The following is a 576,716-nucleotide window of genomic DNA, read 5'->3' on the forward strand; positions in this document are numbered from 1 at the left end:
AACTTTTACATCCTCTCTAAATTAAAGTTGTCCTTTGGATTAGATTTTATATGAAAAGAAAATGCTGATCTGATTTTTAAGACATCTGATTAGATCTTGCCCATATCTAGGAGTTTGTACAGACTTTTCAAAGAGCAATATTACAGAGTTCTAAGAAATTCAATGGCCACAGCTACTTGCCTGGATGCCTTCCAGCCCACTTCCAATTAAAACCAACCCGATCATAAATAAGAGACTAAGCTTTGCTAATGTGCTCACTAAATACTCCATCTTAAAATGATGTACTCTGGGGGCTATATTTCTTGGACAGCATATGCCTTTCCTGAATGATGAAGCCCCCAAGTATAATGTCACAAAATGATTTATTCATAATACTATTTTACATTTATTATCATTTTACATATCTCCTTCCCCCCCCCCCCATTTTCCTAAATAAACTGAGACTTGCTTAAACCACTTCCTTTCACAATGTTTAACATAATACCATCTATCCCTGGAAAAGAACAATATATGGGGAGAAAAACAGTATTGTTTAAATTTTCTTATTTTTTTCCCATATAAATTTGATGTGATAATTGGCTTTTTTTTCTCTTATTCAACCTGACAAAATAGATGACTACCTTTAGGATTATTTGTTTTCTTCTTTTCTTTTCTTTCCTTTTCTTTTCTCTCTTTTCTTTTGTTCTCTTTTATTTTTCCTCCCTCCCTCCCTTCCTTCCTTCCTTCCTTTCTGTTCTTTCTTCCTTTCTTTTCTTTCTTTCTTTCCTTTTCTTTCTTTCTTCCTTTCTTTTCTTTCTCTTTTTCTATTTCTTTCTTCCTTTCTTTTTCTTTATTTCTGATTATTTGTTTTCTTTAAAATATTCCAATACATCATGCTTTTTATATTTTAACAGTTGAATTCTATTTTTCTATTCTGTGTCTGGGAACTAAGTTTTACAACCAAGATTGAGCAGAACTTCCTCTGTGGCAGGATTTTATTGAAAATTGGCAGGTGCTTATAGCCATCATATTTTTCCTCACAGAGAACCACAACTTTCTATTTGTTAGCATTTAATTTTTTTTTTAGTTTAAGGTTTTGTTTCCTTTTAAAATACAAATACTACTTGGAGAAGTAACGGTTTAAGAGTAGTCATAATTAAGGGATACACTCTGCAGCCATATTGTCTAGGAACATAATCAATTTTCTCTTTGCACTAGTAGAACACTATTCAATATCTCTTTAAGTTTCCTCATCTGGACAGAGTGCACACAATTTTTCCTTATGTAAAAGAATGGCTGTGCTAATTGATGCATGTAAATATACATGATTCACATGAGTTTCTTACAACAGTGGCTGACATGTAATAAGTGTTAATGGTGGACATGAATACAATTCACCAGTATATTTCTAGTTCTCCTTCTTCTTCTAGTAAGATTGTACTTCCCCTCCTTGAATTTAGGTGTGGCTGCATAACTTTCTTTGGCTAATAAAATATAAATTCAAGTGGAGTGTGTCTTTTACGAGCAGATATATCTTTCTTTTTAATTTTTTTTAACGTTTATTCATTTTTGAGAGACCGAGACAGAGCATGAGCGGGGGAGGGGCAGAGAGAGAGGGAGACACAGAATCTGAATCAGGCTCTAGGCTCTAAGCTGTCAAAACACAGAGCCTGACGCAGGGCTCGAACTCATGGACTGTGAGATCATGACCTGAGCTGAAGTTGGACGCTCAACCGACTGAGCCACCTAGGTGCCCCACAAGCAGATATATCTTAGAGCCAATCTAAGAATCTCTCTTTTCAGAGTAATAATTGGAATATATATATATATATATATATATATATATATATGTGTGTGTGTGTGTGTGTATGTGTGTGTGTATATATATATATGTGTGTGTATATATATGCACACATATACATATGTATATGTATATGTATGTATATATATGTATATACACATATAGGTATGTATATATATATGTATATACACATATAGGTATATATATATATATATATATACATATATATATATATGTATGTATATACACATATATGTATGTATATATAGGCATACACTATGCTATAGGACCAAAGTGACCTGGAATGCTGGGGCAAGATCTGGATGTTGGCTACCCTAAAGAGTTACACAGTCCCACAGCAAAATTGGAGTGATGAAGAATTTTTTTTTTTTTTAGTTAGGTCACTAATATCCAGGATTATTTGTTACCACAGCATAACCCAGTCTGTCATAACTAATATTCTAACAAGTATAAGCTACTATTTTTATTTATATAATAAGTCTTGGAAGGAGAGAGTAAATAGAAAGGGAAGGACTTGTGGATAAGAAAAAATAACAAAAGGAGAATTTAAAGTCTATGGCCTTCAAACATGAATCTCCTTGATATCAAAATAGCTGCAAATGCTTACGTCACTTCTCTTTTTAAATTATGTCATTTAGTTATAAATCAATCAATCAATCAACAGAAATTACTGGTTTTGCTATGTGCAGCAGTTTCCTCTATCTTTACTAGATTTTTTTTTCCTCTACTATGTTCACTAAAATTTACTTCTTCTATCAGATTATTTCACTGCTTCCTCTCTATCCTTTCTTCACCAAAATCGTATTTGTAGGGTAAATCTACATTTAAGTTTATTTGCAGTTGAATAAAATAATGTCCTATTCATAAAACAGTAATAGCTTAGTAGTAACAATAACACAAATTCCACACTCTTTAACCTGTTACATAAAGTCTTGCAAAATCAGACTCCCCACCACCCCCCTGCTTGCCTTTCAAACCCTATTTCCAATTCCACCCATTCCAATTATTTTCACTAGAAATCACAACAGTTGGTGCATCTTATCAATGATAGCCAAGTATATTCCACTTTGTGCTGTCACTTGTACTAACACTTTATGTGGTCACATATTTAATTTTACTATCCAAGTCAACTATATTACTATAATATCATTTTCCATGTCTTATCATGCCTAACACACTGTTTGGTATTTAATAATTTTTCTTTAATTTAAAAATATATGCCATACATTAACTGATTGAGTGAACACATGAATATTAATTTATAAATAAGAGAATGAACGGATTTAAAGTTTTTAAGAAAGTCTTCTGATCACGATAAAAATAGCCATACATTGTTACCAAGTTTTCTCTCAGTTTTGAAATTTAAAACATCATATTCCGCCCTTTTCAAATTATAAATGATTATGGGGCAATATTTAAATAAAAGACACTGCTGAGATGGCCTAAGGTAGGGAGATTAATAAGTAAAAAAAAAAAATCACCTTAAGTTTCAACTACTAAAATCGCAGTGATTCAAAGTGAGTCAAATACTTGTGTGTTCAGTAGCATGGCACATAGAGTCTAAGGGTTTTTACCCCAGGCTTGTGTTCTCTCAGCGATATAATATCTTCTTCTGTAATTGTTTTTCCTTAAGTTTGTGGTATGGATTATATTTGACAAAGCCAATAACTCCTTTGATTTAAAACAGCCCTGAGCAGTTAACAGGGAAGAATTTTATTCCCATTCTACAGATAAAGAAATAGACACAAAGAGATCAAAGCTACTTATCTAAATATCCACAGGCAATTTCCATCAAATATCTTTTTTTTTTAATTTTTTTTCAACGTTTATTTATTTTTGGGACAGAGAGAGACAGAGCATGAACGGGGGAGGGGCAGAGAGAGAGGGAGACACAGAATCGGAAACAGGCTCCAGGCTCTGAGCCATCAGCCCAGAGCCTGACGCGGGGCTCGAACTCCCGGACTGCGAGATCGTGACCTGGCTGAAGTCGGACGCTTAACTGACTGAGCCACCCAGGCACCCCTCCATCAAATATCTTAATAGATGCTACCATTCTTCTGCAACTGGCCCATTTTGTGTTCTAAACTGTCATTTTGCTTGACTTTCCATGAGGAATTATAACTATTTCAGGGCCAAAGAGAAAAGATTCAGCTAATAGAAGAGCAAAAACTAAGCATGAAGGTTGTCTTCGTGACCATTGTTACACTATTTCAGAAATTAACTAGAGGAAAGGTAAAAGTTAAAGTATTATATTTTATGTTTGTAGTCCTTTTGGTTTATTTGTGAAAAATGTTTAATTTCCAGCTTAGGTCACCTAGCAGAACCACCATAAATGCCCCCCCCCACCCACCCACCCACCTCACAATGAACCAGTGTAAGCTCACTGAATAACTGGAGCAAGACAGAATGAGTAAGGCAATTCTGCTGCAGCAAAAAGTGATAAAATACAATCTGAAGACAATTGTGAATAATCTCTTTTTCTTTGAATCAATCATGCAACTGTTCCTCTCTATTAGCTCATGTAATTGAGAGTCAAATGTATATGCAAAGAATGACTATTTCAACACTGAAATTCAGATTTTCTCAAGTCACACTGTTTTGGATCGAATAAAATAACCACATATAGTCACCAACACATGCATAATAAAAAACGGTCAAATACCAATTAGACTTAATGACTTAACTTGGCCTTCCAGCAACCTTTCAATCCAAAGTATTTAATCACTGTTTCCAAAATCACATGAAGGAGCTAGAAGTATCCAGTCCATAATAGTATTACAAACTAAAGAAGAAAACATTTTACACTGAATGTGTTCTAAAAATATGAACTTCAGGCCAGAAGCATTTAAAAATATTTATGACCATGGGGCGCCTGGGTGGCTCAGTTGGTTCAGCGTCTATCTTCAGCTCAGGTCATGATCTCACACTCCGTGAGTTCAAGCCCTGCATCGTGCTCTGTGCTGACAGCTCAGAGCCTGGAGCCCACTTCAGATTCTGTGTCTCCCCCTCTCTCTGCCCCTCCCCTGCCTATGCTCTGTCTCCCTCTGTCTCAAAAATAATAATAAAAACATTTTTAAAAAATTTAAAAATATTTATGACCCGTTTTTTTTTACAACTTTTCTAGCCCTCTATCTGGTCCCTTATCTTCAGGTTATGGGAGTTCAACTTCCTGTTTTTTTTTTTTTTTTATTTATTAAGACCAGGTTAATACTCTTTCAGTCAAGCACATTGTGGGTAAAAACAATAAAAACCCTCATAATACATGAAAATGATTAACTATAATTTAGTCAAGAGAACTATGCCTTCAACAAAGATTCTTCTATCTGTTTCAAATTCAGAGAGATTTATTTATGCTTTCTTGATTTAATTGGCAAGTTCCATAGTGCTTCAAAAGTTTAAAAATGAAAGGAGGAAAAAAAAGAAAAAGCAACAGCTCAAGGATGATTTTGCATAACTTCACACAACAAGCAGGTGTTTGTAAGATCAATTTACAACAGGGACCACAGTACCCACCTAGCTTGGATGACTTCCAACCTATTTCCAATTAAAACTTACCTGATCATAAATAAGAGATAAAAGCTTGCTAACCAGTACAGTAAATAATAGATCTTAAAATAATGTATTTGGGGCTATGTTTAGAGATAGTAAATTAATTCCCTTTAGGTCAGAAAATGTTAGAAGGGGATTTGAGGTCAGGATTCCCAGGAAGGCAACAGAGTATTGTCTTTTTCAGCATTGACTCTGATATTTTACAATGTGAACTGCTGAATCACTAACAAGTTTACAGTGTGGGCTGTACCTGCCAGACACTGCAATGAGGTGGCTATTTTTCAGCCACTATGAAAGGTTCAATAAATGTAGTTGCCTGGCAGTAAACAGGTTTGGAGTGGGCAGTATGATACAGTATGGTCAAGCTGGGCAGGAGGGCTGCTCGCATTGACTGCTATAGGCCAGGGTGTCCTTGTATTTTTGATTCCCTATTCAAAATACCAGTTCTTACAATTTTCATGGAGGAATTTCAGGGAGTGCTTATTAATGACAAAGACCTAGAGAAGAAATATAGGGGAAAACCGGCCTTCTTCCACACACTGGACAATAGTTTTGGAAGCTGGAAGACCAAGGAGTATCACAAGGAAGGAACAGAAGGAAAGGAAGCTCTTACAACATCCACATCCTTCCTCTTATAGATTGAATTGTATCCTCCCAAAAGACAGGTTGAAATCTTCTTTAGAATTTAGAAAGACTGGTGTCAAGACCCACTCTATTTGGCTGGAGCATTTCAAACCATATTTCAGACCATAAGACTTGGTTCGTTCACATGGTGACACACTTTAGAAGCATTGTAATAACAGGTCAGCATCAAACAACATTCCCACACTGATACCTTTATTGAAAGACTTGTTGCTCTTTCATCTCTTTTCCAACAGAACTTGACAACTGAAGGCAAAGAACCCAGTATTCCTGTATCAGCCAGAGTGTTATCTCGGAGACAAACTTGTATGTGTTTCAAATCAAGGGAATTTAAGATGAGAAACATGTTAGGAGAGCTCACATGCAAATCACATGCAAATCAGAGGACAGCAGGGCAATCCAGAGACTGGCAATGGTGGAAAACTGCTATGTACTCTAGCCCAGAGGAGTCAGTTGATGAGCTGGTGTTACTGAAGCTGAGGCTATCCAGTTGAAGCCAGAACCACAGAGATCCCGCCTCGTAAGGGATGGAGCCAGGAGAGAAGTGCAAAAGGAGACAGACACATTGGCTGCTTACTTCCTCCTAGCTATTCACCTCTGGTTAGTGGTTCCCATTGGCCAAACCTACCCAGTATACAGCAGAGTTTGGGAAAATGCAGTTTGTAGACAGACTCCATGATAAGACCGAAACAGGGAAAGGCAGGGATTGAATCTGAAGGCAAATGAGCAATGAACAGCACGTTCTCTCCTCTATAATGGTATGGCTGGCTATTTAATTTTTCCATATATATTTACTGAGTGTATACCATATACGAAGTAATGACAATTTGCAATCGTAAGGGGAAAAAAAGAGAAAGATAGTATATGTTCTCATGGATTTTAATGTCTAGTAAAGAAGGTAGATATTAAACAAAAAAGTAAAAAATAAATGCCTAACTATAAGGTGAACAAAGTTTATGGTAATAAAAGAAAGGCTACTCTAGGAGTGGATAATTTGAAGAAACTTGGGACACTGGTGAATCAGGAATGTCCTTGCTGAGGAAGTGATTCTGAAAAATAAATATAAGGTGTCCCACCAATGGTTTAGCAAAAGAGCTTTCCAAGCATAGGAAAGACTCTGACTAGAGAAAATGTGATGGTTAATCTTATGTGTCAACATGACCGGGCCATGGAGCACCCAGATCATTCACATTTTTCCAGGTATTTCTGTGAGAGTGTTTTTGTATTAGATTAACATTTAAATCAATAGACTAAGTAGAGCAGATTACTTGCTCTAATGTGGGTGAGCCTCATCCCATCACTTGAAAGTTTGAATACAACAAAACGTTGCCCCTCCCCTGAATAAAAGGAAATTCCTCCTGGTTACTTACCTTGGAGCTGGGATGGCAGTTTGCTCCTGCCCATCAGACTTAAGTGGGAACAGTGGCTCCTCCTGGGTTTCAAGCTTGCTGGCCTTCAGATGGAACTTACACCATTAGTTTTCCTAGCCTCCAACTTGCTGACTGTGGATGTTGGGAATTCTCATCCCCCATAATCATGTGAGCCAATTCATTATTTTACATACATGAAGCCAGCAGCATGGCTTAAGTGTGTGACAAAAGCACTCAGAGGCACAAGATGATACTGATGAAGTAGGGCCAAATCATGCAGGATCTGTGGGTGGTGGTTGGCAGTCTGGATTATATTCTACCTGTAACAGGGAAATAATTTAATAATGTAAGCAGGGGAGTGAGGTGACCTGAAATCAATTTTTAAGAAACAATTCTGGATGCATTAAGGAAAAAGAATTATACAGGAAGGAGGTAGGAGTTGAAACAAACAAATCAAATAAGAAGTATTGCAGTTGCCTCAGGTAGAAAAGATGGTGAGTAAAACCAAATGGACTTCATATAATTAAATTCATATAGTCAGAGTCAATATATACTAAAATTTTTCACATTTCTGCAAAGATTCTTGGATTACCAGCTCCCCAGTTGATCCAGTCTACTTAATCAAACCATTAGTCTTAGCAGTTGCTTTTCTTGGATCAACCACCCATTTGACTGCAGTTAGTTTGCAAATAGGAGACTTTTAATAAACATTTACTGAATATCAGTTTTTGATATAAATGATGGTATTTAAAGTAATATATTCTACATGTAATGAAATTCTCTGTTCCACTGTTATATGAGGAAATACACATTCCCATGTAACTTGACCTGAGAGGTAATAGAAAATATACACTCCTATAGTTCAATGGAAAAAAAAAAAAAAAGATTAGTATAGTCTACATAAGAATAAATAAAAGTTGGGGCACCTGGGTGGGTCAGTCAGGTAAGCATCCGACTCTTGATCTTGGCTCAGGTCATGATCTCATGGTTCGTGAGATTGAGTCCTGCATGGGTCTCAGGGCTGACAGAGTGGAGCTTTTTGGAGATTCTCTCTCCCTCTCTCTCTGCCCCTCTCCTCCTGGTGTTCTCTCACTTTCTCTCTCCCTCAAAATAAACAAATAAACATGAAAAAGAAATTAAAAATAAATAAGTAAAACTTTAGAATTCCTGTTAGACAAATTACCCTTAATTTTTTTAACCTTCTTATATTGATTGATATATTTTCAATTGGATGTCTTTTTAAAATCTATCATTTTGCTAAATATTTTCTATTCCATCTATTTTTGTTTCAATTTTCTTCTTTACCGTATTTTCTGAGGTCAATTGAACATTCTTTATATTATTAAATTTTACGTTTTTATTGACATTTATTTATGTTTGTATGTATGTATGTATGTATGTATGTATTTTACTCTAGGGCTTACACGTTTTTAAATTAATCTAAGATTGGGGCACCTGGGTGGCTCAGTCAGTTAAGCGTCTGACTCGGTTTTGACTCAGGTCATGATTTCACAGTTTCGTGAGTTTGAGCCCCAGTGAGCTCTGTGCTGACAGTGAAGAAAGAGCCTGCCTGGGTTTCTCTCTCTCTCTCTCCCTCTCTCTGCCTCTTCCTCCCTCACACTGTCTCTATCTCTCAGTATAAATAAATAAATTAAATTAAATAATTTATCTCTCAGAATAAATACATTAAATTAAAAAAATTAAATTAATCTAAAATTACCTTCAAGTAATATGGTTTCATGTGTAATGTAAGGACTTTGGGACAGTGTATTCCGAATTCCAACTTTCAGTTTCAGGTACTATAGCTGTCACATATTTTGCTTTTCCATAGGCTCAAACAATAATACTTATTATTTTTGCCTTAGATGGTTAAGTTTTAGGGTATTTATGTAAGAAAATGAATTTTATTCCACTTCCAATGCTCTTTATTTTATTTGTGTGTAGTTCTCTTTCATATTTCATCTTCTTGAGGAACTTACTTTAACATTTCTGACAGAGTAAGACCCTTGGCAATGAACTCCCTCAGTTTTTGTTTCTCTGAGCAAGTTTGCATTTCTTCTTTACTTTTGATAGATACTTACTTTTGATATTTTTGCTGTGCTTAGAATTCTGGGTTGATGGGTTTTTGTTGTGTTTTCCTTTTCATTTCAACATTTTAATATGTTGCTTCATCATCTTCATATTTGCGTGGTTTCTGATGAATTTCTGACAATTCTTTGTGTGGTTCCTCTGCAATGTGACCTTTTCCCTTGGTTTTCTTTTAAGATTTTCTTTCCATGTTTGGATTTTAGCAATTTGAACATGACATGTCTAGTAACGTGTGGAAGAGAGAGGAAACATTTACTCTGCTTGTAGGTCTCTGAATTCTTGGATCTGTGGTTTGGTTTGATATAGTCATTAGTTTTAGAAAACTTTTTGGCCATTATTTATTCAAATATTTCTCTGTTTTCTACCTCTCCCTCCTATAGAATTATATCTATATCTATATATCTATATCTATATATCTATATCTATCTATCTATCTATCTATCTATCTATATATATTAGACAATTTGATATTGAACCACAATTCTGGGATGGTTTCTTCTATTTGTTTTTATTCTCCCCCCCCACCTTCTGTGTTTCAGTTTGGGTAGTTTATAGTGACTCATCTTCAAATTCATTAGTTCTTTCATTAGCTGTGTTGAATCTACTGATAAAGCCACCAAACATATTCTTTGTCTCTGTTAATATGGTTTTCATTTTAAGTTAATTAATTTATTCTGAGAGAAAGACAGAGCATGAGTGGGGTAGGGGCAGAGACAGAGGGGGAGAGATAATCCCAAGCAGGCTCTGCACTGTCAGTGTAGAGCCCAATGCAGGGTTTGAACCCCCCCAACTGTGAGATCATGACCTGAGTCGAAATTAAGAGTTGGACACAACTAACTGATCCACCCAGGTGCCCCAATATGGTTTTCATTCTTAGCACGATCATTTGATTCTTTCTTAAAGTTTCCATCTCTCTGCTGTAGTCACCCACCTGATGTATGTTATCTACCTTCTGCATTAGAACTTTTTAAAAAAAAATTTATAACATTTACTTAAAATGTGCCTGTCTGATTATTTTAACATCTGAGACATATCTGATTCTGGTTCTGGTGATTATTTTGTCTCTTGAGATTGTTTTTATTTTCTGCTTCTTTGTATGGATTACGTGTTTTTGTTTTTGTTTTTTTATTGAAAGTCAGAGATCTTATGTAAGATGGAAGACACTCAGGTAAATCTTTTTCTCATGTTTGGAGATGAGCATGATTTTCCTAGTGTTACATCTTTTGTGTGGGGGTTTATTTTAATATAGTCAGGAGTTATGTTGTGTTTGAGTTGTGCTGGTCTTATTAGTACCCTCAGAGACCATGGATTTTATATCTCTCCAGCAATTACTTATGTTTTAGGGTGCTGGATGCATTCCCAAAGGTTATTTTCTCAATGTCTGAACCCTACCTTTGCTTTGTGTGTTATCCTTTGTGCTTTGACCCTGAGATAGTTTGTATCTTGTATCTCTCCCAACTGTATTCTACTGCTGTCTTTATTCTATGCTTGTTAGTCTGCTAGAGGAGTGTGGGAGAGGGGGATGTTCTATAATGTTCTGATTAAGCACTGGTCTTAGACAAACACTATGTCAGGGTGAGGCTCTCACAATTTTTCCTGCCCCTTCATCCCTGTGGAGCTAAGCTAACACATATCCTTGTTCACTCTCTAGGAGCAGAGTTTTTCTCTCATTCCTCTTCTACAGCTCTTGCGAGTTTCCACCAATGTCTTGAGACTTTTTCCGTCAGGAGAGAGGAATGATGGTCCAGGCAGTGTTTCCTCAGTGGCTGCTGTTCCTCTTCCCCAGCCAACCTCACAAATTCCAGGAGAGCTATCTCAATATTCTTCCTGGTGCTCCTGGTGACTTCCTGGTTGGATACATGGAATAAAAAGTCTTCAAAATGAAACAAAACACCCCTATGTATGTAATCCACAGGGACTTCATACTCTCACTCTCTCTCACACCCAGTCTTCCACAATTCACTAAAAGTTGTTAGCTGAATTGGCCTATTTCATCCCAAGTAAGCAAATACTCAAGATCTGTCTCTCCTGAGGCACCTGTCTTTCTTAGATTTAGGGTTAGTGAGGTGCCCTGCCACTGAATTCTCCCATGCATTCAGAAAAGCTGTTACTTTGCACTTTGCTCAGCTTTTTTCTTGTGTGAGGGTGTGAATGAGGCTCTTTCTAACTCTCCATACCTTCAAACTAAAACCAGAATACCAGATACCTGTTTTAATATCAATTTAGAGGACAAATGAAAGGGTCTGTAGGGTCTATTTTCAAATAAAGAATTGTTGGTACCCAAAAGATTCATGTTTCTAGCATTTTTCCCACACCCCTTCTTTGTGTTCATATTTGAGAAAGCCAGAAATCACACAGCCAGGTACTAAAATCTTCCCCAAACACTTGCTTTTTCCCTGATCCCTGATTGCTTATCTCTCTCCTCTCTGAGATGATGCAATGCTTGTCAGTCACTATAATGGGGAAGAGAGGAACTGAGGAAGATTGTTTATCTAATGAGGGCAGAACTGCTTTTGCTTTGGCATCTTTCTTCTCTCAGATACTGTTTTGCTTTCTGTCATTGCCTGATGACCTTGCATTTTCCTCTGATTTTCATTCATGTGCCACACACACAATTCTGAAGTGAAGGCCAGAAAGGGTCTAGAGGTCAAGAGCAGTTTTAGTAATAAAAAAAAAATTATTTCTACTAATAGTTTTCTTGCTTAGTCACAGACTGGAACTCAAGGGATACTGTAGATTTGCCCAAATAAGTATAAAGGGCTTTGTTTTATATTATTTCTCATGAATAGGAAGTGGAGACACTGATTCTGTATGGGTATGGGCTTTGAGAGCTTTGTCTAGTAGTGAGGACAGACTGACTCTCTGTCTCTATATTTTCTCAACTTCTCTGCTATTGGATCTCTGAAAACTCAGGGGTTCAGGTAATATTTTGGTTTGTATTTCTGAAAGAGACTGGACTCTGGCTATTACTTAATTAGGCTCATTACAAGTTTCTCTAAAAATGGTTATTGAAATAGAAACATTTTCTTTAATGCAAAATGCAAATCTGGTCAGAGTTGAAGGCAATTTACCCAGACCCTGATTTTATCCTTGGTTTAGCCAGCTATATGACCTCAGAAATTGAATTTAATCTTTCATTAAGTCTGCTTCAAAACTTATCAAATGAAAAGAAAATATTTATCCTCTCTTTTATGTCTCATACATCTTATTTCCATGATGCTAGAAATCTGGTTTAAGAGTAAAATGTAAAAAACACATCCACTTTACACACAGACACTCCCTGATTTGCCAATCCAAATGTCTATTCAGTGAATCTTTAAGCTATGGGATTTTTTTGGTGTGTGTGTGGTATAGGGACACAATTTGTACTGGATTATCAGACTGAATTCCCAGTTTGTTTCTTAAAAATTTTAGAGACTAATAGTAAGGAAACTTAACTACTTTTTGAACATCGTAATCCAAGCCAAAGGAAAAGAGAGAAAAGTAATATAAATGCACAAAAGGCAATTCTCTTATTATCAAAAAATAGAAGTTTGGAAAAACTCAATGAAAACTAATAGTTGGAAATACAAATTGCTACACTGTGGTATTTCACACCTATACTGAATTTTCATAAGCAATTCAGAAACAAAGGCCCAATTAACCCTAAAATAATCCCACCATATTAAACACAATCATTCCAAAAGTATTATTCAGGATGATTACCTTCTGGTCTAAAACCTAGTTGTACCACTTAATATTTTGTTATCTTCGATGGAGCAAACTAACATTCAGAAGAAAGAAAAGTGAATAACGGGTGGAAGTCATTTACGTTCACAGTATTAAGGACTGGCATTTACAGATAAACTTACCTGAGATAACTATGTTTTCCCTCTCATACATCCACCATAAAGAACCACCTCCCTTTCACTTTGTACCCAAGCTATGATTGACGGGCAGTGTCAATCACTTCATGGAGCTTGTTGATGTTTGCTGTCAGGGCTGAAGCTCCATGAAGTTTGTAATAAAGTGACAGGAAGAATTTCAGTTTGTTGGTGGTTTTCCTTAAATAAGGTGGGATCTAGAGACAAATGGGACTTAAGCTAGAGAAAGCACCATAAACTCCAATAGGAATCCCTTCAAAACAAACTATACTAAGGCCAAGTTCTTAGGATAAGGAAAATTTTGCCATCTTTGGCCAAGGTGAAATATTTTCTTTGTATTTTAAGAAATTTGATTCAGAAGCAAGTACCCTATGACCTTTTTGTATTCCAGGAGACTTATTTACTTGACTGCCCATGCCCATTACCTATTGTACCAACATTAAATTAAAAAGTTATTTATACTTACTTATCAACCCATTCTTAACTGAATATTTGCAATCTATCAGGAACGATGACAGGTACCTTGGTAAATGCAAATAAGACATTATCATGTTGTATTTACTTTCCAATAGTTATAACTTGTATACAAATATGTGATATGATACAAACACACTTCTCTGAGACTATACAACAGGATCCATTATTCTTCCAAGGCAAGTATAAAAGTTTCCATGATTGGTCAATATTTGAGATAAACTGTAAAGGTTTGGGAAAGTTTTCTATATAGCACAGAAGTGTGTATATTTGACCTGAAAAAAAAATCATAACTTAAAACGTGGAGGCCAAAATTTGCATGAGTGAGGAATGGGAAGCCCGATGTGATAGGTACATATGGAACATAAAGGTTTACTGATCATACATAACTATGCTTTTCTAGATTTAAGTGTTAAATTTCATTGTCAAGTCAAATGTCACATTCTTTGTTCAGAGTGGGGTATGAAAAAATAATAGGATGAGCAATGAGGATGAAAATATAGTCTAGAATTAGACTGTGACACATCTTGATGCTAATCCCAGTAAGTTTTTAACATAATTCTGCAGTTATAGGCAGAATCATTGAAGAAACATTTTCATCTTAATTGCTACTCTTTCCTAATATGAACTCCCTGCTCTTGTAAGTACCGTCAATGAAAAACAAACAAACAAACAAAAAACAAACAAACAAACCCAGCACCTACAACTCCAACATCTAATATAATTTCTTTCCCCAGGGGTTTGATTATTTTTTGTCCTGTTTACAATGGACTTTACCTCTTCCCAGCAAATCTCAAGTGCTATTCAAATCTGGGGCCCAGTTCACCATCTGGTTCAGCTAGGAAGCTGGTATCTTCTTACATTCCCGGACATGTGGACGAGGTAACCCCATGCCTGCAGGAGACGTATCACTTGCAGCACAGTCCAGGGCCAGAGGTGCACAGGAAAAGGAGCAGGCTGCTATTAAAGATGGGCTGGTGTGGGCTCTCTCTGAGACTAGTATTCCAGCACAACAACAGGAACTCTGAGAATCCTAAACTCAAACTCAGCCTTTCAGTCTCTTATAAATGCTTAAAACTTCTAAATATTTAGATACATGATACATGGGTCTTCATTTACATGATTGTTCTAGGTCCTGAAAATATTAGGTTGTTTCTGTGCACAACTAATAATGTATAACATTTATTCTTACCCTGTTTATATGATAATTTAGCTGATTCTATTATAATGTCTATTTCCCTCAGATAGAGTTGATGTTCTTTGAAGATGGAAAGTATACTGCTCAGAACCCAGCAAAATAGTATGCATACGATTCTTAATCAATAACTATTTTTACTGAACTGAGAAAAGTATTTTACTAGTCAAGAGCCTAAATTGTACAATTGTAGACTATGTGGATGCTCTATTGTACTGGGAATTTTCCTTCTGTTTCATAAATATTTTGGAACATTTCCTATACAGACTGCGTCCAGAAAAATTACCTATTTGTTCAAAAAATAAACACAGCTTCTCTATTATCTTAGGGCACTGCAAGAGTGGAGAAGAATCTTAATAGAATGAATCAAGGCTTCTAAGTGTCAGGAGAATAGCACTTAGATTAACATTCTTTTCATTTTGATGGAATGAACATTTAGATTAGTAAAGACATTGTTTTTATTAAAATTCAGCCTCATTATTCATAATACATCCTCAGTTTCTATTAGTTCCATTTTATATAAAATAAGAGGAGCTAGGTACCTTTGTGGGGTCATTTCAGGGGCATTTTGAAGGACTCTTTTCAGCAATATGCCATGCAGTCTAAAACTTTACCATTACATTCTTCAGTCAGTCTTTACCTTTTCTCTGCTGTCTTCCTTAAAAATACAAACAGAACAGAGAAAAATACACCCTGATGTTATTCTTCACTTGTCTTGGGGTGCTTATCATATGTTCTCAGTATCTTGAGGAAATTGGAGAGCAGTGTGCTTGAGTTGTGGTATACAAATGCATTGGCATCACAGGATATAAGCAAATGTCGTGGTTAAGTCCAGTTCATCATGGTGTGTCTGGTTTCAATATCTGAGACATAAATGAATAAGAAATTTATATGTCAACAATCAGCGGTAATTTTCTACAGCTATGACACAAACCCTATCATATGTGGATGATGATATTGTAGCAACTCAAAATAAAGATAGTGTCTTACAATTAATACAACTAAAATATTTCACAAGTGTGAGCAAAACAGAGCAGTTGCCTTTGTTGTTCTAGGGCATACACTTCTGCTCCTGCAGTAAGGTCAGAATTCTCTTTTTTCATCTTGTCTCCTTGCTACCATAATTACCTGACCCTCTAGTTTTTTTCACCAATGCATCCAAGTAAAGATTGGCTCTGCTCCAGTTCCTAAGATAACTGTGTTTAAGTCAGTTTTTCAGTGATTTTTCTGCTTCTCATTTGTCCAAAAAGGCTTCATGTGGTCTCTCTTTCATATCTAGGATTATAAGTGATCAAATATAAAGGATTTTCAAGTTTAAGACAAAATCACATACACATATATTTTATTCTCTCACATACATTATATTCCATTCCTTTTTAATGATGATTCTTTAATGTTTCACTTAAAATTCATTGACATATTTTGATCGGCATTATGATGGCTAATTTTATATGTGAACTTGTATAGGTGGTGAAGCCCATGTTCCCTGGAATAGTAATGTTTTCCACCACGGTTGATAGTTTTATAGTAAAGTCTGTAAGCCTTGATACACATGTACTCAGCCAGTTATCCTAGATGGCTTCAAACACTGGAAATTTACTACAAGTACCCCTGAGTGATAAGGAGACTTGCCATTCTGACTTATTTTGCCCATCATGCTAGCTTGAGGACTTTTTCATATGCTCTTCTTAATGGTTTGGAGATAAGGGGTATGTTGTTTCTCTAAGAAGATATTTGCATAATCCCATCTCCTGATTCAAACTGCTGCCTGGAGCATCATTTCCATGACCAGAGACCTACATGTTGACTCTTTCCTGAATCATGTTTCACGTTCATCTTTTCCATGTTAGTAGTAGACCTCTCCTACCCAGATGTGTCACTATAGTTAGTTTCAAAATTTGAGTCATGCCTATATCACTACCTTGTCCCAGGTGGCAGGTACCATGTCAGGTCTTAACTACATTCCCATACTTCCCTGACCTATCCTCTGAGAAACAAGTTTAGAATCAAGCATAATGCTTTGTGGGTAAATCTAGAGAGCAGTATATATGTGTTTTTAGACTTTATTTTTTTTAAAAGAAGTTTTAAGTTCACAACAAAATTAAGAGGAAGGTACTGAGATTTCCCATTTACTCCTTGCCCCCGCACATGCATAGCTCTTCCCCTTATCACCAGCCCCTACCAGATAGTATATTTTTTTACCAAAGATGAGCCTACATTGACACATCATAATTATCCAAAGTCCATAGTTTGCATTACAGTTCACTCTTGGTGTTGTACATTTTATGGGTTTGAACAAATATATAATGACATGTATCTATTATTACAGTATCATACAGAGTATTTTCAGTGCCCTAAAAATCATCTGTACTCTGTCCATTCATCCCTCTACACACAATCCCTGGCAATCACTGATCTTTTTACTGTCTCCATAGTTTTACTTTCTTTAGAATGTCATAGAAATTGAAATGATATAGTATGTAGCCTTTCCAATTGGCTTCATATTCTTAAGTTTCCTTCATGTCTTCATGGCTTGATAGCTCATTTTGTTTTACTGCTTAATAATATTCCCTTGTATGGATGTATCATTGTTTATCCATTCACCCACTGAAGGGCCTCTTGATTCCTTCTAAGTTTTGGCAATTATAAATAAAGCTACTATAAACAAACATGTGGGGGTTTAGGTGTGGACATACATTTTCAAGCTCTTTGAGTAAATTACTCAATTACTGGATTATATAGTAAGAGTATGTTTAGCTTGTAAGAAAGTGCCATATTGTCTTCCAAAGTTTCATTTTCCATTCTGACCAGCAATGAATGAGAGAGTTCCTGTGGTTCCACATCCTTTCCAGTGTTTGATGTTGTCAACATTTCTGATTTTGGCTATTCTGATGGGGATAGCTGTATACTTTCTGATAAGTATGTTTTATAAGTCATGTTACACATTTGGCATTATAAGGCATGTACACATTGTACACATTGAGCATGTAGTAAACTAAAGGCTTTTTTTTGACACATTGGCTTTATGATGTGTTTTTATAATTTATATTTGTATTTTAACTAAACACATTTGCTGTGGCTATGTTTTGGCCAAGAGTTCCCACCCCTCAAGAAGTTTTCTTTACCTGCACTTCTACTTATCCCTCCTAGCAGGGCCCACACCTGGAGAAAGAATACAATACTTGGACTTAGACTCGAGTTACATGTTTGCCACTGTGAGCTGTGAGCCTTCAAGAAGTTACTTCTCTGTTAATTGGGTTTTCTTTTATGTAAAAGAGGACTAATCCCACAAACTCCACAGGGCCTGTATCAAGGGTCTTATGAGACAACATATTGATAACACTGAACAGAATCCCTACTTAATGACCATAAAAAGAATAATGAACCAACAAAGTTTTAACAATCAAAATAGCCTGTTTCCAAAAGTACACAATCCTACAAAATATGCATTATTCTCTTGATTATATATATATAACTTTATGCTTCAGAATGAAGGGGACCATAATAGGCCACCCCAAATCATACCACTTTTGCATAGGATTAATTTGAGCTGAAAGTAACTGAGAAACAGCAGACATAGGAAAAGCTCTCGAGCCTCTCCTAAATGCCTAAAAATAGGGCATTAATTTCCATTTCGTAAAGGAATTTTCCATTTATAAAGGTGTCCTCTGCTCCTGTTTCAGGAAAAGAAGAATGAGCAGAGGACAACTTTCATCTCCTGGGAAGATACAATCTGCATGATGAACTTAACTGAACTACCCTATTTATCATCAATCTACTATTACCATCTACTTCCTACAGCTTCTTCCTTTTCTACAGTTTGTTCAACTGGTATATATTTCTCTGGGTCAATGGCCTCTTTGGGTTTTCAATCACTTTATTTATTTATTTATTTATTTATTTATTTATTTATTTATTTAATTTATGAAGCTCCTGTATGCAGATGTAATAAATCATTTTCTCCTATTAATCTGTCTTTCACAAGTTTGATTCATGGAGCCCACCACTGAACCAAAGACGGATAAGAGTGCTTTCAGTTTCCTATAGTCACTAGGACTTGTTCTTTGCTTTATGAGCTGTGTGGTTTCTGTTTCCTTCCCAGTATCCAGGCTCTCTCCTTGGACTTCAGTGCTTGCCTTTAACTACTCAACCACTGTTATCCAGAAAATTCCTGTGCTTTTCAGAATAAATAGCAGGCCTTGTCCACTCTGGATTTCTTCCCCCATTAGTCTGGACTTAGTTAGGTACCCTTCATCTAGTATTAGAACACAAGGTTACTAATTTCTGCAAGGAGGGAAAAGAGTTGGGAACGGGTGCCAAAGTGGTCTCAGAAAGAAGATTTCAGGGCCGTAAAACCATAGATTAGATACCTTATTTTTATGAAAGTCTGGTCTTATTTTGAGTCTTCTTATGACTTCTCTAATAAACACTAAGTTTACAGTATCAACATTTCCCATATTTTTGATTCTTAATGTACTTTATAGCACTCATTATTGAGAATCCTACATGAAACCTGTCTGTAATAAACAGATATAGGTGTGTCTGTAAGAAATATGAACCTGACTCTTTCTCCACCCTGCCTTGTCATCATTCAGAGGTTTTGATCAATTCTGCATAAATGGCTTTGTCTTTTCCTCATGTATATCTTTTTTTCTTTTGTTAAGAGTATACAGTGTGCCTACTCAGCCTTTGAAGATTAAGAATTATTTTCTTAAGTGAGCATTAATGAAAGGAGAATGCATCATTCTTCATCAGCCGATGGGCTGAAAATTGCTGATGGCAAATGTGGTTAATAAAAACATATTAAATGGAAGGAATGAATTTGGCAGTTAAGTGAATGATTCTTAGTGGAAGGGAGGACTTATTTGTTGGATGATTGGAGAAATTAACATTTATCATACACAGACTGGCATTAGAAATGAACTCAAAGAGAGCTGCTTTTTTTATCCCCCTTCATTATACTTATAGATGGAGAACAAACATATCACCTGGGAAACAGCTAACTCAAATCTCATTTTTTGTCATTGTTGTAGCTATTTGTTTCAAAATGTTTTCCCCAGGAGAGCCAGCAATCCCTCCCTACCCTGAACTATCAAGTTGCAGACTACAAGTTTTCAATGGCAGCCAATCTGGAGAGTTGCATATATCTACCCCTAGACAGCTGCATTATGGAACTAAAAGAACTGCATCTAAATTCATGAGCCGATAAAAAGTAATCTGGCTAAAGTCTTTTTTTATACCAGAATATACAATGATAATCACACCCCCTTGAATTACAAATGTTCCATAACCATTCAAACTGGTACTGAGTTACTGACATTATTTGAAGTAATGACATAATAAAACACATTTTAAAAGACAAACCCATAATTTACTTACTTCTCGCTTAAAAAATGTTTCAGAAGTCTTTTGAGATCATAATTGATAGAATACCATGATTTCATAGACCATCAAAGACTTGAATAGGTTTTAATAAACCAGAATTAAAGTAGCTCTAGCTTGCTTGCTAGCTATATTTATTCTCTACCTTCTTCTAGCCTTTTTAACAATCTGAAATTACAGCTAAAAATTAATTAAAATGTATAGTGACCTGAAGCTTTTTTAATTAACTATGTTTTTTTTCTAGAGGCAATTCAATAAATCACAAATATCTCTATTCTATATTTAAAGTATTTTTTTAGAGTAACATTGTAGAGGGTACCTAGTCTAGACAAATTAAGCATCACAGTACACAGAAGCATGCATTCAATAAATTGGAATGCAAGAGAGTTGACAAAATGCATTTATAATTCCTCTTATGTCGTATTTTCATAGTTAGAAATTCAAACTTCAGTGTTAAATCATCTTTGGAAATGGTAAGTTATGATTTTGTATCACTTGCCAAAGATTGTTTGGGGAATCTTTCAATGGCTATGTCGATTTCACCCTCAGGTTGAGATAGTTAATTCTGTTTAAATATACTTAATAATTGTGATTTCCAGGGATTTATTTTATAGTTTTGAGCTGATAATTTAATTTCAAACATTTATTTTCTGTCATTTCAAATAAACCCAACTGAGCAAAATTATCTTCACAAAGTTTTTAATCTTTGAAGCATAGATACGGTTGTAGTAATATGAGTCATGTTCATGCAGTGGAAGGTAAGCACTTGCCATAGATGAACCTCCAAATTAAAACCAATGATGTTAGGGGCGCCTGGGTGGTGCAGTCGGTTAAGCGTCCGACTTCAGCCAGGTCGAGATCTTGCGGTCCGGGAGTTCGAGCCCCTCGTCAGGCTCTGGGCTGATGGCTCAGAGCCTGGAGCCTGTTTCCGATTCTGTGTCTCCCTCGCTCTCTGCCCCTCCCCCGTTCATGCTCTGTCTCTCTCTGTCCCAAAAATTAAAAAAAAAAAAAAAAGTTGAAAAAAAAAAAAACCAATGGTGTTAGAACTCCAGAATCAAAGATAAGTCATTAAAAAATAATAGATATATATGAACAAAATAAATATATTGGGAAAGGCAGCAGGTCTTTTGAGCACGGACAATTCACATATGAAAGACCAAATTTCTGCTTAAGCTCTTCTTTGAGTAGTGCCAAAGGAATAACTAACACTTAAGAATGCTCAAAGGCACCTGGTTAAATATGCCCTTAGAGAGGAAGGAAATGGGAATCAAGATAAAGAAACAAGGAGTAAGGAATTTAGAGCCAAAATGAAATGAATGAAATATGAACTTAATGGGGAGCAAGAAAACAGGCAAGATATAGCACAGACCTCAGAAGGGGCAACTATCAATGGCGTCATTTACTTTAAGGAAGATAAGCTTTCAACTTCCAAGGATTATATATTAACTTCCTTCCCAAGGATTATATGTTCTATGGACTGGACAAAGACCATTTGAAAGAGCCAAGCAGAAAACTGACCCTTTTCACCTAAGTAAGTAATTAGAAAAGATTAATTTCAGCCATAAAGTAGTAGACCATTTACTCTAGATTTCTTTGAGGAATACCACTTTACCAAGAATATTTAAGCATTACTTACCATAAGTAATGTAAGTAATATAACTGAAGAATAGAGGCCTCTAAGATCTAACCAAAACTGGAAGGCATAGGTATATATACTAGGAAGAGGTGTTAGAGACAAACCAGTCCAACTCTCCCATTTTACAAATAGAGTACTTGAATCTCAGCCAGTGAAGTGTGTCTCAATATCAGAGATAGGACTAGAAGTCATTTGGGTCACTAACAATCATGGACTTTACAAATAACATCACACTCAAGTTTTCATACCATAATGCAACTGCCTTCTTGTGCAAGCTTTCTCCCTATAAATAAATCATAAAATTTGTGAATTTCTTAAGCACCTGTTTCTTATTTATTTTGCATTCATCATAGCTAGTAGTGAGTAAAGTGATGGGCATACAATGGAATTATTAATTTCATTTCTGTTAATGATTCAAAGGAAGATAGAGGACACCAAGAGATAGGTGAAAACAGACCTAGGATGTACTGAGCAGGAAACAAAACACCAATTGAGAAAGAATAAGGAGAATAAATGTGCTCGTTAAATATAAACATCAGTCTCTGGTCTAGTGTCCCAATGTTCCAAGCAGAGGTTTTTTTTTTGTTGTTGTTGTTTGTTTGTTTGTTTTTGTTTTGTTTTTTTTTTTAAATCAACCACATTGATTTTAAACCAAACACTTTTCATCACAACCTTCTACCTTCCAACCCACCTTCTAGCTCTATATTTATCAATTGGAACATGTTCTTACATTGCAATTGTTTTTCTTCATGCGGGAGTAGAAGTTTGTAGGTCTCCCTGATCTCCTTTTGCTGGCATGAACACATGGGCTCTAAGGAGACTGTCCCTGAGAGACAGAAGCAATAGTTAAGAGCACAGGCTTAGGAATCTGAATCTGCCTGCAAAGCATAGCTTGTAGCAAGCTTGCTGTGCACTCTGGGACATGTTACTTTAAACCCAGTGCTTCAGATCTGTCACCTATAAAATGGGCATAATAACGGTGCTTACCTCATAGAACTGTTGTGCAAAATAAGCAATTTAATACTGATGAAGCTCACAATACATTGTGAGCCTTCAACAAACGTTAGCTGTTATCTTCCAAGAACTCTTAAAATCTTCTGGCCCTCTAATGGCAACATTAATCCCTGAAAGCTTAGATTTACAAAATAGCTTTTCTATACTCGATAATTTAAAATATATTATAAATAAATTTATATAATAAATTACATAAATATTTAAATTATATGTAAATGTATAATTACATATAATAAATTATTATAGTTTTATAATTTATAATCATAATTTTCAAAAATTTAATCAATTGAAAAGGCAAACTCATATATCTTCCAATATCTTGGTCCACTTATCAAGAGAGAGAAAGAGCAGAAATCATTTAATCAAATACTTTTGCTTTTATGTATTCATTTGTTTTTGCCAGATGAAGGAACAATTCCAAGGACATTCAGGACTTGGTTAAAACCACCTAGTGGATCAGTGGCAGTGCTTCCTCCCATAATATACAGTTTCTTCTCGTGATCATAGTAAATTGTTGAATCCAGTATCCAGTCTTATTCAACAAGAGGGATCAAGTAAAGCAAAATTCACAAATCAAGCCAAAATCAGGTCTCTAGATTTTTAGGAGTTACAGATATTAAGTTTTAATTTTATGGTACTCATATAGGTGAGTTCTGGCTAACAAGTGCATTGACATGCTATAGATATTTCAGACTTTACCACGGACTTCCCTTTATAAAGAATCATAATATTTCTTGTATAGGAATTTTGCATGTGGAATACAGAAAATAAGAATTCTTTACACGTAAGCAGAAAACATTGGGTAGGGATAAATTGAAACTCCAACTCAATCCTACACAGATTGAGAGTTCTGTGGAATATAGATCTGGCATGCACAGACTCCAGAAAACCTTACAGGGCAGGAGGCAGGGTTTTTTTTCCCCCCTACAAATAGAGGTATTCCCAAATATATCCATTTTTATTTTTATTTTATTTTATTTTTTATATGAAATTCATTGTCAAATTGGTTTCCATACAACACCCAAATATATCCATTTTTATACACAATTTTGGGCTCCTAAGATAAAATAGAATGTTATACAGAAAAAGACTAATGAGAAAGGCCAGAGTCAAACTTTGAAATTTATTATTTCTCAATTTCCATTGAAATGCCAGATTCCAGGGTTCTGTATTGGAGATATTTATATTTTTGTGTATAAAGCTTAACAGACGCTTAATAGTTATTTACTCTGTACACAGAACTTGCAGAATATAGAGGAGGAAAGGAGTTTAGGTCAGTGGGCAAAGCACTGTGCAAATAGTCAGGAAATCTGAATTGTTGTCCTGGGACTACTAGAATTAACTCAATAAATGACGTTGGCAACAATTTCACAGCTTCTCTGGGCTTCAGTTTCTCACTCTAGAAATTGAGGAGGTTGGATTACTAATGCCCATTTCAACTCTAATATGTTATGAAAGTTATAGTGGATGGAGCACACTGTAAGAGCAGTGTATTTCAAGCTAGGAACTCTATTTCGGGCCTTCTAACCAAATTATTGTTTGACCTTAAATCAGTTATTTCACTTCTACCAGACTCTCTCCTTCTCAATTATAAAATGAGCTACTGGACTGTTTGATCTCTAAAGTTTCTTGTAAGTGTAAAAAATCTATGATTCAATTCATGACCCTGTCCTCAAGGAGCATTCTATCCAGTTAAGGAGACAAGATATGTACATAAAAAGGTCAACAGCAATATCAGCCAAAAATAGAACAGATGTCACAAGGCAATGGATGCCTTAATGCCAAATAAATGGGGTAGATAGTGAGTAAGATAAATGTGAGTGAGGTAGGAGAGATCATTCTAGGTTGGAACAGTAAGACAGTTATTCATAGAGGAGTCAATCTAGCAGATCCTTAAGGGGTAGATTAGGTCCACGACAGGCAAAAGCTGATGTGGGGCTGGGCGTTACAGTGAGCAGAAGACTAAAGGTAAAAAAGTACATACTGAGAGTGGAAACAAAAAGACAATGGGGTGTCAAAAAGGGAATGGTAATGTGGCCAAGGTAGTTTTGAAATTGGTGCTTTAGAAGGAATCATCTCAAAGTAATATGCAGGATGAATATTTCTTTTCACTTCTTGATTAAACAATTATCTATTGAGTAACTATAAGAAACTGGATTTTGCGTGAGACTGGATATAAAAGGTGGAAGTCAGAACTTCACTTGTCAGTATTATTGATGACACCTCTAATGTGCTTCATGCATTATTTCTTCAAAATATTTAAAATTAATTTTACCACAAGGATTATTCAATCCAAATATAATTTCCAGACAATTTCAGACCAATACAAATGACAGACTTTTTGAAGCTGGAGAAGTCTGCCTTTTGAAGCAAACTGCACTAGGAATTTAAATGCAAGTATTTGTATGACAAACCCTGTATGACAGCCCTGAGGTTTATGGTTGTGACTTCAGAGCCCTTGGACCTGAAGCTTTACATAACAGGGAATGGTATACAGCAGGGTTTTATAATGTTGGTAGAAAATCACAGTGCCTGCACTTGATTTCTTGAAAACAGTTTCTCAAACCCCATCTGGGAAGAGTGCAACATATTCTTTGAATGCCATATGCTGAAACAAGGTTGTAGCTTGGGCAGATGCTTCATAAGATAAAAGCCTTTTATTCACTCCTCTCAGATAATTTGTCTAATACATCTCTGGCTCCAAACCAGGTCCTTGATTCAATAACCAATCTCAATCAGAGATATCAAAAGTTTCCCCTTGCCCTAGAGTATAAATTGAACTTTCAACCTCAGAAGCTGTCCACTCTGTTAACAATGTATTCAAATTGCAAGCAAGCATTTAATGAATGCTGAGTTTCAGAGCAACAGCATGAAGACTGGGAGAGCCTTAGGAGTTGCTGAAATGAAAGGGCTCTTCTCTTAATTTCAGATATCAGAAGACTTGAACAGAACATGGCATCTTAGCCATCTGAGCTTTTTAAATGTGACATTGGCAGACATACAATGCTCAGCTCTGTGGTACCTGAATAATTGAGGCTTTGAAACATCAAAGTGATGATACCTTCAAACGCTCAAGTAGCTTTATTTGAAAGATTCTTCTCACAAAAGAAGACTAACTCTGCCATTTGAGATCAATGCATTTCTCTGAAACACAGTGTACCCACTTTATATTGAAATAAACTTGTTCGCCACATATTGACTAGCTGTGTCCCATGTGCAGAAGATATTTGATTAAATACATTTATTTGTGATAACATAATACCCAGCAGAATTAAGAATGACTTGGGGGGGCATGATAAAAACATAACTTCTTTTCCAAGCTGTGAACTTTCTCAGATCTTATGTTATTCAAGAAGTCAGAATGAGAATTGGAGGATGATCAAGTTCACATCAACTATTATATATTCAACAAAAACAACAACAGTAAGAACAGCATGATTCTATTTATTCACTTTTTCAATGATATTTTGTGAGAAATAAAGAAAAACAAGATGAAGCAGGTGTTGCTCAAACTGAGCTTGGACTCTATTAAGGGATGTTAGAAAGTACATAGAACACATCACCCGGCATAGTAGTTTTCCTAAGTAGCTGGGTTACAGTGATGGATGGGGTAGCTACTTGGTTCCATAAGCGCCACAAAGAAACCCCACAGATAAGGGCATCGGATAGGCTTCCCAGGAAGTAAAATCAAAGCTGCAGTGCAAGGATGAGAAAAAACTAGCTAGTCAAAGAGAAAAGGGATAATTAGGTGGTGGCCCAGTAAGACTTACAATCTTATGAGAATGCGCAGAGTTGGTAGAGAGATGAAACACTGAGCCATAAAATATCAGAAGGGTTAGGCCCTCTATTTCAAAGACCTGAAGCTAGAGATGGGGCTGGAGAAGAAAGGAAGGGTACATCAGAAATGGTTTTGTATACCATGATTAAAATTTATACTGAGTGGATCATTATAGTGTTTTAATCAAGGACATCAAGGAAGGAACTGTTTCCCTGTATTTTTAAAATGGGGGACCCTAGGACATGTAAATGCTTGTGTTTAGAATTTGGCAAAGAGGGAGAAAGAAAACCTGTAGAAAATAGTGGGAGTACTGGATGAACCCAGATGTGAAAGAAGAGAGAAGGCAGAAGTGGAGGTAAGAAAGTAGGGAAAGGAGGAAATCCATCTGAAAGTGTTTTCTCCAGAGCAAAGGCCTCAAATGCACAGCTGTTCATTAATTCCTTCTGCAAATATTCTTCACATTCACCATGTGTTGAGCTCTATCCTAAGTGCTGAGAATACAGCAGTTAACAAAGCACACAAACTGGCCTCCCTCTTGGAGTTTTTTTTTCTAGTTACACTCAAATGTAGATGGTCAAAACCTTTGTGGACATATTGCAGAGAGACAAGGTCATATCTTTTCAACGCGAACAATGGTAATTTTTACAATGAACTCTTGGGAGAACACTTCTACTACAATTATCCAACATACAGGATACCCGAAGGATTTGGAAGAAGTCTCACTGCTTGCTCCACACAACAGTTAAAACCCATTTTCATTTTGTGAGTTAGTATATGGACAAATATGTATCAGCGCAAATATCTAACAAATGCTTTGATAAACTTCAGAAAGTTGTACCGAGAAAACTGAACATTCAAACAATATTTTGCATATTTCACAGGCACCTTGAAGCTAATGATGAGACTCCAAGGGGCCTATTGATCCCAAGTTAAGAATTCTAGACCTATTGCATGGTTGCTGTTTTTGGAAGTAGCAAAGAAAAAGATAAACTAATTACAACAGGATCAGATGTAAGCAAGAATGGATAACAGAGAATGTGAGAAATGAAAAATGCAATAACAGAATTCAAATCTATTGCCAACATAATAGAGCACATTTTCATCTAAATAACTCAAGGTATTGCAAATTCATCATTCCCTATTCCTTCTTTAGGAACATAGCCAGTTTCTCTTTTCGGTTCCCTAATTGTTTTGATTAGCACAATGATAAGCTGCTCAGGTCTTACTGTTACAGGGAGACTTCTTGATGTTGAAGATACACTTTCTTAGACTGCAGCAACACAATGAAATCCTGAATTGATGAGAGCATGTTTCCAACATAGTAAACACACAAACTAAAATTGCAAATAATGGTTTTCTTCTCAATGCAAAGATCATTTTCATCAGTGTTTAAAAATAAAAATATTAAAGACAGAAGAAGTTATAGTTCACCTTGAATTTCAACTCTCCAGCACAGAGATGTTTATACTGTTTTCTTAATTCTAATCTAAATCACAATTCAGCTGTTCATAAAAATAAAGTTTTATTCACACAGGTCATCTAACTTCTTTATAGTTTTTCATTCATGAATCTAATCTCTTCTTATGCCTCCACAGTTTGCTAATAATTGTTGCTCTGAAATAACTCTTGCTTCCCTTTGTTTTTTTTTCAATTTCTGTCACCAATACTTTGGTTCAATTAAAATATGGTCTCATTCACAGAAGACTGAGTGAAATTAGTCAGAGAAAGACAAAAATCATATGACTTCACTCATATGAGGACTTTAAGAGACAAAACAGATGAACATAAGGGAAGGGAAACAAAAATAATATAAAAACAGGGAGGGGGACAAAACAAAAGACACTCATAAATATGGAGAACAAACTGAGGGTTGCTGGAGGGGTTGTGGGAGGAAGGATGGGCTAAATGGGTAAGGGGCATTAAGGAATCTACTGAAATCATTGCTTCACTATATACTAATTTGGATGTAAATTTTAAAAAATAAAAAATAAAGTTAAATAAAAAAAAATATGGTCTCATTCACAGAAGACTGAAATAGGGCCCTAATTTCCCTTTTCAGTCAGCTTACCCATTGAAACTAACCTTCCTATAGTACTGAAGAGATTAATTCTGTGTGTGTGTGTGTGTGTGTGTGTGTGTGTACATATGTTTTTATTCTCTTGGTTAAGTATGTGGGAGTGGAACTGCTAGATAACATGGTAAATGTATGTTTGACTATATAAGAACCTGTTAAACAATTTTTATGCTCCCTATAGCATTATGGGAGAGTTCCAGTTGCTCTATATCACAATGAACATGCATTATTGTCAGTCTTACTAGTGTTTGGTGGTATCTTACTGTGACCTTAATTGGCATTTCCCTGAAATTATGTTGCACATTTTTCATATGCTTATTAGTCCTTTTGTGACATATCTGTTCACATCTCTTCTTTTTTATTAAAGAGTAATTGACACACAATATTATGTAAGTCTCAGGTATACAATGCAGTGATTCCATTATATGCATTACAAAATTATCATCTTGATAGGTCTGTTACCATCTGTTACCAAAGTTACTGCAATGTTATTGACTACATTCCCTATGCTGTGTATTACATCCCCATGTCGTATTTACTTTATAACTAGAAGGTTGTACCTTCACTATTTCATCCATCACACCCATCCCCCACTCCTCTGGAAATCATCAGTTTGTTCTCTGTGTCTATGAGTCTATTTCTGTTTTGTTTGTTTGTATTGTTTTTTAGATTCCAAATAGAAGTGAAGTCATATGGTATTTATCTTTCTCTGTCTGACTTATTTCATTTAGCATAATACCCTCTAGGTTCATCCAGGCAAGATTTAATTCATTTTTGTGGCTTAATAATATCCCATTGTATATATATATGCCAACTTTTTAGATTCTTTTTGTCAAAAAATATGAATGCTGCCAAATAACTGGCCCTTCACTATCATTCCAGAGCAACTCTTTAAGCCTCTTTTACTTCTAATCAAAATTGACCCTCTGAATAAGATTGCATGCACCTATTTATTTACATTTCTACAAGAGACAGAGCTCTCCTACTCCAATTATAAGAATAACTGCTTACAATGTACTTCCTCCACCTCCCATACAAACATATGCAGGTTTCACCGACACATACTTGTCATTTCTGCTTTCTAAAACATCAAAATTTACCTTTTCCATGAGCCCTCCTTGAGTTGTACCAGCTGAAACAACTCCTCTATTCCTAAGCCATTTATTAAATACTACCTTGCCTTGAGATACAGAAAACAAGTGACTATCTTTATATATTATTGCAATTTTCAATCTATAATTTTTATATGTTGCATGTTTCACTGACAGAATGTTCTTATATATATGCTTCTTGCGGCCCTTTCACCTTCCATGTGAATATGCTGATGATAATTCAGACTACTACAAAGCAATCATCAGGCTAGATGCTAGGTCTCTGGCAAGCTTTCTCAAGAAATAAGAGCGTATCAGATTACTCTGGCCCTTTAGACTCCAATTCTTCCCCACTGGGTTTTAAGAGCTGAGTTCAAAGAACTTTTCTTGTTGACCTACAGTAATAATGGAAGCACAGAAGCTTTCTGTTCTTTACTATAGAGTCCTACTCCAAGGATGCTATTGGCAAACAGATGGAATACCAGTAGATATGCCAAGAGTGGAATGGGTTGTAATTATAACACCAGTGTGCTATTACATACTGTCTAGATAAACTGACTGTTCTTTTCATTGTGGTGGTAAATTGGATGGTAAGACTTTTTTTCTTTCTTCTTTTGGTAATAACTGTTCCCAAATACACATTATATTATAGTTCATGGGATAAGCAGTGACATTAATCAACAGTTTCATTTAACTGGGATGAAAACTATTCACTTAAAGGATTGGCTTTGGAATACTAGAGGTTACGGACCACATTAAGTCACATTTGGTGACTTACTGTATCTTTAGGGTTGGGTGATTTTGTCATTATAGTATTTTACTTCCATTAATGGCAAGCTGAAAATGATATTATGTCAGTATTATTTTAAAATTAGAAAGATCTCTGAATAAATATTTTACTAACTACGTCTAAAAGTTAAAACTGATGTAAAACAACTTGTATGCCTTGTGGACAACTTTTTTAAATAAATTGAATTTCAACAATTACAAATGTTTGTGTTTTCTTTCTTCTAGTAACTCTTTTCTCCTAAACAGGATCAAACCTGAAGTGGAAAAGAAGTATTAAATTCAGCCATTTTTGATAGACATGTGAAATCCAGAATATTTTTCTCTGTAACATTTTAAGACTCCACACTGTCTAACTTGAATATGAGTTAACTGTGTAGTCATGTATGGCCTTTCTTTTATGGATGTCAAGGGTGTAGTGTTGAATGATGTCAAGGTCAGATTGAAGATGTGGATATCATGGGAAGGCTGGCTGCACAGTAAAACCCTAATATGGGAGACCTCACTGTAAGCAAAATTTACAAAAGACCTGTCCAAGAAAATGTCACTGAAGGGAACAGGGTTTAGGCAACAGCACATTTTCTTAAAGGATAAGTACTTGTGCGTCTGTTTGGAGTTCTGACCCCTACTTTTTAAATTCGAAATGGGTCATAGAACCACCACCAAAAACAACATTCTCAACAATCAATTCATTAAATTCCTAACTGAATGGAACTCTTTCTTTCCTTCTTTCTTCCTTTCTGCCTTCCTTCCCTCCCTCCCTTCTTCCTCTTTCCTTCCTCCCTCCCTCCCTTCCTTCCTGTCTCTCTCTTTCCCTTTCTTTCTTTCTTTCTTTCTTTCTTTCTTTCTTTCTTTCTTTCTTTCTTTCTTTCTTTCTCTTTCTTTCTTCTTTCTTTTTCTCTCTCTTCCTCCCTCCCTCCTTCCCTTCCTTTCTCTCTCATCCCCCCCCTCACTATTTCTTTCTCCTTTATATACAGATTAGTCCATATGGTAGAGATGGGGGAATTGAAAAGGTGTCAAAGATATGTCCCTCTGTGTTTTTTCCAAGCTTTCATTTACTCATTTAGATTCTCTTTATAAACTTTGGAAGACATATCAGGAAGAATGCATTAGGGAACCTGAAGTACACAAAAGTGCCCTCTCCCAGATACCTCCAAACACAGTTCAAAAGCAGAATCTGGAAGAGCAAGAGTTAAGTTAAACATATCTGCATAGTGGAATCTTTGTCTTTATGCATTTGAGAATTAAGTTTTTCTCTGGAAGCATTAGTTTCTGTAGGTAAGGAGAAACTTTCAGGAAAAAAATTGTGTAAGGCATCTAATATCCCAGTAACTATGATCTTTCATGGTCTCCTTTTGTGAGGGAGATGAAACTGACTGATATGATCACTGTCTGCTTTTCCTCAGTGGGGGTTCACCAAGGACCTGTGTTGAAGGCTTGTGTCTATGAGAATGGACTGAAAGATGCATTTACCAATAAGCAGCTATACGTCTCCTTGCTTAGAACCACTTGGAGTTTTTTGGCTATAATTTTTTAAAATATTAAGGAAAAAAACCTTCCTTTTAGATATTAAAGAATAGTTAAAACTGGCCAACAAAAATAATATTTCATTACATGTTTCCGTTTGAGATAATAAAAGAGCCAGAACCTCCCTTCCACCTCCATCCTCTCCCCACCAATTCTGTTGATTCCTCCGGTCCTTGCAGAGGCTCAGTTACATCAAGACAACTACTAAGTCATATTCCTGAGTAAGTAAGCAGTGTTAATCTTGGGGGCCCTGGGTCTGAGTCTGTTAAGACACTTAAAGCATACTACCATCATGGCAAAGGCCAAAGAAGTGTGGGTATTAGCTAGGTATCATTTGGTGGCACATTTGAGAAAGAATAAAAGATGACTGCAACACTGTGACCAATCAATATTGTTTAAGCATCCTGAAATTTACATTTAACTGCATTTTAAAAAGCATGTGATACTATCTTGCCCACAGAGACTAGGCATTCCTGATCTAGACTGAGGCTTACATATTACCTATCCACTGGGAGTAAACTCAGTTCATCTTGAAGCTGTGCTCCACACATTGAGTACCCATTATTTTTATCAGACAATACTGATATGGAAAAACGCAAAGAGAATATTAGACAACAAACAAAATTCCTGAGACCATCACCAGGGAATGATTAGAATGTTTCATGGGAGATGCTGTTTTTTAAATGTCACTTTTATTTGAAATTGGAGGAAATGGTACTTCAGCTCAATCTTATGGTAATTGTTAATTCAATCACTGCAAATAGCAATCTGAAGATACATCTTACCTGAAATTATTATATTTTCCTCTAGCAGAAGTAACAGCCTCCACCTTTGTGTTTCCATAGTATTGATTTGCTAACTTTCTCATGGTATATATAAAAATATTACCTTGCTGTAGTTATTTTCTATTTGATGGCATAGGCCATTCCCTGTTTTTATTATTCTCCACTGTGAATAACTTTAAACATAATTACATGTTAACATTTTGTTGCATGTAGTTGAACTGCACTAGACTAGGTTTTCCCACCTCAAAGTGAGGTGGAGACATAAAGACTAAGATATATGCTAACATTTCATCTTAGGCAATAAATCTTCCCACAGAAGATGTACACCTAGGTTTGCTAAGAAATATTTTCACCTATTTGGCTGGGAAGATGTGATGGTGGTCAGTGGAAAAAAAATCTTAATCTAGAGTGGAGTGCTGTCTACCATGCGTTCAGCAGATGTCCAGCCAGTGTGCTTTCTTACAATTAAAAGAAGACAGAAAGAGGCAAGATTTCAAATGGGGGAAAAAAAAAAGCTTCTGTGGGGAAACTGAACTGGGCTGTTTAGCAGACAGATAGGATAATTATGCCATAATCTAATAAAGGAAGCAGTTGAAGTCATCTATGGGAATTTGTTAACCAGAACAGGCTGGGCAGAAAGAGAGGCTGGGCTATTCTGTCAAGTTTTGAGACCAAGTGAGGATAAAGTGAGATATAAGAAGATCTGGAAGCCAGTGGCTTCCAGGTGAGCTGCTACTGCTAATCAGTTGAATGTCATTTAGGAAAATTATATACTTTTCATAGGCTTATGAAAAGTTAACTTGTTCGTATATAGATGGCTTCCAAAATCACTTTTAGCTTTAAAATTATTTGAGTCTATAACAAAGGCAAGATATTTTCTATATCCTTTAAAATTCATTCTGAGAAATAGTACAATCTCAGATAAGTCAATTAGATGAGTTTCTGGGAGAAAAAAATTATTTCTGGGGACTAATTTGCAAGTCATACTTTATAAGAAAATGAAAGTTATGCATCATAATGTGTTTCCCTTTTTTATTTTATTTTCTAGAACTTAGAAATTAGATTAGATGTTAGAAATTGTATAGCCACATGAAGCTTCCAGTAACAGTAGGAACCACTTCTCAAGAGCTTTCTTTTGCTTCTGGAGATAGGATTTTTGTATTCCAGGTATATATATTTTTCATTTTCTATTTTGTTTAGCGGTAAAATGTCTCAATTCTTATTAAAAATGCATAAATATAAGTAAATTAATTGTTAGCATTTAATAATTGGTTACAGGAAAAGAATGAATAGAAAATACTGTCACATATCTAACGTTGATTTCTACAACTTTTCTATAGTCTGCCATTATTCATTGAGATGCATTGTCTAACGTACTAACAAAGTTATGCTTTTGTACAGGATCTTAAATCCACTATCTAACTCACGACCATTTATCTCCAAGACACCATGTGTTAAGTCAAAGCTCTAAATCTACAATGCCATGCATCACCTGATGGTAACTTCTTAGAAGTGTAGGGTTCAAAACATAAGACAAACAATCTTCAGATGAGCATTTTGTAAATTTAAGTCATTTTGAAAATGGGAAAATTTGGTATTTGCTACAGCCCCAGGTGCTTGGAAGCAGCCTTTCTTGCATATGATAGTATTCTACACTATAGCTCTATTTGGTTATTTGGTTAAGAATTGAAGTTAGCATGTGCAACAGGGACTAAGAGTCCCTGTTGCAGGTTCTTTTGCTGGATGTATATCTTTTTCTTTTCTTAATTGGGCAATTTGGCTTACAACCTACAAAGAGATTCTACTCATTTAGCAACTATTCTTTTACTTGGAAATGGCTACCTTCTTTGGCATATGCCTGAATTGAAGAAACTGCATGCTAAGAAGATTATTTTGCTGGATTAGAATTTTTATTTCATTCCTAATGACTTCCTGTCAGAATTTTGGGTTATTTTAAATACCATGATATTTATAAAATTGTATTTCTGGCCCATTTGCCATTTTGATCATTTTGTTATACAATGCATAAGTTATTTTTTAAGCTAACTTTCTTAGAAAATATTATTTTAATGAAATTATTTTAATTTCTTAGAAAATATTATTTAATAATTTATTCAATATATTTTCCCCTAAGTGATATGTGTGCACATATATAGGCAACTGGATTTATTAAACACCTAATAATTGGTCTTATTGGGTATGGCACAGGAACCAATGTTATAACGCTAAACATGTAAGATGAAATGAACATGGCTACATTAGGGACAAGGTCAGATTAAATTTATCATTTCATATACTTAGCATAGATTTTTTAATGATAAAATTATAGTAGAACTTACCTAATTTTCACAAGTAAAACAGAAATGCCAGAATCAGAAGCATGCTTTTCCAGTCTGCAGTGAGAAGGGAAGCCTCTAAGTCTAGGATTTTTAACCTTAGTAGGACTTTTAAAACTCAACTCACAGGCAGTGCATTTGGCCTTAAAAATGTCAGGTGACTGATTAGTACAAAGGTTTTGAAAAACCAGTAAAACTGGTGGACTAATCAAATCAATCAAAAGGGTGATTGGGAATTCCCAAAATGGCTTATCTAACTATAATCTTACTTTCTAAATTTCAATTTCACCTACAAAAAGGCAAAACCATAAGAAATGTACTAATTGAAATTATTGGACAATCTGAAATGCCCAAATACATATATATGGGCATATATACATACATATATATATACACGTATATGTATATATATATATATGTATGTATATATGTATATATACACATTTCTATGCATCCAGAGAAGATAAGCAGATCTGCATCAGATGAAGGGGAACTCCGGGATATAACATGTGTTGGAAATGGTGCGATGTAGGTATCAAAGTAATCTACAATAAAATCCTCCTGAGAAGTATTTCTCAATATTATATATATATATATATATATATATATATATACACACATATATATGTGTGTATATGTGTATATATGTGTATATATATATATATATATATATATATATATATATATATGGTTCCTCTCCCCAAATAGAAGAGTGCCCACTAAAATAAAAACTTTCTTTTCCATCCTGTTAATTTCAAGAACATTCATTGGATTTTCAGGTTTCTCATATTTAAGGGAGATCTGCAAAAAAGAAACAGAAGGTGCTCATTTTCAACACAGTTGATATTATTGATTAGCTGATAGTGAGTCCTGAGGCATTATTTTCTTTGTGCAAAATAAGCATAAAAATACTACAAGCAATTAATTGCCTGCTTTTCGTATCATGCTTTGCAATGGCCTATCAGCCTTTTATTAATATTAATGAGGAGAATTAGCACGGAAGATCAGGGAGCCACGATAGCGCCAAGAACCTGTGAGGACCCTACGGCTCTCATGCTTTATTATTTTTTAATCAAAGTAGCTAACTTGAAGGCACAAAATTAAAGAACTGAGTCTTTTATGATTCCACAATGATTCAAATTAAAATGATCTATACTTGCATAATTCCCGTGAACCATTTTGTGCTTGTTAAAAACAGTTAAAAATTGCATAAATTCATGATTTAAGAGCTATGGTTTTCTTTTCTTAATGAACAGTCCACTTTATGTATTTCTCCCAACTCACACATGTGGACATAATAAAGCAAAAGAGGGTGGGCAGAGTGAGCAAGAGAGAATTTAAGCTTATGATTTACATTAAAAGAGAAAGGCTCATTTGTTACTTCTTCCAGCTCACTAGAAATTCTTGGCATTAATACACAGCATCACTGAATGTCCTTGAAAAACCTGTGCAAAAGAAAAGTGCTGGGAAAGCCCACTTTTCAGAAAGAAGCACAGAAGCTATGCAATTGAAGACAATGATTTCAAATCCATTCTACTCAGAAACTTAGGGCCCACCAGAGGAGCTTAGCGCATTTACAAAAATTATTCTTTTCCTTTCAACTCTAAAGAATTTATATATGGTTTAAAATATTAAGGAGCACCTCATCAGTTAAGTGACTGACTCTTGATTTTGGCTCAGGTCACGATCTCACAGTCTGTGAGTTCGAACTGGCATTGGGTTATGCGCTGACGCACGATGTCTGCTTGGAATTCTCTCTCTCCTTCTCTCTCTACTTCTCTCCTGCTCACACTTTCTCTCTCTTTCTCAATATCAAAATAAATAAAAACATAAAAAAAATTAAAATCAATAAAAAATAAAATACTAAGGCTCCCATACACTTTTGTGTTAAAAATTATCATGCTGTACATAAGTTTTAAAACCACTGACTACATGAGACAAACACATTACTGGAAACACAGAAAACCACTGATTCTTTCAAAATTATCATAGCATTGTGGATATGTGAAAATGAACCCTATGAAATATGATATATTCATTTTAAAAGGCTATAGGTCCAATCTCTATTAATGGAATTCAGAATTCAAAAACATTCATGAGCAAAGTCTCTTTCTCATCATAATGAAGCAAGTAAGAAATTTCAGGGAGATAGATTTCTCATAGCGTTAAAATGGAAGGAGTTGGTGTTGAGTTCAGAGTCACCAAAAGGAAGTTTCTATGCATCCTGAGAAGACAAGAAGATCTGCACTAGATGAAGGGGAGTTCTGGGATATAAGGTGTGATGGAAATGGTGGGAGGATAGCAACAAAGTAATCTACAATAAATCTCCCTGAGAAGTATTTCTCAAAGTGTGGTCTGGGACCACATTTATCACTGTCAACCCAAGAGCTTATTTAAACAAAACAACAAAACAAAATAGATTCTTGGACCCCCACTTCAGACCTATGAACTATAATCTCCAGAAATCTTGCCTTTGCATTCTAAAAGATTTTAGATGGGAAATCAGGATGATAGTGTTCACTTTTTTTTTTTAAGTAATGGTTTGCTTTGTTTTTTCTTTTTTAAAAATATATTTTAATGTAGTCATAGGAGACCTCAAAGAGAAAAATAAAATTGGAGTTGCTCTATTAAAAGTAGTGGGTAAGGGGATTGATTTCAACCTTGTCCTCTTCAAACAGCTGTACTCCAAAAGCCCTGAAAAATTTTCCAGGAGCCCTTCACCTCAGGATTTATCTTTCTCCTCCTTGAAACCCTTCCAGTTTTCTTTATCTTGCACAGGAGTCCAAAGAGAACAGAGCTGCAATGTCTGATTGATCTTGACTTGGTTCTATGTCATTACTTTTATATAACTTGTTATATCATTATTTGCACTAGCATTATAGATGCCATTCAAAATATTCTTGGGTGGAAGTTTAGTATGTGGACACTAGATTGTCAAAGAGATTTGTGTTGTCCAAGACACCTAGTTGTTAGACATCTCCAATGATAAACTATGTTTTCACCTGAAGTTCCTTCTCTTTTTCCTGTCAAAATTGCATCTACTTTATCAGCAGCTCATTTCCTCTTGGTGAGTTCCATACAAAATAAAACTTCATTTTGATATTTTACATTTATTTAAGAAAAATGAAAGATATGTAAGATATCCTGTCCTGTGAGAACAAAGCTTATGAAGAATTACACTCAATGAGAAATATCTGTCCTAACTGGAATCCCTGCTCAGTCCTTGTTCAACAAACTCCGGATTTGTTGAACTCTGGTCCAACAAAATGCTCCGGAAATTTGTTCTATCTTTTCTTGTTCCAAAAGGCACTACCCACTTTCTGGTTTAGATCACTTTTCAATTGTGCTGATTGAGAAGTAAATAAACCCGTTAAATAATGAGTCTAATTCTGCAGTACTTTGTGTGCAAAAATTATAAGTGAAACTTAAAGCAAATAAATAAATAAATAAATAAATAAATAAATAAAATAAATAAATAAATAAAAATATTTACAACTGTATATAAATGAGTTGATGTGAATGGTAGTCAATGGTATATAGACGAAGGGAAGCTACTAGGAATAAAGAGTAGATACCAAACTGCCTGGAGTTGGCACCATTATATAGAAGGAATTTATATTTGTAAAAGCTTATCATAGTGTCTTTGCCCTTTATTATCACAATTTATCTTTTCATTAGTAATTCCACCTTCTAAATTAACCAATGCTTCTCACAGCCATCAAACCTATAGACTAATGTCCATCACCTGCAGAATTACTGTGGCCAGTGGGCCACAGAATTACTGTGCTCTAATACTGTCTGCCTGATCCCATCAGGTGAGTTTTACACTTACCAAGATTAATTTGTGTTGGTCTCCGAAAGTATTTATGTCATTCAATATTCATTTATTTAAAAGTTTTGTAATGTGTGTTTGAAAAATAACTCTAGTTAGAATCTTTAGAAGGGCTGGATCAAGTTAGGAAAATAAAACAAAAAAAATCTTAGAAGTAACAGAAACATTCCAAGATGTTTTAAACATATATATTAAAAATAGATTTCCAGCCCAAACTATCTTTTGCAATTAATTAATGAACACTACCATGAGAGGATGCCCATTATATTATCATCATCATGAGGGCATTGAAACTCTGGATGAAGTAACATCACAACAGAGAAGGGAACTAGATGGAAGGAGACTAGAAACAAACGCAGATTTGTGTGCATGGCCCACCTTGACCTTGCAAAACCCCACTTTAAGAAAAATAAAATTTGTTTGGTTTTAATGATTCTCAAAGTTATCATTGTTCAGTTATTTTCCTTAGATACTTTTCCAGATACTTTTGTCAGAGTTCATTGGTCCTAACAAAGAATCACATTGCAAAAACCAAAAAAAAAATTTTTGTTTTTAACATTGCAGATAAAAAAGATTTAAAACATAGTTTCCTTGTTAAACTTTTTCTTTGTTAAACCTAGGAAAGGTATTGCATTATGCTGTGTTGTACCGTACTATATTGTATGATAGTGTATTGTAGCATATCCTATTGGATTTTCTCACTCAGAATTCTTATCTAAAGTCACAAATGAAAACATGCCTCAGGACTGATTCTGAGATGGGAATACTCATGGTCCCTCCCTATAGAATTGGTAGTTGAACTGGAGGGGTGAAAGAACCACCAGCCAATCCCAAGTGCAAAATTTTAATGTGTCAATGTTATTACACTTAAGATTTAAAACCATCTACATTTTAATTAGAAGTAGAAAACTGCTGTGGGTATTCACAGAGCTTCCGTTGCAGGGAGAGTTTGGTACATTCTGTCCACTCCCAACGTGCTGGGTAATCTACATCGACTGAGGGGTCTGCTCAGACTAGGCCAACTGCCTAATGCATCTGAGGGCTGACAATACAAGTAAACTTCATGATAAACAGGCAGGGCCTAGCTTAATTTTTCAAACTGTATTTTGCATTTTGATGAGGAAAAAAAATCTGAAACTGAGGGCAAAGCAGGGAGAGCAATGGTGGTGTGAATGCTACATTTTTCATCTTAAACAGCATGATTTACTTTAGCCATTTCTGGAGTAACAAATCCTGTAACTGAAATTCATGCTTGGAATGCCTTAAAGGGTTGCAAAGGCAAGTTGATTTTTTATCTTAAAATGCTATTCTGGTTAATTTGGTCTTAATATGGGACAGAGGAAAGGTAGGATATCGAGTGTGGATAAAATACACTCATGTCTCTATTTGAGGTTCCAAACTTGAATTTCATTGTGTTCAAGAAACTCACTATTTTTCATATGGCTTGGAGAATTCTCTTTGGTGGCATAGACTTTTTCTTTTACTCACTGTTTATAGCAAGGACTTCTTAGTGTTTAAGTAACAAGTTATACTCTGGGAAACACTGCACCAAAATCAGAATTGCACCATTTCTACCAATTAGCAGTGGTGGTTTGATATTAATAATGATGATGATCATTGTTAAAATAATAGTAAAATGTGAGTAAAAACCACCCCAACTCCTGTCACTCTAGAGATTACCATAAACATCTTCATAATATCTGTTTCATACAACCTCATCAACCTCATAAATGAGATATTATATATACCATTATTATATAGATTAGTTGGCTTTATATCTTTGCTTACCCTCACAGATATTATCTTCATTTGCCAGGTAACCATCATTTACTGTTATATGTTCTCCACACCATTTTTATTTGTGTACTTATGTATGCAGATAAATTCACATGCACACATATACAGATGTTTTCTTTGTTATTGTTTATTCTATCAAAATGGAATCTCCTACTTGCATCTTTATTTATTTTCTGGATAACAAAATGTAAAATTTTCTCTCAAGTCAACAGGTTGAAATCTAATTCTTTCATTTAGGTGACTGAATATTACTCCTTGGTAAGGATTTGCCACAATTTACTCAATTTTTTTTTCTTTTATAAATCTAAATAGTGGCAAAATATTGTCATTAATGGAACTTTTTATTTTCAGGAAATAAATTTCCAGGAATGAAAATCTAGGTTGAAGGATATCTGTATGTTAGTTTTAAGAAACATTGCAAGGTTGCATTTGCTGTCCTAGTTTTCTCCATAGCACTATCATCACCTTGTATCTTCTGTCTGTATTTATTTTCTGTTTCTCCCACCGGGAGAAATAATTCTGTGAGAACTAAGGTGTGTCCCTTGTTCACTGTTGTATCTTCAGTGCCTGGTATATTAAGTATTCATTTAGCGTTTGTTGAATGAATAAATAATTATTTTAGAACTACTGAAACCATGATGATTAAATATCATATTTAATGGAGGTCCTCTCCTTTTAATTTCTGATTTAATGAAAATGGCATTGGTCCTCCATTTAAAAAATAACATTTAAATCATATAATTAAGATCTCTTTATATAAACCAGCATGCTTTTCTTCTGTTCCTCTTTGCTTATAGTTTTTGTTGTTGTTAATGATGTTTTAATGAGGAATGACTGATGGGTATCATGGAATAAGTTTTCAGCATTAACTAATTAATTACATTTTTTATATTTTAATTTCTTTTTTAATTTTATTTTTTATTTTTAAAAATTTACATACAAATTAGTTAGCATATAAATTACATTTTTTATTTACTTATGTATTGCACACAGTGATTGATTTCCTAATACTGAGTCATCCTTGTGTTCCTGGAATAAATATCATTGAAATACAGTATTTTTATATACTAATGCATTATATTAATAATTCTGAAGAATAATTCCCTCTATACTTAAAATTATTCTATAGGCTTTTATTTGATTTGGAGTTTTATTTTTATTATATTTTTATTTTTTTTTAAATATTTTTTCAACGTTTATTTATTTTTGGGACAGAGAGAGAGCATGAACGGGGGAGGGGCAGAGAGAGAGGGAGACACAGAATCGGAAACAGGCTCCAGGCTCTGAGCCATCAGCCCAGAGCCCGACGCGGGGCTCGAACTCCCGGACCGCGAGATCGTGACCTGGCTGAAGTCGGACGCTTAACAGACTGCGCCACCCAGGCGCCCCTATTATATTTTTAGATTAGAATTGTACTGCCTTAACAAAATGACTTGGCAAGATACCCATCATTTTATAACACCTAGAATATTTTAGGTATTGTTAGAATTGTATACTCATTAAGGCTTCATAGAATTCACAGGGAGACCACCCGATCTTTGGCTGTTTTAATAGTTGACCTTAAATCAAGATTCCAGTCTCTACTAAGGTAAACTGCTCTATGTAAGTTACTTATTTTACTGAGGTTAATTTTGCTAATTTTTATGTTACTAGAAAGTGTTGACATTTCAAAAGTTTTCAAAGTTATCGCCATAGAATTGTATGTATTCTATTTAATAAATTCAATTTTGTATCCTTTTACATTTCAAATTACATTACGTCTGACATTTCTCTTTCTCTTTTTTCACAAACTAGGCTAGAGAGGGTTATCTGTTGAATTATTCTTCTCAAGGACCTACATTTAAATTTATACACACAGACCTATGTGTATGTATATATAAATTTATGATTTTAAATAAAACTTTTAATGTATAAAAATCAGTTTCTAAAGCCTAGCCTGCATTTTGAACACTGGTTCTATGTCCCTATGTATACAGCCTATAGGGAAAACAAGAAGTCTGGACCATTAGAAGTTCAAAGATAATTATTATATGAGTGTTTATTTAATGTGAACAGAGCTGACGTATATCCTTGTGTAAAGTACTTTGAAATCACTTGGCCAGCATTTACATCAATGGGAGAGAAACATTCCCTATATAGTATTATCTTTTATATATCCCAGACAAATTAACCTATTCACAAACTCGGCTTTATGATTCTTTTATGCCAAGAATGCTAAAGAAGATAGGGCATAAGTGACATAAATTCACCCAAAGCTGGGTGAAAATACTATACACTTAAATTTGCCTAAAGCTGGGTGAAATACTATAGGTGTTTTTACTATACATAATCTCAAAGAAAACATCATCCTTCTACATACCCTATTAAATAAGAAGTAACACCACACATACCCTTAAAAATTATCATCTCATTGGATGTGTGAACCTTGATATGATGGCTCCTAAGGTCATGTGTCAACAACTATAAGTGACAGGATTTACAAAACTTACTGCAGTGAATTACTTCCTATCTAGTTTTAATTCTGTCAAGAGATGACTATATATTCCAAATGATGCAGGGTTTATTTTGGGGTGGAAGAAAGCAGCATTTAATTGACAGATAAAAAGGGTATAGAAAAGGTAATTTCATTTTTCATCAGAAGTAAGGTTTTATTGTTGAGAATTAAATTAACAGTACATGAAATTGGCTTTTCTTGAGTTCATATTTTTTGACCAATAAACAAAGAAAGAGAGAAAGAAAAGAAAGAAAGAAAGGAGCACCCCCTAACCAAAGTAGAGCTATAAAGCTTCCATTAATGAACATAGTTATTGCATTTTCTTTATTTAATAAAAAGGGAAAACAATAAACCTCCTATAATCCTATGTGTTTGTAGGGTTTCTTTTTAAGGTCTGGTTAATTTCTACTTCCGTAATAGTAGGAGGTCCTGCTTGTGAATGCAGCCTGATTTCTTCTTTCCATTATTCATCACTCATCTTCAGCTGTTTTTTGTAAGCTTTGCTCCTTCGTTAGTTGAAACATGTTGCTTATTCTATGCTATGGTTTTCTAAGCAGGTGATTTGTTTACCGTACTCCCCCCACCCTTACTTAGGGGGATATCTCTTTGGTCCTGAAAAGGTCTATGAGACTATCAATGTGTGAGTATTTCTATACAATGGTTACCACCAATATAGCCAACCAGGAACTGAGGCAATGTAACCCGTTAGGACCACAATGCTTTAAAAATGTGAAAATAGGGGTACCTGGATGGTTCAGTCCATTAAGTGTCATGATCTCACAGCTTGTGAGTTTGAGCCCCAGCCTTGGGCTCTGTGCTGACAGCTCAGAACCTGGAGCCTGCTTCAAATTCTATGTCTCCCTCTCACTCTATCCCTCCCCCGCTCGCACTCTTTCTCTCCTTCAAAAATAAATAAACGTTAATAAAATGTGAAAATATATTGTGGAAAGTATTGTGGTGCTTTGTTTTGTTTTTGTTTTTTACTTATACTATAAATTTTGAAAACAAAATTGTTTTTACAATGCTAATTTTTACACGCTTAATAGCTGTTCCTTGATATTAAAGTTGAGGTGGGTGTTTATTTTTTTTTAATGTTTATTTTATTTTTGAGAAAGACAGCATGAGCAGGGGAGGGGCAGAGAGAGAGGGGGACTGAGAAGAGTTGGATGCTCAACAGACTGAGCCACCCAGGAGCTCCTTATTTGTTTAAAAAAGCAACAGGGTGGGGTGCCTGGGTGGCTCAGTTGGTTAAGCATCCCACTTAGGCTCAAGTCATGATCTCAAGGGTTGTGAGTTCAAGCCCCACATCGGGCTCTGTGCTGACAGCTCTGAGCCTGGAGCCTGCTTCAGATTCTGTGTCTCCCTCTCTCTGCCCCTCCCCCACTCATGCTCTTTCTCTCTCTCTCTCTCTCAAAGAATACATAAACATTAATTTTTTTTTTTAAAGGAACAGGGTATGGTCAGTGGAAATGGCCAATTAGGACCTCCAAAAATTCTTTTCTCCACAAAAATGAGAAAACTGACAAAAATATCAGAATTAACGTTTTTCAGAACTCTAGAAATCGACCAGTCTCACAACAATCTCAGGAACAGAATTCAGACACCCACTGATTCTTATCAAGAACAGCAAGCATTGTATCATTTCAACATGCCTTCCGCTATTCCCTTTCCCCTTATCCAGATCACTGTAACTTTGAGAATCAATAACCTGTAATCATGGTGAAAAACAGCAGTAACCAGCAGGGAGTAGAATTGGCATTAAAGTTCTTTCAAAGCCTCATTTTCAGAAATTACCATTCTTTGACCTGGCTGGTGGTTCCCTGAAAGACAAAACTTGCAACTTTGTCTTTACTAACCTAAAATGGAGCTCTCCCACTGTGAAAATCTTTTTCCCTATGCAACTGTCAAAAACAATTAGAGGCAACTGATTCACTTTGAAAAGGTCCGAAATATTTTTGGGCATTCAGAAGGCTATGCACATACATGTGCATGCCCAGAGCTGTGTATGTGCTCAGAGAAGACCTGAGAGGGCCCTAGACTCTCAAAAGTCTTACCTCCTAATAAATACTATCACCTTTTTACCACCTTAAGGGTTAGGATTTGAATATAAACTTCAGGTATAAATTTGGGGGACAAATATTCATATATATATATATATGAACATGAATATATATATTCATATGAATATATATTCATATGAATATATATGAATATGAATATATATGAATATGAATATATATATGAATATTCTCTATTCTCTATATCTATCTATCTATCTATCTATCTAATTTATGTATGTATATAAGTAATTGGCTCATGTGATTATGGAAGCTGAGAAGTCTAATACCTATAGTCAGCAAGCTGAAAACCCAAGAAAGTCAATGGTGTAGGCCCAGTCCAACTGCAGGAGAAGACTGATGCCCCAGCTCCATCAGTCAGGCAGAAATTCCCCCCTCACTCAATCTTTTTTGTTCTATTAGGCCCCTCAACTGATTGGATGAGGGTCACTCATATTTGGGAGGGAAACATGCTTTACTCCATCTACCAGGTGAAAAGTTCATCTCAACCAAAAACACCTTCACAGACATACCCAGAATAATGTTTGACCAAATGTTTGGGCACCCTATGGCCCAATCAAGGTAATGCATAAAATTAACCATCACAAGCTCCATACCTAGTCACATCATAATCAAAGTGTTAAAAGACAAAGAGTCAAAAATCAAATATAAAGAATTTTGAAAGAATCAAGAGAAAAGTGAAATACATTCTGAAGAAAATTACCAACTATTTATTTATCAGAAACCATGGAGATCAGAAATCAGTGGGATGACACAAAGTGCTTAAAGACATATTCAAAGTGCTAGAAAGTGAACTGTATGTTAGGTAAGACAAAACAATGCATAACTGCAAATATACATTGTCTACTAAAAGAACCTCATCCTTTACCTTTCTGATGGCATTCGGCAAGCAAAGCAAACTTTAAGGTGTTAATAAGGGAAATGGGGAATTTCCATCTAGAAGTATGTATTATTCATCTTCACACATGATAAAACCAACAACATATTCACTTTATTATAATATGTCCATTTTCTTTGTCCATACGAGACCCTAATAGTGCAAATAATTTAGATCCAGAATTGTGTTATCTTTATTTACTAAAATTAGATCATGACAGGTAAGTAAACCCTTCTTTAGCTTTATTCTACAATCCTAATTTGGTGAAATAGTACCAAAGTTGAGTCTTAGACCTTTTTAAAAATTCATGAAGAGTTACTTTATGCTGCGTTAATTGAATTTTTTTTCAATTATGATTTCTTTTCCTCTTTGATTTAGCACAGTGATTCTTACATTCACATCAGTTATAAAGTTATCCCCCCAGCCCGTAGCCCAGTTCTCATCTTCAAAGTTAGATCAGAAGGAGAACGGATGTTCTTCACGATGCAATCTCAAATTTACACAGATCATCAAAGCATCTTATTTTCCTGTATTTTACTCCATTAACTCATCAAACTCACTTTTAATCTATTCACATTTTCTGAATATAATTTTAGCATTGTGCTCCACTGTGCTAAGACAAATATTATTTAATCTGTAAAAAAAAATCTCTCATCTTTAAGAGTCAGCAGTGTCTGTTCTTAGATTTGTTATTCCATGGTGAATTGATCCTTCTAGTCTGTACATTTTCCCTATAGTCATTATATCCACATTCATTCCCTTCCAATAAACAGGTTCAGGTACTGACATAAAATAAGAGCTGTGGTGTGGGTCTATCCTCTTGGAGTTATAGTCTAATTAGAGAGAAAACAACCAGTATACTCAAACTAGTGAGTGTTGAGAAGCACTAAGAGGGAAAATGAAAGAGTGCTGTGAGGCCTAGTAATAAGGAACTCACTTTAGATTGGGTAAAAGGGAAAGTCCTCTAGAGGCAAAAAATGAGCTGAGATTTAAAGGATAAGAAAGATCCAATTAGGCAAGCAGTGAAGGATGCTAGGATTGACTAGCATGACATAGGACTTCAATGTTTACTAGTATGAGCTTCAACCATCTCCATGTTATTTTAAAGTCAAAACTCCTAGCAGTGCTACTGCTGGGTAATAGGGTAGGTCTATTTTTAATTTTTTGAGGAAACTCCACACTGTTTTCCAGAGTAGCTGCACCAGTTTGCATTCCCACCAACAGTGCAAGAGGGTTCCCGTCTCATACCCCAATGTTTATAGCAGCCCTCACAACAATAGCCAAATTGCGGAAAAAGCCTAAATGTCCATCAACTGTTGAATGGATAAAGAAATTGTGGTTTATATACACAATGGAGTACTACGTGGCAATGAGAAAGAATGAAATATGGCCCTTTGTAGCAACGTGGATGGAACTGGAGAGTGTCATGCTAAGTGAAATAAGCCATACAGAGAAAGACAGATACCATATGTTTTCACTCTTATGTGGATCCTGAGAAACTTAACAGAAACCCATGGGGGAGGGGAAGGAAAAAAAAAGTGGTTAGAGTGGGAGAGAGCCAAAGCATAGGAGACTCTTAAAAACTGAGAACAAACTGAGGGTTGATGGGGGGTGGGAGGGTGGGGAGGGTGGTTGATGGGTATTGAAGAGGGCATCTTTTGGGATGAGCACTGGGTGTTGTATGGAAACCAATTTGACAACAAATTTCATATATTAAAAAAAAATTTAAAAAAGTCAAAACTAAATGCTGATTTGCTAATGTACTTACAGATCAGGATCTTACTATTGGACATATCATTGGCAGGGAACATGGGTTCCCTGGTGCTAGTGAGAAAGTGAGAAGGGACATCTTAATAGTCTCTTTAAGAAAATGAGGCTACTTCCATCTTCAAAGTGAAATACAGATATCTCAAATCTCTAGAAAGATTACAAAGGTATTCTGTCAATGTTGTCAACGAAGATATCTGAATTTTTTTAGGAAGTCACTATTAATCATTATTTACCTATTATTGTTGTTTTCCAGATAGCTGACATTCAAAAACAAAACAAAAAACAAAACATTTTTTTTCCTAATTGTAAGTTAAGTATTTTCTTTGTACCAATATACAATAAGTTATATAATATTTTTTGCGAGGGTAAGAGAGGAATGATTTGAGGGGCAAAGTTTTCAGTTCTCACACAAGAATAAATTGAAGCAATTTGTTATTTTATCTTTATATTCAAAGGTATGAGATTTAGATACTTATATGCTGAAGCAAGTAGGCACAAGTTCCAAATTTACAGTTCCTCCTAAAGTCATGTAAATTTGAAAAATATTACTATAAAAATTACTTTTTAATACGTATTTGCATATCTTTGGAACATTAAAAGTGGGTTAAAAAAGTAGTACAAGTTCCAAAGCTAAAATATCTGAAAAGCTACATTAAAATTAGATGCAATTTATCCCCTAACAGTCAAATATTTTTTTAGTAATGATTAAATATCAAGTCCAAAGAAAAGACAACTTTCATGCATTGGTGGTAAGAAGCTAAAGTGGTACATCTTTTTAGGAGAGGAAATAATTAAGTTGAAAATGGGTATTCCTTTTGACCCATAATCATATTTTTAGAAACTTATTCTTAGGATATTGTAGAGATTGATGAAAAAATGTGTGCAAAGATATTTATAAATGTGTGCATTATAGTCTCATAAACTTGGGAATGAACTGTATCCAAATTAGAAACTGCTTAAATACATTATGGTATATTCATATAATGTTATGCGAGTGTTACAATAATATAATTAAAGGTGTTTATTTTTGTTTAAAATATTTATAACATATGTTGGGAGACATTTAGTTCATAAATCATGTTAAGATGGACATAGGAGGATCCTAAATGCACCTTCTCTCATAAATCTACAGCTATATATGGAAGAATTCTCTCTGAAAGAAACCCAAAAACTAGTTGAGCAATTCTTCCACATTGGGCAAATGAGAAAACAAACAACAACAACAAAAAAAGCAAACCTCACATTGAAATGAGTAAGAAAGGCTGAGACACAATCCTACCATAAACCCCAAACCCCGCAGGGTGACCCACAAGTACAAGGAAACACAAATCCCAGATTCCCCCTGAGGAGCAAAGGGTTTGAAACTTACATCTGACACTCCATCTTTTAAGACCTACATCTGAGAGATGGGCCTCCAAAACATCCAGCTTTGAAAAACAAAAAAACTTGCATCCAGGAGACTCACCAGGCTTCAGTAAACTTAGAAACAATTCTTAAAGTGTTCATGTGGCCTCACTGTGACTACCCCCAGGACCAGAACAGAGGCAGCTGAAACCTAACTCAGTCTTTCCGTGAAAAAGGACAATTTGATTATGCTAAAGGCTTTAGGCTGAGGGGCAGGGATTTAATTTTACACACACCTAAGGTACAAATGAAACATCCTACAGAGATTGCAGAGATCGGTCTATGCCATCTTTGCACTCTCCCTCTACAGGATGCCAGGTTGCCAGTATCTCCCAGAATGAAATGCGTGCATACATCTGGGGCCCTGGTTTTTGCAGCTGCCTCTCAGGGGACACCGCTTGATCTCCTGGTTCTCATAACCAGCAGGGCTATGTTTATAGGTTCACAGGTATGTAAAAATGACAAAAATAGTTCTTAACTAGCTACTCTCCACCTGCCAGAGCACAGTACAGAGGCAGCAGACAGAAATACTTAGTCTTTCCATAAAAGAAATCTATTAGTTTATTTTCATAGCTGTGACTTCAGGCACAGGTTTCTAATTAAAAACACATTTAGGGTCTGACTGCCATCTTCTCAAGAGGAGAAGCCTGCAGGGGATTGTGGGAGCCACCTTCATGCTCTCTCTCTACCCCACCTGGGTGTCTCTGAGAAAGAAACCTGTGTGTACTTCTAGTGCCCTGGTTTTAATGGCTGTCACCTAGAGGATGCCCCTTGATAGCCTTGGTCTGGTGGCCAGTGGATTTGTGTTCACAGATTCAGCAGGATGATAGCAAACAAAGAAATAATTCTTAACTGTCAATCACCCCAGGACTCAGTGCAGTGGGAGCAGACAGAAACACCCATCTTCCAGTCTTCCCCGGGAAGAGGTATATTTGTATACTTCATTATTTTTTTTATATCTGCATACTTTAAGTTGTTACCTGGCAGCGTGCTTTCCAATCAGCCTGAATCTAGGTGCTGAAGGAAATAATCCCCTTTGGAGCACTGACAAGTCTTGGCACATCCTCTACTATTGGAGGCTACTAAGAACAAGTAGGTTTCTTGGAAAATCACACAGGTTTGTGAGACAACCAAAAACTAAGGCAGGATTAAACAATAAGTTTCATCTCTTATATGAAGCCACTACTTCAAGACTAGGAGAGGTGGCTGTTTTATCTAATGCACAGAAACTAATAAAGAGTACCAAGGAAAATAAAGAAGCAGGGGAATAATTTTCCAAATGAAAGAACAAGATAAAGCCTGAACAAAAATAAAAAGATATTAATGAAATGGAGATAAGTCATTTGCTCACTACAGTTCAAAATAATGGTTATAAAGTTACTTACCAAGCTCAGGAGAACAATACATGAACAAAGTTAGAATTTCAACGGGGATAGAAAATGCAAGAAAGTACCAAATAGAAATCATAGAGTTGAAAAATATAACTGAACTGAAAACCTAATAGAAAAGTTCAACAACAGACTAGATAAAGCAGAATAAAAGATCAACAAGTAGAAAACAGAGGAGTGGAATTCATCCAGTCAAAGAAGCAAAAGGAAAAAAAAAAGAATAAAAATAAGACAGTTTAAGGTACTTGTAGAACATCAAGTGGGTCAATATTCTCATGATAGGAATCCCATAAGGTAAAAAGAGAGTGGCACCAAACTTATTTGAAGAAATAACAGCTGAAAACTTCTCAAATCTGCGAAAGGAAATAAATATTCGATCCAGGAAACAGAGAGTTCCACAAAACATGGACCCTAAGAAATTCCCACCAGACACACTATAATACAATTGTAAAAATTTAAAGATGAGAAAATCTTAAAAGTAGCAAGAATAAAACAACTTGCTATATAAAAAAGGGAAGCCCCAGAAGGATATCAGCATACTTTTCAGTGGAAATTTTGTAGGTCAGAAGAAAGTGGCACAATACACACAAAATGTCGAAAGGAAAAGAAATTGTCAACAAAGAATACTCTACCTAGCAAAGTTATCATTCAGAATTGGAAAAATAAAGAGTTATCCACACAAGCAAGACCTTAAGGAGTTAATCACCACTCAACCAGCCTTAAAAAAAAAATGTTAAGAGATTTCTTTAGGCTGAAACAAAAGGCCCTAATTAGTAACAAAAACATATGAAATTATATATATCTGGTAAAGGTAAATATATAATAAAATTTGGAATTATCTAATATTTTAAAGGTGGTGGTTAATTATAGATTTAGCATAAAAATTGAAAGGCAAAAGCAGTAAAAATAACTATAAATAAAATAATTTGTTAATGGATACATAGGATAAAATATAAATTGTGACATCAAAAGCATAAAACATGAGGGGGTATAAAATAATGTAGAACTTTAGAATGCATTCAAAATTAAGTAATCAATTTAATATAGACTGTTATAAATATAAGTAGTTTCATGTAAGCCTCATGGTAATGACAAAGCAAAAATCTATAGTTGATACCCAAAAGATAAAGAGAAAGGAATCTAAGTATACCACTACAGAAAATCATCTAATCATAAAAAGAAGAGAGTAAGAGAATAAAGGAACAAAGGATTGCAAAATATCCAGAAAACAACTAACAGAATGGCAATAAGTCCATACTTATCAATAATTGCTTTGATATAAACAGACTAAATTCTCTAATCAAAGGATATTGAGTGGCCAAATAGGTTGGGAGAGAGAGAGAGAGAGAGAGAGAGAGAGAGAGAGAGAGAAAGAGGGAAAGAGAAAGAAAGAAAGAAGATTCATTTAAATGATGCCTCCAAGTGACTCACTTTAGATATAAGTATACATATATGTATATACATATATGTATATATGTGTATACACATATACATATATACATATATAAAGTGAAGGGATGGAAATAGATATTCCATACAAATGTAAACCAAAAGAAAGCCAGTATAGCCACATTTATATCAGACAAAATAGACTTTCAAATAATAATAGATAAGGAAGGCATCACATAATGATAAAGAGGTCAAACCAACAAGAGGATATAATATTTGCAAATATTTATGCAACAATATAGGAGTACCTAAATATATACAGCCAATATTACAGACCTAAAGGGAGGAATAGAAAGCAATACAATAATACTGGAGGATTTTAATACCCACTTTCATCAACAGATAAATCATTCAAGCAGAAAATTCACAAGGAAACATTAGTCTTAAATAACATGCTAGACCAGAAAGACTTAAAAGACAATTATAGAACATTCCATCCAAAAAGAACAGAATACAAATTCCTCTCAAGAGCACATGGAACAATATCCAGGACATGCCATATGTCGGACCACAAAATAAGTCTTAATAAATAGAAGAAGACTGAAATCATATCAAGCATTTTTTTCCTAACCACAGTGGTATGAAACTAGAAATCAATTATAAAAAGAAAAGTGGAAAATTCACAAATATGTGGAGATTAAACAACATGCTACTGAACAACCAATGGGTCAAAAAAGAAATCAAAAGAAATTTAAAAAACATGAAACAAATAAAAAATAGAAATACAACATACCAAAACTTATGGGATCCAACAAAACCAGTTTTAAGAAGGAAGTTCATAGTGTTAAATGCCTACATCAAGAAACAAAAAAGATCCCAAAAAACTTAATTTCACACCTGAAAGAACTAGAAAGAAGGGCAAATAAAGCCTAAAATTAGTAAAAAGAAGGAAATAAATACTAGAATGGGGAAAAAAAATGAACTATAGAGACTAAAAAGACAATAGGTGAAACTAAGAGCTGGTGTTTTGAAAAGATAAACAAAATAAAAAATTATTTGACTCACAAAGAAAAAAATGAGATAAAACTCAAAATCAGAAATAAAAGACATGTTATAACTGATGCCACAGAAATACAAAGGATAAGGGACTATTATGTACATTTATATGCCAGCATATTGGACTACCTACAAGAAATGGATTTGAACACAGATGCAAACTCCTTAACAAAATATTAGCAAACCAAATTCAACAATACATTATAAAATCATGTACCATGCAAGGATGGTTCAACATGTGTAAATCAACCAATGATGCACCACAATTATAGAATTAAGGATAAAAATATGGGCACCTGTGTGTCAGTCAGTTAAGCCTCCGACTTTGGCTCAGGTCATGATCTCACAGTTTCTGGGTATGAGCCCTGTGTCAGGCTCTGTGCTGACAGCTCAGAGCCTGAAGCCTGCTTCGGATTCTGTCTCTCCCTCTGTCTTCCCCTCCCCCGCTGTCTCTCTCTTTGTCTCTCTCCCTCTCTCTCTCAAAAATAAATAAACATTAAAAAAAAGAAAACAGTAAGGCAAGGAGGCCCATTCTTATCCCCTTCACTCAACATAGTATTGGAAGTCCTAGCCAGAGGAATTAGTCAAGAAAAACAAAGGGAATCCAAACTGGAAGAGAATTAAAAATGTCTCTATTTGCAGATGAGATAGATATATATATATATATATATATATATATATATATATATATATATGTAACTAGAAAATCCTAAAGACTCCACCTAAAAAATGTTAGAGCTAATACATTCAGTAAATTTGCAGGAGAGAAAATCCATATACAAAAATCAGTTGTGTTTCTATATACTAATGAATATCAGAAAGAGAAATTAAGAATGAATATCATTTACAATTGCATCAAAAAGTATAAAATACCTGAAAATATATTTAACCAAGGTAGTGAATACATATACACAAGAAACTTTAATACATTGATGAGAGAAAACATGAAAAAATGGAAATATATTGTACTCATGGGCTGGAAAAATTAATACTGTTAAAAAGTCCATGCTATCCAAAGAAATATGCAGATTTAATGCAATCACTGTCAAAACTCCAATGGAATTTTTCACAGAAATAGAACAAATAATCCTAAAGTTTGTATGGAACCATAAAAGACCCAAATAACCAAAACAATCTTGAGAAAGAACAATGTTGGAGGAATCATGTTTCTTGACTTCAAACCATATTAGAAAGCTGCACTAATTAAAATAATGTAGTACTGACACAAAAATAGACAACACAGATCAACAGAACACAACAGACATCCAAGAAATAAACTCATCATATATAGTCAAATAATTTATGACAAAAAAGCCAATAATATGCAATGGGGAAAATATGAGCTCTTCAATAAATGGCACTAGAAAAACTGGATAGCCACATGCAAAGAACTGAAACTGGACCACTATCTTACGCCATACTCAAAAATCAAAATGAATTAAACACTTAAACATAATACCTGAAACCATAAAACTCCTAAAAGAAAACATAGGCAGTAAGCTTCTTGACATCAGTCCTGGCAATGATTTTTTTGGGATTTGAGACCAAAAGCAAAGAAAAAAATAACAAGTGGGACTACATCAAACTAAAAAGCTTCTAAATAGCAAATAGAACTATTAACAAAATGAAAAGGCAACCTACTAAATGGGAGAAAATTTAGTAGGTGGTCTCTGCTCTTTACCTGAATGTTTAGACTGGAGGCTGGACAGATCAATGAGACACTTTCTTCTAAATACATTTTCATGGAAGTAGAAAATCTTCCAGATGAGAGACTGCAGGTAGCATACTGTTTATCTTCTCTTAATCCAAAATGTCTCTGTTATCTCAATACAGCATTTCCTTATTATTTTTACCATTGTTTGAGGGCTATTAAATGAGATTTATACAATTTCTAAAGCTAACAATGGAAACTAACAAGTTTAGGTGCTCCAAATCCTTCATGTACCTAATATGTACCTTAACACTTAAGGCAAACTCTGAAGGGTGTTGAGGAAATAGCATTTCATTTGTTGCTGAGGAAACTTTGACTTTTCCAAGGTGAGTCACATTGAGAAAGTCAGAAGATGAAACTTTAACTCAATAGACTATTTTTCCCCCATTATTTTACGTCTGTCTGCCTATCTATCTGAAAAATCAAATTCCCTTCTGAAAATAGAAATTATCTTCTTCATTAGTGTTCATAAGTCCCTAAGGGATTATTTTTGCTTTAGTGGTAGAAAGTTGGAGGGAACATTCTTGAAATCAGAGAGAGAGAGGGAGGGACCAGCACATTGAAATTCTTTGCTGGCACTTTTCAATCTATTTACAGTTGCTTTTCCCCTTGAACTGTCTGGCAAATTGTTGATTTTATTGTCATTGATATTTATTTCATTTTCCCCCTCTGATTCTTGTTGTAAACTGCACATGAAATAAGAGGCAAGCAAACAAATAGCTTTGGTGGATGGTCTATTCTTTAGTCAAAATGATTCATACCAGAAAATTTCGGATGAGACCATGGTTTTAATCAGTGCTGAACTGACATTCATGTATAATTCTAACTTCCTTATTTTCTCATTTGTGTTTTATTCACACTGAATAAGGTAGGAACCCTTGTCAGAAGGGTGGATTTTTCTTCCTGATAGAATTTCATAGAAGAGGATTACTAGATTGAAGCAGATGGATGCTTAAAGCTGAATTACAGGGGAACCTAGGACACTTCTGAGGGTCACTTATTTTGTAAATAGAAAAAAGAGAATATACCTCACATGTTGGTATAAATTATTGTAATTGTTTATATTTTTAGCTAATATATTAGCTAAAATTGGACATATTTTTTAATGTTGCAATTGATTAAATATAGTCATATTGTTGGACTATTAAATTGTTCAAGATTGGATGTGCCATTAAAAATCATGGACCAAATATCAAATTCCATCTTTATAACTTTTCGTGAAGTCTTCTTGCTAGATCCTACGAATGTTGGATAAGCAATTAAAACATAGTTAACATGAGCAGGAAAAGCAGGAAATAGCTGGGAAAATGTTCAATTTTAGATCTGAAGTGAACTTTGAAAATGACATGGCTCAACATGATATCTTTTCATAAAAGAGAGAAGCTCAGAAAGTTCAAGTGACTTATTGAGGTCAGAGACATTGTTTGTGGAATGGGTGGGCATAAAGCCCTCTCCATTGTTTTTCATACCGAAGAGCTTCCTGCCACTTCCTTCAAATGACTGGCATTCCTATCTATTTTCATGTATGAGTAAACCTCTGGGCATGACATTTTATCATGTTATATTGATCCAAAAAGGAGCTTAAATAATTTCATTGTTTCACACTCATAATCACTAGCTCTATGACCTTGAAGATCTAACTTTTCTGCCCTTCTGTTTCCTCATTATTGGTATCCATGAGTATAAGTATCCACCTCATAGGATTTTTAAAAAAATTCAATGAGAGAGTTCCTCAAAACGGCTTGGCAATTCAACTGGCACTGAACTTCATATTGTTTATTGTTTTTATTATTAATGATTACTTTTAGACTGATAGAAGAGGAACATTATGATGAGGAACTGTCCATAAGGAAAAAAAACATATATATATATATGTATATATATAAAACATTATATATATATAAAACATTATATATATATATTATATATATATAAAGGAGAACATTATATACATATACATATATATATATTATATACATATAAATATATATATATAATATATATATTATATATAATATATATATATAAATAAATATATATATTTATATATATAATATATATATTTACATATAAATATATATATAATATATATATTTATATGTATATAGTATATATATATATAATATATATATATATAAAGGAGAGTAAGTCTGTCCAGAAAATGATCTTTTTGAAAGGGTCCATAACTTTGAATTTATATGATTAACACAATGTCCATGGATGAATGCTTAAAACATAAAGAATAGCCAAAAAATAGAAATAACCCAAATGTCTATCAACTGACACATGGACAAACAAAATGTGTTATATAAATAAAATGATATGCTATTCAACCTGAGGTAGATATATTAAACAGTAAGAATAAAATGAAGAATAATGAACAACATGAATAATGAAGACATTATGCTAAGTGAAATAAGCCAATCACAAAAGGATAAATTCTGTGTGATTCTATGGTAACTGGAGTAGTCAAATTCATAGAGACAGAAAGTAGAATGGTGGTTTCCTGATGATGGAAGGAGGACAAAATGGGGAATTGTTTAATTATTATGGAATTTCAGTTTTGAAAGATGAAAAAGTGCTAGATATGAAGAGCGGTGATGTTATACTACAATATGAATATTTTAAAATGTGTAAAATGGTAAATTTTATGTTTATTTTATCACCACTAAAACAAACAAAAGAACAAGGAAAGGGGGTTGCACTGAAGTGAAAAAAATCGAAGATGTGTAGTCTCTATAAATACTGATTAAAGGGCTGCAGCATTCAGTGGCAACATAATGTGTGAATGAGGGAAATGTGTATTTGCAACCACATACTGGTTACAACACAGGGAGAAGTGATCATGCCTCAAGAAATGCTAGGGATTCCCATATTTTCCAAGCCAGGAACAAGGAAAGAGGTGGCTACATCAGTGGTTGTCACCTAACTAAAAATGAAAAATAAATAAATAAATAAATAAATAAATAAATAAATAAATAAATAAATATCATAGAATTTGAAAGAGCAGAGAAATTATGGCTGCTCATTTTTATTTAGGTATTGAACAAGAAGAGTTGAAATAAACTATTTTGAAAGTTTTCTATTTATCAGGATTATGGTGGTTACTTTATATAATCTCATGTTTAAGATATATTCAAGAATATGGAATATTTTCAGGAATGGAATAGATTATCTATAAGGAGCAAATATTCACCCCCAAATTTCTACCCTTACAGCCTAATACATAGGCTAAAAATAACTTGAGTGTGTGTGTGTGTGTGTGTGTGTGTGTGTGTGTGTAGCAATATCTTCTGAAAGTACACTAGAATTTAAGAATTTATTTATAAATAGTGGCCCCTTACAGGCATGAGTTTCTGAAAGAGTTAAAAAACAGCTACCTAAGTCCTTCTAGAGGGCTGAGAAATGACACCTTAACATTACTTTTCCTATGCCTTTAGACTGAGAGCCAGCAAAATTGGGTAAGCCAGATATTAAAGGACATAGCTCTGGAAATTAGATAGGTTCACTAATGTGGTCCACAATTCTAGATGGAGAGGCAAGTGTGGATTATTATGAGGGGCAGGCTAACCAGAGAGAACTCAAAGGAAGACAAGACAGAGGAGAATTTATGAACAGATCTGAGATTTACCATTTACTCTTTAACCTTGTACACTTTACTTAATTTCTTTATACTTCAATTATCTCATGTCTAGTATTTAACTCGGAGGGTTCAAGGGAAGATTAGTTAAAATAATATAAGTAAAATAAATAATACATGGCAAATTCATATAATGTAAAAAAAATCTGAAAGACAGTAACAGTTATTGATAATAGTAGCTAATGACAAAAAATCAATAATAATATAATTATTAATACCAAGTATACAATATATTTAATAACAATAATTATGTTGATTATATAACATTAATATTATAGCTATGAATAAAGGTAATTCATATTGCTTTGGCATCAGGCATAGTGCTAAATATATTACAAGTATCACAGTATTAAATATTCCCAACAACTTATAAGTTCTGTATTATTATTTTTATCCCCCTCTATACTGTGAATAGGACCTAAGACACAATGAAAGATAAATAATTGAAGGCATTAAGTGGCACAGTGAGGACTCCAACCCAAGTGGTCTGGCTTCAGAGCTCATGTTCCTAACAGAGACATACATGTTCAATGAATGATAGTCGATAAGACTAGTTGTGTATTAGCATATCAGCAAGTCATTAATTTAAAGGGGAAGGAGCATAGGGCACATTAGCATATGCAAAATGTCACCAATTGATTACTTTCTTCTACTTCTAATCTTTGTTTTAAAAAATGCTGTATTTTAGTTCTATTAGTCCTTTTTTAAAAGAACAGTAGCTCTTTTATACTACTACTGAAAACAGACCTGTTTTAGTATCTCCTAAAACAGGATTTCTCTTAAATACATACCACATTTAACTTGTAAATTCAGGTATCAAAACCAGGAAAAATTGGGGAATTGGTGAAAGAAACAAGGTAGAGGACAAGTTACTAGAACAGAAGAATGAATAAGCAAGGGAAATGACATGATTTTACCTGCTTCAAAGTCATCTAAATTGTTAAAATAGATAGACTTACAGCACATTCCCTAGACTGAAAAACTGCAGATGGGCAAAATATTTCTAGCATTGAGAAAGAAAGGTTATGGCATGGCTTTTGATTTGGAGAAGACCATCATTCCATGTCGTTTGAACTATGATTATCACCCCAAATCCCTACTCCTATAGTGGGATTGAGGCTTAGCTCCAGGAAGGGTTTCAGTTTTCATTTGGCTTCCCAGGAAAGGGTGGGATTAGTGTTTGAAGAAATCTTCATGGTTAGATAATATTACAAAACAACACAAGAATGAGACCCAAGGTGTTAAATGATCTGTCCCAAGTCACAGAGCCCATGAGTGTGGTCTTAATTGTCCCCATCTGCTTTTCCTTCTACATATCTGCTTTTATTGTACGTTTCATTTCCACTTTACCAGTTTACCGGGAAGCAGACATCAATCATTGAAAGGTGCCTCCTGCTTAATTTTCTATTTCAGAAGACTTATTAAACTATAATCAACTGAGCTGGCTGTATTTTTGTTTCCCATAAACAATTACATTTTTTATGTATGGGAATTGAATCTACATTATAGCTCTCCCTCTGTTCCTGTTACTTAAGCCAGAGTGTTGGCAACTAGAATCTGGATGCACCATCTATGGGCAGTCCTCTTTATTTTATTTTAATTATTTTTGGTTGCCAGCTCTCTTTATTTCATCTTAATTTAAAGATGCCCCAGAAATAGTCACCTCATGGACTACTGCAGTGTTCTGGTATTCTGTTAAGTGCATCCCTGCTAATAATATTGTGGGGTCTTCTCTTTATTTTATTTTGGGTTTCTCTCTGTGTAAAGAGATTTCACAGGAAAATCTAGCAAATGTACCTATCAACTTACAAATCACTATGTTAAAGAAGTAGAACCTATTAATGTAAGAATGCACAAGACAGTCTTAAGATGATCTCAGGAATGCAGAAAGGGAAAAGGGGGGAAAACAATATCGTGAAAACTTTTGGCAAAGCCTACTTCTATGTAAAGCTGAAGTTACTATGAAGAGTTATTAAGAAACAGAAAACACATCTTTGGGAAAATATTGCTTATATTGTTGAATTGCCTTACATTTTAAAGTGTAATTTGTTTTTGGCTTTTTCATTCAAAAGAAACCATTTGGCATTCTGTGTAAAACATAAATGTATTAAAACCATGCAGCAGCATTTATTAAAATATATAAGGGGACAAAGCCTAGGATTAATTTCCTCCTCTCTTTTTATTTGAGACCTATCACTAGGGCATTTCATATGGGTTAAACCAGATTCAAAAAGCTTTCACTAGACAGTTAACACAAATGACTAAGAGCTTAATCAGCACATATCGTTTAAATACATTCAATAGAGGAATTGGACTGTTCATTGCATTATAATTTATAGGGTTTTGTTTTTGATTACATAAGGGAAATGCATTTTTTATGCCTTAAAAGCATTCTTTTGTGATGTCAAAAATGTATTACATTATTGTTCAGAAAATGGTGTTTCAATTTGGTGGGGGAGTCTAAAATCACCAGAGTGGAAAAGATAACAACTAGATTCTTCAAAGTCTTGCCATTTGTGTTTTTTTTTTTCCTCCAAAGTTCTTTTCTTTTGGTTAGATAATGAGTGCAGCTTTGCTCAATGGCATCTTCCAATTCTTTCTAAGTGTTTAAGTCTTATATTTAGTATATTTATGGAAAGCCAGTTTAAACAGGATTAAAATAAGTAGTTACTATTCCAAACAGGCATAAGGAAATAAAATGATGTTGCAAATAAAGGTTTTGTATTTTTTCTTTTATTTTTTTTACATTTGTTGGTAGTATAAAAGTAATTCAATCTCCACTTAGATAATACCTGAGGTAACTATGTGGATCAGCTGTTCCATCAAAGATGATTACAGGAAATAAACTGCTAGAGAAGGAAAGCAGCTTTTCTTATAGTCAAGTTTATCAACATACTAAAGAAGGATCATTTTCTGAAGAGAAGGTCCTTTGTAACTATTTTCCCCCTTCCTCAAATGGCAGCCCATTTCTCTCCTAAGCAAGTCCCTGTGGCCCTGTCTCTTCTGTTTATTCGTCTTCTTAAAGCCCTACACGCGTTTATCATACGCTTAACGAAGACAATAAAGAACCACCGCTTATTCTGAAAATATTGTGAATTCCTTATCAGTCAAAAGGAAAAGGACACTTTCCTTTCACTGGGAGTTTGCTGCAGTGACTCTTTTTGTAGGTCAGCCTAAGAGGGAAAAGCTTTCTTTTAGATCATATCCTTCATTGTTCCAAGGAGAGCTCAAAATCAAGATAGAGTTATCATTCGGAGAACAGAGATACCCAAGCCATACATATCCCCTCCCTTGCTCTCTTCTCCAAAGAAAAAGATTTGCATACACATGTTTCCTTCTGAGCTTTGTCCAAGGCTGCTTTTGACAGATGCTATCTGGAAAAGTGACTAGAGAGGGAAAAAGAGTACATTAAGTAGGCATTGCCAATGCAGGTTGGGCAAAGCAGAACTCTTCACTTCTGAAGGGAAGATGTCCCTGGGGAAATAGCTGCCCCATTGCAGCTCCTGAGGTCTTTTCTACATGTCTTTAGAAAGAAAATCGCTGTGTAAACTCTGGTAAGCAATGTATATTTTCTATAGCTGTACTTACTCATCCAAAATTAATTTAATTATAAATATTCTACATATTGTGGGGTTTTGAGGAACAGAAGAAATAATATGTGGGAATTGTTTTGAGATGTAATTATGAATCCACCAACACAAAAATTTGTTGCCCTTAGCAAATCAACTAGAACCAATCTCAAAAGTCCTACCTACCTAAGTAGCCCCACTTCCAATTGATCTTTAATGTCAAAATATTCATATACCACATATTTTATATGTATATTATTTGTTTAGATAATAATCTCTCTAAATTCATATTTTATTATCTTGACCTGTGTAAACACAGAGGTAGATGTTCTCTTTTTATTTAAATTACACAAAGAAGTGTACTTATGCCTTGCTTTAATGTCACACCCTGTGCACACACATTTTTAGTACAGTAATTGTATTGTGTGGTAAATACATTAGTCTTTACACTAGTGTTTTTCAAATATTTTAAACTATGCCATCTTCAAATGATATTTCATTCAAAACTCCAAAACATAAATAAAATTCTTTCATTAGCAACAAATAGATTTTATATATTAAAACATGGCATTTATTTTTTAAAGATTCGGCCACTGAAGCAATGCTACTGTTTAGGTGAAAACAATAACTGCAACTTTTTTAAATCAGCTACTATGAATGGCCTCTTTTTTAGCATTCTATCTCTTGAACTAATAATTTCTAGACAGATCTACTGAAAAGCAACAACTCATTTGCCTATTTGTCTTCCAAAATCTGGCCTTTTTCCTCATTTATACTCCAATATGAAGCTTTTAGGTCCCTACATGCCATTTGATGGGTAGCTCTATGGAGCATACTCAGCTCTTGCTCAGTCCCTCTTCTCAGCATTTTCCTGAATATAGAGAAAGCAAAACATTTAGATTTGACCTTTTTGATATGGCTAATGCGGTGCCTCATAATATTAATAAAACAAAAACAAACGTTTGCTGAACTCTTACTGTGTGCCAGGAACAATGCTAATTTACAAATTATTAATTTTTCAAATTAAAAAAAGTTACATCAGAATATAAAATGCTTATTTTATTACAAGCGTATTACATTTTTTATTCTATTAATAAATGTGCACTAGACATCAGTGACCTATTTATAGATAGTATGAGATGTGAACCAGGGAAACCATATTCACAAGGTAAATCAAAAAGCCCTCTAAGGAGGATCATTTGTTGGGTGGAGAAGTAATTGGCCTTCATTGGGTGTAATCCATCAATTCCCTCAAAGGAGTGGTTAATTGAAGGAAATGACAATTTGTCAATCTTATGAAGTCAGCCATACTTAAAGGCATGAAAATCACATCAGAGTTCTGCTCTTTGCCCCTCTGCATCCATTTAGGAATGCTAAAAAGGGGGTATAGAGATATTGTCATAGAAATCTATGTAAAACCTTCAGATTAGTCATATACTTAGAACTAGAGTCATGTTACTTAATAAGATAGTATTTTTGTACATAGTTACAGAGTACACATGTGTCTTTATATGCCTGTATGCATATACACAGTATTTGACTATACGTATTATATATATATATATATATATGTATTATATATATTATATATATATATGTATTATATATATTATATATAATACATATTATATATGTATTATATATATTATATATATATATATGTATTATATATATTATATATATATATATATATGCCTGTATGCATATACACAGTATATGCCTGTATGCCTGTATGCATATACACAGTATTTGACTATACGTATTATATATATATATATATATATGTATTATATATATTATATATATATGTATTATATATATATATGTATTATATATATTATATATATATATATATATATATATATATATATATACCCTGTTACCTGATTGGATGCCTTAGGACACATTTTGCTAAATGGATTTATATCATATTTACATTAATATTTAAAACATATTAATATATGGAATTTCCCTCAAAATATATCATAGAATTTGAAATGGCAACTAATAGATTAAATGAATACCTAGCATCTATTCATTGCCAGAAGTAAGTATCTATTTATTAATGGTAAGCAAAAGTGGGGGAAATTTTTATGGAGGATAGCTGTAACTTTCAAAGTATCTAGCTGTCAACATGCACTGGAAAATTAAGAAGCTTTTATTAAAGGTAGGGAATGCTAAGCAAAGTTCTCAGCCAGGTGATTCAGTTATGCTGTTAAAAGCTGATAGGCAACTGATGAATGGATAAAGAAACTGTGGTTTATATACACAATGGAGTACTACGTGGCAATGAGAAAGAATGAAATATGGCCCTTTGTAGCAACGTGGATGGAACTGGAGAGTGTGATGCTAAGTGAAATAAGTCATACAGAGAAAGACAAATACCATATGTTTTCATTCTTATGTGGATCCTGAGAAACTTAACAGAAACCCATGGGAGAGGGGAAGGAAAAAAAAAAAAAGAGGTTAGAGTGGAAGACAGCCAAAGCATAAGAGACTCTTAAAAACTGAGAACAAACTGAGGGTTGATGGGGGGTGGGAGGGAGGGGAGGGTGGGTGATGGGTATTGAGGAGGGCACCTTTTGGGATGAGCACTGGGTGTTGTATGGAAACCAATTTGACAATAAACTTCATATATTGAAAAAAAACAAGGACAAAAAAAATTAAAGCTGATAGGAAGAACCCCCAAAGACAAGGTAATTATTTTATACTCTGATGTCCTCATATGTCCAGAAGTTGAGGGAAAAGCAGAAATGTACTCCTTATGAGAAAATCTTCTCACAGATAAAGTTTTCTTCCTAAGAAGTGACTTTTCCAAGCTACCTTGATCCAAACAACTGGCATGTGGTGCATTTTGAAGATGGATTGTCAGCTGTGCCCCCACAGCTGTGAGAGTCTGGCACACTAGCTCTCCAGCCAGCTAGCAGGAAGACATATACTGTCATTTTGGGGTGGGGGGAATGGATCACCCACAGATGTTTGGAGGAGGAGAAGTGCCTACGTCCTTTGGCAAGCTCATCAAAATCAACCTCTTATGCCCAGGCAGAGAAAGAACTGGAATCACTGCCTAGTCTGTCATCACATTACCCAGAAAACTTTTAAACCACTCCCTCATTCATCCTTAAGTGGAAAATAAATAGCTTGAGATGAAATTCTTTGGTCCTGGAACAGATGGTACCATATAGCTCCATGTGAAGGAAACTCAACACACCTGGATTTTGGAACCCCAAAGTTCCTTAAGAGTAACTTTCTTCTATAGAAAGCCAAGACCTAATTTTTTTCACTCTAGAAGTATTCCAATGTAGAGTTCATGCTTGCTTATGAGTAAATTTTTGTTCTCTCCTTGTTCTACTGTGGCAGTACAAAATATATTTGATACACATGTACCTACTTGAAATATTTTTGTTTGGTGAGGATGGCTTTGTCACCATTCACAGGAATGACACCGTGAACCAAGAGATTCAATCCTAGAGATATTGTGGAAAATTCTTCATTAAAAAAAAAATAAAACAAAAACAAAAAAACAAAAAAACAAAAACAAAATAGCTAGAGAAGCATTATTTCCACAGCCTGCTTAAGTTCATTAATAACATTTAATGGTCACAGGTAATAACACTATGCACACAGTATCCAGCACCAGATTTTCTTTCTCTCTTGACTGCAGACTTAACTACCCTTTCTTTATATGTTTGAACTAACAATGACTTAAAGGCCAGAGGCCATTTTGACTACCAGAAATATGGCTTTGTAGAAACATGCCTTCTCAGTCACTTTTGTTTGTATTCTTTGTTCCTATAGAGTATTTGCTCTTACACTTTACCATGACCCAAGCATGACTATTCAATTCTCAACTCTACTATTCTCATAAGTTTCTTGCCATAGCTAACTGAGCTATTTCTTGGGCTCAATAGAAATTCCTAGAAGAGAGAATTTGACTGACTCAGCCTATCTAATGGATTAGCTTTTTCTATGTCAGGTGTCCTTGTCCAGTCTAATCAGATATGGCCAAGAAAGGACAAATTGTCCACATTGCAACAGGAGTCTGTTTTATGGGTTGAAATGGGTAGTTTGCAAAGAAATAATGTGAATCTTGGGTAGGCATCCCAAAGGTTTCGTTGTAAGCTACTTCTCAAGCTAGGTCAGTAAGTAGCTGGACAAGCAAATAATAAAATTTCTATTGCTTGTTTCTGCAGATTAAGGACAGAGTTGTCATTATTGTATGTATGTCCAATTCACTCATCTATGTCTTTTCACTAAAAATCTGGACACTTTTTGGTGTCTTAGTAGGTCAGTTGGTTAAGTGCCCAACTCTTGATCTTGGCTCACGTCATGATCTCATGGTTCATGAGTTAGAGCCCCATGTCGGGCTCTGGGCTGACAGTGTGGAACCTGCTTGGGATTCTTTCTCTCTCTCTCTTTCTCTCTCTCTCTCTCTCTCTCTCTCTCTCTGCCCCTCCCCCATTCACGTGTGCATGCTCTCTCTCTCTCTCTCAAAATAAATAAATAAACTTTAAAAATCTAGACATTTCTGACCATAGGATTTAATTATTCAGAATTTACACCCTAGTCAAAGTTCAGATAAATGGTATTTTATCCTTGTATCCTCACACCTTGTGCAATGCCTGAGACATAGTGTTTAATTCATATTTGAATACATGAGTTAACAAAATTCTTGAATGAGTATATGTGGTTATACAGGCATTGAACCATGATATTCTAGAATACTGGAAGGAAATTCTCTTCGAAATGGAATATTAGAGACATCTCTCTCATTGTTGTTCCATCTAGCAATAGCCATGTATTTTTATTTTGTCTACTCTGAATTTAATTAGAATTTTCTTTTATTTTATAAGAGAATCCACGTTCCTCTTTAATTTTCACTTTTTGAATTTGTGTTGTTGAAAGATGGACCATCCACACAAGTGGATTTTTTACTTAAGTTTTCATTTAGATATTGAATATGTAGAGATACAGTATGATTTCAGTTCTGTTCTTTTTGTTATTGGTATCTGAATTCTAAGCCTGACCTGTTGCCTCAAATAGCAACTGGTGATCTGGGCTTCAATAGAGATATTTAAATTGAATTTTCAGATGTGTCTGAATTAACTTTTTATGTAAATGATTATGACTTGGGTCTGTGTTGCCTGTTACTAATTATACTTTGCAAGGTCAAGAATACACTGTTTAATATTATATTTGAAAATATACCTCGATGCTTTTAAGTGCTCAACTTGGTCAAAATATTGTAAGCAAAATAAATGAAGTGGAAACTTCTTGTCAATAGAGCCATTTTATTCCCAAACTGAGGAATTTATTGAGTACAAAGTTCTCATCCAAGGATAAAATGATGGCCAAAGGAGCTTATTTTAGAAGCATAACTTTTCCTGTAAAGTTTAATGGATAATGAAGAGAAGAATGTTTCTGCTTTGAGAAATAAGCAGTACATTATACTAGCTTCAGGGTAAATGCTACTTTGTACATGTCACTTCATATATAAGTCTTTCTTCTTACCTAAAAGATAAATCCCAAACTATTCAGATTGTTGTGACATTCCTCAAATTGGTCCTACACTACATTTCCAACTATGTAGAGAAGCCAGTCTTTTCATTATCTCACATTTCCAACTCATTCCAGATCTGGGACATTGCTCAATCACTCTGTTCCTTGTCCTCCACTGGAATCCCGTAAATGATCCCCCCTAAATGATTTCAGAGTTCAGAGCCTATCTATATGATCAAGTCTCTCTGTGAATTTATTTTTATTTTATTTTATTTTATTTTATTTTATTTTATTTTATTTTATTTTATTTTATTGTTTGCCTTTCCAGAGACGTAACTGAGCACCATCAATTCATAGAATCAGTAAAAGAGTGGCCACATATCAGTGAATCTTTTGTTGTGATTGTTATCAGTATCAAGGCCCTCTTTAGAGGCAAACATGGGTTCTAATTGCACAATGATATACTAGAAGAATTAGCCTTTTAAAATGGACACAACAAAAGGCAAGTTTCCCCTCTACACATCCCCCACAGCATTGAATGCAATTTACTACCTAGAGTTTATATCAGATAAAGGTTTTAAATAATATGCAATGTAGAACACTAGCATGTTTTAATATAAGTGATCATTTCTCTTCAACTGATAACTTCTGTTTATAATGTTTTTGGCAAATGAAAAGTGCTCACTTACTCAGTTACTAATACAGTGAGGAATGCTTTAAGGGTGATCAATAAAGTTTTTTTAAAAATAATTTTCCTTGCCTGAAGTGTTCCCTATAAGGACCTTATTGTTTTTGTTACTGTGACTTGTTAACTACCACTCCTTTGCTTGAGATTATTTCTTGTCTTCTATTCACGTAGACAAAATTCTCCCATCTTTCAAAGTCATATTTACTTCCCACATCTTCTGTGAACATTTTTGTAAATATTTAAATCACTTCTAGAGTTCTCCACAGTAATTTTGAGTTTATTTATTTTATAATTTTAGAACTAAAAGGCATATTAGAGATCATCTACTTCCATTTGTAATTTTATAATGAAAAAATGAGACCCCCCCCCCAAATTCCCTTCTGTTCTATGCTTGCTCTGCAAAGTTCAATTTTATTAATATACCTCAGCTGGAATTTTTAGAAATTATTATCTACTGTTTTTTTTTTTTTTGGAAAATGCTTTTTAATGAATAGTGTTGTCATTCTCTTTATAATATATATTATACATATATAAAGTTTACATATCTATGCATATATACATATATGCACAATATATGTTATTTATATACATGTAAAACTTCTACTATATTAAGAATTTTCCCTATCAACTTGGGGCTCCCATCTGATTATTGGCAATGAAGTTCTCACATCTCAAGAAACCTCTCAGTCTCAGGAAAAATGGGATTGTTGGTCATCCTCCATCAGTTTACTTTGTCTTCTTTGCAAACAGTTTTAATGTCCATTATATCTCCCAAAGATGCTGTACAATATTTTACTTCACCATTCCTCCAATGCCAAATACTCAGGTTGTTTCTAAGTGTCAAATACACTGAGCTTTTTATATTTCCCTGAATCTAAAACCTCTACATTGAATGACATGGACAACTCAAGGGCAAACATTTATCCCTGAGGCCTGAGCTAATACAGTAGGCACGAGACACATGTGGCTACTGAACAATCAAAATGTCACTAGTGCAAATTGATATGTTCTGTAAGTATAAAATACACCTGAGATTTCAAAGACTTACTATTACATGAAGAATATAGAATATCTCATTTATATTTTTATATTGATTATACATTGACATGGTAATAGTTTAGATATATTACAATAAATAAAATGTCATTAAAACTAATTTTACCAAGCAAAATTATAGAAATGGAAAATAGATTACTGGTTACAAGTGGTTAGGAATGTGGGACACAGGAGTTAGGGGGAGATGGTTATGGTTATAAAAAGGCAGTAGGAGGGATCCTGTTGGTGATCTAATTGTTGTAGGTTGATTCTGCAAAAATCTAAATTCTCTCTCTCTCTCTCTCTCTCTCTCTCTCTCTCTCTCTCTCTCACACACACACACACACACACACACACACATATGAATAAAAGTAAAACTGGGAAATTAATAATAAGAGTGATGAATTGTATCAATGTTAATATCCCATTTGTGATATTGTACTCAAGGTTTATAAGATCTTATCTGTGGGGAAAATGGGTAAAGGGTAGAGAGATCTCAATGCAATATTGTTTTTTGTTTTGTTTTGTTTTTTGTTTTTTTGAGAGAGGGAGAGCTCATGCACACACACTCACAAGCATGCACGAGCAGGAGAGGGGCAGAGGGAGAAGGAGAGAGAGAATTTTAAGCAGGCTCCATGCATTGCATGGAGCCTAATGTGGGGCTTGATCTCACAACCATGAGATCATGACTTAAGCTGATATTAAGAGTCAGATGCTTAATTACACAGGTGCCCCTCAATGCAGTATTATTTCTTAAAACAGAATGTAAACTTACTATCATCTCAACAGAGATTGTTTAACTGTAAAATTATTTTACTTGTTTCTTTGGATATTTTTGATGTTACTGCTAGAAAATTTAGAATTTCACACGTACCATGCATCACATTTTTGTTGGATACATGGTGCCTTAGAAAAATTGTATATTTGCTAACCAGCAATTACTCAAATATTTTATGGGAATAAGTCAGTCTTTATTCTTTGCCATACCATCCAACCCAATCTATGAAGCAATATATAGTAATTTCCCTCCTTATTAACATATAACTATACATTGTGAGGGGGGATATCATAAATATTATGTTCTGAGTATATTTGACATAGTCAGACCTAAGCTTTTATGCCAATAAATCAATAATTTTTGATGTGGTTTTCTCCTAAAAATTCTAGAAAAGGGGGAATCTGAAATGATCCCTGTGGACTTAAACTAACTTTCATATAGGCTATCTTACACCCTTACCATTTTAGAGCCTCATTCCTGCTGAAGAGTCTTATGTTGACCTCATCTAGAAGAGTTCTCAGGATTACCTGAGTGAACGCTGAACTTCAGAGGTACTTCATTCCTCTTTCATTAGAAAAAAGAACAGGACACTATTCTGAGAAGGCTCAAGCCCAGATTTGTGAGCTGACTTATTTATCTAACCTGATGGCATTTCTGCCCCAAAGCTTCATGTTGGAGGACCTATCACTATGAAAAACTAATTTCTTTGGTGTATAGAGTCCAAATGCCTTCCTCATTAAATGGCCATATGTCTTAAAATTATCTCACAATATGATCCTTTCCAAATTTCCATCTATTAAGACCTCAGATGCTTTCACTTTTTCTTATCAATGTTCCTATGAGAACTGAACTGAACAGGCTTATCTCTGCAAGTAAACTATCTTTCCTATCAAAGAAAGGTCTGGGCACCTCATTTATATACTTTGGTTGAAGTGGACTAGCTCAACTCTGTGAATACCACTTAGGCATAATCCATGTTTTTACATAGTCTCAAAATGTTTAAAAATTGCTTCCTCTCAGACCTTATATAAAGATAGTTCACAGTCAGTAAAATCATTTCAAACAGCACTATAGCCTCTTAAATGCAAAGATTATATTACTTGACTATAAGAAATGTTAAACATTATTCATTAATATTCTCATCTTTAAGATATTTTAATCAATTTTCATTTTAACAATTGTAAGGCAAACCCAAACAACACAAAATAAAATAAAACATATGAAGAACAAACAAACAGAATAACAAAGACAAAACACTTTTGACAAGAGAAAGGACAGACAGATTATATTTACATCAGTTAATGAGATCACAGGTTTAGAAAGTACCAGTTTGTATTAACTCTACAATAAGATGGAAATGACATGGATTAAAGTTTATATTACTCCTGAAAAGTTATAAACAAAATTTCAAGGTATATACAAATTGTCAAAGCTGTCTTAACTTCTCAGATTTCTGACTTTTAAATCCCATTTGTGTCCAACAACTGATTAACTTATTTTAGGTATTCAATAATCTGGGTTGGTGATGACACCCCAGTTAAATGGAATTTTTTCCCCATGAGTCACAAATAGGCACCCACTTTGCCAGCCTAGAGTATAATAAGTCCAATTACATGTATTGTGCTTGAAGGTAAGATGCTAAGGGAGCCACAAAAATGAGTACATAAACAGGAAGAAGGTGAATGTCATGAATCCCTAAATAAGAGAAAGATAAAGATGAGATGTGATGCAGTGGAGAAAATTCATAATTGTTGAGTATTAGCTAGTATACCAGGCATTTGATTTTTTTTGTTTGTTTCTTATTTAATCATCTCAGTAACTCCACAAGTTAGACAATGCTATATTGGTTTAGAGATAAATAACCAAACCTCAGGTTACATACAAGACCCAACAGCATTTAAGTATTTTAACTCAGTTTTTGCCTGACTCCAGAAGTTGTGGTTTATCTACTCTGCCACAAAGCTTTGTGGGAATATTGCTTTCAAATACACTCTTTAAGAAAGACAGAAGATTCTTCTCCATTCTGGCTGTTAAGGAAGTCGTAACAAGATTATATACTTATGACTGGGAAGAAGTAATGTTACAACACACGGAACTGTCTATGCTAGTAGTCAGGCAGAAAGGAGTCAGGTAGCTCCATGAGCAGAAAGAAACAGAGGCAATGACCTCAAAAAAGTGGCGGTAAGTCCTGTCAAACTTTGCCTTACTCATCCTGTTAGTTATACTGATGAATGTTTCCACCATCCCAGCTAGTAGGAACTGGGCAAAACAGATATCAGCAAGCTCTAAACAGTAGCCTCTAGATCTAGCCCACCATGCCAGTGGTAAAACCTTGGCACCTGTGAGTATGTAAGTCACAACCTTCAACTTTCCTGTCACTATGGCCCAATTATTTTTATTCAGCTTTTGTCCTTGTTTTCTGTGTATACTTCTCTTCTAAGAGTAGAGGTTTTGTCATTCTGCTTAATTTTCATAAGAATCTCATCAAATTTGATCATACCCAGTCCCTGAACAAAGTCATTATTTATACTCAGAATACAGTATCAAGATTGGTTTAAGTATTACTAACCATTTGGACTACACTATCTGTATTCAGTCCTCTCAGACATTAACACTTTATCTAATCAAGAAAAAAATCACAGATTTTGTATATTAGTTGGCTACAATTAAGGGGCCACATCTATAACTAGATTAATTTCCCTATTCATCATTCTGTCCAATTCAACCTCCTTGAACAGGACCCCTTCAACAGGACCCCTTCCCTGTTTATATGATTGAGGTCCTAACAGTTCACACAGCTAAGCCTAAGTAAAAAAGGAAGGGTCAAATGGGTTGGCTCTAAGTATTATGTTCAAAGTGACAAGAAAGAAGACTGACAACAGTTAGATGTAACCCCCCCTTCTGTGTCCCCTGATATAATACAGTAGATAGACTGCCATTGGCAAAGCCACAGGCAATGTTGTTAAACTTTTGTTTTTAAGTTTTTAGGTGAATTGATCTTAAAGTCTTCCCGATGAATACTACTCAATGATCTAAAAGTTTCTCTCTTTCCCTCTCTCTCTTTCTCATATATTTAAATGTAACCTTCAGCCAAGAGACATGCAATAACTTTGTGAATTCAGAATTCTTTGATTATAGGCTTCACTGATATTCAACTTTTCGTGGGGAAACACTATCTCCAAGAAAACTACGTGTTTAATTCTGTAAGAACCTCATAGATGCCTCATGCTTTCATTTTAGTGCATTCCCTTTCCCTTTTCTCTAGATATTTGTAGTCAGAGTTCTCCAGAGGCACAAAACCAATAGATGGATGGATAGATGGATGGATGGATGGATGGATAGATAAAGAGATCTATTATAGGAAGTGGCTCATTCAATTCTGGAGCTTGAAAAGTGCCATGATATGCCTTCTGCAAGCTTTAGAACCAGGAAAGCTAGTAGTATAATTCAGTCTAAGTCCAAAGACCTAAGAACCAAGGAGCTGATGTTATCTCCTAGCCTAACCAAGACTAAAAACCTAAGAACATAAGTACTGGAGTCCAAAGGCCTGAGAACCAGGAGATCCAATGTCTGAGAGCAGAAAATGACGAATGTCTCAGGTCAAGAAGAGAGAGATTGAGATTGCTTTCCACCATTTTGTTCTATTTGGGCCCTCAATGGATTGGATAATACACATCCACATTGGAAATGGAAAACTTATTCTTTTTTTTTTAAGTTTATTTATTTTTGAGAGAGCGAGCATGTGAGCACAAGCAGGGGAGGGGCAGAGAGAGAGAGGGAAAGAGAGAATGCCAAGTGGGCTCCATGCTGACAGCATGGAGCCTAAAGCAGGGCTTTAACTCATGAATCATGAGATCATGACTTAAGCCAAAATCAAGAGTCGGATGCTTAACTAACTAAGCCACGCAGGCATCCTGGTATATTTACTCTTTAATTCAGTCAACTGATTCAAATGCTAATCTCATCCTCAAACACCCTCACAAACACATCAAGAAATAATGTTTTACCAGCTATCTGGAGACTCCCTAGGGTAGTCAAATTGATACATAAAGTTAACTGTCCAGTTCCCATGCTATTACCTCTGTTTCTTATTGCTGCTTCTCCTGATCTCCCATGTGCAATTCTTATACTCTTTCACCTGCTTTCTCACTTTCTGCTTTGTCTTAACCCCCTTGATATGATAACACACCTCCAAAAACATATATGGTTGTATTTATCTTAGTCCATCCACTTCATCACCCAATTATTTCTCCTATTGCAATGGACAAGCTGAGGTAAATATAGCAAGGAATGGTTGAGGGCAAAAATGCATTGAAGGCCTAGGCTCTTTTCTTCCCACTAATTTGTGCTTTCCATTGATATTTTCTTTTTCCTCTTCCTTTTTCTCTTCCTCTTCCCCTTCTTCTTCTTTTCTGTCTTTGAAATAAAGATAGTTATAAAGTTCCCAGGCTTGAATTTATTTTCTTCAATCATTGAGGACAGTCTTCCTATCCTAAAAAAATAGATAGTGGTGTTTTTTTTTTTTTTTTGCTCTGTAAAATGAATTATTTGAATGAGAGTCCATAATGAATTTTTCTTGGTCTTAATTAGATCATTAAACCAGGGGCTGAGATCATAACATGTCATCCTAATGATATCTATTTAATCAAAATGTCCATTTGTTTTCATTACACCAAGTTTAGAAAGCAATTCCAAAGTGCTTTCCAGGGTGTTAATTGGTCTTTTAGGTTTCTTTCTTTATGTGGAAATGAAGAATGTGCTGCAATGGACAAGAAAAGAATGGTTTTATTAGGCCACTCAATGACTCTCCTTCTCTGTCTCTCAAAATCCTTCTGCTTTTCAATGTTCATCCAAAGTGTCAATTTTTCTGAGAACTCTAGACAAGGTTGTCCACAATTTTTTAGCACCCTACAAAATCCCTGGATCCCTATTTGTCTACCAATCTATAAAGGAGCTAGTAAAGAAAAAAGGCTCCCAGCAGAAGAAACCTTCTTAATGTCTTTTTCAGAAATGGCCACACATGACAACAGATATAGTAGTTATCCCAGCAGGGAAAAGGAGGACTGCCAGATTGGCTAACAAATGAACTTATGGTAAGAAGTGAGTTTTGGTTATCCTTGTGCAGTAAATCATGTTATATCCTCTAAAATAGGATTTCTCAAAGTTTGATCCCAAACCAGCAGCAACATGATCAGCTGAGGGCTTGTTATAAAGTCCCACATCAGACCTGCTGAATCAGAAACTCTAGGGAGTTTTCCAGAATGCAGGTTAGAGTTTGAGAATGCTTTACAAGAATGGTTCTATTAAGCACTCTCTGGCCACTTATTTTACAAATGCTACACCAATATGTATAGTGATAGGCAACTTCTGGCATGGCTCCCAGTGGTCAACAATTCCTGGCATTCATATTCTTGTATAATCAACCCCCCAATTTGCAAATTGGCTGCATCTAGCCACTTAGAATAAATAAGAGTATGGCTATGACTTTGTAATATAAGAGTTTGTAACTTCCATCTTGCTAGTACTCTCTCCCTGGTTTTTCCTCACTTTCTTATTCTGATAAAGCTGGTGAATCACACCTAGTGAGCAGCTGAAGGCAGCCTCTGGACCATCACCAGCCAGGAACTGAAGCCCTCAATCCAATAGTCTATGACGAACTGAATCCTGCCAGCAAGTATATGAATGAGTTTAGAAGTGAGTCCTTTCAAAACTGGCCTTCAGATGGGTCTGCAGCCCTATACAAGACCTTAATTGCAACCTTGTGATTGATCTTAAAGCAGAGGACCTGGCTTATCTGTGTCAAGATTACTAACCCACAGAAATGGCCAGATCATAAGTGCACATGTTATTTAAAGCTGCTCAATTGTGAGACAATTTCTAGTATGCAATAGGTAATACATACAGACATAAACACAGATATATAAATATTCTATATTATGATTTATTTGATTTATAATGTAATTCAGCTTAATAGATATTTAATTAGACATATAGCTTTAAGCATTTGGCTCTTAATAGATATTTAATAAGACATAGAGCTTTAAGCATTTTAAGACAAAGATATTAAAAACTATTACCTATCCTTAAAGAGGAAACATTTCTTTTGAAAAAATACAAATTTTTACTTATATGGCACACTTAGGATAGTAAAATGTAAAACACTAAGCAAAGTTAAATATCAAAAATATAATGGAATAAACAGTAAAAACAGTTATGTGAGAGAATAATTGTATCTGTTTATCAGTAAACAGTCATATAGAACAATACTTATGAGCCAAGGATTTAGTCTTTATGCCAATCTTAGTACCTATGTATCAATATTCACTATTTCCAGATGAAAAAGCAGTAAGTTGTTATATAGCAGAGACAGATTTCAGATGCAGGATGTCAGACTCCAGAACTTGCACCCTTAACTACTATAACACTTTGACTCCATAATGTAGAAGTGGCATTTATCATATTCCCTACATATGTTGGGACAGAAGCTGGGAACAAGATATGTATATGTATATGTGTGTGTGTGTGTGTGTGTGTGTGTGTGTGTGTGTGTGTGTAAATGATAGACACTTCGTATTTTTTAAAAGAATGAATGAAAGAATAGGACCAATTTGAGACCAGCATAGACAGTAAGCGAAAAGTAATTCTTGTCTCTTTGCTTATATATCCAGAACAGTTTTCACCGACTTTTTATGGGATTCCTATGTTAGAAAAGAGTCCTGTTACTACACCACAGAAATGGATAATAAGGTCAAAGTTATGATGCTTTATTCAAGGTTGGTTCTAGGTGTCCTCTAAATATAAGTTCATTTGTATGGTTCAGGTGTGGGTCTACATCTGAATCACCTGACGGACTTGTTAAAGTTCCAATAGCCAGCCTACATCCTTGAGGTCTACATCTGAATCACCTTGCCAATTTATTAAAACAATAAACATCTAGGATCCAGCCTTGAAGATTCTCATTTCATAGTTCTGAGGTGGGACCTGGGATCTGGAATTTTCTCTTTTTTTTTAAGTTTATTTATTTTGAGAGAGACACAGAGAGTGAGAGAGCGAGAGAGTGAGAGAGAGAGAGAGAGGGAGAGAGGGAGAGGGAGAGAGAGAGAAGGGGAAGGGCAGAGAGAGAGGGAGACAGAGAACACCAAGCAGGGTCTGCCCCAATGCAGGGCTTGAACTCACAAACTGTGAGCTGAAATAAGAGTCAGATGCTTAACTGCCTGAGCCACCCAGGTGTTCCTGGAATTCTTTTTTAAACGATCCCTCAGAAATTTCTGATGGACACCAAAGTTTGAGATTTTTTTTTAACATAAAGAAAATGCTTTAACAGATCTACACAGGTAATTGTTTTAGCCCTAAGGCAAATAAATATAAGCAAATTAAATAAATGTGGAAATAAAGTGGGGGAAGGTTATAGTCCTTCCCCTTGTAGTCATTATACATACATTTTTCAGGGCCAAGTTACAGGTTCTTCATAATTTTTCACTGAGGTATAAAATATACCAAAGATTAGGATGAGAACATCAGATTGCAAGATTGAGAGAAAAATGCCCACTATTAATTAGGGGTTGATTACATTTGGTATCACTTGCACTAATTGAAGTACACTGGTCTTTGTTACCAGGGTCAGCCAGAGGTCAGATAACAGGTGGTTGAGCACAATTTCATAACCACCTGTTTAATATTTGGCTCTGCAATTTCCCTGAAGTTGATCAAAGTGGGGATATGATCATTACCCAAAGATTGTTTAGAGAGATTGAGCCTTGACTGATGAAAAAGAAACTAATTAGAAACTCACCTTTCCAATCTGGAAAGTGATAGTTTAAATAAGAATAGAAAGCAATGGATTGACCTGATGAAACTGGTCTCTTGACACTCTTCTTGCCCATCCTACTTCCAGCTTTTTGTCTGTTTCCTTAATTTTTTTTTCAACGTTTTTATTTATTTTTGGGACAGAGAGACAGAGCATGAACGGGGGATGGGCAGAGAGAGAGGGAGACACAGAATCGGAAACAGGCTCCAGGCTCTGAGCCATCAGCCCAGAGCCTGACGCGGGGCTCGAACTCACGGACCGCGAGATCGTGACCTGGCTGAAGTCGGACGCTTAGCCGACTGCGCCACCCAGGCGCCCCGTCTGTTTCCTTAATTTAATTATCTCCTAGCTCTATTCGAATATACACTTTTGTTTCCTATTCCCTTTTTTTCTCTTCCTTTTTGAATAAGTTGATTTGAATAACTGTTACAATTTTTTAAGTTAACTTATTTTGAGAGAGAGAACACAAGAGGGGAGGGGCAGAGAGAGAAAGGGAGAAGAGAAAATCCCAAGGAGGCTCCATGTTGTCAGCACAGAGTTCAATGTAGGGCTTGATCTCACAAACTATGAGAGTTTGAAATCAAGAGTCAGACACTTAACCGTCTGAGCCACCCAGGTGCCCCCCCCCAATTCTTTTATTTGAGAGAGAGAGAGAGCAAGGGAAGGGCAGAGGGGGAGAGAGAGAATCTTAAGTAGGCTCCACCCTGAGTGTGGAACCCAATATAGAGCTCTATCCCATGACCCTGGGATCATGACCTGAGGCAAAATCAAGAGTCAGAGTCTCAACCCACTGAGCCATCCAGGAGCCCTGAATTTTTTTAAAAATTCAAATAGATTGTATACGTTGTTTGTCCTTACCCAGATTGTTTGTCCTTACCCACATTCTTTAATATCTTTAGTAGGTTACTTCCACAATTTTTTTTCTTTATACAACTCATACAGCTTTGATTGCAACAGGTATTGGGAAGATCTAGTCTAGAATTCAATATATAATGAAAATTAGTAAAATTATCTCTTTTTTAGTTTCAATAACTACATAGGGAAACATTTTGAGAATGAAATATTATGAAAGTTAGGCACATAGATATCTCAGCATCAGTTTGAAAATTAGGTAAAGAAATAGGTGACGGAAGAATATACTGAAGATTTGCATCTTTTCAAACTGGAATTAATATATATTAAAAAAACATTACATATGATTTAAAGTAGCAAGTTAAAATATTTTTTCTAAAAAATGAGAATAAATTGCAGAGATGATAATACTATTTTGCTTTCATCAGCTCCTGAATAAGATTTTTAAAAAATCACCATATTTCATCAAAAATTGCTAGGCTCTCAGCAGAGATACCACCTGAAAAAAGAAGTAAACCTAAAAAAAAAAAACAAAAAAACAAACAAAAAACTAAATAGAAAACTATTAGAAAAAACTAATAGAAAATCTTATGGTAAATTCCCATAATGGGAAATTGGAAATAACAGACAAGAGTAAAGAAGAAAATCATAACCACAGGGTTACATTCTTAAATAACAACTTCAGCATCTGGCATCACATCTCAGGGCTGTAGGTAGATGACTGCTATAGGAGATCAAAACATAAATATAAATTTTTCACCTTATTTTTTTCCTTTATTGCTGATATAATTCATTGAACACATATTTATTGACATCAGCCAATGAAGCTATTTAAGGGAACCAATAGTAAAAACCCAGCCTTCTAATGAATTAAATGTAGTAAATTTTATGTGGGTGAAGATGAAATATTTTCTTAATAGATTCCCTTACTCATCATGTAGGCAAACACTCAGAAGCAGAGTAACCAGCCTGGCCAAGGAAAAAGTAGTATATCAAGCTAGTATACCAAGAAGATGGCTCAAGAGACCCTGATATTGGCCAAGCTCATGAAATTCATATGAAGAAAGGGTATATTTATGGTAAATAATGAAAAGATAGTATATGCATTCAAACACACTAAAAGAAATCTTAACAGGTATGGAAGAGCTTATATGGCTTTTCCATGCCAAAGATATAAATTAAACAGCATTTATATGAAGAAAATTATGATTTATCTGCTGCCAAATAATACTAATGTACATTCAACTAACAAGTATTTTGTGGCAATGTATTATGAGGTCTGGATTAAAATGAAGGACTGTGGGGAATTCAAGTGGAATATAGAATGTGTTCTCTGAATAGAAATAGTGTACACTTGCACTTTGGTTCAATGTATAGGCATACTCATGGACCAACATTTTTTTCTGTTTGTTTAAGGAGCAATTAAAAGGCCAATTGCACTGGTCAGACAAGCCCCACATGTTTTAGAAAAGGGGTTGTTGTAAGCTTGTAAGGTTGATGAAGTCACAAGTGGTGAAGAAAAACAATTCTTGGCTTTGTTGATGAGAGCAGAAACAGGAAACTCTAGAATACATGCTTTAGAACTCTTCCTGTTAAAGGAGAGAGAGAAAGAGAGAGAGAGAGAGAGAGAGAGAGAGAGAGAGAGAGAGAAGAAAAGAAGGAGGAGGAGGAGGAGGAGGAGAAGGAGAGGAGGAGGAAGTAGAAGAGGAGGAGGAGGAGGAGAGAGAGAGAAGAACAATACTTATTATTCTACCTAAACAGAGTGTGACAGTTATGAATTCAGATATAAAAGACTGTCTCTGAAGGATTCTCTTGGAGGTTGGTTGACTTATTGGAGGTTATGGGTCTGGAAACAACTTTCTAATAATTTTATTTTTCATTTTTGGTCCTCATACGCAGACACTTATCATCACTGGTTTTTACAAGGTCTTTATTTTATTACTTTGATCTATTATGCCTGATCTGTCTACCAATTTTTTTCCAATACAAAAATACGTACTTACTCTTCACTTTCCTCCCTAGTCTGTATAGGGTATATCTGTGTATATTTTTTGAAATATGGTGTATATTGACTTTTCAATGTATAAAATGATATTATATGTCAGATCTCACTGTAATTTGTGTTTCTAATACTCAGTCTATGCTTTTATATATATATCCTTGATCTTGTATATAACTCTATTTTGGGAGTTCATAAACGTTTCTGTCCTATAGACCCCTTTGGCAGTCTAGACTCTCAGAATAATCTTTTATGAAATCCTATGTCTTTCATATTTGTGGCAAACATAGTCAAATACACTGGGTTATAAAATGAATCAATTAAACTGAAATACAGTTACCAAATTACTAAAACAACACATGTGTAGCACAGCAATATATGTGGTTATTTATTCACACATTAAATAATACAATCTAGTTGCCAGTTTAATAATAACCATGATTCCACGTTGGTGATTAGCATATGAATTGTTTTGAAATGTATGAAACAAGTTTACTTTCTGAATATATGTGACTTGTGTTAGTAATAAAGTCAAGGTACTGCTAATAGAACTGTGGTTTGTTGACGTCATTCTTAATTAAATAAAATGCTAAATGTCAGAGATTTGTAAAGATAAGGATGTATTTTTTTTCCCCACCTAAATTAATTGGCTCCTCAAATTCTATCTTCTTTACCTTGGATTAACAATTCCTGTTCCAATTTACTGATTCTATTCGTACATAACCCATTTTATGGATTCATTCACTTATTGATGAGCACCTATGTTGTTTCTGACTTCCCAAGTCCACAAATGATAACAAATTTTATTCATCACAGTTAAGAGATGTAGTTATATATCACGGTTAGGTAATGCTTATTTTTATATGAGACGTCCAGTTTCTCCACATCATCTCCAAACTTGGTATAGTCAGCTTTTAAAATTTTAGCCCTTCCAATAGGTATGTAGTAGTATCCCATTATGGTTTTCATTTGCATTCTCCTAAGGACTAATGATGTCAAGCATCTTTTCCTGTGCTTATTTGCCATTCATATATGTTATCTGATGAAATACTGGTTTATATCTTTTGTCTGTGTTTTAAATTGTTTTGTTTTCTTTCTAATTGAATTTTGAGAGTTCATTACATATATACTCACTTTGTATTTTATAAAATAATTACACATATAAATCCAGCTCAATATATATTATATATCATCATATTTAATTTTCCCCATAACTCTAAGAGTGAATTACCTTGACCATTCTGAAAACGGACATTCAGACTTCATGTATCAAAACCACAAAATTCCAACAGTCTAAAGGCACTAATGTGGACATATCTCTGTGCATAATGGTGTATTAATGACTTTATTGAAATATGTACATATAGTATTTTAGAATTCTAATTCTTATCTCTGGAAGTAACATTTGTGTGTGTGTGGATCAAGTTGACAATTATTGACTTTAGCATAATACCAAAAATGGCAAATCAAGTTTATATAGTGCATATATATGATATAATATACTACATTTAAAAAATAATGGTAATGGAACTTGACAATCTTTATTTGGTGAAATTGGGACTTCTGTTTTTCTTATTCAAAACACCAAGATTAATAAGTGGTGTTGAATACTGAATATCTATATATAAAATAATAATGATAATTACATCTCACACCATATAAAAAAATTAAATTTGTGTTTTCTAAAATATGCTGCTAAAAAAATGAAAAGACCATCCACTGCCTCAAAGAGAATGATAAATAATATATAATAATGTATTTAATTAGATAAATATGTGAAAATTTTTATAAAATATGAAGTGCTATATACAAGTTAGAAAATACCATTTCCTTTCTTCTGAAGTCAGAATTTGGGAAGATAAAAATCTTGTATTCTGGAAAAATAGAAAAAAACCTTTCAATACAGCCATCATGCAGTCTCTGCATTGAAGCTTTATACTGTCTTTGGAAGGCTGATGATTGACATTTGCATATGCTGTGTACTATTAACCTTTGAGGATCTGAAATCCCAACCTAGAAAATATAATTCAGGACTACACTAATGGTAAGAATGTAACATGGTACATCCACTTTGACAAATACTTTGACAGATTCTTAAAAAGTTAAGTATATATCTATTATATTGATCTAGCCATTCTGTTCCTAAATATTTAACAAAAAAAAGCACATGTTCATAAAAATATTTGTACATGAATGCTCATAGAAGCTTTATTTATAATAACCCCAAACTGGAAACTTAATGTCTTTCAAGAGGTGAATGAATAAACAAAATTTGGTATATACATGTAATACTAATCAGCAATAAAAATAACTCTTCATATACACAACTCAGATGCATCTCAAAATAATTACACTGAATGAAAGAAGCCAAGCAAAAAAAGAACACATACTGTATTCTTTCATTTTTATAAAACTCTAGAAAATGAAAACTAATCTATAGTGACAGAAAGTAAATGAGGGGTTGTCTGGGGAGGGCACTTTTCTCAGACCACTAATCTTACCGGTCCGATTAAGAGCACAGACAGGAAAGGTTTCAGCCAAGTTTGGTGTAATTAATACAATAAACTTCCTTCCCTTTCCTATTCCTCTAATTCACGATTCTTCTATGATCCAAAGGTCATAAAAACATATTATTTACATGAATAGTCTAAGTATTTGTTGGTTTCTATGTCACTGTTTCAGATGAGAGATGGGAAAAAACCTTACCATTAAACCCCATGTACCAAATGTCAGTGGACTTGAACAATTCATTTCTGGGAACAGAACTTACTAAGAGTGAATCTGTGTCTACACACAAAATATAAAAGTGAGAAATAAATGCAGTCATATTAGAAAGAAAATGAAAGCATATTTACTTTTATCTATGTAAAAGTTGTCCCAAAGATAATGATGCTTCATTGCACCCAGGGAGCCATTTTAAGCATCTCAGAACTATGGATTAATCTGAACCTTCTTGTCAAAACTTGATAGTGCTCCCTACCTGCAGATAAGGAACCTAAGTGTCAGAGGGAAACTGTCTCATGTGCCTCCCTGCCCATGGAGGATATGAAAGTGAAGTCCAGCTGTTCCAATTCAGTAATCTTTGGACTACGGTATTCTATGTTTAGTATTCAAATATGTTTCCTAAAAGAAATGTACATTAATCCTGTTGCAGGGTTTTTTACCACAATACCTGGGATTTGTTGTCTCACTGCTTGGAATAATGAAAAGGTGAACACAAAATGAGTAGTAGGCAAAAGTTTATTAGGATATAAGATTAGAAAGGAAGAATAGTAGGAAAGCTCTGTTTACAGAGGGGACTTTCGAAAGTGAATACCCATGACCGAGGACTATAGGAAAGGGTCCTTGTTTTATAAGCTTCTGGCCAACTCTCCCCCTTCCCTTCCTCCTGGTTCCTTCTCAGGTTCTACCCTGGGGTGCTCTAAGGCCATACTTCTGTCTTTTATCAAATTCCTGAGGGAAAACTGAGGGGGAGTAGGTGGGTCTGTTACATACTTAAGAGGAACCTTATGCTTGAGGGGGTTTGCTGTGGTCAGGCACTCCCAGCACTGTTACAAAATAGGTGTTTTTCCCCCACCCAGGGACCTCAGGTCCTAATCTTTCCCTCTCTGCCTACTGAATCCTATCTTCTCCTATCATAACCCTACACGGTTTACTCTCTTTCTAAGCATTGGGTACTTGTGATATTGTGATATAATAGGAAATATATACTTGGTTTTTGCCCCTGGTTTCTGGCACAGAACTTCTAAAATTTTGAAGTGATGGGGTGAAAGAAGCAGCTTTTGTTATTCATAACAAACCCTTTTTAATCATACCTGAGTTTACCCTAATGTGGTGATTTTTGGTGGGCCCCTTGGATAGCTTTAGGTTGGGGGCTGATTGCCAGAGGAACCAGCTATGTCATTAGAAAATTGTAATAGAATTTACTCATTTGTGCTTATGTAACTGAATCTCCATTAAAACCCTACATGAAGGGGTTTGGGGAGCTTGCAGTTGGTGAATGATATCCATGTGCCCAGAGTACAAGGCCCCTCAAATTCCCTAAGGGTAGAAACCCCTGTGCTTAGGACTCTTGCCCTTATATACTTCTTCTATCTGGCTATTTATTTGTATCATTTATAATATCCTTTATAACAAACCTGGTAACAGTATGTAAAGTGTTTCCATGAGTTCTCTGAGTTTTTACAGTAAATTATTGAAACTGAGGGGTGAGGGGCGCCTGGGTGGCTCAGTTGGTTAAGCGTCCAACTTCAGCTCAGGTCATGATCTTCCTGTTCATGGTTCAAGCCCCACATGGGGCTCTGCGCTGACAACTCAGAGCCTGGAGACTGCTTCGGATTCTGTGTCTCCCTCTCTCTCTGCCCCTCCCTCGCTCACGCTCTTTCTCTCTCTCTTTCTCTCTCTCTCAAAAATAAATAAACATTAAAATATTAAAAAAAAAGAAAGAAAGAAACTGAGGGGTGGGATATGAGAAGCCCCAATTTTTGGTGGAGTTGGACAGAAGTTGTAGGTGTCCTCGGGACCCACTACTTGCAATTAGTATCTGAAGGGTAGCAGTCTGTGGTACTGAGCTCTGAACCTGTACGGTCTGTGCCAGCTCTGGGTAGTTAGGGTCAGAATTGAATTAAATCATAGGACATGCAGTTGATGTCCAAAGAAGACTGGGCAATTTCTTGGTGTGGAAAACCAATACATTTGGTGTCACAAGGATGTGAATAAAGAAGTAGTTTTCCTTGAGTAACCTTTAAGGAATTAGAACACTTGGTTCCTATAAGCCTATGGATATTTGATCCTTTCTTTTCTTTTTTTGAGATATTTAATTTTGAAATAATTTGAAACTTATAGAAAAGTTGCAAAAGTAGCACAAATATTTAATTTTCCTGAACCGCTGGAAGCTAAGCTGTTGATGTGCTCTCCCGTCACCCTGAACTATTTCAGTTGCATTTCCTACAGAGATACGCTCCTAAATAACCACTATAGAACTGTCCAAATCAGGAAACTAATATTGATATATTGCTGTTATAGAATCCAGAGATGGCTATTCAAGTGTTGTGCATTATCCCATTAAAGCCCTTTTCAACAAAAGGTTCTGATCCAGGATCATGTGTTAGTTTAGTTGTAATGTATCTTTAGTTTTCTTAAATCTGGAAAAAGTTCTTTGACTTTTCCTTGACTTATATCACCTTGATATTTTTGAAGATTATAGACCAGTTATTTTGAATAAAGTCCTTCAATTGGGTTTTCCCAATTTTTCTTCATGAAAATATACAGCTTATGTATTAAAAAAAATTCTTTGTCAGGGATACCACAGAAAATACATTGCATTCTTCTAATTGCAATCTATCAGTTGGCACATTATTTTCATTTGTCTCATTATTCATGATTTTTAATTTGGTCATAGATTAAGATGGTGTCTTACCAGGTTCTTCCACAGTAAAGTTGCTATACTAAAAGTGAGAGAGAAAGGAATAAAAGGCAATATTTCCACGAGGGAACTCCTGTACTAGTTGCAGAAAAGTAGTTCCCATCAAGTTTCAGACCCTGACACAGATCATAAAGCAGGCCACTGTGCAAAGAGCACAGGGCCTAGGCAACTGTTAGTCAATCTTCAGGGCCTGGTTCAGACAACTTCTAACTCTAATCTTTTAATCAACTTTTAACTTTAGCATAATTTAGAGCTTTCCAGAATGTTGAAGAGATTCTCCCATTCTTGAAGCCACGTTGTCTGATATGAAGAGTGGTCCTAGGTCAGAAATGTTAAACCAACATCTGCACTCTGTGTCCATTTTTCATAGAACCACTAAAGACCTAATTTTCAAAGAGGGTATTCAAACTGATACTTACTGAGAAAGAAGAAATTTTTCTTAGTTCTAGGCTGGTATTCCTATTACTGACTTAAGCATTATATCCTTTAAATAAAATATCAACAAAAAACCTGGAGCTCTAGGTCCCAGGCTTGTCTGCCTACATAGACATCGGTCAGACATTTGCAGAGTAAGGTAGCTTGGTGTGAGAAAGGTGATGTGAGAAAGGTGAATAATCAGGATGATTATTTCTGGTCTAACCTAATCTTGACCTCACCATCCAAACCTGGGTTCAGTGATTTCATGATACTGGCTTGGAGGAAAAAGGAAAAATTGAGACAATAAGGCAAAGTGTGAGAAAATGAAAGTGAGGCCTGCACATTACCTATTCTCTCTGGCCTCTGGGTCTTCACTTACCACAAAGAGGTGGCTTCAGGAGAGTCTCAGAGATTCCAGCAATGCTGGAGTTGGGACACCTGCTCCAGAAGACCAGACCTACCCAAATTCTTCTGCTTATACACTACAAGACAGATGTTCTTAAAAGTGGGCCCAAGTGTGATCACAGGAGGTAAATAATCCACTCACTGTGAGAAATAATTCTCTAGTCACAACTTTACCTTCTAGGAAAAAGTCCTGTTGTTGTGGATCCCAGACCAGCTGCTGTCTTAACCCTCTCCTGTGTCTTTTCTGTCTGATCCTTGGCTGACACCTGCATTGATTTAGAACCCCACATTTTCCTCCTTGCTGCCTTCTTTGATGAGGATTTGCTTCTTATTTAATGCTTCTTACTTTGAACAAAGTGCTAAGTACCTGGATTATTTGACTTTTTAGCCCCTTTTAGGAGGAAAGCCCCATTGGGTTCTTTGAGTCATCCAGATCATCTGATCACCTTTCTCCTGGATGCTGGATGACTCTTGGGTCTCTTCCAGCCCAAAGGCATGAAGAGAATATGAAGAAGTGGGACAGATGGATGTGAGCTTGTGACTCAGTGTGTGGTGGCCGAGGAAGAGAAGGAAGATAAATAAAATGAATTAAATATAAAACTGATAGCTCAACAACACAGCAATGGGTCAACTTCACCTTGAGGTCTTTATCTTCAACATAAACTCTAATAACATCCTAAGCCATAAAAGTATATTTGAAAGAGTCTTTAGAGTTCCTGTATATCAACCTTTTAATTTTCAGATTAAAAACAGGTGCAGGTTGAAAGATGTCTAACTTTGAACAAGGAAACCTAGACAGTTTGCAGAGAAAAAAGGGCTCCAGTTCCTGAATCTGAGTTCTTCACTAGGCCATTCCTTGTCTAAGCACAAGAGAAGAGCAGGGTAGGATCACTGAGCTCTAGGAGTGGGAAATAGTATGGAAATGGAAGTGATAAGAGAGCACTGAAGAAGACAGATTGACTTATTTTACAGAGTTGTTACAAGCCAGGCAGGGACCCACATCTCCCTCCAATTGAAAGTCCATTTTTGTTACACAAGTCAGGAGGGAGCCTGAAAACCCCCTTGTTGGAATCAGTTATATTTAGGTGCCTTCATATTCCTTCTTGGTAGAAGCCACATAAAAAAGATCTGTCTGTGTCTCCAGTATGGTCACTGAGGGCATGCTATGGGACATGCAGTGGATTCTAGCACTGCCTCCAGGCTTGGGGCTACACCCACTCCTGTATGAGTAACTTATGCTTAGGGCACTTAGGGCTTCCCATTCATTTAAGAACTGTCTCTGCTTCAGCTAAATATTTTATTTTCATGCAGAATTTCCTTCAACATATTTCTCTTCTTCCTCACTGTCTTCTCCCCATGCCAACAGTTGGAAAAGTATGACTAGCAGCTTTCATTTTACTTTGTCTAAAATGGGGAATAAAATTGTTTGTCATATGTCTTGGGGATCAAAATTTTAAGTCCATCCCTTCAAGATTCCCATTCAGAAGTCATCTTATCAAAAACGAGACAAAATACAAAAAAAAAGAGAGAAAATGTATACATTTTGAAGGTCGTAACTTCTTGGCCTGGTATCAGGATTATTCATGGGCAGCAACCTCCCTTTCTAACTATTTAAATTTACCTTACTACTATGCTAGACAATTCATTCACTTGATCCTTGATGGGATGTGGGGGTTCTCATTGACCTTTTTTCTGCCATGTGCATTTCTTTCTCCTTTTCATTTTCAATCATATGTTTCCTCTGTTATAGTGCATTTTTACCTCTCCAAACCTACCAATATTTCAAGGCTAGGTTAATTCCTTACATCTGGTAAGTCCACCAAATTCTAATTTGTTTATAAATTGATTTTCTGAAATTGCCGAGTGTTTATTTTCTGTATCACTTATATTGTCATTAAAAAAGTAAACGAGAGACAGCATGACAAATTGTAAAGGGAAATATCTCTGGAATAAGAACCACTTCTAATTTGAGCTTTCTTCAAATACGTGACTTCACTTTACTCATCTGAAAGTAGGGATAATACCTTAAAATAATAAGAACCTTAAAACATTATTGTGATTGTGAGATGAAATAAAATGTGTCAGTGGTTGGCATGAAGTAGCCTCAGTTCTCCTCTCTCAAAATGTATTCAAGTTTAATATCACAATGGCACTCCTATATCCAATTATCAGGCACTGCTCTGGATTCTTATTTCTCATGTATCTTGTCTTTCAAATCATATTTTAGCGTCTTAAGGGTAATAACCATGTCTATTGCTTAATATCTCTCTCTATATTATCTAGCTCATAATGAGTTCTAATTAAATATTATTTTTCATTATCAATATATTATATATGAATACCAAGTAGCTATTTGGAATAAAAGCATCATTTCTTCACACACATAAAATGATGTATTTGACATTTTCACTAATACTCTGATAGGAAGTGTCAATCAAACTAGACACAAATCAAGCATGCTCCCTTTTTTTCTGAAGGCTTTATCTCACTGCTCTCATCTTTTTTTTTAAAGGTAAAATCATTTTGAGCCCAAATCTGATATTCCCTTTGTTGAATCATGGTTGGGAAATAAAATAGGGTAGCCAGATGGCCAAATCCAGGTGTGACAGAGAGATTTGGAGAGGTTCTGATCAGAATTCAGTTAAGGACCTTCAAATTAGTCTGCTAGCACTTGGGAAATCTTCTAAAATCACTTCATATATATTTTTCCCCTTAACTCTCTATCTTTCTAAAGACCATCTCAATATTGGGTCAGATTATGCATATTAAGGGATCTGTAAAAGCCATGCTAATTTAAGCTGCAAGCACTGTGCATTACAAATGACCCACACCAGTAAAGCCTCTAAATCTATGCATGTGTGACTCATCAACTCCCAGAAAATCGGGTCAGGAAATGCTCAGTTTAGAAATTAAGTCTCTGCAATGTAACAATTGCCCTTTAGATAGAATGCTTAGTGGTATCATAGGACTGCAACAGATCTTAGAGCTCAAGTCTTTTCCTTAACTTGCATGTAAAACCTTTTTAAGAGATAGTTGCTGTTGTCCTTTTATGGATCATCAGAGAACACTACCTCTGACCCTTGGTTTATTATGTATTATTCTGTTATTATTCTAGCTCTATATTCTTTCATTGATTAATGCTATCAAATATTATTCATTAACTGGTGAAGACAAGAATACATTAGGAACTCTAATCTGACATTGAAGGTCTTTGGCAATGGGACCCCAAAGCATCTTTACAATTTCATTCATTAAATATTTAACTGGCAGATATTGCATGCCAACCAGTTGCTACAAGTTGCTTAGAGTCCAGTAGAGAAGACAGATGAGTACTCAGGTGAATACAATACAATGTCAGCACAAACAGATAAAAGATATAATTGAAAACAGTGTTAAAAGAACCCAGAGGAGGGAGCCTAATGAAAGCTAGGGCTTTAGGGAGAGCGTTTAAGATGAGATGTCAGCTGAACCAAATCTTGAAGAATGAATAAGAGATTAAAAAAAAAAAACAGTAATTGGCATATATTCCACCCAGAGAAGAACATGTACAGAAGAAAACATACAAACATATTATCTATTTTGGCAATTGCAATTAAATCAGAAGGGTTATAATATAGATTACAATGGCCAGTGTGTCAAATGATGGAAACTCAGCCTGAAACAACAATAAGTGTTTGTTATCTCACAATTTGCAGGTTAGGAATTTGGGAGCAGTTTAGCTGGTTGGTTTTGATTCTGGATCTTCTTACAACGTTGTGGACAAGGTATTGTCTGGGATTGTTGTCATCTAAAAGCTTAAATAGAGTTGGAGAATTTGCTTCCAAGATGACTTACTAATATGGCTGTAATCAAGAAAGCCTCAGTTGCTCACCTAATGGCCTTCTCCATAGAGGAGATGCACAGCATGGCAGCTGAATTCCCCAGGAGTGAGTGATCCAAGAGAGCAGGGGAAAAGCCATAATATCATTATGATCTCAGACTCTCAGAAGTCACATATTACCATTTCTGCAAAATCCTGTTAGTTATACAAGTCAGGCCCCTTTACTGGGATAAGGGACAACAAAAACCACAAATACCAGAAGGTAGACCATCTTGGAAGATAACTGCCACACCAGGATAAGTCACTCATCTAAAGAAGCGGGTGGTTCTCAGTATAAAATAAAAATATTATTTGACATGACTACACATTATTTTTCCATTCCAAATAGTCTGACTTTCCTTGACTAAACCATGCACTCTTTTTTGAACTATTATTTTTTTTCTATTTCTCTCAACTAAAAGTTCTTCTTTTTCTTCTTCCTCCCCAGTTCTACTCTCCAAATCCTTCTTATACTCCCCAGTTCATCTGGTAAACAAATTCCTCTTGGTTATTTAATTTGAGAAGTCACTGTGACCTCCACTATCTCTGAGCCACCCTGGCACTTTGCATTTCACTTATCATGCATTTATTCACAGTTATTAAGCATTGGCTATAATGTCAAGCACTAAGGGATAGTGCACTAGGAAGTAGGGATATAGCACTAAACAAAAAGAAAATCGCTCTCCTCATGAATCTTATACGTTAGTGATGCAGAGAAAAATTGATAATAGATTTATGTAATAATTGAGTTAGAAATATATGCTATAACAAAAAATAAAGCAAGGTTATGGGAAATACTTGGGTAGTAAAGTGTTTAGGTAGAGTTGACAGGGAAGATACCTCTGAATAGGTAAGTTCTGAGAAAAGTCCCAAAAAACTTATGGAGAGAAAAATGTTTAGAAAAAATTGCAACAAAACAAACAAAACCTGGTGTTGTATATATCTATTGTTACCTAACAAACATCTCCCAACTTAATGCATTTACATTTTAAACAATCATTTTTTGCTCACAGAGCTGTAATTTGGGCAGAGTTTTGCTAGTGGCTTGTCTGTGCTCCGCCAGTGTCAATTCAAACACCCTGACTGAGGCTAGAAAATCCAATTACAAGATGGCTTACTCTCATGGTTGGCAAACCGGTGGTTACTGTCAGTTGAACCTTTCTGTTGGGAGCCTTAGTTCCTTTCTACATAAGCCTATCAGTGGGACTAGTTAGGCTTCCTCACAGAATGTTGGTTAGGTTTCAAATTCAAGTATTTAAAGAGATAAGAAATGTAACCTTCCAGTCTCTTAAAATCCATGCCCCCAAACTGGCAGTGTCACTTCCACTAAATCCTTTTGGTCAAACAGATGCTACCCAGATTCCAGGGGACATGACATTTGATCATTTTTAAGCTGTTACAATTAATTTTTGTATTTTGTTATTTATCATTTTTTATCAAGAGTAGTTCCCAAACTAAACTGCAAATTTCTTTTTTTTAAACATAATTTATTGTTAAATGGGCTTCCATACAACACCCAGTGCTCATCCCAACAAGTACCCTCCTCAATGCCCATCACCCACTTTCCCCTCTCCCCTACCCCCCATCAACCCTCAGTTTGCTCTCTGTTTTTAAGAGTCTCTTATGCTTTGGCTCTCTCCCTCTCTAACCTTTTTTTTTCTTCCCCTCCACCATGGTCTTCAGTTAAGTTTCTCAGGATCCACATAAGAGTGAAACATATGGTATCTGTCTTTCTCTCTATGACTTATTTCACTTAGCAAAACAGTCTCCGGTTCCACCCACGTTGCTACAAAAGGCCATATTTCATTCTTTCTCAATGCCATGTATAATTCCATTGTGTATATAAACCATAATTTCTTTATCCATTCATCAATTGATGGACATTTAGGCTCTTTCCATAATTTGACTATTGTTGAAGTGCTGCTATAAACATTGGGGTACAAGTGCCCCTATGCATCAGCATTCCTGTATCCCTTGGGTAAATTCCTAGCCGTGCTATTGCTGGGTCATTGGGTAGTTCTATTTTTAATTTTTTGAGGAACCTCCACACTGTTTTCTAGAGCGGCTGCACCAGTTTGCATTCCCACCAACAGTACAAGAGGGTTCCCATTTCTCCACATCCTCTCCAGCATCCATAGTCTCCTGATTTGTTCATTTTAGCCACTCTGACCAGTGTGAGGTGGTATCTCAGTGTGGCTTTGATTTGTATTTCCCTGATGATGTAAACTGCAAATTTCTTGAAGGTAAGCACTGTCTTATATTCTCTTTAATAGAGCACCGAAATAACTTGGAAATAATATAATAAACACTTGTTTAAATGAGTATAAGAGTGTTATAAGCTTCAAAGGGATATAGGCATCAAACATGACTATATTGACATGAACATTCTTAGAAGTATTTATTCATATCTCCATATGATGGAGGCAAACAAAAATAGGCATTTTTAAAATAGAAATTTTAGTTATATAGTTGCAAAATATCTCTGCTAAATCTGCTTTTATTTTTAAACAAAAGATTTGTGAATCATATGTTTTGTCAAAGTAGTACTGTACTTATTAGGCATGCCTGGGTGGCTCAGTTGGTTGAGCATCCGACTACTGGTTTCAGTTCAGGTCATGATCTCACAGTTCATGGGTTTGAGCCTCACATCAAGCAACACATAGTCTGCTTGGGATTCTCTCTCTCTCTCTCTCTCTCTCTGCCCCTCCCCTGCTTGCGCTGTCTCTGTCCTTCTCAAAATAAATAAATAAAACTTAGAAAAAAAAGTAGCAATGTACCTGGAGTCTTAAACTGAATGACTTATTATGATATTATTTTAGCTTTAAAAGTCTGTTTGTGAGATTTGGGTTCAAGTTGTGACTGTACCATTTAACTTCTTTGAGGTATGGGGAAAAGATCCTCCCAATCTTTGGTCTACAAGTTTTTATCTGTGAGGCTGAAATAATCATAGAATGCTGTCAGGGAGTAGTATGAGAGACAGATTGGTAAAAGAATGCTTTCTCCATTCTTTCAGATTCATCTTCAACAGAGTCCATTGTATGCTAATTTGTCGAGGATGAAATGAAATGCACCAAGTCAGAATTCCCACTCCAAGACTTAGCGTTCTTCAAAGATTGACCCAACCTTACCTATGTAACCTCATCTTCTACATTCTCGAATTAAATGTCCCATTGTGTTTATGTATCCTGTGCATATGGGATGATGTCCCTCTTCAATCTAAAATATTGTACCAAACAATTTAATTCTTAATTATAGGTAGTTGAAAAATTTAGGATTGAAAAGGTCCACAGAGATCACTGTCATATCTCCCCTTGTTTTACACATTAAAACAAACAAAGGAAACCAAAACAGAAGCCCAGAGATATTGACTTGTGCAAGGCCAGAAGTTTAGAATTTAAATCTCCTAATTCCAGGAAGAGTGCTTTTTCTTCTTCTCCTTTTCCTATTTCTTTTTCTTTTTCTTCTTTTTTAATGTTTATTTATTTTTGAGAGAGAGCACAAGTGGGGGAGGGATGGGGAGAGAGGGGGACATAGGATCAAAGCAGGCACTGACAGCAGCAAGCTAGATGCAGGCCTCTAACTCAGGAACCATGAAATCATGAGATCATGGCCTGAGCTGATGTCAGACACTCAACCAACTGAGCCACCCAGGCACCCCAGCAGTGCTTTTTCTATTCTATCATACTACCAATCTTTATTTCTTGTTAGCGTTCTATGTAAACCCTTCCAGATAACATAAAACAGTAAAGTAAAAAGGAAAGTAAAAACTAAATTAAACTAAACTAAAATACAATAAAATACAATACAATGAAATACAATACGATAAAATAAAATAAAAAATAAAATAAAATAAAAAGTACATTATGACTAATTCGTACTTGACCTTTTAGTTAGAACCAACTTGTGACAAAATTATGGTGATGATGCTTCAGCTTCAAGCATATAAACATTTATGGTATTACCTACTCCTTTACCACTCCTCTTCAAATTGACCTCAGATAATATTTGGCTATCTTTTATTTACACTGTAGCATGAGTATGAGCTATGTGATATTGCATGAATATGGAATGTGATATTGGGAAGAAAATGTTTGCCCCGTGGTAAAGTAGTTCCTTTGAGAAGGTCAACAAAGTATATTCTAGGGGGGACCCTTTCCTAGAAAACCGACAGTCACACCACTGTGGTGGCCATATGTTTGGTGTTCCTTTCATAATTACTCTCACCAAATAAGAAACTATTTGATTTTGAATAAATCTCTGTTCCAAGCTGTATACTAAAATTTTACTTAGTCTGTCTATGAGGATATGTGCCTGATGCACACAAGCCTCCTGAGTGGGCAGATAAAGTAGGAAATGGAGAGAGAGACTTAGGGGAATTTTATTTCTGACAAGTGATCTTGCAGATATGAAACAAACAAACACATAAGCTGTAAGACCTACTAAACTCACCCAAAGCTATTATGCTCTCTCAACCCTGTTCCTGCTTGAGGCTCTCATTTCGTCAAGGCAGATTTACAGGCAAAATCATATACTGCTTGGGTTTAAAAATAAATTCTCAATCATGTTAATGTTAATGAAGAGTCAGGGATATGTTTTATAATAGCTCACTTCCCCCTATGGACAAGTGACCTCATTGATGCTTGAATTTCCAATTTCAATTATTGCATTTATGTATTATTTTTAATCACATTTTAACACACTCCGTCTGCCTTCTCTCCCTGGGCATCTGCCATTTTGAAAGTCTCTCTGAGAAAAAAAGTAATAATAATACAGTATCAGGCCTGGAAGTTATGATTAATCATTGAACGATTCGATCATTCTTTGTTGTTATTTTGTTGTTGTTGTTTAGCAGAGGAAGATATTAAGCTCTGGAGAAGCTACCTGGACTTTCAAAATCACATGGTCAGATACAGCAAAGGTGGAACTAGAAGCCAGGCCTGTGCTCCAGTATTCAAGACAAATGGGAACTACCTGCACAACTTATCACCCAATTTAATTCAGCTTACTTGTGCCCTCCCAGTCCAGTCTGTCTCCAATTGGATTCTATTCCATCTTTTTAATTAATATTCAATATTTATAACTCTATGCCTGACAGTGGAGTCACACCAGTGAGTTAACAGGCATGATCCCTGTTTCCACAATTACTAGGATTTTGCTATGTCCTCTATGAAGATTAAAGAGCAGATTTCCCGGTTTCCTGAGACACTCACATTCCTGCAGCTACCCCCATTCACCTTGTTCTCACCATTTCTCCATCATCAGAAGGCCCACCTATTGCCTCACCTGGCTCAGACAGTCAACCTCTCTTTCTGTCATTTCTACAACCCTCCCTTGATGGCAGTTGCTGGCAGCTTCTTTTGCTCAAGGTATTTCAGTCTGGAAAAAATTAAAGCATGGAAGAGTGCCTTGAGCAACAGTGGCTGCTGTTAAGTGCTTTGGCAGTTTGTCAAGATTTAGCCACCTGCCTGGAAGAAGTTTTATTCACTGGCAAATGCCACCCCTCTGTCACCTCTCTGCTTCCCTCCTCCAGAACTCAAACACTCATAAACACTGAATCATTTCTGTATTTACTCATTATGATCTTCATGAAAGTCAAAGGCATTTGACTCAAAAAACCACTATGGCAAAAAACCAGACATTTTTAATCTCCAATTTATTTTCTTCCGGATGACTGCTTTCCAGCATTCCTTCAAACTCGGTATCGTCGTTTGCCAGAACACCTGATGGTTATGTAAGGACAAATCCAAGTGCAAACAGACTCATCCTCCTTTCTAATTCTTCTCTGCTCCCCATTGGAGGTAAAGAGATAAATATATTAAAATAAAAATACACTAATGGAAAATAATTACACTGAAGCTCAAGATATTTTGGAAAGAAATAATTTTGACCAATGCTAAAAAATCCTCCCCTCTTGCCGAACTCCACACAATCCTTTTGTTTGTTTATTTTTTGAAAAACAAATTACAGAACAGAAAGGTGGTACTCTTTTTAAAGATGTAGATTCTTGAAGAAAGCTATATGAAATTTCAAAGAAAAAGCCAGATACAGTTTGAAGCCTAGAACTCTTGGATTTTATTGAGAGCTAAACAGAGGAGCACAGTGTCTGAGGAAAGTGCAAGTAAATATCCTAGAACTGGGCCACTCTGGAACTCTAGAAAATTAATTTTGGCTGTGTAGAGACACCATAACTGCTCTAATCCAATGCCTCTGTACTTATAGAATTGGTTCATTAGTACAGCCACACGAGCTATACCAGCTCTTCACTGGGTCATCTACACACTTGTACTCATGGCCAGGGTCTCACTGGGACTCATTTTACAGAGATGAGAAAGAGGAACAAAGAGAGAGGTGCAGTCAAAAAAATAAGTTGCATGACTTATTCAAGGAATAAAAGAAGGGAAATCAGGCCAGAGAAGCAAAGAAAAGAGTATTTTGCTTCCTTCAATGTTTACATTTAATGGTGACTAAATTCCTTAAGAGAAGGGAGCACACAGTATGCTCATTTCATAATTCCCAAACAAACTGATAACTTCCATGCTCAACATCTGGGTGGGGGGGGTCAAATTTTTCAGTATCATATACAGAACTGCATAAGCACAGGAAGCAAACTGATAGCAATCAACTCCCTTATTCTCTAGGAGAAACTTAACCTCCATGTGGAAGGTCTCATGGCCAGTGTGTGGCAGAGAAAGAACAGCTACATGAGCCTGAAATTCGTGCTTGCCCAGTGCTAGTCTGATTCTGTTTCTTTCATTGTGGGCTATACTTGACTCCACATGCTTATAGTTGTAAGTGTTTATATTTAACTAGGTAGTCTTCTATCTCATGTGTCTTCTTTCATGTTCCTGCTTTTCCCAGTCTTACTCATCTTTCAAAACTCAGAGAAAGCCCCATGTCCTTCCTCCATAATTCCATCATCCAGTTTTTTTCCATTCCAGTCATCCTTTATCTAATGGCTAGGGATGGCCAATGCTCCCAGATAGAAATTAGGATTGCAGAAATCCCCATTACCCACTGGTTGTTGCCAGTGATTGGCTTCCCTTACAACTTTCTTTTCCCTGCCTTTTTACCTTTCCTAGGGATCCCTCCTTATTCTTGCTATGATTGGAAAACATTTTGAAATATCAAGAAAACATGTTTTATTTGTCTTCCACATTGCTTCCTTTTCTTTCCCTTCATTCAACTAGTTCTCTGATTCTATTATTGTCCTGCTCCAGGTGAAGAGCTGAGGTAGCCTATACCTGTTTCTGTTTTTTTTTTCTTAAAAGATTAAATCCTTCAGAGAAGGTAGAATGTTTTCCAAGATAAGTGATGTAAGGGTATGGTCTAAAAGGAGCACAAGAAGGAATGTGAAAAGAGAATCTTTCCCCATAATAGAAAGTTTTTCCAAGCTCGTTTGGAACTGGGGGAAGAAAATCTGGAGGTCCCAGAGCAATGAGGCTCTGGTCTTTAAATCCAGGCAGCACTGCTAGTTAATAGCAAGACGCCCCCCCCCCGCCCCCGCCCAACACACACAATTAAAAAGGCAAGAGAGTATGTGGGCTCCAGGCACAGAATTCTCCAACTTATTAAAAATTCCTAAATCCCAAGTATGAATTGGAGGTAACATAGAACCTGAAAACCTAAGAGATCATATACCCAGGAATAATGGATGTCTCTGAGTTAATCTACATAGATAGATGATGGGGTGTCGGCATCTATTCAAACCTTCAATCTACACATAAGATCCTAGAATCCTATATTGCACTAGGGAAATTTTAAGAGCAACGAAACTAAATTTTCCAAAACCTAGTGGAATGGAGAATATTTAGAAATGAAGGTGAGTTAAAGAAAAATAAGAAAATATATTTTCTTATATACTGGAGGTGGTACTCTGAAATGTATCCCTCTGTTTTACCTTGCTAGATTCTAGAGTCAATTCAGAATTGTAGGGGCTGAACTAACTTCTGTGGATGATTAGGACCAAAAGGAGGCTACAGGTAAATAACACCCCCTAACCCAGGCCTTTCTTAGCCCAGTGGCTTTGTAGTATCCTGGTGTAAACACTGGTCTTAGCAGCATTCTGGGGCCTCATTCATTCCCTTTGAAGAAACCATCATCACCTCATCACCCATGAAGCTCTGTGATCTTGGGTAGTGTCTCCATTTTCTCATCTGTACATAAGAGTTAATAATTGTACTTACTATTTAGAATGTTTTTGAATACCCAATGAGTTAATACATGCAAATTATCTAAAACACCATGTGGTAATCAGTAAATATGACTTATTATTATTATTTTTTATATTAGTGTTCTATCCTCTCAATGCTCTCATTGCCTGGATAGAGATGGCATAAGTGTTCAGTTAGTTCTTTGAAATGTAAATTATTCTGCATATATTTTGGCTTTTTCTCTAGGGTTTAAGCTACAACATGAGAAAATACACTGAGGGAAAAGGAGATGGGTATGGAAGTAGAAAAAGAAAAAGCCTTTTCTTCTGTATCTTCCTTGCCTTCAAATAAGCATTAAAAAAAAAAAGCAAACAAATCTTAAGAATTCTTAAAAGAACTATGCAGTCCTTTCAGGGATGTGCTAAAAGGAGAGAAAAGTTGTGAGGCCAATCCTGGGATATAGCAAGATGAGAATCCCATCCTTTTCTTAGCGTACATAAATGAAAAACAACTTTGTAACCGGGGACTGGCCAGGCCAAACCATGTCCCCAAGCATTCATACAGACCAGAACCCTCAATTTCTCAAAATTCATCACCATCATGCTCTGATATTTCCCTATTGTGCCTCAGTACCTACTTCTACACGTCTACAGGCCCTACCCTGCTGAAGCTCTGAGTAGAAATGAAAGTGGCCCTAAGGACTTGGAGTTAAGATAACTTCCTACCCACAACAGCAGGCAGAGACCCATTCCTGGAGATGCAAATTTAAATTCTGAATGCATTACCCCACAGAAACATTGCTTCGCTTTGTATTTAGTTTCCATAGCGTTATTAGGACATTACTGTAGTTCAGCTACATTATGACTTAAATAGGCTTCTGTGAGTGGCTTGGGAACTAAAACACCCTATCTAAAACACAATTCTACAGGAAAAATGCCTCCCAACTTCAAAAATGGACTTGTAAATCAAACTTCCTTTCAATGTATGGAAAGGAAACTATTGGTAATAGCATGTGTTATGTTTTTATTTAAATGTGTCTTATAACTCCATGTAAAATACTAAGACGTAGATTTCTCCAGCATTTTCTTTATAATACTCTACCTATAAACATCCTCCAGCATATATACACATGGTCAACATAGTATTTTTTACATAGGTATTCAATTAATTTTGGCTGAAACTGACTTATTAGGCCTGCCAGAGCTGGCTGTTCTAAGGGATTGCTCTCTGAATCACCAAAACAAATTCCCTTGTTAACCAAATTGTTCTGATTGAAATTTATTTTTCCCCAAGTTATTCTTATTTCTAATATCCCAAAGGAGACAAACACACACACACACACACACACACACACACACACACACACACACACACACTGTGTACCACACTTGCTAGGAACTACTTGCTTAAATAAAAGCAAAGGGCATGAGCAGTACCAAGCACTGTGTAATCTGAGTATTGGCTGGTGTGAGAAACCACTAGGAATTACCTCTAATGATATTTCATTTCCTGTTCTTTTGAGAAAGGGCAAAACCATCATGGAGGTCACTTTCGACAAACCTGTTTGTTTTTCCCTTCCTGGTGTTTATCTCCACAATTGAGACCCAACCTCCTCTCATTTCCTTGGCTTAACACCACCTCTCCACCTTACCCTTTTCCTCCTCCTCTTTCTTTCTTTCTTTTTTTTTCTTTTTTCCCCCCTTTTAAAACTCTAATGACTAGAATAAACCAAAATGTCAACATTTGCAATTCTGGAGCTTCATTTAAGCAATAAAAATAATAATTAAAAGGGTAAAACCTTAGAGAGATTTCTTCATTTTATATGGTTTGCCAGCGATGATACACATTCAAAAAGCCAGTAAAAGAATTAATTAGAAACAGCCAAAGCTCAACAAGCTCTGCAAGTTAATGAAGCAGAGAGGAAAATGTCATCTTTGAGACCCAGAGCTGCATTGGCTTGGATAATATCCACTCCTGCCTTACTCTCCTAACTAAACCTCTTTTAATCTCTCCTTGAGAAATCAATGCTAATGACACGGATTTACCAAGAAATGACAGCAGATAATACCACGAGAGCTGCTCCTGTTTAATGTAACTTAGTTCTGATGGGAACACTCAGAGTTTCATTCTGACAGCAAGTTGTTGTTTGGCATGCTCCTTATGGGACTGAAAATAATGGAAGAGCTTTGTTTTATTTTATTTTCATTCCTTCCATTGTGAGTTTGTTTTTTTTTTATATTGCTCCCTCTATCCCTCTTTCCAAATCAGCTTTTTCTTCTCTAGCCATGAGATTCCCACTCCTGCCATCCCTGTCCACGATCTCCAATCCAGTTTGATTTCGTCTATCATCTTTGGAATGCTTCTCTGATGGCCACGGTCTCACAGCTGTATACGTGGTTGCTTCCCCATGTCTCATACACAAGGTGGTCTGTGTGCATACACCTACTTATTTGTGTTTCTCTTTCATTTGTCTGTTTCTTTGGTTTGCTGTGATCAAAATACATAGGGTATCTTAAAAATATGTGTAGAATACACAACTCATTTACATTTAAGGAATATCATTATTTTATTTTTAAAAGCATACATATAATGTTCATATTACACAGTAATGCTGGTCTTAAGCACATCATACTAACAGAGACAAATACCCTATATTCCACAGGGTATTTATTGTACCTCTAAAGAACTGGGAGCCATAAGGAAGTAAGTGCATCTATTTGGCCACTTACTAGATAAGTGACCTTGGGAAGGAAATTCACTCCTCCTGAGGTTTTCTATTCTGTAAAGAGATGTGAATCATATCTGTTATGCATTCATCATTCATCTGTCCATAAGACATAAAAAGAAAATGTAAAGTGCTTGGCATATATTTGGTCCCCAATAAACTTGCTTTATTCCTTATTCCCTTTTCTAGTTCCTTCTATTGGAATTAACAAAATAATACTGTATTACACCTTTGTGTGAGAATCTATCAGTCTTTTAATTTTAAACATGGCCACTGTGGCTACATAGGCTTCTTTTTGGGGGCATAAATGTGGTAGCAGTGTCAAACACCCCTCCAATGACAGAGATATCAGAGCAAGCAATTTGTCCCTCTTCCTCTTAATCTGAGGCTCCCCAAGTGAAAATGATACTTGCATGGAAGGATTAACTAATGAAAATACAGCATTTAGTTCTATGGGCTTTCTAAAGGTATTATCAGGAGCAGATTTAGGTTTTGGGGAACTTAAAGCTTACACAACTGGGGGATTCTCTTTTAGTAGAAAGAATACAAAACTGGATACAAGACAATGGATGGGGTCCTGAAGCTCAAAGTTCATTTAGTCTCACAGAAAAGAACACATCACAGGATTACCTCCCCACCACACACATACCACACCTTGCCACCTATTAACGGGCATTAGGTGAACCCCTAAAATTTAGTGACAACTCAGAATCTGGTGACAGAGCGAGAGGCTGGGGTGTCCTTAACGTACTGAGATCAAGCGTCTGTCACCTCATGAAATGTGACCTAGGACTTTCTTAACATGAAATTCAGTTCGGTTTTAGAAAAACAAAGCAGAAAGCTTCATTTCTGGAACAACTGAATACGTAAATATTTAGCCAGATATTTATGATTGTGTAATAATTTCTTATGTTTATATAAATGCAAAGAGGAAACAAATAGAATGTCACTGATGGAAAATTCTAGAGAAATGGTGGGGTTGGGAGCATGTGACTTTAGATTGTAGGATCAGGGAGAGCAAAGTTGAGACCAGAAGGATGAGATGAGTCGGCGATGCCAAGAGGTAAGGGGTGAGAAAGCCCAACAGAGGAAATAGGTAGCACAGCACCCAGAAGCCTGGAAAGACTGAGGAATGCATACAGGAAAAAAGGTCAAATGGTATCAGGTGAGTTTAGAAGAGTTGTATCTCAGCTATTAAACAAAATGAAAATTGCAATGTAAGCATCAGAAGGCAAAAATGTCCTCTGTTTATTATCTTCACTCCTTCATTGAATTCTGTTAGAGTCTATACACTGCCTGCCTTTCTATTACAAAGTGAGTTAAGGGAAAACATGATAGTGGATTCTGAAATTTAGGTGCACAGCTATATTTATAGTGAATACAATGATTATCTAAAGTCTAAAAACTCTGAAACTCTAAACTAATTAGTTATTCCAAGAAATACATGCTAGCTTAAATAAATTCACTGAAAATAGTTGTGATACCTTTCACTGTTTCTCAGAAAATTGAAACAACTAGATTGTTGGTGGACATCAGCGTTGTTCAATTTCTCTCTTTCAGCCTTTTAATTACACCTTCTTTCATCAGTTATGCAGCCTATAATTCAAGATTCAAATGCCATGTTCTCTTAAAATCTTACATGAGGCTGGGTACCCTTCAAGCCACAAGACTAGTAGTTATTTTCTATCAGCCAAATTTGGAATCAGGGGTTTGACTCTTGGGACATCAACACAGGAGAACACAGGAGTTGCAAGGGTGAGTGCTGGCTTTATACTGGAACAGAATTTAAAGAGCTTAGAGGGTGGTAGCATAGATATAATGTGGCAGAAATACTTTGCTGTCCTTCTTCCCTTGTATTTTATTGTGTTGTTATCAGTTAGCAATGATCTAGCCAAGGACTACATTCCCCAGTCTTCTTACTCCTACCTCATAGATCGAAGGAGGGGTTGACTGGTTTTTATCAATAAAATATGAACCCAGGTGATGTAACTTCTGAAGCAAGTTAAATAGCCAATATTCCTTCTCTGCCCTAATTTACTGGCAGAAAACGCAGGCCCACTGGATGCTGGAGCCAGTTTGGACAGTTACCCGAGGAAGAGAGAAGCATCTATGGTGTTAAGCTGCTTAAATTCTAGGGGTTTTTTGTTATAGCATCTTGCATTGCTCAATTAATATATGGAGTCTTCAAAATTATTGATCTATAGCAAACTCTGTTGACTATGTAGCCTACTAGAGGGGTAAAATTAAATTTAAGAATTTCGTTTTGTCCTTGTTTTCTCTTCTTGAATGAAGGAGGTGGCAGAAAATCTTCTGGAGATGGATGAAAGTGGCTTTCCCTGAAAGGTAGGTATGGAATTTATTGGAATGATTTTAGAAGACATTCATAGAAAAGTTAATTGCTCCAAATTCAAATTCATTTAGCCTCCCACAGAATGACAAGGAAGTACATACACAGCACAAGAACTTTAGAAGGATATCTTGCTCTTCTTGAGAGCATGGATTGATTGGCAGACAAAGGATGACTATTAATGGGTTCCTGACGTGGTTGTTAGTGGTCCTGAAACAAATGGAGTTACAAGAGCCTGTTTGTGCCCTGGCAGATACAGAAATGGAAATATAAACAATGTAAACAAAATATTAGAACTTTCTAAGAGCTGCCACCAATGCAGAACGCTTGGCTGAGTTTCGCATGAGTAGGACTGTCCTCTCTGCAAAGCCATGGCAGCCTGATTGGAGTATCTGCAGTGACCCAGCATAAGCTGGTGAACTGTATATGATCCATTTTTAACAGCAATGTCATGTGACAGCAATAAATTGTGGCAGTGGTAGACTGATTAGACTCTAGCTCTCTACCAATTATAAAGTGAAAACCAAACACAGCCTCCTCTGAGGACTGTGTGTCCCCCTTGAGTGTTACTGATAGTCAATAGGGAGACACTAGACTTTCTGCCAGTAAGGTAGCTGGGCAACTGAGCCATTTGTATATTTCTTTTATAAAGAAAATGTGGGAAGAATCCTTACTATTTTATCCATTTGGAAAATTTTCAATGCATAATATTCCTAATATTTGTATAACTTCTTATAATTTAAAAAGGATTTTCACGGGCTTTATTTTATTTGACCTTCTTGGCAACTCAATAAGGTAGATATTATCATTTCAATTTTATTGATAAAGAAACTATGGTTCTTTGAGATAAAGTAACTTGCTCAAGATTACACTAAATTAAGAGGTGAAGGCACAATTCAAATCGTGAATCTTATCTAACCTATAATCTTAAACTTTCTCCTTAAAACTATGATGTAACCAACTATAATCCAGATAAACAATGTATCAAAATTTATTCTTAAATCATTTTGTAACTTCCTATAGCTCTCTCTGTGGATCCGTTTCTCCACTATCTCCTCTGATTCCTAGCAAAGAAGAAGCTATAACATCTTTACTCCCCTTTCCTGTTCTATTTATTTCTTTCCAAAATATGGCTAACATCTAACTGCAATTGATTTAAGAATTTTAGTTAAGGTGAAAAGTGTCTTCTACATACACTCACCCCCACATATACACCACAGAGATACCTGATTTAATGCAAAATAAGCTCGTTGTTTGAATTCTAGTTTGATAAATGATTGATAAGTTTGGACCCTTGAATAAACTGAAAATGAACAATGACTAAATACTTATGTCCAGCTCCTATTATACCAGATTAAGATAAAGTTCATGGGGCTGAACATGGTGGCAGATGAGATAGAAAGCAAAAACATTTTTTTTAAATCACAGAGTTTCTTTTATCCATGCATGAAGGAGAAGTCAAATATGCACAGGAGTTTTGGGTCATTTCACCCTGAAAAATCACAATAATTTGCAATATTCAAGTTTACTCATTTGGTGGTTTAGCCACTGTCATGAATTCTGAAATTTTCCTCTCAAGGGTTACCTTCTAATTCCTTCACAAACAAAATAGTTAACTAGTATGTATTTTTCCCATGGGATATGGGTGGCCCAACCAGGATGTATACAGAAATGCTGGATTCCTTCTATGCCAAAGGGCTGATGGGATATTTTTTTCCTTACTGAAAAAAAAAAATTATTCCATATCAGCATCAGAGAATGGTCCCCATGCAGCAATTTCCTCAAATAGTGACCCTTTGGGAAATGATGGTCATGAAACTAATTTACGAAAGCATGAAATAAATATTAAAATAGAAACACTGAAGGTTTTAGCCTCCTGCAGGTTCTCAGAAAGTTGGAGTAAATATTTACCTTGACTTTTCTGCCATGGAATTACTTTGTGAATCTTACCATGAAGAAGATGACTTTTTTCCAGTTATTCTCAATAGCATTTCTCTCAGGGTGATCGCTGCCTTTTCTTTTTCACACTCTAATGTTATATTGAAAATGCTGTAAGCGTGCTCACATACTGTTGTGAATTCAAAAGGGTACTTATGCCAAGAAACAAAAGACATTCTCTTTCCCTATGGCTTCACTACCCTTACTTGGGAAACTGGTAAATTGGTCCTTTATGAGAGTCTCAAGATGAGAAAAATTAAAATGTGGGGATTTATACATTGGGGGTTGGGAAGAAGTCTTGGTTTTATAAAATGAATCTTTTCATCTGAGTCTACAGGACAACAACCCCATAAACTACAAGTGAAAAGTCCACGTTTGTCAGAATTCTTTGTCTATGTGTATAAGTTGACAGCTGCATTAATGGATTTTTTACACTGAGTAGAGGGGTTGTCTTGAAGTTAGGAGCAGCTGTGTACTGTCTTTGGAAATTTGATCAACCTGTTCATATGCTTATACCTCTGTTCATAAATGGATAAGATTATGGGTCTACTGTACATTTGCTTATATGAGTAATATTTAATCTGCTCTGTGTGTGTGTGTGTGTGTGTGTGTGTGTGTGTGCGTGAGTGTGTGTAAAGGCCTTCCTTTTGGCCTTTACACTTTCTTCCTCAATGGTTCCTCAAGTTGTGTCTCCTATGGAACTGAGTTTTTGAGGCATTTCAAAGAAATGGTCACTTTCTAAACCAAACCAAGCATTTAGTACTACTGCTTAATATTTAAGCTAGTCAGTTATTAGGTGTAACATATCCAAATATGTATTGCTTTTCTGCAGAGAGAAGAGAAACTTCCTCCAGAAGAAGTTAACTCTTCAGATAATCCTTCTTCAATCCTCCATGCTTTGTTATTTTTAGCTTCTTATCTATAGGTTCCTAATATCAGCATTGAAATGAGACAAAATAACCTAACACAGACAAGTTTCTCAACACAGCTGTCCTTAGTTTTTGCCTAATATCCCACTCAGAGCTCAGAGCAAAGCAATATGGCATTTAACTGAATGACTCCACAAAAATTGCTTTCACAAAATCTTTCAATGGTTTCATATTTAGTATATCCAGTATATTTATTTGTATTTTATTCTTTCATGCATTTGACACTATTGACACCTCTCTTTTTCTTGAAGGGTTTTTCTCCCTTTGGCACCTATGTCTCCAAACTTTTTTTTTTTCCTTCTATCTCTCTGGCTTCTACTTCTCGGTTTCCTCCATTTTCTCTATTAATCTGCTTTTTGTTTGTATGTTACATCCTTCAGAGTTTTTCCTCTCCTCCTCTCACTCTAAATGTTTTTCCTAGATAACCTCAATTCTACTCCCACTGAGTCAAATATTACCTTTATTACTACCTAAATATCTTCTCTGAAATCCAATCACATAAATATCCAACTTCCAGCTAAATCTACCCTCATGAATATTCCATGAAACTTCAAACTCTACTTGGGTGTACTAGAAAGCACTATATTCTCCTCCTTTCTTCCCGATATGTTACATATTGAATGTTACGTCCTCTCAAAATTCATTTATTGAAACCCTATCTCCCAAGGTGATAATATTAGAATGTGGTGCCTTTGAGAGGTGATTAGAATTAGATAGGATCACAAGGGTGAAGCCCTCCTAATAGGATTATTGTAAGAGTCGCAAGACAGCCTCTGCAGTCTCTGCTGTCCATCATGTGAGAATATAATGAGAAGTTGGCAGTCTACAATCGTCACAGGGCCCTCACCAGAACTTGACCATACTATAGCACACCGATCTCAAATGTCCAGCCTCTAGAATTGTGAGAAATAAATTTCTGTTGTTTATAAGCTCCTAGTCTATGGTACTTTGTTATAGCACCCCAAGGAGACCAAGACACTATCCCAGTGAATGGCCTTTATCCATTTAGGTGTCCCAGAAAAATCCTGATGACATCTTTATCCCCATTCCCTGCCAATCACACAATCTTGTTTCTCATGCCTGTTTAGAATTCTACCATATATCTAACTTTCTCCATCTCTACAATCAAACCTTTAATTCAGATCTCCATCATCATTCACCTGGATTGTCATATGATCCCCTTCACTTTACGTTCCATAAAATGACTTTATAACAAACTCCATAAAGTGACAACTCAAACTTGACTAAGACAACCTCTGCCAAAACCTACTATTTATTAGTAGGGCACGCTAGCCTTATGAGAATTTTCTCTCCCCAATTTTCTCTTTGTTCTTAACCCTACAACCTCACTCAATTCTCCATCCGAACTGTCCTACATGAATTACCATATATGCAATATGCTTTTCCTCCCTTCTAGGCCTTTGGGTTTTGTTCAAAACTTGGATTACTTTCTATCCCCCCAACACAAACCATTTCTTGACTATTCATCTTTAAGATATAGCTTACATATCACCTCTTCTGGGAAGATTCTTCTGTTTCCTCCAAATAAATTCCCCTGTATAAGACTACCTTAACTCTGTGTTGACCAAGTTTATTTACTTGACTATTTTCTCAACTGAGATGCAAGTTTTAGAGGGAAGGTCCTAGTGACCAGCAGAAAACGTGCATAAAATAGGTATTGAAACAATCTGTATAAATGAATGTTTAATATGTATTTATAATTCCATTGCATGTCTATAAATATCCTTTTTGTACAGGTCAGGAAAGTGAGGTTTACCATGGTTTAATGTGGCTTAATACTGTACATTGCATGGGTCTCTTATTATATTGTCCTTTATCTTCTAATGCTTGTAAACAAAATTAATGTATCTCTTTGATAGCTTTCTTTAAAGCTGCTAGTTCTGCAGATTTTCACACTAGACTTATGTACATATGTCTGAGATTGGTGATTACTTTGGTAACAAACTAGTATTTACCACAATCTAGAGTATCATTCTTTTTTTTGTCCTCCTCTCCCACTCTCATAATTGTTATTTCCACAAAATTCCCCAAATAGCTGTGTTACTACTAGAGGATCTACTTATATGTGTAATTTTCCAGGTGATTCCAATGAGAATAGATGGGCTTTCCTTTTCCAGGGCTGTTTTCTTCTTAATCATTGAAAGGAAGGCTGTCTGCAAATATCTGCAGTTTATTCATTTCATAGTTTTCCAAATGGAGCACTCAACCACTTTTATCTTCTGGGCTTAGATGTAATCAGGTTATTATTAAAGAATGGTTACTACTAGAGTAGGTGCTGTTTCACAGAAATCATTTCAGTGAGTACCAATATTCTTTTGATATCCATACTTTCTTTTTCTGTATGTTAATGAGTTTAATTGTTATCACAGAACTTTCACACTAGGAAGAACTCCAGAGATCACATATTTTAATTATCTTTTCTTCTTAGTTTTTTTTTTATTTTAAAAGCAAATAAACTAAAACTTCAGAATATAAATTGCATACCTATTAGTGCTTGAATCAAATTTAGAACTCTCAACACATTCAGTAAGACTGAAAGTTGTATGTGGATGTCTATGACACCATATCAAGTCTATTTGTCATCTTTTTTTTGACTTCTGAGTAACATTCAATCAATTGACTATGTACCTCTCCCTTCTTAAATTTTTCTTTAACCATGGGGCGCCTGGGTGGCGCTGTCGGTTAAGCATCCGACTTCAGCCAGGTCACGATCTCGCGGTCCGTGAGTTCGAGCCCCGCGTCGGGCTCTGGGCTGATGGCTCAGAGCCTGGAGCCTGTTTCCGATTCTGTGTCTCCCTCTCTCTCTGCCCCTCCCCCGTTCATGCTCTGTCTCTCTCCGTCCCAAAAATAAATAAACGTTGAAAAAAAAAATTTTTTTTCTTTAACCTCTATTGAGTACACTTTGATTTTTTTGCAGTCTTCCTAATGACTGCACCCTAACTCCTCTTACAGGATTCTTCTCTACTGTCTTACCAGGATTCTTCTCTACTGTAACACCAGGAGTTGGTATTACACATTATGTAAGGCTCAGTTTAGTGTCCTTTTGTCACTCACTATTGCCTTAGGCTTATTATTCTTCCAGTGCTTTTGAACTTGGTAATGGAAATATGGTCTATGCAGTTACACAAAGAAAAACTGTAAGGTTTTCTTCTACATCTTCATTTTCCTATTTCCTCACATCTACTATATCACTGATCCAGTTTATTCTGAGTCCTGAAAAACATTGCTGAACAGATTCTCTTCTCTTTATCTCCACCATCACAACCCTATTCCAACTCACCAAAGTGTATTTCTAGGACTACTGCAACCTCCTGGTTGACACTATTTCACCTCCACTTTTGGCCCCTGGCCACCCATTCCCAATATAGAGCTCAGAATAATCATAAAAGCACCAGCTCCCTTCACATGCACAAATAATATATACTCCCTCCCCCCCCACACAAACATACTCATATACCACATAAACTTAAAATCCTTAAATGGTTTTTCATTATCTCCATAATATAAATCAAAATCTTCATATATATTACAGTCAATTCAGTTTACTCCTCACATCCCTCTCGTCTCACTTAAATTTTCTCCATATTTCAGCTGCTGTATTCTTCTTCTATGTTTTAATAATACATGCTACCTTCTGCATGATTCAACTCTTTTTACATGTTGTTCCCAGTGTTTGCAACATCTTTCCTCAGCTTTATTTCTACCATCCTTTATTTCTATTTGGCAGTACAGCCATTATGGTCATTAAAAAGTTGGTGTGAATCAGGTAGACAATATACAAATTTCAGTTTCACCATTTGATAGCTGTACAACTACAAATTATTACATTTTGTTTTTTAATCTCCTCACTCAAAATATCAGAATAATAATACTAACTAGTTTTTAGGCTTATTATGAGAATTAAATGGATGAATTCACAGAAAGTGCTCAGAAGAGTGCTTGATACTCATAAGCACTCAATAAAAATATACATTATCATCACATTCAGTACCATTGTTTATCATCATTTGAGCATCATCATCTTCATCATTCGGGTGTAAGAATTTCCATTAGAAACCTTTCTTGACCTCTAAACTCAATCAGGCTTTCCACTTTGTGTCTCTGCTTCATAGCTTTTATCACAGTTGATGAAAGGAAAGGCATATTTCTCCCTTATCAACCTATATCTTGTATGAAGTCAATAATCATGTCTTAGCACATTTATAGCATCTACTGGACATTCAATAAATATGTTAAATGAATGAATAAATAAATGTCATACTATCTAAACACTAATAGTGATATACATTGTTAAACCAATGCTTTATATATATCTATATATCTAATACAGTAAAACATTCTGGTTAATATACCTCTAGGAAGTTCAAACAAGGTTAAGTGTCAAATATCAAATGGAGAATCACTGATAATATGAGAACTAATTATCTTAAAAAGGGTTTATGCTCATCATTCATCAAATTAAAAAAGTAACAGAAGAAAAAAAGCCTGGAAATTTCAATCAAACCAGACTACTAGAATGGGAAGAAGCACTAAATCTTGAAATAAAAATATAGTAGATGATGGAAGTACTACATTTCAGGGTCTAATAAGCATGTAAAACTCAGTCCAAGAAGTCATATATGATTCATATATGATCAAAACACAGATTTAAAAAACTTTCAGGTATATCCATGTATGGTAAGTAACCATAGATAAATGACAGAAAACATGAATATTTACAAAGGTATTCCCATTATCAAGAACAGTCTCACATGCTCACAAATCATACTGGTTTAGTCTGCCAGTGTTCATCAAAATTTCCTCATCACATATGTATCTCAGTTTTTAAAAACTGCTGCATGCACTCCCGATAGATAGATAGATAGATAGATAGATAGATAGATAGATAGATAGATAGATTTAGGAAATTTGTAACACAATCCATTAAGGCTTAAAAATAAATTATTAAAACTTACTAGTTCATTTTTTTCTCACTCCAGTTTTGGGGGATCTGTTTTATAATGTGTATAATATTTTACACTAAGATTTGTGTAAATAGATAAGTATTGATAGATTTAGATTTATCTATGTCGATAAATATTAATATTTATTAAATATTAATCTAAATATTATTTAGATCTATCTAGTAAGTTTTAATAATTTATTTTTATGCCCTAATGGATCATGTTACAAATTTCCTAGGCTTGGTATGCCACATTTTGAAGACTCCTGGAGAAGCACGTTGGCAGTGGACTAGAAATGTGCCCCAACATGATCCAGAATGACATTTTTTTTTTACCTTTATCATTGCCACTTCTCAGCAGAATCTTTTCCAAAGATGTTAATTCCTTCATTTCTTTCTTAGCTCTTTTTCCACTTTCTACACGTCTCTGATGAAAAAAGTCATTTAAACTTGAGAGCTGTGGTACGTTGCATTCAATATCAGGAATTTATTAAAAAGTATCAAGCCTGTACTTTCCTCAAATTAAGATACTCCTTGTGGTTCATTTCCAGTGATAGGTAATCCCCATCTCAAATCACTTTGCTGGGAACATTGGTATTTGATAAATACATTTGCAGGGAGCAGTTATCTTCAAACTCCACTCTCATCAAGCATTGTCCCACCACAAAATATGATCAAAGATTAAGGACTCTGGGGACTCATGGGCTCTGAACTCATCAGCCTGGAATCCTACTATAAATTATCCAAATGAGGCACTTGGCAAGATTCTTAACTTATTGTGCTATTCGGAACACCTCCATTTCAATTAGAGGTAACCATGATACATGACAGCAGAGAACAAAACTAATAATTTTCACTGATGTCAGGAAAGGTTATAGGACTTGAGGGAATTACAGCAAGTGTTTCAAGAAATGCATGTTCACGGCAGCGTTTCTTATCCATGTGTCTGCTTCTTGAATGAGATTTTATTTTAGTTTTCTGGTTCCTACCAGATGGGTTCAAAGAATAACCACATATAAATGTCTTGTTGTCAGGGAACACTGGTATGCTAAGGACTAGAAAAGTAAATACTGGACCCCCAAATTCTGAATCCCTTAGGAGACCAGATGTGTCTCAATCCTGACTCTGGGCAAACAATGTGTAAGCAGAGGAAGCAGCTAACTATAATGTAAAGTCAGAAAAAGTAAAAAGATTCAAGGGTCACAAATATCTACTCCTCCTGGACAAGTAGAAATCTTGAAACCCTCACTTAATGTTATATCATGAAGCTGATTTTAACTGAGTGTATCTGAGCAGTATACCACATTAGCTAACATAATAGTTTCCTAACTTTTCAAATTGTCCTGAAGATTAGCTTAGCTTCCCTGCATTTTTGAGATTTCCCTGAACAGAAAATGAATCAATTCCTTTCTTCTTAAAAAAAAAAAAAAGTTTATTTATTTATTTTGAGACAGAGAGCAAGCAAGGGAGGGACACAGAGAGGGAGACAGAGAATCCCAAGCAGGCTCCGTGCTGTCAGCACAGAGCCTGACCCAGGGCCTGAACTCCAAACTATGGGATCATGACCTCAGCCAAAATCAAGAGTCAGATCCTTAACCAACTGAGCTGCCCAGGCGCCCCAGATCAATTTATTTCTAAGAGAAAACTCTGGGATTTGAGAATCTAGGCATACCAAATATTAATAGAAAGCAGTCTGATTCATTAGTTTTGGCACAAAAATGAAAGTCATAAAAATCTGTTTTCTTGTCCTAACTGGATTAATTACCAACTTTATGACATGGGCCTCCCTTTTCTTGACTCTAATTAAAATATTATATTCCCTTCTCTTCCCTCCAAATAGTGAATACTATAAGAATTTATTCATTTTTAATTAATTCAGTAAATACATATTCAGTACCTGCTATCTAGAAAACATTTTATTAACCAGTACAGAATAATAAAAAAATGAAAAAGACATTCTTCCTTCTTACCTTGAAGAGCTTTTGTATAGTCTAGCATAAGAGATATTATAACAAACAAAAACTAGCATCCTCTGATATGACATGATGAAAAAGGCACTTCACGTCTATCATATTCCTCCCAAAACTCCGTAACTTGAGCCTAACCATGAGAACTGTATCAGACAAACTGAAATTGAAAGACATTCTATAAAATATCTGACGAGTTCTCCTCAAATTGTCAAGGTCACAGAAAACAAGGAAAGATTGAGAAACTGTCACAGACCCGAGGAGACTAAGGAGAAATGATGAATAAATGCAATGTGGTATTCTGGTTTGGATGCCGCAAGAGAATATTTTCTAAAAGGCAAAAGTGAAAAAAAAAAACTGGTAAAATAAAATAAAGTCTGAAGTTTAATACACCAATAATGGTTTCCTAGTTTTGATAAAATACCATAGTACTGTCAACGTTTGACATTAGGGAAATGAGGTAAGGGTTATATAGGAACTCTGTGTACTGCTTTTGCACTCTTCTAGAAATGTAAAATTATCCCAAAAGTTTACCAAAAAATTAAAGTCACAAAAATAACTATAATATAATAAAAGGTATGACAGTTTCTATAAGATAAGAACAAATTTCTGTCAGGCTTTGCAAATGAGGGATATTACCTCAGAATGAATGGAAGATGGATGCTTTTGCAGAGTCTGTAACATCTATTTTGGAAATCTACCCCAATGCTCTGCCAACACCCTCTGAAAACTCAAACCACCTCGGGGATCAATTCTGAGTGTCTCAACCTTAGAAATAATGGGAAACTGTTTTTGTAGAATAAAAGACACAGAGATTTTGTATTCCTCTAGCTACAACTGGGATACTGAGGTAGTGGGGAGAGAATGCTATGGGAGTGTACACTGTGCAGACAGTAAGGGAGTACTCTCTTTCCAAAAAAATTTTTTTTAAATAATAAAAGCATAATTAAAAATCGATGTGCTTTTTATCACCAGCATCCACCAGCAATCTGAAACAATATCCATGATAAAATGTTTCTCCCCTTTGGGGTGGACCACTTGCACCACCAGCCTCCCACCTTTGATATTCCACTGCCAGACAGCTATGTTTCTGTAATAAAGAGTCTGGCTCCCTTTTCTGATGTTTTCCTGCTGACAGTTATTACGCTTCACTCTTCCCTTTCCCCTTATGTACCACATTTGGGCAAGCTGATGTAGAAGTCTAGGCACTCCCTTCTTTGGCACAGGTTGGAAGTTAAAATCATGCAATCTTCTGCACATTCTCATAAACCCTCATCCCAGCTCACTTTTCCTAAACAACACCAAAACCTAAAACCAAATTTTTTTGATCTCTCAATTTTCATATCTTGTTGAGAGCCACTTTGTTCTCCCCAGAAAGCCTCATTATGTGGGAAATAAACCTTTTCATACTTTCTTGGGATATGTGTGTATTTGTGCATGTGTGGTATCATCAGTCTTGAGAGTGAGGCAAATTTCATTCAGGAGTTTATCTTGTGTATATAAAGTAGCCACAACAAGCCCACAGAGTCAAGACCTGGAAATACCATTTAAGACATAATTACTAGACAGATCTCTTAAAGTGGAGATTATGTTGAGAAAAAAAAAATCTACTATTCCCATCAGCCTCCTCCTCCATTTTCACTTAGCATTTGCTTCCCATAAGTGCTCTGGGCCTTCATCCTTCCTTAGGTAGGCTACTCTCTCTTTTTATTTAATCTTCTCAGGGTCCCTATCTCATCATGTCAGGTTCCCTGTAGTAGAACCAGTAAACCCCATTCATCTTGAAATCTCATATTCCTCAAAACAAACAAAACTTTTCTTTACCTAGCTAAAATTGATTGCTTGTTATAATATTATCCATTGGCTTATCGTGGAAAAACATTGTGTCCTCTGTGTTAAGATATGAAGGTAAAAGACTAAGAAAGTGGCAGAGTGCTGCTCTATACCCCACTTGCAGAGTATATGCCATTGCAACTGATTATATTTCTTTTAGTTCCATTTGGCTTACAATACCAATCAAAATTACCAGAGTGGCAGTGAGTTTAACTCACCTCTGGACCCTTATTGGGAATCTGAGGAATGATTCACGTACATGTTTACACCTGCCAATGTCAGGTAGAGAAAGAGACCATTTTTAGTGTCACTCACTACTTCTTTGGAAATTATAAATAAGTCCAATAACACAGGTATTGGAGACAGAGAAAAAGGAGTAAAGAAACATAGAAAAGAGTACATATACCTTAAAATTCAGTTTCAACCCTGAATCAGATGATTTAGGTAGAAAATGATGGAGGTATAATTCCTGAAAGGTTGATTCCACCTACTTTCAGAGATTGACTAGTAATACGAACTTTATAGACAATGAAGGTGTACTATTTTGGAGTAGGACAATCACCCTGCTGAAAATAAGTTCTATCCTCTTAAGATATTTTTGTTGTTGTTGTTAAATGAGTGAATAATAATGAGAGAAGACTCAGGAAAATTTTATAGTAATAAAAGGAATAATAGCTGTAAAAATAGAAACATAATTCCAGGTATAAGAAACATTGTATAGGCAGAAAAAATAGAACTTGAGAACTAATCAACATGGCTGCCAGGGTTTAAGCATGACTAACTAAAACAAGGAAAAAGGCAAGGGAAGGGACTGCTTTGAATATTGGAACACTGAAAGTGAAAAATGGGATAAGTTAGATAATAAATGTCAAAGTCCTCTAACAAATCAGAAGCATTTCCAAATGTGAGTTATCATTCTTGCATCTGTCTCATCTATTTATTATGCATCACCATTGTATATACCCTACACAGGGAAAAGATTTGACTTCACAACAAATAGGTGGACTAGAAGTACATTAATGGCATTACATTCGATATGGTAACTGCTAATGAAGTTGCAGTTTTGCTTCCCATAATGCTCACTGTGACACTTAAAATGCCCTACCAAACTGAGACGTCCATGCCCAACTTACAGAAGCATTAGCAGTTTTTGTCCTCTCAGGCTCCGGTCCTCGAGGACTATGACTTTTGTTACAATCCTAAAAATATGAAAGAGTACATTTTTGCATAAAAATAGCTCTTCTTCTTTGCCCACCAGCATCCCAAAATATGGTGGAAGAAAAAGTGAAAAGGAGATTAATCCCTGGTTCTTAGAGTTGTGATGTTAGGTCTTTCATGCCACTTTTCAGAAGTCCATGAATGATTTGGTCATCAAAACACTCAGGGAATTATGTGACTCTTTTATTGGATAGACACAGATCAATTGACTTGGAGGGAAGACAGTGTCTTCGAGTAAAGTCAACACAAGGAAGTTTTAAACCGTTTAGTTAAACAGTCAAAATACATGTATGTGCATTCTGCGCCTTGAATGTAAGGTTGATTACTTTCTTGTACACATAAATAACTAAAACATTTTTTGATAGTTATGGCATAAGGAAGGTAATTATGTGTTTCATATTTTTACCCTAGCTATGGAAAAAGAGATTAAATCTCCTATCATGTGACTTAGGGGAATATATTACACTACATAGTACTTAAAGACACATTGTTTACACAATTAAGCATCTTAGTTTTATGAGTATTAGGACAGATATCTTGCTTTATAATTCTCTTAAACACTTAAACACAGTACCCTCCCCTACTATCATGGGACAGGACAAGGTAACTTTTCACTACATGTTTAGTAGAAAGACGGATTAGGTAGTCAATTAGCCTCTTTTCCAAATTATTACCACTTCAGTAGCAAGAACAGTAGATCTGAGAACTTCTTATATTCATACAGTTTATAGAAAAAATAGTAATAGTACAATTTTATTGATTAACGTTGCCTCAATTGTCATCTTGTCATTGAGACAACTTTAGGCAATGAACTGAGATGTTAGTAGTTACCAGCTTTGAACTGCTAGTATGAGATGATATCTAAAGAGGTTCTGGGAGAAGGAAATATAGATAGCTTTGCAAGTCTATTTTAAAATGGATCTGATATCAATAGATAAGTGTCTTATCTACCTTAAGGCATCACAGAATTTAAGAGACACTATCAATTTATTAATAATTCTTCAAGGAAAAGAGAAACACCAACACATAAAACAACTATATCAACTTTAAGAGACTGCTTGTGTTTAGACTTCTTGTCATTCCAAAATGTCTTTGAACAAGTTTTTCATGTTATATTGGCTCAACTACCTTGTCTAGGAGGATAATACCAACACATTGCCAGCTAGTAACAAACTTAATTTTTAAAAAACTTTTTCAAAGCCCACTCCATTTTTTTCCTACAAATATTGACCATATTTGAGTGTCTGAAGTCTACTGGATTTGTAAGACAAATTCAAGTTTGTAACTGATGGTTTTGACCTTGGTGATGGCCTTGTGTTAGACTTCACAAAGCTAACTAGACTCCAGAGCCAGCGCTATTAGACCTTACATTCACAGCACAGATGAGCAAAAATAAATAAATAAATGAAGGCCTGAGGCAGGCACAGGGCAGGGGTGGGGGTTTGGGGAAGGCGTAAGTTGATGGCATGCTTTTCTGCGTCTGGGCTACATTCAAACTCTGCTTAGTTCTGCTCACTGCCACATGCCACTGTGCCTTCTCATCCCCCGTTCACACAACTATTGCAAATGGTATCATTTTGCAACTAATTTACTCGCTTAGTTTTGGCCATTAGTCATTCCCAATATCCTCAATCTGCAGGTAATTTTCCACATTATTAGTTACCCACCTGTCTTATTAAAGTGGACTTTCTGAAACCCTGTGTGCCTGCATTTTCTGCACCTTTAGATCAAGCAAATAATTGCCCGTACCTGGATGGAAGAATTTAATAGGAAGATTATAGTTGATTCCAAAAGTTAATAACTATAGCATCTGGTTTCCCTTTTTAACATTTAAATGATAAATTCAGTGTTCATGGAGAGAGAGAGAGAGAGAGAGAGAGAGAGAGAGAGAGAGAGAGAGAGAAAGAATAAGAATGAGTCAGCTCACTAGAGTCTAAAATCTTCTTAATCTTTCAGGTCAGGTTAAATATAGATGGGCAGAAGGTAGGTTTTAATCTCTCCGCTAACGTACTTCATCTTTGACCCTAAGGGACCCATCTTGATCACGTTAAAAGAAAGAAGCTCTTTTCATTGATAGGAAACTTAGCTCCCTGATAAGGAAGATGGCCAAGTCCTCTGTTTTCATGCAGCGTCTCTGATGTCTTTGGTTGCTCTGAATGAGAGACTACAGCTGCTTTGAGACGTCTTCAACTCATTTTCATTCACATCTCCATAAAACCATCTGCACAGGATGCCTTTTTAAATATTGCTGGGTGAAACTCAGAACATTATTTTCTAAACCAGGTCAGGAAAATCCAGCACGAAAACCCAAACTTTCAGCACTGAGGGCCAGGATTGCAATTTGCCATGAGTCTAAGGAGAGTGCCTCATTTGCAATTAAATTGACATTCATTTTTATCAAAAATAAATGTACCCGGACACAATATTTGCTTGGAGTTATAAGTTAGATTTTTAGCCTAAAAAGAGCTCCATATTTGCCCATAATGAAAACAGAAAGCCAATGTATTTCCAAGAATTGTCATACATGTTTTTCTTAAACAACACAATCATCAAATTCTGAGGCTCACAGGCCCCAATCTGGAATGGGTAAAATAGAGAATTTAACAATTACACAAACTTTTCATATTAAGGTACTTTCAAGTCTATTTAATCATCACCTAAAATTTCAGAAGTCTTTGATTTTCCATACCCCTCTTCTAGAACTTTTCCTCCTACTCTTCTCAGCAAAAATGTACCCTCCTCTCCTAGTGAGGGATACTTACCAGGAAAGGGAACAACTTAACAGAGGAGAACTTATAATGACACTGCCTTTTAGGATTACAGAATTTAAATAAACACTAGTAAGCCTATCCATGACTGATGTAAAATATATTTATTCTCTCCTTACAGAAAAAAAAAAAGTTTGTTAATCTTTGGTCTAGACTAGTATTCTTTCAGAGACTAGTGTAACACTCTACCCCCAGACACTCAACATGTTCTAAAAACACTCACATTTGAAGGACAGCTAGATCCTAACACACCCACATTCTAAGACATATCCATGGCCACATAATAGTAAATATTTTATTATGCTGAGAAATTGCCTCCAATGTTTAGGAAATATAGGAAAGTTTTAAACCTAAAGTTGGGGCAATAGTTCCCAGTGTCAGAAGTGCCAATATCAGATTAACTTCCCAAACCACTTTCCCTAAGTCAGATATCCATGCGATACAGGGAGGACCAAGGAACATTATCAGGATGGCTTATAATATTAACCTTCAATCCTAGAAGATCTCTAATCTTGTCCTTGTAAATTTTTGACACTTCATCAACTCAGTCTCTGTACATGAACATTAAAAAAAAAAATCAAGAGGCACCTGGGCTCAGTCAGTTAAGCCTCGGACTCTTAATTTTATCTCAGGTCATGATCTCACAATTCGTTAGATCTAATCCTACATCAGGTTCCATGCTAACAGCATGGAGCCTGCTTGGGATTCTCTTTCTCCCTCTCTCTCTGTCTCCCCTACTCACATGAACACATGTGCATGTCTCCACTCTTTCTCTCTCTTTCAAAATAAAAAAAATAAGTCTTTCGTGAGACATCTTGTCCTCTCTTCCAAACCCCTTCATAATATGTCCCTTAAGACTTCAACATGTGCATAGAGGGTAGATTGACACATAGTGCGGAGTCACACCCAGTGCCTTCTTTATAAAAATCGAGTAGCATTTTGTTTGTTTGTTTGTTTGCTTGTTTGTTTCCTCAGAGATACTCTAACTCCACTGGGATGGAAAGAGAAAGAAACACACACGTTTCATCATTCAGATCCCTTTCATCCAAAGAATCTGTAAAGTGAATGTGGACATTTTTCCAACTGGATTCAAATTACCTGTGCGGGCCTCTCTGGAATAAAATTACAAAAGTGAGATTAAGCATAGCCCTTATGGCACTAATTGCCACACCCCAGGGAAAGCAGCTGCAATGTTCCTGATGCCAAGGAAGATATGGGGAATAGAAATATTGAATTTTAGCCTACATTTAAAAAAATGTATATTTATTTATTTTGAGAGAGAATGAGCAGGGGAGAGGCAGAGAGAGGGAAAAAGAGAATCCCAAGCAGGCTCTACACTGTGAGTACAAGGACTGAATCTGGGCTCAATCCAATGACTGTAAGTAAGATCATGACCTAAGCCAAAATCAAGAGTCAGATGCTTAACTGACTGAGCCACCCAGGTACCCCTACCTACATTTTTTTTTTACATCTGATTATTGGCCTCCATTCATTCTAATCCAAAAGCATCAAAGTGTGAGTTTTCTGACTCACATAGGTTTATGGCTAATTCTTTTTTAATTATTAGACTTCAACACAACTAATATAACTTAACACATTTGACTGAGGTTGTTGGGGCATCTGATTACTTGGCTGAATGCATAACAGAAAAATCATTAGTTACAGGGCATTGTTTAGATGTTGTTACACGGTATGGTTTTGTTAATTGATGGGTATGGTTTTGTTAATTGATAGGCTCATGGTAAAATGTGAGAATGAAGGAAAACCTAAAGTCTGCTTGTCTTCCCAAATGTGCCTATGTAGAAGTCTCCTTCTTTAAAATAATGCCATCCTTATTTCTGGTTCTCATTCCTAGAAATCTGTTTTTTTTCCAACTTCTTAAACTGAAGCAACCTGTAGCAAAGCGGCCTCTGACATCCTGCCAGCAGCCAAAACTGAGCAACTGTCAGCCAAAAACTGGGAGAAAAAGAACAGAACTTCAAATGAGAAAGCAGTTGTCTGGAGCCGCTGGGAATCCACTGGCATGGAACCAGAGGAACTAAAATCCACAGGTCTGTTTCCTGCATAAACAGGTGAAGACAGGGCTGGGAGAGGTGTGAAAATAGTTCTTCAGCCACACTTTATAATGTATGGTTCCCAAGGTGCCCTCCTACATCTGTTCTGCATTTTGGCAGGAAGGCATGCCAGGCGCTGACATTCTGCAGTACAACAGGCAGTTTATATAAGGAAAAAGTAGTTAAATCTTGGTTATTTCCTTCTTCAACATTAAAAGGATATATTTCTTTTGAATTATTTCATTTCATTTCATTTTCAAATGAATTTAAACATAGAAAAAGTAAATTATTACCACCAAGCTTCTATTGGGTGGGGATTTTCAACTTAAAAAAAAATGTGTGCTTCAAAAAAGAAATTAAATTTACACATAAAGCCTTGCATTTACATATGCCCTAATATCTATAGTCTTTGGGGAAAATATTGTAATTTGATGAGAAAATTCTTTCCACTCTTTCATTTATTTCAGTGGGAGAGAAGAGACAAACATAGAAACAGAAACAGATACAATATCCTGTGCTAGAGTTATGCAAAAGGTTATACAAAGAGAGTAGTTCATAGCCTACATATAGAGAGTAGTTCAAGGCCTATGTTCTCCAGAATTATACAGTTACAGAGTTGCCACTAGAAGTTCTCAAGGAAATCACTACATGGAAGAGAGTCATCAAAGGAGCTACTCCAATAATGTGGCTGAAAAATGATAAACAAACAAAGAAACAAAAAACCATGATCAAAGGCATTAGTAATAATTTGGAGGAGGAGGAAAACATTTCAAGAGTATTTTGTTTTGTTTTCCCATAGTAGAAACAATACATGTTAACATATGTTCATTGTAGAAAAAGTAGATGTTAGACATAAGCCCTAACAAGGGGGAATTTCCACATTTCACCACCTGGTGTGTGGTATGTCTATATGTATCTATTTTAGAATCAGTGTCTAAAATATAAATACATATGAACAGGAATTTATAAACTTTGAATTAGATACACAGATTGAGGTAGAAAGAATTATCAAGATTATTTGTTATTATCATCTCAATCTGATGAGATTAAGATGGCTCAGTCAGTCAATTAAGCATCGTACTTTAGCTCAGGTCATGATCTCACAGTTTGTGAGTTCGAGTCCCATCTCGGGCTCTGGGCTGACAACTCAGAGCCTGGAGCCTGCTCTGTCTCTGCCCCTCCCCTACTCGTGCTCTGTTTCTGTTTCTGTCTCACCCTCTGAAAAATAAACATTAATTTTTTTTAAACAATATAGATAAAATAAGTAGGATTTACAAGCATGTTTTTGTCCTTAGTATTATGGCACCACAATATCTATAACACATTTTGTGTTAACAAATAATAATACTATTAATGCCAATAACATCTAATACATTTGAATATGTTCTATGTACCAGGTGCTTGGTTAAACACTTTCCTACATTGTTCCATTTAATATTCACAATAACCCCATGATTTTGATGCTGTTTTCTTCACTCTATAGTTGAGATGAAAAACCCAGGGCTCAAAGTAATTTATACAAGGACATATGACTAGTAAGTGGAAAGTCTTTATTATTATGTGGTTAATACTGCTTTAGGGTCCAAATTCTGAACTGCTAAGCTCTATGGCCTAAAATCAGTATTATTTATATTGTTTCCTTTTCTTTTCCTTTCTTTCTTATTTTTTCATGTAATTGAGTAACTTCTCCATAGCTACACTCTAAATTCCTGCATTTCAGTGCCATATTATATATCTTTTCTCTTCTATACTTCTACCATGCCCGGGAACAGAGATTTTGAAGGACTGCTCTGTTATTGGCAAAACTTTAAACATGGGTGGGATATCTACAGAAAATCTAAAATTTCAACTTTGACATTTTAACTACTAGACAAATGCTATCATTAGTTAGCATTTTACTCCTATCACTATGCAGCACATACTGCAACAGAAATCCAAATTTTCTGGCAAATTCAATCACTAGAAATGTTCAGAATATTTAATTCAAAGAATGGAAACCAAAGAATTTTGAAAAGAATTTGCTGTCACTGATATATTTTGGACTTTATTTTGTGTTGGCCCACATAACCCAAAACTCACGAGACTGAAATGAAAGCATTATCTCTCTTCTCTGAGTCTGATAATGCCTTTAAGGTATATAGGCACAGAGAGGCTTCTGTCCAAAGCAGGGTTAGTGTTTAACCTTCCCCAATCTATTCTGAAACATATGGGAATACAGCCAAAAGGGTGAGACTATATGAGGTCAAATATCCCATTCTGCTGATAATCACATTGGTGGTCTTGCTATCTATGTACCCAGTGATTCTCAAACAAGCTATGATTAGGTATATGAGGAAGACAAGCAAATTTCCCAGATCCTTTAAGCACATATTTATTTTTTGTATAATCTGTCTGTGAGTCTCTCCTTCTTGGATGCCAGCTGACATAGGTGGGCCCTTCCCTTTGACTCATTACCCCGAAAATAAAATTGCCATGGCTAAATTCCCCCACAGGTTACTCATGTCAGTGCCTTGACTACTCCACGTCTAAAAACACGTCTTGCCATCCAAGAGCCTGTCACCTCCTACCTTGACAGCAGCTGCTTATGTTGGGAGCACACTATTTAGTGGTGAGATTCTGATGAACACTGGGAAGAACAGTGACAAGCCTAAGTGCTGTTTTACACCCCATTTAACCAGGGGAGACACATCTGTTTATTTTCTTTCAGTGGAAGCACAAGGCTTAGTCTTTGTGACAAGGTCACAAGTCCAGCCCTAGGATTCCTTGTGGAGAGATAACCAAACTTCTCTAGACACTCAATAACAAAATGCCAACTGCGAGTTCTTCAAATCTCTATTTGTGTCCAAGGACACAATTGTGTCTGGCTAAGATGGAACAGGCCCAAATACAGAACAAGCATGAACAGTCCTCTTTTGTCTGCAGGCTCACAGTCTGTCCTGCTGTTAGACCTAAAGTTCTCATTTGGCAGGAAGCCACGCTCCTACTTCGTGGGACCACTATTTTTCAAATGCAGAGATGTATACTATTGACTATAGGGAGCAAAATAATACATTTCCTTTTTCCATATTTTGTTTAACTATGTGCTCCTCAAGAATCACCTCTTTACAAAGTGCATATGATTCTTCATATTCAGAGCTTAGTTATCAAATGGACCTTCATGATGCTTCACAGTAAGCATCTTATAGGCACTTCTAGGGACTCTGAAATCAATGGCCTGAATTTAAATCTAACTTCCATTATTCCAGTCTCTCATCTCTAGCAAGTCACTCCATTTTCTGTGCCTTAATTTCTTCATCTGTAAAGCGATAAAAATAATAGCACCTACCTCTCAGGTAAGTATGAGAATTAAACAAGAAAGTATTGATGAAGAGCTTAGAACCATTCCTGAGATAAAATTAGCTTATAAATCCTAGTTTGATTTTTATTATTATTGACAAATTTATGTCTATTATGTTTACCTTTACAAATTCCTATGAGTAAATATAGTAGCCCAATCTATATCTATTACAATTTGAAATAAAGACCGGCTTAAATTAGTCAAAACTTGTTTTAGTAGACAGAAAAAATATAAGTTCCAATTATCTTTTTCTGCCACTAAATCTGTCTTACCTGGTTTTCTGTAATGGGAGATGATGTATTCCGAATTTAGAGAGGGCAGCAAGACTACCTTAACCAACCAAAATCTTCCTTATTTGAGAATTTCCCCATTCACCTGCATATTTCCTTTGTGGTATGGAGTTTTATGGTATGAATTACTACTAAGAGTGTAGTATCTGAGAGTGTCAGTTTAAACTTTACCAGTTTTTATACTAATATGTGAATGATTAAAATTTTCTGCTATCAAATTTTGAAAGAAAAATAAAAAAGAGTATGTCCTTGGTATTTACATTTAGAGAAGAAACAGTATCCACCAATGAAAGGAAGCACACAGAAATGGGAAATTCTCCTGTGAAAGAAAATCGTACAATCCAACTTTTGCATGCAGTCAATTTTTCCCTGAAAATACCTACCTAGTAAATGCCTTTTTCCAGACACTGATCAGACTACACTTCCCTCACAGAGTTAAAGCTGGTTTTGGTACCAATGAAAGGACTATTTTGGTCTACCTGTTTCACCACAGGATTATATGATACAATAATATCACATTCAAGTGAGAGAATTCTTCAGGGCCCTTTCATCCAAGGATCTGAGGTGTTTCATAAACATTAACTAATTCTCCTAGCACCTATGTGAGGAAAAAAGTTCTATTTTTTGTACTGGTTAGACATGCTACAGAAATTCCACCAGCATTTGGACAGAATCCAGGCTACAGAATACACCCAATCCTTTCGTATTAAGTAAAAAAAAATCCCTAATTGGGTCCATGTTAAGGAAGATGAGGAAAGGGACAGAAATATTAAATGTGTCACAGAAAGAAGCCACAGCAAGACTCACAAACCCAAGGATGCAGCAACTGAGCTGAGTCTTCTCTGGGCACCCTCAGTCAAACGTATCCTACTGTGTGGCAGGATCATAGAGAAATAACAAAAAGAAAGTAAAAAGAACAAAATTAAAGCCCATTACAAGGCACATTATAAAACAGCTTTTCTGTAACCACCAACAGTCCCTATGCTTCACAAATCCTGATTATTGTATTGAATATAGCCAGATATGTTTTTAATATTTTAATTCATTTCATCAGAAAATAAGGATTTGGTGATGGTGATGGGGTGGGGGTGGAGGAATTCTCTTGTCCTCTTTTTCTTCATTTTCTTACTCCTGTTACTGAACTATACCATTTGGCATCTCTGTAGTTAATCTTTTCTGTTGGTAGTATCTTATCAGTTCTTAAGACTTTTAGAAGTTTTCCTTAGAATCTTTTATGTATTTTAAGACACACTCTCTTAAATGAGATGTTTGATTTTACAGGAAATACAAATAACTTTCTTTCTAACTGTGACAGAGGTGGCAATTACTTGTACATGAATTGATGTCTCCTTAATGAACAAATAGAAGTGTTGCGTTCAGAACTATCACCTAAATCTTTGTACCAATTTCTTTTTCTTTTGATAGAGATAGCGAGAGCCAGGGACGGGAAGAGGAGAGAGAGAATCCCAAGCAGGCTCCACACCTAGAGTGGAGCCCTATGTGGGGCTCGATCCCACAACCCTGAGATGATGACCCAAGAGGAAATCAAGAGTCAGATGCTGAAATGACTGAGCTACCCAGGTGCCCCTGCTTATACCCATTTCTACATTAGCAACCAGGCAGGAGTGGAAGGAGTCCACTACTCCAAGAATGAATGAATAGGCCTAGAAGGAGATAAACCTACATATATACATTTTTCTTTGAAGAAAATGAGAAATAATATTATGTTTTTATTTTCATTATTTTTAATATATATGTGTGTGTATATATGTATATATATATGTGTGTGCGTGTATATATATATATGTGTGTGTGTATATATATATAACATATATATAACATACATATATATTATATATATATCATACATATATATATGTATGATATATATATGTATGATATATATCTATATCTATCTATCTATCTATCTATCTATCTATCTATATATATATCTCTTACTTTCATTTGAGGAACAGTAAAAATTTTCAGAAAACATCAGACTAAGAATAGAGACCCCTAAGTTCCAGCTCATGCTGCCCATAACTAGCTATATCTACGCTTCCCCCATTTGTTTAATATGTTATTTCATATGTATGTTATAATTTCAGCATAAAAACTATATTTTGAAGTATTTATATAAGAATAAAGGTCTTATTAATATATGTAGAAGGCAGAATTAGATGGTACAGTCATGAATTAAGCCCATAACATGAATTTCCCAAAATTAGGAGTGTGTCTGAGATAAATATAAATTTCAGTATTCATCCTAGGGGCAAGAATTTATTGTAAAAAATAACCTTTGAAAATCCAGTTGCTGTTATCCAGCTTGGAAAAAAAATCTTAAACAAACTGTACCATTTATTGAGCATAAACTATATGCCAGGGGCGCCTGGGTGGCACAGTCAGTTAAGCGTCCGACTTCAGCCAGGTCACGATCTCGCGGTCCGTGAGTTCGAGCCCCGCGTTGGGCTCTGGGCTGATGGCTCGGAGCCTGGAGCCTGTTTCCGATTCTGTGTCTCCCTCTCTCTCTGCCCCTCCCCCGTTCATGCTCTGTCTCTCTCTGTCCCAAAAATAAATAAAAAACGTTGAAAAAAAATTAAAAAAAAAAAAAACTATATGCCAGACATTGTGCTAAATACTTTCTTTACATTTTAACCATCACAATTGCACTATAAAATATACATGACAATTCAATTACATAAATTATATTGAATAAATCCAGAAATGTTTAATGTCTCCAAAATTACCAGAAATAAGTTGCAATGTCAGATTTAGAATCTAACTCCTTTCATGTTTTTTTTTTTTAAATACTATGAATGACTACCATACTTATTTTCCAGATGAAATGTGGAGTTCTACATTCATGTTCTTAAAAAGCACAATATATTTGACTTTGGTGAAAATTTCCATTCACTTTTAAATAACTGGGAAGAATTCTGCTCTTTATACAATTTAACTGTTCCACTTAAAAACATGATGAACTTATCCATTTACTCATTTTTTTTCTTTAAATATATTCAAAATTGACTTTTAAAATTTGTTGAGCTTTACTTTGTGGTCTATGATACAGTCTATTATGATCTATGTTATGTGGGCACCTCAAAATAATTTGTATTCTGAATTTGTTGGGATGGTCTACAAGTGCCAATATACTAATATGAATTGATATTGTTTTGTCCTATATTTTTGCTGATCTTCTAGAGCTGTTGTTGAATTGTTGAGATGTTGATATTATATATATATATATATATATATATGCACATATATATTCTGATATAAATGTAATATTACATATATGTGTATGTGTATATAATTACGAACTCTTCTATTTTTCCTTTTAATTCTATCAGTTTTAGTTTTACATATATTGCAGCTATGTTGATTGGTGTGTACACATTCAGAATTGCTATTTCCTCTTTGTGGTGTATATGTAACAGCATTCCAACCAGTCTTAAGGGTTAAATTCCTCCAAACTCCTTGCTTGCTGACCTCAGCCACTTGGTTTGTAGCAGAACTTCCTTTCCTTGAGATTTTGCAGACCACTAGCTTTAAAGAGTCAAGCACCAAACTCTCCCAGAAGATAAATCCTGAACCTTTTGAAAACAGCTGTCACTGATGCCAGTAAGTCTTTTCAGGGTCATGTGGACATAGGATTAATGGCCTCAGTACCAGCTTCTTCTAGCCCCCATAATTTCCCACTCTTTCCTCTGTTAAACACTCTGGCTTTGCCTGGGCTGGGAGGATGGTCTTTGGGACATTAGTCTATCATCTACCCAGGTTGCCATCTTCCTGAATAAAGCAACTTTTCCTTATCTTTCAAGTACTTATTTTCCAACAGCAAGCAGCCAAACCCAAGTTCAGAATCAGTTCTCTGGTAACATACGCATTTAGGATTGCTATATCTTCTTTGTAGACTGACACTATTATCATTCTATAATGTTTCCCTCTTTCTCTGGTAAATTTATCTACCTTATTAGATGATAATAAAGCCACTCTTACTTTTTTTGATTAATGTTTGCATAACAAATCTTTTCTCATTCTTTTACTCTCAATCTGCATATATTCTTATATTTGAAGTGAGTTTCCTCTAACTCACATATAATCAAGTCTTGCTTATTAATCCACTCTGCCAATCTCTGTCTTTTAATTGGTGCATTTAGACCATTTGCCTTTAATATAATTATTTGTATTTTGGGACTTAATTTTACCATTTTGTTTTGTTTTATTTTCTGTTATTTTCCCCCCTCTGTTTTTTTTTCTGTTTTATTTTTCCTGTCTTCCTGTGAGTAACTTGAATAATTCTTAGAACAAAATTTGAAGAAAATTTAGAAACTTATAGATTTATATCTTTTGCCAAATATGGGAAGCTTCAGCCCTTATTTTTTCAATGCAGTTTCCAGCCTTACTCTCTTCTCATTTTATGAAACTCTGATAACATGAATATTATATATTTTTTAATAATCCCACATGTCCATGAGACTCAATCTATATTTTTATTCAGTGTATTTTATTTCTCTTATTTAGACTGGGTAATTTCTGTTGTTTTAATTTCTACTTCTTTCATTCTTTCTTTCCTTTCTGTTGCCTCCATTATCCTGTTGAGATCATACACTGAGTTTTTTATTTAAACTATTATATTTTCAGTTTAAAATTCCCATTTTTTTATATACATCTTCTATTTCTTTGCTGAGGCTTTTATTTTTTTTTAATTTTTTTTCAAGCATGCTCATAATTGCTTGTTTAAGTATTTTTATCATGACCACTTTAAGATCTTTTTCTGATATGCTAAAATCTTTGTTATCTTTTTGTTGGAATCTATTAATTGTTTTTTTTTTTTAATTCCCCATCAGTTTGAGATTTCCCTTTTTCTTTGTATGATGAGTAATGGTTTTTTGGTTGAAATCTGGACATTTTTGTATAATGTCTAAAGACTGGTTTTAGTTGAAAATCTCTGACACTGCTCTCATAGAAGCATGGGGTCATTGTCTCATTTCTGACAGGAAAAGCAGAAGTAAAGGTTCCCTCCACAGCCTCTGATGAATTATTGATAATTTGATTCTAGTTTGGTGTCTTTTTAAATTCCTGCCTGGCACAATTCTTGATGTGTACGATTGCTTACTAGACTCTCAAATACTAACAAATACTCATCTACTGTGGTTGTACTGAAATGACAGAGGATCATATTCTAATCTAACTTCCATGTTTTGTTGCAATCTGAATCAATAAATTATGCAAAAAATGGTATATCCTACATGCAGTATTAACAGGCTTTTCATATCCCTCCATTTCCTTTAACAATCTATTTATGGGACTACATATTTCCTGGGATGATATATTTTATCCTCTTTTCCCACACTGCTACCTGTGATGGTTTTCAACTTATTTCCTCTGAATGGAGAGTAAAAGGTGACAGCAGGGGAGGAGCACAATGGGCACTCAGAAAAGCAAGTACCAGAAATAACACCTGCCAATTTTTCTGTTTGGCACAAACCTTGCCTTTCTGGACTAGGGACAATGAGTTTGTGAAATATTAATTTACTTTGTATCTTCTTACTGGCAGACATAGATACTTTATTTAAGAAACATATCATAGGTAGCCCCTAACTATTATTCTTAATCCAGTTTTTCAATCTTTAGCAATTTCCTACTCTATGTGTTTATCTGTAATGCAAACCTTTACATTAAAAAAATAATTTGAGTATAGTTGACATAAAATGTCACATTAGTTTCAGGTGTACAACACAGTATTTTGACTTCTCTCTATTACATTATGCTATGCTTACCACAAGTATAGATACCATCTGTCACCATACAATGCTATTATATTATCATTGACTATAACCTCTATGTTGTGTCTTTTATTCCCATGATTTGTTCATTTCATACCTGGAAACCTTTATCTACCACTCCTCTTCACCAATTTTGTCCATCCCACCACCCTCTTCCCCTCTGGCAACTACAAGTTTGTTCTCTGTATATATAGGACTGATTCTGCTTTTCATTTGTTTCATCATTTTTTTTTGATTACACATGTGAATTAAAACATATGATATTTGTATTTTTTTAGATTACACATATGAGTTAAAACATACAGAATTTGTAATAAGTGACTTATTTCACTTAGCAAAATACCCTCTAGGTCCATCCATGTTATTTCAAATGGTACAACTCATCCTTTTAAATGGCTGCTTAATATTCCTGTGTGTGTGTGTATGTGTGTGTGTGTCTGTCACATATTCCTTATCCACCTGTCTACCACAAACTTTTACATTTTTTCCCCTAACTGGATTCTACAGTTTTTGTTTTATTTTGTTTTAAGAAGTTAAGAGCAGCTGCACCAGGCACAATTAACTAAATGCCATTTTTAATTTAAATAATTGCTGATACAAGAAAATATCATGGAATGTTGATAAGGAAAGAGTGATTTAAATGTCATCATATTGAAAATAAAGGGTGGAGGGCAAGATGGCGGCTTAGGAGGACGCTGGGCTCACCGTGCGTCCTGCTGATCACTTAGATTCCACCTACACCTGCCTAAATAACCCAGAAAACCGCCAGAGGATTAGCAGAACGGAGTCCCGGAGCCAAACGCAGACGAGAGGCCCACGGAAGAGGGTAGGAAGGGCGGCGAGGCGGTGCGCGCTCCACGGACTGGCGGGAGGGAGCCGGGGCGGAGGGGCGGCTCGCCAGCCAAGCAGAGCCCCCGAGTCTGGCTGGCAAAAGCGGAGGGGCCTGACGGACTGTGTTCCCACAACAAGCGCGACTTAGCGTCTGGGAGGTCATAAGTTAACAGCTCTGCTCGGAAAGCGGAAAGGCTGGAGGACAAAGGGAGGGAGAGCTGCTGAGCCCCCTGACGACAGAGCTCAGTTTGGTGGGGAACAAAGGCGCTCGCCAGCGCCATCTCCCCCGCCCATCCCCCAGCCAAAATCCCAAAGAGAACCAGTTCCTGCCAGGGAACTTGCTCGCTCCGCGCAAACACCCAACTCTGTGCTTCTGCGGAGCCAAACCTCCGGCAGCAGATCTGACTCCCTCCCGCTGCCACAGGGCCCCTCCTGAAGAGGATCACCTAAGGAGAAGCGATCTAAGCCTGCCCCTCCTGCCCCCGTGCACCTTGCCTACCCACCCCAGCTAATACGCCAGATCCCCAGCATCACAAGCCTGGCAGTGTGCAAGTAGCCCAGACGGGCCACACCACTCCACAGTGAATCCCGCCCCTAGGAGAGGGGAAGAGAAGGCACACACCAGTCTGACTGTGGCCCCAGCGGTGGGCTGGGGGCAGACATCAGGTCTGACTGCGGCCCCGCCCACCAACTCCAGTTATACACCACAGCACAGGGGAAGTGCCCTGCAGGTCCTCACCACGCCAGGGACTATCCAAAATGACCAAGCGGAAGAATTCCCCTCAGAAGAATCTCCAGGAAATAACAACAGCTAATGAGCTGATCAAAAAGGATTTAAATAATATAACAGAAAGTGAATTTAGAATAATAGTCATAAAAATTAATCGCTGGGCTTGAAAACAGTATACAGGACAGCAGAGAATCTCTTGCTACAGAGATCAAGGGACTAAGGAACAGTCACGAGGAGCTGAAAAACGCTTTAAACGAAATGCATAACAAAATGGAAACCACCACAGCTCGGCTTGAAGAGGCAGAGGAGAGAATAGGTGAACTAGAAGATAAAGTTATGGAAAAAGAGGAAGCTGAGAAAAAGAGAGATAAAAAAATCCAGGAGTATGAGGGGAAAATTAGAGAACTAAGTGATACACTAAAAAGAAATAATATACGCATAATTGGTATCCCAGAGGAGGAAGAGAGAGGGAAAGGTGCTGAAGGGGTACTTGAAGAAATAATAGCTGAGAACTTCCCTGAACTGGGGAAGGAAAAAGGCATTGAAATCCAAGAGGCACAGAGAACTCCCTTCAGACGTAACTTGAATCGATCTTCTGCACGACATATCATAGTGAAACTGGCAAAATACAAGGATAAAGAGAAAATTCTGAAAGCAGCAAGGGGTAAACATGCCCTCACATATAAAGGGAGACCTATAAGACTCGTGACTGATCTCTCTTTTGAAACTTGGCAGGCCAGAAAGAATTGGCACGAGATTTTCAGGGTGCTAGACAGAAAAAATATGCAGCCGAGAATCCTTTATCCAGCAAGTCTGTCATTTAGAATAGAAGGAGAGATAAAGGTCTTCCCAAACAAACAAAAACTGAAGGAATTTGTCACCACTAAACCAGCCCTACAAGAGATCCTAAGGGAGACCCTGTGAGACAAAGTCCCAGAGACATCACTGCAAGCATAAAACATACAGACATCACAATGACTCTAAACCCATATCTTTCTATAATAACACTGAATGTAAATGGATTAAATGCGCCAACCAAAAGACATAGGGTATCAGAATGGATAAAAAAACAAGACCCATCTATTTGCTGTCTACAAGAGACTCATTTTAGACCTGAGGACACCTTTAGATTGAGAGTGAGGGGATGGAGAACTAGTTATCATGCGACTGGAAGCCAAAAGAAAGCTGGAGTAGCCATACTTATATCAGACAAACTAGACTTTAAATTAAAGGCTGTAACAAGAGATGAAGAAGGACATTATATAATAGTTACAGGGTCTATCCATCAGGAAGAGCTAACAATTATAAATGTCTATGCGCCGAATACCGGAGCCCCCAAATATATAAAACAATTACTCATAAACATAAGCAACCTTATTGATAAGAATGTGGTAATTGCAGGGGACTTTAACACCCCACTTACAGAAATGGACAGATCATCTAGACACACGGTCAATAAAGAAACAAGGGCCCTGAATGACACATTGGATCAGATGGACTTGACAGATATATTTAGAACTCTGCATCCCAAAGCAACAGAATATACTTTCTTCTCGAGTGCACATGGAACATTCTCCAAGATAGATCATATACTGGGTCACAAAACAGCCCTTCATAAGTTTACAAGAATTGAAATTATACCATGCATACTTTCAGACCACAATGCTATGAAGCTTGAAATCAACCACAGAAAAAAGTCTGGAAAACCTCCAAAGGCATGGAGGTTAAAGAACACCCTACTAACGAATGAGTGGGTCAATCAGGCAATTAGAGAAGAAATTAAAAAATATATGGAAACAAACGAAAATGAAAATATAACAATCCAAACGCTTTGGGACGCAGCGAAGGCAGTCCTGAGAGGAAAATACATTGCAATCCAGGCCTATCTCAAGAAACAAGAAAAATCCCAAATACAAAATCTAACAGCACACCTAAAGGAACTAGAAGCAGAACAGCAAAGGCAGCCTAAACCCAGCAGAAGAAGAGAAATAATAAAGATCAGAGCAGAAATAAACAATATAGAATCTAAAAAAACTGTAGAGCAGATCAACGAAACCAAGAGTTGGTTTTTTGAAAAAATAAACAAAATTGACAAACCTCTAGCCAGGCTTCTCAAAAAGAAAAGGGAAATGACCCAAATAGATAAAATCATGAATGAAAATGGAATTATTACAACCAATCCCTCAGAGATACAAACAATTATCAGGGAATACTATGAAAAATTATATGCCAACAAATTGGACAACCTGGAAGAAATGGACCAATTCCTGAACACCCACACTCTTCCAAAACTCAACCAGGAGGAAATAGAAAGCTTGAACAGACCCATAACCAGCGAAGAAATTGAATCGGTTATCAAAAATCTCCCAACAAATAAGAGTCCAGGACCAGATGGCTTCCCAGGGGAGTTCTACCAGACGTTTAAAGCAGAGATAATACCTATCCTTCTCAAGCTATTCCAAGAAATAGAAAGGGAAGGAAAACTTCCAGACTCATTCTATGAAGCCAGTATTACTTTGATTCCTAAACCAGACAGAGACCCAGTAAAAAAAGAGAACTACAGGCCAATATCCCTGATGAATATGGATGCAAAAATTCTCAATAAGATACTAGCAAATCGAATTCAACGGCATATAAAAAGAATTATTCACCATGATCAAGTGGGATTCATTCCTGGGATGCAGGGCTGGTTCAACATTCACAAATCAATCAACGTGATACATCACATTAACAAAAAAAAAGAGAAGAACCATATGATCCTGTCAATCGATGCAGAAAAGGCCTTTGACAAAATCCAGCACCCTTTCTTAATAAAAGCCCTTGAGAAAGTCGGGATAGAAGGAACATACTTAAAGATCATAAAAGCCATTTATGAAAAGCCCACAGCTAACATCATCCTCAACGGGGAAAAACTGAGAGCTTTTTCCCTGAGATCAGGAACACGACAAGGATGCCCACTCTCACCGCTGCTGTTTAACATAGTGCTGGAAGTTCTAGCATCAGCAATCAGACAACAAAAGGAAATAAAAGGCATCAAAATTGGCAAAGATGAAGTCAAGCTTTCGCTTTTTGCAGATGACATGATATTATACATGGAAAATCCGATAGACTCCACCAAAAGTCTGCTAGAACTGATACAGGAATTCAGCAAAGTTGCAGGATACAAAATCAATGTACAGAAATCAGTTGCATTCTTATACACTAACAATGAAGCAACAGAAAGACAAATAAAGAAACTGATCCCATTCACAATTGCACCAAGAAGCATAAAATACCTAGGAATAAATCTAACCAAAGATGTAAAGGATCTGTATGCTGAAAACTATAGAAAGCTTATGAAGGAAATTGAAGAAGATTTAAAGAAATGGAAAGACATTCCCTGCTCATGGATTGGAAAAATAAATATTGTCAAAATGTCAATACTACCCAAAGCTATCTACACATTCAATGCAATCCCAATCAAAATTGCACCAGCATTCTTCTCGAAACTAGAACAAGCAATCCTAAAATTCGTATGGAACCACAAAAGGCCCCGAATAGCCAAAGGAATTTTGAAGAAGAAGACCAAAGCAGGAGGCATCACAATCCCAGACGTTAGCCTCTACTACAAAGCTGTCATCATCAAGACAGCATGGTATTGGCACAAAAACAGACACATAGACCAATGGAATAGAATAGAAACCCCAGAACTAGACCCACAAACGTATGGCCAACTCATCTTTGACAAAGCAGGAAAGAACATCCAATGGAAAAAAGACAGCCTCTTTAACAAATGGTGCTGGGAGAACTGGACAGCAACATGCAGAAGGTTGAAACTAGACCACTTTCTCACACCATTCACAAAAATAAACTCAAAATGGATAAAGGACCTAAATGTGAGACAGGAAACCATCAAAACCTTAGAGGAGAAAGCAGGAAAAGACCTTTCTGACCTCAGCCGTAGCAATCTCTTACTCGACACATCCCCAAAGGCAAGGGAATTAAAAGCAAAAGTGAATTACTGGGACCTTATGAAGATAAAAAGCTTCTGCACAGCAAAGGAAACAACCAACAAAACTAAAAGGCAACCAACGGAATGGGAAAAGATATTCGCAAATGACATATCGGACAAAGGGCTAGTATCCAAAATCTATAAAGAGCTCACCAGCTCCACACCCGAAAAACAAATAACCCAGTGAAGAAATGGGCAGAAAACATGAATAGACACTTCTCTAAAGAAGACATCCGGATGGCCAACAGGCACATGAAAAGATGTTCAGCGTCGCTCCTTATCAGGGAAATACAAATCAAAACCACACTCAGGTATCACCTCACGCCAGTCAGAGTGGCCAAAATGAACAAATCAGGAGACTATAGATGCTGGAGAGGATGTGGAGAAACGGGAACCCTCTTGCACTGTTGGTGGGAATGCAAATTGGTGCAGCCACTCTGGAAAGCAGTGTGGAGGTTCCTCAGAAAATTAAAAATAGACCTACCCTATGACCCAGCAATAGCACTGCTAGGAATTTATCCAAGGGATACAGGAGTACTGATGCATAGGGCCACTTGTACCCCAATGTTCATAGCAGCACTCTCAACAATAGCCAAATTATGGAAAGAGCCTAAATGTCCATCAACTGATGAATGGATAAAGAAATTGTGGTTTATATACACAATGGAGTACTACGTGGCAATGAGAAAAAATGAAATATGGCCTTTTGTAGCAACGTGGATGGAACTGGAGAGTGTGATGCTAAGTGAAATAAGTCATACAGAGAAAGACAGATACCATATGGTTTCACTCTTATGTGGACCCTGAGAAATTAACAGGAACCCATGGGGGAGGGGAAGGAAAAAAAAAACAGGTTAGAGTGGGAGAGAGCCAAAGCATAAGGGACTCTTAAAAACTGAGAACAAACTGAGGGTTGATGGGGGGTGGGAGGGAGGAGAGGGTGGGTGATGGGTATTGAGGAGGGCACCTTTTGGGATGAGCACTGGGTGTTGTATGGAAACCAATTTGTCAATAAATTTCATATTAAAATAAATAAATAAATAAATAAATGTCATCATATTTATAAATGAAAGGGCTCATACCCAGATTAGGCAGAGGGACATTATATTTTACATGAAGATAGTTGTTTTTACAGTGAAGATAGTTGTTCAGGAGAACTTTTTTTTTTTTTCAGGAGAACTTTCTAATAAAGAGAAATACCACATCATCTTCATCAGATTGAATGTGAAAAAAGAGTATGCAAAAATGAAAATTCTCTGACATAGAGGTTAAATCCTAGGAACATAAAAAACATGTATATGATTAATTGCAAAACTCAAGCACATGTAAAAATCTTCAATAAAGGACTACAAAAAAAACCCCAAAACATAGAACATTTTTCTTCCCTTAAATTTTCTAATGTTTATTTATTTTTGAGAGAGAGAGAGAGAGAGACAAAGCATAAGTGGGGGAGGGGCAGAGAGACAGGGAGACACAGAATCCAAACCAGGCTCCAGGCTCTGAGCTGTCTGCACACAGCCTGACATGGGGCTCAAACCCACGAATTGTGAGATCATAACCTGAGCCAAATTTGGACACTCAACCAACTGAGCCACCCAGGTGCTCCTCTTCCCTTTAATTAAAATAAAACATATTCGAGAAATGGATAAAATTATTACTGTAATGTATTCAAGATTGATAAGAGTTTGAGAAAGCTCATATAAAAGTAAATAAGGGGTCCTGGGTGGCTCAGTCGGTTCGTTAACTATATAGGTATAGATATTACCTATTTGTAGGTATCACATACCTACTGATTAGGAGCTGAGTATACAGGGATAAATAAAACAGAACATTCCCTGACCTTATAGAGCTTACTGGCAATAAAATAAATGACCAAATGAAAAATCAAATATTATTTCAGGGTGTGAACATTGTTATGAAGGAAAAAAAAAGCAAGTAAAACAGATGGTGAGAAATGGAGAAACTGTTAATATGATGTGACATAAGGCCTTCCTGATAAGGTAATAGATGAACAAAGACCTGAATAAAATATAGTAAGAATAGGAGAGAGAAATAGACAACAAAGAATGCAAAGGCCCAAAATTAGGAATATGCTTATACTTGGATAGATAAGGACATTGTCCTTATAGGATAGGAATGAAAAAAGGAGACAGTAGTAGAAAACACTAGCCATGAACTAACTAGATCATGGTGCCTGCAGGGAGGATTTTGGATTTTATTCTATGGTGATGGGAAGCCATTAGAGGTTATCAACAGGGAAATGGCATACCTAATATATTTTTTAAAGGATAGCTCTGACTGAGGCATGAGAAAAAATGTGAAGGAGGAGACTGATTACAACAAAGAAGAACAAAATATTATCGAATTCCAAAGAATACTATTGATATCTTAAACAAGGGGTGTTAGAAGTAGAGGTAAAAAGATGGTGGTGAAGTTAACAAGATATAGCTGAAAGCATCTGTTGATGTTTAGAAGTGTTCTTTAAGAGAAAAAATAGTTAAGGAAATACTTAACATTTTTCACTGGCACACTCAAGAAAAATTAATTCTAGAACGTTTGAATCAATGACAAATTACAGCATTATGAATGGCCATTAGGTAAGCCACTGAATACCCAACACTTAACTATAACAGTAGGGGAAGAAAATAAAAACAAACAAATAAACAATAACAAAATGAAGCCCTGGTGTGTAATAACCATCAGTCTCTAATTTGCAAGGATATTAAAGTATATTGAATGTCTTACCTATTTTGGTGAATGTTACATATGTTTGATTATTTGAGATATGTTGGGTAGACATAGAATAATTTAATTAAAATCTTGCTCTTGAGTAAAATTGATACATTACCTTTTTTGTATATGCCAACTCTCCTTTTTCAATGAATTGATGTGTATTGGAAGCAGAGTAATGCTCTGCATTTGGTGATCTATTAGGATAGTGTTTCTCTTCAAAAAGCCATCTCTAATATGCATAGACAGGACAGTTATGTATACTCACGTAGATACATATCTACATCTATGTAATAGCATCATACATATATAAATTCTACAGTGCCTATGGCTTATTTTGCCTTGATTAAAGTGTTGTGCCAGAAGGCTAATTTCATGGAGTTTGAAAATTTTGTGTGGATCATTTAACCTTCTTATATACTTGAAAACTCGTCTATAGACCTTATATATATCAGCCGTCACAAAGATATGTTATTTCTAAAATCTCAGTCCACAATGGCAAGACATGGATGACCTCAGCCTTCTCTGTGAAACTCCTGAAAGAGGAGTCCCTGGATTTCGCTGATGGTAGGATAATCATGGTATAGAAAGGCAGCATTTTAAAAGTCAATGGCTTTTAATGGTGGAGTGAAAAAATGTAATTTGTCAATTCTGGAATCAATTTCTTATTTTTCATTTCCTGTTTTAAATAAGTGTCATTTGTTGTCTTCCTTAATTAGCTTACAAAATAACGTACACTTCTCAGATTGTGTCATGTAAGTGCAAACATTTGTTATTTATATTTTTTGCAAATGAACTGAATTTGGGCTCTCTTAGATACAGAGAATAAGTTTCTTAATTAAGACACTAAAGTTATTTAAAATATTTGATAGTAGAAGTATCATGCTTCCTTTACCAAATGATAAGAAAGTGTTAGGTATCTGTATATAACTGGAAAGGAACTTATCTCAGAATCTAACTTCATTTTCCAGAGCATATATTACAAATGCACAGTATGTGTCCAGCTGGATTTTAAAATTTCTGTTTCTTCCCAGATGTAGAAACTGAGGCCCTGTCCAGTTAATTGAATTGTTTAAGTTTACATAATAATTCAGTGGCCAAGTAGGATTATGTTAAATCCTGGACTTTTGAGTCCAACTAAAGTGATCTTTTAAATTTATGCTTCAAATTAATAAATAAACAAGCAAATAAATCCCAAAGATTCCTTTCCAACAAATATCTTACATTTTTATCCATTAAAAAAACAAAAATATAAGCAAGAAGAATAGGTACAGATACCTATGGGAAAGGTACTGATTTTAATCATCTTTTGGAGATATTTAAGTAATTATCTTTACAAAGGCAAGGGAATAGATAACAGGATAGTCATTCCCTTTGAAGTTTGTACATCCCTGACTGTGTTTTTTCCCCCTCTGTTTCTGCTCCATCCAGTTGATTAATGCATCTTATATTGTATTGAGACCTTTCAGAAGTAAGAGACAGTGTCTACGTAACTTGTTAATAATTTTTGGGTAACTACAAACTGTATTTTCCAGGACCTATTTCATGCAGCGTAAATGATGAGAGATAATTCAAAGATGTAATTATGACCTTCAGAGGACTTTCATTATTATTGAGGTATAAGGCGTGACAAAGGGACAACAGCTAAACAAACAAACAAACAAACAAAAAAACACTAAAAGGAAGAACATGTGCAATGACTAGATTATGGTGTAGGTGTACTTAGTTGCAAACTATTTCAGAAAATGGGTTGATTTATCATAGAACATCATGTTATATGGAGATTAACAAACTTATTTCATGTAGCCTTTGAAGCAAGCACAAGGTAGAATCTGAACTGACAGAAAGTGAGGAAGCAGTAGTTCATTAGAAGGAGGGAGTCAGCACAGGATTACAAGAGAATGACTATAACATGTGCAGAAAATAAAAGTAAACTATGTGCTAATTTTACTTAGGGATACATATTGAACAGCAAATGGGATTTTTATATAGGCATCATATGATCTCAAGAAAACAAAGTCCATTCAAATTTGTTCAACAAAATGGGGTTTTCTTGAAAAAGAAGAGGATATTCTTACAGAGACCAAGAAGAAAAACTCATGCTAATGAACACTGAACTTGCAACTTTCAAAGTAGACAGAAACTTCCTGTGACATTGATCATGGTCCCAAAGGATACTGTTGATGGTACTGATGAATGTGATGACAATGATAGTGATGATGATGATGATAATAAATATTTATTGAAAGTTTTTATTTACTGGCACTTTTGAAAGTATTTAGAAAGGTTTTATTTACTTATACTTTTATAACAGCTTTCTAAAATATATTGCTATTTTCTAATTTTGTATAGAAAAGCAAAATTGGGGAAGGTTAAAATGTCAAATTTCAGAGTTCAATTCTTAATTACTGTACTATTCTGTATTTGTAGACATTTATCTCAACTGACTACTCACACAGGGCTGCATTTCTTTATATTAGATTTCAAAATACAAGAGAAATATAATGAGTTAAAAGCTAACCAATGGGTAGAGTGATCTTCAGTGAATTTACCCACCTGAGCAATGCCAGAGTATTCGGTCTTTCTTTGTGACAGGCCTTACCCATTCTCTATGCAACAATCACTCCCTCACCAACCCCATTTCATCTCTCCTAATTGAACCTTTACAGCTAGGTGTTGACTTTTTTCCTCCATATTGAGAAATCCTGCCTTTTAATTGGACTGTTTAGTCCACAACATGTACTGTAATTATTACTATGATTGGATTGAAGTCTATGTTTTTTTTGTTTGTTTTCTGTTTGTTGGCTTTGTTCATTCCTGCCTTTTTAGATTGTTTGAATAGCTTTTTAGAAAAAATAAAAAACAGAGAAGGAGGGAGCCAAACCATAAGAGGCTCTTAAAAACTGAGAACAAACTGAGGGTTGATGGGGGGTGGGAGGGAGGGGAGGGTGGGTGATGAGTATTGAAGAGGGCACTTGTTGGGATGAGCACTGGGTGTTGTATGGAAACCAATTTGACAATAAATTTCACATTAAAAAAAAGAGAAAAAAAAGAATTCCATCTTATTGCAACTTTTTAGGTTTGCCTTTTCAGTTCTCCTGTTTCCATTATATTTTTAGTGGTTATTCTAGTGATAAAATATACATCCTCAACATTTTGCAAACTAAGAGTTAGTATTTTACTACTTTACTTAATTAAAACAGAAACTTTTATCCATATAGATTGATTTAATACCCATTTAGCATTGTGTATGCTATTTTTTGTCACATGCATTATTTATATATATCACCATAAACAGGATTAGACAGTATTTTTTCTTTAGTCATTTGCATTTTATAGAAATTAATATTACTTCATTTGCATATTCATATATATGAATGTTTATATATTCATTTATTATATATAGAAAATGTTTCTTATTTTGTCCTGAAGATCCAAGTTTCACTCAACATCATTTCCTTTTTACCCTAAGGAATTTTGTTTTGTTTTGTTTTTTAGCACTTCTTCTGGGTCAGTCTGCCATTACGAAATTGTCTGTTTTATTTTACCTGAAAAATCTTCAGTTTGTTTCTAATCTACATCTCTGAATATAGAATTCATGGGTAACAGGTTTTTATTTTTCTTTCAGAACTTTAAAATTAAGGTTATTTATTTTATTTCATTTTTTAAGTTTATTTATTTTTGACAGAGAGAGAGAGAGAGAGAGAGAGAGAGAGAGAGAGAGAGAGAGAGAATGTGAGCTAGGGAGGGGCAGAGAAAGAGGGAGACACAGGATCCGAAGCAGGCTCCAGGCTCAGAGCTGTCAGCACAGAGCCTGATGCGGGGCTCTAACTCACAAACCGTGAGATCATGACTTGAGCCGAAGTCAGACACTTAACTGACTGAGCCACCTAGGCACCCCTAAAATTAATGTTAAACTGTCTTCCTGGTCCCCCTAGTTTCTAGTTTCTTATGAGAAACTATATAGTCATTTTAATTCTTGTTCCTTGTATGTAATATGTCATTTTCTTCCCAGGTTATTTCAGTATTTTATGTTTATCATAGGTATACAACCATTTGACTATGTTGTACCTAAACATGGCTTTATTCTTATTTATCTGGTCTACCTTTCACTGATCTTTTTAAATCTATAAATGTACATCTACCAAGACTGTACATTTTTTCAGAAATTATTTCTTCAAATACTTTTTCTGCCCTATTTCCCTTTCCTTTGTTTCTGCAACTACAGCTTAAATTATGTGAGGTATTTTTATATTGTCTCACAGGACTCTGAGGGTCTTCTTCATTTGCTTTCAGCTTTTCTTCAATGATTTTATTCAAATGTGATAATTTTTTTTAGCTTCAGAATCACTGACTCTTTCCCATCTCCACTGTTATTATTGAGCCTATCTAGGTGATCATTTAATTTCATATTTTTTTCTTTTAAAAAATATTTGTATCTGTTTGACATATTTTTTCTACATTTCATTTATTACAAATGTATTTTCCTTTATCTTACTTAGCATTTTTATCATAGCTGCTTCCTTGTCTGATAATCCTATCATCATCTCACAACTGCCCCCTGTTAATTCTTTACAACCTTGAGAAGGAGTTATATTTTCCTATTCCTTATATTTTGAGTAATTTTAGATTATATTATGGATATTATGACTACTTAGTTGTAGAGACTCTGTATTCTGCTCTAATCGTTCAAAAACAGACACTATTTAAACAAGTTTTTTTCAATCAATTAACTTTGTTAACTAAAATAGCAATATCTGCCTCACCTAGAGTGGGCAACTCAAATATTAGTTAAATTCTATTACCTAAAAGTTTCTTTGAATTTTCGTAGCTCATTCATGATATAGGGATTAGTCAGATATTTGAAAAGTCTTTTTGCATACACTTTGGAGCTCTGCTTTTCTGTTTACTTCCTTCAAGATAGTCCCCAACCCTAATATTCTGGTAGCTATGTTAACCCTGGCCCTGAACCTGTCTTGTTTCTTCAGACCATAAAGACAGCAGGTTTTCTCTGAGAATTTTAGCCACCCTGGGCCATATTACTCCACGTCTGAGGTCTGCCCTCAACACTAAAGTTGTGGCAATGAAAAACTCATTCTGTGCTGTCCTCTTCTGCTAACTTTAGATTATCACCAAAATTAGTCTGTTTTTGCTCATTTTTCAGGGCTTTCAGGTAATTCTTTTTGTATGTTATTTAGTTTATAGTTGTCATCTGTGGTCTGTTAAAAGCTGACACCAGCATGCTGAAAACAGAACCCTATTTCTCTTACATTTGAATCATGCCTTCTGATCTATTCCAGCAAAGTAAGTGTATTTCCTCAGGGGCAGAAAACAAAATAAAATAAACTTGCTTTGCAAATATTCTTTAAAATTTATTATTTGTCTTTGAAATTTGGGTTTTAAAGCTCAACAGACAGAAATTAACTTTCTTGGTCATTTATTTGTGTGATGTTCTGTGGTGGCCTGTCTTTCTCACAGTCATGGATAATAACATTTGTTTTAAAAGATGGAGGTATTAGGAGAGAAAACTGTATATGAAAAGAAATTATCAACATTGAAAACCATACCCATTAAAATGCATCAAAATATTTCTACTACACAAGTGAATATGTGATGAGATTAGAATTCAGTGGTGGTTATGGAAATGTAATGAATGGAAAAATATATTAAAACAATAGACTGGAATTTTTCATAAAAATGAGTTGAAAAAGAAGGAGAGGATTTCACAAATAACTCTAAGGATTTGCTTCCAGGCAATGCAAAATAAAGTTAATATTCACAATGATGGAAGCTTTTGGGAAACGATCAAGACTTTGGAGGAAAAATATTTTATAGATTTTCTAACAGTGATTTTGACCTAAGTTAGGACATTCAGATAGATAAACCTTATGGGCAGGTGAAGTAAAAATCTAGAGTGTAAAGCCTTCTGCCTGTGGATCTTAAAAGTGACTAAGTTGAAAAACAGCACACTGTTTTTACCATCATGAGCTTTTGGGAGGATTAAAGTTTAGGGAAAGAGTCAAGAAACAAAATCAGAAGATTGAATGGTAAGGTGAAAAGACTGCTGACCTGTCAATTAGGGTATTGTCTGTCCTATATACTTGCCTCTGTAACCAACTATGCACACTTATTCAAAGAGTTGTCTTCATTTCTCTGAGCTGTGGTTTCCCTACCTGAAAAATGATCATGTTGGGCCACATACTTTAAAAAGGGGTGGGGGAGAGAGAAGGTAATATTTGTTGAATACCACTACTCACTATTTTTTGGATACAATTTAAAAAATAAGCCTGGGTATTCCTTTTATTTTACCATTAAAACAAAATATCTTTATAAGAAAGATATTGCTCATTCCATCTTATACAAGAAAATACTGATACTGATAACCTAAGAGATTGATTAGATTATCAACTAATAAGGAAATGAGTCCCCAAAGGAGTTCATGTGTGCTGGCCATAGTTTCCTGAGTTCCTTCTTCCACATAGCATTGACTGTCCTCTATTCAAAGCATTGCCAGTTAGAATGAAATCAGAGATACCAAGAAGGAAAGCTGAAAGAAAAGCTTAGATTTGCAAGCACAGAAGATTTATATAGTCTCTGTGGTATTAGAATCACCTCAATTTAATATGATCCACAATCTCATGTATTTCTAATTCATGAAAATATTAAATAAGGCAGGATTTAACATTCACACCTTTCCCAAATGCATATATTACCATTTGGCATTAGTCCCTCTTTTCTTTCTCAGTCTATTCTTGGTTGAAGTGATTTTTTTTTTAAATCCCGAATAGCTTTAAACTAATTTGCAAGCAAACTTTTATAAAATCCTATATCAAATGATGAATTAAAAATCAAATACATTTCATGTAGTTTCTCTTTTTCATCAGTTCATTTTGGGACCCTTCATCTGATACAATTTATGCTTCATATATTCAGTCTCCCCTTTGCTTATAACAACATTATTTTCTGCTTTCCTTCCCATACTCTATGATTCTTTGCTACATTTTGTTAAATTAAATTGGATAATTTCTTAATTTGTCAGTTCTCATGTCTGGAGTTCTTTTACAATTACTTTTTAAAAATAAATTTCTAAAAATTCTCTTTCATAGAGAGAAATAGAAGCTGATAGAAGCTGATTTGCAAAACTGATTCCACTAACTGCACCCAAACAGGTTGGTGGTGCTTTTTATTGTGGGGTTTTGGTATGTAAGAAGTATTTTTAAAAATATATGGAACCAAAGTTGACCATTCTCCTGTTGGCCCATAAGTCTTTTAATAGCACTTTTTTTTTTTAATTGTAAACTAACAAGCAAGTGACTTTAATATGGTCTATTGTCCTACTTATTTTCTGAATTAGATATTCTGAAGAAGATAATAAAAATGCTTGCTCTGATATTCAGGCCTGATAAGTGCCCCTGATGATTTCTAAGTTTGAAGCCACAGCTGTTTTATCAAAATATCTTTAGAATCGGGGTGTCTGGGTGACTCAGTCGTTAAGTGTCTGACTTCAGCTCAGGTCATGATCTCACGGTTCATGAGTTCAAGCCCCACATTGGGCTCTGTGCTGGCAGCTCAGAGCCTGGAGCCTGCTTCAGATGTTGTGTCTCCGTGTCTCTCTGCCCCTCCCTGCTTACTCTCTGTCACTCAAAAATGAATAAACATTAAATTTTTTTTAAATATCTTTAGATTTTATGGTTTTCTCTACTGTCTACCCCCAACCCCATCATACTGTGCTTCATTGCCCACCTACCCCCAACTTTTCTCCTTAAATGCAACTTTCCTCTTTCAATGTCCTCTAAATTTCCCTCTGCCCAGGCCTTTCTATGGATGACTTTCCTGGATTTGCTTCATTCCTTCCTTTGCCTCTCTTCATCTGAGTCAGGGGATGAGTGATTCTGAATGCAGACATGATTCAGCAGAAGTGCATACACACATGTAGGGTATGGATGCATGATACTGAGTCTGATGATGGAAATGTGGTGGTGTTATGGTCAACAAGTTCAGGCTCCAAGTGTCTGGAATAAAGAATCAGAACAGAAGCCTCTCTCTGGAGAAATATAGGAACGTCTCATCAATGGAATAGGGGAAAATGAGAGAGGAAATGGCAGAAGAGTAGGTGGACAGGGGGATTCATGTTAAGCTGTTTATATTTTCATCAGTTTGAAAGGTGACCTGGAGGGGAATAAAGAGGGATAGAACAACCGTGATTAGAAGGAGACAATAGGTAGATATATACTCTCTTGAGTAATTGCCATTTCTTGGTTTGCTTGCTGGTTGTTGTCATTTTCACTTTGAGAAGCTGTACATTCTCAAAATATTAGAAGCACAAATATTATTTGAATACAATTAAAAAGTACATTTCAACTTCAAGTCCGTTTAAATAAAATAATCTGAATTTTTGTGTATCAGGACCATTGTGCCTTTTACCAGTGGTAATGTTTAGAAGTGAATATGTTGGAACCCTTTAAATTAGTTCTAAGACTTATAGAAATTCTACATTTGAAAGACAATTTCCTGACATGGAAAAAAGCAGGTGAAGCGAGCCTAACTGATCTAAAAATTATTTAAAGCCATGTTTAATGTTAAATCCATTAACTGTATATAAATTTAATATAATTTATTTAACATACTTTTATATTTATATATAAATATTTTATACTTATTATATAATATATTAACATTCATTTTATATTTATATATAATATAATTTACATAGTGGGGGGAGAAATCTTACTCTATGTAAAGATTATATATTTATAATGCTAAATTTTACTTTTAAAATGCAGTATACAAGAATTGTTTGATTAAAAAATGATTTTTATCTACTTGGAGAGCTTAGCATATTAAAAAGTTTAACTTCAAACAAAATTCAAGCAGAAGCAACTATGATCTGTTTTCATCCTGTCTGTATGTGATCCCAAATCATCAACAGATGAAGCTTTTTTTATTTCTTATAACTTTCAAATAGCAAAAAGAAATAAAGTTACCTTTCATTTATGAGTTATCATTTTTTCCTCTCTATATTTTGACAAACAACATGACAGAAAAATGATTAAGTTTCTCATTTCGCAATGTGACTTCTGTGTTATTTATTGTCAAAATAAAAGTCACTTTGTGAATCAAAGTTTTTAATCTTTTTTTTTCCCCTCAATCTCAAAAAGTGTTTTGTCAGGAAACTGGTTTTGGTAAATACCTCCCTCCAAACCCTGCCACCTAATGACAGGTAAGTCCTTTTAAATGACTCATCGCTAATTAGTTCAGAGCAACATTCCAAAAGAATATTTTATTTTTGGAACCTCATTTTATTGATTTTCTGCTCCAGTAGCGTGACTAATGCACATCACAGTTAGAGCTCTGCAAAATGTTTGCAGCAAAACCCCAAACCAGGTGATAATCACCTGATATTTACCTGGTTTCTTTACTATGTTATCAACCAAATCATCAGGCTCAATTCCTGAAAAGGTTCTTGGCTTTTACAGGAATTCCTGACAATACTGGGCATTCTTCTGTGTCAAGATGATTTCTGTTGCAAATTCCCAAATTCAATCTCAAAATGAAATGAGATGCTATGGTTTTGGCTGTTCTTTGCTTTTTATTTTTGGTTCACTGATGCTTGAAAGTCAAAATGAAACTGAAGTACAGGCCCTTGGGAGCCCAAATGAGTAATTTAAATGAATATCAATGAATCCAGCATGCTGAGTTTCAGCAGCATAGGCAATGCCAGAACCACAAAGTGTCCAGAACTTACTCAGGATGTAAACTGGTTTTAAAGATCAAGGCGGAGAAGAGCAAATTGTTTTTCTATAACAACCTATGCCTACAGGATTCCTTCTCCCTGTGATTTTACTTCAAGCTTCTTGTTTATGGTCATATCTACTGAATAGTTGTGTCAAAATCGTTCATTGTCCAGGACTGCTGCTTACCTTTCAACACAAGAAGAATAATAATGTTTAAATTAACAGAAAAACTATCTTGTGATGTTTCTTCCTCCACATTTACTGTCAGGAAGAAAATCAATGTGCAGTTACATGTTTGTAATAAATGAAATGAAAAAATAAAATAGAGCTTATTCAAAATATAATGAGTTTAAAAATAAAATAAAATGTATACCTGTTGATTTAGCAGCTGTAAAACTATACAACTTGGGGGGGGGGAATAAAATTGGTAGTAGAAAGCAGAATTAATGATGGATCTAATGAAAACTAATGAACACTGTGGCTCCTTTGAAGAAAAAAATGTATATCATACAAAATTATACACTATTTAAGAGGATTCACAGATTAAAGGTTTATAAATCCTGCTCTTGTAAAGAAATCTTTATTAATTTTGAAATTAATCGAGATAGTTTATAGTCTCTATCCTCTCAATAATTTTTTATTCTAATTTGTTCAACATTTGTTTCACTAACATTAAACAAATTTTTAATTAAATATTCTTTTGACTTATGAATGTACCCCTTGACTCAGTGTTTTAAAATAGAGAAAATTAATTTAGAGTGCTATGAGAGGGAAAGTTTACAATTCAAAAATTTTATACCCAGCTGAATTATCTTGCATAAGTAAAGGGATTAAAAATAAATATTAAATGTGTAAATATTTAAATAATTATCATTCATTAATAATTTTGAAGAGTAGGGGAACCTGGGTGGCTCAGTGAGTTAAACATCCAACTTCAGTTCAGGTCATGATTTCATAGCTAGTGAGTTCTAGCCCCACATTAGGCTCTGTGCTGATAGCTCAGAGCCTGGAGCTTGCTTCAGATTCTGTGCCTCCCTCTCTCCCTGTTGCTCCCCCACTCATGCTCTCTCTCTCTCTCTCTCTCTCTCTCTCTGTCTCAAAAATAAGTAAACGTTAAAAACTCTTTTTGAAAAGCATTCCTAGAATATAAGCTTTAAGCCAGAAATTCCCAACCTTTCCCAGAAATGACACACTATTATCTCAGTAATTTCTTACAACACCCCTATCAAAATAAATACCTAATAGCTCTGTTTATTAAGAGGTTAGATTAAAATAACTTAAGTATTTGTGTTTTAAAACATGTCTGAAAAAATAATATGAAGAAATTTTAAAAAATAATAATGATATTTTCATTTCACTATTAAATAACCACCATTATTTATTAATGGGATATTTTCACCTGTTGGATACTGTGCAACTTTTCAAACACTGGAATTAGATTTGATATATAACCACTCTTATATACAGTGTAATCATAATTATAATGCAATGTTTACTTTTTATCACAGCATCTCCTGAAAAATTCAGTTTTATAAAGATATGTATGTGATCTAATGTTGAAGCTGTGAACTACCTTGACCTGAAGCTGTGAACTACCTTAACCTGATAGGGTTTAATAGATGTTGTTATATTTCCCTCAAAAATTTAAAATAACTGAAGTGTCCCTGTGAGCTAACTGCAGCAATCTAGGCAGCACAGTACATAGTTTTGCAACCAAGACTTTAGAGGAATAAATATTATGGACTCAAATACATAGAAAGTCATGTTGTAAAGAAACATAGGGTGCCCCTTATACAATTTGGACACAATTTTCAAATGTCCCATTAGACCTGGGCTTATATTCTTCAGTATAGAAGTAAACTTTTGGTGGGCAAGAAAAATGTTTAACAGCTTCTTTCAGCCTTTTTTTTTCATGCTGTACTCGTAAATCTAAAAAATTGGAAAACTTCCATAAGATAAATAGACATTATTTTTTTAAGTACTTCATATGCCCAACATTACTTATAGCAGTGTTCAAACATGCACAGAAAAATTCCAAGAGTAAATGCACCAGTACTTTAAAATGTAATTCTCTTGGGGCGCCTGGTGGCTTGGTTAACAAAGTGTCAGATTTTGGCTCAGGTCATGATCTTGTGGTTCATGAGTTTGAGCCTCACATTGGTCTCTGCCCTCACAGTGCAGATCCTGCTTGGGATTCTCTCTCTCTCTGCTTCTCTAGTCTTCCCTTCCCCCGCCCCCCACACACAATAAACTTAAAAGAAAAAAAGGCTTTGAAAAGTAATTCTTCCCCTGTGGTAAGCTGTGGATGGGAGAGGTAGGATTTTTTTTTTCTCCATTACATTCTTTCCATGTTTCTAAGGTTTTAATAATCTGCATATTTTCCTTTGCAAAAGAGTAAAAATATATTTACTTTAAAATAGAATTTGGAAATATTAACAAAAAATGTCTTTAATTAACTGGGATTAATAAAAAACATTTTCTGGAAAACAGTGAGGATTATAAAAGAATCAGGGAAAAAATAGCTGAAAGAGTAAATCAGTTTATGGACAAAACTTCAAGTGTAGGGAAAGCAATAATGTTAGTGTAGTGTCTGATATTTTCTGGTTTTGTTTATGGAAATTTGTGCATGTCACAGTTTTAAGATTTAAAACATTTAAAAAAAATGCATGAAGGGGAGTTCTGTTCCACAAAATAGTATGTACATGTGAGATGTTATTATCTCAAAAGTTTTAGAAACATGCCCTTATCCTCAGGTGGTGAGGTAAAAGAAGTGCACAGCCCACTTTGCCACCAGGCAAGATTTATTACACTGTGTAGAGACAAAAATGAGTCAGTTTCTAAGGGTACAGTTTTAGTTTCTTCAAATTCTAGAATGTCATAGCTTAAAATTTGCCCCAACATCTATCTTAAATATCCCGTATAACAACAAACACTACATTTTCCTTGTTCTGCCTTTTGGCCTCATTATAACATCCATTTTCTCATCTGAGGATGCAATTAAGATATTCAAAGAATTATATAATGAGACAATTATTTTCATCAAACTATTTGCAAAAAAAGTATGTTTGCTTTTAAGATATATTCAATTAAACTAATGGGGAAGGGGAACTGAGCAAATTCAGCAGGGTCAAATGTTAGGCCTTCAGATTCATATCTAAGTAAAAGGAGTTTAGACATGCAAATAGAAATCAAATTTCTTTTTGCTCATGTGGCTTCATTTCTTGTACTGTTTTCCTTTATTTGATATCATAATGTAAGTAATGTTTGCTATGCAATTTGCTTTCATTTTAGCTTTGATTTTTTTCCCCTGGGTTTCTAATTTCATTTCCATATGTGGATTGTTTTACTACCAATTAGTGCTAGATGACATGAATAAGGGTTTCTTAAAACTGTTTTCAATTCTTTTAGAACTACATGGACACATTAGATGGCAATTAGTCTGAATTCTACCCTCATCCTCTAGCCCCTAATCACATCTTCTCTTCATGGAACAATTAATTACCTGTTGAATGGCCAAAATTTAAAGCAAAAGAAATAAAAATAGTAATTACAAAAATTGCTAGTGAACCAAAATAAAAACATATATTTCTTTTAATATTTGTTATATATATATATATATATATATATATATATATATATATATATACAGCTTGCTCAACTAAGGTTACTTTATCCTCATAATTATCTTTTAATGATTTCATAGTGATATTACAAAGTTAATAGTAATTAGTTTATTCCCTAAACAACAAAAAATTTAAAAAAAATATCACCACAAGACCTTGAAATAATGATTTATAAACTTCAGGTTCATTTATCTTGATTATCTGCAAAATAATACCACTAATAATAATCACTTTCATCAACAGAGGTGCTACTTGCTCTAAATATGCTTTCATACATATTATCTTATCAGGACCATAATAAGATCACACAGCTAAATTTATTACTTTCATTCTGTAGAAGAAAATACAAGGTTGAAAAATTTGAAGGACCTCCCAGGAATCTCATGACTTAAAGTGTCCAAGTATTAGCCGACCTTCAGCACAGTAGCCAATAATAGAACAAAAATTTATTAGGTATTTTTTTAATTGTTTGCTTACAGTCTATTTCCCTTTATCAGTTTTCAACTCCACAAGGGCAAGAAACATGTATAGTTCATGAATTAACAGCAAAAAATTAAAGGTATACTGGCTGTTTAATAAATATACTTTGAATGAACCAATAAAAGTTTCTCTTTTTTAAATGATCATTTATTTATTTATTTTGAGAGAAAGTGCAAGCAGGGGAAGAAGCAGAGAGAGAGGGAGAGAGAGTCCCATGCAGGTTCTCCGCTGTCAGCACAGAGTCCAGTGAAGGGCTCGAACTTACAAACTGTAAGATCATGACCTGAGCCAAAATCAAGAGTCAGATGCTTAGCTGACTGAGCCACCCACGTGCCCCACCAATGAAAGTTTCTAATTCCTGATCCAAAATTTTATTGGGCCACCCCACTATATTCTCATCTAAGGAGTAACACACTGTACCCACAGTCTGTTTCCACACCCTCCCCCATTTATGAAATCTCTGGATACCATGGGACCACAGTGGTAAAATGACCACTAGCCAACTTTCTTCCCTCTTACTCTGACATAGGTCTCCTTGAAACTTGTACTATACACTTTGCTTTTGATACTTCCTCAGATCAGCTAGGATCAGAAACATACTAGCCTGTATCAGTGTAAATGTGCTGATATCTGTTGGGCAACATTATGACTGATATCATCAGTAGGAGGAAAATTTCCAGCTAAGCCAATCATGACAACTGTGGAAGAATAAAGCCTGCAGCCTTCACCCCCTGCCCATCATAGGACTGAGCATCCTGGAAACAAAAGCAGATTCTAAACCACATTATTGAGGCTCCAGTTCCAAACTTTACCTACTGAAAGTGATGGGAAAGATCACTCTAAGTGTCTGAATTAGTTCCTCACTTATAAAATGAGGATGATAATGGCTATACCTCTAAACTCATGGTTATTTGAAAAATTATATTAATATATATAAAATGATACATAATGTGATATATAAACCCAAAGTTATTACTTATTATTTGGATATTTTCCTTCTCATATATGAGAATGGTGTACAGTTAAATTTCTGTGATGTGTGTGTTTGTATTCATATATATAGGCATACCTTGTTTTATTGTGTTTTGCTTTATTGTGATTCACAGATACTGTTTTTTAATAGTCTGAGGTTCGTGGCAACCCTGCATCCAGCAAGTCTTTTGGTGCCATTTCCAACAGTATTTGCTCACTTTGTGTCCCTGTGTCACATTTTGTTAATTCTCACAACATTGAAAACTTTTCTATTATTACTACATTTGTTATAATGATCTTTGATCAAGGAACTTGATGTTACTATTGTAATTATTTGGAAGCACCACAAACCACACACATATAAGACCGAGGACTTAACTGACAATTCAGTTTGTTCTCACTGTTCCAATGGCAGACTGTTTTCCATCTCATCCTCTCCTCAGGCCTCCCTATTCACTAAGACACAAAAATATTGAAATTAGGTCAATTAATAACTCCACAATGGCCTCTAAGATTTCAAGTGAAAGGAAGAGTTGCATATCTCTCACTTTAAATCCAAAGTTAGAAATAATTAAACTCGGTGAAGAAGGCATGTCAAAGCCAAGATAGGCTGAAAGCTAGGCCTCTTGTACTAGTTATTCAAGTTGTGAATGCAAAGGGAAAGTTCTTGAAGGAAATTAAAAGTGATACTCCAAACTTTCACTCTTCACAGATGACATGCTATTTTACATGGAATACTCAAAAGATTCCACCAAAAAATCCTTGCTAGAACTGATCCATGAATCCAGCAAAGTTGCAGGATATAAAACCAACATACAGAAATGTTTGTATTTGTATACACCAATAATGAAGTGGTAGGAAGAGAAAGCAAGGAATCGATACCATTCACAAGTCACTGAAAACCATAGAATACCTAGGAATAAACCTAATCAAAGAGGTAAAAGATCTGTATGCTGAAAACTATAGAAAGCTTATGAAAGAAATTGAAGAAGACACAAAGAAATGGAAAAACCTTCCATGCTCATGGATTGGAAGAACAAATATTGTTAAAATGTCAATACTACCAAGCAATCTACATATTCGATGCAATCTCTATCAAAATAACACCAGCATTCTTCACATAACTAGAACGAACAATTCTAAAATTTGTATGGAACCACAAAATACCCCAAATAGCCAAATTAATATTGAAAAAGAAAACTAAAGCTGGAGGCATAGCAATTAGAACTTCAAGCTGTATTACAAAGCTGTGATCAAGACAGTATGCTACTGTCACAAAAAACAGACACATAATATCAATGGAACAGAATAGAGAACCCAGAAATGGACCCATAAATGTATGGTCAACTAATCTTTGACAAAGCAGGGAAGACTACCCACTGGAAAAAAGACAGTCTCTTCATCAAATGGTATTGGGAAAACTGGACACCTACATGCAGAAGAATGAACCTGGACCAGTTTCTGACACCATACATAAAAATAAACTCAATATGGATGAAAAACCTAAATGTAAGACAGAAAATAATCAAAGTCCTAGAGGAGAAAACAGGCAACAACCTCTGACCTCGGCCACAGCAGCTTCTTACTTGGCATGTCTCTGGAGGCAAGGGAAACAAGAAAAAATGAACTACTGGGACCTCATTAAAATAAAACGCTTTTGCACATTGAAGGAAGCAATCAGCAAAACTAAAAGGCAACCGACAGAATGGGAGAAGATAATTGCAAATGACATATCAGATAAAGGGTTAGTATCCAAAATCTATAAAGAACTTATCAAACTCAACACCCAAAAAACAAATAACCCAATGAAGAAATGTGCAAAAGACATAAATAGACATTTTTCCAAAGAAGACACCCAGATGGCTAACAGACACATGAAAAAAATGCTCAACCTCACTCATCATCAGGGAAATACAAATCAAAATCACAATGTGATACCACCTCACACCTGTCAGAAGGGCTAAAATTAACAGTTCAGGAAAAAATAAACGTTGGCGAGGATGTGGAGAAAGGGGAACACTTTTGTACTACTGGTGAGGATGCAAATTGGTACAGCCACTCTGGAAAACAGTATGGAGGTTCCTCAAAAAGTTAAAAATAGAACTACCCTACAACCCAGTGATCACACTACTAGGCATCTATCCAAAGGATACAAAAATGATGATTTGAAGGGGCACATGCACCCACTATCAACAATAGCCAAATTATGGAAAGAACCCAAATGTCCATCAACTGCTAAGTGGATAAAGAAGATGTGTGTGCGTGCGTGTGTGTGTGTGTGTGTGTGTGTGTGTGTGTATGACTGTTACATATATGAATATTACTCTCATGTGGCATTCAAAAAGCATGAAATCTTGCCATTTGCAACAACGTGGATGGAAATAGAGTATATTAAGCTAAGCGAAATAAGTCAGTCAGAGAAAGATAAACATCATATGATTTCACTCATATGTGGAATTTAAGAAACAGATGAACACAGGGGAAGGGAAGGAAAAATAAGATACAGAGAGGGAAGCAAACTGTAAGAGACTCTTCAATACAGAGAAAAAACTGAGGGTTGCTAGAAGGGTGTTAGGTGAGGGGAGGGGCTACTGAGTAATGGGCATTAAGAAAGGCACTTGTTGGAATGAGCACTGGGTGTTATATGTAAGTGATGAATCACTAAATTCTAATCCTGAAATCATTATCACACTATATGTCAACTAACTTGGATTTAAGTTAAGAAAAAAATAAAGCATTATTTCACTGAGCACACAGTTGATAAGAGTGTAAAATATCCTTATTGTTTACATGGAGAAAGTTTTAGTGGTTTGGACAGAAGATCAGACCAACCACAACATTCCCTTAAGCCAAAGCCTAATCCAAAGCAAGACCATAACTCTCTCCAATTCTATGAAGGCTAAGAGAGGTGAAGAAGATGCAGAAGAAAAGTTTGAAGCTAGCAAATGTTGGTTCCTTAGGTTTAAGAAAAGAAACCTCCATAACAAAAAGGTGTAGGGTGAAGCAAGAAGTGCTGATGTAGAAGTTACAGCAAGTTAAATAAAAGATCTAGTTAAAGTAATTAATGAAATAATGTACCATTGTTTTCAACCATACTCAAAAAGTTTAGAAAAATGATAATTGATGAAAGTGGCTATACTAAGCAATAGATTTTTAATGTAAATTAAACAGCTTTATACTGGAAGAAGATGCCATCTAGGATTTTCAAAGGTGAAAACAGTAGAAGTCAATGCCTGGCTTCCAAACTTCAAAGGACAGGATGACTCTTTTGTTACGGGCTAATGCAGTGGTGAGATTTAAGTTGAAGCCAATGTTCATTTATCATTTTAAAAAACCTTGGGCCCTTAAGAATTATTCTAAATATACTCATTCATGGGTTTGAGCCCTTCATTAGGCTCTGTGCTGACAGCTCAGAGCCTGGAGCCTGCTTCGGATTCTGTGTCTCCCTCTCTCTCTGCCCCTCCCTTGCTTTCTCTCTCTCTCTCTCTCTCTCTCTCTCTCTCTCTCTCGCAAAAATAAATAAACATTAAAAAATATATATACTCATTCTACAATCTACAAATGGAACAACAAAGCCTGGATGACAACACATCTGTTTATAACATGAAACCATGTTATAATGGGAATGTTTTAAGCCCACTATTGAGACCTACTGCTCAGAAAAAAAGATTCCCTTCAAAGTCCTACTTTTCTTTACAATGCATCTGGTCACACAAGAGCCCTGATGGAGATGTACAACAAAACTAATGTTTTCATGCCTGCTAACGCAACATCCATTCTTCAGCCCATGGATCAAAGGGTAATTTTGACTTTCAAGTCTTACTATTTAAGAAATATATTTCATAAGGTTACAGCTGACATAGACAGTGATTCCTCTGATGGACCTAGGAAAAATAAAGTAAATTAAAAACCTTTCTAGATGGCATTAAAGATATTCATGATTCATAGGAAGAGGTAAAACTATAAACATGAATAGGAGTTTGGAAGAAGTTGATTCCAGTCCCCATAAATAACTTTGAGGGGTTCAAGACTTCAGTGGAGGAAGTAACTGCAGGTAGAGTGGGAATAGCAAGAGAGCTAGAATTAGAAGTAGAGCCTGAGGATGTGACTGAATTGCTGCAACCTCATGGAAAAATTCGAATGGATAAGGAATTGCTTCTTATGGATGAACAATGAAAGTGATTTCTTGAGATGGAAACTATTCCTGACGAAGATGCCTTAAAGATTGTTGAAATGAGTACAAAGGATTTAGAATATTACATAAACTCAGTTGATAAAGCAGCAGCAGAGTTTGAGAGGACTGACTCCAATTCCGAAGGAAGTTGTACTGTGGTTATCAAACAGCATCAAATGCTACAGAGAAATCATTTGTGAAAGAAAGAGTGAATTGATGCAGGAAACTTCATCGTTGCCTTATTTTAAGAAATTACTACAACCACCCAACCTTTAGCAATCACCTGATCAGTCAGCAGCCATCAACATTGAGGCAAAACCCTTCACCAGCAAAAGGATTACAACGTGGTGAAAGCTCTGATGATGGTTAGCATTTTCTAGCAATAAAGTATTTTTTTTATTTATTTTTGGAGAGAGAGAGAGAGGGAGAATGAGCAGGGGAGGGGCTGAGAGAGAGGGAAAGAGAGAATCCCAAGCATTCCCCGTGCTGTCAGCACAGAGCCCAACATGGCCATGATTACCAGGTCATGATCTGAGCTGAAATCAAGAGTGAGATACTTAACCGACTGAGCAACCCAGGAGCCCCAGCAATGAAGTATTTTTAAAGTTAAGGTATGTACATTCTTTTAGACATAATGTTATTGCAAACTTAATAGACTACAATACAGTACAAACATAACTTTTCTATGGACTGGCAAACCAAAAATTCATTTGACTCACTTTACTGTAATATTTGCTTTTATTGTGGCCGGATCTAAATCCACAATATTTCTAAGGTATTAAGTGTATATGAAAAACATTATATATATTATGTATGTTATATAATTATATAATTATATATGTAATAATAAGATGCATAATTATGTGATAATATATTAGATTATATATTAATATTTATATAAACATATATTAATTAACTTTAAGCTATCTGAAATGATGAGATCTTTGTAATTTTTTCTGTGCCCTGGAATAATTTGAATGTTTTATAAAATATGTTAGAAAATTAGAACTGCTTCTAAATCTTTCTGGGTTAGATATCATTAAAATGCCAATTATTTAATAAAACTTTTTATATTCTTAAAAATCCATTTAGGATTTTTACCTCTTCTTGAGGCAGTTGATTTCTATTTTTTATAGAAAAATAACCTACATTTCAAATTTATTAATATAAATTCACATGTAATATTTTGCAATTCAAATAAATTTGTGGTTTAGATAGGTAGATACACATACACACTACATATTCAGATATCTGCTTATTTTTGACAAAATAATTTTATTAACCAAATATACTTTTTATTTTATTGATCAATTAATTTTCAATATTGTCATTAATATTCTTTTATTTTGGTTAATACTGTTATTCTATTATAACAGCTTATGTTGAATGCTACATATCTTGATTTTCTAATTTTTTTATTAAAAGTTTATACATTTCCTTGTTTTGATTTAAAATCGCCAGGTTTTTTGAAGAAAGAAGTGGTTAAAGTCATTTGGTGATTACTATCTTGTTCATTTCTATCTGGACAACATCATAATCAGAGAATTTAGACTGTCAGTTCTCCACTTTCAAGAATGTATTGAAATTCCCAATTTGACCACGTACATGATTTTAAACCTTTCATATGGTCAAAATAATGCATTTCTATTTATTTGTTGACTACCAAGTGGTAACATCTAACAAATGAGTGCATATGCAATTAAAATTCTATGTTTCTATACTTATGTAGTCTCTTTGGTCTTTTAAACTGTTATTACAAATTAAACTTTTCACTATGATTATGATTCTATTAATTTTTCTCACATTTATAAGTACTTTTCCCTCTATTTTTTGCTGATATTTTGTGTAGGCTATATTATTTACTGTCTTTTTTGTAAATATTGATATTATTATAATATACATTCATTACTTCCATCCCTAAATTTCTATTGTCTTTTTTAAATTCATTTTTTTTTACTTTGTTTATTTTGAGAGAGAGTAAGAGTGCAGGAGGGGCAGAGAGAGGGAGGAAGAGAGAATCCCAAGCAGGCTCTGCACTGTTAGCACAGAATCTGAGACGGGGCTTGAACTTACAAAACTGTGAGATCATGACCTGAGCCAAAATCAAGAATCTGATGCTGAACTGACTGAGCCACCCAGGTGCCCCTAAACTTCTAGTGTCTTTACTCTTGAAAAAAAATCTCTTTTTTTTTAATTTTTTTTTTTTTCAACGTTTATTTATTTTTGGGACAGAGTGAGACACAGCATGAACGGGGGAGGGGCAGAGAGAGAGGGAGACACAGAATCGGAAACAGGCTCCAGGCTCTGAGCTGTCAGCACAGAGCCCGACGCGGGGCTCGAACTCACGGACCGCGAGATCGTGACCTGGCTGAAGTCGGACGCTTAACCGACTGCGCCACCCAAGCGCCCCGAAAAAAAATCTCTTAATTTTATCCCCATCATAACTACTTAATTTATTTCATGTTAAAGCTGAGATTTGCTGTCTCAGAAATCCACTCATTTCACTATCATCCTTTTCACCACCACCCAATATTTTCCACATTCGTCTGAAACGATGTTCCAAACCAGGACATTTATCTCCTGTTCTCATATATTCTGCCCCTGGTTTGGTATAATTGTAGATATTCAGTACACTAACCGGTTCCATTATTCATCCTTGCTATCTAATCTGAGTTAGATCTTCATCCACTCCTCAATCATTTTATTCATCTCTTTTTGTCCCATTCCTCATATTACATATTCCAAACCTTCTCCAATCTTCTCAGGTTTAAACCTCATCTTTTACACATTTACTTTTAAAACATGTCTGAACTTCTAAACTTGCTAAGGCTATTTATACCACCAAAAACGAGCTTCCTTTATCTCTATCTTGTCCACTTAGAAATCTCAGCATATATTGCTCCTTTCCATTCCTGCTACTTCTGAAAAAAAAAAAAAAATAGTATTCCTACTTCATACAATTAATCCTTTTGCTCATTTCTTCTTCCTTTAAAATTTTCCCCATTTCTGGGGCGTCTGGGTGGCTCAGTCAGTTAAGCGTCTGACTTCGGCTCAGGTCATGATCTCACAGCTTGTGAGTTCAACCCCCACGTTGGGCTCTGTGCTGGCGGCTCAGAGCCTGGAGCCTGCTTTGGATTCTGCTTCGGATCCCTCTCTGCTTCTAATCCACTCGCATTCTGTCTCTGTGTCTCTCAAAAATAAATAAACATTAAAAAAATTTTAAATAAAAATAAAAAAAATAAAATCTTCCCCATTTCTGATTCATTTTAAGTCTCTCCATCTCTACTGGATCTCCTTAAGTATGCCTTAGACTTATGATTCTGTAATTTGTTTTATTTACAGCATATTATTATTTTATGTTCTATTATTTCATTGTTTAATTATGCTTTGTATATTTTGTCATGTGATCAGAAACTATTTGATGTTCTTGTCACTAGGATGCCAAGATTAGGCCATTGTTTGTTCTAAACTCCCCAATTAATCAAATTACCCAAACTTACACCTCTTTAAGCAGACCCTTGCTTTTTATCTTGGCCATTATATTGTGTCTACTCTAACAAAATCTTTTCCCCACTGAAGCAAAAGTTGTTACAAACAATATTTACTAAAAGTTACAAAACTAGAAATCAGAATGCTCTATTCTTAAGTTGTGATTGTGTCCAATTAACTTATTTCCTTATGAATCAAAAATATCAATAACTACAATGTCACATTAGGTTTTTGAGAGAGAATTTAAAATAGTAAAAATGCTGTAGAAATATATTATTTTCTAACATGATTACTTTCATAATTATTTGTCCATTCCTTTAAAGTTGTGTGTGCGTATGTGTATTTGGCCCATGACAAAAAAGCATATGGAGCAATAGCATTCATTGCTTGTGAGTTCTTCAGCAATAATCTCTCCGCCTGGCCTATGTGCATGACATATTGTTTTTGTAAATTTTCTTTCTTAGTAGACTCCCTTTCATTTTCCCACATGCACACCAACCCAGATTTCTTATTGTATTCATCAAACTATTTACAATTATTTGCTCCTATATCCATTTTCCACACCAGATTGGGAGCTTCCTGAAGACAAAAACAAACAAACAAACAAAAATTCTTTTTAAAATTCAATTTATATTCTTAGAAAATACAATAGCAAATAGTAAGTGCCAATAATATGTGTTGAATGACCTTTAATAGGCTTGGAGCCAATCTTCCAGGTAAGGGGAAGAAAGTGGATGTGCTGTTGATGTCTGAGTAGAAAACTCTCACTTGGGAAATGAAGCACTTTCCCATCAATAGAGTACTAAGCTAATTACCTCATTGAATCCCATTAGCTCTCTGAATACCATTACCACTTTTGCCTCACTGTCCCACTGATGATCTAATGTAAAATAAAACTAAACTAGGATTTTTTAAAATACACTTTTATTTTTCAACTTAACACCTAAATAATGAAACTGCTTCTCTCTCAAAAACAAAACAAAACAACAAGGAAAGCATCTCCTCACAGCTCAACTCCCTCCATGGAGTTCTAGAATGCCCACTGAAATTGTGTATGAATGCATAAAACCCTGCCGGAGGGTATATAGATTTTTTTTATCTTGATTCCTTTTGTTGTGTTTTACAAATTGTTCAAGGCCCTGTGGGCCCAGTTTTTGAGAGAAGAGAGAAGACTTTTGAGTCTTTCCAAATCCTCATTTTAGGGTAGGGGGAGCCTACCAGGAGATTTCTTCAGCAGAATCTCCTTCATATTTGTCCGACTGGGGGTGCACTATCCCTGGGCTCTGGCAATCCAGTTTATAAGGCTGCTTGTGCCAGTCGAGGTTCAAAAAACAAAGCTGTGGGTGGAAAAATATCCAAAAGTTTCAAAGGCAAAAGCTGCTGTCTGAAGTTTTCTAACATTTCTGTAGGAAGTAGTGAGGGAGTAATGCTGAGAATACCCTGCAAATTATACAAAGGCGACTTGAAAAGCTACAGCATGTCAGTTTTCAAAAATCCTCCTGAGGCTCAGAGACTGTGAAATTCTCATGTATGTTGATTTATGCAGTGATTTGCTTTGACCCCAGGGAAAGCTGCTTTATGGTTTGGACATCTATGCCTACCCACCTTCCCACCTATCTGCAAGAATCACCAAACAAACGTGCAAAGGGAAAATAAATGAAGAAGAAAGGGAAGCAATCATATAAATAATAATGACTGAATTCAAAAGTTAAAAAATATTTTTCTTTGTCTCTGTCTGAGCATTCCATGCATAGTAGGCCATATATTCTGTCATAAATTTTGTCCAAAGATGATTATTTTTCTGTGCATACACTTAGATAAAAAAAAAAAAAAAAAAAAAAAAAAAAAACATGGTACAAAATGGATGTTCCAGTAGAGACAGAGAAGGTTTTTACTTTAACAATCTTCCCCTATCCTCTTAGCCAACTCAAATTCTAACTGTGTTTCAAACCCAGTCTAATTTGCTTACTTTCTAGAACATATCCTGACTGCTCTAGTTCATACCTTGGCCATCTTTAAAGTCCCTATATTGCCTATTATCCGAAACGTATTTTGATAATTAATCAAGTTATGACCAGTTAATGGTAACTGCACTTTTTTATTATTAAACATTTTTTAAATGTTTTTTTTTTTGAGAGAGAGAGAGAGAGAGAGAGAGAGAGTGAGAGAGCATGAGTGGGGGAGGGGAAGAGAGAGAGGGCAACACAGAATCTGAAGCAGGCTCCAGGCTCTGAGCTGTCAGCACAGAACCCCACGCGAGGCTCGAACCCACAAACCATAAGATCATGACATGACCCGAAGCCCGACACCTAACCTAACTGACTGAGCCACCTAGGCCCCCCTATTAACTGCACTTTTTACCTTTGTTATTTAAAATTTTTGACTGTGGCTAACAGTAACAATTACATTTTAAAGCTTTTTGGTCATGATTTAAACTTCTGTAATAAAGTTTGACTGAATTTATTTATCTTTGATTCCTGGCAGCTTTTAAACCTCACTCTTACTTTGTCCTTATTCTACCCCACATCAGAACACACTGCTAAGAAAAGCCAGGTGATCCCTCCTTTTGTGCCAGCAGAAAAACTCAAATTATTAAAGTCCTGTTCATACCCAGGACCTATCACTTGGACCCCACCACTTCATCCTCATACAAACCCCAAGCCAGCGTTACTTCCTTGCCCACTCAAGCTATTTCATACCAGCTTGGGCAGTCTGTTCTTCTCTACTCAGGGAGCCTCATTTTGTAAGTTATAAACATTTTCATACTCTTGTAGTGTGTGTCTGAAGATATCTGGAATATATATGGGTTGAATTTATCCTCCCTATGTAGAGTGGTTACGATACCTTCCCTTGCATCCAGTCCGAAGACTATGCATACAGAGAGAGTTCAATACTTACACGTTTAGTGCCCAGCTGCGTGACTTGCGTCCTTTTCATTTCTCTTTAGCAAGCTGGAACCTGGGTTGTGATGAGGGGGTATTAGCCAGCTATTCAGCCCATTCCTCAGGTTACCCAACTGCTAACCAGATCATCAAAATAGCCTTTTGGTATTCTCTTTGAAAGGGATTATATAATGGAAAAGAAAAGAAAAACTAGGGCAAATATTCAAAATGTGGGCTTCTCATTGTGATACTAATTGCATTGCTTGTGCCTTGGACCAGGCACATGGTCAACACTTCTTGATGCCCCTCACCCACCTCATAGGACACCTTCCACATAAGCTTACACTTGGTATCTCTTTCAGTCAGCACTGCCAGAGGCAGATTGAGATTGTTCATCTGTTCACTGCAAAAATGTATCTTTATTAATAGTCATCCCTTATACCTTTTATTATTTAAAAATACATTTGTGTGTTTACTTATTTATAACTTATCTATTTTGAAAATAATTTGAAGTGTCTCTATTACTTTTTGTTTTGGGGTCTTCACTCACAACCCCATGAGATAGACAAGTCAGCTGAACTTGACATACATGGCTGCTGAGAACCACAGAAATCATGACTTGCCCTAAACCAAATTGGTAATTTTCCAGTCTTTGATTCATAAGCAATAATCTTTCCATTACACAGCACTATTTTCTCAGAACCAATGCCAATATGAAAAGTATGGTAACAGATGTGCATGAGGTGTCGGATATGTAAGTTTTATGTTAAAGGTAAGTCATAAAGCTACTTATTTTTTCTATGGCATTCAGTTCCTGTTGATGTGAGTACTCTCATCACTTGGCTAAGTGCTTAGCATGAGTCTCCATAGGCCCTTGTTGAACTGGATGAGGATGTCTTCTGCAAAAACAAAAACAAAGCCCTATACAAAGATTTATATTAGAGGTAAGTTCCTTCCTGTAAAAAAAAAAGGGTGTGTGTGTTTTTCTTCTTCAGGAAGCTATGGAATTAAAGGGAGGGAAGATGAGGAGAGGGAGAGGAAGAGAGAGAGAGGGGCACACACAGAAGAGGGCGAGAAAGAGAGGGAGATGGAGAAGGAGAGTAGAGGGAATGGAGGAGAAGAATGGGAAAGTTTGTAGGACATTTTTGTCTTGCCTAATACTTATGTAAATGTCTTCCTGTCAGTTATCTATGTGAAAGAGATTAATATTAGTGACTGAAGTAATACTAAATCAAACACAGAAACAAAAAATAACAAACAACAAAACACACATGTCTTTTTGATCTGGGTCACTTAATAACTTAATATAAATAAATTTATTTATTATTTATTTATTATTATAAATAAATTTATTTATTATTTATTTATTATTATAAATAAATTTATTTATTATTTATTTATTTATAAATAATATAAATAAATAAATAAGCAAAGGGAGTTACATCCCATTAATTCCCATGATAGGAAGTTTACCTGATTGGTAAATTTGCTGACAGGGCTGTACAATCATCCCAGATTATATAAATCAACTTGAAATGATTGCAGTGTTTTCCAGTAATCAGGTAAACCAAGTTCTGGATAAACATTATCCTTAGATTTATATCACCTCTTTGGGGGCACAAATCAAAAGGTAGATACCAACTCTCTCTTGGCTTAGTCTGGTATCCAACTGTCTTGTCCTCCTTTACACTGAACTCTTTTGGCCACCATCTACTGCCCATGGCTAGAAACTATTTTCCCTGCTCAATGTATGCACTGGACTGGTTCATGCTTTGGAGGAGCAGTTGGTTAATGATAATGATAATGACTTAGATTTCAGTGAGCAGTAAATATAAAATTTTTGATTGTTAAGTGGCTTCATGAGTGTAGGAGACTGTTTATTAATTCTGTGGAGGACAAAGGTGATTGAACAGTGCCAAAAAGTATATGCAAAGAAAATGGCAACAGAAAACACTAAAGCAGTGTGTTTTTATTCCTGGAATGTAAACAGTGGATAAAAAACAGAAAGAAAGAATAAAAACCTTGATTTCTTGGCAAGAAAATTACATATATGATGTTAAATATGATAAAGCCAACACATTTCAAAGTAATGCAAGGAGTGAATTACAGAACTCTTCTTGGGTCAATGTTTTGACTACAATAAAGGCAGGAATACCCAGAGACTGCTAACTACCAGCCATAATCACTAGATGATAGTCTCTTTATTTAGAATGAAAACTATACATTTTTAAAACTATGATTATTCAGGGGCACCTGGGTGCCTCAGTTGGTTAAGCATCTGACTTCGGCTCAGGTCATGATCTTGCCATTCATGAGTTCGAGCCCCGTGTCCAGCTCTGTGCTGACAGCTCAGAGCCTGGAACCTGCTTTGGATTCTGTATCTCTCTCTCTCTCTCTCTCTCTCTCTCTCTCTCTCTCTCTCTCTGCCTCTCCCTTGCTCACACTCTCTCTCTCAAAAATAAGTAAACATTAAAAAAAAAAACAACTATGATTATTCAGATAGGTCATGTGTTATGTTGTCCTACTTATGGCAAGGTTATATTTGCATGATAGGAGAAGATATGATTCAGTAGGCGGACAGGGAAAGATTAGGGCCTGAGGTCCCTGGGTGAGGAAAAACACCTATTTTGTAACAATGCTGAGAGTATCTGACCATAGCAAAGCCCCTAAGGAGTGAGGTTTCTCTTAAGAATGTAACAGATCCCAGCTACTCCCCCTCAGGTTTCCCCTCAGGAATTTGATAAAAGACCTAAGTATGGCCATAGACCACCCCTCATATGAGCCAATCAGGAATGGACAACCTAGCACCTAGAGTTATCCAGCCAATAAGGGTAGAACTTGGGAAGGAACAAAGAGGAAGGGAAGGGGGAGGGCTGACCAGAAGCTTATAAAACAAGGACCTTTGCCCATAGTCCTTGGGCATTAACTATTGAATGTCCCCTCTCAGTAAAGAGAGTTTTCTTACTATTCTTCCTTTCTAATCTTATACTCTAATAAACTTTTGCCTGCTGTTCATTTTGTGTCCACCTCTTGATTCTTCAAAATGGTGAGACAACAGATCCTGGGTGTTGTGGTAAAAAATCCTGCAACATTTGCAGAGGTTATTAGATGAAGTGATATGGAAAATGTGACTGATATAAAATGGAAAAGAGTAACTGAATAAACCAAATCTTTGCTCTTAGTTTCCAAATCTGAAATGCTGAAATACAAAGCTAGAAAAATTTCAGTTTTACATTTTCTGCATTTCACTGTCCTGCCTAATGTGACTCCAATATCCCTTAGCACATGGTTGTGTTTCATACACATGAACTGTCAGGGCCTACATGGAGATGTCCAGTAAATGTCTACAGGTGACAATGCTGTCAGGTACAACTTTTAGGATTAAATTTACTAATATATTCAGGACTGTAAGGATTCCATTCATCATTTATTTAAAAGATGTGGCAGATTTAGAGAAAGCTCTTCTGCAGTTAAAGTGACCAGCCTCTACTCAGGATGTAACTCCAGGACCCAGTGATATCATTATACATTTTCAGAGAAGGATTTTAAAGCTGTCTTTGCTGTTTCAGAATTCTGAAGTAAATACTCAGAGACACATCTCATTTTAAGCCCCCGCCCCCCGTCTCCCCAGACCTTGTTTAGAATCTATCATTTGGGGGTGTTTAAGGGCATCCATCTAAGCTACTAGCTCTCACAATTGCAGTGCTTTATAGAAATGCAGACAACTGACACCATCGCAGGAGACCACAAAGAATCTGCCCAAGGTGAGTCTGATGTGAGTAATTCATGCTGAAACAAACATCAATCTAGACTCTTTATAATTCCCTCTAATCACCTGGGCAATTTAAAAAAAATCATAATAATGCTACTATCCACCCCAAAGATTCCAAATTAATCAGCTCATGGAGCACCCTCCTATCATCTTCTTAAAAGCACCTAAGGTGTTTCTAAAAGGCAAAGGCAGTGAAGGTTGAGAATAGTTTCCCTAAATGTCCATGCCTACTGACAGCCAGCACTATCTTTCTGGAAAGAATTTTGTTGCCTAAAACCCAGCAACATCTGTCTCTGTGGAATTAACACACTTAATTGGGTAGGTGCTTAAATAATGAAAGACAACTTCATGGAAAGGGGCTGGTGAGGTGTCAGGGGCCCCTTGAGAAAGTAGCCTCGAGAAACCAGTCTTAACTATCACAAATTAAACCCTGGGGAACTACTGTGACTGTTGTCCTTGATCTAAACACAACTCTGTCTTCTGCCACCACTGAATGATCCTAGGCCTGTTAACTTCACCCCTGGCCTTCCAACTTTCTATTACCTTTGTCTCCAGGCCTTCTTCTTTGCACAAATCCAGGAGGACCATTAAATTATGTAGTGCCAGAAGTTCTGCTCAGGCAGGGGGCATTTTTGGTTTGCTTGTTTGTTGGTTTTTTTAACCTATCCTAGTCCTTTCAGGCTTTTACGTAGAAATTCTAAGCTCTTTAGCAGGTGTCCCACAGGCTACTGAGCCCATCTTATCTGAGTCCACCAGGGGAAGGAAGGCTGGCCTGTCTCTGCTCCTTCCTCTAACTTTTCTTGGCCTACCATAAATGAGGTCATCACTCCTCTGCTCCTAAATGAGTAGTAATATCTCTAACCTTGTCCCTTTTACTTCGACTTCTCTTCCAACCTACATCTTTTCCATTAGCCAAACTTATTAAAATACTGCCTTTTAATATATCTCCAGCTTTCTCAAAAATCACTGAGGGCCTGTTTAAGTATGTATGCTAAAGTCACACTCTCTTTGTAGCCTAAGAGTTGATCCTCCTTTTATGGAGATTCATTCTGTTCTTCCAACCAAGACTTTCCTGAAAGAACTGTGTGGTTCCAATACACCCTCACTCCTACTGTCCACTGGAAACACTGAGGTTCACTTTCCTTGTTCACATGCTTGCCCCCTGAAGCACATTCTTTCCCTTGTGCCTGATAGGAGTGTTATTAACCCTTCGAGGCTCTAGTCATGGTTCACCTGCTCCATAACACCCCTGAACCCATTTGTCCACAGTGACTTTTTAAGTCCCATAACACTTGTTTTCTTACCATTTATTTGGCTTATAATACTGTATTCTGTGTTCAGTTTTCTGGACTTGGTCCTAGTGATTTGCCTGATCCACTGTTTTGCTTACACTAACATATACTGAGGAAATAATTTCTAACTGATTAATTGGCAAAGACTATATAAAAGTGAAGCCAAATGAAGTTCTGGGGAAACTTCTAGTTAAAGCTAAAGGAAAATGTTATGGCTGTATGATAATTTATATCTGATATCATTCAACCCCCAAATGGAGAATCTATTTAGGAAACGCATTTTTCTAAACAAAGGGAACCGACCTCACGCAATGACGTCTCCTCTCTCTCTCCCCACAGTGGGCCCAATGAGAGGTCTGAGTTCAAACACACAAAAAGTGCTTTGAAATGTCACTTGTTCACATCTGAGAAAATACTGCTTTCTTTGCCCCCTACCAGTGTAATCAACTGTAATTTCAAATCAGTATCTTGCCTCACCACAGATTGCTTTGTACATCCAGTCTTCTTCTTGTTCTTTTTCTGCCTCATTACTTATCTCCTTCACCTACTGATATTAGTTGCTCCAGATACTTAATGCAATTTTCCTGGCAGTGTAAAGTATATTCAGCTCCTCGACAGTCAGATTTGAGTTTTCCAGCATGTTACAGAAAACACTTCTTTTCTGGCTATTTGTTCTAGAATTTCAAATACATTATTAAACTTAGGAAATAGGAACTTATCTTCATATTGAGGTGGGGATGCTGCTCTAAATGAAAAGAGTTCTGCTGATCCCCATGCAGTCATTTCAAGATGAATGAGTATCTAACTCAAACATTTTAGGACATAGTGGGAAGAAGTCAAAAGAAGGATTATCTTTTGCTAGATTGATATTCTGCTTTTGCATTATTTACTATTTACTAACATGTGTGAAAATACTGCCTTTCTTTCTTTGAAAAAAATTCTCATCCATTTCTTAAGATTTATTATGGCGTTGGACTAATTTGGCATTTTCTTAGTACTGACTTTGTCTTTCCTGGGTAAGTTCTTCTTTTTCCTTCATATAACCAAATCCTACCTGTCAAATGAGATCAGCTCAGTCCTGCCTCCTTCATGAAGCTTTCCCTGCCTACTCCATCTTTCACTCATTTTTACCTTATCACAACTTCTATAGTTATTATGAGGCTTCTCTGAATCCCAGGATTTAACATTGGATCATGCTGCCTTGTTTTCTGCCATATACTTTATGCCCGGTTGTCCACCTGAACTATTTTTTGCTTAGCCAATCGTCAGTCACAATTCTATCAAATCAGTATCTGTTTTTGTGCATTGGTACATAGCCCTATAGTTATACTAAACTAGCATTATTATGCTTTATATTTATTTCATGCCCCCCCAACTAAATAATAAGCTCATTGAAGGCAATAGTTCCTTCCTAAATGTCTCCTCAATCTTACTGGTTTTTCTCTCCCTCCACTGCTCTACCTTCATCTAGACTACATCATCTCTCATTACGAGAATCATAACACCCTACCAGAACCATAACACCAGAAGGTCTGCCTTTATCTGTCTCCTATATTCTCTCCATCTTATCTCTTGAGGAAAATTCAGAAACAAAAATGAGTCTATTCCCTCTCTGTTTAAAACACTTGATGGAAAACATGAATGAACCTTGAATACATGGAGTGAAATAAATCAGACATAAAAGGACAAACATTGTATCATCTTCTTATATGAGGAATTTAAGGTAGGAAATTTCATAAAGACAGAAGTAGAATGGAGGCTATCAGGGATGAGGGAAAGAGAGAATGGAGAGTTACTATTTAATGGATACAGAGTTTCTATTTGGCATGATGAACAAAGTTCTGGAAATGGATAGTGTTGATTGCACAACATTGTGAATGCACTTAATGCTACTGGAATATACACTTAAAAGTAATTAAAATGGAAATATTATATACTTTATAACAATGTAAGTTTATTAATTAATTTATTCATTAACAATGACCACGATAACAAAAACCTCAGAGGTCTTACAAAACTTTTAGGATAAAGATCATAGCCTTGCTCTAGCCTCCAACCCTGGATGGACTGAGCTCTATGTATCTCTGCAGTCACCCTCCATCTCTATACTAAACACTCTATGGATTGCTTCTGGTCTGTCAAATATGCCTTGCTCCTTTCCATCAAAGAAGCTTCCCACATAATTCTCCCTGTTTCTTTAACATTTCAAACAGCTCTGCTTTGAACACCACTGGCTCTATGACAGCCAGCACAAATCCCAGTTCCATTAGTACTACCTCAAAGAAGTCTTTCCTGAGTATCTAGATGGGTGCTCTTCGAGCACCATGTCATTTCCCTTTGTAGTCCTGGTCACAGCTGTAATTGTATTTTCACTGGTGTGTTACCAGTACCAGTACCAATGGGTACTGACTGGTTTGTCCCCTAGGTTGCAAGTGTCAAAGAATGGCAGAAACATCTCTGATATTGCTTACAGTGTAGTGTCTGTCATATGGTAGAAAGTCATGAAATATATACTAAATGAGTGAGACCAAAAATTTTATCATGTGCTCCCTTTTCTCTCTGTGGAAGATCTAGCTCTTGTTGGTATGACAGCAAGCAGGTCACTTTTACTGGATCTTACTTTTCAAAATGTAAAAGAAGGAATATAGAACAAAAATTTTCTTCTAACTCTAAAAAGTGAGATACAGAACTGTTTTATTGGGGGCAGAGTCTGCTTCTTAATCTCATAGGCAAAAGCTATGAAAAGAAGAAAGGGCATTCCCAGCAACTTGTCCACAACCAAAAGTTTGTTTACAAGGCACAGCGCTCTCAACAGCCATAATCGTAAAGTGTTAACAATGGCTACAGCAAAGCATAACACACACATATTATTTACTTCTTACAAGGAACTCTTTTAGTCGTCATGACAATGTTGTCATGTTATTGCCACTAGTAATTAGCAGAGTTGAGATTTAAATCCACTAGCTTAGATCTAAGTCTGGAGGGGGAAAAAAACATTTATCTATATATCTCTTTCCATTCAACAATGTTTTGGCATATATGAAAAGAATACATAAAATAAGGCAAATGTGTTTTGAGAATGTTTTCTAACTCACCATGTAATTCCATTGCATTTTAAAAAAGAATTATCGCTTATCTAACTCAATTATGAATTAATCCATTGTTCAGAAATAAATATTTAAAAATGTATTAAGCATTTAATATGTGCCTAGCAACCGTGGGATTGGAAAAAGGCATATACCTAGTCTCTAACTTCAGTGAGCTTATAAAATAGAGTTGGACAAATTGGATTCTCACATACGAAACAATTAGAACATGCCACAATATACTGTAATATATGACCAAATGCTGTATGCAAGGCACCATATATAGAAGGTTTGCAAACACAACGTATACTCTTAATTTTAAAACTTTGCCTGTGTATAATACCATGTTACCTCTGCAACATGGATACATTTCTCTGTCCTTATCTCAGTAAAGCTGCACAAGTACTCATGCCAAAACTTAATTTTTAAATCCGTAATGAAATGCACTCAACAAATATAAGATATTGCCAGTATCACACTATTTGCGGGCTGGCAAATCCACTGTGGCAGTTCTATTTTATACATCCACATTTTGAATTTTGATATCCATTCTTGTATTTCCCAAGATCAGGAAGCGGGTGGCAAGACCTTTTCCACATTTCTGAAATAAAGTCATCCACAATTAAAATGGTTTACTGGAAACAGATGGACTTCCCGCAGAGATTAACCCAATTATCTTTGGTTTAAGAGCCAGAAAAAGCCATAAGACCATTATCTTACAAGACAAGAATTTTATCGTGATGCCAATCTCATTACATGAGTGAATGGAGGTGTTTAGTGATAGTTTTCCTGCATAAATATTCTTAATAGATTTAGTTTTTCAAACTCTTGGCTACTCATTATTTTCAAATGAAAGAGCTTGACAGATGAATGGTGTTGTGCATTACAGAAGGCCAGAGACTCTACAACATGTAGTTCCCTCTGCAAAAATAAGGGAACTACCCTCAGACAGAAGGGAGAGCTTCACTTTTACACCCTCTTAAAAATGTTCAAACTTGTGTTACCAATATTTCTCTTAGCAACAAAGCTCACAGAGTTCAGATATTTTATAAATATTTTTTGTATTCATAAAATACAAGTATTTTAACATTAATAGGCCAATACTAATACTATTTGAAGCTTTGAGGTGTATCCAATTAAAAAAAAAATTCCCTTAAGGAAAGTTACAATTTTTGCTCCCATTTTTTTGGAGGGGGAGAGGTGGTTGCCAGTTGTTAAAAATGAAAGCTTAGGCTCATTAAGAGTACTCTTTTTGTTTATCTTCATATATTCAATAAATATGCATTTTGTACGTCTGATCAAGCATATATGAGACAGGAGAAAAAGCCTTTGTTTCACATCAAAAAGGAGAATTGATTTTTCCATAATATAACAGGATGAGATGGCCAAGCATAAAACAGAAGCAACTCTTCATCTAACATTGATCCTTCGACAGGGGAAAAAGAATGCGCTGGCCCTTTAAGAACTAAGACTGGTATGAGTTTTTGTACCATCAAGCTGCTGATTTCTAGTTGTGACAGCACTACAACAGGCAGAATTTCAATGTCAGTATTTCTAAAACTGATGCCATTAATACCAACTACATAGAGTTTTAGAACTACCAAATAGATAATGACTAAATATTTTACAAACTATAAAATGATACTGTGAATTGTTGACGTTGTTGGAGTGATAGCTAATACTCTCCCTCCCCTCACTCAGGGCTGGTTTATCCACTGGATATAGTAGGCACAGTGCCTAAGGTAGAATACACTTTTAGGAGCCAGGAAAATGTATAATTGCTATTTATTTTAAATCAGAAGAAAAGTAATTATAACAGTACTAAATAATAAATGAATCCATCCTAGATTAGTATATTAATATTACACCAACAGAGTCAATAAATATAATGTATATTGTTGGTTGACTGTTTTTATTTTTGTTTTTGTTTTTTTTTATAAAGTGGAGGAAGAGGCCCACAAAGGCAGAAGTACTTAGGGCACATAAAAGAGTAAACCTCTCCTCACTCTATTTGAAAATAATTTACATATTTGGAGCAGTCTTACTTCTGAACCTCTCAGAATTGCACATTTCTTTCAGCCTGGGATGGAGAAGAGTCAGATGTGAAAATTCTACATTCACACCTGGAGCAAGGGCAGAAACACACACCAGCTTCTTTGGAAACATAGGTAAGAATTCTCCCTGAGATGGTCTGATGGTTCTTGTCTCTAAAAGTTAAACCAAAAGCATAATTCATTCATTCTTTTTTGAATCATGTAACCTTCTTGGAAACACTTGGCCTTTCCTGGCTGAGGATTCTCCATTTGCTTGTTTGTTTGAAATTTACAATGGGGACTAGATAGTTAATGACAGTTTGGTTCTGATTGCTTTTTGTTTCCACCTTGGTTTCACTGGAGCTTTGTAATGAGTCTGTGACTGTCTGCTATCCATCCATCTATTTATCTCTCTTCTCTCTTATGCTGTCTCTTGATATTGATCTATTTATCTACCCATCCCTACACACCCATCTATCTTTAACTATTTTATATTCCTGATTTAATGTAGATCAATAGGTAAGAAATAATATAAGAAATATTGCACAATACCATTTATAGATATGTTTTCTAAAAAAACCCAAATAACACCCTAAAAATTTAACGGATGTGTGCATTTTTTTGATTATAGATGAAATGAAAAAATTGGGTAATTATGGAGGAGATGAAAAAGGGTATAGAAGAAACATGAAAAAAAATCAAAATATAACAAGATCATGTTCTAGCATTCATACACCATAAATAAATGAACATAGTATAATAAGTTTCAGTATCTCTATTGGGTCTTGAGAATAATAAGAAAGAAAGAGATAGTGTTGTGAGTCAGAATGGGTAAGGATTGCTTGAGAGAGAATGCAGAATTTGAATTATGTCTGGAAGGAGAACTGCAATATGTGGGCATAAAAGGAGGAACAGGATATGATTCATGAAAGGGAAGACCAGAGCAAAATCTGAGGGGTGGGTCAGTGTAAAGAAAGTTCGGGGGCAGTTACTAAATGTATTGCCATTCCAAGTATGAAAATGGAGCCCCAGGTACACTGTGGACAGTGAGAGTGGCATTAGAAAGGGCTTGTCATCATTGTGAAACCATAGGGCCTTTTCAAATAGAGCTTTGGTGGACAGACACATAGATAATGGGGATGTTAAAATGGGCCATGTCTCTTTTCTGAAGAAAAAGGAAAAAAAATCTGCAATCCTTCCTCTCCTCTTGCTATAACAATTCGGAGAAAGAAAAGAAGTCTATCATTCAACTGATTCCAGGGAAAAAGACAGGCAAGGTCATGTCCTCTCACACAGAGAGATACAGCTGCGGAGAGACCTGGCCTGTGATCTGCTCCCCATTAGGGTGGTGTGGCTTCTCTTAATAGGGCCCAGATCGTTTTTCAAGTAGCAAATCTGTCCAGCAGAAGGCGGTGAGCTATTGTTATCATTTATTCTGATCCATGGAACCCAGTTGATAAAAAGGTTAGAAATGCCACCTCCAGACATGTACTACATCAGATGTGCTTAAAACTGCAATTCAGACGGAGCTCCAAATAGTTTCTGCCTCTCCTGTCATCTCTTGGGCAGGAATAATAACCTACAATAACAGCAGCCTTTTTTGCTTCTAGGTTAGTACTAAAGGAATGAATATAATTTACAACCTATTTAGAAACACACATATCTACATACAACAGCAATACAATAGGATATCTGTAAAAATATTGAACGGATCAATATGAGTTAATACAGGATATTATGAGAAATGAAATAATCAGGTAGCAGTAAGAAAGAATAGATTTTTATTTAAATTTCCCAGATCATATGTTTTATTTTCATCCTCTCATATCTTTTTTCTTTAAAACACTCACACTGACCTTTCCTAAACTTTAAATTATTAACTGATTAGATATATATTCCACTGTACACAATTGATATATTTTCTAGGTTTAATTAGTATATTCTAGTTTATATATGCATTCTCTTTTTCCAAAACATTCCCTAAACACAAGAACTTGTTCTATAAATTATCTTTATTATGATTCCTAGAGATAGGAGAAGACGAAAATTGAGGCTTACATAATATATTTCTCTACAATATCACATATTCATTTCATAAGAATTTATTGCTAATCCATAATGTTGTCTGGGTCCATTTAGCGTGAATGTTATGTTAAATTCTGCACTAGCTTTTCATTCCTTGAAGAACATATACTCCAATGGCTGACACCAGACTAATAAAGTAGAAAAGAACTATATAAGAGAGCAGGCAATAGACTGAAGGCTTATGAAAACACACACAACCACCTGATTAACAAGAAAGCAACCAATATAATCAGATTGCCCAGATAACTGCCGCTTTCTGCTTGGTATTGTTTCTCCACAAAATGTCAATAAAAAAGAAGCTGACAAAAGAAAAGAAATACAGAAATAAAAGAAAAGAGAAATAATGTTCTACTGCGAGCACACAGATTGCCCAATCTTGGACACTTTCTCTATTTCTGCAGAGATGTGAACTGGATGTTACAAATACTAATCCTCAATCTCAAAGGGGTCTTTAATCAACTAGGATTCAGTTACATTAGGCAGACTGGTCAACCAAGGCCTCACAATGAAATCAGATTCTTTAGGGAAAAATATACAAAACAATAGTTGAAGTAGTTTAAACAAAGAACACAAGCCCTAAACAAATGAAAAAAAAAAAAATATATATATATATATATATAGAAAACAAGGGCAGCCAGCAAGTAAAAACACTGAAAATAATAAATAGGGTGGAAACAGATACTCACTCATATATACAAGAACTGGATGCTTCCCTGTGATCGCTCCCTAACTCTGAAGAATTCTCTTTCTCGGGAGCTGGGTCCTGCTAATATACCCTAAGGAATTTTCTGGAACAGAAGCTTCCGTGTTTCTGACTCCATAATTGTGTTGGTGATGGTGGTAGTGGTAGATGGTCTGGTTTATGTTTTGTTTGCTGTTGCTTGTTGTTCTCGTTTTTAATTTTTATTTTATACCTAGCTGTCAGAATTCTGTGTGGCTGGATTATACCCCCAGAATGTTAAAGGCTAGAACTCCCAACATGGAATTGATGTTGGAAGCTGAGGAGCTTTCAGATGCCAGTTGATATAATCCATGAAGGTTTTCTTAGCTTTCAAAGGAAGTCAGTCAGTTCCTATACTATTCTGATTTACCTCTACTGATATCTGGTAGAATAACACAATATTATTCCAGTTAGGCTACATATAAGATTTGATCACTTAACTATGGTAAAACACTGTGAATGCAAACTAGGAACCCATTATGATAGGTTTGTATTGGGTGGGTAGCCATAGTACATACCCAATGGTATAATGAGAATATTTGATATTGTTTTTCCTTTTGTGGGTGTTTACAGAAACATACAGGAGGTAGTAAATTCAAGGCTTGGGCCCAAGCAACTTGGAGAAAGCCAGCAACATGGATAGAGTAAAATTGAGAAGAGCTAACATGTTAAGAATATAAGCAATTCTATTTTAAGTTGATAGCAAACTGAGAGATACAAAAATAAATTGGGAATGAAGCTTACGAAATTACAATGGGAATGTAAATTTCAAAGAAAATTTAGAAAAAAAGTATGAAGAAAGTTAATTTTGATCAGATATGTGAAAGAAGCAGCTTGAAAGTTATATAAAACATATATATGTTCTCTTACAGTCAAAAGTGAATCAGGCTTAGTAAGCCTGATTGGGAGACACAGTATCCTTCAGTATAAACTTTTCCTTCATCAAATCCTTCACTGAATCAAAACTGAAGTAGAGTGCTGAAGAGAAGACCTAGTCAGTAAGGAGACGAAAGTAAGAAGAGAGCCTTCATGGTCTCAGATGTGATTATTTTTCTGTAGGAAAACCTAGTAATGCCTAAACCATCAGCAAAAGTTAGAAACTAAAGACATCAAATAACATAATTTCCACTTTGTTAGATGCAGAGGACAGAGAGAGAGGGGAGCCTTCTAAATGGCTATGAAATAAATTAAAACTTTTTTATATTTCAGATATATATATTTTTTTAATTCACAGGACTAGTTACATCATATTAGTCAATGTTTTCCATAGAAAGTGAGACACATAGTCCTGGGGTCAGAAGGAAGTGTCAGAATAAATATTTCTAAGTTAGATTCTTGGGTGTACCAATGACACCTTCTACTTCCTTGGAAAAGCCATGTAGATGGCCGGCCTCCATTTGTGACAAAGTAATAAGCACAATAACACATACTTAGAAAACTCTCATGAGTGTTTGAAGAACTAATTAGCTAATATTTGCCAAGTACTTTGAAGATGGGAAGTGCTAAATAGTATTACTATGTCATGCTTGCTGAAGACTAATGAGCTCAGAGGGAGATGGTCCCACCAAATACAAGCTTTCTGGAAAAAGCATAGCCTCCTTCTTCCTCCCCAAGTAGGAAATGAGAATAACATGCATAAATAATGTCATCAACCACCTGAAACATGGTAGGTGCCCCTAAAATTGTAGCAATTATCACCATCACCATCAGTGTCCTCATCACCCTTGCTCTGCAATCAGTGTCCTACTGATGCTGGAATTTGTTTGAATCCAGCTGTTGAAATAATCAATAAGGTATGCAAGAAAAAGAGCAATATTTTTCTTTAAAACAGAAACAGTGTTAAATAAGTCAACTTGTTTTATCTCAATAATACTTACTAAATTCATTGTTTTATACACTTAGAACCCAGAGTTTTGACTAATAGGGGTAATTGACCTCTATGTTGGTAACCTACAGATACAGCCTATGGTATATTTTATTCTATAATCCATACCATTTTTGATAAGTTTTTGAAGTATTTTAGGAATCAGTTCTATAATGCTATTTTTCATCACTTTAGAAGAGTATGGACCTGAACTCAATTCAAATCAATTGTACAAAATGAAGAAACACAGATTACTGATGCTGGGAGATTCCTCACATCCAGACTGTTAGCCCCTCTGCAGACACAGGACTGATCAAATCATGCATTACGCTGATTACTGACCACAGATTTCTTAATCTCTTACAGTCTGGCTCCCTTCTCCCCCACTATTCAAGACACACTGTTGTTGCTGTTGTTGTTGTTGTTGTTGTTGTTGTTTGAAGCTTACAATACCCTTAGGTATAAAATCCATTTTTCTCTTTTCTCCAATTTGCCATCGTTTTCAATTTTCCTGTGCCATTAAACACCTATCAGTTTATATATTTTTTTAATTTCTTTCTCTGATAAATTTATTTCTTGTTCCTATCCCCCCTTTCTTTCTCTGTTTCTTCCTATGCTTTAATATACACATTTCCTAAAGATCTGTTCCTGTTGGATTTTTTGTCCTTCTGCACTGACTATACGAAAAATATAACCCATTCTTATAAATTTGAAATCACCTCCTTGAGAAATGCTACAACTGTAAGTTATCTCTTGAACTACATTTCCACATTTCTAATATTCCATAAGAACTCTTTATCTAGGATACTTTGCAGACTTTTTCAATTCAATACTTTTAAGAGTGAATATATAATTTTAACTGCAAACTCTTTCTTGCTTGCACATTCCCTTTCTATATAATGCCCCAATACCCCTTCCAGGATCTTAGATTTAAACTCTCATCTTTGTATAACTTTGATGTTTTCTTTCTCCTTATCTACAACATGGACTTTGTTTCCAATTCAATATGTTCAACCGTCCTAAAACATCTCCCATTCATTTTGTTTTCCATTCTAACTGCCTGAGTAACATTCATTATCTCTTTTTCACTTGTGCCCTTTTAGTGGTTTCCTGACTGGTAAACCTACGTCCATCCAATCACTGTCCAGTTGTGTTCATCTTATGTTTTTGTCCCATATTAATCTTCCTCAACAGGGAACTTTAACTGTGTTGTTCCCTCTGGCTCAAAAATCCTATGGGCTTCTATTATCTTTGTGTTTACCTTGCTCTCCACATATCCTTTGCTCTAGCCAAACTAAACTCTTTTTTAGGTCCAGGTTTGTGGCCATTCTGTGCCTTTCTCTTGGTGTTCTACCTCCTTAGATTTTTCTATCCTCTTCTCTCTACTTCTCAATTCTTATTCATTCTTCAAGGTCCTGTTCAAGAGCCACCCTCTCTGAAAGTCTGCCATATCTACTCATTGGGAAATAGTAGCTGGGTACTTCTTCTTCTAAAAAACCTTCTAGGTAGCTTTGGCTAGTCTAATGTAAATAACACAGTAGTAAATGTCCTTTGTCTTTTTTCTTTTTTTTTCTGGATTTTTTTTCTCCCAAAAGCATGGACTGCATGTACCTCACACCAGTTGCAGTTGTATAATTCAAATGCAGATCTCGGTTTTGGTTGGAATTATTACGTATAGACTTTTAACCTTATTTAGAGCTAGGTTTTGAAATTTAGATATACCTAGCTTAACCAAAAAGAGGGTGTTCTCTTGAATACACGTGGAGGCCAAATCCCCAGAGAGCAATGCATATTTGTTTGGTTATACTTGTTCTCTCTGTGGATGTATCTTTCCCAGTGTTCTTGGCAAGATAGTGATAACAGTAGTGGTGGCAATGGTATGGAGGGGAAGAGAAAAGAATAGGAGTGAGATGTCAGGTTATTCAGTTCGAGGTAAACTTCTTTTCTCTTCTTGGCCTTCTGCAATTTAGTATCATCTTAAAGTAACTAATATCCCCAGCATTTATCTAGAGGTTCTGTTGTTATTTCTTGATAACGTCAAGTGCAAGCATGTGGTAATGGGAAAAGACATGACCAGTGTAGATTAAATCTTCAATAACTAATTGCCAAATAAATGAACAAGCTTCCCCATTTATTTTTCACTCGTGGTTAGGACAAAAGCAAATAGAACCTGGAAAATGACACTGCATTACCATTAACTTACTCAGCTAATTACCCCCCAAACATCTATTGTTTTAGATGTGGTCTCCTTTTGGGAAGATGTCAATGTATCTTGATTTCCAACTATCAATTCTTCTAATACACTTTTTCTTGGTTTCTCATTTGTCCTGACCATCAGAGGCTCTTTCCCTTCTTTACTTGGCATGGTAGGCTCTCTTACCTTAGGGACTTTGCAAATCATAAGTTAGTTTTGTGCCATGATCCTCTTTACCCTAGAGTAACTCATTCCTCCATAGGACATCAAGATGTGTAACTCAATAAATTGTCTTTATATGTCTCTATATATGATATATATATATAAACATATATATGTGTGTATATATGTACATGTGTATACATGTATATGTGTGTGTATTTTTTCTCTCTATTCTGGAAAAATTATTGGCTTATTAAAATTTCACAAAATTCTGGGTTTGAAATATCTAAGGCAGAGTGGGTCAGTGGGTAGGTGGTTTCTTCCACCACTATTAGAAGGGCAGCCTACCACACAGATGATAAGCTGAATTTTGAAGGCCACTGAGCAGTCAGTATTTGTTCAATTTATCATAATCATAAAAACACCTAGGTCCAATGATCATATAAGTCATCCACAGAATCTGGTGGGGGAACACATGCTTCCCTCATCATTTGGAGGATTTTATCCTGATGTTAAAAGAATTTACAGAACGTAAACCAACTCTCTTGTTTTGCAGATGAGGAAACAGAGGGTTTAAGATATAATGTGACTACCTTAAGGCCACACAGCCCTATTGGCAAGTCAGGAATACAGAACTGGATATTACCTTGACATGCAGGACCGTACTATTCTCAAGTCATTTTATTAAATTTAGAGTAACCAGATAGGATTGGCTGTGGTCATATAATTCCAAATACTAATATCACCAAACTCTTTCTGATCAGGAGAGATGATCTGGGTAATGGTCATGCACCTGGGTCTTTTTTGCACATGCTATTAATGACACCTACATTTCCTTACCTCCCTTTCTGCCTGAAGAATTATAAGAAATTGCCCATTCCTAGATCTAATACTCTCCTCTCTAAAGGCTCCCTAGATTCCACTGTTCATCCCTAGTGGTTTCATAGTCTTGCTTGACACCTCTATTGTGATATTATGTCACTGTATCTATTGTACTTGTATTTATTTTACTAATGGACTTTCAAATCCTTGAGGTCAGAGGCCTTGACCATCACATTTATTCATTTCTGCAACCAAATTCAGGCTAGTACAGAGCAACTGCCCAAACTATATTTGCTAAATGAAAGCATAAAAATTAAAAATGTGAATAATTAAAAGAGATTTGTATTACTTTATTTTTCTGCCACATGGTTTGTCTGTTGCACCCATATACATACACTGTTAATCTAAGCCACTAACTGGGAGTTACCAGTGGAAGAGTAAGGTAGAAAAATGTCCATTTTCTTCTCTTATTTTTTTTCTGGTATATTTCTTAGAAGTGGACCAGCATAAATGTTAAGAGGCTAGAGTGACATATCAAGAGATTTGGGTCATATCTTCATTAGCTTTGACAAGTCCTTTGCACTTTGTTTCTCAGTTTTCTGAAGTCTCAAATGGGAATAATGCTAATTTCAAAGATATGTAATGAAGGAGAAATTAGATATTATACATGAAGCTTTTTAAAAATATAAAGAAGCAATGCTCATTAGGTTATTGTTAAGATGACTATGACTATAATGATAACAATGGTGCTCCAGAAGATTAGGAAAAAAGCATGGATCTGAACCTCTAATGCTACATTTTTATTCAGCACTAAAATTCCTTCAAATGGTTTTATTGAATGCCATTGCCCAAGAACTTCTGGTTTCTTTAGTTATAAGCAATCTCAACTACCATTTAGTATTTCATCCTGTTTGGGGCGCCTGGGTGGTTCAGCCAGTTTAGCATCCGACTTTAGCTCAGGTCATGATCTAATGGTGGTTTTTGGGTTTGAGCCCCGCGTCGGGCTCTGTGCTGACAGCTCAGAGCCTGGAGCCTGCTTCAGATTCTGTGTCTCCCTCTGTCTCTGCCACTCCCCTGTTGGTGCTCTGTGCATCTCTCTCTCTCTAAAATGAATAAACATTAATTTTTTTAAAATATTTCATCCTGTTTGATCATTGTCTTTTGAACATGCAGAAGTTGTCATTTTCTTCAGCAGACACACTTCGGTGAGAATGTGGGCTCTGAGTAGGGCCGTAAATTCTACATTTATCACTTACTTGGCTACGTAACTATATGTAAGTTAAAAAAACCACCTCATTAAATCTTAGACACTAATAATCAAAGATGTCTTATAGGATTAAAAAAATTTTTTATGTTTATTTTATTTTTGAGAGAGAGAGAGAGAGAGAGAGAGAGAGAGTGCAAGTGGAGGAGGGGCAAGGAGGGAGACACAAAATCTGAAGCAGGCTCCAGGCTGAGCCTGTCAGTACAGAGTTCAATGTGGGGCTCGAACTCATGAGCCGTTAAGATCATGACATGAACCGAAGTCAGATGTTTAACCGACTGAGCCACCCAGGTGCCCCTACAGGATTTTTTTTTACAGTAAAATGAAATACTGATAGCTTTATATAACATTTGGTACCAAAGTAAATAATTAAAAGAAATAAATAAAAATTAAAAGATATTATTAGTTATCTACAATCTTATTAGATATCTAAAATCTCTTCTGTCATCTGCCATCATAATAGAAATTTTAATATTATAATTTAACATTTGAATACTTTGAAATACTTGCATAGTGAGGGAAGTACAGTATATGGGAACAGACCCAAGTTCAAATACTGGCTCTCTCTCTTACTAATATATAAAATGGATGATAATTGAAATACATGCCACACAACATTGTTCAGATAAAATAAGCAGCATATGTAAACACTTTGTACAACATCAGCAATATAATAACAACAATGCTGTGATAAATAACAGTAATATTTAACACACATAGTGAGATTTATGACTCTGACTCTATTCTTAACACTGTACATATATTAGCTCATTTATCCTCCACAACAACCCATTTTACAGATAGAAGAACTCAGGTACTGGGAGGTTTAGTGATTTGCCTTGAGTTTCCCCCACAGCCAGCAAGTGGGGGATCCACATTCAAAGCCAGGTCCTTAGACTCCAGAATCCATGCAGGTAGTGAACACTATTCTCCCAATAAATGATCTGGGGCTGAATCTTCTGCAATATTCAAATATTCACAGGAGGGCAAGCACCAGCCTAGTTCCTAGGGTAAAGCATTCTAGAGAGTCCCTTATCAGTAAGTATTAGATGGACCTGAAGTAGAGGGCTGCTCAAATGCTCCAGACTCAGGGAGAGATTAAATGGGGGGGGGGGGGGTATAAGAACCCAACAGTTAACTTTGACTCTATTCTAATTTCCCTCACTCTTTACCACTACTTACCCCACAGGTTGGGAAGTAAGTGAGAGCCTTTCAGACTGGGAAAAAATTATTCTTCTTATAGAACTGGACTAAGAAGCCATGCATCAGGGCCCAAGCAGCCTGGGAAAGCCTTGGCCTTGACTACACCCCTGAGATGTGGTCCTAGGGACAGTGGAAGCACACTATAGCCACAGATTCTTGCCTTCTCCACTTGTCCAGACTCTAAAAGTTTGTGGAAGAGAAGTGGAGGGATTTGGGAAGAAAAGGCTAGAGTAGGATGGCGGCCACAGACCATTTGGAATAGAACATTCTCTGCTGCAGTATTTGTTGTTTTTATGTTCCCCTATTCCTGTAACTGAAATATTGTTCCTACAATGAAGAGTCCAGGGCAGGGTGCTCTGCCAACTGAATGTGCAGTGTAGGAGAGAATAGTGGGCTTTATCCCAGCATGAGCCCAGGCGACCCTGCAGGGTGGAGGTCCACAGCCCCCCCTGCTGCAGGGTCCAGCGCATTGGCCACAGTCTCCGGTTTGCTCCAGAGAAGCAGGGAGTATTGAGGTGGCTTTGATAATAGGCTGCCCACGGAGAAGTACAAACACTGGTCTCCATGATTAATATAGATTTTCAAAATACTCCGTTCTTGAGGGAAAACACATTACTAGTGGTAGGAGCAGCCAGAGGAATAATAAACTATTTAATTTGAGTTTGCTTTTAGGTTCGAAGCCTGTGCACTAACACAGTGTGTTCTTACTGATATCTCTTGCTCAGGTTTTCACGTCTTTAGTGGTAACCTGCTATTCAGTCTATTAAATCTCCTTCCGAAATCCCCAAACTCATTTGAGGCCTCCATCACTTTCTCCCTCCCCCCTCCTGTCATCAAATCTACCTTTTTAAAGCCCCTTTTCTTCCATTTGTTCTCTAAACAAAACTCTGCAGCCGCTGCCACACTTCCTTTCCAGATGCTGCTAACAACAAATTATTCCCCATGGGTTTTAGCTAGGATTTCACCCCTGTTCCATTTGGCTCTCAGGACACATTTGTTGAACTCAAAAGCCTTTTAACTGCCTTTTTTTTCCCCCTCCTCGGGAAAACTCATAACAACACACTGTTTCTCTCCCCAGAGCAACTGACAGGCCCCAGAAATAATGAAACATGGAAAAATAATCTATCAAGAAAGCTTTGATAGTTGACCTATTTGGTCACTGTCTTTAACAACAACTTCATATTATTTTTCTTTTCTACGTTTGTTTCATTTAAAGATCTATGTTTATATTCATCTGATTAATAATGATAGGACACCATCTGATCAATAATGAATATAAGTGATCCTGAACTTAACTTCACCTGAATATTTATTTACATTTAAAAAATGTGAATATTGGTTTATGTTTTATAAATACTGTTTTAACAATTCTGTTTTCCCCCCAACATTCTCAATAGATACCTCAATAGATAAGTCTACTAAAAGTTTGTTGTTGTTCCTGTTGTTGTTATGATATGTACTCATTTTGTTTTATTTTGCTGTTCTGCATTTTAGGTACAGAACAAAAAGATAAAGCCACAATAAGGAGAAAATGACTTTCTTGAGTAAGCAGTTATTGGAAATAGAGAAGGTGCTGTTCATATTCCCCTTCCATTGTCATAGCTCTGTGCAGCAATTATTACTTTAAGCTTTTACTTTCTGATGAAAGCCATAAACATCCTCACTCTCAAAATTTTAGCATTCACATTAATTTGCTTATAATTGTGGGGAGGGCTAAAGCACAAAACCAACTGGAGTATAATATGGATCTATGGCCACTGGCTTAAGGATTCTGATATAGCCAGATATGATCCCTGCTAAGTGACAAATTCAGGGTCTGAGGTCAACATAGTCAGATGATTGGCTTTTTCTCTAGGGTTAGAACATTCATATATGCATGTATATGGGAAATAACAGTATGATTGTATCTTAAAGAATATTTAAATAAATTATCTATAACTTAAGGCCCACAGATTTCAAGATACAATACGTTGTTGACCTCAGTAGGATGCCACACAAAGACTGAAAGAAGATTAAAAATGAGAATTGAATGTTGTATTCTATATTCTTCCTTTCTTTCTCTTTAATGCAAGCCCCTGGGGAAAAAAAAAAAAAAAAAAAAAAACAGCTGTGACCTCCATGGCCATTGTTGGCTACTATTTCCATTGAGCCTAGAACACAGTTCTGTCACAGCAGGCATTCTGTAAGTGTTGATGAACTCACACAAACTAGGAAAGTAAAATCTGTCAATGACCAAGATAAAATAGGCAAGTTAATTACTAGGAGGGTGAGCTAGAGCCTCCAGTGGTTCAACAGAGCAGAAACTTGCAAAGGGATTCCCTGATTGCTTTAAGGACTGTTAGCCTTTGCCCTTAATTTGGGTCACATGGAAGCAAAAATAAGGTAGGTGCTCAGCTTGGACACTGACACACTGACTTTGAAATTTATCTCAATAATCTCTAATGTGAGAGATGAGATTTTCCTATAAGATTCTGCATCTTGTTACATATTAATTATTACTTATTCTAATGACTTCCAGCACCAGGAAGTTATAATCAATAACAACAACAAAAACAACTTTAAAAACATTAAAATGCCTTAAAGTATCTTAAGACATCTCCCTCATTGGAAGCATTCAAATAGAGCATGAAAGCCTTATTAGGGATGAATAGAAGTCTCTGGTATAATGTGGAGTTAAGTAACCTGCAAAATCTCTTCAAAATGAAATCCCCCAAATATAAACCCCAGCTAGTCCAACCTGAGATATGAATGTCCTATGATATGATTCACCACTCCTTGTAGCCAGTACAATGGAAATATGTAACCTTCAAAAGTTCTTTCACCTCTTATTTCTACTTAATTTCCTTACTCTTAAGAAAATGGCCTAGAAAACAAGGAACAAGCAAGGTTTTATGAAGAAATAAGAGACAAATGGAAATATCTAGATTATGAACTCAAAACTTGTTTAATGAACAAATGATTTTACAAACATAAAGTAAATACGAGGACAGTAGTTTGATACCAAGAGATGCAGATGATATTAATGTGTTAAGAATCAGGAGTCCCTAAAAATACACACTAGAACCTTGGTTTGTGAGCATAATCCGTTGTGGAAACATGCTTGTAATCCAAAGCACTTGTAATACAAAGCGAATTTCCCCATAAGAAATAACACAAACCCAGATGATTCATTCCACAACCCAAAAATGCTCATATAAAATGATTATAATACTGGAATATAACAAAAAATAATAAAGAAAATATGAAATATAAAGAAAAATAAACAAATTAACCTGCACTTGCCTTTGAAAGCCTTCATGGCTGGTGTGAAGAAGATAAGAGAGAGGTGGCTTATTGTGTAGGATGACTTTCACTATCACTAACGGAATCACTGCTCTCTATTGGTTCCATGGAATATTTTTCTTTTCATGCAACTTCAACAAAGAACCCATCCAATGACACTTGCTTTTGCCTCTTTTTGAGGATTTTGTGGAAATGTGACATTGTGTTGTTGTTAAACAGATTCATTGCTTGCACTGCTACAGTCTTATTCAGGTGGTGCTTTCTACAAAATGTTGCACTGTCTCCTACATTTTACACACCTCTCTAATCTCATTTGAAGTGAGGGATTCCTCTGCCTTTTTCTCCTCCTCTTCTGAAGCCCAGATCTCCTCCATAACCTCTTGCTGTTGCTCTCAATGCAGATCCATCAGTTCATCGATGGTTAGCTCCCGGCCATGTTCCTGCATGTCCAAGAATGCAATCAGGCTGTAGTTTTCTCCAAGCAGAATTGAGGGTTGTCTTGGTGACCCCATCCCAGGCTTTATTGATGATCCTGAGGCAGGTCACAATGTAGAAATGATTTTTCCAAAATTCTCAGAGGATAAGGTTTCTCCTTCAGTCACCTCGAAGCATCAATGAAATAGTGCTTTGATGCAAAGCTTTTTAAAGTTCGAAATGACCTGGTGATCCATGGGCTGGAGGATTGGAGTGGTGTTGGGAGGAAGGAACTTGACCTTAATGAACTTGAACTTCTCCAGTAAGTCAGCCTCAACACCTGGAGGATGAACAGGAGCATTATCCATAACCAGCAAGGCTTTGAGTGGCAGATTCTTTTCTAAAAGGTATTTCATCACTGCAGGACGAAAGACCTTGTTGATCCACTCAATGAACAAGATACGAGTGACCCAAGCCTTGCTGTTGGATCTCCACACAACATTTAACTGGCTGTTCTACACCTTGCATTTCTACACCTGAAGGCTCATGGATTCTCAGAATGATACAGGAGCAGGGACTTGACTTTGAAATCCCTGCTTGCATTAGCATGAAAAAAGAGGGTGAGACAATCTTTCAAGGGCTTGTGCCTGGGTATTGCATTCTCTTCTTCTGTAATGTGGGTCCTCTTTGGCATCTTTTTCCAAAAAGCCCTATCTCATCACAGTTAAAAACTTGCTCTGGCAGGTAACACTCAGAAACCATGAGCTTCTGGAACTTGGTAGTGAACACTTCAGCTGCCTTAGCATCTGAACCCGCAGCCTTTCCGTGCCTCACCACACTATGGTTGACACTTCTCCTCTTAAAGTTATCAAACCATCCCCTGCTTGCCTTGAAGCCTTCTTCACTTTCTGTTGACATACCTGGCAGTTTACTTAAGAGGTCGGTGTACAAGGCAGCTCACAGATAAAGTTCTCGGTCACAGTATCAGCTGCTATTTGCTTCTCATTTATCCAAACCAGAAGCAACCTACTACATCTTCTAGAACATGTGGCCATTGATTTGATATTCTTGTGACCCCTTTTGCTGCACCTAGCCCCCTTATTTCCTCCTTCTTCTTTAATATTGTGCAAATGGTTGACACAGACTTCTTATAAAATCTTGCAATTTTGGCCACTCACATACCTTGTTGGTACTTCTCTATGATTTTCTTCTTTTTTTTAATATTTTTAAATATTTATTTATTTTTGAGAGAGAGAGAGAGAGAGAGAGAGAGAGAGCAAGCAGGGGAGGAGCAGAGAGAGAGGTAGACAGAATCTGAAACAGGCTCCAGGCTCAGAGCTGTCAGCACAGGGCTTGATGTGGGGCTCAAACCTGGGAACAGCTAGATCATAACTTAAGCCAAAGTCGGATGCTTAACCGACTAAGCCACCCAGGCGCCCCTTGATGATTTCCTTCTTCCACCATAATCATCTCCTTACTCTTACTGCCTTTCTTTTCAACCTTTTTCTGCATGGGGACCATTGTATATGCTTGCATGGATGTTGACTACAGTACAGCATTAATAAACTCCTGTCATATACTCTGTTTAATGTAACTGGCAATAAGGTAGCAGGGGAAAGAGTCTATATCTGCAGGCAGCTGACCTACAATGAAGCAAAGCATTCCTAAGCTTACTTTTGTATGGAAAAGCAAAGGACTGCCCATAGGTGCTTTGAAGTGACAAAACATAAACTAGTGTCACTTGTGGGCACCTTCCAACATTCTGAAAAATCACTGATTTCTACCAAACACCGAGGCCTGACACTGAGCATCTGAGCACGGGAGATGATCACCTATAATCCTGCAGACAGAGAGAGAGAGAGAGAGAGAGAGAGAGAGAGAGAGAGAAGAACCATTGGCTCACTTGCGATCATATGACATTTGGCATCACATACTACTTGTACTGCAAGACTTTGCTTGTTTATCAAGTTAAAATTTATTCTAAATGCTTGTTCATCCTGTGGAACACTCACAGAAATTGCTCACAATCCAAGGCTTTACTGTACTTATTCAATCAATTTGTAAATCAGGTAACTACTGGGAACTTTAAATAACAGTAACATGCTATGTCCTTGGGACATAGAGATGATTTGAATAGGGTCCATCATCAAGATATCCATAGTCTAGTCAGGAAGCAATACATGAAAAAAATTCACTGGAGTATTATACGCTCACCAGGTATCTCAAGTGGTGGTAATAGTGTACCTGACATGTGATGGTTGCTCAAAAAATATTTGTTAAGTGAATGAAATGCTAACATTAGGCACAAACATGGTTTTGTGGAAGCAGTAGTAAGCCTAATTAAGAGCCAGAGGTATTCTTTAAAATGGAAGCAGTGTTTGAACTGAATCCTAAAGATAAGTTGGAGTTTGATAATAGAAGGGGAAAAAAAGGAATTCTGAGCAAAAGGAACACTGTTTGAAAAGGCATGGGAGTTTGAAAGTAGATGTGAATTAAAAAGACAGCAAAAATTTCATTAGAACTGGACCATCGATACAGTAAGGGCATGGACCATAACTGAGGTTAAAGGAGTAAGACAAGGTTACCTGGTGAGAGGGCTTGAATAACGTTCAAATTAGATTTTTAGTTGAAATGCAGTGTAGAATTGTTTGCACATGATTTGGAGCTGCAGCGGTCACAGTGAACAGGGGTTAAATCTGTCTAATGTAGCAAGATGGTGGCCATTATAGCTATATTTGCTGTCATTTGAGTTCTCTCCAGGCCATCTGGGCTACACTGAAATTCCAATCAGCATAAGGATCTCATTTATATACTAACAATATGGAAGTATGCTCAGATACATTGTATTGGATTTTGCCTCAAATGCTGTCATTGTTATTTTATGAAAACAAAAGCTGGAATACAGCAATCTCTTGTTCAAAACCGTGAAGGGGCCTCTATGGTCTTCTGAGTACATTGCAAACCCCCTGACATGGCTACTCCTAAGTAAACCTTTTATGTCTCATACTCGCCAATGGCCCCCTATGTATCTTAAATCTGTACACTGCTTCTTTCTCCAATGATGAAAAAAAAAAAACAGGTATCAAGGGAAAATATATCTCTCAAATATAAATCCTTCTGTAAACTCCCCAAATCCCACAAATATAGTCTTTTTTTTCCTACCCTGGTTTATATAAATAGGTACTTCTGTCATGGTTGTTCTGTTAATCCATCTAAGCCATCTCAAGGCCTTCTGTTACAAGCAGAACCACATCATTGAGGACAGATAAGTAAATGTACCCACTGTTTCCTGGACACTGGACAGTTATTCATAAGTATGAATAAAACAAGGTGAATATAGAAAGCCCAGATCCAGAGAGATGGATAAGTCATTTTAAAGAGGCAAATCCTGCCTTCTGGGCAAGGTATAGACACCCAGAAGTCCCCTGAGCCCCTTGTCTTTTTCTTTTCTTAGGAGAAAAGTACATTCTTGGTTTAATCTCTCTAATTAAATAGCAACTTCTTCCACAGCTCTGGAGGTGGTTACATCCGAAAGCAATAAAACCTAGGATTCCTTCACTCAAAGAATCCTCCTAGTTATCTGTCTTCTAGGTCACATATCACAGGATAGACCCTTAGGGCTGAATTTTTAAAAGGCAACCAAGCTTTTTCTTGTGAAGATGACAGGTGTGTTATGTATTACATTGGACAATGACATAAGAATTTCCAGCATGAAAGACTCCTCCTATCCTGTTCTACCCTCTTGAAATGATCAAAGGTTTAAAGAATATTCATGTCCAATCTCTTAATGGTGCTGAGGCTGAAATATGTGTGGAGATACCCAGGAGATTTTTAAAAAGTGCTGCAAGTAAAGTTCTCACTGTCAAAGCTTGGTAAAGCTTGCGTATTGGATGATGTTCTTGAAATGAAGAAGAAAGTTCAAGATGGATATTGGCTTCCTACAATTGCGAGGAAGTTGAAACTTTTTCTAAGTTCTCAGGCATCGTTCATGGACTTTTACTAAGATCTACTGTCAAATATTGTTTCCTAGAGTTTTTTCCTGGCTTCTGAGAGCAGGTAGGATTCCCTTTTATGTGCTCTGACATGTACTAGTTTCCAAGCCAAGTACTCAGACAGATTGTAAACTTCATGAGGGAGAAACTCTTTCTACCTTGTCAGCATCAACACATGGCACATGAGAAGCACTCAAATTTGTTTGACAAATAAAGTATTAAACAAGTTAATGATGTAGGTAGGTTTTCCAGTTAACAATAGCTATTTCCAGCATGGAGTAAGAGGGAAACAAACACATTTTCTTTTCTAATAGAATCACTAGCATGATTTTTTGTTCTTTCTGTAACATGAAAATAAAATTGCACTACCACCAAAAGTATTAAGGGGGCCTTTGACAAAAGCTACATAGTAATTGAGACGTCTTCATTGCAGAATGACCACGTAATTTACAGAAAGTTTTACAATGTGTTCTTTCTTCCCCATATCTGATTTTTAAAAATTCCTAATGGTGGAGTGCCTGGGTGGCATTGTCTGTTAAGCATCCAACTTCAGCTCAGGTCATGATCTCACGGTTCATGAGTTTCAGCCCCACGTCAGGCTCTGGGCTGACAGCTCAGAGCCTGGAGCCTGCTTCAGATTCTGTACCTCCTTCTCTCTCTGCCCCTTCCCTGCTCCCACTCTGTCTCTCTCTCACTCTCTCAATAATAAACATTAAACAATATTTTTAAATTCCCAATCGTTTTATCTAGCCAAGAGTTTCCTGTAATTCTGAACATTGGAAATATCTTCAACTCATACACATCCAACTGGGGATCAGACATAAATCATCACTGATCAGAACCCAGCTCTACTTCACACATACAAAGCTCAAGCAGCTGGCTGGTATTCATGAAACCCAGGCTGGAATGCTCCTTCTAGGACCTTGAGTGGCCCCAGCTTCTTCATCTGATTATAATTCTGTGATTGCTTTCATTGAGTTTTTGTTTTGTTTTTTTTTAAACACTTTAAAAGGGATGCTCCATATGGAATTTCTCCCTTTATTTCTGTATTTTAAGAAGTTTGATAAATTGTAAGGATTTGCTTATCTAGGGATAAAGTCTCTACTGAAAATCAGACATTTGTGTATTCTCATCAATAATTACATTTTATGGCTACAGAAAGATTCTACTTTACTGTTGGTTTTATTAAGTCAAGTGACACAATCATTTATTGTATGTAGAAAACAAAAATGAAAAAAAATTAAAAAGCAAATTTTGTGATATATTCAGGGATTATCTATCAGACAAATCTTCTGCACCTTTAGAATCCCTATCAGTAACCTTGATAATAAGAATTGTAGACCTAGTTTTACCAGAAAGGGATTTAAAATTTTGGATTTTTGAGATGTGAAAACTGAGGAACAGAGATATTATCAAATTGACCAAAGTGCACAAAGTTACTTCTAGCTTAGCTGGCACTGGAACTCAGATAATGTCCCACAATGTCCAGTGGTTATGAGGCTATGGAAAGTTCAGTGAGTCTTTACCAGATGCCCTTGTAGGAAATGCTTACCTTGGCACTGAGGCCATTTCTCCATTTTGGCCTCCACAAGACATTGCATCTCTAAGCCTCCACCTCTTGCACCTTCCTTCCACTCCTTGCTACCCTTTACTTTGCATTCCTGTCATGCTGGCTTTCCATTGTCCTTGGAGAAGCCCTAATCACTTGACTCCCAGACCAGCAACATGCTCTGCTTAGAACCTACCCTCAGTGCCTCACCTCATATAGTCAATACTTAGTCACTACTTAGATCTCTATTGTTTCCAAACACTTTCACACCATAGTATAACTAGAAAATGATAAGAACAAACAAACATTAAAAAACATTAAGCAAAATAAGGAGATTGCTCATAGTAGGACTAATTTTCTCTAGGTCTTCACTCAGCCTGAGTCCTATCTGGTCACCCTGAAGGCAAAGGGATGAAATTTCTGGTCACATCTGTAACGCATTTATTCCCCACAGCCCAGAGCTCAGAGATGAGAAACAATGCTAACCATTCGCTCCTTTCTACTAGGTCAAAGACAAATTATACTGTCTCATGACTTCTCATACCTCTCAGTACTTCATAGAATCAGGATTTTACATTTAGGCTATTAGTGTCATGGAGGCAAAGCCACTGTCAACTTCTATTCACTCTTTTAGCTCTAGAAACCTTATATTCTTAGTATATCTTGATTAATTAATGAAAGGTCAAAATATCCAGGGTCCTACAATGAATATATAGAAAATGTGCGATATGAATCTGGGATGTCTAGATTTGGAGACAATATCCTCAAAACTAAGCTGCTCCTACTCCAAATTTTTAAAATATTATGAGAGAAACAATAAAATATATAGTTTCAATGTAAATTTTAAAAATCTGGTTATTCTTCAGTTACTTTGGAATTTTGGATAACCAGAGAATCCATCTGTGATTATCTTCAGCCCTCAGTATGTATTCATGTAATTTAGTTTTGCTTTCTCCTGTGTCCCAGGCAAGGTACTATGCTATTCATTCACAAAAATGTGTGTCATGAATAACTCACCAGGTAAGCACTTCTGTCCATCAATAACTGGACTTTATTAGTAGCAGCAATCACTAAGCAAGTGTGATTTATATCCCCTACTCCAAGTCTGAAGACTGACTTTCTTGGAATTTACTCCCAGAGTTCTTACTTAGCCCTAGTATCAAGTATGGAAACTTTACCCTTTTGCCCTCCTTGCCCTCCCTGCTTTTCTACACTATTATTCTGTTGAGGACAGGTCTTTTCTGGGCCCTACACCACTCCACTCCCATCCATTCCATAAGCACTTTGCTGCTCTCTAAATCCCACGATGACTGTAGAAAGAAATATTCATGTTAAAGTGTAGATGACTGATTAACATAAAACAAACATTTTCAAAGAACACATTAAAAAGACCATGCTTAATACAAAGATGTAAAATGGACTAAAATAAACTATGGATTTGTGATTATGGAGACCAGTTTAGGGATTCATTTTGGAGTTTGAGGATGCCTCCCTAATGCCTCTCAAATCAAACTGCACCAACGGTTGACCACCAGAGGCCACATCAGTGCTACGCATGACCTAGAGATAATAAAAAATCTTGCAGTGCATTCCCCAGACTCTTAAACAGAGCTCAAATCCATTGTATTCATTCTTTGTCTATTGCCTACTTTCAGATTCTCTTTTACACTTTAATTAAGCTCCTTTTGGACTCTGAGGAGTTAAAGAGCTTTGCTAAGAAATAATGACAGAAGCAAGGAGAAAAGGAAAAACTCCTTTTGAAGAGAACTTTTTCTGCCTTATTATTATTATTATTATTATTATTATTATTATTATATAGGAATCCCAGCTGTATTCATACTCTGTGCCTACCTATACACATGTGGGAAGAGGGCAAAGATGGATGTTGGCATGAGCAGAAAATGGTGCTCCCTGGGGCAATGAAATAACTTTAATAAAGGCCATTATGTTTGCGGATGAGCATATGTGTGTGAGAAAAAGAAAAATAGAGACAGAAAGACTGAAAAAGGAGAAATGAAAAAGATTAAGACAAAGAAAGAAAAAGGGGGCAGGAAGGAGGAGGAAGGAGGGAGGGAGCTAAGGATGGGGAAGAAGATAGAGAGAGGTTAGCACTAGCTCACCTGGGATGCCCCTAATGGTAAATTTATAATAAGGAGATGAGGCTGCTGAATGATTTACTGCTAATCCCATAGCAAGAGCAGGAGGAGGTGAAGGAACAAAGGTTTACAGTCCCTTTGGAGATTTGTTTCATCTGCGCATCAGCCCACAATTAATGGCCATTTAGCTGTTGTTCTCCTGCTGGACACTGGTGGATTGATTCAGTAAATAAAAGTGACAGAGCGATGTCCCATGGAGGCAGGCGGCAGAGTCTCTGCACCTGTTATTTGTGCATCTCCGCTTGCCAGGTCGTTGACCTTTAGAAGCTGGTGAAAATTAATAAGTGAAAGCACAAAGCTGCTTCTTAAAAAAAAAAAAGGACCCAGGCAGCAGTTAGACTACCATTCTTAAGAAGTGGTCAGTAAAGAGTTACCACTTTATCACTTCTCAGTCTTCAGACCAGCAGCATCCATGGGAGGTGAGAGTCAAGCACCTCTCAGCCAGTTTCACTAAGTGGTCCATGAAGGCCCAGGGAAGTGGAAACATTGGGATTCTCTGAGAGTGGAAAACCACAGTTCATTCTGCCAGTTTAGGGTTCAGCCTGCCCCATTGTTCCTTGAGGCAGTTTGGGGGACAGTTGGGGGTGGTGGTGAGTGGCCCAGCCAAACTGGGCTGGCACATCTGAGCAGCTGTGCTTGGCATGGCTATCTGGTGAGCAAACAGCTGCAGTGGGTAACTGATCATTTGCAAATAGTTAATGACAGATTTGTCCTTTGTGTTCACTGCCATTGGAGGGGAGGAAAATAAAAGGGAGGGAGAGTCAGGCCAGGGGATTTTATGGCTGCTGCTACTGCAACTGCTGTTACTGTGGTTGTTTCCAAAGTGATAGGAAGGTCAACCGAAGTTAACAGGGCTTGCTTCTTTCATGGGCAAGCTGCCTCCAGACTACAGGCGGTGGGCAGACCATGGTGATCAAGGAAATTGAAACCTTAAAGGCCTAAATCAGGATGTGTCAACCTGGTGTTCTTTTATTTTCTTCTTTCTTTTTTCCTTCCTTCCTTCCTTCCTTCCTTCCTTCCTTCCTTCCTTCCTTCCTTCCTTCCTTCCTTCCTTCCTTCCTTCCTTCCTTCCTCCCTCCCTCCCTCCCTCCCTCCTTCCTTCCTTCCTTCCTTCTTTCTTTTTGTAACTTGGCCTTTGTTTTGTTATTTATTTCTCAGTAAATTGCAGTCATTTAGCAAGCATAATTAGCCTTTGTCATGCAGATGAGGAAAGGCTGAATTTAGTTAAGTGAGTTACTGAGCATTAAATAGTGCACTTGATTCACCTATGAGTGTTATTTGAGGGATTATAAAAGACACCTGCCCTCATATGCCCCTCTAAATAGAGTTGCAGCATTAGCAATCCATTCATCTGAGTTAAAGCAATCCAGGTTTAAAGAGCCTTCCTTTAAATGGCTAATTCCACTGGGATATAACTCACTTGTTTTGTTGTAGTGCATCTAACCCATCAGCAGGGCCTAGAAAACCTGTCACCAAAATATGTGTTGAATCTGGCCCCTTCCATTTCCACTGCCATCAAACTAGCCAAGCCAACACTGTGTCTTCCCTGTATTTTTGCATTACGCTCCTAACTGGTCTCACATTTTCCCTCAATTACCCCTTTGCCATCTTCCTCCACCAGTAAACAGAGTGATCCTTTAAATCAAATCATGCCACCAGCTGAAAAGCCTCTGCAGTTCTCCCAAGTACTTAGAATAACATCCAAATTACTTACCTTGACCTGCAGCCTGAACCTTAACTCTTTTACTCCCTTATCTCTACCTACTTACTATTCTCTAGCACCTCACAGGCTTTATGGCTATTCTTTTATAAGAGAAACTTGTTCCTGCCTCAGCAGCTTTGACCTTGCTATTTTCTCTCCCTGGAGTTCTCGCCCCAAGATGTCCACTTGGCTGAATCCTTCTCAACAGTCAGGTCTCCTCATCTCAAATATCATTCCAGAGAAAAGGCCTTTCCTGACCACTTTGTGTAAAGTAGACTTGTCCTCACAGTTACTCTTACAATGCCCCAATTCTCTGAGTATTCCCATCACTGAGAAAAATACACTACCCAAAGTGGAGTTCAATATGTACCACGTAAATGAAGAAATTAATAAAATTAGGAAAATTACTTTATTAGAGTTTAACAAAACTGGCACTAAAGAATGGAGAAAAATAATCCTTCTGATAGAAAGCAAGCAGGGAGGGGGGAAAAAGGAGAATCTAGGGTGTGGAATTTATCAGAAGGAAGTGGGTAACCTAGAAATTCAGGGACCTTCAAGAGAAATATATAATATGTAAGAGGAGATAAAAAGTGAGAAACAATCATAAATAATGTGTGAGAAGTACTAAGTTCTTTTTAAATAACTTTTGTGTTGTTATTGTTTTGTTTTGTGTGTGTGGCAAAAGTATTGTACATTCAAAACGTTAAGTGTTAAATGGCTAGTCAGTCCTTCTTACTAAGCCAGAATTAACAATCACTAGGTTATGAAAATTGTAAAAAATATGCAAGTTGTTTTCCAGACTTCTTCAATCCCCAATTTCCCATGTTCTTTAATGGCATTATCAACCAACAATCTAAATGGGAATAGGCTCATAAAACCTGTCCCAAGTCAAGAAGGATGGGATCATTTCATGGCTTACAAGTAGCTCAACTGCATCATCTACCCCAAAGTGCCCTTAAAAGTAGTTGTGAGATCCTGGCTTTCTAGTTCAATGATGCCAGATGGTTTATAGAACCCCAGAGAAAGAGAGGAGTATCTCTGTAAGCCTCAGAGCCTAATACCTGGTAGTTATCAAGGCTAACTCAAGAATATGTAGAGATGAAAAACTAATTTTTTAAAACCCAAATCAGTTAAGGGCTGAGCTCATAAGAAAACATAGTAGACAATTATATAATCTATATATTATGTGTAATAAAGTTTTCAACTATACCATTATCATAGACACACTGGCATACTACCCACTCACACACCCACACATACCCATCTCAGCCTTTATTATCATACCATGATTCCTTTGAAAATGCTGGGAATCTGAAGGTTTTGATTTGGCTCAAGCTATATTTAAAGGCTTTATGAACCACAGATAATCAGGCAGCTATTTTGAAAGTAGCTGTGGTGATATGTAGACACAGTGAGCCGACATAAGGTGATGGGACCTAGTGATATTTTAGTAGGAAAAGAGATTCAAAATGTGGCAGGAAATAAGCATCTTTAAAGTTTCTGCTTTAATATGTGTGGGCAGGACCAAAGAATGAGTATTTCTAACAAGTTTCCAGGTGATGCTGATGTTGTTTTCTAGGCTCCAGACTTTAAGAATCACTGGTCCTAAATTTGACAAATGACATAACTAAAGCCTAGAAAGATTCAAAATTTCTGGAAAGATTCAAATGTAAGTGGGATGGGGCGCCTGGGTGGCGCAGTCGGTTAAGCGTCCGACTTCAGCCAGGTCACGATCTCGCGGTCCGTGAGTTCAAGCCCCGCGTCAGGCTCTGGGCTGATGGCTCAGAGCCTGGAGCCTGTTTCCGATTCTGTGTCTCCCTCTCTCTCTGCCCCTCCCCCGTTCATGCTCTGTCTCTCTCTGTCCCAAAAATAAATAAACGTTGAAAAAAAAATGTAAGTGGGATAAAAATATTTATCCCACAGATATTTAAACCACTCATTAGTGCCAAGGGAATATTCTTCCCACCCTTCCCATCAGTAGAATGTGGCGTGGTGATCAATCCAAAGTGTGAGAAGGCTCTTGTGCTTTTGCTAAATACCCTGTATGGATACTTTCAAAGGACTTCCTTATAACTTTCGGACTCAGTGGGGAAGAACTGGCACCAGTGATTGACCCCCGTGGCCTGGCATCCTGCCATTAATTCATATGCAGATGGACATGGCTGTGCTCCACTTACTCTGGCTCCTGTACACCGCCTTCCTTGGATGCCTCCATCTCAGCTAGGGAATTTGGTTAACAAAAGAGACTTTGTTTAACTTCCTCTTTAAAAATATCTTCTTTTTGGTCACAGAACTCAGCTAAGAGCAGAGAATATGACCCAGACCCCTAGATGTGTGATCATTTCCCTCCCTATAGGAAACTGCAGAATGACTTGCCAGGGAGTTGGACAGCTTAGGGTACTTGAGTTGGCCCCCAGTGAAAAGTACATAAAGGCAAAGTTGTGGTCAGGAGAGTTTATGCCTAACTAGGGAAATTGCATCCAAGAAGGGTTCACTGTGGGGTTTCCTATTAGGATGGTTCCAGACAACAGGTCAATTATTTCTCACTCAGATGATGAAACCAGAGGAAGGGGGAGATCAAAGGGTTACAGTAAGAGGTTAATGACTAAAATAAGTTTAACAAATAAAGAGAAAAAAAATGTTCTCTGCACACAGCATGGAGTCAACCCCTAAGAGTCACTTTAAGAGTAGGTCACAGAGTCAAATGCTGCAGAGCTGTGCTGTAGAAGGGCTGGGCAATTTTATAATGAATAATGGCATTTATATAATATGATGGGTTAGAGCTGGAAGCTGAGGGCTACTGAGATCAACAGTAAGTACTGACCCCAACACCCATGGAAGAGTCTTATTGTTTTTTTGTTTTTTTGACCATTGTGGGAAGCTCACTGCTCATGCAAGCTTATCTCCAGATCTGCATTAATCTGCTCTCATTATCCAGGCTTCCTTTCTGATTAGCAAGAGGTCAAAGAATCTGGACTTGGACATGCTGACCATCTGACCCACTGACATGGGTAGCAGGGGCAGCACAGCCTTCAGGCCTATGTTAGAGAAAGTCCCTGTCAATGTCCTCATGAGCTTTATAAAACTTAAGTGACAAATTGCAAGGTTAGGATCTGATGGTTGGAGTCAGGTGGGATTCTTTATAGAAGGCTTCCAGAGCAAATGAGTTTGTAAGAGAACCTGACACAGTCACTCCCATACTTTGACACAGAGATGGACCGGAGGTGAACGTGTATGTGTTTGTGTGTATCTGTATGTGTGTGAGGACTGGAGGATGAAGAGGCAGTCTGGTGAATACTTTACCAGAAAAAGAATCACTTGTACAAGCATCAGAGCAAAGACAAAGGCAATTCTGCTTTTGTTTTTGAAAAGCAAATGAGGCCTTATGCAACCACAGCAGTGTTAGTCTTAGGAAGAAAAAAAAAAGTGAACCTGAGAGGATATACACTTCTCAGTACCCTACTTTGTTCCAAAGATCATTGGAATGCCTCTGTGGATGTTGCCTTCAGAGGTTATAATGTATTGCTTTCAAATATTCCTTATTATAACAAAGTTTCAACTTCTTTTAAAGGTAGACTTAAATGTGGACACCTGGGTGGCTCAGTCAGTTAAGCATCCAGCTTTTGATTTCAGCTCAGGTCATGAGTTTGCGGTTTGTGGAATGGAGCCCCACATCAGGCTGCACACTGAACAGTGAAACTTGCTTGGGATTCTCTCTCCTTCCCCCTGCGCTCTCTCGCTCTCTCTCTCTCTCTCTCTCTCTCTCTCAAAAAAAAAAAAAAAAAACTATTAGACTTAAAAAAAAAAACCATGTTTATCCTATATCTCTCTTTTAAGATTGGGATGAACTTGGGTAAGTCACTCACCTTCTGTATGCCTTAATTTCCCCATCTATAAAATAAGAATAAAATAGTATATGCCTTCTAGAGTCTTGGGAGAATTAAATGAATTAATACACTTTAAAGGCTTCAAATAATGCCTATAATATAGTAAAACAAAACACTCTGTAAAAAGTTGGGTGATACCAGATTGAAGACTGTTGAAAAAAATATATAGCTAATGAAATTTGGCAGTACATTTTTTTGGTGCAAAACAATTAATGAGGCATATATCATGAGACACAAAATTGTTGGCATTTATGTGGATAGCATCATTATCTACCACCTTCCCCACTCTTTTTACCAGAGCCCCTTCTCTTGATTTAAACATTATCTAAAGGGGTAAAACATTCTCTAGCCTGAGGGGGTTTTGTAAATTTACACTGAATACCCTTTTCAAATTCATTCAGGAAACAGCTTCATAGGATGCTCTGAATTCACCATTTTCCCCTTTCCCACAGATAATTAAATGATAACTTAAAACTCAGTAGAAAACAAAAGTTTATTTGTTGTTTTTGCTTTTCTTTAAAAGCCATTGTGAGTTAAGCTGACCCACTATTTTAAAAAGTTATTTACCATGTAAAAAGGGACCAAAGTCACTGTCCCCATTTTGTATAGGGGATTCAAAAGAATGTCCTCTATCTTTAATGAAGTATTGCTAGGACAGAGGGCTAAATCACAAAATTTCGGTTATCCAGGCTACTAAACACTCTTAGCAAATAAGAGTAATTTAAAACCAATGTAAATCTCATATGCAGTCAGCTATTTTATATACATGTACATACACAGTTTAAAGAGAGAAGTAAAAATAAACAAGTTAGATGAAATTTGGCTGGCTTTATAGTACACTCTGACCTAATCTCCTGCAGTAATAACTTCAAATCCAGCCTAATAGAATAGCATGAGTAACAGCATTTTATCCCAATTAACTCAGCTTGGCACTAAATAAGCTTGGGTATCTTCTATAAAATTTTAAATACTTCCTCTTGACCACCTGCACACATTCTCATGATTTGCAGTTATTTGATTTTATTGTTTTTGTTTTGTTTCATTTCATTTTATATTTTTACTTTCTAATAGAGAGGGATGAAAAGTACAGAATGGGAAATTGTTCCAAATATGCCCAAATCGCATTCCCTGTGCATAGCTCTGAGTTTACGCAGTGGGAGAAACAATTGCTGAGATCTGCAGAATGGATTCATGTTTTTGCTAAACCTTCCTCTCTCCTTTTAAAAGACTAATCCAAGAATTTTTGGCAAACAAATTTCTTACAAAATAAAAATAATTATTTGGGCACAAAACTTTTGGACTATACAGACTGCTAAACTTAATGGTCTGTAGTATCTTTCATGAGAAATGAAGTCAGTATCCTAGAACCAAGCAAGGAAACAAGCTATATAAATCAACACAGAAAGAAATCACACTAATGACTTCTCCCAATTTAAAGAAATGTCAAAGGCAAACATATAAATGGAATGCAATCAATATGAATAATAATAACTATCATGGGTACTGAACTTTCCATCAAAATTTTGTTTGAATATTCTGGCATATTCTAACATTTAAATACTTCTAAAACTTTTAAAACATAAACAGGGATGAATTAAAGTGCTTTTTTTCCCAGGGGGTGGGAGGTTATGTAGGTATCAAAAAGATGAAAGAATAACATACAAAAAAACATTACCATGTCATAACATGCTGACAAATCTTGCAAAAATATTTTTTATATATTTATAGATGGCACATTTGCTTAATAAAGGCTATTAACCTCTGTGAAGCTGATTCATTGGATTAATACTTAACCTGTCACTAAGTATTTGAAGGAAGATGATTTTAAAAAAAAATTCAGACTGTTTTTTTTCAATTTATAGTGATGTCTTTCCAAAGCTTTACTAGATTAACAAAGAATATTTACAAAAAATGCCAGCAAAATACAGCATTATATATCTAGTGTCTAAATTTATCCCTCTAAACTTCTAGCTTACTATTGTTTCTGTGAGCTAGTTTTTAATAGAATGGATCAACATGGAGAAATTAGGAAAAGAAATGGAGAAAAAAGAACTGAATACTCTCTGTCACCTTGATTTTTTCTCTCTCAATATTAATAAAGCAATAAAATCCAGTGTGAAAGAAATGAACACAGGAAGGCCTGAATCTGAGTCTTAACTCTGTATTCCGAATGAGCAAAATAACTTCTCTGTGTCTTATTTTAATTCTGCTTAGTCTGTGGGTTTGGAACCTAACATAATTACTGTTTCACATTTTAATTATGAAATCTTTTAAGAATATGGAAAAGTACACAAATGATATTTCAGTCATAGATCTACTACACATATTTAACAAATGCTAATACTTTCTTATATAATTTGTACATCATAAAATTGATCAATTTTGACTTTACAACTCAAAGATTTTCAGCAAATCTGCAGTTATATAACCATTACCAAAATCCAAGATTAGAACATTTTCATCACCCCAAAGAATCCCTTAAAATGTCTTTCATAGTCAATCCCCATTCCCAGATGTGCCTTTTCTGGGCATCTCATATATGAAATCATATAGCAAGGGGTCTTTTGAATCTGGCTTTTTCTACTTAGTACAGAAATCAGCAAACTGCAGCCTTCAGGCCAATCCTGCATGACTGCTATTTTTATAAATAAAGTTGTGTTTCCAATAGCTACACCCATCCATTTATATATCTATGGTCAGTCTCCTGCTACAAGGTCAGAGTTGAGTAGTTGCAGCAGAATTTTTAAAATATTTTATAACAATATTAATATTTTAGATTCGTCATCAGTTTTGTATTCATTCTCAATCATGCTTTTATATTCGAGGTATAATTAATTTATATAAAAATTTGGAAGTTTTAATTCTGTTTCTCCTCTCCGGATTATCTAATATTTATAGAAACTGCTTGTGGAATTTATTTGTGAGAGATGTCTTTTATAGCATTGTTCCTCAAATTTTTTTTTGTCAATTTAGATTATCTCCACTGAGGTTTGTTTTTGACAATTATATTTTCCTAGAAAGCAATCTATTTCATTTAGATTTTCAAAGGTATAGGTAGAATTGTACAAAAGCATTAGTGACATTTTTTTTTTTTACAAAGAGTTCTCTTTTCGTAGTTTATTCGAAGTTTCTCTTTTTAATTTGTATATCCTCTTCTTTTGTCATTATTTAAACTAGATTTCTGTATTTGGTTGATTTTTAAATGTCACCTTTTTATGAAGTTATTCAACTTAAGCTCTGTATTTCTAGTCATAATATCACTTTTGTCTTTATTAATATATTCCCTCTGATTCCTTTCTCTTCACTATTTTGTTCTTTTACAGATTGTTGAGTTGTATAATTATTTTTTTACACATTCATACAGAAATTTAATGCTAAAAATTTTCTGCTAAGCATTACTTTAGCAATATCTCATAAATTTTAATGTGACTGAATTATTTTCATTATTTTCTAGAAATTCTGACATTTAGTTTTTATTTCCTTTTGTCTCCAGAGGGTTTAATAGATATTTTAATTTTTTTTTCAACGTTTATTTATTTTTGGGACAGAGAGAGACAGAGCATGAACGGGGGAGGGGCAGAGAGAGAGGGAGACACAGAGTCAGAAACAGGCTCCAGGCTCTGAGCCATCAGCCCAGAGCCCGACGCGGGGCTCGAACTCACGGGCCGCGAGATCGTGACCTGGCTGAAGTCGGCCGCTTAACCGACTGCGCCACCCAGGTGCCCCTAGATATTTTAAATAGTTTTATAAGAAAGGTATTTAAGGGGCGCCTGGGTGGCGCAGTCGGTTAAGCGGCCGACTTCGGCTCAGGTCACAATCTCACTGTCCGTGGGTTCGAGCCTCGCGTCGGGCTCTGTGCTGACAGCTCAGAGCCTGGAGCCTGTTTCAGATTCTGTGTCTCCTTCTCTCTGACCCTCCCCCGTTCATGCTCTGTCTCTCTCTGTCTCAAAAAAATAAATAAACGTTAAAAAAAAAAGAAAGGTATTTAAAATTTGCTAATAATTACTATTTCTTTATGATTGCTATTTTTATTATTTCCAGTTTTAATAAATTCAGGTTTTTCTTGTGGAACAATAAGAATAGGAATTATTTATAAATATGTTCACATATACCAAAACTACCAACAAATACTTTCTATTTTTGGATTTCTAGGTTTACTATATATTTAAAAGACATCAGAGGAACTAAATTGAATGGAAAATGATTTAACATGAGAAAATATATTGATATAATCCAAAACATGAAAAGGTTTAAGGCAAATTACTATAAGATTGCTTCATGAGATACAGAAAACTATTTGATACAGTCCAAATACTTTCACGTAATACAACATATATCTGTCAGTATAGCAGGAAACAAATTCTTAATATGGGGAAAGGTATTTTCTATTTTCAACTATTTCATATACAATTTGATTAATCACTCTCAAATTTGCCCTTATTAGTACTTGTGGGTTTTTTTTTTTTTTTGGCATGTGATAGTATATATTTGATACAGTAATGTCTTCATTACTATAACTGCTTTAGTTCACCTTCACTTTTGAGTATGATTATTTAGGCACAGAAATCAGAAGTGAGAGAATCATTCACAATTTAAAAATTGATTCTAACACAATGTATCTTATATTTTAATTGCTGTCCCTTGGTAAATTATCTCCTTCTGTCTCTGATACAGGACAGATTCTCAGGATTTCTTTTTTTGTTTGTTTCTTGTTTGTTTTGGTTTGGTTTTTGCCTTTGAAATTTTTACTCTGCAATTTTATGCCACTATGGTGCATGAAGCAAAAAACCAAAACCAAAACCAAGAACAAAAACAAAAAACAAAAAACATTGGTATCCACCTAAATCTATTATTTCCTGCTTTTATAGCAATAATACTATAGCCAGCCACATGGATAGCTCATATTTCCCAACCTTCCTTCCATTTAAATGTGCCCAAGGGACAAATTTCTCTACAACAGAACAGCTTTTAAGAAAGCAGGTAAGGTAATGTACCGCTAGGTGACTATAGTTAATGATACTGTATTGCATATTTGGAAGTTGCTAAGCGATTAGATCTTAAAAGTCCTCATCACAAGAAAAAAAGTTGTAACTATGTATAACAGATGTTAACTAGACTCTGGTGATTTAAAAAATTAAGAGGAGGAGGAGGAGAAAAGAAAGAAAGTAGGTATGTCTTCAAGAAGTTTCTCATTCCATTGCCTAGCAATGGATAGTGGTAAGTCTAAACAAAGGTAAAGCTACAAAATGACAGGATTAAAAGTCTATAAATTGCCATGTAGCAGAGAGCCACTCAAAAACCTGAGCACTTGTCCTGGATGATTTTGTGAGGGAGAAATAAGTTTCAACTAGTTTGAGCCATTATATTTTAGGATTTATTTACAGAGCAATTCAATCTACCCTAACTAATAAAATGTATTTACACAGGAATTGTTTTTATTATTTTTTAAATATTTATTATTTTTTAAATGTTTATTTATTTGTTTAGAGAGATAGAAAGAGCACACATGAGCACTCACACAGGCAGAGCAGGCACACAGAGAGCGAGGGAGAAAGGGAATCCCAAGCAGGTTCCACATTGTCAGTGCACAGTCCAATATGGGCCTTGAACTCACTAACTGTGAGATCATGACCTGAGCCAAAATGAAGAGTAAGATGCTTAACTGACTGAGCCACCCAGGTGCCCCAGGAATTGTTTTTATTTATCCTACTAAGAACTTAGTGTAATAGTTAACCTGAAAACCCATGTTGTTCTTTAATTTCTTAAGGTTGTAAATCACCATAACTTCAAACACCTCTCCTTCATTCTCTCCAGCTCCCTCTTCTATGAGTGTTTTAGAACATGTATTCAACTTTCTCCTTTTCTTCTCCAGGTCTTCCAACTACCTAACTTGAGACTTCTCAAAAGTAGAGTCAGAGACAAAGTGTAAATAAATTGCAACTGGTTTATTAGAGAATGATTCCAGGGAAACGTGAATTAGAGTGAGGAGAACATGAGATTAGAAACAAAAGTGTTATGGACTGAGTTGTGTCACCCCAACCACAAAAAAAAAAAAAAATGTATATGTTGAAGTCCCAAACCCAGTAACTCAGAATGTGAATGTATCTAGAGTTACAGCCTTTGAAGAGGTAATTAAGGTAAAATAAGATGGATGGGCTGTAATGTAACAGGGACAGATGTCCTTAGAAGAAGAAATTAGAACAGTGACAATGTATTCCTATTCCTATTCCTATTACTGTTGTACTAGGGCTGCCATAACAAAATCCCACGGACTGGGTGGTTTAAACAACACAAAATTATTTTCTCACAATTTTGGAGGCTAGAAGTTCAAGACCAAGGTGCTGGCAGCTTTGGTCTATCCAGAACGCTCTCTTTTTGGCTTGCAGATGGTCTCCTCACTGTGTCCCCACATAGGTTTACTTCTATGTGCATGGATACCTGGTGTCTTGTCTCTAAATTTCCTTTTTTATAAAGACACCAGTCAAGTTACCTTAGGGCCCACTCTAATGATCACATTTTAACTAAATCATCTTTTTAAAGGCCCTATCTCTCAAGTACAGTCACATTCTGAGGTACTGGGGGTTAGAACTTCAACCTATGAATTTTGGGGGATGCAATTTAGCACATAACAGACATACACAAAGGGAAGATCATGCAAAAAAAATGGAAGACAGCTACCTACAAGCCAAGGAGAAAGGCCTCAGAAGAAACCAACCCCACCAACACCGTGAGAAAATAAATTTCTGTGGTTTAAACCACCTAGTCTCTGTTACTTTGTTATGGCAACCATCACTGACTATCACAGGAGGGAAGCCAATACCGAAATCATGAGATACCACTAAGGAGGTATCGTGGAACATGACTCAAAACATGGGGCATTTATCTACCAACCCCCACATAATACTTATTGAAGCTACTCATAAGGACATTAGTTCCTTGACACTTGAAGCATTTTCTGTGTGTGATCTAGGTACACTGTAAGATCCAGGAATTCCCTCAGGCAAACAGCCACAGGAAAATGCAATTAAAAAAATCATCCACATAAATGAATAGTGTTTGTAAAGGAGATATAATGGGGGACTGATGGTGGAGCCTACACCATTCTCTCAATGTTTCACTAATTTCTCTTTCTGTTGCATTTAGGTAAATATTTAACTATTACCAAATTTGTCTTATAATTCTCAATTTTGCTGGTTTTTTTATTCTTTTCATTATAAGCATAATACAACAGACAAGGGAAATGGGTTGTTTCTGTGGCATGCAAAGCAAGAAAGTAAAATCAATACCCTCCAAAGTAGATAAAATGTCTATAAATATAGTTAACCTTATTTTCACAAAAGAGTGAATATTATATTTTAATTTTTAAAAAGGATAAACAATTTTTACAGAGAAAATGACATTTAAATGTAACATAAAATAATCTAAGGACATAATATACCATATATATATATGATGCATACAGTAAGAATATATCTAGAATATCAAGTAAGAGTCTGCAGTAGTATAGTAGGTCCTAAACATATGTATAATAATAAAATAAAAATAGGGAGCTGATATGAATCCTCAATTGCAAATGAATGACCAACAAAATGCTATTCGTATTAAAGAAATGAAGATGTGACTAAAAGCATTTTAAAAATCAATATAAATTATGACTGATAACTTATACTGTTGTTGTCTAATATCAGACAAAACAGCACCACTACTGATAACACAGAAATGTATCATTACCATTACGGTCACTGACAAATCCCTAGGAACTTCCCATACAATCTACAATTTATGAACTATTTCTATGAATATCATTTTACCTATATAAACTTAATGTTGGGAAAGCTAAGCATGTCTTCTGATTTGACAACTCCTCCTATGCGATTCATCAATAGTAACATGTCAAATAAACCTAATTATTTCTAGAATTTCTCTTTTTACAAGATATAAAAACACAAATTTTTGTGATTTTCCAGGAACCCTCTAGGATAGCTAAAGGGCAGTTTTTAATGCAAAAGATATCATTTAGGATTTTACCTGGGGAAGGCAAAATATCAAAAGTTGTCAGGAGATTTGAACACTTCATTAATTATAGGGTCAAGGGTTGCTATGCACTAATACTTTACTGTCAATTTAACCAAACTGACAATAAAATATTTTTTAAAAAGGTAATATGATTTTTATTTTACTATTTTATTTTTTTAATGTTTATTTATTTTTGAGAGAAAGAGAGAGACAGACAGACAGACAAAGCACAAGGTGGGGGAGGGGCAGAGAGAGAGACACACACAGAATCTGAAGCAGGCTTCAGGCTCAGAGCTGTCAGCACAGAGCCCAACACAGGGGCTCAAACTCACAAACCGGGAGGTAATGATCTAAACTGAAGTTGAACGCTTAACTGACTGAGCCACCCAGGCACCCCTAAAAAAGGTAATACAATTTTTAAAGAACCATATTCCCTCCTAAGTGAGAAACTGTCATTTACTTAAATAAAAAAGGATTTAATAAAATAAATATAAAGCATAGAAAGTTATCCTGGTAAGACACAGAATCTCTGTAATCTAGGTACATGACACAGAAGGTAAAATTTATCTTTAATAGTTTCTTTTAAGGAAGACCAATAGTCCAAAATTATGTATTCATTCTAACATAGAGAAAACCAAATTTAGTTTTACATTAGTATAATTTTTGATACTAATGCTCTTTTTGAAAGTCTCATAAATAAACTCATCAAACCATGATAGCTTTGGCCATAATACATAAAACTGTCTCTTCACAAACCATATAACTTTCTGTGTCTATATACATCCCTTGTAATACAACTTTTCAAAGTGACAACATGAGCATATGCATAATGAGACCTAAGTATATGTAGTCACTCTTCACAAATAAAAATGAAGCAAAAATATATAAACTTAAAATTATAATTAGCAATTAATGTTTCAGTATTCTATAATACTTATAGGTAAAAACTGAATATTGATTTACTAATTCAACTTAGTATTAGTTCAAGTTTTTCAGTTACCAAAAGATCTTCAAAATTATCTTCAAGCTGACATATTATAAAACATAACTGTTTTGAAATAAAATATGTCATGGTGTGCCTAGGTGGCTCAGTTGCTTAAGCATCTGACTTCAGCTCAGGTCATGATCTCACAGTTCCTGTGATCGAGCCCTGTGTCAGGCTCTGTGCTGACAGCTCAGAGCCTGGAGCCTGCTTCAGATTCTCCATATTCTCTTCAGTCTCCATCTTCCTCTGCCCTCCCCCACAAATATAAATAGACATAAAAAATTTTAAATTGCAATAAAATACATCAGAATAATAATTCTATTTGGTTTCACAAATTTACATTTTTTAAATTCTTAAACATTTAATGAAAGTAACACTAGTTTATTCAATCAGTAAACCCATATAAGTTTAGAGATGATAAACCAAATTAAAAAATAAATCTTGTAATTACACTTTACCCTGATAAATCATAGAAGATACAGCTGCTGTTATTTATTATGTTTATATCAAACTAGTCTCATTTGCCAAAGATTCACCTAAGTTATATAAACTTGAATTCTTAAACATTTCTGAGTTATAACGAGTAACTTTTATTTTTCACATTGAAAATACTGGAAGTTTCATATCTTCATTTTCTGGAAAGTTTAGGAATATTCAATTAAAAATAATTATTATTTCTATACTAATTAGAATAGAACTCCTCCTTTAAACGATTGTATAACTGATTTGGGGAATACTTTTAGAGATGTAGTCAAATATTATATACTCACACAATGAGAGGTAAAGAACTTTTTGAGTTATAAACTATAAACATACAAAGGTACAGAGAGAAAGTCCATAACTTCAATTCTAAAATTTAGCCAGGGGTCAAGTATAAACCCACAAATATAAATTTATCCACCCAGACACACATTTCCTAGTGGGCATAAAATTCTTAATTTATTTGAGCTCAAAATAAACAAATAGACAAAGAGAAAAAGACTAACATACTAGATTCTCTCTCTCCCAACAGATATAACATCTTTATAAACTATCAATCTATTTGCAAATATGGCCAAATGATCAGATAATGAAGACAAAAGATGCTGGTGCCAGAAATCAAGCAATCAAAAGGAATCAAATCAATTCTTTGTCATGAAGCAGACGAAGAAAAGTCAGGAACACAGGATAAAAAGCAGGGTTCACAGTTGAGCCCCAGATCACCAGTCAGAAACAAAGCAAAGGGACTCCAAGATGCCTCATTACCTGGACTGAGTAGTGATACAAAGCCAAGGGCCAAGCCTACCTGAATCCTGGCACCAAATCAAGACAAACTGCAACAGACAATGAAGGGGATCTTTTTTATTCAGGCTATTACAATAGAGAGAATACTCATTAGTGAGAAACTTCCCAAAGAAAGAGAACCTTTTCTTGAGTAGAGGAATAATAGGTCTTGTCCCTGAATATGTAAGAGCAGGACAGTCCTTTGTAGTTACCTATTTCTTAGAACACAAAAAAAGTGGCAATATTCCTTGACAATTGCTCATTTCTGGAAAGATGAGTCAGTTGAAATTCAACATTGTTGGTGTTTTCTTTATTTTTTCATGTGATACTGAATTTTCAATTTTGTGCCTTTTTTTGAGTGATGTTGTTTATTCTTTAAAAGTCCCATATGCCATAGCATAAGAAAGTTTCTTGATGCAGAAGTTTCTTAGCTGTATCAACTTGGATCCAAGGGTTTTATTCATCAAAGAACAATTTTAAGATGAATTTACTGGCAGGGTGCCCGGGTGGCTTAGCTGGGTAAGCATCGGACTCTTGATTCAGCTCAGGTCATGATCTCACGATTTGTGGGTTTTAGCCTCACATCGGGCTCTACCCTGACAGCTTGGGATTCTGTCTCTCCTCTCTCTCTTTGCCAACCCCCCTCAAAATAAATAAATAAATAAACTTTTTTTTTTAAAAAAAGATGAATTTACTGGCTTTGATTTACACATTGTACAGGAAACATAAACTCAAATCAAAACAATCCAGTGCAATGTCCTGGGGTTTCAATTCCTTATCCTTTTTTTTCCCCACTCTGTCTCTTTAACATTCAATTCCTAATAAAAAATAAAGTGCAAACCTGTTTGTATCTTTGTAAATCTCCTTGTGTAGAGCTCTGTACTAGAAGTATTCTGTAGGTGACATTCCCTGAGAAAATGTTTATTAAGAAGTTCTAGGGGCGCCTGGGTGGCTCAGTCGGTTAAGCATCCGACTTCAGCTCAGGTCATGATTTCATGGTTCTCTTGGGTTCAAGCCCCGCAACAGGCTCTGTGCTGACAGCTCGGAGCTGGAGCCTGCTTCAGATTCTGTGTTGCCCCCTCTCTCTCTGCCCCTCCTCTGCTCGTGCTCTGTCACTCTCTGTCGCTCAGAAATAAATAAATGTAAAAAAAATTAAAAAAAAAAAAGTTCTAGAATCAGCACCACTTGAAGGTAAGAGAAGAAAGCAGGATTGGGCAGAGGGAGGAGTCAAGCTATAAATTCCCTTCAGGAGACTTGGTTGCTCCTGTAGGAGTTCTGGAGGTGGGAGGACTCCATACATTTGCCCTGCATTCAGTTGAGAAGCCAGGCCTCTATGCCACTGTGCCCAGCCATTGGACATGGGCGAGCCCAGGAAAGGGGCATGAGTTTAAGAGAAGTGTCTCTCTTCACCAGAGGCAATCCCCAAAGGGGTCTTAGCGATGACTATCTTCTGTAGTTAGGGAAATAAATCTTTGATTCATAGGAGGATCTCAATAGCCTAGTGCAGTGTCTACAAAGTATCTTCCCAAAATGATGGGGATAATTTGGTGCCCTGGGATTCACACACAAAAATCAGTTCTAATGAATCACTCTGCTCTGGTTCAAGCTCCTATTTCCTGCCCCTTGTTGGAGAGTGTTAGAATCCTAATCTGTAACTTCCAAGCCCTGGAGTTTACTGTGAATGTTAGAGGTGTCACCTTCTCCTTAATGCTTTGGTCTTGATTTCTGCTCTCTTCAATTTTAGCATCTTCCTATTTTTCCTCCTTTAGAGCTGAGCTGTAAATTTGTATCATCTCATTCATAGTTATTTTATAGTACCTTTCAGATCATTTTATTACTTTGTGTTCTTGAGTTCCAAAACTCCATCTTGCTGTACAGACTCTATGTCATCAACTCTGTTTCTTGGTAGAGATTGTATTTGTTGCCTGTGACTCATTTCCTGTATTTTCAGTCAGAGAGGGCCTGTCTTTATCAACTCAGTACAACATGGTGATCAGTTTTTCCTTAACATAAGAATGTTTATCTCAGAAATATTAAGATTTTAATCATGAAATGCTGCTCAAAATTTCCTTTTTTTTCCCCAAAGGATTCCCTCAGAAGCAGTGTAGCACATAAATGTTAGTAGACACAATATTTTACAGATTTTTACTGGTAAAACCAGAATTAGAAACCATTCTAATTAGGAAAAATTTGGTAATTAATATGATTGGTGTTCCAATAGACTTTAAACAATTTTGTTCCATTGTGTTATTTTGGCTTTTTAAAAAATGTATTTACTGGAAAAATTCTTTATGGATAAAAGACAGGGATGAACAACAGAAACTACAGATAGAAAACTGAGTACTTTTCTGGAATGTGAGAGATAAAAGTTTTGCTTTTCTCCTTTGCAAATAGTGTGAAACTATCCACACCATTCTATCTGGAAGTGATGCTGCTTTGTGTTTCTGACCTTTATAACTCCAGGGTAACATTTTCCATTATGGAATATCATCCTGACTGATCTCACTCTTCCACAACTATACCTTTCTAACCAAAGACTACAATATACCTAACATCATGACTTTTGTTCAAACTATAGTACGTTATAACCATGCAATGCAAATATTAGTGTGCCATAGTCAAGCTGAGCCTTAAAGCCTGCCTCTAAGAAAAGGGATGATGATTCCTGAACATGAACAAGGAAAGAACAGGTTTCAATTTCTGATATGTTAATATCTGGCTCATAGATACTAAATAATTAAGTAACAAAGAAGCTCATAACTTACTCAACAAGAGGTCTACTCAATGTTATTAAAAGCTAGCTCACATTCTTACTCCGCACACAACTCAAGACAAGTGCAAATGAAGACTTAAAATAAACAAACGAAAAAAAAGCCCCACCCCTGTTCACGGGGCTCTGTCTTGCCTGATTAATCAGTGGAGATCTGGCCCTTACTTACAATTGCCAAGGACCTGATAGCAGCATGAATATGCAGAACAAGCAACAATTAGACTTAGGAGGGTGACTTCTTCTTAGCCAGCGGACAGTGACAATAAGGGTGGTTTTGCCATGCTGAGAGGCAAATAATCGGCTGCCCACCTCCTATCCTACTCTCCAAATGTGTTTATATCACTAATGAAAATGAGTCCAGAGGCTTCCCATGGGTCAACATTCCACACATCAGAAAAACACTATACAATTCAGCTTGAGCGACAAGTCTTCTTAGACGTCACACAGGGCTGCCGGAATAGGAGTAGAAGCTTGCAGGTCAAGAGAGACATGAATTCTTAATGCCCCAGGAGTCCAAGGACAGAATAGCAGGGGAAGTTTCATGTTCAATTATTTATCAAGTTCATTTATAAAAATAAACCCAATATCTAGATCAGTTGGTGCATATGAGAGAGTAGCATGTTTATCAATAAATAATATGGACAATTCAGCTTTTCACAAAATTTCCCTCCCCTTATAATCTTAAGGATAAAACCTGTCTCATCTGGCAGAATACATGTCTGGAGTCATATATTTCTGTTTTATGAATAGTGCCCCAAGCCACAAATATTCATAGAATATAAAATCATCACCCATGTATGAAGAGAACTTATTTATTCTTCTAAATTAATTTTTATACAGTAAAAACAAGAATAGCAGCTACAATTTGATGGATACTTATATAAATATATTTCAAGTAATCTAAAGAGAAAAATATACCAACTACATGCATATACAGATATACTCACTCACATATATTTTTAATCTTCATGATAACATTGTAAAGTAAGATATAATATTCCTGTTTTACAGATGAGGGTTAAGATATTAAGTATTAAATAATAAATGAGTAGTAAAGCTGAGATTAGATCCTAGTACTTCACATTATTTAACAAGAACCTCATTTTTCTTATCTTTAGTTGCATGGGTCAAGAGAAGGGCTCTTATATTTGGGAGGAGGGGTCAAATATCATATTATCCTCATATTTAACTTGCAGATAGTAATAATAATATTGATTTATATTCTCTGTTGTAGTGTATAAAATACTTTTCATATATAACATTCATTCATTTAAAAGTTACTGAGTACCTAGAATGTGCAAAGTACTATGTCATATGTCAGATATACAAGTGGGCAAAGAGATGACTGCTCCCTATAATGAGATTATATCTTAGTGAGGGAAGAAAGATAATAGTCTGGGTAATAACAGCTATGATAACTATGATAGTTATAGTGAGTACACACAGCACTAAAGAGAAGAAAATAAGCGTCCAATAAATTATCTTGGTGGTCAGTAAAATCTTCCTAATACCTTTTTGTTAGATGGATTAATCAAAGATATAGGTAAAATAAAACAATGACAAGTTAGTGACATGAAAAGGAAGAAATATAACCAATTGGTGTGCCAGAGTACATCCATACCTGGTCATACTGGTTGTCGAGAGTGATTCAATGGTTGAATTTTCAGGAATTGTCTGAGCCTGTTTTTAAAGGCACGGTAGCAGGAAATCAACTGTAGTTGAATTTACATAATGAATTTGACAAAACCTACAAATCAAGATTCAGGGTTTGTTTAATTTTCCTGATAGTCAAGTGATAAAGTTTTGTCAGCACACCATTCGGTAGAACTAACTCTGTGTAGAGATAATAATATAATAGGATATCTAGAAAATCTAAGAAAATAAATGATAAAGTAGTTAAATAATAAGTGAATTATGTATGATAGAAAGATATAAAATTAACCCACAAAAATAAATAACCCTCATATGTAAGAATAATAATGAACTAAAAATACGATGGAAGAGAAGATTCCATTTATACTGACAACAGTAAATAAAAACTTAGGGAATATTAAAACAACTAAAAAAGTAAAACCTATCTGAAAAAAAACTTTGAAACATTACTGAAAGATGGAAATACAGACTTGAATAGAAGACATATTCTTTTTCTTGAATAAATTTTGATTGTGCCCAAGCTAATATCTAAACTTAATACAAATTTAACAAAAATATCAAACCCTTTTTAAGTTAGATAAATTGATTCTAAAGATTATATTAAAATATGAACCTGAAAGAATACCTAGGAAAACTCTGAAAAAGAATAAGAGTGAATAAGGACTAGTCTTGTTATATATTAAAATACTAAAAATTTTCTATAATTAAACCAGTGTGTTCCTGGCACATGGATAGGTCAATAAACGGAAATAAGAATCCACAGGTAGATACAAATACACATAAATATTTGGTATACAGTAAACATGTGGTTTCAAATAACTGGAAGAAACATAGCCTTATTAAGTAGTACTACTAGAATAATTAAAGAGCCATTAAAATAATAAAATAAGATTATTACTGCACACTACACACAAGAATATACTCCACATGGATGTACAACTAATGTTAAAAATAAGAGTTATACCCAAAGAATACAAAAATACTAATTTAAAGGGATACATGCCCCTTATGTTTATAGCAGCATTATATACAACAGCCAAGATATGGAAATAGCCCAAGTGTCCATCAACTGATACATATATATTCCACATTTTCTTCAGTAATTCAGTAATTCACACACACACACACACACACACACACACACACACACACACATATACACATATTACTCAGCCATAAAAAAGAACGAAATGTTGCCATTTGCAATGATATGGATGGGGCTAGAGAATATTATGTTAAGTGAAATAAGGCAGTCAGAGATAGACAAATACCATATGATTTCACTCATATGTGGAATTTAAGAAAGAAAGAAGCAAAAGGAAAAAAAAAAAGAGAGACAGACAGACAGACCAACCAAGAAACAGACTTTTAACTATAGAAAACAAATTGATGGTTACCAGAGGGGAGGTGGGTGGGAGTATGGGTTAAACAGGTGATTGGGATTAAAAAATGCACCTGTTGTGATGAGAACCAGGTATTGTATGAAAGTGTTGAATCACTATATTGTACACCTGAAACTAATATTACACTGTATGTTAACCAACTTGAATTTAAATTAAAACTTAAAGAATAAAAGTTATAAATACCAGACCCCCCAAAAACAAAACAAAACAAAAAATGAAACAAAACAAAGACAAACAAACAAAAAAGTGAATCGTTTATAACCAGGGTGTGAGAAAAGCCTTCTAACTAAAATTCCAGATAGAATTTTAAAAATCCTGAATTTAATTTCAAATCAGTAAAAATAGTTTGTATGGACATAAACAATGTGAGTGAAGTCAAAAGACAAATGAAAAACTGAGATAAAATATGTACTTAAAGATTTACACTGGAGATATCAATATGAACTGATGATTTTAAAAATGCCTGTCTTTATTCTGGAAAAAGTCTACCATACACAAACTGAGCAGCCAACTACTCATTTTTCAAGACTAGTCTTTACTAGAAGAAACTAGGGCTTTGTGGAGAAATGTCTGCTTCTATGTAAAGTCTGGAAATGTGTCAGAAAGTAAGCAAGTGCTCAGAAACTAATGGAGAATTCGCAAAGGAGGTAAACACTTTCTGCATCTGTGACAAGTTGATGCATTAAAAATAATAATGATGGTAATGTTCACAATGCACTCTAAAACACATTTGAATCCAAATGCTATCAAAGAGAAAAAGAGATTACAAATAAGAAAAATGAAGGAGGAGAGCTCTGATTTTCAAAAGATTGACAGATAACAAATGTAAAACAAATTACAAAATTAGAAAAACCACTGTGCAACATTTACCCTCCCTCCACCCATAAAATTAATTGTTTGAGGCCTGACATATTAATAGACACTAAAAACCATTGGTTATTTGGGAAGAGCATTTTAACACAGTCTCAAAATATAACTCCACAGATTCCTTTTAAATTACAAAGAACAATGGTATTATTACTCTGGGGATCTCTGACAGATGCCACTTTTAAAAAATAATCAATTTAAGGATCATCAGTAGCAGGAAAAAACCTGACAGTACAGACCTCTAATGTGATTTAAAAGGAAGTACATAACATCTATGAGGACATTGTTTTTAAAACGTTTAACCTAAATGTCAGAATGAAGACACAATCATTTCAAACAAATTAAAAATATAGGACATTTTACTAACAATTAGTCACAATTTTTAAACAAATAGCAATGTTATGAAAGACAAAAACTATTGGGATACTGGTTGAAATTAAGGGAATATAAAGAAACTTGACAATCAAACACATGGACCTTGAAGAAATTCCAGATCAACACCTCACGCCAGTCAGAGTGGCTAAAATGAACAAATCAGGAGACTATAGATGCTGGCGAGGATGTGGAGAAACGGGAACCCTCTTGCACTGTTGGTGGGAATACAAACTGGTGCAGCCACTCTGGAAAACAGTGCAGAGGTTCCTCAAAAAATTGAAAATAGATCTATCTACCCTATGACCCAGCAACAGCACTGCTAGGAATTTATCCAAGGGATACAGGAGAGCTGAGGCATAGGGGCACTTGTACCCCAATGTTTACAGCAGCACTTTCAACAATAGCCAAATTATGGAAAAAACCTAAAAGTCCATCAACTAACTGATGAATGGATAAAGAAATTGTAGTTTATATACACAATGGGATAGTACTTGGCAATGAGAAAGAATGAAATACGGCCTTTGGCAGCAACGTGGATGGAACTGGAGAGTGTTATGCTAAGTGAAATAAGTCACAGAGAAAGACAGATACCATACGTTTTCACTCTTATGTGGATCCTGAGAAACTTAACAGAAGACAGTGGGGGAGGGGAAGGAAAAAAAAAGAGAGGGAGAGAGCCAAACCATAAGAGACTCTTAAAAAGTGAGAATAAACTGAGGGTTGATGGGGAGTGGGAGGGAGGGAAGGGTGGGTGATGGGCATTGAGGAGGGCACCTGTTGGGATGAGCACTGGGTGTTGTATGAAAACAAATTTGACAATAAATTTCATATTAAAAAAAATAAAAAATAAAAAAAATAATGGAGTAAAGTCTAGAAATTCTTCAAGAAAAACAGTAATAACCCAAAGTTTACACATAACCAAAGAATAATTTAACTACAAAGGCATAACATAAGCATATTTAAAGATCCAATATAGTTGGAACAAATACTTCCTGAAGAAAATACCAGAGAATCAAAATGAATCAGCCAAGTAATAATGGAAACAGTGGCAAAAGGAATGGTCCTGAGTTTTGAACTCTAATTAATGTGAAACTAAGACCAGCACAAAAGTGGACATGATGGCTGCACAACATAATGTATAATTTTATTACCAATAGTGTAGAAATTAAAAATGAATAATAAGAAGAGAAGATTAAAAAACAGAAGGATAGTACAAGTTTCCCTATCTGATAGTATTCATATGAAATCTTTTGTAAGCCCAAATGGCATAAAGCAAAGAAACAATTACCATTAAATTATATGGAAAATGGGGTGCCTGGGTGGTTCAGTGGGTTAAGTGTCCAACTCTTGATCTCAGTCAGCTCAGGTCATGATCTCATGGTTTGTGAGTTCTAGCCCTGTGCCGGCCTCTGTGCTGACAGCGCAGAGCCTGCTTGGGAATGTGTCTCCCTCTCTCTTAAAAAAAAAAAAAAAAAAAAAAAAAAATTACATGGAAAAAGTCTTGAGTAGTCCCAGACCCAAAAAATAACCCCTCTGAGTCTTGTCTTATATCTTAGGACACATCTTGTCTATGGATGCATCAAATCAATCAAGATAAAACACAGATGCTCACAGACAAAATTCAAAGCTTTGGCAGCCTGAGGCTGAGATGCTGAGTATAGTTCTTGGGTGTTGGGTGTGGCCACTCTTTCTGTTTAGGATGTAAACTGCCTCTATAACAGCTTGCTGCAAAATGAATATTGAGCACTTTTTTTTCCTTGCTTAATAAAAGCAGAAATCTGTTTAGGATTTATTTGATTAGTGAAAACATATAGATCTTTCATATGTGAAGCAGTGTAATGCAAATTTTCAAAAAGTGGGGGATACCTGTGTATGAAATGTGATTGCCAAAACTGATATGAAAATTATAAATAGATACATTGTAAGATATAAAGAAAACCACAAAATACTATAATCAAATAAAATTGGGTAATGGAGCAGAAAGTAGGAATAGAAGATCAAAATTCAAACATTAAAATTTATCAGAATAAGCACAAACATACTCAACAATATAAAGGAAATAAACAACATACTAAAAAGATACAGCACATTTGTACATCAAATAACTGATAAAAGTAGAATGAAAAAATACAAAAAATTGAGATTACATATCCATGCTATATCAATAAATATAAATGTTCTAAGCTTTACCATAAGAAAAACAATTTCAGAATTGATCAAAGAGCATAATTCTTATAAGTTGTGAATTCAAGAGATTCTTCAAACCTCAGGACTTTGCAAATGTTAAAAGACAAAAGCGGGGCAAAATGTTAAAAGACAAAAGGCAAAAGCCTACTCACAAATGAAAATGAAAGTAGTGAACAAAATGATCTTATCATAAAAATAGAATTCAAGTAAAAAGAAAATGTTACAAAAAAAGATGGAGTATGCTTTATAATATCAAAGAATATAGTACACGAATAAAATTTATCAGTTATGATTATCTATATAAGAAATAACAGTATCAAAACTCATAAAGCAATATATAGATAGGCAAAAACATATTAGATAGCTTTCATTCACCCCTCTCTATTCTCAACAGATAAGGTGTAAAACAATATTGAAACAATAATATATATCATCAAAATAACATATTAATATGGTAGATATAATTAATTATCTTGACTAACATTTCTTTAAAATCAGAAAATACAAGTATTGACATAATAGTGAAACTGACCCATATTAAACCACAAAGAAAACTTTGGAAGTTTAAAAAAACAGAAATGATACAGAGTTTATGCTATGATCAGAGCTCAATAAAGCTAGAAGTTAATAACAAACAACAATAACAGCAACAAAAATAAGAACAAAAAATCTATACCATATCAAAATGTGTTAAAAAGATATCTAAAAATTCTTGGGGATAATCAAGAAATGAAAAATGAATTTCATAAGCACTAGAAAAGAAGAAAAAATAAACATATTAAATAGAACCTATAGGATACAGCTAACAAATACATATGGTCGTAAATATTTTAAGAAAAATTGATTTAAAGTGGGGTGTTAACCTCCTCGCAATCATGGATAGATCATCCAGGTAGAAAATCAATAAGGAAACCATGTCTTTGAATGACACATTAAACTAGATGGACCTAACATTTCATCCAAATACAACAGAATACACATTCTTTTCAAATGCACAGGAAACATTCTCCAGAATAGACACATTTTAGGCCACAAAACAAGTCTTATTAATTTAATAAGATTGAATTATACTGTGCATCTTTTCTAACCACAATGCTATGAACTAGACGTAAATCACAAGAAATAAACTGGAAAAACATAAATATGTGGAAGCTAAACAACATGAAACTAAACAACAAATGGGCCAATGAAGCAATCAAATAAAGTAAAAAAATAAAATAAAATAGATGGAGACAAATGAAAATGCAAACACAATGGTCTAAAATATGGGGGACACAGTAAAAACAGCTTAAAAAGGAAATATATAGTGACACAGTCCTACCTCAAGAAAATGTTTGAGTAAAAAATCTAAGTTTACACCTAAATGAACTAAAAGAAGAACAAACAAAACCAAAGATGAGTGGGAGAAAGGAAATAATAAAGATCAGAGTAGAAATAAATGACATAAAGACTAAAAAAAAAAAAAAAAAGTCACTAAGAACAAGAGCTGGTTATTTGAAAAGGCCAACAGAATTTATAAACTTTTAACGAGATTCATCAAGAAAAAAAGAGAAAGGATCTAAAAAATAAAATCAACAATGAGAGAAAAGCAACAACTGACACCAGAGAAATACAAAGGATTGTAAGAGAATACCATGAAAAACTATATTCCAACAAACTGGACAACCCAGAAGAAATGTGTAAATTCCTAAAAATACACAATCTTCCTAAACTGAATGCAGAATAATTATAAAAGCTGAACAGACCAATTACTAGTAATGAAATAGAATTGGTAATAGAAGAACTACCAAAAAATAAAGTTGAGGACCAGATGGATTCACAAGTGTCTACCAAACATTTAAAGAAGAATTAATGCCAATTCTCCTGAAACTATTCCAAAACATAGAAGAGGAAGGAAAGCTTCCAAATTCATTCTATGAGGCCAGCACTACCCTGATAACTAAAATCAGACAAAGACACCATAAAAAAAGAAAACTAACGGTCAATATCACTGATGAAAATAAATACAAAACTCTACAGCGAAATATTAGCAAACTGCATTCAATACAATAAAATGATCATTCACTGCAATCAAGTGAGATTCATTCCTGGGATGCAAGAATGGTTCAAGATTTGCAAATCAATCAGTGTGATACTACATCAAAGAAGGATAAAAAAAATGAAGGATAAAAATTCTCCATCATCTCAATAGATGCAGGAAAATATTTGACAAAATTCCATATCTATTTACAATAAGAAAAAAAAAACTCTTAACAAAGTGGGTTTAGAGGGAACATACCCCAACATAATAAAGGCCATATGAAAACTCCACAGCTAACATCACACTCAGCGGTGAAAAAGGAAGAGCTTTCCACTAATACCCAAAACAAGACAAAGATGTCCACTCTTGCCACTTTTATTTAACATAGTATTAGAAGTCCTAGTTACAGTAATCAGGCAAGAAAAAGAATTAAGAGGCCTCCATATTGGTAAAGAACAAGTTAAAATATGTCACTATTTGCAGATGACATGATACTATACATAGACAATCCTAAGGATTCCACTAAAAAAATGAAATGAATTAAGTAATAAATGAATTAATAATAAATTTATTATTAAGTAATAAATGAATTCAGTAAAGTTGCAGGATACAAAATCAATACCCAGAAACCAGTAGTATTTATATACACTAACAAAAAAATAGCAGACAGAAAAATTAAGAAAGCAATCCAATTTATAATTGCTCCAAAAAGAATAATATATAGGTATAAATTTAACCAAAGAGGTGAAAGACCTGCACTCTGAAAACTATAAGACACTGATGAAAGAAACTGAACATGACACAAACAAATGAACAGATATTCCATGCTCATGGATTGAAAGAATTAATATTGTTTAAATGTCCATACTACCAAATGCAGATTCAATGCAATCCCTATAAAAATACCAAGCATGGGGTGCCTGGGTGGCTCAGTCAGTTAAGTATCCGACTTCGGCTCAGGTCATGATCTTGTGGTTCGTGGGTTGAGCTCTGCACCTGACTCTGTGTGACAGCTCAGAGCCTGGAGCCTGCTTCAGATTCTGTCTCCGTCTCTCTGTGTCCCTCCTTCACTTGTGCTCGCTCTCTCTCAAAAATAAGTTAAAATTTTTAAAAATATATTTAAAAAATATGTTAAAAGAATATGCAATGGAGAAAAGACAGTCTCTTCAGTAAATGCTGCTGAGAATGCTACATGTAAAAGAATGAAACTGAATACTTTCTGACACCATACACAAAAATAAACTCATAATAGATTAAAGACCTAAATGTGAGACCTGAAACTATAACAATTCTATAAGGGAACACAGGCAGTAATTTCTCTGACATGGAACATAGCAATATTTTTCTAGATATGCCTCCTAAGGCACAGGAAACAAAAGCAAAAATAAACAAAAAAAATAGACTACATCAAAATAAAAAGCTTTTGGGGGCGCCTGGGTGGCGCAGTCGGTTGAGCGTCCGACTTCAGCCAGGTCACGATCTCGCGGTCCGTGAGTTCGAGCCCCGCGTCGGGCTCTGGGCTGATGGCTCAGAGCCTGGAGCCTGTTTCCGATTCTGTGTCTCCCTCTCTCTCTCTGCCCCTCCCCCGTTCATGCTCTGTCTCTCTCTGTTCCAAAAATAAATAAACGTTGAAAAAAAAATTAAAAAAAAAATAAAAAGCTTTTGCACATTAAGGGAAACCACCAACAAAACAAAACAAAACAAAACAAAAAAAATCAACCTACTTAATAGAAGATATTGCAAATGATACATCCTATAAGGGGTTTATATCCAAAATATATAATAAACGTATACAACTCAACACCAAAAAAAATTCTTTTTGATTACAAAATGGGTAGAGGACCTGAATAACATTTTCCAAAGACATACATAATGGCAAATAGACACATAAAAAGATGCTCAACATCACTAATTATCAAGGAAATGCAAACCGAAATCACAATGAGGTATCATCTTACACCTGTCAGAACAGCTAGACTCAAAAAGAAAAGAAGTAACAAATGCTGGTGAAGGTGTGGGGGAGTGGGGGAAAGAAACACTTGTACAGTGTTGGTGGGAATGTCAATTGGTATAGCCATTGTGGAAAGCAGTATGGAAATTCCTCAAAATATTAAACATACAAATAACATATAATCTAATAATTTTACTACTGGATATTTACCAAAGAAAAATAAAAACATTAATTCAAAAAGATATATGCATCCATATGTTTATTGCAGCATTATTTATAATAGCCAAGATATGGAAGCTATCTGTGTCCATCCATATATGAATGGATACACACACACAGCCACACACACATACACCCACACACAAACACACCCAGAGGAATATTACACAGTCATAGAAAAAGATGAGATTGTGCCATGTGTGACAACGTGGATGGACCTAAAGGGTATTATGTTAAGTTGAAATAAGTCAGACTGGGATTGACAAATACCATATAATTTCACTCATATGATGAATCATATGAAAAAACAAATGAAAAAAAAAAAACAGAATCAGATCTATAAATACAAAGAACAAACTCATGGCTGACAAAGGAGAAGGGGGTGGGAGAATAGGCAAAATGGGTGAAGGGAAGTAGGAGACACAGGCTTCTAGTTATGAAATGAGTAAATCATGGGAGGAAAAGGCACAGCATAAAGAATACAGTCAATGATACTGTAATAGCATTGTATGGTGACAGATGGTAGCTATACTTGTGGTGAGCCTAGTACAGCATAGCATGTAAACTTGTTGAATCACTATGCTGTACACCTGAAACTAATGTAACATTTGTGTCAACTATACACAAATAAAAATAAAAAGTGAGTTAAGCATTTATTATATAAAGTCTTACGAATCTAATTATATGTTACAAATAGAAAAAAAATCATGTAAACAGAAAAAATAAATAATCATATATTAACACCAAAGTTAATGAATTAGAAAACAGAAAATCAATAGCACTTCGGTTCTTTGGAAGATCTAATAATACAGATCTCTCAACATGGTTGCTATTGATGTTTTGGGCAGTCGTTCATTTGTTTTAGGAAGGTGTGTGATGCCAAATGAAGAACATTTAGCATTACAGACTTTAAGTAAGTATCACTCCCCTTAGTTATTATGACAATCAAGAAGTCCCACATGTTTTCAGTGCTTTCTGAGGGAGGGAGTTCCCTCCATGGAGAACATTAAGATAAATGTTTCAATAAAATAATAAAGATCAGAGAGATAGAAAGCTGATGCATTGGGGCGCCTGGGTGGCTCAGTCGGTTAAGCGTCCGACTTCAGCTCAGGTCACGATCTCACGGTCCGTGAGTTCGAGCCCCGCGTCGGGCTCTGGGCTGATGATGGCCCAGAGCCTGGAGCCTGTTTCTGATTCTGTGTCTCCCTCTCTCTCTGACCCTCCCCCATTCATGCTCTGCCTCTCTCTGTCTCAAAAATAAATAAACGTTAAAAAAAAAGAAAGCTGATGCATTAACAAAATAAACATAAATTTAAGGAAATAATCAGAGATATAGATACAAAGATAAGAAAATTAATCCATGTGTTAGTTTGAGTTCGCACAGAAGCAGATTCTCAGGCAAGGATTTCTGGTGCAAGTAGTTTATTGGGGAGGCTCATGGCATAGAGAAAAAGCAAAGAGAAAACAGTCTATAAAGAACTGTCATCAAGACAGCTATCACCACGGGGTGGTAACTAAAGCTTAATCTGGGAAATAGTTTAAAGCACAAGCTTCAGATTTACCTCACACATGGGTGAGGGAACCGGAACATATACACACTGACTTCTGTCAATCATCGTTTGAATGATGCTCCCAGCTGCTACTAATTAATTCCTAGGCATTTCTAGGCTGCCTCCCACAGCTTAGACAAAGCTTCATGCAAAGAGATGAAAATGATGACTAGAGAAGGGCTGAGGATACAGGCAGGGTACTGATTGGCTGCTCAATAGACTACTCTGCTCAAATCTGTGTGAGAATGTGAATAAAATGGATTATTTTCAGGACAAATATAAAATTATTAAAGCTGAACCCAAAAAGTAGAATCTAAACAGATCAATCGCCATGGAAGTAAAGGAGAAAATAGCCAAGTGATTTACTATCTCCATTAACCAACCCCTATGCTTGAAAACAAAACAAAACAAAACAAACAAACAAAATACACTCAAGTTTCAAAAGAAGAATTTAACCAAATCTTTAAGGAACAAATAACACCAACATGATTTAAAAAGAGTGAAGAAAAGCAAGGACTCAGAACAGCTTCAGAGGAAAGCAAAAAAAAGATATCAATGAATGTAAACAGATACTGTGTTCCTGGTAAGTATACTCAGAGCTTCCTGAACATGGCTAAGTAATCTATAAATTTAACTTAATCCCAATTTAAAAAAATAGCACAGTAATTATCAGGAAAACCAGATGAAAGTAAAAGAAAAAATAATGCAGAAAATTTTAAAGCATTAATGGCCAGGTAAAATATGAAAGTAGAGAATAATGATTTGTGACTCTCTCATATAATAGTGAAACGTCTTGTAATTAAAACTGGTTGGTATTAGTAGAATAGTCAGACAAAGAAAGAAATGAGATACTTGGAAATATAAAATCATACACACATATACATATATACATACACTTACATACATATATATAAACATACATATACATAGCATACAGTTATAAGAACATAATGATTCCTATATAAATAATTACAAATGTGTGCTGGTAATGTTTAACAATAGGTTCACCGAGGAGAAAAATATCTTAATTTTTAGCATTTGCCAATTTATGTAATGTAAAAATTCCCACCATGGCTAATTCCAAGCTGTAAATATGATGTTACCAAACACAGAACTGGAAGAGATGTGTAGTAGCACATCATTACACAGTATTTCTATCATACTCTTCTATAGGTAAATAACTTCAAGAGCATTAATAATAGTAAAATATTTAGAAAGATTAGTTTTTAATATTTATTACTTTTGTTTTTACTTATGTTTGTTTTATTGCTTGTTAAATTTTATGCTGATACAATTTTTAACAATGACCTGAAGAGTTGGCTTTATAAATCTTAGAAATTTAACAATTTCCTCTTGGGAACCAGTACAAACCACCTACAGCATATTACAACATACATAGAAATTTAGGATGGGATGATTTTGAGAAAGAAATGAGCTATTATATGGAAATGTTCTTTTTTAAAAGTTTTATGTATTTTTGAGAGGGGGAGCAGAAGACAGAGAGAGAGAGAGAGAGAGAGAGAGAGAGAGAGAGAGAGATCCCATAGTAAATGTTCTCAAGTACTAGCTTTTATGTTAGTATTTGGTGTATGCTAAAGATGGTATTTCAAATTACTAGAAAAATAGATTATTCAATATATGGCTCAGAGACCATTGACTAGTCACCTGAAAATATAATAAACTTGATTTCTATTTCATATTCATACCAAAATAAAGCCCAAATGATTAAAAATTTAAGTGTAAAAATAAACAATCAAACATAAAGTACTGTTTCTCCAGAAGCCATAAAATATTGATGAAATTCAGTTACACAAAAATCTAAATTTTGTGAATAAGCCATATATAAAGTAAAAAGTAAAACAAATTATAAAAATACTTGCAATTCATTGCAAAAAAGGATTAATTTTCTTAACAGATAAAGAACTTTTAATATGTAAAGTGATTTTTCTTTAGTACATGTGCTGCCAAAGTGAACACTGAAGTGATTTCTTAAAAGTCAGTAGGTAAAAGTCCAACAAACCAGGAAAAAATGAGCAAATGAAACAGTTCAAATGCGCATTAAAACAATGATATGGTTCCCTTCCTATGTTCATCTCTTAAGTTTCTCAGATACCACATGAGTGAAATCATATGATATTGGTCTTTCTCTCACTAATTTCGCTTGACATTATACACTCTGGAAGGAAAAATAAGATAAAAACAGAGAGGCAGGAAAACCATAAGAGACTCTTAAGTACAGAGAACAAACTGAGGATTGATGGAGGAATGGGTTACATAGGTGATGGGCATTGGGGGGGGGGCACTCTGCAGGATGAGTGCTGGGTGTCATGTGTAAGAGATGTATCACTGACTCCTGAAGCCAAGACTGTACTGTATGTTAACTAACTTGAGAATTAAAAAAAAAAAAAAACTAATAAAAAGAAAAAGAAAAAAACAATGATATACTATTCATAACTTACCCAACTGAAAACAATAAAATGCTTAATACTCAGTGTTGGTGAGATTACCAGACAATCAGTATTCTTATAAACTGTTGGTTTATAAGAGTATAAACTGGTACATTTTTTATACAGTGCAATGTGACAACATTCAATCAAATTTTAAAGAAGAAAAGCATGCATGCTGTTTGACCTAGCAAATATAATTCTATTAAAGTATTCTACAGATATCTTGTTATAAAATATAATTAATAAAACAAAATTTATGTAAGAATAAAATAATTTATATAAGGATGTCCTTTGCACATTGTTGATCATAGCAAAAGATTAAAATCACATAAATATTAAATTTACATAATGGAATTCTATGTATTTACTGAATGAAGCAGATGCCCTTATAATTATATATACCCCTCAATATAATAAATCAAAGTTCCTGATAGTATATCTAGCTGTTAGCATTTGTATACATGTAAGTATTTATATACAAATATAACCTATATATAAATATACCACATTATATGGACAAATTGCCTATGATCATACACATGGAAAGTGGTAACCATGGTTAACTCCTAGTAGAACTAGATGACATAGGAAAATGATGAAAGACTTAATCTTTTTTATGCTGTACAACTTTTTTCATTGTTTGAATTTGATACTTTGTTTATGTATTGACAATTAAAAAGTCAGAAGAATAATTTAAAATTTGTTAATGTTTATTTATTTTTGAGAGAGAAAGAGCATGCAAGCTCAAGAGAAGCAGAGCTGGGGAGGGAGACAGAGGATCTGCTGTTTGTGTCAATGCAGACAAAGCCCAACGTAGGGCTCAAACCCATGAACTGTGAGATTATGACCTGAGCCAAAACGAAGAGTTAGATGCTTACCTGACTGAGTCACCCGGGTGTCACTGTAGAATAATTTTAGAAATAGATGGGGAACTCACTTGGAGTGTAAAAAAAAAAAAAGTAAATTAATTAAAAGAAATTTGGGTAGTTATTCCAGATATTTTCAGAAGTATCTGCATATTGCTTCATAAATGCAATTTGTCTTGAGATAAAAATCTTGCTTGAAAATTCAGCACTGTTTAGCACCTTTATGCATGAGAATTTTATCATTATTGTTGATCAAATACAATGATGGTGGTGTCCTAATGTTCAGAAGGCATAATTTAGTTTGGGGATAGTTCAACTTTTCTCTTCGGAATTCTCTGTACAAATCTTACATGAGTAGAACTGATTTAAATGGAATATCCCTGAGAGGCAAAGAAGAGACTTGATATTCTTCTCCACAAGTACTCTTGCTGTGTGATGTTATATCTTGTACCATAGATTATATATTCAGAAGCTTAAATTCAGGGGAAAATAAATTATTTCAAGACTCCATCACTACTGGGGTCTCCTGGGTGGCTCAGTGGGTTGAGTGTCTGACTCTTGATCAACTCAGGTAATGATCTCACAATTCATGAGATAAAGCCCCACGTTGGGCTGTGCACTGGCAGCTGGGAGCCTTTCTCTCTCTGTCTCTCTCTCCCCCTCTCTCTCTGTTCCTCCCTCACTCAAGCTCTCTCTCTTTCTTTCAAAATAAACAAACAGTAATAAAAAAGACTCTATCACTACTGGTTAATGAGAAGGAACCCACATCTGATGAATTGATCAAATGTAAATTGCAAGCCCAAGTCTATATCTATTTCCATCATCTTATAAAAAAATCACATCATGTAAAGAAAATCACAACTTGTAACTAAGAGATACACATTGCAGTAAAGTCTCCCCCAACCCCACCAATCCAGATGGTAAAAGTTACACTTGTTTCCATTTAGTAACCAAGCAGTTACATTTAGAGCTAATATAATTCCCAGATATGGAGAAAAATTCTCAAAGGTAGTTATTGTTATTAATAACATTAATAATACTATTTGATTCTCTTCATATGCTCATTTTTCTCTATTCTCATAAATGAATTTTTAAAACACCATCTGATTTTCTCAGGCACCATTCTCTCAAAACGACATATTACTTTGTGTAGTTAATGAAAAGCAACAGTTCCAATAGATGAATAGGGAATGTCCGACAAATCAGAATGGACAAGCTGGTTTAGGCAAAAATAAGAATTGTCCCAATCTCATTTTTATCCTGGGGAATCTTAATTAGACTTATGGTAAGCTGCATTACTGTTAATAAGGATTAATGTCATAGTGATAAGCAGAGCATACAAATCAATAAATGCCACGGTATCAATATATGAACAGAGACACAAATAGCCATTTCAGTTCTTAATAGTGAACTCATTATAAAGTTAAATATTTGCTATGCTCAGGATTTGAAATACCTTCAGAAGCAGGGCGACTCATACTTGCACTAAAGGGCAGTGCAGTGAAATTTCACAGATAAATGTAAACCTTACATGATTTACAAACTTGCCTATAGGGTTATTTTGCAACTCTGACATGGTTTGGAGTCTTGTCCTCAGGTATTTTGGGAGTAGAATGATGCTTAGTCAATCAATCTAATGAGTTTTTATAATGAGTTTTTATTAATTATTACTATGGATTGGCTATTGAGTTGTTTCCCTCTCAGGAAGTAGAAGAGTCACCTGAGCTTACAGTATTGTTAAGGAGGAAAACTAAAAAGAACACATGAAACAATTATAAAGTAACATATTATTTAGGGTTACTTTTGGAATCAAGAAAAAATACCTAAAAAATAATGGCTTAAAGAAGAGAGATTTCTTTTAAAAAGAAAGCAGTCTGGGGACTATGAGTTCCATGTGGTAGAAGGAAATCAGGAACTCTCCATTTCTCTACTCAGCCATTCCTTTGATTTGGCTCCAACTCATGGTCCTGGAAGGGTCCTGTTCCAGGTGACAGATTGTGGGAGGAAGTGGAAGGATGTGCCTGCTCACTTTGAGGAAGCTCCTTGAAATTGCATACACTACTTCTCAAATCTCATTGAAACTACACATAGTCACATGGTCAGATAAAGCTGCAAAGAGATTGGGAAATGTAATCTTCACCTGGTTAACAATGTAAGTGAATAAAAATTGAAGATTACATTATTGAGGGTCAAGAGGAGAATGTATATCAGGAAATAGCAGCTTTATGTATATTTCATCACTTTTCCCACTAATATCCTTTTTTTGTTGCAGGATCCAGTTTATAATACAACATAGCATTTGTCATATCTCTTCAATCTCCTTGAATCAGTAAGTTTCTTTGTATTTCCTTGCTTGTAATGAACTTGAACACTTTTGAAGAGTACTTACTGGTCATGTTATTTTGTAGAATCGCTTTCATTTGGTTTTGTCTGATATTTTCTCTTGATTAGACTAGGGCTGTAGATTTTTGTGAAATAAATCCGAGAGGTGAAGAAACCTTCTCACTGCATCATATGTGGAAATACATATCAAAATGGCTTATTCCTGGTGAAGTTAATCTTGATCACTTGGCTGTGGTGGTGCCTGCCAGATTGCTCCATTGTAAAGTTGGTAATTTTTCTTTCCATACTCTACTGTTTGCAAGTTAGACACAAAGTCCAGCTCATCGTAAGAGGGAAAATTTAAGCTCCACCTCCTGGAGGGAGGAGTATCAAATAATTTGTGTGCATAGGTAAACAACCTCAGTTATTAATACATATTATGGAAAATTACTTTAAGGGTATGCAAATTTCCTATCTCCCCTTCAAGTTTCACTTACTAATTTTAGCTTTTGTCAGTGGATCTTGTCTGAAGTAATTATTACTGTGATGTTCTAATGATATTTTCTATTTCTCTCATTCCTTCTACATTTATTTATTGAAATTATTCTGGAAGGAAGATTGTCAAATAATTATTATTATCTAATTTTGACCTAATTATTCAATTATTATTCAATCATCAATTTATATAAATATATATGCATGTATATTTCAGTTATAATCCAATGCTTTCTGTACTTATATTGTTCCAATTATTGTTGCTTTAGCCATTGGGAGTTCTTTCAGACTGAATCCCACGTCCTTGTGATATAACTTTTCCTTTTTTATTTGCACTTACTTAACTTTTGGAATTACTAGATGCTGAATTATCTGATATTTTCTCTGCCTAAGCTCTATAATTAAACATTTTGGCTCCTTTGTCTGGAGAATGGCATTTTTAAACCAAGATCTGAGCCCTGTATGTACTTTTGCTACTTGGGTATCACTGCTTCTGGTCTCTTTCAGTGGGCAAAGATAGGATATTTGTATTCTTACCTATAGACACACACACACACACACACACACACACACACACACACACACACACACTAATCCAGGAATGCAGGATTCATTGTTGTCTTGTGTCCCTGCTTATTTATAAAGTGTATCCTGACAGTGAGAAAACTGTCTCCTGCTGTCAACAAATTGTTTGTTTAACTCTAGTAAATAGGTAAAACAATATCATAATTACTAACCTATGCCTCTGTGAAAAGCAAATTTACCAACTGGAGTGAGTGTATATGTATGGTTATTTTTTCATTTAGTATTACAGTATCCAGTCAAAACACTGTTTACCAAACTGATTTAGCTCAGCCATTCCACCCCCCACCCATGTCATATATTTACAATTCAGTTAGAGTCATTTGTCATAGTCTAAACTCTAGTCAAAGAATCCCTGACAATCTGGTGACTTTTTTTTTATTTGAATACAGTAAATTTCACTGTTTGTTATACATAATTCTAAGAGTTTTGACAAGTGCACAGTCATGTAGCCATTACCACAGTATGAAACAAAGCTATTCTATCACCGCAAATCCCCTTTATGACTCCTTTATAGTCAATCCCTTGGTATTCCAACCTGACAACCCTGGTCTCTCATCCATTCCTAAACTTTTGCCATTTTCAGAATATCATATAGATTGAATCACATAGTGTATAGTTTTTTGAGTCTGGCTTCATTCACTTAGAAAAGTACATTTATGATTCATCTTTTTTGTGTGAATCAATAATTTGTTCTCTTTTATTGATGAATAGTATTCTATTATATGGATGTACCAAATTTTGGGTACTCATTCATCTTTAACCTAAGTAGAGAGAGGTTCTCTCTCCAATTTTCTGGAAGAGATTGTTTAGAAATGGTACTATTTCCCCCTCAAATATTTGAAAGAACTAATCACTGAATCCATCTGGATATTTTAACTTATTTTTGAATATTTTTAGCTATAAATTCAATTTCTTTAATAGAGAACATATCAGGTTAGTTATGATATGTTTGTCTTTCTAAAAAGTAGCTCCTTTGATCTTAGTTGTTAAATTTATGTTCATAATGGTGTAGGAATATTATCTCATTATCCTTTAATGTTTGTGTGATCAGTAATGATGTTCCCTCTTCCTTTCCTGATAGTGGTAATCCATCTCTTCTCTGATTTTTTCTTGATCAACGTGGCAACAGATTTCTTAATTTTGATGATCTTACAGAAAACAAGTTTTGGGGTGTCACAGATTGTTATTGATTTTCTCCTTTCTATTTTATTGGTTTCTGTTTCCTTTTGTGTGCTCCCCTTCTTTCTGCTTCCTTTGTTTATCTTGTCTTACTTCCCATAGTGTCTTAAGGTGGAAATACAGGCTACTGATTTTAGATCTTTCTCTCTTTTCCTAGAATAAACATTTAATTTTCACAACAGCTTAAATGTTGCTATTGTATCTTTGATGCTAATATGTTTCTCACTTTTAATATTTTATCATTCTAATAACTCTTTTTCTCATTGTTTCTTTTGCAAAGTCAGCTGTAAACCTTACTGCTGTTATATTGATGATTGACTCTCCATTTATGTTTAATATTTTCTTTTGCTTTTGGATTCTGGCAATTTTATTATGTGTGTTTATTTATTCCTCTTATTTAATTCATTGTTTAAAGTTGTTTTCACTTTTGAAAATACTCATTTTATCTTCAAATATTGCTTCTGCTCTCTCTTTTTATTCTTATATTGAAATTGAGTATATATTATACCTTTACATTGTATATATTATGTGCTATTACAATGTGTTTATTTATTTATTTCATTTCTGTGCTTTATTTTGGATATGTGTACATCCTCTATAATTCCACTATATTCTACTTCACTGATTCTCTCTTCTGTTGCATCTTATTTCTCGTTTATCCTATCACTTAGTTCCTACTTTTATTTATTTTTTATTTTTTTATTTTTTATATATAAAGAGAGCTTGAGTGGGGAGAGGGGCAAAGAGTGAAAGAGAGAGAGAGAGGGAGAGAGAGAACCTAAAGCAGACTCCTTGCTCAGCTTCAAGCCTGATGCAGGGCTTGATCCCATGACCAGAGCCGAAACCAACAGTTGGACACTCAACCAACTGAACCACCCAGGCACCCCTAGTTTATAATTTTATTTACTTGTGTTTTGTTTCAATTCTAGGATATCCATTTTGATCCTTTATGTAGTCTTAATTTCTCTGAAACAGACTATGCTTTTATTTCTTGCATACAGTAAGCATAATTAAAGTCATATCTAATAATTCCATTATTTAAGCGACTGAATTTCTCTCTATTGTCTGTTCTTTCTTCTGAGTTTCAATAACATTGTTTCATTTTCTCAAACATTTGATTATTTCTGACAGCCAGACATTATTTATAGGAAAAAATGAGATAATTTCAGGAGTGAGATAATAATATATTTCCTCTAGACATCTAAAGAACATTTACATTTCACTTTTTTAATCTTGCAGTTATCTACCAATGCTGGTTAACCTGAATTAAATCAGAGATATTTTTCTAATCTGAATTCCATTTCCTAAAAGAGATTGTCTCTGTTCTGTGTTCACTTTCACCACATAGACCCACAGCCCCATCACTCCACAATGTGAGGCCCTGAACTCTAGTGTTTGACTCCAGCTCCTTTAACTCATCAAGCTTCCATTTGGTTCCCCAGCCTTCCAGTTTCCTATGTTTGATCAATACCTTGAGAAGTAGTAGCTTCAAACACTTGTTTCTCCTGGCTAGATTTTCTTTGTCTCCTAGATCTTGGCCCTGTAATTTTTCACTATTTTGACAGTATCCCTGTGCCTTTAAATGTAAATAAAAAAAATCTTTGTCAAGGTTTTATAGTCCTTAGTTGAAATACTGGTCCAAATTACTTACCCTATCATTACTGGAAACAAAATTTTACGTATACAATGTTACAAACACGTAACATTATTTTTCTTCCTAAAGTGCCATTTAAATGTTTCATTAACTTTATCTTTTATTGTACAAGGCAGGAGTCCAAGTATATCTCTACCCTGCCCTTTTCTCCCATTCTAATCTCATGTTAATTTCATGTGGAATTTTAGTTTCCGATATTTATGGAAAAATTAACCACAAAATTGCTATTTTATTAAAAGTAAGTTATATCAATTATTAGCCATTGCCTTCTGTAGAATCTTTTTTCCCTTATAGTTTTACCTTTCTGGAATCTGACATTAGTAGTTCTTAGAGAGCTGGAGACAGGGAAAATTTGTCAATTTTTGTCTTTCTTTAAGTAACTTTATTTTATCCTTACACTTGATCAAATAACTTAGAGGAATTGAAAGTTTTTTTGTTTACATTTCAACTATATATCTATATCTATATCTATCTATATCTATATCTATATATCTATATCTCAATATAGATATAGATATATATACTGTATCTATATTTTATATCTACATTGTATATATTGTATATTTTTATATAATATCTATTATATATATTTATATATATTTACTCTGATCTATTTTTATTCTTTTCTTTGACCTTGAGGTTTTATTTATTTATTTATTTATTTATTTATTTTTACACTTATTTATTTTTGAGAGAGAGAGAGAGAGAGAGAGAGAGACAGAGCACAAGTGGAGAAGGGGCAGAGAGAGAAGGAGACACAGAATCTAAAGCAGACTCCAGGCTCTAAGCTGTCAACACAGAGCCTAATGTGGGGCTCAAACCCACAAACCATGAGATCATGACCTGAGCCAAAGTCAGATGCTTAACCAACTGAGCCACCCAGGCGCCCCACTGACCTTGAGGTTTTAAAGTGTTATACGGCTATAGGTGTTTTTCTCATATTATCACATATCACTTGGAGGTCTCTGTCAATAAGGCTACTGCTATCTTGATGAAATTATTGGTAGTTTTCAGAACCCAAAGCAGGCTCCAGGCTCTGAGCTGTCAGCACAGAGACTGACTAGGGGCTTGAACCCACCAATAGCGAAATCAGGACCTGAGCTGAAGTAGGACGCTTAACCGACTGAGCCACCCAGGTGCCCCTGGAAGACCCCATTTTTAAATGACACTGGCAAGAAGGATAAATTGGGAGTAGCCTACGAGGATAATGAAGTTCTACCAGTAAAAAGTCAAGACTTTTAAAGGACATGTGCTCTACATAGTAAGAAGCAAAGCAACAAGATAATTTCTTAAGAAGGTAGCACCTATCTATCTGATATGTGCAGATATGTGTCCGAATACTGTCTTGAATGTGCACTGAATATTGCTGAGAAACATTAAGCTCAAAATGAGACAGTTTGAGATAAAAATTCCTGGCTACTCAAAATTTGATCTTAGATGTTCAGAACATGAACATTCAAAAAAATGATCAGCAATAAAAAGACACATAAAATATAAAGCTGATTAAAAAGAAAAAAATAAATTTAATTCAAGGTGCCTGGGTGGCTCAGTCAGTTAAGCATCCGACTTCGGCTCAGGTCAGGATCGCATGGTTTGTGGGTTCAAGCCCCATGTCAGGCTCCGTATGACAACTCAGAGCCTGGAGCCTGCTTCAGATTCTGTGTCTCCCTCTGTCTCTGTCCCTCCCTTGCTTGTGTTCTGTCTCTCTCTCTTTCTCTCTCCCAAAAATAAACATTTAAAAAAATAATAATAAATACATTTAATTGTATAAGAATGATGTAATCATCTCATTCATCTTGTTTTCTAAATATAACTTTAAAATCACTATCTAAAGCATATATATCTATACTTTAGCTTTTATTCTTGATTGTTTTTGCCTTGTATTTTTCATATAAATTGGATTTTTTTTGATCCAGTGTATTTATTGAAAGATGATCAATTTACTTCTAGATAAACATTAATTCATAGTTGATTATTCACAATTCATGTGTTTTGGTTAAATTCTTCTTTTGAAAATTACTTTTATGGAAGGCTCAGTGCTGAGAGCTAATACTAGCATTTATCAGACAGAGATGCTTTACCTCTGCCTGATAGTTTTAATCCCATAGAGCTTTGATTCTCATCTATGGTTCTTTTTAGCATTGCCCCTTCCTTTCCATTTTCACTTTCTTCTAATACAATTAATGCAAAGATTTTTAAGAGATTGTGTGTTTATGACTGCAGTCACATTTTTTCTGACATCACAAAATTCTTTTTGGTCACATACTTTAGGAGCACTCATAATATGGCAACAAAGATAAAATAGATGTATTTGATCTTCTCAGTGTATTAGAGAAAGAGAAATGTACAGAAGCCTATTCTGTAACTTTTGTTGACTGGGCTCTTATTATTTAGGATTACTCTGAGGAGATGCTTTGCCAGTTGTTGGGTGATCTGGCTAGAGTTTATTTGAAATGTCTCTGTGAGTGGAATCTTTATCTACTTACTCTTCCACTACATTATGGATCCTGGGAAAGGCAAACTGAAGAAAAGGTCTATTTCATTAATGATTCCTGATTATAACCGATGAAATAAAGTCTCCTTTGATGTCATCTTTTACCAATTTTTTTTTTCTGGAAACTTCTTTAAGTCAAGGATTTAAAGAAAGGCAAGTTAGACTTCATGCATGACAAGATTCTTTCTCTCTTGCCTGATTAAAATGAGAGCAGGAGAGAACCCTGAGAGTATTTTTAATACATTTTCCCCTGACACCGCATAAATCTAGGAACATTTATATGCTAATCAAATCAAAATAGGAATTATTAGTGACTGGAGAGCCCCAACATGGCTGTTATTTTCCCATCAACATATGATAACAGCTCTGACGCTGAATTAAGGAGCTGAATATTATATAAGCCCCAAAAGGTTATAGTACATGACAGGTTTAAGCAATATTAAAATCTAGAAACACTGCCCCACCTATTACATATTTATTCGGAATTACAAATTGTAAATATTTAAAAATACACAAAGATACAGTGTGAGTAAATTCTTAATGTTTAATGAAATTATTCATGATATACAAAGAGTCAAATAACTCAACAAATACCATGAAGGTTAATGCATGCGAATGAATCTGAAGAGTCCAGCAATGAGACTAACACACTGTGTCCTTTCCTAAGATGGTCATAAAATGGAATTAAAGTAACCTGATTTCATGGTTAAGGATATCTCTGGGGATAAAAGGAAGCAACTTTCACTGAAGACCTATTAGCAGCTAATCAAGATCCAATGTCAGGTCTCCATCTCCATGGGTGGGAATCCATTGATTTTTTGTACTGTTCATATTTTAATACCTTTTAAAGAGAGAAACCTGGTACCTTAAAAAAAAAATCTATATATTTAGCTTGTCTTTTGGCAGTTTATTTTATCACCTCTTAAGAGGTCAGCTGCTGGATGGGAACATCTATCATATATAATCTCAGATGAGCAAATAATGAGAAATTCAAGAAAAAGCCAACAAAGAGAACTGGTGTGATGGGCCCAGTGGGGATATTTTTATTTTGATTTCCAGGGTTTCTAGTGTCCTTATTTATAATGATCGCAAATCATAATGCAGAAAGTCTAAATTTACACTTCCCATTTTTAATGCTGCAATGCCCACACAAGAAAAACCTTGTCTGCAGTGAATGGGTAAGAAGAATTTCCTTGGCAGACTCAATTTACATCTACATTCAAAATGCCATTTTCAAGTTCCTATACTAGCTAGCAATAGCAAAATTGCTCTAATGTTTACAGAGCCTTGAAGAACTGAGACAGACAAGACAATTGTGAATAAGATTTCAGCTAAAGCCCTGTGAAAATTCCAATATTTATAATATAAGATGATAATTGTTGGAAAATATTTGTTGATAATAGAATCTTATAACTATATCCAGATATTTTAATTGATAGAATTTCATCTTCTCAATATCTTTCCATCTATCTATCCGTATATTCTGACTGTATATAAACAGTGGTAAGTCTTATTTTTTAATTGAAAAAGAAAACATGTTTATGTAAAACTCTGCTTTCTAGAATCAAAACAGTAGTGTTGGATTTGCATGTATTTTTCATATTTTCTAAGAAGATGCATCCCTTATCATTCAATTAGGTATATGTTATTTTCAATGTAATAAAATCAATATCTTTGCTTTTAAGAGAAACATTTATTAGAAAAATTCTCACTTAATTGGAGAGTGAGTTTAATTTTTTTAATGCTAATCAGACAGAAATTACTTAGGTTTCAACAAATGGATAAAATTTTATGAATCTTTTAAGATACACCTTTCTTATTAAAAAGAAGACAGAGATTTGGTTTTATGTAACATACTTCATTGGTTTGGCAGAAGTTATCTATCATTTCCTAAAGAAACAATAAAATACAGCATCACTTAGATTCCATTTAATCTCTAGGTTTTTTAGGTGGATTAGTAGGTATTTAATGTAGATTTAATATTTTTTTTATTACTAGTACTTGGGTAGATACAAATGGAAAGACCTATACCTATCGCACTTGATGACTTCTTTAGCTCCCTATGCAATATACAAATAAACAGGTACGAATAAATTTATACAAGAAATGTTGGTATTTGATCCAGGGGCTAGACAAATTTGAGTTTGAATTTACCTGCAGAAACTATCAACAAATAAGCCAATTGACTTAGTCACTTACATTAAGTGATTTGATGTAAGTGATTTACCCAGTGATTTACACTGGGTTTCTGATAAACAAAGTAGAGGTGACAGTACTACCTAACTTACAGACTTGTATCAACTAAATTACTAACAAGTACAGAGCTTGGTTTCTAAAAATAATGCTATAAATGGTCCATTATATGTGCTAATACTTTGGTGATGGTCAAACTTTTACTGACCAATGGATTGTGTAAATTGTCATACTGCTTGTGGACTCAGCAACAGGAAGTTCACTCCACGAATACCAAGTAGAATGGAACAGGCAGTCATAAAGATCATATTTTTAATCCTCAAACTCTTTATAAATCCTGAATATTTAACCCAAAATTATTCTGTACAGTTAGATGAATACTCAGAATGAAGTTTTCTAAATGTTGCAAAAAATAATACTGTCATGTCACAAACGTCTGTTTTATTCCCCACCGTACTTCAATGCCTAGAAGAAGTCTGAGGTACAAAGGAAGTACTGAGAAATATTTGTGGTATAAATTATTTGAATAGACAATTTTTATTCAAGGGCTACTCAACCAGGATATGTTCTGTTTTTACTTAATATTCAGAGTATGACTCAGAATGAGATTAAAGTCCAATCTTTTGTGGGCTCATACATAAACAAGAAGAATGATTAAGAACTTCCAGTGGGACCAGCAACACCTATTAGATAACTTTCTGAAAAGTTAGCCCGACATTCAAAGTTCTTCACAATTTATCTTTTGCTAAATTTTTAATCCTTATCTCCTAGCATTGTACCACATCCAGTGCATACTATTTTATCAGACCAACATTCATTTCCTCTGTGACTTTTAGCCATGTTTTACTTAGTACGCAGAACACCCTTCTTAATTCATGTATATAGAAAAATTGCTTTCATAATTCAAAGTCCAGATAAAATATCATTAGTTCTGTGAAGACTTTCTAAGTTCCTGCTGAAAATTAATCACTCCCTCTCCTCTGTAATCCCATAGTCATTTAGTACCTATATCTAATGTATTTATTATCACATTTTATTATAAATAGTTTTATTTGTAATTGGAACATAACCATGAACTCGCTTAGGAGAGGATCTTTGTTGATATGTTCATGTTTGCAACATCCTGCACTTAACATATTTACTGCTATTTAATTTTGGTTAATAAAGTTTTTGATTTACTGAATTAGATTTAGAAAGAAGAGGCAAGTAGAAGAAAATTAAAAAAATGAAGTCATACTTCAACATCTCACAATTCTAAATACTTAACTAAAATTCTGGTTGCTTGCAGGGTGATTCAAATTCAACCTTCTTCAATTAAATTGTGAGTTTTAGTGGGTAAATAACCACTCCATCATAATTTTCAGCAACAATCTGATGGGACTGAAATGTAAATCAGGGCATCCATCACACTTCCTGCTGTTGATGGCAAAACATCCTGCACCTCTGGATTTCTTAAGAGTAATGGATATGTCTTTGTTGTCTTTCTCTTTACTGAAGAAAAGTAGAGCTTTTCTCCAAAGAGTATTCTCAGCAATTGAGTGTCATTAAAATTAAAAATAGTGATCAAAGAAATAAGCAGAAGTAAACAATGAGCAATTCACACACTAAAAACAGTGACATAAGGTGGAGAATAATGGAAATGAAAAAAAATATATAATGATGACTGGTTGACAGATTGCCGTCGTTTTACTCTCTGGGGTTTTGTCACAACCTTCAGTAGGGAGATAACATTGAACATCTGGTGGACAACCAGTGCGGAACCTCAATGAAGCTGAGCATGTGCAGTAGAAGAGGAATGAGCTTGGGGCTGTGGCTCATCTCACACATATCTAAGAAAATAAAATGAGCCAAGAATAGTATTGAATAATAACAGCCAACTTCTAGGAAAACATTTGAGTTATAGCACAAAAACCAACCAAAAATCACTATCTTGTTTTTGTCATATACCAGCTATCAGAACTTGGACAACATTTGACCTCAATAAGTCTTCATTTTCTCACCTATAAAATATTGAAGGTAATGATTCTCAATATAATAAGTTCTACTGTTATACCGATTAAGATGATACCATTGCCTATGTTTTGCAAACTGTTATATGAGGATAAGATAACCACTGCTTCTTTTCCTTATAATTATGTTATCACCCACTTTTTTGCTTGAATTTATATACTTATGTATTTATTGATGTTTAAAGAACAGTCTCCTACATTATACGTTATTTCAGGTTATTTAGTGGCCTCAGCTGTCTTTCCATCAGCAACCTCAATTTTACTTCAGGTTTTAGTGATTGATTTTTCTGTTCCCTTCTAGCTGGTATTACCTATCTTCAGTTGTGTCCTAGTAAACATTTAATAACGGGCTCTCTGTCTCTTGGGGAAAAACACTGATTGGTAGCATTTCATGATTTCCTCAGTTTAAACACTCCCACTGTGGCTGACTTCAAGCTACCAACATGACATCATGCTGGAGAGTTGGAAGACTTGGGCACAATCATTTCTCACCAGCTGGTAAGAGTTATTAGCTCTAGCACACCACTGCCTCATACTCAATATAAACTAATTTCTCTTACAACTCAATGTAAAATTGGGAACTTATCTAAATTCTTTCTTAACTTGCTATCTCTGAAACAAATAAAATCAGGTTTTTGCCAGAAAATGCTGAAAAATAACTGAAAACTAGTGAGAATAATAAATAATTCAGTATTATAGGTAACAAGTTCCAAAAAATTTGAGGATAGTTGTGTCTGAATTTCATTCAAACATAAACTAAACCAGACTAAATTTTGCTAAAATACCTGGAGCCAGATGTTCCGCTGAGTCCCCTAATGAATAAAGACTCTGGCTGATTTTGCTGCCTGGTTCACTATATATCTCTACCAGTCCTAATTAAAGCAATCTGCTTAATGAATAATCTGTTTCCAGGGCAAAAAAAGGAAAACTAAGCCTAGTATTGGCACTGAGTAGTCCAAAAAGGACCGAATTCTGTTTGACAGCTCAGCAGTTTTCATTCTGAGAGCCTCAGGAGAGAACCTAGAGAGAAGGGCAGCCTTCTCAGAGAGGAACTGCCCTCCTGTACCTCAACAGTGATGAGCCTCATCTCCAAGCTGTTCTCTTATATGTTTCATTCTATTTTCTACCCAATAACTCCCTAACACAATTGAACCTGCCTCCCAGATGAAGAAGACAGTTTCCTACACAGACTTGAAATATTTCTACTACAGAATTTAGAATTGATCTTGGTTTTTGGTAGCATTTTTCACCTTTATTAAGGCCTCTTTCTACTTTAAGTACTGGAATTTTTCCCCTCAATCCTATTTGACTTCCTTCTACTCAATTTTCTTTTGAAACTCGAAGAAACATTTTATAATGAAACATATTCAAAAGCCAATTAATAAGGTTGACTCTAGCCTGGATGTATTCTCTCCAGTGCCTTCTTTGGCAGGCATGATCATTTTTGTGGTTCTTTGTACCATATTTTCCTTAGGGAACATGGAATAGATGCCAGTACCCTAAATTCTTAAAGATACTAACTCTTTAAGAAAGTCCCATTATGATTGTTTTTCCTTTATTTTCAGGACAGATATGAATGGTGTAACATGCATCTAGTAAGTAGCCAGTACTTCCTTGATCTGTCTTTTGAGTTCCTTTCCTTTTCCAAGCTGAGCAATTCCATCTCTCTCACTATGTACTCCTCTTAAAGACAGCTAAACACCATCACATTAGATGCAACAGAGAACAACACTAGATTACATTTCCCTCCTCAAGAGCAACTGAAGATTTGCTTTATGCAAATAGCATCTTGGGTCAGGACTAAATGGCAAATATATTGTTAGTTCAGACTCTAGAGTAGAGTCTGGAGCAGAGGAATGGCACACCTTCTCCTGATCCCTAAAGACTAAATGGCAATAGACTTTACTTGAGGTAATTTTACTCCATGGAAGCCCTCACAGCTCACTTCCAATACAACAGCACCTAGAGATGATTCACAAGCCAGCTTTGCCAAGTACACAACAAATCACATCGTCTTTTTTTTTATATTTCTGAAATGAAACTAACAACCTTTGTGTAGAACACAAAAATTGTAATGGATACAACTTTTATAGAAAAGTATCAAATATCTCATTGAATTTAGCCATCTTCCATTAAGAGACATGAAAGATAGTGTTTCATTAGAACAACCAAGAATAAATGTAGCAGTTAAAGCAGCCAACTTTTTTTTTTAACTCGTGTGGTCTGCTTCTTAATCTAGAGAAGATAAAAAGTTAGAGGAAAGATTTTATATCACTTTTCCTTCCAACTTACACTTTCATGATTTTGCCTTAATCATTCAATACTTAAGCACTTATCATGTTTAATATATTTTTAAATTTTGGAATTCTTAAGCTTTATGTTCCCGTATGTTTTCTCATTGGATCCTTGCAATAAACCCTATAAGAAAACTTGGGCAAGTACTAATATGGCCACTATTTAACACAAAAGGGAACCTAGAATCAAAATCCACCAGTGCTAAATTCAAATTCTAAAGCTTCTTTCTAGACTTTCAAACTATAACTTGTTTATAGGTGTTTACTTCTCTTTCTAGCATATTGATTTTGCTGCCTGACCTTACGTTGGAGGCTGTTCTTAAGCTATCTAGTACTGACTTAATTATTCTTCTATGTGAAATTTTGCACATTCATTTGCCTTTAACTTTGAGGCAATCCTATTTTCCAAAAGCTGGTAAAAACATCCACAATATACACTTCAAATTAAGAGCACCCAGAGGACCCAGAGTACAGTGAAAGTTGATGAGCTTTTAGAGAAACATGGGAAACTGGTAGTCATAAAAGTAGTGAGTATTAAGGAAGCATCTTTCTTGACCTAGAGTATGGGGAAAAACCAGAAAAGGAAGGTGGTGTGTTTTCTCTCCATTGCAGTCATAAGATGTAATGCCTATTCTCTCTGTAGAGTAGAATGGAGAAGACTGATGTTTATCTACTCAGTAATCAAAGAAAGGGAAATTAAAATACCAATGAATTAATATTTGTACCTTTCAAACTGATGATCTTCAGAGAAAAGGACTATACCTAGTATCCCTCAGGCTGTGAAGAAAATGTATACAACTGAGAAACCACCTATTTATTGATATAGGTGGAAATTCTGGCAAGAAAACAAGTTCTACCTAATAATTTCATATAGTATATTTTTAATAAATAATTTCTGATTAATTATAGTACATTTCTACTTAGGCAGTTAGTCATCTCAGAAATATTTGTTGATTGTATGTCCTTGGAAGGATGATGCATACTCAAACCATCAAATAAACATACATGGCAATAAATAATTATTACACAAGCATAGTATGGATAATAGTGTTTTAGGTTTTTGGAAGAGAAAAAAAATCCACGAGGACAAGTGGCCAGAACAGGCTTCTCAGTCTGAGTGATACTTGCTATGTTTTGTACAAGGTACAAGGGTACAGAGAGCAATGAAGAGGGAATGTTAGGTGTAACACAGCTATTGGGGAAGGAATGTAGGGATATTTGAGATACAGTACACAGTTAATCTGACTGGATGGAGCATTCGAGTATGACAATGGATAGGAGATAAAGAACTTTCCTTCAAACTTATGCACTATTATTATCTTACCTCTAAAGTGTTGGTGATGACATTTTTAAAATCTATAATAAAAACATGAGCACCTAGATTCTTCTAGTTTACTTTATTTAAGTCAAGATCTTGAGTAGTTTCATAAGTGGTAACCTAATTCATTTTATTTTTAGTAATTGAATCTTATGTTGCAAATTAACTGAGTGCCTTTTCATTTCATCTATTTTTAAACTAAAAAATGTACATGGTAAGGATTGTAGTGAGGAGCTATTTGAATGGCCAGTTATTTTTAAAAGAGCCCAGTGAATTCAAAGTGACTATCGCCACCGTATATCATTTACGTTTCTGCCTTGGACTTGATTGTATTTAAGTGCATTTCTTCTCTAAAGTATGTGCCTCAATACTTCCTTCAAATATACTTCAGATTATGCAATAAAACTAAATCCAGTTGCCCAGCAGAATGAACCTTAGTGCCAGAGACAATACTAAGGCTCTTAGTGTGAGGGCATTTCTGCTCCCTGAAACAATGAGATATCAACAGCCATGCATTCTTCCCTGAAATGCAACAGTTGTAATTATTCATGAGAAGCTTTTTGTTTAAAATATTCAGTATTTTAAAATAAATATAGCTAAATTTGTATTTCTTTTGTTTTCTTATATTTTCTGAATCCTTCAAATGACATACTCCTAAAGAAAATAATGGCAGAAACTATATTGTGTAAAAAGTAAGTCTATTCTTTAAACTCCCAGGTACAGTACATTTTAAATTATCCAAAGACCCAATCCACTGTCATTTCTCATGAATTTCAAAAGCTTCCAGCTTGGTTTTATATAATCTCTACTCCTAGATCATTTCTTATCGTCTAAGGAAACAGTATTCTTCAAGACAAGAGTGATCTCCTCTACCTACAACCAAAGGCTTTTGACACCAGGATTTCTTATAATATCTTTCCTTCTTGGAAATTCTTTTTTTTTCCTCTTTATTTTGGTAAGAAATGTGCATTTTCAATTCAGAGGCTTCTCTACACAGCTGCATCCAATACTGATAGAATCTATTGTTTATAGATACTCAGCTCTTCAAGAAAATATGAAAACTTAATGTAGTAGTTTCAACTTTGCGTAGTAATACATTTTATCTATAATCAACACTATGAAACTTCTGAATCATCTTATATCTGTTGTATCTTATATTCATGGGCAACTATCATACACTCTGCATTGATATCAATGCCTCACTTATTTGCTTTATTTACTAAATTGCATGTTTGTATTGTTTATGAGGAGATCTGTCCATTTTTGTGACTTTTCTTGCCCTGTCTGCTTATAATTCTAGAGACAATAGATTCATTCTGTCATCTACCTTATAAAACTGCACCGGTTACTTATTGTTACTCAATGACTTAATAAGATGCCAATACTTTGTTTTATTTATGAATTTTCAATTTGGACAGTTTCAGTCAGGATGGCTCATCTGTGCTTTACACGACATCAGCTGGGCAGTTTAATTGAGTATATATTTTCAAATGGCTCGTGCACATGTCTGGAAAGCTGGTATTGGCTATCAGTTGAGAGCTAGGCTGGAGGTCTTCATTCTTCTACAAATAAGCTTCTTGATGGGGTTATTAGAGCTTCCTTGCAACATAGGTGCGATATTCTACAAGGAAAGTTATCTAACCCTGCATATATAACATGTAATGAGACGTAGAATAACTACAGTAGACCCTCTCATTGAGTAAAGGAAGAATTAAGGATGTACATTAAAGGCATTGGTTCATAGTATTTCTGAAACCTAACTAGGTACATGCTGTCAGTTCATTGATTAGTGCTCAGTCTTTTTCCCTGGAAATGATTCACGATGGCTCTTGGGTCTATACTATGAACCATCCTTTACTTTCTATCAAAAACACCCCATCTTTGCAGCTAAGTAGTTTAAGCTTTTGGGGATGTAGCAAATTAGGGGCCTCCTTTCATTCTGTCAAAAACACACCATCTTTGCAGCTAAGTAGTTTCTTAAGCTTTTTTGGACGTAGCAAATTTGGGGCCGCCTTTCATTCTGTACTATCTCAGTACTTTTCAGCCCATGTCAGCTAATTACTTTAAAAATTGGCAGTTTCTGGGGATCATACTATAATTCACTCCATTAGATAAAATCTACCAATGCAAATCTCCAACATAGACTCTTCTCTATTTGGGCCCCATTGAGGCTGTTGGGACACTTTTAATATTCTTAGAAACTTTATTACTTAAGTACAAGACACAAACTTAAAAATATTAGAAGCTGTATTAAGCATTCCTTTAAATGTTTCTGAGGTTGGGAAGAAAACAAAACAAAACAAAACAAAACAAAACAAAACAAAACAAACCCACGTCATATAGTCCTGTCATGTAAACTTTTATCATCAGGCCATCCTAATCTAGTAGCACACTGGATTTGATGTTTGCTCTAGAGTCATTTCTGACTTTGAGAATCAATTTTTTGGTAGAGATCAGAAATAGGAAACATTTCTATACTAAGCCCTTAAACTCATAGTTCCTTTATATTTCCTCTAAATTGTGCTCAATAGCTCTACAGTTCCTTCAATTCTCGCCTCATAGTTTATCCTAGGCAGCTAGAAAAAGTCAGTCATCAATTCCTATGTTCTGTTCTGAAAATCTATCGGGTGAAATCTATGAGTTTATTAGGTCTCCTCTATATGTCCAAAGATGTCACAGGCAGTAGTGTTGACAAACATGTGCCCACTTCATAAAGGGGAACTTCTTATCTCTAGCTTCCATTGCAAAGGTTTTAGGTATTTGGTGCTTTTTTTAAATGTTTATTTTTAAGAGTGAGAGAGACAGAGCATAAGCAGGGGAGGAGCAGAGAAAGAAGGATACATAGAGACCGAAGCAGGCTCCAGACTCAGCTGTCAGCACAGAGCCTGACGCAGGACTCAAGTCCAAAAATTGTGAGATCATGACCTGAGCTGAAGTCAGACACTTAACCAAGTGAGCCACCAAGGTGCCCTTCACATGTTTTAGGTATTTGTTACAGTGGTACCCACTGTATCAGAACCAGTTCTGTTCCAGTTGCCTATTGCTTGTAAGAAACATTCTCAAAGCTTGACTTCAAACAACAGTGATTTTACTTTCTCTTATCATTCTGTGGCTCAGGAAATTGTACATGGCTCAGCTGACACTGAGCTGACAGCCAGATGATCTGGTGGGTACCTAAAGGCTTCACTCACATGGTTAGCACCAGAGTAAGGATGGTTGAAAGAATGGGCTAATCTGAGCCTCTCTCCCTCTCTTAAACATGAGTCTCCAGGCAAGCTTAAGTATTCTCTTCATCAGGGTAGTTGAACTTCTTACTTGGGGACTTAGAACTCTAAGATAGAGTGTTCTGAGAAAAATTAAGAAGTTACTTAAGGACTAGACCCAGCAACTGGCACAGTATCACTCTTTCTATACTCTCTTAGTGAAGCAGTTATGGAAACTGCCCAGATTCAAAGGCAGGGGACACAGACACTCCCATTTCTCAGTGAGGACAGTATGAAAGAATCCATGGCTATCTTTAGTCTACCACAGAGAATGTGCAAATACCAATGTAATTTCTAACAAAGATTTTTCAAATAGGATTGGTCTAGTTTGTATAATAAGCCGTAAGCCTCCAAATTAAGGTGGCAGTCTGGGTCATACATTTGCATGTATTTTTAATGGAGAAGATTCAGAATATAATATGATCACTTAAGTGTTTTGCTTAAAAAAATGACTTTTTTTTTGTTATTTGTTACCACTCTTAGGTGGTAACACTTGGAAATTTCTATTTTATTTGATTTTTGGACATTTGCCAAAAAATTATCTTTAACACACCTTTTGTTGTATCTTTCTCTTCATGACTTCCATTAAGTATAGGAAAACTTCCCCAATCTTCCTATTCTGAAGGTCCATATTCATTTTCTCTGATCATTTCATTTTTTACGCTTTCACCTCCTATTAGTTTCTGCCAAGGCTGACAAACTTCATATGCTATTCTTTGCTGCAAGCTAAGAGATCTTTCTGTCTCTTCCTGAAACTTTTGATCTGCTATCTCTTGCCTTGAAACCATCAAGCCTGCTGTTTTTATATCTTAATTGGTTTTCTTAATTTACCCATATTTATTCCCTAAAAGATGGCAGGATAAAATTTTCAATTTCCTCCAACTCTTACAGATTTCACAACATTTGCATTTATAGTATACTAAAAAAGGCATATTTCTTTTCATTCCTAGTATCTCCTAATAAGGCTGCATTAACTTTTACTCTGTTTCTCTCTTATATTTGAGCATGATAACTATATGGCCAAGAAAAAAAATGTACAGCAGAGAATCATATTTTTTTTCCTTTTTAAAGAAAGGTTTGCCTGACCAAAGCTTTATTTTCAGATGTTATTAGTTCCTTTTTTTGTCTTGAACCTTAGTTTATCAAATCTACAAATTGTGTGGGATTCTTGACAAACCCTATTCCGGAAATATATTTGGACTAGGCAAACGCTTCGGAAGAAAATAAGACTATGACCTCCTCTGAACTCTGTCCTATTTGTAGAATAAAAGCAAAGAGCAGTACAGAAATGCAGAAACACTGATAGAAAACCTGTGAAGTAAACCTCAACTCAAAAAAACTTTTCTATAGATATGGAAAGCCCACTTTGTTATATTTTTTTCAAGTCCTCTATGAGTTACTTCATTGTAATCCAGTATAATGTTGTCAAGGACCAAAATAAACTGTTTTATGATTATTATATTCAGGCGGTGAGATTGGGACTAGAGAAAGGGGAAAAAAGCTAAACTAACCCTAAAAAATGTCAAATTCCTTTTAAGGATTGTTCTCAATTGGACAGTAATGGGAATCAAAAGGAAAAGTCACTGTTTCACCAGACTATTTTATGTTATCTCTTTCCCTTCTCTCTCTCTCTCTCTCTCTCTCTCTCTCTCTCTCTCTCTCTCTCTCTCTCTCACACACACACACACACACACACACACGCACACAAAATAAGGAATGGTTTTATCATTGTCATCAACATCAGAAATTCATTAAGGTATACAAAGGACACATTATTGGATATTGGTGATATGTTGTTGGCAGGATAGAAATTAAGAGACATGTGTTGAGCATTTGCTTAATGCTCAACCTGTGTTAGGCATGTGCATTTGTGTTACCTTCATTATAACATGGCAGTATCAGATATAGTTTGCCAAATAAATAATATAGATTGCAAGTGAAAAAATATATAAAAAGTCAAAAGAACATTACCTTGCTGAGTACTTACTCATAAAATATAGATTTTTTAAGAAACAAAGAAATGCATTTTATAAAATATCCAACTGAAGGGAATGACATTAGTTTGGACCACTCATAACCCTGCTGGAGATCAAAGGGTTTATCTTATTTTTTTAAGTAAGACCAGGGCCAAGAGAGGTGCTTATTCACACTAAGCCACATAAGACATCCTTCTTCTGGGACCTAAAGAATACTTTCTTCTCTCCCAGGTGAGCTGCCAAGACAATGATCTTCAGAAGAAAATAATGTATTCCCCAAATAACTATTTGTCAGGAGATAGGAGACTGGTTGAGGTAACTACTTTGGGCCCTTGCTAGTGTCAGGCCTCTAAATCTTACCTTCATTTCTACCTACGAAAGTTACTTTTCTGCATAGTAATACTTCTCTTTTATTATATAATGTACCTAAATAACCTTTTATTTTTACAGCTAACATTTTTGCTATAGCAAAAAATTTTAATATACTGCATTATAACACATGAGAGTTTAGAAAACTATGGCCCACAAGCCAAACCTGCTATTTGACACAGCTCACAAGATAAGAATATTTTTTTACATTTTCAGATGGTTAAAAAATATGAAAAGAAGAATAATATTTCACAACAGTTGAGAATTATATGAAATTCAAATTTCAGAGCCCAGAAGTAAAGATTTTTGGTTTTTGTTTTGTCTTTTTTAACAAGGCCATGCTCAGTTGTTTCACCTATGGTCCATGACTGCCTTTGTGTTACTGCCTAGAGCTGGGTAGTTGGGACTAAGCCATATGGTCCACAACACTTTAATTTGCATATTTACTATTTGACCCTTTACAGAAAAGTTTGCTAACCCTTATTTTTTGTTGTTGTTGCTTTTGATTTTATGCTTATTTATTTATTTATTTTGAGAGAAAGAGAGAGAGAGAGAGAGAGAGAGAGAGAGAGTGTGTGTGTGTGTGTGTGTGTGTGTGTGTGTAGGGGAGTAGGGGAGGGGAAGGAAGAGAGGGAGAGAGAATCCCAACAGGCTGCACTGTAAGTGCAGAGCCCAATGAAAGGCTCAATCCCATGAGCCGTGAGTTCATGACCCAAGCTGAAATCAAAAGTCAGACGCTTAATTGACTGAGCCACCCAGGTGTCCCAGTAAGCCTTATATTACATGTTCAAGTGATTCTTTCAGAACTGAAAATGTTCCTAAACTAATTTGCATTGTCTACCTTAGACAATGGAAGGTCTTGATGAATTCTTCACTGGACTTGGGGATACTCTCAGACATAGAACTAATCCTTGAACTTAGTGGGAGAGCCTCTGCTGACAGTGATTTTGGTATCTATATATTTGCCAATCAGACAGAAAAGGTGAAAAATTCATTTGGAATATAATGGAGACTGCTGTAAAGTTTCCTTTTGAATCTGTATATTGAAAGGGATCAATGAGGATTACAAATTCAGCGAGAGGAGACACTGTCAATAGTTTTGCAATAAATTTCCCAGAAACTTTGATGTTGGTGGAAAACAATAATATTTACTTCTAAAAACAAAACAAAACTAACACACAAAAAACCTTTTATCTGCTGATTTCAAGGCATTGCTCTAGGAAGCTTTAAAACTCCCTTGTTTTGGGTAGCATGCTTTTATCCAATGACATAAACAGGATGCGATCTCTTATTTCAAAAGTGACTATATCCATTTCCATGGGTGTGCTGCCTCCTCAAATTGTTTCTAATTCATCAATCCTTGACCATTAGAATTCTCTTATTATTTCCTGTAGGACTGAGGTTCTAATCCTAATTTCCTAAATAATTTTCTTGTTGGAAAGATGTCCATGAGATGCCCAGACAGCAAATAGCCACCAAAGTCAATTTGGAATTTTCAACCGATATCATACCAAACAATTTTGAAGGGACACACTGCAAAGCAATCTTGAAAAGTAGCACTGCCAGGGATCCAGGTATTAAGGTGATATTTGTTAAGTACAGAAGAAATAGTACAATGAGTTCACATATTAACCACTTATGAAAGAACGTTGTGATGTTGTACTTCCAGCCTCCAAACAAATTCAAAAAAGTAAGCCAAATTATTCTAAGATAAATCAAATCACTACCATGAATTATTACAATGTAGAAATAATGAGGGGTAATAAAAATTAACTCATCATATTTCTATCTTATTTATCTTAAACTAGGTAGATTATCTCTCAGTTCCATCAACTTACCCCACCATCTGTTCACTGGTTCCTATTATTTCTTCTGCCTGGAATCATTCACATTTTCCCCTTTCTATTATATCCAACATAATGGCTCTCAAACTATTGGGAACAGCTAAAGATTTGAAAAACCAGAACCAAGTGGTACATCAAAGGGGCAATTGTTTAGAACAGGTCCCAGGCACAGATCAGAAACTCAATAAAAATGATCTTAAATTAAAATTTTATAGTAAATAGAAATGCAAGTAAGAAGACAAGTTTAAGCACAAGGAGAGATTGGGGATGTCCACAGAGTCAGTTCAGAAGCGTAATCAAGGAAGTTGAGGAGAAAACTACAGTCAAGACAAATGGACTTGAAATTTACATATCAAGAGCACAGATTCTCCCTATATAAATCCCCTATATGGAACTGCAAAATTCTAATTAATAAGTTTTGTTGAGATATGCCACATATTCCTGCTGAGGTACTTAATAAACACTCTGTGTTTTTTTTCCTAGTCGTCTTGACAACTTACTTTCTTCTGATAAGTCATAGGATTCTCTCACATTCCAGATGGCTGACAAACACTGGCAGGATAAAGGAAATGTTTTTCAGTTGTGTTAAAGAACATGGGCCTGTAGGAAGACTAACTCATCTGGAAAACAATTTTCCATTGGAACAATAAACTTAAAAAGAAATATTTCTCATAATTACTGTATTGAAAATTATACTTATTATTTAGTAGACCCTAAATACAGTGATCCAGAAATTAAACACTGTATCTGGGGGCACCTTGATGGCTCAGTCCATTAAGCGTTCGACTTCGGCTCAGGTCATCATGATCTCACAGTTTGTGAGTTCAAGTCCTGTGCTGGACTCTGTGCTGACAGTTCAGAGCCTGGAGGCTGCTTCGGATTTTATGTCTCCCTCTCTCTCTGCCTGTTCCCTGCCCATGCTTTGTTTCTTTCTCTCTCACAAAAATAAATGAACATTAAAAAAAATAAACACTATATTTGAAACTTCTGGCAAAAAAATGGTGAAGCAAAGACACTTATGGCCTTTTCTCTAACATTTTTCTCAAATTAACTATAACAGAGATGCTATTTGAGAACCTCCCTTCTCATCAGATTATACTAACAGTGATTCTACATTCTGTGGAGCTTTCAGAGTCTGACTCTTACTTCTGTGACAGATAGACTGGGGGAGGTGCTGAAGGGGCAGCTATATTTTCAAGGATGCTTCTGACCTTGAATTATTCTTCTTTTTTCTATTTCTGGCTAGCACTGCATCTTCAAAATTTGAAACTGGGCCAACTACACTAATTTACAAAAACACACCAAAAGCCAAAATCCACTCACACAGAGCATCCATGAGATAGTAACTTTGTTTTTGGTCAAAAGCAATCATCTTGCTGGTTCTCACCCTCTTTCTTTTTTATTCCTCTCTCTGCTTTACTGATAAAACTACCTGTTCTTAGCTCCTATTCCTAAAGGTACATATCAAAACACATTTGGACAAGAAAGAAATTGTCGAAAAAAAGTAACATTATGTGCCTACTGTAAGATACTCTGAGCTTCTGGTTAAACCACATTACTAGAAAAATAAAAGGAGAAAGAAAAAGAAAGTAAAAACATATAAGAAAACACTATGTCTAATAAACAAAGATATGGCCACCATCTCAAACCACAAACAATGAGCATTTATTTATATCACATCATCTGAATGTGTCAAGGGATCTATGCTTCCATTGATTTTGAGAAAGATTCTGATTTCTCTGAAATTAAAATAGTACACTCTTAGTTTCTACAAATAACACTGTTCAGTATGATGGTCCCTCTTCGGTGAGCTGGAAGATAACTGAGTATTGCCTTAGAAAGAACTGAGATAGGTGAGATGATCCTACTAGGGTCACACAGCTGATAAGTAGCAGAACTAGAACTTAAACCATGTAAAATTGAGTATACATTCTTTCCACTTAAAAAGAAAACGAAAAATTGCATGTGAGTATCATCTTTTAGTTTCTACTTAGGTTATTAATGGCTGAGTTCTCACATATAAAAAACTGACTTTCGCCTGCCTAATGTGTAACTCCTTAGTTGTCTAACTCTTTAATGTTTAATTCTGCCTAAATCTTTAAAATGATGTTAAGAATCATGGTGGTGATGGGGTGCCTGGGTGGCTCTGTCAGTTAAGTGTATGACTCTTGATTTTGGCTCAGGTCATGATCTCGTGGTTCATGAGATCAAGCCCTGAATCAGGCTCTGCACTGACAGTACAGAGCTTGGTTGGGATTCTGTCTCTCCCTCTCTCTGCCCCTACCTGCTCCCTCTCTCTTCTTCTCTCAAAATAAATAAATAAACATTAAAAAAATGGTGGTGGTGATAAGAGGAGACAATAAGTAACAACTTAGTTCACATATTGTACTAAGATTGTAAAATCTATCTTTTTGTTTAATATACAATTTAACAAGGTAGATACTACTATTGTCTTCTACTTTATAGATGAAAAAAGTAAACTTATAAAGATTACATATCTTTCCAGGATCATACAAGCACTAAATGGCAGAGCCACTTCCTGATCTCAAGTCAGCCTGACACCAAAGGTATCTTAACACCATGCTATTCCTCTACTTACAAGTAGACCATTATTCTGATGCAAATAACAGTTCATCCTATCTGTTCAAACTACCTAAAATTTATCTTGTCATCTAGTATCTCAAAAGCCTTTACTAATTCCATAATGTTAGAAGAATTGAGAGCAAATTCCATAGTTTTACTTTGAAGATATTCCACAGCATGGGGTGCCTGGGTGGTTCAGTCGGTTAAGTGTCTGACTCTTGGTTTTGGCTCAGGTCATGATTTCACAGTTTGTCAGTTCCAGCCCCATGTCAGGCTCTGTGTTGACAGCTCAGAACCTGGAGCCTGCTTCAAATTCTGTGTCTCTTGCTCTTTCTGCCCCTCCCCTACTCGTGCTCTGTCTCTGACTCTCAAAAATAAGTAACAAATGTCAAAAAAAGTTTTTTTAAGATATTCCACAACTTAAACTTGTGCTTTCTCTTACACTCTACTACCCTATTGTATATACTTTCTGATACAGTCATATGGCCCTTTAACTGTTTCTCCAGGCCACTGTGCACATTTTTAGCCTGGCTGCTTTTGCTTATATCTCATATTCTATCTGGGATATTTTCTTGGGTTTTCTTGTTTTAAAATACTACATAGTCTTAATAATCTAGCTTTATAATCCCCCCTTTCCAAGGATTTTCATTCCATCCTAGTATATCCCCCTGAAATCACAGCATTTAATATCTGTTACTTTTTTGTTCCACTGACCTCATAGAGCCTCAGGAATTATAAACATCATATAGTGTTATTTAACTTTAAGAAATGTATAAAAATTCATTTCTCAATTAAACCTGATTGAGGGTGGGGACACTGTTTTATGAATCTAGTCTTCCCTGCAGCATCTAGCACTATGGTTTTTTGCCAGTGATGCATTATAATGATTTGCTGATTTAATTTTATGTATAGAATATATGAGTTCAGAATTTGAATGTAGGAAAAAAAATCTATAGTTCCAAATTTACATTTGTTAGAAAGTAAATATACCATTGCATTTGCTTAATTTCAGCAGCAAATGAATTTTGAAAAGAAAAATATGTTATTAAGATTTTGATTATGTTATATAATTATAATATTTGTAGCAGACAGCTTCTGGCATGGCTTCAAATAATCCCTTACTCTAGATATTCATGTCCGATGCAATTCTCCCCCCTTGAGTATGGGCTAGATATGGTGTCTTGCTTCTAATGAATAGAACATGGTAAAAGTGATATGTCCCTTCTGTGATTCATTTGTATAAGAATGTGACTTTCATTTTGCTGGCAGACTTGCTCTCTTGCTGGTTTTGATGAAACAAGCTGTCATATTGTAGGGGCACACAGGGCAAGGAACTGAGGTTAGGCTCTAGCCAATTGCAAGGAATGAAATGAGGCCCTCAATCCAATACTCTGCAAAGAATTTAATCTTCCTAAAACCCAGGTTAGTGAGCTTAGAAGGGGGTCCTTCTTCAGGCAAGAACCCAGCCCTTGACTATAATACTGTGAGAGACCCTGAAGCAGAGGATTCAGCTAATCTCTTTCGGCACTCTTGGCCCACAGTAACAGAAATGATATGTGTGTCTTGTTTTAAGTCATTCAGTTTCGAGATACTTTATTCATTAAATAATTTTATTTCATTCACATACATTTATATGGCACAATTTCCATTAAATGTGTAACTAAAACTTTTAAATCTTGATTTTTTGCAGTCCATATTCTCTGCCTGAGCAAGAGCATTATCAGTCATACATAACATATCTTGATTCTATGAGTAAAATTGAGAAGAGTTTATACCTGTTATATCTCATTTCAAAGTTACAACAATTGCTGTGAGGTAGATTGATAAGGGGGACAGATGTCTATATTATTGCCATTTTCAGAAGACACTGACACTAATAAAGGGTTAAGGTACATAGAAAAGGATCAACCATATGTCTACTAGAGTGAAGTTGAAGGTGAAATTATATTTTAAGGTACTCACATCATATGAGCAATTGCCTCTTTCACAAATGTTTATGGTTTCTCCTGCCCGTTAATGGAAAAATATACAAAAAGAAAATGGACTATAATTTTGTGTGTGCGCATGTGTATAGTTAAAACAATATCATCATTATTTTATTTGAGAATATTGCATTCCCCCTAAGTGTAAGCATCCAGCTTTCTACTTTCCAGGGAGCTAAAAGAATCAAACTATATACAGCATACTAGACTGGGTGAATTTGAGATTCCCACAAATGATTTGTTCTCCTGAGACTAACACAGCATTGTTGCAGATAAAGGCTGAAATATCTGCCCTCTCCCTGGGTGACTGTAAAATCAGAGGAGTGCCAAGGAAGTTTTCCCCAGCATTTGCTTTCACACCTTTTGGTGCCACTGAGCAAATATTTAACACAGAGAAAAATAACAGCAATTTGTCCCAACTAGTAAGAAACTCAACATGTGATGCCAAGTTATACTAGCTTTCTGGAGACTAAATATGCTCAGTTAATAATGTGTATGTACATGTGTGTGTATTTTTTTACACACTTAAATCAACAAAAAGCATAACCTCAATTTAGGTATTTATGAAAAATGCCAGAAAAAAGTATTAAAACTGAAAGAAATATTAAATGCAGCGTATATGCATAGGTATGTGTGTGTGTGTGTGTGCATGCACACACACACACACACACACATATACCTATGCATATACGTACACCCAATTTGTTTTTTAATCAATAGTTTATTTATTAATCCTGACATTATTCCCGGGGCTAATTATGGTCAAGAAATGAGAAAGCTCTCTAGAACCCTCAAGGACTCCTTAAGTACTAAATAATGAGGGGTCAGTATTAGTGCGGAGCTGGCTGTGTGAGATATGAGCAGACATGATGTGATTCTTTGTCTTACATTAAAGGGCTCAAACCCACCATTACTATTCCTTTTCAGTATTATTCCTTACTCTTTGTCCTGGAAAAACTGGTTTTAAACAACAACCACCTAATCACCACCCCCCAACCCCAAATTATATGTTTATTTCAGATTTTGTGCTTTACTTCTTTGTCTTTTCTTATATTCTTTAAGGGCGGGACCTATAACATCTGTGTTTTCTACACTGGATCATGTCTTAAACTATTCATTCAGCAATTATTTTATACTTATCTCCAGTACTCAGAGAGCTTTCAGGAGGACACTGGAGTCAAGCTTGGGAGGGTGGTTTCACCAGTGCTTAAAACAGAAACCACTATGCTGAGAATTTTCTAGTTTATACCCTACTCAAAAAATTGTTAAAATAATTAAATTCTGGATTGGACCTCAGGTTCTTAATTATTATCTGAATTATGATAATCCCTGAAGCTTTTCCTTCATTTTATGGAAGAAACATTTCTTTCAAATGATCAATTTCTGTAGATTGTCTCATATTTTGTTGCTCTGTGCAAATCAACTCTTTGGAATAATTTCTTTTGGAAATTCTATCTGATGAACAATTATTTCCAATTTATTTTGTTATTAATGATCAATGTATTAGTTAGGGGAATCTAGCTACTATACAAACAAATCCTCACATGTGCTAACTTAACAAATAAAAGATTAATCTCTAAGTTAAGGGGACTGATGTAGGAGTTCCTTGTCTGCAAGCAGCTCTCTTCTGGGCCGTAATTCAGAGACCCACGATTCTTGAACCTCTTGGTTCCACGTTCCCCTATGACTTGTAAGTCCTGTACTAAATGCGAGTAAGTGGTTGATGTGAGAGATAGGTAAGAAGGCATATCTCCATTCCACTCCTAGCCACATGGCTACCCTTGGATGCAAGGAGGCTTTGAAATATCTTCAGCTGAGCATCTGCCTCCTGCCACAACTCATTAGGGAAAGAAAAATATGGAGTGGGAAATATTAATATTCGAAAGTTATCTAGCTCTCTCTGCTACTCCCTATCACAAATGATTAAAGCTCATAATTTCTGCTTTTTCTAAACCTTTAAAATTTGTCCTACAAAGACTAGTACTCAATTGTACACTTCCTTATATTGAATTTCATTTATATTGTTATTATTATTATTATTATTATTATTGGTTTGGTTGTTTCTGTAGTAAATTAAAAGCAGCTATAGGGCAGGAACCATGATTTATTCAAGATATCTCTGATAGTCTTGGGCTTGGTGAACTCTATCTAATCCTTAATACTCACACCATATACCTAGGCTTCAATGGCAAATGGCAACTCTGAATATATTATGGCTAACAATTTATTCTATTTATTCTAACTAGAGAGTTCTACTCTCCTCAAAACCCTTGAGTAGTCTTCAGGTATTCTGGCTAATGATTCCATGGTTCCTAGAATTCTAAGACCAAAGCTGCCATAAGCATCTGTTCAAAGTTTCAAAAGTATAGGAATGGCACAAAAAAGTCTTTTTGCTTGTAGTAGTTGTGGTTTTGTTTTGTCTTCTAATGCAATACCTGCATAAGTAAAACAAAGGGAAATTTTTGAATTATGATAATACTGTTACTAACAAACAGACTTTGCATTTGTATAGTGTTTGCAGGGTGTCTTTACTTTTCAAAGCACTTCCATGATGTTTATTATATTTATTTTGGAAAACTATCTGGTGATATGGGAAGATGCATACTCTTATATCCAATATAGCAGGAAGACATTTTATACCAGTGTGGACAAATTAGTTTCTCATACTAATATAAATTAGTGATGACACTAATACTACAATGGATGTTTTGGGGTTCACAAACCACTGGTTTTTCACAAAATGCAACAAACTGTAAGCTCTTTGACAGTGGGGAAGTATGTGTTTCAATTTTCATTACCTATTTGTACTGTGGAATGTTTTAATTAAAGGGCCTGTGTGTATGGAGACAGTCGTGTTATTACTGTTTAGTAGGTCTACCACCCATTTGACTTTTTACCTTTTCTCCTCATGGACACCCACTGAAAACATCTCCTCTTGTATTACTTTAGCATTATCTCTCAACTGACCATTTCTGCAGATCCAAGGAAGACATGAATAACAATACCATGAATATATCCAGTGTTATCTATAACCCAGAATTTTCTTGCTGCACTATCATGGTCTATAGGTTTTTCTTCTTCACCTGAATGTCAAGATCAGGGATGTGTCCTAAATATTTTAGTACCCTTTAGAACCTTATTATAAAAGTATGATCCAAGTTGGGAAGTTTTCTCTCTTCTCAAATTGCAATGATTTTTTGCTTAATGAGTACCATGTGTTTACTCTTCCTTTGTGAAGTAAGACTTATCTTTAATGTTCTAAATTTAAATTGAGTTTCAAGAGAGCCTCGGCTTATTAATTAGTCTTCTAGGATTCAGTGGTCAAGGTTGTATTCCCTCAAGCCAATCCTTTCACCATTTTAGAAGCAGAAGTTGTATTCTCCTCTCAGCCTTCATTTTCCAGACTAAGAGTCCCTAACTCTTTAGACTGTTCCTCTGAGGATATGCTACACACATAAATCAGGTTTCCAAGGAAGCTAAAAGAGGTAATTATTATTTGCATTTTGGGCATTTAAAAACTCAAAGCTCAGAGGTGAGGATACTTAATTCTAGCTACTTCACCAGATTATAAATTTCTCCTGGGAACACAGCTCCTTCTGTTTGTTTTATCTACATCTTTACTCCTTAAGATTCTGGTGATACAACCATACAAATAACCCTGAGTCTAGGGCTCTTAATAAAAAATACATTAGGACCCATCAATGTACTAATCCCAATTCTGGTTTCTAGGTCCTTCTCAGCCAAGAAAAGTAGACTTGTACTATTACCTAGGAGATTATTTTACCAAAAGGAGACTTTTTAGAACACTGAGGTGACAAATTCCCTTTTATCTTCTACATTCCAAAGAGTATTTCCATCTAAATTACATGGATCTATGCCCACCTGCCTTAGGTGAATAGGTACAATCCAGGTATATTGAGAATAATCATCTTCTCCAATCTGAATGGTTTCCTATGGTTTAGTTGTTACCAAAGGACAAAGCAGAAGTGCTTTCCAAGGTCTTTTTGAGTTTAAACCAAATTTAAACCTTTTTTTTTCTTCTTTGGCCTCAAAGTTACATTTTAATTACAGTGCAATAATTTGAGGAAGACTGGTAATAGGGAAAACTTTTAGACCTTTTGTTCTTTAGTGCAGTCAAGGGAAACCTCATTAGAGAGGATTTTCTTAGTTAGCAGGGCTTCGAGGTTAATGAGCTGTGAGTGATAATATATAGTAGTAATCCCTCCTGGCAGTAACAGGTTGTATTTTATACATTCCTTAATCTCAATAGGAAAGGAGGTGATGGGAGAGGGTGAGAAGGAAACCAATTTAAGGGGCCTAGGGATGTTCCAAAAATCCCACTCCTGGTATGAATCATAATTGAAAACTTCACATATTTAAACCTGAGAAGCTGAAAGATAAGTGGGTAAAAACATTTGTCCATAAATGATTTTAGTGACAAAATGGTGACCTGTTTTGATTCCAAAGCTGGATTGAATGAGGTTCTCCAAATCTGGCATCACCAAGGCTAATTTCCTTTTGATATCACAAGAAAGAGCCAGCAAAATTTAGAGTCATAAATCCTGGATCAATTTGATAGAGATGACAGACAGTAGGAGGGTGAAAGTAGATGAAGGTGGTGTTAATAAGGAGATGTCCTGAGTTGAATGCAATTTTGGGGTACAATTTATATGACTTAATTACATAATGGGGTAGCTTTGAAATTGACTGAGATTCCTCATCAGATGACCTTATTTTCAGAGCCAGCACAGCAGTCCTTAAGAACCTTTTTTGTTCATCCTACTTGGCACTTTGTTGTTGAGAATCCTCTAGAAATCAACTCGGTTCATGCCTTAAGTTTAAAGAGACAGAACTGCCTTTTTGAGCAAGTTTCAGAACTCACCTGGCTGAGCCACAGTGTCATCTTATTTGTGTGACATTAGATACCTTTGTGTAAAGAAAGGAAAGAAAAGAAGGAGGTATGAAGTTCGCTTTCTACTCCCCTGCTAGTTTTGCCTTTATAGGATTGCATTTTAGAACTGCCATAAATTATTTATACTTTTAATGAAATAAAGTTCAGAATCCTTGTCCTGACATTCAAGGTGATACATAATTTGATGTTATCTAACTGTTCTATTTTATTTCCCATTTCTTTCCTCCACAAATTCTGTTAGAAACAAGCTGGAATAGAGGTGCCTGGGTGGTTTAGTTAAGTGTCCATCTCTTGATTTCGGCTCAGGTCATGGTCTTAAGGTCATGAGATTGAGCCCCTCATCAGGCTCTGTGTTGACATGTGGAGCCTGCTTAGGATTCTCTCTTTCCCCTATCTCTTTGCCCCTCCCCCACTCACGTGTGTGTGTGTGTGTGTGTGTGTGTGTGTGTGTGCGCGCGCGCATGCGCGCACACACACACACACACACACACATGCCTACGAGCATGCTCTCTCTCAAAATAAATAAATGAACATTTTTAAAAATAAGAAGAACAACCTGGAATATTGATTTTCTCCCAAACATGCAAAACCCTTTTGTACCTTCACTCATTAGGTTACTGTTGTCGGGAATGTTCTCCTTCACTTCTAGTTATCTGCCTCCTATTCTTTAGGATCTAGCTTAAAAAACAATCAATCAAATAAACAAATACACTTACATTCTTCATGAAAGCTTCCTTGTATTTCTCTTTAGAGAAAAGAGGAAAAATTATCCTTTCATTATCTCATGAAGTACCATTTTTTATGGCTATATGCAAAAATATTTTGAAAAAAATTGACAGTACTTTATAATTCAAGGCTCTTCTCAACTTATTGGCATTGTAGTTCCTTTTTCATAAAATAAATGGTATTTTAACACTGAAACATAAAAATAATCATTTCAGAACAAAAGACAATCTTATGAATCCAATATATTTGATTTGATTTGATTTGATTTGATTTGATTTTAGAGAGAGAGAGAGTAGGGGAAGAGTAGGAGGGGGAGAGAGAATCTCAAGCAGGCTCCACACCTAGCATGGCTACATCTCACAACCATGAGATCATGAGCTGAAATCAAAAGTCAGATGCTTAACTGAGCCACACAGGTACCCCAAAATCCAATGTGTTTTATATCATGAAAAAGCAAACATTTTCCTTCCTTCCTTCCTTCCTCCTTTCCTTCCTTCTATATTTTTACATTTTTATTTTTTAGATTTTTACCATGAATGCATGAAGATTTACTCTCCAGTGCCTTGCAGCATTCTTGGACGTGTTTCTTCAAGAAGAAACTTTATCAAGCTGAAAAATTACTAAGAATGTTCATCAGTGTTTCTCTCCCTTGGCATGTCTTGGAGAAACCCTGACAAATGCTTCCTCAAATATTTGAAGCCCCTTGATAAGGCTTCCCATTGACAGAAAATCCATCCCTTCCCCTTTGTTTTTGGTTTATTTCTAAGAATATGATAAGACAAAAAACATTTTCTTTTTCCAGCTCATGGCTGGGCACCAGAAGACACCAAGAACACTCTAGATTGAAATACATGCCTACTTTGTTTTACTTAGGGAGACCAGAGAGTGTCAGGGTACATCAGGGCCCTTTAGCCCTGTGCTCCAGCTCCTCTTATTCTAGTCTCTGGGATGCAGGGCTAAGTCTGAATATCCTATGCTTCTTTATCTTTGTAAGACCTAAATTTCAAAATCAGTTGCTGGTCTTCTACCATCTTACTTGAAATGTCTTTCAGACCACACAAACCCTTCTGTATAGCACACAATAGTTTATATTAACTCTGAGTTCTTACCTGTTTTTCCATGTTGATTTGGGACTTTTGGGGATTTCTAAGGCACTGAAGACACATATGTAAGTGACTACATTAGATTGATATTACTTAGTCCTTTAATTTTACAGTGTCTCTTCTTTGTTCTCAATAGTTCCTGGGTCAAGATTCAATTGACAAAATAAGCATTATTGATTGTTCCTTTGACGGGAAAATTATAGATCAATAAAAAGTATATATAAACCATTTTTCTATGGTTTTTAATGGGATAGAGTTTTTAAGATAAACATCTGGGTGATTAGGGCAATTTCTTTTTCCTCACAATCATAATTTTGAGCTTTTTGGTGTTCAAGAATAAAATTTCAGGTTTAGTATGCTTAAATTAATGATATATTCTATATAAATCTTGTATTTTTGACTTCGAAGTTTAAGTCTTTAAAAGAAGGACATTTTGACAATGGGATGGAACTTTGCTACCATTTTAGACATGTCCTTAAAGAATTGTTATTTCTTCAACCACTCTTGGATAAAGTAGTTATCTAGCATTTTGTAAGAAAAAATTTAAAAATAGGTTCCAAAACTGAGGGTTACTGGAAGGGTTGTGAGAGGGGAGGTGGGCTAAATGGGTAAGGGGCACTAAGGAATCTACTCCTGAAATCACTGTTGCACTATATGCTAATTTGGATGTAAATTAAAAAAAAAATTAAAAAAATAAATTAAAAAAAATAGGTTCCAGAATATTTCCTAGCAGTTAATGTTAATATGATCTTTCTCCTTCAATAGATCAATGGTAGAATATTTTGGGATGCCTGGGTGGCTCAGTTGGTCATGATCTCACAGTTCGTGAGTTCAAGTCCCACATTGGGCTTTGTGCTGATAGCACAGAGCCTGGAGCCTACTTCAGATTCTATGTCTCCCTCCCTATGCCTGTCTCCTGCTCATTCTCTCTCTCTCTCTCTCTCTCTCTCTCTCTCTCTCTCTCTCTCTCAAAAATAATAAACACCAAAACTTTAAAAAAAAAGGTAGAATATTTTACTGGGAACTCTACATTGCTGAGCACACTGAGAGGGACTATGCTGGACGCCATACTTCACCAGAGCTCATGAAGCTGGCAAGCACAAAATAGAAGAAATAGAGAGATGAATGTATCTACCACCTGATCCTAGAAACTGTGTATGTTCTACCTATAATCCGTCTCTTCAGATTCCTACATCTACTGCCATGCCTTTCATCATAAATAAAATCTTATAGATATTCCATACACAATATAATTTTTTTTTCTATTCTTTGATTAAGTTTGAACACTGATCTTGATGTTCACTTTAACCTGAAGTATAAAAACAAATATGTTTGGAAAAAGGAAGGATGCAAAGGGTGAGCCCATTGTGCTATTACTTCTGGGACAAATGCTTCCCGTTCATCCTAAGCCTAGTTTTCCCCTCCATTGGCAATAAAACTGCTACCAGAGTTAGTTTCCTTGGAGACAGAGGAAATGAACCTATAGCATTTCCTGGAATTAATCCATTCCCAAATGTTGTTGTATTTATTTTACCTAAATTACCAGCATTAACTATTAATCTGTTCTCAAATTCCACTTGGATTTATGTCACCAAGTTTTCTGTATTAATTCTAAATTTATTTTATTTTATTTAATTTGAAAATACTGAAAATACTATAAATAATGAATTATTAATATACAAATTACTTGAGTCCTCTTTGATTCAATCCTCTTACTTACTGTCTATCTACTCTGTTCTAAATCACCTGCCAGGTACTATGGGGAAGTAAAAAGAAAAAAAGTGTTAAGTGTAATGATTATTCCTAAGGAAACAGATGTGGTCATGGGTCTAAGTTTTAGAGGGGATTTCTCCTTCCCATCCTCTACTCATACTAACCCATAATCAATTTCTTTCATCCTGTTCTCCAGAATATATTTTTATTTCTATTACTTCTCTACAACTCTACCACTACTGTGCTCATTCAAACCACTAACATTCTTTGCCAGGACAAAAGAAATAGCCTTCTGAACGTCCCACTTTCTCCCATACCTGCCTTCCCTCCCCTACAGTATATTTGTCCCAAAACACCCAGTTATCTTAAAATTTTCAAGTTAGATCATGGTCCCCCACTGCCTTCAACTTTCCAATTATTTGTTTGTTTGTTTGTTTGTTTTAAAGTTTACTTGTTGGGGCGCCTGGGTGGCGCAGTTGGCTAAGCGTCCGACTTCAGCCAGGTCACGATCTCACGGTCTGTGGGTTCGAGCCCCGCGTCAGGCTCTGGGCTGATGGCTCAGAGCCTGGAGCCTGTTTCCGATTCTGTGTCTCCCTCTCTCTCTGCTCCTCCCCCGTTCATGCTCTGTCTCTCTCTGTCCCAAAAATAAATAAACGTTGCAAAAAAAATTTTAAAAAATAAATAAATAAATAAAGTTTACTTGTTTATTTGGAGAGAGACAGAGAGAGTGTGAGGGGGCAAGGAGAAAGGGAGAATCCCAAGCAGGCTCTGCACTGACAGCACAGAGTCCAACTCAGGACTCCAACTCACGAAACTGTGAGATCATGTCCTGAGCCAAAGTCAAGAGTTGGACGCTCAACCAACTGAGCCACCCAGGCCCCTCCAATAATTTAAATTAAAATCCAAACTCCATTCTCTGGCCCCATGCTTTTCCCCCTGACCTCATATCCTATAAAACTGCCACTCAGCAGGAACAATGTCACTTGGGAGCAGGTCAAAATCTCTGGGATGGGACCCAGGAATTGGTGTAATAACAAACCTTCCACGTGATTCTGATGCATGAGGGTTCATTGTCCCAAAGCCCTGTTTCCCTTAGGTTTGATCCAACCCTACAGGATTTCTTTCTACTTTTTGAACCATTGAATTCAATGTTGTTGTCAGGATCTTTAATCCTCTATTTGGAATGTACCTACCCCTGATCTTTGCATGGCTTTCTCCTTGTCAATCAAGTTCCTACTAAATACTATGCCTTTGAAATGTTCCCCTGACTACACCATCTAATGCTGTCCTCCTTATTCCTTTCTTCTACATTAGGTTCTCCTTTTATTTTCTTCTTTTTTTAAGTTTTTACTTAAATTCCTATCAGTTAACATACAGTGTAATATTAGTTTCAGGTGTGCAATACAGTGATTCAACACGTACATACAACACATGGTGCTCATCACAGCAAGTGCCCGCCTTAATCCCCATCCCCCTCATCATACAACCCTCTGCTAACCATCAGTTTGTTTTCTATAGTTAAGTCTGTTTCTTGGTTTGCCTCTCTCTCTTTTTTTCACCCTAAAATATGGAACACTTCAGGAATTTGTATGGCATACTTGTTTAGGAGCCATGCTTATCTTCTTTGTATTGTTCCAAATTTAGTATATGTACTGCCAAAGTGAGCACAGTTCTTGTTTTCTTAACGGTGCTTATTACTACTTGAACTTGTTTCTATGTTTATGTATCAATCATGATATTAGACTGGAACCGAGGTCCTAAGACAATAAACAACATATTGTAAAGTGGGGTGCAAGGCTATATACAGCACTTGTAAAAGGAGTTTAGACAAAATTAGTTTGTACCCTGTGAGATTATCCAGCTCCAATGAATAAGATAAGTTTGAGAGGCCTAGAAAAGGACTGTGTAATATAAAGTTTGAGTGTGGAAGTGGCTGATACGTTCTGGGTCTCACTCCTTTTATTAGATAAGGACAGTCATGTTTTTCTTAGCCTCTGAAATAACAGCAGGGTACCCCACAGAATCTTCTTTGAGAGTTACCATGTGCCCCTTGCAGTGTGTGGGACGTTGGATTTATGTCTGACAGAATCTCAAGTGTGAGAGATAGGCTGGTTATCTATTCTGACAGTGAAGTGAAAGAAAGGAAAGGTGGTTGGCTGCCTTGGGCAATTTGTATTCCTAAACTTCGATGAGGAAAAGGATGCATGATGAGCACTTCCTTTAGGCCACATGATGTTCCCTTAAGTCCCACCCAAAAGTTCTATGAGAAAAGTCAAAAGAACTTAGCAGAAAGGAGCAAAAGGTCACAGGCTAAAGAAGATGCTTTCAACAACCAGATGCAAGAGAATTTATCAACCACATAAAGGAAAAAACAGGCCTCCCAAGAGTTCACTTGAACAAGAGTGAATTTTACGAACCTGACTGGTCAAGATAGAGTGAAACTATGTCACATTATTCGTCAGATAAGGACTCCACTCACCATTCTGCTCCACCTTTCCTAGCTCTGACCCTGGAAGGATCAGCATAGGTCAAAGTTAACAAACTGGGCGAAGAATAAGCTATCCACTAGCCAAGGTCATACAGACACCAGCTGCAGTGCAGATGCCTCGCCTCTTCCATCGTGAAGGACTTGGCCTATAGCCTTCTGGATTAGTAAAGACGAATGACCATAATACTGAATAAAATGTAAAGCTTTGATTTTTACTATATTTGGACTTACTAATTATCTATTAGGTTTTTAAAATATATATGTGTATACACACATGTATATAATCATGTCATCTTCAAAAAGGTATCACTTTACCTCTTCCTTTCTGATTTGCATGCCTTTTTTTTTTCTTGTCTAATTGTTCTAGCTAGGACATCAGTACTATGTTGCATAAAAGCGGCAACAGTGGCCTCTTTGTCTTGTCCTGAACTTAGAGAAAAGCCTTGTAACTTTGCACCACTGAGTCTGATGTTAGCTGTGGGTTTGTCATAAATGATCGTTATATGTTGAAGTAAATTCCTCCTATATGATATTTGTTGAGAGTTTTTATCAGGAAAAGATGTTGATTTTTTCCAGTGCCTCTTCTGCATCTATTGAGATGATCATATAATTTTTATCTTTCATTCTATTAATGTGGTATATCACACCTATTGATTTGTGCATATTGAACCAGCCTTGCCACTCAGGGACAAATCCCATTTGATCATAGTGTGTGACTCTTGTAATGTGCTCTTGAATTAAGTTTGCTAGTATTTTGTCGAGGATAATGAACTCTTGAATTTAGTTTGCTAGTATCTGTGTTCATTGGGGATATTGGCCTGTAATTTCATTTTCTTGTAGTGTCCTTGTCTGACTCCTGGATATATATATCTGAAGGAAACAATATTAGTGTCTCAAAAATATATTTGTACTCTCATGCCTATTGCAGCATTATTCACAATATCCAAGGTACAGAAATATCCTAAATGTCCTCCCGTGGTTAAATGGATTAAAAAATGTGAGATACACCCTCCCCACACACACACAGAAGAATGTTATTCAGCAATAAAAAAAGAAGGAAATCCTGCCCTTTGCAAGAACATGGATGAAATTGAGGGAATTTTGATAAGTTAAATAAGCCAGATAGAAAGAGGCAAATACAGCACGGCATCACTTCTATGAAAATTTTAAAAACATATAATAGCAAAGCTCATTTCATAGAACCAGAGAATAGAATGTGGTTCCCAGCAGCTGTGGGGAGGGGAAATGGGAGATATAGGCCAAAGGGTATACAGTTTCAGTTATAAGATGAATAAGTTCTAAGGCTCTGATGTACAGCATGATGGCTATAATACAGTATTTTATATGTGAAATTTGCTGTGAGTAGACCACATTCTCACCACACACACATAAAAAGAGTTAATTATGTAAGATGATGGATGTTCTAATCATCTTTATCTTGGTAATCATTCCACAATGTATATGCATATGAAATCACCATGTTGTACACTTTAAATACATACAATTACATTTGTCAATTATTCCTCAATAAAGCTTGGAAAAAAATAAATAAAAATTATCTACATGGGGGCCTTTTATTATGTGGAAATCACCCAAAATCATGGAAATTTACTTACATTTTGTTCAAGGGTAGGAGACTATATTTAAAGGGACACAGAGAAATACAGTCAATATGCTTTCCAATTACATTTTATGAGAGTAGAACTTGTTCAAAATACAGGCTGTACTTACTTTCTGCTGAGCCATATCACCAAGAAACAGGGATCTCATCTATTATTGTTCACTAAGGTATTAGCACAAGATCATGTCTGGTATTAAGGAGTACTTAATACATATTAGTGAATGAATGAAAAAAATGAAAGAACAAATGCAAAAAAAAGGAATATAACTGGTAGACTGGAGGTTAAATTATGACTCTGCCATTATGTAACTATGTCATAATTAGTAAGCCTTAGTTAATTTCCTAGTAGAAATTAAAGAACCTACCTCTCAGGTGATTATAGGAATGAAATAAAATAAAATAATGCATATAAAATGTTTAGTTCAGTATCTGACCCATAATTATTATTATGATTACAATGCTTTAGGTAATAAGACATCTACATGTATAATATTGTGTTAAAACATAAAATCAGTAAATATCTTAAGGATTAAAGTGATTAGGTTCAAGTTCTGAGCATTTCAAAGTAGACAGAATTTGTAGAGTTGGAGCAGAGAACAGAAGAGGGAGGCATAGAGTGTGAGGCAGGAGACATGAGAAACATTCCAGGGGTCTAGGAACTGCTGGGTATATAACAGAGTTCACACTTTTATCATCTCACAACTAATTAATTCATCAGCCTCTTCCATTTTCTTTTCCCTAAAATATTGCTTCAATAATGGCACTCCCATAACAACAAAACTAACAACAAAAAAAGAAAAACAAAACAAACAAATGCCAATCAAAAATGCCCCACAGAAACTCTCTCTGCCCAGAAGGAAATCACAAGTCCTTATGTTGGTGTTCTAGATCCATTGCTATACGCAAAACGTCCAACTTCAAGTCTTACTATTCTTCACCAAGAACGTTCTTTGAGCCATATTCATCTCTTTACTGCCCCATGAATGTATAACAAACATTGATCACTGAAGTGTCTGTTCATTTTGTATTCTCTTCAGGGAAAGTGCTTCTCCCCTCTGAGCCTGTTCAAGTTGCCTCCTTCATCAGAGTTCAGCTCAAGTCATCCCTCCAGGGTTCACTCTCTTCTCCCTCTGAAAAGCCATTCCTCTAACTGGTTATAATGCTCTTTTGTCCATTTATCACATGCACTGGGACACCCTGTTCATTGTGCTCTCACATAATCATTTCATTCCTGTAATTTAGTTATGTACAGCTTATTTTTTTATATATTTATCTTATATCTACTACTAAGAATAATATAAATGCTTTGAGGATAGAGGCAATATCATTTACTTCTGTGTGTCCTGCTCACTAATACTATATTGTGCACATGATCTGTTTTATAGAATTCTGCTGTGATGTGGATGCTGTGCATCCTGATGGCTTAGAGTAGTGCCAGTGTTAAAGTTGTCACTATATCTTATCAAGGAAACTGATATAGCCCAGGCCTCCCCCTGAAACTCTGGATCACCTTGAGGAAAACCAAAGGAGATATATGTTCCGCAATAACCCCAGCCATAGCCAACAGCATCAATTTAAACTTTTGACTTATCCTCCGTCAGTATTCAGAATATCTATTTCTGCCTAATTGAAAAGGAGTTGGGTACTACTTGAAATTTTCTTTATAAGTTAATTGGCTTGTAAGTATGAAGAAAAAATGGGAGTTGGATGAACACAAAAAAATTTATATTGGTCACATAATCCCAAATAGGTTCTCAGATAGACAAGGATGGGTAAGGAGGGGTTCAGGTCATTTGTATCACTTAGGATGAATTCTTTAAATATCTCTGATAGAACCAGTTGAAATAAATTTGGAAATAAAGTATAATATTACCACAGAGTCATATTGTTGGTGACAGGAGAGCTAAAAAAATAAGGAAAAAATAACTGGCTGGTAATATTTTAAAGGGTAACCAATGCTCACCAGCAGCTGCAGTAAGACATTAAGTAATAGAGCACAGTAATGTTAACTGCTCTCCTGGTAAGAGTGGTAAATGAAATAAACCCCAGCATCCAGGGTATCATTAATCTATAGTGAATAATGGCAGTGGTAGTGTAAGGAGATTAAAAAGGGCATTGTAAACATTTGTGGCTGTATAATATACAAATTAAAAATGTGAGAACGCTTGCAGCTGCATAATCTACAAATTAAAAAGTGTAATAGCATGGCATTAATTACTGGCTGATCAATTCCCCCATAATTGCTGGCATGTAGATGAACAATTATAGGTCCGAAATGTTATTTGAGAAAGAGACATTGACCTTGGAACTGTAAGGAATGATACTCTGTTATAAGGTAATACAGGATCCTATCAAACTCAGTTCCAATATTTGTAGCAGCCGCCAGCTCAGTGCAGGGCTGTAATCACCACACTATTTCTTTCGATTATGGTGCCAGAGGGGTTACACATTGTTTTCTCTTTTTGAACAGAAACACCCAGTGACCTTCAGCCTTCTGAAAATGGGACCATCAGGCCTCATTTCCAAGTTCAAACAGTTTTAATAAAAATGAAATAGCAGGAGATAATGTACTTTACCCTTCTAGGCCAAAAGAACAGTTTAGAAAGTTGGAAAGACAAACTTGGTTCAGATGTGAACATTCCAACTGGGATTGTGGCTGTAGACACAAATGTTTCCAGACCAACCATGTTCATGTTGACAGCTGATAGTCAAATAACCAGAGACTCAAATATTTGATAGTGGAAATCAGAACACTTATCTCTTTTCATTTGCCCTCCTTAATAATATATGACACAACAAAGCTATGCTCTTGTTGGCAATTTACTGTTATGGTCACCATTAAGACAAGCGAGTTGAGAGGTTCAGCAGAGCAGTTGCTATATCAGACATGTGGCTTCAGTTGAAGTTAGCTCTATTAGTGCCATTTCTGACACTGAATTGCAACTTCACGCCCAGGAGTTACTAACATTCTTAGTCCCCTTCATTCATTTACTACATGTGGCAATCTTGATTTTGTTCACTGTCCTTATGTTAAAACTGTCTTCATCAAGATCACAGTAATTGCCAGTTCCAGTGGACATTTTTTACACCTAATCTCATCTGACCTTCTTATGGAATTGGACTCCACTGACAACTCCCTTTACCTAGAAACTCCTTTTTTTTTTTTCTTTTTTTGACCCTCTTTCATGACTGCCTCAGTTTCTGTACCTTATTGGCTTCAGTGATACTAACATTCAAACGTCATTCCTTTTTCTTTTTCTATTCATTCTTTCCCAGTGAAGTTCCATCTACTTCTAATATATCTGAGGGCTAAATCTCTGGTCCAGACCTCTTCTCTACACCTCATAGTCTGTAGCCAAAACACTACCAGGCATAAAGAAATGGAGGGCTCAGCCCCTCAGATCCTGCATATATGCACCTTCACACCAGACACGGAGTTAAAATTACCCTCCTTCTGTTCTCCTGATTGTGACTGACAGCTAGAATGCTGTGCCCACCCCATTTTTTAAGATCCTGTACCCTCAAGCCAAGTCAGTCATCATGGCCTGTTTATATTGTCCTCTATTTTTTCTTGAATCTTTCACTATCCTATTGTTCTTTTTCTTCCCCAGTGTTTTTGTCATAGCCTCAGAATTTTTTCTTCCTCCACTTTAAGTACTAACTTCCCAATACACACATATAGGGCCATCCACAGTCATCACTGGCCCACTTGTAACTGGCCCACTTGTAACTTTTCAACTGCTTTGTATTTTTACTGACTAGAGTTAAGCCTTTCATCAAGACCTCTGATTCCTTCCATAAACTGGCCCTTTATTCATTCTCCAATTGCACATGCTACTGCTTTCTAATCTTGCATGTTTTCTCCAACAACAAGTAACCATGATAACAAACTCTTTCAACAAAGCCAGCTTTATTAAACCTCCAGGCCTTTGCACATACTATTCACCCCTGTCTGGATTCCTACTTCATCCTTGTCATCTTAAAGTGTTTTCATCATTTTTTAAGGGTCAATTTAGAGACCATTTTCCCTCAGAATCCTTCTTTGTCACCCTCAACAGAGCCATCCCTCTCTCATTTCTTTATCCCTACAGATACTTTCATTACAACACTTCTCAAAATGTGTGGTTTGTCTAAATGGCCATTCTCCCTCTCCTGTGTCTTTGTAAATGTGTTTCCTATTATGAAGCCTGACATCTGGTAGGCACTTGGTAATTTTTATTTCATGAATTGTATGGAAGTTGGTAAAACCAAAAGAAGTGCTTGAAAATTAGAAATAAAAATGTAGACAAAGTACTCCTCTCTTGGGAGTACTTTGCTTATATTAAAGCAGTTGCAGTGGAGATAACAAAAACAGTAATAGTAATATCAAATGCCAACACTAATAATAGTGTAACTAGTCATAGTAATACAAATGCCAATCACTTCCTATGTACCAGATGTTGTGCTTCTTTTTTCTTTCTTTTTTTTTTCTTTTTTGGCATGAATTATCCCATTTGATCTTGACAACAGATAAGGTAACTGAAACTCTAAGTTAGAGAGTTAAAAAAAGAAAAGCCTGTTCAGAATCACAGTGTTAGAAAATAGTGAAGCTAGGGGTCAATCCAAGCTATCTGATTCCAGAGTCTGTTTTATTAACCATTAATTATCCCACCTCCCCAGCCCCCCTTCCCAGTACTAGTTAAATTATATTTTCATTGAACAGCTCATTTTTTATTGAAAATACTGAAATAACATGTTATTTTGGATTTGTTTAGACCCAGAACATTTATCTCTGTATAGATATACTCCTAACCCACAGATTTTCCTTTAAAAAAATCCTAAATACCTTGAAAAGAGACTGACCTCAGTGAAACTTTCATCTGAAGCATTTTAAACAATCACATATCACACATACACACCAAACAAATTTTCAAATAATACCAGCACTTTCTCCCAAAGTAATATTCATCAATTTCTCCACTTGACTGTTCCATCTATTCAACACAATTATGGAGACTTGAAATACACAATAGATATTGATTCAGTTTCTCACATAGAGACCATTTAAAAATAAGAACTTGGGAGGACATTTTGAGTGAAACCATTTACATAAAAAATAAAATACTGGCATATAGCTTGAGGTCAGTCTTAAAAGAAGCCATAAAACATATAAAATTAAAGAAGCAAGTATCTTCAGGAACTTTTAATAGACTCTCCCCTTTGTGCTAATCAAAATAATTAGCATTTCTATTATTCCTTGGAATCTCACTATAGAACTCTTTGCTAAAGAGAGGAATTCAGTGGTTTAGAAAATGATTAGCATTTATATTATTACAAGGGCAACCCATTAGAACATTACTTCCTACAAATTAGAACTCAGAGTTATGAAAGCTAGCATTTCTACCACAAGCTGGAAAATATGTGTAAACTTACTCACCATGGAAAGGAATTCACTGCGGAGTTCATGAGACTGGACCTACAGAAGAACAGAAAAATGGAAAAGCAAAAATAAGAAGAGAGTGTTTTCAAAGTATCAAAATGAACTTGCTCTAATGTGATACTACCCACAGACCAGCTCTCAGTGAGTCCTCAGAATGGCCCCAGAAGGTAGCTCCATGGCATCAGACTCATGATTCTGCTTCTGCCCCAGAGAGATAACATTAGTAAATCTAAAGAGTAGGAGAGGAAGAAAGTCAGACTTCCAGTTCTTTATTGGTTTCTCCATGGAAGATATCTTAAAGATAAAAAAATCTCAAATTTAGAAAAAATAATTAGTTGTTTGAAATTTATTGTAATTAAATACTTTTTATTTAAAAATCTGTGTGTAAATTCTAATCAGTTTGAGTAGACACAGTTTCCATCAAGAAAATAACAGTTCTTCATTTTCATGTCATCATTGCTTTTGGTTTGCTTAGTCTTTTATTTTTTTGATAATTTTTTTAATGTTTATTTATTTCTGAGAGACAGTGTGAGTGGCGGAGGGGCAGAGGGAGAGGGAGACACAGAATCCAAAGCAGGCTCCAACCTGTCAGCACAAAGCCTGATGATGAGAGGCTTGAACTCATGAACTCTGAGTTCATGACCTGAGCCAAAGTCAGATGTTTAACCAACTGAGTCACCCAGGCTCCCCATGGTTTGTTTCATCTTTTAATACATTAGAAACACTTAAAAAACATCTCTATGAGGTTTTCTGATAGAAAAAGTTAGAATGTCCCTTTACATTAATCAGGTCACTGGAGAAAGCCCCAGACTGTTCCTCTTTTCCCTCCCCCTAACCAACTCAGATGCAAAAAAGCAGGTACATGGATGAGAATGGATCAGGGTCAAGGTCATTGAATGGGACAAAGTATCAGAGTTATAGCCTGTCTCTCTTTCAGGGTACCATCCTCTGGCTCCCATTATCAACTATCCTAAATCAGAGCAACATGGAAGGAGACTTCACCTCCTTTGGCAATTGTGAATAGTCCTACCCGAGAAAGACTGGGGAGAGACTACTTGCGCTAGTGTATAACAAACTCTCTCTCCTTTTTTCCCCTCAAAATTGTTCTCTTCCCCTCTTTTAAATTTTTTAAATCACTTTTTGTTTTGAAATAATTTTAGACTCACAAGAAGTTGCAAAAGTAGTACAGAGTTCCCATGTATCCTTTACCCAGCTTTCCCCAATGACAACATCCCACATAACCACAGTACATTACTGAAACCAGAAAATTTGTTATTGGTACAATACTATTAACTAAACTACAGATCTTATTTGGAGTTCATCAGGATTTACATACATACACTTTTTGGGTGGGATGTATAGCTCTATGAAATTTTATCACATGATAGATTTGTGTAATCACCACTACTATCAAGATAGTAAAGTGATACCTTTATATCACAAAAAAGAAACACACTTAGTTACTTATTAATAGTCAAATACTCCCTCAACCCTAACCTTAACAAACACTGATGTGATATAGTATCCCCTTCCTACCTCCCTTCATTTCTTCTTTTTTTTTTTTTATCCTTTCCAGGCCTCCATTATCTTTTCCCAGGTTGCTAAAATTATCTCTCCATTGTCTTTTGTCTTGTCTTCCACAAATCTAATTCCCAAACTGCAATGTGATAGAGCCATTTAAAACACATGGGATCATGTCATGCCACTATTATATACCCTATTTTAGTGACATCGTCAATATTTTCAGGATAAATTCTGAGTTCCATATTTTTTTTTCTTGATATGGCCCTTCTCTAAACCTCTTTCATGGTCTCTTAATATATTTTCCCTTTGTATGCTGAATTCTAACACTATGGACTGTCTTCCATTTTCTCAGTTGGATTACATTCTCTATGAATCTTCTAGGTCTTGCATATGCCAGCTATACTTCAAGGAACATACTTTTTCTCTCCTTTTATCTAAATGATTTGTGATCAACCTCCATCTCTCAACTTCAGTGTTATTTCCTCAAGAAATTGTTTTCTCACTGTCCAAGTCTATGTCAGGTGCCCCTTCCATCCACCATCATAAGACCTTGTACCTTTCTTGCCATAGCATTCATGAAACCCCACATTCCAAGTGTCCATTTAGTTGTGTCTAGTCTTCACTTTGCTGTACACCTTAAGGGTCAAACTGTGGCTAGACCATTTATAATTCTATCCCCAAAGTCTAATTCAGTGATTAAAACATAGAAGGTGTTAATAAGTGTTTGTTGAATGCATTAATGAGGGATGTACCTTGTCGTATGGGACTAAAGTGCTGAGAAGATGGGCAATGGGGGGCAAAGTTAACACTTTGCCCACTACTACATTTTTTCATGTGCTAGCACTAATTATATATGCATTGAAAACACCTTAAATAATGATCTCTGCTATGTCATTTCTTACGTCACCATCTCAAAATGTTGAATAAAAGCATACTATGTACAGTGAAAAATAATTCTTAAACTGCTTGCAACCCATTTCCCATTGTGAAGGAACACCTCACTAAAGCTTAACTTCTCAACTGCTGGTGAAATGGCATCACATTTGTGCCAGGTTGGAGTAGAATGAAATCCACATGTCACTAAATTTGTGAACCCAGTCCTCATCCTCAATGTGAGTCAATAAAGTTAGAAAGCCTTTCACTTCAGAATACAAAACACCTCATTGCACATTTCATATTCCATATTTCTAGACTAACTTATTAGAGATGCGTATACCATTTGCTGTTGCTTTGTGACACTGGCAAATGCTTTTAAATCTTCTAAATGTTTTTTTTTAAATGTGTGAAATGTGTTCTTTTCAAGGACGTGAAAGTGAACTGAGGCCAAGTGGCAGTGGGCGTGTTGGCTATAAATCTACTCAATACATAAATATATGCATATTGAATTTTTCATCACTAGGCCGACTATAAAATATCTACCTTGTTGAATGTGTTATTTGTAATGTGCAAAGTTCACACTGCTAAGAGAACCATAACTTTTGCATTCTTATTTTGTTCTGTGACATGCAAAAGTGGGTTTATTTTCCCTAAAACATAAAACTAGACTTTTGTGAATATAATACTCCATCAGATTAAGGGCTAGATGTGTAGAATATTTTAACTATTCAAGAATAGATTCTGGTATATTATTTTATGTTAATTGTAAAGATCAATTTTTTCTATTTTCCAGCATGCTTAGAGGATATCAAATTCATTCTTCTGAATGAATGCAATAGATATGGCAATTAATTTTTTAAAAATTTAATGTAAAAGTGATCTATTTGCACATGGTATACATTATATACACACTCTCCATTATACATGTCTGTATAAATGCTAAAATTGATAATATTTAGTCATTTGGTAGATGAACTGGTCTACTATGCTTATTTGCCACTTGACTCCTTATAAAAATGGGGGGGAAAAGCTCTTATTTCAGTTAGGCAGGTCTCAAAGAAGTTGTCTCCTCTTAAATAAGTAAAAAGATAAAAAATCAGTGAGGACAGCACTGTCCTTTGGAGAATGGACCTTGCCTTTAGGTTTTTGTAATCTACAACTGATTTAATAAGATTTATTCTTTTTATGATTTATGAAACACTACTTGTAGTTGAGAAATAATTCAGCATTATTCTAGACAGGATATGAAGAATGACTTTTTTTAGCCTTTAAAAGGAACCTATTCTGCTATTCTTTGAGGCAAAGAAATAAGACTGCTAATCTTGGGCACTATTTCTCTGCAGATGGTACTGGTCAGATCTTGTTCTTCTGGTTGAAAATGTGAATTTTATACCTTTATTATGGTAAAAGGATTGAGCTGCAACTTAAAAAGGAATATATGTTCCTAGGTAAATGGCAAACTGTTTGACTTCACTCTGGACTGCAGTACTTGCTGGAAGCAGTTTTTTCATAGTTGGATATGAAAAATAAGAAAGACTCAAAATGCATAAATTGTAGCAGATGCTTCCTTAACTTACCCTGGTGAAATAATTTTGATGGGTGGTTATGAATTTGTAAGTAATGTTTACTTCTGAAATGCCATAATTGCTTTTGGAACTATTGGAGGCATTTTGAATTGTATCTGTTTTTATTGTAATATGGAATTGTATTGCCATTTTATGAAGTGGCATCTTTTTGATGCATGGAAGTTCTGGATACATTTGTTATCCATCATGAGGAAACCAGATAAGTAAATATTACAACTATAACTGAAATGCTTCTTTTTTACATGAATAAATGAAAACCATTTTGAATCTGAAGGCAGAAACACTCTATCTGCAGACTGACAAATTGCATATTTGTTTGGTTTCAAAAAGCTGGTGTCTGGCTTCTACACTGTGACTGAGAGAAATGTCTGTCTCCTGCATGACAGAGCCTCCGAGATGGAGGAGTTCTCTTCTTTATGGAGGTGGGAGAGGTCAAATGAATGGACCATAAAGAAAAAGGGTCCTTGTCTATATAATTACTTTTGAATTGAGTAAGACCACACAGTCTTTCCATCCAAAATGTGGTAGCTTATCTATATTGCTACACTCCCAAATCCCTCTCGGCTTTCTAATATTTTCTATAAACGTTTACTGAACACATAACTTTGTGTAAAATATTAATAATTAGTTTCCTGTTAAGATACTTTGGCCACTGATAACTTAGAATTCTGTGATCAATCTAGCTTTAGCATAACCCCCAAACATTGACCATATAGAGTAATATACATGTGTTTTAATCTAAAGACTAAACAGACAGACCTGAATTTCAAAATGGCTAAAAAAGTGCAACTAGCCTTTGGAGAAAGAACTACCTCTAAAAGTGATCAAGTGATTCAAAAGAATAACCAGGTGTTTGACTTCTAAGAGGTACCAGAAGTTAAAAGAGCTTTTCGTAATTATGAGATAAGGAGTATATCCAGTACAATGACTTGTTCTTGTAAAGCAATGTCTGGGCAATATACAAAACAAGTCATATAATGCAGACATTTTTGTTGTCAGATAAGATGTGGATCAGGTAGATGACTGGCCACATGGATAGTCAGAGCAAAGGGAATGGAACACATTTGAAGACAGACCATCTATACCACTGCCTCTTAAACTTCAATGTAGATACAAATCTCCTGAGGAATTGTGATAAAATCCAAACTCTGAATAAGGATTTCTTGGGTGGGACTCAAAACTGTATTTGTAACAAGCTTCTAAGTGATGCCAATGGCACTGGACTATTGACCACACTTAGAGAAGCAAGGTGAAACAGTTAAAAAGAACTCAGCAATGGAGCACCTGGGTAGCTCAGTGGGTTAAGTGTCCAACTTCGGCTCAGGTCATGATCTCACAGTTCATGTGTTTGAGGCCCACGTTGGGCTCCATGCTGACAGCTCAGAACCTGGATCTTGCTTCGGATTCTGGGTCTCCCTTTCTCTCTGCCCCTCTCCCACTCATGCACTCTCTCAAAAATAAACTTAAAAAACAAAGCTTAAAAAAATAAAGTGAATTAAAAAAAACAACAAAGAACCCAGTGATTAGTGCAAAATGAGTTAAAGTAAATTTGACATAGAAACTTTGTTCCATTTCTTTGCTACAATTCCAGTGTCTCTGTACAGTCAGAGTTTATCTCTGTTGATGACAGTATCAAATCCCTATTCTTCAAGTGCAATGACATTATTATTTTACTTTCTCTTAGGGCTTTATTCACTCATACAAAAACAGAAGATCAAAAAATGTCATTACCATTTTTAAAAGGAGTATCATCAAAGAAGTTATTATAAATTATATAGACCAGTAAAAATAATCTAACTTCCAGACATAATACTAGACAATTATTAAAGAGCTGGCTTGTAAGTGCCTAAGAAAGGACAGCCACAAAAACAGGTCCCTCTGAGCATTTACTAAGCACAAGTCATGTTTCAATAGCATAGTTTTTTTGGCAGTAGATGTAACAGGTCTAGATTTCCACGACTGACATTTTTTCTGTCACTAAATTTAAGAACAAAATGTAAAAACAGAAATTAAATGCAAGGAAATTTTTTTTGTTATCAATTATTATTGGAAAAACCATATCAAAATAAGGCTGATTAATTTATTGAGGTACATTGATTAGAAGTTTCTAAAATTAGACTAATAGGGTAAATGTGTTCAATTTTATTTAAAGTTTTGTTAATGCATTAGATACATTAATAAATTAGATAATTAATAAAGAAGACATTGGCATCAAAAATTTATATAGCATTGAGCTGTGAGAAACAGCAAAGATATTAACAAGCTAAAGTAACAAGTCATGTACTGAACCTATGTATAAATAACACCAAAGAGTACTTTTGTCTAATAGTCCTTAAGGTCAACAGTAAAGTTTAGATATCTTAAAACATAAACAATGCATAATTTTATGAGAAAAAAAATGGTCAAGTTCTCTGACAGGTCTTTGTCTTCTACAAATTAAGGATCACTCTGAGGGGAGTCAAGAAGTGTTTTATCAAAGAGGTGACCTGAAACTTGTCCATGAAGTACAGGAATGGGTAGACAGATGGACAGAAGAAGCAAGTGACAGTGCTCGTTTAAATTAGTTAAAATTAAAAGGACTATAACAAGGAAGGCTGTAGGATAAAAAATGTGCATGGCCTCTGTAGAAATATACAAATAGATTATTCATGAAGAAGTGCAAAGGTTATGTTGAAGTGAAACAAAACAGGGCATCTTGAAAAGTTATAATATTGTCATATGTTTAATTTCACTTTTTAGATCTTAATTTTCTTCCTGTTCATTAGTTATTTTCAAAATACAGCTAATAATTTTTTATAAATTCACAATGTAAATCTTCAGTAAAGAATCAGAACCTAAGTGAATAAACGGCACAAGATTTGTTTTTTTTCTTTTTGAAGAGGTGCTTGTTAGACAGTAGAAGAGGATTCTTTGGTACTTCAGTCTCAGGATCAAGCTTGCAGTGGAAGAATCTCCTGCCTCACCACTCCTCAGTTATGGAGATCTTCATTCCTCTGTTCACACTGGCCTGAGCCTTTTGACTAACTTCCAATTTCTCTCCATATCCTCAACTGGTCCCATCTTGGCTTTCTTTGTTGAATATAAAGTAAACTGGATTAGAACAGTGAGTGAGTGTGTGTGTGTGTGTGTGTGTGTGTGCGCGCGTGTGTGCCTTCTGAGTGAAGTACAGCCTTGAAGTCACAGATGGCACATTAGAAAAAAGAAATATAGTAAAATGAGTAAAATATATTCTCATTCACAATTTCCTAGAGGCCCCTTGGTTGTTAATTGAAACTTTTGTCTACTTTATTGAACAATAAAAGTGGCAGCAACTACTCCCAGGTGTCCTTCAGTATTAAAAAGAGGATAAAGGGTTCCTGGCAAAGGTGACAGAAATTAATGCGGTGAGCCCAGCTATCAAACATTCTGATATGTGAATTGCCTGATATTTCTATAATGCTGTCTTATGATTGGAAATGTTATTGCTTCTATTGAATCAATAGAAAAATGTTAAAGCTCCACAGAACCCCAATTACAAACTAAAGCTGGAAGGTTAACATCTGGGAGCAGCAGAGATAGAAACAATCTCTATTGTCATACCTTCCTGACAAGTAAATGTCAGAAACATAACGCCTTCGCCTGGTCTCAGCACGGAGCACATGTAAAAGAGTGATTGTAAGGCTGCCTCAAGTCAAATCGCCTGTCATCTCAGCTTTGACACGGAATTACTTTTGTTTTATGCATCTATTAACCTTGAACTATCAGTATTTGTTTTAATGTTCCAGGCTGAAGTGACCTACGTGTTCTTCTCTCATGCAAGGAGAGGAGAGAGCCTATGGCCCAGGTTGGGACTGGTCTTTATGAGAAGGCAGAGTGAATGCACTTGGAAGGACCAGCTTTCTCCCAAATAGTAACTCCCTTTTTTGAAGTCCACCACTGGAAGGACAATTCCTTTGTGTTTTAAGGGACTCTTGTGCCCAAGAGTTTCTTGTAGAAATGCAAACATCACAGATCATGGAGAGAATGCCATATGATCAGTGATGAGACAGTTACCACAAAATGTATTCCGAAGAGGTCCTCGGTACAGTCAGTAGGGAAGGTGGCAGAGGAAGAGAAGGCCTCAGTTTCTTATGGTAGAAGATGGGGCAGAGAGATTAAGTAACCTAACTTTGATCTGAATCCTGATGGCTTCACATATCACATCTCTTTTCATTCTTCCTAGACCTTGCATATTATTAAATGCTTTACATCTCCCACATTACCTTGTCTAGCATTTGTAAAGAATAGCCATTTTACGTTCCTTTTAACATAATACTACATAAGGCAAGTGGGACAGTTCTATAACTGGTTCCAGGCCTTCTGTTCTACTGCTTTTTCTTGTTGCTGCTACTGTTGTTGTTGTTTAATCCTGAGACAACTTCAGCTTCATCTGATGTGTGGTCTCAAATTACAAAGTAAAAAATATATATTATATATAATATATATATTATGTATAATATATATTATGTATATTAATGTTTATTTATTTGTGAGGGAGAGAGACAGAGTGCAAGCAGGGCAGGGGCAGAGAGAGAGGGAGACACAGAATCCAAAGCAGACTGCAGGCTCTGAGCTGTCAGCACAGAGCCCAATGCAGGGCTCAAACCCATGAACTGAAAGATCATGACCGGAGCCCAAGTCAGATGCTTAACTGAATGAGCCACCCAGGAGCCCGAAAAGTAAGATTTCTTCTTGTATTTCTTTATTCACCATGGCATATACGAGTCTGGGCTCTAAAAATCCTACTTTGCCCTTGATCCAATACTTCACATAACCAAAAGCATATCCTGAGCATATTTTGCTTGAAGCTTATTGTGAGGAATAAACCTGTTTCTTTTTGAGGTCTGATGTCTTCACCCATACTTTTAGGCTGGATGCAGCCCAGTATTCCTAGGGAGAGTTACTCAGTGCAAGTTTTTATTGAAACTAGATCCTATTTTCAACACATAAATTCTCTATAATAACCAGAAAAAAATCTGAGTCTTTCCTTTTGTATTCCTATCAACCTTTTATTAAGGCCACTTGTCTGCCTTTTAATATCTGAATTTTCAACTTGTTTGCAAAAAGAGATGACTAACATACTTTGCCCTTCCTGGTTCAGGATCACATCTCTACTCCGTTCCTAAAGTTCTTTTTCATTACTCACCATGGCAGCTCTCCTGTTTTCATCAACCACAAATTCTGAGCACCAGAATGCCAGGGCATCTAATCATTCTCTTAAATAGCAAGTGCTTTTATGGCATATACTCTGTGCCAGCCACAGCTATCAGCATTTAACACCTATTACCTCATGGGCTTTCCATAATAATCTCATAAGACAGGAAGTTTAATGGTCCCCATTTTATAGATGAAAAACTGAGGCACAAAGATGTGAAGCCTGAAGTCTTAGAGTTAATAAGTGATAGAAGCTAGATTGAGCCTAATCTCCTCCAGAACCTGTAATTTTAATACTCTACTACACACTCTTAGCCATCTAAGGAGCTTCAGGTTAAAAAAAAAAGATAAAGTATTTATTGAACATTTATCATAAACTAGACACTGAAAGATTTCTATATAAATATTTTATTTAATGCTCACAAACTTTTAAAAGTATGCAATGAGATAAAATGATTTGTACCTGGACACACTGTTACTAAAACTGATTCCAAACCCCACAGTCTTTTCAAAGTGAAGAGTCAGTATATTAATATAGATAAAAAAGATAACACTTGTTGATATACTCATTAGTGATGCTGTGTGGCATAGAGACTTGCACTAAAGCAATTTAGGATTTTTACCCCAAAAGCTAGATACCATACCAAAGTCATATCAGCCTTTCCTAACCAGCCCTGTTCCTGGACACCATGACATTAGGCCCCTGCTGACTCTGCAGAATATTTTCCTGTGACCCTTTCCTTTTCCAGAATTATTATCTACACCAGTGCTTTACTTTAATAAGCCTTCATTTTCCAGGAATGACTAATTTTATAGGAGAGACAAGCAGTGCATGGAAAGATAAGGGAATTTTTAAGGCAATAGCATTACAAAATATGGCCTCCCAAAGTCAAATTAGAGATGTGTTTAGTAAGCTCAGTTTTATAAAAACAGATTTCAGCATTCATGGTGTGACTGTATATTTTAGAGTCTTGATTGTCCTATAATCAGACCCCATATTTATATTTCTTTCTTGTCTTTGTGAGAACACCAGCCTTTGTGAAATGTTTCAGATGAGCTCAATTCTAAAAGCAAGGTGGCTGACACCAACCTCTATCGAACCACAGCAACATAAAAATCAAACTGTAGTAAGTGATTTCATTTTTCCATGAACAACTATAAAAATACTGTCCATCAGTCTGGAAAAATACTGTCTTGGTGAAATAATGCCTATGGCCCAGAAATGAATAATTACTGTACCATTTATTCAGCAAAATTCTCCTTGAAGTTAGTAAAGTTTACATTGAATGCAAGTGGAGAATTAGATCTGATCATGACAATATTTCTTTGTTTCAAGCCAGGGAATATTTAGGAAGATGTGTACTTCAAGAGCAATTGGACGAGTGTATCACCAGATAAGGCAATTTTAGCACACAATGACTGGGATAAATGAAAAAAGACACACTGTTACTCATATCACAAAGCTCTAATTCACATTTATGCCAGCAGTCGCACGTACCAAATGGCTTATTTTCTCCATTACATTGGTGGGCCTTGGGAATCAAAGAACTCTAAGTCTTGCAGGCAAGTTTATGAAAACCAGATTCCAAACAGTTTGAGGTAAAGTGTTTTCCATGGAGGTCACACTGAAATAAATGCATTGTTCGTTTGTTTTCTCTCTTCTATTTTAATTTATACAAAGCATTAATTGTGAGCTAAAGTATAATCAGATGATTGAGTTAAAATCCATCAAGTGTGTGTTCAAGCTGTGTAAAATATATGCAAATATATGTATACATGGGTGTGTATATATATATATATATAAACATAAATATATTCAAGTATATGTATACATGGATATATATATGTATGTATGTGCGTGCGCACGCGTGTGTGTGTATATGCATACACACACACAGACACCGTATGTACACATCTCTGTGGGGTAGTGGATATAGGAAAGTTCATTACTTAGACTCAAGTCCCTATAAAACCTGCTTTTTAATTAGGAGACAAATGCATACACATGAAACAATCAGAGAACATTGCAAAATAATACATAGCTGCATTATATATTTAGTGGCACAGACTTCCTATTTCAGAAATTCACAAAACATATCTGATCCAAAGTCTTGGATAATAAGAGACATGTCATAAAAGCCCAGCCAATTATTATCCTTATCTCTGTGCTTCTTAGCACAGTATATGACACCCTACCAGTATAATACTTAGGACCAAAAAAAAAGCCCAGTCAATCACATAACAGTAACTCATTCATTAAACCAATATTTATTAGTAACTGCTAAAAAAGGTGAGGGGGATTAAAAAAATGAATATGGCGCAATCTCTTCCCTCAAAAAGCTTACAATTTAGTGGTAGAGACAAGGAACAAGAATCCAGTGTCCAATACATGTACATTATTATCTGCGCAGATTGCTGTATCATTTAAAAACAAACTTGTGGGGCACCTGGGTGGCTTAGTCGGTTAAGCATCTGACTTCAGCTAGGTCATGTTCTCACAGTTCATGAGTTTGAGCCCCACATCAGGCTGTGTATTGCCAGCTCAGAGCCTGGAGCCTGCTTCAGATTCTGTGTCTCTCTCACTCTCTGCCCCTCCCCCCACTCGCTCACGCTCTCGCTCTCTCTCTCTCTCTCTCTGTCTCTCAAAAATGAATAAATGTTTTAAAAAATTTAAAAAAACAAACTTTGCACTAGCTACATCTGAACTCCATGTGAACATTCTGTGTACCAAAAAAAGCAACAAAAATAATAAAATAATAAAATGAAGACCCAGGAAAATAAGGGCTTTGCTGTGTCACTTCTACTATGAGACATCTAGCCTTCATGGAATATCCTCATACAAAAGATTTAGGGAAGACTGAAGTTTTGTGTTACAAGAAACATAACAACAAAAGAATTCTTTAAATAATGCCTTGCTTATCTTGATATGACAAGCATGGCACAACAATATAACAGCCAAGAATGAGACACTAGATAAATGAATAAATGGATGAATGATGCTATCAGGCCTCTCTCCTTGAATACACAACCTTGCAAAAGTTAATGTTAGTAAGGTTCATTCCTTAATAAGTCGTGCATTGCTTTTTTCTTTTTCTTTTCAATTTCTGATACTGTAAGTTAAACTTCACAACTGTTTATACTTGTTTCCTTTAGGTAAGCTCTTTGAGAACAAGTTCTGTTTCATACTATTTGGAATCTTATTCAGACCATAAAATAGTATTATGCATACAATAACTGCAACCCACCTCCTGAGAAAGCACACACACAAATATCTTGATATATCAAGATTAAGAGAGATCAAGGTGCAAAACCCAGTTTCACAATGCACAAAACTGTGACAGTGGCCAAGAGATTATGTAAACCTCAGTTTTTTTCATGTGTTCAATGAGGGATATAATATCTACCCAATAAGATTTTGTGAAGATTACACAGAATGAGATCTATACAAAGTCCCAGAAAAAATGTTTTACCCAAGAAATGCTAGACCTCTTTCTTTGGCATCCCACACATTCATATGCACACAGGGAATGAAAGTGCTATTGCAGTAAAGGTCTCCACCGCCTGACACAAATGCTCAGTTCAGCGCTCAGTTCAGGGACAACACACAGAGAACACAAGGTAAGCGATACCCTGTAGAATGTGAAGCAATACTCTGAATAGGGTTTGTTGGATTCTGAATTATTGAAATCAGCAATGATCATTTAAAGGGCAGAACTTGGGCTTGGTCCAGTGATATGAATACTGATTTAGCACATTTCCATTTATATAAGGCCCGCTGATAGTAAATCATACATTGTGTGTATTAGTGTCATGCACTATATATAGTAGTTTAGAATAAAATACCCATTTTGATGAGATGCAGCTAGATGGGGTCCATTTTTGTCTTAAATTCCTTTATATTCTATGCCTTCAGCAATTACACATAAATAATTTCCTTGCACTTTAAATTTTACTATCTTGTCCGCTTATTCCTAAACATAGGTTATATACATTCTTTTCTCTTTACCTTTCTTTATGCCATTTTCCTGACTGGTGTATTCTTCCACATCTTCTCTGCTTTTCTGAAGTCTTCCAGGCTGGCTTTCAAAGACCAGCTCATTTTGAAACTCTAATCTCATTAGGGTGCCTTGTTCCTTCTACCCCCACAAAGCTTATCTTTCCCTGGCCAGTTTCAGAACTCAAACATCCATATCTCATTAAGTTCTTAAACAACAATTCAAGGCAGCTAATTTGTTCTATTTTTTTTATATATCTGGTTATCCAATTTTGTAACAGCTATGACCTGCTTTACAACATGGAGCACAAATATAGTCAGAGCATTTTAATATATCTAATTAATATTTTATTTCCCTCAAGAGTTCCTAGCAGGAATTTACTCCCTTTTTTGAGAGTAAGGCACCCTGCCTCTCCATAATCCAGCCTGGGCCTGCTGAAAGAAATGAGTCTAATAAGGCTACCTCTAACATTGCTTCTTGCTGTCATATAAAGAATGATCCTTTAGAACTTGGTCTTGCAGCACTATCTCCCTGACTGCTTCATATCCCTGCATAGGCAATGGGATTCCTTAAGGAAAAAGGACCCCATTCCTTCAGGACAAAGTTCCATTAACAATGTACAATGGTTGGACTCCCTGTGTAGTTCATGCCCATGTGTACCTATATTCTGTACTGTTACAAAATGATCAGAAAATAATCTATCACTCTCACTCATCGTGCTTTAATACATATTTTGGAGGGCCTTGTTTGTCAAAGGGATTGGTTCAGAGATAACTTCCAGTCTTAGTAACTTCCTTAACTGGAGCCAGCTCTTCTCTTGAGCCTCCTATATCTTTATCTTAAACCTAGCTCTAAGATTAACTTCTCCATTTTCAGGGCAATTTACATCAAAGAGTTTCACTGTCTATTCCTTCTACTGGGCTTTGGGGAAGGTCACTCTGCTCACTGGCTAGCTCTACTTCAAATCTTGTACATTAGGAGTCACATTAGGAGTGAGCATTCTTCATTTCTAGAAGACCTTTAGGAAAATTAAACTCTAGGCAAAATCCACCTTCTTTGCAAGGGTCAGTTTCATTTACCATGAGTCTCAGAGAATGTCAACCTTTGTGCAGTCACTAAACTCATTTAAAATATAATCTCTAAACAGCAGAAGCCTACTCATCCTATAGTAAGAAATTTTATTACACACACACACACAACCCTTCCTGGAGAAAAAAAAGAAAGAAAGGAAAAAAGAAAGAAAGAAAGATAACTGGAAAATAAAAACAACAAAGAAAGGAAAACATATATCTTGTCTACCTAATTAAAGGCCAGTATCCTAAGCATCTCCTTTGTATCTCTAAAAACTAGCACAAGAGTTTGCACAAAGTGTTATTAGGATATAAAAGCATATAATCATCAAATTTAGATATGGAAGAAAACTTAAAAACAAAAAACTTGAAATCAGACTTGAATTGTGACTAGCCCAAGGTCATCACACTAGTTTTGTGTGAATGAGGTAAACATATTTCATTGATTATGATAATATCTATTTTATGTGCTATTTTGCTAAACAAAAAGGCCTTAAGGATAAAGGCCTTGACATCCACTTCTAACCTTCCTAAAGTAATTAACCCAAGAGTACAAACACAGTGAACATACAGTGGTCATTTTACAAGTTAATGTTGAAAGAACAAAGGGAAAATGTGATCTTCTTATATGGTGTTTCATTCTTTCCCATATAATTTCTGTATGTCATCCTGAAGAGAGGAACTGAGCTTAATACAAAATGTTACAATTTGATTACAGGGATCAGACTTGGTTAAATTATTTCTTACTCTTGACTATCTAGATAGAGTGAAAATGCTAGTGGCAGGCAGAAAAATTATGACATCTAAAATTCATTTTCTGGCTATTGTTGTCATATTTATTGCCATTTTCAATGAATGTAATTATTTTTAAATAGCTTTCACCATTTCCATATGCATCACTGCTGAATTGCAGAAAAAAAAAAAAAAAACAAACAGCTAGTATCATTCAAGGATGGCCCTGGGTATAAATTAAGTAGGAAATATGTCATTGGCTATCTTTCAATCTTCTCTTTCCATGCCCCTTTAATTCTTCCAGAAATAGCTCTTTGTTCACACCTAGCGTCTGTTTGGTGCTTATTGGCTGCTTGGAAACCAGTTCAGCACTTCGTAATGCCATTCACCTGAACATGATCTCCACCATGAGGCAACTGAGGTGAGGTTCCATAGGGGCTGTGAGTTAACCTCAAGTCAAAACAGAACCATCTGCTCCACTGTCCTGCCAAACCAGAAACTGGGGCATTCAGAAGTTTTCCCTATTGAAAACTCTCATTATAAACATTTGTCTCCAGGTTCAAACCTGTATCAACATTAGTCTAAAGAATTCTTAGTAGCTAGAAGGCAGCTGAAAATTCTAGAGGTTCCTTAAACCAGTTTTAAAAAAAAAGATTTTTTTATTATAGAGATTATTACATCTATATCCCAGTGGTTTTAAACTTTAACAATTACCAAAACTGAGCTCACTCTGAAAACATGAATAATATTCCTATGATTGAAAGCAACCAAGGTTTATAGTAACTTTAAGGGCTATTAAGCAAGTTCCTATATGAATCCAGAGAGTGAATTGTATAAGCATTTAGAATGTGCTGATGATAAAGGGATTCATAAAAGTTGTTATGCTGATTTTATGTTGATGGATGTTTGAATATAAGGTGAGTTATTAACCAGAGGCAAGTGAAACTAATGTTTAAGTGTTATGATATATGTGTAATTGAAAGTGAATTTTCTTGGCAAAATGGGGAGCACAGTGAAAGAGAAAGAATGAGTGAGTTCAAATAAAGATAATAACAGAGATAAATCCATTTTCAATGCAAGTACAAGTAGCCAAGTTTCCCATAAAGCCAAGAATTTTAACCCCTAAAGGAATCTAGTCCAAAAATATTTGAAGTGTTATACATATTTGTAATATGTTAGGTGGATAACAATTCTGCTTCTTAATTAGATCTGTGAAGTCTTCCTTCTTCCTCCTCTTCACCATCTGTCATTTTCCCACTCTTTGAAGCCTGTTGCCTCTTTCTTGCCTCCTTTTCCTATTGCATATTAGTAAAACTAATGAGTGGGACATTACCTTTCCTTTGGATGCTGTCCTAGTTACTGAAAGAATAGAGCTCTGCATCCATACCATGACAATTCCTTCAGCGTTTGGACTCCAAAAGCTTAGTCCAATGACTCCACCATATAATTTGGACCTAGTAATGGTTGAAAAGTGGAGACACAAAGACCTATGGACGCATTTCTCATTCTCTTCTTCTGTTTCCTTCCTCCATGGTCCTGCTCACTTTTCTGTAAACTTTCATTTTATACCAATACCAGGAAATAGAGTAGGGAAGAACTTCCCAACTGACAATAGATATCTGAATGAAACATTTTATTTAGACTTTCCCTTAACCACTGTTCATGGTGGTGCTGTCCATACTCATCATTAGCATTTCTAAGTATTTTTCATAGTATTATCCTATTCACCTAATCTGCACAATAGACGTACATGATTTTGCTCCTTCACTTCCATTCTTGCTTTTATGGATAGAAAAATAAAAGTTAAAGATGTGGAGGGTATTTTTCTCTTTCTTTTATATTTCATGCTCAAATAATCTAGCATGAAAAAAAAGATTAAGGGAATTACTTTTTAACATTTTGAGCAAGACTTTAAAAAAATAAGTGTGGTGATCAATGAACTCACAAAACTCTGAGGTGGTGGTGTTTTTATTCGTTGGTTAGTTGGTTAAAGCCAAATAGACCTATACTAGAGGGAAGAAAAAGAAAACCTTAAAGGCACTTACTAACACTTGAAGAAGACAAGGTAACTTCAAAACACATCACAGAGAAAGCAGAATCATACGCATCTCTCTCACAAGGGTGTATTTATTCACATTTTACACTAAGGGAAAAAATTAAGTCCAGAATATGGAAAGTCTTCCAGCATTTAATCAGTTTAAACCGTCCAAATTAAAAAAAAAAACAAAACAAACAAACAAAAACAAAAACAGGTGGAATCTAAAAAACAAATGAATAAACAAACTAAAAGCAAAATCAGATCTATAAATATAGGGAACAAACCAACGGTTGCCAGAGGGAAGGAAGGGAAGGAAGATGGGCAAAATGGGTGAAGGAGAATGGGAGATTCAAGCTTCCAGTTATGGAATGAATAAGAAGTCATCAGAATACAAGGCACAGCATAGGGAACGTAGTCAATGATATTGTAATAGCACTGTATTTTGACAGATGGCAGTTATACTTGTGATCGCAACATAACATATAGAGATACTGAATCACTATGTTGTACACCTGAAGCTGATGTAACATTATGTATTTAATTATAATTAAAAGAAATAAAAACAATAGCAACAACAACAAAGAGGGGTAAGAGTAGTTGAAAATACTATACCATAGAAATACCAAATTTTTAAACATCTTGAAGGGAACCTGGGTTGCTCAGTTGGTAAAGCATCCAACTTCAGCTCAGGTCATGATCTCACAGTTTGTGGGTTCAAGCCCTGCATCGGGCTCTGCTACAGCTCAGAGTCTGGAGCCTGCTTTGGATTTTGTCTCCCTCTCTCTCTGCCCCTGTCCCGTTCACTCTCTGTCCCCCTCTCTCTGTCAAAATCGAATACACATTTTTTTTAATCTTAAAGAAAAAGATCATTTTTTTTCTAAAAATATGGCTGACAAATGGCAAACAGAATATGTCAAACAATAAACACAATTCTACCATTTTACTTTTCCCTTATATCACCTGTCCCCTGCCAAATATAAGCAAATAAAAAAAAAGTGAATATTGGAAATTACAGTAGCTGCTTTGTTGTTTGATTATATTAAAACTTGATAATACAGTATTAAACAGATAAGGAGTGAATCAGTTTGGATTTGTCATGCCAAAACTACCACTGCAAACATTTTACAAGGCAGTTTGTTAAAACAAGTGAATTCCTTTAGATCTCGGTTATGCTTTGGTTTGCTTTGGTTTGGTTTGGGGGGTTTTTGTACCTTCTCTCAAAATTTCACAGAACATTCTTATTGTTAAATGGTAAAATGTGAGTTATATTATAATGCAGACATGTGGACTTATAATTAGTAGAAACTTATGATCCAACATAAGAAGCTTAGTGATGAATTGAATTCTATGGTGCACAATTTTACATATTCATACTATCCTAATGTAAGTGTCTCACTAGGGTTTGGGGAGTGTTGTAGACTATCAGTCCCCTTCTGTTTGTGAAGGACTAAAAAGGGACTATTTTGGACTTTTAGAAATCCTGGAGTACTTAAAATTAGTTGATATTTGCAAGGGGTTTGGGAGCCAACACTAGTATTTTGTTGAGGTTGAATGGCAGCATGGTATGGGACAGACGGATATTTCAGTATCAGAAGAACCAAGGTGATGTTCTAACTCCACAATTTAGTATTTGCAAGGCTTTGGACAAGTGCTTCTATGAATATCTGTTTCCTCATCTAAAGTCTCCAAATAGCTTTCCTTTTCTACCTTACCTATTACCCAGAGTTGTTCTGAGGATTAAAAAAAACAAAACAAAAAACCTTTGGTATTGTTTTGCTTTTGTTTGTCTTATTAAAAACTGAAAAGTAAGGCATTATTACTATCAATGCACATATGCTTTGCTTTAAAATATTTTAGATTCATTCATATGTCTTTCAGTCTCTTAAAAATTCAAAATATAACTTCAGGTTACCATGGCTCAGAAATTATTTATTTTCAGGAACTGGAAAAGGCATAACACTTCAAAGTCATCAAAAAATAGAGATGGAATGGGATAGAAAAGAAAGTAGCTGAGGTCTTCTGGTAGCTGGAGAAAAACTGTGCTTTGTGTTTGTACTACGTGAATGTGGTAAAGCAGAATATAACGAAAAACCTCTGTTTCATGCTGAAGGTACCAGTTTGAGTTGATTAGAGAGATAAAAGCTTGCTCCAAACTGACAAACTTTCAAAACCTCATCCTGAGTCTTTTCTGACCAACCCAACAACCTACTGTCCTTAAATAACTTTATATCTGGAGTTTAACAGTCACTTGGGGCAAAATTATCTGGTCAAGGACACAAGCTATGAAGACTATGATCCAGAGTACATAAGACCTAATGTATACTTTAAAGAAACACCTAACAATAAAGGTAAAAGGGGGTATAAACAATCCATGACCTTTTACACTAAATGACTTTAGAAGGTTTTACTTTTAGTGAACTGATATTTGTAAAGTAGGTTTCATGAGGAGCCCCAGACTTAAAAATGTCCATTTAAAACTATGTTAACTCTTTAACCTAGTTAAGAACTATTTGCCAGTGAAGGAGCTGTGACATAATAGGTGGTAGACTAATAGAAAGTGATGGGGAAAGCATACGATATTTTTCAATAGACACTAACTGTAAAAATATCCTGGCTTCCCTGGCACATTTCAGTGAGGAAGTCCTCTCACTTTCCTGTATTTCTAGATCCATTGTTAATCATTTTTATTCTACCCAGAGCAGAATGACCTTAAATAGACTGGGGGGCGGAGGGAGGGAAGTACCATATTTTTGCTGGCAAAACTGAGAGTAAAAACCCTTTAATTAATAGAACAGACTGTGCCAGTAATAAATTTAGCTCAGACTAACTATTGTTCTCCCTGAGAATCACTGGGCTGTCTGTAAGCTTGTATGGGTACATTTGTGGGTTTGATGGCCATACCAAAGCTGGTATCCATCAGAAACCTTATTCAAAGATATCTTCAACATGAGACTAAAGCAGTGGCAAATTTAAGGTCAACTGCTATTGTTATAGTTCCAACAAACTCCAATGTTTTTCATAATGGCTTTACTTGAAAACAGAATATAGCCAATCATGGCTTGATGTAAGTGAGCAGTTGACAGTAGAATTAAATTCTTTTCACTGCAGGTGTTTTATTGGTATTATCTTTATCAGCCTCATCACCATCATTATTATCATAATCATTAAGCTCTTACTATGTACTGATAGTGGAGATAAAAAGAAGAGTAACTAACATCCTCTGCCTCTGAAGAGTCTATAATTCATTTTGATGAGATAGCACATATGCATAGAAGACCCAGTAATAATTGTATATAGAATGGTATAAAATAAAATACATTGTTTATAGAAGAAATATTACTGGGAACTGAAGCTAGCAATAGGCAAGCCTATATTCATCATCTATGCATCCATTCAACAATATTTATTGACTTTTATCAGAAATAAATTTGGCTGAAATAGAGGGAAAACACATGATTGGTTAAAATAAATAGGATTCTTGTTATTCTCCCATAACAAGAGCCAATGGTAGGTCTTCTATGCCACCAAGAATTCAGATTTTTATATTCTCCAATGATAAGAACCAATGGTAGGTCTAACTATGCCATCAAGAATTCAGATTCTGTCAGTGCCCATATTTTTTGTGGGTTGGCTTCAGCCCCATGACTGCTACCTCTTGTTCACTAGATATAGCTGTAGGTCCAGATGGTACATCTGCAATCAAGGCACAGTGAAGTAGTAGGGGGCATGGAATAGTAAATCTCTAAGGTGGGGAGAAGAGAACAAAGTAAAGAGGGGACAGAGATAGGTGGAAAAGAGATTAAAAAAAAGAAGATAAGGAACTTAGAAAATGGAAGTTAAAAGAGAATTTTTCAACAGCTGGGAAGTATAAGCAAAAGATTAGATGGAGAATAATAATGCTGTGTTTTGGATAAAAGTTAGCAGCACAACAGGACTGTCTATTATATATCAACTACCCTAAAATTATTTATGTATTCCACTTTGTAAAAGTGGCATATCTGTGATCTCCAGTTGAAGATTTCTAGGTAAAGATGAAAACAAAATAAATGGGCCAACCATGAGAATGAACTACACCCAAGGAATTTTTAGAATTTTATTTAAGGACAAAGTCAGAGGCAGTAGGCAGGCAGGCAATAGTTAGAAACAGACAGGCTTCAAAACAACAACAACAATATATTGTATAAAGGGTTAGTATCCAAAATCTATAAAGAATTTCACAAACTCAACACCCAAAAAAACAAATAACCCAGTGTAGAAATGGGCAGAAGACATGAATAAACACTTTTCCAAAAGAAGACATCTAGATAGCTAACAGACACATGAAAAAATGCTCAACATCACTCATCATCAGGGAAATACAAATCAAAACCGCAATTAGATACCACCTCATACCTGTCAGAATGGCTAAAATGAACTACCCAGGAAACAACAGATGCTGGAGAGGATGTGGAGAAAGGGGAACACTTTTGCACTGTTGGTGGGAATGTAAACTAGTCCAGCCACTCTGGAGAACAGTTCAAAGGCTCCTCAAAAAATTAAAAAAAGAACTATGCTATGACCTAGCAATTGCACTACTAGGTATTTATCCAAAGGATACATAAATGCTGATTCTAAGGGGTACATGTACCCCAATGTTTACAGAAGCACTATCAACAACAGCCAAATTATGGAAAGAGACCAAATGTCCATTGACTGATGAATGGATAAAGGAAATGGACAAAGGGGAAAAAAAAAAAAAAAAATATATATATATATATATATATATATATATACACACACATACACACATACACAATGGAATATAACTTGGGAGTCAAAAAGAATGAAGAATGAAGTTTTGCCATTTGCACCAATGTGGATGGAATTAGAATGCATTATGCTAAGCAAAATAAGTCAATCAGAGAAAGACAAATATCATATGATCTTACTCATATGTGAAATTTAAGAAACAAAACAGATGAACACAGGGGAAAGGAAGGAAAAATAAGATAAAAACAGAGAGGGAGGCAAATCATGAAAGACTCTTAAATACACAGAACAAACAGGGTTGCCGGAGGGGAGGTAGGTAATGGAGATGGGGATGGGCTAAGTGGGCTATGGGCATTAAGAAGGGCACTTGTTGGGATGAGCACTGGATGTTATATGTAAGTGAAGAATCACTGGGTTCTACTCCTGAAACCAATACTATAGAGTATGTTAACTAACTTGGATTTGAATAAATTAATTAAACAATAACCATCCACATAGGTTTCAAGATTCAAAGTAAATAATGGGATGAGAATCTATTCTTATTGATAAAGATACACTAAAGTCCCAGAGGTCAAGCCAAGGCATATCGATGAGGGGTGATCAGGAATCTGACTGGAGTTTGCAACAGTAAAAAGAATTTAAGGATAAGTCATTTTTACCTACTCAAAAAATATATATATTGAACCCACAATCTGTAGGTGAAGGTAAGAGCCACATATTGACCTGGCTGGAACTTTCTCAGTAAGTGCAGTTGACATGGACAGATTCTAATATAACTTACAGAATTTTGTCAGCAAAACTGTGTCCTCCAGGTTTGTTTATTTAATTCGGAATTAATTTTATTTAACATGTTTGATCTAGATTAATTATCAAATGGGCCTAATTATTCTCCACCCCATACTTTCTCTTATTCTGGACCAGTCTTCTTGGCTCACTTTATGCATTACATTCATAGAATCTGCTAGAAATCCTGTGACAGAGTATATATTCAGGGCTATATGAAATCGGTTCTACTCAACCATATCTAATAATTCACCAGGGCCTAGTATTGCTTTTCTCTGTTCTAGAGAGATGCAGTGACTTTTCATCCAGTCATTTCTTGCAATCCGTTAGAAATTGAGGGTGATAAAAATTGTATTAATTTTGTTCAATGGTTAAGATGTGTTCCTTAGTCATCCCAGTCCTTTTCTACCTCCACACACACACACACACACACACACACACACACACACACACACACACACACCTCATTGCTACTCTTATGGTGTAAGCAAGCAATTTTTCATTATCTACTCAAAGTCTTAGACTCCTTAACTGTCAACGTCCCCTGCAAGTCATCTTCTGAACTTCAGAAGAAAACCAGTCACTTCATCAGCTCTACAAAAGAACTTTTCCATACATTATCAGAATATCCTCTATGGTTGTTTGCTTCCATCTAAGATTCAAACCTGTCAGTAAACACCATTTTATTCTGACATAACCAATGGGAGTTATAATTTTTCTTTACTCACATGTGAAAGATCTTTAAGATAGAAAATAATCACGCAATTTTCTTCTTTATTCTAGAACTCTGTCAGTTTTAGTTTCATAATTATGTTTCTGGTAGTTACAGTAGACTAAGTTTATTTTGTTACAGTATGGTTCTAGACACTCCAAAAAAATCTCTAGGGGAAAAATGTTTTGATAAAAACCATGGGGCAGTCAAATACATTTATATTTCTCTTACCTTTGATTATCTACATGGGTGACGTACATTAGCCCTCTTCCTAAAAATTATCTCCCCTTCACCCAGCAAATTAAATTAAATGGGGAAAAAACTTTTATAAGAGAACAAAGAAGTAGGTAAAAGTTAAAGATAAGACTCCTCCATTCCAGTTCTAAAAACCTGGGGATTAAGCACAGTCCACTCAACCAAACGTATTTACTGAAGGCCAAATCAGAGTCTGGCATTTCTAATAAATCTAACTTGGGTTACAGAGGAAGAACCTTCTAGGGTTTATAAGCCTATCTGTATACTAAAAGAGATTCATGATCAGATCTGAGCTTCTCTGTTATTGTTAATGTGAGCTTTTGTTATTGTTTTAGGACGGGAGGAAAATATTTGTGTTTTTTTTTTTAATTCAGAACAGAAGACCTGAGATCTGGAGGCCCTTTTTCCATTACCAGGTAACAGCACTGGGATACTTGTTGAAGGGTATGTATGTTCTTGAAGATTACTGTAGCTGAGCAAACAGATGTCATTCCACATCCTGTGTTACAGGATGTACTCCCCTGGGTACAAGATAGTGAGGAGCTCTTCCCTAAGGCAAGATAGAAAGATGGGTGTCATCAATTAGTCAATTTATACTGACCAGATACTATATGATCAACTGTGTTCCACAGTTCAAGATATATTAGACAGAGCTGGGGGGCACAGATGGGGGTAGAGTATATGAAGTAATCAGAGGGAAAAAAGACACAATATAAAATGAAGTATCACAATGCCTGAATTTAATTAAATCATATAATCCAGTGGAATTAGCACAACTATCATTTTAGCAGTGATTTTTGGGAATTCCATCATGAAACTTAACTTCCAGTCCTGTCCCATTTAATCCTTCTATTCAAAACCCACTAAACTGAACTTCAGTCAAAGGAGGCTAAAAATAAATACATCAACAATTAATCTGAGCTGAGTTTCATAAGGGAATGAGTGTCTCATGGTTGTTTATTCTGCAGCATGCACCAAATATAGATTGTATGGTCTCCTACTATGTGTTTTTTAAAATAAGTTATTACTAATAAAATAATTATGTAGTTGCTCTCAGGCGGGCATTGCATTCAGTGTTTTATATTTGTTATTTCACTTACTTTTGATTTCTACAAGGTATTTTATCTTTTATAGTTGAATACAACAGCATCAGGGGGATAAAGTTAACATGTCCAAGTTCACATAGTAAATAAGTGAAAGAGACAGACTCTGAACCCGATCTGTTTGACTCTAAATCATGTGTAAATGGTAATATTCCACACCACTCTAATACAATTAAAAACGGTTCTAATTTTGTAATTGTACTTATGTTAACACAGATCTATAAATAATATTAGAATATTGGTTCTCTTCATTTTATCAGTAGTTAAATCCTAAAGTCTAAAGATAAAATTTTATCTTCCAATAGAATTTTGTGAATCCAGAAAATAACTGCCCATAAATGTAGGTTGAGATTAAAAAAAACAGTGTAAGATATTATGATATCTTCCAAACCCAGGCATTTTCCTATTCATCTATCTATCTATCCATCCATCCATCTCAACATTCAATTTCATTTCTCATTATGATCCCATGTCTTCAGTTCTATGCATAAAGTAACTCCTAGATTTTTCTTCTTAGAAGAATTTTGATCCTAGAAAAATAAATCTTGTCACTAAAGCCAAAGTGGCATGCAAATAACATATTTTTCTAAAGAAACTGGCAATGTAGCTACATAGAACTCAGGGAATTAACATTTCAGAGTTATGTCATTTCCCTATGGCCAATTACCTTGATAAATATGTGAAGACCCACACTCTGGCTCTTGCTGCCCCTTCCCAAAGAAACCTAAAGTTGGTCCAAATAGAGATTACTAACATTTTAGGGCTCTGCTCTATTGTCATGTTAACTTCCACTTAAAATTTTTAGCCAAAATTTTTTAATGAGTGAGAATCATGAATTTACTATACTAGTAATTTACTATATAGTATATAGTAATTTACTATACTAGTAAAGTAGTATATTTTCTTCATTTTTCTTTTTCTTTCATTTAATTCCCTTTCTCTCACGAAAAAGACTTCCTCTTTCTAATGTCCTATCACATGCTGCAATGCTTCTAAATGGCTAGGAGAGATAAATGTCATTATAAAACATGTTCTCATTAATGATTGCGACAATAGCTCATGGACAACCTAAGATGATAGCACAGGCTATATGAAACCATAAGTCATAATAACTAAGTTGTACACAATTATTTTGATGATTTCATTGCCTTTCTATCCAGAGCCAATTGAAACAAGTAAAATCTACCTACAATAGAAATAATTAGGTAAAATAAAAAATTCCTCACAAGAAATGGTTACTAATAGAACCATGTCCTCCTTTTAGCCAGCCCAACAAAAATTGTCTCAGTGAGTCATTTTTTCTTGTTATTTAACATAGATCCCTTTTCTTAGTCCATACAGCCATGCATTAGTGCAGACTTATGTTTCTTATGGTTGCCAAGAATTTGAAATCTGCCACTGCATCTGGGAGGGCCAACTGTGACTTTGCAGAGCCGTATTTAAAAATGTAACCATGGGTGCCTGGGGGGTTCAGTCGGTTAAGTGTCCGACTTTGGCACAGGTCATGATCTCATGGCTCTTAAGTTTGAGCCCGGTCTCAGGCTCTGTGCTGACAGCTCAGAGCCTGGAGCCTGCTTCAGGTTCTATGTCTCTCTCACTCTCTGCCCCTCCCCCTCTCATGCTCTGTTTCTCTCTCTCAAAAATAAATACACATTAAAAAAAATTAAAGAAAAAAAAAGTAACCAAAGCCAAGAATTCCCCTAGAATTAGTGAGGTATATTTTAGGTTCTGAGGGAATGGTATGCTCAGGACTCAAACAAGCAACCAAACTTTTCAGGATTCTAGTCACAAAATTACCTTCATTTATTTGTCTAGAAAAGGAGAGAAAGAAGAGAAAAATGGGGAAGCTTGTTACTTATTTTACTGTGCTGGGAGGGTTCTCAAGGAAAAAAACATCAGTGTTAAAGATTAACCATGGTTGTATATAAAAATTATATTTTTCATCCCTATGAATAGATTATATTAAGACAATATTTTTGTTCAATCTACAGCTTTTTCTTCTGTTTCATGTTACCAAAGAACTTGTTTCTCTTGGGAAGTCACTCTTTAGGATATTTTCTGCCGGAAACTAGTCAAATAGGAACATGGTCTTCCCAGAGTAATTGAGAAAGGAGATAACAGAAGCATTTTATGTTTATCTCAAACTTCATTCTGGGGCTCTGGGTATAAACATGAAATAACTGTTATTCCATGGATTCCAAGTAGTGTGTTTGGGTTAATCAGAGTGCTACAGGAAAGGCTGCATTTAAGACAAGGCTCTGATTTAACTATCCAACATTAATGTGCATCCCTGAAAATCACTAAAGTTGGTTTCATATCCTATACTATCATCTTTATCATGTATATCAGCTTATACCAAGCTCTGATCACGAAATATCCTACCATACATTACTTCCATTTTAACACATTAAGTCTCTGCTCAATTCTCATTTTTTTCAATGTATAAATGATACATATTTTTTTCTTCTAAAGAGTTGGTTCCCTTGTCCAAAATAATTTATTGAGGAACGTTAGATATACACTTCACAACTTACACCAACATTAAATAAAATATATTAAATATCCAAATTAAAATACAAGGCAAAGAAAGCTAAAAGGAAATTTATATAGCTATGTATACCATCTCAGGATGAAGAACACCTTATTTAAGCAATGACACAAAAATAGATACTGTGAAGTGAATATTGTATAGTACTTACAAATATACTTTCAGATATCACACCATTCTAATTCTGTCTCTATTACTGACAAACTATGTAACTTTAGGCAGGCTGCTTAACCCTTCTGAGCCATATTTACCTCTCTTGTAAATTGGGGATAATAGTAGGACCCTCATCATTGAGTTGTTAAAAAAAAAAAAAACTGAAGGAGATGATGAATGTAAAGCACTTAGCAAAGTGTCCGGCTAATAAAAAGCACTCAGTAAATATTATTACCACTATGTTTATAAGGAAAAAATATTGAAAAACTTTAACTGTATGCCCACATAGAGGAAACTAACATAAAAGCAATGCATAAATATGCATGGCTGCCAGTGAATTAATATTCTTAAACATAGAAAACTATTAATAATAAATTAAAAATTTTTAATGTCCACTTAAAATAATTAACAGAAAAGACACAAAAGAAGGAATATAAATTTTCAATATTCTTGAAGAAATATTCACTGGTAATCAAAAAATATAAATTAAATTATGAGAACAAACCATTTTACCAGTTAATTTGAAAAACATTCTTATTTTTAAGTTATAAAAACAATTTTGGTAAGTGTTTAAGCAAAATGTACTTTTAAATGATATGGATAGATGTACAAAATGATACATATTTCTGGTGTTTTTTTATTTGCACATTTCCTTTTATTAATAGCTTAAATATTCCTTTAATTAAAACTTAATTCACTTTAGAAATTGAAATTATCTAATTAATATACATATACTATTTCTAAATATATATATACACATATTTAACATTTAATTTATTTTATACATATATAATATGTATATGTACATTTATTTAATGTATGCACATTTATTATTTATGTATGTACATTTATTTAAATATGTACATTTATTTAATATATACATATACAATATTTCTCAATATAATTGTATTTATTTGAAAGAACATATTTTTGATATGGAGCATCATTCTAAACCACCTGATGAATTCTTATTTGTAGGAAGCCAGCCCAAAGACTAAGGAAAGCAGAAAAGTGAAACAAAGGGCATGAAAATTATTCTCAATTATTTTATCAATTTTTATTAAATATGGATTTCTTTCTTTCTTTATTTATTATTGTTGCTTTTTAAATTTTCACATATCCTTAAACAAGATGCCTGAGAGAGAAGTGATTATGCCTGAGAAAGAAGATTAAGAAGGAACAGTTGAAATTGAGAAGAAGAAAGGAAGGATTTGGAATGGGTGCAAGATGGCAAAAATGGAGGATCCCAAGAGAAGATGATAAAGGAAGAGATCTGGGGTGGTGGCAGGGGTTGAGGCTTTAGAAACAGGATTTGGTTAATATAATGTTCTGCTATATACTGTATTATTCAGGAATATAGCTCCTTTCTCTGAGTGTAAAATTTCAGAAGTATTTGGATGAATATAACTAATATCTTGTATCAGTGATGGCTTTGGTTAATCTTAGAAAAGGGTAGAAGCAGAGAGAATACAGTGCCAAGACAAATGGTAACTTAACTGAGAATAGATAATCAAAAACAGAGAAGAGAATGAAAAAAGACTATAGAACTAATCTCCTGGGAGTTTATAAAATCATTGGAATTTCCATAGTTCATACTATAGGACTGAAAGATTACACTCAGATAGCCATTACCTAAATGACTCAGGCAGGGTTCAGATATCTTAAGAAGGCTGATAGCGTTGCCAGGCATGCAAACAACTCATCAATTAACAAACGACTGCTAACTTTCAAACAAGGCAGAATGTAAGAAGTGCTATGTACTTATAGTGTGATGGCAGGGGTCAAATACTTATAAGAACACTCCCCCCTGCCCCATTTCTAGGTCAACTCTGAAAGTAGAAAGGAACTCTGATAGAGAAGGAAGCAGACCCAGGACCTGAACCAGCTTGAAGATGCTGTCAGCTAGATGGATAGTCTAACAACAGAACTTCAAGGCCAGGCTTCTACCTGCAAGAACAACTCTGTAAGGCCAAATGGATATGGTGTAAAACAACTTTGTTAGCCTTGGTCTAAACCGTAATTAAAAAGTCATAAGGTAACCAAGGGAGTATATAGAAAGCCCATCTCTGAGGAGTTTTCAATATGGGGATGGTTAAGAAATTTTAAGGTTAAAACTTAAAAGTCCAACCAACAGAGAATGTTCTAATTCACAGTATTAAAACACAGGTAACATGCATAGAGGTAACCACACTATTTACATTTCATACCATAGATCTCTTATCCCTGCCAGAGAGAAAAGTGGAGCTGGGAGGACAGGAATGGCAGAACATGAGGGCACATGCTTAAGGGACCATGAATATGGCTGGGTCACCCTGTGTGCAGTTGATGTGATAACTGATAAACTGGTACCATTGGATTCAATCCTGGTTCTGCTACAGACTTAAGCTATTTATTTTGTCCTATTAATTTTCTAAAGTTAAACAGGAATATTATGCCCATTGCTGGGTAATGGTGAGAAACTAAATGATATGCAAGGTGCCTGGTACAAACCAGTTGTTCAATTAATGGCTGCTATTACATACAGTGGAAAGGATTGAGTGTAAAGAAAGACAAATTTTTAGGGTCTTCCTTGTTGCTTCTTCAGGAGAAAGAATAACCTTTTGAGGTTACTTCTGCTCTTTGATCCTCTGTTTTTCAGAAAAGCAGTGCAAAGGGAACCTATTCTTCCCTTTGCAAAGACAAAGCAATAAGTACTTTAAAATAGGAATTTTTATAGCTTTCAAAACAAAACAACAAAGGAAAATATCTTCATCATTTAAGATCTAAAGCTTTATCCACAAAAGTGAGACCGGTGTGCTGTTTCTCCCCATATTAATATTGGAAGATTCAGACTTAAAAAGAGATTTAAAAAAAGAAAAAAAAACATTAATATATCTCTTTGCTTTGGATTAGTAATCATTTTGGCCTTTCTCTGAGTTCTCCTTAGCTGCTCTCAGTGCTGCTACCTGTTGGTTCTTTCTTGCTTTTTGTTGCAGTTCTTTCTTCTCCATGCCGTGGCGTTTGTCTGAGCCCTCCTACACTCTTAGCTTCTTTCTCTTCAATCCATGATTTCTTTTGGACTGCATTCTATTTTTATTTTACCTTAAATTCCCATGGCTGATATCACTTGTTCAGCTGCTTAAAGGTACAGGAGCAAACCCACTGCTTCAAGAACAGAAATCGTACATATGTCATATATATGTTTATATATGTATATGTGTGTATATTTGTACGTGTGTGTGTAAAATACTGGAAACTGATGTTGTTACATATTGTGTACTAGCCTTAGAATCAATGTGGAAATAAAATTTTGGAATGAAATGTTCCTTGAGGTCTTTGGGCAAAAATCTTTTTCTCAGGGTCTGTTGGACAAATATCATTAACGTTTCAGTTGTAAAAATTTACCCTCAATTTACATTATTAGAAGTGCCTGGCTTTCAAGACCTTCTATAATCTGTGTTAGTATGTCATGTTCAACCTCATTCTTTCCTTTATGCATTCCTTTTCTAGTCAGGCCACTTTTCTCAATGAATCTTCTAGAAGCAAGGCTAATTTCTGCTTTATGCCTTTTACCCCATTACTTTGTCTGAATTGTCCATATGCCCTTACATTTTGCCACTTTTATGCATTTTAGACAATGTACTTCATGCCATACATCCTCCATAAACCTTCTCCAACACAGCCAGCGTATAGTAACTTGTCCTTAACTGACCTCGCACAACACCATATGCTCATGATACTGGCACATCATCCACCTTGGCATAAAAAGCGGTTTTCAACCTGGTAAGAACCCAGAAGTGAATGAATCCAATGTTCCACTCAAAGTGGCTAGAGCATGACATTGGTGTCATATAAAATTGGAATTAAAGGCCACCTTAGTCACTGACCATGCTTTCTTAAATAAGTTATTTTGACCTTTCTGATTCTTCTCACTTATGAAATGGTGATAATGCCAGAGTACAGACTTTTTTGGGATATTAAAGTAATATATAACTTATGATCAAATGGTTTATCAAGAAGTGGCAATGTTTTGTATAATTTACCTGCAACTGAAGACCCCATGGTGCCTGCAACATTACCCTGAGAAGAACAGCCATTGTATTCATGGTGCTACCAACATCAGCTAGCCAAGATGGAGTAAATCTGTGAGTAAAATCAAATATGCTGGTGCTTCTACCCCTCTGTTTCTAATTATATTTTGCCAAAATAGAGTTCCTACTTCTGACTTCTCTCAAGACTAGTTTAGGACATCCCCTCAAATGATCAAACAGTTCAGATGCTGCTGCTTTTCTGTTACTCCTGCTTCAGGAATGCCTTATCACTGTTCTACAGCATGTTTTATCGTGCCCTTCAGGCTGGAACAGTGGTCCTCAGGTGACAGATGCATAAAGAATTTAAGAGATACAAAGTCATGAATAGATTTTAAGAGAATCAATTTCCAGATCCCCAGTTGTAATGTCCGGAGCCTCAACTACTTGTGGTATAGTTTCTTCTTTCCTACTTCCATTTCAGTCATCATCTGATTCATTGACCTAAGGAAAAAGCTATCAGAGCACCAAACTAGGGCCAATAGGTTATTTTTATTTTTATTTTTATTTTTATTTTTATTTTTATTTATTTTTAATATGAAATTTATTGTCAAATTGGTTTCCATACAACACCCAGTGTTCATCCCAACAGGTGCCCTCCTCAATGCCCATCACCCACCCTTCTCTCCTTCCCACCTCCCAACAATCCTCAGTTTATTCTCAGTTTTTAAGAGTCTCTTACGGTTTGGCTCTCTTCCCCTCTAACCTTTTTTTTTTCCTTCCCCCCTCCGATGGTCTTCTGTTAAGTTTCTCAGGATCCACATAAGAGTGAAAACATATGGTATCTGCCTTTCTCTGTATGACTTATTTCACTTAGCATAACGCTCTCCAGTTCCATCCACGTTGCTACAAAAGGCCATATTTCATTCTTTCTCACTGCCAAGTAGTATTCCATTGTGTATACAAACCACAATTTCTTTATCATTCATCAGTTGATGGACATTTAGGCTCTTTCCATAATTTGGCTATTGTTGAAAGTGCTGCTATAAACATTGGGGTACAAGTGCCCCTACGCATCAGCACTCCTGTATCCCTTGGGTAAGTTCTTAGCAGTGCTATTGCTGGGTCATAGGGTAGTTCTATTTTTACTTTTTGAGGAACCTCCACACTGTTTTCCAAAGTGGCTGCACCAGTTTGCATTCCCACCAACAGTGCAAGAGGGTTCCCGTTTCTCCACATCCTCGCCAGCATCTATAGTCTCCTGATTTGTTCATTTTAGCCACTCTGAATAGGTAATTTTTAAAATCAGGTACTATAATTGCCACACCACTCTGTGTTTTGTTGTAGCTACCTAATGCCATGTAACACGTTATACCCAAACCTAGTGGTTTAAAACAATAATTATTTCCCATGATTCTATGCATTCTGTTTCTATCCATCATGCTAGGGCTCATTCCTGTGGATATATTCAGCTGATGAGTTGGCTAGGGAGACGCTCAGCTTGGATGCTGGCAGGGCTGGGCTTACTAGTCTAAGTGGGGCTTTCTGACTTATTGATAAGAGTATTTGAAAACGCAATGAAGTCCTTTCAAGGACTTTCAAGATTCAAATCCTTTCAAGATTTAGTCCTGGATGTTGCATACACTTCAGCTTCATGTCATAGTCAAAGCAGGTCACAGAACCAGCCCATTATCCAAGGGGGTGGAATTAGATTCTACCTCTTAATGGGAGGAGATACAAAGTCACACTGCAGAAGATGGAAGGGAAGGGAAGATTGGATGGAAGGGAAGAATGGAATCTTCCACTGCAGAATGGAAGGGAGGACTGTGATCATCATTTCAAATTATCTATCGCGTGACTCCAACCATCTCATTAAATGTTTCAAATAATGCATTCCTTTTTATAAAAAATGGCTATTTGTCAAAAATTTTATTATACTTATGCTTTGATGAAGTGTTTATAATAATTGTAATAATTTTAACAATTAGAGCTCTTTGGGTAAAGAAATACTTTAAAACTTCAAATTATGTACATATTTCATTTCAAAGAAATATGGTAACTTGGGTAATAAAATATCAAACAATGCCATTTGTGTGATTTCCAAAACACAGACACAATTCTGTGAGGTTAGAGGGACAGAAATATGATTTTAAGAAGATAAAGGATGGATGTAAAGTTTTTGACTATAAATACAACAAAACTCATTTGTATACCAAGCTAAATAAACCCTAGTGAATATTAAAATCACTTCTCTAATTATATTTCATTGGAAATATTATAAGAATGATTTAAGTTTTATTTAAAAATATTATTTAAAATATACCAGAATATGCACTCTTTTTAACAAATTTATAGTGACAAATTTAGAAGCAAACTTAAAATATCCTTTTACGGGATACATCACCAATCCACGGTGGAGATCCCTTTTACAGAGCATATTACCACTTATTGTTTAGTCTTTTCCACTGCTTTTAGGTTGTCTTAACACTCATAGGTGACCATTTTTTTTTTTTTAACAGTCAGGAAGTCTGTTTTCCTTCTGGAGCTACCTGACATACTAAGTTATTTGCATAATATAATTTAATCATTACACAATAATCATGTTTCTTTCTCCTCCAACGTATCTCTTTATTTCTGAAATTCTTAAACCCTCCCCTTTTTTGTGTGTGTTCCATAAACCTCATTAGCAGTTTGGTGAAGGTTCCAATTCCTTCTTAGAACAATGATTCTAAGTGATAAATTAAAACATAAGTTTATACAAGAAACCAATTATATTAAAATACATCTACAACATATTATAAAAGCTAAATTTGTGATGCAGTACTATGTATGACTGTTGTATATATAATGCAATTTAGCAACCGGCCCAATAACTACAATAATTTTTAATGATATTATATATTTCAAGGTATATGTGACAACAGTAATGTAATGTGAATATATCTGTGGTGTTGACAGCCTCAGGAACCATTAATAATACTGTGGTTGGTAGCCTACGTTTGTAATTGAAGGAAGTGATAAAATTTAGGTACAGGGTAATGAAGAGACATATACACTATTTTCCCATCAAATTTATAGCCCACTGAAATCTACACATGAATTTTTTGGGAGGTTTTTGGCCTCCAGGTGAAGAGTCTCACAGGCTTAATGTGTTTAGTTTTTATATCCCCAGCTACACTGGGGCAGTTCTTCAGAAACCCTGTGAACATGTAGGTGACAATGGTGTACCTAAGAGATGCAGAATATATACTTAGAGAAATTGTTAATGGACTATTAAGTTCAGAGGACGTTTTGGTCCTTCATCTAATACTAGTTGTCTGTATTTGTCTAGGATATAATTTTTGTTCATAAACATGCTTTAAATTCTAGTGCTGGAAACTGCCATTTTCTCCTATTTATGAATGATGGGTATTAAAACTATTAGTAATGAAAAAGTGAAATTAATAAGAAAAAACAATATTTTGCTGATCATATCTTATCTGTTGGGTCTTTCCTAAACACTAGGTATGTATGTATGTATGTATGTATATATATATATTTTTTTTCTCATTAATCCTCAGAAGATTAATATTATTATCCCCACATTAGAGATGAGAGGTTTGTAAAAGTAAAAAATACTGGCCCTAGACAACAAAAGTAGGAAGTCCCTAAACTTAGACTCACTTTTTAGGTCTGTCTCACACTGAATTATGTGTTATACTGTCTGTTAGTCTATCAATCTTACATCTAAATATTTATCTATTTTTAACTATCCTAATTATATTATATCCTAATTATATCTTAATCCATGCCAAATATACTATGGGTACTCAATATCAATATCTCTCTAAATATTGATGCACTCACCTTGCTCTCTGTTACCCATGGATATGTTCTCTATGCTATACTGCCTGATTTTCAGTCCTTTTACTTCTTGACACCAACATAACACATTTTATCTGAAGCTTGCATCCTGATCCTGGGATATGTTTAGGGAATGTCTGGCCCCTGAATGGAAGCATAAACTCTAGTCTAGTCAGTATTTTTAATTCCCCCTAGCCCTATAAGTACATGTATTCATATTTTCTGTATTTTATTATTATATGTTTACTGGATGAAAAAATAAGTAGCATCTCCAAGAAAAGGTAACATCAAAAATGGAAGGTCAACTAAAGCTGAAAAATAATATAGACTGTCTTCTACATGAAAGAAGACATCTGTGACCCCACATTCCTCAAAATATGCATTGTGTAATCATTCACTCAAGTGCCTACTTCCTACTATTTTCTATAACTGAATGCGATTGTCTAACATACATGAGTGTTCATTGCTAAATGTGACATTCCAAGACAACTTGTCTGTGAACAAAATTTTCCTCTGTGTGAAAGCTAAACTTTGCCACATAAAAATATAAGCCACAAGCCAGATCTAAGTTAAGTGGTAAGACCTACTGAATTTGCCACTAAAATAACAATAGATCTTCAGACAGACTCTCCTTTTATTTTCAACCCTTAGTTTAGGATTATTCTCAGAATGTCAAAGATATTTTTATGGTATCTGGCCTTACATATAATCTAACCCATACATATTATTTTCTCTAAATTCCCTCTTAAGCCTCTAGGTACAGAGAGGGAAAAAAGTGCTTAATGACCTTTCCTTAAATATAAGTAACAAATACCACTTGCTGCTCTTCTTTGAAGAATTAAAATTGATTTTCTCTTTCTGGATGAGAGATGATCTGGCTTGAGTGAACACACAGTGGCTCCTATCACAAATGATTTTACAAAATTTTCTCCGAAGAAAACAAAATGTGGCTGTGGCTGAGATACTTTTTCAAGTATTGAATGAAGTTTAAGCCACAAAATGGTACAACCTTCTGACAAACAAAATCATGCTGGAAGGGTTTGCCTTGTGGGCCCAACAAAGTTCTTCCAAATTTCTTTTGTTCTGAAGCTACAATAGGCAAAAAAGCTGTATAAAACATTACAACAGCTTTAAACATTGGTGTAAGCCAATACTTAATGTGGTGACTAAAGTCTTTGGTGAAGAAAACCTACCTTATTGTTAGCAGAATGATTCATCTGTAAGAAATGCAGTTCTATTCTCACTAGCTTTAGGGGTCTGGGGCTTAGTATCTCTGTCTCAGGAGTGGAGGTGCCAAGGAAAACAATACATGTGGTCAAAGAACCATCTTGGTTCAGAGACCTTGGTTTTGTGAAAGCCACTTTGAAATGGACTAAGAAATAGAGTCCCTATTCTATCAAAAGAGAGTGATTGCCCAAGAGACTTCTAGGATCAATAACATTTCTCAAAGTATCAATCCTATGTCCTTCCTTTTATGTCACAAAATTCCATAATTTTCTAATTCTACGTGTAGTTAAAAATTGCAATACATTAAACATTTGGGCATTTGATGAAAACTTAGACTATTCTTTTAATACTTTTCCTTTTTTTTCTTAAAATTTCACTACCTTAGTTCCATAATAATTGGCAAGTGAAGAGGAATAGCATTTACATTGTTACCTGTAAAGTACAACCACATATTGTGCTTTGCCGCAGTGCCTCACATTTGGGGAAGGTTTTTATCACTCAGTACAAACACATTTTAATTGTTCCCTGAACAAAGACATCCCAACCAAGCTCTTTGTCTGGGTGTGCACTGTTGTATTTCTGAAGTATGAATTCCTGGCAAACAGTGCACCCACCTGGCACCAAAGAAAAATTACATAACAATGAGCAGACATTCGGCCTCAGAGCTATGAGTTGCACTTGCTACCTTACCACTGCATTTTCTGCAGTGCATGATCTGTGGATGACAAATGGTGTCTCTCTCTAACAGACCATGAAGCAAAGGTGTCCAAATATTCTGTGTCCTCTTTCTCCTTCTTTTTCCTCTATTTTTCTCTTTAGAGATTAGGAATTATACTGAATTACCTCATTTCACAGATGATAAAAGTGAGACTCAGAAAGGCTAGTAAGAGAGACAGAATTAGAAACCATGACCTAAAGACAGTTTTGATCCATAAGTATTGGAGGAGGGGCAGAGCAACTTCCCCTGAGGGTTTGTTAGAGTCAATAACATTTCAGTGAAAAACCCATTCAGTTAATTGTATAATAGACACTATAAAAATGTAGCAGGTAATAGCAAGAAAAGAAAGACCAACCCTCATAGGTATTTGGAAAGGAAAATCATTCTTTAATCTTCAAATTGGATAATATTCTTATGTAGTTTCCACCATAAAGGGTGATAATGTATTACAGGTCTAAGGGACCCTTTCACACTCTTAGTGGCTCTGTACATTGAAACTAAAAACATTAAAATAATTTTTTCCTTGAATTACATTTTCATTGAGATACAACAGTTTCCTATTCATGTCCTTATGCTATAAAGGTAGACTGACTTTCCAACTTTGGTCATTCTTTATTGTTTATTTAATAAGAATGTTTGCAGGTGCCTGGGCAGCTTAGTTGGCTAAGTGACTGAGTCTTGATTTTGACTCGGTCATGAAATCGAGCCCATGCTCAGCATGCAGCCTATTTGAGACTCTCTCTCTCTCTCCCTATGCCCCTCTCACCTGCTCATGCTCTCTCCCTCAGGAGGGAGGAGGAGGAGGAAGAGGAGAAGGAGAAGGAGGAGGAGGAGGAGGAGGAGGAGGAGGAGGAGGGTGTTTGCACTGGTCAGTTTGTGTTTTTTCAGATACAGTTACACATGCATATGTTATTTTTGTATACACACACATACATACATACATATGTGTATCAGAAATTCAATATGCCACTAAATATGATTCCAATTTAAAAAGTTTTTCTAAAGTGTATATTTTCTGTATAAATACCATCTTAGTAGATCTCTTCAATGTGTTATTATTTTTGTCACAATCACTATAAGTAGCTTTACTTCAGTCTATAAGTTTCATAGAGAGCTTTCTTGGCCTTTCTTTTTAAAAACAAAAAGAATGAGGGATTATCTTCCTAAAAATATCCTCATGGCCAGACTATACTGGCTGGTGGAGACACCCTCCAGACTTCTTTCATAATGTAGTTCCCCAGCCAGTCAGTCTGGCTTAAAAGACAAAACATTCTTTTTTTTTTTTTAATTTTTTAAAATGTTTTATTTATTTTTGAGACAGGGAGAGACAGAGCATGAACAGGGGAGGGTCAGAGAGAAGGAGACACAGAATCTGAAACAGGCTCCAGGCTCTGAGCTGTCAGCACAGAGCCCGAGGCGGGGCTCAAACTCATGGACCGCAAGATCACGACCTGAGCCGAAGTCGGCTGCTTAACCAACTGAGCCACCCAGGCGCCCCTAAAAGATAAAATATTCTTAAACAACCAATCATTGTAGCTATTATGGTATCCTCCAACTTCAAAGGTAATGAGATTGAACCTTGGTTTCAACCCCAAGTTACAGTTAAGATGGGATAGAAACAATTCTTACATATCTCTAGACACATACACACACACACACACACACACACACACACACACACACACACGAATAATAAACAAACTGAAACTGGAAGTCATGTAGTAAGTAAAGCAAAGAGCAAAGTCAGGGCTATAAACCTGGCTTCCTATTATTCAGAGAACCATCTAAACATTCATTTATTTTGGTTATACCAGTAAGTGATGCTGCTACAACTGCAAGTCAGGTCAGTCTGCTTCCAAAAACTTTGCAGTATAAGAGAAGATGTCAACAAGTTTTAATAAAAAATACAAGAGGGAAAAAGGGGGCAAAATTTTTAGTACTTTATAAAATAAAATTATAAGACCTATCAAGAAGTGGTATAAATATGATATAGTCTGCTCCATTTTGTCTACAGTGTTTATTCTTTCCCTGAAGTCTTGTCCCTATGCTCACTATTTCAGTTTTAATTTAGACTCCCTCTTATCTGCTCAAAATTCCTTTCATCCAAAGATCAAAGTTAATTTTTATTATTAACTCTCCTTTTATTTAATTGGCATGTATAGGACAGGACCAAAAATATTTACTAGTCAAAATTCCCACTGGATTTTAATTTTGTAGCAGGTCTTTATAGTTACATGGGTTACAGACTGGATTCCTTAATCACATTCTGTTTCTGTTTTTGTTTTTTTTTCCTATCCCATACAGTATTAAAAGCCCACACATCATGCCAGCCTACCATAGGGTCATACCCACTGTGTGCATCCAAGGAACTCTCTGGACACCAATAAAGATTAGATGAATAGGCACAAAGCTATTGAAAAGGTCAATCCTCATTCATCACACATTTTTGTCCAAGTTCTTTCTTTGGTTGATGTTCGAGAATAAAAGGATAAACAAAACAAAACAAAACAAAACAACAGAAAAAGAAAAGCTTTCTTAATATTTTCAACTTTTTCAAGAATAAGTTGTTTTGCTTTACTGTAGTTTGAAAATATGTCATTTTGTGAGATTGATCCAATGCTGGGATAAAGAATATGTTCTGAAAATCTCTTTTAGAAAGATTTATAATATTAACCTCAGGCTATTTTAAGTCCCCGTCGATCTTTATGAAAACAGCCAAGAGATCCATTTGTTTTCCAAACAGTAGAAACTCTCTGTTACCTTTTGTCAACCATGATTGAACAAATGACTTTGGGTCAAAGTGATTCAGTTGTGAAGTGCCTGGGGTCCTGCTAGCCCCCTGGAATACAGACTCAAAAAGCAGTCACTTTGGACCTGAGCTGCCCATTGCAGCCAGGGGCTAAGTAGTCCTATTCAATTTTTCTGGGACTAACACCATTATGGACCATCTTAAACCCAGGATTAATAGGAACTAGTGCAGTAGTTATATGTCGATACATGACCATCATGCCTGGTCAGAAACTGAATGTTCTACCAAACTACTCAGTCAGATTTTTCATAATTGTTTTCTATCTATGCAATCAATTAATTATGTGATAATTTCAGTGAAACACTCAGTTTCTTGTCTGTTCTTTACTCTCCAAAAGTTTTAAGATCAATCCAAGGCACTAAACTACAATGACAGACATCCTATTTAGCTAATAGGAAGTCAGAATCTATTACCTATTATCCCAACTCTACAGTCTTATTCAAATCCAAATTATTTATGCCATGCCTCTATTGTCAAAGAACTTCTTCTGTTAAGTTTTACCACCATCATGGCATTTTTCTTTAGTTAAACAAGTTGGTGAGCTTAATAAAAATCATCAATAGGCCACATTTATATAATGACAACCTGCTTCTTCCTGACTTTGCTCCAAATCCTTGCCCTCTACATCATGCCCCTCCCAGTGAGCACTCCTCTGTGCACATACACATATATACATGTGTACAAACATACACACATACATTCATTCTGGTTCTAGGCCAGCAGCCTGGTCAACTCAGGATTCTTTATGAATGTAAACTGTCTTTACCTACCTGGATTCTATCTTCATTTGGCCTGTGTTGCTAACATGTCTATGTGAGTTGGTAACAAGACTATCTAATATATGCCAGTAATTAAATTATTTTCTCAAGACATGATCAGTTTATTAATTTGTTTAATTCATTGTATATGTACACCTGGCTTTAGGAAGTTCACAGTCTGGTTTTGACATTTGTCTTTGGGTGCCCTTGAGTATATTTTTCTTTTAGTATGTTACATCCGGATGTGTTTTGCATTTTTGATTGTCAGCTCCCAGAGGACAAGGAACTTGCCTACTTATCTTGCTCTGCAGAGAATCACACACATATCAGTACTTAGCAAGTCTTTTCTCCTGCTGCTACTGATGATGATTAATAGCATTCTCCAGCATTCTGGAAACCCTTACAAAATACATTAATTATTTCCACATGTACCCAGGCAGGAAAGAAAGTATCATTATTGACATTTAAGGGATAAGGAAAATGAAGTACTGTGTATTTAGGTAAAGTGTCCAAAGCTTTATAATAAATAAGTAGCAAAAATCAAATAAAACAAACTTGGCTGTCTCTTCTCCCAGTTCCTTAGATTTCCAATTAAACTCAATTTGATTTAACACTTTAATGAGTCTTTATGCATAGTAGTTTATTAGGTGCTGTGGAAGAAATGAGTAAATATGGTCTGATCTCCTACCTAAAAGAAGAAAAGTAAGAAGATAAGATCTACAAATAACAATTAGATAGCAATTTATTTCAGTTTAAGGTAGATTTGAACAATACTACCATGTGAAATATATACTGCTAGGATATGGGGAATGTAAATAGGAATAAAATATACTGTTTTTTTTAATTTATGTTTTTATTTATTTCTGAGAGAGAGAGAGACAGACAGAGTGTGAGGAGGGGAGGGACACAAACAGAGGGAGACACAGAATCCAAAGTAAGCTCCAGGCTCTGAGCTGTCAATGCAGAGCCTGATATGGGGCTCAAACTCACAAACCATGAGATCATGACCTGAGCCAAAGTCAGTCACTTAACTGACTGAACCACTCAGGTGCCCCAAAATATATTCTTTATAGGTACTCAAAATGTGGCCAAAATGTAGGAAACTGGAATATTTTTCAGTCTGTGACAGAACTTACTTAAATGCTAAAGAGGATACAGAAGATAACAGTTGTTTTGTAGGAGACAGAAATCTGAAAAGGCTTAGGTGAGAAGGTGGCAATTGTAGACTTTGAGACACATGAGTCTAGTGACAGACTGCAGAATATATTGGAAAAGAAAGAAATAAAGATAAGTTATTGGGGAAGGGGCATCAAGTTTCAAGTGGGAAGGCATGTTAAGCAGCTATTATGAAGTCAAGGTGAGAATGAGGGCCACATTACAGAAGTAGTAATGAGATTAAAGAGAATGAATTGGACAGATAACTCAGAGGTAAATAAAGGTGCAAAGAGAGGATAAAGAGAATCAAAAATTTCCTCCAAATTATAATTAATTGCCAGGTTAATTGTACTACATTAAAGTCAAGAAGAAGGTAGAGATGTTGGGAAAGGTCTGGAACAGTCAGACCTAAACTCAATTTTTTAAAACTTATCGATAAATATTTATGAAATACTTCTTTATATATATATATATATATATATATATATATATATATATATAGTTTATATATATATAGTTTATATATATATAGTTTATATATATATAGTTTATATATATTTAGTATTTATATATAGTATATATATAGTATTTATATATATAGTATATATATAGTTTATATACATATATATATAGTTTATTGTCCAAATGGTTTCTATACAACACCCAGTGTTCATCACAACAGATGCCCTCCTCAATGCCCATCACCCACTTTCCCCTCTCCTCCACCCTCCATCAACCCTGTTTGTTCTTCTTTTTTTTTTATGAAATTTATTGACAAATTGGTTTCCATACAACACCCAGTGCTCATCCCAAAAGGTGCCCTCCTCAATACCCATTACCCACCCTCTCCTCCTTCCCACCCCCCATCAACCCTCAGTTTGTTCTCAGTTTTTAAGAGTCTCTTATGCTTTGGCTCTCTCCCACTCTAACCTGTTTTTTTTTTCCTTCCCCTACCCCATGGGTTCCTGTTAATTTCTCAGGGTCCACATAAGAGTGAAACCATATGGTATCTGTCTTTCTCTGTATGGCTTATTTCACTTAGCATCACACTCTCCAGTTCCATCCACGTTGCTACAAAAGGCCATATTTCATTTTTTCTCATTGCCACGTAGTACTCCATTGTGTATATAAACCACAATTTCTTTATCCATTCATCAGTTGATGGACATTTAGGCTCTTTCCATACTTTGGCTATTGTTGAGAGTGCTGCTATGAACATTGGGGTACAAGTGGCCCTATGCATCAGTACTCCTGTATCCCTTGGATAAATTCCTAGCAGTGCTATTGCTGGGTCATAGGGTAGGTCTATTTTTAATTTTCTGAGGAGCCTCCACACTGCTTTCCAGAGCGGCTGCACCAATTTGCATTCCCACCAACAGTGCAAGAGGGTTCCCGTTTCTCCACATCCTCTCCAGCATCTAGAGTCTCCTGATTTGTTCATTTTGGCCACTCTGACTGGCGTGAGGTGATACCTGAGTGTGGTTTTGATTTGTATTTCCCTGATAAGGAGCGACGCTGAACATCTTTTCATGTGCCTGTTGGCCATCCGGATGTCTTCTTTAGAGAAGTGTCTATTCATGTTTTCTGCCCATTTCTTCACTGGGTTATTTGTTTTTCGGGTGTGGAGTTTGGTGAGCTCTTTATAGATTTTGGATACTAGCCCTTTGTCCGATATGTCATTTGCGAATATCTTTTCCCATTCCGTTGGTTGCCTTTTAGTTTTGTTGGTTGTTTCCTTTGCTGTGGAGAAGCTTTTTATCTTCATAAGGTCCCAGTAATTCACTTTTGCTTTTAATTCCCTTGCCTTTGGGGATGTGTCGAGTAAGAGATTGCTACGGCTGAGGTCAGAGAGGTCTTTTCCTGCTTTCTCCTCTAAGGTTTTGATGGTTTCCTGTCTCACATTTAGGTCCTTTATCCATTTTGAGTTTATTTTTGTGAATGGTGTGAGAAAGTGGTCTAGTTTCAACCTTCTGCATGTTGCTGTCCAGTTCTCCCAGCACCATTTGTTAAAGAGGCTGTCTTTTTTCCATTGGATGTTCTTTCCTGCTTTGTCAAAGATGAGTTGGCCATACGTTTGTGGGTCTAGTTCTGGGGTTTCTATTCTATTCCATTGGTCTATGTGTCTGTTTTTGTGCCAATACCACGCTGTCTTGATGATGACAGCTTTGTAGTAGAGGTTAAAGTCTGGGATTGTGATGCCTCCTGCTTTGGTCTTCTTCTTCAAAATTCCTTTGGCTATTCGGGGCCTTTTGTGGTTCCATACGAATTTTAGGATTGCTTGTTCTAGTTTCGAGAAGAATGCTGGTGCAATTTTGATTGGGATTGCATTGAATGTGTAGATAGCTTTGGGTAGTATTGACATTTTGACAATATTTATTTTTCCAATCCATGAGCAGGGAATGTCTTTCCATTTCTTTAAATCTTCTTCAATTTCCTTCATAAGCTTTCTATAGTTTTCAGCATACAGATCCTTTACATCTTTGGTTAGATTTATTCCTAGGTATTTTATGCTTCTTGGTGCAATTGTGAATGGGATCAGTTTCTTTATTTGTCTTTCTGTTGCTTCATTGTTAGTGCATAAGAATGCAACTGATTTCTGTACATTGATCTTGTATCCTGCAACTTTGCTGAATTCATGTATCAGTTCTAGTAGACTTTTGGTGGAGTCTATCGGATTTTCCATGTATAATATCATGTCATCTGCAAAAAGCGAAAGCTTGACTTCATCTTTGCCAATTTTAATGCCTTTGATTTCCTTTTGTTGTCTGATTGCTGATGCTAGAACTTCCAGCACTATGTTAAACAGCAGCGGTGAGAGTGGGCATCCTTGTCGTGTTCCTGATCTCAGGGAAAAAGCTTTCAGTTTTTCCCCGTTGAGGATGATGTTAGCTGTGGGCTTTTCATAAATGGCTTTTATGATCTTTAAGTATGTTCCTTCTATCCCGACTTTCTCAAGGGTTTTTATTAAGAAAGGGTGCTGGATTTTGTCAAAGGCCTTTTCTGCATCGATTGACAGGATCATATGGTTCTTCTCTTTTTTTTTGTTAATGTGATGTATCACGTTGATTGATTTGTGAATGTTGAACCAGCCCTGCATCCCAGAAATGAATCCCACTTGATCATGGTGAATAATTCTTTTTATATGCCGTTGAATTCGATTTGCTAGTATCTTATTGAGAATTTTTGCATCCATATTCATCAGGGATATTGGCCTGTAGTTCTCTTTTTTTACTGGGTCTCTGTCTGGTTTAGGAATCAAAGTAATACTGGCTTCATAGAATGAGTCTGGAAGTTTTCCTTCCCTTTCTATTTCTTGGAATAGCTTGAGAAGGATAGGTATTATCTCTGCTTTAAACGTCTGGTAGAACTCCCCTGGGAAGCCATCTGGTCCTGGACTCTTATTTGTTGGGAGATTTTTGATAACCGATTCAATTTCTTCGCTGGTTATGGGTCTGTTCAAGCTTTCTATTTCCTCCTGGTTGAGTTTTGGAAGAGTGTGGGTGTTCAGGAATTTGTCCATTTCTTCCAGGTTGTCCAATTTGTTGGCATATAATTTTTCATAGTATTCCCTGATAATTGTTTGTATCTCTGAAGGATTGGTTGTAATAATTCCATTTTCATTCATGATTTTATCTATTTGGGTCATTTCCCTTTTCTTTTTGAGAAGCCTGGCTAGAGGTTTGTCAATTTTGTTTATTTTTTCAAAAAACCAACTCTTGGTTTCGTTGATCTGCTCTACAGTTTTTTTAGATTCTATATTGTTTATTTCTGTTCTGATCTTTATTATTTCTCTTCTTCTGCTGGGTTTAGGCTGCCTTTGCTGTTCTGCTTCTAGTTCCTTTAGGTGTGCTGTTAGATTTTGTATTTGGGATTTTTCTTGTTTCTTGAGATAGGCCTGGATTGCAATGTATTTTCCTCTCAGGACTGCCTTCGCTGTGTCCCAAAGCGTTTGGATGGTTGTATTTTCATTTTCGTTTGTTTCCATATATTTTTTAATTTCTTCTCTAATTGCCTGGTTGACCCACTCATTCGTTAGTAGGGTGTTCTTTAACCTCCATGCCTTTGGAGGATTTCCAGACTTTTTCCTGTGGTTGATTTCAAGCTTCATAGCATTGTGGTCTGAAAGTATGCATGGTATAATTTCAATTCTTGTAAACTTATGAAGGGCTGTTTTGTGACCCAGTATATGATCTATCTTGGAGAATGTTCCATGTGCACTCGAAAAGAAAGTATATTCTGTTGCTTTGGGATGCAGAGCTCTAAATATATCTGTCAAGTCCATCTGGTCCAATGTCTCATTCAGGGCCCTTGTTTCTTTATTGACCGTGTGTCTAGATGATCTGTCCATTTCTGTAAGTGGGGTGTTAAAGTCCCCTGCAATTACCACATTCTTATCAATAAGGTTGCTTATGTTTATGAGTAATTGTTTTATATATTTGGGGGCTCCGGTATTCGGCGCATAGACATTTATAATTGTTAGCTCTTCCTGATGGATAGACCCTGTAACTATTATATAATGTCCTTCTTCATCTCTTGTTACAGCCTTTAATTTAAAGTCTAGTTTGTCTGATATAAGTATGGCTACTCCAGCTTTCTTTTGGCTTCCAGTCGCATGATAACTAGTTCTCCATCCCCTCACTCTCAATCTAAAGGTGTCCTCAGGTCTAAAATGAGTCTCTTGTAGACAGCAAATAGATGGGTCTTGTTTTTTTATCCATTCTGATACCCTATGTCTTTTGGTTGGCGCATTTAATCCATTTACATTCAGTGTTATTATAGAAAGATACGGGTTTAGAGTCATTGTGATGTCTGTATGTTTTATGCTTGTAGTGATGTCTCTGGGACTTTGTCTCACAGGGTCCCCCTTAGGATCTCTTGTAGGGCTGGTTTAGTGGTGACAAATTCCTTCAGTTTTTGTTTGTTTGGGAAAACCTTTATCTCTCCTTCTATTCTAAATGACAGACTTGCTGGGTAAAGGATTCTCGGCTGCATATTTTTTCTGTCTAGCACCCTGAAAATCTCCTGCCAATTCTTTCTGGCCTGCCAAGTTTCAAAAGAGAGATCAGTCACGAGTCTTATAGGTCTCCCTTTATATGTGAGGGCACGTTTACCCCTTGCTGCTTTCAGAATTTTCTCTTTATCCTTGTATTTTGCCAGTTTCACTATGATATGTCGTGCAGAAGATCGATTCAAGTTACGTCTGAAGGGAGTTCTCTGTGCCTCTTGGATTTCAATGCCTTTTTCCTTCCCCAGTTCAGGGAAGTTCTCAGCTATTATTTCTTCAAGTACCCCTTCAGCACCTTTCCCTCTCTCTTCCTCCTCTGGGATACCAATTATGCGTATATTATTTCTTTTTAGTGTATCACTTAGCTCTCTAATTTTCCCCTCATACTCCTGGATTTTTTTATCTCTCTTTTTCTCAGCTTCCTCTTTTTCCATAACTTTATCTTCTAGTTCACCTATTCTCTCCTCTGCTTCTTCAAGCCGAGCTGTGGTGGTTTCCATTTTGTTATGCATTTCGTTCAAAGCGTTTTTCAGCTCCTCATGACTGTTCCTTAGTCCCTTGATCTCTGTAGCAAGAGATTCTCTGCTGTCCTGTATACTGTTTTCAAGCCCAGCGATTAATTTTATGACTATTATTCTAAATTCACTTTCTGTTATATTATTTAAATCCTTTTTGATCAGCTCATTAGCTGTTGTTATTTCCTGGAGATTCTTCTGAGGGGAATTCTTCCGCTTGGTCATTTTGGATAGTCCCTGGCGTGGTGAGGACCTGCAGGGCACTTCCCCTGTGCTGTGGTGTATAACTGGAGTTGGTGGGCGGGGCCGCAGTCAGACCTGATGTCTGCCCCCAGCCCACCGCTGGGGCCACAGTCAGACTGGTGTGTGCCTTCTCTTCCCCTCTCCTAGGGGCGGGATTCACTGTGGGGTGGTGTGGCCCGTCTGGGCTACTTGCACACTGCCAGGCTTGTGATGCTGGGGATCTGGCGTATTAGCTGGGGTGGGTAGGCAAGGTGCACGGGGGCAGGAGGGGCAGGCTTAGATCACTTCTCCTTAGGTGATCCTCTTCAGGAGGGGCCCTGTGGCAGCGGGAGGGAATCAGATCCGCTGCCGGAGGTTTGGCTCCGCAGAAGCACAGAGTTGGGTGTTTGCGCGGAGCGAGCAAGTTCCCTGGCAGGAATCGGTTCTCTTTGGGATTTTGGCTGGGGGATGGGCGGGGGAGATGGCGCTGGCGAGCGCCTTTGTTCCCCACCAAACTGAGCTGTGTCGTCAGAGGGCTCAGCAGCTCTCCCTCCCTTTGTCCTCCAGCCTTCCCGCTTTCCGAGCAGAGCTGTTAACTTATGTCCTCCCAGACGCTAAGTCGCGCTTGCTGTCGGAACACAGTCCGTCAGGCCCCTCCGCTTTTGCCAGCCAGACTCGGGGGCTCTGCTTGGCCGGCGAGCCGCCCCTCCGCCCCGGCTCCCTCCCGCCAGTCCGTGGAGTGCGCACCGCCTCGCCGCCCTTCCTACCCTCTTCCGTGGGCCTCTCGTCTGCGTTTGGCTCCGGCGACTCCGTTCTGCTAATCCTCTGGCGGTTTTCTGGGTTATTTAGGCAGGTGTAGGTGGAATCTAAGTGATCAGCAGGACGCGTGGTGAGCCCAGCGTCCTCCTACGCCGCCATCTTGCCGCTTCCCTCAGTTTGTTCTTAGTATTTAAGAGTCTCTTATGGTTTGCCTCCTTCCCTCTCTGTAACTTTTTCCCCCCTCCCCTCCCCCCCGGTCTTCTGTTAAATTTCTCAGGATCCACATAAGAGTGAAAACATATGGTATCTTTCTCTGCCTGATTTATTTCACTTAGCAGAATACTCTCCAGTTCCATCCACATTGCTACAAATGGCCAGATTTCATTCTTTCTCATTGCCAAGTAGTATTCCTTTGTATATATAAACCACATCTTCTTTATCCATTCGTCAGTTGATGGACATTTAGGCTCTTTCCATAATTTGGCTATTGTTGAAAGTGCTGCTATAAACATTGGGGTACAAGTGCCCCTACACATCAGCACTTCTGTATCCCTTGGGTAAATTTCTAGCAGTGCTATTGCTGGGTCATAGGGTAGATCTATTTTTAATTTTTTGAGGAACCTCCGCACTGTTTTCCAAAGTGGCCGCACCAGTTTGCATTCCCATCAAAAATGCAAGAGGGTTCCCGTTTCTCCACATCCTCGCCAGCATCTATAGTCTCCTGATTTGTTCCTTTTAGCCACTCTGACCGGCGTAAGGTGATATCTCATTGTAGTTTTGATTTCTATTTCCCTGATGAGGAGTGACATTGAGCATCTCTTCATGTGCCTGTTGAACACCTGGATATCTTCTTTGGAAAAGTGTCTATTCATGTCTTCTGCCCATTTCTTCACTGGATTATTTGTTTTTCGGGTGTGGAGTTTGGTGAGTTCTTTATAGATTTTGGATACTAGCCCTTTATCTGATATGTCATTTACAAATATCTTTTCCTGTTCTGTCAGGTTGCCTTTTAGTTTTGTTGATTGTTTCATTTGCAGTGCAGGAGCTTTTTATCTTGATGAGGTCCCAATAGTTCATTTTGCTTTTAATTCCCTTGCCTTTGGAGATCTGTCAAGTAAGAAATTGCTGCAGCTGAGGTCAGAGAGGTTTTTTCCTGCTTTCTCCTCTACAGTTTTGACGGTTTCCTGTCTCACATTCAGGTCCTTCATCCGTTTTGAGTTTATTTTTGTGAATGGTGTAAAAAAGTGGTCTAGTTTCATCTTCTGCATGTTGCTGTCCAGTTCTCCCAGCACCATTTGTTAAAGAGACTGTCTTTTTTCCATTTGGATATTCTTTCCTGCTTTGTCAAAGATTAGTTGGCCATACATTGGTGGGTCCAATTCTGGAGTCTCTATTCTATTCCATTGGTCTATATGTCTGTTTTTTTGCCAATACCATACTGTCTTGATTACTACAGCTTTGTAGTAGAAGCTGAAGTCTGGGATTGTGATGCCTCCCACTTTGGTTTTCTTCAATATTACTTTGGCTATTCAGGGTCTTTTGTGGTTCCATACAAATTTTAGGATTGCTTGTTCTAGCTTCGAGAAGAATGCTGGTGCAAATTTGATTGGGATTGCATTGAATGTGTAGTATTGACATTTTAACAATACTTATTCTTCCAAAACATGAGCATGGAATGTTTTTCCATTTCTTTGTATCTTCTTCAATTTCCTTCACAAGGCAGATGTGTTGGAATTTTTATGGATATTCCTCAGTATTTCCTTGGCACTACAAGTTTGTTTTCTATTTTTACTGCACTGTCTTCCTATGATGTGAACAGGCTTGTTGATTACCTTCAAATTTATCTTTGTTTCTTAAATGTGTTTCTATGGACTCTCACTTTTTTGGTGACTTGCCTTTTTATCCTTTTGTACTCAAAACTTATTACAAGATAATAATTGGAATGCTTTTGACTCCCTCCAATATTCAAAAATCTCATGAAACTTGCATCTTTTGTGAGGCTTTTCATAAGTAACTGACAGAAATACATTTCTGATATTTTTTGAATGTTTAATAAAGGTTAGACACTATTCCAAGCTCTTTACCAGTATCAACTCTTTTCATCCTCATAATTGCTCACTGAGGTAAGTAACATTAATAGTCCCAATTGAAAAATGAGAAGTCTAAGTAACTTCCTCAAGGTTTCACAGGTAGTATGTGACAAAACCTGAACTTTTAAACACAGGAATGCACTATCTCAACAGTATAAATAAGAAAATTCCTTTTATCATCACAGTCAAGCTTGGTTGTAATAGCTATTAACTATTTCTTTCTAAACTTGAGGCTTTGGTGGAAGGTTATTGGTGTAGGAGTCTAGTTTTACAAAACAAGTGGGGAGTTGAGTGTCCATTTTTAAAATTGTCAAGGACCAGAAAATTCTGAAAGGACATTAAACAAGAAGTGAGACCACAAAGAGACTATCAGACAATGCTGAACAACTGGAATAGACTGGTAAGAAAGCATCAACTAAGGATACTTCAGACATGATTTGCTTCCAGTTATTTCCCAATCTCTCCATGAATTTGCTCAGAATTCAGTCTTTAGCAAGATGTCTATAACTTAGGCACTAAACTGTTCTTTCACTGGACCCCATGTAAAGCAAACCAAAGACTAGATACTGTCTCAACAAGAAAACTGGGCTGCTATTAAAGAAAAGCAGATGTTGCATCAGGCTCTGTGCTGACAGCTTAGAGCCTGGAGCCTGCTTCAGATTCTGTGCCTCGCTCTCTCTCTGACCCTCCCCCGTTCATGCTCTGTCTCTGTCTCAAAAATAAAAAAACATTTAAATTTTTTTTTTAATGGGGCACCTGGGTGGCTCAGTTGGTTGAGCCTCTGACTTCCGCTCAGGTCATGATCTCACGGTTTGTGGGTTCGAGCCCCACGTCAGGCTCTGTGCCGACAGCTCAGAGCCTGGAGCCTGCTTCAGATTCTGTGTCTCCCTCTCTCTCTGACCCTCCCCAGTTCATGCTCTGTCTCTGTATCAAAAATAAATAAACATTAAAAAAATTTAAAGAAAAGCAGATGTTGAAAAAGAAAAACTGATACAGCCACTGAAAACTTCCAGCAATTAAGCCTTCTTTCTGCACTCATACTTGTGATACAGAAAACACTATCCAAATTATTTATGATATTTATAGCAAGATCAAGAAGCTGACAAACTATTTTTTATGATTCAATGTCAAAACAAACTGTTTTCCTTACATTCCTTACATTATTCTTTACATCGTTCATTTGTTTCCTTGCTTCAATTGATGACTATGGTTCATATTACATGTATCAATAATTTATAGTTTATAATTTTGCTAAATAAATATTACTTTCCATATTCTGGGTCAGGAAACAAATCTCAGCATATTTAAAATAATTGAAATCATGAGAGTGGGTCCCGTTACCACAATGAAATCAAACTATAAATCAATAACAGACAATTAAGAAGAAAATCTCCAAATACTTGAAAATTAAATAACATACTTCTAAAACACCTGTGGGTCAAACAGAAAGTTGTAAGCAATTTTTTTTAAGAATTAAATTAAAAAATTAAAAATGCAATGAGCTAAATAAAAATGAAAATACAACATGAAGAATCAAAACTTGTAGAATGCAGCTAAAACATTACTGAGGAAAAAAATTTATAATACAGTGTGAAGTTTATAAAAGAGGAGATGTCTCAAATCAATAATATAAGCTCCCACATTAGTATTTTTTTGAAAAAAGCAAATGAACCCAAAGCAAGCCCAATGAAAGAAATAATAAAAAGTATAAATTAATTAAATTGAAAACAGATAAATAATAGTGAAAATAAATAAAACAAGAAGCTGGTTCTTTGAAAAGATCAATAAAATTGACAAACCTCTATCAAGACTGACAAAAAAGAGAGCCTAACACAAATTACCAATTTCGGGAATTAAGTAGTGGTCATCACTGTAGATTACAAAGACATAAAAAGGACAATAAAGGAATACTATAAACAAGATTATACACTTAAATTTGACAACTTAAATGAAATAGCAGTTACATGAAAAGCATCAACTACCACAATTAATCTAATAGAAAACAAGTAATTTGAATTATACTATAATCATTAAAGAAGTCAAATTACAACCAATAAATTCTTAAAAGGAAAATCTCAAAGCCCAGATTTTTTCACTGGAGAATTATACCACATTTTTTTTAAGTTTATTTATTTATTTTGAGAAAGAGAGAGAGCACGAGTGGAGGAGGGGCAGAGAGCAAGAATCCTAAGCAGGCTCCATGCTGTAAGTGCAGAGCCCATTGTGGGGCTCCATTCCATGACCTGTGAGATCATGACTTGAGCTGAAATCAAGAGTTGTACACTTAACCAACTGAGCCACCCAACACCACATCTACCACAGTTTTGAAGAAGAATTACCAATAATTATACATAATCTATTCCAGAAAAGAGAAAGGGGAGGAGGGTATCAAACTTAATTATATAAGGTATATTACTCTGATACCAAAATGAAAGAAAAGTAAAGAAAAAAAAAAGACAACTATAGTTCCATATCCCCCATGAACACAGATGCAAACTTTTCAACAAATGATTAAATTTAATGTAATGATATATCACAACCAAGTTGGGTTTATTTCAGGGATGCAAGACTGATTCAATGTTCAAAAATCAGCCAATCCACTTTATTAATAGGATAAAAAAAAATCAGAAGTCTTAGCCAGTGCAATAAGGCAAGAAAAGGAAATAAAACATGTAGATTGTAAAGGAAGAAATAAAGCTGTCCCTATGTGCAGCTGACATGATGGTCTCTGTAGAATATCTCAAAATATTAAAACAGCAATTCTAGAGCTGATAAATGACTTGAGCAAGGTCATAGGGTATAATATTAACATAGAAAAATCAACTGTGTTTCTATAAACTATCAATGAACATGTGGAAACCCAAATAAAACAAAATTCAATTTTCAATTACTCGATATAAAACACTTATAGATTTAACACAACATGATCAGGACTTGTATGCTTAAAACTACAAAACTCTGATGAAAGAAATCAAATAAATGGAGATGTACTGTGATTGGAAACATGATTTATGACAATTCTGTAATTTAATTTATTAATTAATTATAATTCCTGTCAAAATTCCAGCAAGAGTTTTCATGTAAATAAGCTTATTCTGAAATTTGTATGGAAATGCAAAGGAATTAGAAGAGGTGAAACAATTTGGTAAAAAAAAAAATTAAAAAAAGGAATCCCTCTACCAGATTTGGTTTTTAATATTTTATTTATTTTTAAGACAGAGAGAGACAGAACATGAGCAAGGGAGGGGCAGAGAGAGAGGGAGACAAGAATCTGAACCAGGCTCCAGGCTCTGAGCTGTCAGCACAGAGCCCGACATGGGGCTGGAACTCACAAACCATGAGATCATGACCTGAGCCAAAGTCGGACGCTTAACCAACTGACCCACCCAGGCGCCCCTCACTTTACCAGATTTTTAAGACTTACAATATAGCTACACTGTTCAAGATAGGGTGCTATTAGTGGTGAGATAATCACTAAGATCAATAAAACAAGAGATAAAATCCATAACAGTAGATCCACACAAAAACACCAACTTATGTTTGACAAAGATGAAAAAGCAATTCAACAAAGGAAGTATACTCTTTTCAAAAAAAATGGAGCTGAGATAATCAGATATCCACAAGCAAAAATATAAAAATAAAACTGAATCCAACCTAACAACACACCTTATACCAAATATAACAATTTTATACCAAATATAACAGATTTACATGTAAATGTAGAACTATAAACTTTTAGAAGAAAACATAGGAAAACATTTTGGTGATCTAGGCACAGGTAGAATTCTTAAACATTACATAAAAATAAAAAGCCATAAAAATATGCTCAATTGGACTTCATCAAATTAGAAATGTTTGATCTGCAAAAGCTCTGGTTAAGAAGATAAAAAGTCAAGCTGAAGATTGGGGTTAATATTTGCAAACATTATAACTGACAAATGCCTCATATCTAGACTATATAAAGGACCCTCCAAACTCAACAGTAAAAATAAAGAAACAACAATAACAACAAAAATCCAATTAGAAAATAGGTATAAGACATGTAAAGTTGTTTTATCAAAGAAGATATACATATGGCAAACAAGTACATTAAAATATGGTCAGCATCATTAGCCATTAGGGAAATGCAATTTAAAATCATAAAGAGATGTCAATCATATGTATTGTAGCATCAGATTAAAAAAAAATAAATGCTGGTGAGAATGTCAAACACAGGATTTATCATACATTGCCTGTGGGAATGAATATAAGTTCTGGGGAGGAATACAATTCCTTTGGATAGTAGTTTGGTACCTTCACCCTGAACACATGTTTATGCTTATATACATGTACACAAAAGTTTGTACATGGATGTTCATAGTCACTTCATCTATTATAGCCAAACACTAGAAAGTACCCAAATGTCATTCAATGGACGAATGATTAAACAAACTGTGCTGCATCCATATCATGAAACATAATTCAGCAATAAAAGGAACAGACTACTGATACACCTGACAAATTGAATATGTCTTAGGGGAATTGTGCTGAATGAAAAGAAAAAAAAAGGTCCATCTCAAAAAGTCATAAACTGTATGATTCCACTTATATAAGTTATCCAAATGACAAAATTACAGAAATGGAGAGTAAAATAGTGGTGACCAGTGGTTAAAGATGTTGGGACAGCAGGGTATACTTGACTACAAAAGGACAGCACAAGGGAGATTTTTGTGGTTAGGGAGCAGTTTTGTGTCTTAATAGTGGAAATGGTTAAACAAATCTGTATCTGTATCTATAAAACTTCATAGAAATAAACACACAAACACAAGTTCATGTACAACCCAGGAAATCTGAATAAGTTGAAGTTATGCTAATATCAATTTCCTGGTTTTATATTGCACTATAGATGTATAAGATGTTACCATTGAGTAACAGTTACCTCCTGTAATATTTTTGCAACTTCCTGTGAATCTATTTATTTATTTATTTTCCAGCTATGGCAAAAACAGCCAGTAAAATATTAAAAATAAGTGGTAAATATGGACATTCTTGCATTGTTCCTGATTTTATAGTTAAGCATTCATTTTTCCCACTATGTATAAACTTAGCTCTTGGTTTTTCACAGATGTCTTTCATCAGTTGAGAATGTTCCTTTATATTTCTAGTTTTTGAGAATTTTATTTATGTATGGATTTTGGGATTTTTTTTTCAAATGAATTTTCTGCATTTATTGAGGTGATAAAGTCCTTCTTGAGTTTTGCTTATTAATATGATGTATCACATCACACTGATTTTCAAATATTAAGCCAACCTTGCATTCTTGGTATATAAATCACATTTGGTCATGGTATATAATCTATTTTATAGATTTGCTAATATTTTGTTGAAGCATTTTGTGTCTATATTCATTAAGGATATTTATCTGTTCTTTACTTTTGAAGTGTTTATATAGTTGTATTGAGGATAACACTGACCTTTTAAAATGTGTTGAGTAATTTTCCATTCTTCTCCATTTACTGGAAGAGTATGCACAGGATTGATATTATTTCTTCTATCATATTTGGTAGAATTTATTAAGACTTTGGGTATGAACTTTCTCTGTGGGGAGAGTTCTAAATTTCTTCTAAGAACTGATTTAACTGCATCTCTTATATTATGATTTTATTTCATATACACTAATTTCAAAATATCTTCTAATTTCTCTTGTGATCTATTTCACCCATTAGTTATGTAGAAGTACACTGTTTATTTTTCCAAAGGTTATGGTAGTTCTCAATTTCTGTTATTGATTTTTAATTTGATTCCATTACAGCAGGATATACTTCGCATGAATTCATTCTTTGTTGAGACTTGTTAAATAGTCTAAGATATGGTCTATCCTGGAGGATATTCCATGTGAACTTGAAAATGTGTATTTTTCTCTTCTTGGGTGAAGTATTCCATATATGTCATAAAGGCCTAACTGATTGATAATGTTGTTCAAGTCTTTTATGTCCTTGTTAATTTTATCTGTTTTTGTTGTACCAATTATTAAAAATAATGTATTTAATTCTCCAACTATTACTATTTAATGAACTATTTATCATCTCATTCCTGTCAGTTTTCTTTCATATATTTTGAGACTCTATTGTTAATGATGTTCAGTTGTAATTGTTATAGCTTCTTAATGGATTAATATTTTCATCATTATGGATATCCCTCTTTGTCATAGAAATCTTTGAATCTTTATCTCATTAAGGGCTTACCATTGCTCCTGGCATTTAGTAGACATTCTATAAAGAATAAATAAATAAATAAATAAATAAATAAATAAATAAATAAATAAATAAAATGATATAATTACTTTTTAAAAAAATTTTTTTAACGTTTATTTATTTTTGAGACAGAGAGAGACAGAGCATGAATGGGGGAGGGGCAGAGAGAGAGGGAGTCACAGAATCGGAAGCAGGCTCCAGGCTCTGAGCCATCAGCCCATAGCCCGACGCGGGGCTCGAACCCACGGACCACGAGATTGTGACCTGAGCTGAAGTCAGACGCCCAACCAACTGAGCCACCCAGGCGCCCCTAATTACTTTTAATAAATATTTATTTATCATTTTATGCCAAGAACTATTCTAGGCATTAGAATATTAACTATTATTCAATACAAGCCTTGTTGCTGATACTTTATATCTTTAGGTACAGGTGGTTTTTCCAATATTTATTTATTATGGTGAGTATCTCCACTAACATTCTATAAGACTGTAAGTTCTTAGCAAGGAAATTTGTTGTTTGGTTTAAGACTTACTCATATTTTTTAATGAATAATGATATGCTAGAAACTGTGATTTGATTAATCAATATGCAATATGCCAAGAACCATTATTTTATTGTGAGTCTACAAATGGAAAAATATGGATGCCAAGGAATATGAGGCATAAAGACAAATGGAACTTGGATCCATAGTGGCTTAGTGTTAAGACCTAGCTCTAGATTTACTATTCAGGTCTCTATTACATGCACCCAAATATAATTTCTCTTTATTATTATTATATTTTTTAATTTTAGAGAGAAAGAGGGAGAGTATGAGTGGGGGAGAGGGGCAGAAGAAGAGAAAGAGACAGAGACAGAAAAAGAGAGAGAGAGAGAATTTCAAGCAGGCTCCATGCCCAGTATGGAACCCAATGTAGAACATGATACCATGACCCTGGGATCATGACCTGAGCCAAAATTGAGACAGATGCTCAATTTACTGAGACACCCAAGTGCCCCACACACAAATCTAAAATCTAACTGATACAAATGATTGCTATGATGTTGCTGATGAAGAACAAGGTTCTGGTCAGGTCTGCCCAATTCATATACAATAAAGAAGTGAAACAAGATATCCCAAATCTCATGGGTCTGGAGTCATCCAAATCCATGGGCCATTTATTTCTTTCCCAAATATTCTCTCTTGCCAGTGGGCCCAAACAGATTTTGGCATAGCTGCAGAAAGATCAACTTTTCTGACATTTAAAGGATAAGTACTTGAAGACCCAGAATGCAGTGGCTAAGAATAGTGGGCCTATACAAGATTGCTAGAGAAGGTCACCTTTTCCAAGGCATTATTCATGGAATGCAAATTTACAAAGAAACATATTCACTTAAAAAAATTTCCTAGATATGCTGACCTTCAGTCTTTGTTGAGCACCAATTTTTCCTGAATATTTGCTATTGCCAATGCACTGCATTTTGAAAGTGATTCCTATGACCTTAAAACAGCCTTTACTGTCCTGGAACCGCTGGCTATTCAGCAGATACTGAGCCTGCTCTCATCTCTAGATGCTCCAATGATGCCACATCTGCACATTCAGCTAGCTCCTGCTGACTTTCTTTTTTCTTTTCTTTTCTTTTCTTTTCTTTTCTTTTCTTTTCTTTTCTTTTCTTTTCTTTTCTTTTCTGGCTAGCTAAAAACATGACCAAGTTAAATTTTTCTATGAAGGTCTCAAAAATGACTAAATTTTAAAATCTATTTGAACTCTTCCTTAACTGCTAATTGAACTCTATGTGCAAGGAGGCCAGAGGTGTGCAGTGAGGTACAATCTCCTCACAACAGAATGCAGAATCAGCCCTTTACCACAGCCACAGCTTTCACAGAGAGCCTGTAACTATTTCAATGCCTCATAGTTTGGGGCATTTGAGCAATCTGTCCTCCCTTATCTTCCTAATTGCCCTCTCAACTTGATTCCCTCAAAACAGGCGGCATCTGAATAAAAGTTAACTACTACCTTGGCAGATGAAAACCTTGGTTAGTTCTAATGAAAGCAGGGGAGTGCTGTTGACATTTCTTACTTCCAGTTCTTGCATGGCAATAAGGCGTAAGGACTGATTTATCAAAGAGAGTGTGCCCATCAAGCATGAGTGAGACAGAGAGAGAAAGTTCACGTTGCACAAAATGAGCTGCTAATTTCTTTTCCATTTCACTGACAATGTGCTCTATGAGTTCAGAGCAGCTGGGATGAGAACAATGGATGTTCCCAACCTGTGCTCCATTTAACTTCTGCAACTCTACAAGGTCAAACAGCAAAAGGAAAAGGAAAAAAAATCTCTCTCTCTCTCTCTCTCTCTCTCTCTCTCTCTCTCTCTCTGTCTCTCTCTCTCTTTCTCCCCTTCTTTCCCTCCCCCTTACTGGTTTATAGTTGCCAAAGCTAGGAGACTGAAGGACTTTATACATTCAAAAAAAATTTTTTTGTAATGTTTATTTTGGAGAGGGGAGAGGGGGAGATGGCACGAGCAGGGGGAAGGGCAGAGAGAGACAGACCCAGAATCCAAAGCAGACTCCAGGCCCTGAACTTTCAACACAGAGCCTGACACAGGGCTCAAACTCACAAACTGTGAGATCATAACCTGAGCGGAAGTCAGTTGCTTAACCAACTGAGCCACCCAGGTGCCCCGTGTTTTGTTTTGTTTTTTCCAAAGAAATCCGTTTCTAGCCAGAGTTTCTACTGGCAAAACTAAATGCTATTTTACTGTCATTTCTTCCATTAAATTCACATGATTCACATAAATTCTGGTTCATTATTGTGAGTGTATTTGTTGGGGTGAGGGAAGGTGAGTATGAGTACTCTCACTTAAAGTGATGTGTGCTGTATCTCCTGCCTAAATCCTCACTGATAAAAAATGAATTCCAAATGAGTTACTGCGCATTGGCTTTACTGCCACTAACAGGGAATTTAAACCCTTTTTGTTTTCCAATTAGCAATGTGCACCAGATAGCTTTACTGTTCAATATGCTTCCTTATAACCCATACCACCAAAATGGTAGAGTCCTTTGGGATAAAGGTTTCAGTTCTCTGGTCTGATTCATGCAACTTGGATCTCAATTAGCACTGTTTTGTGGCACTTTGATACTAAGGGATGGGAGGGAGAAGAACTAGGAATGTGAGTTAATAATCACCCAGAACATCTTGCCAGGATTTTAGTTCAGGAACCATCTCCCACTATTAGAATTCATATTCCACCATAGTACATAAGGCATTAAATTCAGAGAAATTGAGTTCTCTTTCTTTTTCTTCATAGATTGACTTTTCTCATCTTGTAATCCCACTTGACTTGAAGCATAGACTAACCTCTATGTTTCAAGGCCTGGACTTATCCCTATTTACCTTCTCTGGTCCATTTGAGAGTTATGGACTAGGCTCCTCAAGCTCTTCACTTTATCTGAGCACATCTCTACCAATCATAGCCTGTACACATTGAACAACTCAAGTGTTTAGGTAGCCCTTTGCTATCCAGGGGTAAAGAACAGGGACCAGGTGTGACTTTCATTGGACCAGGACCAGGACCTACGACAATTCCTGACACAGAACATGATTTCAAAAATGATTGCTAAGTAGTGTAGATTTTGCATCTAGCTGTCTTTCTCAGGCTAATCATTTACTAATTATTAAATTTGCTTTCAGAAAGGCATACAGGCCTATTTAGAAGAATTATTTGTCTTAATCTTAAATTTTATTCCATTCATTTCTGTACTATATTTAAGGTAAGAGATTACTCATTATAAAACTATGGTACCAAACTCTGATAGATACATACATTTGTTTTTCCCCCTGTGGTAAACATTGGTCATTGTTCAGTACTTTTTAATATTTATAATATTTAATTAAATAACTAGAATAAAATGATAAATTGAACCAGTATTTCTAAGTTTTACGTCAAACTGTAAAATGTATTTAGAATCATTTATTATCCAAGACCAATGATTTGGGAATAAATTGAACTGGAAATGCATTGAAAAGTCAAAGCGCTGTCTTCCAAAAAGTAGATCTACTATCTCTTTCTCCTGTTTTTGAAGAAATTGCTTTTGTCTCTATGTGTTCTACTAGAAATGAGGATTAAATGTTCCATTGAAAACTGTCTACCAGCATGCAATAGGAATTGCGTTATTTCTTTGTTCTTCTTATCTAATGAAACTTCCTAACCTGAATGCCATGTCCAAATTGATAATCTAAAATTAAAATGAGAATGATATGTGTGTGTACACACACACACACACACACACACACACACACACACACATCTTTCAGCAATAAGTAATATGTATATCATGGATCACAACAATAAGTAAATATAGAGGAATAGAGCTGTTTCTGAGAAGATATTGCAAGGAAGAATTGCTATTTAAAGTAGAAACTCAAGTTCAAATCCTGATAGAGACTAGAATATGATTAGAGGAAAGTAAAAATGGTAGCAGCAATCCTAGAGAAGAAAAGAGAATTCACCAGAGATATTAAACATGAAAGCTCAAAAGTATGAATTATATTCATGATCTAATTCTTCTTTATGTATATGACCTCTCATTCCAGTTTTGATAATATAACTAATAACTCCAGCACCTTCAGAAAGTTTCCCAGTCCATTCCCCTCCACCATAATCTCTTAATTCATCAAGTTATTATAGTACATGGATTTATATTGACCCGGATTGGATCCATGTCTGTCACTTACGAACTATGTAATTTTTTCTGAGATTCCAGTTCTTCATCTACAAATGTAGCCTAGTGATATCTCTCTTTCAGCTAAGTATCTGTCAGAGAAGCTGAACTACTATAAGTGATATAGAATAAGGGATTTATTATAGGAATTTAACTTTGTACCATTTAGGAACTGGTTACACAGTTTATGCAGGGCTGTTATCTGTGCCTTTGGTTCTGAGAACTGATGCCAGCAGTTGGGAAGGAAAGATATAAAATGGGGGAAAGCAAGGACAAACTGGGATCCACAGGATATAATAGAACCTGTGTGGATATTTTGCCACCACCCTCATGCCCCCAGCTTTGATGATACAGGTTACCTGCAGGTGAAGCTGGTACCTTTTTTATGAAGATCTATGAGTCAGAAGAGGTGACACAGGATCTGACAGTAGTTGAAGGAGCTATGGACCTGGCTGCTACCTCATGCCAGTAAGGTCAGCCAACAGATAAGTGACATTTATGAGCTGAAACAGTACTAGAATTCCTGTACCAACCTTATGATTATTAAAAGAATATGTCCAGTGCTTCACTCCCACTTTTCAACTCTAATGCAAACTGACTCTTATGTCCTACATTAATCCATAACTACACAGGGAAGGAACGTGTAGAAAAAGTAGACTTAGCTTAGCTAAGATGACAATGCAAATCCATAAAAACATCCTGTTGACTCAGAGTGATGCTAGATTAATGAAACAAAATGCATATGAAATCATTTAAAACTTTAAAACACAAAAATGGTACACTTAGTATTATTTCTGCAAAGCCTCCTCTTTACAATGAACTGGATGTTGTTTCACCTGTGTGTGATCTCTTCAATATCACTAGCCATAATCATAAATGGTAGATTTATGTGCAGTATTATTTTACAGGAATCACTAGTCCTGAGTAATGTATTTCTTGCTAAATTGTCAACTACAAAAAGATACAGGCAACAGCTTGGTCTTATCAGTACATTCTGATGATATTTAGCAGAGTCTGATCCATATGAAGAAAGAAGAAAGAAAAGAAAAGAGAGAAAGTAAAAAAAGAAGGAAGGAAAGTAAGGGAGAAAAGAAGGAGAGAAGGAGGGAGGGTGAGAGGAAAGATGGAGAGGGAAAGGAAGGGAGAGAGGAAGGAAGATAAAAATATCACATTAGATGGGAAACTGAGACGAAAATAAGGAAAAGGTGTTATAAAAATAACAAACATTGTACTTTTTCCCATAAATGTTCTGGATAAGAGAATTCTCCAAATTTCTTCTTAATTAACAACTTCTTAATTTTCTGGAGCTTTTAGTTGCAGGTTAAAGCAACAACTATAAATGTATGTATGAATAAAAATATTATTGAGGTAATAGTACAGTCCATGCATATGGACTCAAGCAGAAGTCACTTTATAAGAAAAAGGCCAATTTTAATATCAGCTCCTTAATTTTTTAATAAAGCACACAGATTTCTAAGTGTATAGGAAAGCTTTAGATCATGATATTTCTTTCCAATTCTTAAATCAAGGAAGTTTTGATCCATTTTTGATACATGCCAATGTATCAGTAGGATTTTGAGACAATAAGAAAAGGATTTGGGCTCTTTTTGCTTCTCTGAGATTAAAACCAGATAAACTGCTACAGGAGAAGTCACCTTGAAATGGCCAACAACTGAGTCAAACTGAGTTTAAGGAAAATTTGTAACTCTGAATGTCAAGGTGAAAAAGGATTTCAGTCACCACTTACTTTCTTCTCCTTCAAGTTATACTTGCTTATTCACCTTCTTCAAGACCCTTTATTTATAGGAGGATTCTCCTGAGCACCAGCAACAATTATGTCCCTTTCTGCATAGATCCTGAGCCCCAGGGTTTGTTAGAGGTCTCAAGGGGCTTTCTCTGGTGGGAAGAAATGGAACTACTATTGTAGCCCAGATGCTAGAGGAAGCCTCTAGACATCATCACATGTAACTCTCAGCCGTCTCCCACCATACACATTTCTGTGATCACTATCGCCTGAAGTTACTCCAGTTTCTCCTTTCCAGAATTCTCACCTGCCACTTAAGGTGGCTTAAGATAGAAAATATAAATGTATATAATAAAAGGAAGAGTATTATTGAAGGTAAAGAGAAGTCCATCCAACTGTATAACTTGACAACACTGAGCAGTATGCTATGCTTTAAAGAATAGATTTGTGAACAAATGAACAGAAAGAAATACACTGGAATATGAAACTGAAATGGACAAAGGAAGAAGGTAATCTAAGAAGCACTATCAACCATTATGTTCAGAGGCCAGTAGAGGATCTGTTTAAATTAATACATGTAATAACTTACCATATGAAATAAAAGATTATTAAAGAAAACTAAATGTGCATTACTTACAATAATTCTCATTGCATATATTTAAAATCTTCTACAACCCATTCCAAGTTTCATGAGGGCTGCAACCTTGGCTGTCTTGTTCATTAGTGAAAACTAGAGCTAATAAACATTTTTAAATAAATAAATTCAGAAGAAGAAAAAAATGCCAAACTAGATACAATAGAAAGCATCATATTGCCACTGAAATATGAATTATTATTTAGAAAAATAACTTAGGAGAAGACTAAGAACACATACTTATTCATTTTTTTATTGCTTCTATAAGGATATATCTAAACATTCATCATGTCATAAGCACTGAACTATGTGTTGCTGGGGTAAACAAGAGATCTAGTTCCTGCTACCATGGAACTTAAGAGGAAAATATACAGAACATGAGAACAAAAAAATGAACTTGAGATCCTAACATATATAACAAGTATAATTTTCAAATACTGTATATTAAGAAAGCATAATCTTTACAGAAATCCATTAAATTGTTTATATAAGAATTGCTATTTGATTCTTAAAGAGAAAGCAGAAACGAGAATGTATCAGTTAGTTATTACCATGTAACACATGGCCCCCAAACTCATGTACGTAAAAAAATGAGCAATTAGTGTTAACAAATCTATGTGTGGAATGAGTGATTGTTTCTGTTATGGTGTGTTCATTCCTTTGTTATCAACTGCGCATCAGGTAAGTACTTCTCATAATTTTGGCTGAACACTCCTATATGTCTCGCACCCAGCTAGCTCAATGGTGGTCCAGGACAGCACACCCCAAAAATCAGACTCTCCTCTTGGGTCTTTTTCATCTTCCAGCAGGCTACCTCAGTCTTGTTCAAATGGCAAGAAAGGGGTATGAGGCAGAAAGGACAAAAGCACATAAGACCTTTTAGTCCCTTACTCAAAACTGGAAGATTATCACTTCAGCTGCTGTCTAGTGACCAAAACCACACAAGTTCAACTCAAATAGAAAGCATGGAGAAAGATCAAATCATGATGGAAGGAACTACAAAGGCACATAGGAAAGATCAAGTCCAGATACATGGAAGAACTGGGGTTATCTTTGCAACAAATCTACCACATAAGGAAGGAAGAGAAAATAACAGAAATACCAGGAGCAAGTGACCATGACATCAAAATTTAATAAATACAGAAGCCTAATAATGAACATGGCATGGCTTGGGATTTAGTAAATAAATTCAAGTCACTAAGAAAACATTACCTCCATTTTTTTTTCAAAAATGTGTATTTATCCAAGCACTGTTTTAAGCACCAGGTAAGTAAGGGAAAAAAAGAATAATAAAGTTTTTCCTCCATTTTTCTTTGGGAAAAAAGTCAGCAAGGACAAATAATTATGATGAGATAATTTTAGATCATGCTAGAAAGAAAACCAAAGATGACAGTGGAAAGGTGGGTTTGTGGTATGATGAGGTTATTTTACAGAAGGAAATCTGAGCAGTCTGAGCAATTCTCTTTAAGGAAGTGACACACGAGCAGAGACTTAGATAACAGGTTGGAAGAAGACTTGTGAGCACATGGAGGTTAACACAGAAAACAGCACCAAGATACTTAGAAAAGAAAAGCTTGGCCCATTCACAAGACAGAAAATGTCTTGTAAGGTGATAGCTTACCAAAGTGAGGTAGTAAAGAAGGGAAAGGTGAAATAGGCATGGTGTTGTGAACCAGGTAAAGGCTTTTTGGCTTTTACTGTTAAGTGTAACAAGAAGCCATCAAAGCATTGCCATCAGGGCAACAGTGTAATACAATGTAGGTTTTAAAAGAACAGTTGGTTATTATGAGGTTGAATTAATACAGAGGCAAAGTTGAAGTGGAAAGACTTTTGTAGAAGTACAGGATGGGCAAGAATAATAAAAGGAAGATCAGTAAGGGGCTAGTTCTAGTAACCCATGGTGAGAACTGATGGTGGCACAGGCTACAGTTAGACTTTGTGAGAAGGAGGGAGGTGGCCCAATTCTTGAACTATTTTAGAGTAGAGCCCATGAGGTTTTCTAATTGACTGGGCAGAGGCTGAGAGGAAAAAATAAGTGCTAAGAATGAAGTACCTGGGGCACCTGGGTGGCTCAGTCAGTTAAGCGTCCGACTTCAGCTCAGGTCATGATCTCACGGTCCGTGAGTTCAAGCCCCGCGTCAGGCTCTGTGCTGATGCCTTGGAGCCTGGAGCCTGCTTCCGATTCTGTGTCTCCCTCTCTCTCTGCCCCTCCCTTGCTCATTCTCTGTCTCTCTTTGTCTCTAAAAAATAAATAAATGTTAAAAAAAAAAAAGAATGAAGTATCAAGGTTAAGTTGAGATGTAGACAGTCAAATGGAGAGGTTAAGTCAGCATTGGATAGATGACTGATTCTCAGGGAAAGATCAAAAAAAGAGAAATAATTTTAGAGTACCTTCATATAGATAGATCTAGATAAAATAAACCAAGGAAGACATTATATAGAAAAAGCAGAAGTCTGATGAAAAAAAAAGCCTGAAATATTCAGAAACTTAGATATGGGTAGATAGAGGAAAATATCTTTTCCCCCGAAGGGAAAAAATGTTTCAAAGAGGATGGGCAAAAAAGAAGCTTAAGATGCTGTGTGAACCTGGGTATAAGGCACAAGCCTCCTGGTGTATAGATGTCCTCTAAAGTTAGTGGGCTGTAGCATCTGGGGAGAAGAAAAAAAATCTCACTTGGATCATAAGGTGACATTGTTTTGCTTTAGGCTGGAGGTGAGTTTCCAATGGTGGGGGAAAGGACTAAAAGAAATGATATATTATAAGGGAGTAAGTGTCTTACAGAGATTAAATTCTGATAAAATACTTACAAATCCTCTTGAAAAGAAAAGAGTCTCTAAAAACATTCATGTGGATCAGTGGATTTTAGCTTCCATCCATGAAGAAGAAATAAGGACTGGATTTACCCTCTCAAATGAAACAATCAAAGAAGCAAACAAAATATACGAGACACTGAGTATCAAGCAACAAACAAAAGTGATGATTAAGACACTGGGGCACCTGGCTGGATCAGTTGGTTGAGTGTCCAACTTTAGCTCAGGTCATGATACCACAGTCAGTAAGATCAAGCCCCACGTCGGCCTCTGTGCTGACAGCTCAGAGCCTGGAGCCTGCTTTGGATTCTGTGTCTCCCTGTCTCTCTGCTCCTCCCTCACTCATGCTCTGTCTCCCTCTGTCTCTCAAAAATGAATAAACATTAAAAAAAATTTTTTTTAAAGAAACAGGAAACATATGAGTGAAGTGAGCACTGTGACTGCCTCAGCCTACGGCATTGAGAGACTTTTCAGGATATGGAACTTCTCTCCAAAAGGTATGGCTATAAGAACAAAAAGTTATGCAACAGACATAGAAAAAATTTTGTAAATCATGTATCTGACCATAGACTTGTATCCAAAGTAAATAAAGAATTCTCAAAGCCTAATGAGAAAACAATGCAATTTTTTTAAAGTGCAAAATATTTAGTGATTACTTTCCCTCTATCAGAGAAGGTACATGGAAGGCAGATATCCACATAAAAAAGAGTCAACATCATTAATCATTAGGTAAATCCAAATTATATCCACAATGAGAAACCACAATACCCATATTGCAATGGCTTAAATTAAAAGTGTTAGCTAGGATGTAGAGGAACTAGAGGACCTGTGCAGTGAGCAGGTAATATGGTACAACTTCTACAAAATAGTGATTAGTTCAATCCTTGAGGCCAAAGATGTTTTGTTAATAAATAATAAAAAGTAAAACTCCTTATGTAATTTGTGACCTCAGATGAATACAAAGCAGGGGGGTGGGGGAGTCAGAGACATTGGGGAAAATAAAGTGAATTCTAGAGTTGAAAGGCTAACTGCTTCAATGTTTAAAGCATAGGCCTGGGTAGTAAGTAAAAATCCTTACTACTATTGCTACCTCATGCAGATCATTAATATTCGAATCTGCAGCTTTTTCCTCTGGGAAACATAATAATGTCCTAGGCATTAAAAAACTTAAACAACATGGTACAAAGATCTTATCATGGTGTTTGACACAGCCCCATTCAGAGATGTTAACCCCCTTCACTTTTCCAGCTCTCTTAATGTGCTCAAATTGCCCAAGTCAGAATAGTTGATCCCAGGACCCTGTGTAAAGTTTCTAAAGAGTTCTCAAAGCTTGTGAGCTTTAAGAAAATCATAAATAGATGCATGGGTAGCTCAGTTAGTAGAGCGTCTGACTCCTCATTTCTGCTCTGGTCATGATCTCACAGTTCATGGGACTGAGCCCTGCTCTGTGCTGAGAGCGCGGATCCTGGATTCTCTCTCTTATTTCCCTCTGCCCCTCCGCAGCTCACATGCACGAGCTCATACCTATGCTATCTCTCTCAAAATAAATAGATAAACCTTTAAAGAAAGAAAAATCAGGGGTGCTAGAGTGACTCAGTCAGTTAAGCATCTGACTTTGGCTCAAGTCATGATCTCGCTGTTTGTGAATCTGAGCCTTGCATCAAATTCTGTGCTGACAGCTCAGAGCCAGGAGCCTGCTTCAGATTCTATGTCTCCTTCTCTCTGCCCCTCCCCCACTCATGGTCTCTCTCTCTCTCTCTCTCTCTCTCTCTCTCTCTCTCTCTCTCAAATATAAATAAACATTAAAAAAACTTTTTAAATAATTTTTAATAAAGAAAAAATCAGAAATAATATTAAATCTTTGGGAAAACAATAATAATAAGGGTAAAATATCCCAACCATAAAGGCATAAGCACATTAAATTAGATTATCTTCTAAAAGAGGGTATTAAAATTATGCCGTAAAGAAATACCTTTATAGATAAAATAGGCCATTTTGAGTTGAATAGGTGTCCAACTAGTTATCTTCCTAATGGCTTAATTGATTATACCTTAAAGTTGTGATTTATGATCAACGCCAAATAGTAGGAAGGTATGAGTCATCATATTTGAAAAGCTCTAGTACAGATGTTGACAAGAACAGTATACTGATTAATGATTTCATTGAGAATGTTAGGTGTGATAAGATGTGGTAAGTGCTGAAATTAGGCCAAAGACCTGTGTACTATTCTCACCCACAGAACCATCTCACCAATGAGATATTTCAGAAGCAAAATACCCTGAATTTATATGCAGGGATAACTACTACATTAATTATAGGTATTTGTATTATAAACATGATGTAGAAGAAGGAATATCTTGCTTGCTAATAACATGGGGGGAAATCTAATGATTTAAAAGATAAAATGGCTATGAAGTCACTTTTAATCTAAAGTTCAAATGCTTATCAAAGTATCCTTACATTGAGGGAGCCAAGATGGCAGCACAGCATGGAAGTTTTTGTGTGTCTTGAATCCATGAAATACAGCCAGACCAACACTCAACCATCCTGCACACCTAGAAAACTCATCTGAGGATTAACACAACAATCTGCACAACCGGAACCAAAGAACTCAGCCGGTACACAGCAGCACAGAGAGCTGAACTTGGGGAGAGAGAAGCCATGGAGGGCAGGGAGGTGCTTTTGAATGCTGAAAGAGGACAGAGATGGTGGACAGAACACAGGAAAAGCACCCCTCCCCAAAAGCAGCTGGAGAGAAGGTGGAAAATTAGAAACAGCCACAGGGACTGAACTAAAAAGGGAGAAAGGAGAAAGGAGAGGGTTTAAATTCCATTAAGACTGTAAACAAGGAGAGCACAAAGTCTGCAACTCTGCAGCTTGATACCTGGCGGTGCTCTGGTGGGAAGAGTGAATCCCCAGGAGCAGGGTGGGGTCCAGAAGGTTCTTGGGCCACAGGGGAAGAAGCTGCTGGAAGGTTCCACTGCTGGAAGGACATTTGGGAGAGGCTGTCAGGAAACCTGGGCCCAGCAGATCCCAGAGAACAGCCACATTCGCTGGTGCTGGAACAAGGTTGTTAAGGGTGAAGCCTGGTTCCAAATGTGTGTTGTGATTTTCCATTATCCCTGAAATGCTGCTGCTACACTATCTCACGAACTTTTTCTGGGGTGAGCTGGCACCTGGCCACAGTCTCTGAGCTTCAGCATCAACATGGTCCTGTGACTTTCTTGGGTGTGGCAAACATTCGGCCATTGCTCGGTGAGACCCTCCTGCAGAGGGGCGGAACCAGTCAAAGCCACAGTCTCTTAGAAGGGGCTGGGGAACACAGCCCTATCTGAGATAAAAGGTACTACCTGGGGCTTGGTCAGGGAGGGTGTAAAAGAGGGGAGTGGATGAAAGCTGAAGACAAAGGATGGGTGCACAATTGCTGATCGGGGAGAAGAGAATTCCGATACTAGAGTTGGGTAGCTGAGTGATGCCATTTTCACTGCTCCCGCACATGTACATATGCACTTGAGGACACCACAACAATCCACCCCAGTAAGCTAGCAGCACCATCTAGTAGAGAACAGAGCCGTTACACTAAGCCCCGCCCCACTGGGCAAACTTCACTCTTCAAGAACACAAGTCTCACCACCTGCTTAGTTTATGTACTATAAAGTGCTTCATAGTCTGACTTCTAGGGGAAAACAAAGTAATTTCAGTCGTATTTCAGTCTGTTAGTAGGTCCATCTATTCAATTTTCTTTTTTTTTTTTCATTTTCCTTTTTTTTAAATACAGAAAGAAAAAATTCATTTTTATTTTCAATTTTTATTAATAATATTTTTCTTTAATTTTTTTCTGTATTTTTTACTTTTGTGTAAACTTTTCAAATTCTATTTTACTTCCATCATTTTTAGTCTACTTCAGTGTATTCATTTTTTCAAATTTTCAAATGATTTCTTTTTTTGTTTTTACTCTTCTTCATTTCTTTTCTTTTTCTTGAATACAGAAAGAGAAAATAAATCATCTTTATTTTTAATTTTTATTAAAAATATTTTCTTTAGGGGCACCTGGGTGGCTCAGTCGGGTAAGAGTCCAACTTCAGCTCAGGTCATGATCTCATGGTCATGGGTTCAAGCCCTGCATCAGGCTCTGTGCTGACAGCTCAGAGCCTGGAGCCTGTGTCAGATTCTTTGTCTCCCTCTCTCTCTGCACCTCCCTCACTCGTGTTCTGTCTCCCTCTGTCTCAAAAATAAATAAACATTAAAAAAATTTTTAAATGTTTTTAACTTTTTTGTACTATATTTTTTACTGTTGTGTAAATTTTTTCAAATTCTAGTGTACTTCCATCATTTCATTTTAGCCTACTTCAGTGTATTCATTTTCTTTCAAATTTTCAAATGATTTCCTTTTTTTTTCTTCTTTCCCCTTTTTTCTCTAATCTATCAAGCCATATTCAACAACCAGACCAAAACACACCTAGGATATAGCATCATTTATTCAATTTTGTATGTGTGTGTGTGTTTTAAATTTTTTAATTTTCATCTTTTTTAATTTTAATTTTTTTAATTTTAATTTTTTTTCTACCTCATTAATTCCTTTTCTCCCCTGAAAACGATGAAACTAAGGAATTCACCCCAAAAGAAACAACAGGAGGAAACAACAGCCAGGGACTTAGCCAACATAGATACAAGCAAGATGTCTCAACCAGAAATCAGATCACGATAATAACAATACTAGCTGAAGTCGAAAATAGATTAGAATCCCTTTCTGCAGAGATAAAAGAAGTAAAAACTAGTCAGGATAAAATTAAAAAGTGCTATAACTGAGCTGCAATCACAAATGGATGCTGCGACGGCAAGGAAGGATGAGGCAGAACAGAGAATTAGTGATACAGAGGACAAACGTATGGAGAATAATGAAGCAGAAAAAAAGAGGGAGATTAAGGCAAAAGAGCACAATTTAAGAATTAGAGAAATCAGTGACTCATTAAAAAGGAACAACATCAGAATCATAGGGGTCCCAGAAGAGGAAGAGAGAGAAACAGGGATAGAAGGGTTATGTGAGAAAATCATAGAAAAAATGAACTACTGGGACCTCATCAAAATAAAAAGCTTCTGCATAGCGAAGGAAACAATCAGCAAAACTAAAAGGCAACCGACAGAATGGGAGAAGATATTTGCTAACGACATATCAGATAAAGACTTTAGTAACCAAAATCTATAAAGAACTGACCAAACTCAACACCCAAAAAACAAATAATCCAGTGAAGAAATGGGAAAAAGACATGAATAGACACTTCTCAAAGAAGACATCCAGATGGCCAACCAACACATGAAAAAATGCTCAACATCACTCATCAGGGAAATACAAATCAAAACCACAATGAGACACCACCTTAAAACTGTCAGAATGGCTAACATTAACAACTCAGGCAACAACAGATGTTGGCGAGGATGCGGAGAAAGAGGATCTCTTTTGCATTGTTGGTGGGAATGCAAGCTGGTGCAGCCACTCTGGAAAACAGTATAGAGGTTCCTCAAAAACTAAAAATAGAACTACTCTATGGCCCAGCAACTGCACTACTAGGTATTTATCCAAGAGATACAGGTGTGCTGATTCGAAGGGACACATGCACCCCAATGTTTATAGCAGCACTATCAACAATAGCCAAAGTACGGAAAGAGCCCAAATGTCCATCAACTGATGAATGGATAAAGAAGATGTGTCGGCAATCAAAAAGAATGAAATCTTGCCATTTGCAACTATATGGATGGAACTAGAGGGTATTATGCTAAGTGAAATTAGTCAGAGAAAGATAAATATCATATGACTTCACTCATATGAGGACATTAAGACACAGAACAGATGAACATAAGGAAAGGGAAGCAAAAATAATTAAAAAACAAAAAAACAGGGAGGGGGAAAAAGCATAAGAAACTCATAAATATGGAGAACAAATAGAGGGTTACTGGAGGGGGTGTGGGAGGGGGGATGGGCTAAATGGGTAAGGGGCACTATGGAATCTACTGAAATCACTGTGGTACTATATGCTAATTTAGATGTAAATTTAAAAAAATAAAATTAAAAAAAAAGTATCCTTACATTAAAACCATTATGAAGTTTATAGAAAAACTAAATTTGCAAAATATAATAATGGTGAAAGTGCAGTATCTAAAAATCTTCTACAATAAAAATGTAAGAGTTATCGTACTTGGGTTGAACAGCTATTGGGTAGGGAGATATATCACTGTATCTTCAAATGTGGAAGAAAACACCCTATATGTTGAAACTCTCACTTGTTGCTTTCTAGCATTCTGTACCTCACCCAGTCTTACTTCAGACTTAAACTGAGAAGCAGCTGAGGAAACAGAGGAGAATTAAGTTATAGTGTGGGGAAAATTTGTTTCAGTCTAAAGAAATTTTAAAATAGACAATGTTTTCTGAAGCCAAATCTAGCCCAATAAATAGGCAGAATAAACCCCTACATATTTTATGTAATATAAAATATCTCCTACTTCCTAAAAAATATTTCCTCTATTAACCTACTACAGTGCCTGGAATTTCTCCAATTAGAATTTATGTTTGTATATTAATGGTTAGGCTATAGCAATGAATCTCTCAAAGATCTCTATTAAAAGACAAACTACTCTGAGGAGATAATACACTATGCCTTGGATTTGGACATGGATGTGTTTACACAAAGCCAATCCTAGAGAAAATAAGTTGTACTGTAAGAAATCTTTGAGGGAAGGAAATTATAAAGGAGAGAACAGGAACTCTGGAAGTTGCCTCAAGAGAGTAGTTGTGTAAAAAACAACACTGAGAGTCCAGGAAGATGGAAAAAGCATACCACCAGACCTCTGAAAAAAAACCAAACAAATAAAGGTTCTAAATGGAAAGAGCAGAAGACAGCACAAGGAAGTGGGAAAACTCCAAAGAAAAATGTTACCTACATCATAATGCAACTGCAGTACTTCCATTGTTCTCACATATATCTTTGACATTTATATGATTTCTGAGTCACTTATAGTACTTTGCTGATTTACTCAACAAGGATATTGAACACCTACTGTTTTCCAACTTCCTTAAATTGGCTTTCCTCAAAGTTGACTTTATGACCAGAAAGCAGGAGAAGGTAATTTATTTTGGAGGTAATTTTAGGAGCCACAATAAGAAAGTAGAGAAAAAGAGCAAAGGCAGAAAAAAATTTAAAAAAATATTAATTAGAAAATTAACTGAGGCTCAATACTTTTAGGGACTCCCTGAGAAACTGAGGATCATGCCTTTGAATCATTGCTCAGAGGCCAGGGAATTGAGCCATATTTCTGTGGATGACTTTTACTCAGTTAAATCTGTGCACTTCCAGATTATGCCTGCTAGTTGTGAAGCAATCGCTTGTAGTACCAACTGTCCTTAAGCAGAGGAAAAAAAAAAAAGATGACAAACTAAGTGTCCTGAGACTTGTCAAGCCTTGCTACATATGATCTCAAAGATGGAGATCTACTACTACATTGGAAATTCCACATTTATGGTCTGGAAGAAATAACAGAGAAGTAGTCATAGTAAAAACTCAAACAAATAAGATATAAACTGTGATTCAAGTCCATAAAGGACAGAAAGGAATATGTTAATTAAAAGTGTGATCAAATAAACTAAAGAAGGCTTCCTGAAAGAGGCAAGATTTGACCAGCTCTTAACGGTGTTAATATGAATTAACAGTCTTGATTGAGTAGTACAGGTGGAGTGATGAGTATATCAATATACTGACCTAATATATTTCACACTAATTTGGAAAGTAAAAGAGAATTTGTTGGATGTTACAACCTTTATAATTGCCCCATCCTGGATTGTGAAGCACAACCAAAATCTTAATGTTCACTAATACAAATGAATAAGATTACAAAGTCTCAGAATTGAAACACACACACACACACACACACACACACACACACACACACACACATCTAAATTTTAAGCACTGAGTTTTTGGGGGTTTTGTTGTATTTTACAAAACTTTGTGTGGGAAACCCAGTTGTTACCTAAAGGCTTCCCAAATTCAAAATCAGACATTATTGAGACCATCAGCCTAGAGGCTAGAAGAGTTTAACTTCAGCCCAAAAGCAATTAAAGAATACATTAACTATATGTTCTAAACACATTTCTGAATGACTTAGGGTGAATTTGTCTTTGGAAAGATTATTTGCTTCATTAACATGTGATTTGGAGCTCTGAACATGATGTTTTTCTCCTAATAATATTCACATTTTTGTGTATATATATATACATACATATGTATATATACATATGAATATATATGAATATGTGACTATATACCTATATTCATATTTATTACTGTAGATAATTCTCTGTCAAATCTTTTTTCCTTGCTTTTTTATAACCTATATGAAAGTAAGAAAACATGCAAACATTTTCACTTTATGCACTAAATTATGCAATATTTTTATAAGTACCTATATTTTAATTAACCCAGTTGTACAAGGATCCAATAGGTATCATCAGGTTTAGATTTAAGGTACTAAGTTTCGATACTCAATCTTTACCCAAAGTACCTTTCTCCAGCTCTCCAAACAGTATTTTAATTTTTGGTAAGACTAGTTGTGTTTTAATTATAACTAGTGTGCAAAACACTGGAGTAGGAATAATATTTTTAAAAATATAAACTGCCCGACACTAGTCTAACATAATCTATACAATTTATTCATTTGCATAACATTAATTGAGACATTGTAAGTCAAAATTCTAGGCAATAGCCCCAAATTCTAATTTTATCTTAGGATAAAATAAAATAAGACAATATATAAACATATAGTTACAATATATATGGCACCTACAATGTACCACATGTCTGTAGTGTTATATAATTTATTTGAGAAAATAGGGGGCACTAACCCAGGCTAGGTTTTTGTTATGGGGAATGCCTAAAAATTTCTAAGTGTCAGGACAAGTCAGAGTTGCATTTTATCTGGATATTTCTGGCAGTTGTTCTAATGATAAGTTGAAGGGTGAAAATCGAGACAGAGAAGAGTATGACATAGACTGAGTACATGTAAGAAATAATAGGAATGAGGGCAAGAGGAAGAGTGAAATGGATCATAGAAAGTACTTAAGAGGAAAAATTGGCAGGATTTGATAACTGCTTGTGCCAAGAGCAGAAGTATTATTAGGGACCTGAGCAGATATAGGATAGAGGTCACAGCCAAGCATAAGTCTTAAATTGTTAGTATGTGTAATAGGGGTGGACGGTGATATATACAACTAAGATAAAAAACTACCTCGCTAAAGAGTGTCTGTAGAAGGCATTATTATAAGTTTGGCATTAGCTTTGTATATGGACATTTACAAAAAAATATTCAGCAGATATATCACATCTGAAACTTCTGGATATAAACCCATAAGTATAGATGAGCTCTCCCAAAGAAAACTTATAGAACAAGTGTCCTCTATCTAAACTACAGACATTCAGACTCAAGGTACCATTCTGCAGGCACAATTTTCTCTATGTCATTAAATAATTTTCTCCCCTAAGGAAGGAGGCCACTGAATTCATAAATTTATGAATTCATTTGTGATTACTTTTTCTCTCATCCCTCTCATCCAATCCATCAACATATCTAGTTGATTTGACTTCGAGATATATATGCCAAATTTTCTCCATTTCCACTTTGACACCTTTATACATCTGCATGTATTTTTATCTGTTATAGTAAATATTATATTTTCTTAGGATAATAGCCAACAACCCAAATGTCCATCAACTGATAAATGGATAAACAACAATTACAGACACACACACACACACACACACACACACACACACACACACACAGAAACAGTAGTCTGCAATAAAAAGAAATGAAATACTGATACATGCTACATGAACAAACATTGAAAACATTACGCTAAGTGTAAGAAGCTGGTAACAGAGGCTGCACATTGCATTATTCCATTTATATAAAATGTCAAGAATAAGCAAATCCATAAAGACAGAAGAATAGTGAGGGGCTGAGAGATGGGGGAGGAGGAACAGAATGATGAGTGACTACTAATTATCACAGGGTTTCTTTTGAGGGTGGCAAAAATGTTCTAGAACCAGATAATGATGATGATTGCACAACTCTGTGAATATATTGAAAACCATTAAGATTTATACTTCAAAATGATGAATTTTGTGGCATATGAGTTGTATCTTAAAGAAATCAACAAGTGCTCTTAATTTGGGGATGAGGGTGATAAAGTCTTCAGTAGGGTGGTAACAGTAAAGGAAGAGGGGCAATAATAATCATATGGCAAAGTCTGCAGGAAGAAATGAAACAACTTGGTGACAAATTGAAAACAGAGCAAGGGAAGGAAACCAGTCAGGACAAGTGCCTTACTGGAACGAAGTAATTTGAAAAAGAATCCAATTGTAGGGAGAAGATTAATTCAGTTTCAAATATGTTGAGATTTGCACGAATATGAGGTTTTTTAAGCAAAGATGCCTTTAGGCAATTGAACATGTGGGACAAAAGTTCAAGCTGCTGGAGACACAAAAATGAGAGTCATCAAGCCTGTTTCTCATTCTGTGTCTCCCTCTCTCTCTGCCCCTCCCCCGTTCATGCTCTGTCTCTCTGTGTCCCAAAAATAAATAAACGTTGAAAAAAAAAATTTGGGGCGCCTGGGTGGCGCAGTCAGTTAAGCGTCCGACTTCAGCCAGGTCACGATCTCGCGGTCCGTGAGTTCGAGCCCCACGTCAGGCTCTGGGCTGATGGCTCGGAGCCTGGAGCCTGTTTCCGATTCTGTGTCTCCCTCTCTCTCTGCCCCTCCCCCGTTCATGCTCTGTCTCTCTGTGTCCCAAAAATAAATCAACGTTGAAAAAAAAAAATTTGGGGCGCCTGGGTGGCGCAGTCGGTTAAGCGTCCGACTTCAGCCAGGTCACGATCTCGCGGTCCGTGAGTTCAAGCCCCGCGTCAGGCTCTGGGCTGATGGCTCGGAGCCTGGAGCCTGTTTCCGATTCTGTGTCTCCCTCTCTCTCTGCCCCTCCCCCGTTCATGCTCTGTCTCTCTGTGTCCCAAAAATAAATAAACGTTGAAAAAAAAAATGAGAGTCATCAACTTAGAGGAGGCAGGGGGAGCCATGGGGATAATGCAGAAATAAGAATAGAAAATTAAGGACTGGAATTCTTGCGGGAGTATCCTTCACTTAGGGGATGGTCTTACAAAGGGATCTCAGAAAAAAAGAAAGTGAAAAAGATGGCAGAAAAGTGCATTAGTACAGAGGATAAGAGGGGAGAGAGTTGCAAGAAAGAATAATGGCAAATCCTGAAGAGCTGTCAGAGAATCTGGGTGAAAGAAAACAAAGTGAAGCTAACTGTTAGGACTATTTCATTAAGTCATATAATTAATTAAAGGTAAGAGTATGTCAAATTAAGATCCAGAGGAGGCGAGGGAGATCTTAAACTAATTTCAGATTGGACTTTTGAAATGAATGAAGTTAATTTTACCTAAGAGAGGCCCTATGTATTGTCATGGAGAAAGAAAGGTTAGGGAAAAATCACTGAAGCTTAGAACATAAACAGAGTGCACAGAACACCAACCAGGGGAAAGGATTAGAATAGAGAATGCAGGGGGTGCCTAGGTGGCTCAGTTGGTTGATCATCTGACTCTTGGTTTCAGCTCAGGTCATGATCTCACAGTTTTATGAGTTCAAGCCCCATATCAGGTGCTGTGCTCACAGTGTGAAGTCTGCTTGGGATACTCTCTCCCTCTCTCTCTGCCCCTCCCCCCCAAAAAAACTCATACTTTCTCTGTCTCTCTCAACATAAAAAAAAAAAAAAACTTTAAAGTAAGAGAGAGGCAAAAAGTGACATGACACGATCCATTCTTAAAATTGAATTAATTGAGTTGAAAGAAGATTGTTTTAGTAATTGTATTAGAAACCCTCTGGAGACTAGAACTTGAACAAAGTGATAGCAGAGAGATGGAAATAGCATATCCAAGTAGCAAGATAGGCATGTTACAGTATTTGGCAATGCACACCATTAAGAACAAAGTCAAGATCTCACAGAAACAGAAGTGATATAATTTTCTCTCTTCATAAACTACACATATTTTTGGCTACACATTAGCAGAACACTGATCTTACAGTGGACATTTTGTGGATTTCTGCCTCCCTGATATTAATGGTTTGTGAATGCTTCTGACAGTCCATCTTTTTCCTACCTCCCTCTTCTCTACTGCCCCACATGAAAAGACAGTCTGTCAAAAAGTGAAAATGATTTTATATTTACAAGGCAAAGGAACCTTTAAATGACCTTAGAGGTTTACATGAGGTAGTCACAGCTCCAGGATGATCGGTAAGTTTGCTGTTGACAGATACCACTTGATGGACTGGAAATCAATTTGATCAGATGTTTTTATGGATTATAGTGGCCTTGGCTAATTACAAAAGATTGTCTTCCTAGATCCCACAGTTTTCAGAGCTGACTTTGAGCAGATGTACACAGGATTAAGCTGCAGGCTTGACAGTTTTCCCTAATTATCTGTCGCAAGGGCAACCCTTGGATCATCTTGACACTTACGTCAAAAACAGTATGAACTTTTATTTCTTTGGCCACATGCCTTTTTGTCATAGTCACCTATGTTTAAGTGATGAGGCTGATCATATTATTACCAGTTACCTAGAATTGGAAGAGTGAAAGAGACTGCAAATATGAATAAATGTATATAAAGTTTTAAAACTCTACCTAAAGCAGATAATGTGATCATTGACATGAAGGGAAAAAAAATGAATTTTGTGTAGATTAATCATTACAGAAACAACTAGAAAACATGGGTTCATAACAGCATGATTTTTTTTTGTAAAAGAAGTTATAAGATGTCTTATTAAAAGAAAGGATAAAAGAGTGTCTTGTATGTCTTGATCAACAACTTTCTTTACCTGGCCTAATCATAGGCAGGTCTTATGAAAATTTAGGTTCACCATCAGGAAACTAAATTGTGTCATCTGTAGTAAGATTGTGACCAATGTAGAGCTGAAGTAAATGTTTTGCTTTCCACAAGGTAACTATTTCAAAAGAGAAAGCATTCCTTTGAAATGTAAATTATTATACATCTGTTAATTTAAGATGGTGTTGCAGCTAAGGTAAATTAAAATTCAGATATGTCTGAATATGAGGAACAAGGGTCCCTGAAGCATGAGTAAATCTGCACGTGGGTAAAACAGCCTGCACAGAGGTAATTTTGTATGGAAACAGGGAGAGAAAAGAGAGAAAGAATGAAGGGATGATAGAGAAGGAACGCTAAAAATCCTGTCCTTATTTTGGCTGCATGAACGGGGTATGAGGCTTTGGGGAGCAAAGTTTTAGACTGGAACTAAAGAAACTGAAATCGCAAAAATTTATGTGACATGGATCCAAACATTTTTGCTGGAGCCCATGAGTGGCAGGATATATCACTGAGTGGGGAAAAAAATTCTTCTTCTTTGTCCTGTCTAGAACCCAGCATATGTCTGGTAACATAAGAGATTTGGAAGGTCTATGTGAATTCCTGGGAGCAACTGCTGAGTAAGGTAGAGAGTACAAGAGACAGCATTAGTGCTTGAGCAAAAAATCCCATTCATAATGATAGACTTTTTTTTTTACATATGGCTGGCATGGCAGAGTGACTTTGTAGAGAGTTAAAAAGTTATGCTATCATTATTTAACAAATATTTTTTATAGTTCATGCAATGTGTACTCTTCATTTAGGTATTAGGGATTCATAGTGAAAAATAAAACAGAAAAAAATCCCATAATCCTGTGAAATTTGAAATATGAGACCCTTTTTGCACTAATAATCTTGTAACATCTGGTGAATATTAGGTCACATTAACAGAACGTTAAAAAATATATAAATTATATTATTATCCTATTGACCAAAAATGATTTAATCTATACTCTATTTCAAAAGATAATCATCAGTTCTGAAGAATTTACTCATTGAGGAAACTTATTCACATGACACTTTAAGTTCTTATCTAATGATAAGGCTTTATAATTTTTGTTCCGATAATTACTTTTAAAATTAGAAATTGAGTTATAATGGAGGTCAGCGACAATAGGAGAAAACAAAACAAAAATATTTAAAAGATTATGTGTTACAAGACTGGCTTCCTTAGAAGGGACAGTGGTTTCACTGAGCCACTTTGGATTGTTCTTTCAGATGCTGGATCATAAAAACAGATGACGTGTAGAAGAAACTACAACCACTGGCCCATAAAATGGCTGTAATCCCATCAAATACCAAGAACAATTATAGTCCAAACTTATATCACTAGACCTATCAAGTCATAATTTGTATATACCTATTTTAGAAACTGCATCATTTAACCTCACTCACAAAGGTGTTAGGAAGATTAACTAACTAGATAATTTCACAAAGTGCTTAGATAATAAAAGGTAAAGGGATAAATGCCAAGGATTATTACTTTAGACCCTCTGCCAACGCTAAAAGACCAAAGTTAATGTTTTGTTTCATTTTCCACTGTCTAGGTAGCTCAAGTTCATTAGTTCCAAGAATGGGACAGTGGGAGGCAAGAAGTGTCTCTCCTGGAAAAAGAGAACATAGAAGCATATCCCAAGGGGAGTCAAAGTCATGAGATTTTTCAGAGTATTTCTCAACTTAAAAAGTGTCAGAAGACAATTTTCCATGAGTTTTTCATGCTTCTTCATGTCTTGAAAGCAGAGACATTTGAATTGCCTTTATGTTTAATTATCTTTTCAAGGAGGTTTATAGCCAAGAGCCTTGGAAGAAAGAGATTTTTTCTCCTTCCAGAGCCAAGGACAGGTTTGTTTGCAGTCTTGGATGATAAAAATAGTCTCTCTCTGGAACAAAGGGTAGACATGTTTATTGCCCATTCTAAAAGATCTGGATTCTCTATACCCAAGGCTCTTCTCCTGTTGTGTAACTCATCTGGATCTCTTTGTGTCATCTGGTTTTCTGTGGTATTCTGTGAGAACTGAGGCTTAGAGAACTGGTGTAAGAAAATGCTGATAATCTGGCTACTGCTATTGCTCTAAGTAACAAAGTTTTTGTCTCTGACCTGGGAGTCTCATGTCTTCTGCTAGCATCCATGAAGTTGTGTCAGGTTGGATAAAATCTCAAACTTTTGACAGCTCTTGAATATATATAATACATAAGTGATTTATATTATTATATAATAATATACATATGATTGCATATATATATTGAATATATATTCATTTAAAATAAATATTCTGTGTTGGTAAATCTCTGAAAGGATTTGAGATTTATTCTCGACATTCTCCTTAGACCCCTGTAGAGAAGTAATCATAAGCCAGAGAAAGTAATTTTAGAAGTTGAGCAAAACAATATGTAGCCATAAAGCATTATTCTATTTGATGTGGGGGATTAGCTCATCAAGGGCTGGTTCAGTAATACTTTCCTCATGCCATTCCATTCATTTTCCTTTTCAACCTTGCACAGTAACTCACTAAATGATTGCCACCGTGGCCTGTTCCTCTTTTACCCTAAGGGTGATAGACTGTGCTTCCCAATGCTCATTCTCTGACTCCTGATTTATGACTTTGATAGCACTTCATTGAGTAAGGATTTGTGGCAATTTATGTCATTATACAAATTATACAAATTGCCATTAACTGATGTAATGTACTATAAAGAACTGAAAGCATGAAGTAAAAACTATCTGAATTTTCCTTCCACATGTTTGCAATACTTTATTACTTAATTTTACCATTCAATTAATATAAATGTACACTCTTAGAATAAATAGCTTTATGTTTACAATATCCACCTTATCCCCTCTTATTTTTAATTATTTACTTATTTTTCTTGTTAAAGTACCTCTTCTTTATTAAATATTTTTAATCTAATAACAGTCTCTAAAATACCAAATCTGCTACTATATCTAAAGTTAGAGAAGGAAGGATTAAATGTGGAATGTCATATTTAAAAAAGTAAATTTTATTCAGGGTGGTTGGATATTGAGTGAAAAAAAAATCGAGGCATTAAGTAAATCAGGCTGTGTGGGACTTTATCTGATGGGTGATATGAGTAAAACTGAAGTTCAATGTCAGATCTCTCTTCATTTCCATTTCCTCTGCTTCCTCCTTGTATTAGCCCTGACTGTTGACTTCCAGGACAGTCATGTGAATTTGGATTCTGGTCTACCTGTTTCATGTTTACTGATGACAGCAATAATTTGGAGAGGTAATCCAATTACAGTGTCTCAGAATAGTCCAGGATCACCTTATGTAAATGCAGCTGTTCTTCTGTTGCTAGGTAGCCTAATGTTGAAATGGAGGTGAAACAAGAAGACATAACCAGTCAGTCAAACAAGTCTCAATGAGTATCTACTTCACATTACAAGTCTAGAAATACAGGAGATTTAAGGAAAAAAAAAGTTGGAAATGGAAGAAAGGGAGAGAAAGGGCTTTTGGACAGAAATCAGAATATAGTAAGGGAACAGAGGCAGAAAGTATCTTAATACATGATTATTCTGTTTATGATTTCTTCCTTACCCAATTCTACTTGTCATGTCACACTTTATCCAACTTCACAACATGCTGACTTAGTCATGACCTTCCCAATTACCTTCAAAGCTTAATTTCTTCTAGAATCCAGAATCTAGTCTTACAATATCTATTAAATCCTCTCCTCCATTATTCTCCCCAAACTAACTTCTACCCCAGGCTAGCTTGACTAAATCTATAGTAGGTAAGATAGACTACCAACTGTCCTTCAAAAAACTTTCCTTATCTGCTTCATATTCATCAATCAAAACACATATATCCTCAGGAAAAATAACATATCAGACTACATTAATATTAAGAAAGATCCTTTCCTAAGAGCAGGATGGGTTATAAGGAGAGAATTGACAACATTAACCCATCGAAAAAGAATAGGGAGAAAAGATGAAAAGATAAAGAATGAAATTTGGAAGTGATAAGAATCAACCTCACATTGCTGATTAAACCAGAGAATCTGGATCCTCATCTTGAATCTTCACTTCCTATATTAAATGTAAATACGCCTAAAGAACCCAGTAATACCAATATCTTATAGGAAAAAAAAACTTGTTTATATTTAATTTGGACCCCAATGTCTGTCTTAAGGGACCTGTGATTTGGTTTTATGAACCATCAGACATAAGTTTTATTGAGTCTAGAATTGTTACTTAGTGACAAATGGTATCCTCAACAATTAACTACACTGAGATGCTATGAAGACTGAATATATAGGGGCTTAAAAAAATGGAATAGGTCAGAATGGAGCCTGAGGCAAGCATTTTGATGTTCCCACTTAAGTCCTAGATTTTATTATTTATTGGTGCCTTATGTTAACAGCAAAATTCCTTAGTATTTCCAAAATGTTTCCACAACTGAGTTTACTTATAAGTGCCTGGTTTCTAAGAAAAAAGAATTATGGAGAAGATTTTGGGGTTCTTTAAACCTCCTTTAAATAATAGAATTTGGATACGGCCATGAAGTTCAACCTCGTTTTTCCCAGCAGTAAATCCCATCCATCCTTACCACTACTCCCATTTTAATGTGTGTGAGAATGAATTGTAGGACAATGGGAGTTGATAGCCATATACGGAATAGGAAAGCACAGAAGTTAGTTTGAGAGGGATCACATAAATCACACAAGATTTTGTTTTGTTTTTTTCTTTTCTATCAATTATAGGGTTTTTATCTTCAACACTGTTGATATTCTGGGCCTTATATTTCTTAATTGTAGGGGCCTGTTCTGTGCATTATAGAATGTTTATGAATATCCTTGGCTTCTATGAAACTACTTGCCAGTAGAGACCTCCCCACAAATTGTGAAAATCAAAACTGTCTCCATTGCCAAATGACAGACCAAATCACCCCTGCTTGAAAACCACTATTGTAGGGCCACCCAAATGAATCTACACAATTATAATACAATCATGGAGATTTTGAAGAATGGACTCTGTGCCCTTGGTCAAGTCATTTTCCAATTCTGGACTACCCTCTCCTCTTCTGTAAAATTAATTACTCCAAAATATTTTCTAGTTTTAAGACTGGATGAATTTAAGGGTTCTATTCCATAAAAGTGTTCTGCACATTTTTTGGGTGTAATTAGAAAGATTCAGTGACAATTTTGTTGTGAGCTACCTGGAATAGACATAGAACTATATTGTAGAGCCATCCCTTTTCTGATGTAACTTACAGTTATTTGATAAGGAAATAGATGGTAACTGACAATGGTTTTTTTTTTTTAATTTTTTTTTCAATGTTTATTTATTTTTGGGACAGAGAGAGACAGAGCATGAACGGGGGAAGGGCAGAGAGAGAGGGAGACACAGAATCGGAAACAGGCTCCAGGCTCTGAGCCATCAGCCCAGAGCCCGACACGGGGCTCGAACTCACGGACTGCGAGATCGTGACCTGGCTGAAGTCGGTCGCTTAATCGACTGCGTCACCCAGGCGCCCCAACTGACAATGGTTTTTATAGCTATTTGGATAGATTATGAATTACAACAGTAATTACCTCTTAGATATAATTTATTCAGAGTATTAAGAATCATACAAGTAAGAAGACATCAATTTAGGGAAGGAGAGCTCTGCCAAATTTCGCTCAACTCCCTTGCATAAGTCAAGCCATCCAGAAAATAAAAAGGTAGCACCATTCTTTTTGTTTTCTAATACACTTAAGTCTCAACGTGTATTATGTTGTTAATGGTCTTCCATTATCTAAAACATCAGTTAACGTTGTCTTTTGGATTAAAAAGGTATAAGTAAGACTATGTTATTCAATTTAGAAAAACAGGATCTCCCCAGGCCACTACCATATCTCCAAGGTCTGACTTAGTTACTATGTAGGACACAAAATATGAAGGAAAATAAAACATTATCTGTCATTAAAAAGCTGAAATCCAGTTAAAGTGATAGAGATTCAATAACAAGTAATAATAAGACACCATATATTTAAGTTAAAAAAAATGTACTGAAGTATCATAGGAGGGCTTCAGAAAGAAAGAGGTGTTATATTAGGTGAGAGGCAAAGCTTATTCCATACTAACATATTATGCTAGTATGCTTGAAAAAAGCCCTAAAATACATGCTTAGATAACATAGGATTATCATAGTGCATCATATTTGATCATCAACAAAGATGGAATTAAAAATATGTATTGTGTAATGGGGAGCTGCCTAGCATGCTTTTAAAGACAAGTAATATAGCTTTCCTAGATTTCACTGAAGTCATTTTAACTATCCTGGTCCTTTTGGAAACTGTTAATATTTTCTGACAACTTCACTTCATATGGTATGAGTTACATATGTTTATCCTGTGCCATTTTGAGTAGGAATGCTTTTTCTTTTCCCTGTATGTGTTTCATTGGACTACATTTTGTCAGAAAACAGGGATCTGGCCTAGAGGCCAGAAAGAGGAAGATCTTGCAAATACAGGAGTCAATGGGGAAAAATGAGTTTCTTCTCAGATCTCTCTGTATTCCACATGATAGCTACCTACTAGTGACTAAAACTGCTTACTAAAGAAAGCCCATTCTTATCTTGTTACTTCATTAGTAACACATAGGATTAGCTTTTGCTAACCATAAAAATATAGAAGTTAGCTTCTAATACATCTTAATAACTAGGACTTCTATTCCATAAATCTAATATTTCTATTTTTCATTACTTTTCTAAAAAGATTTGATTAACCAAAGCCACATAACACCAGACTTTGATGTCAACCTCTGTGCCCCCTTAGTCTAAAGTAATCATCAATTTGGAAGTTCCTCTTGAAACTACTAATAGTGTCTTTGAACCTTTGTATTTACAGAATATCCCAGCAAAAGTGGGAGTGACAACAGTTAATATATCTCATTAGGTAGCTATAAAAATGAATCATTCTCCCTCATACAACACCCAAAATATATTACCCTCTGTATGTTTCAATGGTTTCAATGTTCATATCATAATCAGATGGACTAAGTTTGAAAGTAATTTTATGTAGGTCAAAGGGGTATATTTGTATACTAAAGCAATTAAGAATGAATTAAATGGACTTAGAACATATATTTCTTCCACTGAATATAATTTGGTGATGTTACTTCCATAGAGATCCTGCTTCTGTTCTTGCTTCACTTAACTGCTCCAATACTTACTATTGCCATGATTTGGACAAATCACATCATATGTCCGAATCTCTATTTTCTCATTTTAAAATCAGAGGGTTAAAGTAAATAGTTACTATGATCCTCCACCCCCAACAGTATCTAAAATTTGTAAGTACAATTTTAACCTCTATTTTCATCAATCTTATATGCATTAATATGCAGAGTAATCTTACCATTTCTAATGCACTATTTGAAAAGCTGATTAGGTTTCCAAGCATTTATTATTTGTTCAATTATAATTATTTCTATGAATATCTTCCCTTTTAGTTCAATTTTAAGTATTTTAGGGATAGATTTAATATAATGTATACTTTATGTACTTTCAGTGTCATGATTCATAGATAGATATATAAATGGCATTTTTTTATTTGACCATTTGATTTCATAATAGGGCATCTCTCAGGTCCAGGAAATACAAGAAAGGAACCAACATTTATTTAGCACTTACTATGCCAGACACATCTATAAGGTAACATGTTTGTTTTTTATAGGGAAGGAAAATGAAGACAGTAATAAATGGAACATCCAGAATTTATCCCCTAAATGTCTGATTCCAACAGCCATACATATCTTCTATTTAACAGATTATTTTTTTTTCATAAATAACATTTCTTGACCTTACAATTTTGCTTAAATTGCTTTGTTTCACCATCCTGAGTCTAGTGCCATGGCTACCATAAAATTAATATGCCATTGTCTTTCTCTTCCATAACATACATGCATGCATACATACACAAATGTAAACAGTGCACATTCATACACTCATTAGGAACACTTAGATAGAATTCACTCCTTAGGGAAAATAAAGGAAAATGAAAAACAAAGGTCATTTCACCTACTCTGTCTCTTAATCTCTCGTCATTATATTTATATTTTTATTTTTCTGATAACAGAAACCACTTGAATCATTACTAAGCAAGAAAACTCATAGTAAAAACAAAACAAAACTAAACAATGCTTATTAATGATAACTGACCAGCTCTTTAAATTCTACTAGAGTATAGGTGCACCTGGGTGGCTCAGTTGGTTAAACATCCAACTCTTGATTCAGCTCAGGTCATGTTCTCACGGTTCCTGAAATAGAGCTCTGTGTCAGGCTCTGTGCTGATAGTGTGGAGCCTGCTTGGGATTCTCTCCCTCCTTCTTTCTCTGCTCCTCACCCGGTTACTCTCTCCCTCTCAAAATAAATAAACATTAAAAAAATAAATATTAGGGGTGCCTGTATGGCTCAGTCAGTTAAATGTCCAGCTTGGCTCTGGTCATGATCTCATGGCTTGTGAGTTCGAGCCCCATGTCAGGCTCTGTGCTGAAAGCTCAGAGCCTGGAACCTGCTTCAGATTTTGTGTCTCCCTCTCTCTTTGCCCCTCCCTCACTCATACTTTGTCTCTCAAAAATAAAATTAAAAAAAAAAAACATTAAAAAAATAAATAAATTCTAGAGCATAGAAGACACTTGAGAACTCTTAAGCTGAAGAATGCAGGGAAAGAAGTGAAGTTAATTAAGAAATCTTTCCAATTGAAGCAATAGTTAAGACCTTGCTGGAACCATTGGAAATAGAATTGTGAACTTGGAGTTTGAAACTTGATATGATGCTAGGATGTGCTTGGGTACTGACCAATGCAATCATAAAGGCAACCAACATCATGGGGTAGGGAAAAATAAGAATTTAAGAATTCATCCATATCTCTCTCTGCTGATGTGATCTTTCCATGGTGAAACCGCCTAGGTCCTGACATCATAGGTTATTTTATCATGGCCCTCAAAATTGTTCTCATGTTGTATTGATGTATCCAATTTCGTTCTCTCTTCTACCAGCAATTACATCTGGCCAGAGATTTTCATGTCCCATTGTGAAAGTAACACTTTGATTCAATTCTTAGCTTCCCTAGCCTGTAGTTTACTTAGAGCAATCACAGAGCTATACTATAGTTTTGCAAATTTTGCTTTGGAGGAAATACAGCAGAATTGTGGATGCCCAAAATGTTGGGACAAAGTTATGTTTGGCTCTTAGTTAGTTTGCACATGAGCTCTATCTCGTCAATGATACTGAGACTTTGATTCAAACTCTATTCGTGCCACTTTACCCACTTTTGATAATGTTGAAATCTAAGTGCAGAGCATATATTTAAGGGTTTTCTTCTGGAAAACACATTGGTTTTAGTATCTGGATCTAGTCTTATTTAATGCACTAATAAGCCATGTGATCCTACGTAATTTATTTTACAGGTCTCAATTATTTTATCTACAAGATAAATACATTGAAATGTACGTCCCGTCTTCCTTCATTTCTAAAATGTTATGTATTATCATTCAATCATTCATTCTTTGGTTATTACCAAATATCAAGGGTTTTTATTTGTTCTTTATTTGTTTTGTTTTACATAAACTAAGTGTTGTCCTTGATTTTTTAAGACAACTTTGACGAGGGAGGTGCTCACATCATTAAGAAGTTACTACTTAGTAATGTAGAAAGAAAGAACGAAAGAACGAAAGAACAAAAGAATGAAAGAACGAAAGAAAGAAAGAAAGAGAGAATATAAATGTAAAATAAACATGCCAGAATCAATAAGTATGTCCCTCCAAAAACTTGATTTCAAGCTGCCTACTCACTGGTTCACCTTTTACCTCAAAATGCCCCAAATCTACTTAGGTATCCCAAATCCTAGCTTCTCAGTTCCTTGGCCTCGTCATTTCCAATGAGCTTTCCATTCATATCATGTGATTCATTCACTCCCATTATTATAATCTTGACCTTACCATCACCCATAGAAGTGAAATATCAAATCTTAGTATCTTACTTTCTGAACACCACCTAGCTATTCCAGATCATTTACACTAGACCTTCACATTCAGCCAGTTGACTGCAACTTTTCTACTCCCTGCCATCCCAATGACATCTTTATCTCCATTCTTAATCTATGTAGGTTTTGTGGTCAAGCAGTATAAACACACACTTGTAAATACCTTTCACACTTCTGTCCTCTGCCCTACTTAGGGTTTATAAACCCTACTTGAAAAGTCTTGTTAAATCTAACAAACTGCTTATTCTATACATATACTTAAAAGCCAAATATGATTATAGATCATATAACTCTATTGACTAATTTTACTTGAATTTATCAACACGTCAAGATAATCTTACTACACCTTCCTAATTTCTTTCTCATTGTAGAAAACTACTATATGTTCTATTTTCCTCTCAAATATCCAAATCCCTCTATCCAGTCCATCTCTCACAGCTCATGACATCCTCTCATTTTTCATTAAGAAAATAGACAAAAAAATGGACTTATCTATGTATCTATGTAAAGTGTTCCATCATTTCACATACATCTCTGCCCAGATTACTTTGTCTTCTCCTTCATTATTATGAAACAGATGTTGCTGCCTCTATCTAAAGTCAACCCCTCCAAATGGGACCTGAATCCCCATCACCTTCCTGGTACGCAAGGCCTAACAGTGACTCTGCAATTTTCCCCTCACCCATTTCTCTTATATTATCAGTTCTCCCTTAAAACAGGATTTTTTTCGTAATTATTAAAACATGCCTAAATGTAACATTTTAAAAATCCTCCTTTGACCTCATTTTCTTCCCATCCTTTACCTCAGTCTCTGCCTCCTTTAAGAGTGAAACAAATAAAATGTTTTCTTTACTCACAGTCTCCATTGTCTCACCTCTCATTCTTTCTCTATTCACTATTATCTGACTTATGTTTCCACTACTCTCTAAGTAGTTCTTTGCAAGGTCACAAATCACCTTGTACACATCCAAGTTGTAGTCTTCTGTTCTCAACACAATGAACGTGTTCCAACATTTAACACAGCTGACCACTCCCTCCTTCCTAGAATACAGTTTTTCCCCATAAGTATTTTAGACACTGCACTCTGTTTTGTTTGTTTCTCTTACGCCTTTATTCTTTCTCTCTTTTCTTCTCAACCTAAATTTTTTCCTCCTCTTTTGCTTAACAGCTCAATCCTACAGTGTCCTAGGCTTAGGCTTTGGCCTTTTTGTCTATTCATAGTCTATGCTAAAATGAGGTCATCTAACTCCATAAATTTAAATGCAGTTTCCATAATGTTGAGTCCTCAAAAATAATTTCCAACTCAATTGTTTGATAATTAAACTAATATGTCCAATGAATACATGGCACCTCCTTTTGGATATATATGAGCACCTCCAAAATTGATATGTCTAATTCAGAACTCTCAATTTTACTGCCAAGGCTGCTTTTTTAATTTCCTGTCAGTCTTTATTAACTCGATATGTGCTACTGCCATCCACCCTGCTGCTAAGACTCATTATTAGATGCTTTCTCTCACCACTCCTCCACCATTACCAACTCTTATCAACCTACTTGTAGAATGTATCTAGAGTCTATTCAGTTCTTACCATGTACATTACTATAACTCTCATCCAAACTACTATCATCTGCCATCTGGACTACTGAAAGGGCTTTCTACCCAGTTTCTCTGCTCCTCTCCACAGTCAATTCTTCACTGGTATTACACAAAAGCCAGAATAATCTTTTGAAAGCATGTAACTGAATATATGGAGCCCCTCCCCAACATACACAGTTTAAACCATCCAGTGGCTTACTATTTCAATTAGAATAAAATAAAAAAAAATTCATTCATAGATATTACATAGCTTATAAAGTCCTATGTGACCTGGAAAATGTCCTCATATCTGACTTGATCATTTTGGGACCATTTTATTTGCTTCCTCTTCATCCCCACCCAAAATGTTCTTCCCCTGGCATTGTGCAGGTTTGCCTCCTTCTTACTCTGATATTACTTTAAATGCATTATCTCTCAAGTCTCTTTCTGTCTAGTAGATCAAAGGTAGCTACCCTCCCCCCCATCCTGGTTGCTCTACACCCTCCTTATTACTTATCACTATTTGAATGTATCTCCTATATTTTTGCTTGACCATGATATGTCTTTTCTCATTAGAATGTAAACATCTTGAGGGCATGGACTTTATCTTTTCTATTACTCTAACTCTAGGCTAGAGTTCAATGCATATGGGCTGGATGAATGAATCTAAAGCTTGCTATAAAAAACGTATTAAATGAAATCAGGAAGTTCACAAAGTCATCTAAGCTAGGAAAGGATACAAAGTGGCAGAATTCTACCATTAAACAGAGGTGACCAGTCAGGGAGATATGAAAGTCTGGCATTCTCTGTGAAAACTAAAATTTTTAGTACGGTCTGAAGAGGGAATGTACACAGTAAACCAAGTCAACTGTCCAGGGAAATGTGGACTCAGTTTGAAAAAGTCATCATGTGACATATTAAGGTGTTTTCACTTTACCCACAAACACCGGGACATAAGAAAAGCGTTTTTACATAGAGTTGTGACATGATAAAATTTAAGCATATTGAAAATAACTAGGGTACAGTGAAACCTTGGTTTGCGGGCATAATTTGTTTTGGAAACATCCTTGTAATCCAAAGCATTTGTATATCAAAACAAATTTCAAGAACCATTGGCTCGGTTGTGATCATGTGACACTCAGCATCATGTACTACTCATATACACTACTTGTATAGCTCGTTTATCAAGTTAAAATTTATCAGAAATGTTTGCTCATCTTGTAGAATACTTGCATCACAAGTTACTCGCAAACCCAGGTTTTACTGTACTCTTTTTTTTTTTTCATTTTTTTTTTAACATTTATTCATTGTTGAGAGAGAGAGACAGAACCAGAAGTAGGCTCCAGGCTCCAAGCTGTCAGCACAGAGCCCAACATGGGGCTCGAATTCACAAACCACGAGATCATGATCTGAGTCGAAGTCAGACATTCAACCAACTGAGCCACCCAGATGCCCCTTTACTGTATTCTTCATAGAAAAAACTGAAATTTCAAGATGTGGCCAAGAAGCAGACTACTTAGAAGGTATTGTCAGTGGTTTAGAAGGAGGTGGAAGAAGGCCTGAGGGGAGGTGGCGATGAAGAGGATAGAGGATCAGCACATACTTCAGGGCCTCATTTGAGTTTCAAAATGTTCCCATGTGAGTTTAATTCATTATACTCTCTAGATAACAATGATGTTAATTTCTGATCCTAACAGACATCTCTGGCTGATTAGTTCATAAATTTGAAGACATCTAAAAATCTCAAATTGAAACTACAAATTTAACCCTGCCATTTACCTGACTATATCTTAGTTTAAAATATCCCACTAAGAAATAAAAGCGATTTAGCACCATATTCTAATTATTTCACAAGAATAAGTGTGCACACATAGGAATATACCATGTGTTTCTATATACACCTGTGTGTGTATAAATAATACTTAAGGATACACATCACCTATAAGTATAAATATCGATTGACATGAATGCATTAATCTATGTATATATAAATAATATTTATCCATGAATATAGATTTATACTGAAGAAAAATACATATAAATAGATCAAACAAAAACATGAATGAAAATATTCCTTTCCATCCAAGAATTTGTACAAGCTTGAGTCTTGAGTAAAATGAAAAAACATGTTTTCTTTCAAATAGATGAGGAAGAAGACATAGTTTAAATCTTAAGTGAACTAATCTGATAGGAGAATGAGGTATGAGACTCGGAAGGTATGGGGGACAGAGGAATCTGGAGCCATTTATTGTTGTACAATGACAAGCACTGAAATTTTGCATTAGATTATTGAAAAATGTGAAATTCTGCCTTGTGTAATTGAGCATGAGAAATCTCATTTCCAGCTTCTGTAGGTGTTTAAATTGCATTTAGAGTATGGACATAATTGTGTTTATTTGCTCACCTAACTATTCACTTAAGACTTGCAAAAATGTAGTCCACAGAGTACTAAGGAAGAGACTTGGGGGTAACTGATGAGAATTCTTAACTACATTTCAGGTAGAACTGTATGGCTATAATAATATGTTAAAGATTAATGACACAGATTAAAATAGTAATACATTCTCCTCCTAAGCACACTGTGAAGTGATGCCCATTCTACAGGCATAGAGAAGAGGGAGGCTGGAAATAAGCTGAATATAGGAGCAGAAGATGAAGAATACTTGCTGTATACATTCAGAGTGTGACTTATTTTTCTGGTCATTTTAAATTGTTGTTCAATCCCAACATGGGGATAAACAGCTTTGAAGGGTTTCTAAAGTAAGGACACATAAAATGTCTGCTTTTCAGCAGTTGGCAAATAATAATTCCCCTCTCAGAAAAGCCTTCAGCAAAAGAGCAACTTAGCATATAGACAGTCTCCCAGTGACCTGCCACTTAGCTGAGAATAGGTCGGGAAAAAGCATCCATGCCAATGAAACCTGCCTCAGATCTAAAACTTCCACTCTATTAATTCTTTTCTTTGGCAAACACAGAAATGAAAGGCAGAGGGAGGAAAAGCTGAGAAGACAGTGAGGTCTGAGAAACAAAGAGCAGTCTCTCTTTATCCAGGGCTTTGCCACAGCCTCCCTCATTTCCTGGGTATTGTTATCCAAGAAACCAGGTGGAATGCTGTGCAGGCAAATACAAGATTATCTCAGACAATGAGTGGTAGTGCATAGGAGTTAATCTATGTGCAATGGATCAATAGCATGATCCTTAAGATAGAGAAGTGGCCAAATCAAATGGGCTTTCTGTTTTCTTTGTTATTTAGGCTTTGAAGCTCTATTTTTAAAATTTCACTTTGTCTTGCATCTTAAAGGTGTTCATGCAAGTAAAAGACCATGCATTTTAGTCTGGGCTAAATACCCCTGGGCGTAATAAAGGCAAGTCAGTGCTAATTTGCAGCCTGGCTTTTTTAGACACAAAAGCACAGTTTGAGATAGACTGAGTTGTACAGCACTTGTTAAGTATCAAAAAGGAACTGATTTTTTTGTATTCTTTGGAGATATGTTTGGACTTTGAAAATATTTCCATTTTAACTTCTATAATCCACCTCTCTTCTGGGTACTATCCTTAAAAAAAGAACTATATATATATCATGTACTCACCCTACAACTGATAGATTAAATTCATCCAGACTAAGCAAATTGAATTTAGACTTTATGTCATTTACTACTGAAAGAATTCAACTGGATATAATATTGACTCACTTTATATGTTTATCTAAACTCTTACCTTAGAATTCATATCTTTCTCTAGACCCTTTGTCGTTCCACCAAGTCAGACGAAATAATTTTGGATCTACAGTCATCTGTTGGCATTCCTAGGGTTTATACCACTTAGAAGAAACCATGAAATTTTGCATTATTCACACAAACTCCCCTAAATCTTCTTTGAGAGATAATACCTAGTTTATTTAGGGAGGTAAGAGGAAATAAGAGTAACTATTACATGTACAAAAGAGGTTGATACCCTTGAATTAAGTGGAAAGTCTCTAGGAAGGTCCCCTTGGCCTGAAATTTTACCACGAGAATCTTTTACGTATGAAGTCACTGGGCTGAGAGACAACAAACTCCACTCTATCCTCGTATCTCCCATATCCATTGTGTATTCACTAGCATAATGTTTCAATGTCTTGAAGGAAAAGATTTTGCCATGACTTTTAATAATCTATTTAAACCTTGAAATTTTAGTTATTATAACAGCAGAATATTTCAAACGTAATATTTAGTAACTTTTTTTTTCTGGCAGCAGTGCTTCTCAAAATGTGATCCACTAAGCAGCAATCAGCATCACTTGGAAACCTGTGAGAAATACAAGTTCTCAGGCCCAGTGAAGACTTAGTGAATCAGGAGCTCTGGGAGAGGGGCCCTGAAAATAGTGTTTTAACAAACCCTTTAAGTGGCATACTCAAGTACAAGAACTGTTAGTCTATAGCATAAACACCACGGTTTTTAATTTTTTTTTTTTTTTTGAGAGAGAGAGAGAGAGAGACAGAGACAGAGCGCAAGCCAGGGAGGGGCAGAGAGAGAGGGAGACACAGAATACGGAGCAGGCTCCAGGCTCTCAACTATCAGCACAAAAGCCTGACGCAGGGCTTGAACTCATGAACCACGAGATCATGACCTGAGCCGAAGTCGGACACTTAACTGATTGAACCACCTAGGTGCCCCAGCATAAGGACATTATTAACCACAGGAGTTGACATATGCTTGCTTTCATTTTAAAACATATTTCTTTTATTATCTGAGTCATACATTCTCAACGGAAACAATAATGCCCCCAAGAAGTGAAAATTGTTTTGAGGAGAAAATGAGAAAAAAAAAATCTTAGATACTACAATAATTATTGCCCTTAACAGACAACAGTACATAAATAGTATATCTGTGGTCTTAAAATTTTATGAGGGAGGAAAGCAAATAGGAAAAGAAAATCTAAAAAATCTTAGTGGGTCAATAGTGGAACAGGAACAACAAAAAAGATTAAGAATCCCTAATCTGAGGAAATGCTCTAATTTAAAACAAATTTTATCTCTAACCCCTTCTCCCCTAGATTCTATATATAAGATACTAGATTTTGGATTTTTGCCAAGAGTCCATTTAATTTAATGATACATAATTAAATCCAAAGTAAAGATTTACTTACATTATGTATATTAAAAAATCATGTATATACGTATACATGCATGTGCACACACACACACAAAAACACATATATAAAACATATATAACAAATAATCATTTTCCATACTAGAAAATCAAAGATCTGAAAGGTTGAATTACTATAATTAATCCATTCATTCATTCTAAAAGGATTTGTTGAGTGCCTAATATATGACACAATCTATTTCAGGCACTGATGATTAATAGTGAGCAAAATGGGCAAAAGTCCCTGACCTCTTCAAACTCACCTCCTAATATGGAGGTACTCCATAAACAAGACAAATAATTAAAATGTACAGATTTTGAAACAGTGACTTGTTTGAAAGAAAAAAAAAATGAACGGAAGGCTCAATGTTGGATGGGGATGGAAGATGGGAAAAAAAAATCACTGGGAAGGCTATTAAGGTTGTGTAGGGTACAAAGGGAAGGCTCCATGGAAGAGGCAAGAATTTTAGGCTCACATCAATGATGACAAGCTAGTCATCAAGAACCGTGGGGATAAATTACATGTGGCATGTTTGAGAGACAGAGTAATGGAAAAGTCTAATGACAGTAGATTTTATGAAAAATAAAACAGGTGATAATATTAGAGGGAGACACTGGGACACAACTGTAGTCTTCAAAACGCAAATAATTGTCAACCTCTCTAAAATAGGTTAATAGTAAAGGTGGTCAAAACATGAAGGAAACATGTTTCAAATGGTGTACTAATTAAATAAAAAGGAAGTAATAGGCAAAATATATTAGAGACAGGGTAAACAGAAAGGAATCAAACCAGAGTTTATTAGACTATCAACTCCTTAGAGGGTAAGATCTCTGTCTACACAGCAATGAATTTCCCACATCTAGGTTTTAAGTGTCCAGTAAATATTTGCACAAAATTGCTCTACACACAAATATTTAAGGGCTAGAACTAGTAGTCTGGTAATGAGGAAAACATGGATATTAGAAACCTTACAAATCAAGTACTGAAAAGATTCAGTGAATGAATGTGGGAAACAAAGAAAGAAAAGGACATTCCAATGGTTTGAGTCTGATGGAGAATTATGAAAAGAAATTTATGAAAAGAATTATGATTTTAATGTTTATTTATTTTTGAGAGAGAGAGAGACAGAGCATAAGCATGGAAGGGACAGAGAAAGAGGGAGACACAGAATCCAAAGCAGATTCCAGGCTCTGAGCTGTCAGCACAGAGCCTGATGTAGGGCTCGAACTGACGAACTGTGAGATCATGACCTGAGCCGAAGTCGGACACTTAACTGACTGAGCCACCCAGGTCCCCGAAAAGAATTATGATTTTATTAACTGCAATCATGACTCTTGAAGAGAGATTGGGGGAAAAATAAATTTATGGTATCCTAATTTTGAAATTGTTAGTACATCCAAGGTGGAAGCTTCATAGATGTGGCTAGAAAAGAAATCCCAGAAAAAGAGAGAGTTTAGGGATTACTTGTCACTATAAATGTGTTTGTAATTGTGAGGTTGAATGGCATGTTGCCAATTGAAAATTACTCTTCTATTACTTGCAAAAAGTCATTTATTTTTCTCCTTGACCTCAGGTGATTGACAAAATAATACCTTCCTAATTTAAATTTTAGGATTAAAGGTTTTACAATTTCTCATAAGAATGGAAAACCCAGAATCCAAATATTATGAACAAATCTATATGTAGATAACAAAATAGGGAAAAGCAGATAAAGAACAGAGATGTAAATATATCAGAATACTTCCCTGCCATTAGAACTAAGAAGAAAATTTATAGAAATGGAAGATGGTTGGAAGTATACATGCCAAAGACAAAGAAACAGGAACAAAATCAGGCCCTAAGCCTGACTGTCATGCCTACTAAGAAGTCACCAAAGATCTTTGTGAAACCACCATCAGTTGAGGGGTGGGGCAAAAGCCAGACATCAGGATGCTACAAGGCATATAGCAGGATATGAGAGGCTTCAATCATTCTGCTTGCCTTGGCATACATCTATTACCCACCTCTGTGGAATCTTTAAAAGCCACATATGTTGGCTTAGTAAAGACTAAAAAATATACAGCATTTCAATTAAAATCTGAGGCATCTAGGGGTCCCTGGGTGGCTCAGTCAGTTAAGTGTCCAACTCTTTGTTTCAGCTCAGGTCATGATCTGAGATGGCATCAGGCTCCATGCTGACAGCACACAGTCTGCTTGGGATTCTCTCTAACCCTCCTCTCTGCCACTGCATGAGTGCACTCTCAAAATAAATAAAGTTAATTAATAATAAATAAATAAATTACATATACACACACACACACACACACACACACACACACACACACACATTGAAATCAGGGATAGTGTGCCTGCGTGGCTCAATTGGTTCAACATTCAACTCTTGTTTTCGACTCAGGTCATGTATGATCTCACAGTTGGTGGGTTCAAGCTTGGTGTCAGACTCTGCACTGACAATGTGGAGCCTGCTTGGGATTCTCTCTCTCTCCCTCTGTCACCCCTCCCTTGCTTGTGCTCTCCCTCTCTCTCTCAAAATAAATAAATAAACTTAAAAAAAATATTCACAGCATCTACCCATTTGCCCTAGGAATCATTAGAGACTGAGATTGGGGTTCTTAAATTTGGTTATATCACTATCTTCCTATGATTTTTACATATTTAATACTTAATACTCCCATAGTGACAAAGTGTTTGCATTTGAGTAACACAGGATGGTAACTGCTTTGGAAGTCATTATCCCAAATACAAAAGATTTTAAATAATCCTTCAATGCGTCAAGGTGCATATCATGTAAGCAATTATTAAATATTTTTTGTAGAGGAAGAAATTTATTTAAAGTACTTGTGATATTTAATACCACGAAGGACATTCGTGGAAAAATTCTAACACTAATGTCCCTGTCAACCCATATTGTCCCTCCTGAGGTCAGAATGAGCCTCAGGCAAAATTATGCTTCCTGGGAGGTTCATTTGTTATGGCCCCAGTTCCCAGTTTTCAGTACATTCCTTTCCTACCTTTGGTGCCCTTCCCTTTTTTTTTTTTTAATCTTTAGGAGGCTATGTGCTTCTGGCTCACTCTAAAGTCATTCCAGAGGCTTTTCAGCTGATAAGAGCTCAAAGTATTAGCTCATTGTGGGTATTTGCATTTCAAAAACGAACTCTGGAAGAGGAAACACTTTGAGATCCAAAGTGTAAATGTACAAAGATTCAATCTCAAGCATTGATGACAATGGAGGGGAAAGGGATTTGGAAAGAGTAAAAAAAAATTTGGCACCCCTCAAATCATGTTATAGGTGTCCCAAGTCTTCCTGAACACTGTTAACAGACTAGAAATTATTTTCTTTAATTTTTTTAATGTTCATTTATTTTTGAGAGACAGAGCATGGGCGGGGGAGGTGCAGAGAAAGAGGCAGACACAGAATCTGAACCAGGCTCCAGGCTCTGACCTGTGAGCACAGAGCCCGAGGCAGGGCTCGAACTCCCAAACTGTGAGATCATGACTTGAGCTGAAGTTGGACACTCAACCGACTGAGCCAACCAGGCACCCCTCGAAATTATTAATAGGGGAACAACAGTTCACTCTCAACTGACTTGAAAACGATTGAGGCCATCTTGCAATAACTAATTCCAAACAGCTTGGCTGAGTTTACATAAAAAGTAATTTCACTTCAGGAGTTGTGTATTAAAAAAAATTAATTTTTTTCTATTTAACAAAAAAATCTATAGCATTACCTTCTCAAGATTTAGACTTCTCACTACATTAGGCATTGGAAAATATTCAACAGAATCAATGGTATCTCTTGTTTTACTTTGCAAGGAGTGTCTGGCTTCTTAGATATCAACGGAATTAATTTCCATCATGAATTTCCTGCCTCATCAGTAAGAGCCAATCATGTACAAAGTCGATGTAGCATCAACAGAAACTTTTATAGCTTTAACATAAAATCTTCATGTTGTCCTTGTATCTTTAGGAAAAAAGCAAAATTCTTTCTTTGGATTGATTTTAGAGGCAGTGTAGCCTAGTGGGATATTTGTTTGAAAACATGGTTACTAATTTGCTGCCACTTCTTGCAAGTCACTAAGCTTGTGTGGACCTCAGTTTCCACATTTATAAATAAATATAAAATTATCTTCAATATAAAAATAAATGGAGAGTTGGGATAACGTTCTCCAAAAGTTTCTTCTGCTCATTTGCATATGTCACTTTCCTGAACTCAAGCATTTCTAAAAATTCTCCCTTTCAAAAGAAAAATAAAAAAATTGAAAGCAAGCAAGTTTTTATCTCTGGTGATCATGTGCCCTTCTCTCACCTGCTTGTTCATGTTTTGTTCAAGTAGTGGCTATGCCTCAGAAGCAGTTTATCTAACACTGCTCTAAGCCTAGATCAGGATAGTGAAATAATTTCTGAATCTCCCAGACAAGGCTATAGAGATGTGAAGTTAGAATACTGTTCCTAATTTAGTCCTCTTTTTAAAGTGGTCTCCTTCTTCCGACACAACCTTGATGTCTACAAGAAAACAGAACAGACCCTGAATATACTGTGACCAGGTAAATTTTTTATGCCATGTCTACTTTTTCCAATGACCTTTATTTCATTATTACCACCCCTCTCTCAAGTGCCTGGTGCCCTCGAGTTTCCTCTCTACCTGCCCCTCCAGCCCTCACTCCCAACTCCAGACGCTCACTCACAGATGGTGCTTCATCTAGGCCTGCCTGGACAAGAATGATTCCCTTAAGGGGGATGCCTGTGTGTTTTATTCTTGCAAGGACACTCATTAATTATACTAGGAAAATGGAAATGTATTCCCAATATAATATAAATGGTAAATGTTAGAATAAGTCTTATTTACTCTCCCTTAAATGCCAACATGGCGGCTGTGTATCACTTTAACTTAAATGATTCAGTTGTTGAAAGATCTAACTGTGAGGTTTGCATATTTTTTTGAGCCAAGTATTTATTTGTATAGGCTTATTGTAGTAGTATATGTAGTACACAGCCCTCAAGTTCTCTTCCATGTTTATCTCTTAAAACTCTGTACACTGACCACACCCTTCAGTCAAACTAAACTAATCACTGCTTTTAAGAATAATTATTATCCATTTAAAAGGTGGTTCTCCCATACACTCATGTTTAAAACACAGCTGACGTGTAACTTTTTTTAATGTTTATTTATTTTGAGGGACAGAGAGAGAACATGAAGTGTGCACAGAAGCAGAGGAGGAGCAGAGAGAGAGAGGGAGAGAGAGCAATCCAGAAATCTGTCAACACAGAGCCCAACGTGGAGCTCGATCTCATAAACAGTGAGATGATGACCTAAGCTGAAATCAAGTTTGGCTGTTTAACCCACTGAGTCACCCAGATACCCCAAAATGTAACTTTTTCTAAATCTTAACTTTATACAGTTTTGTTTGCATTTACCTCATAGGATTGTGAGAATTCAATGAAGTGAGTACATATAAAGCACTTACCATAGTGAAATGGTGACCATTATTAAATTATTTGTTATATCTTCTCTTTTTATCACTTTAGCACTGACAGAAATATTTTACACAAATATTATTCAAATTAATAATGAATAATTCCTGGATTAATACTTGTTAATTGGTTAACTTAATAATATAGAAAATAGCACTCAGGCTAAAATGAACAAATCAGGAGACTATAGATGCTGGCGAGGATGTGGAGAAATGGGAACCCTCTTGCACTGTTGGTGGGAATGCAAACTGGTGCAGCCGCTCTGGAAAACAGTGTGGAGGTTCCTCAAAAAAATTTAAAATAGATCTACCCTATGACCCAGCAATAGCACTGCTAGGAATTTATCCAAGGGATACAGGAGTGCTGATGCATAGGGGCACTTGTACCCTAATGTTTATAGCAGCACTTTCAACAATAGCCAAATTATAGAAAGAGCCTAAATGTCCATCAATTGATGAATGGATAAAGAAATTGTGGTTTATATACACAATGGAATACTACTTGGCAGTGAGAAAGAATGAAATATGGCCTTTTGCAGCAATGTGGATGGAACTGGAAAGTGTTATGCTAAGTGAAATAAGTCATACAGAGAAAGACAGATACCATATGTTTTCACTCTTATGTGGATCCTGAGAAACTTAACAGAAGACCATCAGGGAGGGGAAGGGAAAAAAAAAAGTTAGAGAGGGAGAGAGCCAAACCATAAGAGACTCTTAAAAGCTGAGAATAAACTGAGGGTTGATGGAGGGTTGGAGGGAGGGGAGGGTGGATGATGGGCAGTGAGGAGGGCACCTGTTGGGATGAGCACTGGGTGTTGTATGGAAACCAATTTGACAATAAGTTTATATATAAAAAAAAGAGAAGATAGCACTCAAAAGGGGGATGGAGAAACAAACAACAATAGTCCAAATAAACATGGACAAAATCAAAACAACTGTATGGATTTCAGTAGACCTCCCTCTGGCAGCAGCTGTGGAGAAAGCACTCAAAGGAGTGACTGTCTTTCCTATTTCTGGATCAATTTTCTTTTTTGAAGGAATCGTTAATAACTAAAGAAAAAGTATAGTAGATATAGCTGCTTTATTTTTGCAATAGTTTTGTGCCTTTGCATTTTTACACAACTCAATCAACTTTTCAGTTTTTCTTTTTAAAATCCTTTCCTTTTCCCATTAGTCTGTTAATAATTGTTGCTTTCCTGGCATCCCCACTTTGTCAGGTTATTATGCATTCCTCAGCATTGTGAAAAATGAAAAGTGGAAAAATCACATATTTTTCAGCTGACTTAACACTGCATAAAGTGCTGAAATTATTAATTGAACATCTTGATTATAAATTAGGTGGAAATAATGTTGAAGAAGCAGCCCCTAGTCATATAGGATTATTATTAGGGCTACACACTGAATGATTTGAGTTTCATTCTGATAATAGTAAATACAGTTAATACCAGTGAATATGGGCTCATGGATTTTGGCTGAGTATCAACCAAATCAGGCCAGCAATTGTCCAAACAATTTTGAGGTTTACATCCTAAAACCACATGATTAAAACATCTTTGCCCCTTTAACTGCTTGAGAACTACAGCAAGAGCTTAGAGCCAAGCTAATAGCAATCTCCCTTCTGGAAACATTTAATCCAAAATCACAACATTTTTTAAACCTCAGTAAAATTCACACCACTAATTTCAAAGAGGTAACAATCCAGAATGAAGGTTGGTAGATATTCACCTTTAAATAGTGCCATCTTGAAAAATGTGTCCATCTTGGCCAAATTAAAGTATCACCCACATTTTAACAAGTGTTTAATTTGCTAAATAAACAACTTTAAGCTCAGAGTAAAATATACTAGCATATCAATATTTAATGTTTAATTACAAGTTTGTTTTTTCTATTCTTGGACATAGTCCTGGAAAGATCTATATTTAGCAATGTTTTGTATATTATTTGGGGTAGGCTTAGCCAAGGTAACAAATCTCAAAATTTCAGTGGTGTTAACAATAAACTTTTAGTTCTTGCTCACATAACGTTTCTATGTGTGTGCTCAGATTATCAAGGGAGCTTATTTCTACACAGGGGTAGGAACCTGGTGATAGTTTTATGCCAGCTTAGGCTATAGTACCCAGTTATTCAATCAAACATTATTCTAAGCGCTGTTGTGAAGGTACTTTGTAGATGTGATTAACATCCACAATCAGTTGACTTTAAATAAAGGAGATTATATTCCATAATGTAAGTACATTTCATTTAAAAGTGCAAAGGCCTTAAGGACAAATTAGGTTTCCCCAATGGGAAAGGAATTCGGCCTCAAGACTATAGCATCAGATCCTGCCTAAGTTTATAGCCTCCAGACCTACCCTACTACTTTCAGACTTGTCAAGCCCCACAATCACATGAGTCAATCCCTCGAAATAAATATCTTTATATATTTTTCATTTCCATATATATGTCAACACATATATATGATATATACACATATATATGATTATATATATTCATGTCCTACTTATTCTGTTTCTCTGGAGAAACCTTCCTGATACTAATACTGATCCCCTAACTCCTTCTATCTGGTGGCTCTGCCATTGTCATTTTCCTAGCAGACAAGAAAGAACACAGAAAGAGTATTTAAAGAGGAACACACCTAAAAGCTTTTATAGATTTGTAAATGGCATATAGCATTATCTGTTTACCTTCCTTAAAGATACTTAGTCATGAGGCTAGGCCTAAATGCTGGAAAATGCCTCCTAGATGAGGCCCCAAAATAGGGAGCAGATTTTGGTGAACAACCAGTGTTCTCTATTAAAATTTTCAGGAATATGATTTATAACACAGTTTAAAAATTAAATTTTAAGCAATTTGTATTTTATATTTATTTTAATGGAACATTGAAGGTGAGTCCCACATTTGGATGGAAAGAAATGGAGGGAAGATCATTGTATATTGCAGGGATAGAGAAAATTTGAAGAAAGGGAGAAGTATAGAAGAGGAAAGCAGAACCTGTAAGATATGAAGAAGGGATACACCTCTTGAGAAACGGATCTGATCCTCTTTGCCCATCCCTCTCTGTTAGTGAATCACCATCTTGGTTAGCCACCACTACAGATGGAAATTGCATATTCCTCAAGCATGTTTGAACAATAACTGCAAACAGTTTTATACACTGATCTAGATCTTAGAGTATGTAAGAAGATGGAGAGAAATGAGGCTAGAAAAGTATAATCACTTCAAATGCATTGTCAAGAATTTGGATTTTCCTCTTTAGACAGTGAGGAATTAATATAAAGTTTTTATGCAAGGATTGATGCGACCAATGTCAATATCAGGCATTAGATATATCAGGCTGTTTTATTTAAAATGGATGGGATGGGAGAGATAGGAATTAGACTAGTTAAAAAGAAGATTGCAGTAAAGGTACAGAGCAGAGCTAAATAACTGCTTTGTGGCAGGTGGCAGTGAGAATTGAAAGAAAAAATATATAAGGAATATCATGGAAGTAGTATGGACAGAACTTAATGTTTCATTGTATATAGGAATAAGGGGAAAATATTTAAAAATATTACCTAGGTTTCATATTATGGTAATGGTAGGCTGGTGTAACCTACTTGAAATTAGAGATATTTTACCTATTCTCTGGTATAAATTACCTTTCCTGGAATAGATGATCAAGGTACTAGGTCCTACTTGTGGCACACAAAGCCGTGGGAGCCCAGAGGAGGGGGTGACCCTTACAAGAATGCCCCGTTTCCTTTGCCATCTTCAGACCTCTTGTATTACTATCCCCTACTTCATCACTCCAGAAAGACATTTAATGTTCATTAAGGAGATATAAATAGGTTGCTCCCTTATCAACCTGGCAACTGGGTCAATTTCACACTGAGTCATTAAATGTCTTAAGAACTGGTAATCTATCATGTTTTAATGACAACTTTAAAATGGTATTTCAAAACCAAAAGATTTATATCCCATTAAGAAATGATTGTAATATACTAATGCAAGACTTCACTTACCCATTGAGAGCTGTATTTTATGAAGGAAGTGGGGGTGACTGGGTAACTACCTTGCAATATTGAAAACAGCTGACCATTTAGATATTTCGTGTAGAGCCAACATTCACTTAATTTGTATTTTGGCAGACACATAGGTAGCCAATAAATGATACCTTTACTAATATTCGAATGGGATATTTTAAGCCATAAATGTGAATCCAAGAAGCTGGACAAAAAAGAAAAGCCAAAAACAAATCAGCAAAAATACAAGGAATATTCCAGTTGTTAAAGAGCTAAATTAAACCCACAAATCAAGGATAACAATATAGTTACATATACTATTTTGTTGATGGGAAAATATGTATCACCGGATCGGTTCCCATCTTTTTTCCTCACTAAGGGATTATAATGGATGAAGAGAGACATACTCATTGCTAGCTGTCACTATTTCTCTTGTCTTTTTTCAGCCTTGGTAATAGTCATGAGAGTCATTTTAAGAGATAGCTGTGTCTGTATATATTCTATTATAGTTCTTTAGAATTTTATAATGTTTGCAGATAAGTTTCATTAGATGTTCTAGATTGTGGGGACATAGTTGCAACTCAATATTTATAAGTTATAAATAGAAGAGGGCAAAATTTACATTTCAGAAACTAGCAATAAGACCTTGGACATCTAATTTAATTTAAACTTTAATTTCTTCACTGTTAAAATAATCTGCTATTAAAATGTATTCTTGTTACAGCATTCAGTAGTCTATGAATTATTTGTCATATTAATGATGCCACCTAGAAATTTCATGCAATTTTCATTAAAATATGTTTCATTGTCTCATTCTCAAACTATGTAGGAAAAGAATTATTATAGTTTTTATACAAAGGTAGTGGGCCAGGGAAGTGAAATGAATGGTTCAGGCACACAACTACACAGTGTTTGCAGTAGATGTAATTTATTTTTCTACCTCTGCTTTTTGTCTGATTTACTTTTATATATCAGATATAAAAAAGTTCTGTAAATTTACTTAAGTGAGCAGCAGAAAAAAAAAAAAACTTAACAGCAGCGATTTATATGTAATTCCTATTTATGATTTAGTGATCAACTATTTTTTTAAATATTTATTTATTTTGAGAGAGATAGAGGGAGAGTGAGAATGTCAATCCCTGATGTGGGGTTCGATCTCAGGAACCATGAGACCCTGACTGAAGCCGAAATCAAGAGTCAGATGCTTAACAGATTGCGCCACCCAGATGCTACTCAACAACTTTTATGCCTCAGAGCTAAGGAATATCTATGGTGTTTAGACTCAAGATGGAGATGCAAATGAATTTTTAAAATTTTTAATGCTTATTTTTATTTTTAAGAGAGAAATACAGACAGAGCATGAGTGGGGGAGGGGTAGAGAGAGAGGGAGACAGAATGTGAAGCCTGTTCCAGGCTCTGAGCTGTCAGCACAGAGACCAAATGGGGCGTCAAACTCATGAACCACGAGATCATGACCTGAGCAGAAGTTGGATGCTTAACCAACTAAGCCACCCAGGTATTCAAAAATATACATTATTGGGTACTTCTATCTTTGACATCAACACAGAGCCATTTTCTCTTTGGGATGCAATTGAAGCAGGAGCTGGAACTATGATTAGATCAATGGGCATGGTCTATACAGTGGGCCAACCCGGAATTACCCTTTATAGTTTCATATTTATTTCTTGAGAGTTAGGATTTGAAATATCAATTAATTTCTTCAAGATACTTAATCCATTGCCTCCCTTATCAGTTCTACTTCTCTATTCTCCATCATTTACACCCCTTTGGTAGTTGCATAAGAGGACAGTTTTAACAATATAATCTGTTGTGTAAAAACAGTAGTTAAGGTTCATCATAAGAGTTTTTAATGTTAATTGATACAAGTTAAATAATCTAGATTGCGGAAAAGTCAATATTAGAGAAGAAAATACAGTACTAAAAATAAAGACAACCAGGTATTACATACTTCCTGGTATAAGTATGTTATACTACCTAAACAAATACTATTTTCAAAAAGATCAAACTTAAATCTAATTAAATCTCTTGATGAAACCTTAATTTTTAGAAAATGAAGAAGATAAATAAAATATGAAACACTGCTATGGGAAAAATAATCATTAAAATTCAGACTGTGGGACAATCTGCAGCCCAAAGATTCAGTTTTTTAAATAATTTTCAATGAAAAAAAATGTAGGAGCAATCTACAGGTTAGAAGAGAACTGAAGACACATCAACTATCACAGTGAATATTCCTGTCTTGAATCCACATTAAATAAAATTTTAAATATTTATTAAGATAATTGACATACATGATAGGAAGTACTTACTAATTGTTTTAAGTAGCATAGATGTCTGATTTATTTTTATTTTTATTTTTATTTTTATTTTTTTATTTTTTTTTATTTTTAGGTAGCATAGATGTCTGATTTTATTTATTTTCCATACCTTTTAGATATGCTTACTGAAATATTTGCAGATAAAAGCATAAATAATATGTGGGACTTGCTTTAAAAGAATATGGGATGAGGGAAAGTAGTATAGATAAAATAGTATTGGATAAGAGATAAAAATTGAACATAGGTGAAGTGCTCATGGTTATTAATTTTAATATTCTTTGTACTTCTTATTGTGTTTGGAACTTTCCATGATAAATTTAAGGAATAACAAATAAATTATAACAGACAGGTAGATCTTTGAATGCATTTGAACTTCTATGCCATAATCTAGAAAGATAATTATAGGAGCAAAATATGAAAATATTACTATGGAATGATATATTGATGTGAATATTTAATTCAGAAACACCACATTTTAAAAGGGATTATTCGTAAAAACTAAAAGGTGAGACAAGGGCAGATGAACATATACATGGTTGCAAAAGCCAAGAACAAAACAACACGTTCCTCCCTGGCTTTATGCCTTTGCGAATTAGTCACAGTATCAAGTTGTTGGAGAGGCACTTTAATTTGATACCTTTTGTGCTTTGGGGATACTTTTACTGGGTTAAAATTGCTGCTGTTAGAAAAATCAGTGTCAACCATGGAGTTATGTTGACCCTCCGGGCAAAGGTGAGATGAGAGGGTCAGACTGAGAAATGAAGACAAGAGGGGAAACGTGCAAGGCGGGGAGCAAAATGTCAGAGAAAACTTTCTTTTTTTTTTAAATGAGCTGGATTTTTTTTCTCTGTGCCCAGGAAGTCATGTTATGCTTTGTCTCAGGAGAGGGCAGAGAAGCACCTCTTGCTGCCCTCTGCTAGGATCCTGATCATCAGTGTCAACAGAGGAGCCCTGCTACCCTTTCAGTAGCAGCAGAGAAATTGAGAGCAGTTCCAGATCTGCCCAATTACAGTCTATAGAGCCTGGCCCCTGTAAAAGCAAAAGATCAGCACTTTCTCCTTTCATGGTCTGTAAAGGTTCACTCTCGGACACCCTGCCCCTTCAAAATCAATGGATTCTCAATAAATCAAAATCAAAAGATTGGGGTTCTGGTTCGAGATCTGCCACTTTTCCTCCCAGAATGTGAATCTCTCATTTGAGTCTCTCATTTTGCAAATGAGAGACTTGAAATATATGACCGTGGAGGTTTTGTTGAATTCGATCAGTCTTTAAGTTTATATTCATTGATAGCTGCTGTTAAGTGTGGACAAGCTTCCTCACAGCTCTTCTATTTGAAACTGAGTGAGAGCAGAGGGAAGTAGAGGGATTCTCTTATTTGTGTGAGTCATACAAAGTTTACTTTGGTTCTATTCTGTTTCTGTTTGTTCATTTGTTTGCTTTATTTTCTTTTTCTGTATGACTACATTATACATTAGATGTTCTTCAGAGAGAGCACGTGATTTTTTTTAATAGGGTAGTAGACTATTGCAAACCATCTTACCTGGAGACTAGAGAAATAACCATCCCCTATTTATTTCAATGCTGGGTATTCCCAGATGTCTCGTCCCTTGCAAATTCATCCTATGCACAGGATCTATTCCACATCTTATATGCATGTCTAATCACAACAATGCCCTGCTCAAGCACATCTCTGGTCTCCCAGTTCCTGAAGGAAAAAATATACTAGCCTGTGGTTCTTTGTAACTTTCTTTATATAAGAAATTTCATAATTCATACAGTAATTGACATAATATACTTCACGAATTTGAAATACAAAAACCATAATATCACAATTATTTTTTCACATGCTTTTCTTTGTGGAACTGCCGTTTTCTTGAGACCTCTTATTTCTGAATCACCCAGGCACCCCAGGGTTACTCAGTCCAAGGAGGAATTCCAAAGGCCAGGCTTAAAAGGAGAGTCAACTGGCATGTCCTACCTAGTAGTACACTTACAGTATGAATTTGGTTGTGCCAGCTGGTATCGTTTTTAAACATGGGTCACACACAGAGGGCTGTGGTTAAGTTCCTATGACTCAGGTTTCATTTAGCCCATAAATGAGCTACAAGATTACACTCATGTTGCCCAAAACCCAGGCTTGATGACAAAAGGGCTGGGCACACAAGGCTTCAAGCTTCCTGTATATGTTATTTCAGAATTAGTACAGCCTCATGAATTCTGAGTCCAGGTGAACAGCCTAGATTCTGTTCCCTCACTGTTGAGTTCCCCTTTAAGGTCTTTCCCTTCCAGTGAACATTAGGCAGTTTCACCCAGTGAACTCTGACAAGTTTCTTGAATTTTAATTCTCAAAGAGAGGAAAATGATATTTAGTCCCATTCCTTCCCCACCAAAGCCCTCAGTTCCTTAGGAAAAAATAAATAAATAAATAAATAAATAAATAAATAAATAAATAAATAAACAAACAAAACAAAACAAAACAAGGGATGTTCCATCCCTTCCCCTGAGCTCTGTACACAAAGATCACGGGTCTTTTTAGGGGTTTCACACACGCTCACACACACAGAGTCAAGATCCACTTATTCCCTTTCTCTATGTAAGGGAGTGTATATATTTAGTTATTATAAGTAGGTATTTGTACAATTATTGGTTACTATAGGCCTCTTAAGCAGATTAATAGTTGTGTGCATACAAGAATAGTATTTTTCTTATTCTTGCTTACCAGCACAATACCTGGGCATATGATATACGTCAAAATGTGTTTGTTAAATAAATTAATGAAGAGCATGTAGATTTCAAGTGTTCTATGACATACAAATTATGCATCAAAGAAGAGTTAGCCAGGAGAAGGAAAAGCACACACAAAATATTAGAAGGCTCTGGATCATAGCGTTGGGTGAGGATGGGAAGGTTGGAGGAAGTGCAGAGAGAGAAGATCATAAAGATACTCATAAACATTACTATGGAGTTGGAATTTATCTTAAGGTCAGTGGGAAAATTTTACAGAATAAAAAGCAGAGAAAAGTATTTTAGAAATACTACTCTGGCTTCAATATGGAGAATGCATTGGAAAAAAACAAAAATTCAAGTCCACTTTATTGATTTAGATAAGCAATCATGGAGCCCTGAATGAGGGTAGTAACACAAGAGTAGGGAAAAGACTACATATGTAAAAGGTAGAAATGACAAGATTCTATAGCTGATAATAGGTGGGGTTGAGGGGAACAGATAAGCCAAAGTTAATTCTGAGATTTCTGCTAGGACATAACTGAAAGGATGGTGATAGCCTTTGCAGTGGCAAGAGAGGAAACATATGAGGAGAAGGTTGGGTGAGAGGGGAAAGACTGAATTCCGTTTCAGACATTCACTTGGAGCACACAAGCAGTTCTATCTATGTGTGTGAAGCTCAGGAAAGGGATCTAGTGAAGATGCCTGTTTGGTGGCATTCTATATAAGGCACAGGAATGGCAAAGGGTTTTATCTTCTGTGTCTACTCTGGAATATGGTAGCATTTTTCTAGAGTCCTGAGTTGAAAACAGACTTTGAGGGAAAATTCCTTCATAGTGGAAAAAATGTGTTTATTGATTAGAGGTTTGGCATGCGTCTAGAGAGAAGTGGGAATGGAGGCATATTTGTAGCATTCATTTAACGTGATCTGGATGGTAACTGATGTCATGGGATATATGGGATTGTATACAGCATGTCTATAGAAGGAGGGTGAAAAGGAATTAGGGGGAAATTCTGAAGTACCCTAATATTTATAGAACCATACAGAAGAATTCTGGCCCTGATAACTTAGGCAATGGACTAGAAAGGAATGTTCTGTTACCACTTTATCATTGCTGCAAGCAGAGTGAGATTAGAGCTAAGAATGCTAAGAAAATATTTCGGTATTTTTATTTTCAATGCCCCCCTTTTGTGCCAGTCACATCCCAACATTCTTACCCTTGAAGGAATTAAAGAATCACCAACTAAGGCTGCACCAATTCTGTATAACATTCTGCACAGACTGCCGTGAGTGTGCTGCCGTCTTGGTCCTGTAAGCAGGTGTCTATGCACATGTGCGCCACAATGCCTCGGTTTCTTTCTACTTGTCTAAGAGATGCCTTGGTAGCCCCTTGATTTCCTGGTTCTCCCTCCTCACCTTTTGTTCTCATCCCGGGCGCTGTCTTGTCAGCACTGTGAGTAAGCCACATTATTGGCTACCATGTTTTCCTATTACAGACTACTGGGTTGCCTACTTTCTTAGACTTTTGTATTAATAACTTAATTCAGCATATATTGATTTTCTCCTGCATTCCAGGCCCTCTGTCACTTTGTTCTTTGGGCACACCAGTCCTATATAGTAAATGAAAGAGTGAGACAAATAATCTAATAATCACAATACTTCTGTAAATGTCACAGAGGTGATAAGAGAGAACAGATAAATGAGAATGTTACTTGTTTCCTAGAATCAATGAATGATTTCCAGAGTATAAGTTAGTGGGCTGAGGTTGAGAAACAAGCAGGGATTGTCTATAGTTCATTCTCTGATCCCACGGATACACCAGTTAGATGCACAGGATAAAATATGGCTACATATAACTGAAAAATCAACAGTAGATTAAATGAAGAAATATTTATGTATCTTTCCCAAATAAAAGGAGTTTGAAAGGGTCAGTCTAGGACTGGTACGGTGGCTCCATAGTCACCAATCACCGTTCTCAGTGCTTGGCTTCCATCCTTAAGTTCACTTCACAATACAGTATGGCTGCTGAATATCCTACTGTCATCCTTCTGTGATTCAGGCAACAAAAAAGGAAAAGAATAAAAGGGAAAAATAGGTGCATCTCCTGGATGAGACACTCTGGCATATAGGAGAGGGGTCAGTTGATAGGGCAAGGAGAGCACAGAAGGTGCAAGAAAGGAGAGAGGAGACAAGATGGTCAAGGATGGAAGGAAGAAGATAGTGTCCATAATGGTAATGCTGTGATTTCAGAAAGAACCACATATACAAAATAATACAATCCCTTGCAGTAAAACACCACCACCAAGTACACAACAACATACCATGAAAACTGGTTTTCATTCATCAGAAGAACAATAATTACATCACTGATGCTATTTTTAATAGCTGTGTTTTTCCAAATTTATTTCTCCCAATTGGAAGAGGCCCATGAAATTCTCATTCACTGAGGATTTGGACTGTATTTTGTTTCTGAACTGAAGAAACTGTTTGAAAACTTGGACCGTGTATTTATGGATTGCTTTGCCAACCTGTAGTGGCAATAACTTTTGAGACACTCAGCGGGGTTGACTTTGTCAAGTGTAACAAAGAATATTTCAAATATTGGGGGCTTGGCAAAATCTCCAGTGTGGTTTGCCAGGTGCTGTTCCATCAATTTTTAACACCCATTTTTTTAAGAGACATTTAATCTATACTTATTTCTTACTGCTTTACTTCTTAACTCATCAAAATGTTATATTTCAAGAGCTCTTTGATGTGTATGATACCTTTGGGCTCCCCCCCTTCCCCACTGCCTTCTTCTAAACAGGAAGTTATGTTAGCTAAGGGGATAAAAGTGGGAAGAAAATCTCTGAATTTTGAAAAAGGTGTTGGTTCTGGTTGCAAAAGCCTCAAGGTTTGAGTCAGTGCTGAGCATGATAGAAATTGTCATCTTGGAAAGGAGGAAATTGATCATGAACAGATTTTTATTTTTTTACAATCATAGATGCAATGTGAGAGGACATCATGGATTATGGAATTCCATCTTCCACCTAAGGACTGAATTCCTCCCAACAGGCTATTGTCATGGTTCTGTTCGAGTACCTCTAATAACAAGAAACTCAGTACCTGATAAGGTCAACGGATCTTCCCTGCCCCCCCCCCCCCAAATCTGATGGTTATAGCTTTAAATTCTTTCTCATGGTAACTTTTTCCCCCCACTCCTCTCTGATGTATGTTCCCAACATCCCTCTCTGAGAGGTCTTTCTGGGGTCCTGTTCTCCTACCTCACATTTCCGGCCTTCTTCACTCGGACGACGTGATCCCAGCATGCCTCTCCCAGAGAGGTGTTCCCAGCATTTCTGACGACCTGCTCCCAGAACGCGCTGATGGGTGTGGCTGGCATCTGTTCCTCTGAGGCTGTTCCCAGAATCCCCCTCTCTCTGACGGAGGTTCCCGGCATCCCTGTGGGAGTGTTCCGGAATCCACCCTACCCCCACCCCACGTCTGTCTCTGAAAGAAGGTTTTTGGTTTCCCTCTCTGATGCAGCGTTGAGGCATCCGCCTCTTCCTCGGACGTAGGTTCCGGGCGTCCCCCTCTTTTAAATCATATTCCCAGGATTCCTCCCTGGCAGCACGCTCCGGTCTTGTTTCTCTGTGTTCCCAGAATGCCTCTCTCGGACGAGCGTTCCCCGCATTCTTCCGCCGAGGGTGTTCCCAGCATTCCTCTCTTTCTCCACTGTAATTTCTATCCTTCGGTTTTCACGTGCCTTGCTGGGCCACACAGAATCCGTGTTTTTCTTCCGCTACATTGTTGGTTTTTCGGATGCTTGAGACAGCTATGTTGTCTCCCTGATTCTCATGTTCTTGAAGTATAAAATGCGAACTTTGTTAAACTGCTCATATGGCAAGGTTTTATTTTCATCCAATAACTAAGGGAATCCTCTCCATGCACCAATGTTTATCAATATTACTCTTGAATTTTATTATCCAGAATTAAATAAGATAATTTAAATGTGCCACCAGTCATGCAGCCTAAATTCTTTCACCTATGTCTATTCTCTTCTCTCTCTCTCTCTCTCTCTCTCTCTCTCTCTCTCTCTCTCACACACACACACACACACACACACACACACACACACAATACATACATCAGGAAAGGAACAAGAATTATATGCATAACATATGGCATTAGGGACTGCTTACAGGATTCTTTTTAGACCTAAAATGGATACTGGATATTCAATTAGAAACTAATGGTAAATGAGAACACACACACACACACACACACACACACACACACACACACACACATTTTTCTGAATCTTTGGACTCAGATACACAGCAGTTAATGCCTTGAATTTACCATACAATTATAGCAGGTTCACTACTTAGTATAACAGCTTTTGAAACAAATCAGTTTAAGTGTTTTAGAAATTTATAAGGGAAGGGAAGTTTACAGAAATCTATCAGGCTGAGTTTATTTATCAGATTTTACAAATGCTATAAGGACTTCTCAAACACAACCTTATTCTCTTGATCTAAATGTATGCTAATGAAATTCTAAAGTTATCATGATTAAAAAAGAAGTATGTCCTTAGTTTTGATCCACCAATATCCACTGCTGAAATCATTTTTAGCATCCTAAATCGTATACAGAAAGCCTTCTTAAATTTCCTCAGCTGAAATTCTTTCCTTTCTCTTAGATATTACCATAGCACTGTATATATTCTAGTTATCATAAGTCAACTGTGGTGCAGTGCCAGGATCCTTACCTTACAGTGAAAATCACTGTAAATAAAAATGAAAACTTTGAACCCAAATTCTAGCATTAATAGCTAAGTAAATGTATACGTTACTCTGTCTGGTTGGTTAGGTTTTTTTGTGAAAAGAGAAGAGTATCTAATTCTCAGGAGTGTGTGTGCATATAAGGGAAGGAATTAATAAAGAAAATACATGTCAACACTTACCTTCCAAATATTTGGTGACAGTTATGTTATCTACTGTAATGTCTGGCCCATAGTTAGTTTTTAGTAAATATCTGTATTTTATCTCTCTATGCCCAATGATTAGTTTGTATAGATTAATAAGCACCACTGTTTACCTAGCAACCTGTATAGAGTCACCAATCCAACTATCTACTTTGGCTGCTTGCTAAAAGTTCTGAAGTGAAAGAAACACACATTCTGATCACGGCTCCACTCTTAAAAACATAACAAGCAAGCAGACTTATGCATATATTCCTATTTCCTACATTTATTTCCCATAAACACTACCCACCACGTCCCCAGGGACTCCCAAGGTTTTGGGGAAATTAAAATCAGACATCCCTAGTAATTCAGCTATGTGAGTAAGAATCACTACTTAGACTTAACTTTCAATGTTACATATTATTGTAAATCTCTGGAGACAATTACATTACAGTAATGATCAAAATATCTACGAGCATTATTTTTAAAGAATTTGCGAACTGTAACATATATGACAAGAAAAATATTGGCATATAATAGGAAAAACTTATATTTTAGATGATACAATGATCTCAAAAAACCTAAAATAACCTATGGAGAAAGCATATTAAGGTAGACAAATATAAAAATACATAAGAAAATAATTGTGTCTATATGAATTAGAAATAATCCATACAAAAATATAATAAAATCACATTTGAAAGTGCACACAAAAAACATAACTAAGAAAAAACTTGAAAAGAAATCAATCAGAGGTTATCTGGTTATCTAAAAACAAACAAACAAAAACTACTGAACTTGACTGAGGGATATAAATATATCCTAACTAAATTCAAAATACAATGTTGCAAAGATGTCCTCTCTCCCAAATGAATTTATAAGCACAATACAACTTCAATAAATATTAAGAAGGGTTATTTTGGAAGTTGATAACAAAATTCACGTGAGAGGATAAACGGGTAAGGATAGTGTGGAAAGAAGAAATTTTTACTACTACATATTAAGTGATATTGTAAAATTACAAGGTTTAACACACTTATGTGTGAGGTGGAAAAAAAAAAGAAAAAAACCCTGAAAGGCTTGGTGTATGGGTAGTTGGGACAACAAAGATATGGGATGGAATACTTGCATCTGGAGAACATGAAGGAGACAGCAGCCTGACACCACCACAGAAAGTAGAGCGAAGAGAAAACATTTAAGATCTGGAGTGGGGCTTGGGGTATGTGTGCAGATACAGTCCAAAAGACAGAGTATTTAAAGCAAAGTGACTAAGCTTTAAACTTGCCAATGATTGGGATATTTGAATTTTGCAGAAAAGAAAAAAAAAAGTATTTCTGGGACAGAAGGAATACCCTGAAATGGAATAGAATATGTTGTGCACTGAAAGAGAAGATTAATTACTGAAAAACAAAGAAAAAATTTTGCCCACTTTCATTTATGACATTCCGGTCTATGCCTCTTACATGTATATACCAAATACTCTAACAGGCATGTATCTCTTTCATTAAAAAAATGTAACAAATGTTATATAAAGGATAATTCTGGAGTTTCTAACCAAAAAAGCAAATCTAATTAGGAATCTTAGACTTTTACAAATAGATGAAGAAATACCTGTTATGTTCATAAAACAGTATCAAAGGGAGATAAATAAGGACTTGCCAAGCTTTTGCAAAACTGCAGAGTTGTCACTTTTGGGTAAATGAATTAGAGGAATGGATAAAAGGAAGAATGCTTCTCTGATATGTGCATTTATTTATTAGGCTATCTGAGAGAGCTAATCTCAATGGATTCACTTAGTAGTAGAAATTATTGCAGAGCAGAAAGCTTACATAATCCATTATGAGTCAGAATTTTTGTCCAAACTACCTAATTAAAAGTTCTTTTCCTTCTTAAACTGCTTAATGAGGGTTGCATCATGCCTCCTAGATGAGTCAGGGGTTTTCAAGGATTTAAGAATGAAGTAAGCAAACCCATAGCATGATATATACTTCACCATCACACAGTTTCATAGGAGCCGAAATAACACAAACATTGTTATTTATTGCAATAAAATGTAGAATCATTGACTACCATCATCACTGTTCTCTCAGAGGAAGCTGCTCTTTTTCCTGAACTTTTCCACCTTGAGACATGTATTCTTAAATTTACTTTTCCCTGTTATTACCATTGCCTCCTTCTACTCCTTTCCCCATGGACAATCACCCTAATAGTTAAAGTATACATTTTTGTTGGGAAGTTTTCTTGCAAAATGTTTATTGTTGATATATGAGCACAAGTAAATATTACATATTCTGCTATATAATACACTCTCAATCTGATACTTATATCACTAGACGTCCATGTCGCTGTGTGACTATCTAGCCTAATGTATCTAACTGCATGAACCTCCATTGCTTTTTACCTGGTCACTCCCCAGGCCATGGATGCCCTCCAACTCCACTATCAAGTACACTAATATTGTGGTTAGTTAGCATCCACTTGCACCCTCCCCATTTGAAATGTGTGAAAATTCCTTTAGAATATTTATTTAGGAGGTAAACTCCTACCTAATAGAGTGTGCAGCTAATTAATTGATGGTTTTCTGCCAGAATGCTATCTGGAACAATTGCTCCTATGTACACTTCCACTCTAATACCACCTTATCCTGGCTTCACTTGTTCCAAAATGGATGTGAGTGGGTTTTTTTTTTTTTTAACTGGGGACTCTGAGGTCCCAGCATCCTGTCTGTCACTGGTTGGGACTATATCTGCTAGACTCCTCTCCCTCTTTAGGAATTGACTTCAGAAAAGCAACAGGGTAGAAAGGCTCCCAGGGGTCCCAGATCCAGAGGGTAGGGGTAATCTATCCCTAAATGAAGGCCTACTCAGATGAGCCACCTTCTGGATTTCTTTCAGACGGTGAAAGACAGCAAGGCAGGAGGGTCGTAAGTAGTTTCTGGTTTACTATGTCCCTCTATTTTACTGCAAAAAGCAAATGCTCTTCTTGGGGCCCAGGCTGCCTGCCATGGGACCTTCTCTTAAAGGTGGTACCATAACTTAATTAAACCTGGAACCACTAAAAAAATAAATAAAAATCAAAAATAAACCCCAAAACAAAACCTTAGTATGTATACAAATACAGTGCACAGGTGCTATATTGATAGGTGCAAAGTTATATCCTTTGGCCATTTTGATTGTGCTTCTCTGGTTACTAACGAGTTTGAACATTTCCTCATATGCTAATATATTTTAGGTTTTCTCTTCCCATACTGAGCATTGTGTCCTTTGTCCATTTTTCTTTTGTGGATATTGTATTTTTCTTGTTTATTTGCAGGAAATCCTTTATATTTTAGATATTAGTCCCCTGGTATTTTTATGAGCAGAAAATGTCTTTTCACATTTGTTATCAATTTGTGAACTTGTCCACAATATTTTCCATTGAATAAACCCCAATTAAATATATATATATATATATATATATATATATATATATATATATATATATATATATATATATTGGGGCACCTGGGTGACTCAGTTGGTTAAGCATCTGATGCTTGATTTTGGCTCAGGTCATGATCTCAGGATCTGAGACTGAGCCCCACGTCGGGCTCCATGCTGGGCATGGAGTCTGCTTGAGATTCTCTCTCTCTCCCTCTCTCTCTCTCTCTGCCCCTCCTCTGCTTGCACACATTCTCTCCTAAAAAACTGTAGTTCATGGTTTGGGAATTTATAATGTCTTTCCCCACAATAGGATCACAAAGATGTTTTTGTATATTTGCTCCTAGTAATTTAAAAGTTTTACCTTTTGTGTATAAGTCTTTAATCCATCTGGAGTCCATTTGTAAATGGTCTTCATTAGATATCTAAATTTATCTCCATATAGTGAGGCATAAAAACATCATTTATTTTCCGCAATTTTATTATGTATTAAGTTGCCAACATCCCCATGCATAAGTGTTCTGTCTCTAAACTCTCCATTCTGTTCTCAGACTATTTCTACATTTTTGTACTAATGCAACATTAATTTGTATTGCTATGTCATTGTAGTATGTCATAATTTCTGAGAGGCAATCTCTCTATCCCAATTTATACTTTTTCAAAGTTGACTTTATTCTTTTATATTGATTAAGGTTCTGTTGCCAGCTTTTATTAAGCTCCTAAAAAATTTCAGTTGAAAATGTGATTGAGATTGCTTTTAATATACAGATAATTTATTAGAACCAGCATCTTAAAAAGTTAAATTATTTCATCCAAAAGTATGGAACTAATTCTGATTATCTTTCATGCCTTTTATTGGAATATTAAATTTCTCTCCATAGAAATTATATATTTTTAATTAGGGTAAAATGTAAGTAATGGACAGTTCATACTGCTTTTATGAGGAATATTTGTTTGTATACTGTTTTCTGGCTTTGTTTACTGTTTTATTAATGATAATTGTTATCATTATAACAGAGGCTTCTACCTCCAATATTATGTTAAACAGTGGTGATAGCATCATCTATATATTGTTTCTAATCTTAAGAGAGAGAATCTAATATTTTGTCTTTCTATATTTTGCTGTAAGTTCATGATGTAGAACTCTTGCCAAATTAAAGCATTCATTTCTATTCTTCTTTGCAAAAGTTGCTTTTTAAATCATAAATACATACTGAATTTTCTAAGTAAATGTTAATTAAAATGTAACATACATTTAGGGGCACTTGAGTGGCTCAGTCAGTCAAGCCTCTGACTTTGGCTCAGGTCATGAACTCAAGGTTTGTAAGTTTGAGCCCTCTGTAGGACTCTGAGCTGTTAGTGCAGAACCTGCTTTGGATCTTCTGTTTCCCTCTCTCTCTGCCCCTCCCCTGCTCATGCTCTTTATCTTTCTCAAAAATAAAATAAAACATTTAAATATATATATATATAGATAGATAGATTTATATATATATATTTAATATAAAACATACATTTAAAAAAATGGACAAAATCATAAGACCATGGCTTAAGAGTTTTACTTCTGTTTTGTTTTTCTTTAAATAAAATTTTTACTTGGAATAATTTTAAGTTTACAGAAAAGTTGCAAAGATAGTACAGAGAGTTCCTAAATATTCCTCTAATTTTAAGATCTTAATTATTATGGCATACTTGTCAAAATCAAGGACCAATATTGCATAACTACTATCTAGTCCCAACCTTTAGTCAAATATCAGCGGTTTGTCAATTAATGTACTTTTTCTATCCCATCTCAGGTTCCAATCCAGAATGCTACATTTCATTTAGTTGTAATGTCTCCTTGCTTTCCTCTGGTTGGTGATAGCTTTTCAGTCATTGCTTGTTTTTCATGATCTTGAAGGTTTTGAGGAATACCAATCAGGTATTTTGTAGGATTTTCCTTAATTTGGGTTTGTCTGATTTATTTTCTTATGAGTAGACTTGGATTATGGTTTTGGGGAAAGAATACTGTACAAAGTTGAAAAGTCTTTCTCATCCCATCATATCAAGGATATACAATAGCCACATGCTGTCATTGGTGATGTTAACCTGGATTACTTTGTTAAGGTTCTGTTGCCAGGTTTCTCCACTGTAAAGTTAACTCCCTCTGTTCTGCCTCATTCCTTTTCATATCTATTCTATGGAAGGAAAATACTAAGTCCATCCTATACTCAAGAGTAGGGGGTGGGGGAGGATTAAGCTCTACCAGCTGGTAGGCAGCATTTACATATATCACTTGGAATTATTTTGTAAGGAAATTTGTCTCTTCCACTTATTTATTCAATCATTTAATTATATCAACATGGCCTCATGCATATTTATTTTATACTTCAGGTCATATACAAAGTTGTTCTTTGTGGTTGTTGTTTTAAACTGAGCTTCAGCCATTGGGAGCTCTTTCAGGTTGGCTCCTGGGTCTCTTTGACATACCCTATCCTTTACTTATTTTTAGTACTTTCTTACTGTCTGGTCCTACAGGCTGTTCCTAGTTCATCTGGAATTAAGTGAAGTGGCTAAAGGGTGCCTGAGTGACTCAGTTGGTTAAGCATCCGATTTTGATTTGGGCTCAGGTCATGATCTCATGATTTGTGGTTCAAGCCTCAGGTCAGGTAGTGCAGAGCCTGCTTGGGATTCTGTCTATTCCTCTATCCTTTCCCTCCCCCACTCATGCTGTCTCTCTCTCTCTCAAAAATAAATAAACTTTAAAAAAAAGTTCCAAGACGGTTTTTTTTTTTAAGAAATGGATGAACACATTGTGTTTTTTGTTGTCAGTTTCCCACATTTAAGAAACAATAAGTTTTCTCTGTGGCTCTTTTTTCTTCATCTTTCAGTTAATTGCATATTTCCTCCATACAGTACAATATGGGTTTTAGGATCACAGTAAAATGATTCTCTAATTACATTTTATTCTTAGCTCTTCAGAAAAGTAAAACCGTTAAGACATGCTAATGGTCTTGACTATAGATAGGAGCTCACAACTAACAGCAGGGCCAAGCAAAGAGACTTTTCACTCTCAGCACTGGCCTATGCGAGGCAAGAACCGTAGTAGACGGGACACAGAAGTGAATCAATTCAGTCAGAGGGTAAGGTGGGCTCATGGGAAAGAGGTGAGATCATCCATATTTGATTTTTATTGCCTATGTTTCCTAGTAATGATGACATGATACTCATTTGAGATATGAAGCATCTCCCATTTCAGTATTTAATGTGCTGCCCTTCTGCACAGGGGCATAGCAGGTACTTCTGCAAAGTAGAGAGTTGAGAGGGACCATGGGTGACCTGAATACAGATGTCCCACCAGGAGCTCTACAAAGAGAGGAAATGGATTTGGGCAGGGCTTTTCATTTTCTTTTCCTGTTTTTTTCTTTTTATTCATTATTATTATTTTTGAGGGCATTAGTAATAAAGATTAAGTTCTGAAACATGATATTTAAAATAGCATAAAAAAATCTATTGATTTACACAGCCATAGGTGACAAAATCAGAAGTATGTTGTAAGGAAAGTATTAATCAGTAAGTACTACACATATCACCATTTTAATTCACAACAAGTATATAAAATTCTATTGTGACACACAGACTCCTGGATAAGCAAGAATAACAGGAGAAAAGGAGGCAAAGTCATCATTGATAAATGGTCCCCTTCACTTTTTCTGTTGTATAATAAAAGTTTCAGAAACTCAGGGGTTTTTGGCTTTCCTTGGTTGGATTGGTCCATTCACTCAATTCCAAAAGCATTTGGTATCTGGCTTATACCACACAAAAAAGTAGAGTTGTTTCCACAATTTAAGAGTTGTTTTAAAAATGTTAAATGTGGGGCGCCTGGGTGGCACAGTCGGTTAAGCGTCCGACTTCAGCCAGGTCACGATCTCACGGTCCGTGAGTTCGAGCCCCGCGTCAAGCTCTGGGCTGATGGCTCACAGCCTGGAGCCTGCTTCCGGTTCTGTGTCTCCCTCTCTCTCTGCCCCTCCCCCGTTCATGCTCTGTCTCTCTCTGTCCCAAAAATAAATAAACGTTGAAAAAAAAAATTTAAAAAAAATAATAAAAATAAAAATGTTAAAGGTAAAAAAAAAAGTTAACAGTACTTTAAAATACATGAATTTAATTTATTATAGCTACAACTATTCACTGCCCTTTCTACTACTTCAAAGGTGAATCTTCAGTATAAATCAATGACAAAATTTATCTAACTTATTTAGATAAAAGCAGAGACAATTTTGTTGAATTTTAAGTTTGGTTTCTTCCATAATATAGTTTTAACATTTCAATATTCCTAAATAAAAATGCAATGATTAAAGAAAATTATTATTTTTAAGGTTCCAATAAAAGTTGTTTATTCTTTCTTAATCATCCACCATTCCCTAATATCTTATTTAATTTTTTATATTTCTAATGTTTGTTTATTTTTGACAGCTAGAGAGACAGAGTGTGAGAAGGGTAGGGGCAGAAAGAGAGACATACACAAAATTGGAAGCAGGCTCCCGGCTCTGAGCTGTCAGCACAGAGCCCGACAAGGGACTCGAACTCACCAGCCGTGAGATCATGCCCTGAGCTGAAGTCGGACGCTCAACCGACTGAGCCACTGAGGCACCCCCCCCCCACTCCCTGATATCTTTAACTAAATACTGCTGAAAAAGAGTAATTCAAAATAATTATGAGAAAACGTTTTGTATCTTCCCTTTGAGGAGATCCTGAGAATACCACCAGTGCTACAATTCCATATTTTGAAGATCCTCTTAGGGCTTTGCTTGCCCATATGCAGCCCTCTTCTGATTTCTGAAACTTGTTATGAACTAAAATGGTGATATGTTTACTAGTTACTGATTAATACTTTTCTTACAACATACTACTGATTTTGTCACCTATGGCTATGTAAGGGCTTAATATGCAGAACCTTTTTTTCCACAACAAGAATGTAGACTTTTAGCAGTGAGTATCTATTGGACATGGTCCTTTTTTCTCATCACATTAATGGAAGTGGGTCTGCAATGAAACCCAGAAGGAGGTGAAAAATTTAATTTTTGTTTTAGGTAAAGTCAAACTTAAGAGTAGGAACGACAATTTTTTATGAAGGCAATATATGAGTTTCAGCAGGAAATTAATCTGATTTCTTTGAAATGTATCTGACATTTAACAGTAACCTAGCATGGAGGGCCTCCCTGGCATTTGTGCTGACTCAGCAGGAGCCAAAACTTAACCCACCCACAAGAGCATGGAAAGCTAAGATCTTGAGGAAAGGGAAGCATCCTCAAATGATCAGAAAAAGAAGGAAGCATTTTTAGGGAAAGTGGTTACAAAGAGAAAATACAGGATGCCACGAGGGAAAAAGTGGCTGTAGAAAACGTAGGAGTTTTCCTGTGGAGCACTCTCTGGAGACCTAGCATCAGCAAATCTATATTATATGGTCTTTAAAGTGGGGAATATACATTCCAGAGAATGCACAAGACATTTAAGCAGTCATGGGAAAAAACTTCTACTTACCTCTCAGAAAAAACATCAGGAATGTGTTAATACATTGATTGGCATTGGCGCTCTGTCTTAAAAAGATTATTCTGGACCCAATTCAACTGTGTAGGGTAGGAGGGTTCCCCTCATATCAATAATTCTATATTAGCTGTGTGCCCCACAATTCAACTGAATTGCTATACTATTTACTTGGAGAAAGCTCCAGATCCCACAAGTTGAGGGTTCAGTCCTACAAGAGTTCCTCCTCCCAGAAGGCAGTTGAAAGTTCAGGTTATCACCTGTGCTTTTGACCATTTAGCTATGGATTGGAGATTCCAGAAACCCCTGCCTTAAGTTTGATTAATTTGCTAGAACCAGCTCACAGAACTCAGAGCAACATTTAACTTAACTAGCTTACTGGTTTATTATAAAAGGATATAAGTCAGGAGTAGCCAGATGGAAGAGATGCACAGGGCAAAATATAAGAAAAGAGCATGGAGCTTTCTTGACGTTTCCGAGTGTCTCAACCTCCCCAAAAAAATCTACATGCTCACCAACCTGAGAACTCTCCAAACCCCATCCTTTTAGATTTTTTTGGAGGCTTCATTACACAGGCATGACTGATTAATTCTTTGGCCATTGGCAAGTAGTCCAATCCCTAGCCCTTCTCCCCTCCCGGGAGGTCAGGGAGTAGGACTAAAAGTTTCAAGCCTCCAATCATATGATTTGTTCTCTTGGCAACCAGCCACATCCTTAAGTGGCTTAAAAGTCACTTCATTAACATAAAAAACATTACCTCTGTTGCTCTTACCACTTAGAAAATCCAAGGGTTTTAGGAGCTAAGTGTCAGACAAAGAGACAAAGACCGAATGTATATTTCTCATTGTAAGTCACAATATCACACTATGTAAGGAAGTAATATGTCACATATTGTATATGAGACAAGTGAGAGAATTAAGATATCCTAAAAAAAGTAGTTCTCAAGTGAGGTCTTCAGACCAGCTTTGTGGGGGGGGCCCAACAATCTGTATTTTAACAAGCCTTCCAACTGATTCTGATGTTTATCACCACCACCACCACCACCATCATCATCATAGTCATTTTCACCTCATTAAACATATATCCTCAGCATTCCAAAAAGGAGAGAAAAATGACTGGGCTTACTAGCCTCTTCAGAAAAAGGAATTAAGAATTCAGTTTCTTGACATCTGTAAATTTTCAATATTTATAATTATGTTTTAAGGGGTCCCTGCAGCAGAGTCAATCCCTGAGGCTTGCCCAGCAGCAGGATCAAAAAAAGACCTTACTGAAGATTTTTCTGGGTAGTATATCCCAGTGTCAACCACATTACTGAGATTTTTATGTTTATATTCTGCCTTAGTACATTAGACTCGGACTGATATACCTTTGAGCATTGGTTACGCTCTTTGTAACCACTCTAACTCCTTGAAAATGCTTCCTTTTCTTTCTAATCGTTTAAAGATGCCTCCCTTGCCTCAGGATTAATTAGGTTTTCAGGCTCCCGTGGATCTTATAAACTCCACGTTCTATCTTTTCTCACATCTTCAGCTTCAACAAGTTACTTAACTTCTCTGGGTCTCACTCACCTTGCCAAGAAAATGGGAATAATTATATCTATTTCATAAGATTGGTGTGAAAATTAAATAAGATTACTCTTTCAGTAATTTAACATAATGCTATGTATAATTATGGTATGCACTTAAGAAAAAAAATGTTCTCTTACTGCCCTTTCTGGAATCTGAAAAAGTATGAGATTCATTTGGGTACTGCTGAGCTCGAAGTGATATATAAAATAAAAAAAAATATGAAATTTTCATATGGTCTATGCTGTAGAAAGTTGGAATAGCTTCAACACTATGGAGTATTAAAGACAACTGTCTATCGTCTGCCTGCAGAATGGCTGCCATAGCTGAGCTGCTAATTAAGCTCATAGTGGCACATCATAAGGAATAGATGATGCTTTTGGCCTTGGGGATACTTCATTTCATGTGGTAGTTGGACATTTTAAAGTGATTTTTCTTAAATAAAAGAAATAGAATATTGCAGATAAAGTTGAAATTCCTTTTATTACATTCTCCTCAGGAGTAATCACTATCATAAATTTGCTATGGATTCTTCCAGTCTGTTTTACACTTCTAATATATGCATGTATACATACACTCTATCTTATATTGCTCTGTGTGTTTTTAAAATGATATAGTCTCTATCATACTATATGTATTATTTAGCAAATTGAATTTTCACCTATATTTAGAGATCTATGCTATTCATGTTAGGTATATATTGCTTATTTAAAAACTTGCCATATGGAATTTTGGGCTTCCAGCCCAGGGCACAGAAATGGAAGAAGAGTCACTTTAACCCTTGCAACAAAAAAGAGCCAAACTAACTTCAAATCCGTGCATTTTCTGAACCTTCTGGAGAGCTTAAGTTGGAAAGCAAACAACCGTTCTAAAATCTAAAAAGGGTTGATGCCTATGAGACAGAAGTGTTACAAGCAGGTTCTCATGCCAGACAGAAGCAACAGTCGTGTAAAGAGTTAAGCTAGAAGAGTTAGTAATTTTGGTCAAGCCAAGTATGAGTTAACGGGACAGTATGTAACCCTGAAAGCAGCAGCAATTGGGAGGTCCACACCCTCTAACAGGCTCTTTCCCCACAGATACCAGCAGAAAGTAAGTTTGAAAATACTAAAAAATTATCCACTGTGGTGAAGCTAAACAAGGGGAAGAGCAGTCACTCTGGAGGGATAAGAAATTCTGCCTAGATCCTTCTCCATCTCCAGTATGGAACAAACCCTCAAATTGTGAGGGAAAAGATAACAAGTGCTGCTGTTGTAAAAACTCAAAAAAGTCATTGTTGCTGGAAAAAAGAACAGGAGGGAAAAAAGAGAGGGGCAGGGTTGTGAGATAGACTCACAACCACAGCTGAGGGAAAGGCAGAACTGAGAAGACCATTCCCCAAGATCCAGAGACACAATGCTTCCTTGTCAGAGGCTAAGCAGAATAATATGAAAAACACACTCTCAGATCCTCTGCCACCAAACTACCAACCTTCAAAGCCAACAGAATACTGCTAGAAGAGAAACAGGAGAGGAAAAGGAAAGAACAAAGGGAGCCACTTGGAAGCACAGCACAGTAGGAAACACTAATTTCAACACTAAATAGACACTATTTTGATAAATCAACACCTACTCAAATTGAAGCCAGTGGTGGTACAAAATGGTGACCTATAGCAACAACAAATTCAAACCCAGCCCAAATCGTATCTAGACTAACTCAAAGCCTGCATTAAAAGACTAGCAGAACTGGAGCAAGTGGGTGGCTCAGTCAGTCAAGTGTCTAACTTCATTCAGCTCAGATCATGATCTCATGATTGGTGAGTTTGAACCCCACTGACAGCTGACAGCCTGGAGCCTGATTCAGATTCTGTGTCTCCCTCTCTCTCTGCACCTTCCTCTCTCACACTCTGTCTCTCTCTGTCTCAAAAACAAATAAAAGTTAAAAACCTAAGTAAATAAATAAAACAAAAGACTGGCAGAATTTGCGCACATTTTCATTTGTGTGCATTTTAATGCATAAAGGCCATTAACCTCCATCTCTACTGTTTTATGTCTAACTTCCAGCAAAAAAATCACAAGGCATAGAAAAGGCAAGGAAAGGGGTGCCTGGGTGGCGCAGTCGGTTAAGCGTCCGACTTCAGCCAGGTCACGATCTCACGGTCCATGAGTTCGAGCCCCGCGTCAGGCTCTGGGCTGATGGCTCAGAGCCTGGAGCCTGTTTCCGATTCTGTGTCTCCCTCTCTCTCTGCCCCTCCCCCGTTCATGCTCTGTCTCTCTCTGTCCCAAAAATAAATAAACGTTGAAAAAAAAAATTAAAAAAAAAAAAAAAAAGAAAAGGCAAGGAAAACATGCTCAGAAAAGACAAAACAATTATCAGAACTAAACTCAGGTATAACAAAGATGTATGGAACACCCTGACAAGATATTTAAAGTAAATATGACTAATGTGTTCAAAGCTCTAATGGAAATGATGGACAGCATGCAAATTAGAGGGGTGATTTCAGTAGAAGAGATAGAAATTATGAGAAAGAAAAGAAAGTGCTAGAACTGAAAAACACAGTACTACAGATAAAGAATATCTTCTAAGGAATCATCTGGAGACTCCATACACTAGGAAAGAATCAAAGAACTTGAAGATAGAGCAATAGAAATTATCCACACTGAAATGTAAAGAGAAAAAAAGAATGCAAAATGTTTTTTTTTTAAAAAGGGAAAAAGATTATCCAAATTGTGGGACAATATCAAACACTCTAATATACGGGTGACTATTCTCAGAAGAAAAGATTTGAAGATATAATGTCTGAGAATTTTCCAAAATTCATAAATTTGGAAGCCCAAAAAACACTAATAAGGATAAGATAAATACCACCCTAGCTTCCAGAAAAACTTCCTAGGCATACCTTACTGCTGAAAACAAAAGACAAAGGGAATATCTTCAAAACAGCCAAAGGGAAAAAAAAATAACATTACATTCAGAGAGACAAGGAAAAATTTAGAGCCAACTTCTGAACCTAGGTTTCTGAACCTAGCAAGTCAGAAGACAATGGAAAAATATTCTATTATTACTTTATTCTCTCTCAGTTCCAAGTTGAACATTAATTTGTTGATATATGAAAATAGAACAAGGCCCTTTATTTTTCCTTTGCTAGTGGGTATGATGCTAAGTTTTTTCAGTTAAAGACACCGGTGAGATGTTACAGGAGGAAGTAATTCCGAAATTCCAATGAGTTCTTCTTAGCAGGTTTTTGCAGTGCCCATGGCATTTCCCGTACTCATGTCCTGAAGTGTAGGGAGCTTCTCCAGCCTATAGCTACCAATGTGAATAGCGATAAGCAACAACCAGAAGCCTGAAGTTTCTCCAGCAACTCCCTTGGGTGGTTTTAATAGCAAAGTGCCTTCAGTGAGATACATTGCTACAAACAGCCTTTCCTGGCACCCTAAAGGCCATATTTCTGGGAAGGTCCAGATTGTGGATTTCCATCACATTCTGCCACGGCAGCACCATAGCTACTCCTCTAACATTCAGTGAACTAAAGTCATAATCTTCTGTATCTTAGTCCTAGGAAGAAGGCTGTTCTTTGGGTGTTCTATCTCAGCCCAAGGGATAGAAGTTATTCTTGCTATTCCTATATTCTCTATCATTCTCTTAATTCTTTCTAGCCACACTTGTTTCTCTGGTTCTCTAAGTTAATAATTCTTTATTTCTAAGTTAACAAGTCTTTTTAATAAATATTTCTTGTTCATATTACTGTGTGGTTTCTGTCTTGTTAACAATTCTAATACAATATTGCATAGATTCGAGTGGCCCTCCTGAGTAGTTCTCCTCCACAAAGGACCCCCTTCCATACTTTGTCTCTTTCATATTCAGTCTTTCACTTCCAGGGTTTCAGAACAGAAACAAAGAAAGAGCAAACATAGATAACTCAGAAGTGGTTTACATGACTTTTTCTCACATTGTATGGTCTCAATCTAGATACTAAGGAGGCTGAATAATATAGTATTCCTGTATTCCAAGAAAGAAAGGATGGTCTTGGTAAGCATCTAGCAAGTCTCTGCAACAACGTACAAAACTTCCCATGTTCTCAACTGAACTGTATAATACCTCTCTCCACCACCCACAAATCTTCCCCATCTTTCATCTCGTCCTCAGTAAATGTTACAATCATTCACCCGTTTATCAAGCAAAAAGCTTGGGGCCATCCATAACGCTTGTCTCTCTTACACTTCACATCAGTGAATTCTCTTACAAAACTAACTACCCTCATCTTATCCAAGCCATGTGAATCTCTGCTCTAGATTATTGCAAGGAACTAATTTCTACCTGGTCTCTCTGCTACCACTCTTTTCTCTACTGTATATTCTCCTTAGGGAAGCTAGAGGCATCATCTGAAACCTAAAAAGATCATGTAATGACTCCACTCTCATCCCATCAGTGGTTTCCCATCTCACTTAAGACTATAATTTAGGGGGGCCTGGGTGGCTCAGTCAGTTAAGTGTCTGACTCTTGATATCAGCTCAGGTCATGATCTCGCTATTGTGGGATCGAGCCCTGCTCGGCGCTGGGCATGGAGCCTACTTAGGATTCTCTCTCTCTCCCTTTCTCTTTGCCCCTCCCTGCTCACACTTTCTCTCTTTCAAAATAAATAAATAAACATTGAAAAAACAACAGACTAAAAATTAAAGTCCTTTTGTAGCCTACCAATTCCTACATGGTCTGATCTCTAGTTACCTTCCCTAGCCCTTCTTACCTGTGTTCACGCCCCTCTGACCACATAGGAGTTCTTGTAGTTTTATCTCTAGATCTCTTCTCTTGTGTCCTAATCCAGGAATGCTCCTTTCTCTGTTATTTTAATGGACACATTTTCTACATTCAGACTTAAGTTTTACCATCTCAGAAAATCCATCTCAGTCATCAATCTAAAATATCACCTTCTATTTTGATTGATTTAGATTCTGTCATACCACTAATCACTGCCAGACATTATTATATTAATTCTTTTATTATATTAATCTCTTAATCACTAGAATATAAGCTCCATGAAACAGGGACTTCACTGTTTCCTCACTATAAAATCAGTGTGTCTAACAGTTCTAGGAAATGAAGGGCTTAATTAATATTAGTTGAATGAATGCATTCATGTTAGACTTGAAGAGAAAGCATCTGTACGCCACATTTGGAGGGCAGATATGTGGTGGAAAAAGAAAACAGCCTTGAAAATCTTTGAATCTTTTGTGAACTAGGAAACAATGTATAGCATAATTTGGAAACTGTATGAGTTTCCATGAGGTAGGAAATCAAATGCAAAAGTACCAGGACCAAGAAGTAGACAGGGATCACTTAACAGAACTGGGGAGTTTGGATTTTATTACAAGCAGATTAGGAAACCATTGGAAGTTTGGCTTTAGCAGGAAAGCTGCCCAGTTGTTTTCTTAACATGAAAATAAAGACTGTCATTCCATTTGTTAATTTAAAGGAATGATGTCTGGTATGTATAGGTCAAAGAAACACCTTTCCTAAAGACTGCCCAGTACTCCATATCTTGCTACCTAGTGTTCTAAGGCAGAACATTCACAAACTCTTGAGAAAAAAAAAACAGATAGATGCCTGCCAAACATTAGAAGCTATTTAAATATTATTATAACATGCAATGTAATTGTAACAATTCAATCTCCTGGAAAACGCAATAACCACTTTCCCTACTTAGTACAGGGAAAGTGAATGTGAACTGCCCAGGTTGTATAACTTTTATCTCCGGTATTCTGCCAAACAAAGAACTGTTACTATAAAATGTAAAGGAACTATTTTAATATAGTTTTATATTCATAATTCCTGTTTTGTTTTTCCTCAAATATGGATCAGAAGACCCTAAAATTTACCTTTTTAAGTATAGAAGATCATATGTTTACCTTTATAAGTACAGATAGGTAGAGGCCAGGATGGAGTGGCATAGATTTTCATATAGATTTTGAAGCCAACTCCATCATTTTAGAGACTGTAATTTGAAATAGAGCATGGTTTCAATATCAAGATCCTCCAGCTTCCCAGCAAAAGCGGCTATGAAAGTTATGGAACCCACTGCATAATTAAAATGTGGAGTCCCTTGTTGGAAAATTAAGAATTTCAAAATAGCAAGAGTAGAACATTCAATGCAGTGTGAGGCTCTTCTGAGCATGGGGTCTCATGCAAGCCCTCAAAACCAATACTACTCCCACGTTTGAACAAAAAAAGAGGTTCTAATTTTGATCATTATTTGTAAATGATAGCTCAGATTAATTTTTCTTTCAATTTAGACAGTTTATCCTATAATTTTGTTTCTCCAGCCAGGCAGACTATGTCCCCAGCAACACAAACTGATCTAATATGATTGACCAGAAACCTGGGCATTTCTTCATCTCACTCACTATAAAAGCCAACTTTAACATATTCTTATGAATTATGTCATGTAAAAATACTCTCATCTCTTCAACAAGACCCAGGTGTGATACAAACTTGTCATACTGAGTTATCCACAGCCTCTTTCAAATCATTGGAAAAAATGCACAATCACTGCTGGTTCAGCAGTTTTAATGAGCATGGCCAGTCACTCAAGCTAAAACATTGGTTGATTAAGGCAGGTAGGTATTCAAAGTCAGATAAGCCAGTGTTGTATTGAATTTGCTGATCAATGCAATCAAATGGCTAATCTAGAAATCCTTTGTTATGCCAGAGTTGGTGATGTCACTGGCTGCTGCAGCAGTTTAGCAGGGGGAAGGGGACCTGGTGAAGGTGCCCTTGGTAGTGACACCATTTCCCACTATTGCCCTTGCCACCAGTTTGAGTTCCTCCTCCTCTCTTCCCGCAGGGCTGCTTGTAATTTCAAAGGTGACCTGGTAGGTAGGTTTTGATTCTATCCATACTCCAGGCTATACAGCCTCATTTCCCTTTCCTTTTTTCCCCCCTTTTCCTACCATGTTACACCCCTCCATCCAACCCTTAAATTAGTGCCATGGACACGACTCCTTTCAGGGAGTGTGTACACACATACACACAAGACACACACACACCAGTCCTGCACTAAATTCTCCAATCTAACCAGAATTATGCATGTGAGTAGTTGAAGAGCAAGTACTCATGATGAAATTCAAATACAATTTCCACATAGCCACAAAGGACAGCTTGTGGGTACAGCTTTTATTCAGCATGAGATAGAATAGAGAAAATCAGCCTATGGAATAATTTGCCTGCTACTTTATTGTTGAAACCCCAAATAGCAGTTTTGACCACTATTATTTTTCTATAACAAGCTTCATTTAACCAATGTAATATTGCCTTTGAAGCCAGGCCCATTCAATGTGAGATGAAGTAGAGATGCATGAGTTACTTAGTATCTTTGAGTATCATTGATAAGATGTCTTATTTTTCTTTAAGTAAAATTATTCAGTGGCTTCTACTATGCAAATGTAACTTACTACACTTTGCTTTTTTTTAAATAAAATTTTGTTAATTTCACCCTATCTCTGAACCATTCTGTCCTTCACTTGCAAAAGTCAATCTCTGTGGTCCATAACTGAAATCTTTTCTTTTTCAAACTATTAAACATTCTAAAATAATTATTTTCAATCTATGTATATTCCTCTCTTATTCCTAAACAGGCAAAAACATCATTCTGGCTTTAAAATAAATCAATCATTAATAATTCATATGAGAGTTATGATCCCTGATCATATAATACCAATTCCTTACAAGTAAATCATTTAATCTTCTCATAATTGCTTAGATTTGCTTGACTCCATTACTGTGATTTTTTTACCCTTATTTATGCAAAATATCTTTTGTATATATTTATGTGTATCTATCAAATAAAAGCCTTTGAAAATGCTAAACCACAAATCTAATTACATCATTATTTCTGTAGTCATGCATATATACACATACACCCTCAGAACAAAATGGAGAATTAATTCAATCCTATGTTTGTTTTGGTTAAGTCTGAGCATGAAATGTAACATATTTTTTATATCTCAAGTTCTGCTAAATTTCTCAGTTTTGACAGTAAATGGACCAGTTCTATTTCTTTATTTCTAGAACTAAAATACAGAGGTGGGGGAGGTGGGGAGGTGGGAGCTGGCAGATGAGGTAGAATTTATCAAGATCTCTGTTTCTCAAAATTACTAGACAGATAAAAATATTTGAGAAAATAAATAATGAAGGATTGGAAAAGTTTCATATTATTTTCTTTAGGATCAAGATGTTTTTATTTTTTTAATGTTTATTTATTTTTGAGAGAGAGAGAGAGAGAGCATGAATGGAGGATAGACAGACAGAGAGAGGGAGATACAGAATCTGAAGCAGGCTCCAGGCTCTGAGCTGTCAACACAGAGCTCAACATGGGGCTCGAACTCAGACTGCAGTATCATGACCTGGGTTTAAGTCTGACAGTTAATCAACTGAGCCACTCAGGCACCCCAAGGATCAAGATATTTTTAACTGAAACTCTTCTGGGTTTTGTAAGAGGTACTGTTATAGATGAAGATGCATTGTATAATAAATGCTAATTTGTCTTGTCAGCTGAAAAGGTATACACAAAAATTTTGTGTTGCTTGCTTATCAAACATTCATGGAAGTTGTCTTCTACTTATATTTTGATAGCCAGTATTAAAGATTTTGCTGGTGATATTCTTAGTAAAATTCTCTTTTCTCAGTCCTATCAACTAATTTCTACCACATCATTACAATTTGAATCAATGAATCAATAGAAATAATAATTCATATATCAATTTATTATTCCATCAAACTTCCTTTCCAGAAAAACAAACAAACAAACAAACAAACAAATAAACTCATGGTCATATTTGAGACCTATCCTCATTTTATGGCTAAATATTTGGGGCTGAGCTAAGTAAAACAGTTAAATTTTCCCTACAACATTTGCCTCCCATTTAAGTATTATTTTGCTTTCTGCTGGGTTTTTAATTAAAATATTTCCCAGATTTTAAGTTCTTGATATAGTATGCTATGGCAGAAAGAACCTGACTGAGTCTGTTTGGGCTACTCTAACAAAATACCATAGACTAGGTAGAGATCTCGAGGCTAGAAAGTCCAAGATCAAGATTTGATCAATAGATTGGGCATCTGGTAACAGCTCACTTCCTAGATAGCTTCCCCCACCCTGCCCTGCTCCGCTTCACATGACGGAAGGGGTGACAGAGCTCCTTCCTTTATAAAGGCACTAATTCCTTTCATGAGACTCTGCCATTACCAACTCATCTCCCCAAGTCCCCACCTCCAAATTCTATGACCTTGGGGGTTAGAATTTCAACATATGAATGGGGGCTGGGATAAACATTCAGACAATAGCAGAGCTCAAGAATAAAAAAAAAAAAATGTGGTCAATTCTGGACTATAGCCCCAGAATCTATGCTGTGACCAAGAGAATCATATAAACTTTCTAATATTTAGGCCCAATCTCTGACAAAAAGGGTATCCACCTTATTAGCTTGTTGGTGAAGAGGATTCAAATGAAGAAATTGCAGTAAGGTGCTCTTACCAACTCTGAACCTAATATAAATGTCTCCAAAGGCCATTATTAAAATAGGAAGGGGGGGGGGGGTGGGCACCAGGGTGGCTGTCAATAAAGCAGCTGACTCTTGATTTCAGCGCAGGTCATGATCTCATAGGTTCAAGCCCCACATTGGGCTCTGCACTCACAGCACGGAGCCTCTTTCGATCCTCTGTTTCCATCTCTCTGACTCTCTCTCTTTCTCTCTCTCAAAAATAAATAAATGTTAATTTTTTTTATTATGAAGAAGAGAGAAATGGCTGTTTGGAAGAAGGGGACTAGCCATCTAAAGATTCTCCATCAAATACATTAGCACACTGTCAATCCAACAGAATGCCCATGCTCTTAGAACAGGAATGAGAATAATCCCAATGTCAACTGATACATTGGTAAATTAATTTAATCATGAATTTTCTCCAAATACACAAAACCTGGGTTTGAATTCTGGCTCTCTTATTAGCTATGCAACCGCATGTAAATTACTTAGGCCTTTTGTCTCATTTATTCCATCTGTAAAGTGATGGTAATAAACCTATGACCTACTCATAGGGTTACTGGTGGAACTTAGTTAATGTATTTAAAATGCTCATACTCGAGCTTGACACATTGTAAGTGCTCTGGTCACTGTTGTTATTATCAAGGCACATGTTACAGAGCACGTGCCATTTGGTTGAGACCATGATTGTCGAGAATTAGGCTGCAGCTAATTGGACAGTCAAATATAGGGTTTGTATAGTCCACACTACTTGTTTTCAAAGCAATGGATAATTTACTTAATAATTATGGACAAACCTATGTGATAATTAATATTATCCACTAGACTGGGTGTTTTAAGCCCAGGAGTAAAGATAAGAATTCAAGAGTTGAAATCAAAATGGCAGGTCTTCAAATTTTAAAATCATTGACTCTCCAGGGATGGTAGATAAGATACAGAGCAAGGTAATGCTGGTGATAGAGGACTCACTCTCCCTAACTCCCTTCTGTAAACATTTCCAGCAGACTGACAGAGCCTTAACGACAATACAGATCTAGACAATAATGAGAATTAACATACATAACATATTAAATGAGATAATGACTATAAAGTGCTAAGAACTTTAATAACACTTTATCATTATAGTTATGTGGGTGCTCATCATCATTTGTGCTTCAAATTTCATAAAGTCAGGGACTATATCTCTTCTGCTCAATGCTACCAGACCTGCATGATGATGCAGTAATAAAACACCAAATATGACTTCCAAAAGATACTGGAACACAATGGAAATCTTTGTGGCATACCAAGGAGGCAGTTAAATTCATTGATACAAGACAAATGCCCTGAAGACCCTTTCTACCTCTCTTCTTATACTTTCTCACAATTTACTCCCTCCCGATCTCTGATTTCTCTTTTTCCAACTTTAGGCCAAGTTGGCTTTTCCTCCTTCCTACTCTTTCTAATCTGAACTAACATAGCTTTCCTCAGCATTTTACATTTTCTCTTCCAGAATTCTCCTTAGAAGATATAAGAGGAAAAGCTGTGAAAACACAGGCCTGTATGGAACGAAGTATGGATTGAATGAAGATTTAGAAGCATAAATTCCATTCAGCAAAGACATACTTTGGTCGTTTGGCCTGGATGTTTGGAAATGAATTAAAACCTAATGCTGGTCCCAGATAAGAACAGAATGCAGCAAGCAGACTAGGCAGGAACTCAGGAAATTATTTCATAGTGCAAAAAAATCTGAAATAAGAGAACCAAAGCCTTATTAGCAGGATTTATCATTTTAACTCAGGTTCAGATTCAAGTGATTCTTTCAGAGCACTCCTTTCAGTCTCCTGGCCTCTGTTCTCCAGGTCATTCATCGCTTTTTCTCAGATATTTTACTGAGTCTGCACCTCTTCAACAAGCTCAAAAATCCAAAATTGCCCTTTAATTTTTCAACCATGATTATTTTTCTTTTCCTTTTGGGTGTGTTACTATAAGGGAATCAGTCTAAAACTCTCCTTCTCAGGGATGCTTTTCTTTTTAAAGACAAGAGCCACAGATTACTTATTATTGCAGCTTTTAGATGCACCTGAAACCATGCTTCTCTCCTAAGGCTCCACAAAAAGTACATTTTACATTGAATGACTAAAGTGTTATAGAGTTTAGTACAGAAATTAATTCAGGTTTTAATTTTCCTCATTATACACTATTATAAGTCCCCTCCTTAGAACAATATCTTATATGAGGAGGGCCCTTTAACAACCTTAACTCAAACTCAAGATGAAGGAGAGACAGAAGTTTCGTAAGGAGAGAACTTTAAGACATCACCAAACAACCAAAAGGCAGAGAAATGCTTTTAGGAAAACAAGCTCTCTCACCTCATGCACAAAATGTTCAGGCCAGAATTCAAGAGGAAGAGTAGCTCAGCTTCCTAATTACTAGCCCTTGGGCCTTTACAAAGGGAGAAAAATGGACTCCCCGAGGTTCCTCACATTTGGTCCTTTGATCGAGTTTAGTTACAGAAACCTGGATGCTTACTGCATCCTGAATGTTTGTTTTCATTTAATTTTCAGCCAAGACACTGGACATTGATTTCCTCTTGCATTTTATTTAAAGTGAATTCACGATTGTGGATGGGAAAACCAGAGCCAAAATCTTTGCCCTGAGCATAAACCAAAGTAAAATCAAAGCATTTCTGAAAGTGTGAGTTGTTCAGTTAAATTTGCTTTAAAAAAAAATCATCAAGCAATTGCACTGCTGAAATGGATCAGACATGGAGGCAGAAATCAGACGAGAAACTCTCGGTGTGCCAACTTGTGCAGTATAATTTTCACATCAAAGCACTTCAAAATAGGATTTTTGCAAGTATTTTAACTTTTAGCTAGCTGACTCAAATCCTTTCTGGAAGTAAGCAGGTTATAAATTAGAACTACATAAATAAATAAATGTCACGGTAGTATCCAGATAGCATGCAGTTCAAGGTTTGCCCACCCCATCCCCATCTCGTCCTGTGCAGTTAGGGTTAGAGCTTTCTTTACATCACAGCTCTTTTCCTTTACAAAACTGGACAGATATGAGGAGGAAGGATAGGCATGTGCTTGAAGGGTTTGAAAAGAGGACTGGAGGGCTTAGTAACACAGAGCTCAATGTGAGGAGAGGGTCGAGTGCATTGAGATGAGGCCAGAAATGTAAATTCAGATGACTTTGAGAAGAGCTTCTGTGCTACTGTAAGGACTTTTCCTGTGCACAATGCCATCTTAGAAGCTGGATTAATTTACAGTTGGTTTATAGCTTATTTTTGTTTCTAGCTACCTGTATGAGCTGCTTAATTATTCTGACATCAGTTTATTCATCTATACATGATGGAATTTAGATTAAAGCTCTATGTTTCATGTGTATTTATATATAACATATATGTGTGTGTGTGTGTGTGTGTGTATATATATATATATATATATATATATATTACATACCTACCTACACACACACACACACACACACACACACATACACATACATTCTGAAAGAAAAAAGTAAATGCTACTACAACTAGATTTCAATCTTAATAATTATTTGGAATATAAACATCTCTGCACTGTCTAATCTTTTTAGCTACATCTTTCACCACACAGTCCCACTTACTCTATTTATGTCATGTGTCCGAGGTTTTCTTGATCCCTTGTTCCTCCTCACTTGGTGCCGTCTCTCTGCAGCCATTCTGATCTCATAACATCTATTAAAGTCATGGCTATCCCTTAGATGCCAGCATAAGCTCTACCTCCTCCAAGAAATCATCCAGGTATCTTCATAATAAATTTAGAATCATCTTTCCTCAAATTCCCAGGGTATATTTACATTCTTTGTACCTATGTCATCTTACTTAGAGCTCCTTGCTGGTCTTCATTCCTTACTGTTAGATTATCAGTTACTATAGGAAATATGCTCAGATTTGTTCCTTTCCATACAGTTTCCTAGTAACTCCAAATTATTTTGTAGATAGACGTTGTTCAATAATACTCCGTGAAACTGTATTGAATGCATAATTTGGATCATTCGATAGAGAAAGCTACAATGTTACTTATCAGTGCTTACACATAAAAAGGGCTTCACTGAAATTAATTAATTTATTTTATTTTTATTTTTTTTTAACGTTTATTTATTTTTGAGACAGAGAGAGACAGAGCATGAACAAGGGAGGAGCAGAGAGAGAGGGAGACACAGAATCTGAAACAGGCTCCAGGCTCTGAGCTGTCAGCACAGAGCCCGAAGCGGGGCTCGAACTCATGGACCATGAGATCATGACCTGAGCCGAAGTCGGACACTTAACCGACCAAGCCACCCAGGCACCCCTGAAATTAATTTTTATGCAGTAAATAGGAACATATAAATAAACAGTGGCTACAGGGGCAAGAAAGAAATTCTTAGCAGATTGAGGTAGGGAGAGTGGGTACGTATTCTTCTCTGGAAATTTCTCAAAAGTCTGTTCCCATTTTATGAACTAATCATCCTGCATTTTTCTATCACGGTGCATCTTCCTCATGAAATATGAATTTGTGCAGGGTGGTGCATATACAGACCACTAAATGAGAAATTTTAAGACCAGTCTTCTGGAACCAGATCTTCCTCTCCATTATAGTTTAAATTGGGAATGTGACTTAACCTCTTGAACTACCATGTCCTCTTCTATAAAATAGGAAAACGGATGCCTGTGTCTTCTATTTGATAGGGCTCTCTTAAAATCAAGAGATGAATATTCAAAAACAAATCACAGATTTTATTTCATCCATTTTTCTTTAGTTCCTGAATATGTAATGGAGATCAATCCTCCATAACTATTTGCATGTTGTTTTCTGTGTGTAAAAATCCATTCTCCTCTTTTATGTAATTAATTCTAATTTTCCTAATAAAATGCAGCACAATGATCATCTTCTCAGGAAGACTTCATAGATGCCCACACTTGCTATATGCTCTACCACAGCTCTTCTTGCAATGAATCATAATCCTTAATTTTTAGTCTCCCTCATGATGATGCAAAATCCCTGACTGCAGAGACTAACACCTGGGTAACCATTAAATCTTTAACACACTGGTGTTCAGTAAATGTTTATTGGCTGAATAAACTTTGAATGGCATCTCAGAATTGATCTCATCTCCTATGAGCTGGGTACAGTGATCTAGTTTTTAATTTTGTGAAAGCTGTGATCTGGTTTCATAAAATTGACAGTGGTGCACCTTGAATCTGAGATCTGGTAGAGAGCCTAATACATATTTATTACAAGGGCATCTTACCTGTAGAAGGTATTTCTTTCTCTATTTTGTTCTATAGATACTTCATAAAATATTTCTCAGGAATAATAGTGAAAAAAATTTTAAAAAGAAAGAAAGAAGAAGCTTGGGCATAGGGCCTGCTTTGTAAAAAGGCATGTTTTACTTGGTAATTTATTTTTCTTAAATTTCTCCTTAATCCTATTTCAATATGCTAATCTTCCTTGTTTCTTGATCAAGTCTGCTTTTGAATTGTTTTATTAACAATGGCCTCCCACTCTGGAGAGGTGACTAAAATTTAATGGCTGCCTAAGTGCCCCCTGTATCAATATATTTAAAGACACAGAAATAGGGCACTGTAATAGACCATAAAGATAAAATACATTATTAAGTGGCATTATTGTCATTGTTATTATTCTCGCATCGAGCAAGGAGATGAAGAGCTGAATTGCACACCATATGGTAATTGCTTGGAAGATAACCACAACTTACGGTTGCACCTTCCGCATCCAATGACATTGTTTGCTGCATTTCAGGTGCCAGTGTGGCAGAAGGCCAGCCCAGGAAAGATGAACTGGCAGAGAGAGAATGACAGACATTAGGCATAAGTACTTTTCATGTCAAGCCTTTGGCATGTTCATTGTCGAAAAAATCTGTTCTCAGAAATGCCTTCCAAAATACGCAAGTTATGCTATGAAGGCATATGACAACTTCTGCCATCCAGGGATATGTTAATATGGACCATCCTGGGAGATGCCAACTCATAGCCAAGATAATGGGTGATTCCAGATGTCTGTCCAATCCCATTCCTACTGCCCAAGAGAAGTTCAGAAATTTTTAAAAAATCAACATTTATATTGAATTTTTTAGTGTGCAATGACTTTCTCTACCAGTGGTCAATTTTGTAAGAGAAAAAGAACAACTGGAACCTTTACAGTTTACTATGTACAGCCTTCCATTGTTAGAACCTGATTTAAATCATAGATTTGAATTATCTTCCTTCCCAACAGTAAGGTGAACATTTTTTCAAAAATATTAAAGGTGAGTTCCTATTTTAGATGACAGTGTTGTTCAGTTTATTAAATGTTATTTTTATACAGTGAATCTTCCCAAGAACATCATCCCATAAATACCATTTTCCATTTTCTTTCCAGATGAACCATCTTAAGGAAACAGAAAAATAATGTGCCTAAAGTCACCCAATTGGATTTTACTGGAGGTAGAACCAAAATCTAGTTTGCATTTTCAAGTCAAATGATCTTAAGAAATTTGGCTTATGTCAATGAGCTATCATTTATTACAATTTTCTACTGGGAAATAATTTGGTAACTCCAATATTGTTATATTTTGGGAATCTAACAAATAGTATGTTTTTTATAAATTATAAGACATATTTATGGGCTCATGTCATATCTGCTTCATTGTTAGAAAACTAAATAAGAATGATTATCCCATATTTCAAAAGTAAAATGAAATGCTCAGACATAAAACATGTCTTAACACAACTACTACTGCAGCTGATCTCTTTGAATTAGCTCAAATGCCTGCCTTAAAATAAATCAGCAAATAAAACTCTCTTCTCTACCATGAGCTAGCCTTTCAAGATGTAATAGAACCTCAAATGTAGAAATACTTTTGGAATTTAGTCAGAACAGTAGAAATCCCAATCCAAAAGCACAGCTGAATATTCATGGAGCGTTTTTATTTATCCAAACTTATCCTTGGAAAACACAATTTTGGAACAATAACCTTAATATCTTGGGCAGCAAAATTATCTTATATATAAACGTTTGCTTCTGTCATAGCTGTCGTTGTGTTATATGTATACACAAATACACATGTGAATATGCATATATGAAATTAAAGACAAATTTAGAGCTCTAATTGCATTTTGTATGAATCTTTCACTATCTTCTGGCAATGGAAAACTTTCCTAATGAAGAAAGAAAAAATAAACTATCTCTGTACTAAAGGAATTTATTGACTTGTCACTATAAACTCAATCCTGGTTAGGACACTAAGGTTATTAGGGAAAAACATAAAAGATCTTGTTAAGGATGGCATACTGCAGCAGGAACAATCAAGGCATACTTAAAAGAAATACAACACATGAGCACATGCTCAATAGGGCACTACAGTTATTTTAATACATTACAAAGAGTAGCAGATTCATTAGTGAATAAGCACATATAGGACTAGCTTCTGACAATCACTGAGGTCAGACACAAATTGCCCTCCAGATGCCTGGTCTTTGGGGTTGCAAAAGCCATTCAGAAGCTATTTGCTCAAGTGCACAGAGAAGTCCAGGGGAATATTGCTCCAGAGTTTCAGAATGGCCTTGTTCCTTCTTTGCACTTTGCTCTGGGCTCAATTGTGTCCCATCCAAATTCTTATGTTGAAGCTTTTACCCCCAATGTGACTGTATTTAAAGATAGGGCCTTTAAGGAGATAATAAAAGTTAAATGAAGTCATAAAGGTGAGGCCCTGATCCAATAAGATTGGTGACCTTTTAAGAAGAAATACCAGAGAACTCTCCCTCTTTGCCATGTTAGGAAACACAGAGAGAAGGCCTCTGTTTGCAAACCAGGAAGAGTGTTCTCAACAGGATCCCAAACAGCCATCACCTTGTTTTAGACTTGCCAACCTCCAAAATTGTGAGAAAACAAATCTCTGCTGTTTAAGCCACCCAATCTATGGTATTTTGTTATAGCAGCCCAAGCAGACTAAAACAGGCTTTGTCAGTGAGGACACCATAAGGACCTGATTGGCTCACTGACTAAACTTTTTGCTTACTTCACTCCAGCCATATCAACCCCTTTGGTTTTTCTCATATATGCCAGGCAGACTGATGCCATTGGCCATCATTTATGTTGGATCCTCCATAACCAGCACAGCTTACTTCCTCACCTTTTTCAAGCCTCTTTGTAAATGGCGCCTTCTTAGGAAGACTTTACCAACTACCTTAACTTGCAACCTTCTTTGATAATTCCTTTCATTTTCTCTGCCTTTCTCCTCTGAATTTATCTAAGTTACATACTATATATTTTACTTATTAATGGTGTTTATTTTTTCTCTCTTTTCTCACTGGAATGAAATTATCAAGATAGCAAAGATTATCAATTGTTTTGGTCATTGCTAAGGCCTCTTTGGCACATTGTACATGCCCAATAAATATGAATCGTGTTGAATATAATGTTATCATAGAGCTTGTAAAATTCATAAAGGATAAGAAAAGGTTCATAAGTGTTAGAAACCAGTGGCAAAGCTACAAATGTGGTGTGATAGTATATAGTTAATTCCCTGATTCAACAAGGTCTTGAGCACACACTGTACACCTGGTCTGGAATTAGTGACCTTTCGAAGCTCATAGTCACAAAGGAGAGAGAGCAAAAGGGAATGAAAAAAAAAGAAAGAACAGAAAAGTAATGAAATGAGAATAAATGTATAATAGTGTTATTCTCTCTTCTCATTCATAAATCAATTGAAAGATCATCCCTTGCTATTATCTTCTGTTCATAATTGTATTAAAGAATAGCAATCAGTTAAGCATCCAACTCTTGATTTTAGCTCAGGTCACAATCCCACGGTTCTTGAGTTCAAGCCCCATGTCAGGCTCTGCACTGACAGCATAGAGCCTGCTTAGGATTCTCTCCCTCTCTCTGCCTCTCCCCTGCTCTATTTCTCAAAAATAAATAAAAAATAAACATTAAAAAAGCCCAATTGTATTAAAGAATATGCATTGTGCATGAGCAGAATATCAAAGAGAAAGGAAAAGGGGAAAGGATGAAAAAATAAAATTATTTTTGGATCACCTACAAGTTTAGATTTATTTCTTAATTTATCTGCAGAACCATAGATGAAATGACAGTAAAGGGGATTAGAAGAAAGGGAAAGGGAAGACAAAACCCTAAATTATATAGATTAAAAAAACATCAAAATGACTGGTCAAAATTAATATAAAAAACCATAGAAAGCAAGAGAAATGCAGTATCTGGTATACTGAGTTAATAACAGTGGTCTTCTCCAAATGCCATCTCAGAAATGATAACTTCCAGAACGGCGAGTAAGGTTATAAAGGAGAAGAGGATGCTCTCAGAATTTCATTTTATTCACTTTGGAGGGGATAAATTAGGATTAGCATAAACATATCTAACACACCATATACTCTCCTTCTCCTTGATATATATTTGTTGTTATTCTTTCAATCCTTGTCCTTCTGGGAATAGAAAGCTTTATGGAGATATAGCAGAAAGAAAAGCTGCTTAATGGGGCACACTACAGCAAACATTATTGATCAATTTTGTTTTACTTGTAAGAATGATTGAATGTGCAAGTAATTCAGATGTCATTTTGTAGCCTGAACATTTTATTTTCTTTAACGTGTGTTTTCTTCAAGAGAATTTATTTGAGAGAAAATAAAGAACCAGAGATGATGTATTGAACAGGAAAAACATACCATTTGACAAGAAGATTTGTGTAGGTCACCCTCTTGATTTCATGGCACCATTTTGTATTATCAGTGGTGAAATTTTGCCAGCTCAAGGCTAAAGCAAAGATTCTCTTCCAGCATCTCCCATTTTCCCTTCCTTCCTAAACTCTTTATTATATTCCATCAGACCACTTCTTTCTGTCTCTTCTGATGCTTCGAACTTCTTCCTCAACACTTGCTGAAATAAAAGTTCCAATAAACTCATTTGTAATAGGGTGTAAATAATTGATAAGCTTTACTTAAAGTGTGGACACATTCTGCCTATACCTTATTCATCTGCAAATACACATGCAACCATCCCCAAATGGCTATGTATCATAAGAGAAGAAGATAAAGAAAGTGAAAGAGTCATGTTCTAATAATAGATAAAATTGTTCAGGGAGAAAGGTATACTTTCCCTTTGCACATGTCAGGTTAGTGGAGACATATTGACAGCTGCTGCTGAAATGAAATTATGCAAGAATGTCCTAAATCATCTAAGAATATAACCAACCCGTCTTTTGCTTCGAGCCTCTAAAATTCCAAATACTTTATCTTTGTGCACAATATGGAGACAACTGTTTGAAAACAAAAAAGAAAAAAATTAACATTGAAACCATGTCTAACTTTAGATTGAGGCCAAATAGGAAATCACTATGAATGTGGTTTAAAGGAATCTCACTCAAAAACATCTCCCCTGTCTCTTTACCAAATTATCTGCTATCATCCCATTAGAAACTGTTCCCTTCAGGTTATAGGACTGTTTCTAGTTAAACTGAAAACTTTCCTGAAATATAAAACACAGTAAGCCCGATCAGTGTTTAGCACTTTGTGTGATTGGGGTTCAGTCCATTTTCTAATATAACTAGCTAATATCAGCTTCCCCAGAAAAGAAATCCAAGGGTGAAATGAGCCTGGAAGGGAGAAGGTAATGAGAGGTTTAAGACAAGTAGTATCCCGGATTCAGCTTTACAACTCTGAGTATTTAAGGAAAGGTATTAGACTCTAGAAAGAAGTGTCACCGAGACAAAAATTCTATCGGAGAGCAAATAAAAATGTTTGCTGACACTATGATAGTGTCTGAACAATGACTGTCTTAAGGCATTAGCGTTGTCCTAAAAAAATGTTTCCATACAAAATGGCAAGCTCTTTGATGCATATGGACTAGTTACTATGAAAGCTCTGAACTTATAGGTCAGGAGATGTGGGTTCAATCATCGACTCTCCTTTGCTAGTTGTGAATCCTTGAACAAACCAACAATTTGTAACTTTTTTGAAGCTCAGTCTCTTCATCTAACAAAAGAGTAATAGCATCTTCCCATCAGGTAATTGTATTGTTATAAATAAAATCTACAGCTTTGTAATCTATAATGCAATACATAGTTAGGACCTACTGTGACATTAAATCTTGACTATTTGTTTTGTCATGTGTCAACCCTCAAAACCCACCATTAGCATTATGTGTCCAGAGGTGATACTGCATATCAGTTATTCCCTATAGGTTAATAATATGAGGCCAGGGGAACACAGACTCACAACCATAAGAGTCCAAGAGATTGCAATAGTTTTCCTGGATGGATTTCCTCATCAGTGAGGACTTCCCTGGACAGTTAGGAATTATCTGATCTTAAGCAATGGAAATGACTTCCATTTGCAATGAGAAGAAATTGAGAACATTTTCATAAAAAGTAAGAGCAACTGGCTTTCTTTGGGGTTGGAACAGAGATTTGTGTAAGAAGTGTTATGGAAAACATGGAGGGGAACAATGTACCTTAGAAGGTTTTGAATCCAGTTTATATATTTTAATTTCATTCTATAAGCAAGAGAATTTTCTTGACAAGAATAAGGTACACAAGATGGTCTGAAATAGACCAAGGCTGGAAATAAACAGGAAATACAATGGAAGCTCATGTAATGCCCCCCAAAATGGCCTAAAACAGCTTCAATTTTAATAGGGTGTGGGATCATGGGGAGTTGGGAGTTGTAGGCAGGGAAGAGTAGTGATGAGAATGAAAAAGAGACTTCATTAGACAGAAATTGAACTGAAAAAACTGAGAGGATTGAATGAGGGTGATGAAGGAATAGTAATTACAGAATCAGCAATTTAGCACTCGAAGTAGCCATGGTATGATTCTTCTATTTCAATTCTTCATTATGTAGATGGTAATAGTGAGGTTCAGAAAGTCTCACCAGTTTGCCTGCACAGCAGAACAACAATTTTAGGTACGTTCCGTGCTTTTCAGTTTACGATTTTTCTATGCTTCCACAATAACAACAACAAATTCCATCCTGGAATAGTAGGAATAGAGCACTGAAATAGGGTCATACAAGGACACTATTAATGAGTTTATATAACACAGGCCTATTTTGATGGCAAAAGAATATTGAAGTGGAAATTGCCCATAAACAGAGAGAAATGAGAGATTAAAACTCAGATGAGAAATTAGCAGTAAGAATATGTCAATGAGCTTAATTTAAACAGGCCTTAGATTCCAACCCTCAAAAAAGTCTCACTGGCATTTTAGGAAAATATGAACTTGATCATGGCAATGTGAAAGGAGAGTGGAGTACAATTGGCTGGAATGTTCCTGACTTGCTTAAAGCCATCGAGTGTCCTAGTATTCACAAGATTGAGTTCAAAGTTGTTAAAATGACTTACAAGGCTATCCAATATCTAACCCTCTTTCTATCATTCTATGCTTAGCTGTTACCACTCTCATTCCCACTCCATGATCCAAACATAGGAAACTATTATATATGTGCCCACTATGGGTGGATACAGGGAAAATTCCTGAAAGTCCTGTCTGAGTTTTGAATGATGTGTGAAGAAGTGAGCTGAGAAAGGGATTGGGAGCTGCTTGAATATGAGAAGAGGTTCCATACAAAAAAAAAAAAAAAAAAAAAAGGAGCAGAGGCAAAACCATGGGACATGAGAGAGATCACCCTATTCAAGGAATTTCTCAAGCATTAATGTGACAACTTTTCTAAAGTGAAAGTGAAAGGTGAAAACAGGCAAAAGATCACAAAAGGCTGGGTACACCATGAACCATTTTCAAATGATTATCTGCATTTCTTTCTATGAACAATGAACTCATGGAAATTAAGTCATATTATTTTGGGGGATTGTGTTCCAAACCTAACATTTTGCTGCCTACAAAATGTTTCTTATTAAATGTTTACTGTCAATTTGGAGAAGAAAACATAGATTATTTCAAAGTTCCACAATTTTTTAATCATTTAACACTTTAAAGAATCACTTCTTCAAAATACTATGATTTTAATGATTTGATGATTTATTCTATTTGGGATCTGGTATAGACACATGTTTTTACCAATTATCTTTTCCATTTTCTAAGTATTATGTTCTGTCCCTAGGAAAACCACCGTCATTGATTTCTACCACATTTTAATGGGTATTTTTTATAATTATTTGTCTCAAGGGAATTCAAAATTCTATTCCTAGGTAATATAGATAGGTTTTATATCTTCAATAGGCTACGAACTCCTTCAGGTATTTCTCTTTTATGTTTTCTATACCCAGATAAATTGCACAGCACCTGGAATATAGCAGGAATTCAATAAATATGTGCTGAGTAAGAAATTTAAGAAACTATGGGATCTCATTCTGAAACAAACTGGAGAGACAATAAGTGGTATAGAAGAGAACCAAAGGGTCACCTAATTAAAAATTAAGGAAATGTTTGTTGATATTGTACTCATTGTAGAGGCTGCTTTTGGGCAACAGGCTTGAGCAAAGGAAATCTGAGCAAGGCAAAAGGGCCCACAGTGACTATAGAGCTGAATGCAAACAGGCTCATTAAGCGATGCACCTCGAAAGAGCCATAGGCTCTAATTGACCAATTGCAACTGGGCATAGTTCCTAGGATTAGCAAAAACGGGAAAATTCCTATGTCCCCATATCCCTCAGTCCACCCTATAACTATAGCTTCTCACCTCTGTCTCTTGGCAGACAGCCTCTGCTTTGCTGTCCTGCCCACTGCTCCCTTGCAGTGTATTCAGTAAACTTTTATCTCTTTTTTTCTGCCTTGGGTGAATTTTTTTGCCACCTGCGTGCTGCTGCTGGCCCAGATCCAATCCGAATGCCATACACTTAGTCTTGTACAAGTTACCAGGCCCACTAAGAAATGACACAATATTACAGGCCTCCATTAGTTTAACATTTAGTAAAAATTAACAAACAAATTTAGGAAGATTGGGAGGGCACTGCACCAGATATTACCTATTATAACTTGTAGTGAAAAGTAAGTGAAAAAATTAAATAATAATCAAAGTAAAATCATCCAGAATAGGGTTGTTCAGACTGAAAAAGGTTGTACCCCTAAGAATTCATATGAGAATAGTTTTTTAATAGAGGATTAAATAAGAGGAAACTATCTGGAATTCAGTAATTTCACATATTTTTAATCCAACTGGAAGAAAAATAAGTAAATAATTATCAGGAAGTATGATAGATTATTTCCAAAATAACTATTTAGGAGTCCTTGGACTCTAATTTTTGTCCCCATGAGCCTGCAGAAAATATTGTTTAGCTTCCTCAGCCACTCAGCTATAGTTTTAGAAATAAGAAAATGACTGGAAAGAAAAGGCAATGCCAAAAGCCAGGCTCACCTTCATGGGTTTTATTTTTCTCCAAGATACTGACTCCCAAAATTGTCACTAACTTGGATGGTCCTTAACGTTTTCCTACCGATTTACTCTTAATATTTTGTTTAACATTTTTAGTTGTTCTCAGCAGGAATCGTAGGCCAAAATATCTAGTTTGCTATTGCTGGAAGAGATACTCCCCAGATGATGTTTTTAAGCCCTTGAATTTCATAGAATTCTGGTGCCAAGAATTCCAGGGACCAGACTCAATGCCTTAGGATAAGGATATCCTTCCTTTGGGATAAAATAATTAGTTAGTGGCACTAAGAGAAAACTAATTATCTGCAGGCAGAAACTTCCCCAAGTCTCTCCAGAATTAGAATTTACTTTCACAGCCATTGTCAATAAGCAGTAATTCTACTTAGATCTCACACAATCTCTAATTTTAATTGTTTTTGGCAGAAAAAAACTTTTGAAACCTAAACTTTTAACCCCCTCCCCTCCATTCCAGGAAGCAAAACCTGTCTGAGGTAAATGTTTTGTCCTCAGTGCCCTTTTGGCTCAGTGTTCTGACCCATGCCTTTTGTTCTCCTGAGTATTGGAAATATTTCAATGCCTACACTTTTCCCCCCCATAGATCCTACATTCTGGAATTCTTGAATTTCTTCCTTTTTTTCTTCTTTCAAAGATCTTGTTCCACCCCTAAAATTTTGGGAGTTTGTTTGATTTTTTTTTTTCCTTTCTTATGAGTGACTGTTATACACATTGCAGGTAACTAGCATCTTTGATGCCTGGGCGGAAAATACCAGAAGCAATCCCCAGTCATTCTTCATAGTAGATATTTTGAAATTGTCAACCTTTCCAACCTAAACTGCAGGTGTGTCTTAAGATGATGTGGTGTTTAGGGGTTGGAAGTGGGGATTAGATATATTTAGTTAACTTTAAAAAGAATGCATACCTTTCTGACTGGGGTTGTAGATTTGCTTAAGTTTCTCAAAATAATCATGTTTCTGAACTCAAGAAAATGGAAAAGGCAAATAAAAATCTCAAGGGTCTTTTTCAAAGTATTAGAGTAATATTTTACCCTATTATTCCCAGTATTTGTGCAACAGTTTTCATACAATCCCAAATATAAAATGGCCTTTCTTAATAGGAAGAAAAAGTGACACACCATTGCTAAGGCCAACTTCCTGAAGCATGGATGACTAGTGGTCTGTGCTAGCAAAATCTGCTGGACTTGCAAATATCATTCTTGCCTTTCTTTTTTCTTTCACATTTCCATTTATAAATGTATATAATTTGCTTGGTAGAGCAGACCAAAGAGTGTTTCCTGGCCAAATCCTCATCTGTTTAGAAATACATCCAGTTCCCCAGGAATTTAGTTGAGGTCAGATAAGGCACTGATTGGTTTAGTTTAGTGATCAAAATAAATAAATAAATTCAGTAAGTAAGTACATACATTCAGCTTGATGTCAATTTGTTATACATCATGGTTATATGAACAGAAAAGTAATAATTTAAAGACTCCAATATGTACCACTGGCCAAAATGGATAAAAGACTCAGCAGAAAAAGAGATTTGCTATATCAGCAATATTATGTTTCCTCTCCCTGTACTGAAAACAGTTCAGTGCTAGCCAGTATAAAATGAAAAATGGCCTTGAAAAATGTATTCCAATCTAAAGAATAGTTAAAGATTAAAAATGTAGCAACACCGTGAATAGAAAATAAAGTATTTTATTATAACCAATAAAGAAGCATGGATTTAAAGGATTCATTACTATTGGCAATGTAAGAAGGTAAATGGGGAAGAATAAAAAATTCTTTTTATCAATGGCAATCATAAAATGAGTTGCTCACAGAGGTGAATACAATCGAAATTTGCCAATCTGACCTTAGAAATTAATAATGAAATTTACACTAAATTCTTCATAAACCTCACTACCTTTCTAAGGTAGAGCTCACCAAGCAATGTTCAATATTTCTTCTGCAGGGATGTAAACACTATATAGTTATTATTGTAAATTAATGCTCTTAGATAGTATCGAGATAGGAGGGACTATTTTTCCTTTCGTTGCTATATTGTTCCAAATTTTGACTATTATTTTGAATTCTTACTCTTCCTAGACAACCATTACTTCAAGCTTCAGTTAGTATGTTTACCTCTAGCAAAGTCACTCTACTTCTCATTCCACTACTGAATTGGTTGTTTTAATGTTTCATAGACTAAAAACCCAGATTGCAAGTTTGTTATATATGTGTATAATCTTAGAGTAAATAATCTTTGAATCGCATCATGGTCTGAGGTTAAACTACTATGAATAAAAGAAATGCACACTTCATGATATTTACTTTGGATGCTTATAGACTTTAGGTTAAGTCTGATTTTTAGAGAGTACAATTTATTAGATAAGAGAAACTTGGGAAAGTGGGAAAAGGACATTTTCCTTTCTAGCAATAGTAAACTAGGTCATTCAAACCAATATTCCAGTTGACTACAACTAGAAATACAAAATTTAAATGTATATGATGTGTTTATGTGGGGTGAGCGTACATATGTGCATGTAAAAAGCAAAAAGCACAGATAGCCAACAAAATTGTGAGAAATTCTCAACTTGGTACCAGAGAAAAACAGAAGCATACAAGGAATGCTTGTGTATGTTTTTTCACTTAGGGGAGTATAGATTCCAGAGATGCAACCTGGGCAGTAAAGGAACAATTACGACAGCCCTGAGGAGCCGAGGATATAAACATCGATATCCAGGGCATTCCAAGGAGAATGTAATGACCCCTCTTTTGGATTAGGATCTCACAAAACAGCAACATCAAAAAAGTAAGTGTGAACCCAAAAATAGAATTATCCTTTCAAAGACTACAGCTCAGGTTCATACACCTCATCTTCTCAATTAGACAAAGATGGCCCCAGATGGTACCCACTGGTGCCCAGGAGGAACAAAGATAAATCATCTTTAGAGAAAAGCACCATTTTAGGTATCAAATATAACTGTAAATGCTTTTCCTAATGCAATCTCCAGCATACAATTAATAGGAGCAAGGCTCATCTGGAGATTTAAAAATAAAATGTGAACTTTTTATTCAGAAAAAAAAAAACTATAATAATACATTTCAAATGCTCTCTATATTAGAATTATTACTCATGGCCTTTACAATATTTGTCCCTGAACTGACGAAGATGGAGAACTTTTTCAGAGAACTGGAAATTTAACAAAAACATTACAATCCTATAACTAAAAAATGCAATAACTGAAAACAGAAACAGGGAATGACTATACAAGATTGGACACAACTGAAAAGATAATTAGTGAATTAGAAGGTAATATCTAAAATAAAGAATAGAGAAAAAATAGATTTAAAATACAGTACAAAACGGGTAGAGAAGGTAGCAAGAAGACTTGCTCATTTGTACTTGTAGTCCTAGAAGAGGAGGAGAGCACATGGGGCAAAAATAATATAACAATATATGAAAGTAATATAAAGATAGCATATAATGGCTAATGACTTCCAAAACTGATGAAAGACAACAAACCACACACACAAGAAGTCCTAAAAAGCTAACCAAGATATAAATAGGCATCAAAGCTCATCAGATTTTAATTGTTAAAAAATAAAAACAAATAGAAAATTTTTAAATCAGATTAAAAAAGCCTTCCCAAACAGCATCAATGAAGCTGGCGTCTGACTGCAACACAGAAACAAGAGAAGCCAAAAGAAAATGAAATACCTTTAAAGCAATAAAGAAAAATAATGTCCAAACTAAAATTCTAAATCTAGCAAAGTTTATCCTTCTAGAGTGAAGGACATTAAAATACAAGGGTAAGAAAAAAAAAAGCCGAAAAAAAATTATCATCAGAATTCAACTTAAAGAAATAGAAGAGTTTTTTTGTTGTGTTTTTTTTTGTTTTTCAGAAGAAAAATCATTCCAAGTGGATGGCTGGGAAAGCAAGAAGAGGGAAACTGGCAAATTATACTAAATATTGACCTAATAAAACAACAATAAGAATTACTGAGTTTAAAATATAGTAAGAATTTATATTCATGATCTATAGCTGTAGACTATACATTCTTATGTACACATGGAATTATTCTAGACAACATATGCTGGTCTGTAAAGCCAGTTCCATTAAAATTAAAATGATTGAGGATCATGTAGACTTCATTCTGTGACCACAATGTGGCTTAGCTAGAAATCAATAATAAAAAATAACTACAGAATCATTTCATGTTTGGAAATTAAGATATTTACTTCTTATTAATCCATAGTTTTGTTGAAGAAATCAAATAAAAATTAGAACATATGTATATCCAAATGATGGTGAAAATTATACAACTCAAAAATTGTGAGATATAGCTAAAAATGTACCTAAAGGGAAATTTATAGTCTAAGCATATGGCCATAATCAATAATATATAATACTTTTTAACTCTTGGTTCCCCTATAGCTAACAAGAGTCAGAACATATTTTTTTCCTAAAATTAAAAATATGACTCCACTCCAAATATGAAATTAATATGCCAAAGATTTCTTAAATCACTCATGAAGAAACTACTAAACTAATAAAACTGGTCCCGAGAGCATTTGGGTTGGCTATTACAGGTAGTTTTTAAAATGAATATTAGAAATAAAATTACTGGGGCACCTAGGTGGCTCATTGGGTTAAGCATCTGACTTTAGTCCAGGTCATAATCTCACAGTTTGTGGGTTTGAGCCCCAGGTAGGGCTCTGTGCTGACAGCTTGGAGACTGGAGCCTGCTTCAGATTCTGTGTCCCCCTCTCTCCTTGCCCCTCCCTCACTCACACTCTGTCTCTGTCTGTCTGTCTGTCTCTCTCTCTCTCTCTCTCTCTCTCTGTCCTGGAAAATAAATACACATTATTTTTTTTTTAATTTTACAGAAGAAAGTTTAAAAAGAAAAGAAATAAATTATGTTAATATAAAGTTGGTAATGTCCTACAAAAAATAATCTTTAAAGTTCTCTTTTCTAGCAGACAAAACCTACAAGGAAATATATAACTTAAAACATTTGGGTTTTAATTAAATGGTTAAAACAAAGTCAAAGACAGGTGCATTTTCCTAAAGAATTAAATAATCCTTATGTGACCATGTTAAACGATGGCCCCAAGATGACCTTGAAAGTACAAGGTATCTAAGATTTAAATGACTTTTCTTGACACAAGTATTTACAAAATTTAAAGTGGTATGGCAGATGCCTGGAAGAAAGCGTAATCCTGCCTCCAGGCATTTGTAATGTAGTTTTGCAAAGCAAGATAAGAATCAAGCACAGAACAACACAAATTGTTTTGATTAATGCAATTCCTATATAACAGTCAAATAAATTCTTCAGCTGCAGTGAAAAGAAGCCAGGGAACTCTAGCAGACAATCAATGAAAGGGAATTTTCAATTCTTCACAATTTTATATACATGAATCAATGAAATCTCAAATCAAAGTGTTCAAATATACAATCCCCTTTCCCTGAAAATTTCTCCTACGTTTCTCCTGTAGAGTCTCTCTCTTAGGATTGAAACTTCTGAACCTTAATAAGTACGGAAACTATATATTCATTCTTGTATTCCTAGCACAGTTCCTGGATTAGAACACGTGTTTCATATACATTGACATAATTATTACTCTTTTACATATGATCCTCTTGTATTCTTATCTCTTGACCTCCACATATCCTAAATTTGACTACATAGCTAGTCGTCTCCTACCGTGGGTTGGGGACTATTCTGATGTGCATGCATGAGCTTATCTACTCTCCCCAACAACCCTAGGTGGTTGGCACTATTTTTCACTCCAGATTACAGATGACAAAGCTTAGGCTCAGTGTGGTAAAGAAATTTGATCAAAATTATCTACCTTTTAAGGGGGAAAACCAGAATTGTGCCTCAAGTATTCTTACTCCTATGCTTTTTATTTTTATTTATTTATTTTTTTATTTTTTTACTCCTATGCTTTTAATCACTTTTTTTATAGGATCTTGAATTCCATTATATGGCAAAATGGAATGAAGTAGGTAGGAATTAAAACTTATTTTTTTTTCTTTGTTTTCCAGTATCCTAGATAGAAAACATAAATAAAACTTAAACCAGGATGGTAGCTATGTGCAAAAGCAAAGAAAAAAGAACAGGATAATCTTAAACACATCTTCAAGAAGATGAAAGTCAGAAAACATATTCTGTGAACCCTTGACCAGAAGTCCATCTGTCTATCTCAGCTGCAGATTTCAGAGGGGTTTATTTATATAAGGGAAGATACTCCAGATAAATAAACATGCCAATCCTAGACTGCATATTTGTTACAGACTGATTGAATGTTTGTGGATCCCATTCCCAAATTCATATGTTGAAATTCTAACCCTGAATGTGATGGTATGAGGAGGCAGGCCTTTAGGAAGTAATTAGATCCCAAAACTGGAGCCCTAATGAATGGGATTAGGGCTTCCTTTTAAGGAAGACCACAGAAGTCTCTCTTGCCCTCTTTGCACTGTGTGAAGATAAAATGACAAGACAGTAGCCTTGCAACCCAGAAGACAGTTCTCACCAGAACATGACCAGACTGGCACTCAAATCTTACACTTCCAGCCTGCAGAACTATAAGAAATAGATCGGGTGTCTACAAGCCATCCAGCCCATGAGACTTTGTTACAGCAGCCCAAATTAAGACAATAGTGGCTGGTAATTCTGTTCTAAACCCCAAACAAAGTAAACTTTAGTTAGCCAACTAAGAAAAAGCTGAGTTTAAAGATAAACCATTTTTATGACAAATGAAAAGCAAGGAAAAGAAAATCATCCCAAGGATAATCAGCCTTCCTCCTTAAAGTCAAAGCTGATTTAGGATATCAAATCCATGCTTCTTTTTCCTGGCCTGCTAGGACTTCCAAAGTAGAATTTGGCTCTAGGTTTGTATTACCATAGCAGCCATGTAGAAAAGACCTGACAGGGGCGCCTGGGTGGCGCAGTCGGTTAAGCGTCCGACTTCAGCCAGGTCACGATCTCGCGGTCCGTGAGTTCGAGCCCCGCATCAGGCTCTGGGCTGATGGCTCAGAGCCTGGAGCCTGTTTCCAATTCTGTGTCTTCCTCTCTCTCTGCCCCTCCCCCGTTCATGCTCTGTCTCTCTCTGTCCCAAAAATAAATAAAAAATAAATAAATAAATAAAATAAAAATAAAAAAAAACATACATTAAAAAAAAAAAAGAAAAGACCTGACAGACAAGGGAAATAAATATATTAAAGAAGCATATATTGAAAAACGGAATTATCTGGAATTAACTTTCTTACTGAAATCACTATCACGAGACTTTGGGCCCATGGTGTGCTCCTTAGAAGTCTTACAGTTTTGATTCAATTGAAAAAGGACAATTGAGAGATCACCATTAAAGTGAGGTGTTGTTCCAGTTTGTCACTAAGTGACAAATCAATCCCTTGCTCCCAAAATGATGAAAAGCCACCATTTTCTTATACTCCAAATTCTGTAAAGAATTTAGGCAGGACTCAGTGGGGCCAACTTATCTATGCTGCAGTATGTTGATGAGAGGACTCAATGACTGGAGGCTGAATTCATTTGGCAGTACCTTTATTCCAGTATCTGGTGGTTGATGCAGCTATTAGCAGGGATCGCAGTGGAGCTAAAAGCTCAAACTCCTACATGTGGTCTCCCTGTATAACTTTACTCTGGGCCTGTTTACAAAAATGACAACTGGATTCCAAGAGTGAGAGTCTCAAAAGAGCGAGGAAAAAGCATGTGACATTTATTCACAAGGTAAGGCCACATTTTGAAGCTAATAAATACAGGTGTTTGATTGATTTAATGTCATAGAGCATCACACACTTTTACTTCTACCATACTTTACAGGTCAAAGAGGTCACAGAACTCTGCCCAAGGTCAATGAAACAGGCCACAGGCCCCATCACTGATTGGAAGGAATGTCAAGGTCACATGGTAAGAACATGCTACACCATGTTGCTATGAAGGTAGAATAAGGAGTCAAACAATGCACTCTAATGTTATGAGCCCTCCTATTTACATATCCCTCTAAGAAATTAGAAAGATTCTTGCAGTCCTTCTTTGAAAATACTAGTCACTTACTAAAAGTGATGACTAATCTAAATCAAGCTAGAAAAAAAATGTCAGTGTTACCAATAGCTTTAGTATTTGGCGCAAAGTTAGCGTATGGCTTTGAGATCACTGGCTCTTCTTTTTCATACTCAAAGTGTTCCAGATTTGAAAGATGCTCAAGAGTTCCCCTGGCAAAGAGGGAGTAACACCAGGGAGAAGAAATGACCAGTGTAGAATCTCAGGATGAGACAGAGAGGAGAGCAGGGATGAATCAAGAAAGAAGGCCAGTTTGAAAGATCACAAAGAGTGGGGAGTTCTGCCTAAGGCAGCTGAACCTGGAAACTTACTCAGGAGCCAGAGGATATAGTCTAGGTTAATGATACAGGTCTTTATCTTAAAGGCAGTGGAAAGCCACCAGAATATGGGTGGACAGTCAGTGACACAGTTGGAAAACATCATTTTAGTACAAAAATAGATAACAGATGAGAGTGAGAAGAGACAGTGCAGAAACAGTGTGCTCATTTCAGGGGTGTTTGTAGTAGTCTGGTGAGAAATGATGGCAACATGGACCAGGGAATTATTCATGAGGTATAACTTCCCCTTACTGGGGAAGTTAAGGGAGGTGGTCAGATTTAAAGCTACCTCAGAGAGGGGTGCCTGATTGGTTCAGTCAGTTAAGCATCGACTCTTGGTTTCAGCTCAGGTCATGACCTCAGGGTTCACGAGTTCAAGTCCTGCATAGGTCTCTACATACTGACAGTGTGGAGCTTGCTTAAGATTCTGTCTCCTCTCTCTGCCCCTCCTTCACTTGTGCTCTCTCTCAAAAAGAAATAAATATTAAAAAAATAAAACTACTTCAGATAAACTGATCATTCTGTGCTTTAGAGGTCAGCAGAAGTTTCTATGTGAATATGAAAATTGAGTTGAATCTTAAGGAATAGGTAAAAATCAAATGTATGTGAAGGGGTAAGAAAATATCAAGTAGGGAAAGCAGCTTATGAAAACAAATGCACACTGGAATGTGCTAAAGCCATGTTCTGGATCTAACGAAGAAAAGCATTTGATTGTGTACATGTGACTTGAAAGGCCTTGAACTTTAGCCTAAATAGACTAAGACAGGCTATAAATATTAACTTAAAAAGATTCTAACACAGTTTGGTTAAAAGTGTTCAATGATCATAATTTTTCTATAATCTAATACCATAAAAGTAAAGATTAGGGCTTTAGAATTAAATAAATTGAACAAGCTTTAATCCCCCTATTACCCTAATATATAATATAAATATTATGTAGGTTTTATTATGTAGGTAAATATATATTTATTAAATATATATTATATAAATAATAAATATAATATAAATAGTATGTAGGTAGGGGATTATATATATATATATATATATATATATATATATATATATCCCTTAAACCTACACTATTCTTGGGAAGATTAAATGAGATAATGCATAATTAATGCAGTATCTGGCATGTAGTACCTGCTCATAAATGTTAATTATTTATTATTGTAACTATGAGCACATTTAGTACTGTTGCTTATTATCTTAAGTCATTTACTTTGGGAGTTTATAAAAGGCAGAAATAATATTTCATTGTTATCAGAGATGTCATCAGAGATGGCTTTTGCAGGAGGCATAGTTTGAACTGGGCACAATGTAACGGCCATCACATTGCTACCTAGTAGGCATCAAACCTACTGCATAACAGTAGATATCTGTACCTTCAAACTACCTCACTGCCCCTTACCATATGAGCCACACTAATTCAACTTTATTTCTTGTCATTTCCCCTCTCTTCCCCAGGTTTTTTCAGTGCACCATATGAATCCAGTTAGTCTTATGAGTATTAATTCAATTCCATAAATACTAATTAAATATCAGTGCTCCTGGCACTGTGAGAAAATAATAACTAAAGTCTTGATTCCTGTCCTCCAAGGAACCATGATACCATTTATTCATGTTCAAAAGCAAACCACTAGAAAATAATACAACAGAGAAGACTGTGGGTAATATTCATTGGAATAGCATGAAGAGAAAGGCATAGATTTGAAATACCATGTAGCTCCAGTGAAGAAGTTTTGTGCACCTGAACCTTAAGATTCATATAAGAAAATAGAGGGAGATTAGTTTAAAAGGGAAGGAGATTAGTTTAAAAGAAATTTAAAACCTGTAGTGGTCACAGAAGACATTTCCTACTCTCAACAGGCTATTAGGTCTCATTGCAAAGACAAGTTGAGACAGGACCAAAACTGATTCACACTAGTGCCTTCAGTGAACCTTGAACAACAAACACATCACACCAAGAGCATGGACAAAGTTAACATAAAAGTGTAAAAGAGTTTCTTTCCCTGATCTACTCAGGAGATGTTTGGGAAAATGAATTTGTTGTTGCCGCCTTCGGCAGTCTAAGGAAGATGACTGAGACCCAAGGAAAAAGGCTGAAAATGACTTTCTAGCCCATAGCTTAATAATTTCAAAGAACTTTGATGTTTGTCAATATTCCAAGAAATATGTATTAAAACTGTAAAAGACTTTGGGTGTTCTTAATTTTTTTGAGCAAATTTTTCTTAGGGCTTTCTGAGCAGTACGGCACAGACACGATCCCTTTTTCACAAAGATGGCTGCCTCTAGCGCCTCACACAGAAAAATGCAATTAAGTGAAAATCTAATTTTCAAGTGCATCTCGCAGTTTATTCAAAGTGGAGAATAACTCACATTATGAGCTTTCAGACTCCAGGCAGAGCACATTAATGCTGCTTTCCTTTAATAATCCATTTCTGAAACTTGATTTTTATTTTATTTTACTTTTTTTTTTTAAAGAAAAGCTTGGGGACACAAAGAAGCCTATAACTAATATGACCAGGTTTAGCTCTTCTTTAGAAAACCTGACGAGTCCAGCAGATCCAAAGTACAGTCCTAGAGAGAGAGAGGGCTAATCTCCTCTTACTTTCTGTTCATAGCTTTTACCCTGATAGGATAGGATCTGATTTAAACTCTGCCACTTTAAATCAGCTTTCAATCTTGCATCTAACTCTTCTCCTGGGTTTTAGTGCCATATTGCAATGTTAAAGTGTAAAACTCTGCATCTGCCGAGGCATTTGGCTGGAAAAGCAAGTATGTCAATGGCCGTCCCTCGCTGCCATCACACATATGGAATTTCTGTGTTCAGCTCTGCCATCTGGTCGTTAGGCCTAGATTCACTCTTCATTGAATAAGGACCATCTACCATATCAGCGCCTCTTACAATATGCTATCCTTTTCATGGTGTTATTTTGCAGTTCTTCTCTGATGACATTTTCTTTTCCCCATAACCTTCCCCACCCCCCACAAATGTTCTACAAAGAGCAACCTTTAATGCCATTTGAAAAAAAAAAAAGCATACACAATGTAATTGATGTAATTGCAACAGGAACGATCAAAATTTCAAGTAATTGCAAACACAATGCTAGGATTTGCATAATTAGGCTTGCCATAGATTGCACCTTGAATATGTACAAGATAGCCTACACACATAAAACAACCTTAACCAAGAAGAACCACTTACCATTAAGAAGAGTGTGGGTTAATTGTCCTTGCCATTCCATTTCCCTTGTTTATGATAGTCGTCATCATGAAACCGGATGACATTTTCTTTTTCTATCACAGGGACATGGCTCCAGAATGGTATCCAATTTCTTTAACAACATACACTCTGTTACCGCTAAAGTATCCCTACCTTAGGGAGATACAAATACCTAACTACTTCATTTCCTCCTCAAACACTTCATCTTGGGAGAAAAGAACAAAGTCCTAGCCTGAAAACAAATATCAACTTAACTTCAAAAGTTTAAAGAAAAACCCTCAGTAACCAGTCAACATGAGTCACTAGATAATCACAGGTAGAACTGGGCTGGAATATATCATTAACTTGAAAGAAATTAAAAGAATTAGAAAAGAAATTAAAACCTGTAGCCAGATTCTGTGAAAAAGAAGATGGTAGCTTAGGGCAGGCTTTTGAAATAACTGTGTATAATTGAGGCTTCACTTTTCCTTTCTGAAATCTTTCTAAACTCCTTCCCCAACTCCACCCCATCCCCAACCACCAATCTCCATGCATTTCCCATCAAAATTTAACCAATATGTGTTTCCTTCTATCACGGATTTGCTAGGACACCTGCTTAAACTTTATTGCAAATACAAATCACCTGGGGTTCTTGTCGAACTGTAAAATCTGGGGTGGAACTCAAGAGTCTGCATTTATAACAATCTCTTAGGTGATACCAATGCTGCTGATCTGAAAATGATGCTTCAGTTTATCCAAATGTCTGTTGCTCCTGCTCCTGATCTACCTTACATCTGGGAGAAAGCAGTTTCATAAAAGAAGACTTGGAGCCATGCTAATTTAATTTGATAAGCATCTTATACATGCTAGATGTGATGCACTAGCTATTTTTCAACGTTTAAATCTCACACGTCAAATCCTGGCTGATGGTTATTGTTTTCCTATTCTATAGGTAAAGAAATCAGAGAGATATTGTTGGCAAAGGCAGGAATCAGCCAATTTCTGCCTGACTCCAAATCATGAGCTATTTACCCCATTCTTCCTTACTGACTCACCATGTGTTATTAGACTTTAAATATGCCACCCAACCCAGGACTCCTCCCATTTAAAGAGAAGCTCCTTGGACTTCTGAAAGTTCCATGCATGTTATTGTTGTTGCTTTTTTTTTTTTTAATTTCCTCATGCCTGAGTATTAGTACAATACCTGTTATAATCAAGCCATGTTTGTTAGATGAAATAAATGAGCCCACAAAGGGCAAGATTCACCCATAAGGAGTGAGAAGCAATGGAGTGTAATGGCATAGAGCAAAAGTTCTTGAGTCACAGAGGCTAAGTTTGAATGTTTGCTTTTCTACTTATTGATCATGTGAATTGGGCCACGGTAATTCTTTGCCCAGTGTCTCAATTTTCTCATCTGTATAGTGTGAAAATACCACAAACTGCGGGGAGTTCTTGTAATAATTCTATTTAAATTAAAAGTTCTTAGCACCATGCTAGCACACATTCCAACTTCAGTAAGGGATAGTTACTATTCTTATTATCATTATTACAAAAGAGTAGCCTTGTTTTGGAGTAGTGCACTTTAAGTTGTAGAAGGACCTAGACCATTGGTTCTCAAACTTAATGTGCATTGTAATCCACTGAGGAATTTTTAAAATTACTAATGCTGGATCCTACTACTGGAGTTATGAGTTAATTAGTACAGGGAGTGGTCTGCAGTGGGCATCAGCAGGTTTGCAATTTCCCCAGGTGATTATAATATTTTTAAATTATGATGCTTGTGCCGCATTCCAGATTAATTAAATTAGAATCTCTATAGGTGAAACCCAGGCATTTGCATTTTTTAAAGCTCCCTAGATGATTAAAATGTGGAGCCAAGTTTGAGAACCACTGTCTCAGATAAAATTCTCCAGTGGTTTTAAAACATGGCTGAACATTAGAATCATTTTAGGAAACAAAAATATTGATGATGAGGTCCCCATCCTATGACAATTTACATCCAATCTTTAGGGGTGAGACTAAATAATTGGCAGTTTTTAAAGGTTCCTACATGTGATTTTTTAATATCCTGGATTTCAGTGTACTGGATTGAGATCCAGCATTCCAGTGGTTCTTAAGTCTTTGCATGCATCACAACCACCTAGAGGGACAGTTAAAACACAGAATGCTGGGTCCCACCACCAGAGTTTTGAATTAGGTAAATCAGGAATTGGGCCTAGGAATTTGTTTGCATCTAACAAGTTCTCAGGTAATGCTGATGCTGATGATATCATTAATAAAATAATAAACCATGAGAGCATACAGATATAAATAAAAAATAAATGTGGAAATTTTACGAAGAACAGACTATACTACAAAGTCGCACCTCACCAAATAGTGATGAATTGCAAAAGGGAAAAAAGGTAACTTGAAGAAGCCTGGATGGCATCACCTTAATTAAGTGATCATGAAGAATATCATCAGCGATTGGACAAATAAAAAAGAAGCACCATTTGAGGGCACATAACTCAGTCGGTTAAGCGTCTGACTCTTGATCTTGGCTCAGGTCACGATCTCATGGTTTGTGAGATCATACATTGGACTCTGAGCTGACAGTGACTCTGAGCCTGCTTGGGATTCTCTCTCTCCCTCTCCCTCTGTCCCTCCCCCACTCACACTCACTCTCTGTCTCTAAAAATAAGTAAATAAACTTTTAAAAAAGAAAAAGGATGCAGAATTCAATAGGATGAGAATGAGAAGTTGGCAACACTACTGTGATTTTCCTAAGAAAGCAGAACTGGAATCCAATCGCAGGGAAACATCATGAAAACCTCCGGGGAGGCCAATTTTACAAAATAGCATCAAAATAATCTCAAAAGCATCAAGATCCTAAAATTCAAACAAAATACCAAAGAACCTATAGAGACTAATACAGACTAAAGAGATATGAGAACTACTGCCCTCATGATTCTGAATGGATCGTTTTCACCAGGGAAAACATTACTGGGGCAATTGGCAAAGTTCAAGTAGGTCTGAGTATTAGATAGCAAAAATGCATCAATGCTAATGTCTCATTTTAAATACTGTACCGGAGGATGAGCTCATCTACAGTTTCTGCACACCAAAATATACTTGAAGGGGTATCAAGTTGTTAATTTAATATCAAAATGTGTAGGAAAATAAAAACCTTCTTTTCTTGTACTGTAACTAAAACTTTTCCATAAATTGTGATTTTTTTTAAACAGAAGTAATTTTGGAAATGTTGAACCAACTTTAATTCTGTGCAGGCTTTTCCTGGAAACAAGAGTGCCAAACAAGGCTAGATATGGGTTTGCATCTTAGCAAAGACAGAAAAAAAATTACTCCCCGAAAAATCCTAATCAAAATTGGCTTATGTTAAACTCCTGTAATTCAGGTGTCCTGAAGTGTCTTCCCTTAGCCCACACTCAAGTTTCAAAAAAATTTAAAACTCTGGCTCAAGGTAGTCCTTGTGACATTTTTCTATGTCTCCCCTTCATGATTCTTTAAAATTGCTTCATGTCTATAACGTGGCATATTTCTTCACATTCCTTTCCTCTAGTCTCATATTTTGCCTTTTTCAACGTATTTGTAATTTCTGATTCTATGTCACATATTATAACCTTTCTATGTGATCAGCTTGATATTTCTACCCCACCACTTTTTTTTTTCTCACTCGGTGAAAGCATGACATTTTTTCTGGCCTATTTGCTTTTATCTTGTCTTGATTTTCACCACTGATAGGGATTTTCTCACGTAATGAATCTCATTTTTACTATCCTCATTATTTGCTCTATTCCTTTTAAACAAATCATGTTATATTTATTCCTAATCCTGTGATTACAGTCATCTTTATTCATTAATTCTTCTATTCATTTATTCATTCATTCCACAAACATGTGTCACACACTTTTAAAATGCTAAAACACTGCTATGCACTACAAAAGTGCATATAAGTATAAGAAACAGCATGGTCCTTGGCTTTAAACAGCCTATGGTCTAATTGTAATTCTATAAAGCAATGAAGGGTGAACAATGGTATCCAGTATTGGTTGTTCTTTATGATTCTATGGCGGTCGGTACATCCTGTGTTGAGGGAAAGAGCTCCACAGTAGAAGTTACATTTGACTTGTTCTTGAAATATAATTATGAGTTTGAGAATGATAGCATGAGAGCATTTATGCCTGTTTAGAAAGGAATGAATCAGCATGAGGATTCAGATAATATTGGACCTCTGGTGTGGTTTAAGTGAGGAGAACAATGGAAGACAGGAGAGTCAGAATCCAAGGCTAGGATTATTAGATGAAGCTTGTCCTGGAGACAAGTTAACATGTTAGGACCTAAACCCATATAAAGAAAAAAAAAAAAAGAGGCCATAAAATACGAATTTAAACTAAGTGTTGATGTAATCAAAGTTATGTATTAAAAAGACTACCATGAGAATGGATTGGAAATAGAATGAATGGATTAGTATATATACTGGGTGATTTTGGCAAGCCTAGAGGGAGAGAGAAGATGCAACCCTACATGAAGGTAGTAACATAAGGAAGAAGAAGGCAGCTCACCAGAGACGTTCAGGAGATCCTCTGGTGATCTGTTGTCTCTAGATACCCCTCTATTGCCTTTGAAAACATCTCAGACTGTTTGTGGATTCCTTCTGCTTGAGATTTATTTTCAAGGTTGAGTATTGAAAGCTTAGAACACTTGCTATGGATAAGATTGAGAAGGTCAAGTAAAAATGCAAAAGAACACAAATAAAGCATGAATACTATTCAGACCAAACAGAGACAGTGAGTGCCTGAGCCAGGACTGCTATGGTAGGATTGAAGAAAAGAAAAGGGACTCAATAAGAATTAGGGGAAACATTCAAATTCATGATTTATTAGATATGATGGGAAAGTGAAGTCCAAATGAATTTCATGTTTGCGTTTGGACTGAAAATTCCTATTTCAGTTTCCAGAAATTGGGATAGAAAATACAAAGAAAGAGCCAGATTAAGGAACATGAGAGAATTACTGCTGTTCTGGACACGTGAATTTTAGCTATCCATAGATATTCAAGTGAATATGCTCAGGTGGAAAGCAGATGCATATGACAGAAGACAGGAGGATATTTGTCTAAGAGATTTAGATTTAGAAATCATTATACTATCAGTGAGTGTTGAAACCATGACACTAGGTAGAATTTTTAAGGGATAATGAATGAAGAGAGAAAAGCAACGTTGGCATGAAGACAAAATAGAGAAGCGTTAGGTAGAAGGGATCAGCAGCCAGTGACATCATCAGGGACCAAAGTGGAAGGCCGCCAGACAGCCACCCCATTCTTCCCTCTATTGGTACTTCCCACAGCATCCAGAGTAATCTTTAAAATAACAGACACTCAAGGAGGTTATTCCTCTAACACCTCTCAAAGCTTTCCTTGACCTCTACAATAAAAGCTACTCACTTTCCAAGACCACAAGGCCCTACATAATCTGGCCTCTGTTTAGTTCTTCAGCCTCATCTTATGCCAACTCTTATATCCTTTCTCACACCCGGTAACTGGGTCCTTCTTCAGTTCTGCATCCTCAGTGCCTGTACCTACACTATACATCAAGCAAGCTCAGCCCCATGTTCTTCACTGAGTGGGATCATCATGGCAATGTATGTTTTATATCGCCATTCCTTTCTCAGAGTGGACTTCAACTGCCAGATCTAACCTGGCCCATTATGGTCAATCTCTCCTTCAAAAACGTCACTTGTCTTTTTCATAGAATTTACCACAGATAGAAGTGAGTTTACCAATTTGTGTATTTATTTATGTTGTGTCTTTTACATCCATTTGAAATATGAGTTCTATTTGGGAAGAACTTTGCCTTTCTTTTTCATCTTGTATTTCAATCACCTAGCACAGAGCCTAATGTTTGCATATATATGTATAATGTGTTTTGTTTGTTTGTTTGTTTGTTTGTTTTTAGCAGACATGTATTTGTTTTTAGCATACATCCTGCCCTGCAAAAGACTGTGCAAGAGGTGGTGAGCAGCACAGGAGTGAACATGATTCCATCCCTGTCATGAAGAAGGCTACAACCCAAATAGATGAAGTAAAAATATACAGAAAGAACTATATTAAAATCTAAAGAAATGTGTGCCGTTAAGCAAGCACCAAGCTTCAGAAGAGATGGTTAGTGGTGGAAAATCAGGAACCTTTGTAATGTCTGGACTTCTTTACTTACTCTCTATATATTCTTACACTAATTTTTCTCCCAGTGAATGTTAACTTGGGTGGTAGTGGGGGTGAGCATAAAGATTAAAAAGGAAAAATTTAAAGCAAATATTTGCCATATTTTTTGAGAAAGCTGACATGTTTTCCAGAGTTTAAACCTTAGTGATTTTCCCATCATAATCTTAAAATTGGGCAACTGGAAATCAGGATCTGTAGGTACTGGTCAGATACTACTTGACACAGGCATGTTGGGTGGACTTAGACTGCTCTTCTCCATGCATCAAATTAAAGGCTTCCTATCATAATACCGTTAAAAATTAAAGATGTGAAAATGGTTTTGAAAGTGTAATTTTTCTAAGGTTAAAAAGCCATTTAATTCCACTAATAATTTAATTAAAAATCAACACGCATTTATTTGACACCATGTGACTGCCAAGTAGTTTTGGGGAAAGAAAAAATAGAGAAGAATAGACAAAAGCCCTAATCTCAAAGAATTATAATTTAGTCATCAAACAACAAATATTTATCCATTAAACATTCAACAAATACTTAAAACTCAGGTGGAGATGAGACATGTAAGTGGAATTTCTAGAGACCATAAAATAATATAATCAAGCATATATTTTAACAGTAATGTTTTAATTGTTTTAGAAATTTAGAAAACGAGGAACCCTTCCTTGGGCCTGAGTTTTCTGAGTTCCATGGAACAAGACCTGAGACAAGTGTTAAAGATTTAATAGAATTTGAGTTCACAAAGGAGAAAGTGGCACACATCCTAACTAAAATGAATAACATAAATGAAAGCTTCAAGATGTCATTTGTATCAAGATATCAATGTATGGAATGCAGATCATTTCATACATTGCCCCGTATATAGTAAGTATTTAATAGTAAGAGCAAAGAATAAATGTTAGATCAGTCAGTAGAAAACCAAATGTAAGGCTAAAGAGTTTGAACTTGATCCAAAAGACAACGTGGAATGTGTACAATATTGCTTCACCCTAACCTTGATTACATGTCTTTGAATCTAAAAGTTGACGTATATCTTACATTTCTTGTGTATTATAATAATTGCCTCTTGTACTACAGTCACTTTCAATACACTTCAAACACACGTTTTTCTTTATTCTGAAGGATATCCTTTGATCTTCCTTAAACTAAAAAAATCTATAAATTTTAAATGATTAATTTCATTGTTTATATAAATTTATGTAAATATAAAATTACACCCATATTTCATTGTTTATATAAAAATGAGAGGATATGGAATTACATGAGTATAAATTTACACAAGTATATAATCCAATATATTTTAAAAGATCCTTCCAGGCGCACCTGGGTGGCTCAGTCGGTTAAGCGTCCGACTTCAGCTCAGGTCATGATCTCACGGTTTGTGAGTTCGAGGCCCGCAATGGGCTCTGTGCTGACAGCTCAGAGCCTGGAGCCTGCTTCAGATTATGTGTCTCCCTTTCTCTCTGCCCCTCCCCTGCTCACGCTCTGTCTCTGTCTCTCAAAAATAAACATTAAAAAAAATTTAAAAGATCCTTCCAATGGAAGAAATTTAACTTTCTTTTATGTTATTATTAAATTGATTTAAGTGAGTCTCGTATCTCAACAATTTTGAGATGATTGCTTTTCAGTGACTGTTCTCATTTGTTAAAAGACCTGTTTTTTGGCAATATTTTTTCTTCAGTTTACATTTGCAAAATCCATTTAACATTTTTCACCTTTATCCCCATTTTATTATCATTATCTCTCACTGTTCTTTTCATTTTTCTACATGGTTGTTCCTACATTTGATTTTGTGACATATGCCATTAATATATTAGCTTGAATTTTCAAAGCATAATCTCTAGACCAACAGTTTTCTAATTATTTTTCTAGACAGGAAAACGTTGATTTGAACAGAAATCATGTGCTTACAACTAAAATATAAAAGAAGTAAATGGAGCTGTCTTGTTATAGTAGATGTCAGGGCTCAGCATCCTGCACATGTTCTCTGTTCCTTCTGCCTCCCATTGTTGTCCCCAAGAAAGCTCCTAAGATACCCAAGAATTTTGATGACCACAGGTTGAAAGCCACTTATAGATGCCAGTTCCTGTTAATTGCTGCCTTCACTTTCAGTACCTATCACTGAGCAAGTGGTAATATCTTTGGTTAAGAAACATAATCTGTATGTTTTCATTTCCCCCAGGAATAAAAGGTAGAAAATTGATCAATGTATCCTGCCCAAATACCAGCCACCTACCTCCCTGCCCCCCCCCCACACATACATTATTTGTATTCTGCTTGGCTTTGTTCTCTAAAATAAACATTAAGATATCAATATATACTAGAAGTTTTCTTATTCAACATATTTGCGACCTATATTTGGTCAAATAATAGAAAATCTGAGATAAGCTGGGAATCGTGGAAAAGATATTTATAGTCTTTGTACATTTTAACTTTAAGTATGTACGCTGGTATTCATTTGCTAATTTTTCAACGTAGATCCAAAGCATTTTCTCGGACTGTGAGTTTTCTGACCAGAGTTCTATCATTTTCTTTTTATATATACCACACTCATTATTCATTATTGACAATTAATTACCAGTGCTAATTCCTTTACAACAAAGAGAAAACTTATAAGGTGACTAGATTGTTTTCTTATAATGCCTCTCCCACAATTCCTTGGACAGTGTTTTTCTAAGACTTGCAATTACTGAGTACAACTGGTACAGTTAGGATTTAGTACAAACTCAACTGACTCTGGGTTAGTAATGTAGTGCCCATCCAGGGGAGAAGATGTGTTTTGGCACCTACTGGTCACAGGGAGTACCGGCACAAGTCCCCTCCTCAAACCCTGGTGACCACTCATCTTTTTCCTATCTTCATGGTTGTGCTGTTTTTAGAATATCTTATAGTTAGAATTATACAGTATATAGTCTTCACACTGGTTTCTTTCACTTAGCAATATGAATTTCAGTTTCCTCCATGTCTTTCCATGGCTTGATAGTTCATTTCTTGTAATCACTGCTTAATATTCCATTGTATAGATGTATCACCATTTATTTACTCACCTATAGAAGGGCTGACATTTTAATATGAAATTACAATCAATAGTTCATTTATATATTAAGATTTACTGCTGTCCATCACTAATACTGAAGTCTGTTCCCTTAAAAAATCTGTATTAAGAATCATACATCCTCCCACCAAAAACATCATACATTCCCTCTTCTTTTACTTCCAAATATATTTTGGATATAAAAACAGATTTCAATAAGGATTTTAAGCTAAATCACTCTCATAAATAACAGAAATGCTTGATCCCATCCTTCATCTGGCCCTGAGACGGTGAGGAAACAATGCATCTCACAAATATAATTAAATCATTTATGCGTCCCAATAGTAATAACTGAGTATTTGCTACATTCTTGTCTCTGAGCTAATAGAGATATATTGATGAAAAGTAAACATTTCAATGCAATCACTTCAATTTGTATGACTAGAATGGAGATGAAAATGGTGGCATTAATTAGAGAAGTATGTTTTTTCTATATTCTTATTCCTTATTCTACATATATTCTATATTCTTATTCCTGGTTTGAGTTTTATTACTGAAATATGATTTTATGGAACAACAGGTAAAGCCACATGATTGAACTTGTTCACCCACCACTTTCCCTTCAAAAAGAAACTAACAGTTTGCTGATCTCCTTTCAGACATTTAATTGTTTTATATGTTTCATAACCAGCACTATTACTGAATTCCTATACAATTTTTGGTTCCTCATTTTCTTCCTTTTTTTTTTTAAAGAAGTGGTTATTAAGATTTCTACTTTTCCAATTTGATTTTGTGAGACACTAAATCTTTATCTTACAATTAGGAATTTTTAAAGCTGCTTATATGGCTCTTCTTTGTAAGCTGGCCTTTAGAATCATAAAAAAGAAAGAATGAAACATCATTTTCACCCCAACGCATGATGAACTCTTCTTGATTTTTTCCCATATCTCAACTCAGACAATTTCTTAGACTGTGGGCAAATTAAAGCTGCTAAATAACTTTCTTTTCTCATTGTTCGCCTTGGATTTTAAATGCATGTGGCATAATCAGCACTAACAACGCGTGTCCTCTGCACCCCCCACCAATTCTGCTGGCACATCTCACTAATTCATCACCATCCAATCAATAATGGCCCCTGCTGAGAGGGGGCGAGAGAAGGATGCCTTTCTTTTTCCCATAAATATTTGAAATTGGCCTAATTATAATGTCCTGTGCTTGGATGCAGTGACAATAGCCTTTCATTTAGACGAGAAAGATACACAGGTGGAAAAGTACCCAGTTAGGCAGATTAAATAGAAATGTTCCACTGAAGTGTGTAACTCAGAAACCATCATCGGCCTATATTCCAATTGCATAAAACGAGTCCTATTAAAGGAGGGTGATACCAGACAGAAATCAGCTATACAGAACTTCGCTGCCTTTCCACTCTCATAAGAGCAGTTCTCTTCCTCTCAGCCTTTTTTTCCTTACCCTGCTCACTTCCTATTTGCATCCCTCTTTCCTCCTTACAGAAACTTTCCTCCTCTCTCACCTTTCTCTTTATTTCCCTCCTTCTTCATCTACCTCCTTTGCTCTTGTATCTTCTTTTCCTTATCTTTATTCTCGGATATGGAGCAACACAACCAGGATAGTGATTTGGGATGATCGATCTGGCAGCACTAAGAAGCATGAACTTCAAGGGGATTAGCCTGTATGCGTGGAAATGATTAGAAAAATATTGCTATTTTCCAGGCAAGAGATGACTAGGTTCTGAGATGGTGGTCATGGGAAAGGTAAAGAGAGGAGAGATGTGGGAGGTGTTGTAAAGATGGAACTGACAGCATCACAGGAGACCAGAACACACCTTCAGAACACTCAGAATCATTTGCACATCATCACCGTGAATTTTTCAACTGCTAATTTGGTCACTGCAATGTGAACTTCAGCAATCTGCCCTTTATATGCATAACAATATCATAAATAAATCAGGGGAAAGCTAATGAGAAAATATGTATCAAAGAGCCAAGTAAGCTCCATGCAGAAAATCAACAACAGTTTGTAATTCAGTTCAATCATGTGCTGGGTAATTGCATATTATGCAATCCAAAAGTATGAGCACTTTCTATTGTAAAATCTGATTGAGTCCTGAATGTAGCCTATCTAGGAACACAGACTTCTACGTAGGGACTATGGTGAGTTTGCATGTTTAGATGTGCTGAAATATACACTTGAAAAAAAGAAAAAAATAAAACAAACCTTCTCTCCTGTGACCTCTTTGGGAAAATAATACCATTGGGCATCACGCCTTGGAAACCCACATGGCATGGTTAATGAAAAGCCAGGAGTTTGGAGAGAATATTGAATTTGAAAGTCTCTGAGAGTGTTCCCCAAATGGGTTGTTAAGTCCCTGTGACAGAGAACATTAGTGCTAGATGATGACAGTCATTCGGTTCTAAACACAAACCATATTGTCTGTGATTAAAGGCAGATGCCGGAGGAGGGCATCCAGGGCACTGTGGTCAGAACTGCATTAGAACTAGCCCTTGGTAATTGCAAGGCTGTGACCGAAAGTAATCATAATAATCATGATAAAATAAGACAAAATTTGCGTTCTTCCACACATTGAAATGTACTTGTCCGTGACTTTACTGAAAACTTAAAAGTCCAAATTTTCTCCACATTTGAGGAAAGACACCAAAACTCTTATTTATATATATTTTTTCCATAGATACAAAGACTACAAAATAAACAAACTGTAGGCCACAGATGTCCAAAGCAACTGTTTGGAGTATAGATGTGAATGACAGCCTGTTTGCCTGTAAATCTATGCATACTGCTGAATAGAACTGGGTAAAAGACAGGTGATTAATCTGTTTTTGTCTCTGAGGTATTTTAATACAGGAAAAAAATCACTATTCAACTATTTTCCTATATTGATGAATTTTTTTTTCATAACTTTGTGGTATTTTTGATGAAATATCCTTTCCCTCTTTTAAACTCTTATAACAGCTTCATTGTATCACTTATGGAGCATATCACATTAGATTTATTAGAATTATTTATATACATCTTGTAGCTCTCCAACTAGACCATTAATCACTTTGGGTGAAACACTGTATTCATCTACCATTAATTGAATACTTATTTATATGTCCAGAATTTTCCATAGGTTTTATGTGTTATCCCATCTAATATAACAACAGATCCAATAGATACACTGTTTTCTCAATCTTAAAGTTGAGGCATCTGAGGCACAGAAAGGTTAATCTGCCAAATCTTAGCACAGCTGAGATCTGAACCCAATCATGCCCATGCATTTTATGAGTGACATGAGGAACAGAAGACAAAGCTTAAGGCCCACCCAAAGTAGGGAGTCTAATTGCATTATACTACCTTGAAAAAGTTAGATACCAATGGACTTTACTCTCAATTGAAGGTTGAACCAGAAGTGTTTCCCACTCCCCACTCAGCACATATACTCAGGGGACTATAAAACAGAGTGTTTTGTATATGAGAAGATCAAAAGAGACATCATATCCATAAGAGTTCATAATTACATTTTGCAGTGCTGAAATTGGAACACAAATTCAGATCTCCTGGGTGGTGCAAATAAACTCAAACCATGGATTTAGTTTAATGTGCTGAGGGTCAAAAACAGACACAAGTGCTTCTCAAGAATGTATCTTCATCCTAGGCTTCAAATAATCAACATAATTTTTTAAAGATAAATGAGCTTATCACTGTCAAGGAATCGATACCACAAATGAGAGTACCAACAGAAACAATAGTCAGAAAGAAATTTAGATTTAGAATTATCAAAAACCCAGATCTTAAACAGCTGTTTACTCTATTTACATAAAATATGAGGTTAAATATCTATAGAGAACAGAAAACTATTGAAAAATGATTCAGATTTAAAAGGAAAATGGAACTTAGGAAATAAAAATATGTAATGAAAATTAAAACCTCCCTAATGAATTTAACTGCAGAGTAAACATACATGAAAGGAGAATTAGTTTAACAGAAAATAATTTGAGGGAAAAATATTTATTCTAAGTGATAAATTTGTCGGCATGAAATTGTTTGTAATATTCCCTTATGGTTCTCTTAATGTTTTTAGGCTCTGTTGTGATAGCCTCTTTTGTTATTAATATTTGTAATTTGTATTTTCTCTCTTAATCAGTTTAGCTAGGATTTTATGAATTTTGTGGATCATTTTGGAAGAACCAACTTTGACTTTGTTAATTTTCTCTCTTGTTTGTCAGCTTCCTATTGTGTTGTTTCTTTTCTTATGTTTATTTTCTTTTAGCTTGAATTTATTCTATTCTTCTCTTTCTACCTTCTTAAAGTGAAAGGTAACATCATTGACTTTAATTTTTTTCCTTTTACAATACAGAAATTTTAAACTGTAAATACATCTCTAAGCACTGCTTTAGCTCATCTTACAAATGTATCACTCAGTTCAAAATTTCCCAATTTCATTTGTGATTTCATTTTTACCTGAGTATTAATTATTATTGGTTAGTTTTGAAATAATTGGACATTTTCCCCAATATCATATTGTTATTGACTTCTACTTAATTCTTTTAGTCAGGAAGCCAACATTGTATGATTTTATTTAAGTCTATTAAGACAGGTTTGGGGACCTAGTCTGTAGTCTCTCTTGGTAAATGTTCTTCGAGCACTTGAAAGAATATGCATTCTGTATTTCTTTGGATTTGTTCTACAAATATCATTTAAGTAACTTTGTTTAATAGCATTGCTGAAATCATCTCAGTCTTCCCTGATTTTTTTTTCCACTCATTATATCAAGGGCTGAACATTTTAAATCCCTAATGATGCCTGTGGATTTGCCTATACCTTTTAAATTCTCAGTTTTGGTTTCATGTATATTAAAAATTTGTTATTGAATATACAGGCCTTGATGATTATGATTGTCATGTCATCCTGTTGAATTGACTCATCATTATGAAAATTCCTTTGTCTGTGCTAATACCCTTTGTCTTGATGCCCATGTTATTTGATATTAATATAGCAACTCCAAACTCATGTCTTTCATTTCTCTCCCATTATGGTCCTGTTTTTCTTTAAACCATTCAGCATTTTGATAATAGCTGTTTTACAGTTATTTCCTGCTGATTCCATAATGTCTGTAATTTTGGATGTGCTTCTACCGACTGATTTTTCTTCTGGCTATGGGTCACTTTTTGTGTTTCTTTGCATATCCATGAATTTTTCATTGGATAATTGGGCACTGCAAGTATTATGTTTTGAACATCTTAATTTTATCCTATTCTTTTAAACGCTATTGATATTTGTTTTGGCAGACAGTTAAGTTACAGATAAGTTTGTTCTTTTAGAGGCCTTTTGTTAAAGATTTATTAGGGTGAGACTACAGTAGACTGTACATATTTGAAACCATTTCTCATTACTTTTTGCCTTTACAAGTGAAGTTTTATTGGAACACAGCCACACCCAGTTGTTTACCTGTTTTCTATAACTGCTTTCATGCTAAAATGGCAGAGATGAGTAGTTGCAATGGAGACCATGTGGTCTGGAAAGTATACCATTTACTAAAAAATAAACAGCCTGTTTACTATCTTGCTCTTTACAAATAAACTTTTTTCCACAAAAGGAAGATGAGGCCTAAAGAGATTATTTAATTTGAACAAAATCAAATTAAATGCAGATCTGTCATACCGTGTGGTTTCATTTTTCATGGTTTCAGTTACCCATGGTCAATCTCAGTCTGAAAGCAGATGATCTTCCTTCTGACTAAGATGTCAGAAGTTCAACAGTAGCCTAACACTATGTCACAATCCTCACGTTATTCTCCTCACTTTATCTCATCACATAGGCATTTTATCATCTCACATCATTATAAAAAGAAGGGTGAGTGCAGTACAATAAGAAATTTTAAGATATCATATTCATACAACTTTTATTAGATCATTGTTATAATTGTTCTACTTTATTATTAGTTATTAGGTGTGTATGAACAGGAAAAAGCATAAAATATTTAGGGTTCATTACCATGGTTTCAGGCATCCACAAGGGGTCTTAGAACATATCCCCCCATGGAGAAGGTAGGACTACTATAATTCCTGTAGTGCATGACTTAAGACAATAATTCTATTTGCACTTTGGTTCAAAAAACATTGTGAAAATGTTGAACTCAAAGAAATGTAAACTGGTGAAATAATATATAAAATGCCTTCTCTCTAAAGAATGTTTTAAAAGTTTTTTTCTTTTATTCCACTTCTTTTGGTCTTCTAAATTTATCTTTTATCCTTTCTGAGAAGACTTCTTTGATGATCCCTGCACAAATTGACTTAGTTCTTACAGTTCTGAAAATAATGTCACTCAATCTAAACCTTAACATAAATCTAGTTAGGTTATATATGTATAACCTCACTTCAAGGAGTCAAAATTGTTTCCCTAATTTATCTGTGTCTTCACAGTATATAATGATTCTATGGCTATAGCTCATTAAGTAACTTAGTAATGTGCATAAAGATAGCTAACTATCAATAAAAAAATGTTGATCAAGCACCTCCAATAATTTAAGACTTGAAAGGTACTGGCAGTAATATAGCATTGAAGAGGATTCTCCATTCATGTAATCTTACAGTTTTGTAGAAAAGAAAGACATTAAACAAATAAATAAATTAGGACTCAGAGAAAGCTAAGCCACTTTGTCTCATTCTCATTAACCCCCATATATGGCAGACACTCTAAAATCTCTTTCTTCCCATTGCAAACTCCCCCCAAAACTATCTCCAACCCAACAGCCTGCCTTGAAATATGCCTCCCTCACTCTCAGTGGCAATAAATTTCCTTTCCTTTCCCTAGAGTAAGTCTGTTCTCTGCAATATAAATCAAGTTTGCTTCACCTACTTCTCCAATTCTCCACTTCACCAAATTCTACAATCAGCAGAATACAAGTTTAGAAGGTGATGAGCAAGCAAAAATGGAATTTGCTTTGGTGTGTGAAAGGGGATGAGAAAGCTATGAATAACTATACATTAGAGAACTATTTTACTCCGTTTTTAATTAATTAAATAATCCTGAGTATGTTGATTGCTACAAAGGAAAAGTAGGGAATATTTGTGAATGAATAACAGGTAGATCCTACTTTAGTGCCATGATCAGAAAATACTTATTGTAGGAAGTGGTGCCAAATGAAAAGAAACATTTAAATGTTGAATACACAGTTGGGCTTTGGATCTGATGCTAGATGTGTGAAGGTGAGTATCATAACATAATAAGGGATAATATAAGCCATGAGAATATCTTTGATAACCTAATAAGAGAGTGTATGTTGAAAAGGGAGGAGGGCTTAGGGAGAGAAGGAAGAAATTCCAGTATGTACTATTTGGGTAAAAGAGAAGAAAGCAACAAAAACAAAAATCCACATCCAGAGATGTATAACCAAATGAACAGAAGCTGATGGAAACCAAAGTTCGGTAAGGAAGGGGCCAAATATGTGAGCACAGTTATGTATGTGGGAGGATCATAGAAACACCCAACACCTTTATGCAAGCATACTCTTTCTTTTTACTTAGTTCTACATTTTCTTTATTTTAAAAATACTAGATCTTAGGGAAAATTAGGAGAGACACTTTGGTGATTATTGCCTTTATATTATTTCCAAACAAAACAAACAAAAAACCACAGATGAGGCACCTGAAAAAGACTAGGAAACATGATTCAGTGAGTCATACCAAAAGAAAAGTAAAAAAGAAGTTTGAGGGCATCCGTCTTAGAGCAAGACTAGGTGTTCTGTATGATAGACACAGTATGTGGTCAAATAAATTTTTGTTTTGGTTAATGACGGTGACTGTGATATTGAAGAATTTTGGTAGTATAGTAGTTGGGGAAAAGAAACTGATATTGGCTCAAATTTTATCTACATATAAGCACATTCACAAACTATTCTGGTCTTTATTTCTAAATAATGCTTAGCAAATGGGAACATCTAAGTTATATAAGTCTGATAAAAATTATGGGCATTCATTTTCAGATTTGATCATCTGGCAAAGTTCATCGTATTCCTTTTGGTGATTACTATCCTATCTTATGAACCATCAATCAGAAACTTATCATATTACACTTATTCATTAAATTGTATCAATTTAAGTGTGATCAGCTAACTATTTTCAATGTTTGCTTGTTTTTTTGTTTATTTTTTGTTTGTTTTTGCTAGTAAGACTAGTTATGATAGATATCAAATATATAACTAATATTTACGGAAGAAAAATCGAAACTTGAAAATTCTGTCTATTAACTTATTTGCTCCTGAAAACTAACAAAACATACTCATACTGAATTTGGTAGGCAAATATCTGGGTCTAAATTATACAACAGCTTCTTTAAATACCATTAGATTGGCCAAATAAATAGCATTGGCCAAACATATTGATGTTTTTAATTAGGTTTTCAGAGTGCTAGAGATACTTTCTCCTTGTATACTGAAAAACAGGACCTCATTCTTATACACAGAGAAAAGGCAGAGGCTCAGTTTTGCTGATATTTACTGGGTTCTCTTCTGTGATATAATAACAATAATACATGCTAAAGTTGTTCAGAGAGGGTAGGGGCTATAGATCAATGTAAGATTAGGGAAGAAGTGTATTTGAGTTCATTTTTAAAAAGTTAAGATAGACACACAACAGGAAGAAGGCCATTCTAGGAGGAGGTAAGAGCATGCAGATTCTTAAGCAGGTACAAATGTTGTGTGATTTCATGACAGTGACATTGGACTGAGGTTTCATTTTGACATCTGTAAAGATTTAGGGGCCAGATGATAGAGGGCTTGCAAAGTCAGACATGTTTTATATTTAATGTCAAATAGGTTAATCATGGTAGCCTTGTAAGATATTGAATGACCATAAAAATTGTGTTTAAAGAAGAGTAGCTTTCCTCTATTTCCCCCTTTGAGGCTGAATGTTTATTTACTTTGTTTTGTTTTAATTATTTATGTATTTACTTATTTTGTAATTGATTTTATAATTGTCTCAAATACCCACTTTATTCCACTGTGTGAATACCCATAAAAATCTGCAGTGTAGATCGGCGGGGTTTCCTTGATGGAGCTACTGAAGTTACCATTTACAGATGCCTCCCAGCAGCCTTAATGATTGTTGCCAAGAAAAAGCTCAGCTATCCCCCAATAGCAGCCACAGGGCAAAGCCAGAAAGGTAAGCTGTGCTGGTACAGAGAAGGTCTCGTTTTCTCAGAGTCTGCCTCACTAGCAAAGCAAAAACTTCTCCTGTGCCAATTCTGAAATGAATTAATTAGTTGAAGACCAATCTTGGGTGAACTTTTCTTCCCTTCCTTCTCTATCATTTTTTTCTCACAATAGTGCATGTGGTGAGACCCTCAGGGAGCAATAAGACACTTGGATAAGCCAGTTGTAGATTAAATATAGACTCCCTGTGGCAACTCTTATCTCCTGCCTTCCCTCCTGCTTGCAAAGATGCAGAGACGGGATTATTGCCACAGCTGTGCTTCCTAGAAGACTAATCAATGCAGCTATAAGAAGGTCTGAAATGCAGCAGGATTTTCAATTCTAAGGATAAAATTTTTTTAAAGTGATGAAGAAAACTGTTCGAAAAGTTATAATGCTGTTAAATCCAAAAACCCTTTAAAGACAGAAAATAAGTCTAAAAATTGGCCCATTGTCCTATTTTGGGTGCATATCAAGCTGGGATTGATAAGACCTGTCTACAGGAGACTGAAAAATGAAGCTAAGTTCCCAGAAAACATTGATTCCTTACAAGAACTTTGTTCATTTAAGCAAAATTGGAATTGGGGCATGGTTACCACCAGAACTTACAGATACATCACTAGAAATGTCAAATTCACCTTTTCTGTCTCTCCATGAATTCTCAGTTGGGCTCTGATATAGCAGCAATTAGGAAAAATTCCAAGTCAGTTGAGATACAACATCATAATGAGAAGTATAGAAAATGCAAAGAAAGCTCTGGGGAGAAAAAGGTCTAATAAATCTTTTGTCTAGTAGGAGTTGGGATTTTTCTCCCACGTGATTGTCACCACCCTTCTTTAGGGTTTGGAAGTCAGATCCCGTTACTGGATAGTATTCCCCACTCTTCAACAAGGTAGGACGAGACCATCCAGGGCTGATGGCAGTGCCAACCAGTCAGGAATTTGAGGAGACCACACAGGTGTACAATAAATTAAACAGTTAGCTCTCCCAGTCCATGTCAGTCAGTCAACAATATATGTATTGAGAATCTCAATGTGCCAAATGCTACGCTGAACAAACCAGACTTGGTCCTGTATTCTTGAAGGTTACTCTATAGTTGAGAATGTAAACATTATATACATAATTATAACTGTAATAATTCTAATACGAGAGAAGCAGACAGAGGAGGCCAAGATCTGGGGCTAGCAAAAATCTGACCTATTGATGTAGTTGTTAGGCTCCCTATCTCTCCACTTCAGGAAAATGCAAGGGGACAGGGAACAGATGATTGGGCCCAAACTGAAACCAGGGAGTGAGCTCTGACAAATTAAGGATGAATCAGGGTACCTGCCTGTGTGGACATACACGGAACGAGGCAGCCCGGTGTACTCAACTTGGTGAAGGAGTGATTCAAAAATTTTCTTCCAGCAGTATTTTTGCACCAGACCTCTGCTTACTGGAAGATGTAGAAGGGGGAATTTGGGCTCCTCAGAGCTCACACTCCGTTTTTTTCTCCCCTTTGCACAATTTGTTTTGATGTTGCCCAATGAAACTATTTCTGCATTGCTATGATTAGGGTATACTGATAAAAATGTGCAGCATACATCTCAGCAAAACTTTTTAAGTGAATTTAGGATCCCACTGGTTTTAATAAAAATATATGCATTCAGTTTTTTTAATTTAATGAACGACATTAATGAGAAATAAAATGTTTTATACATTTGGCAAAAGACATTAATGGGGAGGAAGAGATTCATTATGACTCTGCTCTGTACCCAGAGGATGCCATGTGAAGGTTGTTCTCTGGGTGACTAAACAAGGGGCACACTTACTTTAATGGCCATATTAAAATAGCACAAGGGTAGAATATTGAATAGAGTATCCTTAGAAGATAAATTGTTTAAGTTCTCACTTGGTGTTTAGAAAACGTTGGTTTACTTTATTTCTCCTTCACTCTTAGTTAGGACAGTGAGTTTTTACCCTTCCACATAACTTAACCTTTCTAAAATGAATTCATCCTAACAATGAATCTAAAGAACAGTGTGAACTAAAGTGATCTTATTAGACATTTAAGATCACATCTGAGAGCCCTGGTAAGAAATTTGGATTTGCATCTAAATATTCCTGATTCACTTGTTTGTTGGCTGGTTGTTTTATATTTTCCAATGTCAAAATCAGAAGAGCCAGACACTCATTACTCAATTACAGAACTCTTCTGAATTCCAGTTTATGGATGAAATAGATAGGGCTAACACATACAAAATAGAATGAAACTTATTCCCAGAGGCTAATGAACCTTTGTTTGCTATTTTAATACCACTGTGCTTCCTGGGTCATATTAATCTCAAACATGTGTTAGTATAAGATTGCTAGGTGTAGATCACCCTAAAGACACGTGAAGTATTTGAAATCCAGATAATTCTAGCTTATAGACGTGAGAAACATGACCAAATTAAAAATAAGAGATTACCTTGAAGTCTACGCGAATCAGGTTCTCTCATTCTCATAAACATTGTGTGTGTGTGTGTGTGTGTGTGTGTGTGTGTGTGTGTATCACAAGGAGCATCAACATTCCAAACAGTCTGGACACTAGAAAAGGCAGCTTCTGTACAATTCAATGCTCACTTACAGAGATTTACCAAAAGGAGGAAATATTACTTTTTTTCCTTTAATGCAGCTATGTTGACGAGAATCCCTAAAATTCTTGGAATTTTTACCATTGCACATTCAGCATACATTTTTAGAGAAAACAGAGTCCGTCAAATGGGTGACCCCTCAACAAATCTGCTCTTTTAACAAATATATAACAGCTTTATTGAAAAACAATTCACATTATCAAGAGTCACCCTTCTAACATATGTGATTCAGTGATTTCTAATCTATACAGAGTTGTGCAACCTTCACCACTATCTAACTTGAAAACATTTTCACCATCCCCCACCAAAAATACCTGTGCCCATTATAACGCATTCTCCAATTGCCCCATCCCTGCAACTATTAATACCCTTTCTGTCTCTGTGAATTTGCCTATTCTGGGCATTTTATATAAATGGAATCATGTAACACGTGGTCTTTTGAGTCTAGCTTCTTTCATTTTGCATAATGTTTTCATCCATATTGTTTATCCATGAATCAGTACTTCATTCCTTTTCATGGCTGAAGATTATTTAATTATATGCACATACCACATTTTAAAAAATCATTTCAACAGCTGGTGGATACTTGGGTTGTTTTCCTTTCTTGGCTATCATAAATAATGTGGCTACAGAAAATTTGCAAAGGTATTTTGTGGACATATGTTTTTATTCCCTTGGATATATACTTAGAAGTGATTCCTGGGTCATAAGCAAACTCTATGTTTAACTTTTTTGAAGATATCCAAAAATATTTTCTAAAGAGGCTGCATTATTTTAAATTCCAATAAACAATATATGAATGCTTTTACTTCCCAATAACATATCAAATTTTTTACATCTAAATTTGTCAAAAGGAGAGCATCTGGGTGGTTCAGTTGGTTGAGCATCTGACTCTTCATATCAGCTCAGGTCATTATCTTATGGTCATGAGATTGAGGCCTGCATGGGACTCCACTCTGAGCATGGAATCTGCTTCTGATTCTCTCCCTCCCTCTTTCTCTGCCCCTCCTCCACCCTTCCCCCCAAATAAATACATAAATAGATATATGGATAGATAGATGGATGGATAGATAGATAGATAGATAGATAGATAGATAGATAGACAGATTTGTCAAAAGCAGTCTTCCATGTCAAAGGAAAAGACATTCCTCAATCTGTACCTAGAATTTCATCATTCATTACCATGCTTTCTAATAATTCCAACATGCCAACCCTTGCTTTGTCAACAGGCTTTCCTACAGTTCTTCTTTCCTTTTATCCTGCAAATATGCCAATGTGGTATGAAGAGAAAGAAAGAGAGAACACCTTGACCTCTCAAACTCTCTGCCCTGAAGGTTAAAGAGGTGCTTATTAGTTTATAAATTAAATGATATCTATAGCATTTCATAATATAAACGTTTATAAATAACTGTCAAAATTCTCATATGCCCGGGTGGCTTAGTCGGTTGAGCATGTGACTCTTGATTTCGGCTCAGGTCTTGATCTCACAGTTGAGAGATCGAGCCCCATATCAGGCTTGAGTGTGGAGCCTGCTTGGGATTCTCTCTCTCTCTCTCTCTCTCTCTCTCTCTCTCTCTCTCTCTGTGTGTGTGTGTGTGTGTGTGTGTGTGTGCTCCTCCCCCACCCACACTCTTTCTGTCTCTCTCAAAATAAACAAATAAACTTAAAAGCAATAACTATCAAAATTTGCTATCTTTCCCAGAGCCACTACTCTAGATATTAAATCCTAAGAGTCTAAGAAACCTCCCTACAGCCTAATGTTTCTTTCTTGGTTAAAGCTATAATCTTTCTCTCCCAGGACTACTATAACACACTGGGTTGTTTCTCTACCATCAGACTTCTATTCACTCCAATTGCTTTTCCATATAGCTTTTAGACTTACTTTCCAAAGCACATTTAATAGTTTCTTGCTATCAACTGGAAAATATTACAACTCCTTGACATAGGATAAAAGGTCCTGCTTTGGGATATACTCCATCACTAAAAGACTTCCCTAACAACTCCAGCACCCTATAAATGAAGTTCATGGAAATTACCATTGATCACAAAACTTCCTTTCTGATGCTGTCTCTATGCTCTGACCAGAATCTTAACATTGCCTTTCTACTCCACTGCTCTCTTCTTAACACTATCTCCATTCTTCTCCTGGTAAGTCCCCACTAATTAAATGTTTTATCCTCTGTCAATATTTCCCTGTTTCTCAATAGGAATTAGAAGCATCATTCTCTCAGTCAACAGGGCACTGTGGTTATTTCTCCATTTTAACTACATAAGACATTGAACTGAAGTTCATTTTGGCTTACCATATTGTGTTAGATTTTTTTCTATTTTTATACTCCTCTTTTCCACTGACCTATTTGTCAAGGCAAGGAAACATGTTTCATCAATTTTTGGATTCCCCAACACATAACACAGTTCTCAGCATATATTCTGTTAGTTGGGGGTTAACCAGAGAAGCAGAACCAGAAAGATAGATGGATGGATGGATGGATGGATGGATGGATGGATATACAGACAAAGAGATATATATGTAGATATTGACTGATTGATTGATTACAGGGAATTAGCTTACACATTATGGGATAGGGGATTGTTACAGTCTTTACAAGGCTATCCTCATGTCTAAAGTTGAAGCCCAAAGTCCAAACAGCAGATAGTTAATAATGAAAGATTATGAGCAGCCTTGAATCTGATGAAGATTAGCTGAAACTCATGAGGATGGACTGAAACTTGTGTCTACTCTTATAGACTGTGACCTTGGTGATGAGAGTATCCTGTAGAAATCAGGGCTCTTACTCATAAAGCTGAACACAAATATACGTAGCCAAGGAGTCAGAGAAAATAAAGGAAGATTGAGGGAGAATGCAGAGCAATTCTGTGTTAGTCTATTACTTCAAAACCAAAAACTAAGTGGTTTGAAACAACACACATTTATTACCTCATCATTTTGGGAGTCTTGACATAGTTTACCTGATTTCTTTGTTTTAGATTATCACAAAGATGTAATCCAGGTATTAGCTAGGTCTGTGGTTTTATCTAAGTTTCACCTGTGGAAGGATATGCTTCCCCATTCACATGATTGTTGGATGAATTCAGTTTCTTATTGTAGGACTGCAGTCTTCAGTTTCTTGCTGTCAACCAGAGGCTACCCTCAACCTCCTACATGGTGCCCTCAGTTTCTTGTATTGTGGGCCACCAACATCAAGCCAGCAAGAGAGAAAGACTACAGCAAGGTGAGTGCTATAATTTAAAGAAACAGGGGCGCCTGGGTGGCTCAGGCGGTTAAGCGGCCGACTTCGGCTCAGGTCATGATCTCATGGTCCGTGAGTTCTAGCCCCGCGTCGGGCTCTGTGCTGACAGCAAAGAGCCTGGAGCCTGTTTCAGATTCTGTCTCCCTCTCTCCGACCCTCCCCCGTTCATGCTCTGTCTCTGTCTCAAAAATAAATAAACGTTAAAAAAATTTTTTTTAAAAAATAAAGAAACATAACCATGTAATCACACACATGTAGTCATGAACATCCTATAAATTTTGCTACATTCTATTTGTTAGAAGAAAATCACAGGTCCTACTCACACTAAAAGGAAGGGATCACTACACAAGAGCTTGAACACTAGGAGGTGGGAATCATGAGGAGTCATCCTAGAGTTTGTCTGCCACAGTTTCCCTTCTGACCCCCAATGATCCATGTTGCTCCAAATACATTGACACTCCCCCAAAGTCTTCAAGAGTCTCATCCCATTACAGCATCAGCAAATAGTCCAGAATCTCATCATCCAAATCAGGTCTGGGTGAAGATAAGACCTCTTGGAAGTGGTGCCTGGCATGTGGCAAAGTTTAATCCTGGCTTAAAATTAGGTTGAACACATTCTGAGGATCAGATGCAGAATTTTCTAAATTTCCTTAATGAGATCTTAGGGTGACTGACTATCTCATCTACTTAGGTTTGAGTTCCCAGAGAGTGGGACCCTTTGTACTTAATGTAACTTACTCAGCGACTTGCAGGTAGTAGGGATTTATAATGTTGATCAACTAATGATCATACTTAAATAGTTGATTTTCTGATCATGGTCAAAAAACACAGTTGACTTGAAATTATAGCTACACTTCATCAGTCCATTTTCACTTAATACCTTATTATATTTTTCTTGCGTGGTTAATGTCTGCTATGTACTAAATTTCTTCTCTAAAATTCAAATCCCAACCAAGGTTTAAATGATGAGAAAACATCATGCTCAGTTGATTGCTCAGAAGTGTCATTAAATTCTATATTTTGAAACATTTTTCTCTAAAGGTTCTGTGCCTCTTGCTGAAAGAAGGTATCAAATTAGTGTGACTTTGTATGAGAAATATCATTTCCTAGATTTGAAATGTCTTTCCCCAATTAGTCTACAAGTTATGTCAGTATCTAGAGAATAAGTATCACATACAGGCATGAGTTACATTATTCACTTCATTAATCATTTATTAACCCCAAATATACTTACTGAATGCTAACTCTGGGCCAAGGCTTGTGCTGAGCACTAGGGATATGGCAGTAGTGGATCAGAACTCCTCCCTCATGGAGCTAGCATTGTAATAGAACAGAGAGACAATAAAAAAATGAACAAGAGATCATTTCAAATTGTGATGAAGTGTATGAAAGAAACAATAAAATGCACTGAAATAGAGAAAAAATAATAAGTAATACTTATAGAGATGATGATTGAGAAAAACCACATAAAGACCAATATGTTGAATGAAGTCTCAAGGATCATAAAACATGAATCATATACTAAATGTGAATTGCTGGGCATTAGGTAGAAGCTCATCAAGCAGGAAGAAAAACATGTGCAAAGGCTTTAGGAGCAAGAAAGGTGCTTGGCTTGTTCATGGGACCAAGAAAAGAGTAGTGGAACAGAGGAAGAGAGGCAGTGGAGTATTAGAAGATGAGTGGGAGAGGCAGGCAGGCACTGGACAGGACCTTACAGGTCACTGTGAAAGGTCTGACCTAAAGCAAGACAACGTTGTCTCAAGATATTAAGCATAAGAACTTCCTGATCTAATTAACATTTAAAAATCACTATCTTCGCCATATGGAAGAAAGTTAGAAAGTTATGAGTAGAAAAATGAAGACCACTGAGGAAGCTGCTTTAATAGTCCTATAGCTAGAGCTATGGACCTAGTGAAAAAAAATAGAAAGTTTTTATTCTTCTATGGACAGGGCTTGCTGATGGATTAATGAGGAAGAACGTAAGAGAAAGGGTGGGATTAGAGAGCATGTCTAGGTTTCTGGGTATGAGGTGAGTGGTGCTGGTGCCTTTACCTCTTTTGAAAAAGACTGATGGGCTGGGTAAGCTGGTGGGGTATCAAGTCCTGAGAAACAATTAAGAGTTCCAGTTAAACATGTTAAATTCAGGAACCATATAACAAATGCACAGGGAGATGCCAAAAAAGCAATTCTATATGCAAATTTAGGCTAGTATCATAAAATAAAATTGGGCTAGATATACGTTCATATACATTCCTAAGTCACCAGCATTTAGATAGTATTAAATGTTATAAGAATAGATAAGATATCTTTGCTTTACCTTTCCTAAGAGCAATGCTTCCTTCATTTTTGTATGAAATAGCACCTATACAAAATGATAAAACCTGGAAAGTACATTGTGGCAAGCTTGGGTAAATTGGGGCTACATGGAGGTTAGTAAAAATGCGTCCACTAATTTTCCTTGGCAGTATTTAATTATGGTAAGAGTCATATGTTGGTTTCACTGGGAAACCAACTTTGAGGGGGAGATTTGCATGCAGAAGGTTAGTGGGGCATGTTTTGGGGATAAATACCTGCAAGGAAGTTAGGAAGGCACAAATAGGTGGAAGATGAAGCGTGATGCATTAAACTGTGATGTGGTCCAGCAGAAGCCTGTGTCAATCCCACCTATAAAGAGCTTTGGAGCTGGAACAGCTTCTCAGAGTTTTTCCAAATTGTGGCAAGAAGGCTAGGCCTTTGTGCCCTCACATCAACTAGCTATTTGATGCAAACTCTCTCTGGGAAGAGGAAATAACCTTGGCCAAAGGAGCCCCCTTTGGAGAAGGATCATTTTTAAGGAAGGACTCAGCTAAGAATCTTCAGCAGGCAACACACGTGACAAAAGAATAGTCTTGGTAGGGGCAGGGAGGTCCTCAGGGGAGAAATAATATACCCACTAAAATAAAAGATTTAAATACAAAGTATCAGGAAGGTATTAATATTGAATTTTTATAAAACTTTCATAAAAATGTTTTCACATTTTTAATGAGAAGCTTGAGTATGCTTCTGTGGATGTAACTTTTTATATTAGGTTATATAATTGTAATTGTTACATGTAATTGCTTTTTAATGATGATCTCTTCAAATTATTCACAGTCACCCCTGATGAGAAACTATAAAGTTAGTGATAAAAATGTTAAATCATATTTTTTACAACTACAGAAAAGTTTTTCAAGCATTTAGATTTTATTTATATATTGTAAAATAGTTATTTTTCCCATTGACAAGTGTGGTGTTGAGTATTTGCATGAAATTATGAATGAATTTCAAATGCAGTTGAACTTCTGCCATGACAAGAATTTCAAAATAATGGTGAAGGTTTATTTTTCAAAACGTGAATCTGTTGTTAGTAGTCACCTGGCAGCTGGTTTGGTCATCTTGGAAAGGACAGTGGTGTGCCTGCAAGTGCTGTTGAAGCAGGTGCCCAGGTAGCAGAGCACATCGACCTATTAATCACAAAGCCCCACACCTGAGGGACGGTGGTACACACATTCCGAGCCCCATTCCATTGAAACCATCTTCCAAGAAGCCCAAATATGGCTGCTCACTGCAGGGAATGACCAAACAGTCCATGCCACCCCTGCCCTGAACAAATACTAAAACACTAATGGAATTACTATCTCATAGTATGTTTAAAAAGTTATTGAAAATTAAAAACATAATTTACTGTCCCTGTATTAAATAATACTGGGACAAAACACTAATAAAAAAAGCAAAAATTAAGTTGATTCTCATTATTTATGCAGTTGTGTTCTAAAATGTCTCTAAAATACAGAATTAGTGAATACTGAATTGTTCCAAGGGAAAATACAGAGTTAGGTTCCTGCCAGCCTCTATTTATTCACTACATTTGTAGAGACTGAGCAGTATATAACCTTATTTTATGTATGTTTCTGTTTGGAGATTGTATTCAATGTACACACACACACACACACACACACACACACACACACACACCATAGTATCTACATAGTTGATTCATTAACATTGAGCTCACAGCCAACAGCACTATATCTCATGTCCTAGCAAAGGTTCTCTAACCCATGTATTTTCTCCATTAGGCACATCACAGCCTTGTCATACTTGGGAACACGAGGCAGTACTTCAGCATCATGCTCGGGGGCCATTTCAAAGAGCCAAATCACCAATGAAAAGCACAAAAATATGAAAATGGTGGCACTAAATAGCCCCCCCACACACACACACACAAGGCACGTGTTTATAATATGAGAGCAGAAACAAGAAGGGACATTATCGCCTTGTTCAACCTCAGCTGCTGTTGTCCACATCTGCGCATGTCCACAAATGACCGTGAGAGCACAGGAAGAATTGATTTGGGGCATAGAAGCTCTAGCTAGTCAGCATATGTACAAATCCAGGAACTGTGAATAATGAGAGGCAACTGTACTTAGTCCTCAAAAATAAAACGTCAAATTAACTACAACAGTTTCCTATCCAGGCTCCCTGGCAGACCTTTACCTTGCTGGCCCACCAATCTAAAACTATGATGTCATAATCTTTGCCCAATTCTAGCCATTTCACCTTGAAGGCCACCTTCAGAATCACTCTGTCAAGGCCCTCTAATTTCTTATCCCTATCTTTTTTCTGATTTGAGACACTACTAAGTTAGTGTTTTTCCTTACCGCAGTTAATCTAATAAATTTAGCTTTAATTGCTGGGCTGTTTATTTCTTTATGATGATGTTTTGATGAACCTGTAGTCAGCACCATTTTCTTCATAACACTGTTCCAGGAATACGTGGTCATAGCAAGTTTTTCTGTGGTCGATGGGACCAGGAAACTCTAATGACATCTTTAAAATTATTTAAATCTAAATTGAATTGAAAACTGTGACATTTAAGTCCTCCCCTATATACACACACCTCTCTCAGTGAACAGTCACTCACTGGAACAAGCTGTTGCCTCCCTTATTCTTTCTCTTTTGGTTTAAAGATGGAGACAATTAAAAGTACCTGTGGTGGAAAATTAAAATAGTGCTGAGCAATGGAGGCAATGTGCTTAATTACTGTGAGATGGCAGATAGATGGTAAATGATTCTTGTGTCAATTTGAAGACATCAGCACTCATATTTCTCACATGATATGGACTGTGACCTGATCTCACATTTATTCAATTAAGCCAAGGAGTAAAACTCCAAAATGTTTTTTTTTCTTTTCACATCTGCCAAATCAGCAAGACTTTTTGATTTATTGCAATAATCATTACTCTTATCAGCACAAATTCCAAGGGTCGAGTAAAAGGTGAGGTGATCTCAAAATATTATATAAAAACTATAATAAGAATAAGGACCAAAAGTAAAGAGCGCAGGCTCTAGTCCTATTCCAACACTAACACCGGGCAAGTCACTTGTATTCTTGAGACCTTGGTTACCATATCCACACCTTAAAGAAATAGGATTAGGTATCACCGAAGTTTCCTTCATGTCAGACTTTCCATGATACATATTGGCATTTTATATGTCTCTCCTTGTATTCTTGGAGATTGCTTTTTATACATATCCACCTTCCAGAGAAAATATCCGGGTCTACTACAGCCTTCTTTTTTCATGGTCTAGGACTATGAAAACTAGAAAATCTGTCAAATGCAGGTGTTGATAATTAATCATTGTCAATGGGGGTCATGGGCATGCTTCAGAGATAACTAGAAATTTTAAGTCTCATGAGTTTTCGGATACAAAAATGTTCCAGTATCTTCAAGCTCAGTAGAATCTCAATAGAATGTCAGGTTTCCTCCATCCTTTGCTGCGATTTACAATGAATTAACTGAGGCCAAGAGGAGGCAGCATGAGGCCAGTCATCATTATTAACATTACTACCAAGGAAATAATTGGTTTTTATAAAAGAAATCACTTTAAGAACTAAATAATGTGATAATCATCTGGTTGGTCTGGCTGTCAGTTCCAGGAGAAGGGTAACAAGATTTTCGGTTAAAGGTAACGAAGATATTTTATTTCAGAGTAGAAGTTTTTGGACAAACAGAGAGTAACTGATAGTGTAACTCCTGGAGATGTTGATATATGCATCATCAAACAGCCCCTGCTTGAGAAGGCTATAACCAAGGACTAGTCATTTGGCTTGGAGAGGAAGAGTAAAAACAAATCTTAGGTACCATGTCCAAGGTCAATGCTCATGCCTACTCCTTCTCACAGGCTCCTTGTGTTCTTAGCCAAGTGTGAGGGCCTGACATCTGATTGCTGTGACACGTTCCCACTCAAAAATAAAATATCTCTGTAACCTGGATGACACACTGAATTTTTGGCTTAAGAGCAATTTCTCTGCTCTAAATGGAACACTATCTTTGGGACTAAAGTTCTCAATAAAAGATTCTATTAACTTGCAACTGCGCCCAATTTGTGAGTGTTTTGTGCCAGTTTAAACAAACAATTAGAGAAAATCAAAGGAAAGTGCCACCCAAAAAAGAGATTCCTGCTAATGGAGCCAATAGAGCATCTAAAATAGATATGGAAGGCTAAATGCCAGATACAGGTTGCAAATATTCAGCAGCAGCATTAAGGGCCCCTGGTGTTCATTTAAATTATGCCATGCAGTGAAATGCAATCACTTGCCATGAACAGACCTGTGTAGCACCAAAGCTTGATCCTTACTTTCACTGTTAGACATGGAAGAGGAACCTTTACCCTCGGGGCCCTTACCTCCTACATATATGGCTGCTTCCCACGCAGGGGAGAATCTATTTTAACCAGCTCACAAGTATGTCTCCCTTCTTTCCATCTAGTATAAATATCCTGGATTCTGAAAGAGGCATAACTTTTATTTAGCAAAATTACTCTGGATTCTTAATAACTATCTGGGTATTTGTGGTTTTTAGTTTCGTTTTGTCTTTTTTCTTCCTCTCCATTTATTCTACACAGTCATTTGCATCCCACTTCCCCATTAGACAATCACAGGGAAGCTGGAGAGATCCCATCTGTGCTTTTCAGGGGGCGAAATCAAACAGCCCTGGGACAGGTGGAGCAGGCAGCAGGAAGGTGACCCCAGGCGCGCAGCAGGTGGGGTGAGCAGCACAGGAAATCAGCGGGCAGCAGGCAGTCTGAAGGGCAGAAAGGCCCATGCTACCTGCGTCTAGGCAGCAAATCAAGCAGAGGTTAGCAGGTAAGAAGGGTGACAGGAGGGCAGACCAGGCATGTGACCAATGGGGAGGGAAAAACAGAAGGCAATTAGCCAGGGGGAGAGGGCAGATGGAGGGCATCTGCCGACAATTATCAGGGGAAAGGGTAAGCAGGAGGGTAATAATAGGAGGCAGTTCTAAGGGGCAAGAGGACATTAGGCAGGTGATGTGCAACAGCAGTGAGAACACCAGGCATGCCTTACCTGGGAAAGAGCATTGATTGAGCAAAGAACCTTCCAATCCTTGGAGCAGGACCAAGCAATTAGTGGGGCAATAGGCAACCAAGCGGTGCACTCCGAAAATATGTGGTCTCCAGGGTCTGGGTGTCTGTTTCAAGTTTCCACTCCAGGAAATATTTGTAACTACAGGCATTGATCCATTCTCTGAGGGACCTCAAAAAAGCGTTCTCTGGTGACAATCATGGAGAAAGTGGAGGCCAACTGCCCAGCAGACCACTAGCCTACCAGGTAAAATTTTAAGAAAAGGTGGAAATAAAGAGAAATTCCATTTTCTAGGTGTTGTTCGGGGGTCAGGATCTGTCAGACACTGATATATATATATATATATATATATATATATATATATATATATATATATATCACAGATAAGATATATCTTATCCAATCCCATGGCAAATCTTGCATGCTGCTGTTACTGTGTTTGTTTTTAAGTCAAGAAAATCGAGGTCAAGAGACAATGTAGAGCTGGCCCAGGATCACATAGCTGGTAAGTGGGAGCAATGATTTCCATTTGAGCCTCTCTGACACTTCCATCTTTTATAACACAGTGGGTCTCAAGGATGGAAATATCTCTTCTGACTACTAGCAGATAGTATATTTCCATCCTTAAAGAAAAAAGACTTTGATTTTTGTTAAATATAAATTTCTTCAAGAAAATACATATTACAAGGTAGTGGTTTTAATTTGAATAATGTACAGACCCTCATTAAAGATACAAAGAGCCTGGCATGTCCTCATGTTCCAGAGGCCTCAATTCGGGTGGTAGCAGTAGAAACTGTAAAGAGGGTGTTCAGCAGCTCAATATGAAAAGTAGGCTCTTCAAAAACATACTGTATTGGTGATCTCTTTATCACGGGTGTCTCTGTTCTGCATGCTCATTGAGTCTTTGTATTGGTTAGGATGCTTTCATCTACAATTCACAGAAAGCCCTGGTCAAGACTGACATTACTATTAGGACATTGATTTTGCATCACAGGGATTTCGGAGGTGGAAAAGGATCCAGCACCTCTCTCACTGTTCTCTTGCTCTGCTCTGTTCTGCGGTGCCTTCCTCTCTAGCCCAGCAGCAGGTTGGACCTAGCAGCTCCAGCTGTTGCACTCACTAGTGATCTGCACTGGAGAGAGAGATGAGGAACTGTCATATCTTGTGTCTCTTTCTTGGGAGTAAAGAAAAGGACTCAGAAACGCCTTAACCCAAGCACACTTTCCCATACAACTCATTGACCCCAAATAATTATATACCGGTTCCAAACCAGTTACCTGGAAGAGTAATGGGATTATCATGATGGATAATCCTATCAGGATCCACTCTTCCTCTGAGCTGTGTCCTGAAAAAAGTAGATACCTGAACATAATGAACATTCTTTTAGAAATGAGGGGAAAGATGAATGCTGGGTAGGGAACTAAGAGTCTCTGCTCCAGTCTTCAATTAATGGTTATTGAAAAAACCAAATGACTAAATGTGAATAATCTCTGAGCAAGTTTGACTGGGAAAGGGAATGAAAGCATTGGATAGGAATTGTTTCTGGATCATTACTCATCCCACAGTGGCAATGTGACCTTGAACAAATCACTTCATTTCCTCAGCCTTGGTTTCCTCATTTGTAAAGTGGAGAATATAATACCTGCCCCATTTAACTCACAGGGTGTTATGAGAATTAAATATGTATATGTAAATGCTTTGTGTATGACAAAGGGCTATGTAAATGTGAGGCATTACTATTATTAATATTCAGAATTTAATCAGCCCAGTTATTCCGTCTGTGAGAAAATATTTATTATTTTCGATGAGCAAAGCACAATTTAAGTGTGAGCTGTGGAGACCATGGAAAAAAGTAGCATCTAGGAAATATATAAAATTCACAGAGGAATCAAAATATTGCATGTCTAAGATTATATCATAGATAATTAAAAGAATAACATTAATAAATGGTGTCAGAAAATTGAGTGTACATTAGAAAAAAAGTTAAGCTCCTACATCATATTTAAAAACAGTAGTCAATAGAATAAAAATCAAAATATGAAAATCTATTAAATATTTTGTGTTAGACAAAATATTAGAAAACATTTATTTTGAATCTCAGGGTGGGAAGGACCTTTCCAATTAAGTTTCAAAATCCTGAGGCTATGAGAAAAAAAAGGATTGATGTAAATGAATGTGTGAAATTTTAAACATCTCACTGTAAAATATAAGCAATAAAAAAAGACAAATGACAATCCAGGATAAAACGTTTGTAACAGTTTTAAGTTAAGGTATTAACATCCATGAAATACTTTTGAAAAAAACTAAAAAGCAATCAAATATAAAACTGCAACATTTTTGTAAAGGAGCATGAATTTCCAATAAAATATAAAGACTTGTTCATTCTAAGAAACAGTACAAAAAATCTAAAAATTAAAATTAAATCACAACATAATACTATTTTGCCCACTATTGGCAAAATGATTTGGAGGCTTATAACCTATGGAACAAGTTGAGTATAGAGAAAGGACACATTCTGCCATGTGGGTGAGCTATAAACTTATTTAACTATTTTTGGAAGGCAATTTGTCAGTGTGTAACAAAAACTTAGGTACCCTAGTCGTTGATTCAACAACTTACATTTTAAGGATCTATTCTGCATGAAGTATTCACAAATGTACACAAGAATGTATATAGCCACAATTCATTTAGTTGTGGGAACCTCAAAATAAGTTAAATACCTACTGACAGGATATTGTTTAAGCAAATGGCAGAAAAGATACATCATTTAATGCTACCATTAAAAATATTACAGATTTCCATGTAGTAATATGAAAAGATGTATAAAATGTATGGCCAAGTGACAAAATCAAACTAGAGAATTTAGGTAATCTATGATCATATTTTTTCCTTAAAAATACTGACATACATTTGCCTACACACATGCTGACTCTTGTGTTCTTGCTCACTCACTTGCTCTCTCACATGTACACGTGCATGTGCACACACACACACACACACACACACGCAAAGATAGTCAAAGGATTCCAAACAACAGAGTGAAAAGCATGATGCAATATTCTGAAAGAATTGGGAGGTGTCTCTAAAGGAAATAAATAGAGATTTTACACTTTGGTTTGATAACTCAGGTCTTACTTGCTCCATGGACATGGACTGATTCCACCTCCTCTGGCACTGAATCTAAGTGTAACTCCAGAATGACACATTATCTTCACATTTTCTAATGCTCGGTTTCCAGACCCTACTCTCAAAAACCTGCATGTTTAGACTACTGTTTTCAGGATGGTAAGACACTCTCCAGGAATGTGCCTATTCTATATGGTAGCCACTAGTCAGATGTAACCACGTTTGACACTTGAAATGGGACTAGTGGACAAAGGCAGCAATTTCTGACATTGAACATAGCAACATTTTTCTAGATATGTCTCCTAAGGCAAGGAAACAAAAGCAAACGAACAATTGGGACTACAACAAAATAAAAAGCTTTTACACTGCAAAGGAAACCATCAACAAAATAGAAAGGCAACCTATGAGTAGGAGAGGATATTTGCAAATGATACATCTGATGAGAGGTTAAAATCCAAAACATGTAACAAACTTATAAAAGTCAACACCAAAAAAAGTCAAATTAAAAAACAGGCAGTAGACCTGAATCTGAATTTTTCCAGAGAAGACATACAGATGGCCAACAGACCCATGAAAAGATATTCAACATCACTTATGATAAGGGAAATGCAAATCAAAACCACAATGAGATATCACCTTAACACCTGTCAGAGGGAACCGTATCAAAAAGAAGAAATAAAAGTATTGGGTGAGGATGTGGAGAAAAAAGAACCCTAATGCATTGTTGGTGGGAATGTAAATTGGTACAGCCTTTGTAGAAAACATAATGGAGTTTCCTCCAAAAATTAAAAGTAGAAATACCATAGGATCCAATAATTCCACTACTGGCATATTTACCCAGAAAAATGAAAATAGTATTTGAAAAGATATATGCACACCTATGTTTATTGCACCATTATTTACAATAGCCAAGATATGGAAGCAAACTAAATGTCCACTGATAGATGAATGTATAAAGAAGATGTGGGGTGTGTGTGTGTGTGTGTGTGTGTGTGTATGCATGCATAATGGAATATTATGTAGCCACAAAAAAGAATGAGATCTTGCCATTTATAACAACGTGGATGGACCCAGTGGGAATTATGTTGAGCGAAATAGGTCAGACTGAGAAAAAATACCATATGGTTTTACTCACATGGAATCTAAAAAACAGAACAAATGAATAACCAAACAAACAAAAAGCGGACCCAGACCTATAAATACCAAGAACAAACTGATGGTTGCCAGAGGCTAGGGAAGTGAGGGATGGGCAAAATGGGGGAAGGGAAATGAGAGATCTACATCATAATAAGCAATAATATTGGAAATAAAATAGTCCTTTGTCCTGGGAGGGAAAAAAAGAGAAATGCGACTAGTGAAAACTAAGATATGCTATAAGTATAAATAAAAAATTTGCCATATTTCTGGGGCGCCTGGGTGGTGCAGTCGGTTAAGCATCCGACTTCAGCCAGGTCACGATCTCGCGGTCCGTGAGTTCGAGCCCTGCATCGGGCTCTGGGCTGATGGCTCAGAGCCTGGAGCCTGTTTCCGATTCTGTGTCTCCCTCTCTCTCTGCCCCTCCCCCGTTCATGCTCTGTCTCTCTCTGTCCGAAAAATAAATAAACGTTGAAAAAAAATAAAAAAAAAAATTTGCCATATTTCAAAGACTTATTTTGAAGAAAATAATTTAAAGCATCTCATAATTATATACTGACTACATATAGAAATAATATTTTCTATATATTTGGTTAAATAAATATATAGATATATAATTATTTTTTTATTTGCTTCTTAATATGGCTACTAGAAAATTTAAAATTATACATGTAGCTTATATTTATAACTCACATTATATTTCTATTGGACAGTGCTGTTGTAGAGCCTACAGTAATCTTTGTTTCCTCAAGAACATTTAGTTGGGAATGTGCCAATATATGGAGACTGTAAGATTCCTCCCCAGAATCCTACATTTCCCCCTTCACAGTTTCTATCACTTAAAACTGACACTCAAGTAATAAAGAGAAATAACCTTAGAATCTCTGAGTTGGGACATGGAAAGTAAGTATATGTCCATAATGAATCTGAGGTTTAATACTGAGTGATTGAGTTATGCCAGGGCCATTAAAAATAACAAACTAGAGGCACAGAGGGTTTCAGGCTAAGGCAACATACTTGCTTTTAAATGGGATGAATGTGGAAAAGTGGATATGCCCAGCAAAAACTTGGAATGAGGAAATCAAACTGCAGATATAAGTTTCAAATGGTGACTTAAGAATGGAAGACATTCAGTCAGTGTATGTTAGAAAACCATCTAATCAAATTGATTTTAAAATATTCTCTTATTAAAGCTTGCCAGAATTAATTCTGACTGACCTGTACTTAAAATAAAAGTGTTACATAATGCCAGATTTATATTTATCTTAACACATAAGTGTTATAAAAATTCTTAAGAAGTAGCAAAATAAACAATAAACAGGTCAAATATGTATATTCCCATAATGCCAATGATACACGCTATTATTTTATAAAAAGTATAATTTTACATACTCATCCCCAACCACGATGTCATTTTTAATTTTTAATGAAATAATCAGATTTAATTTTTTATGTACTTAGTGACAGATACTGTATTTGGGTGTGTGTGGTTAGAAAGATAATCCAAAGCATCTATCACAAAACATCATATATATCAGGTTCTTAATAATTTATTGTTGAGTGAATACACAGATTAATCCCTTCAGAATTGGAAATTAGTCTTAAGATCATAAAAAATTTGTTAATTAATTATAGATTCATTTGCCTCAATTTCACAGTATTGCATCTTTGGTCCAGTATGCACTAAAACAGATCAGTAAATTATTTCATCCCAGAAGAGAATAATTCCTGTTGGAATGGGTGATGAATGTTAATGAAAAAGGGTAGCGCATATAGCTCCTGAGAATAACAAAAATTCCATACTTTTTCCCAACAAACCTGATTAAAAAATGGCCAAAAGCCATGAACAAACATCTCATCAAAGAAGATTTACAGAAGGCAACCAAACATATGAAAAAATGTTCAACATAATATGTCATTACAAAATTACAAATTAAAATAGCAATGAGATACCATTATATGCCTCTATAATGGCTAAAATCCAAAATACTGACAACACTAAATGCTGGTGAGGATGTGAAACAACAGGAACTCTGGTGGAAATTCAAAATGATATATCCTCTTTGGAAAACAGTTTGGTATTTTCTTACAAAATTAAACATGCTTTTACCATAGGATCCAGCAATTGCACTCCTTAGTATTTAACCAAAGAAGTTAAAAACTTAAGTCCACAAAACACCTGCACATTGATGTTTGTAGCAGATTTATAATAACTACAAAAACTTCAAATCAACCAAGGTATCTTTAGTTAGGGGACTACATTAACTCTGGTACATCCAAACAATGGAATATTATTTAGCACCAAAAAGAAATGAGCTTCTCAAGGCATAAAAGACATGAAGGAAATGTAAATGCATATTACTAAGTGAAAGAAACCAATGTGAAAAGGCTACATACTGTATGATTCCAACTCTATGTCATTCTAGAAAGGGCAAAACTATGGAAAGAGCAAAACAGTAGTTGCTTGGGTTAGGGAGAATGGAGGGATAAATAGGCAGAGCACAGAAGACTTTAGGGAAGTGAAACAACTCCATATGATACTATAATGGCAGATACATGTCATCAAACACTTATCAAAATGAATAGAAAGTACAACACCAGGGATAAACCCTGATGTAAACTGTAGACTCTGGGGTAATGGTGTGACAATGTAGATTTATCATCAATGTAAGAAATGTATTGCTGTGTTACAGGACGTTGATACTCAGGGAGATTGTGCATAGGTGGGAACTACAGATACATGGGAATTGTCTTTACGGTACACTTAATTTTGCTATAAACCTAAAGCTACTTTATAAAATAATGATTAATTCAAAAACGCAAACAGCAAAAAAAAAGTAAAACTGTTCCAGCTGAGATTGAGTAACAGACACCAGATTCATCTTCCTGCCTGAAACAACTAAAAAAACTTCATGTAATGTAGGAATCAATGATTATGAAGATACAGAACATCAGGCAATGAAGGACATAGATCCTTGAGTGAATAAAAACAAACAAAATGTGCCGAATGACTTTCCCAACTTATTGCCTGAATAGAGTCTCTAGGCTATGATGCAGAAACAGTACAAGTTTGTGACATCTTTAATTTTTTTATGTTTTTTTAAATTTATTTTTGAGAGAGACAGAGACAGAATGATAGTGGGTTAGGGGCATAGGGAGAGGGAGACACAGAATCTGAATCAGGCTCCAGGCTCTGAGCTGTCAGTACAGAGCTGGACACGGGGCTCAAACTCATGAGCTGTGAGATCATGACCTGAGCCAAAGTCGGACGCTCAACCAGCTGAGCCACCCAGGAGCCCCCAAGTTTGTGACATCTTTGACAAGGGATGCTTATAAAACTCCTCAATCCCTTAGTTCTCTCAATTCAACTAGAATGAATGGCAATTCAGCCAGGGAGAGATTGGCAAAGAAAAAAAACAAGTTTTGCTATCACTTACAGAGGAGGTTTCTACACATCTAAAAACCTAAGTGAACCCCAAGTAAGATAACTCAAAGAGAATTAGACACATCATAGTTACACTGTTGAAATCGAGGACAAAGAGAAAATTTTGAAAGCACAAGTAAAAACGACAACACATCATGTACAATTATACAATATAATTAACGGATGAATTTATGCCAGAAATAATGGAGGCCAGGAGGTACTACAATGACAAATTAAAAATGTTTAAATAAAATGTCAACTAAGATTCTATATTTAGCAAAACTATTCAAAAAGAAGGTGAAATAAATACATTCTCAGATAAATGAAGACTCAGAGAATTCATTGCTAATAGGCCTGCTTGTAAGAAACACTAAAGGAAACCCTTTAGCCTGAAAGAAAGTAACACTAGACAGTATCTCTCATCTGGGGAAGAAGTGCAGACAGCCAGAAAAAATAAACACATGTATAAATATAAAAATCTATACATATATATTTTAATCAAAAGTCTATCAAAATAAAACACTCTTGTTTTTTAAAAATATATTTTTGTATAAAAACATAACACCATATTGTTAGAATTAGATATAGCTATATCTATACATCAATATCTATGACATATAGATATATGACAATACTAACACAAAGGGGAAGAAAAGGATCTATAATGAAGCAAAGATACTTTATTTTACTGGAATCACATTTGTATTATTCTAAAGTAGATTATGATCAGTTGAGATACATATTGTAATCGTTAAAGCAACCACTAGGACAATAATTTGAAATAATAATACAATCGAGAGAGAGTAAATGGTAAAGTATAAAAAATATTTATTTAACACAAAAGATAGTAGTAAAAGAAAAACAGTTGAACATTAGAAAAAATGATAAAAATGAAACTTAAAAAGTAAGATGGCAGGTATAAATCCAACTACAACAATAGTTACATGAAATTTAAATGTACTAAATCCAATAAACAAAAGGCAGATTGTCAGATTGAACAAAAACAGACCTAACTATATGCTGTCTATAAGAGACACATCTTACATTAAAAATCACAAATAAATAAAAAGTAAAAACATATAAAAAAGGTAAAACATGAAATCAGTAACTCTATGGCACCTATAGCCATATCAATACTACACAAATAGACTTGAATACAAGAAATATTTCTAGAAAAGAAAATATGTATTTCATAATAAAAAAGTATCAATTCATCAGTAAGATATAACAGTTATAAATATTTATACACTTAACCCTAGTGCCTCAAAACACATGAAGCAAAATTTTGTAGAATTGAAAGTGGAATTAGTGAGGGGGCCAAGATGGCAGAAGAAGATGGAAGTTTTCTTGCATCTCGTCCCCGAAATGCAGCCAGATCAACACCAAACCATCTTGCACACCTAGAAAACTGATTTGAGGATTAACACAATTTGCACAATTTGAACCACAGAACTCAGCAGGTATGCAGCATGGAGAGGTGAACTGAGGGAGAAAGAAGTCATGGAGGAAAGGGAGCTATTTTTGCTTTTGGAAGGGGACAGAGACAGGGAGAGTATGGGAATAGCACTCCCTCCCCAAAAACAGCTGGAGAGAAAAGGGAAGAGCAGAAACAGTTACAGGGGACTGAACAAAAAAAGGAGAAAGGAGAGGGTTTAAATTCCATTAAGACTCTATAAACAGGGAGACCACAGAGTCTGAAACTCTGCAGGTCGATACCTGGTGGTGCTCTGGTGAGAAGGGCAAATCCCCAGGAGCAGAGTGCAAGGTCTGAAGAGTCCTCTGGCCACATAGGGAGAGGTGGTTTCCCTACTGGGAGGACATTGGGTAGAGGCTATGCAACCTCCCCACAGGCAAGGGTCCCAGCAGACCCTGGAGATCAGCCACATTCACTGGTATTGGAACAAGGACATTGGGGGTGAAGCCTGGTACCAGATGTGTGCTGTGATTTGCCATAGTCCCTGAAACACTGGTTATACAATCGCAGACACTTTTTCTGGGGCAGACTGGCACCCAGCTGCAGTATGCAGGACATTGGCAGCAGTATTCATGCAAATGTTCCTGGGGGTAGGCCAGCACCCAGCCACTGCTCAGGGAAACCCTCCCCCAGAGGGTCTGAGCAGGTCAAGGCTGGATTCCCTCAGAAGTGAGGGGTTGGGAAACACAGGCTCATCTGAGATAAAACTCAGGAGGGAGGTGGCGGCTGGCAGCTTGGTTACAGACAGTGTAGAAGCAGGGAGTGGACAGAAGCCAGAGACAAAGGAGGGGTGCCTGATTGCCAGTCAGGAAGAACACAGAGTTATGAAACTAGATACTGGGTAGCTGGGTGATGCCATTTTCACACCTCCAGTGCATACACATACACACCTACAAGTGCCACAACAATCCACCCCAGTAAGCTAAGCAGCGCCATCTAGTGGAGAATGGAGACATTACACTAAACTGCACCCAAACACGCCAACTGCGCTCCTGAGGAACACCACAAGTCTCTACACCTGCTTAGTTTACAGATTATAAAGTGCTTCATATTTTGACTTCTAGGGGAACCTGGATGTAATTTCAATCGTATTTCATTCTGTTTGCTAGTCCATATATTTATTTTTTTCCTTTTTCTTTTCTTATTCTTGAATACAGAAAGAAAAAAATTATTTTTATCTTATGTTTTCATATAAAAATATTTTTCTTTAATGTTTTCTACTATATTTTTAAGTTTTTTGTAAATTTTTTAAATTCTATTTTACTTTCATCAACTCATTTTGTTATATTTTATTGTATTCATTTTTTCAAATTTTCAAACATTTTCCTTTTTTCCCTTTTTTTCTTTTCTTTTCTTTTCTTCCCCTTTTCTATCAAGCTTCTTTCAAAAACCAAACCAAAACACACCTAGGATCTAGCATCATTTATTTGATTTGTTTGTGTTGTTTTAAATTTTTTAATTTTTTTTTTTACTTTATTAATTCCTTTTCTTCCTTCAAAATGATGAAACGAAGGAATTTACCCCAATAGAAAGAACGGGAAAAAATGACAGCCAGGGACTTAACACTTATACAAGCAAGATGTCTGAACCAGAATTTAGAATCACGATAATAAGAACACTAGCTGGGGTTGAAAATAGATTAGAATCCCTTTCTGTGGAGATACAAGACATAAAAGCTAGTCAGGATGAAATTAAAAATGCTATAATTGAGCTGCAATCTCAAATGTATGTCACAGCAGCAAGGATGGATGAAGCAGAGCAGCAAGTCAGCGATATAGAGGACAAACATGGAAAATAATGAAGCAGAAAAAAAGAGGGAGACTAAGGCAAAATAACATGATATAAGAATTAGAGAACTCAGTGACTCATTAAAAAGGAATAACATCAGAATCATAGGGGTCCCAGAAGATGAAGAGAGAAAAAGGGGTAGAATTGTTATGTGGGGAAATCACAGTGCAAAACTTTCCTAACCTGGGGGAAGACACAGACATCAAAATCCGGGAAGCACAGAGGACTCCCATTAGATTCAACAAAAACTGACCATTAACAAGGCATATCATAGTCAAATTCACAAAATACTCAGGCAAGGAAAGAATCATGAAAGCAGCAAGGAAAAAATAGTCCTTAACCTACAAGGGAAGACAGATCAGGTTTGCAGGAGACCTATCCATAGAAACGAGGTATTCCAGAAAGGAGTGACAGGAAATATTCACTGTGCTGAATTGGAAAAATATGCAGCCAGGAATTCTTTATCCAGGAAGACTGTCATTCAAAATAGAAGAAGAGATAAAAGGTTTCCCAGACAAACAAAAACTAAAGGAGTTCATGTCCACTAAACCATCCCTGCAGGAAATTTTAAGGGAGACTCTCTGAGGGGAGAAAAGATGAAAAACAAAACAAAACAAAGAGACCAAAAGCAACAAAGATGAGAAAGAACCAGAGAACACCACCAGAAACTCCAGCTCTACAGGCAACATAATATCAATAAATTCATATCTTTCAGTACTCACTCTGAGACTTCAATACCCCACTCCCAGCAATGGACAGTTCATCCAATCAAAAAATCAACAAGGAAACAATGGCTTTGAATGACACACTGGACCAGACGGACTTAACAGATATATTCAGAACATTTTATCCTAAAGCAGCAGAATATACATTCTTTTCCAGTGCACATGGGACGTTCTCCAGAATAGACCACATCCTGGGACATAAATCAGCCCTCAACAAGTACAAAAAGATCAAGATTATACCTTGCATATTTTCAGACCACAATGCTAAGAAACTCAAAATCAACCACGAGAAAAAAAATTTGGAGAGATAACAAATACTTGGAGACTTAAGAACATCCTCCTAAAGAATGAATGAGCTAACCAAAAAGTTAAAGAGGAAAATAAAAAGTACATGTAAGCCAATGAAAATGATAACACCACAGCCCAAAACCTCTGGGATGCAGCAAAGACGGTCATAAGAGGGAAGTATACAGCAATCCAGGCCTTCCTAAAGAAGAAAGAAAGGTCTCAGATACACAACCTAACCTTACACCTTAAAGATGTGGAAAAAGAACAGCAAATAAACCCAAAACCAGCAGAGTACAGGAAATAATAAAGATTAGAGCAGAAATTAATGCTATTGAAACCAAAAAAACAGTAGAACAGATCAATGAAACCAGGACTGGTTCTTTGAAAGAATTAACAAAATTGATAAACCTGAGCCAGTTTGATCAAAAAGAAAAAGGAAACAACCCAAATAAATAAAATCAAGAATGAAGGGGAGAGATCACAATCAACACAGCAGAAATACAAACAATAATAAGAGATTATGAGCAATTATATGCCAATAAAATGGGCAATTTGGAAGAAATGGGCAAATTCCTAGAAATATGTAAGTACCAAAACTGAAAGAAGAAAGAATAGAAAAGTTGAACAGACCAATAACCAGTAAAGAAATCGAATTATTAACTAAAATCTCCTAAAAACATGAGTCCAGGGCCAGATGGCTTTCCAGGGGAATTCTACCAAACATTTAAAGAGTTAACACCTATTCTTTTGAAGTTGTTACAAAAAAGAGAAATGGAAGGAAAACTCCCAAACCCATTCTAGAAGCCAGCATTATCTTGATTCCAAAACCAGACAGAGACCCCACTAAAAAGAACTATAAACCAATTTCCCTGATGAACATGGATGCAAAAATCCTGAGCAAGATACTAGTCAATCAGATCCAACAATACATTAAAAGAATTATTCACCATGACCAAGTGGGATGTATACCTGGGATGCAGGGCTGGTTCAATATACTCAAAACAATCAATGTGATACATCACATCAATAAAAGAAAGGACATGAACCACATGGTCCTCTCAATAGATGCAGAGAAAGCATTTGGCAAAATACAGTATCTTTTCTTGATAAAAACCCTCAAGAATGTAGGGATAGAAGAATCATACCTCAGGATCATAAAAGCCATACATGAAAGACCCACCACTAATATCATCCTCAATGGGGAGACACTGAGCGCTTTCCCCCTAAGGTCAGGAATACAACAGAGATGTCCACTCTCACCACTGATATTCAACATAGTGTTGGAAGTCTTAGCATCAGCAGTCACACAACACAAAGGAATAAAAGTCATTGAAATCAGCAAGGAGGAAGCCAAACTTTCACTATTCACAGATGACACGATACTCTATATTAAAAACCAAAAAGATTCCACCAAAAAACTGCTAGAACTGATCTATGAATTCAGCAAAGTTGCAGAATATAAAATCAATACACAGAAATCGGGTGCATTCCTATACCCCAACAATGAAGCAACAGAAAGAGAAATCAAGGAATTGATCCCATTTACAATTGCACCAAAAACTGTAAAATACCTAGGAATAAACCTAACCAAAGAGGTAAGAAATCTATACACTGAAAAGTATAGAAAGCTTATGGAAGAAGTCAAAGAAGACACAAAAATATGGAAAAATATTCCATGCTCCTGGACTAGAAGAACAAATATTGTTAAAATGTCAATACTACCCAAAGCAATCTACATATTCAATGCAATCCCTATCAAAATAACACCAGCATTCTTCACAGAGATAGAACAAACAATCCTAAAATTTGTATGGAACCAGAAAAGACCCCAAATAGCCAAAGCAATCCTAGAGGCATCACAGTCCCAGACTTCAAGATGTATTACAAAGCTGTGATCATCAAGACAGTATGGTACTGGTACAAAAACAGACACTCAGATCAATGGAACAGAATAGAGAATCTAGAAATAGACCCACAAACATATGACCAACTAATCTTTGACGAAGCAGGAAAGAATATCCAATGGGATAAAGACAGTCTCTTCAGCACATGGTGGTGGGAAAACTGGACAGCAACATGCAGAAAAATGAACCTGGACCACTTTCTTACACCATACACAAAAATAAACCCAAAATGGATGAAAGACCTAAATGGAAGACAGGAAGCCATCAAAATTCTAGAGGAGAAAGCAAACAACAACCTCTTTGACCTCGGCCGCAGCCATTTCTTACTCAACACGTCTCTGGGGGCAAGGGAAAGAAAAACAAAAATGAATTATTGGGACCTCATAAAATAAAAATCTTCTGCACAGCAAAGGAAACAATCAGCAAAACTAAATGGCAACCGACAGAACGGGAGAAAATATTCACAAATGACATATCAGATAAATGATTAGTATCCAAAATCTGTAAAGAACTTACCAAACTCAACATCCAAAAAAAATAATCCAGTGAAGAAATGGGCAAAAGACATGAATAGACACTTCTCCAAAGAAGACATCCAGATGGGTAACTGACACATAAAAAGATGGGCAACATCACTCATCATCAGCAAAATACAACTTAAAACCACAATGAGATACCACCTCACACCAGTCAGAATGGTTAATATTAACAACTCAGGCAACAACAGATATTAGTGAGGATGTGGAAAAAGAGGATCTCTTTTGCACTGCAGGTGGGAATGCAAACTGGTGCAGCCACTCTGGAAAACAGTATGGAGGTTCTTCAAAAAATTAAAAATAGAACTACCCTTTGACCCAGCAATTGCACTACTAGGTATTTATCCAAGGGATACAGGTGGGCTATTTCAAAGGGGCACATGCACCCCAATGTTTATAGCAGCACTATCAACAATAGTCAAAGTATGGAAAGAGCCCAATGTCCATTGACAGATGAATGGATAAAGAAGATGCAGTGTATATATACAACGGAATGAAATCTTGCCATTTGCAACTATGTGGATGGAACCAGAGGGTGTTATGCTAAGTGAAATTAGTCAGTCAGAGAAAGACAAATAACATATAACTCCACTCATATGAGGAATTTAAGATACAAAATATATAAACATAAAGGAAGGGAAGGAAAAATAATATAAAAACATGGAGGGGGACAAAGCATAAGAGACTCTTAGATATAATGAACAAACTGATGGTTGCTGGAGGGGTTGTAGGAGGGGGGATGGGTTAAATGGGTAAGGGGCATTAAGGAAGACACTTGTTAGGATGAGCACTGGTTGTTATATATAGGGGATGAATCACTGAAATCCAGTTCTGAAATCATGTTTGCACTATATGCTAACTAAGTTGGATGTAAATTTTTTTAAAAAGAGCATAAAAAAAGAAAGTGGGATTAGATAATTCAAAAATAAGTTTTAAACTTAAATAATCCACTCCCAAAAATGAATTGAACAACTAGACAGAAGATAAACAAGGATAAAGAACACTATAAAATCAAGACTTAACAGGTATTTATAGAACAGTATACCTAACAACAACAGAATACACATATTCTCAAGTCTCCAGGATAGACTATATTTTATGCCATTAAAAAACTTCAATAAAGGACTAAAATCATACAAAGTGTATTCTCCAACTACAATTAAACCAGATTGGAAATCAGTAACAGAAAGAATATTAAGAAACTCAGAAATACATGGAAATTAATCAACACCCTCTTAAATAACCAATAGGTCAAAGAATAAATTGTAAAACTAATTAGATTGAAAACAAAACACAACATGTCTAAATTTACAAGATGCACCTATAGCAGTGCTTAGAGGAAATTTATAGGTTTACGTTCCCACATCAGAAAAGAAGAAAAGTCTCAAAGCAACAACTTAAATTTCCACCTTGAGAAACTGAAAAATGAAAATCAAATTAAAATCAAAGCAAACTGAAGAGGATATAAGGAATTTATAGATTAGAATGAAAGACAGTAAAATCAAAAGAAGAAATAAACAAAACCCAATAACTTAATATTTTTAACAAAATCAACAAAGTTGATAAACATTAGTCTATATTAAACATGAAAATAAGAGAGAATAAAATTCCCAAATTAGAAAAGAAAGCAAGAACATCGCTACCAAAACATTCAAAATTAAACACATTTAAAGATTATTATGAACAACTTTATGGCAACAATCTAGATAATGTAGACAAAATATAAATTTATTTGTACTTCCTAAAGCAGTCATTAAGAAAATGTAAAAATTTTAAAAAGGCAATAGAACTAGAACAGTCTACTAAACAATTATTTATTTAACATAAAGGAAGATAATCAAAGAGAAACAGAAGAATATTTTTGAAGTTAGAAAAATAGAAAACAAACTACAAAATTACCAAAATTGGCTCAAATGAATTAGACATTTTTAAGATAATTATAATAACAATTTTTTAATTTAATAGTAATTAAAATTTCCCTACCAGAAAAAGCTCAAGCTCATATGGCTTTACCAGTAGATATTAACAAATTTCCAGAAATTAGAGGGAAAAATAATGCTTCCCAGATCATTCTATGAAGCTAGCATTACCCTGAAATGTAACCCAAAGATATTAAAAGAAAATAAAGTAATATGCCAACTTAGATGTCAAATACTCTTCAGCAAAAGATAAGCAAATGAAATCCTTCAATATATGAAAAGAACTATGCACCATGACTTAGTCAGATATATCTTGGAATGCACAATAGTTTAACATCCAAAAATCGATTAATGTAGTATACTATGTTAGTAGAATAAAGGGCAAAATCCATATGATCATCTTAATAGACATACACACACCAGCTAACACAATCAAACACCTATTTATGATAAAAACTTTCAAACAAGTAGGGAAAGAATGGAACTCCCTAACCTGATTAAGCAGACTTTAAAAAAAAAAAAAAAAAAAACCTACAGTTAACATTATTGGTAGAGGACAATTCTCCACTTGAGATCAAGAGCCTAAATGTCCATCAACCAATGAATGGATAAAGAAATTGTGGTTTATATACACAATGGAATACTACTTGGCAGTGAGAAAGAATGAAATATGGCCTTTTGTAGTAAGGTGGATGGAACTGGAGAGTGTTATGCTAAGTGAAATAAGTCATATAGAGAAAGATAGATACCATATGTTTTCACTCTTATGTGGATCCTGAGAAACTTAACAGAAGACCATGGGGGAGGAGAAGGAAAAAAAAATAGTTAGAGAGGGAGGGAGACAAACCATAAGAAACTCTTAAAAACTGAGAATAAACTGAGTATTGTTGGGGGGTGCGAGGGAGGGGTGGGTGAGTGATGGGCATTGAGGAGGGCACCTGTTGGGATGAGCACTGGGTGTTGTATGGAAACCAATCTGACAATAAATTTCATAAAAAAAAAAAAAGATTAAGACCAGGATACCTGTTCTCACTACTTCTATTTATAATTATCCTCAAGTTTCTAGCAAGAGTAATAAAACTAACAAAAAGAAATAAAAGACATCTATATTTAAAAGGAAGAAATAACATTGCCTTTATTTGCTATTGACATCATTGTCTCTATAGAAATCCTACAGAATCAAGACAAAAATACCATTATCATTAACAAATTAATTTGTCATTATTGTGGGATAAAAGAACAGTAACCAAAAACAACTTTATTTTTATATGATAGCAATGAACAACTGGAAATTAAAAATTTTAAAAACTATTTACAATAGCATAAAAATATAAAAATCTAGGAGAAAACCTGAGATATGTGAAAGACTTACAAACTAACACCTATAATATACTGTTGAAATAAATTAACAGAGATCCAAATAAATGGAGATATATATCAAATTCATGGATTGAAAAATTCAATTGTTATTGTTAATATGTTAATTCTTACTAAACTGATCCATATACTCAGTGCAATCCCAATGAAAATCCTGGCATGCTTTATTTTAAATATATTTCTTTTAATTTTAATTTAGAGAGAGAGCGCACGAGCATGGGAGAGAGGCAGAGGCGGAGAGAGAGAAAGAGAGAGAGAGAGAGAGAGAGAGAGAGAGAGAGAGAGAGAGAGAGAGAAAGAGAAAGAGAATCTGAAGCAGGCTCCACACTCAGTGCAGAGCCTCACACAGGGCTGGATCCCACAATCCCGGCCGGGATCATGACCTGAGCCAAAATCAAGAATGGGATGTTCAACCGACTGAGACAACCAGGCGTTCCAGGCTTTATTTTTTAAATTACAACTTGATTTTAAAATTCATATGTAAATATAAGGTTCCTAGAATAATCAAAATTACTTTGAAATGAAACAAAAGAACAAAATTGGAGGACTTACCTGACTTTAAGAATTTAAGACAGTGAATTATTAGAAAGATGGAAAAAATAAATCAGTGGGGAAAAAAAACAGTCAATTCAGTGGAGACATGATAGTGTTTTTAAAAAAAGCTGCTGGATCAACTGGATATCCATACATAAAATACAAACTTTTTTTAAGTTTATTTATTCTGAGAGAGAGAGAGAGAGAGAGTGCTCAAGAAAAGAACACACATGAGCTGGGAGGGGGAGAGAGAAAGAGAGAGAGAGAGAGAGAGAGAGAGAGAGAGAGAGAGAGAGAGAATCCCAAGCAGGCCCCTTGCTGTCAGCATGGAGCCCAACAAGGAGCTCAAACCCACAAACTGTGAGATCATGATCTGAGCCGAAACCAAGAGTTGGACACTTAACCAGCTGAGCCACCCAAGCACCCCTAAAAATGTGAACTTTTATCTATACCTTGCTCCATATAAAATATATGTATAATAAGAAAACAGACAATCCTCTGAAAAATGCAGTAATACATTTTAACATTTATCAAAGAAGATACAGAAATAAACACATAACCTATACTTAACATCATTATTCATTAAGAAAATAGAAATTGAAATCAAAATTAGATACTATTTCACATGTTAGAAGATCTAATTCAAAGACTGACCACATCAAGTGCTGCAAAGATCTGAATCAACTAGAACTCTTAGAAATTGCTGGTGGGTTTATAACATGCTATAACCCCTTTGTATACCCTTTGTAATTTCTTAAAATATTAAACATACGGCTACCATATAACTCAGCTACACCACTTCTAAGTATTTACTGCAGAGAAATAAAAACATATGTTTTTAGAAAGATTTTAGGTTCTTAATAGCCTTATTTGTAATAGCCCCAAACTAAATCATCCCAAATGTCCATTAACAGGTGAATAACCAAAAGGTGGTATATCTATATACTAAAATACTATTCAGAAATAAAATAAATGAAGTATTGACATATCTAAAGACATGGTGAACCTCAAAATAGTGAGGTTAAGTGAAAGAAACCCCAAAACAATGAAAAGTACATCCTACACAATTCTGTTTATATAAATTTCTAGAAAATGGAAACCATAGGGATAGAAAGTAGATGAGTTGTTGTCTGGGGGTGGAGGATTAAGGAGGGGCAGGAGAAAGGGATTACCAAAGGTCACAAGGAGACGGGGAGGTGATGAATATGTTTGCTATCTTGATTTCACAGGTGTATGCATATATTAAAAATTATCAAATTGTATACTTTAAATATGTACCCTTTATTTTATGGCAATTATACCACCATAAATCTGTAACACACACACACACACTAGAGAGAGAGAGAGAGAGGTGAGTATTTCATTCACATAATCATCACACACAAATTTGTTCTTCAAAGCTAGAAAAAATAAAGACCAAAGCAAAAAAAACGAAAAAACACCCTGCATATCTAACAGAAATAGAGATAGAAATGGAGAAAGAGAAACATAATAGGTATATTTAGTTTTTATGTAGTACATATTACTGAAGTCTTTCTGTCCTTTCTTTGATCTCTCTTAAAAGTCATTGGAATAAGTTCAGTTAACTGGAAAACCCTAAATTTAGGGAGGTTCTCCAGCTACGGGAGTTGTATTGCTGTGACCCAGAGCTACCATAAACTACTGCACTGTACAGAAGTAAACCTGGTTTTACTTCAAAGATGGATTAAAATATGAAATGTAAAACAATATCCATTTCTTTTTTTTTTTTTAAATAAGGTTTATTTATTTTCGAAAGAGAGAAAAAGACAAAGCACGCGCTGGGGAGGGGCAGAGAGAGAGGGAGACACAGAATCTGAAGCAGGCTCCAGGCTCTGAGCTGTCAGCACAGAGCCCGACGTGGGGCTCGAACCCACGAATCGTGAGATGATGACCTGAGCTGAAGTCAGACACTTAACTGACGGAGCCACCCGGCCATCCCAAAGCAATATCCATTTCTAATGTATCAGAATATTTGGATATAAAATATATTACTGTAATTAGCATAATGAGTGACTGCTTCTAATTTATCTTACTCTATACTTGCTGAGAGGGAGAGACACCTGTCATCAGAAACTGGTAGTTTATCCTTGGGATTTTAATGATTTTTGAGGATGTCCTTCATTACATCTTTGGATCTTCATTTCTCCATTTGTATACTCAGGTCATGGAGGTATTTCCAGGCAGCCAGGATGTGGTAGGATACTAAATTGCTTGATTACTCATTGTGATCTTTGGCACAAGCACAAAGCATTATTGTTGTTAAATATTATTAGCTAGGGTATGGTGCTGAACTGATAATTACTTCAAGGAACACTTCATAAAATGCTAACTGTAAAGTGTACATAAATTTATATATCCATTAATATCAAACCTGCTATGAACAAATATTTTGGAAGACTGCCAACATTATGCCTTTTAGAGTGTTGGTAAATTTCAATTTATATTCAAACCCAGCCCCTCAATTCCTCCCATTCAACTCTCTTCCATACTAATTTAAGTTCTTTGGGTTGAATAAAACACATTTATTTACTTCTTCCAAGAGAAGGATAACAGCTTATGACACAGTATGAGGAGAAAAAAAACCCTACTACTACAGTTTAGTTGTGGTAGCTTTATATTGTAGTGTTTGGTAAGAAAGAAATGATTGTAGAAATCAGGGAAATTGGGAGTTAGAATTTGGGAAAATAAAAAAAAAGAATCAAATATTGCTATGTTAACAGAACTGGTCACACACGTATTGTTGAATTTGACAAAAACACTGTTCATCAGAAATCAATTTTATTGTCATTTCAGAATGCATATCAACAACTCTGCAATCAGAATTGTGAGGGGTCGATATGAGGTAGGAAATGCAGTCCCCACTATCAATACACACAAGTGTTATACACATATCCCTGTATGTGATCCAGAGGTAAACTGTCTCATTTATCAACCAATTAAGGAAGCCCTGGTACCTACTGGGCCATTCGAGTCCCCAGACCAATTTGCCTACCTTCACCTCCTTTTTATTCTGAAGACTTCCAATTCAACAGAAAAATTAAAAGGTCAATATAGTGATTATGTCTATACTCAATACCTGAACCCACTAATTGTTAGCATCTTGCAACATTTGCATGCACTCTCTTGGTCTCTCTCTCTCTCTCCCCCTCTATTTACAGAAGCATTTGAATATAAATTGTATACATTTCTAAGTCTTATTACATGTTCTGAACAGGGGGAGTTACATTTAGCCATTGATATCAAATTTCATCATCCCCCCCCCCGAAAAATGAGTGAAGTTTAGATTTTTTTAAGGCTAATTACATGTGGACACACCTTTAGAAACCCACATAAAGAGACTTCAGGCTGGGCATGCACAGAATTTCCTTCTCAATCTTTGCTCTCCAGATGGGCACCTAGAATAGGAATGACCACATAGTTTATTTCCTAAACCAGGACATTTCTGATAGTGAATAGAAGCACTGTTAATAATTACTTCCAGAGAACAGGTGGAAACAAACTTCCTCAGGAAACTGGGACTTTTGGACAGTCTACCTTGAGCATACATTGTAGGTACAATTGCTGAGGAGTAACTTGGGTACTAAATTGGGTGCTTAAATTCTCTCTTAATGGACACAATCCCAGAGGACAACACACTTCTCGACCAGGTGATGAATCTAGGACAGAACTCCTATGTGATTAACTCTCCAAACAGTGTAGACTAACCTTTTGGTCTCAAAAAAAGAAAGAAGGAATTTATTCACTTAAGATAAATGAATCCAATACAAATGGGATACAATTTATGTCAGCTGTAGTCAGGGCGATGCTCAATAAGTGAATAAGCTGGACTTGTCAGAAACTCAAACTCTACCACTGCTGCAAAGTCTCCAAAAATTTTTTCATGTCCCTTAGACGGTAGTTTGAGAAAGGATCAAAAGTCAGGTACCTGATTGCTGGGCAACACAAGAGTCTTTTTCCCTAAATTGGGCTTCTCAAAGGAAAGTGTTTATGCAAATCTAGTTTGATTTCTCCATCTGAATGCAACTGTGCAAGTGAAAATGACCATTTCCTCTCATGCACTGTCTGGTCTGGGTATAATGTAAATCATTCTTTTTATCAGTAGCTAGCATATATGAACATGTAGTTTGTTACTAGAAAAAAGAAATAATATCAAAATAGGTAAAAAATTCACCAACATCGAAGTATCATTAGAAAGGACAGGGTTAAAGGGAGCTTGGGTGGCTCAGTTAGTTAAGTGTCTGACTCTTGATTTCAGTTCAAGTCATGATCTCATGATTCATGAGATCAAGCCCCGTGTCAGGCTCTGCACTGTCAGTGTAAAAACATAAAAGATATAGGTATTTTAAAATAATCTAAATCCTGGGGTGCCTGGGTGGCTCAGTTGGTTAAACATCCAACTTCAATGCAGGTCATGATCTCATGGCTAGTGGGTTTGAGCCTCATGTCGGGCTCTGTGATGACAGCTCAGAGCCTGGAGACTGCTTTGGATTCTGTGTCTCTCTCTCTGTCCCTCCCCTGCTTATGCTCTCTCTCTCTCAAAAACTAAATAATAAAAAAATTAATAATCTAAATCCCTATATAATCCATCTAAAATAATATATATCTCTATATGATCCATCTCAAGTCACTATGGATTGGTCTAGCCAAGTAAAGGAGGAGCTGGGAGGCATGACTGAAAGACTTGTTACCAGAAGAAAGACTATCTCCAAATGATTAATGTTCTCCTCTTGGGCCTCACGAAGAATCTCCTTTTAGGTTCAGGAATTCCCTGGGCAACTACCCAGACCTGTTGGTCACTAGGGGGCAAGGATTCAGTTAACTCCATACCCAGGTGAGTGTGAGGAAAGAAAGAATATCTTTTTTAAAAAGACAAAAACCAACAAAAAACAGAGGAGGCAAGGCATTATAAATAACACTCAACAAAAGATGACTGATAGGTACAATAATTGGAAGCAAGTATCAATCTGAAAGATACCACTGAGCTCTGAGCTATTCAGGAAGGCTTCAACGAAGGGGTACACACTGAGCTGAGATTTAACATGTGGATAAAAGAGATGGGTAATGAAGATAGTCAATCTTTTAAGGAAGAAACAAAGCAATGGAAAACATGGAGGTATATGTAATTCCACAGTGAGTTGAGTGGATAAATAAATATATAATGTGTTATGTTCTTCAGAGCTCTTTTATTTGTACCATATCATTTATGTATTTTTTTACATTTGTTTATTCATTTTGAGAAAGCAAGAGAGAGAGAGAGTGGGGATGGGGCAGAGAGAAGGACAGAGAAAATCCCAAACAGGTTTGGCACTGTCAGTGCAGAGCCCAACCTGGGGCTTGAACTTACAAATCATGAGATCATGAACAGAGCTGAAATCAAGAGTTGGATGCTTAACCAACTAAGCCACCCAGGTGCCCCAGTACCATCTCATTTAATCATCATAACTAAGAGGTAAACTGCATAATCTTATCATTTCCAAATTATAAATGAGGAAACTTACATATAAAGAATATTAACCTGCTAAAGTTCCTTTTAGTTTTAAATCACAGTGTTGGATCTAGTAGACACATATTTTTATGTATTAGTCTTATACTTATTTTAATTTTATAGATGAAAAAAGTGAAGTTCAGAGAAATCAGCACACAAGTGGCAGTCTCAGGTTCCATACTCCATTTCTCACTGCACCCTATTGACTCAAGAAAGAGAAAAATGAGGGTCAAAGAATCCATTAAGAAAGTCAATCTCAAAGCATAAACTAGGAGGATAAAAATTGTGATTTCCAAACGGAATCTTTGGTCACTATGAGACTTAGATGGTATCCAGGGACACCAGTCAGAATACCTTAAGTATTCCAATAGCTTTCTCCAACTTTTAGCCAGTCCTGGATATGAATATTATATTTGTTACTTTCTCTGTGCCTTCTCTCAAGTTTTCCTGTGTGTATGAAGTTCTTGTTCGCTGCACAAGACCCTTATCCATCCCTCAGGGTCTTGGTTCATGAACGCTGCTCAGAACCCTTATTCATCTTTCCCTGACCTGCACTTCTATGGTACTTGTCTCTGAAACACACATTAACATAGCCCTTGTTCTGTGTACAATGAAGAGGGCCCATGTTCTACAGTTGATCCTTATGCCAACACAAAATAGAGTGTTGCTGTTTGGTTTTGCTGAGAGCAAAGTGCTTCCCAGAAAATCATGCTGAGCTTGTTGCCTGCCCCCTTTACACAAATTTAGGAGTCATTTCACTCCAAATTCTCTGCTTCCTGACTTCTAGGGGTAGTCATTTTATATTTTAAATATTTTTGAGGGTGGGCAATGCATTTTGGAAATGCTTGTCCCATATTTTAACACTCTTTTCAAAAGTGAAGGAAGGCACACCAGTTTACTGCATGTGGGGAATTAAAATCTTGGCTCGCTGAGTCCACCTTTTCCTTAGACCTAGAGCACAATTGAATTTTCATCCAGCACCAGCTTTGACTTCAAGCTGGGAGAGCACAGGTGTTTGGAGGCTTAACTCTCTCATTTTTTTTCACATGTAGGGAATGAACAATGTCTCCTGTGCCCTGGCACCCATCACCGTGCCCCTCCCTGCATTGAAAGAACCAATCGGCATGATCACAGTGCATTTTGGCTTCTTTCTCTTCATCCTTCTGATTTAGGCCAGACACTGGCCAAGTCTCTCATCATTTGGCTTTGCTCTTTGAAACTGGCAGAAACTTAAATATAAGATATTCATGCTTTGTTTCCTAATCACCGTAAAGGGGATGATGTTGTCCCAGTGCCACTTGGAACACCAGCTCTGGTCTGTGCATTCTAGAAATCTGCATTATAAATGGAGCTCCTTGGTTTTGTGGTCTAGATTATTTAGAAATGATAAAAAATCAGTGTAATTCTTAAAGTAATCTTAAGAGGCCCTTTTTAAGTTGTCAGCTGCAGGGATAATGTAAGGGATAGGAATATGCAGTCAGCCAAAAGTGGATGCAATCATGACAATGACATACTATGTGACTTAGAACAAGTTTTTATTTATTTATCAAGCCTATGATTCCTTTTCAGTCTATACTTTGCTAAGCACTTTAAAAGCATTTTTAAATTTAATCTTCACAAATATCTGTGAGGTTGATATCATTATTCTCAGTGTACAGATTATGAAATAGAGGTTTAGAGATTTGAGTAATTTTTAAAAGGACTACACATTGTCAGCTGAAATACAAACCCAAGTCAAGATGATTTCAGAAACAAAGCTCTTAATCATTACCCTACACTATTTTCACCAATATGTATTCATTTCTGCCTGTCCAGAAGGTGTAACCCTCCCCTTCTCTATGTATAAGTGTTTTGCTAAATATTCATTGTTAATCTTTCTTTAAATGATAAAGAATTGAAACTGAATAAAAATGACATACTGTATAAAGAAAGCTCCCCTTTATCCAAAGTCATCCACCTATTCAATAGATCTTTATTGAGTAGCTTCTGGTCTGAGGCACTGTACCAAGGGATAGAATGATACATACATAGCTGTTTCTGTCTTCAATAAGATTATTATTTATTTGAGAAGACAACTAAGCATTAAGGAATAGTAAGTATTTTGCTGGAGGTCTACTCATTATCCTTTATGAGTACATGGGAGGTTTTCTTTACATAGGAAGTTCTTTACATGGAAGTAAGGAAGGTCTTCTTAGAGGAGAATCAGACAGATAGTATATAAGAAAATTAAGTTCAAAGCCAAGGAATAGCATGGAATGTAGAGAAAGAGAGCCTAAAATCATCGCATTACCTACAACGTTCAGTGAGCCACTGGCAAATGGCCGATGTATTTATTTTACAACTTATTTGACTTAGCCACCTTATTTTCACACTAGATCTTTTTTTTCTTTTTTTTTTTATTTAATTTTTTTTTCAACGTTTTTTATTTATTTTTGGGACAGAGAGAGACAGAGCATGAACGGGGGAGGGGCAGAGAGAGAGGGAGACACAGAATCGGAAACAGGCTCCAGGCTCTGAGCCATCAGCCCAGAGCCCGACGCGGGGCTCGAACTCACGGACCGCGAGATCGTGACCTGGCTGAAGTCGGACGCTTAACCGACTGCGCCACCCAGGCGCCCCAGATCTTTTTTTTTTTCTTTACATAAGATCTCTCTCCCACTATGGTGTATAGTTCTGACAGGAAGGAAAAGACCAAGCCTTATGGCATCTTTTATCCCTTGGTTCCTAATACCCTTTGGGAACGAATAACTGTTAATGATGACTGTGGTGGCAGTAATCATAGCAGTGGTATAAAGGAGAAAGAAGAAAAGGGAGGAGAGATGGTAAGCATATGTATTGAGACAAATTATATATTGGGACAGATGCAGAACTTTGAACAAAGTATTCAGTTTTCCTATCTTTATGTCTAGGATGAAACTTGAAGGGTACAACAGTTACTGAACAATGTCATTCTCCCGACTGCCCTTCTCTCAGATACAGAGGCATGCTTCTGAATATAGTGACTAATGTATTGGTTCTGAATACTTGACACTAGAGAAAAGATATACTTTTTTCAAGCCCTAAAAAAGCACTAGGAATTAAGAGTAGTTAACCAGAGGAAAAAAGTCCATCTGTTACTTATGGCATCATTTCCCCGTGTCTCTAGTCTATGCTTTTTCACTTAGGCAATAAGCTGTTTTTTCTGCTGGAAAAAGTAAGCAGGGTGAGCAAAAACTCAATCAATAAAAACCTAAGGGAATGAATGGGTGATAATACAAAGCATAAAATATGAGTAGGTGAATTGAAAGAATGTGATTTTTATGGTCATATATTTTGATGGCATTCTGAGAATAAATTCAAGAAACCTCAAATAATGAGGTTTGAATGCTAAATGAGAGAAAGCTATGCTGATTTCTTCTTAGGATCTTATTGCTAAAGAAGATGTTATAAATTGTAGAAACTTAGTACCCAAATTGAGCCATGACCACATATAAACAGCAGATTGGGAATAAGAAGTGGGACTCAGATTCATGTTTTCTTGTTCTATAGGAATAGCATCAACCCTGTGATACACTCACTCTAATTCCACTGGATTCCACTCTTCCACTATAATCATTTTATTTATGATAATAATAACAACAAAAACATACAATTTTGTCCATTTACTTTCTGCAGGACCCTATATATATAGCCAGATTCTTTCTAGAATATCTAGAACCCAGATATAGCCAGATTCTTTCTAGAATATCTTCCAGTTCAGATGCTATCTATCCTTCATGGCCCAGTTAAGTGTTATGGTTCCCATTCTGTCTTCTCCTCATTCATTTACTTCAACTGACTTCCCCGTCTTGAATATTTATGACACTTGTTGTACACATCACCTATTTGACCTTCCAGTGTTCTCATCTGAACTAAATTATAAGCTCATGAAAGTCAAAGAAAATAAATTGTAAATAAATTGTAAAGATGCCTAATTCACCCCATAAACATTTTTTTTGCATTTATCATATTAACTTTGAGGTTAGAACATAGGGGGCAACATACTAGATAACTTCTTCCTCCCCAGTGAAGTTAATACTGCATATTGCAATGACCCTAATACAAGGGTCAACAAACTGCCTGCCTCCTGTGGGCCAAATCCAGATCTACACACCTGTGACCTTAATTTTCATGTAAGTAACATATCCACAGATTCTTCAGGTTAGGGCATGCACATCTTTGATAGACATTATTCTGCCTACTATAGATAGTAATTATTTTCCTTCAATAATTGAGATTTTCTGTTTTTTCTAAAAAACAGATGCAATGTTCTCTGGACACAACATTTCAAAAATATATATAAGAATCCTGATAGTATTCTTTAAGTATACCTTAAAAGATTATCAAAATGTGCTTCTGCCTTCATACAAAGTGCATAATTCATTTCACTCAACCTTGTTTTCGTGATAGTCTCTCAGAGGGATTTAGAAACAGTGACCAAGGGGGTGAATGAAACAAGTGTAGCCTTTGAAAGAAATAGCTACTGAATTATAATGAAGAGGGAAGATGACTACTAAGCTTCCACCATGGTAGGTAGCCCAGTATCTGATGTAAGGAAAAAATGGGAAAGATTTTGAAATGGGCATAATTACTGGATATCCTTTAATTGAATGCTGAGCATAGTCTAGCAGACTAGGGGTTATCCGAATCTATAGGCTCTACTGCTTTCATCACCTGTGACTAATCTTATAATTCTGCAAACTGTACAAAACTAAGGGCAATGAACATGAATTTTGTCTTAAAATATGCAAATTATTTTGTTCAATGGAGATGCAGTTGATTTTCACTTCTGTTAATGTTTATGTATTTTTGAGAGAGAGAGAAAGAGTGTGAGTCAGGGAGAGACAAAGAGAGAGGGAGACACAGGATCCGAAGCAGGCTCCAGGCTCTGAGTTGTCAGCACAGAGCCCAACATGGGGCTCAAACCCACGAACCTAAAGATCATGACCTCAGCCCAAGTCGGACGCTTACCTGACTGAGCCACCCAGGCGCTCCTCGTTTCTGTTAGAGAAAACCAAAGCTGGACAATAGTTAAAGCAGTAATAACAGATTTTATTCAAGAATTATTGCAATAGGGGTGCCTGGGTGGCTCAGTCGATTTATCATCGGTCTTTGGCTTAAGTCATAATCTCACATGAGTTTGAGCACCGTGTAGGGCTCTGAGCTAACAGCTCAGAGTCTGGCACCTGCTTCGGATTCTGTCTCCCTCTTTCTTTTCCCCTCCTCTGCTCACTCTGTGTGTTTGTCTCTCTTTCTCTCAAAAATAGATAAAGCATTAAAAAAATTAAAGAATTATTCCAATAGTGGAATAAAGAACTCAGTATAGAAATGGGCTCAATTCCTACTACAACATGGACAAGAGAAGATTGGACAGGAAGCAGAGTTGGGGTGGGAAGTCAGGAGATGGAAAATACTAAGAGGAAACATCAGAGGTTGGGGTGGAGGGGATTCTGGCTAAAACCACTTGTAAGGATTCATGTTGAAGGCAGACCAGGGGTGATCAGATGTCAGAGATGGGGGATAACAAACTTGACCCAGAATTAAGGGTAACCAGGTAGCAAGGGTGGGATATGCTCTCTAAACTGATTCAGAAAGATTGTTTTTGCTAAAATTGGAGACACATGCTCAACAAGGATAGACATAGGAGCCCGATGTTGAAATCTAGTTGAGACGAGGACTCTGAGGCACCTGATTAGTCTCTCAAAGAGAGAATCTTTGTCACTTACAGAATAGGTTAAGCAGTCTTAACATTTATTAGGAAATTCTTTGAGCATTCCAAATTGCCTAAACATACGGTTGTTATTCAGATGTTCTTTTTTTTAAATGTTTATTTATTGAGAGAGAGAGCACGGGGGAGGGGCAGAGAGAGAGGGAGAGAGAAAATCCCAAGTAGGCTCCAAGCTGTCAGCCAGAGCCCAAGGTGAGGCTCAGTCCCATGAATCGTGAGATCATGACCTGAGCTGAAATCGAGTCAGATGCCCAACTGACTGAGTGCCCCTCAGATGTTCTTTTTAACTAGTTTTAACACTTTACCGGTATCCTCATTAATTAATTAACTGAATAAAATCTTTAAATTTGTTTTTTCTTTTAGAAAGAGCATGCAAGCAGCTGAGAGAGGCAGAGGGACGGAGGGAGGGAGAGAGAGAGACAGAGAGACAGAGAGAGAAAGAGAGTAGAGAGAGAATCTCAGGCAGGCTCCATGCTGAGTATAGAGACTGATGTAGGGCTTGATCTCCTAATGCTGGGATCATGACCTGAGCCAAAATCAAGAGTCAACACTCAGCCAACTGAGCTACCCAGGTACCCCTTGAATAAAATCTTCGACACACATTAATTTTATATTTCAATGAGAGTTATGATTTATGTTTTTTTAATTACCCTTTAGCACAGATAAAGGAATAGAAAGTAAGTTTCCTATGCAGCCTTTTCTCTGTTGTATAAATCTACTATCCATCATTTTTCAATTGGCTTTGAATTTAGGAAGAATTTTTTCCAGAGACTGACTAATCAATGATGAACATTTTTGGCTTCCATTGCAATAACTACAGAATTTCTTGAGTTATTTTCAGTAAGAAACTTGGTGATGGTAACTAACCACCTTAAAGTGATCTTATTATCCTTAGAGACATAAAAAAATACAATTAAAACTAGATCCTCTTTTCCACACAAATATCTAAGAATGAAATATATCCACGGAACAATCAATTTAGAAGGTTGGGGGGGAAGTAGGACACAAAGAAGCATTTTCAAACTTTGCTTTTTTTGCACATAACTCTACCCAAGTCCAGAGGTTTCATCCCCAACACAGGGTGAAGAAAGAAGAAAGAGAAAAAGAAAAGACCAAATTTGATGAGAACAATGAATTTTTGTGAAAAGCTGGCTGGTTTCTTCCCTCTTAAAATACATGTTATGATTTTGCTTGGTTTAATGCGTGTGTGTGTGTGTGTGTGTGTGTGTGTGTGTTTCTCTTTCAGCTTGGATAACAATAACATCAATATTTTCTTTAGGATGTTCCTCCCTGGAGCATGGTAGAATGTAAGGCAATTGGAAGTCACACAGAGTGAGGACCCCTTAGGTTGCCTGCAAGCAACTTATCCAAGTGGGAGCCAATGTTACTGTTTCCCTTCAATTATGCTTGTTCTTTTTTGTTTTTTCCTTTTCAAGCCTGTTTTGGATTGTAGAACCTTGAATTGGAAACTCAGCATTAGCAATTCAAATTCTAAACTGAGCTTTTTAATGCTAAATACTTGTGGATATCATTTGAGAAGATTGTCAAGTTAAACAATGTAGATTTTTCATATATACAGCAAAGTGACTTTCCAGATATTACTCAGTTAAGATCCAAGCCATGATATTCATCTTGTGCTTATGCATAAAATCCAGAACCAGCAAAGTATTTTGTAAATTCAGCATTTAGTTATCTCTTACCCATTAAGAGGAAGAAAAGCAAACATTTCCCCCTCCCCAACACTTTTATTCATGCCTGAAGCTAAGCAAGGAGGAAGGGAAAAGGTTTTTAGAATTACAAATAGAACCTTTAAATTGTAGAAACTTGCTAATTTCATTTATGAAAGCATGCCTAACTTCTGCTTTCTCTCTCAGTTGTTATTCAAATCTTTGTCCCTTGCCAAAGAGAAAGAGAGAGAATAATCCTACTAGGAATTTAGTGAGTTTTCTTTTAGAGATCAGACATAAATGCTGCATATTTGAATATGCAAATTTAATAGAACAGATTGCCAAGAAATGAAAAATGGTTGTATGTTTAGCCCTAGGAAGTTAGCCCAGCTTAATAGAGCTGACAAAGAGTTAAGGAGTGCCCACTTGCAAAACTCAAACAAGGAAGAAAGTGCATATAATTTGCTTACCTAACAGGAAGGGTTGCTGAAAATTGAGCTGGATTGTAGAGACCTAGATTCTCCCAAATTAGCCATAGCATTCTTTTAAAAGGCCTCAATTTCTTCCTATATAAAAGAAGGGGAAAGATTATTTCTACCATGAAAATTTGATGGTATCTTTCTAGTATATCCACCAAGTTCATACTATAGAAAAGGGCCTCTCATGTCTGAGAACATATGGGTCATATTGTTTAGTGCAGTTTGTGTAAAATATGGAGAACATTCACCCCTACTTCCTGTGGCCATCATTTATATGCCATATTTAGGTCTTGTATAGTTTGCCCTTTTTAGGTAATCCCAACGAGTTTAACCAAAGGGGAGATTTCATCAAATTAATTTATGTTTAGGCCTCCAAGGAATTCTCTTTTTGTCTGCTAACTAATCAAGGTTTTTCCTCTTTAATACTTCTTTTCTTATGTGATAAGCCTCAGACACCTAGTATTTGGAGGTTTGAGAAATTGAAAATTAGTTGCTCTTTTGGATTTACAGTAATCATTTGGGCAGCTTGTCAATATCAATTTCCAGTCTACATGACTCTAACATACCACTCTAAGAATTCGGTCAAAACTGTCCTTGGATAGAAAATTGGGCAAAATAAGCCCAATATGGCAAAAACAAACAAACAAACAAATAAATAAAAACCTAAATCAGTTCAGGTAGAGTGGGGTAAGGAAAATAACAATTTGCCCTGGGCTCAGTTTGTAGATCTAGAAATATAGTCACATGTGTGTAATATGTTATACATTCTGACCCCCAGGGGATAGTTCCAGCCCTGTTTAAACTAAACAGTAGGTTTTTGGATTATATACAATTTCTTTGATTCGATCATTTAGTGGGGTGGCAGAATATGCCATCCCGAAATATGCCTCTTTGGTGTAAAGATTATTTTTGAGCTAATTAGTCTGAGAAACATCAGACACAGAAGAAGCTCTGGAAACAGAAGAAATTATGCTTTTGTAAAAAATGAATAGGTATAATGGAAATCCCCATTTGTAAGGGTGTCTTCTCCATCCGAAAGAAAAAGATGACAAAATCTCTAGAAACTTCTCAACGGAGAAGGCACTGACCTACATCTGCATAACAAAACTTATTTTTGTTTACAGTACTTTTCCTGATCACATCCCCATTACTGGCCTACTCCACACTCTTTTCTCTTTTGCCTTTAGCTGAAGAATGTATTTAAGCATGGATTCTGAAACACCTCTGGGAGTTACTCATTTTCCCTGGGTATCTTCCATGTATACTTGAGGCATACATTTTAATAAACTTTTGTTTGTTCTTCTCTTGTTAATCTATCTTTTGTTACAGAGTTCCCAGCAGAGAACTTAGAAGGTTAGAGTGAAAATTATTTTGTTCCTCCCCTGCAATTTATTGTTAGAGGTCATACTTATACTTGCCATTCAGCAATGGCCTTTTATTTTTTTTAACATAGAAGTAATTGTTATAGTCAACATTTAACAATATACCAGGTCCTGTTCTGAGCACTTTATGAACATGAACTCATCTGATAGAAAAAGTAAATACTATTTTCATTACAATTTTGCAAATAGAACTAAAGCTCACAAAGGTTAAGTAAGTTGCCCAAGATCACATAGCTGGTAAGTGATGGAGCTGGGATTTGAATCCAGGCACTCTGGCTCCATGGCCAAGTTCTTAAACCTTAATTTTGCTGTCTCTCATGATATTAAGAGCTAGAGATCATTTCATGTACAATGTGAACATCTTTTACAAGAAAATGACACAAAGAAACTTAAATAGAGGGCAAAGGGCATAAGAATTTTGCAACCTATGTATAGTATTTAATAAGTGGCTTGATTTCTCCAGATAATTCAATCTATTTGAGTGAAAATCTGCTAAAACAAATGGGTGAATAACAAGTAAGGAAACTTATTATTAACACATCTAATATATGACTATGAGATTTTTGTTAGGAAAAATAGGACTGTACAAAGCAAAATGATTTATTTTCTATATGGTCCCATACTCTTCACATACTACTAATTCTTAATTCCTTTCCAAATATATACGTAGTTTGAATAGTGCTCTTTATTTTGACACAAAAAATTGCTATCTGTATTTCTCTCAACAATGTTCAACTTATGTTAGTTTAATGTAATGGTTCTCTAATGATCTTCAAGAATACACAAGGTGGTTTTATAGAATCTACAGACCAGCTACTTCCAATTCTACTGAATAGAAACCACAAGGAGAAAATGAGAGTGAACTGCAGCTTAGTGAGAGAGAGCACTGTAATGTACATCTGATGGGAAATGCTGGGGCTTAGGAGAGAACGGTCAAGAAAGAATTCTTGAGACATCTTCAGTGCAAAAAGGGTGCTTATTAAAGCATGTACCCATGGACATAAAGAGCTGCACAGGGGTTGTGAGGAGTGACTGATTACATACTTTCAAGTTGGGAGGGGGTTAGGGATAGCGTAAGTATCTAAGGAATTTAGAAGCAAGGTTTCTAGGACCTTGAGGGGCTAGCTGTTGATAGGAAAATGTCATTTACTATTCTCTAGTAAAACCTTAGTCATGAGACCCTTTAGATGTAATCAGTGGGACATATGCTTAGAGGATGATTGCTAACATATAGCTTAGGTGGGTAGAGATAAAGGAAGTTTCTAAAGGGATTTTATAGGATCCTGGAGGTCAGGCTAATGTCAAGCTAAGGTTGCCTTTTTGTCTCTAGCAAAGTATTAACATCAAGGCAGCTAAACTCCTTGAGGAAGGTCACTCTGCCTGTCTCAAGTTCTTGTCAATGGGCTACAAAGGAAATTTAATTTTTTCCCCTATATTTCTTTTGCTTTTGTTTTCTACATCACATCAAGGTAATATGAGTATTAAAATATGAGAACATTTATAGGGAGTTTGAATTAAGTGGGTTGCCTCTCCCCAAAACCAGAAAAATTTGACTAGAAGGGAAAACTGGGAAGAACATTTTGTTTCCTTTATTTGTGTAGATCTCTTTGGGAAAAAATGGTGCTTGTGATCCACCCTTCTACTGACATATCATCCCTGGAATAATAGTTCAACTTGATCAGTGAAACTAGCCAGGTAGTACAAGTATACATATTTACACCAAATAAGGACTAAGCTCCTATTCCTATCCCTCCACCTGGCATTTAGACAACACTTTCCCTTATGTGAACTTCGAGTCACCTGTAACAACAATAAAAAAATGACTTAACTGTTACAAAAATAAATTTCACAAACTGAAATACTTACCCCAATATCAAAACTGGATTTCTCATATAAAAATCTATGAATATTTAACAGAAATCCTTAGCTTTTATGTATTCATGTATATTTCCATATACAATTTAGGCAGCTAGGTTCTGGGGCACTGAAGAGAAAAAGACCTAATTAGCAGTCATCTAAATTGGAGAAGAAATGTAAAGGAAAATCTAAATAATTCTAGGATTGCATTGCCTTCGAGGAACAAGTTGAAATAGAGTTTTTAAAATAGTCAAATAAGTTATAAATATGATGTTCTCAAATCATTCCTTGTGGTGTAAGTTAGAGAACACTGCAGGAAAGCAAAATGCATTTACCTGCAATACGGGTATTGTATTTTATACCGTGTTTGCTTTTCTCATTGTGAGCAGCCTTTTGGTAACCCAATGAAATCTTGAAATCAAAGACACTGGAAATATATCAGATTAACACTCAAACACAGGGATACAAAAGAGGCATAATCAATAAACTCTCTTAATAGCCAACCCATCAAAGATGCTAAGATCTATTAAATGAATAATATGCATGTAAAAACCAATGTTCCTTCTTCTTGACTGATTTCACACTTGTGTTTCTCTCCACAGTCTTTCTATTGACTTGCTTTTAGATTTTTCATGATGCTGGGAAATACCTTTGTCATTATACCTCAGTTTATATATCTGTCTCTCAAGCTTTTCTCCTTCTGGAAGGTTACAGTCCTCTCCAACCATCTGTCTACTCTAACTTGCTCTTATTCTCTTTTCAGAGATTTTAAAGTAGCACAAAAAAACTAAACAGGCTGGGACACATTGACAGCCCATTAAAAAACTTTGATTGCAACCTAAAAGGAAGTATTGAGCAATCCAGCAGGATTGGTGAAGAAGGTACAAAAGAAAGTATGTATGATGTATGTATGTATGTATGTATGTATGTATGTATGTATGTATAAATAATAGATTATACTAGACTAGAGCACCTCACGTTGCAATGTGGTCATTCTCCAGTTCACAGGAGAGGTAAAATATTTCTTACAGACAGTTCTTACCATATTTGAAGATCAGTTTTAAGCCATTTAGTTTTAAACTATTGAACATAGATGGAATTTATATTTTGAATGTAAGACAGATATCATTTGAGCACAACAAAATGAGTGGTAATGGTGGTACCCCTCATAGGTCTTCCTACCTATGCATCCACTGTTCCCACTTTGCACACTTTGTGGACTTTGCCACAAATATTATTAAAAATAATTCATGCAGAAACCCTCAAATCCTACAATATCCACCAATGATGGCAGGCGATAAACATTGTACGAGGAGAGTCACAGGAAAGAATTCAACTTGGCAGCACCAGGGACAGTGGCTCAGAAGTCAGGCAAGGGCAGTATGTTAGATGGTTCTAGAAGTGAATCTGGTTATTTACACACTCATTGCCTCTAGAATATGCCCCAAACCAAATAATCCAGTCTTCTCTAGTATCTCAGATCACTAAAACAACATCTACTTATGGTGACTTATTTAAAGTGTCATGTGGGCTAATGTAATATGGGCTAATGACATCTATATTGTGTTATAATTTTCCACTGCTTTAACATTAGCACTTTATATAGTGTGTATATGGACACAGTTTGATATTTAAGCTTCCCCAATTCTAAATAATGGGTTTGACCATCTATACCTTTTATCCTCTTTGATTGCCTATAGTCCAAAATTATAGGACTTTTATTTATAAAGGTAGGTACTAATTCTTTGTCAATAATGAGACAGTGGTTTTTAAAAATTCACTTTTAAAAGTTTAAAATACCATTTGAATGTAAGGTACTATTATTGTTGTTATTCAAGCATTCTTACTCATCCAATCACTTCTCTAATAATAAAATTTTCTGAGGTTGAAATTTATGAATGTTGAGATTGTTCAATTAGGGAAATTTTTGTTGTAAGGAACAAGCCTCTCATAAGCCAACCCATTTTTAAAGTGTTTTTTAAAGTACATAGGAGTGAAGCTCATGGACATTTAAAAAAAATGAGAAGTGAAATATATCTGGATCACATATGCATGAAATTAGAAAAATCAAGTATAGGAGTATTTTAGCAAGAAAAATATCCTTTACTTTGATCACTGCTGACCAGTTCCTCTCCACCCCAGACCATGAAAATATTTTGCTTAAACAACTTTTGTTGTTATTATTTTATTGTAATATGTTCTTTGTATATCAGAGGGCACTATCTATAGAAATAAACAAGAACCAATGGTCAACATTAGAGACCAAAATGCTAACAAGGCAGGAAGAGAGGTCTTATGAACACTGAGATGAAATTACTATTGTTTGGCTGTTAATGCCCTATGGCGAAACCAGACCCAGAGGAGAGGATGACAGCAGGAGTTAGGCCAACTCAAGAGGGACAGATCTTCTTGGAGATTCTACCATCCAACTGTGAAGGACGTTCCTGTGGTCCAAATACTTCCTGAAAGTAGAGTAGTCTCTATCCCTTCCCAACTCAAAGGATCATGTTCATGTGTCTTTTCCTTTCTCTCTTTTTCTTTCCTTCCTACTCATTTATTTTTTCAGACTTAAGGAGAATCTAAGATGCAAAAAGAGCAAACATTATATAATGACCTTTTCCTCTTCAGAGTTTCCAATTTAGTCTGCAGAAGCTTCTAAATCAAGCTTTCTTCTATACTAAACAAAATCTTAGAAATGTATTGAATATGATAAAACTCCAAGGTATCAGGAACTAAAGCTTCTCCTCAGTCTCTCATGGGGCTGCTTGGAATTCTGTTATATGGTTATGCCATTCCCTGCTTACCTATGAAGTCCACATTTTTTCTATTTATGTATGGTTTCTCTGACCTCCTATAACCTCCGCTAGCTTTGGTACCATTTGGAGCCATTTTACTGTCTGGTTCTAACATCATAGGGACGTTCTGTTCAAGCAAGGACCATCATGTGATTATATTCTCTCAGTTTTACTTTTTTAAGGTAGGATATGATTGGTAGTTTGGGATACTTTTATTTAATCATCTGTGATCTAAAATCTTTGGGTGGTGGACACAGACAATGAATGAAGTTATGTGGCTTTCTGACCACTCAGCTGGTATGTGAGTAAAAGCAAATTCTCTGAGGAATAGAGAAATAACTCCACAGTCTGCCTATCATAAGGATCATCTTTTCCAAATTCCCATATCCCTATTACATATTTGCCAGATGTTAATCTAGCCTCTATTTGAGTACTTCCCGTGATGGGAAGTTCATTATCTCTGAAGTAGCCTATTGCACTTGAGAATATCACAAATTATTCAAAACTTCAGTTGAGCCGAAATCTACTTACTTATAAATTTGATCTATATATCCTACTTGTGCCCTCTGGGGCAGTAAAATCTCATTATATCTTAAAATGACAGGATTTCACATATTTGAAAAAGTTATAATTCCCTTAAGCCTTTCCTCTCTAAACTAAATATTCTAATCATCATTCTTTGAACAAAAGTAAAAATATAGGTGGACCCACATTTTATATATTTGGGATATTGAGGGGAAAAAATCATATATAATTCAATTTACTCATAAGTACAAAGAGCTGTATTATGATACACAAAGCTTTGGTACATTTGATGCCAGAGGCCCTGAGAGCAAATCCCAACATAGTCATGTGAAAACATGCCATTTAAATTCTTTGATCAGTTTTAAAGATGAGGAAATGTAGACAAGATGGTTAGGTAACTCCTTCAAGGTTTCATGAATTGTAAAAAAAATGGTGGCATCAGATGGTACAATGCCTCTAAGATAAAGTTTAGGCTCCTTAAATTCTATGAGACTTTTATAGCCTGGATTTCCAGTCCCCTAACTTTTCTCTCCAATCTCATCCTTCCCTCCTCCTTTTTCCACCTACTGTCTACATTCCCGCCACTAAGATCCTATCATAGACTATGTTCTCCCTTATTGCAGCACCATCTACACATAATGTTGCTTTTTTCTAAAATATCCCTCTCCCAAATCTTCACTTGAAGAACCTCTACTCCTACCTCAATTCCCTATATTATCCCCCTCAGTCTTTTTTGAGTATCTAAAACCAAGTTCAGTGCCACTGCCAAGTGCTCTCATTGCATCCCAGTTTCCTCATTAAAGTACATATCCATCTTTTGCTCATTTACTTGTCGACTATCTCTATAAACTTCAAGTTCTCTGAGGTCTGGAATCCATTTCTTTTGTATACCAAGGGCTTAGTTACAGTGTTTGGTATATAACAGGCATTCACAATTATCTGTCAAATAAATAAATAAGCATATCGAAGCATCCAAGGAACTAGAAGACATCCCCTTCCTGAAAGATTTCAGTTTGTCGTGTGTGTGTATGTGTGTGTGTGTGTGCGCGCGCGTGCATGTGTGAGAGAGAGAGAGAGAGAGGGAGAGGGAGAGAGAGAGAGAGAGAGAGAGAGAGAGAGAATGTTGGACAGGATTCTGGCTCCTAAGCAGTTATCTGTACAATTGTACATATTACAAGATAAATGTGACAGCATTCATACAACATGGCATTAGATATATTATGTCAATAAGTGCTCTAGACAGGTGGGAAGTGTGTACACTCATAATTGTAAGAAGCAAAAATAGTACCTCATTTGTCTAAGATTCCTTAATATTTGGCTTTACTTGTGTTTGTCAAATTTGAGCATATTCCCACCGGTCACCCTTAGAGTAATATTTACAGAGGAGAGAACAAATGCCTCATAGGTCCTACCTTTATTCTGACTGTCCCTGTGATGGCCCTGAGCTATTGGTTCCCTCCAGCTGCAATGTAAACATAACTAAGCAGTGCTCCTCTCTCGGGTACCCCTGCCTCACTGTCCACTAATTAAAGCCTAGTCACACAGAAAGTACCTGTCTTTATCCATCTGACAAAGGCAGTATGAAAAAGTCCCTGAGCTATTTTAATTTTTGATTTCTGAATATTCCACACAAGAGAGGAAGGAAGCAAATGCATGTGTTTCCCTCCAGGCACCTTTCCCAAAGGAGTAAACTGCCAGCTTTTCCCAACATTATACATGACTCGATGTCAAAGTCCTTCAATGTATTCACTTTCCAGAAATCATGTGGGCCTCCACTTGAAGATGGTCATTCTTAGAAAGTGTTTTGACACATTAGTAAGAAGAGCAGATGACATTATATGACTAAGTTTTCTTGAAATTTAAAATTGCATCATAATCTGCTATTTTTGTTTCCTGAAATAAGATGCAAGGAAAGACTCATGAAATAACCTATATCAAGCAAACAGTACTGCCAAGCTTACTCTGGGAAAGTAAATTTGCGTCTCCAGAAAAGAGTGTGCCTATGGATCATAGATAAATCCACCTTAATAACTGACCTCTTGATAACTGGATCAACATTCCCAGCCAGCAAATGCTAGAGCTCAATATTTTCCTCTTTCTTAACACCTTCTTGGAGCCCAAAAATAGCGGATAGGGAAAGAAGGGCAGGGCAGAAGACCTCACGGCTACCCCTGTTCCATCTGCTAATGTTCCTTTCTGGGCTGCCATTGCTTTGAGGTAACTCTAGCAGTGCATAAAACACTGATTCTCTGAACAGATGGTGAGACCAGGTCTGATCCTCCCACATGACCTCACATATCTGGCATCTCTGCTACCATCATTCTTGCCTACTCACTTGGTGGTAATCATTCATTTTTGCCTCCTGGTCAGAACATGTCTTCCCATATCACATGCTACTCCTAGGTTGCTAATATAGTGATGCTGACCTCTTCTTAGCATCCACAATCTTTGGGGTCATCAATTCTCTCTCCAATACCATCCCCTAAAGTGTCACTGCCACATATTTTTGGATATCTGGCATTCACCTTTCTCTCTGAAGAGAAAACACTTAGCCTTTCTCACATGTTGTTCTCTCACAAGCTTCACTTTTATTGAGTCACTTTGTCAGTTTTACCTCCCAGTTTTTTCTTTCTCAAAATATTTGGGTGACTGGCATCTACATCAAAGAGGGTTCAGATGTATCTTCTAAGTTCCATTTGGAACCATGGCCCTTCTCTTACCCAAGAGCCATTGCTATGTCTGGTTCACCAAGACTCCCTTTCAAGGACAACCTGGCTTCCAGTGAACTTCTCTTATCTCTCAAGTCCATCCATATCCTGCCTGAGCAAAGTTACAGATGTTCACTCCTAGAGGCTTTGGGGCCCCATGAAAGGCATTAGATATGAATTTTTCACATGGACTTCTTTAAACACATTGACACATACACAACACCTTGGACTTTACCCTTCTAAATGCCTAAATGGCACATCTATTCTGTCCCTGTAATTAGACAAATCATTGAAAAAGATGCTGAGGAAATAACTCATGAGTAGAGAACAGAGTTTTATTCTGCCCCAAATCCTTTGTTCTTTGCTCATCTTAACTATTTCATCCCAAGCCTTCTGATGACACTCTCATATGTAATACCTCCTACAATGAAGACTGACGGCACCGATGCCCACATCTCTTTGCTCTCCGCCTGGTGGATAATCACCTACATTACACATTTGTACTGGCCACTGAATAAGTGATCAAGGTTCACTGTGAGTGAGACGCTTCCAGTTTTGTAGAAAACATACAGTTGACTTAACTGCTGTGGTTTGGGGGGACCACCACTTCGTTGAATCAGCAGCTTCTCAATGTCCTTCCTTTGCTACATATCTAAGGACCACATACTGAAACTATTGGTAGCTCTCAGCAAATGGTAAGAAAAGGATAGTAAAAGTAGAGTAAATAACAGCCTGAAGCCACCACAAGCTCACCCCATCTCTGCTGGCACAAATCTGTTATAGGAATTATCATTGTTCTTGAGAGTAATAAATAATAAATCCCCTAATAAGTAGAAATGAATGATTGCTGCTTTGTGGTTTAGCAAACCCATAAAAGCAATTAAGCCCAAATGGTTGGAAGAAGAGAAAATTGATGGGAAATGAACATCTGGAATTTATATTTTTTGGAGTTGGGCTGTTGGGCTGAACATTGAGACAATAAATGGCTTCTTGTCTAGGAACTTGGTAGAAGTTACAACTAACTTGTTGAACCAACCAATTGCTTATATGAGTTTTAGCTTTAACCCAGCTAGTAGCTATATAGGTCCCTCAATATCTGACATTTCAAACTGACTTTTTGTCCCTTTTCCCTCTTAGTAGTATAATATTACTATACAGAAATGATCAGAAGTTATTAATTTGGGGAATATTCTATATGGCAAATATGAACTAGGACTACAAATAGTGTGATGATCAATCAGGAATCCACTGTTATCGTATAATGTTATTTATTTTATTATATGAAAATATTATTACTCAAAACAATAACTAATATCTGTTCTTGAAGTAAAAGGAATGTGACTATGTACTGATGTGATGTTAGACATGTGTTTGAATAAAGACTAAGATGATGAGATGGGAAGAGCCCATTCCCAAGACTTTACTGGATTTGGTGGTTATCTCCTCTCTGTAGTAAATCAGTATCCCTTGGCAATTCATTTAAAAACTCTAGGTCTTAGGGGCGCCTGGATGGCTCAGTAGGTTAAGCATCTGACTTCAGCTCATGTCATGATCTCACAGTTTGTGGATTCAAGCCCTGCATCAGGCTCTATGCTGACAGCTCAGAGCCTGGAGCCTGCTTTGGATTTTGTCTGTCTGTCTGTCTCTCTCTCTCTCTCTCTCTCTGCCCTTCCCCTGCTCGTGCTTCGTTCTCTCTCTCTCTCTCTCTCTCTCTCTCTCTCAAAAATAAATAATAAACATTGAAAAAATATTAAAAATTCTGGGCCCCAGTTCCCTCTTATGAAAAATCAGGTGTCTCAATATTGACCTGTGAGGTTTCTTCTTCCTTTGAAATTATGATTCTACAGGATTTTTTCCTAAGAGATTTCATACTAGTTTTTTTTGACAAATAAGCTCATAATCTTACCAAAAATGATGAGGATGGCTCTTTAGTTCCAATTTTATAAATAATACCATTGAAGTTCAGTGAATAGTCTTGATTCACCTAGTCACATAACTAGTTTAACACCATGATCATATTTATGATGGAAATTTCTGGATTTTCCTGGCACCACTGTGCAGATATACAAAAGGGAGGTCTAGATAACAGGATACTCTTGACAAATAATTTAACTGCTACAATCATTTGTTTTTGTTTGTTTTTCATCTGAAAAATCAAGAGCATAATATCACTCTGGCTATTTTACCATGTTAATGTTAGATTCGAATGAGTTGATATATGGGAAAGGATTTTGAAAGCTGTAAAATGTTATTCAAATATATTAACCAGACTACATACTGGTGCTGAAAGCATCAACATCATTTTTAACTGAGCTGTTTTATTTGACTCTATACATTCATCACCATAACTGGATAATTGGAAATTCTTGCTTCTTTTTTTGCTGTATAGAAAAAAACAGGCAATATGTAAATGCTATATATTTTATATAAGGTATCACTTGAAGTTTTTTTTGGTGAAGTCAAAACTCAGATTTATTAATTCATTCAGCATATATTTACTGAGCACCAACTACCTTCCAGAGGCTGTTTAGAGAACATAAAGGTAAATAATGGAGACAAGCTTCTGGTGTCATGAAATGTAGAATTTAGTGAGGGACAAAGAAAAAAACATCAGATATTGATAAGTTCTTTGATTAAACAACAACAACAACAGCAACAACAAGGTAGGGTTAACCATTAATGTACAATGTCCTGAGATCAAAATTGCACTAAGAACCAGTTAGGTGAAATAGATTACATTGTGCTAAATATACATGGATAAGTCATCAGCTGACTAGTGATAGCTAAAGAATACTAATGGATTAAAATTAATCTACCAAAATGATTATAGATACAGAGAGGTGAATTCTGTCTTTAATCCTCTTTCATTTAACAACTATACCAATGTGCCAACTAATTCATTTTGTTTGTATCTTTATAAAGTATAAAACCTAACAACTAGTAAAAAAAGAAGAAGAAAAAGAAAAAGAAAAAGAATAAATGGCAATATAAAAGAAAAAATACTATCAAAATGTTTATGCAAATAAAAACTATAGGTAATTACCATAGACTTTTATTCTGAGCCTACTAGCAATGAGGCGAAGGATGAAATTCCATGGGGTATATAACTCTCATTTTATAATTAAAGAAAAATATTTCCTTTTCCTCACCTTTTCCTTGTCCTCAACTCAGAGAATCATTTGAAAATAACAAACTTTATGTGGAGACCTTGCACAACATAACAAACAATGCTGTCACTGTGATCTTTCCTCAAACATGTGTTCTACATGTAGCTATCCTTTTGTCAATGAAAGCCAGAGAGAAACAGTGGAAGTATATCTTTTTTTTTAATTATATCTTTACAAAGCAACTTGAAGAGTCTTTGTGTGGTGTATATGTGGTGGGACAAAAAGAGATAAAGTGATTTCTGAGTTGCATCTTTCTGAGGACTTAATAAAGGGCTGAAAATTTAATGGAGATATGGATAGAAAACAATGATTCTGCAATTTTTTGATGGCTTAAGGATGGAAAAGCAGAAAGTATGTTGGATGGCATAATCAGGATCCAATGAAACTATAATATATGAGCTGAATATAATGAAGTAAAATTTAAAAGGTCTAATGTTAATGCCTAATGATCTAATGCGTAATATTAATGCCTAACATCTAATGTTGGAGCCAACATCTAGCTACACAAATCTAGGAATAGTTAGAGATGTGGTGGAGTAATATTTAATATGAAAATTACTTACTAAGAATTGTTAAAATGCTAACTATAAATCAACAATAAAACATCTCCAAAATCATAAATCAGGAAAGGTTTAGAGTAACATCCATACAGTATTAGAGATAATAATAATCTCATTTTATTCTTCGCTAATCAAACTTCAATTTATATATATTACATACTTCTGAGCCCTAAGTTTAAGACAGATAAGCTAGAACTTGTTCAAATGATGGATGCTGGAAGGAAATGAATTCATGACTTAGGATATTCAATGAAAGGAATTAGCAAAGTTTAGCTGGGAGTAAGGAAGACTGGGTGTATTGTATGAAGACTAGTTCACTTCAAAGAGCTGACAAAGGTTCACTTACTCTATGTGACCACAAGAAGTCTGATAAGATAAAAAGAGGCTGATTTTAGTTCCACATAAAGAAACTTGTCAAGATATAGTATTAGATCGGTTGCCTTTGGAGGCAGGGGTTCTCTTTTCCTAAGGGTCATTTGAGGTGGGTGGAGAGGGTGTGAGAACTCTGAGAAGTGGTTAGTCTAGAAAACCATTAAGGCCCAAACTTATCCTTGATATTTTTAATTTTTTTTTCTATCAAACATAGATTCTCATTTTTTTTTAAAGAAAAAGCAAACTTTACAGAAAGAAAATGAAATCTCAGGCATCTCCAAGTTGAATATGAAGATGTTTTATTAGAAAGTTGCATGCCTTTGACCTCCCAAGGGGGAGGTGATTTTAATTTCGACAAGTAACCTTTGGTATTTTATTCTAAAAGTGAGTAGGGGCACCTGGGTGGCTCAGTTGGTTAAGCCTCCAACTTCGGCTCAGGTCATGATCTCATAGTTTGTGAGTTCGAGCCCTGCATCAGGCTCTGTGCTGACAGCATGGAGCCTGGAGCCTGCTCCAGATTCTGTGTCTTCCTCTCTCTCTGCCCCTCCCCTGCTCTCTCTCTCTCTCTCTCTCTCTCTCTCTCAAAAATAAATAAACATTACAAAAAAATTTCAAGTTAGTATAGGTATGCATCAAAGTGGCTCAACAATGCTGATATTAATGTCCTTCTTTAAACAAAACAGTTCATAAAATCATTTGGATTTGCTCTGATGAAATATGCCAATGTGAGTAAAGAAAAATTATCACTGTAGCATCGTTTTTTGGATAATGAACATTTCACTTGCTACCCCTGCTTCGATCACCTGGCGATACTGTTCTTTCATTTCTCTCCCAGCAAGCCTGGCTTTCTGTAGGGCAACTGTTGGGTAGTACAACAGCTGATCTCAGCTCTCAGAGGGTTCATGCTGAGCAGCTGGTTGGATTTTGCTTTAAACTTGTTTGCACAGAGCTGCTGTGTACAGCTGTTTACCCCATCAAGTTTATCTCCCAAACACAGCACAATATAATTTATTTTTATAGGGAATTCTTCATAATAGGGGATCGCAAATGGCTTCTTAGGGAGAGTCAATCATAGAATAAAGAGGAACAGAAGGATTGAAGGGGAGTTGTAATGTGAGAAAGTGACACATGGGAGGTGAATATTCCAGAGAAAGTGAGAATTCCATCAGGCAAGAGGAAAGACCACAGGAAAAAAATGGGAAAGGTGATGAATGGTGGTGGAAGAGAGTGAGTCAAAGTGGCAGGGACCTGGCATCAAAGGAGGGAAGGTAATGAGAGGCACCTGTGAAAAATTCTCAGCTCTGTATTTTTAGTGGCTTACCTTAGGGCTGCTCTGACAACACCAAGTGAAGAATAGAGCCAAGTTTGTAGTTAAATGACAATGTTTTGTTTACCAAATGTATTCTTTCATGTAAATTTGGGGAACACTGACCTAGGGATTACCTAGAATGCTTGTTAAAAACACAGATGCTATAGATACAGAAAACACATTGGTAGTTGTCAGAGGGGGGGTTGAGTGAAATACATGAAGGGGTCGACAAGGGGTTAAAACTTCTACTTATAAAATGAATGTCATGGAGATAATGTATAGCATGATGACTATGGTTAATAATACTCTGTGGTATACTTGAAAGCTGCTAGAGAGTAGACCTTAAAAGTTCTCATTATAAGAAAAAATACAACTATATGTGGTTATGGATGTTAACTAGACTTATTATGGTGATCATTTTTCAATATATACAAGTATCAAATCATCATGTTGCCCAGTAGTCCCCCTTTATCTGTGGGGGACACATTCCAAGATCCCCAGTGGTTGCCTATGACCGGCAAAGAGTTCAGAGAGTATCAAACCCTATATGTAATATGTTTTTTCTATATATACATATCTATGATAATGTTTAATTTACAAATTAGGCACAGTAAGAAATTTACAACAATAATTAATAATACAATTATAACAATATACTGTAATAAAGTTACATGAATGTGGTCTCTCTTTCTGTCTCTCAGAATATCTCATTGTACAGCACTCACCTTCTTCTTGTGATGCTATGACATAAAATGCCTAAAATTCAGTAAAATGAAGTAAGGTGAATGACATTGGTGTTGTGACATACTCCTGACCTTCTAACAATGCAGCAGAAGGAGGATCATCTGCTTCTGGACCATGGTTGGCCATGAGTAACTAAAACCACAGAAAGTGAAAACGTGGATGATGGAGGGCCAGTGTATACCTGAAACTAATGGTTAGTTCAAAACATCCTTGGGAGTTGCTCTTCATAATCTGAAAGTGGCCCCAGAATTTGGAGATGAAGAAGGGACTGAAGAAAGAGACAGGCCACTCCACATTGGTAGGTGGCAGTTTTAGTAAGCAAGGGAACTTACATATAAAGCTTATCTTGTGTTGCTACAATATGAGTAGACTTCTGTACCTGCCCACCAAATCTCAAAGTTTATATACAGGCCTTGACTGGGTTCATTCACATATACCATACAGATGGTCTCAACGCCACATCACTATCATAAGGATATGTCCTTGGAGCAACTTCTGGGATTGGGTAAAGCAGTGGAATGTACACTCCAAGGGCAGGGAAGGGAGTAGGGAGCCTCTGATTGTTGGGGTCCAGCTCACGGATCAACCAGTGGTCACATCCTCTTGATGACCTCCTCCAACACTAATATAATGTTATACGTCAATAATATATTAACAATGCTATTACTACTACTACTAAAATAATAATAATCACAGATATCGGCTCTAATCCCAAATCTACTGTAATGGAATTTATGAAGGATAGACCTAGAAAACTTTCTTTTGAACAATCACCTTGTGACTCTTAGGAGTAGTACAATTTGTAAAATGATGATTGAGGAACACAATTGGCTACAAGCAACAGAATAGCCAGCTGACAAAAACTCAATTCTAAAAGTATTTATTTATATATTTACTTAGTTATTTTTACCCAAGGAGACTGGAAGCGGTTGGCTACTGACATTAACCCTTTTAGAGATCCAGGTACTGTGATCTTCCCTCTCCCCAGCCCTATGCTAATGACTTTTTGCCTCATATACTTTGAATCAGAAGCTATCACAAAAAAGGCTACCTCAAACCAGACATGGAGTCTTCATTCAAGGCAGGAAAGAAGAGAGGAAAGACAAAGCAATAGAGTTTTTGTTCCATTTTCTCAGAAAAGCTAAAGTTTCCCAAAAAACCTCTTTAGTAGTTTCACTTAGGTCCCATTGGAAAACACCGTATGATGGGGCCACTACTGAATTAAGAGGAATCCAGGAAAGCAAATATTAAACCCTCTCTAGTAAATACAAACAAAGGAGAAGAAAATTGGGAATAATGTTGAGTCAGGCAAACTATAGTGTCTACTACATTGATTTAGATCAATTTTAGAATTTTATGGATGAAGAATCCCGGGCTTGCTAGATGATGTGATTTGTTTGTAGCATGGAAAGGATCACAGTTACACTCTGTTGGCTACGACTCAGTGAATTATCCTGAGCTACCTTGACATCACACCTATTCTATAAAGGTTTTCAATAGTGTCCTATATGATCTGTGTTTTTCTGATTCTTACTCTGGTTCCAAGTCACAAGTTTGTACATACATTGTAGTTTACTGATATTAGGGATTCCCGAATCCAATGCCAGAAAAATAAAATCACAAGATTGTGAGTCAAACCTATATATTTTTAACACATGATTATGAGTTTTTCAAGCCTCTGGATGAGCTGGCACTGTGAGATTTCACACAGAGAAAGCAGACCCAATCAACCTCTATTTTGCATCCATTATTGACCACAGGAAAAGGATCTTCACACTTAAAAAGATAGGATAGACTTAATGAAGAGGAAATCAAAACCTCAGAAACTGTGGAAGGGAGTTCTGGATGACTGCTTTAAATAATTTCAAAGTTCCAAGAACAAATGAATTACATCATAGGAAAATAAATAAATAAAAAATAAAAAGTAGTAATTCTGGAGAAAAGAATCATAGAGAATTGATAAAGTGGCTAAAAAGCAGAAATGGGAAAATATTCCATAATTAAAATTTTCCCAAAGGTCAGTATTTCTCATTCTTCCCACTGATAGTTCTGAGAAATATTGATCTGGAAGTCTAAGGAAGATTATTAAAAGACAGTGTAAAAAGACTTAGAAAAAATTAAAGAAAAATTATACCCTACACAGAAGGTATAGAGTATCAGTCTATGTTCTTCTGAAATGGTACAGAAACTAGGGTATAAAAACCAGTGGCAAAGCAAGAATTTGGCTTTTTGATCATCCAGCTTCAGGACCCTGCCTGGGGGGAGAATTTTTGGCATTGGCTTTCCTTGAAGGGAACCCACAGCCAGTGGTAAACTGCACTAAGGCAGTGTGTGCAGGCTCCTTGTCTGCCTCACCTTCCTACCTCACTTTCTCTTAGTTCTGCATACTGGGTAAATAGATTACATCCTTAGAGTAGGCATCATCTCTTTTCTCAGCTCTGCAACCCATACACGATACTGTGAACATGGTTTCATGAATGTACTTATATGTATGTCTTGTTGTAGAGATGCATACTGACAGAGATTCAGGTAATTTTCAGGTTTTCTTTATTACAGATAATTCTGTATGAAATTTTCTTGTACATATATTTATGTGTCCACAGGGCAAATTCCTAAGTAGAGTAGCTTATATGTTTGCAACTCATTTTAAATTTTATTTTATTTTTTTTTTTTTTTAATTTTTTTTTCAACATTTATTTATTTTTGGGACAGAGAGAGACAGAGCGTGAACAGGGGAGGGGCAGAGAGAGAGGGAGACACAGAATCAGAAACAGGCTCCAGGCTCTGAGCCATCAGCCCAGAGCCCGACGCGGGGCTCGAACTCACGGACCGCGAGATCGCGACCTGGCTGAAGTCGGACGCTTAACCGACTGCGCCACCCAGGCGCCCCTCATTTTAAATTTTAAAATGAGGTATGCTCATTTTGAATTTTGATATAGACCCTATATTTGATTTGTACACCATCATGAAATAACACAGATTGCAAAATATTTAAAAGAAGACTGCCTTCAGATATTTTACTATATAAGTGGTACACAGTTAACAAATTCACATTTAATAAAAATTGTAAACAAGCTAAAATCTTCCATATTATTATTAAATATTCACCATTAAAGGCCACCATTTATTTGCATTTTAAGCGCATGTATGACACATCTCTAAGCACAATTAATCAGCTGGCATCTTTGGTTAATGTTGATTTTAGCTAAAATGTGAAATTCTCTCATAATAGCACAAAGCCAGACAAATAGAGAAACATGTTTAGCACCATGCAAATTAATGCAAGGTCATAGGCAAGACCCACGAAATAATTAAACCAGGTTAAGGGAGCCATGATTTGGGAGACTAAGAATTTTAATTAAAACTGTTATTGAGTTCAAATGAGGGGGTTCTGTCTGTAATTAGTGAGTAATATCTTTCTGCATTAATCAACGTCACCAAAAACTGCCTAAATTAACACTTTGCTTTTCCTATATTGCTTCAGGTTTGTGGGGTTAGTGGGGAGTAAGTTATATAAAAAAGTAATTAAGATTAGAAGGATACTTTTAAAAATCTTGCTTTTCTACCTGATTTAATCTTGGGTACCATACTTGACAGTAGTGAATTAACACATATTTATTGAATACTGGCTACAAAAGAGTCATGGTAGGAACTACAAAGAAGGTTTAGCTGCCACTTACAAAGGATGTATGATGTGTTAGGCACTGAATTAGGCATTTTATAACCATTGCCGTATTTTTTTTCCTCACAAGAATCTTTTTTATAGTTGAACATACCTTTTCCTTTTTTTTTCCAGAAGAAATAAGTGATTTACCGAAAGACTTAGTAGTAAATTACAGTGGAGCCCATAGAAGTCAGATTGTAGAATATGGTTTGGATGTGCAGTCATAATGGAGCCTACTAAGAAGACATTGGTCTGCCCCACCAGTCTCTGTCAGGGGTAAACAACCATAATCCTTCCGGTCTACCTCATGCCTAACAACAGACCAGAGCATACCCTCTGAGAGCAAGTGGATGTGAGAGTAGGAGAACTCTCTGAGGTGACTGATTGTCCACCAGACAGGTAAGTGACTTATTCATTGGGGAACATTGAGTAATATGTAGGCGGAGAGGGCAGGAAAGTTGTTGTCATATACCCTATGGAAATTTGAGGCCAAGAATGTACAAACACATCACTAACAGATTTTGTATTCAAACTCAGTGACATGCAAAGTCAATGTTTTTCCAGTGTACTGTTCCTTGTCCATAAGACCATAGCATCCTCCAACAGGAAAGAAACATGCATATAGATTTCAGTCCAGATCCTTCTGTTACATAATGCACCTCACCTTCAGCTCCTGCTTAGTCTCCATCCTGAGGGCCCAATTTTACAACTAATGGGCAGATGCTGAAGTATTTGGGGTATAATAAAGAAGAGCTCTGGAGGATTATAGGGGGCTAGAATTTCGGGATTCGCTTACTGACAAATTACTGTTGAAGATTTTTTTTTTCCCAGAAGCAATACGGTGCTTCACTTCACATAATTGAAACAGCTCACAGCAACTAAAAACAAGAGCCTTTTTTCCTTCCCCCTCCCCTGCCTCCCTTCCTTCCTTTCTTCCTTCCTTCATTCCTCCCTCCCTCCCTTGCTTCCTTCCCTTTTCCCTTCCTCCATTTATTCAACAAATACTCACTAAATGTCTGCTATGTGTTGGGGTCAAAACATCTATTATAATATTTGTTAACACGGCAGCTCATCTTTTATGAAGGCCTGTATAATTTCTTATGAATCCTAATATTTCTCCTCTCCACAATAATCTCGCCTTTGTTATTTCATCAAAACATTGGTTTCTTTAAACAGCTGTTAAATTGTTTGAAACCCTATAAAAAGGATTGTAAAAGTGGATTAACATCAGTCCATTTTTCTCTGTTGAAGATCCATATTGATGCTTCATATAAGTAAAATGAAACTCCAACCTGAGAAATATCCCAATTACTTTGTTTTTTTGGGGGAAATTTTGCTATTTTTGCTTTTGTTTTGTCAATGGTGGTGTTATATGGCATTCAGGAAAACAATTTGGGGACAGACTTTGCATATATATATATATATATATATGTATGTATATATATGTATATATATATATATACATATATATATATACACATATACATATATATATATGAAACTTTATAAATTGAGGCATCTTATTTTTTTGCCGGCACTATCTCTCTGCTTCATTAAGGCTATATTTCTTCCTCTTTGCCCAGGAAAACTGCTCCTATCTCCAAAGGCAAGTTTGAAATTCTATTAAACTTAAATTGCTCAGTTACTGCAGGGTCCAGACATGCACACGTGCACACATGCACACACCACCCACCCACCCACACACACATATATTTTGGGGAAAAAATGAGGACCAAGTGGTAAAAGGCATAATACATAAAAGAGAAATTGAAATGTAAAAAGAAGAAGAAATACAACACGAGAAAAGGAGCAGCAGAGAACAAGGGTGTGTTAATGCACAGTCAGCTTTTGAATTGGGAACTCTGAAAGAGCAAATAGCTTCTGAGGCAAATACGCATGACACTACTATAGATTTCTGGATAATTAGGCATGAGAAATGATAAGTGATATATTCACCTATTGCATTTATGTTCTTTTTAAGGAATCCAGCATTTTTTTTTCTTCAGTAGATGGTTTGAAGCTTGGAAGTCGGGTGAGGGCAAAACTGCAAAGAGAGGTAGATATTCTCCAAAAATAGTTTTTAGCCAAGAACAGATTAATTAATTTGATTGCTAAAGTTGGTCTCCTGAGTTGCACTGAGTACCAAACATAAGGTGCAGAACTCTGAAAGGACTCAGTTATTTATTTATTTTTTAGTTTAAGGAACATAGAAATACTAAATACAAATGAAACAGCTGAGAGGCTTGGCCTCACTGTCCATTAAAGATCGGCTGATGTCAGAGATTTGAAGGCTGGTTGGTCTCTAGTCTGGGCACCCTCACCACGTTCCATATGACTTCTTCATACATTGGAGGGTAAGATACAGAGTCCTGTTCCCTTTATGAATTGGTCATTGGTTTTTTGTTGTTTTGCGGGGTTCCCCCACACACACTGGTGCCCTGGAAATACTGACTTCCGCAAAGTATCCCTATATTAGGTTATCTTCTGTATAAACACTCTGTGGCACACTACAAAATAAATATAATAAATCAATCATGTTTTTACAAAATATCTATTATTGTTAATCGGCCAGAGCTATCCTTGAAGCAGCTTCAATATGCTCAACATGTTGGGAGCTCTAGTGGATAAAAAAGAACATAAAAATCTAGTCTTCAGAACTTCCAGAGTAAACTCTTGTTAGAGAGACATGAGTAGAATACAAGACCTAGACAAAAATGAATCCTATATAGTAGTGAAGAATTTTGGACAAGCAAGTGGAAGAGTCATGCAAATTTGGAATCCTTCGTGTTTCTAACAAATGTCATCTGGTCATTTTCCTGGGAGATCTCTAATGGTACCAACCCAAAGATCTGGTCTAAATGCTTTTTTTCAGAGGCAGCATATCGGGAATGGAAGCATGTATTGACACTCTCATGGGAAAAACTAGTCATTCCTACCTGCTGTCCATTTCTCCTCTCCTGCCCAGTAAGTCTGAGCTTGATTCTTTCACTGTTCAAGCCTCCTTGGTACAGTTTCTGCAGTATCCCATGCTGTTCTCTCCTTTTCATCTCTCTGTGGCCTCTCAGCATGGCAGAGTTCTTTCCTCAGCATAGGGGAGGGAGTTGTTCCTGGGGTAGAGTGTTAATTGTCTATTTTTCCCCTCCTTTCATTCACCTGTGGACACATTCATTCATTCACTCACTCCACAAGCACTCATTAAGAGCCTTCTATAAGCAGGCACTATTCTAGATTCTTGGGATACAGCAGTGAACAAAAAAATATAAAGAACTCCACCCTTGAGCTGAAATTCCTCTGTTGATAATAAAATAATAATAAGACTGTTAATAATAAACATACTAAAAGATCTGCAAAGCATGGAGACTTGGACCATTTAATGGAAAACAAATGGGAGGAGAATGAGCAGAAGGAAAGAGAATGGGCAGTAGGTTGCATATTAAATATAAGGGTTGTCAGTAGAGGCCTAATTGAAAATCTGAGATCTGAGAAAAGAGAAGCAATAAGAGACTAGGAGGGCTGGAATGGGGTGAGCAAGGAAGGAATACCATGAGAGAAGGTCAGAGAGGGAAGCAAGGGGACAGTTCATGTAGGACTTTATAGGTCATTGAAAGACTCTGAATTTTATTTTCAGAAAATTTGCTTCATCTATATATCTAAATTATGAAATAAAACTTTGAAAAAGTCATACTAATTTGGAGATGGCTAATGGAACTAAATGAAAGTATTTGACTTCTTTTCCTTTTGATTTGTGACATGAACTGATTTCAAAAACCTACAACTTTGCATCTAAATTAAAACATTTACACATATTTTTAACTGTTTGAATTTAGATAATGATAACCCTAGAACTATTCTCAAAAATATTCATTCTCTCATCTCTTCAACAATGTCCAAGAAAAGGACTGATTGTACTAAAACCTGTGCCTAATCCTGCTCTTCAGCTTAAACTCCTACAACAGTTGTCATAATTGATGTATGACTCCATAGCTGAAGTAGAAACAATGGGTAAAAGTTACAGGGCCAAAAGTCACAGGTGAACATAGGACAAGGCACCTCAAAAGGTCCAAATATGGAACAGGAAGCAGGAATCTTTTTACTACTGAATATATTTAAACAGAAGCGTGCTGGCCATCTAACAAAAATCTTGTAAGGATGATTCCTGTATTGCCAAATGAATAGAGAATATCTTACATTCTGTTAGGAATATAAGATATATAGTTGCATTCACTTTAGGGGTTCCTGGGTGTCTCAGTCGGTCAAGTGTCCCACTTCAGTTCAGGTCATTATCTTGGTTTGTGAGTTCAAGCCCCACATCAGGATCTGTGCTGACAGCTCAGAGCCTGGAGCCTGCTTTGGATTCTGTGTCTCCCTCTCTCTCTGCCCCTTCCCCACTCGCACTCTGTCTCTCTTTGTCTCAAAAATAAATAAACATTAAAAAATTAAAAAAAAAAGAATTCTAGAACTTCAATGGACTTTTCTTGACTACTTATTATGAGCCAGATATTTCTGGAAGCATTTTATATAGATTAGCTCATATAAGCCAAACTACTCTCAAACTTTTGAGTCTGGATTTTGTTGTGCTCACTTTACAGGAGAGGCAAATGAAACTGTCCAAGTTTATAAAACTAGTGAATTAAGGGGACAGTATATAAATTCATACTGGTTTTATTCTAATTCCTTTGTACTTTTGTGTTGTTATTCTTTCCATCCCATTTCTCAGAAACCAGAATCTGAAATAGTCTACAAACCAACTTTTATCTCATTATTACTTTACTTATTTCCAGAATCCATCTGCTCAGTAGTCATATATTAAGTTCCTCACGTGCTCAAGGCATTGTTCTGCTGCTTTGAGACACAAATGGAAGACACAGACATGGAAGATAATCATTACAATTAGATGATCAGAGAAGTAGAACTACCCCTTGTATACCGTGATCTTGATCTTAATTCTATTTCCTGAGTAAATTCCATGTATATATTTTGTCTTTTTTTTTTACTTCAGTGTCTTTGCTTTTCTTTATGCTGCCTATAAGAGTATCATCTAATTATCCAATTGATAAATACTTCAACAGCTTTATTACTCAGCTGTAAATAGAAATATTACTGAACCTAGCTTCAATGAAGGCAAACACACAACTAAGGACATTTACTGATTTATGTAACTAGAAGGACAGAGTTTGAAGTAGTCTCTGGGTCACTGGGTCCACCAATTCAGATGGTGTCATCATGTCCTGCCTCAATGTTCATTTTCCCACTCTCTCTAGTTTACCCCCTCACAAATCTCTCTGCCTGACTTATCTCTACCCAGTTTAATTATCTCTTATTGTAAGAAAGCACTCCTTAGGCAGCAGGGTCCAGGACTGCAAACAGCTCAGGCTTTACTTCCTTTCAACCCCTTGACCTTCAAGATAAGGCCTCTGATCTTCCAGTTTTAACTTTTAAAAATTTTCTAAAAGAGGACACTAATAAGCCCAGCTTGACCTGCTGAGTAGGATAAAAGTAATGGGTTGGATATGGGTCATGGAGCAAATATGGGTCACAGAGTAAACAGGAATGCAAGGGCCTTGGGATTGGAAATTCCACTAGAATCACATGGCTAAACCTGTAGAGAAATAGTTCCTCCAAGGAAAAGTGGGTGTGGTAGAGGAGACCAACAATTCAGCAGCATGTGTCCACCACAAGACCCACATGAATTGCTATCTTCTTCACAGTGTCTCCTGAGCCACACCACATGTATGATCTTTCCCCTTCTAAAATTCCTGACACAGTTGCCATCTAGAGTTTCAATTGTCATTTACAGCCATGTTTGTCCCCTAAGTGATTTATATCTCTTACATGAAGTCCCAGGCAAGACTCATCATTGAATTCCCTGAAACCCATGAAAGAATACCTTCCTGAAAGCAGTGTCTCACAAGTACATGTTAGTGGGAAACAGAGAAAGGAGCTTGAGCTGGGGAAGAAGGACATTAACTCTTATTGACCCACAAATTTTATTCAAAAATCTTCCTTGAAATACTACCATTCACCTGGCATTCTGCTAGAAGCTGAAGCCTACAAGGTAGGCACTGTCCCTATCTTCCTGGGGCATACATACCAGTGCAACCAGATATTCAGAAAACAAGAAAATAAACACAGAATGCTGAAGTGTCTTTGGAATTAAGAAAAAAAATTCCTAGAGTGCTATGTGAGGAGTAACTAAGACATCTAACTTGGATTGTGGGGTGAAGGAAAGTCCATTTGAGGAATAGCAATTTGAGCCAAGCCCCAAAAGCCACGTAGTAAACACATAGGTGAAAACTGGGAAAAAATGACCTAGATGAAGAAATAGCATCAATGAAAGCTTACAGCTTTTCAGCATTTTAAGGAAACTACAAGAGAGCCCATGTGGTTGGTGCTCTTGGGAGTGGAAGTAGACTACATTTCACCATTTCTTTACCCTTCCACAGGATGGGTTTTTCCAATCCTTCCCTTGCTTTCACAGTAAGGGTTCTTGAGAGCCAGGGTCACCTGAGAAAGAGGTCCTGTGGAAGGAAGGACGGCAACATCAAGACTGACTGGGGCACCAAGGCTCTCTATTTGCCAACTTCGCTCTATTGCTAACAGCAAAATGACAAGTTCTGGAAATAACACTAAAGTAGACACAGGAGACTTCATTTGACAATCTGGACATCTAGTTCATCCCCTTTAGAACTGGGACAAATCACTAACTGTGTCTGAATTTTCTGTTCTTGTATATAAATTGGGGATGCTCCCTTACAGAGTAGTTTTCAAGTTTTACATGATATAGTACACTTGACTTTAAAAGATCAAAAGTGAGGGGTGCCTGGGTGGCTCAGTTGGTTAAGCTTCCAACTTCAGCTTAGGTCATGATCTCACATTTCGTGAGTTCAAGCCCCACTTCAGGCTCCGGGATGACAGCTTGGAGCCTGGAGCCTGCTTTGGGTTCTGTGTCTCTCTCTCTCTGTCCCTCCCCTGCTCTCACTCTGCCTCTGTCTCTCTCAAAAATAAATAAAAAATTAAAAAAAAATAAAAGATCAAAAGTGATATGCAAGGCAAATACATGGCACTCAGGGCTGTTTTGTATATTTATCATTAAAATTAAACCCCTGCACATTACTGATTCTCACAGCAACATCCCTGGTACTCTAGATACGGTACAGAAGCAGAAACTCGTGTGTGTGTGTGTGTGTGTGTGTGTGTGTGTGTGTGTGTGTTTGATTGAATATGCATTGTATGTGGTGAATTCATGTGCTGCTTGTGTGTTGGCTTCTGTGGTGTGTGTGACATGTATGCATGTTTGTGGTGTGTGTAGAACATGAATATGTGATATGTATGGGTGCAGATGCCTGTGTGCAGTCTGTGTGTTTATGTGGTAGAAGAAGGTATGGTGTGGGGAGATGCAAATGGGCTGAAGTCAGGAATCATTATCTGAAAGTATCCAACTTAATTCCAATCCCTGGGGGTATCCCAGAGATGGCACATTGCTAAACCCACAGAGACTGCCAGCTTCAAAATAAACCTAAGCCTTTGCTTTCTGGTAGTTTGGCTAGGGTCAAACTGGAACCCTCTGGGAAGTAACAGAGGCTGTGCTATTCAGGCTTAGGGTTGCCGCCAGCCCTCCTAAAATACTACAGGTGCCTAAAAGGCTGTACCAGGAGAGAGAGGCCATTGGCAGGTGCATGCTCTGAAGCGTGCCAGTAGCAAGACCTCTCCAAGGCCAACCTTGGGCCACCAGAAGCTGGGGAGAGGAGAGTATGTTTATGAAATAAGCTGTTGTGATGCCAGGCAGAAGAAAAGCAAGTGTATTGTTCAGGTTTAATATAATCCCCTTTTACTCAACTGTGTAGCAATGAGTAAACATCTAGTATCCTGGTTTCTACATCCCCTAGATTAGGGGAGAGTAAACTGGAAAACTACATGAGACATAGAGCCACATAGCATTTGTGACTGCTCATCCCCAGGGTTGTGTGTGGAGGAAGGGGGCACTCCAGGCAATAGTGCCAGGCATGACCTCACATATTCTCTGGACATACGCTGCACTGACTGCACCTCCAGAACATACTAGAAGAGATTTTTTAATCAAAAGCAGTGCCCTCAAGTTATAGTCACTGTACACTAGAGCACATGTCCATCTCTGCAGGGGAAAAAAAAAAAGGAGGAAATGAAGCACAGTTCTTCCTCATAGAAAATTCACAGTCTAATGCAGAGACAAAGAGTTCCAGCTAGAAAACAATTATGGCAAAGTATGATCCTGGATTAAATCCTCAAATGTGAAGTACAGAGATGGAGGAAATCCATTAAGAACATCTTTATGAACGGGACTTGAGTTTGGTCCTAGAAACAGGTGGATTTTGCGAGCCACACTGGCTGACAGTGGAAGAGAAGAGCAGAGAGAGATAGCACACTTGGGTGGGATATATTCTGTATTTAGGAAAATACACAGTGTACCTGAAACAAACTACATGCACAGAATGTAGTTTATCCCTTAGGTTCTTTAGTTACCTCTGAGGTTGCCAAGGGCCTACAATAATGATGCTTGAGACCTAAAACATTAAATATAGACCCAAAATCTAAACAAAAAAAATTATAATCAAAATTATAAATATTCCATTATATCTATAAAACACAGCATAATTTCCATTAATCAGCTGCATCTCAACATATAAATGTGATGTTTGAGACAGATGTTTGATATGGTGAGTGGTGAGATACCCCCCAAAAAGAAAGAGTGGTCAGGACCAAGAAGGTCTCAAATAGGCCCTGCTTTAAAAGAAGACAACAAGGGAGGTACACCCAAAAATGTTACTTTTCTAGACATTGCTTTCTTTTCTTTATTTTTAGAGAGAGAGTATGAAAAGAGGAAAAGGACAGAGAGAGGGACAGAGAAAGAATCCTAAGCAGGCTCCATGCTCAGCACAGAGCCCGAAGTGGGGCTCGATCCCACAACCTCAATCTCATGGAATCATGACCTGAGCCAAAATCAAGACTCGGACACTCAACCAACTGAGCCACCCAGAAATCCCTAGATACTGTTTTCTTACCTGAAAAAAAAAAAAAAAAATGAGGCTTCTAAATTGGGCTCTCTGAAGGTCTGGGCATCATAAAACCATAAATTAACCACAGAAATTTTACAAATTTACATAGAGATAACTCAATTCAAATCTTAGAGTAATCCAGTCATATTACCTAGTATTTGAGGATTCTACACAATCACTACTACCTAGGGGGGTAAAACTTGTATAATGTTTTACCTGAATGTACATGCAGATCCTGCTAACTTAAACAGTCTATAAAACCTAACCAGTTGTACCCTGCTGTTTCAGTAAATGTTTTGTGATGAAGGTGAGAGTTACAAACAATGGAAAGAACTTCAGTTATATATTTAGAATTGTGCCAAAGCCAAGATCTGGAGATATAGAAGTATGTCACATGTATACATTGCTCTTTAAATGCCAATGTGCACTCATGGCTATTTAAAAATTGCTCTTTCTGCAAAATCTGTAGCTTATCTGACATGGTAAATACTTTTACCTGAATTTGGCAGATTGGAGCCTAAAGTCACAGAGCTGGTTTTAAAGGAGGAGCTAATCTCTTAACTACTAATACCATTTGTTCTCATGATGCCCTCATGTCCCAGAGTTCTATGGAACACTAATTCTTTGTGTTTGTACTCTGTGTGGGTGTCTGTGTGTGCCCTATAGGCTGGCATGTCTGTAAATTTCTAGGAGCGATAAACTGTATATACCATTTCCCAGAGTTATTTAACTAAAATTACTTTTCTGGGTATTCAAAAGAACACATTTTGAGAATTTTTTTATTCCTCCATGAAATCTCTATTAATCTCAGAAGAAAATAGGTCTTACTATATCTTGCATACTTGATCATAATGTTGATAATGATACACAACCATTTCAAATCTGTTATCTTTTCTCTAAGAAATTTGCAAAACCAAGTAAGAGATGCCTAATGCAGTTTGTTTAAGAAACCCCGATTAGTGGTTCAGACAGATGCTTTCTGGAATAACAACCAGTGAGCTGTGACTGGAACGCTATGAAATGTTTTGCACATAAAATGAATCCTTATGCATGGAAAGTCAATATCTGTTGTGAGTGGTTATCGTCTGGTGGTTAGTTTGAAGGGCTGGGAATTAGAGTAGCTCATTCCAGCTGAGGCTCTCACTCCTCAACGAAGAAGCACGAGCCAAGAAGTTTACACAAACCCAAATGTGTTATGTTCTGGCTTTGTCCCAGGTTAGTACAAAAGACACAGCTCACACCTTTGGAGGACTTGCCATATACAAAGAGCAAACTTTGCCAGAAAGAGCGCAGGATTTCTCTTCAAAGGCAAAGAATGTTTTACAGTATACCCCAAAAGAGTCTTGATATTTCATTCTGCATAGAGCACAGAATAAGGTGACCACTCAATAAATCTACTTAATTAGATTGAGTAATGTTTAACTTCTTTTATTGAGGCAGAAAAGTTGCTTTGTGCCTATCAATGATTTTCTTATACCAATGAGATACATTTTAAATCAGAAGTTCTAAGAAGGCAGAGACCACGAGGTCTTCATGATAGCAAATCAAGTACTAGATTTAGTTAATTCAGAAAAAGGCAGCAAGTCCATTTATATAACATTTTGGAAGTCAACTGGAGTTATTCAAATCATTAACTTTTCAGTCATGAGTTAGATATGATGAGGAACTTACATTCTTATAAGTAAGCAATTCCATCAAGACTTATTATCTGCCCAAAATAAAATTTCTTCTAAATTTTATTCATGGAAATGTAGAGCCTATTTCCTTATCTTTGCATTCTTTTTAACCGGTTTTTCTCCCTACAATAGTTCTTTGTCTCTCTGTGAATTTCTGCTATCTTGGTAGTGATTTCTCTGTCTCTTTCTCTTTTTCATCCTTCCACCCCACTTTTCCCTCTCCCAATCTTTGGTGATGATTAATGGCCAGTCATTGTTGGGTTAATAACATGACAAATATGCCTAGGAAAGGAGAAGGAATTAAAGAGGGCATTTTTAAAAAGTAGCCAGTGTGTGATTCCCCTGTGGTCCTGTGGCCATATCCCAATGCCCTCATATTCCATGTATTCACTGAAGGAAAGCCTTAGCTTTCACCATCATTAAATTAAAGAAGGTGTTCTGTAGTGCTGAACCTGACCTGGATAGAATAATGGAAAATCACAGAACCAGAAAGTAGTTGGGTTTGGAGGAACTTTGGGAGACATCCAATCCAGCATACATGGTGTTTCAGTTACAAGTATGGGCTCTTGACTTAAGACTGTGTTCAGGTCTTCTCCTGTTATTTTCTAGCTCTGTCATCCCTTTCAGGAGGATGACATTTTCTTTGCTTTGACTTCATCTACAAAATGAAGATGATCATAGTACATATTTCAGGAATCCCTGTGCTGATTAAATGAGTATAGCATCTGGCATGCGGCAAATGGCTCATAAATATTAGCTGCTATTATTATTATTATTATTATTATTATTATTATTATTATTATTTAATAATAACAAATACTGTTATTAATAATAGCAGCAGCAGCAATAGTAGTAGGAGTAGTATAGTAGTAGCAGCAGCAGCAGAAGTAGTGCTATCTATTATAAGAGGAAACCAAAGTAGACAGAGGTTAAATGGATTTTTTAAACTCATAACAATAAGAAGGGACACAGCAGCAAAAGCCATGAGTCATCTCAAACTCATGTCGAAGTGTCATCCCTTGGCATTCCCCCACTCTGCCATCATTCCCTATATTCAGGGGCCATGCCTGACTTGCATATTTGCAACTCCGAGATCTAGGATCCCATTGTGACATGGCAGGAGGTTCTCACTGCGTATAAACGAAGAGCAACTTTAGAGTGACACAGTTATCAGAGGTTCAAGAGAGTAAGGAATAAAATAAATCCTGAAGTTGTACCCAGAGGACTTAAATATATATATAATACTTCAGATTCTGAGGACAGAAATGATGATGCTTTCTTAGAATTTTAAGAGTTTTAGAGAAGAGAAGACAATGCAATGAAGGCATAAGTTAAAACTAGGATGAGAGAAATAAAGAAATAATGGGAATTTCTAGGGCCCCAAACCAGCAAAATAACAGCTATACATACATGAAAAGAAAAAATATAAATTTCAGGCAAACCAGTATTAAAGAGTTTATGCTTTTGTAATGACAAGATTGAATGTATGTGTGTAATCTATTCATGCATATAAACTTTGTTTAGCTAATGGTGATTGTTTTATACTTAAAGCTTTTATTTTTACTTTTTTTCATCTTTCCTAATATATAAAAATTTGCTAATAAAGACTGTGTCTTCATTTCTGATAACTGTCTAACAGCAGCACCCACTTAGGTCAATTTAGTTCTAACTAGTATTTTATTTATCTCTTAACATGCTGAAATGAGGCAAAGTAACAGTCAATTAAATACGTTTAAAAATTAATTAAGCAAAATCCTCCATATTGGATTAAATTGTATTCACTCTTTATAAATACCAGAAAAATCTTTATAGTTAAAAGAAGAATAGAAATATGAAGACTAAAGATTTTTGTTACTACTCTGGGATCTATGTATTTGAATATTAAGACTGTTTTCTATCACTACTTAGATAACTCTAGAACTTGCATTCTCAACAGAAATGTAAATTGGTTCCTAGGGATGAAAATTTTTTTTTTTACTCTATGTGTAAAGTGCAAATATACATATAGCACATACACAGAAAACAGTATTTTATCAAATGAACATTTCATGGGGAGAGCAATTAGGAAGACATTTTCTAAAAGGCTCCATGGAGGGGTAGGCTAATAACCAAAAAGGATTGAGAAATGCTGGTCTAAAATTTCTGTACTACCTTGTTTTGATTCAGAAAAAGAGCATTCTATACCTCCTAAATGCCCCTCCATCATGCACTAGTTTGATTGTTCTTAACCTATCTTTACTAAGTTTTTCCATGTTAAAAACAGAGCCCGGAGGAGAAGAAATCTGGGTTTGACTCCCACTTTCACTAAGCTCTACTTGCATTCACTGTGTAATGCAACTAACTCTCTTAGCTTGTATTTTCTTTAAATCTGCACAGTGAAATAACAGCACCTGCCATATACTAATGTTAAGAAGAGTTAAATAAGGTAATATAGGAGAGTAATTTAGCTCATGGTTTGGCACAGGTTAAGTATTCTGGGTGAGTGTGTAGCCTTGAGTATTATGACTATTCTAAGTTTTAGTCCTGGATTGCTATTTCCACGTGGAGGCAGTAACAATCCTGCTTTTGAAACCCAATCAAAACCAGTTTAGAACCTTCCCACTGAATGAAAGGTGACTGCATTTTATAATCTGGCCCTCCTTCAACTGATTCTTTTTTGACAATATTTCAATCTAAACAGATTACAAAATAAACCAGCACATACACATATATGTATGTATAGGTACACATGCAGATGTATATATATTTATATAAGACAAAGATCAAAGGGGTGGAGCACTTTGTAGAAATGTGATTAAAAAAGGAAAGTTAATAAGCGTTGTTCAAAAAGATTCTAGGTATGGCAGAACGATAGGATTAACTGCCTGTTTTCTAATTCCTAATACGAGTAGATGCCATGAAAAGAGATACTAATCATACTTCATTATAGCAATATTGCAAAAAATTCAAATTATTTCATCTTGTAATGATTCTTTCTGTAACCATATTTACCCTTGGCATGAGCTGGAGCTAAAAAACAAAACAAAACAAAAAACCCATCAAATATTTATAGGGCACTCAGAAATTTATAGTGACTTCAGAAATGAGAAGATGTTTTCTGATATAGTTAACTCCATATTTTCTTTCTTCTTCCAAGATTATTTGTTTCTCACAACTATCGTTTGCATAGCATTTTGTTTCTCTGCTAGATTGGCAGCAGAATGGTGATAGATGAAAGCTGGAAAAGATTAGGAGGACTGACCAGTAATGCTTCAGAACAGAAACCAAACTCAGAAGAGCTGGGCTGGTACAGAAATGGAGTGTGCCTTCTCGCCTAGAGGTCTAACAAAATACACTCTTCCATCAACTGCTTTTTTTAAAATAGTGATAATTAAACAATAATTAAGCAATAAACCAACAAGTATTTTATTTTAGAGACCGCATGTTTTATCAACAGCCAAGAAAGAAAACATTTATTATATAGTGTTATTAATTGTAGATTATTTGTTGTCACCAGATCAACAAAATGCTATTACAGTACACCATTCCTCCTGGGATACAAGAATGACTTTGTTATGCAAAATGTCTCTCTGTAAAGCTTTATGCCAGAATCAGATTTTACTATGACAGCACTTTATTCTACATAGCTAGCAGTACAGAGCCCTGCTCTCTGACCTGTACTGAAAACATGAGGGGAGAGAATACTTACTGCTCCTCTTGCTACTCTTAGAGAAAACAAAAAGGTGTGCTAGCCGAACTCTGAACCAGGAGCCTCGGATTCCAGCTTCACAATTAACCTTGGAAAACCCACTTACCATACTGTACTTCAATTTTCACATCTGCATAATGTTGATAATAATTCCTGATTTAACCACTTCCTGGAGTTACTGTAAAGCAAAAGTGTTGAATAAAAATGGTTGGTCCCAAAGCATGTAGTGATAGACATTTGTGAGTAGCTAAGACAGTTCTTTTTTTGAGCAATGACATGGATGGGACAAGGGTAAGGGCCAGGCTGCCCATCAGAGTTGATAATAAAAATATGTAACAAGAGGCTGAGCTACCGTGAAGATGGAGTGGATGCTGGAGAGTTGTCTCAGGGAGTATCATCAGTATCCCAGCCCTGGCATTTTTTGCCATTGTAGCTAGCTCTTTCAGGACATATTCTGAGCTTCCCTTGAATAATCAGTCTCTCTAGACATCCCTGTCATCCCTTCTCCTTTGGGTGGGGGAGTCATCTCCTTCAGTGTCTGCCAGACAGAAGAGCTTATTACATTACCCTTATTAAATTTCCTTTTGCTCTTCAACTCTCATTGCCTATGCCCTGTCATTTCTATCAGGCTTATAACATTTAATTTCTCCTTTCCTCTGCTATTATTGAGTCCAATTTTCATCCCAATTGTGAGGCTACAGGATGTAGCTTCCATTCCAGTGGGAGTTCTCCATGGGGGCTTTTAGAGTGACAACTTGACTTATTAATATCATTACTGATTAATCATTTTAAGTGCAAGAAATATGTCGAATACTCTTGTTTGAATTTTCCAAGTATCTATGGCTCCTGAATTAAATGGGACTTGGTTTTACTCCTCATTGGTAAACACTTATTTTTTATTTCCCTTGGCCACATCTCCCTAGATGTCATCAATCAGTGGCAATCAGTTCTATAGTGGATTAAACTATAGGTTGGTCCTTTTTGGAAACCTGAAATCGCTCTCCCATTCCTTTGGGTATAGTTGAAGATTCTCTGGATAGTTCTTTATAAGCAGGGTTCTTTATAAGCAGTTCATCAAAACAGTAAGAATCTCGCAGGGATATCTCTACCTTGTCATGTTTATTTACCATTATCCTATTAATTTAGTTAGGATTATTCTGCAGGCTGCCTCATTCTCATCTTAGCATGTTTTCACATCTTTTCGTCTTTTCTTCTCCTCCTCATCCTTCTTTTAATGTCTTCTCATCTCATAAAATCCTACTCGCCACCTAGGGCACTGTTGAAGTATCAGTCTTCCCCACATGGTTGAGGTGTCCTTTCTCTGCACATCTTTATTGTACAACATTCAGTACTATCACTTACTGTCTTACTATATCAGCTAATTTGTCCATTGGTATTGTCTACCTCACCTTACCCTGTAATTTCTTTGGGCCCAATTTATTTGGAATAGTCTTTCTCCTGTCTTATAGGTCTCATAGAGATGGGAGGAGATAGGCATAAGGATGCTATACACTTACTACTGTGCAATAAAGTGTGATCATCAATGCTTGTGAAGCAATTGCTTTGAAGACTGTCTCCACACCCTTAACCATTAGACTATTCTGCTCCATAATCACTATGTGTTGATTGCTGAGTCTATTTTAAACATTTGCACAGAAGCAGTGAGCATATACATGTCTAGAGCAAGGTCTTCACCTCACATCCAAAAATCTCTAGGGTATTAAAGAATAGGTTTCAAAGATCTTATTAACACATTAAAAACTGGGTGCAAAATTTTGTGTGATTTGATTCTGTCCCTTATCTGTTGCTCTTCTCACAGCTTTAAACCTCCTCTCCAAGGAGTCTATGACTTCCTAGGACATTAGAAATCTTCATACTGAGCCTAGGAGGATACTGCCATGGCCAACCATTGTACATGCTGGTGTTGGGCAGTGGTCAATAGGCAGCAAAATACATTGGAAAAAAATGATTCCAATTTTGTTCCAAATTCTAGCCTTATTTCTTAGTAATTTAAGCTGTTATATCGGGGAATGCCTGTCTAGGTCTCTTAAAACAGATTTCTATAGTTGTCTAGGCTAAAATGTTCTTATTTGCTGGTCCCCATCCTTCCTATGGGGAGTCTTCCTCCCACTCCAGTCCACTGCCCAAAGCTTATCAGCAGAGCTGTGCCCCGGGCTGTGTACTGGTGGGGTGGAATGCCTAAAGCAAATCCAGAATTAAGGAGTTCCACAGGGAGTGGCCCTGGGGGGGCATTAAGGAAACAGGGCTCTGATTTTCCCTCCAGCAACAATCCTGTTTCTCCACCAACCCTTCAGGGTGAAGAGGAAAGCTCAGCGTGAATTAGTATCTCAAAGCAAGCCTGCCAACCAGGTCCACAGTAATTGTCTTCTCTTCTTGTTTTTGGAAAAGGAAACCTCATTTCTGATTTTCCCCTGGACTACAGCTTTCATTCTTCTCCTATCTGCCTGGGCTAATGCACTCCAAAATTGCTTTTTTCTCACACTTCTGATGTTCATCCTTTACTTGGCCTCCCTCTAGGTTAACACTGACTTTCTGAGGGTCTAGGGTGGGGGAGGGAGTGGATGCATTATGCTAATAAAGTTCTATCTCTCTTTCCTCTTAGAGTGGCAAATCCCAGTTCTCAGGAAGGCTCTTTCACAAGGCTTTTAAACACCTGAACTGCTCCTTTGAGGATCAGTGAATGTGGAACACAGCCTTAGACTATAAAACATGGAAGTAGAGACAAAGTAAAGTTTGCAAAATGTGTCCTGTTAAACTTATATGGGAGGTTTGCTTGCCCTTCTTCACACCTAGTCCTCATTTTACCTCTAGTTCTTAAGACCTCAGTTGCTTCCAGGTCTGAGAATTTCAGGTCTCATGAGAGACTAGGTGACTTTCACACTGCCACTAGCAAGAATGCAGAACATGCCAGCAGAGTGTGCTGTTCTGGGTCCCATGGTCAAATGCACATAATTCCCTATGGGATCAATAGGTTAACAACTCTCTAGACCCTCTAGTCCAAGCATCCCAAGTTCTCCAGGGGCTCTACAGTGTGACGTAGAACCACAATTCAAACTCAACTTTATCAAAACATGGGATTACGAATGGTAAGTTTTAGGGGCACCTGGGTGGCTCAGTCGGTTACGCATCTGGCTTCTGATTTCAGCACAGGTCACAATCTCACAGTTCGTGTGTTCGAGCCCTGCATCAGTCTCCATGTTGATAGTGTGGAGCCTGGAGCAGAGCCTGCCTGGGATTCGCTCTCTCTCTCTCTCTCTCTCTCTCTCTCTCTCTCTCTCTCTCTCTCTCTTTCTCTGCCCCTCCCCTGCTTGTGCTCTCTCTCCCTCTCAAAATAAATTAAAAAAGAAAAAGAAAAAAAAGAAAAAGAAAAGAAAAGGACAATCTCTAGGAGGATGAGTACTTGCTTTAACCTATGAGCATTACAGTCAGCTAAACTTCAAACACTATTCCTATGTACTTCCGCTGGCCCTATTTACCTCTCCCCTTCTATTGCCTGGCCAGGGCTCCAGCACTCATCTGGGCACCTTAATATTATGGCTTGTGGTATTTGCAGCCATTTTCCCCTTAAAAAAGTATCTTTCCACATCAAGTGATGGGGAGTCATTTTAAATATGGACAGGTTTACACTTAAGAAGATAAAAAAAATGTTTATGGTGAGATAATACTTTCGGGTTTCCGTGTCTTCTCATTGGATCTGTTTGAATCAGGGTAAATATACAAGTTGAATATGAGTTGGAACAAAATAATCAAATTGACTGAAACTCATTTTTGTCTCCAGTCTATTTCTGAAGTATTTACCAAACATTGACTATGGCTCAGTTCTGGGATGTTGAAGGAATTGCAAAATCTGCAGACAGATAGCAGAATCTTCTCAGAGAGTTATATCTTAGAGAAAAGAAACTATATAAATTAGTGGCTAAGGTGTGTACTTTTCAAAAGAGTCAAAATTAGTTCCAATGAGGACACAGAGACAGACAAGATGCACACAGAGAAAACGCAATGTGAAGATGGCAGGGGTCAGGGTGATGCTTCTATAAGCCAAGGAATGCCAACAATTGCCAGTAACCACCAGAAAGTACAGGAGAGGCATGGAACAGATCCTTCCTTACAACCTTCTTAAGAAACAAACCCTGCTGAGGTCTTGATCTTGGACTTCAAGCCTCTAGCACTGGGAGACAATACACTTCTGTTGTTTAACCAACAAAACAAAACAAAACAAAACAAAACAAAACAAAACAAAACAAAACTTTCAGTGATACTGATGCCCTAAATTAAATTTCAGCAAATTCCTGAAGTACATATAAACACATTTATTAAGTTGATTTATGATCATACCCTCATTGGCTGAAGCTTCTTGATTAATGAATATTTTACCCTGTTAAACTAACAAAGAAAACCAAATCACAAGACTCAGAAACTGCCAATAGCTTTATTTCTGACTGCAACTCTCTTTCTAAATTTTTTACACCATTTGGAATAGGCAGGTAGGAGCACAAAAAAAGTCATATGCAGATGTCTATAATATATTTGAATATATTGCCCAAACAACCTCAATACATTTGAGGCATATCCTTGTTCCTCTGTTACTTATTTCTTAAGATCCTTTCACAATTTAATGTGGCTGTAGGACTTAGGTAAGAATTTGAATGGGCAGTTGACCAAAGACCAGAAGTCATCTTTGTAATGTGCAACATGTAATGGGCTCCTAGGGCAAAAAGAATCGTGAATGAGTAAGGTTAACTTTCCTATCATTATGACAAAATGGTGGCTTGGAATTCTTACTAAGTTGAATTTTAGGGGGAAAATGCACTATTTCCATACTGTTGAGTTTGTGGACTAAGATCACACCACTTACCTAAGTATCTCTCAAATCACTCTAAGTGGCAAACTTCAGTGCTGCTCTTGACAATAGAGTATTCATGTTTCAGTCTACCTGCATCTTTAATTATCTCCCGCCCAAACTCCCATTTAAAAAAGTACCATGACTTTCCCTCTTCCTCTTATTGCCTAAATATGAAACAATGTTGAAAAGGTTGACTATGAAGGATTCTATAAGAGTTGTAATCCTATCTGAGATGAGAAAGTAACAAAATCGTATAGTAATTGATAGTTTCTCATCCAAACCAACTGCTGAATAAACTATTTAGAATAACAAGCCAGTGCTGGGAGTTTAGAGAAAATCTGTATAAGCTCAGTACCAAGGTCGGTTTGGTGAGGGAAATGTTGAGCAGAGGCCATAATACTGAATGTGGCTCTACCATTTAGATGAGGAGAAGAGGGTAATGGTCAGAGCAGGACTATGGTCCATGACAACCTTGGGCCATGCTGGCCCTGGGGTAACCTGCTGTTGCTTCTCCTCCCCATTGTCTACTATCACTGATTTATTCCCACGTCTAAAAGCCAGTTTGCAAACAATTAACAAAATGCCTATGCTGATGTGAAACTGCAAAATTGGAAGTTTGCTTTTTCACCCACCTTCCATTTTGACAACTCTATCTGCCCCTGTGTTCTATAGGTTTCTTTCATGTATGAATAAATGATGAAATCTCTCAGGTTCTCAACATGTGTTCAAATTTTTGATACGTGCTATGGGGATACAGGTAGGAATAGGGCATTCCCTTCATGACAGGGAAATGGAGAGCTTTGATATTTGATAATATTTGATATTTGATAATATTCCTGATGCCCATTTTGAAGATGAATGGACAGGGTGTGCTACCTGGAGGGAGGGAGTAGAAGTTACAGGAAACTGAAGGGAACAGCACCGATCTAGGGGTTTCTGGGACCTGGTCATAAGAGGAAGAGCATTTACCCATGGCAGTGGAGTTAGCGTCACTGGGGGGAGAACTGGGAATGCTAGCGCAACACATCAAGGATAAAGGGTAAGGCAAGGTGATGCTAGAAAGGAGAGAACAGGCAATGGGGGCTGAGGCTGAGATGATCAAAGGCAGACTGGGACGTGGCACAAAAAAATGGGTCAAGACCAATGGTTCAGAACTAAGGCTGTGAACAGCAAGGAAGAACTGGAGTTCGCCTTTTATGTAGTGCCCAGTGTGTGGCCATGGTGTGAGGGTGGAGACTTACAGCAACCATTAGCGACTGAAGCAAAACACATTTATAACGTGTGCTTAAGGAACATACCTTATTACAGGGCAAATAATCATTATAAATATTAAAGCACATTATTGTACTTTTTCTAAATAATTTACCAATAGACTCATACATGTGTCCTATTGCAGGAAAAAATATTTTGATGATAATTAAACAACTCAAAGATCTTGGTTAATTTGCATGTTTTGTCTGTAGTGACTCTCCCATTAAGGCTGACCTGCCAAACAAAAATCATATTCATGGGACTTGTCCCAAACTGCTTCATACCTCTCTGCACTGCAGGGTATTTTCTCACTCTGTATTTCTCACTCTGTATTTCCTATGTGCTCTAGCCTTTCTAATTTAGGATGTCAACTGATTGACATCTTTAGATCAGAAACCTTAGTTTTTTCCCAGCCTGTAACTGGTTTTATGCCCTGAATGGTTCTTCATTGAAAGCCTGGTAAATAAACCTATTTAAAGAAATATGGTAGCTCTAGAAAGCCCTAGAGAGCCCTGTTGAGCATTGCCCAGGAACCTAGTTCATACCGCCTTAATTGATTCCAGCATTCTTCAAAATTTTGGGTCCTGTCTTGATATCCTCCTTTTCATAGCATCACTCAATGTCCACCCATAGTTTTGATACTCTTCGTTAGAAAAAAATTTTCTCTTTCTTCCCATCAATATGATAAAATGGAGAGTGAATTATCAGAAGGATTATCCACATCTAAAAATCAAATTACAAGGCTATCTTCATTAACTATACCCCAAATCACAAAGAGCTACAAGCAATTCTATTTACAGGTGAGGCTGCCACACTTGCTCAACCAAATAGTGTATTACCAGCACAAGCTTGTACAGTCTTCAGTGCACTAAATGGAATTGGCCTTGTAAAATTACTCTTTCAACACCTTTCTTAGGTAGGAAGATAATATGTACGCATGAAAAGTTAAATAATAATACAAGGAAAGAGTATGAGCAATGTAAGTAGCATATGATTAATTAGCCAGCGAGCTCTATCAGCAATGAGTCTTATACTTCAGAGGAGAGATTAATCAGAAAAGGGGTGAAATGGAGAAGCTCACTGGGATGGTACTATATGGTTAGATCTTGAACCATGGTGAGAATTGTTAAAAGTGGAGAGGCAGAAGGGAAGCATTCTGGGAGAGAAGAGCAGGAGACATTCTTGGAGGGGAAAAAATGCATGTTTAGAGGCTGCAGACTTGCTTATAAAAGAAGCTCTCAGGGGCGCCTGCCTGCAACAGTCGGTAGAGCATGTGACTCTTAATCTCAGGATCAGAAGTTCGGGTACCTACTAAAGAAGAAGGAAGAAGAAGCAGAAGCAGCAGAAGCAGCAACAGCTGTCAGAAATGCGGCATCAAATCTGCCCTCTTCTCTCATAAGGATGATTTGACAAGAGTGTCTTTAGCAATATGCAGGGCTCTCTTCTGTGGATAAATAACACTACCTGGACATCAGATATTTCTAATTAGAACCATCTCACCAAAGTAGTGTGATGAGCAGCATCTCCTACTCCTACTGCACCTGTATGACTTTGCTTTTCCCTCCTCAAATACCTGTTCCAAACTACTCCCTTTCCAACCAACTAGGCTAACCCGATTCCATCAAGGAATCTTTGTTTCAGTTGAAAATTAACTTAATTCTGGTGGCAACTAGTAATGGCAAAAGGTTTCATCTTTCCAAGCTCTAAAATGATTCATAGGTTTCCTATAAAAACACTAAGATGCTGACTGCTTTTTAAGGAGATTCTAAGGGAAACATACCTCATAAGAAATATCACTCAATTATAAGACATTATACAAGAGAAATAAGGAAAGAGAACACTTATTCTTTCACTTAGGTAATACACCAAAAGTGAAGGTTAGATATACCAAAAAAAAAAAAAAAAAAAAAAAAAAGGAAATATGATGAATCCACCTAAGAATAAGATGCCCTGAATCATGTGCAGAGATTTTGCTGAGTAATAAAATAGGAGTAATTAAATAGTGTCATGATCAGTGAAAGGCAGACTGAGATTTATTTATTGGGTAGTGTGAACAGGTATGTGGTTTTTCAAAGACAAATGAAGGTAAAGTTCGATACCTGGGAATTCCATCATGTATGGAATAAAAACTCAAATATACAGCTTAGGACACAAAAGACAGCTTAGAGTACAAAAACAATACCATACAGATTATAAATATGTAAAAATGATACTTCATCAAAAACATAAAAATACTCTTCCACCCTCCATAGGTATGTAAGGTCTACAAGCAATTTTTCAGCAGTGGTCTATAAACTTCATGAATCTGGACTGACTAGAAACACTGTCATCAGGATGCAGACAGTTATGAAGACGATGCTGATACATCGTACAACAGTACAAGGTGCTAATAGCACAGTCATTGCACTGAAAGGGCTTTCTATCTCTTTGGGGAGAACACAACTACTGCCAAATGTCAAAGAGGGAAATAAATCTTCAAAAAAATAGCCCCAGTTCTCTCTCTGCTTTTGCCCTCTGATTTTCTGCTAAGTACTTCCCATTGACTAAATCCAATCAGAAGGGAGAAAGGCAAAACAAGCCATAAAAGTCAGTCTCTTGGGCCAAAAAACAAAGGAAAGAAGTATAGGAAATAATCTGGAAGGTAAAATAGGGACATGACATTGCAGTAGCATGAGATAAGCAACCCACTTCTTAGCAACTCACATATTCAGGAAGGTCAGGAAAACCTTTAGGGAAATAGGACCCTCTAAAGTCAAGATGCTGTCCTATAGACTGTGCACCTGACCTTGAACAGAAAACCAATACATAGTATCATTACCCCAAGTAGCCAGGTGACTCAAGAACTTGTTTACTATTCCAGTAACTCTAGACTTCAGTGAGTTTGGTAGATTGTATTATCATTCACAATATTATCTGTCCTGCCCTGAGTGAGGATTATGGTTTTCTGTCCTATTTGTATCATTCTTGGTCATGTGACTTACTCTGACCAATTAAATGGGACTAGAACCAGTTTCCAATTAAGTTATGGGAGGCACAAAGAGGAAATCAAAAAGTGGGAGGAACAGGTGTCTTACCCTCTTCCTTCTGCTTCACATCACATCTCCAGCAGTGGCTGCCTCTGTCCATGACTGCAGTCCCTTCTGAGCAGCTCATTCTGCATGGTTTCAGCTCTCATTGTGTTCCCTTAACACTATTTCCTCTTCCTGATTCTTCAAGTCTGAAATTATATCAGCATCCAATAACTGCTAGCCCCTGTATGCTTCAGCATGGTCCCCTTAACTTCAGCTATATTCCTCCTATAAGCACCCCTTTTTTCAAATATTTCTTTGATTTTTCTCATTTGGTTGATTCTTCCCACCCTTGACTCTCTGTGCTTGCATAATACCTCGTATATAACATTATGCTTCTAATGTAGAAACACAAACATTTATGTAACCGAAGAGTTTAACGCTTACAGGGTTTTTTGCATGGAGGCAAATACTGAACCTAGTAACTTGGGTTGAAATCCCCTTAATTTTATTCAATGGCCATCTTTTGAGTTTTAGATTATTTCTGTAATTATGTTCATGTTCTCAACATTTTCCCTAGGAAGACAAGCCATTTTTTTAATAACAATATAGTATTCCCTGGGAATAGACTACCTGGCAGCTGGATGACATTTGAGGTATTATTTTAATTTCTTATTCTTGACCCTTCATTATATCATCCTCCTGTTGAAACCCAGCCAAAACCAGAAGCGTAACCCAAATTCAAGACGTAACTTGTAAATTCGGGTATTTTAATCAATTAGCCAGTAATTCAATGAGTTGTTTGTGTGAATTACATTCCAAGGATTTTCTTAGTGATGGATGCTAAAAAGAGGAAGAAGGGGTACTAACAATCAAATTGAACAAGGCCAATGCACATGAAACAATTGGTTAATAGTACAAGATGGTATATGAAAGCATTCTTAATGGGGTGATACAGACTTTAAGAGCTTTGGGAGCTCAGAGAAGAGGGAAATCAATAAAGCGTAGAGTATTCCAGGAAGGCTTTAGCTTGAGGGAGCATGCAGTTTATAGTTTGGAGTGGAAGGTTTTAAGTGTTTATACTGTGTTTATACTGAGGCATTGGCAGTGTCTCTCCAAATATATGCCACTCACCGATGGAAGAGGCAATACACACAACAGTATCTACTAGCCATCCATTTCCCATAATACACAATGTCGACGCTGTTGGGGAGTTTCCCAACTGGCATCCATGTGAGCCAATGTACCAGAATCATAGAAAATTTACCAGACAACAAATTGTCTTTTTGTCCTTCTGTACACATAATAAGAACAAATAGCAGCAACCTTCCTTTGCAGGGTTGTCCTTAAATGGTTCTAATACAAATCACATTACACTGAAATCCTGGCAGGGTATTCATTAGAACACCTCTAAAGTCTGCGTGGAGGGCTTAATAGGTAAAACAAGTGATAGGAATTAGCCAATCATTCTATAACTGAACTCACCATGAATTTTTTTCTAGATTTAGGTAAAAATTCTAGAGACATTCGCTTTGCTACACAGTAGAATACAACTCAGACTTGCATATGTCTTGTCAACATTTACAGTTTCCAAAACAACATTTATCTGGGTATTTAACAAATATTTATTTATAATGATGATAATAGAGATTAATTCAGATTGGAATTAAATAGCAAATACTGTAAAATTTGGATTAAATGAGATTGAGTCTCTGCACAATGAAGTATTAAGCATAAATCCTCTTCTCCTCTTTCAGTTCTTCATTAGAAAGTATTGACCCATTTTACAACTGTATACATCCACATATGCAGAACACACACACACACACACACACACACACACACACACCCCTAATCTTTATTGAGCAACTATTCTAAGCACTTTGCTAGTCCTTATTTCTGCTTCAGTCAGGGCACCTGGATGACCATAACTGCATCATTCTTTGATGATGGTGTACTCATTGGTTCATTCTGGTTATCACAGCCACCTTTTGTCACTGTCAACTTAAAAGTGGGTAATAGGGGTACCTGGGTGTCTTAGTAGGTTAAGCATCTGACTCTTGATTTTGGTTAAGCATCTGACTCTTGATTTCAGCTCAGATCATGATCTCACAGTTCATGAGTTTGAGCCCAGCCTTGGGCTCTGTGCTGACAGCGGGAAGCCTGTTTGGGATTCTCTCTCTCTCTCTCTCTCTCTCTCTCTCTCTCTTTCTCTCTCTCTCTCTCTCTCTCTCTCTGCCCCTCCCCCACTCTTGCACACACACTTTCTCTCTCAAAATAAATAAATATACATTAAAAAAATTAAAAGTGGGTAACAAGACAGAATGGCTAATATGTGAAGGGAAATCTTCATGTGTAAGCAGTATTTTAGGCAAGGGGAAACAGGTGACCATGCAGTGTCTTTGCAGGTGAGGAGGCATCTGTGAGCAGAGGCGGAGGTGGACAGGAGAATATACCTGTTTTCATGGACAGGGAAGCCTGTGTCAGAGGCCAATGCAGCAAACGGAATGCTTACTGCACTCACTAAGAAGGGGAGATTTTGACAGCAGGCAGTGTGAGCATCAACACATGTATGTTTGTTATCTCTGGCATGTATGACATTCCTTTCCAAAAATCTGGTGTAGATAATAGTCTGAATAAATAATGACCAAAGCCTACAGCCAGAGAGTACATTTAACAAAACAGGAGTTAAACCCCTAATGACATTTATTTCTTTGTAACATGCCCCTTTTTGTCTTAAATCAGAACTACTGAGGAAAGAAACCTATTGAGGTTTCTTTCAATGGTACCAGGAATGTGATTACTGCTGATTTAAAGTTGCTGGTGACTGCTTCCGGCTTCCCTATAACACCATCTGTGGTTCTGTTGAGCATAAGGAGGTCTTCTTCAGCTCAAGGCTAAGAGAGACTACTACTGAAAGTAAACCTCCTCCCCTCTCAAAAAAACCCACCTGGCCAAGACCTGTTTCACCTATAGGGTTACCTTGAATCATGAAGCCTGAGTTAATGGGATAAAGCTCCCTAAAACAGATTTTCCCTTGTTTTAAATTGTTCTACGTCTGAGAAAAGACACTTTAATCAAATCTGGAAAGAATTTTGGGGCAGAGAAATGAATTCTGAAATGTAGAAAGATAGACTTCCTTTGGGAATGGTCATAAGATATATTAAAACTACAGCTATAAAGAGATTGCTTATAACTGGTTAACTCTACTTTGATTTTAGAGAAAACATTTTCTACCAGATTGGCAATGCATTTTTTCATACATATTCACATGCACAAATATATAAATATATGCATATTTATATACTTATCTGTATATTTCCATATATATTTATGTATTTGTGCATGTTATGTATATATGGTATAATTTAGATGATTATATACAAATTATATATCTAACATATATATATTAGATATATATTATATATATAACACAGATATATATGTAAATCTTAGATAGTTAAACACAAAAGAATACAATACTGAAGCCATCGATGTTAATATAGATCATTCATTACATCTCTCACTTTGAAGATGAACAACAAGAAAGTCAAGAAATTTTACTTCTGCAAGTCACCCGGGCTCGGATCTGCAGTCCACATGCTTCTTGTAACATCCACATTATTCTCTGTTATTCTGAATTATGGCAATTTTTCCCTACCCTTTTGGGAATCTTTATGGAGTTCATACATGCAATCATATTGTTAGTTTTCTGGACCAAGCAAATATAACCACTTGACTCCGTATTTTTCCACAATTTCTTATGCCATCCCCATAGCCTCTTAGCTGCCAATGATTGCTCTGGACAATTTTCTGGTAGTGATGCTTAAGGAATGGACAGTGGCTGCTGAGACTATTTCTGGTTTTCCTTCAAACAAGCTTAGTGAAGTGTATGTCTTCTTCACATTAGTTTCCTGGTGAGGACATAGCTGTCCCAGTAAGGCTGTCATCACTCAGGTCTTCTGGCAATTCTAATTGTTGAGTTACCTTGACAGCCGTTTCAGAATCCACCCAAGAAAAAATGAACACAACTGCTTCTCCTTCACTTCTTCTCTTCCTTCTAGCTGCTATTGTTTTATAATCACATCTCAACTTTAATCAAGCCTCCTGCAATATGCTGTTTGGATCTGCTAATTTTCATTAATTTGAATTTATTCCTTAAATACCTCAAATTATCTTCCAACCTAAGGAAGCAAATCTCAGTATTATAAAGCCATTTCTCATTACAACAGTGAACAGATTAGTAACTTTTGTTTTCAAAAATACCTTTCAGTGCTTCTAAATATTAATATCGTTGAACTCAGACATTTGTTAATTTTGGTGCCAGTTTCTGGCTAACAATTATGTGTTGGAAGTTGTTGGTTTACATAAAGTTTCCAACTTAAATTTTCCATAATATTCTTTGGATGGTAGGTAGCTTAATTAGATTATTGTAAAAAAAAAAAAAAAGTCTTATCAGTTTTGCCTTTTTTCCTGTTATTTGTTGCAGAGTTCCCTTGCTAAGAAATGAAAAATAGGCAGCCACAGCAGAGAAACTAAGAGCTTGTTTTTACTTTGTTCAGCTGAGCTAAATCTCCTTAGTGGACACTAAATGTATACATTCTTCTCTGTATTTCGATGTTCCTAGGCTGTCAGGTCTCATATATTGTAATTGAGACACCAGACCATCAGCCCCTGCATTTCCCTAAGTTAGGATAACTGAGCAGGATCTTCTAAATGCAATATGTTGGATGGAAACAGGTTTAATAAATTATTTTGGAAATGTATATAGGAACTTTTGAAACTAGAATAGGAATATATTTACTTATGAGTCAAAAATACAAAATCAACTCTAAAGAAAACATAGATGTAATTAGAAATTAGGTGTTCAAAGTCAAGGAAATAGGATACTTATGAAAGATTTGGGGACAAGCATTTAAATAGAAAATCCTGGTCCAGCAAAGGGTCACCTCTGTGCAATGTAAGAACTCAAGACTGGAGAAATTCCTGAGTTGTTGTGATGAGAAACCTTGCTTGGTCAGCTGTCCATTCATACTTGTGCCCTTTAGAACCAATGCACCTAACCAGCAGTCCTGCCACCATAATGCAGGCCATCTCCACCATCATTACTGTATATATGCCTTTGGTGCTCATTTGAACTACCTCTAAGGAGTAAGATGAGTTGGATTGAGAGAATGTCATCAAAAGAGATCATGCTACCTTGTCCGTTTGTCTGTCTTACTTTTAGACTCCTATTTATCAATGCAGGAGACCTCAGCTAGAGGCCCAGCTGCTGCAGTGTGCTGTCCGAAAACATAAACACAGTGCGTCCAGCTGCCTGATGGGGAACTCTACTAATTGGAGAAGTCTGCTCTGGTCCCCTGTCACCAGTTGGCAGACAGAACAGTCTGGGCTGAAGCTGATTTCCAGAGTCAGGCATTCATTTATCTCAGTGATAACAGGGTATGTGTGGAGAGAGGTAGCAAAGAAAGCAGAGGGCAGCTGCAGTTGAGGTGGGGACAATACTAATGCCCCAGTATCAAGGACATGCTGCGTGTAGGGGCTTGGCAGTTTATTCCTCTCTCCAAAGTTTAATTAGTCACTAATTATAAACAACTCTCTTTTATTATGGATGCATTTGGCCAGTGCTGTAATTTTTTTAAGAAACATGTTCTCATCTCAACCAAGTTCCAAATGCTAACGTATCAATGTCAGAAACTGCAGTCAAGCACAACCTGTCCCCAAATCCCAGCCCCTTGAAACACGATGGCTCATTAATAACTTAAAAAGGATGATGACACTGATACTATTTATAGGGCCCTGCCAGGCAGGTCTGCCAGCGTTAAAGAAATTAACACGGAGAAATTGTCAACTGGAAAACATTAGTGTTTATCAACAGATCAATCAAACTTCAACAACTGTAAACTGTGCTCTTAGCTAAGTGAAACGTATTGACAATGACAGCCACTTACCCACCTTGCTGGGGAGCCCCTATATTTCCAGGTCAGCCCCAAACCAGGCAGACTGTCCCCTTGACACTGCAGCCATGGTCCTGTTCTACAGCCGCCTTTTAGGGACGAGTCGGCCTGCCTCTCTCCCATATCTGGGGGCAAACTGGAAGGACTCGGTGGTGGTCTCAGTTTTGCATTAATTAGTTTTGACTGCCAGTTTGTAAAGTCTCAGGCAGACTAAATTGAATACCAAGGTTAGTGGCTCCAGGAGCCAAATTCTAGATTTATGTATACTTTATTAAAGGAAGATGCTATGATTTAAGGAGTTTTTCTTGGTTCTCTCATCCTTTTAGAGCAATGCTTGACTCTCATTGTTGTATATTTAGAGATGGTTCTATTTTCATTTCTGGGCTACATCGGCGATGATGACATGGCTTCGGAACCTGAACAAAGCTGGAGAGCTCTGATAGGCTGCTGGTGATGTCATCCCTGTGCCTCTAATGCCCAGGAAAAGCACCAGGGACTGACTGTTTTCCTGACTTTTTCTTTTCTTTCTTTCTTCTTCTTTTTTTTTTTTCCTTTTTCTTTTTTCCTCCTTCCCCCCCCCCCCACACCCAAATACGAAATCCCACTTTCACACTAACAGTGCGTTTGGAGTTTCATATCCTAGCAACGTTATCACTAAAGGTAGCTGGTGACCGCTGCACACAGCCCGGCACTGCTTTGGTTTGATGCAGTTTCAGCCCTCATGGAGAGGATTTTGTGCTGCATCACACTGAATGTTGCTGCTCCCGTAATTTCTTGTCATTATAGCAAACCTGTTCACACACTCCCTTTCTGTAACCCAGATGATCAACACCTGTCAAATTCGACTGCTCACACAAATCCTAAACACAGGAGCCTAACAGTGGCAGGAGGGCTTGAAAATCGGAAGGAAAAAAAAATAGGAATTAGGGCCAGGGTACCTCCTTTCAAAATTATGATAGCCCCCCTCATCCCACAGAGTTCTTCTGTTTCATAAAGCCTCACCAACTGCCACCTTTTGTTCTTTTTATGCATACATTCCTATAACTGCAGGACAGCGGAAATGGTGTTTTTACTGGCATCAGAGTGGGAAGGCCTGGGAGCACCAGAAGAGGGATAAAAGGAAGGCTCTTGGTCCCTATTTAGAGGGGTTTGTTTTTGTGTTCAATGTGTAACAAATGTCATACTCTTTTAAAATAAAACAAAACACCACCAATCCTGCAGTGTTACTTTTGACATCCTACGTAACACCCTCTCCAAGCCCCATGGTCTCATCTATTAAGTGAGACAATAAGGCACACCTGAATGGGAGTTGTGCAGATTGGATGCACTGCTGTATCTAGAGCATGCAGCACATCAGAGGAGCAAAACCAAAATCTGCTCCTGCCGATTAGAATCCACACTTGGTGACACAAGCAAATAAAGATAACAAGGGAAGGTAAAAAGTAAACAAACAGGAAAAAAAAAAAGAAGTCGAGCACTGCTCCAAGATCTCTGTGGCAGGCCAAGGAGTCAGGACATTCTCACCTCCAGAGTCCTCGCCCTTCCTTGTACCATCACAGCTGGTTTTCACCCTGGAGTGAAATCTACACCGCTAGACTTTGAGGGGAGATGGAGGGATACTAAAGTAACTTTACAAATCAAAATTAAAAAAAAAATCAGATGTGTCTCTACCTGATGCAAAAGAGTGTGTAGAGTTCGAAGGAAAACCTTCCCTACAGTGTTTCTGTGCAGGAAATTTAGCCGATCCAGGAGGCTCTGAAAAAGGAAGCTAGCAGTTGTAAATGGATGTTTTCAAAACACTGTTCTGACTTCTGTGAAAATTACAAAGTAAATATATCAGTCATGGGCCTTGGCATCAAGACTTAATATCCAGTTTTATCCTAACTTAAATCTATAAAAAGTGAACAAAAATAATTGCTCAAAATGCAAATATGAGTTCAACATAACAGAAGACCATCAAAAGGCAGCATGTGGTCAAATGTGAACTGCACTGTACATTTATAGGAATTCGAAAGAGAAAGATTTTACCCCTTAAACAAAATGGCCAGAAAAGGTTGGATTAAAGATAAGAGCTACCCTCTGGGCTTATGGAGGTTGGTTTGATGTGGATAAACAATGAGAAGAGGGAAGGGAAGTTCAAGATGGTAGGAAAAGTGTGAGTGACAGGCTAGAGGAGCGCCCGTCTGCAGAAAGTGGCAGAAGAGCACAGTATTTGTAAAGGTGTGGGGAAAAAAATAGCGGGCAAGTGCTAAGGGTTCCAGTTGACCCTGGAAGGCAAATGTATGGCTTGTGCATTCAACATGGAAGAAGACAGGCAGATACTTGTTTTCAAACTCACTTTTACTTATGGATCTGAAGCCTTCCGTATGAGTAGTATGCATACTAGCTCCTCGCTTTCTGGCCCTTCCATATCTTTGACACTATACATTGCTACCCACCTCCTTCTGGAGAGTAAGGCCTGGGCCAGATTCCGAAAACTCATCACTAAATCACATTTTAACACTTCAGCTTTCAATGTGTTCAGTAATTGCATGTGCTAATATTCACGGATTGGTGTAATTTCTTCAGAATGAAAGATGTCTTTGTTTCTGTGTATTTCAGGTCCCATATTGTTTTGATGCAAAAAAAAAAAATGGTATTTTAAAAACTGTGACAAAGTTCACTCAATGTAAACTATGTCATGTGTGTGTATAATGTTGAAAAATGTTTGAAGAAAATTTAATTGGCTTGATTAGGGGCTTCAGCATCGTAATCTTTTTCATTCTGTACTCCCTTACTTACGTTCATTTTCTGGTTAAATGTCACTTAGTATGCTACTCCTAACGTAACCCATCTTGCCCACTAGAGCAACATAAGAAGGACAAGTTTTACAGGTTGCCAAAAATACTACCTTGAGATCCAGAGAACGATGGGGACACAGATGACTACAGTGGTATCAGGCAGACCACAAAGTAGAACACCTTCATGCCTCATTTTCCTTTTGAAATTTTCTAACTCATTCTGAAATTTTCACTGTTTGGACCAAGTCAAGGTTTTATGCTCTATTGTTTGCTATTTATTTATTTACTTTAGATTCATCCAGCTCTTATAATTCCTCACTATCCAGTTAGATGCATGGAGCACTTAAAAATGTTTTGGCTACCTGAATGAGCAAGACCCCATCTGCTAGGAGCCATACACTGCATGTGCAGGCACAGTCTTGGTCTTAAGGGAAGAACCCCCAAAATGTGTGTCCAGGCAAATAAATTCTGTTTTAAATGATCGTTCCTGTCACATTGGACAGGTGGTTTTGAGTTAATAGCATCATTTCAGAAGTAACTAAATATAATATTTGTACTGGCACATTAAATGTTTCCAAGCAGGAATTTTCAAGCTCATTAGAGGAAAAGGGATATGATCTTAGAGACAGATAGTATTGTCAAGTGACCTCTGCTTTCTCCATATCATAACCTGACAAAGAGAGAATAGTTTCTATATTAAAGTGCCTACAAACCACAAAGCCACTTGATCCTATAAATAAACCTACGTGTGTGGCCGGGAGAGAAGCCTTTCTAGCTTATTAAGAAAATTTACTTTTTCCGGAGGCACCTGGGTGGCTCAGTCGGTTAAGCATCAGACTTCGGCTCAGGTCATGATCTCATGGTTCATGGGTTTGAGCCCCGCACTGGGCTCTGTGCTGACAGAGGAGCCTGCCTCGGTTTCTGCGTCTCCCTCTCTTTCTGCCCCTCCTCTGTTCATATTCTGTCTCTCTCTGTCTCTCAAAAATAAGTAAACACTAAAAATTTTTTAAAAAAAGAAAAGAAAATTTACTTTTTCTAAGACTGCCTTCCAAAGTAGCCATTTCACTAATTATGAAAGGTGTATCCATTCCTTCTTTCTTTTTAAAATTACTTCCTTCAATACATATTTATTGAAGGACTAATATGTAGCAGGTGCTGTTAACACAGGGCGAATACTTGCTGAATAAAACAACCATCTTCTCTGTTCTCTTACATTGTGTTGTGGGAGCAAAACAGGGCACAGTGATATAGAGAAGCAGAGAGAGGAAGCGAGTCATGTTTGGTGGTCAGAGGGAGACTCTGTGAAGAGTGGGCATTAAACTTACACATGAAGGCTGACAAAAAGCCATTCCTAGGAAAAGCAAAGGGAACAGTATGTGCAGAAATCCTGAGTTAGAAAATAGTTTAGCAAGTGAGCCCAAAGGAAGTCCAAAGGGCTGTAGCAGAGTGAAGGAGGGGCAGAGAGTAAGATACGAAGTTGGAGTGGAAGGCAAGGGTCTAGTAGGCCAAGGTATATAGGTAAAATATAATTCAACGTCAAAGGGGAGATGCCGAAGAATTTTAAAGATGCAAAGAATTTAGGGATGCAAAATGATCATGCAACTATTTTAAAAGATTACTCTGTTACACAATGAATGCAATGAAGAGCCTAAGGATGTTAATGTAGGAATTGTTAGGAAATGTGTAACAGTCTGGGTGAGAGAGGATAGTGGTGGCTTGGAATTGGGTTAGAATAGTGGAGATGGGGAGAAATATATGCATTTAAAATACACATGTGCGTGCACACTCCAGAACATGCAGATGAACACAGCTACGAATGAATGAGAGAGAGAGAGAGAGAGAGAGAGAGAGAGAGAAGTGTGTCAAACTGAGCAGATGGATAAACGGTGAAAGCCTTTCTAGATTAGGTTTGGGGGGAAATTGTATTGGAAAAAAAGAAAGTTTAGAAAGCCACTTAGTCTTCTCAACATTGAAATTCTGTGACCCATCCAAGTGGTGACCTCCGGTAAAGGGCTGCTATCCAAGTCAGGAGCTCAAAGAAAGGTCAGGGTGGATTGAAATGTGGGAGTCATCAATGTAGAGATGCTACAAAGGAGGAAAAGTTATTTTTCTTTCTACCCTCCTAGGTTCTCCAGCTGGAGCCCTTGTAAATTGGACTGACAAAAGATAAATTAACAAGAGAAAAGCATGCACATTTATTTAATATTAGTTTTATAATACAAAAAACTCCATAAGGAAATGAAGACCCAAAGAAACAGTTAAATCTGAGTGCTGTTATACTAGGCTTGATGAAGAGTGTAAAGTTGTGGGGAAAATGTGGTAAGACAAAAGGGTAGTAAACTGGAGGGAAGTTAGTACGGCCTGTTTGTTCAGATCCCTCTTTGCATCCCTCCATCTTCTGATATAAAGATGCTCACTTACTCCAGGTATAGAGAGGGCACCTCTCACATAAGGGTCTTGTGACCTGCTTCAGGGAAAATGATGAAGGTCAGAGAGTCTTCTTGCACCTACTGTGTCTCAAATTCCTTTAGCTTAAAAAAATCAGTAAGCTAAGGAGCCATATTTTGGGATAGTATGTCCTGAACCCCATCAACGCCATTTAATAGGATGGCAATGGATGAGATCCCCTTAGGAGAAAGTGTAGAACAGAAGCACCTAGGACTAATACTGAAGGAATTTTAATATTTAGATGCTGGGGAAATAAGCAGGAATTGAAAGAAGCTGAGGAAAAGAGGCCAGAGGAGTGGAAAGAAAATTAGGGATGTGTAGTGTCATGAAAGCCAAAACATGTAATGTTTTGAGAAAAAAAGCAGTCAATTTGGAAGAATGTTCTGTACAGCAATGTAAGGCTAAGAAATTTCCATGGGCACAAGCCACGTCTGGTGTAGGGGTGGGGGCATAAGCCAGCCCAGTGACTTGAGGCCCATAGGTGATGTTCTGCCTTGGTTTCATCTTAGTTTTAAAGTCAAACTGAAAAATTTCCCTAAGCATATGTCGTTACTTTACACATGGTTATATAATGTTCCCCAGAACGGGCCTGTTGGTTAACTTTGTGACAAAGGTTCAAACTGGTTGTTTAATTGAACTTTTCAGTCATTCCTACTTGATAATTTCTTTGTGTATCTAAATATATACTCCAACACAGGCTGGGGCCGGTGTAGTCAACAAACAAGCAGATAGAAACCATTCAGTGAAGAGGAACAAAACATCCTGTTCCTGAATGGAGAAGAAGGATTCATATTTATTTATTTTATTTTTCTGTTATTCAGTTTTTTGAATTTTGTTGCTCAATTCAGCAGGTAATTGCTTAAGTCTCCACAGAAGTCACACTGTAGAGTCACAGCATGAAGCTGGCCATCCTAAAATGTGCAAAAATTGAACTTGCAGAGAAATCTCATCTCCTCATGCTCTCAGACTTAAAATATTCCAAAGACTGGAGACTGACCTTTGTCTGCTGGACCTCTCACTATGTCAGTTGAGTGTCCTACTTCACCGAAATGGGCAGGATTCTCAAAGTTGAAATATATATGGGCCACATAAGTTTGGACCATTTAAAACATAAAAGCAATTAAATGCCCCCAACACACACAAGCACACATACAACACATCATCCCCAAGATGAGCCATCCAATTTCTAATAAAAAAATTTTTTTCCAATGAGCAAGCTATGAAAGCAATGCACATTGTCTGCATAAAAGCCTACTTTTGACGAGAAAATGACTATTAATGAGAACATGTTCATTTCTGGCATCAGGCTCGAAGAGACACAGGTCATAAATCTCTTTGATCTTCTTGCTAAAGCTAGAATCAAGCAAAGAAGCAAGTTCATTCATTTAAAAAAAATGGTTTTGATTGAAATGATTCCATTTAGTTACAAGTAATTTATCATGTTATTCTTTCCCTTCCCAGGTTTACTTTGTTTTCCATTCTCCACTCCAGTCATCACAGTTAAATCTTTGCTCATGTTCCAACTAGATGTTACTTTGGGGTTCTTATTTGACGAGGGTCAGGCAAGACTTCCAAGAGAAATGTGTGTGTGAGGGGATGTATAGTTTGGGGGGTGAGACAAACAACAATAAGAATTCATAAATTTTAAACAACAACAAAAAAAATGTCTTTCGTAGTTGAGCCCGTAAACCTCCATGACTTGCTTTACATGTGCCAACACTGCCCTCTCTTGCTCGTTCACAGCCTACATGGAAACCAAGGTTTCCGTGCACAGCCTTACAATTCCAGCACCTCTCTATCTTCCCACTGCTCCCCGAAACTCGCCATCAAAAACAGAATGCAGAGTTCTTCCAAGGTTCTTTTCCAAGTTGAATTTATTCACTTTTCAAATGAAATGTGTTGCCTTCCGTATTTCTGTCCCCTGCCTCCCTGCACGCCCGCTTGTGTGTTAATACGGAGCACCTCAGAGGAACAAGCCTCTCAGTAGCAGAGTCCCTTTGGAGATAATGCAAGCACTCCCAGCAGGGGAATCAACATCTCTCCTTTCTGTAAAGAGGCCTAATTCTACTCCCATTACCCTCTGAAAATGTGTTTACTTACAGCCATACTAGATGCAAGGTGAAATTAGGAGTCCTTTACTGGGTATCTCAACCAAACATCCTTACTATTGGAATCTCTGAGCTTCCTTGGTGAGAAGAAGAATGGAAGCCATAGGTTGACTGTACAAAGTCAGAGGAGAATCTGCATGCCTTTCACTATACAGAGAAGGCAAGAAATTACCAAACACTCATCTATGACCTCTCTTTAGTTTTCAACAACAAAAATTGCATGAACAATTGCTCTCTCAATTTCTGAAAAATTCAGAGAAAGTGGGAGATATTAAGCCTCAAGTCACGAATTGATACACTTAGTTATCCCTCTTGCTGCGCTGCATAGCATTTTGATCTTGGTCACATGAGTTACAACCACAGGACAGAGAGAAATGTTAAAAACAAAATGCTCATTTGAGTCATTTTACATGTAAGATTGGAGCTCTCAAGTGTTGCTTAGTCATGGGTCGCAAGGAATTCTCTCAGTGCTTCTGAGTATGCAGTACAAATTAGAGAAGGACTACAATAAGCCTAAGAAAAGTAAAGTCTTCAACAGCTGCTGCCTTCTAGGTCAAATATGTGGTTTTATTTGTGTGGAAAAAGGGTTTATGGGAAATCCCCCACCTACACACTCAAAAGATATTTGGAATAGATCCCATCTGTCTTGCCTCTTCCAATTAATAACTGGCAACTGGGTAATGAAGGAATCTGATACCCTGACTGAGTTCAGTGGGGGAAAAATATGTGCGATCTAATGATGGTACATGCTATCAGAGTGGGAATAAGGAACGATCAGCCATAGTGGGTTTAAATTTTGCCATTTCTTCTTTGGATACCAGCATATGGCCTAGAATTATGTTTTGTTTATCACATTTAGAGAGGATTGGCTCATCTGCATGGAAGGATGCAAAGGAGGACTTTGTAGGAGTAAGAGACAGAACCAGGCACTTCAAGGGGAAAGGAAGAAAGGAAAAACTTAACTCATTCACCTGAAGAGAGAAATATATCTTTGTGTTCCTCAACAGTCAAAAATGGCAAGAAGGTACACAAAAGCATCAGTAAATGAGAAATAGCTGGAGAAAGGACTGGAGGAGGGTGAGGCAGGGGTTCACTGGATGACAATATAATATCAAGAAGTAGGTTTTCAGTATTTCAGTATCCATTTACTATCAACTCACTGTCTTTTTTCACTTGCTGTCATTCTTATATTTCAGTATCCAGGTGTTCTTGGCTTTCTCTCCTTTTCATTTATCCCAATGTGCTTTTATGGAAATGTCTCACATTGTCCACCTAACTCAGATATTTTGCTACTGTCATTGTCAAAATATACCTGTTTCATCTCTAGACATTTGGAAGTGGCCAAGAGAGGAGAAAAACGAGTTTGTCAAACGTCTACTACATTTTCATACCCAACTCCATAATGTAGACTTTTAGAGCCAGAAATGACCAACAATGTAGTTGAATAGATATTATCAGCTTTTGTTTGCTTGTTGTAATGGAATGAATATTGGACTTAAAGTCAGAAGGTGTATATTCAAATCCTGTGTGATTCTGTTGCATGTCAACTGGGTGACCTTGGCCAAGTCACTTAACCTTCCTGAGTCTAGTTTCCTATTCTATAAAATGAGGATAATAATTCCTGCCTTGCCAACCTCACAATGTTGCTGTGAAGATCAAATGAGACACTGTATGTGAGAGTTCTTTGAAACACTACAAAACACTACACAGATGCAAGCTATTGTTACAAAGCTGAATCCCGGTGGGTCCCTGTATTTTTTGAGCCATACATGAGCATGCTGGGTCTGGTCTATCATTATTTCTAAATATGGCTGGTCTATTGGCTTCTGAAGTTTCCACATGAAATATAGTCTGTGTATTTGCTTGAAGCCTCTGCTCTATGTCCTCAAATAATGGGCCATTAAGTGTTACATTCCAAACCAGCAGAACCAGCATTTCTGACCTTGTACCTGTGACCTGCAGAAGTACTATTGTATCTCAGCGATAAACGTACCTGAACTGCAAGGTGCTTAAAAGATATATTTAGTGCATAGGCATTTCATTTGTCACTGAGCAATTTTACAGTGTCTGATATAAGCTGGAGATTTTATGATCTATAATCAAAGGCTTTTGCAGACACCTCTCCTTAATTTGGATTTGTGGCAGTACTAAAAAATGGGACTTTCATCTTTGGATCCATTTCACTTACTTGGATAAAACAGACATGTATCTTTTAAGTGCAAGTCACTTAAAATTTCAGACTGTCCTTAGTAACACAGGAACTCTTGACACAAACTTATGCTATTGACTTAAGGGAAAAACATTGTATTTTCTGCCCCTTTTGATCACCCTGGAACCTTTCTTGCACCAGGCTGTTTTCACTTATTAGACCCAATGTGCTAAGGATCTAATGGTCAAGGGTGGAGGTGGGTATTTCTCTTGTTATAATTACATATAGAGACTCTATGACTGAAATATCCATGGCATAATGGAGATAGAACCTCATAACGTTAGAACTAGTCAAGAACTTTCAGAGCATTTCTTTAAAGAGTCCCATTTCACTTATATAAATTCGGAGCCTCAAATAGATTCAGAGGTACACCAAAAGGCACACTTCAGTGACTGACAAACATTAGAATCAATATCTGGTTAAAGTATTATTGCTATAGTACAAGAGATGATCTTTCATTTATAATATGAGGAAGATCCATCTCTGAACATGTTCATAAATTCCTACAGATAATTTGAGCCATGGAATCTTGTTATATGGCATATATCACCTTTTTCTGCTCTACTGAAAATGTCATGAAATAACGAAAAAGCATCCCTTCCTTCTTCAAGACTATTTGAAGAAGTTAGATCTACATAAAGGCTCTACCATGTATTTACCACCATTATGTGAATAGATTGCATGCATATACAAAGTAAAAAACAACAACAACAACAACAACAAGCAACCTCAATCACAAGAGCCATTCTTCCTTCTCTTTCACACTTTATTCCTTTTATTAAGCTAAAACATAAAACCCTGGGATGTAATTAATTTTGTGTCCATCTCTCAGCTTTCCAGGACTCTGCTGCATGATCTAAATTTCACAAGGGGATAGAACGTTTCTTTCCACTTGGCCTCAGTAAAAAGATTCCCCCTTCTCTCCATCATTCCATTTTCAGTGGCTCTGGACCTACTTTGTTGGTCATAAATCTGCTCTTATGGCTTCCCACCTCTAGAAAAACCAAAGGTCAGTCATCAATAGTCCTTATTCCCATCTACCCTCAAACAATGTGGGAGGGTACTCCACAAGTGTGACCAGGAGATGAGAATTATTGAGGCTATTTTGGAGTCTAGATGCACTACTAAGGTGTAAAAAATATATATACTGAGAGGAATTAATAGATTTAAGAAATATTTAAGAAATTCATAGATTTAAGAAACAAATGTATCTGGTTTTTAAATAAGTGGAGATGCTTGGTATTACCACTTCTGCACCACAGAATGTTCTCAGGTCAAGCCAAAATATTTCTTGGGTGTCATGTTGCCCTAGATTGTGTCTGAATACATCTTGGATGGGGAAAGATGGCAGGAAGAGGAAGAGAAGAGTGGCAGGCACACCAAGATCAGTCCCCTACCAGGGAGAGCTCTGCAGAGCGGCCACTTACAAAGCACTGCTATTGGTGCTAGAGTATGTACACACATCTAGGCCCTCATATTCTGCTTCCCAGGCCAAGTTTCATCCACCAATGTCTGTGTATGTGCTGTGCTCTCATTGGTGGTTATCAGATGTGCTCGTCTTCCCTGAGCAGTGGCCAGCATGTACCACACCCATATCAAGAAACAGATGCCATTTTCTAACAGATTTTTTCCCATTCCCTCTGCATCTTAAGTGTCTCCCTATTGCCTGGATCTTAATAATTCTTCTCTTTATATTGATTGGACAAATCTAGTAAGAGAACTGGCTGGCTCCATGATGCCTCAGAAGCTAAGCCATTTTCAGGCACAACTATATTAGCAACGGCATGTGAAGGACTTGAACACAAAGGAGGTTTTCCCCTTGGCTTAGGCTCAAAATTGGGTCTTGAGCCAGACTGTGACCAAGCTGATAGTGTGTAGATGCCAACAGCAAGAAAGGGGGATGCTTCTCCTCCACAGGAGACCAAGGAAAATGAAATTAAAATGGGATTTGGCACAGTTATCTCCCACACCTGAGCAACTGATAAGCATTTTAAAGAAAAACCGAACATGGTGGAACACAAAGAGATGTAAGGCACAAGGAGAAACTCTTCAGGTGAGCAGATTCTTTTAGAAGTATTTGGGGAGGTGAGTTGTTTAGAAGACATTTTCTTCCTGAGCATCCTTGGGTCCAAGATGATTTGGAAAAACATCAGAATAAAATAATTAAGAGAAGAACTATAGAGATGTATGTCAGGAAACATAATTCAATTACCTTAACGTGAGTGCAAGTCCTGCAGTGGGTGAGGCTTCAGGGTTGGACTTATTCAGACCTGGCTCAGTTCTACCTTCCCAATTGCTTTTATGGTGCCAATCTTATCTTATGACTGGATTCGCAATAAGGACAGATTTGTTCCCACAGTTCCAGGCTTCACATCTGCAGAACCACACCATACTCAAGGAGATAAAGAGAACTTTTTCCCCTCTAGTATCCCTAGTAAAAGTTCTGAAATTGAATCTGTTTGCATTGCTTAAAATAGATGCTTAATGAGGGTGGCCAGGAAAACAGAATGTGCTGATTGGTTTATAACCAGGTCCCTAAATTTGGCAGAGGTGGGGGTAAGAGCTCTCTAAAAGATAAGACTGCAAGAAGAGGGTAGACACCCCAAATAAGATTTGGTTTATTTTCAAAAGAGGTGGTTGGTGAGACTAGGGGAGGCAACAGATTTTGGGTAAGCAACCAATAATATCTATTTACTTTGATGTTTATTTACTTATTTTGAGAGAGAGAGAGAAAAAAAAAAGAGTGTGAGCAGAGAAGGGGCAGAAAGAGAGGGAGAGAGAGAAAAAAATCCCAAGCAGGGGTCAATGTAGGGCTATAACACAAACTGTGAGACCATGACCTGAGGTGAAATCAAGAGTAGGATACTTAATTGCCTGAGCCACTCAGGTGCCCCCAAACTAACTTATTTTAGAGGAAAGTTTGATACCTATATCAAGATTTAAAATGTTTATGCATTCTGCCATAATTCTATTCCTAGCAGTCTCTGCTTGGCAGAAATACAAGTGTGCAAACACGTAAGTTCAAAACTATTCATGATTTCTTTACTTGAAATATTAATTAAAAAAATTAAAATGCAGGGGCACCTGGGTGGCTCAGTCAGTTGAGCATCCAACTTTGGCTCAGGTCATGATCTCATGGTTCGTGAGTTCGAGCCCCGTGTCAGGCTCTGTGCTGACAGCTTAGAGCCTGGAGCCTGCTTTGGATTCTGTGTCTCCCTTACTCTCTGCCCCTCCCCTGCTCATGCTATCTCTCTCTCTCTCTCTCTCTCTCTCTCTCTCTCTCTCTCTCTCTCAAAAATAAAAAAAATAAACATTAAAAAATGAAAATGCAATAAAATAAAATAAAAATGCAACCTAAATTCATTAATTTAACAAACATCACTGAGTACCTACAATGTGCCAGATACTGTTCAAGACGGAGAAAACAGCCATTAACAATAGAGCTACTGGGGCGCCTGGGTGGCTCAGTCGGTTAAGCGTCTGACTTCAGCTCAGGTCACGATCTCGCGGTCCGTGAGTTCGAGCCCCGCGTCAGGCTCTGGTCTGATGGCTCAGAGCCTGGAGCCTGCTTCCGATTCTGTGTCTCCCTCTCTCTCTGCCCCTCCCCCGTTCATGCTCTGTCTCTCTCTGTCTCAAAAATAAATAAATGTTAAAAAAATTAAAAAAAAATAGAGCTACTAACTTGGCCTTCATGGAGTTTATATTCTAGTGAGTGTAGAGTCTATGACTGAATACATAATAAAATAGATTTGTGGGTTATGACTTAGAAGAAGGTCTATGATATTTTGATAAGTGGTAATAGGCAAGGTTTAAAATATAATGTGCTATAATTTCAGTTTTTAAATGAATAGCACATATGTGTCTGAAAATAATTTACAAAATGAGCACCATACTGCTAACCAATGGTTATTCTACCATGATAAGGAAAGGGTGACCTTTCTCTCATCCTTTATACACTATATTGGTTGACATTTTTTCAATAGATATGCAAAAATTTTGTAATATGAAAGTTTTTTAAAAAAAGAAAATATATAATCAATCATATTGTACTGACTTTGATATGGAGAGTACCAAAGTAGGAAAAAGAAGATGAAAAGGAGGAGAAGGACAGAAGAGACTGAATATATCAATGAATAATGGCCAGACCATATATAAAAACAGAACCTTGACCTACACATGCAACAACCTGCACAGGAAACCAACCTCCACATATGCAATAAAGAAGCCAGCCTTCTATAAACCAGACTTACAGGAATCCAGATTGCTATCTCTCTTGATAATCCAGGAATCTTAACAATAATTTCTGTGATAATTGGCCCCAAATGACCAGAATTTATTTCTGACAGCTTCCCTAACTTTTGTCCCTGTTTCCAGCTTAAAACAAACCAGAAAAAAGTTAAATATGCACTGGTAACCAACGATACAAATGTCCTGCTTCTAGTTAGCCCAACCACAGCTTCCTGATGCCAACAGTCTCCAATCTGCACTTACCTGAAGCCATCCCTTTTATCCACCATAACGTTTTCTGAGTCCTATGCCTTCCTTTGAGTCTCTGACCAAATGCAAGTAAAGCAGTTAACTCCCTTGCTACAGAATGCTCAAAATTAATAGCCTTTGCCTTTCTCATTTGTGTTTGGACTTCATTGATTTCCACAGAGGAGACAGAGGAGGAAAAGTAGAGGAGGAGGAAGAAGTCATCACAACATTTGATTTGTAAAGTTATTGAGAGGATAAATCTATCAGGCCTGAAACAGTGAGAGAAATATCATAGATGACAGACACAAAGACTCAACAATTAAATGGCACAGATTGTAAGTTATTTGAAATTCAGGAGAAAGTTCTGTGGACTACAACACCGATAGATCAAGTTGGGCCTTCATGTAAAAATAAGAACAAAATAATGCTTTCTCCTTGGGCTCTCAGGGGAACCATATCTTGAGTGTCATACTGGAGAGAGATACCATAATCAAGACCTGATATTCATACTCACTGTCTACCAAAGGAAAAAAAAATGTAATGTGTGACTCCTGGTTTATGATTTTTCTCACCACACCTCTGCCTTTTTTTCTTTTTTTTTTTTTTATTAAAAATTTTTTTTCAACGTTTATTTATTTTTGGGACAGAGAGAGACAGAACATGAATGGGGGAGGGGCAGAGAGAGAGGGAGACACAGAATCAGAAACAGGCTCCAGGCTCTGAGCCATCAGCCCAGAGCCCGACGCAGGGCTCGAACTCACGGACCGCGAGATCGTGACCTGGCTGAAGTCGGACGCTTAACCGACTGCGCCACCCAGGCGCCCCTGCCTTTTTTTTCTTAAATAAGTCTATGACTTTATTGAAAATTCCATTCATTACTTCAGGGAAAAAGCTAAAAAAAAATAAGGCCCTAGAAACAGAGAGCTGACTGAAAAATAAAAGTACTTGTATTACTTTTATTTTTTAATTATTTTTTATCTTTATTTTAGAGAGAGAGCAGGGAAGATGGACAAAATGGGTAGAGAGAAAGAGAAGGAGAGCAGGAGAAAGCAGCAGAGGAAGAAAGAAAGAGAGAGAGAGCAAGACAGGGAGAGCAGGGAAGAGAGGAAGAGGGAGGGAGAGAGAATCTTAAGCAGGCTCCACACTCAATGTGTAGCCCAAAGCAGGGCTTGATATCACAACCCTGGATCATGACTTGAGCTGACATCAAGAGTTGGATGCTTAACCAACTGAGCCACCCAGGTGCTCCTGTACCACTTTTAATGTAAGCCTAACCTATAGGGTGGAAGGGACTGAATTCATGTATTATGGTGTATTATAATGATATTCTTTTTATTATCAACATTCAGAGTTGACACACTGTGCGGGGGAGGGGGGGACGTGGGGCTTTGGGATTCAGATAGCCTTGGTCCCCTGGTCAGGAGCTCCCACTGCACAGTTCGGGGCAAGGAGGCAAGAACACTTACATGCTGAGCCAAAATAGTTGCTTGGACATCTACTTCTCAGGTCTATAAGATCCATGAGAACAGGTGCCTTCTTCACCCTGTACCATCATATCTAAAATATAGAGCACCAAACTGGCCATGCTTCATCCTTATGTATTTTTCAAATGAAGGAAATCTTGAATCAAATCCTCACTTCCATTTACTAGCTACAATCTTGGGAAAGATATTTAATTTAGTAAAGCTCAATTCCATGATCTATAAGATGAATTAAATAACACTCAGCTCAAGACTGTTGAGAGGATTACATGAGAAAATATAAAGTAAATAGCACATTAAATATTGCTTGCTTCTTTTTTTCCCCTCTCCTCAAGGAAGAGGTTGCTTAGTATCTTCTATTTCCATCTAAAAAGGGAAAGGGAAATATATTTAAATCACTGCATTTGCACATGAGAATTTCTTGCCATCAGGACAACAAAACCAAGAATGTGTTATTGAGGAAAGTTGGTAGAAATTTTTAAAAGAAGAAGAAAATGTAAGGAGAGAGCTGACATTTTAGGGCCAATGTTCTATTTTCATCTTGGAAAAAGCTTGCTGAAGTAGAGAGGATGGAGAACTTTTTCAGACTCTCAGGCTTCATAACACTAGTGGCCATTTCCGCTAAAGCTAGTAAAGATAATTAATGCGGGAGGAATAAATATTTCTAAGATTATTTAACATTTGCCTCCATCTGATCTCTAAAACTGAAGGAGCATGTCTACACAAATCTGATTTTTTTTTTCTTTCTGTGAGCAGAGGGTTGGCAACAAATTGATTTGGAATTACCATCTTGCTGTATTTCCTTATGATGTTACTTTGGGCAAGGGTGAGGGAAGATAAAAAGAAACCTAACATTTATATAGTTTATTTCAGTCTCTCTCCTCATAATTTTATATAGGAGAGATCCTACCCAATTTTTTGGAGGAGGATCTTGGGGCTTAGTAAAATGACTTCCCAAGGCCACACGGCAGACAAGATGAGTAAGTAAGGTTTAGCCCAGGGGTGTCCGACATAACCAACCTCTTCACCCAACTTTTATTTTTAACTACATCATATGGCTATTTGAAGTTTACTTTCCTGACTCTCCTTTCCTAATCTGTTGAATAATGTGATGGCATTACATGCTATAATTTATTTTCCCTGAGCAAGAAGGTATTATTTCTCACTTGAAAAGCTATACATTTTAGCGCTCGCTGGTCTAGTATAAATACCAATGTTTTGTGTGTTAATTAAACTCAGAAATTAACCCATCTAGGAGAAAATATAAAAAGGAATATGAAAGTAACAGTATGTCTGAGGTTTTTTTTTTTTTAATCCATTCATTCATTCACCTATTGGCAAATGTTTATTGAGTGTCTATTACTTGCCAAACAATATTCTAGGAAGTGGAATAGGGAGCCTTGCTACAAATGTGATCTGTGGACAAATGACACTGGCACCTCTTAGGAGGGTATTAGAAATGCAGAAACATAAGACACAACCCAGGCTTCAAAACTCAGAATATGCATTTTTAATGAAATCTCCTGTCGATTCATATGCACACTAAAGATGGATAAGTATTGTAAAGAAAACAAAATAATAACTGGCTTTTAACTAAGAAAAAAAGAAAAAATTAAGAAAAAATATAACCAGTCTTTTGTTTAGGTAATACAGACAGAAGTATTTATTTATATATTTATTAATGTGTTATTATGATATGATTGTATTTTAATTGGACTAATTCTCAATGCTGGATTATCCATTTGGAGGAAAATTGAGCTTTTGGTACTCTTATCATAAACACCCACAATTCTCCCATTTGTTCCAATTTATCTTTTAAAATATTTAATTATTTCTTGCCTACAAAGTATTTAAACAATGGGAAAATAATGGTCCTAGGTAATGTGTACAGTAGCATCTTGGAAACCATGACTAACTAAACCAGAAAGAATTGTTGGAAAACACTGCAGAACTATCAAAAGTGCCAGCTGCTACAATGTCCAGGGATGGCACCTAGTAATTCTTACTTGGAAAACACTTTCTTCTGTCATATATATGATGAGGTAAAGAGCCTGTTCTGGCTCTTCATAGGGAGGCTTTCGATAGTTATATATTCTGGAATACAGTTGGTTAAATGAAATATTCATTTTACCATTCAAAAAATAGACTGGAAATGTACCCGATGCCCACTGGGAAGTATCCAAGAAGACAAATTATTGGGAAAAGCAGATTTTGCCTCCTTCTTTTCCCTGGTCTCCATTCTTTCCAAATCCAAGATTTCTTTCTCTTTTTCTTTCCCTTGAGAACATTTTAAAAAGATAAATACAGATTTATCATTTTTAGCCCAAATGAATGTTTTCAAAATAAGTTGTGGTTCTGTCTGCCAGCAGTAGGCACCCCTGTGTTCAATAGGAAAATTCTGCCAAACTCTGTCCTCATGGGCACCTTTGCACTCTAATTGCCAAAAAGGAAGGGGGAAAAAAAGCCTCACATCAAGTATGTGGCACCCAAGGGATAGAAAAGCAAAGAATATGCACATGAACGGTAACATTTTTCAAAGAAGAAACATAACTTCCTGAAGCAATGATAGGTGAATGGATTTTTCTAGAGATATTCACTCTAAATTTTAGGCATCAATAACATCACTACCCTGGATAGAAACCTTCACACATAGGACCTCAAAATAGTCGTCATAGAAACACCTGGATACCAACCCTAAGATCAGACCCACGCAATGAAGCAGGGTAGCTTTTCAGGCTGTGTCCTCTACAGCTCCATTGCCCATCCCCAGGAAGCACTGTCCACATGGACTCCAATATAAATGGCATCTCTCCAGGTTGTAGGGCATGGCCACCTGGCACAGAGGCCCCCTTCTCAGCAACAGTCTTATCTTTCATCAGAAAAGTGTTAACACCTCAGTCTGATATTCCACCTCCTAACCATCCTTCCACCCTCACCCCAGGTAGCTCTAAATTGGGTGAAATGCTACGAAATTTCATAGTATAACTCTTTCCACCCATTTCTTCTTTTTGGCCACCTAAAATGTACTTCCAATTTTTACTTCAGCTGGCTGTCTTCTAGGACATCCAAAAGAGGAAAAAAAATAATAATAGTCGAAAACTTTGGCTTTTTTGTTTTATTTATTTGCTTCTGAAATCCAATAAAAACAGTGGAATGACCAGCGAATAAAAAAGATGCACCTGGTAAACAATGTAACTGTCTTGGGCTTTCTGCAAATCTCAGACCGTGGCATAAAGTTGCAAACAAGACTGTCTCACCCAGTTATAAATTTCATGTGGAATTTCCAACAGTGTTTGGAGGACTCTGCTGATATCCACCATCACACACCACAGATTAAGTTGGTTTATCAAATTTCTCCTCTGTCTACACTGATTGTGGAACACCTGGATTCATTCTGTACATGTATTATTTTATAGACATTATATTATTTTAAATATCTCATTTATATGGGTGTGGTAACTCCACTTTCAATAAGCAATGCGAATAGGTATTCTAAGATGGTGTGATAAACAAGCAAATGAATAAACAAGTAAATGAAATTGTGAAATACTGTGCTAGAGATTTATTGGAGCAGGTATTTCCCAAAGGAAGATTTAAGATGAAGTCTCAATCACTGAGAAGTTTAACATTTAGCTGAGATCTCAAAATCATGTCCAGTTAAATTGACATCTGAGCCTATACCAAAGTCCAGCAAGATAGCAAAGTAGACAGTAGAGACATAATGATGCTGTAAGAATTCAAGGTGGAGGTGCAGAAGTCACCATTTGGTCAGAAAGTTCCCCCAGGAAGTGAAGTTTGAGGTACCGTTGGACAAATGTGCAAAATTTGCTGTAAACCATGCTAATTTCCACATACCCATTTACAAAGATGGTTGACCTTAATGGCTGAGGAATGTTCATTTAAAAAGGGCCAAGAACTGAGGATTTTTATCTGTCACCATAATGTTTACTGACATGAGTACAGTCTTTGCTTTACAAATATAAGACACAAGAAGACACTGTTTTTTAGAGTGAAGCAAGTATCTGAAATCACAACTGTAGTTCTCTGAAGGCAGATTCTACTTTTACCACTTATCCTGGTTCTGATTTAGGACACATGATAGAAAGTGGAAATTGCTACTGAATACAACAGCCTTTCTGAGAAACTTTGAACTATATGTAATCTAATTAGCAGAAAGAAATTCCAGAAATGATGTCAGGACTCAAGGAAGATGGGAGTATTCCTGATCAGAATTCTTCTTAAAATTGGTGTAGTCAAGAGGCACATATGCAATGGTCTTCTTAGAACTGGCCTAATCATATTTATCCAAGGGATACAGGTATGCTGTTTTGAAGGGGCACATGCACCCCAATGTTTATAGCAGCACTATCAACAATAGCTAAAGTATGGAAAGAGCCCAAATGCCCATCGATGGATGAATGGATAAAGAAGGAGGTGTGTGTGTACACACACACACACACACACACACGAACACACACACACACACATACAATGGAGCAATCAAAAAGAATGACATCTTTCCATTTGCAACTTTGTGGATGGAACTACAGTGTATTATGCTAAGTGAAATTAGTCAGAGACAAATATATCACTTCACTCATATGAGGACTTTAAGATATGAAACAGAAAAACATAAGGGAAAGGAAGCAAAAATAATATAAAAACAGGGATGGGGACAAAACATAAAAGACTCTTAAATATAGAGAACAAACAGAGGGTTACTGGAGGGGTGTGGGAGAGGGGATGGGCTAAATGGGTAAGGGGCATTAAGGAATTTACTCCTGAAATCATTGTTGCACTATATACTAACTTGTGTGTAAATTAAAAATTAAAAAAAAAAAAGAACTGGCCTAATCAGTAGACATGTATGTAGTGACCACTTTAACATTTTTATGTAGCACTGGTGTAAAATAAATTCATCTGACTTCAGTCCATCTATCTCTCTCTAACCCATTTTAAACCTGCCCTTGATCCAGGTCTCCAGGCAATAATCATATCAGAAAAAGAAACAAAGATTTTGAGTGTACTTCTTTTTCTAAAATAGCAGGTTTGAAGGGTCTATGTGTTGCCCAGGCAATATAAAAAGTATCTAAACACTGTGAGTTCTGGAAAAATAAATCTGCACTCTGTGTGTGTGTGTGTGTGTGTGTGTGTGTGTGTGTGTGTGTTATGTGTGTGTGTGTGTGTGTGTGTGTGTGTGTGTTATGTGTGTGTGTGTATGGCTTTTTTAAAGACTTGTCTCTTTAACAAGAGTGCTTCTGTAATGATTTAATGATGGGTGCTGATGGTTAGGGGCTGCCTTCTCCCTGAACAGTATGAATAAAGCAACAGGGCATCTGTGATATGCAGACTTATAAATCTCAAGACAACAAGGGTCATTTGGGTTTCCCATTGCTCACAAAGCACCATTTATATTTCCCCTATGTTTTATTTATTTGTTTGAGTGTTTCATTGCACTTTCTTTCTATTTCCTTTACTTTTGAGGGCATTGACCCATCTCTTTCTTAAGAGCATAAAGAATGAGAACAGAGATTAAAAAATAATAATAACTCCACATTAGGCCCTTCACTTCCTCTAGGTCTTCAGTGAAAATTTAATAACATTTGAAACCTGATTCTATCCTTCATGTCCAGGAGGGTGTTAGTAACTTGCCCTTTTATTTCCCCATCCAATACAAATACTTTCTTTTCTAAGGGAAGATTAGGCAGCAATTGGGCAAAACAGTTTTATTCCACTTAGAAATGGCCCCTGGAGAGTGGTCTGGGAGAAGGCTCCTCCAGACAGCCCTGGTCCTCAACCTGGTCCTTGGTAGGGAAATGTAAGCAAGTTGACAGATTCAGCAGGTTGTGTGCTTTCCTCTAACCCTGCAACCTGAGAACTGACGGAGTTTCCCCAATGGATCTTTGTCTCATTGTCCTTCACTGTCCCTATTTTCATCATTTTCTCTCTTGGGATCTTAAATATAGGATGCCAGGATCTCTGAAAGGATAGACCAGCAAAGTTGCTTACATAATAGACTAATACCCTAGGGGTAAGTGTTTTTAATATGGAGGCCACCTTGACGTTAGTCCTCTGAGTCTCAGTTTCTTCATGTGTAAAACTGAGATAATAATACCTGCCCTGTGTTGTTGCTGATAAGATGTTACGAGATTCAGTAGCCTTATAAATGTAAGATATATCATCATCCTTACACTTAGTAGACCCTCAAAGACTCCAGTTTCCTTCCCCTCCTCAGGCTTCTGTTACATTTCCACCACAATACTCGCCATGAAAATCCACATAAGCTCGGGAAGTTCTTTGGAATTAATGGAAAATGTTAATATTTCTCACATGTGACTAATGATACCTATTGAACCAAAGCTGAACTCTAAAATCCTTTTGGAGCTTTCTCCCTCTTTATCCATTATTACAGCAGCTCCCATCAGAGCATCTGTCAAAAATTGCATTGGGACACATTTGGCAGTCACTTTCCCCCTCATTCATTTAATGTTACCAATTAAGGTGCAACCATAATCAAAGAACCCATGGTATAAATGAAGATATTGAGCCAAGTGAAGTTTAAAGTTAAAAAAAAAGTAAGATCTATTTAGATCATTCTCTAATGTGTGTGAGATATGACTCTTACCATTACAGGATGCACTCAATTTGTGGCTTATTGTATTTATCATGGGTCTCTGAAATGTGATTTTATTACTAGAAGTACAGAGGGTACCATTTGCTACCACGGGATTAACTGTACTTAGGTCATAAGGCAGGGACCCCAAGGATACTTTGGCAAATATAAATATGCAAATGGACTTCTCTGTTCATGGAAGATTACATCAACTTCATCTGTAGTAGGTCTGCCATTTTGTTGGGAAAGGGCTTTTCAAAACATCCATGTTTTCTGGCCTCTAAAACAACTTCCCCTCAATTTTGTGAGTGAGTCTGCCTCTTCCACAGGATGTAGTCAATAAGGGCAATGACCTAAAAAGTATTGCCACCTGAGGTATCTGGGTATAGTATCAGCTTAGTGAGAGAGAAGAACAGCCACATTAGATTCATTTCACATCAGTTGCATGTCACAGCATAGATAGTAGCAGCACAGTAAGAAGAAGATGGTCCTGCTTGCCAGCCTCGGAGCTGCCCGAGGTACCACCTAGCAACAGCAGCCTGGGCTGTCGGGAGGCGGCCTCATGCCATGCCTACCTCTCCTTCGGAGGCCTTGCTCTTCACACTAACAGCACCCCTTAGCACTAATTCAGATGGTAAAATAACGCTGCCTCTGCCCTGCATAATCAAAGAGCAGAAGGAACGTGGCACCAAGAAGCCCGGGCGTGAGCAAGTAATAAATATGTTTCGAGATGACAGTTTCAAGGAGCCTGAGTCTGCACGGCAGAGTTGAAAGCAGACAGCTCCAGATGGCAAAAGCTGCCGAGGAGATGTCTTGGAGACCAGCAGTGTCTGAAAGGAAAGAACAGAACACAGGCCAGGTCTGGATCAGAGGAAAAGCCCCAGAGACGTGCGATGAGATGTGCCTTTTGAAACAGCTGGGAGAGAATAAGAAATAAGGAAGGGACTGAGCCAGTTCAAGTATTCTTGTAATAGGATGAGGTTGCTTTATTTCTGTATCTGAAATCAGTTCCCTTTCAAGGCATTTCTTTTTACTCCACTTTGCTTTAGCCCCTGCCTCTTAAGTTCTGTTTCATAGGGCACCGAAACTGCATAAATAAAACCACTTTGGAAACTCCCCCCTCAGTCATCTTGGGGGCATGCATGATAGGCAGTGTTGGTATAACTCAGCCTTTTATATATTTTTAACTACCTGACATAAACCTACATTTAAATGTCACCAGTAGCAAAGCCAAGAATAAATTCACAAGCATGCTTGCATTCAAGCACGACAGCAGAAGTGCAATAGCACCCACGCGCGCGCACACACATGCACACACACACACACACACACACACACACACACACATTGGTACTAAGAACAAACTTGCCATTTGCAAATGGGACATCAGAATCCATTAGGACAAAGGTGGCCCTATGGTTTAAAAAAGTAAATAATTGGTTTTTGTCCTGTGTCATGTTTTAATTAAAGATAGCAATGTAATCTACAATATATCTGGAAATTATTAGAAACCTTTTTTTTTTCCAGAGGCAAAAAGGATCAATACCTTTTTGCCTCAGTGGCATAAAACATCTCAGGTTACTTTGTCCTTGCTTTTTACAGCAACTCAGAGTTGAAAGTAAACATTAACGTGACGAGGGTGAAATCATATTCTGAGAGTAAATGAGGACATTTTGAAATTAGCTAAATTGTTTGTTTCAATAGCTTTCAAGACATCAAACTGGAGTCCTTTGCTCTAGGGATAGAGACAAAGGAAGAGGTAAGTGATTCAAGGTGGGAGGGGGAGCTTTCTGTTTTTCAAGCAGAACAGTCAAAACTATTAGACAAAGCCGCGACTCAGAGTCTGTGGAGATGGATGGTGACAATTCATCCCATTTCTGGGAGGAACTAGAACAATGCAGCAAGCTCTGTGTGTTTCTCTCCATAAAATGGGTTTTCAAATTTTGCTGCTGCTTCTCAGGAGGATGAAAGTAACATATCATGTTAGGATACTGAAAGAAAAAACATGTTGCTTCTGTGGAAAACATTTTGAGAGGTGACCAAATGCAGAAGCGGAAAACCTCTTTTCAGCTACCGAAAAGAGCATTTTTCTAGGTCTTTCCCACAGAAATGTAACCATCCGATAGCATTTCAGCACACTACACAGAAGTGTAGAAATGGAGAAAATAGAATGACCCTCCAATCATTATCTATAGGACATTACACTGATAAATGGTGGTGTTAATGAACACAAATGAATTTGAATCCTTTCTCCCTGCAGTTATTTTGATAATACTGGAATCTACTAAAGTGCATGGAATTAACAATTAAAGGGGGTTAAGCAGACACTTAATACTTGTTCTATTTTGCACAGTTTGGCAGTAATGCATCTGCCGTAATCAGGGTTTTTATTTCTCTTTGAGAAGAAAAAAAAAAAAGGAAATGTTTATGTTTTGGAAGCAAAGCCTCCAGGATCCAGGCTCCTCCGTGCAGACGCGGCATGTAAGTGTTTGCGTTGTGTGAGCTGGTGGCCCGCCGGGCGCGGCTGGCCTGTCTGGCTTTCTCCTTTTGCAACAGCTCCACCTTTGGGCTTCTAAAGGGAAAGGTCTCTTTTTCGCTAAAGGACATAAAAACCAGCAATAACTAGAAATACGCACTCCATCCTCAACCTTTTGTTCAGTGAAACTAAAACATAACATCATTTTCCTTCTCAGAAAGAGAGACACAAAGGAAAAAAGGAAAGAATGGGGAGAGAAAAGGAGATTAACACAGGAGGTAGGAAAGCAGAAGAGAGAAAAGACGGAAAGAGAAGAGGGAAGGAGGACAGGACAAGGGGAAAGCTTCCTTTCTGGACCAGAGGAAGATGCAGCAGGTCATGGAATCATTCCTTCTTGGTGCGTTCCTCCCTGGATTACCGGCTTCTGTAAGGCTGAGACTGACCCACGGTCCCAGATTCCTGTTCCAGACTTCCTCAGTGATGCCATTTTCCTATCTCTTGTTTATAAACCATAGCAACAGCTTCATGAATGACAGACTAAGAGAAATTTTGGATTTCTGTTCAGCCCATTCTGTTTTAGATAAGAATTAAATACCATGTGTGCACTTGGTAAGGATCTTACCTAATGCTAAATGGTCTTGGATTCTTTTCAGACAGGTACAGCCTCACTCCCAGGAAGCGTGACCTCAGCTAACTAGGAATGGGGGAATGAACACAGAGAAACTTCTTAAATTCCACTGTCTACTAAATCCCAATTTTAGATGTGCAGGGTTGAGTTAAGGAAGTATCCTGGGAATACACAATCCATAACTCAGTCAGCAGAGTTGGAAAGCCAAGCACATTTTGTCTGGGGAAATTGGTTTGGGTCTTTTATTACAAAAGGATCAGGAAAAAATGT

At 36.2% G+C, this 576,716-nt stretch overlaps 2 long non-coding RNA genes and 1 other non-coding gene across 5 annotated transcripts; all 3 read right to left on the minus strand.

Annotated features, from left to right (window-relative positions):
• Positions 1-10,193: 10,193 nt before the first annotated feature.
• LOC123381405 lies at positions 10,194-392,409 on the minus strand. 3 transcript variants are annotated; one of them, XR_006588315.1, is made up of 7 exons: positions 391,680-392,409; positions 277,696-277,734; positions 22,731-22,826; positions 16,111-16,257; positions 15,525-15,845; positions 13,780-13,835; positions 10,194-11,297 (listed from the first exon to the last, which is right to left on the minus strand). It is a non-coding gene; the product is annotated as an uncharacterized LOC123381405 (long non-coding RNA). The 3 variants fall into 3 exon arrangements; XR_006588314.1 differs by having other exon boundaries at positions 13,780-15,845; XR_006588313.1 differs by having other exon boundaries at positions 10,194-15,845.
• On the minus strand, positions 269,732-269,838 carry LOC111557429. The gene has a single exon (XR_002737467.1). It is a non-coding gene; the product is annotated as a U6 spliceosomal RNA (small nuclear RNA).
• Positions 392,410-491,203: 98,794 nt separating the features above from the next.
• Positions 491,204-506,030, minus strand: LOC123381406. Its single transcript, XR_006588316.1, has 3 exons — positions 505,917-506,030; positions 502,660-502,755; positions 491,204-492,686 (listed from the first exon to the last, which is right to left on the minus strand). It is a non-coding gene; the product is annotated as an uncharacterized LOC123381406 (long non-coding RNA).
• Positions 506,031-576,716: the final 70,686 nt, after the last annotated feature.

Source organism: Felis catus, chromosome D3, assembly GCF_018350175.1.
Source record: "Felis catus isolate Fca126 chromosome D3, F.catus_Fca126_mat1.0, whole genome shotgun sequence".
Taxonomy (NCBI): domain Eukaryota; kingdom Metazoa; phylum Chordata; class Mammalia; order Carnivora; family Felidae; genus Felis; species Felis catus.